This window comes from Nycticebus coucang, chromosome 8 (genome assembly GCF_027406575.1).
Source record: "Nycticebus coucang isolate mNycCou1 chromosome 8, mNycCou1.pri, whole genome shotgun sequence".
Lineage (NCBI taxonomy): Eukaryota > Metazoa > Chordata > Mammalia > Primates > Lorisidae > Nycticebus > Nycticebus coucang.
Genome location: NC_069787.1, coordinates 95,285,997 through 95,752,225, shown reverse-complemented (window position 1 = coordinate 95,752,225; position 466,229 = coordinate 95,285,997). Strand labels below are relative to the sequence as shown.

Here is a 466,229-nt window from a genome sequence, read left to right as displayed (position 1 = left end):
TCCCATGTCTGAGAGAGGTCTCAGGAAGTTTAATTCTGGCCAGGGTATAGACTACAGGATGGCTGCAGAACAGCCAGGCCTATCTTTCAGGAATGCCAAGTGAACAGAAGCTGATACTCCTCTACGAGCAGGAGGAGATGCAGCAGGCCCAGGGCAGGCAGAACGTTTTTGGTGTGGCCAAAGCTTTCTGCTCAATGGAAAGATAGTTACTTTCATGACCCAGGCCTGTTGAAGCAGGCAGGGCTGAGTGCAGGAGGTAGCCTCAGGAGGCTGAGGGAACTTGGAACAAGTCTTCCAGGCAATCCTTCAAGACTGTTCCACCCACACCATCCCTACTAATGAGATGCACACACTGGCACCAAGGTGCCTTGATGGTGTGCCTGCAGGAAGAGTGGGATCCAGCAAGTATTCCCATAGGCAGAGCCCTGCTCCCAGGATGCTCCTCCTACCCAGCACTGGTAAGCCAAACTGGGCCCATCCTGTTACCAGGAGTAGGCCCCTCTACTGGGGGTGAGGATTGCTTTCATAGTCTAGATTAGGACAAAGTTTTGTTCTTAAAAGTGCCCCTCAGCCCTCAGCCTCCTCCCAGAAGGCACTTCACTGCTCCCCACCCCCACTTGCCCCACCTCTGAGTGTCATCACTGTGTGTGTGTGTTGACCTTTCCACTTGGCCAACATTCCTTAGTTTTTTTCACTACTTCAAGTGGATGCCATGAGAGGAGGAGCTACTGGGAGAGAGATTCTTGGGAAACTTTTTCCCCAAAGCCCCAGAGATACAGAGCCCAAAGAGAAACCAGAAAATGAAGGTTTATGCAGAAAGAGCTGGGTTCCAAGGGCAGTTTGAGGCATATGGGTGAGAGACAAGGAGGGGTCTCCTGGCAGAGAGCTCTGTAAACCCTGGCATGTAGGTGTCTGCAGGGCATGCTCCAGGGGATCCTTGCCAGCAGAACCATCAGCCTGGCATCTAGTGAGCAGGCTGAGCTTAGGCAGGCAAAGCCAGGAGACCCTGGGCAGGTTGTTTTATCTCTCTGAGCCACATGAAGTTCCAAGAGGCCAAGGTCCTGGGTTTGGTGTCTATGGACCTGTTCACTCTCCTCCCCCGGAAGTGGCCAGGCTGGGTTCCTACAGCCCTTTATCTCCTCACCCAGAACCCGTGGGTTCCTGGTTGAGGGGGCAGTAGCACCCCCAGCACCTTGACAATCTCCCCCCTTTCTTTTCTAAGTCTCAGTGGGTAGCCTGGGGGGTGCTAGGTTCCAACAGGATCCTTGGGCTTTACAAAAGAGGGAGACAAGACCTAGTGTGGGCACCCCCCACCCCCAGCCTTGGTTAGGTGTTTTCGCCAGAATTGCAGCAGCTGCAGCTGGAGGCCTCTTCCCAGGAAGAGCAGAGTGCCTCTTCCAAGAACTCAGAGGAGGCCGCGGGTGGGAGGGAGGAGCGGGGGAGTTAATTTTAAACCAAACAGCCTTCAACGCTTCTCAGGAACTGGTTGCTCAATGTGATCTGGCAGGTCTCAGGCGGCTGGGCAGGCCTGGTGCCAGGTCAGAGGACACACCCCAGAGGGGGAGGCCTGGTGACCTTGAAGGAGGTTTGGTCCTGTCCTTACCACTTATCAGGGCCTGTTAACCCTGTCCTCTACTCACCCAACAAAACTTCTAATGGGTGTTAGGGTGGAGAAATTTATTCAGTTCTAACCAGGCAAGCTGAAATTGTAACAGGATTAAGAATATAGGTGTTATGTCCTTCCCCTCCCCCTGCCTGTTCAGAACCTTCCAGTCCTATGTCCTGGCCTATCCTTCCAGAGGTTATCTGATGAAGGACAAGGGTAAGACCTGTGCAGATTCTCTATGGGGTAGGAACCCTGGTGCTAGGCTAGTGGTAGGAATGAGGGGTGGAAGGTAGAACTCAGTAAGCTGGCAGAAGTTATCCTCCTTTGTGTTCAGGGAGAACTCATGGGCCTGCCCCCAAGGCTGACTGGGCATTAAAGTGCCTTCACTTCACTGACCTCCTATCTCCTACCCTAGTGTGGCCACCCCATCCTGGCTGATAGCCAGGACCCACCTCCCATTGTTTGGTCTATGGAGTGTCCCTACAGAAACACTTCCAGGGGACCCCTCCCCTACCATCCCTACTGGCTGCCCTATGAGACCCCATTAACCTGGGTGGAACAAAGCCCTCAGTTCTAGGAAAGGATCCTGTACAAATGATGCCAGGAGCTCCAGTTCTTGGAACCAGCACTGCAGAGCAAGGGGACACTTCTTGGAACCTGTTGGCCATTCCAGGGAGAAGCTCAGGACATAGCCAGTGACCTGGGTCGGGGGGGAGGGATGGGGGAAGAGGATGCTAAGACCTCAGCTTGGGTCCCCACCTCCAGGAAGCCCTCCCTGATTGCAGGTATCTCCTTAGACTCCCCCATCCTGATGCTGTTTCTGCTGGGCCACATTAAGGGCTCTGCCAGGGCAGGCCCAGATCTGGGATCAGCCCTGCAAGTGCCCAGTGTCTAGCCTGGGGCACAGAGTGGACAACCAGAAACAGGTGACAGTAGGGATAAAAGGAGGCATGTGGGGGCAGTGTGTGGGTGTGGTACACAGGTGAGTTGAACTACCTAGGCTGGTGAGCAGTCAGGACTGTGAAGGGTCAAGGGAGAGCAGGAGAGGGAGCTTGGTGGGGTCAGCAGTGCCAGGCCCTTCTCACTAAGCCCCTTGCTGGAGGGCAGGCAGCCTCTGGCTCTAGTCGCTCCTTCAGACTAGCCTTGTCCCTGTCCCACAGCAAAAGGTACAGGCTCTTTGGTATCAAGCCACCCAGGGTAGTCCTGGTATCCTCAGCCCACTGTGCAGCCTTAAGCACGCACCTGCCCTATTGGAGTTTTGCTTTCCCTACTTGGAAAATGGAGAGGAGAGGATGCAGGTGGTGGGGCACTGAGTGGAGCCAGGCTTCTAGGGACTCCCAGGAAGGGTGGGGAGGGTGTGACCTTTTCTGGTCAGCACCAGGAAAGCAGAGACCTTGAAGTCTGGCTGAAGGGGTTAAGGGAGCAGATCAGTGTTGGCATAGAGGGGAAGTGAGGGCTTCCCTCTCTGGCAGGGATGTTCTAGGGCGGCCTAGTAACCACTCAGGAACCTGTTTGCCTTCAGAATGGAGAACCTCCCCTGGCCAAGGTTATAAGGAATTGTGGGCGGGGACTTGCCTCTTCACTCATGCCCTCAGGTTATTCCTTGGCCTTCACCAAGCACAGGTCCAAGCCTGCTACCCTCCACCCATGTCACAGGGAAGGAGGCTGGCAGCCCTTCCTCCAGGGGCAAGTCCTGGGATTAGGAAGGGCTGGGACCTAGTGTGCAGATGGCAGCTGTGAGGTAGGGCTGTGGCAGAGAGGTCCTCAGGCCCTGTAGGACGGTAGTGGGGGCAGCCCAAGGAATAGTTCATCACTGTGCACTGTGGAGTGGCTAGTTCTCTGGGGCTACCTAGAGGCCCTGGTGTCTGCACCCAAGTTAGGCTGGCCTTGGCTGGAAATAGCCTCCTGTGGGAGAAATTGACCTAGGGTCCAGCCAACCTGAATGAAAAGAACTGTTGTGTGGCATCTGCTTGCTTTGCAGGGAATATTCAAGTGGTTCCTAAGCTAGATAACCTGTGTCACGACTTGAGCAAGTCATGAACCCTCTCTGAACCTTGGTTTCCCTCTCTGTGGTGGGGACGACATTACACTCACCTTATAATACCATCAAAAGGAGTAAATGTGCAGAGTTGGTGCATTTTTTTCCTCCTTGGGGATCTCTTCTCTGGATTCCTCCTCACCCCTCCAGCTCCCCCTTCACCATGAGCCTGTAGACATGAGTCCCCAGAGTGCTTTTGTTCCTACTGCAGCAAGAGATACCTGTGGACACATCTGCTGTTCCTTCTCACTGATGTTTGCAGAGCCCTGGGCAAAAGGACAAATGGAGGCCTACATACCAGAATCTAAATATTTAAAAACTATAAATCAAGCTACAAATTGTTAATAAAATATGTTCTATCCTTCTCAAACTTTCACAGCAATAAAAACATCTGTGAATCTATGGTTTTTATAATATATGTCTGACAGTCCACAGATAGCAAAAATAATCAAACTTAGTAATTACTGCTAATGTTCAGGGGTTCAGTGATGGGCCTGCGAAAAGAGATGTGCCTAGGGCGGCGCCTGTGGCTCAGTCGGTAAGGCCCCGGCCCCATATACCGAGGGTGGCGGGTTCAAACCCGGCCCCAGCCAAACTGCAACCAAAAAATAGCCGGGCGTTGTGGCGGGCGCCTGTAGTCCCAGCTACTCGGGAGGCTGAGGCAAGAGAATCGCTTAAGCCCAGGAGTTGGAGGTTGCTGTGAGCTGTGTGATGCCACGGCACTCTACCGAGGACCATAAAGTGAGACTCTGTCTCTACAAAAAAAAAAAAAAAAAAGAGATGTGCCTAATTCATAAGACATTCTGTACTTATTCAGTAACGCTGACTGTTGTTCTTGCTTTTATTCCAGTGAAACAATTGTGTTGTTATAGTCAAAACTTTTACATTATTTAATCTTTTAAATCATTACTACCAAAAGAAAAGTATGACTTTAATGATGTAAAAGGTTAAATAAAAATCTTATATTCAAAGGGCACAAAATATGTTAGACTAAGTTAAATAAATCAAAAAATTAAAGTATCGGGCAGTGTCTATGGCTCATGGCGTCTGTGGCTCAGTGGGTAGGGCGCCAGCCCCATATGCCAAGAGTGGAGGGTTCAAACCCAGCCCTAGCCAAAATGCAACAAAAAAATAGCTGGGCATTGTGGCGGGCACCTGTAGTCCCAGCTACTTGGGAGGCAGAGGCAAAAGAATCACCTAAGCCCAGGAGTTGGAGGTTGCTATGAGCTGTGTGACCCATGGCACTCTACCAAAGGTGATAAAGTGCGACTATCTCTACCACAAAAAAAAAAATTAAAAAAAGTTTTTAAGTATCAAAAAATTATTTTTTAAATAATCAAAATTATCCAGTAAAATTAAGAAGCAAAATTGACTGACTATAGGTTACAATAAACTAATGTTAAACTTGAAATTAAAAAATTTTAAATTAAAATTTATTTAATGTCTTTGCAAATGTTGTTAAATGTTTTTATAGAAAAAAATCTTCCTAATTCACAGTTAAATTCTCCATGAAGGCTGAAGCAGTGTCTGCTCTGCAGTTAGCAGACACCCTCCATGTACTTCAGTAGGGCCCAAACATATTGTCATGAGAGTGGGTGTTTGGGTTTGTCTCGAACTGTGCCAGAGCTGAGTGCCAAATCCCCAGTGATGGTGATGCGCATGTGTGCTTTAGTAAATTTACTGGAAATTAATCATGTGTATGTTTGTGATATACTCTAAATAACAGGCCCCAGATGAATTAGAATAGAGTAGTAACAGACCAAGCATAATTTCCAATAAATGGTATTGGAATAATTTGAAAAAAAATAAAGCCCAATGTCTAACTCACACCTGCCACCACCATAAATTCTAGATGTACCCAAAAAGATACAAAGGACACTGGAAACTAAAAAGGGCGGAGGGTGGCAGGAGGAAGAATAAAAACTTATCTATTGTATACAATGGACACGGTCCTGGTAGCAGGCACACTAATTTTACCATTATATAGTGTATACAGGTAAGAAAAACCTCTATGCCCCTATAATATCTTGAAATAAAAAAATCTAGATGTACCAGATATTTAAACACTAAAAATGAAATCCCACATGTCCTTTAAAGCTCTTCCCCTGGAGCAAGAGCAGTATCAATTCTGGGGGGGGTGGGGGGTGACCTCTTCCTTTATGTGGCTCCCCTGCACTTCTAGAGGAAGGAGAATCACCCCAGAAATCTATCGATGCCTAGTTAGTGTTATCTCCTCATCTTGAGGGTTTCCCCCCTAAAAAAAGACTCTCAGAAAACAATTCAAATTCAAATAGCCTATTTGGGAGGCTAAGAGTAGGCTAGGGTATTGGGAGACAATTCTTGGTTCTCTCTGGACACTTGCCAATAGAAGCACTGACTGCACTTGTTCCAAACAATCTTTACAAGGGTGATTATTATAGTGAATAGCCTTAAAAGACACAGTTAATGTCTCCCTCCAGGGCAAAAGGTAGATTTGTCCTGTACTATAAAGATATCATCTTCCTCTGGGCAGGTTTGCTTGTAACCTATTATAAAAGATTCAGGTTCCCTAAACTCAGGATTCCTCTATTTGTAATACAACTCACTGCATGGGCAGGCATCACTGGACTTCCTTGCATCACCCTATGGGAACTGGGGGGGGGGGGGTCAGGGAAATGGTGCAAGTTCTGTGTACGCTGTTACTGTGAACAATACTCTGTTTTTTGTTTTTGAGACAGAGTTTCACTGTGTTGCCCTCAGTAGAGTGCTGTAGTGTCACAGCTCACAGCAACCTCAAACTCTCAGGCTTAAGCGATTCTCTTGCCTCAGCCTCCCAAGTAGCTGGAACTACAGGTGCCTGCCACAATGCCTGGCTATTTTTTTTTTTTTTTTTTTGGTTGTAGTTGTCATTGTTGTTTGGCAGGCCTGGGCTGGATTCAAACCCACCAGCTTTGGTGTATGTGGCTGGTGCCCTAGCCGCTGAGCTACAGAAGCTGAGCCTGTTTTTTGTTTTTGAATTAGGAGTCTTGTGCCTTCTGCCAGCATCCTTGAGAATATGGTAGGCTAATTTGGATAAAGTTGGATAAAATCTCAGCCTCCACAATTTTTGACATAAAGGTGAGGGTAAGTGAGAAAGGGAAGGAATGGAAGACAAAGCAGCATGTTAATGAGTAGGCTCCCTTTGTAGGCAATCAAGGTTCAGTCCTCAATTGCAAGACAGTATGCAGCACAACTCAGGGTTGTCCCAGCCAAGAGGTGAGGAAGCTGGGATATGAATCTACCAACTCCCCGCCCATCCTTGGGTTAGGACTGCTCTGAGGGAGTTAGCTCCAAGACACTTTGGTTACTTACCCACCAGGCCTTTGCAGCAGAGAAAACTTTAGCTGAGAGTTGTAACTACTGTGTGGGAACTTGAATGCAAGGGGATGTGAGCTGCTTGGACCCCATCATTCTGTGACCTCCTTATGAACAGGGCTTTGTCTGAACAGTGCTCATCTCCAGTGCCTCGCATAGTGCTCAGCAGATAGTGACTTGAATGCATACCCCACAGCCCAAAGATAAGGGCCTGCTTCCTTGCTTCTGTCCTCCACTAGGCTATGAGTTCCTTATAGGAAAGGACTATGCCAATTTTTCTTTCATACTCCAGTGTCAAGTGTAAGCCTGGCTCACCAAAGGTTTGTTGCACAAATGAAAGATGCAAATAAGTAAGCTTCTAAAATAAACAAAATTCTAAGTCAGCTGAGAAGCTATCTTTAACTAGAGAAGGCTATCTATTCAAGATTGAAAGCAAGTGCACTTGACAGGGAGGCACCAGAGGCATTCCATGTACTTGAAAAACAAGACACAAATGCTCTAGTCATTACTGTTTTTCAATATTGTACTGAAGATCTCAGTCAAGCTATGAAACATGGCAAGTAAATATGAGCTATAAGCCTTAGAAAGGAAAAAAACAAATTTGTCATTATTTTCAGTGGCAAAATGTCAATGTAGAAAAATCCAAGAGAGGCTCGGCACCTGTAGCTCAGCACCTAGGGTGCCAGCCATATACATTGGAGCTGGCGAGTTCAAATCCAGCTTGGGCCTGCCTACAACAATAACCACAACCAAAAAATAGCCAGACTTGTGGCAGGCACCTATAGTCCCAGCTACTTGGGAGACCGAGGCAAGAGAATCACTTATGTCCAAGAGTTTGAGGTTGCTGTGAACTGTGATACCACAGCACTCTACTGAGGGTGACAAAGTGATACTGTCTCAAAAAAGAAAAAAGAAAAAGAAAAAGGTAAAATCCAAGAGCAGCTATGAATAGCAAATCTTGTAAAAGAAAACAAGATGACTAGTTATAAGATAAACTTATGTAAATTAAAGACTTGCCCATGGACCAGCAAGAGCCAGTTAGGCTACCTTTCTACATGATAAATAAACATGAAACCTATATAGTATCCAAGACTAGGTCATCAGGAAAGCTAACCGTGTAGGTGGGGGGCAGGAGCCTGATACAGCCAGAGAAGGAGGAAGTGAGACTGGGAGAACTAAAAACTGCCTTCCTTTTGGCCATGAGTTTTACCTTCCTACCCCTGCTTAACCCACCAGACCTCTAGGGCCCATGAGGCCGGTGAACAGGTGCAAAGTCTTGACTTCCTTTCCTGAACTGGCCCCTCTGCTCTAGGGGCCGGACACAAGCTGGCTGTCTACAGCATGGATTGGCTATACCCATTTCCAGAGTCATCACCAAATGTGGCAGCAACAGCTATGGCCATGGACAGGGGTCCTAGGCTCAGCCTCAAGCTCCCGGTTGGTGGGTAGGGGAGGGAAGGGACAAACAGTTAAGATGGGGCTCAGAGCCTGAGGAGTAAAAGCAGCCTCTCTGCTTTTTCCCAGGTCAACCTTGCCCAGAGCACAGTGCTCTAGGCCTTCTTGGACAGCTAGTAGCCTCCTCTGCCATTGGAGGGTGCATAGTGCTTTGCTGGGCCTTTGGAGGAGAAGCAGAGCTAGGTTCAGGTAGTGACTGTGGCAGAAGCTCCATTTCCTCTCCTAGCTCCAGGACCCACCCAAGCGTGACTGGCAAAGTCTGAAGAGCTAAGCCTCACCCCAGCCTCAAAGATCCTCCACCCTAAGCCTAGGGTTCTAGGCATCAATATTAGCTTTACTGAGCAGGTGAACAGTGGGTGGAAAGCAAACAGAAGCTGGAGGGAAGCTAAAGACAGGGGAAAGTTTGAGGGGGTCAGGGAAGGTGGAAGAATTTGAGTAGAATTTGGAAGTCTGGATTTTATTCAAGGAATATGAAAGAGAGAGAGAGAATAAATTCCAAGTGGTCAGAACAGCTCAAGCAAAGGTATGATATGTAGGAAATCCTGGGGTGAACCTTGGAGACCTCTGTGGTTGGTCTCCAGATGAGTTCAAGAATCATATGATTCACCTCCAGAGATCAACTGAGTATAGTCCTTAATGGGTACCAAGCTCCAAGTAAAAAAGGTCAAGGATGTGGATAAGGTGCCTAGGTCTGGTTCATTCTGCTCCAGACCTGCCTCAACTTGCTGTTTGACACTAAGCAAGTTATGGGCTCCTATGGGCTTCAGCTTTTTTTTTTTTTTTTGAGACAGTCTCACTTTGTCACCCAAAGTGGTGTCATAGCTCACAGCAACCTCAAACTCTTGGGCTCAAGTCATTCTCTTGCCTCAGCCTCCCAAGTAGCTGGGACTACAGGCGCCCGCCACAACACACAGCTATTTTTAGAGATAGGGTCTCACTCCGGCTCAGACTGGTCTCAAACTCATGAGCTCAGGCAATCTACCCTCCTTGGCCTCCCAGAGTGATAGGATTACAGGCGTGAGCCACCACTGCTGGGCTGGTTTCAGCTTTCTTTTCCATAAAACGGAGTTACACTTGCACTCCATGGGCTCCCATGACTCAGAGGTAGTGGTTGGACCGCCAAGAAAGGGTGATAGTACACACACACACACAGACTTTTGACCTAGTTTCCAGAGCCTGAAGCTCCCCTAACCAAGGAAGGCCTTGCCTGCACGGACACCTGTGATCATGGACATGAGCCAAAGTACTCAAGTTGCACACCAAAGCACATGCATGTACATGTGGGTGCCTGTATAGGGATGTGATGTGCCTGGCCTCCCCAGAGCCTAACACCTTCCATGGTTCCCTATTGCTGATCTGACCAATCCTAAGGACCCAATCACAGGGGCCTGTTGGGAGGAGTCTGTTCAAGTCCATGAATTCCCAAAGGGCAAGGCCCAGTCTGAACCATCCTACCTCCCTGGGCCCAGCTTCCAACTGGTGTTCAACAAATGACTGTGAGTTAATAATAAGTGCCTTAGTTACTTCTTTCCCAAAGTTGGGGAGATGATCTCAACCTTCTTCCCAGATGCTGTGCCCTCATTTAACCCCAAATTCCACCTACCCAGTGGCCTTAAGGGACGCTGAGGTACTGGACTCTGGGCTGTGACTCAGCAGAAGGAAGACAGAATGGGAGGGTGGGGTGGTGCCTGTGGCTCAAGGAGTAGGGCGCCAGTCCCATATGCCGGAGGTGGTGGGTTCAAACCCAGCCCCGGCCAAAAAACACAAAAAAAAAAAAAGAGAAAGAGAGGGTGATGCTGAGGTTCGAGGGTTTTGCTTCTCATTTCCATCTAAAGCACAGCCAGTTCCCAGAAATGGAGGTACCTAGAACCACAGAAACTCCAGGATTTCAGGGGCACAGTGTTCCCCAGTCTTTCTATCAGTAGAGGCTCTTCCAAGGGCCTGGGGAAGCCCTTAGCCCATTTCTCTAGCTTGGGGCTTTCTTCCCTGCTCAGACAAGAGATTGAGTGCCTGGAGTGTCCACACTGGAACCAAGTAGAAGCTGTGGACTCCTGGGATCTTTCAGAAGCAATGGCCCAGATTCACTTGCTGTGACAGATGCTAGGTGGGAAGGAGTACTGGGTATCTCCAGGCTATGCAGAGGGGATAGAGTAATCAGAGCAGGCTTCTGGAGAGGAAATGGTCATGTGGGTGCACCAGGGTGCCCCAAATGCCCCACCCACATGAGTTCCTTCTCTTTTTTCTTCTTTCCTTCCTTTATTCCTCTCTTTCATATTTTTTAACTATTGAAAAAAATCCCAGTATAAAAAAATCACAGACTCAAATGGGCACAGTACCAAATTATGACACATTAGAATCTTCCCCATTTTCAGAGAATAGGGTTTGTGCTGAACTTGAAATAAAGCTTTTCCTGCTGTCCCCATTAAAAAGACTACAAGGTGGGTTTCAGAAACACCACTACATTTTTATTAAATCATAGCTATGTACATTAATGCAATCACGAGGTACAATGTGCTGGTTTTATATACAATTTGAAATGTTTTCATCAAACTGGTTAACATAGCCTTCACAGCATTTTCTTAGTTATTGTGTTAAGACATTTATATTCTACACCTAATAAATTTCACATGTACCCTTGTAAGATGCACCTTAGGTGTGGTCCCACCAATTACTCTCCCTTCACCCATCCTCCTCCTTCCTTCCCCTCCCTCTCCCCTTTCCCCTCCCTCTCCCCTTTCCCCTTCTTCTTGGGCTATAATTGAAAGCTATAAATTGGTTTCATAGTAGGACTGAGTACATGGGATACTTTTTCTTCTATTCTTCAGATACTTTGCTAAGAAGAATATGTTCCAGCTCCATCCATGTAAACATGTAAGAGGTAAAATCTCCATCTTTCTTTAAGGCTGCATAATAGTCCATGGTATACATATATCACAATTTATTGATCCATTCATGGATCAATGGGCACTTGGGCTTCTTCCAGAACTTAGCAGTTATGAATTGGGCTACAGTAAACATTCTGGTACAAGTATCTTTGTTATAATGTGATTTTTGGTCTTCTGGGTATATACCTAGTAGAGGAATTGTAGGATCCAATGGCAGGTCTATTTTTAGATCCCTAAGTGTTCTCCAAACATTTTTCCAAAAGGAACGTATTAGTTTGCATTCCGACCAGCAGTGTAGAAGTGTTCCCTTTTCTCCACATCCATGGCAACATCTCTGGTTTTGGGATTTTGTGATGTGGGCTAATATTACTGGAGTTACATGATATCTCAAAGTAGTTTTGATTTGCATTTCTCTGATGATTAAGGATGGTAAGCATTTTTCCATAGGTCTATAGGCCATGCGCCTGTCTTCTTCAGAGAAGTTTCTCTTCAAGTCCCTTGCCCACCCTGAGATGGGATCACTTGTTCTTTTCTTGCTAATACGTTTGAGTTCCCTGTGGATTCTGGTTATTAAACTTTTGTCAGAGACATAACCTGCAAATACCTTCTCCCATTCTGAGGGCTGTCTGCTTGCTTTACTTTCTGTGTTCTTGGCTGTGCAGAAGCTTTTTAGTTTGATCAGGTCCCAGTAATGTATTGTTGGTGTTGCTTCAATTGCCCAGGGGGTCCTCCACATAAAATATTTGCCCAGACCGATTTCTTCAAGTGTTTCCTCTGCACTTTCTTCTAGTATTTTTATAGTTTCATGTCTTAAGTTTAAATTTTAATCCAGTAAGAGTCTACCTTAGTTAATGGTGAAAGGTGTGGGTCCAGTTTCAGTCTTCTACAGGTCGCCAGCCAGTTCACCCAGCACCATTTGTTTAATAGGGAATCTTTTCCCCACTGAATGTTTTTAATTGGCTTGTCAAAGATCAAATAATGGGTAAGTAGCTGGGTCCATCTCTTGGTTCTCTATTCTGTTCTATACATCTACCTCTCTGTTTTTGTGCCAGTACCATGCTGTTTTGATCACTATCGATTTATAGTACAGTCTGAGGTCTGGTAGCGTAATTCCTCCCGCTTTGTTTTTATTTCTGAGTAATGTCTTGGCTATTCGAGGTTTTTTTCTAATTCCATATAAAATGAAGTATTATTTTTTCGAGATCTTTAAAGTATGACAGTGGAGCTTTAATTGGGATTGCATTAAAATTGTATATTGCTTTGGGTAAGTATGGACATTTTAGCAATGTTGATTTTTCCCAGCCATGAGCATGGTGTGTTCTTCTATTTGTTAACATTTTCAGCTATTTCTTTTCTTAGTTTCATAGTTCTCTTTATAGAGCTCTTTCATGTCCTTTGTTAGGACTCCCAAATATTTTGGGAGTCCTTTGTTAACTCCCAAATATTTCATCTTCTTTGGCGCTGCTGTGAATGGAATGGAGTCCTTGACTGTTTTTTCAGCTTGACTATTGTTGGTTATATATAAAGGCTACAGATTTATGAGTGTTGATTTTGTAATCTGAGACGCTGTTGTATTCCTTGATCACTTCTAAGAGTTTTCTAGTAGAATCCCTGGTGTTTTCCAGATATACAATCATATCAACACCACTACCATTTTTAACCACTTATTTGTGAGAATCAGGGGTCACTTGATCCTGTGCTACCGAAATCAAGCACTGAAAAAAAACTGGACACTGAGGCCCCAACATAAGATGGCAACTCCTTTCCCAGCCCCCAGTTTAAATGTGTTCACTGCTGTTTGCCTTGAACTTTATGTTAAGAAATAATTTGAACTTGCAAAATACATTTATACCAACAAGATGCTTTTATCTTTTTAAAAAGACATATTTTAGTTGCATGTGAAATTTGATGTGAAAGAATGAGCTCCATATTCTAGAGGGCTGGGCAGGATGAGGAACAGACCTGAGCTTTTAGTGCTGGCAAAGAGAGCAGGGAGCCACAGTCAGTTCTTGAGCTTCAGTGCCTTGAAGAAGAGTTAAGACACATTCATCTAGTGCCTCCTCCTAGAACCTTCCAGACTTAGGGCCCTGAAATGCCTCCTCTAACATGGCAGACTTCATATACCTCCTTGCTGAGATGGAGACTCACCTCCCTCACCCACCTACCTGTCAGTCTGGAACCAGGGTTTGGGTGTCTATTAGTCCCACCCCACATCCAGAGTACATGAGAATTACAATAGCAGCCACTTTCACTGCCTCTCTGCCCCCACAGCAAGGGCTCTTTGCCTGGTCCTTCTGCCGTAGGGCATGAAAATTTGGTATCCAGGGGCAGCTGGGAGAAAGCTCAGTCCATTTGATACTTTCTCTTTGAGTCACCCCTTTCCCCTTTGTTTTGGAAGCCCATGTTGGCTGTGAGTATCCTGAGTAGCCAAGGGGGCCCCTCTGGAAGTTGAGGCCCCAGGCTGCAGTTGGCCTCCGTGGCCTGCTCACTCCACACCTGGCTGAAATGTCAGAGGACTAAGTTCAAACCCCATTCTGGCCACTTCTTGGTTGTTGGGCAGGCTAAGCTTGAGTCTCCTCATATGTACAGAGGACCAAGGAAGGCATCCTTCTGTGCTGGGACCAAAATCAAAACACAGGTTCAGCTATGTAGGCATTGAGGCTACTCTCTGGCTGTCAGAAGGGGACTAAAGCAGGAGAGATTGAGATTTACGACAAAGTGTGTATGAAACTGGGCACTATCTAACCTATAGTGGATACCTAGTTACTGTTGCTGATAGCACTCAAGGGCTGCCTTTGGACTTTGTGCCCACATGGTCGCATCTGCATCTCCAGACACTTGCAACAGTGCTTCTGAATATTCTGAGGGCATCCTACTCTGTCAAGCTCAATGACTGTCCTTAGCACCTTAGTCTCCAGCTCAGGGTGACCCCATTCTTCCCAGGTTCCAGATGGAGTCCTAGACCCCCTTGTGATCCTGGCCACCCCACAACCCAGATCCAACCCCTCAGTGAATTCTGTTCCAGAATGCCTGATCCCACTGCTATAGCCCCTAGCCACCTGCAGACCCTGGACAGCTATAGCCTCCTGCCCCAGCCTGCTTTTCCTGTCAGCTAGAGAGAGCAGCCTCAATGCCTGACTCTGGAACTCAGCTCAAAAGTTCCCTCACCTTTTTGAGACAGTCTCACTCTGTTGTCCCAGGTAAAGTGCAGTGGCATCATCATAACTCACAACCTTCAAACCCTGGGCTCAAGCAATGCCTCAGCCTCCTAAATAGCTGGGCCTACAGGTGCCCATCATAACACCCAGCTAATTTTTTTCTATATTTTGCAGAGATGGGGGATTGATGTTGCTCAAGCTGGTCTTGAACTCCTGACTTCAAATGATCTTCCAGCTTCAGCCTCCCAGAGTGCTAGGATTATAGGCATGAGCCATTATGCCTGATCCAACTCTGGACCCTGGTTCCAGAAGTGGATTTGGAGCTCAGCTAAGGATACCCTCTACCACTAAATTGCCCCTACACATCCCTGCCATGTGTCTGCAGGCTTCCAGGCTTTTACCCAGACTGTCCGCACTGCCTGATATATCCCTTTCCTGTGTCCTACCCTCTTGTTCCTGGTGTGATGACCAAGGCAAACCCTGGGTCATTCAGCCTGGGTCAGAATCCCCACTCAGCCAGCATACAGGTAGGTTCCTTAGCCTTTCTCAGTATAGTTTCTTTTTCTGTAAAGAGTTCACAACCTGTGCCTTATGGAATGTCATGATGGTTGAGTAAAATAACCCTGGAAGCACTTGGCTCAGGATGCACTATTAAAACTCCATATTTTACAGGCCCCTCCATTTGGTGTCATCTCCTGGAGACTGAGGACTTGCCCCTGTGCTGTGCACATGCCTTCAGTATAAACAGGCCCTCTTGGCATCAGGACAGCTTTAGGCTTTCTAGAAAGCACTCTGGGGACAGTCCTGGCAACCCCTGTTCCTACTCCAAAAGTCCACAGGCCCAGGTAACTTCTTCACTGAGCTCCATAGGGAACAGCTCAGGACCTGGCTATCCTGGCCTCAGTGTCTCTGACAGCCAAATGGACACCAATAACAGCCCCATCCTCCCATCCAGTGCAACTGTGCAACCTGACCCCCAACTGCACACCCTGCTAAATCTTTTTTTTTTTTTTTTTTTTTGAGACAGAGTCTCAAGCCCTGGGTAAAGTACTGTGATGTCATAGCTCACAGCAATCTCAAACTCTAGGGCTTAAGGAATTCTCTTGTCTCCTCCAAAGCAGCTGGGACTACAGGCACCCACCACAACGCTCAGCTATTTTTTTGTTGCAGTTGTTATTGTTGTTTAGCTGTCCCAGGGCGGGTTCAAATACGCCTGCCTCGGTGTATGTGGCTGGCGCCCTACCCACTGAGCTACCCTGCTGAATATTGATATCATCCGATGCAACATGGAGACGATTATAAACTCCACCTGTGGGGCTGTGTGTGATTTAAAACTAATAAATGCAAAGCAGCTACTTGGGGCTCAGCACCCAGCAGGTACTCAAGAGGCAGGGAGGTGGAGGAAAGCCTAGTGGGTCTGCCCTGATCCTTTGTCCCACTGCAAGTTCCAAGGGCAAGCAATGCTCAAGCAGCACCAGCTCAGGGCTCACTCTGCTTGCTCAGTTCAAGTAGCAGTATCTCAGTCTCACAGTGATTTCTGGGAACAGCAGAGGGACTTGGCTGCTTCTCTAGGCAGGCAGTACTATTCCTGGAAAGCAAGGTGGGGTGGGGGGGGTCTTCAGATGGCAAAGGAAGGGCTGGTGGCCAAGAACCAAAGAAAAGACCTGGGTTCAAGTCGCAGCCCTGCCTCTGCCCTACTGGGCCTCAATGTCTTGTGAGTGCTTTAAGCCCTGACAATCTGCTCCCTGAGCTCAATAGAGTAGGACACCTGATCCCTCCACACCCCCGGCCACATGACCTATGTGAAGGCTGCAGACCTAGTACAGCAGGGGGTAAAAGGGTGGCATCTCCTGCTTTGAGAGGTAAAGTCTCTTAGGAAGATCCCAGACCCTAGGAAAGGGGCCACCTGACCAGGCCTACCTACCATAGGGCAAGGCTGCTCTGAGGTATCTTACCCCTCCCCCTTTAACTATGGTTGGGGATTCAGCCCACTTCAGGCTCCCAGTGAGGCCAAGGTGGGCTCCTCTGCCCTTTTTATTTTGTGAACTGTAAAACTGGCCTTTCCTGATCACTTTCTTGTAGAACTGTTTAGGGGCGGATGCTTTGGAAAAAAAGAGGTCCCTAGAATTTGAAGCTCTTACACTTCTTAATTCTGGTTATGAGGCCAAAGATGCCCAAAGGTACTTCCAGATACCCAAGGAGGCCATTGAGGGCCAGTTCCCTCAGAGGGAGTGGTACCCACTCATTCTGCAAGGGGGAAACCATGTTCTCCTCATAGCTACTGGGGCTTCAGATGGGATCCAGATCTGTCCATACTCCCAGGGGCTACAGCTGGGCTAATATGGCTAACATCTGCTCATGAACTTGGCCCAGAGGGTTTTTGTGTTTTTCTTTTTTCTTCTTTTCTATGTCACACTCGGTAAAGTACTATGGCATCACAGCTCACAGCAACCTCAAACTCCTGGGCTTAAGTAATTCTCTTGCCTCAGCCTCCCAAGTGCTGGGACTACAGGCGCCCACCACAACACCCAGCAATTTTTGTTGTTATTGTCAATATCATTTAGCAGGCCTGGGCCGGGTTCAAAGCCACCAGCCCCTGTGTATGGGGCTGGCGCCCTAACCACTGAGCTACAGGCGCTGAGCCAACCCACAGGCTTTTAAGGGCCAGAATCCCTGGGTTTAGGAGATAGATGGAGAGCTGTATAAGCACCACCTAATTAACTGACCATGGGCCCTTGGAAGCAATAGAAACTAAGATCACTGTACCAGGAATCAGGAGGAAAGTGCTATTACTCCTCAAGTAAGCTTCTTCCTGTTTGGGAAGGAGAATCAGGGATTGGACTTGAGTCTTGCCAAAATTCACCTCTTTTAGTACAAACAGGCCCTCTTGGCTTCATCCAAAGCTTATCCAGGTGATTTGGGGCCAAGCTAACACTTAAGCTCAGGTATCCAAACTATCTGTCCCCCAGCTTCTCAGCTGTTGTACCCAGCATGAAGCACAGCAGCCCAGCTCCAGCCTCCCAGTAGTTCTCCATGTGGCTCCTAGGTTAGGACTGTGGCTTCAGGAGCCCATGCTTTGGCCAGATGGGATGATACTTCCACAGTCCCCTAGTACCTCTCTATCAGAGTGACAGTCCTTGTCCCAGCCTGGATAAGGGATAGGGTTAAGGGTATCAGTTAGTTACTTGTGTTTGGGACAAGGAGGTTAAGGACTCCAGGATGACCTGATTCTACCTTAAGGACAGAATGGTGACACAGCCCTACCCAGTCTATAGCAGGAACTGAGCACTGCCTGGCAGCTGGAATGAACTCAATCCTCCATAGCTTACATGAAGGAGTCAGGCCCATCAGATCAGCCTGAGCAAAAGTTAGGGGCTACTATAATCATTTGACAGATGTGGTACCTACAACTCAAGAAGAGTACAGGGCTCCTATTCATTCTCATACACTCAAGGGCTGCTGGGCGAGCTGCACAACTCCACGAAGGGCCAGAACCAGGCTTGCATCCAATCTCTGAGGTCCTCTCTTCTGAAGGCCTGGGTGGCCCCCATGTCACTGGAGATGAGCCATGAAGGCCAGCCTGTGCTCTCTCCCCTCAATCCCAGTCCCATTCTACACCCACTCTCAGTGCCTGGGCCAGCCTCTCTGGGGCCCACCCTGATCCATCTTCCAGTCTTCTTGCTCCAAAAAAGGGCCAGCTCTCCTCAAACATGCTAAGATGTATAGGTAAGGGCCTGGGAAGTTTAGGTCTGCAGGCTAGGAGAGCAGGGAGCCCTATACCCTGGCCATATCACCTCTCTGAGGAGAGATATTTAAGGTAATTTATCATGTTTCTTAAGATTCTTCCAACCCCTGCCCATTTCTAAATTCCAATCCCAAAGCCACTTTCATTTTTAGGTCTTTGTTACAATAGCACTCTACTTCAGCCACCAAAATCTGTATTAGCTTCCTGTGGCTGCTATAACAAATTACCACAAATTTAGTGGCTTAAAAACAACACAAATTTATCATCTTATAATTCTGGAGGTCAGAAATCCAAAATTGGTTTCATTGGGCTTAAAATCAAGATGTTGGCAGCACTGCGTTCTTTCCTGGGGCTCTAGGGAAGAGGCAATCTGCGTGCCTTGGCGCATGGCCCTTCCCCCAACAATTGCATCACTCTGACCTTTGCTTTCATTGTCACATCTTCTCTCACTGACACTCCTACCTCCCTCTCATCAAGACCAGGTGTGGTGGTTCATGTCTGTAATCCTAGCACTTTGGGAGGCTGAGGTGGGTGGATTGCCTGAGTTCATGATTTCAAGATCAGCCTGAGCAAAAGTGAGATCCCATCTCTACTAAAAATAGAAAACCTGAAGCAAGAAGATCGCTTGAGCCCAAGAGTTGGAGATTGCTGTGAGCTTTGACATCACAGCACTCTACCTGGCAAAAGCTTGAGACTCTGTAGCAAAAAAAAAAAAAAAAAAAAGCAAAACAAAACCAAAAAAACCTTGTAATTACGTTGAGCTTACCTGAATAATTCAGCATAATCTATCCATCTCAAATCCTTAATGTCCTTTTTGCTATGTAAGGCAACATGATTACAGGCTTAGGTATTTAGGACATGGGCACCTTTGGGGACCATTATTCTGTCTATAAGAAGGGGGGTGGGGGTTGCTTTGCCAGCCTCTAGTCCAGTCCAGGGGGCCTGAGGGTCATGAGTGGGGGAATCAGGCTGCTTTCTTAGACAATTCCCTGGCTGGGGGCTGGCTGAGGCCAAGAGCTCCAGGAAACCTGGTGCCTTCACCTACTGCCGCCAAGAACAGCCTGTTCTCCTGGCATGGTTGCTATGCAGGAATCAGGTGCAGTTGAGTCCTTAAAGCAGCCATGGCTCAACTTGAACTGGTGCCTGGAGGCCAGGCTCTCCTGGCTTCCTCACCCTGCTGAACAGAATATGTGGGCTGTCAGGTCAGATGTGGTCAGTATACCCAACTGTCAGAAGAAGGGACAGAATTAATCTCCCCTAGTACATTGAACAGGAACTCCTACACCCCTGCCCATGCTCTGGGTTCTGGCTGAAGGAGGTTGGGTGGGCAGTAGTCACAACGCTCGAGACCTTAGGTGTCAGGTCCCATTTGGGGTGCCACTTTTTGGGGCCTGGGACTGGCCAAGTCTCTGGCCCCAGCTTATCTACTGTCCAGCTGTGGACCACTGTGCTATTTTGCTTGGGAACAATTACCCTTACGTGCCTGTGGACTATTCGCCTTAGCAGAAGGGAGAGATAAACAATCTTCAAGGGAGAGAAACGGTCTTACTACCAGACTGAATCTTAGCAGTCTTAGATGGGCCCTGGGCAGGGACTGTGCAAGCAGGAGAAGCAAGAGTCAGTGAGCGGCTCCGTGAAAGAATGAGCACTCCCTGACTGCCTGCTCCTGCAGCTACTTATAGACGTAATTCTGTGGCTATTTGCATCACAGGTGTAGAGACTGCCAATCACTGATGTTCTTGTCTCACAAGCTTTCATGTTAGGAGAGCAAATCCCTTCCCCATGTCCTTATCACCAAGGTGTTGTATTATTGAGATGTTACCGGTGTTTCTTATAATAACAGAGTGTTCAAGCTTAATTCTCACTTCTCCTTCCCATAAGCTATATGGTCTGCTATACTTAGGGGCCTGCAGAGCCTGGACACCACCATCAGCTCCATGTCTTCCTCCCTTCTGCCTGCAAGGGCTCTTTAACATGTGCCAGAGAAGGCAACTCCAATCTCTGTCTCTGGCCTCAAGAGCAGAGGAGGGGATAGGGCAGGTGAGCCTGCCTTTTCCTGATCTAGAGCCACTGGCTACCTTGGCCTTGCCTCAGGCCCTGGTGAGGAGGAAAGATAGGGGCTGCCAGGCTACCAGCATCTTGGCTCCAACTCAGACGGCAGAGAGGAGTTAAGAGCCCAAGACTGAAATCCCCATCTTTCCTTCTTTCCAGACTGCCCTGTGTCTCTGCCTGCCACATGTTGGTGTCAAACACCAGAAAGATGCATGAAGGTACAGGGCCCTCCCTCCCCATGTCCACCCTCTGAGGCAGGCAATGAAAACACCCACTATGTGCCAAAAAAGGAACACCCTACAGGCCCTCACAACCACTCTGTAAAATAAAGCACTTGGTATCATTTCTTAGCCTCAGAGACGAGGCTAAGTGAGGTGAATTCATCTGTCCAGGGTCACATCCTTGTGAAGGACAGACCCTGAGATCTAAATCTAGGCTGGTATGGCTCTGACATCAGTTCTAAATGTTCAGGGACCAATCAATCCAGTGACTACAGGCTTGAGGCCCCACCTTGGCAGTCCACTTGAGTTGGATCTTTTTCTCAGGAGAGTCAAATCCCACATTTTTCTGGGCAGGAAGTTGTCCCGAAGGGTGGCTCCTGCTCCCATGACCCTTGCTGCTCCTACACTGTCACTCTCCATTATTGCACTCTTGGGATGCCATACCCACATGGTCACCAAGGCCATTCCTCAGTAATGGGCCTGAGACCAGGAGGTTGAGGCCATCAGGGGAGCCAGCACTGGATGAGATGCAGTCCAGGCTGTGGGACAAGGACGCAACAGACTATTAATTGCTATGAGCTCAGGGCAGTTCCCTGAGATGCTGCTGAAAACAGCAAGAGTTAAAAGGAGCAAGCAGAAAGAAAGAAAACGCAATATTGATGAGGAGCTTAGTAGGCCAAGGTCTGAAAGGACAAGGAGGGAGGTCTCAGGAAGGACCCTTGCTCTGATTGTATCCTACCCTGCCCTCCTTGGTTCCTTCTAGAGCAGCCATGAGAGGCTCGGCGCCTGTAGCTCAAGCGGCTAAGGTGCCAGCCACATACACCAGAGCTGGCAGGTTCTAATCCAGCCCGGGCCTGCCAAACAATGACAACTACAACCAAAAAATAGCCAGGTGTTGTGGCGGGCACCTGCAGTCCCAGCTACTTGGGAAACTGAGGAAAGAGAATTGCTTAAGCCCAGGAGTTAGAGGTTGCTGTGAGCTGTGATGCCACAGGCACCCTACCCAGGGTTACAGCTTAAGGTTCTGTTACACACACACACACACACACACACACACACACACACACACAAAGAGCAGCCATGAGAGGAAGCCCTTGGCTCCTCCTCAAAGGAAGCCAAGGCAGCTCACAGTCCACACAGCTGGGGCTGGGCATGGGGCAGAACACAGGACCCTGGCCTCTGCCAAGGCAAATGTGCCCCAGCCACAGCAGCGGGCAACACTCAGGCCAGGGATGACTCTAGCAATACAAACTCCCCCACAGCAGAGACCTAACTTTCTGCCTCCACTTGGTCACCTCCTACCATGAAATCTCAGGCAGGCCGTGTCTTCTCTCAGGATCTCAGTCTCTTCTGACTGGAGAATAGGCATTCAGATGTCAGCATGCATACTCCACTTGGCTAAAACTAAGAGTAAAATGAGGCTGACACTTTGTGTTAGTCTTGGACTCAGAAAAGGCAGCTTTTCTTTCTTTCTTTTTTTTTTTTGAGACAGAGTCTCACTTTGTTGCCCTCAGTGGAATGCCATGGCATCATATCTCACAGCAACCTCTAACTCCTAGGCTCAAGTGATTCTCTTATCTCATCTCCCAAGTAGCTGGGACTACAGGTGCCCACTACAGGTGCCCAGCTATTTTTAGAGACGGGGTCTCACTCTTGGTCAGGCTGGTCTTGAACCTGTGAGCTCAGGCAACCACCCGCCAAGGCCTCCCTGAGTGCTAGGATTAGGTGTGAGCCACCACGCCCAGACTAGAAGAGGGAACTTTTCACATGGAAAGGAGCTGCCCAAGATTCTACTGCAAAACACAGCCCCAGAACTCAGCTCTCCTGGCTCCGGCAAAAGATTCTGCCCACCAGAATGACTCTAGCAGTGTGACCAGGTCACACTGCCTCTGGCCACTGCAATTTGGGTAAGGCCCTTGAATATGCTGGGACCATAGGGGGAAGTCTAAAGAATGAGCCAGCCTTGTTTGCCACACTTCTTTGGACCTGCCCTGAGGCATGCTCATACCAGCACCTGCCAACCTAGAGGTTTCCTGTTGCTGTGGCCAGGAGGGTTGACTCTAGGCCTCCTGGTGGCCATGAGCCTGGGAAGACCAGAGCCCAGAGCTGGAGTTGGGGTCACAACCCTGTGACCGCTCTCTTGGGTTCTCATTCTTCCTAGCCCCAATCAGGACAAATGGGTCATTTGAAACCCCAAAGCCAACTCAGAAGAGATGTATTAGCTAAAAGCTAAGGGAATAAAAAGTAAACAAGTGCCCTACTCACCTCTCATTGGCTGAAAACTTTAGTTAAATGAATGTGGATGCACAACCCCAAAACTGTATGGTTAAGTACCCTCAGCCCCACTCCCTCCAGGAAGCAGGCAGTGATCTCCAAGTTGAAGATTCCTATGCTCAGAGCCCAGGCCTGGTGAGGAAGGTATGCACAAGAGCATCCAGGGCAAGGGTGGACTAAGGCAACTCTTGGTAGTGAGCTGCTCAGGGCCAGTTCCCCTGGTATCCAAGGCTGGAAAGGAGTGCCCATGTGCTGCTTTCCACCTCTGTACCACATAGAGGACTGACAGTCAGCCCTGCTGAGGTAGAAGGACCTCACTCCCATAACCTTTGAAGGTAAGGGTACTACAAATAATGGTAACAAAAACATTAGGTCCCCATTTGTCAGTTTCCCAATACTTTATTGGCCACATCTAATACCCACACAGCAATTTCACCAACAGGGACCATGAGCAACCTGCTCTGATTGCTGATTGGCCAAATTGGGACCCAATTTGGGTCTGTCCAGCTCCTAAACCACACACTGTGGATGTCTCTGCTCTTTGCGTCCCCTGGAAGGATACTCAGGTCCTTGTTTTTACCCTTAAGTATCCCAGAAATGTAGAGCACAGGGAATCACAGGACCATGGGAAATGCTATAAACACCTGAAAAGTACCATCCACCTTCCTCTGAGCAAAATTCCAAGAAGGGTCAACCAAGTAGGCTCTCAAGCAGGCTGGTTTCCCAGGCCAGGCACCCACAGACCAGCCGCACTACGGCCCAGACCTCTGAATATGTAGGAACCGGGGCCTGAGAAGACAGAGACAAAGGGGCTGGTTACTTTCTGGGCTCCAGGGAATGAGCAGGGATGGGGAAGAGCATACTTTCCCCACAGCCAGGGTGGTCTCAGTGGAAAGACCAGTGCGTGGCCATGGTGGATGAAAGGGGCAGAGCCTTACCTCCCACAGAAGTCCCTGTGCACAGCCACGAGATTGAGGTATAGGTCAGGGTGGCTCTGAAGCCAGCTGCTGACAAGCTCTGGGTGCCTTGGATCCACTTCCAAGAAGATGCTTCTACATGGGGAAGAAATGGGTGGGTTCAACTGGGCAAGGGTGGGGTCTGCACTTTTGGGTTGCCAGGGTTAGGTGAGTGCAGAATGACCCAGTCCAGAAGAGTCTGCTAGGGGAAGACCCAGGAGAACAGTCCCATCCATACCCAGAGTACTTCAGGACCTGGGGTGCCAGCACCAGGATTTGCGTAATGATGTCCATGCCTTCTTCCCCACCATCCAGGGCCACTGGGTCTTCATAGCTGAATGGGGAAAAAGTGGGAAGTGAGAGCTTCAGGGAGGGGATGTCTGAAAAGTATGGAGGAGTCTCCACAAAGGGAGCCCCATGGAACTTACACTCAGGAAAATTACACCCTGAGCTGAGAGTCAAGTCAGAGAAGGTGACCCCCATATGTATGGAAGCTTCTACTCCCCTACCTCCTGTGGGCAGCACCCCAACAGGCACTGCCAGGCATGCTTGCTAAATCCCACTGACTGATAGCCCCAGGGCAGGAGAGTCTCCTCACTAGGCTGCTCCTGTTTGTAGCCTGGAGGTCTGGAGCTGGGCCTAACTAATCCTGAGCCAGCACCCCAATCCATACTACTGTTGTCCTTCCAGGAGGCTCCTGGGGTACCTCTGGTTTTCAGCCCTATGTAAGAGCAGGTTGGCTTTGTACAAAGTCTAGAGTTTCAGGCTCAACTTTCCTGCTAAGCCACCATTTGACATTAGACAAGACACCTTCCCTCTCTAGGCCTCAGTTTTTCATAAAATTATAGATCCATGTACTAAGCACCTCCTCTGAATCCTATAGGTGTCCGATACTTTTGAGTCATCACTGAGTACTCCTTAAGGCCCTACAAAGCGCCACTTCTCTCCTTTCAAGGGCAGGATAAAGACTCAGAGAAGTTCAGTGGCTATATTAAGTGGGAAGGCAGAAGCTGAATCCAGGTAGGATTGTGGGCTGTGGCATGCACCCTCTCAACACCATTATCTATTTCAATACCTACTCTCCCACTCTTCCAGACTGTGAGGTCCTCAAGGGCAGACCAATCCCACTAAGCCTTCTCAGGCTTGGCTTCCATGTTCCACCCTACCCAGCACCTGAGGATCTCGGGGGCCAGCAGCTCCATGTCCTGATGGAAAACATACGGAGGGTTGCTGATGATCAAGTCCATGGAGCCCCAGGACAGAAGGTGTTTCCAACTCCCTTCTGTAATCAAAGAAGGGGACACACAAAAGGGATTGTCCCATTGGGAGGTAAAAGGATGGTAGCTCCACCTACCGCCAATGTCCATGAGTAGACCCTGCCTCCAAGCCACACTTTGGGCTTATCTCTGTACATGATAAACTAAACTTGCAATTTTTTTTTTTTTGAGACAGTCTAACTATGTCCCCTTGGTAGAGTGCTGTAGCATCACAGCTCACAGCAACCTCAAACTCTTGGGCTTAAGCAATTCTCTTGCCTTAGCCTTCCAAGTAACTAGGACTACAGGTGCCTGCCACAACGCCTGGCTATTTTTTATTGTTGTCCTTGTTGTATAGTAGACCTGGGCTGGGTTTGAACCCACCAGCCCCGGTGTATGTGGCTGGCACCCTAACCACTGAGCTATGGGTGCCGAGCCCAAACCTGCAAATTTGTGGTCAGGATCCTGGTTCCCAGCCAGCAACCTGGGCTGGAGTGTACATACTCTGATATGGCAGCCCTCCACGTAGAATGTCCTTGCCCTCTCTTCCTCCTGTCAAAAACTTACTCCTTAAGCAAGATACACTTCAAGTGCCACTTCCAGGAAGACCTCCCTTATTGCCTGGGCAAAGCAAGAGCCTTTCTCCTCTGCAGGTCCACTGGTCTTACAGTGTGCCTCATAGCTAACAGGGGATGAGAATACATGGAGGGCAGGCCTGGCATCAGTCAACTGATTGCAGATGGCTTTGATTACTGGTTCCGTGCTGTGCCAGATAGTGTAACAGGTGTATCACAGTCCATGGAGGGGGCACAGGGTAGGAAGCTCTTGGATCTCATGAGAAAAATGATAGAGCCAGAACTAGAGGCAGAAACCTGAGGATGCTAAAAAGGCTGTGGCTGAGCTACATAGTGCCTGGGCCTCTTCTTTCTAGGCCAGGGAAGGGCAGGAAGGGCACTCATATATTTTAGTCCCAAAGGTTTTCTTTTAAGCTTCTGCTTGTCTCTTGTCAATAATCAAGTCCTTAAAGTCTTCAGTTATGAGGGATTCAGAAGGTCTCTCTGGTCAGGTCAGCTCAGAAGGCAACAGCAACTTGTCCGTCCTCAGCAAGGACTGGTCTGAGATGCTATGTATGTCCATGGGGAAAGCCCTCCCTCCATCTCCACCCACAGCACCTGTATCTATGATCCCCACCTCAGAGGATATAGGTAAGGGAGAGTACCTGAGGTCACATCCAGTGGGATGATCTGAATTCTGTCCTGCAACCGAAGCCTAGAGAAAAGGGGAGGGGTGGTTTAGCACGTGGGATAGACCCCTACCCTTGACTACAAGAAGATGAACCATGAATGCTTCTTGCAGCAGCAAGATACTGAGTGCCCTTCGTAACTCTGTAGGACCCATGGCAGGGTGCCCCCACCCTCTCCCCCTTCCTGGGAGCAGAAATCAGACATTGGTGGGGTTGATACCTGAATGGGGTCAAGATCAGTTCCAAAGTCCAGCTCCCTCACCCTAGCCCTCTGGTTCCCCCACCTACCTCTGAGCATTCTCATGGGTCAGAGAGATGGCGGCCACCTCCTTATCCACAGCAATGACTTGGCTCTGTCCCAAGAACAAATGGAGGGTATGTCGAAGAGAGAATGTTGGGAGTTTATGGACCTGGGGACCCTACTGCAACCACCCACCAGAATAGGAGGAAAATACCCAAAAGCTTTTTCCTCTCTGTGGCCAGGGATGGGAGCCAGATAGGGATGAGAATTAGAGTCCGTGACTATAGTAGGTTGGAGACAGCCCTGTCCTCCCTTGCCTGGTTGTTTCCCCTCTAGTACTCCTAGCAGAGGGATGTGGGAAAAGGACCAATGGGAAGGTGAGTGTCAGTTAGTCTTTCTACAGTAGGGTGAAGGGTACTTACCTGGGGGAGCTTGCTCAGTAGACTAAGAGAGATAGCTCCTGATCCACAGCCCACCTCTAGAATGAGGGGGCCACCTTGGGCTCCCACTGCATGGGATCTCTGGGTTATAGCCTCCAGGACCCATTCAACCAGTTCCTGTGAAGCAGAGAGGTCTGGATCAGAGTTGGTGTTAACCTGTCCCCGGCAGGTCTTGGCACAGAAGCCCAAGCAGGTAGCCACTGTGTGAATGAATGTAGGAAAGGAAGGTGGCCAAAGTCAGATTGATCTTCATGGGGAAAATCCATGGGCAGGTCACCCTGCCTCTCCATGCCTCAGTTTCCCTGTCTATAAAGTTGAGCACAGTTGAAGCTAGCCACCTTGTGGGGTGTGCTGGGGGCTAAACTGAACATTTATGAAACTGATCCCATACCTACTGGATAAGCATCCAATATCCCCAGCTAAGCCCTTTACAGATATTCATTCTCCCATTTTGTGCTCCCAGAAATGCTAAGAACCCTGATAGTTCCTGGCCACTCCCACTGTGCCTAGCCCTAGTACAGAGCTTTCCCTACACTAATCTGATGGATTCTCACAATTCTCCCACAAAGAAACTGAGGCCCAGGTGTACCTGAAGCCTGACCTGTGGCTCATGGTAACCAAGGGCCAGTGTGTCCCCAGCCTCCTCAGAGAGCTGAGCTTGAAAGGTTTCAAGGAGGCTCCCAGGCCAAGGATAGAGAATTCCCTTCTTTGGTGGGGTGGAGGTGTGGTGGTGGGGAGATGTGGCACACACAGGGTGAAGTGGGAGGTGCCCAACTATACTGTACCCATTGGTGGCAGGATGACCCTTTCAGACATTGTTACTTTGGAAATAAGAGGGTTTTAAGTCTCACCTAACCATCTGCTGTCTACAGGAACTACGCATGGAGCCAAACCAGGGTAGGGATGAGGGGTGGAGAGCTGCTGCTGTCCAATGGACAAAATGTTCCTAATCAGTGTGGAGCAGGGAAAGGACAGTGTGGCCCCTTTTCAAAGGCAGTCCCTTTGGACTTGGCAGAGGGGCTATGCAGAGGCTCAGCACTCCTGGGATCTCAGCTCCTAGGCAGGATTGGCTCAGGGAACTGGGTAAGGGGACAGCAAGTGGGTGATTTCTCTCACCTGAAGAGAGGCCCAGAAAGCCTTCCTTAAGCTCTGGCCAGGCTCCCTACCACAGCTTTCCCTACCCAGAGTCTAAGGCAGGTGTCCTCAAACTTTTTAAACAGGGGGCCAATTCACTGTCCCTCAGACCATTGGAGGGCCAGACTATAGTTTAAAAAAAAAAAACTATGAACAAATTCCTATGCACACTGCACATATCTTATTTTGAAGTAAAAAACAAAACAGGAACAAATACGATTCACAACACTTCATGTGGACCGCGGGCCGCAGTTTGAGGACGCCTGGTCTAAGGTCTAGAATGGGATTTGACAGACCCACCAGACTCCATGATGGGAAGACCTGGGGTCTGTGTGCGCTAAACAGGCAAAGCTTTTGCCATAGAGAAGCCTCTTCACTACTTTCCAAGTGCTTGTCAAGCTCTCTGCGGCCCTGGGAAGCCACCTTCTGGGTCTCATGCTCCCAGGTCCCTCCAAACCTCCAAAATCATCAGGCAGGCACACTGGAGCAAGGGATTCCAGATCGCTCAAACCCATTTTCCACAAAAACTCCCAGTACTGAGCCTCTCAAAGCATCTCATCCTTCCAGACTCCCCCAATCCCAGTAATAAAGTTCATCTACACCAAGGGTAGAAAGTCCAAGGTGAGCAGAATGTAGCCAGCAGATCTACCCTTCCCTGTTCCAAGCCCCATCATCACCAAATAAGCTACTGCCTAGCTTGGGTAAGTAGATCCAGCAGGCTTCCTTCCACTCACTTACTTCCACTGGACCTGGGCCAGGCACTACTGGAGACCTTTAGATACTTGTAGCAAGCTGGCCCATGAGGCTGGGACTGGCACAGAGTCTAGGGCTGTGGCTGAGAGCCTGTGGTCTCAGTGGTAAGGCCACCTGCTGAAACGCCAGCAGGGTGGCCAGGACATATGAGGGATGTGAGCCTCCTTTGGTTTTCTGGTCACAGACAGACCTACTCTGGCTGGAGAATGACCTCTCAGCCAGCCACAGCGGCCAGCCACCTCACAGATAGCCACAACCTCAGAGACACACACCAGATATGTGAGTGACCACCTTGGGCAGGATGTGAGGCTGAAAGAATTGGGGTCTCACCACTACCAGTGGCCTCTTGCTCTCCCTTACGCTGCAGACCATGGGAGACTCATCTTAGTTATGGAACCACAGCAGGAGTGGGGTGGCAGGAGTGGAGATCACCCTATGAAATCCAGAAACTTTCTCTTTCTCACCCAGTGAAGAGCTTCCCTCAGTCTGGTGCTGATGGCTCTTTGGGGAGATTAAAAGCCAAGTTGGTCACAGGTCCAGGATACCCCCTCCAGGTGAACATGAAAAGAATCCAAGAACAGGCTGGGTAGAAGGGTGGGGGCATGCGCGAACAAGTCAGGGTGCCGGCAGTTGTTTGCTCTGCCTGCAGCTACTGTCCCCCACATGGACTCCACACTCCTTCAAGAGGTTGGCCCAAGGCCTCAGCAGGACTTCAGTGTCACAAGCAACTTCTATTAGGATTACATCCCCTGTGGGGCAACCCCAGGGAGGTGACATTGCTTTCCCCAAGTCAATGACAGACAAAGCCCTGACCCTCCCAAATCCTATACAGCCTCACCACACCAGGCTGGGTAGGAATAGCTCATATCCCCAGGCTTGAGTTTCCTACTCGACATACTGCCAGGCTGGGGCCTGAGCCACCTTCTTACCCCCAAGGAAAATCCAACTCGTTGGGCCACATGCCACCTGCAACTTTGCACTTTAGACTCCTGCACCTATTACCAGAAACCACTCATCAACAGGCAGAGAAAAGAAGGCACCATGACCCCTCCCCTGCACCCATTCTTCCCTCTCCCTGCCACAGGCCACGTCCTCTTGAGTTCTTGGTAAGGCATCCCCTGATGCGGCTTCACATTGGGGTGAAGCTGTTGATTTCTCAGAAATGTCTGTACAGTGAGGCGAGGGCTTGGCCTCCCAACCACAGTGCCTCACCTGCCCTTGCAGTAGATCTGCTCTCTTGGCCAGGAATGGGGGTGGGGAGGTGGGGGCGCATGGGAGCCAGAAGTCCACACTTGACACCCAGGACTCCAGAACACATGGCTAGGACCAGAGAACTCAAAGGTCACCATGTAGCTGCCCTGATTCTGGGTAGGTTCAGGAGATGGCAAGTGACTTCCTGGCCAGAGATTGCATGTCTGGGGGAGTCACAGAATAGCCTTCTATAAGCCTGTAGGTGGCAGGCCACATCTTGTTCTAGGTCTTTGTACCTTATCCCAGATCATGCCAATCCCAGATACAGCAGCCTCATATGAGGTGTGGGGTTTTGATCCAGGAGTCAGGAAGTCCAAATGCTCCTCCCTTCCATTCCCCTCACAGCCTGTGAATCAGCAAGGCCTCAGATTCCCTACTGACTTTGCTCTGACACTAGGCAATTAGGTAAGAAGTAAGGACCTGGCCTTCCAACCATATGATGTGGGGTCAGAGGGGTCAGAGGGTTTCTTGGCTGGGGATAAAGGCTAGGAGAGTAAGAAGGGACTCTGGGTCCCTAGCTGGGGCAGGTGGATGGGGCCTGACTTTTCCCAGGAATGTCTGTGCCTGCCTGGGTATCTTTCTAGAAACATTCCTTCTCAGAACCTGCTGCTTTATGGCTTGCCATCTAGCTCCTAACCAGCCTCACCCCTCATCTGCTTTCTCTAGCTCCCAGCTCTGCCAAGGTCAGGAAGAAGTCCAAGACGGGCCATGGAAAATATGCTTCCCAGGAGCAGGGTGCCTCACCAGGGGACAGCATGCTTGGGCCACACATCCCTAGTCCTAGAAGGGACCACATAAGTGATTATCTGACCAGACAGAGGACTGAAGACCATCATATCATAAATTCCCTGGTGTGGAGGCCAAACACTTTCACCATCTGGGTATAGAGAGGGCAATAACCTGCCCAAAGTCACATAGCTGATACCAGGTCTGTAGATATCCAGCTGGAGCCCTCTCTACTTCCTTCATGCTTCTTGAGAAGCTGTTGGAAGGCATTTGTATCCTGTAGGTTACAGGCCCAGGTTACTGTGCCACAGGCCCAAAGGACAGTTCCTAGGGAAAGGCAGAAATAGGCTGAGCACTTGGGGCTCAGCTGAGGCACTCTGGGCCACTGCCAGCCCCAGAAGCTGGGGTGAGGGCTTGAGACATAAGGATAGTCAAGAGAGCCAACAGGAGTCCTCTATCCTCTTGGCCCCACAAACTCAGTAAACCAGGAAACAGGTTTAGGAGAGCTCAGCCTCTGAGGATAGCAGTGATGGGGCCCTAGTGCCCCCTGGAGGAAGTCTAAGCAAGACAGCTACCCTGAACCCTACCCTCTTCCCCAATTTGCCGGGCCCTGCCCTGATGGCACACCCACCTCTGTCTCTGGCCGAGGAATGAACACGGGAGGCACCATCTTCAGATTGAGCCCCTGAAAGTCCCACTCCCCAAGGATGTACTGCAAAGGCATCCTGCAGAAGGGGAAGTCAGGTGGTCATCAGTGCCAGAACCCAGATCTATAGAACGACACCTAGATTGGGAGATAACACTTGTGGTCAAAGGCGTCGGGCAAGCCTGTGTCTCCTGTGTCCTGGATTCCTGGACCAAAGCCTTCTCTCCCTCACTTCTTGCTATTTACTACCCTAGATCCCCTTCTAACATTCCCTCACCCCAACACCTCTCTAGCCCTCAGACGTTTTCCTCCTCTCTGACCCTGGTGAACCTCTGCTCCCCACAAAGCCCTCTGACCTATGGGTGCTCACCTCTGCAAACGGCGCCTACTCAGCTCTTGAATACACTTTAGTTGCCAAGGGGTCAAGGGATGGGTCCGAAGTACCGGCTTCAGGCTCTGAAACTGTCCCACAGAGAATGTGAGGTGAGTGGCTGGCTCCAGGAGCCAAACATAAGTTTCCATGTGGACAATGCCTGTGGGCCCAGCACTGGTCTAGAGGCCCAACTTCTTGGGCAGTATCTTGCCTCAGATCACAAATTTGATACTGTGCCTCCAGGTGTCTATCCCTGAACCCATGGTACCTGGCCCACACTATAATAGTTTGTTGGATGAATGAGTAAATATCTATTTAAGACATTTCTTCGGAAAAAATACATTAGTCTCAAGTACTGTGAGACAGAACAGCCTTGATGTCTCTTCCCCAGGGTCCTCTCTCCTCCCTCTTCCTGCTCACTTGACAACATTGGACTTAACTGTTTTAGCTCCAAGGACGTGAGCCACGATGTACTCACTGGATTCCCGGGCCTCAGGGATACCTCTCTTCTCAAAGACACCAGTCCAGTAGCTAACCAGCTCTGTGGCACTGGACAGAGGTGGATGGGGTTGCCATGAGCTGAAGGCCCAGCCCTGGGTGCCTCCCCTCCTCCTTGGGCCAGAAAAGAGGGCCCACAGCATTCGACCCCAAAGCTCCATGTCTCAGAAAAAGGCTCTCCAGAGTGCTAGCAGGTTCCCCCAAGTCTCCTTTATGATGTCAGATGCTGAAGATGGTGCTGAGAGTGGTCCTTGGCCCCCAGCTGGATGGAGATGAAGAGGTCATAGGCTCTAGCAGATGCGGTTGCCACCTTGGGGGAGGGAATAGGAGAGCAGGTGAGCCTTGTGTAGTAACTGACCCCAAACCTGTTGCCTGAGAAAGGGCATGCTCATCCACCTATTTGGTTCTTCTGGTCTTGACCAGTTATGTTTTCTTCACTTTTTAGCTGACATAAGCTGAACAAGTAGCTCAGTCCCTGCTAATAAACAGGCTGGTGATAGGTCAGGGCACAGGTTTGGGTGTAGAACAGATCTCTGTCTGACCTTAGGCAAGCCATTATGTCTGAATTTCAGTTTCCTTATCCATAAAATAGAGGAAATCACACCACCCCATAACAAACAGTTCATTAGTCAATGAATATCAAGGGCCTGGCAGCTGGCTTAACACACAGCAGAATCCATGTTGCAAGCTCTTAAATAATGTTGAGAGCAGAAGATTGCCTTTGCTTGGAGCTTTGTTTCTGATATTTTCCATGCATTGTAATTGGTTTTGTGTGTGTGTGTGTGTTTTTTTTGTTTGTTTGTTTTTGAGGCAGAGTCTTACTTTATTGCCCTCCGTAGAGTGCCATGGAGTCACAGCTCACAGCAACCTCCAACTCCTGGGCTTAGGTGATTCCCTGCCACAACGCCTGGCTATTTTTTGTTGCAGTTTGGCCTGGCCAGGGTGGGGTTCGGACCGCCACCCTCGGTATATGGGACTGGCGCCCTACCCACTGCACCACAGGCGCTGCCCTGTAATTGTTTTGTATGTTGAAAATCTCCCCCTTATATAACCCAGCTGCCAGCATAAATTGACAGCTATAACACTAACAATTTTATATTTAAACTGTCACAAATGAGTTTAACTTCAAACTTTAATATTAGTGGTCCCCTTTACTTTCCGACAAAGCTCCCAATTAGCATGTATTGAGCACCTAATAAGTTTTACAACTTCAGACACAAGTAGGTTCGGAGAGGGGCAGCGATTGCCTAAGGTCATTCAGCTAGAAACCGTCCCAGGCAGACAAAAGCCCAAGCCTGCCCTAAACAGAGGTGGTTCTGTGCATCTGTGAACCGTTCCAGGAGCTGAGGCCTTAAGTTTGGGGCACAAACTCCCTACCAGCTACACAGGGCATTGTTAGCGACCAGCAAAGCCCCTTTCCTCTGAGCCTGTTTCCCCAACCTGCTCTACCAGGGTTGGAGCCGGCCAGGTCTAGAGAGTGTTGTAGATCAGGCGTTCCCATCCTGATGCCCACCTCTAGTGCATACCTGCCTAAGAGTCTCCTAACAGCCCGCAGAAATGGCCCAAGAATTGGCTACCGGACGTGCGTAGCCTGCGGTGCGTTCCCTTGGTCGTACCTCTTCCGGGGTTGGAGCATCTGAGAAAGAGCTCGGACTGACACTGTTGCCCAGCTCCATAGTTCCTAACACCGTTGGCTTCCTCCCTGGAGACCCCTGAAGGGCGTTTGGGGCGGCAGTAAATTCTATACCCACTACGCCCGCAGATCCAGTGACAGGAAAGTACCGGGATGTGTAAGGGCTTGCGCCCAGGGGCCTGAACTAGTCAGTCTTCCTTATGGTCACGGCAGTATATTACTTCAGCACACCGTGATTGCTCCCAGGTGGTGTTTAGGGATCCTGCTAGGGTGGTGTGCAGGAGGAGCCAAATAGCCCACTGGAATGGGGGTGTCACCTGCAGGACCTCGGATCAAGGGCTGGAGGGGAGGGGCTAAACCCGGAGGGCGGTTTCTACCATAGCCTGTGGGCCAGATCCAGCAGCGCGGAGGCGGGTTCCTCTGTTGGAGGCGGGACCCAGTGTCCAGGACCCACCCGAGACAGTGGCCCCAGCCCAGCTGGGCACCAAAGGGCTATTTTCAAATCCTGACTGTTGGCAACTTATCAGGAGACCGTGTCCAGGTGGCTGGACCTCTCTGCACCTCAGTTGCTTCTTCTATAAAATTCATGGTACTATCTTGCAAAGTGTGACTTAACTTGATCCCTGTTAACAATTAAACTTGAGGTTTTCTGGGCTCCTTCTGGGACCAAGGGAACACAGATATCTGCATTTGTATCATGCTACCCCGTGATCCTGTAAGCTCCTTTGGAAACCTGCGGATTAGAGTTATCCGAGGGGGCTCCTCACCGAGATGATTACGCCACGGATGGAAACAATTGGAAGGTATTATATGCAGACTTGCCTGTGTGGGGATGCCCAATAATAATACCAACTGGATAATAATACCATCCTGTTCCCAAATTCTCTGGACTGAAGATGACCCATTTCTAGCCCAGGGTTTGAGTCGTTTACCAAGAGCGCTCACAACCAAGAGTGCCCATCTGAGTACGAAGCCAAGGTCCAGGAAGCAGCTTGTTCAAGATCACAAAGTCAGTAAAGGGTCGATCCAGAGTTGAACTCAGGCCCAACGCTGAGTACTCCTAGTCCAGTGCTCTCCCCAAGCCTCCTCTGGATACTTGCGTTTGGGGGGCATGAGTCTGTCTCAGAGCAGGTCGAATCTGGGTTGGGTAAGAGCAAAGTCTCGAGGTTAGGGATAGTCTCCAAGAACAGAAAACAGGCTCCAGGCTCCTGCCGGGGGCGGAGCCAGATGCGAGAGACAGGCGAGCGGGCCAATGCTGGGTGGTCTCTATGCCTGACAACCAATCGGGGGCTAGCGGCTCGGAGAGAGAAAGAAGGCAAGGAGCTGGAGCTTCCGGGATCCCCAGAGGCTTCTCCTCCCGCTCCCACCCCTGCAGTGGGACAGGGCGGTAGCCACCCTAGCCCAAGCTGGCAGAGCGAGCACTCGCGGCTGCGGGCTGTGCGCGGTAGTGGGCCTGGCCGGCGGCTCCGAACGTTCATTCAGGAAGAGCAGACCTCGGATCGGACCCTCTGGCCACCACGCCGGGCCTTGGGATTCCCCCGCCCTGGCTTCCCTCCTGTCACCACCACCCATAGCCTATCTGACTGAGCTCCGCGCCCTGGAAATTAAGTAAGTGCTGAGGTCGCTACTACTGTGCAAGAATAGAAGAATCACAGAGTCGCGGAGGCGGGCATGGGGATTGGTGCAGGGAGGACTGAGAGACCTAGAGGAGAATGGCATGCCGATTCTCAAAGGTCGTGGTGCCGGTGCCGAATCCTTTCACCCTGGTTTCCTTCCCTTCTCTTCTGGACCCCGAGGCAGGGCTGGTAAATGGTCAGCAAGGCCCCTTTTCTCCTTTGGGGGAGGAGGAGTAACAGAGCTAAGAACAAGAGTTCAGGGCCTGACCCAAGGTCACACCTAGGGTCAGTGACACAGCCAAGAAAAGAACCCACCATTCCTGTTGTGCCCAGTCTAGGTGGAGGAAGAAGACAAAAAGGGATGAGCTCTTCCACCCCATGTCCTGCCAGCCTTACCACTTCCTAAGAGACCATTGGGTATGTGGACACCTCACACACACCCATGCATCTGCACAGGGAGGCACCCCACATTTACCCATGAGCCAGGATGTATGTGTGCAGCCATGAGTTATGTTTCCCTCCTCTCCCTAGGCCTGCCCATCTGCAGCTTGGCTGGGACCTCTTCTCACCCTGCTTTACCCAGGACCTACTGAGCTGGGCAAATCTCCCATCCTCTGTTCCCAGGGGAGGAGGGAAAGGGAGGACGGAGGAGAAGACACCTGAAGTGGGAGCTCCATCCCTGCCTCTGAAAAGCCCCCTTACTTCCCTTGCCTTTTTCCAATGACCCAAGAGTCTGCAGAGAAGCCCAGCTAGCTAAAGGACCAGAGCCTTTCTCTCTTTCCTGATTTTAGTCTTTCCACACCAGCCCTGACCCCTACTCTATAAATAACAGTAGGCTGGATCCAGTGGCTCCTGTGGCTCCTTCTCTCCTGAGCGTGTTGGCCAGCAGGAGAAGATCTAATATTTATTGGGTGCTTACTGTGAATGGGCCTTGTGCTGTCTTTCTAGAGACCTGTTCATTCTGATATTTTAGTAACCCTGTGACCCTGTGGGGATGTTCTTAATAAACTCTTACATTCAGGAAACTGAGACACAGAGAGGCAGAGTGACTTATCTGGGATCATCCAGTTAAGTAGCTGACCTGGGATTCAAAGACAGACTAGCTCTTGGGCAAGTGTTTCCCTCCAGGAAAGGAAAAAGCTGTAGTATTTTTTTTCCTAAGCAGGATGAAGAATGTGGGAGGCAAGGAGTGAGGAGGTGGGAGATGTGGGGAGTAGGAGACAGGTTATTGTGCAGAGGAGGGACTTTTTCTTTCAAACCTCCCATTGACTTTCATATCTTCCAGGTCTGATCATTATGATCCTCTTACCCACAAACAGAGGAGATAAGGCTTCATTTTTGTTCCTAAATACACATGGGGGCTCGGCACCTGTGGCTCAAGTGGCTAAGGCGCCAGCCACATACACCTGAGCTGGCAGGTTCAAATCCAGCCCGGGCACAACAGTGATGGCTGCAACCAAAAAAAATAGCTGGGTGTTGTGGTGGGTGCCTGTAGTTCCAGCTACCTGGGAGGTGGAGGCAGGAGAATCGCTTGAGCCCAGGAGTTGGAGGTTGCTGTGAGCTGTGTTGTCACAGCACTCTACCCAGGGTGACAGCTTGAGGCTCTGTCTCAAAACAAAACCAAAAAAAACAAAAAACATGGGAACCATAGATATATAAAACATTTGTCCTAATGTCTCCTAAACTTGCCCTTGTCATCTTCCTCAAACCTTTATTTCCACAGTGTTTTCAGAACCTAGAGGGACTTCATTTCACTGCTGAGCCCCTTAGCCTCATATTTTTTTATTCTTTCCTTTCCAGCACCCAGGGAGGCAGGGGGCTCCCTTTATCCAAGGAGTGGTTGTGCAGGTGGACACTACAAGTGGTAGGAGCGACAGGCTGGGACCTCTTGATGTCAGAAGTGAATGGGAAGGTTGACTGACCACAGACAGTCTCTCAGTCAGGGCCCTCTGCATCAGCATGAACTCCAGGACCGCACCTGCGAGGGGCTGGTTCAGCAGCCACCCACCCACCTCTGAGCCTGATCTGGAACCTGCCACAGATGGGTCAGCCTCTGAGACCGCTACCCTCAGCCCAGAAGCTACCAGCTTGAATGACACCAGAATCCCTGATGTGGCTGGTGGCACAGCCAGTGTGGGTACCATGCTACTGTCCCTTGGGATCATCACAGTGATTGGCCTGGCTGTAGCCATGGTGAGAGCTGGGGTAGGCTGAAGCTGGCCCAGGAGGCTCTCAGCTGGGGAGGGTAATCGATGTTCAGATGCATAGAGAACCAGATCAGAAGGCAATATCTGTTAACAACAATGCAGTCCTCCCTTCCCCCAGAGATTTGTCCACTGGGGCCCAGAGATGAAGAAGCAAATCTTCTTATTAGAAGAACCAGAAAAGTTTCTGAGAATACATAGTGTTTTGAAATGGCTCATTAAGACCACATAGGACTAAGAGAGGATGATGTTCTAATTGGATCGTCCAAATGGGCAAAAGTTTGGAAACAGGAAGTTTTGTGAGCAGCAACCCCAATAGTGAGGCAACTGGGTGTGGGGTTATAATAGGAGTGGAGGCTAGAGGGTACTTTGAATGGATTATGGGCTGCAGAGTCAGGGTGGGATGCTCCTGTGCATGGCAGGCTGTTGGGAGTATTCATTCATTGAACAATTATTTATTGAGTACTTGTCTTTGTACCAGGCCTTTGAGACTTAGGGAGACCAGGTCCTGTCTTATGGTTCTTATGAAGAGTGAGAGACAGATAAAAGCCAAAGTTTCCAAGGGAAGCTTACAGGGACTGCCTTGGGGAATCAGGTGGGAGAGCAGGGGAATAGGGGTACTTTCTAGGCTGAGTGGTTGGGAACAGCTAAGGGTGTAAAATTAGAGCTGGCTTCAGTGCCATGAGAAGTGAAGTTGGGCAGCCCTCAGGAGGGAGGTGAGGAAAGAGCTGCTGCAGGTGTACCACAGTGGTGAGTATGAAGCTTCTTGAGGTGATGTCAGCCCCTGAGGATGTGGGCTGTCCCTATAAGATGATATATAGATGCTCAGAATATCTCTGAGGGACCACTGGAGATTGCACAGCTGAAATGAGGGAGAGTGGGGGTGCACCTGAGCTTCCCCTTTGGGCCTGGCAAAGGTAGCATTCTTTCCACTGCTCCTTATAAGCTCTGATGACTGGCCTTAGGCTCAGCAGCATGTTGCTATGACAAACAGGACTGTGGATAGTCCATCCATAGCCTGGTTGGAGCTGGTGTTAAACCAAGATTGCCATATGGGCCCCACAGGCTCCGGATTGCTGCCAGAGAGCAACTGCCAGCCAGCAAACAGGGTCAGGATGCAGCACACGCAGAGTGAGTCTAGGGCTTCAGAGGCTTGCTGGGGTGAGGACAAGGCAAATGCCAGTGTTTCCCCTTGCTGCCCATGTGCTGTTTAAGCAGACTGAAACACCCTAACCTCAGAACTAAAGCAGAGCCTAGAATTTGCCCTCGTTACCCTCAGTGAAAGATTTTGTCCTAAGAACTTAGAAAAGCTCCCTGACTCTTTATTCTAAAGGAACACTCAGAGGGTCAGGGTGGATTGACTTCTTATCAAAATTGGAGAGGTAGAACATTGTGGGATGGAGGCAGGAAAACAGGAGGCAGATCCAGAGGTATTCCCTGTGTGCTGCTTCCTCTCCCCTCATGCCAGCTCTGAGCCAGGCCATAAGTATGGGGAGGAACAAATCTGTGTCAGCATGTGTGCCTCACCCAAGAGGAAAAAGAGCCTCGTGTGGCAGGATCAGTTAGGGAGGGCTTCCCAGAGGAGGTGGGGCTATAGTTGTCAAGGCCTCCTTCCCTTGACACTTGATATTGCTCCTTCCCTTCCAGGTTTTGTACATCAGGAAGAAGAAGAGGTAATTCTCCAACTGCCACCCCAAACTCCAGCCCATGGGAAGTGGTGGGCTGGGCTCCAGGGGATGTGGGTCGAAAGGAGAAAGTCTCCACCTTCCAACAAAGGCCCTTCTCCCTGGTCAGGGAGTTAGGACCTCTTCTGCCCACTCAGGGTTGGGGGGTGACCACTTTCCTTCAGGAATGATTGAGGGCACCCAAAAAGGACCCCCCACACAAGGCAAACATATGTGAAGATTCTAGATAATTAGGTGTAACCCTGGATTGGGAATGGGTAGGGAAGAAGAAGGGGTGAGATGCCACCCAACTGCCCAGCCACCCTTGCCCTGCTCCCTTGAGCTGACTGCCACTGACTTAACCTCCCTGACCTCAGCCCCTAGAGGCTGTGGATTACAGCAAGTCCCCAGTCTACAGAGTCCCTGTGTACCCCATGGACAACAGCTACATGGCCCTTGGCCCTACCCAATTCCAGGAACGGGTAACCCCTCAGACCACCCATTAGGGATGGAGCTGATACTACTAACAGTGCAAAAATGTCTGTCATTTAATCCCATTTTAAAGGAAATCTTAGAACGCTAAACATAGTTATGTGCTGTGGCCCATCTGGTCAGCAGGCAGGGCTGGAGAGCTAGTAGGAGGGGAAGGGCCTTCCCTGTCCCTAGCAGCCTTTGCCCTATCCTCAGGCTGGAGAAATTACGCCACCAGCTCATGCCCATGTACAGCTTTGACCCTACGGAGGAACAAGATGAGCTGGAGCAGGAGCTCCTGGAGCATGGACGGGATGCTGCCTCTATGCGGGCTGCTGCCTCTGCTCAGGCCGCGCAGGGCAAGGTGGGCACTGACCAGGCTCCCCACCCCACCTACAGCTGTCATGTCTCCTCCACCCTCACCTTCCCTCCTTTCTCATGTCACACAGTCAGGTTGCAGCTACTAGATTTTGTTGGGTTTATTCAGAAACTGGTCAAATTGCTCCATGGCCACCTGCAGACTCAATACACAAGGCAGGCTAAGGCCGCCCTGGGGTCTAGCCTCACTCTGCCCCAATAGCCTGCTGATCTTGGGAGCCCCACTGGCATCCCTGAGCCTCAGTTTTCTCATTCATAAATGCAAATCCTAATTCTTGCCCTGTGTAACCCCACATGCTGGCTCGAAGAGCGGGAGGAGGAGGGACCTTTGGGGGAGGTTGTTGGGGGGTTCTTCTGCTTCCTGAGGGTTTATGGTCCTAAGTGGGTTGTGGGTGCAGACTCTTGGGTACTTGTTGCCTCCAAGTAAACTGATAGATTCCTAGCCACTGACAGATCCCGGGCAGGTGGAGACCCCAGCCAAACTCAACTCCAACCACTTGCTTCCATTTCTCCAAATCTCCAAATCCCGAAGGGCCAGAGTGTCCTGAGCAGGCCTGACCCACTCCTGACCTATCCAACCTCTTTGCATCTCCTTGGGTGCAGGAAGCGTCAGGCTAGGAGTCTGAAGACCCCTTGGTTTTTTGCCTTCAGTTGTGCATCACCTAGGTCCAGTATACATTGCCCCCTTGGGATATTCAGGAAATTACATTGTGAACCTTGGTCTACTCAGCCCCTGGGACTACTTGACCATTTGACAGTTGTTTCCTGTGCCCAGCCCTTGTACTAGGACCTGGGGGTACAGAGCTGAGCACCCTCTGCTAGGAAAAGGTGATACGTATATAATTATATCAAGGCCTGGGTCCACAGTGAGTGCTGCCAAGGTGATAGAATAAACTGGGGTGGCTGTTGCTAGGGAGAGTCATCTGAGCCAGATCTTATTTCTCAGCTGAGCTTACAGGGAATGCAGTCCAGGCAGAAGGCATAGCTGGTGCCAAGTACAAGTAGACACTAAGAAGTGAGGGTGGAGGCAACAGGGCCAGAGAGTACACAGCTTTGGTCAAGGTCTCTGATGCCCCTGCTTGTCTCCCTGCAGGCCACTCTTCCTTCCCAGGGCCCACTGCAGAGGCCCAGCCGGCTGGTGTTTACCGACGTAGCCAACGCCATCCATGCGTGAGTGGCCTAGGGACACGCCTGGTTCTCTGATAGAGATATCTGTCATGGTGCCCGCAGAACTGCCCAGTCCCTGATTGTCAAGACCTACTCTCAGGACCTGCCAAGATGGGAAAGGGCCAGGCCAGGCTCCAGCTGTTCTGTGGACCCACCTGCTGACTCTCTGGTCTCTAAGACAGGCAGGCTAGTCATCTGTCCTTTCCTGACCTGAGGGCCCTTGCATGTGGAGCATCCCTTATGCTGGGAAGGTCAAGAGCCACTGCTAGCTTCCCTGTCTCCTATCCAGGCCCCTCATATCAGAGTCTACTCCTCTAATGTTGAGGAAATGGAGGGATGAAAGGGAAAAGAGGTTGCACTCTGTCATGGAGAGAGACCTATTTTTTGGAATCAGGAGGTTTGGGATGGTGAAAGGCAATCACCTGAATCCTGGGGACAGGGTTGGGAAGGATCTGTTATGGGCCCTGAGAGGCCCAGGAATGGAGCTGAAACTGCCCAGTGGCAAGGATGCCAGAAGAGGGGCTGCTCATGATTGAGGGCCATTCATACTAGAGGGTCCATGAGGTCTCCCAGCCACCTATCCCTGGCAGCTAGCTGTTTGCTGAGCCTGAACTAGGGTGGGAGCTGAGGAGGAGGAGGAAGAGGGGGAACAGTGGGGAACCTACTGCACATGCGTGATTGTCCCCACAGACAGACTTGTTTTTATGCCAGCAGCACAGAGGGCAGGATGGAGAGCTTCTGCGTTGGCTCCACCCTCCAGGATAGTGGAGCATGGGGCAGGCTACTTTCTCTTCCTTCAGTATTTAGGGACTGCAGGGAAGAGGGAAGCAAGGCAGTGTTCCACTGTCCACTGCATCTCTTCACAGGGTTCTAGAAGGCAGGCTAACCTGTTTCTGAAAACAGCTCCCTGTCTGGGACTATATTGAGGACCTGAAGTTGGGAGAGGGGGGCAGTTCTGAATGCCTGAAAGAAGGTGGAGGATTACCCCTTGGGAAAAGACCTAAAAATCTACTCTATTTTTTAATTACCCTACCTCCATCCCATCTATGGAAAGGGGCTCAGTGTGTTTATGGAGTGGAGAAGGGGGTCTTTGCACTTGGCCTCCCCATAAGACTTAGAGGGTCAAGGCTCATGCCAGAGGCATTTGGGCAAGGTGTTGGGCAGAGACAGACTCCAGAGCTGGGCATTTCTCTGCTGAGCATGCTTGTGCCTTTGGCCTAGCTCCCCACTATTGCTATCCTCTGCTGATTAGAGGGATGCGGGAGTGGCATGTATACATCTTCCACTGGGCAAATAATGCATGTCAGGAGGCCCTCACAGGGAAGGTTCTGGATTTATTCCCTCCTCTAGATGCTATAAATATGTTAGCGCTTAAGCTGATTGGAGGGCTGTGGGTAATTTAGGATGCAGAAATCTGTAATTTAACTTGAACCATCTCCATGTGAAAGCATTAAAGTTGTAATTAAGTTGTTTACACGATGACAGTATGAGGCTGTGACAGGATATATGGAGCCCCAGGAGGGGATAGTATGGTTGAGGGACTGTGGGTGGTATGGAGATAATCACTTGGATCTCACCTATGAGGTGGCAGCCCAATTGATCTAGCTAAGGAAATGCCTCTGACCCTGAGTTCAAGGCTGCTCTAGGGCCTTGTCCCTCAACTGTGGAATGGGGTCACAATGCCTGCCACTCCCTGGAGTAGAGAGGCCCAGCAGGCAGGACCTTGTGGGACCAAGGTGGGAGGGGGCTTAAGCTCTAAGGAGGGCCAGGGAGAGATATGGAACCTCATGACCCATAGGAGCTATGTCTGAAACACAAAAAGGAACAAAATGACATGGCCTTTTCTGGAGCACAAGGGATGGGAACACATTAGAGTTTTGTGTGTGGAACCTACTTACAAAATTCAGAGGGTTTAGAGGAGAATGACACTAGGATGGCCAGAAGTCCTAGTTTTCCTAGAACTATCCCAGTTTTAGCACTGAAAATCCCACAAGCCAAGACTCTCAGTGACATCCAGACCCTACCCCAGAGAGCTGAGCCTTCTGGCTAGCATCACATAAACAAGAAGGGTGTAAGTCCCCCAGGTTCTCAACGGAGGGCTAAGCTAGCAGTGGGGGCTGTGGGGCAAGGCCTTAGGTAAGACTGAGGACCAAGCTCTTCGCAGGCCATTCACACTGGGGTTGAGTCACAGGGCGTGTGGTGATGGCCTTGGTCTTTGGAAGGGGGCTCCTTCCCTCAGCAGACTGGCAGGATTCTAGGGACTGGGGGATGGACTGTGATTCTCTGGATAGTCTCTTGACCCAGGAATGTTGCAGCTGCAGGAACCCAGTATCTAGGGGATTCTGAAGAAATGGGGCCTTTGGAGTAAGGCTGGTACCCAGGGACCAGGGCCTGGATGGTGGCTACAGGAGGACCCATTGCCATTCTCTCCCTGTCTGCCCCATGCCCCTTTCCTGCTAGTAATGGACACAGAGCAGCTGTCCCTGTCATGTCTTTACCTCTAGTGTTCTCAGTCACTTATCCCTTCCACCCATCATCTTCTGCTTCCGAGCTCTGTTTCCCAGACCTACAGGAAAACCAGAAGCCAACAAGTTTCCAGGTCTTCAACAGAATCTGATGTGAAATAAATATTGGGGTAAAAGTTTCTGGTTAGCATGTCCTCCTTGAGGCCTCGAGCCTAGTGCACTCCCTGCTCTCAGCCAGGCAGCAGAGTGAGAGGGAGTGAGAGGGAGTTGTCTGCCTGCCTTCACTCTTCCTGAAACTGTCTATTAAAGGGGGCTGTAGGCGAAGTGCCCCTGCCAACACACATGCTTTCCTAAGTGAAACTCCTTCTTGTGAATAGCAACTAGGGCTTGGGGTCAGAAGCTGCAACAGTTTTTGGTGGATGGTATCAGGGTGGACATGGCTGGGTGCCTTTAAAGATCATCTTCTTGTTTAATAAAGTGAAGTGTCACCTTCAAGCCAAAGTGAATAAAATAATCCCATTGCCTGGCTCAGGAAGACACTGGGGATGCCTTTAGAATGTAAAAATAAGTAAATTTTTGTTGGGAGAACCCAGAAACTCCAGTAAAGACCAGTACAACCTTGCTATGTCTTCCTTCCAGAAACATTACTGAGCCCCTATCACAAGCCTGGGACCATGGTCTCATCAGTGAACCAACCCAGATCTGAATTTCCATTCTAGATGGAGGAGACAGATGTTAAATAGGAGAAGAGGTGTCTCTGTGTATACATTTCTCTCTCTCTCTCCCTCTCTCTCTCTGTGTATATATATATGTATGTATGTATGTATATATATATATATATAAATACATATATATGTCTACATCTTTATAACTATACCTATGTGAAAAGGCAGACATAGAGGGTCAGGCTATGCCTGCGGATGTTCAGAAGCTGGGAGCAGATACTCTCACCCTATCCTGTCCAGCTACAGACTTCTGCAGGAGGCCTTGTGGCCCCTATCCACCCTGACCTCTGAGGGCTCAAGACAGAGGGGGCAAACTGCAGGTGGGGGCATCTGTGGTCACCCAGAGGATACTCTTGAAAAGCCAGAGATGCTGATAAATGAGTAAGAAGTATGCATGTGTAAGTGGAAGGAGGGGTGAAAGGGATGGGGAGACCATGGAGACCCCTCAGTGGTTCTCAACCTTCCTAATGCTGTGGCCCTTTAATACAGTACCTGTGAGTCATGACCCACAGGTTGAGAACGGCTGCCTTAGAGGAATGGAGTGGAGTGACACCAGGATTCCACCCCACCTGGGCCTGGGTCTGACCTTGACATACTTTTTTAGTCCCCATCCCCAGAGGTTCCAACCCCTCACCATGGGTTCTTTCATCTTGCAAGTGGAAGATCAAGGTGGGTGACAGTGCTCCCCAGGGCACCTGTCCCTACACAGAGGGAGTTGGGGAAGGGTGATGAGCAGAGAGGAGTATCTGGGAAGGAGAGGATCTGTGCAAGAGCAGAGGGGTAGACGGGGCTGAGGCCTGTCTAGGAAGGGGTTTTCCATTCTCAGCCCCTAGCCTGGGAAAAAGCAGTCTGAGTCAAAGAGACCTTCTGCCCTGCTTCTCAGATCTTCTCTCAGCTTTGAAGGTTCCCCCCTCTCAAGGTTCATCTAGAAAGGTGAACCTCTGGGAGCCTTGTTGGATCTACAAATACAATAGGCCTGAGATTCCTACGTGAGCTGTGGGGGACGGCCAGTGGAGGAAGGAAAGCCCAAAGTGACCTGAGGCATCCCCAGGGGCTAAGGTTTCTGTACAAAGATCTTACTCTGAGCTTGAATCTGCAGACAGGAAGGAAGGCCCAGGAGATACCAAGGCCTTCCTTATCAAACCAGGTCAGCTTTGATCAGCAGGTCACAGTGTGGGTCAGATTCTCACATTTATGGCAAAATCTCAGGTAGCACAACACCCCACGTAACTGGGAGGGAAAGTGAAAATTACATAGGGGACTTCTGTGGTGCCCCCACCCCCACCCCATGTGCAGAGTTCACAGAACTAGTCAGCATTTTCTGTGCGCCCAATTCTGTGCTTGGAGGTGATAGGGGGCTGCCTGTCCTCCAGGACCAACTGCTAGGTCAGAGAAGGACTGCTGACTGAGTTGCTCTTGGTCCCTAAGAGTTTCAGGGAGGAGTGCCTGAAGGAGGCAGAGGGCAGGCACCAGCTGCCTTCACTTTCTGTGTGACTTAGTAGGGCCTGGGTTGCAAGCCAGGATGTGGCAGCCTCTTCTGCCCATTCTGTGGGTGTGGCCATGGCTGTGACTGATGTGAAAAAGCTGTCTGGCAGCAGAGCAACAGAACCCAGTGAGACACACTCTCAACACATGGGTTTTCCCAAGAAACCCAGTGGCATTTTGCTCTCTTTCTCAGTATGCACTGCAGCATCCAGGACTATGTCCCCTCCTGGCTGATCTTCCTATTGTACAACACTCGCTTCCCTTCTCGCAGTTCAGCTGGTAACCCAGCATTGCAGGCCCCTCATCCCTAGCCTGGGGGACCCAAAAAGGCTGGTCCCACTAAAGGTGTTAAGAGGTCACTGCCTCTGGTAGGGGACCATCACAGGTTAGAAGATATGGGACCAGGGCGGATGGAGAGCCCCAGGAGGCCAGCTCTGCAAGAACTCCCAAGCCCCATTTACAGATGAGGAATTGGGTGGTCAGAGAGGATGGGTGACTGGTCCAGCTTTGGAGCCCAGGGATGTCTGCTCTTTCCATGGCACTAAGGGAAAAAGGTAGGTGGGCAACCACATGGCCATTGACATATTTCTTGGCACCAATTTTAGGCCTGTCCTGCCTGGGGACTTTGGGGTCTGTAGGAAAAGATAGACCCATGGTTTCAGCTTGGGTGAGAGGAATGAGCAGGTGGGAAAGGGGGAACTGGGGCAAACGTTTAAGAAAGAGGGGGCCCTGGGCCACAGGAGGAGCAGGAAATAGGGGAGAGGGGAGCTTATTACTCAGGACTCCCAAGGCTCAGGTTTCAGTCGTGGACTTGGTATTGGCCTTGGGAATGTCCCTTCTCTCCCCCTGGCCCTCATCTGTACAATGGGCAAAGAAGTCCTGCTCTTCTCTCTCTGCAGGTGTGAAGAGGACAGAGGCAGAAATTGCTGGGAGAGGGTTTAGAAAGGGAAGGTCTAGGTGGGACAGAGAAGGATCTGGGAACTGTCACCTGTGCCCACCCTGGCCTACCTTAAACCAGGCTCTCAGAGTCACGAGTGTACTTCTCCTTCACTGTGGGACTTCAGAGAGATAACCTGGGACAAAGACAGCAATTCAGAGCTTCTCTAGTCACATTGACTATAACTTTCCCAGAGCCAACAGTCTTCCAGGTGTAAAGTGGAGGGTGATGATTGCCTCTCAGGCAGTGTCTTTGGAGGGGTCCTTGCACCTTTGAGACTAGAAGAGGGCTGGATGGTGGCTGTGAGAAGGAGATCTGCCTAATGGGGACCTGGGCACTGCCTTTGCTCATGTGTCCTGGTGACAGAAGATGCAGCTCAACCGGGGTTCCAGCTGGGATGAGACCCTGGAGTCCAGCTGCAGGGACTGGCAGAGCTGGAGCCTGGTGCCTACTCCTGCCTGCTGGAGACAAGACAGGCCAGGGCTGGAGGATAGACATGCTGGAGCCACTCGGGGAAGGTGTGGAGAACACATAAAGCCCCTGACCTCATACTACCCTCCTGGTAACCTTTCTCTGGCCATCTCTCCCTGGCTGCTCTCCCTGGTTGCACAGGACTTCTCAGCCTTGGCCCCTCCATGTTCACTTGCCCTGAAAAATTTGTCCTATTTAATGTTCTCTCTTTAGCCTAAGAGAAAACAAGTGCCTGGTTGGTCCAGACCCTGTTTTAGTCCCTACCCTCCACTCTGGACTTGGGCCTATGTGTATCTTTAGCCCGGCACCCTGAGAGAGGCTGCTCATGGGGTGTGTAGGCCCCTAACTTCGTACTCTCCTCCCACTGTATAGTACCTGCTACATGTGGTATATTTTCTTCTTCATCATTTAACCCCTGTGACAAACATTAGCCCCTTTTACAAAGAAAGCACAGGTGGTTGAGAGAGGCAGTGGGACTGGCCCAGGGTCATACAGCTGGGTTACAAGGATGGCACGTTAATAGACAAAGCTGGGAGGACAGCCTGGACACACGGTTGGCTCCCTGCACTTAGCTGGCACTCAGGAGTGTCACTGATTCCATAATCCCCTGGGCCATTTTCTGACCATATAGTCTTGTTCATGGAGATCCCTATCAAAGAGATGCCCTCCAGCCTTGGTCCAGGTGGGGAAGGAGAGGCACTTGGCCAACAAGACTCCCCAAACCAGGGCTCCTCAAAGTAAGCTGAGCCCTCACCCTGGGTAGACCTCACCCTGCTCTTCTGGGATCCTGGGGCTCCTTCATGGTTTCTTGCTGGCTTTGAGGTATCTTTCTGGCTAGGGTTTTCCATAGCACCTTCTTGGACATGTGGGGGCCATTGGGATGGGTGCTGGTTTGAGACCTCAGTCCAAGTCTGTCTACCTCCCCCAGGTTCCCTGGACCTTGTTTCATACTCTGGACTGAGAATCCTGTGAGGTGGCTTTGTGCCCCCAGCCAGAAGTGGCATCAGACATGTTCAATAAATGTGCTGGCAAGGGCTCTAGCAACAACTCCGGCCCCACAGTACTCAAGTGCAGAGGGCACAGTGGATGTCGGAAGGCTTTTCCACTTTGGTGGGGTCCTCTCCTGGGACCAGCTTTTCCAAGTATAAGTTCTGCCTGCCCAACCAGACTAGGCCCTCCACAAGACCTGTGAGGCGATCTTGTTCTGTGTCCTCACTTCTTCCAGTGGTGCCCTCTTGCCCTTCTCTGTCCCATTATAAGCCAGCCTGTATATATTTGCCTGGTTCTCCTTATGCAGCCTTCCCCCTTGTGCCTTCTCCAGCTTCCCTCGGGAAGGCAGGCTCTGGAGTGGCTGGAGCACCTGGCACTGTTTGGTGGCCCAATTGGAGGTCTTGGGCCTCCTCGAGCTGGGGACACTTTTCCCATGGGTGACAGGCACACAGCTGGTCTCTGAGCTACTGCTGTGGGCAGAGGTGGCCCACAAGCAAGAAGCCAACTGCCTCACTCTCCACCCACTGGTCAGTGTACACAGACTTTGGCTGGTTTCATTGGGTCAGTGGGTAGGGCCTCTGTGGGGCCAGGACAAGCACAAGGGTGTGAGACTGGCTTCTTAGCTCTGTCCAGCTCATCTGGTATCTCTAGCTCTTTCTGAGCCCTAGGAATAAGAGTCCCACACAACAGGTTTCCGTGTGTGGTGACCCTAAAGTCAAGCTCCGTGCTAGGGACATGCCCACAGTGGCTAGGGAAGGTGGATTGTCTCACTTCTATTTTATAACAGGGGACAGCAGATGTTCCAGCCCTTGGGCTGAAGGTCTTCTATCCTCTGGCCACTAGTCAAACAGGAGATTAGGGGTGTGTCTCCCCTTGCTGTTTCCACCAGCTGGCTTTAGTGCACCCCTTTTGGAGGCCTGATGACCTAGGTTAGTAGGGGAGGGTGAGGTTGGCTTCACTTCCTGTGGGTGCAGTGAAAGATAAAAGGACTTGGGGTAATAACAATGGCAATAATAAGGTGTAACTTATTGAGCTCATGTCATGTGCTAGACACAACAGATGGGCTCAAGTAGGGAGAGCCATGCCACCATTTGCCCCACTGACAGTAGGAGCACTGTTCACCTCCCAGGCATCCATAGCTGCAGAGCTGCCAGAGGGGCCTTGGCAGCAGATCTTGAGTTTACCCAAGGGCCAGAGTCTAGTAACGGTTACCCTTGGTTGGTATGGTCAGGCACATCTTACTTTACTCTCAGTGCCCCCCAGAGTATACTGTTACTCATATTGTGGAGGAGGACGAGGAGATCTGGCACTCAGAGACAGGGGTCAGCAGGCTCAGAGCCAAGGATTTGGTCCTTCTTTCACACTATTCCGGAAAAGAACCTCAGAAAAGCCTCAGAAGGCTCAGTGCCCATAGCTCAGCGAGTAGGGCGCTGGTCACATACTATGAGGCTGGCAGGTTCGAGCTGGGCCTGGGCCTGCTAAAGAACAATGACAACTGCAACCAAAAAATAGCCGGGCGTTGTGGCGGGCGCCTGTAGTCTCAGCTACTTGGGAGGCTGAGGCAGAGAATCGTTTAAGCCCAAGAGCTAGAGGTTGCTGTGAGCTGTGACACCATGGCACTCTACCAAGGGTGACATAGTGAGACTCTGTCTCCAAAAATAAATAAATACTAAATTGGTGGCACCCATAGCTCAGTGGGTAGGGCACCGGCCACATACACCAAAGCTGGTGGGTTTGAACCCGGCCCAGGCCAGCTAAACAACAATGACACCTGCAACAAAAAAATAGCTGGGCGTTGTGGTGGGTGCCTGTAGTCCCAGCTACTTGGGAGGCTGAGGCAAGAGAATAGTTTAAGCCCGAGAGTTGGAGGTTGCTATGAGCTGTGACACCACGGCACTCTACCAAGGGTGACATAGTGAGACTCTGTCTAAAAAAAAGAAAAGCCTCAGAACAGAGGGTATTGGGGCCAGGCACAGCACCCAGCAGACACTGTCCACTTAGCTCCCTAATCTGCCTTCTAGTCTCCAATGCCAACTTGTGCTGCTACCTGCCAGGTCACCTGTCTGGTGGCCTAGGGGTTCTCTGTCCCCATCCTCAGATCTCCCCTCTGCACTCAGTCTCTCCCCATGTGGCATGGATAGCAGCCCCCAGACCATAGGCCCTAATGTGGGGGCTTACCTGGTAGGCCAGGACTAGATGAACTGAATGAGGGGCCTAGGCTCAAAATGTAAGGAGCCACTCATTCTCAGGTGCTGTCTCTGCCTTGTCGCCAATCTGAGCAGGAGTGCCTCCTTATATTTGTGCCCTGAGTGCCTCACTTGCCTCACCCTCATCCTGGCCCTGCTACTCAGACCTTTATGTTGGGACCCAGCTGGCAGACATTGAGCCCCTATGCTACTTCTGTACCCTGCTAGCAGACTGGGGGCCCCAGAGGGCTAAGCAGTAAGACTGTGGGCCAAACCCTTCCCTGGCCAAAGCTCACCAAGAGGCTCTTTACCCCGCGGAGCCTGAGAACACCAGATTATGAGAGATTTAAGGGATTTATCAGTGGTTCAATAATGGGTCAATAAAAATGACACTTTGAAACCCCAGGTGAAGGAGGCAGGCAGGATTCCTGCTATAAATCCCTGGGTCGGACTCAGAGTCTGTATGTGTGAACTTTCTGGGGCACTCAGACAGAATCAGAGCCCATTTAAATCCCCAGAAACACAGAGTAGGCGCTCCTTATACTCCTATATTACAGATGGGGGCACTGAGACACAGAGCAGTAGGGTTGCTTAGCATGAGGCAGGGCCTAGATTTGACCCCAGGTGGGTTAAGCCCAGAGATCATAGGCAAGACTCCCAAAGAAGGAAAGACTATTCTCTAAAGACAGAGCTTTCCCCTCCTCTTACCATGCATTCATTCTCTTCAAACATTCCCAACTCTCCACATCAGGCCTTCTGCCGGGCTCTGGAACTGAGGGGCCACCCAGATGGGATTGGCCTTGGAAAAGTCCCACCAGGCATCAAAGCCAGGACAGTGACACTGACAGCAACAACACCCCTCACCAGAAAGTGATGAGAAATGCAGGAGAGGTGACAGGGGAATTCGGAGGAAGAAGCATCACCTCTAACTGGGGATAAGGCAAGACTTTAACTATGTTGGGCCTTGCGATGGGTTTGATATGAAGTGATAGGGGACATTTCAGGCTGGGCAGGGGGCAAAGTATAAAGGATGATGGACTTTCTCACAGCCAGGACACTAACAATGATGATCTCAGCACATGATCCTGCAAACATGGAGTGCCTATATTTTTGCATAGGGCAAGCACTACATGTAATGCCCATTCTGCCTCCTTAGCTGAGTCCCCTGTCCATGGGGAGCGGATCTGTTGGAAGCCGCTCTGTATGCCAGCTTTCTCCACTTTCTCCAAAAGGGCCCAAGAGGCCTGTTTCCACTTCCCACATGGGGTCATCCTAAGCCTAAAAATCAAGTTCCCTTAGTGGAGGGATGCAAGGGCGCTCTTTTGGGGGCCATTCCCAGTGTGAACATCAGGTGGCAGTGCAGGCCCAGATTATCAGGTGTGTGTTGGTGGGGTGCTTTAGTGAAGTCTAGCCTTGGGTTTTTTTTTAAGTGTCCAGGATCTGGGCGTCTGGTGCACTGGAGCTGTTTGTTTCCTTCCCACCAGGAGCAGGTGTGGATAGGGATGGATCAGGGAAACTGGTCACCCCTGGGGCCTGAGCCTCCAGAATGAAGCCTGGCACATTGTAGGTGCTCAGGCTATTTATCTAATCAAGGATTGAACAAGTGGTTCTTGCTTCGTGGAAACTAAATGAGTTAATATATTAGAAGCATACAGAGAGCCTTCAATAAATGTATTCGTTTATTTGTGTTATGGAAGGTGGGGTGGTTCTCTCCAGACAGGGCCCCAGAGGACCCCTGCCCATCTGGGATCATGGGGTCTCAACTGTGGGCCCAACTGGACAGCCACTGCCAGCCATGGATAAAGGCTAAGCCCTAGGGCATCACCACACAACACTGCAGCCCTTGTGGACAGTTGGGGGTATAGGAGGGGCCTGCTGCAAGCACTGAAGGTGGCACAAGGACTAGGACCCCCTATGCCTCACCTAGCAGCTTTCATAGAGGGGGAGCAAGCCAATCTTCTGCTGTTCCACCAGGGATGGCAGGGTGCATCCCTCATGAGGGGGTTCTCGAGTGTGTCACCAAGGACCTCCCTCCTTTAGGCCCCTGTATCTCTATGGGTGAACATGTGAGATGGGAGAATTTGCTGTCCTCAGCAGCCCATAGCATGGCTGGAGAGGGCAGGAGCTGTGCTACCTTTCCTCATACGTCATCTACAACAAGGCAGATACAGGAAACAAACAGCTCCTGTACAGCAATTATGAGTGATCAAGTGCAGCAGGCAATGGCCTCAGAGGAGGAGGAACTGTGACCAGCCCCAGGTCCTTTTTCAGCTTTAAGAGGAGACATGACTAACAGTGAATCCTTCTGACCTCTATTGTGGGTGCTTGTGCTAGATGTCCCAGAGACCCCCATCAAAGGACCTCGGGCAACTAGACTCTCCTGAGGGCCCCTTGCTACATGAACAAGTTGGTCTCAATTATAGCTCAGCCACTCTGACCCCAGGCAAGTCCCTGAACCTTTTGCCTGTTTCCTCATCTATAGTGTGGCAGGTCCTCCCTACTGGATAGGATTAAGAATTTAAGCCAGGTGCAGTGACTCTAGTCTGTAGGCCCAGCCACTCAGGAGGCAAAGGTGGGAGGATCACTTGAGATCAATGATGCCTAGATCAATGCCTAACATGTAAGGATACTAAATATTTGCTAAGTAGTATGCTAAAGGTCTGCAGGGTGGCTCAGGGGGTACAGGACTTTTGCAGGGGTGGAGCCTCTAGGCCAAATGCAGACTCAGCCTTCAGGTAGCCCTGGGATCCATAAGGACTACAGCTCCACCCAGTTCTAGGTCATACTTCATGCTTCCTGGTTTAGCCTCTGGTCTAATCCTTCCAGGTGGTCCAAATTCTAAATTTGCCTCTGTCCAATAGTGAATGTGGCCACACCAAGTCTCCCATCGCCTGGAGGGGGCAAGGTCATGAGGCAGTCCCTTGCTGCAAACCTGGCTTGACCTGGAGTCTCCTGGAGACAGCACACGCTATAGGATCCATTCTGGGAAGAATGAGTGGGCACAGCTGGGGCAGGCAAGAAAGGATGGGGCAGGGCTTGAGTTCTGGACCACAGAGCCCTCTAACCTGGCTCCAAGCAGCAGCCTTGGGCCACAAGACCATGGAGTACTTTTCCACAGGAAAGGATGGGGTCCCTCAGGTCCCTGACAGTTTCTGAAAACTAGCAGATGACAGAGGCTACTTGGCCGCTTCCTCAGCTATTCCTAATACAAGAGCCACAGAAGGGCTCAGGGCCTAGGAGGCCAGGGGTGGTGGTGGCGGGATGTCCAGGCTGCAGGGAAGAAGCTGGCCTCTAGCCCCAACTAGTTCTCTGCCTGGCTCAGGGACACCCTCTGTCTTCTCAGTCCCCAGGCCAGAAATTAGGGCCTTCCCCTAGCCCATAGGCCCCAAAGATCTCTTCTCCCCAAGTCTTACAAGCCATAAGTACCACTTGACAGCTTTTCCTGAGTCTCCCAGCCACTCCTGCCAAGCTCCCAGCCATACCCTATGTGCCACTGCCCCTCTATCCTCCACTTGCAGACCTTCAGTGTTTCTGCTCTATGGGTGAACATGTGAGATGGGAGAATTTGCTGTCCCCAGCAGCCCATGGCATGGCTGGAGAGGGCAGGAGCTGTGCCACCTCTCCTCATACGTCATCTACAACAAGGCAGATACAGGAAACAAACAGCTCCTGTACAGCAATTATGAGTGATCAAGTGCAGCAGGCAATGACCTCAGAGGAGGAGGAACTGTGACCAGCCCCAGGTCCTTTTTCAGCTTTAAGAGGAGAATGCCCCAGTCTGGTCTTTAAGGCCTTCAGCTGCTGCCTCCCATTTTGTCCAACCCAAGCCATCTGCTCAGATAGCAGCCAGTCTCCTGCCTCTGTCTCCTTGCCCTGTGCCCGTGCCCGTGCCATGGTTACTTCCCACCCTGCCCTGGCTGGATCTTGTCCCTGACGGCCAGAAGCCTCCCTCCCTGCCCTCCTCCCAGCTCTCTGGCAATTACCTGGATGATTAATTTAGCAATTAATCATGCTTTGGCTTCTTAGGATAGCCTCTTCTGCTGGCCTAGCCTGGAATATAAATCTACTTGACTTTACTTTCCCTGAGAAGAAGAAGAGGGACTGAGCCCTGGGGGCAGGAGGGACAGAGTCCACTCTGAGTCCTATTGCCTGGCCCTGCCCCAGGCACACAGGGGCTGCTTATAAAGGTGCCCAGAATGGTATTTAGCTGAAACAGAGACCTGGATCCTGGCTCTGGGGAGACCCTAAGGATGCAGCACTAAAGTGCAACAATTCAGCCTGTCTCTACGGGAACTTACTACCCCCAAGGAGGCCCCACTCCCAGCTCAGCCCTCACTCAACCTCCCGGTGACTCTGCCTCCAAGCTCTGGGGCAGCTGGGTGCTGGGGCAGAACCTGGTCCCAGGTGAGCTCCCAGCCTGCTGAGACCTCAGAACAGGCCAAGTCCTGCTATTTGGCTGGAGGAACAGGCAGCCTCCTGACAGAGGCGCTGTTTTCCAAGTGAACTTTGATTAATTAATAGCAGGATTTATTGGGATAGGAGAAACTGAGTCTTGGCGCCTGGTGAGGTTTGAAGCCAGGTCCAACTCAGGTGGCCCTGACCTCGTTATGGGATCCAATGGGGCTAGCCACCACATGTGCGGCCCTACAGATACAGCCACCAGATGCACTTCCAGGATGGGGTTCCCATGGAGCCAGTCCTCTGGCATTGATTGAAACGCCCCCTGCCAATTAGGATTTTTGAAGAAATGTATAAAGATTCCTAATTGGCACCCTCATTAGTTGCCAATTAAACACTTAAGCATTTCTTACAAGTTTAACACATTTATAAGGAAGCTCATTACATGGCAACAAGATTTATTTCTCGTATTTATTATATTGTTTCAAGACTTCTGACAGCAGAGTTATTTTTAAAAACATGGCTTCTTGGCTTGGCACCCATAGCACAGTGGTTATGGCTCCAGTCACATACACCGAGGTTGGCAGGTTCGCTGGCGGGTTCGAACCCAGCCTGGGCTAGCTGAACAACAATGACAACTGCAACAAAAAAATAGCCAGGCATTGTGGCAGGCACCTGTAGTCCCAGCTACTCTGGAGGCTAAGGCAAGAGAATCACTTAAGCCCAGGAGTTTGAGGTTGCTGTGAGCTGTGACGCCACAGCACTCTACCGAGGGTGACACAATAAGATTCTGTCTCAAAAAAAAAAAATGGCTGCCTACTGATTACACATCACCCTGCCTTGACCAATAGCTGTTTCTACCAGCTACCTGAGCCTTGAACTCTGGTGGGCCAGGTGCCAGTGCCTGGGTCCTCCCTGGCTTGTTTATGTCGATCCTCCAAGAAGGTGAGTCAAGCAGAGCACCTTCTTCCCAAAGTCTGGAAGGGCCATATCTGAGCTCTGCAACAGAGCACAACCCTGGAGGGCATCAGAGCCCAAGAGCCCTGGCAATGTCTTCCCATTTATCCAAACTGCATATTTCAGAAGAACTGGGGTAGTGTGGGAGGAGTGCTCCCTACTTTCAGCCCCTGGCAGAGCCCAGCCTGGTGGCAGGTACTACATGGGGGAGGGAGGGCTGACACTGTGAGGTCAGGAGCACAGCAGCAAAGAGAGGATAAGGGAATAGAAGGAGACTTGCAGACAGAGGAAACTATGCTGAGACTAGAAGTTGGGAAGAGATAGGGAGTCTGGAAGATGGGTGGCAAATAGAAGCACACCCTCAAAAACCATGGTGGTGGGGGTGGCCTGTGGCTCAAAGGAGTAGGGTGCTGGCCCCATATACCGGAAGTAGCAGATTCAAACCCAGTTCCCGGCCAAAAACTGCCAAAAAAAAAAAAAAACATGGTGGGCTCACAGCTATAGTCCTAGCGCTCTGGGAGGGCAACGCAAGTGGATTGCTTGAGCTAAGGAGTTGGAGACCAGCCTGAGCAAGAGTGAGACCCTGTCTCTACTAAAAATAGAAAAATTAGCTGGGCATTGTTTCAGATGCCTATAGTCCCAGCTACTTGGAAGGCTGAGGCAGAAGGATTGTTTGAGCTCAAGAGTTTGAGGTTGCTGTGAGCTCTGATGCCATGGCACTCTACCCAGATGTAAGACTTTGTCTCAAAAAAAAAAAAAAAAAGCCATGGTGGGGATCTGACCTCCATCCAGTGGGCAATGGAGAGCCACAAAGAGTTGTGAGCAGGGAGAAATGTGACCAGATCTCTGGTTTAGAAAAATCAAGTGGAGGATGGACTGGGAGGGGCCACAGGAATAAATACATCTTCCCTCCTCCCACATGCTAAGTTCCTACTCCCCTCGCCCATTGACCAGGTCTAACTGGATCCCAGAGGGCAGAACTAGGTGGATGCCACTTGTATAGCTCAACTTCCTGGGACAGGGAAGGAGAGATGTGGGCCGAGAGGTCTGGAGGGAACTGGCAGTGTTGGGAAATGCTTATCCTTATTTAAAAAAATAAGGTTGGGTGGCACCTGTGGCTCAAAGGAGTAAGGCACCGGCCCTATATGCTGGAAGTGGTGAGTTCAAACCCAGCCCTGGCCAAAAAATAAAAAAATAAAAAGCACAAGGTTTCCATCCTATACCTACACTACATCTTGTTCTTACATCACTGCACGTGGCATCCCTTCCAGTAGCTGCAGAGTATATATGGTGAGGACATTCCCTATTTACTCAGCCAGGATCCTCAGGGCAAGCTGTTTCTAAGATATTTCCATCTAGAAACAGCACAGAGGACACCATGTCACATGTGTGTTACTGTGAGGGTAAGTTCCTACAAATTGGAAGTGCTAGATCAAAAGGTCTGTTCATGGGCGGCGCCTGTGGCTCAGTGAGTGGGGCGCTGGCCCCATATGCAGAGGGTGGTGGGTTCAAGCCCAGCCCCGGCCAAACTGCAACAACAAAAAAAAAATAGCCGGGCATTGTGGCAGGCGCCTGTAGTCCCAGCTGCTCCGGAGGCTGAGGCAGGACAATCGCGTAAGCCCGAGAGTTAGAGGTTGCTGTGAGCCGTGTGACGCCACGGCACTCTACCCGAGGGCGGTACAGTGAGACTCTGTCTCTACAAAAAAAAAAAAAAAAAAAGGTCTGTTCATTTTTATTATTTATTTATTTATTTGAGACAGAGTCCCACTATGTTGCCCTCAGTAGAGTGTTGTCACAGCTCATAACAACCTCCAGCTCCTGGGCTTAAGTGATCTCCTGCCTCAGCCTCCCAAGTAGCTGGCACTACAGGCACCTCCCACAACACCTGGCCATTTTTTTTGTTGCAGTTGTCATTGTTGTTTAGCTGGCCCGGGCCAGCTTCAAACCCATCAGCCTCAGTGTATGTGGCTGGAGCCCTGCCCACTGAGCTATGGGCACTGCCCAAAAAGTCTGTGCATTTTTTTTTTTGAGACAGAGTCTCACTTTATTGCCCTTGGTAGAGTGCTGTAACATCACAGCTCACAGCAACCTCAAACTCTTGGGCTTAAGCAATTCTCTTGCCTCAGCCTCCCAAGTAACTGGGACTACAGGTGCCCACCACGACACCCAGCTATTTTTTTGTTATAGTTGCTATTGTTTGGCAGGCCTGGGTTGGGTTTGAACCCACCAGCCCTGGTGTTTGTGACTGGCACCCTAGCCGCTGAGGTACAGACGCTGAGCCTGTGCATTTTTAATTTAATAGATATTGCCAAATTGCTTTCATGGAGGTCACACAATTTGCATTCCAACAAGCAGCTATAACTTTCTGCTTTTCCCCATGGTCACCAGCATACCTTTCATAGCTTTGGCTATTTAATTTGCATTTCTCTTAGAGGAATGAGGTTCAGCATGTGTTCAATGGTTGAGTCTTTTGGATTTCCTTTTGTGTGAACTACATGTTCATCTCCTTTGCCCATTTCTCAGTGGGATTCTTGGTCTTCTCCTTATTGATTTATAAGAGCCCTTTATACATTATGAAATTTTCAAATTTTTCCTCAGCTTGTTTGTATTCAAAACTTTGATTCTTTTCCATGTAGAAATGTTTAATTTTTTGTAGATGTATCCTTTTTTTTTCTTATGGCTATTCTGTTTTCTGTTACATCTAGAAAAGACCATACCATTTAAAATCTATGCAAAAATCCCTTTGTTTTCTTCTAGGGCTTTCTCTTCATTCTTTAGTCCCTCTAGCTTTGATCTAGAACTTGTTTTGTTTTAAGGTGTGAGGTAGGGATTCAGTCTAATTCCCCCCACCCCCCGATTATCATCCAGTGATATCAACACCATCTTTTCATGGAATAACCATTCTTGGCTGAATTGTTGGGATTTGAGTAAATGTATGACTGACTGGGGAAGTAGCATGTTCTGTCACCTGACAGATAGATAGGCAAACTCTGTCTGGAGCCCAGCCCCTGTAAGACCAGGATGGGTAGGGTGGGACATGCCTCTGGAGGTTGCGGAAATGGAGGGAAGCTGCATTTGACTCTTCTCTTTCTTCTTTGGACTCCAGGAACAGTCATTTTTGGTATCCAGTTTTAACTTTGCCTGCCATACTATTAATTCCTTCAATAGATTTTGTGACCTTAACATAATCTTTTGTTTTTTTTTAGAGAGAGTCTCACTTTATCACCCTTGGTAGAGTGCCGGGGAGTCACAGCTCACAGCAACCTCCAACTCCTGGGCTTAGGCGATTCTCTTGCCTCAGCCTCCCAAATAGCTGGGACTACTGGTGCCTGCCATAACGCCTGGATATTTTTTGTTGCAATTTGGCAGGGGCAGGGTTCGAAGCCACCACCCTCGGTATATGGGGCCCTCGCCCTACCCAGTGAGCCACAGGCGCCACCCAAACCTTGACATAATCTTGATGCAGGCAGTGAGGGGTAGGCCAGAAAGGAGACCTATAGACCTAATCTCCCTCTACTGAGGCCAGTTGGGCAAACCCTGAGGGTCCTGATCAATCTTTCCCTTCCCTCAACTCCACTCCATTCTGGAGTCAGGAATGTGGTTGTATATTATGACACAAGTAGATGATGGATGTATGCTGAGAATAGCCCAGTGGTATTCACTCCAGGTCCTACAAAGAGAGGACCAGCTGCATTTGTAAGGTAAGGACAGGATAGGCTGCTGTCACCCACCTACCACCTTCTCCCTGTTTATTTCCCTATTCTCACTTCTACCTCTCTTCCCTGCCACCAAAACCCATTGGGCATGGACCTCGATGTCATTTGAGCCCTTGGTCCCCTCAATATAGTGGAGGCTGGACTGGCCATCCCTGATGCTAAATATGCTTTGATAGCATTCTGTAAGTTTCTGGTGGGCATCTGTCTGATGGTACCTGGGGCAGTTCTGAGCCAAGTCAAGTGAGGGCCCCAGTTCCAGGTCAGGACACTGTCTCCTAACCCCAAGGAGTGTCCTTCCTTCCACCTCCTGGGAATTGGAGTAGCAGGTACTTTAGGTACTTTGCCTCTGTGAGCCATCAGGTGGCAGTAGTGAAAGATGTACTGCCTTACTGCATCCTCTTTCGTTGATGCTGTGGATCTAATCTTTAGAGACCCTGAAAGGTCAGTGAGGTGACTTACACCTATAACCCTAGCACTCTGGGAGGCCTAGGGAATAAGATGCCTTGAGCTCAGGGGTTCAAGACTTGTCTGAGCAAGAGCAAGACCCCATCTCTACTAAAAGTAGAAAAATGAGTCGGGCTTGATGGTGGGCACTTATAGTTTCAGCTACTCAGGAGGCTGAGGCAGGAGGATCACCTGAACCCAGGAGTTTGAGGTTGCTGTGATGCCACAGCATTCTAGCTGAAACAACAGAGTGAGACTCTCACTCTCTCTCTCAAAAAAAAAAAAGGGGGGGGCAAAAAAAACAAAGAGATCCTGAGGTTATCTGGAGGCCTATACCTAAAAGGATTTGAGGAAGGAAGGGGCCACACATCCCCCCTTAGGCACAGGAGCTTCTTCCATCTCAGAGGAATAAAGGGCCTGTGGCCCTGGCTCCTTTCCCAGCTCCTTTCCCTGTACAGCTGCGGGGGCAGTAGCTGGGCTAGAGGAGCAAGACTGGGGACTGCTAGGGTTGGACTCGGGGTCTCAGGGTCTCAGGTGCCTGAGATGCCCATACCAACCAGGCCCACTAGTTCCCAGATGGTAACCAGAGAGGCCCCTTTCTGGAACCTAAAGAGGACAGAAGGGTTGAGAGAGAGAGAAGGTGGGATGAGGACAGTGGGTGAGGGTTGTCCTCTGCCCCTCCATGGGCTGAGGCTGAGCTGGGACCTGGAGCCACCTGCCCCCACCACATACCTGTGGAGTAGCCTCTTCCAATAGCTCCTCCTCTCCTACTCCATGGTGGCAGTTCCTAAAGGATTTACGGATTCTCCCAACATCTTGGTCCGTACTCTACCCTGCCTTCTCCTCCTCCCAAAGCATTAATTAAGCTGTACCGACCTTCTTGTCACCTCAGGCCACACAGGGATCTGAGATAGGAGGGTTCCAGGAGCTCCAGATGCCTCCTGTTTGTCTCCAACATGTTGGAGGCAGAAGCGCCCTGACTTGATGCCAACATCCATGTGCACCCTCTCTGGGCTCCAGCCATAGGACCTAGCCAAGGTATGGATCAGGTGAGTATGCAGAGTCCTTAGGTCCTGGTACCTAAGGACTGGCACCCCTCTAACAGCCTAGATTCAAAACCATAAGCCTTTATATGGAGTCCTCAGAGATGAGTAGTCCTGGTAATAGTCCTATTTATTTATTTATTTATTTAATGAGATGAAGTCTCACTCTATTGCCCGGGCATAGGCGCAATCCTAGCTCACTGCAGCCTCAAATTCCTGGACTCAATCCATCCTCCCCTTCAGTGTCCTGAATAGCTGAGACTACAGGTGCCCACCACCACACCCAGCACAACAGTCTTCTTATTACCCATCCTTGAGTATGGCCTGCCTTACACTGACCTGAATGACCCTGGGGACTTGGGCATTCATGGACAGGTGGGGAAAGCAGCAAGACCTTGGCTTCTAGGCAGGATTTAGTGAGGTATCTTCTTTTGGGGGCTCTCCAGTGTCTGGGGGAGATAGGTGATAAACAGGTAAGCCAATAAACAAGGTATTTTCAGGCTTTGAATGAAACAACCAGGACTCCACAGAAAGAAAAATAGAAGGGACAGCTTTGGATAGGTGATCAAGAAGGGGAGGGCACCTCCAGCACAAGCTAGACCCAAATGTCAAGAGTTGCTAGCCACACAGGGACCTGGGTGAGATAGGAGGGTTCCAGTTTGAAAAAATAAAAAACAAAAACAAACAAAAAAAACAGCAACAGTAAAAGTCCAGAGACTCCTGGGAAAAACAACCTGAGGCCAATAATAATGTGGCAGAAGGGAACTGGCATGGGCAAAGAGATGCCAGGGCAGATGGAGAGCCTGACCTCACTGTGGGGAGAGGGATTTAGAGCAGGCCAGAAAGGACAGTAGGGGCAGGCGTAAGAATGAATGAATGAACAAATGAACAAGGAAGGCCTGGGATCAGCCTCTTCCAATAGCCCAACCCCTCACCCTGTGAGGTTTCTGTGAGGACGATCTTGGTCCTCTTGACAAATAGGGAAAACCTACCACTTCCTGCTCTGGCGGGGACTTAGCTCACTGGGCAGTTGAGGGCCCAACAGGGGTTCAGCTTCCATATCTGTGAGAGGGAGGGGCATACCATACCCTACACATACTCTCAGCACCAGTGGGTTATGGCCTGGACAGTCTGTGGACAGTTGGGTGCCAGCTGCCCAGGAAGATCCATTGCAGGAGGTCTCCTTGACTTCCTGGCCCAGCCCAGAGTCATCCTTCAGGCCCAAGGCTACTTTGCCCTGCCCTGCCCTGCCCTGCCCTCTACTCAGGACAGGAACCATTTATCTCCATCAGCTGCTCCCAGCAGCTAAGCTCTCAGCTAATAGGTCCTATCTCCATTCCATGGGGCTGACGCTGGTCAGCCTTTCCCTGACTCTCAGTCTCATCAGTGAGACTCTGAGGAGGAGAACGAATCAGGCAAACCTCTGCAGTTTTGCAGGGATCTAGAGGAGAGGTCCTTCCCACAAACCTCAAGGAGACCCAGCTTCTAACACCTTAGGACAGGCGTCCTCAAACTTTTTAAACAGGGGGCCAGTTCACTGTCCCTCAGACGGCTGGAGGGCCGGACTATAGTTAAAAAAAAAAAAAAAACTATGAACAAATTCCTATGCACACTGCACATATCTTATTTTGAAGTAAAAAAACAAAATGGGAACAAATACAATCACACAGGGAACAAATACAATCACACCGCTTCATGTGGCCCGTGGGCCGCAGTTTGAGGACCCCTGCCTTAGGATTTATCCACACCAGACAGCTGTGAGTACGTATGCATGCCCACTGTGTGTTAGGTATTGGCACAGCACAGTGAATAAGGCCAGGGTCCTGCTCCCACCCACACAGAGCTGGTTCCACAGGCCCACCCCTATGACCAGTGCAGCCCAGGTCCAGAGGACATGGGCCTCTATGAGAGACCATTGTCCTGCCTCAAAGGGTAAGGATGGGGGTATCCTCAAAATATGGCCCTGAGAAAGACAGCATGTCATGCAGGGCTCTCCCCTCACAAGGTACTCAGGCCTCCCTCCTGGTGGTATAGGCCTGTCTTCACCTGCCCCAAGTGAGAGGCCACCAAGCAGAATGTAGGACTCTGAGAGACTGTGTTACTGCCAGCATGTGAAGACACAGCTGCATGATACATGTGTATAAGGGTAGCCAAGGTTCACCAGGGCAGGGACAATTCATGTTGCTTCTATGGGCTAACATGAGTGCCTATTGCAGTGTGATCCTGCCAGGCTTGTGGGAGATGGCCATAACCATAACTTGTTTCTTTCGAGGAGAGCCCCAAGTTCAGGAACCTGCCTGGGGCCAGAGGCCTGGGCCCGCTTAGTTCACTGGGAAGCAGATATGGGATGTGGGTGGAAGACCGTCAATGCTCTCCAAGGGGACAGGGGTTCCCTGAAGTAAGATCTCTCCTGTCTCATTAGGGCAGCCTTCCTTCTCCCTGGGTTTCTACCCACAGGCCCAGGACAGGCCCTTGAGGTCCCTAACCCCTGCACTCCCATCTGCTGTTGTGCTTTTCTCCCCACTCCCCAATCTTATCGGTCTCTTGCAGTCACCATTGACTCCACTTTGGCCCAGCTCCTCCTCCTTCCAGCCTCCCCAGAGGTCAGGTTGGTGTGTCCTCTCCCTCCTCCTCTCTCCTCCTCCTCCTCCTTTCTTCCCTTCAACTCTCTCCATCTTCTCTCCTCCCCTCCTTCTCTCCTCCCCTCCTTCCCTCCTCCCTCAGCCTCCCTGCCCTCCTACTTATCTTCCTCCCCTTCTTCCCATTTCCCATCCCTTTTCTCTCTTTCCTTCTTTCTTCCTCCCCACCCCACCCCCTCCCTTGAGGAGAAAGAGGAGTTGGGGGATGTGGACAACAGCCTCTGCACTCATTCATCCAAGGTCAGCCTTAGAGGCCTGCTGGACAAAAGCCCCTTAGGCCACTTCCTTCAAACCTCTGTCTAATCCAGTCCAGTGATGGAAGAACTGCTAATGACACCAAACAAAGAAAACCCCCAGGGGTATTTTTATTGTGGAGATGAAAGGGCTGTAAGGGGCATTTACCAAGCAAATGTGAGCTGTAGCCTGGAAGGGTTTGCATTCCCACCCCACCCCCACAGCCTGAATGTGCTCTCTGCAATCTGGACTCCAGCCTTCAGGAAGGAAGACTTTAGGAGGAAGCTTTGCCCTCTGGTTCCAGAAATAAAACTGTAGAGGAAAAAAATTACTATCTTTTCCTCACCCATTGTAAGGATCATAACTGACACCCCTATAACAAAAGACAGATTAACAAGAGAAAAGCATAACAAATTTACTTAAACGAAGTTTTATGTGACTGGAGAGCCCTCAGAAAGGAAGATCCAAAGACCCACAGAAAACTGAATATCTGTATGCCACATCTGATTAAAGAAGTAGATAGTTTTGGAGAAACATGACTGAACAAAAAGGAATGTGACCTAATGGCAATGAACTGGGGAGAAATTAGCAAACCCTGTTCTTATTTTTTCCCTGTGTCTCTGTATGTCTCAGGGAGCAGGACCACTGTCACCTGGGATCTTTAGAAAAGAAAGGAGAAGATCAGAAAGTAACCTTTTTTTATGGTTTGCATTGGAGGAAAAAAATCTAGTTCCTATGATCTGACTTGCGGGGAAAAGAGGGGTAAAAGAAAGGTTGGAGAAGGTCAGAGAGTGACCTCTGAGAACCAGGTACTTTGGCACAGGCCTATAGTCACAGCTACTTGGGAGGTTGAGGTGGAGGAATCTCTTTGGGGAACATAGAGAGACCCTATCTCTAACAAAAGAAAAAAGAGAGAGACAGAGAGAGAACTCCAAGGTGTTATGTTTTGGGGTAGAGTTTCCTCTGAGCCCTGACAATACTGTGCATTAAACACCATGCATCCCATTCCATGCAGCAAGACTAACACATCCCAGTGTTTGAGGCCATCATGCTTCTTCTTTCTAGCCTCAGGCATTCAATCTTCCCATCTATACCAGGGTGTGGGGTCTTAGCTCAGCCAAATTGATAATCTGACCATGGTCAATTCCTGCCTCAACTACTTTCTACCTGTGAGCTCCCCAGCAAGTCACTTAAACTCCAAAGCCTTACTTTACTCATCGGTAAAATGGGATCATTGGGGCATGCATGCCTCTGCCACAAGGCATGTAAGGACTGAGGCAGTTGCCTGGTATATGGACGTTGCCCATAGTAGGCAGGACCAGAGAATGTCACTGTTGAGTGCATCGAATTGAACTTAGGTTAGCAGTAAGGACAATGACACCCCACCAACCCCCCAAAAAATGAAGCTCAGATTTACCTCTGACCTTGCAAAAACAGCCAAGAACACTGGAGGGTCCAGCAGGCTGGGTGTGACTTGGGAAGGATGCTCCTTGAGGATCTCATTCCCTGTCTTCAAGAGGAGGGAGAAATAGGAAATATGAGGGCAGGGGATAGGATGAATCGGAGGGATTGTGATATGAACCAAATTCAACAGTGATATGAAAACTCCAACGCATAGTAGGTCCTCAGTGAGGGCTCATTTTCCTCAAATTCTGTCTCCTCCAGAAGGTGCCCTCCCTGCTTCCCTGGCCTCTCCTTCCTCCAGTGGCTGGGATCAGGTCAGGGAAGGTCAGAATCCAAATGCTGCCTGGTACAAGGGCAGGGTGGGTGATGGGATGGTGTGAGTGGGAGACCTGGACCAGCCCTACACTTCTTATCAGGCTCAAGGAGATTGTGCCTATAGACAAGAGCTCAGAGGGTCTGCCCCAGGGGCTCCCCCACAGTGACTGATACTTTTACAGTTATATAGATAGACTGATGGACAGAGATAGAAAGCTTCCTCTCCTCTGGCCAGGCCTGCACTACCCAGCTCCTACACCTCAATCCCTGTCCTGAGGTAGCCTCAGTCTCTGGTGTAGTCAGGGACAACTCAAGGAGTTGTGCCTGTAGTGATTTGTTGAGATTTAATCGTGGAGACCTTGGATGCTAGGTCCAAGACAGAGATTGTAATAACAGTTGTTGGTGGCAGATGAAAATACAGTCAGCCGGGACAGACATGAGTGTGTGAGATGGTGTATGTGTATCCACATGTATATGCGTGGCTGACCATGTAGGATGTGGGGGCAAGACTGTCTGAGTGTGTTATACATGGGGTAACACAACGAGGTGTGTTTATGTGTATGTGTGTGTCTGTGAATGCATGTTTAAGAGGGTGTGACTCCTCTCCTGCTGTCCTGGCCTCCCTGGGAAGCACACCTACACTTCCAGGTGCTACAGCAGGTGTCTACCAAGACAATGAGCCATCCTAGCTGTCCACCTGTACACCCCCTCACCCACCTCTTCCAATAGGCCACGTGGCCAATGAACACATCAGGCAACTAAACACCAGATGAATTCAGCTTAACTTCTTGGAGGAAAAAAGCCATGCCCATAGATAGGGCCATAGGAGACTGAGGCTGAGCAAGGAGGGGACAGGAAGCTGGCAGGGAAAGGGGGGAGAGTGTGGCTACCAGAGAAGGCTGTGGAATGTGCTCTGGGAAATGGAGCAGAAGCCTGAAGTAGAAGAAAGGAGCTATGACCAAGACCACTGACCAGGGAGGGGACTGGATGTTGGCAGGGAGAATGGGAAGGATGTAAAAAGAACCGGGGCTAGGAAGGGGATGAGCTTGTGTCTTTTTGGCTTCTGGGCTTCTGGGGCATTCTCTCCTAGTGAGGCAGGGGCCAGCAGCCAGGATACAAACATATTACCCAGCTTCCAGCATGGCTCACAACATATTCCATGGCTCTACTAGTCCTGAGCATTCCAGAGGAGCCGCAGGAGGTGTTTTTGACTGACCACACCCTATCACATACACAGCAGAACTGGCCCAGGTGTGAAAGCCCCCTCCCTGGAAAGTCATCCATTCATTCAATGATTGTTCACTGAGCAGCCACTGAGCAGCACGCTCAGGGTTTGACACAGGCAGACTCTAAGAGCAATCATCAACTTTTTTTTTTTCCTTTGAGACAGAGTCTCGCTCTGTTGCTTCAGCTAAAATGCCATGACGTGAGCCTAGCTCACAGCAACCCCAGACTCCTGATTCAAGGGATTCTCCTGCCTCAGCCTCCCAAGTAGCTGGAACTACAGGCACCTGCCACTATGCCCAGCTAATTTTTCTAGTTTTGGTAGAGAGCAGGTCTCGTTCTTTTTTTTTTTTTTAGAGACAGAGTCTCACTCCGTCACCCCTGGTAGAGTGCCATGGCATCACAGCTCACAGCAACCTCCAGCTCTTGGGCTTAAGCGATTCTCTTGCCTCAGCCTCCCAAGTACTTGGAACTGCAGGCACCCGCCACAAAACCCAGCTATTTTTTTGTTGCGGTTTGGCCAGGGGAGGGGCCAGGCTCAAACTCGCCACCCTTGGTATATGGGGCTGGTGCCCTACTCACTGAGCCACAGGCAGCACCCAGCGGGTCTCGTTCTTGCTCAGGGTCCTCCCACCTTGGCCTTCCAGAGGAATCATACACTCTTGATGGGTGCAAAGTGTCAATGGGGAGAAAATGCAGACACAGACAAATATCCTACAGCAGAGAAGATAGGGACAGGAGTATGACAGCGAGAGGGCTTAAACTGAGCTAAGGCTTAAAGAATAAGGGCAGTTAACCAGAGAAGGAGAGCTGGTAGGTAGAGGGCAGGCAGGAAAGACACTCAGGTTGTTGGGAGGGCAGGAGCATGGGCAAAAAACTGATGAGAACACCCTATTGAGATGGTACCTTATCTGATGGGACAAGAGAGGCAAGGATCAGAGCATGTGGTAGGGGTTGGAGCAGTCAAGATGGTGGGGTGGGCAGGGCCTGGGAGCCTGGGACTCAGGAGCTTGGGCTGGTCCTGAGGACAGCAGGGAGCATGGATGGTTATGAGCAGGGAAGAGATAGGAAGAACCATCTGGAGGCTGGATTGTTCAGTCCAGAGAGTTGGAATATGGTCTCAGGAGGGGCTACAGGGCTGGGAAAGGGCATGGATTGAAGGATGGGGCACAGCATATCTTGGGACAGATCCTGAGCTCTTTTTGGACCTGATGGGATCAAAGCATTCAATGACACCCAGATAAGGTGTCCCATGAGGTGGTGGGAGGCAGAGGTCAGAGGCCCAGGAGAACAGTGTGTGCTGCAGGGACCACGGATAGGAGTGAGGCCACAGGCAAGGGTGCCCTGGGAGAGAAAGTGCGAGGCCAGCAGCAAGGAACAAAGCCCCAGAGACAGCCATAGTCCAGCTGTGGCTAGAAAAAGAAATGTCTGAAGGGACTGAGACAAGATGGCCAGGGGGAAGGAAGGGAGTCAGAGGTGGGTGGTATAGAGAGCAGTCACTGACGAGCCACATGCTGTGGAGTGCTGCTGTGTCCTCCCAGTGTCAGTGTGACTCTTGGGCCTTAGAGAGGGTTGGGCAGGGGCTAGCACAAGGCAGCTTCAGCACTGAGGAAGTGAAGAACAGACAGTGGGTTTAGGCAGAGAAATAGACAGGCAGGCAGAGCTGGAGCCCATATCAGAAAGGGGCACAGTTTGGAAGGGGGGAGGTGAACAAGAGCAGTGGGGATGTGTGGGAGGAGGAGTTTGTGGAGCAATGAGGATGACATGAGGGGCAGAGCATGGCACACCTTGGTATGATCATGGATATGTGATCTCGGCCAAGCCCCTGCCTTGGTTTCCCCATTTTACCATGTGAAATGTGCTCTGGGGAGGGGAGCACACTCACTCATGGACATAGGGGATCCCCTGGTAAATAGGACAGGAAAGTTCCTACCTCTGGGCTCAGAGCCTAGAGGGAGGCCATACAGGAAGAGAATTATTTTCCTCAAGGAGTTAGTCAAGGAAGGCAGGTCGAGGTGCTGTGGAGACTCTGCAGAGTCTGGGACCTGCACAGGTGCTCATTCCCAACTGTCCTTGGGGAGTCACTGAGTAGAGAGAATGGCTCAGACAACCTCTCTATCAGTGGGCTGGGAAAAAGCACATGCCTTCCCCTTGATGCAGGCCTGGCCATCAGCTTCCTTCCTCTCCAGGCTCACAGTGATTTTTTGGGATAGGTATGTGACAGACTCAAAGATGGGGCTTCAGCTAGGAAGACATGGAATGAGATAACCTCAGTGTAGGGAGCAGATGATGGAGGCCTGGCTGGCCATGAAGATCACATTCAGTTATGTATATGTGAAACAAAAAGGAGGCTGACTTCTGATAATAATGTTTGAGTACCTATATCCAGCCTTGCCTGAAGTTCATAGACCTGGATTTTTCAGTTGCTTGTGCCAATAAATTCTATTTTATGACTACAGAAGCAGTCATAGTTTCTTTCTTCTGACTCATAACCTCAGGATGAGGGAGCTCCCTGGGCTTGGTCAGGCCAAGTGGGGTAGGGGGCACTTTCCAAGCAGAGAGAGCAGCAGGGGCAAAAACCCTAAGCTGAGAAAAGCTTAATATCATTGCGGAATTAAAAGAAGCTGCTGAAGCAGGGAGCATAAATGGGGGCCGTTGCCACCTTGGTGAGGGATGAAGAGGTCTTTGGAGTAAATGGAGTAGGGGTTTGACTTAGCAGGGGAGGATTGGGTGGGAAAAGGGAGTGGGGACATGAAGGGAAGGACCAGCCCTCAGGGGGTCCATCTGGGGCTTAGGAGGAAGTCTAGGAAATCGCAGGGCAGCAGTTCAACCTGTGGGTTGTGACCCCTTTGGGGGGGTCGGATGACCCTTTCACAGCAGTCACCAAAATATATCCTGCATATCAAATATTTACATTACAATTCATAACAGTAGCAAAATTACAGTTATGAAGTAGCAACGAAAATAATTTTTTGGTTGCGGGTCACCACAACATGAGGAACTATATTAAAGAGTCACGGCATTAGGAAGGTTAAGAACCACTGTCCTAGGGAGACTAAAGCCTTGAAGAGCTAATCCCAGAGGCAAAAAAGAGAAGAGAACCCCAGATTGGAACCTCAAGTGGCAGCCAGACATGGGTCAGGGGAAAGGCAGTGGGGTCTGAAGAGGCAGTTCCCCTCATTCATTGTGGCACCTGCCTGGTGGGGTCTTTGGTGACCTTGGCCTGAGCCAAGTCTGGGTGTAGAGGAGGGAGGATGAGAATCAAACTGTAGACACCTGGGATGGGCATAGGGTGCTGGGGAGGCTTAAGCAGTACCTCCTAGTCATCAGGTCCAAACCTGTATAAGGAGTCACTCCCCACTCTTTCACCAGAGACAGGAAAAAGGGACACAGGCAGGAGGGGTCAGGAAATTGCAAGGGAAGGGTCAGGAGACTCAGGGAGTATGGGAGTTCAGGGGAGGACAGGGCTCATTTCAAACTGGCCCAGGGACTCCATTGGAAGGTAGAAAGAACTGATGAGGTGCAGGGGAAGAGGGAGCATTCCAAGCTGATGCCCTGACAGGGCCAAACGCACAGAGTTGAGTCAGAGTGAGACTGGCTCAGGGGACTGACTGACAAGAGAGGAGGTCAAGTAGTCAGCCTGATGGCAGGACCCAAGAGGTTCCAGGAGGCAAGGCAGGATCCAGAGGCTTCTAGGGACTCATCTGCTGGGCCTTGCCTCCTTCCGTCTTCTGTGAAATGGGGGGGCATGGCAGCTGCTAAAGGGGAGGGACAGGGTAGGACACTCAAGCCTCAAACAATACTGCCCCAGGCCCCTCCCATCCCCACTAGGTGGCTAAAAATAAAAGCAACGATAATTTCCCTAAATGAAACCTCCACTTAAACACTTAAAAAGCAATAAAAACTCAATTTTCTTTCTCTCAATTATTTTACTTATTCCATTTTCCAAAAGGTTCACCCTGTTATGAAGATGTATTTTTCCCCATCAGCAGCAACGTTCTCCACCATTACTCAAACTGACTCAGCCTCCCTCCGCCAGGAGGGTCGCCTGGTCTCCGCGGCAACCGGGTGCATATTACTGTGACTTCACCACTGCTGCCTTTGTCAGTGGGGATGCTCCAAGGGGGCGAGAGCTGCTTCCCTCCAGCCCTTGCCTTTCTTTTCCAGACTCTCAGCTCTGCCATCACACTGTCCCTAGACCCCTCTGCCCCCAGGCCTCCCCTATCAGTCTCTGCCCTGCCTCTTGAACCCTCCACTTAGGCCCCTCAGGGCAGAGAAATCAGGTCCCATCACCTTCAGGTAAGCATGAAGCCTGGTTTGGTTGCAAGCCCAGTGCTTCAATCACGCAGTCCTGACACTGTAAAAATTAGGTTCCCCATGTCATTAGTGCTTTGTGATTGGATCCATTTGTATCACACCAGCCCTGTTGCCTCATCTTTGCTAATTGTTTTTACTCACTCCTTCCATTTTTAAACTGCTGTCTTGTTGGTTTTTAATTATTAATTATTGCTGCCTCCCTTCCCTTCCTAATTGGTCCAGGCCCCCGGAGAGGTTCCCTGTGCTTGTGGATATGGCCCAGTCTCTCCTGAATAGCCAAGGCTTGTCCACTGCCTGTCCCCAGTCTGTCCCAGTCAGTCACCATCTTACTCCAGAGCCAGGCCACATGATCTAGGTCCATCCTCCAAGCACACATTGGTCACCAAGTATATAGAGTGCAGTGATCCTTAGGGAGTGTGAATTATCAGACCCACCTGAGAACTGCCTTTCTTCTGTCATAGGAGGGCTTCCTGGGATTGGCAGGGGCATGGAAGTGGGGCATGCCCCCCTGACCCTGCTTTCCTTAGCTTTGGACCTCTGAGATTTTCTATAATAGGACACCAGCCTTCTCCCTTATTTCTCCTTAGCCTGGGAGTCACTCTCAGCCTCACCTCTGAGCCTTTGCTCACATGGGTACCCCTGCCTGGGATGCCCTTTCTCTTCTTGGCTCTGCAGAATCCTCCTCAGTGCTCTCAGCCTGTCCATGTCTCCTAGTCAGATTTTTTGACCCTCATTCTGTCCAAGCCTCTCTTTACATCTGCTCTAACCTCAGTCCTTCCCATAGTATCTGACCTGAGGCTTCTGGTTTTTCCTTCCACAGAGGTCCCTCCTACATTTTATTTGGTTACAAACTACAGGCCAGAACTAAGTCCCCGAAAAGTTTCAAAATTAAACCTGACCCCCATTTGACCCAGTTATATCCCAATTCCTGCCTCTGGACCTCTGCGCCCAGCAGGCCTCCCTGTGCAATGTGGCCCCTCTACCCCTTGATTCATCCAGTGCCCACCAACCCCCAATCTGGAATCAAAGGCCTGGACTCTGTTCTGGGTTCTGCCTCTCTCTTTTGGTGTGACGTGGGCAAAATCCTTCCCTTCTCTGAATTCCTACTTTTCTCATCTGTACATGGGAATAAACCAATATCTGCATGGCCCTTCACAGGGCTGTTGTGAAGTTGTTATAGGTTCTGCATGGACATGTAATCATATTCTGGGGCCTCTCACCTAGGCCCACACCTGCTCTCTCTGAGCTCTTCTACCCTCTCCACCAACAGAGTCCTGACTGGTTTTAGAAGCTGGGCTTCTGGGTGGCGCCTGTGGCTCAAAGCAGTAGGGCGCTGGCCCCATATGCCAAAGGTAGCAGGTTCAAACCCAGCCCTGGCCAAAAATTGCAAAAAAAAAAAAAAAAGAAGCTGGGCTTCTTCATGCATCTGATCCCTAGGGCAAATCTGGAAACTAAGAACCGTCTAGCAGCCCCACAGAGGGAGAGAAGTCCTATAGTTAATAAGGGCAGGGCATAATTTGAACCCAAGACTCATGCCAGCTTATGTTGGGTTGGGTCAGTGGACACTGGTGACCTGGATATCCTCAGGGTTGGTATGGACAGCACCAGCCTTGGTCAGCAGTGTCAGCTTACCTAGGTGCTGGATCCACCAGCCCCAAGATAGAAGCCCCAAGGCTGAGAAAGGGAACACACTTGCCAAGGTCACATATGAATCCTGGTCTAGCAGGGGTTTTGTCTGCAGGTTCCCCAGCCTCCCTGGTGATAGGGTGATAGCTGTCACTCTGTGTGGGGTGGGGAGGTTTGCCCTCCTGACAAGCCTGAGGAATGCACAAATCAGGCTGTGGTCATAGGTGAGTGAGGTTTTCTCACTCTCAGTTATCCTTCCCAGCCCTGGTCTGTTCACTTATTCAGCTGGGGGTGGGGGAGGCAGGATGGGAAGGAACATTCATTCAGCATCTGTACTGTGCCAGGCACAAGGCCACACAATCCCTGAAACCATTCTGTTCAGGATGAGCAACTTGAGGCTTGGACAGGAGCAGTGACCCTCCCAGGGTCCCTCCCTTGGAAATCTGATGATTCTCTCACCTTACCTGAGCTTTCCTCCTCAGAAAGTGAGGATGGGCTGCCCAGCCCTGAGAATTATCTCCACCCCAACCCCTTCTGAGAAGGAAGCAGTATGTGGGGCCTGTGCTTAGAGCCCCTGGGCAGGGATTTCACCTATTTTGCTCCCCCTCATCCATGCCAAGCCCCCAGCATACGGACTCAGCAGGTGATCTGACACGTTTGATGACTGAATGCACAAAGGAGGGGATGAATGTCCCAGCCCCACTGGACCTCTACCAAATGCCGTCCCAGGCCCTAATGGGCTCCTCATCCAGAAGCACCTGGACTCCAAAGGAGGATCTGGAGAAGGTGAGGCGACACCAACAAATTAGGTGGGCAGACCCAGAACACTCAGGCTCCTAGTACCTCCGCCCTGACTACGCCACGTGTGCCCTCCACCTTGTCCCTTCCACCACCACCACCAACCCCCACCCCCCGCCGTCCTGGTGTGTCCCAGATGATCGCAAGCTGCGGAGGGTAGGGCCACCTGGACGGATGCACATGCGCGGAGCAGCGGCCCAGCCCTGCCGCTGCAGCCGGTGCCCGCCCCCACTTCGCCGCACACACCCCGCGAACGCTGGAGAAAAGCAAACAAAGACGTATTGGTTTCTGCTCTATTAGAGGCGCAGGAGGGGGGAAATCAATGTTTAGTAAATGGGAAAAGAGAAAATCGTTCAGGAAAGACAGTCTATTTCCAAGCCAGAGAGGGGTTTATAAACAGCACAGGCCATTGCGGAGGAAGCACCGCGAGCCATAAAACTCCCTGAACGGAGGAATGTTCACTTAGCGATCCCTGGCGCTAGTGCACGCTGGGGGCCTGGGCGCGGCGACTCTCAGACTGAGGCCGAGGCCGGGCTTCCCACCCTGGCTTAGGATGGGGAAAGGGCCTGGCATGTCCTTGTAAAGCCACACCTAGGCGTCTCACATTGACTACTGTGTTCCCCTTAATCCCTTCCAGGACTCACTGTTGCCTGGGTTGCATCTAGATCCCCTACCTGGCTTGCAGGGGCTTGCATGGTGGGGTAGGGACACTTCCTCTGGCCTCCCTCTCCGTGCCCTACCTCATGGCTTTAGCCATCCCGACTGCCTGGACTTGGCTATTTCCAGGAGTGTCGAGACTGGCTTCTCTGGGGTGTTTGAGCTGGACCTTGAATCTCATACGGGAGACTTCTCTAGTTAAGAAGGGAAGGAATGGTGATTTAGAGTACTTGGGAAGAGGCCACAGGCTCAGACAGGGATCAGGGCATTTTGTTAGGGAGAGAGTGGCTGGACTACTGACAAATTGAGGGAAGGGAAGAGGCTGGGGTATAGAGAAGTGGAATTTGGCAGTGCCTTAGCACACTCCCTGGCCAGGCTGCTCTGGCTCCAAAGGGCCTACGAAAAAAATACAGCATCGGAAAGGGACTGTCTGAACCTCTGGGATCCAACAGTTGAAATGACTGAAGCCAGAGCATTTCCTGCTCTGGCTTTCCTGAGGGGCTAGACCACTGGGGAGCCCACCTCATGGGACAGCTGGGATGCTCCCCCCAATCCCCACTGGGCCTTCATGGCTGATGTTCTGCTATTGCAGAGAGCGGGGCTCATTCCCTTGTTTAGAGAGCAGGTTGGCAGGTGCGTAGGATGGAGCCTTTGTTCTCTCCATTCATCAAGGCCCAGAGGGCCGCACCAGGAAGTATTGAATTTTGGCTTAAGATGGATGGCACGACTGGAGTCTCCTTTACAAATGAATTATATTCTGTTTACCATTTACATGCACATGTGTGTGTATGTGCATGTGTGTGTGTGTGCACACGTGCACGTGGATTTGTGATCTATTCCCATAATGGGCATGCTCCCATGGGTAAGCATGAGTGTGTAGGAGTATGTGCTCAGAAAGGAAGTGGTGGCTAGGATGCAGGAAGCTTCTGTAAGAAGTTTAGAGAAGAAAAGATCCTTGTGTGTGAAAAACTGGAAAGGGGGTAGTCTTGTTATTATGGTCGTGTTACTATTATGTTGGTACGGGTCTCTGTTCCCTGCTCTAAATCACTTCCAGGTAAGCCTTTCAGCCTCATGACAGTATGCGAGGCCAACTTTGTTATTATCCTTATTTGCTGAGGAAATGAAGATTCAGAGAAGTGAGATGACCTGTCTGAGATCGCACAGCAGGAACTTAGAGCTGGGACTCCTGAGCATGGCTGAGGCCTGAGATGACTTTCCTAATGGAGAGATGACCTGAGAGAAAGCAGAGGGCAGGCAGGAGAGGCAGAAAGTGGAGGGCAGAAGTCAAGGGGCATGAGGTGGACTGGGGCTCTTCAAGGAAGAGTGCTGAGATCTTGTTTGTTCTGGACAAGAAAGGAAGCTAGAGGGGGAATGTGCTCAGGTGAATCGCCCAGCAGAGGAGCCTGCTTTTGAAGCAGGGAACCGTTAGACTTGAAACACTGGAACTTTGAAGCCCCACCTCTCACTCAAACCACTGCTTCCATTCCACCCCTGGGCCTCTACTGTCCCATCTATGCAGGAGGGCCTCTGGACTAAGTTAGGGGAGTGATGGACTTCTAGGCTTCTCTGGGCTCCAGACTAGGCATATGCACAGGTTTGTGGGCATGCGTTTTTGTAGGGAAGTGTGTGTATCCAGAGTGAAGCACAAGTGCAAAGTGGGGGATCTGATGGAAAGTGGGCATGCATGGGCCCAAGCCCATAGGGTGAGGGAGAATGTTCACCCCAGTAGGGGCAGCATCCCAAGGGTCCTCTGGGTGAACTCAGCCTCGGGTAAGAGGGGTGAGTAGGTGTGGACATGAGCAGCAAATTGGGGTAGACCAGAGCTGTACCTGGAGTCCAGGGATGGGGGCTGTAAGAGGAGAGGGCAGAGGAGGCCCCAGCCTCGGGTAAGAGGGGTGAGTAGGTGTGAACATGAGCAGAAAATTGGGGTAGACCAGAGCTGTACCTGGAGTCCAGGGATGGGGGCTGTAAGAAGAGAGGGCAGAGGAGGCCCCAGGGCCTTAGGTCTTGAATTTCCACTTGTCATAGCCCATTCTCATCCCTGCACCCACTCTGGCCCTACTACTTAGGGCAGGCACAAAGAAAACAATTTTGCTTCAGCTAAGGCTGAGGAGATGGAGATGGTGATAAGGGAGTTTTAAGGTGAAATCTGCCAGTATGGTCCCTGGACTGGGCAGGGGTGGAGTTCAGAGGGGGAAGGGCATTAATAGGAGGGGATCCAGAGTCTCTTGGGTAAAGTAGCCTGAGGAAAGAGGGGTGGGGGAAAAGGCCACCCTGGGGGCCAGGATGCAGGGAGGTGAGGATGGGTCAAGGACACCAGAGGTGAATGGACATACCAAGGAGGATGCAGACACTGAAGTAGGGACTTTCAGGCCTAGTCTTTGTGGGGTCCTGGAGAAGTCACCCACTCTAGGCATCTCCTGAGTCCTGGAATTGTCTTCAGCATGGGCATGCAAAACAGCTGGGGATGGACTTCAGGGTCAGAAAAGCCCAAGCATTGAGAGGAAGCCAGGGCTCAGCCTCAAGTGCTGGTGGAGAATCTAATACAGCCAGCCACAGGGCTACTGAGCAGGAAGGTGGATGGGGATTCCTGGCACCGGAGGCTGCTCCTCTCCCCCCATCCCCCGGAAGACAAGTATCTTTGGGACCAGAATCCTGGTGCCAGGTGGGCACCTTCACCAGAGGAGGTATTTCCAGGCAGGGGCTCAAACCACAATACACTTGGGCCCACTTTTGATGAAGAAGCTGGTGTTAGAGTACAGGCCATGCCAGGTCCCACCCAACTGGCCAGCTTCAGGGTCCATTCTGCTATGGTTTGAGGTCAAGTAGGACTGGGCAACAGGCTTGGGAGGTGGGAACCATGGGCTTCAGGTTAGAGAAAGAGAAGATGTATAGGCCTGCTAACAAGGTATCCTTGCCTCCAGGAACCTTTCCCCGCCTCTTGTAGGAGCCAGCTCAGGCCCTATCCAGCTATCCAGCCCTTGCTGTGCCCAGTTCATCTGTCCCTTATGGTAAGCATGCGACAGATGCCCGTGCTGTGACCCTCATTAGAATAGGAATAGGTATCTGGAGGCTTTTTCCTCCCTGTGGCTGTGGTGGGTCAGTGAAGGACCCAGAGGTTGTTCTTGGGAATGGGATGTACTTTCAGTGCATTTTATGCATTGAAATACAAAGGGGTCCCCTAACCCAAGGCCCAGAAGCCTCTAGAAAAAACAAATTAAGCTGCCACCTCAGAATTGCTCTGGTCCCTCCAAAGGGGTCCCCCAGGGATCTAAAGTCTAGACCATGTGTGGTGATGATGGTGTGATTTCTGCCCCTCCAGCCCTTGTCAGCCACACTTACAGGGGCTCTATCTGTCCCCTTGGGCCTGAAACCTCCCATGCTCTGATTATTCTTCTTCCCCAAGCTTAACCCCACAGGCCCAGGAGTACAGGGCTGCTGAGGACCTGGCCTTGGTTTCGAGGTACTATAAGTGTGGGGTCTGTAGCATACCCAAATAGGGAATGCCACCCACTGAGGAAACATTGTGGATGTGGTCCATCTGCCAGGCAGTCAGGGCCCCTGTCCACCCATCATTCTGCCTTTTCATCATGTTAGCCCTAACTAAGGCAGCCTCAGGAAATCTCTTTGTCTTTCTCAGTGGAAGAGGAGAAGAAAAGATGAGGACGGATCAGAAGAGGTGTGCTCATGCAGTGGCAACTGAGTGAGAGGGCAGCTGGGCTGAGTGGGTGGCCAAGCTGGGTTCCCTCTCAGATCCAGGTAGAGAGGGAAATGCCCTGAACTCTCCTGGGGGAGGGCAGGATGGGCCATGGCCCTCTCCTGTTGCATAGGTCTCAGTACCATGGAGAGTTCCCACAATGCCATCAGTTCCCAGCCTGTTCATTTTGCCTGTGAGTTGATGCTTGGGGTTCCCTCCTGGTGAGAGTTGTGGATATGTTCCTACCCCTAAGGAATAGGGCCTCATCTTTCCTGTGTTTCTCCCACATTGGCCTGGATAGGTGAGGATCTCTAGGCCAGCTTGTTCGTTGACCTTGACTAACAAATTATTTTCTCCCAGGCTACACCTACCATGCATGCCCCAGCTGATCTTGGTCCTGGGGATCATCAAAACTTCCTCTTAAAGTTTTAATTTAACCAATCCATCCTTTCTTATCCATGTAGAATCAACATTTTCTCTGTCTTTTGACACTTATTTTATTTTTACATGTGTCCTCCCAAAGGCTGTAATTTATGGCTAATGCCATGCAATCAGAGACAATAACTGGATGCCTGTGAGCAAGAGCAGGCAGGCTCCCTGCCAAGTGTCCCTGCTCCCCCCCAAGGGGTGTTCATGGTTTCAGAACCTCGGGGCCTCTGGGTGCAAAGTCACAGTCGGGTGGGGGAATACATAAGCCAAGAATTCAGCTCTTATCTGGAGGATACAAAGGATATGTTTCCAGCTGGGGAGGGGTCCAGGAGTAGCCCAGGCGTGTAGGAACTTCTGTGGGGGATGGTCTTGGTGGGGGGGCACTGGGGTGCTCGGGCTCCCTTCTGGGTGATCTCAGCTGCAGAGAGTCCCCCATTTAGGTGCTAGGATGACGCCTCTCAGCCTGCACCTCCTTACTCCCCTCCCACCCCTCCTCTGCCTCTGCTGTGCTGTGCTTGTATGGCTCCCGTGCTGTAATCTACGGTGCTGTTACTGTGTTAGTGATTTAAATCCTCTGATGGAGCTAGTGACAGCTTAAATGGCCGTCATCTTTTCCTGCTGGTACCCGCGGGGCTCTGATGGGGCCTCACTGGGGGAAGGAGGGTTTGCTGAGATGGGGTTTAGACAGTATTTTTCAAGCTTGAAGGTAGCCAGGGTGTTATACCTTGCTCCTCTATGGGAGAAGGAGCAAAGCATGCCCTCTTCTTCCTCACACCAGTGATCAAGGAGGGAAGATAAAACCCTCCATAAATTCCTGAGAAATAGGGTGTCTGGAACATGCTCAATTCCACCTGCCTATAGGTGAGAGGTGCAAGGGGGATGGGGCAGAAAGCCTGGCACCCAGCAGTCCATCTCTGCAGCCTTGTGGCTTATGGCAGCAGGGAGCAGGACAGGCGTGGAATTCAGCTGTGCTCAGGCCCAGTCCCAACCTCACCAGTCACCCCCTCAATAGGGGGAGAGAGGTGTCATGACAGACTCTAGCTGAGCAGAGATAAACCCCCAATTCCCCCAATTATGCTGATCTCAAACTGCAGCCCTCATAGGGCCTTGTTTCTTTTCTGGAGTCTTTCCCTCCATTCAGATATTTGATATCCAGCTCTATCTCTGTTCAGCTAATGGGGTATGGGTGGTATTGTACATACAAGGAAATGAAGTATAGTGGCAGAGCTGGCTAAGGTCACCCAGAAGTCAGTGGCAACGCAATTTCTGCCCTTCCAGCCCCTACCTTGTCCTGACTTTCTTGCAGGATATAGGCATCCTGAGAGTTGGGCTGGCTTCCCTTCCTAGCACCTTCTCTGGCAGCAGGTCCAAAGCAGGACATAGGGAACAGAGCTGGGAGGTTTTGCTGTTGGATGGGGTCTCTCAGCACTGCATTAGGAGCACCTGTGAAGGCCCAGAATTGTCTGTTCCTCTGGCTCTGAGGTACTGGACCCTCCCAATACACTCAGAAAGAATGGCCTGCCTGATCTGGCAAGGGTCAGGGTGGATTTCATGAGGAAGGTGGGTACAAGATCTCAGCTCTACTGGGTGATGTCAGAGAAAAGCCTCAGCCTTTCTGGGTCCCATGCTTAGGGGGTAGATGAGGCCCTGGTTGGGCACCATGTAATAAGGGGCACAGCCCAGGGGCTGTGGGGATATCTAGGGGGCTCCACCCAGATTTGGGGAGGGTAATTAAAAGCGAGGTGTGAAGGAAGGATGGGCAGAATTCTCCAGGAGAAAGACCTATAGGAGAAGGTAGGTATTCCAGTCAGAGGGAACAACAAGGATGGAGCAGCCCCTGAGAGAGGATTCGGACTTTGCCCTGGTGGCAGATGGAGAAAGAGGTGACATGACAGAGCTCTAGCCTAAAAGGGACAGACACAGATCTCATGGCCTCACTTGTCCTGCATGAGGAGACAGATAGCAGCATTCCCTTTCTCCAGATTAGGAAACTGGGGGTCAAACTGAGGGTAACTGACTTGTTCAAGGTCAACAGTAGCTGAGCTGTGACTTGAGCTGAGCTGTGACTTAAGCCAGGTCCTGTTGCTGTCCCTTAGTTTCTACTCAAGCCAGGATGCAGGCTAAGCTGGGCTTGTAGCTTGCCAGTCTCCTAAACCCCTGTAAATCCCTCCTGGGAGTAGGAAGTGTCAGAGTAATTAAATGATTGAGTGACTAGGGCCAATGACTGGAACAAGGCACTCGGCCACAGCAGGTGTCCTTCAAAATAGCCACATGTCCCCAGTCAGGGGCTCCAAGGGTCTGAGCTGGTAGGAGGGGCCTGTTTCCCTGCCAGGGGTGGGAGCCAAGCTGACTCTCAGACCTTCATGTTGGACCACAGGGCTCAGTAAGGCAAATTGTTTCCTATGAGTGACTCATCAATGTCACTGTTCTGTTCTGAGGAGCTCATGGTCTGGAGGAACAGAGTTTGGGCAGATGGCTAGGCATAGGCTGGGGTCGCTGGGGGTAGGGGCAGGGGATGATGTCTTAGGGTCTCATTTCAACTTGACCAGGTCCCTGGGATAGAGGCAGACTTAGGAGTAAGACATGCCTGGGGTTTCTTCCTGCTTGCACCACCCCCCGACTATCCACCCTCAATCCACAACCCTGACTTAGCGGCTTAATCCATCTCTCCCCACTTCCCACCTCAACTGCCTTAATGACTTTTTATTAAATTGAAAAATTGTTTCAGTACCAAATGCGATCCCAGGACATTGTTCCTGACTGTATTGAGCTTAAGTCAAACATTTTGCGTTCCCAAATCCGACTGATTAATAATTACAAGGAGCAAGTCTGTTTTTACTATAATGTGTTTAGGAAAACTGATGGATTTAATTTTTTTATCGGCCAAAGTAAGAAAATGTAATCTTTCTGAAGGTATCTAATACAACAATGCACCATAATTAGTTTCTCTGGAAATAGGCATAATGGAATAGAATAATAAATCACTTCTCCTTTCGTCTCTTCTCTCTGATGGAGAGAGATTTCCCTTCTGTGGGGCTCAGTGTAGGATAGGGAACAGAACAGGAGGAGAGAAGTTGGCCAGAGTTATGCAGCCTTAGCTCCTCTCAGCTGAATCAGCAGACCTTGGGCTTGTCCCATCCTCCACTAGGCCTCAAGCAAAGCTCCTCCATTCCCAGGGCATACCCCAAGCATCTCTCAGGAATTAGGACCCAGCTTCCAGGGTGGTCGTTACTCCTGGCCCCCTCACCAGCCAGATCCAAAGCAATTGCCTTTGATGTCTTCTTGCCTGGGCAGCTACAATGATATGCCTGAGGGGTAGTAGTAATAAAGTATTGTTTTCACTGAGTGCTCAGGGATCACTAGATGAGGGAAGTATGACAGACTGGCTACCCTTAGCTTAGGCTACTGGGGAGGAAAGGGAGAAGGAAATACCAGAAGGTGGGAGTGAGAGGAGTTGGGTTCAGTCCAGCCCATTCAGAGCCATCTCTTTCCTCAGCTGGGGCAAGGACTGGCCAGTCCCCCACTTTCTTCAGGCTACCCTAGGGAGTAGCTTACCAGACACAGCTCAGTCTCTCTGGGCCCTGCCCTCACTCTGGAGAAGCCTTGCCTGGCAGCCTCCTCAATTCTTATCCCCTGCACCTCTGTCCTGAGCCAACACGTGGGGCATGGGATGTCCTCATCAGAAACTTTTACACACCGGAGGTGCTCCCCCTTAACTGCCTGCCCACCCCAGGCCTGCAATCAGTAATGACAGGGTAGTTATTTGTTTTATTGATCATGACCAGCCTTCTGTGGCCTGGTGATGGATGATGTAGGAAAAGCCACACCTGGCCTGGCCCAGAACCCCAGTACCAGAAGAAGAAGAGATAGGCTCGCCTTGACTCACCCCCATCCTCACACCTCACTGTCCCTTTCCTGGCCTTGGCCTATGGTAATGGAGCAAAATGAGCATGAAACTGGGAGTCTTGAGTCCTGAGGCTGAACCCTAGAATTCCAGTCCTGATATCCAGAGCCCCTAAGTAGCTATTCTTTCCAAGTCCCTAGCGTCAAATAGACTGCTGCAGCCCAAACCCTGGGAGACCAGGCAACAGGGCACCTCCTTGGGTTAAAGGTTTGAGGCTCTGTATGTGACTGGGGTGCCTTATAAATGCCTACACAGACCATGAAGCTCACAGCCCAGAACCAGCCAGCTAGCTGGCTACTCTTCTCTGTGTTCTCTTCTCATTCACTCTCCTCTTCTGTCTTGGCCTCTCCACTGAGGCTGGCCCACACTCTCCTTTTCTGAATCCTCATGAGACTCCCAACAGGTCTCTGCCTCAGCCTCTCCCATGGCAACTCTTAGCACACCCATGGCAAAAGCTACTGTCTAAAGCCCAGCTCAGACCCTCCCACCTTTCCACAAGGCTCTACTGGGATAAGACAGACTCCCATGTGCTGCTGTCTTGCCAAACCTCATGCCCAGGGGCACCCTTTCCTGGAGACCCCAGAGTCTCACCTGTCTCCCTGAGGAAATGCTCTCTGGTATCTGGGAGCAGGGGCCTGGAGGAGGAAACCACATCTCAACCCTCACAACCTGCCAGACCAGCAGGTGGAGCTGGGAGGTGGAGTCAGGGAGAGGAGAAAGGGGAAATCTGATGTCCACTGATGGCAGTTACCAAATTCACCTGATCTTGCTTTCAGGCTGAAGCTATTATAGAATTGCAGCTCCCTGCCCCCTGGTGGTCATGCAGGGCTACATGTCTGGTTCAGGCAAGTGAGTGGTGAGCAGAAGCAACATTTACAGGGCAGGGCATTTATTCGCAGTTGTGAGATCTTGAGGGGCTCATTCTTGCTCTGCCAAGACAACAATCAGTTTTCCAGACTTTGGTTGTTTCGTCATCCTGGGATAGTGTGAGGATGACATGGAGCAGAACCTCAGCTGACCCATGAAGGATGGGTAGTGGGGAAAAGAAATAACCTCCATTATTTTAATCTACTAAGGTCTTAGGCTTGCTGTATTGTAGCCTAATTGAGCCCATCCTAATATGAGGGGGAAGGTATCTACCCTCTGAGTGGGTGGTACTGGAACAGGGGAGGAGAGGGATGGCAGCCATAGCTATCTATATGCTGGGAGGCCATGTGTTCACCCTGGTTTAGCCATCATAGCCCTATTCCTCTTGATGCCTCCGTCTCCCTACCAGTGAGCTCCCTGTGTATCTCTTGGGACTGAGGGGACCATCAAATGAAGGGACAATATGAAAGTGTCTTCAGTCAGGGAAGAGTGAGCACAGGTGAGTGTGGATGGGAATAGTGATAGTGAGTCCTGAGGGGGTGTTGATGCTACTGTGAGGGTGATAGCAATGGTGGTGGCGATAGTCACAGTGACAGCAATGGCAATTGTGATGGTGACAGCAACATTGAGTGTGGAGGCAGTGTTGGTGATAGCGTTTGTGCTGGCAGTGAGGGTGCTGACAGCAATTGAGCTCATTCCTGTCAGCCTGGCCCAGGTCCTGGCTTCCACCAGGGCACAAGCATGGCAGTAATCACACAATCCCCAGATGGAAGGCTTCAAACATTGATTAATTACCTCCACTGGAGCTGGCTAATTGTCCACTGACCTCTGCTTGTCAAATGCCTTGCCTACCTGACCCAGGAGAGCATTCCAGAGAAGTACTGCATGGTGTCAGGGCAGGGGGTTCCCAGATATGCCAGCCCTAAGGCCTCTTCATTAGGCTTAGATGAGCGCCTACATACAGGGCCCAATACAGGCTCCTTCTGGAGAGCTGGGTGCTGTGCTGGGCAACTATACAAAGCATCAGATGGTGTTTTCCTGAAACTTGATGAGCACAATATGGAGTTGCTATGTGCCAATGATGTATGCTGGGCGTAGACTGTGGGGAGGCACTCAGGGACTTGGCCAATGGAGTCCACCTTTGGATGCTCCTTGCAGATGTCACAGAAGCAGCTATGGCATCGTCAGCAAACATCTCTGCCCCTTCTATGAAGCACCTTTTATTGGACTCTGGGGGCACCACAGATTCAGTGGTGACTGCTCTGTCTTGCCCTCCCTAGACTAGGACTCCTAGTAGAGGAGGCAGTTTCAGACCCAGACACACCCAGTGTAATGTGCTTGGCATGGACATCTGGATGAGGACCAGGCCAGCAGCTTTCTGATTTCTGACTATAAGAACCTCCACCTCTAGCCCACTTCCCTCCTGAAAACTGAGATCTCAAATGGGTGAGGCAGGTCCCAGGTCACACTGGGATGAGCTGGGCCACAGCCACATTCCTGCCTTCTGACCAGGGCTCCTCACACCACACCACACCTCCTCATTCCGAACTCTATTTTTGCTGGAAGGCACAGATGAAGATTTAAAAACAAAACAAAACAAACAAAAAAAAAAAAACCCTTCCATTTTGTTTTTGCTGAATCTGCACTTCTGTCATCCCAATCTGAGGGGCTCGGCTTGTCTGCTGGGGGGTGGGGAATGGCTCCATTTAAAAACAGAACTAAAAGAAAAGCATCCACAGGCCCCCATTTCACTGCGCCAGACACGATGAGCAAACCATGGTCGTTAACATGATAAAAGTCACTTTGTCTGGGTGTAAAATTCATTTTTCCCCATTTAGCACATGGTGCATTTGCATCATGCTGCAGTTCCCAGGCTGCAGTCTCCTCCCAAGATGTCCCAAAATTGTTCCCATTCACCAGGCAGGATTCTCCAGACCTGGGCCTTGTGAAGCTGGGGCCACCAAGGCTTTTCATGGCCATGAGAGTGCTCTTCCTGGTAGCATGGAGAGACACCTTGAAACCCCTAAACTCTCCAACTAGGCCTGGAAGGGACTTGGCAGGGTGGATGAATGAGGCATCTAGGGAGGCCAGTGAGCTCCCATTGGCCCAGCCCTTGCTTGGCTGTGCTGCAGAGTACCCACAGTAATTTCCCTGTACAGCAGCTTACCCAGAATCCCATCAGCACCCTCTCAGGCCCAGAGGCAAGGCCTCACCTAGCTCCTGACTCTCAGATAGGGAAGAGGGTACTTATGGTCACCTGAACAACTGAGGCAGGGCTTATTTAGTTCTACCACATCAGGGTGGTGAGTTCAAATCCCATCACCATCTATGCCAGGGGCCACAAGGGTCAAATACCGGAGCTAAGGCTGACAGTCTCCCATATTGGCTTAGAATAGAACCTTGGAGTCTGTGAAGCTAGTGAATGATTCCCCATGATTATATCAATGTACACAGCTATGATTTAATTAAAAAAAAAAAAAAGAATATAACCTTGGAGCATCCTTTCAATTGGACTTAGTTTTTCCAACTATACAGTGACAGTTTCCATGGGCCAGACTCTGAGGTCCCTTTAAATTCTATCCTTTCCTGAAACTTGTTTGAACATTATCAGCTCTTTAGCCCAAACTTTCAGGGAGACCCAGCATGGTGGAGTATCATAGCTGTGGACCGAGGGGCAGGTGGGCAGAGGGGGCAGGAAGGCAGAGTCCTCTGAACCTCTGCCCAGCAGGCCAAAGAGGACCCACAGCCTCCCCAAAGCCCCTGTCCCCAGCTCCTCCCTTCAGAGACTGGGCTGGCCCCAGGGAGGAGGTAGTATCAGGCTACTGCCTGAAGTGGCCCAAGGTCTATGGATAAGATCCAGTGTCAGGGCTTTGGTAGGTGGGAGCTAAAGCCCCCTTTCTACAGAGCGTTGCTAGCAGGGCAAAGGGAGAAAGGACAGGACTTCCAGGGGCCTGACCCTTATCTCTGGGGCTTAGACACAGTTACTGATAAAGCTGCCAGCTGCAATGGGCAAGGAAAGACACAGTGGCCCTTCTGGAGAAGAGGGATGCCATGGGCCCTGGGGGAGAGTGGAGGAGGCTTCAAAGAAGAATAGCAATTGCTAGAGGAATAGCAATTGGCCTTAAGAGGGAGGAGGGAGCTCTCAGGTAAGTACTCACCTGGCTCCAGGGCAGGCCTGGGCAGTGTGGACTCAGAAAATGCATAGTAGCTTGAAATGGGGTTGTCAGGCAATGCCCTGCCCCTTGATTGGTGAACTAGAGAGCCTAGGAATTTCTGGGCAGTAGATGGGAATACTGTTAAAAGTGGAGAACACGTCTAGGCTACAGGGACAACAGGAGACCTGAGGCCCTTTAGAGATGGCATTGGAGTCCCTACCTGAGCTTTCCTAGGAAAGACAGGACTCTATCAAGGCCATGGTCCAACCTCGTGGCAGAGTGTAAGCTGCCTTTCCCCTCTAGTCTGGGTCAAAGGGGTATCTATGCCCCACAGCCCACAACTTATATCTCACTGCTTGAGGAGGGGTCCTTGACTGCTGGCCAGAGCACAGTTCTCGGGGTCTCTGGGAGACCCTGGGAAGGGATGAGGGGCCCCAGTCCTGGTGAGAGGGTGCGGGAACTGCAGTGCTCATGGCGGGCGGGGCCAGCAACAGCTGTTCACTTACTGAAGTTATTTTATAATATTGCCGGAGCTTTTAAAATAATCCCATTTCTGCAGAATATTCTCAGCTAATTGGAGCTGTCTCTTTCTTATTAAACAGAAAGGTTATAAAAATGTGTGTTGAGGGTTTAAGAGCAATACCTCTCGGCTGCTCTGATTGTTATGACAAGGATAACGTACCGGAAGCCCATGCTCCGCGGGCTAGGTGGAGAGGGCTCTGGTGGCTGGGCTGGGGTGCAGCAAGGGCAGTGGCAGGGGCAGGGGCAGGGCCTGCCTGGCTCTCCCCGTGCGGCCTTGCACAGCACATGCTTGAGGAATGGCAACCTTCCCCAGAACAATTGCTCTCTTAACACTTAGGCTGCTGTGACAGGGCTGTCCATCACCCAGGCCTCTGACTGGGGGAATTCGCATAATTTAATGAGAGGCAGAGGAGAAGAGGGGAAACAATTCCAATTAGCTGAGCTGAGAGGCAGATGAATTTGCCAAGACCTCAGCTCTTCCAGAGGTTGAATAAATATGCCCCCACCCCGCCCTATGATGGGTGGTTTCTGCCCCACACCTGTTCTCACAACTGAGGGGCAAGCTGGGCTGGAGTACCAAGAGCACCCCATTCTGCTGGAGATAGCAGGAAGCCATGGCTAAAGAAGGCTTTTCCCCAGGTTGTTCCAGAACAGTAGAAACAACAGTTTAGAATCTGTTGGGGGCTGAAGCTTTCTACCTGGCACCTGTCCCTCACTGTACTCACCTTTGATGCAGAGTTTGCACCCTGATTCTGTCCTGGGGGCCTCTGGACCCCCTTGCTGCCCTTAATCAGAACAATTCTCTTCAATCTGCTTAATATTGGGAATTTGTATCAAATTTAGTTTGAAAGGAATTCTCTGTTGCTTTAAAACCAGTGTGAAATTCAGGGTCCTAAAGTAGGCAGAGCCAGCTTCCCTGGATCCTCTCCCTGCTTGAGAGCTGCCCCTATCTGACCAACTTACCAAGGACAAACCTGTTTAGTCCCTGTGATCCTCCCAGAGGCCTCTCTAACAGAAGGTAAGATTCTAGTCTGACTTGGACCACCCACCTCCCATCCCTGGCTGCCTGTCACAGTCTCAGCCATTCCTCCTTTCAAGCCACCCTACTTCTCCCTGTATACCTCCCAGCAGGTGGAAGGCCTCCACCCACTGCTCTACTGTCACTGACCTGTCACTTTATCCCAGTCCTGGTTCTCACCTTGGCTTCAGGCTTTGCTCTGAGCTGTCTGGGCATGTCCGGCTTGTGGCAGGCCTGGCTTATCATCTTGGGTGCCTCGTATGTGCTGGGGAGGGGTAGCACTCTTGTCTTTCCTCCCTCCACAGGCCTGGGGGACAGCACAGGTACAGCATTTCCATGAATGCCTTACGACCCAGCAATGGGTCAAGCTCCAGTGGCCTCCCAGCAGCTCTGAAAGGAAGATGAAGGGCTTATTGAACCCATTTTACCTTCAAGGAGACTGAGGTGCAGTGACGATAGTGAGCAAGCTCAAGGTCACCTGGGCCCAGGGAATATCTGCTGCCTCACCAGCTGTGAATCAGGCCAAGGCACCAGGATGACTGTACCTTCTACCCTGTGCTCATGGACATTTCTCCCATGATTTGCAGCCACAGCTTGGATCTAGTCCTGCCACCTGCCTCCCAGCCTCCTGGCCTACCTGCTCTAGTGCAATGGGCTCTTTCATCATGGAGAAGCCTTCCTCCTCACTGCAGAGTGGACCTTAAATGCTTCAATCATTTTCCCTGGAGCAGATACTACCTTAATGCCTTTTACTGGAATGTCCTTCCAGTATCTGGAATGGAATGTCCTTCTCCACCTCTAGAAAGCCTTCCCATATTCTGGCAGTAGAAAGCAGTCCCCACTGTCATGCATGCCAAAATACAAATGTTTAACTGTTGGGACCAGGGAAGTCCATGAGGGGTAGGGAAGGAGAGGGGGAAGTGGGCATAGGACCTTTGCCTAGTTCATGGAATCTGAGGACTGCTCACCTGACTACTCATTTGGTAACAAATCTCCAACTTTCTCTTGCAAAGCCCTGGCCAGAGGCACTTTGATGGGGCAGGCAAAGCAGAGAGGCTCAGATGAAGTAAGAGAGATGAGGCTGGATTTTTGGATCATTGGTAAAACCTAAAGGCTGCACTGCCACCCTGGGAGCTTTTCTGATAATTTGCATGCCATGTGCATAGTTTTGCATATTGAGATAAGATGGGCTTATTAAAAAAAAAAAAGATTACAATATGCTCCTCGTGCATCAACCCAGGAGGAGGTGGATTGGGAAATTGGAGCCCAACTCTGCAGCTTCCCAGCCAGCCTTAAAAAAGTCACTCAGAACTTCTGAAGCCTCAGTTTCCTCATCTGCCCAAGGGGGCTAATTGCCACTTACTTGGAAGGCTGTTCTGAGAATTAGGCAACCTTCTGGCCTAGTGCCTGGTAGGAAGTAAGGATAGAGGAGTTGGAGGAGAAGGGAGAATGGTAGTGGGGTTATTATTCTCATTCTCTTTCAGAAGGAAACATCTAGAATTCTCATTTGGAAATCATAAGCCACAGGGACCCAGGGCAAGCCCTATTCCTCAGTACAGTGAACACACAGTCCTTACAGGAGGTTGGAAGCAGGGGCACTCCAGTGTGGGATCCAGCCCTTCAGTGCCTGTTTATGGAGAAGCCACAGCAAGACTCAGTGAGGTTACAGTGTAGTCCCATGGCTCTGGTGAGAGCAGAATTAAGGGACTGGAGAGTCAGCAGAGGCTGGGGTGAGAAGATCCTAGACCTGCTCAGCCTCCAATGAGAGAACCTAGGCCATCCTGGATGGATTGCAATGCTCTGGAAAATATGGCAAAATAGTGGCTATGTATGTGTATGTGTTGGGGAGGGAGCTACTGAATGGCAGGGGCTTATAGGGAGCCCTGAGTGCAGTCAGAGAGAAATGGCTGACAGAAAAGCACGGGAGTCTAGGAAGAGGTTATGTAAAGCTCTGAAGGCAGTATTCACCTCACTCTCAGGGATATGATCTGTGGGACTGGCAGAGGTCACATGGCAGATGTGACCCCAAGCCCCAGCGTGATGACCTCCATCATCAGAGTCAATTATTCATTCATCCACACCTGACAATGCCCTCCTCTCTGAGAGGTGAGCCTGCCTGGCACACCTCCTGTCCCTAGGTTTGAGTACTGTCCTCCACTCTTGCCCCATGCCTGATTCACAGCCAGGCTTTCTTGTCTACGGCCTGCTCCCAGCCATTCCACAGCAGCTGGCTTAGATTTTTAGGCAAGACCTCAGTGGCTCGTTGTAAACTGCTGCGTCCACATCCTGATCCTCCCTGAGGTCTCTCTCAGTGAATCTCTCTCTCCACTTCTGCCTCCCTAAAACTCCTCTTGCTCATTTAGAAATTAAGACCTCAGCAAGATGGTGCTCTGGAGCTCCCAAACAGAGCTCAGGGAGGCCATGGCAATGGTGGTGCAGGGGGAATCCTTCTAGTTGGTGGGAGCATAAGCAGGTGGGTGCCTCTGCACCCTCTTCCAGATTCTGATTCTCTTTCAGAAGGAAACATCAAGAATTCTCACTTGGAAATCATAAGCCACAGAGACCCAGGGCAAGCCCATTCCTCTGTACAGTGAACACACAGTCCCTAAGAGAGGGAGTCTATCTGGGTACAGCCTCCCAAGCACTCCTTTGCTGCCTGGATCCCAGGGAAACTTCCTACTCTGCAGGGAGAGGCCTTAGCACTTGGAAACTCCATGGTCTGTTCTAGGCCACCAAGAGGCCCTCTGCTCTATGCCTTTGTCCTAGCACTTGCTTTGCTTTGCTAGCCACATTATTGGCCCCTTATCAGCAGGTGGAAAACAGACACCCAAGATGGGGACATGGGACTGCTCTGACCACCAAACAAGGCCAAGAATCACCCCTAGCAAGGATCTAGAATCCCTACAAGCCATGGTCATTTCTGGACTTGTAACCTGAATAACCTCCTTCCTTATCCAATATTTTGTGAGCAGCAATGTCCCTCTCTAATCTATCCCATATGGGGGACAATGTCCCAGGTCAGCCCCTGCCCTATCTTACTAATTCCCAACCCTGCCTCTGTTTCTTGCCATACCACACAGCCTGCATCTATCCAGACTAGGTCTTTCCTTCATTTGCTTACCTAGGTACTACTTCATGGTAGCAGAAGAGGGGGGAGTCTTCCCACCCAGCCTGGGAAGAGGGACAGCCCTGCCTGCTTTGCCCCTTTTTGTGGCCCTCCTGCCTGCTCTTCCTGGGGCCATCTTTCCTGGATGTCTCCCAGCCTCCACCATGTTCCCCTAGACAACAGAGGAACAATCCAGAATGGCCTTCTCAACAGAGGCTCACCCGTTATCCCTTGGGTCAGTGCCATGGAGGATATCATGGTGGATTGAGCTGAAAAATATCCTCTTGTCCAAGATCCTGAATCATAAGTGCACATGGAGTATTCTTGAGGCTAACAGCTTCACTTTTAGGACAATAGATCCAGACCGAGAAGTTCTCTTCCAGGATCTCCATCCCCCAGTCACTTCAACTTTGGCTGAAGTCTCATGCTGCCTTCCTCCCTACCTCACCTCAGGCCTAGGAACAGGCAGAAGCCTTGAAGGCCCCAGCCCCAGGGAGAGCAGAAGGACTGCAAATGGGACCATGATTCTGGAGATGGAGGGCTTTACACTAGCACTAATAGGAAAGCTGGATTACTTATTAGCTGAGAGCATCCCTTCCTCTCCCTGCCTGGTGTCCACAGAGCTCAGGGGAGAGTCCTGAAGGCCAGCATCACCCCCATGAGGCAGGTGCCTCCCTAAACGGAGCAAGGCTCCCTCCCTGGAGCCCACCAACCTCTCACAACACAATGCCTCTACTGGTCCTACTGCTACCTCATGCAGCGTCAACTTCCCCTCAAAAATCAGAGAACCAACTAGCCTTATGCATCTTCCAGGTTCAAAAAATGAAGTGCTACCTGCCCCTCACAGAAACACCATCAGTTAAATTAAATTAAATTAAGCCAGGTCCTGCTCTCCCCTTCCTCCTGACACATTGGGCAGAACTGACTGATTCAGGAGATGTATCCCTGGCCTACTGGTTTCATTCACCAAATCACCAAAGTCCTCAATGCTTCAATTTCTTCAGTTACAAAATGAGCAAGTTAGGGATGGGTTGTTTCCAGAATTATAGATGATTGGATCCCAGCAGCAGGCAGGGAAAGGAACTGCCCCAGAAGCTCTTCCCACCCTTTGTGGGGGAAGCTAGTGCCTGCTCCTCATCCTCTCTGACTGGCCTGGAGGGGCTGCTATCAGAGGAGGCAATTTGCCACGGCCATTCAGCTGAGGTGCTGATGGGATGTTAGATAGTGATGGAAGGCTGCCTTCATCAAAGCCGGACTTGCCCACCATTGACACTGTTCACTTCCACCTGGAGGCAGAAAACCATGTCTTGTGGAGAGTTAGAGCCACTGTCAGCCCTGGCCAGGGGCTCTGAGGGGACTTTTATTTATTCAGAAGTCATTCAGACACCTAATGCTCTTCCGAGAGGAGGATTTCTCTCTTTTATTTGCCCCCATTTTCTCTTGCCAGAGTGGAATGAAGGCCTTAGGGGAAGGGGCAAACCCAGCATCTCAGCCCTTGTGCCACACACACCATGGTATGTGGGATACAGGGGTGACACACCAAGGGGCCTCACACTCCCCCAGGGCATATGTTTGGGTCAGAGTCTTCCCAAGAGGGTTCTGAGGACTCCAAATGTCCCAGTGGCTGGGAGAAGACAAAGAAGACAGAATTGAAACCTCAGTCTGGATCCTGAGTCTCATTGTTCACGGTTGGTTACACTGACACCTACACTCCCTCGGCCTCAGTTTCTGCATTTATAAAATAAGCAGATTGGTCCAGAGCTTTCTGAGGAAAACTCCAGACTGTGTAGAATAACTACTGGTGGGAATGGAGATGGTGAAGGCTGGGCTTCTGATGGGAACGGACCTTCCGTCTGGGCAATCATGCCCATCTTCATCTTGCCTGATCTGGAGTGCCTGAGTGTGCCTCTCCACAGCACTGAAGGCAAGGTTGCACTTCCCTGAGATCACACAACCACTAATCAACTTATTTTTTCTCACCTTCTCTGAGGATGAGGCCACCCAGGATCCAGGGGTCCTGGTGCAGGAGCAAGCTGGCTGTTCTGACATCCTGGCTCCTTTTTACCACTGAGATAAACCTTGCCCCTAGCTGCCTGTAAAGTCACACCATCATTTCCCTGCCTCACCAGGAACTCATTTATTCACAAATACAGGCCAGGGGAGCTATGTCTACCCCCAGGGAAGAGGGCTAACCCATTCCTGTCTCAAGCCTTTGCTCAACCCCTTGCCAGGGATGTTCTTTTCTGTCACTTCTAGCCATTCACCCATCTAAGCCATCCCTGCCCTTCTGTGACAGTTTCAAGGCTGTCTCAACCAGGAAGCCTCCCCTGACCACCCATGCCTTATAGCATTGAGTGACCACATCTCTGTTTCACTCACGTGATGTAATTACACGTGGTTTGAGGCATTTATCATGTTTTTTTTTTTTTTGCGTATGTCACCTTTCGCCTAAAAGGGGAGTTCCCAGGGGCTAAGGGTCAAGCCTTTTACATTGACCAAAACTTACCCAATTAACAGCTCCTTGCTCAATGGAGTAATATAAGTTAAAGGATTCTCATGATGATGAAGGTCTAACCAGGGGGCTTTCACTGCAGTGCAAATAGGCCTAGTTTCCCCAAGAGCCCCATGCTGGGTTCTTGACTTCCCTACTAACAGAAACTTGGATGGGGACACCAGAACCCATGGTCTTGGGGCTCTGACTGGCCTCACCTTTAGCCATATTCCAGATCTGGAATAACAACACAGGTCTCTAGACTCAACGCTCCACATTCTGACTTCTATTGGTTTCGGGAAAGTCTCCTCCCCTCTCTGGGTCTCAGTTTCTCTTTGTCTAATAAGGGAGTCCTGTACTGACGGTCTATAAGCTGGAACTTAGTCCTAATTTTCATATGCAGGTGGTGACGCTTGTACTGCTTGAAAGAGTTAAACTATACCCTCCTCCACTTATTATAGTAAATGGTACTAAACTGACCATGGGCTGATATTGCACTGAAGATCCTTGAAGATATTCTTGATGCATTCAGAGGTGAGGTCCCCATATGATTGCATCTTGAGACCATGGTGCATTTGCGCCATGCTCAGGAAGGGGCATTTGGGGGAGTATCACATCCCTGAGTGTCCAAATATATTATTAGGTGAGCCAAAGTAGCTACTGGCAGGTGCAAGCACTAACAGCCCATACGTGAAGTATATTCTAACTGGGGCCACTGAGTCCAGCCTAAAGGGAGCAGAGAATAGGCACATCAGAGTGGGCTGTATGAAGCAAGGACAGCCTCCTGTGATAAGATACTTGCCAAGGCTAGGGCCATATCAGATACTTGCCAAGGCTGACCCAGATGGAGACAAGGGTCCATGGGGCTCAGAAGGACAGGTGCTGCCTCAGATCATACTTACCCCCAGGAGTTTCCCTTTTTCCCCTCCCAAATATGTCTGCCCCATCCTGCTCACTTGTAACACTGAGCTGGAATCCCTCTTCCTTTTCCAGGAAGCCTTCCCTACCTGGCTGTGCACTGGACCTGCCACCTTGGGGATGCCTGCGTATCTCTGTGTTTCCCTTTCATTAAACCCTTGCTGAGTGCCAAGTCCTGTCCTAAGGGTGTTATATGCTTTGGGTCTTCAGTCCACCCCTGTCAGATGGGGAACATATTTCCCATCAATGAATGAAGAAACAGGCTCAGAGAGGCAAAGTGATTTGCCTACACAACCTGTGATGTCTGATGCTAAAGCTGACATACCAGATCACCCTTCCTGGGCATACGTCAGATTCCTAGACATTCCACCCAAATGATTCTTTATTTCAATGGTTTCTGTGCCCTTCCATGCTCAAACTTCCTGTGATGCCTAAAGGAGATGTCAGACTAGGGAGCCTCAGGTCCCAGCTTGACAGGAGTTTAGAGTGTAGGTGTGTTTCTGAACCCAAGGCAGAGGCCACTGCATCCTGGCTGGGGCAGGAGGCAGTAGAGAAAGGACTGAGATGGGGAGGCCCATCCAGTTTGGGTCCAGGAAGGGTTCCTGGCATAGGTACTATTTATAGGTTCACAAATAGCCTGGGTTCAAGTGGCAGTGGTGAAAGAGGATGTGCTAGGCAGAAGGAACTGCAGGAGTAAAGCCCCAAGCCAGAAGTTTCCACTAAGCAAAAAGCTGTCCAGTCTGCTGACCTAGGGAGGGGCAAAAAGGTAATAGGATGAAGGGCAGAATAGGGCAGGCTGGGTGGGACTTTTGCCATACCAGGTGTCCTGAATATTCCTGATGGGCTTCCTTTTCCCTCCAGTGGCATAACTAAGCCCAAGGCCTGCTTGGCACATAGTAGGTTCTCCACAAAGTTGTCTCAGTCTTTACTGATCTCCCATGCAGAATCTCAGTCTTTACTGACACCCCCCTGGCAGGGCCCTTTCTGCTGACTGCAGCATTACTTGCCCCTGACTCCCTGACATCTCCTAGCACAGGTACCTTGGGCCAGGTGGGTAGACCCAGGCCTTTCCTGCCTGTGGTAAAAGTCCCTCTACTCCCTGAGAAGTTTCCCTTATTCCTCCCAAGATCTTAAACTGTGACTATTGCCAGCCACTAGGAGGGCTAAGGACGTTGTGAGCCTGAAAAGTTGGAATGTGTAAACTCTTACTACGCATTTACTCTTAATTACCTCCCCTCATTTGTCTTCCTTTAACAGCCTGTCAACCAAAATCTCCTGCCTTTCCCTCAGCACCAGTGGCCTCAATTAGGTGCACATCTGTGGAGGCTAGAAATGAAATGCCCAACTGCCCACTCACTGCACCTATACTGGCTCCAAGTACCTGGGCAGTCTTCAGGGATATCACTGTCATCCTGGTATTGTAGAGCAGGGAGGCTGCCCCCGATATTTTTTAAACCACTACAGGATCTGCTTTGGGAGAATTCCCTAGCCCCCTGCATGTGTGTGTGCACACAAACACACACACACCAGCCAGGAGGAGTGACTGCCCTTTGTGCTGATCTTCTGGGGCTACAAGCACAAATATTTATCCAACAAAGAGATAGGGGAGGATCTCCTGGCCATGGGGAAGTCAGAGATGCTGGAGGCAGGTATCAGCAAGCAGGTCTGGGAGGTGGATTGGTTAGCCCAGGCTTGACTCTTCTGTGTTCCTGCCTCTCCATTCTGTCTGGGGTCGGGGTGGGGGAATCTGGCACAATCAGACACCTGACTCAGTGAGGACCCTGCTTGTTCCCCCATAGAGCTGGCCTGTTTGGCCTTCCATAGTCTATCCTTCCTATCCACCAGACCCTAGGACTGCCAGAAGTTTGAAGCCCAGGTCTCCTGCCCCTGCCCTGTCTTCCGCTGATAAGTGTTTTGGGGCCTGTGGTTTGGGACCTGTTGGCAAACCTCTCTGGCCCCCGAAGGTTTATTTTGGTCAGGGGAGGAGGAAACTCCAAGAGATGAAGTAAAATGTGCTCAGTCGAGTCCTGGCTTGTTGGAATGGGATAAGGTCAGAGGCAGTCAAAGTAGAACTAGGGAGTAAGTGAAGATCATTCTAAGTCGTACTTCCAGCTTCCTACCTCTGCCTTTCTCATTCTAGGAGCTACTGCTCTTGCCTCTTCAATTGCCATCTCTCTTTGGGCTGACTTGTGAGTGGGTGATAGGAGACCCACCCAGGTATCATGAGGTGGGGCTTCTGGGCATCTCTGAACTACCCTGCCCAGCTGGTTACTGTCCCTCACTCTTCATTGTAGGCAGAGTCTGTGGGCAGTTACTGCTAAGGGAGTCCTATCCTGTGCCAGGCTAGCGGGGAACATTCTCCCATCCTATCTGCACCAGAAGCAGTATTAGGTTTCAGGGGCAACTTCAGCAGGATCCCAGAGATGGTACCCCACCTGTGAGAGCTTTAGCTTACCAGCAATTCACCCCATTCTCACTTCCTCCTGGAAACTGGGGTGGGCACCCATGCAAGTATTCACAGGAAAGGAAACTGAGGCTCTGAGAGGCCCACAATCTGCAGAGTTGGGATTGACACCATCCCCAGTCTTCTACCCCAAGCAAGGAAGAGCCAGGGGCCTCCAAGACAGAAATGATGGGATTGTCAGAGTGAGTTTCCTGGCCCTGGAAGAATCTAAATAGAGGATGTGCAAGCCCTGGGAGTTGGGGCTGGGGGCTAGCCTGCACACAGTGCCTGCTCAGCCTGGAGAACTGAAGCGAGTGGCTGCAGAGGGCTGCAAGCTGCCCTCCTTAGCTCCCCCACCACCACCGCCCCCCAACTGTGCAGCTGGGCCCAGGTTTCCACTTAGGGAACCAGGGACTCCAGACCCTTGCCAGAGGCTAGGCGTGCAAGCCCCTAGAAGACAGAAATCTTGAATGAAGCTGGAGCCACTGAGAGAGAGTTCAGCACTGCTGTCCTCTTCTCTGGTCTCTGCTGAAGCCTGCCACTCCACCATTAAACCTGTCATTCCAGGCCTTAAGCTTATTGAAGGTCGAGCCCTCAGAAGGGTCACATATGCGCCCACCCTGGGTCGCTGGGCCGGGGACTTTTTCCACAAGTGGAGTGGACAGAAGCAGCAGGTTCTGAGGCGTGATGCGCACACTGGGCGCTCGGACAACGGTTGGGGCGCAGGACGCGCGGGCCAGTAGGGCAGGCTCCGGGCTGCGCCAGGACCAGGGGCGCGCGGGCACGGGTCGGCGCGTGGCCGCGGCGGGGGCGCGCGGGGGCGGGCCGGCCGGGGACCGAGGAGGGAGGGAGAGAGGAGGGCGGTGCCGGCAGGTTGGCTGCCGCCGCTATTTGAGCGCAGGTCCGGGTCCAGACGCTCAGAGCGCTTTGAGCCAGCGCGCCGGGGAAATCGTAGCGCGCACCCCGCAGAGGCACTGCGGCCCGTGCAGTCCCGAAGCCCCGCGCAGAAAAGGCGGCGGAGGAGGAGAGGCCGAATTGCCGCCCGCCGCCCGCGCCCTCCCATCCCGCCGCCACCGCCGCCGCCGCCACTGCTCCCCCTCCCCGCGGCGCCGCATCTGAATGGAAACATGGCGGTGCCGGCTCAGACCTGCGGCGCCTCTCGGCCCAGCTGCGGCCCCCAGCCCGGCCCCAGCGCCCAGCGCCCAGCGTCCGGGCCCCGGCGCCGGCTGTCGCTGATGCTGCCTTCGCTGCTCCTTCTACCGCTGCTCGCCGCCCCCGGTGCCTCTGCCTACAGCTTCCCCCAGCAGCACACGTAAGTGGCCGCGGCCGGCAGCGGGACCCCAGCGGAGCACTGAGCCCTCCTTCGCCCCCTAAGTCCACACCGGTCTTTCCCTGCATATCGCAGCGGGGTTGGGGCTCTGGGTCCGGCTACCCACTGCGCCCAGGGGCTGCATCCCCAAGCCCGAGGGCTGCCAGCCGCGGTCCCAGCGCTCTGGCTGCGTCGCGAAACTTCCCCGAGGTGCCCCTGCTTCCGCTAAAACCCCCAAACGGAGCAGGACAAGATCTTCAAGACCCAGTATGGAGTGAGGAGTCCGAGCATGTCAGCTAATATCCCTGACAGTGTCCCAGTGAGAAGCGAACCCAGGGTTGGTTGAGAGGGCGACCAACGATCACTGCCAGGCAGAGTTGAAGCCGCGCACCTGCCCCAAGCTCCCTCCCTGGTGGGAACCTGGCCCTTTAGGGGGCTGGGGCACTTACCTCTCTCCATGGGCCTTTTCCTTTGGTGGGGAGTTGTATGCAGAGCATGTGAACACCTTCTTTCTGTGTTCAGTACCACAGAGGAGATTAGTGTCCACGGTTTTTGACGACCCCATCCACCTGAGGGGACAATCTCCTGGAGAGCCCATTTAGGAAGTGAAGGTGTTGGGCTCAGGACAAAGGGTGAATGGTGAGGACCCCTGCCTGCCCCCGCTGCTGCCTACAGGGTAATAGCATCTCCTGGCTCTGCTAGCTTCCACAAATTCTCATGGTGGTTCTGAGCTTTCTCACCCTCCCCAAGAGCAAACTCAGGCTTCCTCCTCTGAATGAGGTTAGCCAGATGTATCTGGGATAGATATTAAGTCCATGTGACCTTTAGGACAGCATCGGTTTCCTGGCCCAAAGCTCCAGCCATATGTCAATGACCAGATACCCCTTAGGGGCACACTGACCACCTTGCTTCTGTCCCCAGGTCTGAGGGGCCACCTGTCCATGGAGTCTTTCACCATTGTCCTGGATTGGAGATTAAGGCAGGAGTAGTCAGGCTCCTGGTGGCTACCACAAAGGGTCTGGCCTCAGGGAAGGGGAGAGTCTGGCAATGCGTCATTAGACCCTTTCTGCCCAAGGGAAAGCGCCCCTGGTTCTGCCTTAAAACCTGCCAACTCGAGCTTGTAGGTTCTCCCAGATGAGGAAAAACAAACTCAGGAAAGGTACCACTCTGGTTCTCTCTCTGTCTCGTCTTGTCATTTCTCTCTTTGCACAGCCTGGCTGTGCTCAGGCGGGTGATCAGTTGGCAAATTACAGGTGCTGCACGGACGTGTCCTCTGTCAACCGTCTGGATTTTTCTCTGTGTGTGTGTGTGGGGGGGTGCACAGAGAGAAGAGAATCATATGGAAGTTCAGGGCTGGTGGGTGCATTATTGTCTATCATTTGCTATGAGGAAAATGGGCTTAAACCAGTGTTTAAAAAGAGCAAAAGCATTATTATTTTTGTTGTTCTTTCTTCCTCAAAGCCAAGCATGAGCTAAACCACAATTATTTTTTTCCTGGCTGTTTCATAGCTCCTTGAGTTAAGGTTTAAGTAGATGTCTCCTTCTACCTCTCCTGACCTCACTCCCTTTCCCTGCAACCTGCAGTGGGTTAGATGGCTGCTAGGCCTGCATGGGTCCCCTAGAATGCCAGTGTGAGACCCCATCCAGAGTGGACACCTGTCCCTCTATCCCCAGCCAGAAGATGGAGAGGCGGGTGTGACAGCAGCAGCACATTTCCAGCTGGACGCTCTTCTCTTGTCAGTATAGTTGGAGCTAATTCAAGGGTTTGGGACATGTCTTGCAAACTGTAATCAGGAAATGAGAATGGGGGTGGGGTGGGGGCTGCACAGCTCTGAGGGTCCAGGGGGAAGCAACTAATGGCTTGACAATACAGAGGGTTTGCTGTGACGGCCAGTGCCCTTCATCTGCCCTGGTCCTGCAGCTGTGGATGCCCCTTGATCCTTGAAGGGAGGAAGAGGAAGGGAATCTTGAGGTTCCCCTCACATGACCATGGCTAGTTGGAGTTGGAGTTTTTGTTGAATTAACAAGAAGGCTGAGGCTGCCATTGGGACTAGAGGGCTCCGTGGGGCTGCACCAGGGTGGGTAGCCTCCCAGAACCTTCTCCTTGGTGGCCAGGGTGGGATGACACTTTGATACAGGTGGATATCCAAGGTGGAGAGTGGCACCCTCAGCCTCCTGACACTAGGGTGACAACCCCTCATTGGAGAGATTCCTTAATGGGAAAGTCACTTTCTCTTTAGTATCTTCTAGTGCCAAGCGGCCCAGCTTCGAAAGCTGCTGGGTTTTAAGCAAGTGCGGGTTTGGGGTCAGCTAGCCCTTATTTCTGCAGTCTCTCTGGCAGCGTGGCTCTCTGCCCACCAGGTGAAATGGATCAAGGCTGCTGCTGGATTGAAAAGGGCAGAGGAGTTACTGCTGGAAGGAGGACAGGGCTTTGGTTTTGGGTGGGGGGCCCTCTCACCTGACTTGGACCTGGATCAGGGTTTCAAACAAGGAGGACGCAACTTGTGTGTGTGCATATGCATGCATAAGTGTGCACACACATGTCTAGGGTTGAGGGGAGATGGGGTCAAAGCACATTTCCTTTCACTTACCTCATCTTTCTGATTATGCAGCCCCAGCCTTCAGGTGGAGGGGCAACCCTCACTGCTTTGCCTCTCCCTGTGCCTTTCCTGCCATCCTCCCCTGCTCCCCTTCTTTGAGTCTCCCATCAATCTGTGGTCCCTGCCCTGCTTGCCTCTTCTACAATATATCATGTTTGTTGGACCTCTGTGTCCTGTTTTCTGTCCCTTGCTCTGTAGAGTCGTGGCTGAGTGCAGGGTAGAGAGACCAGTTGAGCTGCCTGCCAGGCTGCACCCTCCTAGCCCAGCTCTGCTCCAGTGATGATCCTGGCCATCAGTGGGATCAGTGAGGGGTCTGTGGAGTTTGGACCCCCAGCAGATTAATGACAGCCACAATATATGCTCTTCTCCTGGGTGGACATATGGGGAGGAGGGCCCATGACAGGGCATGCATCCAGTCTAGCTATGGTTAATGGTAGGTGACATGTGCTTGTCCAGGCCTCTGAGCCCCATCTCCACCTTCCTGTGGCTCTCCCTGTTGGAGAGAGGCAACATCACACATCTAGGTCTCCTATCTTCCTAACAACCTGCCACAGCTTTTGCAAGAGGGAGGGGATGAGGCTTCAAGGACTGCTGGCTGCCGTCACTGGGATGGAGAGCTTCCAGGTACTCACAGGCTTCCTGGTGTTGAGGATTTGGGGGGACCCTTGGCTGCTGTGCTCCCACACCCCTTCTTCACTGGGAAGTTCCTCCTAGCCAGTTGTATCAGGTAACCCAGAGAAGTGAGGAAGCCCACTTTAAGAAGAGTCCCTTTGGAGTCTGCAAGTGAGTCTCACTCCAGATTCTTCATCATACTTGTGTCACCATAGAGAAAGTGACTTCAGAGTGAAGCTGGCGCCACATGTGGAATGATACTTCTGCAGTCAGTGTCTCTTCCTCCCTCTGCTGTGTACAGGTGGGCACCATCAGCACTTGGTACCTCAGATGTGTATGAGTGGACACTGCCAGTTCCTAGGAAGAGGAAGTTTGGAGACATGCTAGATGTTAGGTGCAGACCCTGCGGGCTCAGACTTTGGCATCCAGAGCTGACCCTCATCATTGGATGACCTTGCCTTAGTTTCCCCAACTGAAATAATAGAATCTGCATTAGAGGCTGAGGTAAGAATTAATGGGAGAGGGCAGCACCTGTAGCTCAGTTGGTAGGATGCTGACCACATATGCTGAGGCTGGCCAGCTAAAACAACAATGACAACTGTAACAACAAAAATAGCCAGGTGTTGTGGCAGGCGCCTGTAGTTCCAGCTACTTGGGAGGCTGAGGCAAGAGAATCATTTAAGCCCAAGAGTTTGAGGTTGCTGTGAGCTGTGACACCACGGCACTCTACCCAGGGGGACAGCTTGAGACGCTGTCTCAAAAAAAAAAAAAAGAATTAATGGAAGAGGATGTAGTCTTCCATGGTTGGGAGTCTCATGCCTTCTGGACAGGTGGGGCTTGAGGGGCTGGGGAACCAAGGTTCCCAAAGGCTCACTGCTCAAAGGCCAGCTGGAAGTTTGGGCATGGCCCCCGTCTGGCAGGGTAGTGTTACCTGTGGGCTGAGAGTGGTCTCTTTCTCTTCTTCCCCTTCCAGCACCCATCCGCATGGGGGAGGAAATGGGTTGGGAGGGAACAGTGACTTCCCTTAGACCTGGGGAGGTAGCACTGCAGCCTAGGGTACCCTGAGACAGGGTGGAGGAATTTCCTACAGCCCTCTAGCCAACTGGGGAGATTCTCTTCATGTCAGGTTTTTTTTTCCTGGTGCCTACTGTCTAAACAAGAGGCTACAAAATCAATATTCATATTCCCAGAGGGAAGTGTATGTGTGGTTTTTGCTTTTTTTCTTTTCCCTTCCTCTCTTGTCCTGTGTAACCTGAAGAGTCTCCTGAGCTGCCTGCGGCTAAGGGTAGAAGGGGGTGGTGGAGTCAGTGCAAATGACCACAGAAATTGAGATGCCTGGGGGGCTTGCAGGGTCTCGGGGCCTCCCCAAAGGAGTCAAGGATTCTGTCATTCAAGCCCACACACTTTGAGCCCACATAAGACCTAGGGACAAGGCTGAGCCAGACTCTGCCCTGCCACCATGGGACTCAGGCCTTTGGCTTGGTGTCCTCATTCCTGGACCTGCTTCCTCAACTGGGGCGCCATGGATCTGGTCTGGCTCTGCTTGGCCTCAAGCCACTGCTGGTTTGGGTGATAAAGCCTGGTAATGGTGGGGCCTCACAGACTAGGAGACTAGGAGACCTTGTCTAGCTGAGATTAGGTAGGTAGGAAGAATCTTCACAAATTGGGGGGACTCAGGGTCCCCCTTGGGTCAGGGGACCATTGTCAAGGGCAAGCCCAGCCCTATCTTCTTAGCTTGAGTAGCTTGCTCAGTGACCTTGGACAAAGCTCCTCCTCCCCCTGGACCTCAGTTTCTTCTCTTCTAGGGTCCTTCTGACTCTGACATTCTAACTAGCAGGGAGTCTTCCTGCTCCCTTCAACAGCCTGCTTTAGCCATGGGGTGAGGCCTGACCCCTAGTCTAGCTGGGTGAGGGAGCCTAGACCTCCAGTCCTGGCCTCTGGCCATACCTTGGGGTGTCTGCTTTTCAGACGGATGCACTTTGAGCTCCCATCAGCCTAATTGTTTAGCAGAAAGGGAGGGGCATGGGAATTCTTTCCTGCTGTTCATAAACCATCTCTTCCCACCTTGGAAATGATCCTCATTAAACAAACGGGAAAGGAGTGGGTGAGAAGAGTGAAAAGTCATTCTCTCTGCCTGTCACTAACCTGCCCCTCTTAGACTCTGAGCCCCTACTTCCTCCACCCTGATGCCCTTCTTCCCAGCTCTTTCTGAATGATGCCTCTCTTGGCATGCAGTGAGGCTCTGCCATGCCTCTCACCAGCTGGGTGATCTTACAAACTTTCTCTGCCTCTCTGTGTCTTGAGACCTCGTCTGTAAAATGATGTTTCTATGATTGTGCTGCCTTACAGATTGGGGTATGACAGGCCCCAGGGACTGTGTGATAAGGGCATGTGGGTCTTGACAAAATCTGAGGGGATTCTCATTCCAGCTGGGTACCTGTCCCCTTGCCCGTAACACCTGGCACCCCACCAGGCCCTATAGGCACGTGGGAACCAATTGTGGCTTCTGGGTCTTTCCTCTGGTACTTGGCTCTTGCCTTGGACTGTGTGTACATGTAAGTTTGTACATAAGAGTGTGTACACATCTGTGTGTTTGTACACATTTGTAGGATGTAATCAGGTTCTGTACATGTTTGTGCATATGTGTGAGTGGATGTATGCATGTGTGTGCACATGAATTCTAATGTGGGCATGTGCTCTGTGTATGTATGTGCCTATGTAGTGCAGACAGATGCATGGTTTATCTCTCTGCATCCAGAAGGCACTCCTAGTATTCACCTTTACCACCCACCTTTGAGGTTAATGCCAGGGCTTTGGTGGGCAAACACTGGCAGTGGGAAATAAAGCATCCTTTAGCACAGGTTGTTAGGACTGGTGTTTCCTAAACGTTTTATGTCAGGAACAGCCTGAGTTAAGGCTGAGCTGGAAAGTTTGATCCTCTACCAATTGGCATGATGATAGTCGATGAAGGAAACAGAGGCTGCATTCTTGTAATTCAAATTTTTGCAAATTGAATGGTATTTAGATTCATTGGAGGACTTGGGACTCAGAGGAGCTCCATGAATCCTTAGTGAAGTGAAACATCTTTGCAAACACCTCTTCTGTGTGGAAAATCTAGAATGTGGGTATGAAGACTAGAGCTTAGGCAGAGTGAGAAAACCTTGTGGTGTGACCTTGAGCTGGCATTTTTTCCCTTTTGGGTGAGCTTCTCATTTGCACACAGAAGGGCAGGGGACTTGCAGTCCTTGGAGCTTCTGCAGGTTTGGGGTCCTTCCCCTAGCAACACATCTATGTAGTCAGCAGGCATGATTTGGGGTGTAAACCTTTGCTTGATAATCCCTGCGTGTGCCTGTATTTAGAGCACCTCCAGCGAAGACACCTCCTTTTAAGGATAAATTTTTGTCTGCTGAGTCTTCATGAACAAACAGGCTGTCAGGGCCCTGTCATGGGCACTGGCTTTTGGGGCTGTGAGATCCCAGGTGTGATGGGTCCTGATGTCTTGAGAGAACTGTTAAATTTTGCTTTCCTGGCATTCTCAGGGTCTGTGTGTTGTCAGTGCTGGGATGGCCCAGGGTCCTTGGCATTTCGGGAAGGGGCTTCTGCAGAGAGAGGGCAGAAGTGTTTGTGAGTCTGTAGGCCAGGAGGGGTCCCTTTGGGGGCAGGGAGCCTGGGTGAAACCATCTCCATAGACAATATGGGCCTTGCATACTTTTCTGACCTGGGAAGGACATGTCACAGCCACAGGATCACTTCGGGCCCCATCCCCCATCACATAAACAAGGAAACTGAGGTCCCAGGTAGGTGAAGGGAGCCTTCAGGCCCCACATTTCTGCTTTCTGGGCAGGATGCTCTGGGCAGGACCCAGTCCCCATCCCTAGTGCTCAATATAGGCTGCATGAAGGGTGACTCCCCCTTTAGCCTTTCTGACACTGATATACAATTGTTTCTCTTAAACAAAAATATGTGTGGCATGGGGTAAGGGAGCAAGTCAAGGTCTGCTTTGGCAAACCCTCAGGGCTTATGTGGTATGAATCCCCAACTCCTAGTATTTTTCTGGGCAGACTTTGATGCTGATGCCCCTGCGCTGCTTCAGAGTCATCAAAGCTTCCTTGGTCCCCTGGAGAAGGACAGCTTTGTCATCAGTGTGGACACAGATGGGCCAATGTGTTTCTGAGACAGGTAGAGGCCCCTGCTCTGCCATGAATTTTTAGCCTGATGTGGCATTTGAGTCTTGATAACTTCCTTCGGCAGCCCGTGTTTTTCTCCCACTGGCACTGCCTGAAATGCTGCATTTGAAGCCTTAAAGGTCAGGCCTAGTGCCGCCATCAGTTCCGACAAACAAACAACAAAACATCCCATCCTAGCCCTGCCCCCAATTTTAGTTTAGGAAAAGGGAATGAGTTAGCAAAACAGGCCTCCAGGCTAAGGGCATTCACAAATGGACATGTCTCCTTTCTCCTTGTGAGCTGAGGCCAGGTGGGTGTGGTAGGGCCTTAGGAGTCTTCTCTCCTGGGCCCCATGAGGGATGCTGCAGTGTCTCCCATTGGGGATCATCTGTGACCTTGTACCCTGGAAGTCTGCTGACAGTTGAAGTCCTACCTGAGCTGGTTCCAGCCTCTGACCACTAGCCCTGGGAATATCCAGGATATTTGCAGGTTCTGGGAGGAGCTCTGCCCTCTCCACCTTCTGTACTTGGCTTATCATGTCCCTCTCCAGGCTAGTGTGCTTAGCTTGAGTGCTGGGGCAAGGAGTCTTCTTGACTGATGCCCTCCTCTGGTTCCCTACTCCTTATTGGTCTCTCCTGAAACCCTGTGCCCCCTCCTCCAGCTCTGTGCCAGTTCACAGGGCACTCAAGGAGTAAGCATTGAGCTGATTGCCCCTCAACAAGAGCTGAGCCTGAGGAGTGTATTTGGCTGCAAGGAAAAGAGGCTGCTTCTGTGCATACCTTGGGAACCCTGGTATGATGTAGTTTTTTCCTCATGCTTAGGCTCTTTATCCCTAGACAGGAAGTTGAGAAATGGATAATGTGGGCTATCACCTTCAAGTCCTCACCTATGCTCTACCTTGCTGGCCTTGCTTTTGGTGTGTCTGTCTGTCCTTGGTGGATGTTCCTTACGGCAACAACGTGGCTGCCACAGCTTCAGGCATCATGTGCAGACCCAGGCATCAGACATAGAAGAGGTATTTCTGGTGGGTTCTTCTTAAAAGGGCAAGAAGCCTAGTCTACAAGCCCCTAGCCAACTTCTCCTTACACGTTATTGGCTGGCACTGGGTCACATGTCTACTTTGAACCAATCACTGGCAATCTAAAAGGTACATCATGATTGGCTCAGACTAACCAGGATTTAACCTTGAGCTGAGGATGGGGTCACCTTGGGGCTGGAGGTGGAGATTCTGCAAACTTGGATTTTGTTAGCAAGAAGGCAGGAAGCGATGGGGGATGGGGAGGCAGTCTCTGGTACAGGATCAGATAGGAATGGGGGTTAAGGGAGAGGGTGGGGAGGGGAGGGTGGAATGACCCTGCCAAGAAAATGTTTGTAAAGGAAATAGTTCTTTTTACCACCATAATATAAGCTGGGCTCTGGGTGATGTATTTTACATACACTAGTAAGATCAGTCCATTTTTTCTTTTTTTTTTTGCAGTTTTTGACAGGGGCTGGGTTTGAACCTGCCACCTCTGGTATATGGGGCTGGCACCTTTGAGCCACAGGTGCCACCTGAGGTCAGTCCATTTTTAATCCCCATTTCACAGATAAGAAAAATTGAGGCTCAGTCAGGCCTATGTGATCCTAAAATAGCACAGATGGTGAGTGGTGGAGGCAGGATTCCTACTAGTAGCTCCCGCCAGGCACTCAAGTCCAAGCACTTGGCCCTTGCCCCACAGAGGCCTTTTGCAGTTCATCTCCAGTCTGTGGCCACAGGACCCTTGGGGTGTCCCCACAACCCACACTGTTCCATCATGCATGTCCTCTGCAAGGTGTGCCCCTCTCATCAGGCTAAAGTTCTTGGAGGATTTATCATGTGGGTTTCTGGCTTTCTCACTGGGCCTGTGCCATCCCAGTTCCTTGGAGGCACCTGAGGGACCAGAAGTAGAAGATTCTTATTCTGTATTCCCCCTCACCTGCGCTCTGGGTATGGATCAGAGGGAACTGTGAGACCAGTTTGTCCAGTTTAACTCCTGTGTGGTGTATATGGGGAAACTGAGGCCTAGAGAGGGATGGTGCCTTGGGTTTCTCAGCAGTTAAGGCATAGCCTAGATCCAAATGGGGGGGAGATGGGGGAGTGCAAGGTGCAGCTACTGTCCTCAAGTTGCTGTGCTGTGCTAATTGGGTTTGGTCCTTTAGGCCACTGCCATGTCTCAAGCAGGGCCTAGGGTAGACTAATTAGGACAGCAGAAAGAAAGCTGCTGGTTCAGATACATGTAATATATGAAGTTAGGACTGGCATGTATGGGCTAAGAGGATAGAAAGAGGGGCATATCCTGCTGCTGTGGAACAGGCAGCTGACCTGACCTTAATGGGCCACAGCCAAGGATGTGTCCGATGGCCATGGCCAAGGGGAAGGCCTGAATTTGGCTGGGTGCTGCCTGTGAGACTGATTCTCATTTTGGGGGAGGGCAGCTTCAGGGTGTAGTGTACTTGTGCCTATAGTGTGGGTATACCTGTGTCTCCTCACTACAGAGGACTGGGTGTCACTGGTTGGCACCCCTGACAGATATGACAGGATCCACGCACACTATGGCCATGTTCTTATGACTTGGTCCCTGGCCCTTCCTCTTACTCTCTGGGTTCTCTTCTTTGCACCAATCCTCAGTCTGGGCTGAGCATAGTGTCCAGGAGTTGACCAGCCAAAGGTGAGGTTTGGGGATAAGCTCTGGGTTAGAGTACCCCTCTGGGCACTGTTCCCACCTGTCATGAGAAAGAAGGCTCTCTGGGGCTGTTCAGGGGCCAAGGAAGGGAAAGAGTTGGCCTCTACTGAGCACAGCTATGCAGGGGTCCTCAAACTTTTTAAACAGGAGGCCAGTTCACTGTCCCTCAGACCGTTGGAGGGCTGGACTATAGTTTAAAAAAGAAAAAAAACTATGAACAAATTCCATTGCATACTGCACATATCTTATTTTGAAGTAAAAAAAAAAAAAAACAGGAACAAATACAATCACACCACCACATGTGGCCCACGGGCCGTAGTTTGAGGACCCCTGTGGGTCTTCCAGACCAGGACAGGCCTCTTCTGATCCAGGTTGACTTCTGAGGCCTGCTGGGAATGGCAGTGCTGTCTCCTGCATGCACACAGAGTAGAGGGGCTAGGCAGTCTAGATTCACTCTGGACTGAGCTCTCCTCCTCCATCCTTCACCACCACTCCTCCTACCCACCCCATCTCACTTCACCCCATTGGCTGTGCCTAGCAATACCCAGGCAGGGCAACTTGGAGGGAGGGAGACAGCATGTTTAATTATTTAAGCTGGACCTTGACTAGTGCAGGCTCCAGAAACTCTAGGGGTATATGCAGCAGGGGCTGCAGGCCTCCCCTTTGCCCTTCTTCCCCCAGTGTCCCTTTACCCCACTGTGGCCTTGGCTCTATTCAGCTCATGCTATGGGGGGTGCATGGTGGTGAGATCTCCTGCCCTCCACCTTTAAACCTCAATGCCCTCATTGTTTCCAGCACCCTGTAGAGTGAGGGATCCTTCTGCAGCTGAGCATGGTGCTCTCCAGCACTCCAACTGCATAGCCATCATCCCTTCCTTGTACATGTAATTGCTGCTTGTGGAAGTCTCCACAACCAAGGAGGCTTCTTCTGATGGGAGTGGAGAGTGGCCATAAAAGGAGATCTCTATCCTCAAGACTGCCTACCCACAGGGCAACATCAGTCTCCTTCCATGGGGGCTTAACCTGCACCAACCATACACTGAACTGAGGAGAGGTTGGATGGGCTACAGAGGGCCCTGCCAACCCCAAGCAGGACCCGCACAATTGCTTCTGCACTCCAGGCTTCCCATGCCCTCTCTACCCTCCTGACTGTCCCATGGCCTGCCTGTCTTTCAGAACCCACCTCCTGACCTTTCCTTCCCCACCTGAATCCACTCCCCATACTCATACCCTACTCTGTTACCGAGCCTGGAGTGCAGTGGCACAATCATTACTCACTGCAGGGGGCTCAGGCTGTCCTCCTGACTCAGCCTCCTGAGCAGCTAGGACCACAGATGTGTGCCACCAAGTCTGTCTGATTTAAACAGTTTTTAGAGACCAGGATCTAACTTTGTTATCCAGGCTGGTCTTGAACTCCTAGCCTTAAGCATCCTTGAGCCTTGAGCCTCCTGCCTCAACATCCTGAGTAGTTTGGATTACAGGTATGAGCACCACTGCATCCAGCCCCAGCCCCAGTTCTTGAGGCTCCCAGAAGACCCCACCCCTCTCTTACTGATGTGTTCTCTGAGGCTGTTGCACCACTGAGCAGTGCCTACTAGCACCCAGGACACCTTGGGCTGCTCAGGATATGGGCCCTACCTGTGTGGTGCCCCATAGCCCTATGGCACAGAGTAGCTGGAGAAGGGGCAGTAGGGAACAATCCCAGGGCAATTAACCCTAATGATTTACATGGTTCTTGAGCCAGTGCTGGGGGAAATATATTTCATAGGTGATTTCCAGACTGGTGACATATGGAGGAGGCCATTATTCTAGAATGAAGAAGGGTGGGGAAGGGACTTCACGGGTCTGTATAGAGGGACCCAGAGCCCTGGCCCTGTGGGCCTTGATTTGTACACCTGCTGTGTGGTAGAAAGCCTGGGCCAGGGTAGGAGCTGGGGATCATAAAGAGAGCTCCATATATGACCTTGTTTGTGCCTCAGGTACCTCATCTTTAAAATGGAATCACATTTCCTGTGTTTTGTGGTTGTAAGGATGAAGCATCCAGTCATTGAGCCAATATTTTTTGAGCACCTGCTATGTGCCATGTTCTGTTCTCAGGAGATGATATTCTAGAGACAATGTGTGTATTAAAAATACCAGGAATAACAATTGCAATCAGTGTAACCTGGCTTATTGTACCCTCAATGAATCCCCAACAATAAAAAAAAAAAAGAACAGGAAAACGTTGAATGCTTTACACTTGTAGATACTTCTGGTGGGGTCAGCAATAGGACATTTACAGGTGGAACACCCATCGAACTGGGGAAAGAGGTCCAGGGGAATAATAGCAATAACCCCAACCTTACTATTTGTTGGGCTGAGTCTCAAAGTGCTCTCTGCTTCCCCTACCTTGGGAATTGACATCGCAAGTTACAAAGTATGGAGCAGTGTCAGGATCCCATGCTAGAAGGCTCTGCACCAGGGGTCAGTTATGGTAGGCACTGGTTTGTCCTATGGAGTAAGTGATTGAATGTCTAGAATCAGTTCCTGAGAGACAGCACCTCCCTATTGGTCTGTTTCCACTTTGTCCCAGTCAGAGGCCCTGCTTCCCTGTGTGCACCCATGCTTGTTTAGCTCAGAGACCCCCCTCTTCCCCAGTTGGAGAGTTCCTGGAGGGTAGTAGCCACCTGTTAAGCCCCTCCCCCAGCAAGACAAGTATAAGTAACCTTGTGTTAGATGTAGTATACAAAGTTGATGGGCAGCCACTCTTCTCTGAGCCTTGGTTTTCTCATCTGAGAAATGAGGAGAGGCAGCCTGTCCTATTACCTTTCTCACAGACTGAGCTTGAGGACGCGTGAGCCGGGCTGATAAATACAGGTCAGATGTCATGTGAGGGTGGCCCACAGGTCAGTGTAGAGGTCCCCTCGGGGAAGCAGGGATGCAGTGGTTGTCACTGGGTGTCAGGCAATGGGACAGCCCCACGGGCCTGGCCATACAGGCTGTCTCCAGAGAAATCCTGAAGCTCACACCTTATGCATCCTCTTCCAGGTGATGCCTCCCCAACTTTGGGCACATTCCTTCCTTTCACAGACAACCTGCTGTTTATTCATTCTCTCAACATACATGAGCATCTGCCATTTGCTAAGCAGACAATAGTTTAGGGAGGGGACAAACAGAGGACATGCCATGTTGTGAAAGAGATAAGTGCCATAGGGAGGGAACAGAATTGCAGGAGGGTGCATTTTAACTGGGTGGGAGATGGGATCATAGTGGGTCTTAATGAAAAGGAAAGATTTGAGCAAAGACTGGATGGAAAGAAGGGCAGGAGACATGTGGGGTTTGGGGAAAAGAGTGTTCTAAGCAAAGGAACAGCCAGTGCAAAGGCCCTGAGGTAGGATGTGGGTAGAGCAAAGGGAGGAGAAGGGGAAAGTGGGAGCAGAGGAGGTGAGAGGGCGGGGGCATTAAATTAGCGTGAGTCTTTGGTTATTGCTTTGAGTGGGTAGGAGCCGTGGGAGGGATGTGAGCAGAGGAGGAACATAACCAGGGTGGTAGCCACAGTAATGATGAGCAATGCCAGTGTTTTGGATGTGAGAAAGAGAAAGACACAAGATGTCTGGTTTGAGCAACTGGAAGGACAAAGTTGCCACCAGGTGAGCTGAAGGAGGCTGGAAAGAGCAGGTCCAAGGGGCAATCAGGTTTTGACTTGCTGAGTTTGAGATGCTGACTAGATATCAGTGTGGAAATGTGTCCAAACTGGAAGTGTGCCTTTGGAGAGCTGTGCCTGCCCAGGATGGGCACTGAGGCCTGAGCAGGGAGAGTCATTCTCTATGAACCTTGAGTTTACCATCCACTGCCTGTGCCTGCTCTCCTCATCCTCCCAACATCTGGGGCTCACTACCTTTATAATCAAGCATGGTGGAGGTGAATTTTGCCAGCCTCAGTGTAGGAACAGCCTGCCTTGATACCCACAGTCAGTCAGTGGGTGCTCACAGGGCACTGCTGTGTGCAGAGCTCACTGCTGGGCCTTGCACATGTTGTGCCCTTTGTTTGGACTCCCCTCCCATTCTGCAGTGCCACCTTCACTTAGCTAGCCCCCTAGGCCAGGTCAGGCTCCTCCCAGTGCATCCAGCCCTCCACATCTTACTGGACTCCCCTTCTCTCTGCTCATCAGGCTCTGATCTGGATCAGATGACAGTCTGCTCTACTTGAATTCCGAGCTCCCAAGGGTAGGCCTACATCTGCCTTCCTCACCATCGAATCTCTCTCTGTACCCATAGTAGGTACATAGTAACCATCTGAATGAATGAATAAGTGAGAAGTGATCTATTTGGGAATTTACTGAAAGTTAGAAACATCTGCAAAAGTATTTTGACAGTAGTGAGCCCTGATGGTTCAGTGACCTGTTTCTCTTCAAGCCAACAACATAGGATGATGAGGCAGTGTGGTTCCTCTCTGGCTGGCCGTGCCAGAAGGGTGGGGCTGCTAGGGAGGCACTTCAAGCCCCTTCATTGCTGCAGCTGTGGATCCTTCGCAGCCCATAGAGGGGATTTGCATTGCTAAAGAGTTCACCACAGAGCATCTGAGAGTAACAGGTTCATGGTGCATGGCAAGGCAGGTTGAACACTCACATTTTATTTACATGCAGCTTGGCTTGCTCTGAGAAGCCAGGCAGCAGTGAGAAGCAGATCCTGGAGGAAGTGAATGTTCTCTCTATACCTGGTCCAGGCTTGCTGGTGGTGGGATTTGAGGTACCCAGGGCTGTGAGACAACATTCCTACAGCAGGATAGCTCTGGAGAGCTGTAAGGAAGAACTTCCCCATTGCACCTGGCTTTGGCTTGCTTGGAGAGGCACTAGGGTCCCTGATATAGGGATGGGCCAGCCTGCTTCTTAAAGTTGGGAAAGTCATAAATGAGGGTTGACTTTTACCTGTACCCTGTTTTCTAAGGCCATTGGAGTCCACCTTAGGGATTAGGGACAAAATCAGGACTCTGGAATCAAACTTCACTGGGTTCAAATTCTGGTTTGGGGCTCAGCACCTGTGGCTCAAGCAACTAAGGCGCCAGCTACATACACCTGAGCTGGTGGGTTCGAATCCAACCAGGGCCGACCAAACAACAATGATGGCTGCAACCAAAAAATAGCCGGGCATTGTGGCAAGCACCTGTAGTCCCAGCTACTTGGGAGGCGGAGGCAGGAGAACTGCTTGAGTCCAGAAGTTGGAGGTTGCTGTGAGCTGTGATGTTACAGCACTCTACCCAGGGTGACAACTTGAGGCTCTGTCTCAAAAAAAAAAAAAAAAAAAAAAAAAATATATATATATATATCCTGGTTTGGCATCGACTAGATATGTGTTCTTGAGAAAGTTGCTCCATCTCCACAGGCCTCAGAGTCATCCATAAAATGGGCATGAATTGGTTTGCACCTGGCTAACGGTAGTGTGTGACATCAGTGGGAGTCACATTCAGAGTGTCCAGCACAGAGTAGGTGCTCTGCATCAACATTTCCTTTCTTGGGTCCTTGGCTACCTGCTGCCTGCTGAATTTGGAGCCTCTCTCTTACTGCAGGCTGGCAGGCACCATTCTGTTACGGTGAAGATGTTCTGATAAATTTATCCCCATGTGTTTCCAGAAGATTCACCTTCACCAGGCTCCTAGCTAAGCTTTGCAGGGAGTTTGGTGATGGGACCAGGCTGCAGCCTCAACCTGCAGCGAGGCTTGGTAAAATGCAGTGGGGACTGTGGGTTTGAGATGGAATCCAAGAAGGACCCTGGTGGAAGTGACTTGGCCAGCTAGAGGAGAGACAAGACCAGAGAACAAAGCCAGCACTGATGGTTTGAGTTCTGAAGTCTTTGCTTGACTTCTCCTCTGTACCTGGATGTCCTTAGGGCTTGCAAGCTTTCACAGAGGTCACTGCCCTGAGGGGGAAAAAGGACCCTGTCCTCTTCAAGGCTGGAGGCCATGTTGAGGACACACACAGAGGACAGCTATTTGTGGCTTAGTGAGGGTTTGAGTCATGCTGGGGGGTGGGGAGGATGTGCAAGAGGGGAGATGGGGACATGTGAATCACAGAATCTGACCAGAGTGCTTTGTAACATGTGGACTGGGTCTGTCCTGTCACCTCTAGTCAAGTTCCAGCTACTATGTGGGGCACAAACAGGAGGCAAGCTTCTGGGCTTCTCCCTGACACACCTGATGACCCTCCACAGGTGCCTCAATCCTGCTCTATACTCCCTGAGACCAGGCCTGAGGGTGGCTCTCCCATTACAGCACCTGGTTATTGCACACAGGAATGCAGCAGTATGTCCACTTCCTGATAGCTGATCTTGTGGAACTCCAACTTACCTGTTTGTTAAATGGGCCTGGGCAGGTGTTACATTCCCATCATGTCTGACTACCTGGGGAATGTGCTAGGGAGAGGAAGTGTTGCCTACCCCAAAATGCCTCCAGTCTGTGTCAGTGGCTGGGGCAGGTAGCTGCAGCCTGGGGAACAAATAGAGGATCCTGGGTACAGTGGATGGCAGAGAGCTATCCCAGTGCCCCTGGCCAGAACACTTTCTTTCCCCCAGGGAGTCCTCAGCTGGTTCAGGAGCTCCTCTTGCTGCTTGCTAAATCTTAGCTCTAGACTACTGAGAAATTAACAGACAATGACACCTGGGTGCTGGCACCTTGGAGACCCATATGCCTTAGTTATCAGGGGAGGTGCTGGTTTTATCTTGGACCTCAGGAAAGGATTCTCCCACCACCCTTATGTGGTAAGCTATAAATCAGTGGCTCATTTGTGGCTGCCTGGCTCTGTGTACCAGGAGTTTCTTAGCATACTACAAACACAGGAACAAACTGAATGTTGGGGTAATGGGAGCTACAGAGGCCTCTATGGATCCCAATACCAGGATCTTCAGGACAGCCTTAATGTTTGTAATGATTATTTACTAAATACAAGTCATGTTTTTACAGTGCTGCCTTCTAAAATATGTTTATACTCTTGAGACCAGGAGCATATTGGGGCTTCACATAGGATTTTGCTGAAAAAAATAAAAGGCAGATTATCTTGCTGTCAGAGCAGTTTGAAAACCACCAGTGTGGCTCAACTTTGTCACCACAGATGGGAAATCAAGGTGCAGATGGAAATGGATGATCCAGCACAAAGCTCATGGACTCTGGTCCCAGGAACGAGAGCTTGAGTGAGCAGGAGAAAGTGCCATGGGGCAGGAAGTGGGTAGAGGTGCTGTGCCTGTGTTTGGGGACACAGTGACAGAGATAAGGTGGAGGACAACCTGGGGCTGGGTCACTCCTCCACATTTTCTTCTTGCTTCCTAGAAGAAGTGGCTGCCAGAGCACCAGGCCCTTCTGGGAGAACCATGAATTATGCACAGAAGCCACAGACCTGGGCAGGCCTATGGTAAATGAGCCTTAATAATTCATGAGGAAAGAAGCCAGAGCAAGGGAGGGCCTCCTGGGCCAGCCTTGGGGCAGCCACCACACTTGCAACTCCTCTACAGGCTCCTGCTGCCCACCCTACCTCCTGGTTCCTGTGGCCAGCCACACACATAGACTGGGAGGGTGGCTGGGAGGTCACTGGACTCTGGGGAGCATATTTGCTCAGCAAAAGGCCTGTTCTTCCAGGCCGGAGAGCAGGAGCTTTGTCCTTAAGGGTCACAGCCCAAGGCAGAAGCAAACAGTAAATGAGAGGCTGTCTCATGGAATATTAGCTTAAATAAAAACTCCAGGAGGGGACATAAAAATCATTTGCTGTTGAGGGGTGCATTTTAAAGTGGGGGGTCAAAGTGGACTTCACTGAGCAGGGGATACGTGTGCAGATACCTGAAGGAGATGAAAGAGGACCTGTGTACTTCCAAGGTCAGACTATTCCAGGCAGAGGGAATAGCATGTGCAAGGGAATGTAGGGGTATGTTTAAGCCACACTGAGGGGCCAGTGTAGCCTGAGGAGCGAGGTCAGAAAGGCCACTGGGGCTACAGCCACTGGATGGATTGTGGCTTTTCCTCTAGAGCCGTGGAGCTATATAGCACGATATTAACAGAGGGACACAATTTCCACAGGACACTCTAGCTATATGTAGAATGGATTGGGAGGGGGCAGGGCAGAAGCCAGAGACCAGGGAACTGGCATCTACATCAGTCCAGGATTAATGATGGCTGCCCATGCCAGGCTGGGGTCAGGGAGGGTAGTAGGCAGTGGCAGATTTGGGCACACTGTGAAGGTGGAGCCGATAGGACTTGGATGTGGGTGTGAGAGAAGGTGAGTTCTAGGTCACCCCCGAAGCTTTTGGCTTGGACAGAGGGGGCTACCTTCAGCTGAGGTGAGGAGGCAAGGATGAGGGAAAGGGGAGCAGGTCTAGAGGGAGGTCAGGATCTCAGTATTAGACACATTCAGTTTAAAAGGCCTTCTAGACATCCAAGTGGCCATGCCATGCCAGCAGCTAGCAGTTCAAGACTGGTATCCTAAGCTGGTGCACGTGCAGCCTGATTCCTGTTTAGGAACCCTGCAAACTTAGATTCATCATTCAGTCACTCTGTGCCTTAATATCCCACTCTGAGGATTGGGTGTGATGAACTGACTGCTGTGAAGATGAATGAAAGCAGTGCAGGGAGATCCCTGACCTGTCACACTGTGACCTCTGCTCACAGGTGCAGGACCCAGGCAGGGAGGGCCCTTAGGATATGGATCCACCAACGGCCCCCTAGAGGCCTTATACTACCTTCTTTGATTAGAGAGGGAAACTGAGACCTCCAAAAGCCAAGCTACAGAGCCAAGTGGCTCCCCCATCTCTGAGTAATGCTGCTTCCTGGCCTACCTTGTTCCTTCCCCCCAGTTTTTCCTGTCTTGTCCCATCCCATCAGACCATTACGAGTAAATATTGGGCTGGACCTGGCAACCTAATTAAAGCTGGTGACTGTTCACTTTTAGGCTGAGAGGGAGGCACAGGCTTGCTGCCTCTCAGCTGAGTTACCAATTAGAAGGAAAAGCTCTTTCTCAGCAAAGAAAGGGAAGGGACAGCCCCATAATTAATAACCTCATTAAGGGGCAGTATTTGGGCAGGGTCCCAAGGCACAAGTAGTTGAGACCAATGGATTTGGACTAATGCAAGCTTCAGCAACATAGGCCCCTCCCCCAACTCCCCAGAGTTTCTGAGGCTCCCTTGTGATAAACAGGGAGCTGGGTGGTTGAGTGTGGGAATGGTGCTCCTGGAAGTGTCATGTTGCTCACTCTAAGTATCCCTTTAACTGAATCACTGACAGATTAAAGATGGACCAGTTCCCTTTGAGATCTATGCCTCAGTTTACCTGCTTATAAAATGGTGGGTGGGTGGCTAGCTGGGGTGCCTTAATCTATCATGAATCAGCTTAACAAGCATGTTTCCTTCTCACTCTATTCTCAGTTTTCCCCTCCATGATGTATGTAGGGCCCCCACATCTCAAGGCACTGTGATTTTGATGGCCTTCAGTAGGTTGCCTAGGGTGGCCTCTGGGGAATAAGTGACCTCTGCTAGACTCTTGCCTTCTGCTGATCCTGCCATCCTTAAGAGGCCCTGAAAGATGCCATGGCCTGAGAGTCTTCTGTCCTGAGTGGACAAGCAGGAAGAAAGGTCTGTTCACAGAACACTTTGCTCTACCCCAGGGTTTCCCAGGTACTAGCCAGGGAGGTCTCTCCGGTGTCAGGTCTCAGGCAGTGTAGGGAGGGGTTGGAGGCCCCAGTCTAAGGAGGAGGCACAGCCATCCCACATTTAGGGAAGTGCAGGTCTCAGGAGGGAGACTGGACTGGTGGAGAGCAGCCCTGCCATCCCTCATGGGGCAGTTGGCATTGCGAGCATCCTCACGTGGGGCCATGGTTTCTACTTGCCTCCTGTTTGGGTCCTGGGAAGTGGATGGAGTGGTGAAATTTACCTCCAGTTTCTAAAAGGAAAACTGAAGCCTAAGAGGACATGTCTTGTTCAAGGTCTTGGCAAGAGGGCTAAAACTGAACACTCAGTCTAGGTAAAGAGAGACATCACCTGAGTGGTCAGAGAGGACTGGCCTGGGGTTGTGGCTCCAGAGATAGCACAATCCTGGAGGGCAGCCTTAAGCTTTTCTGCCATTGCAGCAGGGATAGAGTCTCAGGGGACGTGCCAACCGTATCTCAAGTCCTGCTTTGGCGGGGACCACAACTGCTTTCTGAACTTTGACCACTGGGGGAAGCAAACCATCTCTAGGCTGGGTTGGGGGAATGGCCCCCTCGCTCACTGCCAGCTTATCTTCCCCTGGGGCAGGGTCAGCCTGACACAGTCCCCCAGGCTCTCCTGGGCTGTCTTCATGGCTATGTCTTGCTGTCACTCCTCCCATACCTCCCCATGTCTGTCTCTTTTTTCTTCAGAAAACTGCAAAGGCACTGAGGTGGGAGGTGGCAGGTCAGTTGAAATATAACCAGAGTAATTAATACCACTTTATTTTACATTGTTGCCTGCACCAGAGCTGAAAGAATAATTGGCTAGCCTGTCATGAGAGAAGCAAGAGACGTGGGGCTCCACCACTGCCGAGTTTGGTTCCACATACCCTTGGTGACAAGTGGCTTCTGCTGTATCTGCTCCCTAACACCCAGGCCTGCCTCAGTCTAGTCCTATCCCTGGCATCTATCCCCTCTGCTTCCCTCTGCTGTCCCACCCTCAGTAACCACCGGCTCAACACCACCTCAGCACCCCCAGTGGCTGACCTGCCAAGCTGAGTAGAGAGCTGCAGATTGCTTGTAGGCCCCTGGTTCAAGAGTTTATCCAGACAGGGTGTCTGGTAGAGGCAGTAGAGCTCTGATGACAAAAAAGGCCTCCATGTGAGTGGCAAGAAGGCCTGAAGAGGCAGAGCTTGGGGGTTCCAAGTCCCTGGCTCCCTACCAGGCCTTGGCCTCTTCTAGGCCAGCCCCTCTGCTCTTGAATAAAGCCCCACCCCGTTCCCTTCTTGTCCCTCTGCTGGGTCAAGCCGCCCACACCTACCCGTGCCCTCTGAGGGTGAACCTGCTGTGTCACCTGTCTCTGGATTTTTGATTTGTTTAATTATAGATGAGTATTCTGCATAATTTATTCCAAAAGCTGGATTATACTGTACAATTAAATCACATTCTGATCAACAACTTCACATATAAAATTAACAACTGACAACAGTTTAATCTATGCTGCTTGCATCTGCACACAAGGCCTGGCTCTTCCCCTTTTACCCCATCCCCCTCCTACCCCTCCTGTTCCCCTCCTTCTCTTTTTCCTCTCCCTTCTCTGAGTGAGCATTTACAGCTGGCCTCTGAGCTGGATGCCCCCACCTGAGTGCTCTGCAGTGTGGCCCAGGGCCTCCCCAGCCTTCTTATAGGAGTCTCAGTGGTTCTGCCTGCTAAAGGGTCCTCAGCTGCAGCTCCTCACCCTATACATGGATGACTTTTCTCCCTTTCCTGATAGTGACACCCCATTCTCCCCGCGCCCCCTCAGTTCTGAAACATGCCGGGAAGAGGCCTAGCATCCCACAACACTTGATGTTGTCTTCTTTCCTGTGGAGCTACCTCAGCCTCCACCCTCCCTGCCAGGTGTAGGCATTCATTCAAAGGTTTCCTGAGCCCTCAAGTTCTTAGATCTTGGGCTCTCGGGGGACTCCCTAGTAATAATGATACCTATCAAGGTTTCCATGTGGATTTATCTATTAAAATTATTTAGCCAGGCAGGGCATCAGATCTGTAATTCTAGCATTCTGGGAGGCCGAAGGTGGAGGATCACTTGAGCTCAAGAGTTTGAGACTACCCTGAGTAAGAGCAAAATCCTGTCTCTACCAAAAATAGAAAAATTAGCCAGGATGGTGGCGCACACCTGTAAGCTACTCAGGAGGCTAAGGCAGGAGGATCACTTGAGCCCAGGAGTTTGAGATTGCAGTGAGCTATGATGATGCTACTGTACTGTAGCCTGGGGAACAGAGGGACTCTGTATCAACCCCACTCCCAGCAAAGATACTATTCAGCCCATCTCTATTACTCCCATTTACAGATGGAAAAGCAGAGGTTTCAGGATGCAGAACTCTTCAAAGTCACACAGCTGGCAGAGGCAGCCTCTCCTCTGAGGGTCTTTTGAGGCTGCCTTATACTGGAAGGATGGGGTTATGGAGCTGATGGAGGCAGAACAGGTCTGGCTTCTCTCTAAGTGTATGACCCTGCACCCATCCTTGTCAGGATCCTCAGTTTTCTTGTCTGTGACATGGAGCCACAGTGCCTTCACCACCCCATTCCCCAGGCTTGGGTACTTTGAGGATGTGGCTCTCATGCCCACACCAGTAAGCCACTGCAGCCCCAGGCTGCATGCATTTATCTCTTCCCAGACACTGTTCCCTCACCATCTTGTTAATTTGGTACTTAGAAGCAACATCATCTCAATGAAGAGCATGGACGATCACAAGGATGTGAGGAGCCAGCAGGTGGACCTCCCTGTGTGGCCTGTGGGCAACACTGCCTAGCCAGAGAGGCATTGGCTGAGCTGGGCACTGGTGTCCAAGTTGATGGGTGCTTTGGAAGGATTCAGTCAGTTTGCCTTTGCCCTGGTGAGTGAGGCCATGGGTCCTGACGCATTCCTCATCCTCCTGAAGCCCCCATGCCCTTCTCGTGGATTGAGTATGACCGCTTGGCAAGGGGTCAACTTGGCTTGGTGGTTAGCTGTTCCAGCCTCAAGGTAGGAAAGCTGCAGGTACATAGTTGCCCCTTAGAGCCAGAACTGGGACACTGGCCAAACCCTAGAACCCACAGTTACATCTCTGTGATGATGGCCTGAATTGTCCATTGTGTTCTTTTTAACTCTAGGACATACATATTGCCTTCCTAATTGGGTTTGATTTAGGTGAATAATCAGAGTAACTTGTTTTCCCTGGCATTATGCTGAGAGGCAGTGAGCTGGAGCCTGGGGTCTGCACAGCAGGATGTCCAGGATGCCAGAGTAAGAACTAGACCACCCTAGAACCTGGGAGGGTAGTGTGTGTGTCCTCATATGTCATGGCAGGCCAGTCCCTGCAGCCCCTAGCAGAGTCTAGAGCTGCTCAGCCTGGGGGTGGAAGAGGGGAGATGGTGTATGTGTGTTTGAGAGAGAGAGAATATATGTGTGTCTTGGGGAAGAATTGGGCTTTATCCTGAGATTTGGCTCTTCTAAAAATTATTTTAGTGTTGATTTTTAGATGAAATGATGGTGATTATAATAATAATGTGTTGTCTGAGCAAAATAAAACATGGCATTCGTGTCTGTTCTCCCAATTAATTTTCTTTTACTTGTCTGTGAAATCCTAGAAACAAAGACATATAGACATACTAGAAAAGAGTCAACAGCCTGGGGTAGAATCAGTGGTGTACTAGTAAATGTTTACAATTTGCTCTCCAGGGGGAAATAAACATAGTTTCTAGCATTTGCCAATTTCTGTGGTGTAACTATTCCTATTATGACCTATATCAAGCTCTCAAGTTGATAGCACTGAATGCAGAAGTGAGAAGAGGTGCACATGATTGGTTTTTGTGAGTTAGCTCTTGCAGCTCCAGCATACTTCTGGGTCAAATCCAATGTTCACTACTTCATGGATAGGTGACTTGGTCAGGTCACTTAAATGTTCTATGCCTCAGTTTCCTCAGTTAGGGATGATAATGTTTACTTCTTTGAGAAGATTGAAGTAAGAAAACAGGTAACGGGTGGTGCCTGTGGCTTAAAGGGTTAGAGCGCTGGCCCCATGTGCCGGAGGTGGTGGGTTCAAACCCAGCCCTGGCCAAAAACTGAAAATAAATAAATAAATAAATAAATAAATCTTAAATTTATAAAAGAAAGCAGGTAACATGCTGGCATTGCCCCTTGTACATAGTGGGTGCCCTTGTACATATTACTCCCAGGAAGGATTATGATTGGCATTTTGTCCCCTAGACGAGTGAATGCTGAGATCAGAGTTGATACCAGCTAAAGGTTCCCTTTGGAGATCACATCCTGACTCTGCCTATTTGTTTGTCACCTGCCTGGCTAGACACAGTACTGTGTGGCAACCCATCCCAACATTAGGCTCCAGGCTCCATCTGAGGAGCACAGAAAGGCCATCTGCTCCATTGTCCACTCTCAGCCAGGCCCAAGAGATCAGCACCTGGTAGCCAGGGGCTGAGCAGACTCTCAAGTCTGCTGCACTCTGCCCTTTCCAGGCTGAAGGCTGGGGCCTGATTGCCCTTCTTAGCTGAGCCTGCAGCCTGCCCTCCACTCGAACTCAGGGTTAGAGTTTCCCCTGTGGTGGTGAGTGGAGGAGGGAACCAGGCTGTGGCTCAGCCAGCAACAAGCCGAAGCTAATACCTCTTTCTTTTGATGTTGATTTTTTTTTTTCCATCACGGTCCTGACATTCAGCTTGGCAAATTGCAATTAGTGATCTGCCCGCCTCCTCCTCTGAGTTCCCATGCCAACCGACCCGGGCACACACAATGGTGTGAGCCCAGCTCCCCAACCCCAAGCCTGAGAAGGGATGTAGAGTAGGGGGCTGGGTAAAGGCTTAGGCTCTTCTGACCCAGGGAACCAGAAGAGAGACCTGTCTCTGAGTGGCTCTATGGAGGTGGCAGGCCCAGGGAGGAGTGGTGGGGCTAGTTGCAAGCTATACTTACTGGGGTACCTCCAGAGCCTTGGGACTGGCCTCACCTTACCCATCCTGTGCCCTGTGGGCTAGGCTTAACCCATAGCTTATTTCTTAATAAATCTTTGTGTTAATTCTATGGCCCTGCTTGGAAGGGCCTCATCTGCAGAATGGGAGTGTGTTAAGTGAGAAGGGGAAATTGAGATAAATTTTCAGATGCATGAGAGCAGGAGCCTTGGTCACAGCAAAGAGCACATTGGACTGTGTGGACAATGTTTCTCTGGCTGTACTCTGTCAAGGACTTGTGTGGTTTTGCTCACCTGATGTGGTTCAGCCTAAAAAGGGGTCATAGGTTTGAACTCAGATGAGGTCTCTCCCCACGTACCTTTCCTTTTCCTGACTGCAGTGCTGAGAATATAGGACTATGGGACCAACTGTCCATCCTGTTTACTCACAAAGATCCCTGTACAGTACCCTTGACTCATCTATTCTCATGTGTACTTGTGACAAGTGTTCCCTTTCCTCCCCTTCCTCAGGTGCCACCTGGCTTTGGGGACAGGAGGCTCCAAGATCCAGCGAGGCCTCCACTGGCTCCCTCATGCCCCCTTCCTCCATGATGCCCAGAAGTCCCCATGTTCAGAGCAGCCTATATCAAGAGGTGGCCCCAGGCCAGGCATAGTGGCTCATGTCTGTAATCCTAGTGCTCTGGGAGGCTGAGGTGGGTCGATTGCCTGAGCTCACAGGTTCGAGACCACCCTGAGCCAGAGCAAGACCTCCATCTCTAAATATAGCCAGGCATTGTGGTAGGTGCCTATAGTCCCAGCTACTCAGGAGGCTGAGGCAAGAGAATCACTTGAGCCTAGGAGTTTGAGGTTGCTTGAGCTGTGACGCCATAGCGCTCTACTGAGGGCAACAAAGTGAGACTGTGTCTCTTAAAAGAAAAAAACAAAAGAGGTGGCCCTCAAATTATCCCCCTTTCCAAAGGGGGACACAGAGACAGATGGCTTAAGACTTTCTTAGGGTATCATCAGTGTGAAAAGACTTGCTTGGGCTATGACTCAAGGGGATTGTGGGGCTTGCCAGGCCCCCAGGAAAGGGTGAGATAGTTTATAGTACACAGGAATGGATGCATTCTTATGGGACACCTGGCAGTGAGACTCAAATGAACACACACCTGTTAACCAGGAAAAGGTATGCGCCGTCTGAACTGGACCTCCACATGTCCTCTGCTTAGATGAGGCCAAGAAAGGCAGAAACCTGACCATTCTCCCTCCCACCCCACCCCCTATTGGCTCCCTCCATCTCTCCTCTCTGGTGCCCAGAAGTCCCCACCTTCAGAGGAGCTACATCAAGGGCTGGCTCTTCATGGGTGAAAAATAGTCTCCCTGCAGGCTTTTTTGAGCTGTTGAACTTCCTTGGTGCATTTATAATACACTCTTTTCTCCTCCCTGGCTGGCCAACAGAGCTGGGGTTACCGGGTCTGGACTTCAAAGGGGACTCAGGCATGTTCTGGTTCCTTGCCTCTGTTTCTCTTCTAGTGAAAATTGGGATATAAGTGGGTGGCTGCCCTTGGTCCCCTCTGGGCTTTTTGGGGATGGGCTGTGCCAGCTCTAGGTGAGCCCTCCTGATAGCTCTCTCCTCTCTCTGCACACAGAATGCAGCACTGGGCCCGACGCCTGGAGCAAGAGGTCGACGGTGTAATGCGGATTTTTGGAGGTGTGCAGCAACTCCGTGAGGTGAGCTGGGTCACTTGCTTTTTCCCTCAGGGACCCTCTTCTGAGGAAATGGGGAAGACCTTCAGAAATAAGGAGTGAGTGTGATTTGGCACGGTTGAGGTCCAGCATAGTGGAACACAGCTGGGCCCATGGGCATAGGTGGGGGAAATGACTAGAAAAGTAGTGGCCCCTTGGATCTTGGCCTGAGGTGATTGTTCCAGTGATGACTAGACTCTGATGACAACCCTTGTCACTGAAAGGATATTGGGGCTTTCAGGTTTCCAGGAAGGTGAGGTCTGTGTTTGAGGCAATGCCCAGGGTGGGAGAACAGGCCCTTGAGGAGCCAGTTGATCCAGGGTGCACAGAAGCCAAAGGGACAGTCCACAAAAGGGATGGGATGGCCAGTTTCAGCAAACCCAAAAGTGGTATATGAGGCGCTGTAGCACAAGATGAGACGAATGGAAATCTTGTGCCTGGTGGGATGAGGGATCAAGGTACGGGAGGTTGATTGATTAGGCGCCAGCCACTACATTCATCCTGGGAGATTATGTTAATGTTTGAAATAGTGATGTGAAGAGCAGGCCATCCGTCACCCCCAGAAGGCTGCAAAATGTGTTGCTGTCAGGCCACGGGCTCTCAAGCCATTGCTCTTTATGTAGAGATGCAGAGGCTTGGAGAGCTATGCTTTTGGAGCAGTGGAGGTAAGACTTCCAGGAAGTGGGTCTTTGAGGATCTTGTTGCTGGGGACTTGGGCTGGGAAATACTGGCCAGAACTGAGCAGAGGATATTGGGACCTCCTACTGATAGTTGGCCTGAGAACAGCACAATAAACCAACTTGCCATTGGTGGTTTAGCTGAGAGTCTAGGTCTAGGGTTTGGTGATTCTATATGCACTGTATTTCTGTCATCCCTGCTGATCAGGGCCAGTATGTAACCTCAATGAGACAGGGACTGTGAGGTTGTCCACAGTCCTTTCCTCATGCTTGGCTTAGCTGGTACTCAGGAAATGGGGTGGCCATGGCTGATGTTAGCCGCTATGGATATAGGACCTCTGGCATAGGATGGGGCTAATTAGGGTGGCTAATTAGGTGGTAAAATGATGGGTGGGGGGTCCAGGTTCAGAGGTCTGAGGCTCCAGCTTGCTGGGTGTCCTCCCTGCAGTGGCCTAGCATTTCTGAGCTTCCCTCTCCTGGTTGCTGGGCTCGAATTACAGTAACCCCATCATGCTCTCTTCCTGTGAACTCTCAATGACTCAGCCACACTTGGAGGCCAGCATAGCTTTCCAGAGAAAGCACTGTAGCAAAAGCTGTTCCGGAACAGGAGTCAAATTGGGCTCAGGAATGGCACTAGCACTAAGTGGCAACTGCCAAATACAGCTGTGTAGGTAAATGAAGGAATAATAGTTTCCTGGAATGTATATCCTGCACTTTTCCAAATTTCATGTTGGGACCCATGTGTATACCACATAAGGAGTTAATCATGCACCTCCAGTCAACAGTCCTCCATGCTTTGAATCCTTAGCATGGGGACATAGTTTATTTTATACTCATGGGCAACTAAGACCCTGAAACATTTCTCATTGACCCTGTTTGTCAATGAGAAAATAATGTACACACATCATGCCTCAGACTCAGATCTGTCTAGACCATTGAATTTACTAGATGATGAGGACCAGACATGGAACCCCAGCTTAGCCTAACCACTATGTGTCCCTTGGTGAGTCCTGGACCCTCTCTGATCCTCATTCTTGACACATGACAAGGCATGGAAGTCTCACTGGAGCATGAGGTGGTGAGAATAGCAATGGACAGGCTGATGCAAGATATGCTTCCTTTTTCAGAAATCAAATTTGAGTTTCCCTCATCGATCATTTTCATTCTTAGGCTGTGTTCCCTTTCTTTCTGATGGGACTTGACTAATTCCAGACACTTTCATACTTGAGCATGTCCTCCCAACCCCCACCCACCCAGCAGTCACCAATGTAGTCATGTAGCTGGCTTGTGGCAGAGTAGGGAGCTTGGACCCTGGCTCTTTACTCCTGTACTGGTACCCTGTTCCTCCTCCAGCTATGCTTCCCCTCACAAGGGGCAGACGGGATGAGCCTGGGGCAGTGGGGAGTTGGGCTGGAGCAGGGCTGTGCTTGGTGTAGCAGGCAGGCAGAGAAGTGCTGACCTGGTGTCCAGCTTCTCCTGGCAGTCCCTCTGCCTGCTGATGGCTGCCAGCTCTCCAGTGGCTCTCTGTCCTGCTCCAGTTTTTTCTCACCTGCTTCCTCAGCCTCTTACTTCCTGCTGACAGCTCTGGGGCTGCTTCTTGGCACTGGTTACTCTAGTGAGGTATGGGGATGGGGGACCAGATGTAGAGTTCTGGCGAAAGAGAATAACCCTGTCTGAGTAGGAGGGAATGAACTCTGACCCTGACTGAGCCATTGCTCTCCTTCAGATGCATATGAGAGGGCCCGTGTGCCCACCCAGGCCTGGCTCTGATAGTCAATAGGATGCTTGGAGTAGAGCCCTGACCCAGCTGTGGATGCTGCCATGTACCCTGGCACCAGTTCTGTCAAACAGACAGACTCCCCACACCCTGGAGCTGCCCCTGTTCAGATGTTAAGCTGATTCTGAGCTGCCCCCAAACACCTGTAGTTGGGCCCCCTTGGCTTTCTTCATCCTCCCAACACCCTTCCTCCATGGCTGTACTCCTTGCCTGCCCCATCCTAGAGGCTGCTCCACCCCCAGTAGCTTGGAGCCATGAGGGCTGGCAGCTGCAAGAGTGCAGAAACTGCAGACAGTAGCTTTTGGGAACATTTTCCTTGTCTTGGCACTTTCCTCTTCCTGACCTTATCATAACCCCATGAGGGCAGGACTGGGTGCAAACTGCAGGCCATTTGTAGATTGGAAATCAGGATATAGGGGCTGTCTGTGAAGACCACCCATCGTATTTCCTCCTCTAACTCCAGGCTCAATGGTTAGCTGGAGTTCTTGCTGTGATCTGATGCTCTCATACCATCCCACCCCCATCCTTACTCAGATACCCTGAGGCACACCTTCCTGTTCCTGGTACCCTCTCCCCCCTCCACCTCTAGCCCACTCTTGCCCTAAATGGACACAAAATTGTGAATCCTGCTGCTGTCTATCTTCTCCAGAGCCCATGGGAGCTTAGCAAAGTCTCCCAAACCTCTTCTCCACCCTCCCCCATCAGCACCATATTGTCCCCATCCTGGAGGGAGAGTAGAGAGCATATGCTTGGGCTCTGAGCTCATTTACATAATGAGGTTGATCAGGATGAATAATTCATCAGGTGCTAGGGGTACACAGGGGTGGAGGCTGGGATGATGTGGAAATGGGCAGGTCTCTCCTCTCTAAAGTCCAGGTCATGCTGATGGGTACAGCCAAAGACCTACCCCATACTGGCTAAGTGTCTAGGGTACAAGGGGAACAACTCTGGGAACCCTGTGGGAAGGCAAAGCAGGAGAGATTATAGTTAGACATGTGGAAGAGCCAATTGGCTCTTCAGGTTTACAAGCCCTGAAATGGGTTCTTGACCTAGGTGAGACACCTTCCTTGGAGGAACTCTATAGAAGGAAAGGAGAAGACCCTCTGCCTGGCATGCCCCATGGCAGTAAGGAGAGGCTACCTGGTCAGAGCTGGGTCAGGAGCAGGAACCTAGGACAGCCATGTCTGGGGGCCATAGGCTATTCTGGGAAGGCTCAAGCCAAGCCTGGACCCATGGTAACTTTTCCTAGTCCTCATCAGCCCCTATAGCTCACCTGCTGGTCAGGGCAGAAATGGCAGAGAGCTCAACCCCCACCCTCAGCTGCCTAGCCCCCATAATGGCCTTAGCCCAGCTATATGCTGCTATTCTTGTGGTCTTATCATACAAATGGGGAAACCAAGGCCCTGGATGACTGTGTCCACTAGCTATCCCTTCTTTGAGCGGTACAGAGGAGGTGTCATGGCACAGGAGCCACCCTGGAGTAGTCCCCCCCAAGCTGTCTCCTCAGAGAGCAGGACCCTGAGACTTGGAGATCCCAGCCCTAAGTCTTTTGCTCCCTTCTCCACTGTTGTGCTGCTCTGGACAGTCATGGTGATTTAGACCACTGGTGTCCATGTGCCCTCCACTTGTTATAGACAGCCAGGAATAGCATTCCTGCACAGTCCAACCCCATCTTGTCTGCCGCTGGCCATCCCTGAACCCTGTCCACTCAGTGCTCCCTGGGAATATGTAATTAATATTTGCAGAGTGCCACCTCTGGAGCCAGCTCCCAGCATGGACCAGTCTGGCGTGTCCAGGGCCCCTTGCCTGCAGGACTCAGGGTGGTGGGATAGGGTCTCTCTGCAAGTTTTTGAGACAGATCTTTCTCTGAACTCCTCCACCTGACCCTCCTCCCCAGCTGGCACCACGAATCCTGAAACCATGCTGATTCTAGGGGTGCTGGCTGAGACTATGGTCTGTTCCCATTATGGGAGGATGCTCTCTCAGCATCTCAGATGGGGTTAGCAGTGCCCAAGAGTGCCAGGGAACCTGAGGATCTTAGAGGCACAGAAGCAGAAGAGAAGGATGGAAGTTGGGATGGGGGAGGTGCCAGGAGACAGAAGCAGCCCCTAGAGGGCCAGCCAAGGGAAGCATAAGAGATTGTGACTATGTCACCCCACAGTTGGTTTCTCCTTAGGACCACTGTGGTTCACGTGTGCCCCCAAGAGGTAGGCATGCAGCTCTTTGGTCAGGTGGCCCCCCACTGGCATGAGCTGTCACTGGAGAGTCAGGTGAGGAGTGGCAAGGGAGCTTACCCAGGCCCATCACACCCCTCTCCAGGCATCCTGCAGCCTCAGAAACATCATCCCTGGGGCTCTGCACTTGCTCCTTGTGCAGCCCCCACCCCTCCACCCAACGGCCTCCCAGCAAGGCCCAGTGGCACTCTCCTCTCTCCTGGTGTAGATGATTGGGATGTGGGCCACATCAGGGTGGGGGGCGGTGGGGAGGCGCGGGTGTAAAATACGCCACAGGGTAGGGATTGCTGTCGCTCGCCTCTCTAAAAACCCACATATATTATTCTTTAATGGAAAGTTAATTGTCTTATTATTCTCACCATATGGTCCTCTTGCCTGGCACCCAGCAGAGATGCATGGGGCTGGGGTGGGGGCGGGTACTCCTGGGAGGGCGTCTGAAACGTGGTGAGGCTGCTGCTCAAGCTTAATTGGGTACAGAAAGGCGGATGCATAGGAGCCTGACCAAAGCCCTGCCTGGAATCCCTCTGAGTCCCCCTGGCCCAGCCTGTTCCCCACCTCTTTCCTTTCTGGGCCCTGACCTGGGGGTAGCCTTTCCTGGCACCCCCTCCCACTGTAAGGTCTGGAGTGCTCTCCCTGAGCACCATAGGGTTGGGAGGCGTGGTTGCTGCCCTCCTGCTTCTCCTCCCTCCCCCACTTCATTGTCACTGGCAGGAGAAAATTCCATTTTTGAGAAGCTTTTCAAAAGCTGTTTCATCTGTGGCAGGAGCTCCTGCCTGAGGGCCCTGACTGGCTTAGGTCTTCTACATCCTTCCATGCACCCCCCACCAGGGAGGGGTACAGGGAGGTCAGTGTGAGGGGGAATGCTCTGAGATGCTTGCCCCAGGGACCCTGGCTCATGTTGGCCACCCCTTCTGTGGGCACCAGCTACCTGGAAGCTCCCCCACCCCAGCTGCTCCTCCAGAGGTGCTGAGGCTGGACTGAGTACTGGTACCCTTTTCATTCCCCTGTGCCCTCCCGGGCCTCCCTTCTTCCTGCTCCCAAGGATGAGGAACCTGGGCATTAGGGGGCTCCTTGCTCCTGGAGTCTTAATAGGGGAAGGCTGGGGAAGGAGCCCTGCTAGGAGGCTTTTGGGATTCGGAAGTCTCAGCAGAGAATTGCTGCCCAGGTTTCTGTGGGTGTAGAGGGAATAGACCTGTGTGAAGGGCATCTCTGGGTGGGATCAGCTGGTGGTACAGGCATGGGAAGTGGGCCTCCAGCTTGTGCCAAGAGGTCATTGTGGGACAAATCCAAAGTCAGTTCCCAGGGGACAGGGAACAGCTTGGAGGGCGAAAGAAGCATTTGGTGTACACTGTGCCTTCTGAAGGTAGGACCTGCCTGTGGTCCCACAGGGGAGGCAGAGCTAGATTTGAACCTAGTTCCTGTGCCAGGGGCAGTAGTTGGATGGTAGGTGGTGGTAAGAGTGGAATGGACAGGAAGGACAGACACTGTGTGGCACATACATGGTCCTGCCTCTCTGAGCCTTGGTTCCCCCACCTGTGAAATGGGATCTTAGTAGTCCTGTCCTCACAGGAGACATGAGGATCTTGGGGGAACAGGACCAAAGTAGGGCTACAGATAGAGCCCCACAACTGTGAGGCTGCCTTTGTGTGTGCCCCCCACTACTAATTGCCTGCCCTTCCAGGAGTTAGTCATAGTATTGAAAAATTTACATCCCCAAGGTGTCCTTTCTAATCAACTTGGCCCAGGAGTTTGGAATTAGTTCCCTCTTCCATGGTTACTCTGACACCTTTTGGGGATATCTTATTGAGAGAGGCACAAAGGCCACCAAGCTGGAAAAAAGCTTAGAGAAATAGGGTCCGTGAATTAGGGAAGGGCAGGTGGGTTCTTTGGCCAGAAATCCAGGAAGCCAGTGCAGAGGCATTCCTGGGGTGGAAATGGGTGGAGGGGAAGGAAAAGGTCCTATAGGTCCCAGGAGGCCATGAGTTGGTTTCTCCAATCAGTCAATAAGTCAGCCACTTGTCTCTCAGGCCCATGGGCTTAGAGAGGAGGATGGTGGTGGAATAAGACCAATGCAAAGCCATTGAGCTCTGGGCTGTTCCTAGGTATTGCTGCCAAGAATGGGAGTGTAGTGGGTCAGAAATGAAGTGGCTTGAGGCCAGAGCTGAGGATTAGCAGTTCTTGAGAGGGGCAGATCCAGAGATCTCTGGAAAGTTTTCTTGCTGGAGGGTCCTTTAATTTAAGGAAGAGACCGTCTTAGTGGCTATGAGCAGAACCTCACAAGGCAGACAGCCTGGGAGAATTTGGTCAGGAACTCTTGGCTTCACTGCACAGCCCTTTCCTGAAGTGAAGGCCATGTAGTCCTTCCATCTTGAGAATCTGGAAGGTTTGTCTGTCAAACATTCCTAAAGCAAGAACGATGCCCCCTCCCCTCCACATACACACATACACATATACATGCAGAGTGTTCTGATGAACATTCAGCTCCCCTTGGGGTTCTCCAGGGAGGCTGGCCTTGCAGCAGGACAGCCCTGATGAAAATCCAGGCCTTGCAGCTTATTTAGGAGTGGCCAGGGACTCTTCCCCTCCCCTGGCCTCTGTGTCCATCTCTGAAGAGTGATGGGGCTGCCATGTCTGGAGCTGGGAGCTAGTCTGGATGGTCAAGGATGGGAGGTGGGGGTTAGGAATGGAGGGCTGAATGGGCTTCCATGCTAGGCCCCTGGGGACGGTTGACCTGATCTGCATTCCTCCCCCTTCTTCACTCTTGTCCATTGCTGGATCAGTAGCAGCCATAGGGACACTTGCCTAAGATTCATGGAGCCTCAAGCACTTGGCAGAGGCAGAGAAGTAATTGATTTTGACAAACCATAGCCAGCCCCGGGGGCAGCATGAGCAGCATTTACCACAACCAGGCAGGAAATGGAAGCTCAGTGTGGCCTCCCTCCACCTTCTCTGAGGATGGCTGTCCTCTCCTTGTGAGCAGAGATGTCAGATTTGAAGAAAGTTACAGAGCCACAAAGCTCCTCTCTTTCCTGTATCTCTCTCCCAGCCCTGGGACCTGGGAGCCTGACCTGCTCCATGTAAGGGAGAAACTGAGGCAGGAGATGGCTCCTGGGCAGATGCCTCAGTGTCCTTCCTTATCCATCCTTGGGTTCTCATGAGTCAGGAACCAAGTGACTGACCCTTAGTGGTTGAGTGCCTGGCATCAGAAAGAGAGGATGTACAGTCTGGGTGGAGAAGCAGGCAGTGCACATTCCCCAGCGTGCAGCTGCACGTGCGTGTTTGCAGTGTCATATATGTCTATAGATGCCCACAGGGCTGGTGCAGAGTAGGTACTCGGCTAGTAACTGTTCAGAGGATGGGGAAGCAAAGGGACAGGCATCTAAGGTCTGAGGAGGGAAAGATGAGAACTCTGTCCCACACAGCCTCAGGAGCCATCAGCCCTACATGGGGAAACTGAGACCAGTGCAACAGGCTTGAGCTCTGGTGCCAGATGCCCTGGGAGAGGTAGGCTTGCATGAGGGCCTGCCAGGACCAGGCCTCACATAGATGATCACCTAATTGCTCTGTGTGAGAGTATGAAGACCTCAGGGGTTATGGAGAAGGGCTCCAGAGAAGAGCTGGCTACTCAAACATCAGGCTGGGGCTAGGGAGGTTGGGCCATTCCCGGAATGACTTGAAGGCTTGGCCCAGTATATGGCTTCAGGCAGGGGAAGCAAGGAGGCTCCCTTAGGCCTTCAGGCTTCTCAGCTGGCTATGTGCCTTCTCCCTGTCACTCCCACTAGACTTTTCAGCTTCTTTCTCTTAGTCCATTTGCTACTCTTCTCACTCCTCCCACCTCTTTCAGGCCTCTTCCCAGCTTTAAACCCAGTCCACAGCTCTCCTCCTCCAGGAGGCCCTCCAGATCAATGCCAAGGTTAGTGGTGTCTGATGTACCCTACTGCCTTTAGCTTTTGCATCCTTTGGGTACACATAAAAGATTGGATGGCCAGGAATCTCTGACAGGCCCAGTGTCCTAATCATCTGGGGTCTGGAGACCATGGCCAGAGGGCAGGGTCATACCCAAGCCTAGGCAGGAGTCTGAACCCAGGCAGTCAGAGCTAGAAGGCAACTGGGTGCTGGTAATTCTTAGTCCCGTGATACACTGGGAGTCACAGTCCCTGATCTGCTGAGGTTTGTGTGAGGTAGAACATGGACTGATTATTGTATAGAGAGAAGCATAATGCTGCATGGGGAATGTGAGCACAAATGTGTGTGCATGCAGAAAAGAGCATGTGATCCTGTGTGTGGGTGCTGCATGCAAGTGGGGTTGTGAGCAGGAGAGCATTTCTATGTGCACAGAAGAGTAGTGGCTCCTACATGTGTGCCACATGTGAGGGTGTGACCAGGTGAATGTGTGCACATGTGTGTACATGGATGAATGTGAAGTTCTACATGCTGCTTGTGGAGGTGTGAACAGGATAGAGTGGGACCTCGATCTCAAGAGGGTAGATGCTGAGAGCTCTGTCACTTGAGCAGGTGAGAACTACTTAGCTGATTAATTAGTGAAGCTATAAAGTCAGGGGTGTGGGTGAGATGCTCACACTCTCTCTTTCACACGCACACGCACACGCACACACACACACTGTCTGCCTGACACTGGGCTCAGTGGCTCTGCTGAGGGGCAGGATGACAGTAGGTTGTGTGTCTGTGCCCTGGATGGCAGCTGTACCAAGTGACCCTACTGTGGAAATCCCAGGACTTGTGCAGGGCCATTCTCATTGTCCCTAATTCAGTGCTCACAGAGGCTGGGTGGTGAGGCCACCCAGGACCTTCTCCCCATTTCACAAATGGGAGAGCTGTGGCTGATAAGGGGGTACTGAGCAGAAGCCTCATTTCCAGGTCCTGCCTCAGGTTCTTCTCTAGTGGACTCTGGCAGCCCTTCCTGCCCTGGGCTTGGGTCCACTGAAGTTGCCTTCAGAAGTAGAGGAATGGTTGGGTGCCCTCTCAGGACAACCACTGCCACCTACAACCCCAGATGATTGTCACTACCCAGTTTCCTCCATGGCCCTGCACGAAGGCCCAGAGAGGCCCAACCCCCAGAAGCCTTCTTTTTTTTTCTTTTTTTGAGACAGAGTCTCACTCTTGGGCTTAAGTGATTCTCTTGCGTCAGCCTCCCAAGTAGCTGGGACTACAGGCAACTGCCACAACACCCGGCTATTTTTTTTGTTGTAGTTGCCATTGTTTGGCAGGCCCGGGCTGGGTTTGAACCCACCAGCTCCAGTGTATATGGCTGGTGCCCTAGCTGCTGAGCTATAGGCGCTGAGCCCCCAGAACCCCCAGAAGCATTCTTTTTTTTTTTTTTTTTGAGACAGAGTCTCAAGCTGTCGCCCTGGGTAGAGTGCCGTGGCGTCACAGCTCACAGCAACCTCAAACTCCTGGGCTCAAGCCATTCTCCTGCCTCAGCCTCCCAAATAGCTGGGACTACAGGCATCTGCCACAATGTCTGGCTATGTTTAAGTTGTAGTTATCATTGTTTGGTGGGCCTCGGACTGGATTTGAACCTGCCAGTTCCGATGTATGTGGCTGGTGTCCTAGCCACTTGAGCTACAGGTGCCGAGCCACCCAGATGCCTTCTTAATACCTCCCTTCACCTGTCCCTAGAAAGTGAGGGCACCCATTCTCCCCAGCTCCCTCAGCCTGGTGTGCCTCCTATCACCATGCATCACTGTGATTGTAGCTGCTTCTGTTCCACACCCTCCATTTCAGTGTAGCCCTTGGAGCGTCCAAGGGGTCTGTTGAGCTTGTCACTGAGTCCTAGAAGCTGGGCTCAATGCTGACTGCTGGCAGGCAGGCCTGCTGCCCCAAAGAGTCCAAGCCCCACCGCTGCACTGTGTCATGGAGGGAGACCTGGAAGCTGGGTCAAGCGCAGCCACTTGCCTCCTGATCAGGTGTTGACGGAAAAGCCTTCATTATGCTCCATCTACAGGCATGGAATAAATTGGTGTACCATGAATTTATTCTTTTAAAAGAGGGACTTTCACACTGGGGAAAACTTTTAAAAAAGGAACATTTATATAAAAAGCAATTACTCTGCCAGTAATTTTTATGTATTCTCCCCCTTCTATTGCTCCCTTTGTGTGTGAATGTGACTGCCTCCTGGGCAGCTGCAGCCTGGCTCCCAAGCTCCTGCCCTCCCAGCTACAGCTTCCTGCCTGCTAGGGCAGCCTCTTCTGGGAAGGACCAGGATGCAGGGCCCAGGCCTAGTAAGGGTGTAGGGTCTAGGAGTATAGGTACATGGATTTTTTTTTTTTTTTTTGTGGTTTTTTGGCCAGGGCTGGGTTTGAACCTGCCACCTCCGGCATATGGGACCAGCGCCCTACTCACTGAGCCACAAGCGCCGCCCGGTACATGGATTTATATTCAAAACTAGGGTGCTTTAGAAATTTCCTCCCACATGCATCTCTGTCTCTGGGTTGCTCCAGTCCCAGTCCCAGGGTTGGCACAGTCTTTCTGGGCCCTTCTTGGCAGCAGTGGAGCACATAAAAGCATCAGATTTCCAGCAGCCTCATGGTCCTGTTGGCTAAGGGAGGAGGCAGTGGTGTGGGAGCAGGTATTTTCCCTCCCAAGGAGCTACTAACGGGCACCCACTTTCCCAGCCATTATTGCTCTCACACTCGATGCATTATGTAAATTGTCTCTGTTGCTAAGTGGTGAAGGAGCCACTCAGGGGGAACAAGGGAGCAAGGTCTGGAGCCTTCTGGGGAGAAGGCAGGAGACTGGCCCTGAAAACTTACTTCTCCATATGAAGGAAGGTCTGGCAGCCTCCCCCCTCAGATTAGATCTGTGGGGCTTGCACATTGTCTCCCCCTCAGACCGCAGCTTTGCAAGGATGGTGATTGCACCATGATAGCAGTCTAGGGTCTGCTGGGAAGCCAGGTGGGCTTCTTCACTTGATGGGGCTGTCAGATGGGACTTTGCTTCCCACCTCAGACTGGCTTCAGAGGTAGGACACATGCCCCTCTGCTGCGCAAGGAGGGAGGCTTCCCCCACCTGCACAATTCTCACCAGCATCTGGGCTATTGGACCCTCTGGGAACATGCACACTAACCCACGGAGCTGCCTTAGAAACCCTTGGCAGAGCTAGAGAAGGTCATGTCCAGTCATGGGGCTGGGTGAATTCCTACTCCCTAATAACTCTGGGAAGCCCCAATAACCCTGGGCTTCTTCTGAGGTGAGTGCCCCATGAACTTAGTATGAAGAAGGGTAAATAGTGAAGGCAGCACCACACCCTGGGATGCCAGTAGGTTCTTGGGTCCCCAGTGAGGCTTCAGTCACAATAAGGCATGTCCTGGACCTGGTCAAGGCCTGAGTGAGGAAGGAAGCTCTCCCAGGGTACTCACCTAGCTTTCCATCTTTCCTTTTGAAACACCTGATCTGCTGACAGAACCAAGCCCACCCAAGGGGTCTGGATCCATTCTCTCACTCTCCAAGGAGCTCAGCACTCTGGGCTTCTTCTGAATTATGTTAGACTCCTCTCAGCTGAGCTTGCACTTGGTATGAGTCCGGCCAGTGTAGGCCATATATGAGGCAATGCCCTCTCTCCCTGAGACAGAGCCACTCCCTCATACCTACCCCCATTCTACCCCTAAGATAAGATGTCTTTCCAGTGCAAGGTGGCCATTGGGTTGAGTCATGGGTTTGTGCATTTCCTGGAAATGGCACAAAGAGTTTGAGCTTCCTGGGAGGGTATGAAAGGTAGAAAATACATTTGTACTTCTTAGCCACTCCCCTGCCCCCCACACACAATGCCTATCCTTTCCCAGGCAGGGCCGTCTAGGGGATCGGCTGAAATAGGCCACCTGGCCCTTGCACGGTTTTCAACAGAGGTGAGTGCAAAGACCGTGCACCAATGGCTGTATGGACTTGGAGCTTTATACTTGCCACCTTCCACTATCTCCTGCTGCCCCCTGGGATGGGTAGCATTATCTGTCCCCTACTTACTTTGTGCTTATTTGGGGAAATGTTGGCTGGAATCCCAAACCAGGGGTCATCAACACTAATTTGGTGTTTTGGTCTAAGGAGCCAGGTCTGTGTTCTCAGCTGATCAGGGAATTGAAGTCTCAAACTGTCTTCACTTGCAGTAAGAGTAGAATGATGGTGTCAGCTGCTGCCCTTTGGTGGCCCCTGTCCTGAGAGAAGAGGCTGGAGTCAAAGTCATCAATCCCCTGTCCCTGACTCCTCTGCCTACATTGTTCTCTCTCCTTCCTTCCTTTCTCTCCCTGCCTCCCTCTCTCCTTTACCTTTCTTTTTCTTATATTTCAAGATGGATTTTTAAGTTTAGCATTTTAAAATCAGTGTTATACAGGCATCTGGTGTAAAGTCATAGTTTTACTAAGCGAGTTGTATTAAGAAGCACAGCAGCCCCTCCTCTGCATTTCCAACTCCCCAGAGGCTGTCACTTTCTAATCTCTGAGCTCCATATCTCTAAATGACATACTTATGTCGCTACTTCGTGATTGTTCAGTTTTAGGCATTATCCATGAGCATCCCGCTGTGGGAGAAGAGGACTCTGCACTTCCCTGGCCCCCACAGCTCCATCTCTCTCCCTCCAATGTCATCACATGATATGCTAGGTCAGGATTCACTGTTGACATCCCTCTGACCCAGCAAACAGTATTCAGAACTATGCCTCAAGTACACACTTTGGGGTACCATGTTTTTAGTCTTTTTCTGCAGGTAACAACTGTCTGGATTTTGTTTGTTTATTGTCTAGTTTTCTGTGAATCTTTACTCATTCTGCCCCAAATTCCCCACCATTTTATCTGACCCTCCTCTTATATGTTCAGATGCATTCTAGGGTTCTAGTAAATTTACCATCCAAGTCTTGCTTATAGCCTCCCACACTGGCTGTAGGGAAGACTGACTGCCCTTCTAGCCTGCGACTCAGATATGTGCCTGGGGTTTTCTTCACCTCTCTCTCTGTATTGGAGTCTCCTCTTTTGTGGATCCCATGCTCTCTTCTTCTTTGGTTTCTGGATTTCTCCCTCATTTTGGTAGAAAAAATTTTCAATTGGCTTCCTGAAGAAAGGTACAAGGAAGCTAGACTTTTGAGAATTTTGTGTCCCAGAAAGCCTTCTTTCTTCATGTTTGACAGAGATTTTAGATGGGTTGGAAGGCCAGATGGAAACCATTTGACTTCCAACTCATTCCTAAGGGAGAACTCCATTCCTTTCAGCTTCCTGAGTTGCTATGGAGAGGTCCCAAGTTATTTGGATTTCCAATCCATTGTACAAGACCTGGTTTTATTAGAAACTTATAAATTTTCTTCATTCTCCCAGTGTTCAGAAATTCCACATGGATTTACCTTAGTGGAGTTTATTTTCATTCCTTACTACTCAGTGGACACTTTCAAACTAGATACTATGTCCTTCAGTTCTGGAAAGTCTTCTTGAATGATTTCATTGACTATACTCTCCTTTTTCATTTCTCTGTTCTCTTTGGAGAACCTTTATTCAAAAATCCTTAACTCAAACCCGGTTTGGTTTTGTTTTGTCTTGTTTTACTCTTTCTCCAATTTTCAGGGCAGTGCCTGTGGCTCAAAGGAGTAGGGCGCTGGCCTGTATGTTGGAGGTGGTGGGTTCAAACTCCAGTCCTGGCCAAAAACTGCAAAGAGAGAGAGAGAGAAAATCCAATTTTCTCTCTCTGTGCCTTTTCATCAGGAAATTTCTCAATTTTATTTTCCCATCTTGCTTTCAGATTTTACATTTTACCACCGTATTTTAAATTTCTAAGATTTAAGACTTAATCTAAGACTTAATTTAAGTCTTAGACTTAAATTCTAAGACTTTTTGAAAAATAATATCTGTTCTTTCTTTCATCTTTTCTTTCTTGTATTTTTTGCCTTCATTTCCTATGATGAGACTGTTCTTGTTTCATTGTGGCCAAGATGACTGTTAGTTCTCTGAAGATAGTATTATAGTTTAAAAAAAGAAAGAAAAGAAAAAACAAGTTTTTATTATGAAATAATTTTAAGCTTATAGAGAAGTTGCAAAAATAGCACAGAAATTCCCTAAATAGTCACCCAGTTTCCTCTTAAGTTATCATCTTGGGTAACCATAGTACAAATATCAAAACTAAGAAATTGACATCGGAGTCAGGTGAAGTGGCTTATGCCTGTAGTCCCATCTACTTAGAAGGCTGAGGCAGGAGGATTGCTTGAGCCCTGGAGTTCAAGTTCAGCCTGGGCAACATAGCAAGATACCATCTCTATTTTAAAAAGAAGAAATTGGCGTTGGTACAATACTGTTAACTAACATGAAGATCTTATTTGGATTCTATCAGCTGTTGTACTAATGTCCTTTTCCTATTGCAGAATCAAATCCAGAATACCAGCTTGCTTTTAGTTGTCTGTCTCCTTAGTCTCCTCTAATCTGTGACAATTTCTACATCTTTCCTTGTCTTTCATGACCTTGAGACTTTTTAAAAAGTACTGACAAGTTATTTTGCTTAATGTCCCCCAATTTGGGGTTTTCTGATGCTTTCCATGACTGATTGAGACTATGCATGTTTAGGAAGGACACCCCAAACATGGTGTGTCCTCACTGTGTCCTATCAAGGGTTACATGATGTCAGTATGTCTTATTACTGGTGATGTTAACCTCAGTCATCTAGTTAAGGTGGTGTCTGCCTAGCGCTTCCATTACAAAGTTGCTATTTTTCCATTTGTAATTAATAAATTTCTTGGGGGAGATGTCTTGAAGCTGTGCAAATACCCTGTTTCTCCTCAAACTTTTGCCCATTAATTTTAGCATCCATTGGTGGATGTTGCCTCTAACAGTTCTTACTGTGGGGTTCAAATGGTGCTTTTCTATTTCTTTCCTTCCTTCTACATTTATTAATTGGAATTCTTCTTAAAGAACTGTTCATTCTCACTCATTGATTTATGTTTTTCAATTAAATATTCTATGATTTATGTTTTTCAATTATTTATTTTTATCAGTATGGGTATACAGATACTTACTATATATATATATAGTAAGTATTATATATATAAAAATTATATATATATAATTTTTTTGAGAAAGAGTCTTATTCTGTGGCCCTGGGTAAAGTGTGATGGTGTCATAGCTCCACAGCAACCTCAAAATCCTGGGCTCAAGTAATCCTCTTGCCTTAGCCTCCCAAGTAGCTAGGACTGCAGGCACCAGCCACAACACTGACTAATTTTAGAGATAGGATCTCACTGTTGCTCAGGCTTGTCTTGAACTCCTGGGCTCAGGCAATCCACCTGCCTCAGCCACCCAGAGTGCTAGGATTATTGGCATGAGCTGTGCCTGGCCTACTTATTGTATTCTTTTTATTTTTTTTTTGAGACAGAGTTTTACTATGTTGCCCTGGACAGATGGTCCGGCATCTCTGCTGGGAGGTCGGGGACAGACTATGTGAGCTCCATTACCCTAGCCACTCTTCCTCAGTGGAAGGTGGGAAGAACTACTCCATCAAACCCAGAGCCTAACCCTGAGGGAGTTTTACAGACAGATGGGGCTCCCTTGGAATGGACCTGATGTCTTTTTTTTTTTTGAGAGAGTCTCACTGTGTTGCCCTTGGTAGAGTGCTATGGCATCACAGCTCACAGCAACTTCAAACTCTTGGGCTTAAGCAATTCTCTTGCCTCAGCCTCCCAAGTAGCTGGGACTACAGGTGCCTGCCACAACACCCGGCTATTTCTTTTTTTTGCCCCTGCTAGAATGCCGTGGCATCATAGCTCACAATAACCTCAAACTCTGGGGCTCAAGCAATTTCTTGCCTCAGCCTCCCAAGTAGCTGTGACTACAGGTGCCTCCCACAATGCCTGGCTATTTTTTAGATACGGGGATCTCACTCTTGCTCAGGCTGGTCTTGAACTGGACCTCAGTTTCTTCATCTGTAAAAGGGGAAGGGTTGTCTCTGCCCTCAGAGTCATAGTGAGATGATGAAGGGTATAGAGTTGCTGCAAGGGACAGAATTGAGCCCGTGTGTACAGAGGGACGTGAGGCTGTGTGGGTAGGAGCTGGACCTGGGGCCAAAGGCTGGAGCAGGAGGACTGGACTAGGACATGGCTGGGCCAGAGTACCAGGGACCCAGGGATGCATGATGGAGGAGGCAGAGGGTTCTAGGAGCTGAGGGGAAACATTCCTCAACCCTACATATAGGGGTGGGAGGGTAGCACCTTCTAGAAGTGGGGCTACAGACTATTTTTGGAAAAACTCAGAGCCAAGGTTTGGAGTTTTGGGTTACAAAGAAAGATATTTAGTAGAAAAGGAGATCTCAGTTCCAACACCCCTGATGGAATATCCAGAGACTGGGTGAGTTGGACCACTTGCCAGGACCCAATTTGTTGTTGCTGTGTGCTGGTTTCATTCTACAAAAGATGAGGGAAGGAGACAGAGCTCTGTTCTTGTGGAGACCATGGGACTGGGACTGGAAATTGAGACCTGATCTGCTGTGCCTTATCTGACCTCTGCAGGTGGGCCTTAGGTGCATGACTTCTCCCCGTTTTTGAGTTTTCTCCTGTAAAATCAGGTTATGGGACAAGGCCTTGTCTATGCTTCTGGTTCAGGGCAGGTAGGCATAGAGGAAAGGCAGGAGGACAGGCTGAGAGGTGTCTGAGTAAGGAGGGGGCAGAGGATGGGTGAGGGGCCTAGGAGGGCAGCAGGGTTCCTGGTACTCCTGAGCAGGAATGCCAGTGGGGGACATCATTCAGATCACATTGGCCAATCTCTGGGGGATATTGAGGCCCAGAGAGGATTGGGACAGGCTCTCACCCACATAACAAACTGGGGCCAGAATTCAGGATCCAAAGATCCTTCCCCAGGCCAGTGGGTGAAAATGGCAAAGTCACAAAGTCGTTCTGTGGTGGGCAAGACACATCTGTGTGACAGACTCACTCAGCTGTGAAGGAGCTGGCCCCATCTCTTGGATATGTGAGCCTCTCCCTTCCCCCACCCTAACAGCCCTTGCCTTTTCTTGTCCTGGGCAGCTTTTTTTTTTTTGAGACAGAATCTCACTATGTCCCCATTGCTAAACAACAATGACAACTATATTAAAAAAAAAAAAAAAATAGCCAGGCTGGGGCCGGGTTCAAACCTATCAGCCCAGGTGTATGTGGCTGAGGTGTATGTGGCTGAGTGCCCTAACCACTGAGCTACAGGTGCTGAGCCAGGTTGGTGGCTTTTAATTAAGCACCTAACCTGAATCTGTATAGTTGGCTTCCAAGAAACAAAAGCTGCCCAGGGCCCAGCGCCTATAGCTCAGTGGCTAGGGTGCTGGCCACATACACCAGAGCTAGCAGGTTCAAAACCAGCCAGGGCCTACCAAACAACAATAACAACTATAACCAAAAATAGCCGGGCCTTGTGGCAGGCACCTGTAGTCCCAGCTACTTGGGAGGGTGAGGCAAAGAGAATTGCTTAAGCCCAAGAGTTTGAGGTTGCTGTGAGCTGTGATGCCACGGCATTCTACCAAGGGTGACATAATAAGACTCTATCTCTAAATAAATAAATGCCACCAAGCTCCTTTTTGCAGAGGCTGTGCCACTCCATTTGCATGTATCCCTTCTCTACTATTTCTAGCCTTTGGCAAGTGACTCCACTTGTCTATGCCTCGGTTTCTTCTTCTGTATAGCAGGGCTAACACTTCCTGTCTTGCCTCCCTTGTTGGGTATCACAGGGGTAAAGGACACATGCAGCGCATGTCCAGGGCTGCAGGATGCTGGAGTCCTGGACAAAGGGTGATAGATGCCCTCCTCAGGGGGCTGTGAGACTCCATCCTGGAGTCAGTCAGAAGTTGACAATGCATAGCTGGGGACGGGCCTAGATGGATGGGGACACAATGTAGAGAGGAGCAGGAGGGAGAGCATGCGGGCCCGAGTGTCTGTTTTGCTGATTGCTCCTTTTGCTTTCAAGGAGATTAAACTATTTTTAGTCTGTGCTACTGCTGGTGAGACGCTGGAGGAAGCCTTTCCATCGCTGAGATCTGGAAGCTGCCAAGTGTGGTCTTCAGCTTCATTCTGGGAGCCTCCCAGAGCAGGCGGGAGGGGCGTTACCATCTGGGGGCTGTGGGGACAGGCTGATTTGTGGTTTGCTCCCCGAGGTCCTTGTTGTACTGGCCTCCCCAAGCCACCCAGCCTTGGCCCACAGAGAACAGTAATCTGATGCGCCTGATGTTTGTAACACTGTGTTTAAAAAAAGTAATTTATTTTCTAATTATTCCTTGTCTTGCATAACCGTGCATCGCCAAAGTGTCGCTATTTAAAATATTTATCTCTCTACGCTGCAGGAGCAGCTCTGGAGCGTGGAGTGGGAAGAAATAAAAGTCCGCGTGCCGGTTGCAAGCATATTTCTTTGACTCATCCTGGCAGCTTTGACATCTCCCTGTAAATACATTTATTTTTCATTAGGACATTTCTGAGCTTGTGGCCCCTAGAGAGCGGAGTGATTACACTGTTCATCTGTGAGAGATGCAATAGAGAGGTGCTCACAAATTGAACTCCACCAGATGCATGTTGCGTCTGTCCATGTGGGCGAGGGGCTGAGTACGCGCTGCTTGGGGTATGTGTGTGCAGGGGGTTGCAGTGTTGGGCTGCATGTGCACCAGGTGGGCATGTGGCCGGGTCTTTGAATGTTTGGTTTGATAGGGAAACTGAGGGTCTACCTTGGTGTGGAATCAGCCTCACTGACAATGTAGGCAACAGGCTTGTTACCTGTTCTTATTTCCTTGGGGTTGAAGCCTTTCTTTCTCTACAGTTGGAAAGGCTTTGAGGTGTGGGAACCCCCAGGATAAGGAAATTCTGGGTGGCTTTGATGTGGACACACATCCAGAGTCTCAGAGGGCCTGCCATACTACAGGCAGGGTTCCCAGCATGCAGGACAGGCACCTTCCCCTTTCCCTTCTTAGGCTATGGGTTTGAGCCATGCTGCAGAGGCTGGTCCGGGGACCTGACAGCACCCCTCCTCCACCCAGTGGAGCAGGGACTGGATGTGGCTCCTCCCTAACAGACTCTTTTCCAATTAAAAAAAAAATCTTTTTTTTTTTAAGCTCACTGAGTCTAAGAGAGAGTTTTATGCTGAATTTTAAAATACCTTATTTTTTCCAGTCTCTAAACTGCTAATCTCCTAGGCTGAGGGATTCCGGGACAAAGGCAAGGCCTCAAAGTGGAAATCTGTAAAATTAGCTTCAGCAGTATTAGTGTTTGCAGTTGGAGATTGAAAAATTGCTTTCCCAGGGCCTGATTGGAGGCTCCGCTCTCCTCAGGGAAGAGGCAAGAACTCAGCACAGAGATGCTGGAGGGCAGGCCGGGGGTGGCTGACGGACAAATGCTGTTGTGGAGGCCCCTCCCAGGGCCTGAGAGTGGGCCTGCTGGGCCACGGAGGGTATGTGTGTCCTGTGCTAGTCTCCCCCAGCAACGCACAGCTTCTCCAATGCCCTGGGTACACAGCAGGTGCCAAGTAAATGCTACAGAGTCCACCTGGGTCCCTTCCTCTTCTTTTCCTAAAGCCTTCTGCTCTCAGTTCCCCAACCCCCACCCCAGTTCCCAGACACAGAGGGAGGGAGGCTTCCGGAGCCTGACTGAGGGGCTAGTTCTGGTTGCCTGTGGGTGCACCCGCCCGTGTGGCCCATCAGGCCTCTTGTGTGCTTGATTGCCTCTGATTGGCTGCAGCTGAATTCAGCAAAAGCTATTATTTGCCCTTGATGAGCCAATCAGATAGCCTCATTGGCCATTCAGAGCAGGCACTGGAACCTGGGGGGAGATGGGCTCAGTGAGGTGGGGGGCAGGGTGAAACAGATGCAGGACCCGAGCCTGGTTTGTGTTCACCATGACCTTCACACAAATCATACCTCCCTTCTCTGTCACCCCAAACCAGGGGTCCTCACTCCCGCATTAGGTCTGCCTCACAGCCTCTGCCTTAACTGTTCACTCTCCCTGCAGCACCTTTCCTTTGCACATCTGCCCCCCAAGACTTCCTTCACAGAGTCCATTTTCTCTCTCCAAACCAAGGTGAGCTCTCTCCTCTAACCTCCCGGAGCCTGCCATCTGCCCTTCTCTTGCTCTGCTAGGAATTATAGGAGTCATAGGGAGGATAGTCAAGAAGATTGAGGCAGACTAGGTTCAAATCCTGAATAGCCCCTTCCCTGTTCTGGGACCTCTGACCAGCTAGTTCCTCTCTAGAGTTCTGTTTTCTTCACCTGTGAAAGGAGCTAATCATCATACCTCCTTGAAAAGGGTGGGGCCTGAATGCAGGGTTTGGGGATTGAAGGGCAGCCCCTGTTTCAGGGTTCTCTTGAACCTCTATAGGCTGGCCTTGGTTTTGGCACTGGTCAAGTCATATAGAGCCTGGGTGGTCTGACAGTGCTCTGTCCTGTTCAGGAGATGTTTAGATGCACAGGGACCATAGCAGGGGGCATGCTGGAGACTGTAGTATGGGTTGCAGATGGAGAGGATGTGAGGACTTGGGAGGTGAGACAGAGGAGCTCTCCAGGGAGTTTGAGGAAGGCTCCCTGGAGGAATGGGGGTGGAAGGAGCAGAGAGGAAGTGTGGACAAAAGCTGAATAGAGAGAATGACTCTGGTATGCAGTGGGAAGGAGAGGGAGAGGCTGGTGTTAAGGTCAGTGATACAGAGACGGATGCATGGACTCTTTTGGATGCATACTCTTTGAGCATGACTCTCTTAGGTAATACTTTTGGGAAATAAACTCTGAGACACCAAGATTTGCACACATTGTCAAGTAAACAGGAAGCCCTAACTTTTAACAGGGATAAAGGGCTACTCCTGCAGGCTCAGACTTTAAGGGAGTCTGCAGTTGAGTGTAGTGACCCAGATGTTCCCATCCCACCACTCAGGGCCTCACTCCTTCCCAGTCAGGGTCCTGGCCTGGCCTCAGTATAACCAATCTGCTGGGATTGCAACTACAACACTCTCAGGATCTTTGACTCTTATAATTAAGTCCTGAGTCTGACCCTTAGCCCTCCTATTTCTGTCACATGCCAGAATTGTCTGCAGTCTGCCTGCCTCTATGGTGCCAGCACCAGTGCTTACTTTAGGGTCGGCTTTCCGGGACTGTTCCAGCCCTGGCTATGATAGGGTCCGTTCCCTGGAGTCATACTCTGAGATAGATGCTATGTGAAGGTGTTTACTGGGAGTACCCTCAGGAAACATACCTGTGAGGGGCAAAGGAAGCAGGGCTAGGCAGCAGGAGAAGTTTAGCTATGATGCAGTTGCATCAGAAGCCTGAGCCAATTCACAGAGAGCCCTAGAGCTGGGTTGGTCCCAGAGTTGTCCCCAGTCGAGCCCAGGGAACGAGGCCTTTGCACACCCCCATCCCACCTAGGTGTCTACCATAGTAGAATGGAACAGTGCCCTTCTGCCCAACGCATAGCCTGGGGAGGGCCTCAGATAAGAGCAGTCAGCAGGCAGCACTCTTTCCCTCTGGAGGACTGAGAACCTTTTCCTAAAGTGGGAATCTGGGTGATGCATCACAGCATCCACATTGTGGTGCCATGCAACAGATTCAGGTTCTGGTTGTGTAAGACCTTGGGCAGCCCAAGTTTGAAGACATGGGAGACATGGCCTAAGTCTGTACTATGATAAAACCCCATCAAAGTTGTCTAAGAGCTTGACCAAGAGTCAGGGATAAAAATAGTGTTTCATGTGAAGGGGCAAGCAGAAGGTGTCTGCTCACCCTGCTCAGCAGGTTACAAGTTAGTGACAGACAGAGGCAGACTAAGTTTGGTGCCCTGAGTTCCAGGATTACCCAGTGGTGTTTGTTTAACAAGTGACCAAAGAGTGGTGATCCATGAGGTAGCCTGGGGATGTTGGAAATAGCCTGTGGTGAGGGGATAAAAGTGATGAAAGGGGCAAACAGGGTGGTTGTCTGTGGCAGGGCACTGTGGGCTATCAGACGGTGAACATGAAGCCCTTGTAGAGGCCATGGGCTAGTCAATTTTGTTGAGCCTCTAAAGGTGGTTCTGGACAGATCACAAATGACTCCTCATTTCTGAGGGCCCTGTATAGACAGGGAGATGGCTCAGAAGTGTGTCCTATGCCCAGGACTAGCACAGGGTAGGAGACCCTGGGTCACATTAGCCAAGACTACCCATGATGTCAACCTGCGTGGCTCATGTGGTGGGTGGGAACATCAGCCAGTGTCTCGTGGGTGTGGCTGTAGGCAGGGAGGAGATGGTATACTGAGGGGAAGGGAGACTCAGAGATGGGCATATGCGTGGCAAGCATACCTTTTAAAAATGATCATCAGCCTCAGTGTTCCAACAGACTCTTTCTCTTCGTAAAAGCCTTTTCTTTTGCAAAATAAAAGAAGATTGGAGGCAAGTACAATATTTGGCTGTGGCGGCTGCTAATTTGGCACTAATGTTACCGCCGCCTTTCTCTTCCCTGATGCCAACTGCTCCTATCCTGGCTCTGGGTGGGGGAGAGCAGGGTGATGGGGGTGCAGGGCGGGCTCCCTGAGCCTCTTAAGATTCGAGATTCATTTCCTTAAACACACATTGTCTCACTCCAATTTCACGTCCGAGCAGTTCTGGCAAGGAATTAGCAGCCCCTGGGAGAGAGCGGGCGGGTTCTGTTTACACGAGTGGCAGTGGGCGGGGGTAGTGTGCAGGCAGAGGCTTGGGCTGTTTGCAGAGGAAGCCTATGGAGGACCTGGGTCAGGAGCTGTGTGCCTGGCTAGATAGCCTTAAAAGGAGTTTAGCTGATCTTCTGTCAAAAGAATGTGTAAATCCTGCCCCAGTTTTGATGCACCTCAGTGCATGGAAGAGGGGGCTATATAATGATTTGTGGGGTAGCAAATTGAGGATATTGACCTCTTAGGCCAGAAATAACCACTGGCCCAACTACCCACCTGAGGGGATTGCTTGAGACCAGGGAGTCAACTTCTCCTTGATCCCCTTCCGTGCTAGGGAGCTTACTAACTCTGGAGGCTACTGTTTGCCTTGAGTCAGGCCCCCCTAGACACCTCGAATGTGGGGTCTCACCTCCACCTGTCTCTTCCCAAGTCTCCTCTACAACCCTGGGAGCTTGGGTGGCTACAGCCCTGTCGCTGTGTGGGAGAAGCAACTCCACCCCTTGGGTGGTACCCTAGGACCCAGCCTTAGCTTCTTCCCCCTCCTGGTCAGTTGCTGGTGTCCAGGCTGGACACCACTGTGCAGAGTGGTGGTCAGTCCTCAGGCCCCAGCCTCCGACCCAAGGCCACTTTCTATGCAGTGGGAGATGTTCTGAAAGAAGAGTCTGAGGAGGGCCTGCTTTAACTTTCTCTCTAATGGTGTCTTCAGACTCATGACAGCAGCTCAGGAGAGTTGGGCCTTCCTGGGTGGGCTTGTTTTTGGTTGTCCTCTGAGACCAAATCCTTCTATGGCCTTTCTCCCCACTCCCTTCCCATAATCCTAGTCACCACCCCTGAGGAGGTTCAGGCAGGGCTGGGCACCCCATAGAGGTGGAGGAAGGGCTGAGCCTAAGGAGCATTGTTGGGGAGGGGGCCCATCCCCGGCTCTCCTGGGCAACTGCTCATTCATTACCTCTCAGAGGGGAGACCTGCTAATTTGTCAGCCCATTAGCTGGGCAGGAGCAGCATATGGACCTGATTCCTGCTGCCCTCTTCCTACCCACCTCAGATAGCATCAAATGAGCTCACTGTGTAGTAGTCATAGGCTTGAATCAGGGGACTGGGTTGCAGGCATCATCTTGCCCTAAGGCTGAGCCCCTTGGTGAGGCAGCCAGGGATTTATCACTCTTTTGGCTTCAGCAAATCTACCTTTGGAGTTAAGTGATAGAGCCTCTCTAAGCCACAGGCTAGGAAGGGCCTTTTTAGGAAACTGGGCTTTATTTTTAGTGTTCAGAGAAAGATAATTTTTTCTCACCCACCATCAACAGGGAGATCAGTCCTATCATTATGTTTCTAGATCCTCTTGTCTGTGGGGTAGGGGTTGGAGCAGGAGTGATTGTCTTGTCTGACAATCACTACCCCCAGGAGGGAGTTTGTGCCCTTGGGCTCTCTCTTTTGCAGCTGGGCTTCATCAGTGGGGAGTTATCATTAACTATGGGATCAATGGCGGGCCTGGGTCTGGATGTGTGATGAATGCTGGGCTCTGGAGCTGGATGTGTGACTAGTGCTGGGCTCTAGCCCCTCTGAGATGGGAGGCAAAAAGGCAGGGGACTAGGTCTGCTTGTGGATACTCTAGGTCTGTGTACAAAGATGTTCCCTGAGACCTACTGTGTGCTGTACTTGAGCAGAGGGATACAGGGGAGTCAAGAAAAGATGGACCCCAACTTGTTCTTTAGGAAGCTTCCTCCCACATGGACATAAATACACCAGGATACATATGTATCTGGACACACATGCACTGGGATATATGAGTACTCAGGGACACACACTGAAACATGCGCTTGGGCATGCATTGCCCATGGGGACACCATTATCCTTCCCATAGGCATGCAGTAAACATTTGTGTACACACCGCCATATACCACATGTGCATGCCTCCCTACATACACGTACAGACACAGGCACACACATTGCCTCCTACATCATCTTGATTTATGGCAGAACATAAATTTGCAGTTCAGCAACCCTACACCTGCCAGCGCCATAAACTCAAAAAGCCTGAGTTTCGCTGTCTGTTGGTTGGCTCCACAAAGCATGGTACCCTATAGGAGGGGGTTTCCCAGCCTGCTTTGCAGGGTAGAGTATACCTATAGGTTCTCAGAGAGTTCACATAGGCAGTCCATCCCTGAGGCCCCAGTGGTGTTGGGAGGGGAGGGGCAAGCTACTTCTTGATCCCTTTCTGTGCTAGGGAGCTTACTAACTCTAGAGGCTACTGTTTGCCTTGAGTCAGGCCCGTGCTATTGGTCACCTTCCCCCAGCAGCTCTCTTCACAGGCCTTCCTTAACCTCCACCTTTGCTTGTTGTTCTACTGCTGCGGGGAGGGGCACTCTCTTTTGGCCCTAACTGGCAGAGAGGCCTATGCAGGGACTGTACAGCCTAGCCTGTGCCAAGAAGGGCCTTATGGTCACCACCTTGAGGCCTCAGCCTGTGGCATCTCCAGCACTCCCCAGGGGCCCTAGGATGGGAGAAGGTAACAGCAACCGAGAGGGTTCCAGGGTCTGGGAGAGGCAAGTTATATACATGGGGAGAACAGGGCATCCTAGAGGCCATCCTGAAGACATAGCATTGGTCTGGTTCTTAACTTGATTCTGGGGCCTAAAAGAGGGGCTTTCTGGCTTAAACCCTTGAGCCATGTTCCAGTGGGGATTTGGCAAGGCAGGGTCCTCAAGTAGAGCTCAGAGTTCTCAAAACTCCATGGTGGCTGGGGCAGGGGAGAGGCCTGGGGCATGGAGTTCTGGGCAAGCAGGCAAGGAGACTGCCCAGCCCAGGGTATAGGCAGGAAACCTGGGGGGCTAGTCAAGGAGCAATGACTGAGCAGGACTGAGCCAGGCCTCTTGCCCAGGTCATGCCCTGCAGTCCCAAGGAGAGTGGCCAGCTGGGATCTATCCCCATGAGCCTTCCCCAGCATCCCTGAATGACCTGGGCCCACAGACCCTGCTTGTGGGAACTGCTGAGTGAGCCTCTTTGAAGGGTGTACCAGCAAGCCCAGTGGTATGAGTGAAGGTCAGGTAGGGAGGAACATAGCCTTCCAGTTCTCCTCTCTCTGCTAAGGAAGAAGTAGGGCCACCTTACATAATCAGGGCAATTTGTTCCACTTTTGTCCTCCTGGCGTCATTGCCCTCACTGCCTCCTTGCTCAGGGAGCCCTTGACAGTTAGAAACTCAGGCTTCCCTCCTTCCTATTGGAGGTTACTGAGCAGAGGACGTGGGAGCCCAGGGCACCATTGCCACTAAGACCTAATGGGCACTTAGGCCACAGAAAGTGGGATGGGGGGACCCAGGCTTATAGCCCCAGCCTGGCAGACAACCCTATAGGTTCTCAGAGAGTTCACATAGGCAGTCCATCCCTGAGGCCCCAGTGGTGTTGGGAGGGGAGGGGCAAGCTATCTCTTGATCCCCTTCTGTGCTAGGGAGCTTACTAACTCTGGAGGCTACTGTTTGCCTTGAGTCAGGCCCATGCTATTGGTCACCTTCCCCCAGCAGCTCTCTTCTCAGGCCTTCCTTAACCTCCACCTTTGCTTGTTGTTCTACTGCTGGGGGTGGAGGGGCACTCTCTTTTGGCCCATCCACTCACACCTTCCTTTGGACTCTCCTCCCTGACTTTCCTAGCACAGAAGGAGGTGCCAGGAGCTGCATCCTGGGTCTTCCTGAAGATGCCCTTGCTGCTCAGCCCACCCTCTTGGGCCTCAGTTTATCCATCTGTAGCATAAAGTCCTGAACTTACAGGCTTGCAAGACCAGGATGGTTTTCTGCAGATAGAAGCTTGCCCTTGAGGGGCAAGTGTGAGCCTGAGGAGGGTCACAGGATCCCATAGCTGCAGACCAGTGAGATGGAGATTAGGTCTAGAACAGGGTCTGTGTTCATTGCACGCTTAGTCTGTATAGTCACTGAATCCCAGATCTGCCAATTATTCTCTGTGTCTCACTTGCCTCATGTGTGAAATGGGGATGACTGGGGCTTAAGAGGATTTGATGCAATGGATAGCCAGTGCGCAGGGCTGCTTCAGCTCCACCAGTATTGACAGCTATTCCCACAGTAATCATCACCTCATCCAATGACCCCCCAAAGCTGGATAGCAATGAGAAGGCCCATCTGGAGTGGGGGGCCTACATGCAGTGTCTGCTTCACCCGAGCACAGTACACTTAACTTAGAAGTTCATGACTGTTTAGGCTAAGGGTCCTTGCAGTGTTTGCCAGTGTGGCCAGACCATCAATCCTGTTTGCACAATTCGTTTGCATGGCAAACATTGTGCACAGACGCAGGGAAGGTAAACGCTGGCCTCTGTTGCCACTAGGGTTTTGCATTCATGGAGAGAACCTGGAGCTTGGCATCCCAGAGATTGTCCCTCTCCCTCTACAGTGAAATAAGAGGAAGCTGAGGTGCAGAAAGGGACCAACACCTGCTCAGGAGCATTTATCTGGACTGCGTCCAGAGATCAATGCCCCCTAGCTCTGGGAAAGCCTTGCGTAATGACCACCCTGCATTTTTCAAGTCCAGAGCTTTCCTATGAGAGGCTGTGAGTGCTGGGAAAGCTAGGTCCCCTTGGGAGTGTGTCCCCAGTGTGAATGTGTCCTCAGTACATGCATATCCCTAATGTGTACTTGGCCTTCATCAAATCTTTGGCATATCAAAGCCCCCATGTCTTGGTACTGTTTATTTATTTATGTTTCTGACTTGTTTTACAGAAGATTTAAGGGCATTTAAAAGAATACTCTTAAAAGAAGGGTCTATATATTGGAAGTAGGAGGAAAAGGAAAAAGAAAAACTAGGGGAGGGAGTAAGATGGCATCAAGAGGTGCTGACAGAGGTGAACAAGATGGCCCAGGAGTGATGTGCTGCCTTGTATACTTGCTGGCATGTGCACTGTGGACAGCTTCAGCCTGGCTCTGGTGCCCACTGCCTTATCAGTGCCTGACATTCTGGCCTTGGGATTGGCCTGAATCAAGGACTGCAGAAGGGGATTCTAACCAGGTTCTCCTGGGATCCTGGCTCAGAGGCCATTGGTGGTCAGGCCATGCCCTTGCCCTCACAAGACCCAGCGTCGATGCTATTAGGATCCTCTTCAGTGATTTGTACAGCAGGGAGATTTAGGGCCATGACCTTCAAGTAGCCCCAACCCCTTAAGGCCAGCAAAGTTCCATTGTTTAAAACATTGCCCATGGTCACAGACCACCTTTTGAAGTATGGTTGGAGACACATAGAGCCTTACCCAGGCTTCGGGCTGCCAGGCATCCAATGACAGTGAGCAGGGCCTTCCAGATTATGGTGCTTTTTTTATAAGCCTAAGTGTGAGTTACGAGTAGGATCTGCAAGTGGCTTCCTGAGTTCTGGGTGTGAATGCAGTTAGGTTGATATGGGTGACCTTGTGTGCAAGGTCAAGTTCATGCACCTGCAACTGCATCTGTGCACTGTTATAGGATAGGTTCTTAGAATGACCTTCTGCCAAAGGGGGCCCTTGATACCACGGGAGGCCATAGCTACCTTCTGGGCTTATCTCCATCTCTGCCTTTATCCCTTATACCCTTATACCTGCCATGCCAACAGCTTGTGTTTTCACAAGACCAGCCTGCCCTAAGGACCTTAGCAGCACTTTTCATTGTGATCAGGGATGTCATTTGTGCTGTCATTGTTTGATGACATCTTCAGCAGCAAAGGCCAGAGCTTCCAGCCTATGAAGTTGGGAAAGCTGGTCCCTGTAGGACAGAGTGGGGTCGGGAAGGCACTCAAGGTTTCAGGAATAATCTCAGAAGGAGGCCTTCTGAGAAGCCATGAGCACTCCACATTCAACCTTCCATCTTCAAGAAATGCCAGAACAACCTCATTGAGGTCACTCAGGGGTGTGCAGACTATGAAGATGAAGGCTAGCCAGTTGCTGAGCACCTCCCATGTGCCCTTGTCACAGGTCATGGATGGGGGTGGATAAAGAAAAAACAGTCCCCCCCCAACCTAGGAAGACTGGAGACTTTGGAACAAGATCTGTTTCTGGCCACTCTAGAGTCCCTAGGAGAACTGTTCCAGCCCCCAAAGAGGGTTGTCCAGCCTGGCTGGAATGAGGTGATACATATAGAAGCAGCAAATTTTGTCCTTTGCTCCCTGCCTCAATTCTATCTCATGAGGGTTTCTTACGGAACTGAATTTATGCCAGCTCTGGGCTACAAGGAGCAGTCACCTTAGATGAGACCTCCATAACTAATTGGAGCTATGACATTATTCAGAGTCCTTCCTGACCCACTGAGGGTCCATGGGAGCCCCTGCCCACCCTGGCTCCCAGAGCCCTTTGTGTTTGAGTCCTGAGAGGCAAGAAGAGAGGGCCTGTTTTACAGATCAGAAGATAGAGGCACAGAGGGTGGAGAGGTTGGAAAGGTCAGACAGCAAGGCAATGACCAGGCCTGGGAGGGGTCTGTTTTTTCCCAGGCAAGCTGGGTACAGGTTGCTTGAGGTGGTGATGGGGGTAAAGAGCAAACCAATCTTGTCTGGGTGCAGAGAGCTGGAGGGGCACCTGAAATCTGAAATGCCCTGGATTGCAAGCACCTCCACTCAAACTGCCTCCAGGTCTGAGGTCAGGTTCTTTATTTCCCAGAGCCCCGTTGCTTCAGCTGCAGAGTGTGGATAATAACCATACCTGCCCTGTAGAATTATCATGACTACTCAGGGTCATGTGCTGAGCCCTGTCTGGCCACATACAGAGGGTCCTATCATCACTATCATCATCTCGAGATTGAGAGGCTGAGGAGTCCTGGGGGAAGGAAGACAGGGCGCCTGGGCGGGGAGGCAGCAGGAGAGAGCAGAGCCAGAGTAGGTGGCAAAGGGGCCCAGACGCCGACACAAACAATCTGCTTCCCATAAACATGGGCACCCGCACCAGCCGACGCCACCCGGCGACTTCTGTGAGTTTGGAAAGTGCGGGTATGTTTACTCACACTCCCCCGTACCAGCTGGTATGCTGGGCACAGCTTCCCTCCCAGCTGCCTCAACAGCCGGCAACTCCCAGATCAGGGAGGGGGTAGTAAGCAGGGCCCCCTGGATCTTGCCTGCAGTTTCATTCACCTCAGGCTCAAAGCCCCCCACCCTAATGCTCTCTCAGGCCAAATCAAGAAGACCCAGGGACCTGAGATGACTGGTGTCCATGTAACTGTGCTGTACCAGAGTTGTCTCCACTGTTCTCTAAGGCTATCTGGAGGCTGGAACATGTCCCTCTAGTGTGGTCTATGCTCCCCTTCCTCTGTATTCCAGCTGCCTTCTCAGCAAGTGCTTCCCCTTGGGTTGTGGTTAGCGTCCAGGTATCTCAGCACACCCAGAATGGATAGGTGTACATCATAGGTGGATACAGTTTCATGGTCTGTGCCCCATAGGCCCTGGGATGTGTAGGGCTCTTTGCCTCAGATTCTCTGGTCTGTGATCACCTTATCTGAGCACTGCTTAGCATCAGCACATGCAGGAGGTCACACATCATCTCCTTGAGGTCACGCATCATCACCACAAGGTCAGGGCAGGTTCTTGTCTGTGAAGAGGTCTCCATAGTTTTGTACCATCCACCCCATACTTGGTCCGAGTGTCTTGGATCAAAGAGTGGTAGAAGATTGGAAATAAGGGCTCAAGTAGGCTGCTCCAGAAGAGGGCTTCATAAGTAGACACCTTGGAGGTGGAACATGGATGGATTTGGCCCCACAGCTTTTGCCTTTGAGGTACACAGGAATTTGCCTCATCCTGACGTGGCAGGCAGGGTCACTGGAGTGTACCCCTTCCGAACCTCCATGCACTGGGCCATTTGGGATTGTCATCTCTGCGTTAGGGAGACCCACCTCCAGATCAGATTTCTGTCTCATCCCCTGCCTGTCCCCGAAACATGTCCTTGACCACCAAGGGCCAGAACTTAGGTTCTACAAGCTTCACATAGGCCCATAGCCATGGGAATGCTGTGGTCTAATGATGGCAGACTAGAGTCCAGCCACTGTTCTGGTTGACTGTAGTTGAATCCCTTCTCAACATTCCTGATGGCTGAGCTTGTATACTCCCTGTGACAGTGAGTTCACTTCTTATATAGGTGATGCTTCCAGGCTTCGGGATCCATGAGTATGAGAAAGTTCCTCCTGTTTCCCTAAGCTAGAATTTGCCTCTCTGTTCACAGGAGCCATCAGAAAAGACCTCTCATTTTTGGAGCTAGGTGGACACCATATCCCTCTAGGACTATTCCATAAGATACTGCCTTAACATTGGAGGTCTGACTCTAAGGCAGCCCTTCAGTAGATGGATAATCAGCATTGCCAGAGTTTTAAAGTTGATTTGAAAATTCATATTTGTTTCAAAAGAGTAAAGTGTGACCCCCAGGGACAGGACAAACCAAGCTCAGCAGTCCTCTGTGGTGGGTGGGGGCAGGCCTCACAGAAGTAGGATCTGCATAGGGCAAGCACAGGGAGGCGGATACAGGCTGGCCCCAGCTTGGCTGGGAGGATTTGGTTTATTGTTTTGTGTTGAGTTTTGTGTCTTTTGAAAAACAAGAGATTGAGCCTTTTTATGACATGGATTTTACAGCGTAACGAGGCAGCGTAATTTCCCATTCTCAGCAGCAAGTGCACTTTTTACACTAATTGCATAATTAGACATAATGTACTAATTGCAGTAATGGATGACAGTCAACTAAACTTTAACTTTAAAAACAGGGAGGCGTTGGTGGGGGTGGCGGCAGGGGCTTCATGTCCCTATGAGTGTTGTGAGGGAATCCTGCTGGCAAAAGCTCCTTGGAGCTGCCTTATAGGGCCACCAGGCTCTTCTCACCTCATGGTCAGGCAGGTAGTTGTCCTCCCTAGAGGCCCCCCTACCCTGCCACACTTGGGTATCTATCTCCCTTCCCCTCTCCCCCCTATAAGCCTCTCTACTGCCCCTGAGCTATCCGTTAACGTTCCCTCTTCCTAGCCTTGGTACTTGAGTCCCTTATTCCCCATCTGCCCACATTTGGCAAACTCCTGCCCAGCCTTTTGGACCCTGTTCAGATGTCCTTTCCCCTATGAAGTCATCTCCAGTCTTTTTCTTTTCCCCCCTCCCACCCCCACAAGCAGGCCAGCCCCACTCTCAAGTGTCTCCTGCATGTCTCCCTCTGCTGCCACCTGTCTGCCATTAGCAATTTGAATGGGCATCTGTCCCAAGGGGGCAGTGATGGGGTTTGGCCCATCTCTATTGCCCCAGGCTCAAGAAGGCCCCAATGACAGCCTATTGCCTAAATGTGGAGTGTCCAGTAGGAATGTAAAAAGGTAGGGGTGGGAGGAGAACAGTGCTATTAAGGGGCCACCAACCTAGGAAGGCCACTTCCTTGACCTGCTCCAGATGGCCAGGCCAGGAGCTCTCCCCCCTGCTCCTCCATGATAGCCTCGTACAGCTGCATAGTCTATGCAGGACCAGCTTGTAATGGCCTGATTACCTTGTCTGTGATCCCCTCTAGACAGAATATTCATCTCATCAATCCCTACCTGATGTGATAGGAAATTTTTGACAACTGGACAGCCACCGTCACAATATACAAACCCTGACTGTGACAAGATACCATATATATCTCACTAATAGTTGACCACCCCACCCTGGGATGGTGGCAGCATGGGCACAGCCAGGTGGGTACCTAACGTGGCAGCTGGGAAATGTCAGCAGCTGAGGAACCATGTGACTGAGTAGCACATTGCGTGCTTTAAGGGCTCCAGGGGCCCCTTGCCCTTCCTTACTGTAAGTCCTATACCAAGCAGTCGAGGAAAGGGCCCTACCACCTGCCTGGGGAGCTCTCAGTCACACACAGTCCTGTGCCTGGTGTATCTTTAGAGCAGCCAGGTTAGGGTTTTTGTGCCCCCACTATGGGGCAGCCCCTCAGTCCCATCAGGAACTGGAATATAGGGCTCAAGGCTGGTTGGGGAAAGGGAGAGCCAAGTACAGCCTGCCCTGGATCTATGCTAGGTGTTCTCAGTAAGGGAGGCCCCATGCTCTGGCTACCCTACCAGTCCTCCAGCCCTCATGGGGTATTAGCAGTATGTCAGTGTCCTCTGTTTTCCTCATGAAGGCAGGAGGCTGGGTAAGAAGCCTGGGAGTCAGGGTGATGCGGGACCCAGATTTGGCTTTGCCCTAACTGTCTAGGGTCCTTAAATTGGTCACGGTTAGTTCCATACTTCCCTATCTCCTTGCTGGCCCAGCTCAGGCTCCCTGAGCCAACATGAGCCCCCTAGCCACCTACTCAGGACTGCCTGGTATATACCCAGTGTGAGCGTAGCCGAATATGCAGCTGAACCCGACCTCCAGACCATATGACCTCTCCAGGTTGTTCCCTCCTCAGTGTGTGCTCATGTGGGTTGGGCCTGAGGAAGCCTGGCCTACCATCTCTAGACTGCTTGCTGACCTCCCCTTTAGAGACTGGATGGCATGAGGGACTGCACAGTTAAAACCCCACCTAGCTGCTCCTTGTGAAGGAAGAGACAGATACCAAGAGATGTGGCAAGAGCAACTGTAGAGCAGCTGATCACCCAGAGGTCATAACTTGAGGCGTGGCTCCCCCTACCCTTCCTATGCCCTGGGGAGCCAGGATGCTGGAGCACCTGGATGAGCCCAACCTGAGCCTTGACCTTTGAGGAGACAGCCAGCAGCAGGGCTGAGCCAGTATTACATCTTTCAGATTTAATTTTCCAGAGATTAGGGCCCATTCACTTTCACTGTGGAGAGGAGCCCTGTGTGTGTGCCTGATTTTACTCCCAGGGCTGGGTGGTTGGTTAATCATTAAGCTGGTCTGCCAGTCCTCTCTTTCTCTCTTCCAGAATGGCCCTCCTTCCTTTCAAGCCCATCAGCACCACAGGTCATCCCTTATGTCTCCTTTTCCAAAGGCCTCACCTTCAAGTAGGACTAAATGCAGGGAACAGAACTGCACAACAGTATGACCTAGAAGCAAGAACTTTGGATCAGACAAATCCAGTGACTTAACCTCTCTGGTCCTCAGTGTCCTGTCCACCAAATGAAGAAGATCAGAATGGACCCTGCCTGGAGGTCAACAGCCCTCTGTTGACTAACATTTCATGGCACACCAAGGCTATTCCTGCAGCCTCCTTGGTTTCTCCTCCGTCCTTCTCCTTCCTCTCTTTTTCTTTCTTTCCTCTTCTTTCCTCTCTCCTCCAACCTTTCCCCTCGCCCTGGGAAGGTTGGGTGCTGGCTCAGGTCTAGTCCCCACTTCTGCTGGCTTTGTGGGACATTGCAGAATGTCCTCTCACTGGGGACTATGCAGGTTACTGTATTAAGGCCTTTAGTCTCATGTGGTGGCTGTCTCTGTGTTCCAGGCATGTTAGGGCTGGAAGGTCAGCCCCCCTCTCAGGACAGTAGGGAGCTGTGGATAAGGCTGGCCCCTTTTGCTCCTGGCAGCATCCAGCTTCCTGTTCGAAGTCACCATTCATGCAAGGGTCCTCCAGGCTCACCTCCCATTTGTGTGAGGAGGGCATAGAGCCCCTGAGGAGGCTTCAGTCCCCCCACCCCCACCCCAGGCCCTGTGAGTACATAGGCCAGAGGCTGGCTGGATGCCCTCTTAACAAAAGCATGGCTATGGCTGAGAGAAGGCTGGGGTTGGAGCTAGCCCTAGGGGAGGGGAGTGGTGAAGGGACAGGTCTCCATAATTAGGGGGAGTGAGAGTGCCCTCAAGGGAGGAGGGCACCCCATGTGAGCAGTGGCCACATATACATGGTACAGAGTGAGAGGAACCAGAGACTCCTGGGAATGAGGAGCTCCAAACAGCCCCCTGAATTGTGCCTCCAGGCCTCAGCCACCCTGCTCTGCCATAGTACCTGCCCTCCCCACCACACCCACCTGATTTCAGTCTGCTGCCCTGTCCCACCCATCCTGGCACCCCTCTGTGGGCCAAAGCCACCGCCTCTCCCTCCTTGTCATGGCTGGTGTGGAGCTATAGCACCTTGGGGCCCCCATTGCATTCCTCAGTCCAGCTGCCCAGGCATAGGTGGGGCTGTGGTGCTGTGGGAGCTGCTGGCTTTTTCCAATTAACCCTCTAGGCCAAGGACATGCATGGCATGCGTCCTGCTGTGGTTGTTGAAGACCTTTCATGACTTCCCAGCTGGCCCTAGGGGCGAGGGGTAGAGGTTGGGGCTCAACCCCTATGCTCTGAGGTTGCCCTGAGCTCTCCTGGGCTCCCTGCAGGGTCTGCAAATGGAAAGCACCCCCCTGGACCACATCAATGTTTAGATGACCTATCTCCCACGGTGGGACCATCTGCTAGACTGTGTCATTTGGATCTTCCTGGGATTCAGGCCTCAACTCAAGGCCTACCCAGGAGACAGGGGCAACTATAGCAGGTCCAGGAGAATATTGAGGAGAGGATAGACACTAGGGACCCACTGTTTAGGGACTGTTTCAGCTCAAGGACTCATTTGGAATTGGGGAACCGGCTTGGCTGGCAGTTGACCAGCCCCTGTACTTCTGGGATTCTGCCACTATCTTCACCAGAAACCCCTTCCAGCCCATTCCACTCCTTGCTGTAGAGAGGATTGAGATAGATAGGGAAAGGTGGAGCAGATGCAGAGATAGAAGGAGCCAAGGTATGACAGTGGGAATCAGCATGGGTTGGGGACCCAGAGGCCTGCAGGCCCAAATGCTGGCACCAGCAACTAGCAAAAGGGGCCATAGTGGGCCCTCGGATAGAAGTGAAAACAGGAAGAAATCTTGATGGATGCTTTATAAGATTCCAAGAGCTCATACAGCTGCAGATGGATGTGGAGGAGTCAGACCTAGGCCGAGCTGGCCCCAGAGCTCTGCTCTTGGGCATGGAATTAGACGTATACATTTGCCGAGTATCCACTACACACAGACCCGATACTTGGACAGAGATAGAAGGAAGATGGCTATGGCTGTGCTATATTAGTGGGGTCTTAGTGTTTAGGCTCCCCCGTTATCACCTCCAGGGCTGAGGCTGAGACAGGGACATGGTGGCTAGGGAAGGGATTGCCCAAGCAGGCCTGGGAAGAGAGGGTAAGTTGGAGATGGGAAGACTCCAGGAGACCAAGGTTACCTGCTCAGGAATGGAAGCTAATGGCTTTGGACAGCACTAAGTGTATAGATCTAGCAGGGAGAAAATGGGGCAGGGAAGGGAATAGGATTCCTTGTGCAGAATTCTGGTGACCCATAACAATAGCAGTAGCAATAATAGTACAGGCTCCTTGAGGCCTAAGTTTTATTGTCCTTGGTCAGCCTGTGAAGTTGGGACTGCTGTTCTCTCATTTAATACATGGAATACTGAAATTTAGAGATGGGTGGTTTTTGACAGAGTCCTAGCTTCTAAGCCCTCAGTCCCCTATGGGGCATTGGGGTATGCCAACTAGAGACCCACTCGTGCAGCCCCTGAGCCCCAGCCCATTCATGTGACATGCCAAGCTGTACAGCCCCCTGGATTCCAAGGGAGAAGGACTCCTGGAAGAGTCCTTCTAGGAGAACCACTTGAGGCTACATGGCTATGGGAAGCCCAAACTGTGGCAGCACCTGGGGATGACCTTAACAAGACAGTCAGAGGTATGGGAACTTCATCCTAGGCCAGGGGAAGCCAGGCAGCTGTGCCCCACCTGCTGGTGCAAGCCACTGGGCAGAGGCTTCAGCCAGTGTAGCTGAGACCATGGCCACAACACATCCAGGGCAGAAGGCCAAGGCCTGGGAAAGGGTATGTTTTTAATGTCTCCAAACCTAGGAAGGGCGGATGAAGACTATGGGAGCTTGGCTTTGCCACACAGTCATACATCCATGACCTGTTCTCTCCTATTTCTGAACCTCAGTTTCCCCACTGGCACAGGGCTCCAGGCTGCCTGCATTTCCCCAGTGACCCCCAGGATTTGTCCCCTCTTCACCATCTGTCTCCATCACTGTCTTCTATCCAAGGATCTTTGTCCTGAGACAGGGCCCTTGGGGCCCAGGGGGCTCAGGGAACAGTCTGGCCTAGTGCCCATTTGTGGCCTCCATCCTTCCGGGCCATGCAGCCAAGTCTCGAATCTCGCCCCCTAATTGCCACTGCTCTGCGGGAAGGAGCAACTTCACTACAAATTATTTTGTTCTAAAAGAAGGACAAAAAGAAAAGAGAAGCGTGGAGGGATGGAGGGTGGAGGATGGCTGGAGGAGGAGAAGATTGCCTGAGCTGGTTTTGTGTAGTGCTTTAACCCTTAAGCTGCCAGACACTAAGTGGGCAGCAGGGCAGGGGCTCTGGCAGCACCTGGTTCCCCCTCATTTTCCTGTCAGACGACAGAGGCCTTATCTCCCCAACGTCTTGCTGTCACTCCACCGACCTTATCTCTCCCTGCCTGTCTGTCTTTCATCAGCTGCCTCTCCCACCTCCTTATCTCCCCTCATCACCTCCTCTCTGTCTCTCTGCATCCCTCTACTTCTGCTCAGCCCAGTGACAAGGCTCAGTCATAGCAGCTTATTCTATGACCTCTTGTGGCAAAGAAGCCTGTGTTTGGGGCACAGACTTCCTGGGGTCATCTGAATGGGCACATAGACTCAGTCAGGCTTGGAGACACAAGGGGTGTATGATGCCTGTGCACACACAAACAAAACCAAGGACCCAGCCATGAACAAAGACACTTGAAGAAATCTGCTCCTAAGACTAAAAGCCCCCAGGCTGCGTCTAGAGACACTAACCCCACCCCACCCCTAACACACCAGCACGTGTGCACAGATGGATGCGCTGAGGCATAACACACACAAGCTGTCAGATTTATGCTATCACATGTGCATGCAGAGGGATGAGCAGATTCATTCCCCTCACCTGCCCCTTCTTCCCTGGTCATTGCTCCCCGTATTCTGTGCTCTGAATGACAGAGGAGCCCTAGGAGCACCCAGAGCTTTTGCAAATTCCCTGGGGTAGCACTGTGAAAGGGATATGGATGCCTGAGCCTATATGGAGGGTGGCTGTGTATGTGTACAGGCATTACAGCATCTTTGTGTTGGGATGTTGGGATGGTGTGTGCTTATTGGCCCCATCTCCTGTGGATGCCCTGCCTTCTATCTCTTGTCCAGCCCACCCTCCCCCCCCTGCTGTTCACAATGGCTCAGCTAGTCAGAGGGTGCTGCTTATGACCCCTAAAAGGGGGACCCTGAGGCCCAGAGAAGGCAGTGGAAACTCCTTCCCACCAACTGCAACTACCAGCTACAGACCAGCCCAAACTGGGCCCTCATCCCAGGTGCAAACTGTGGAGCCCCTGACCTTGCCCTCCTCTGAGTCCATGAAGGCCTTAGACCTCCACACTCTCAGTGGCCAAAACCAGGTTCAAGGTGGAGTTGAAGATTCTGCTGAGGTGAGCTGTGCAGAAAAGGTATGCAGGGTCCATAGCTTGGGAATGTGAGACCACCTGGCCTCAACCCTGGTCTCTGCTTCCTTCCAGATCTATAAGGACAACCGGAACTTGTTTGAGGTACAGGAGAACGAGGCTCAGAAGTTGGTGGAGAAGGTGGCGGGGGACATCGAGAGTCTTCTGGACAGGAAGGTGCAAGCCTTGAAGGTAGGTATGTGTGGCAGGGAATATTAAGGGAGGGCCAAGATGGTGGAGTGAACCTGCATGGTGAAGGCAGTGCCCCAGCCCTTCATCATCATGTGACCTTCCTGAGTTCAAGCTAGGCTGTCATCAGCCGAGCTATGCCCACATGGAGTGTGGGCAGTGGTGTCAGGGGCAGGGTGGTTTTATCTGAGGTAGGCTGCATGACAGGTGACTCAAAGTCTTGGGGGCCCTTTGTGGGCATGAGGGTAGGACCCAAGCAGGCCCTAACCCTCCCTCCTTCTGGGCTTGGGGTCTTCTCATTCCTCTTGGTCCCCAAGTCTATCTGTGAGTGGTACCCTGGGCAAGCACCCAGCCAGGATAGTGACCTGTTGATGGTGGAATCTCTGTCTCTGAGGTGGACTGCAGACTGTGATGAGAAGTGAGTGTCAAGGGACCCTGGAAGACCAGGGTCACATAAGACTGGGGGCTGCTTTGGCCCAGCTCTGCCCATAACTTTGAACATTTCTCTGCTCCCATCTTGGCCTTGGTCTGCCCATCTATATGCAAAGAGGGTGTGCCTGTCAGCTCCCTGGCACTGTGGTTCTGTGGGGTGACAGGACCTGCTGGGTGGCCCTGACAAAGCAGGCAGACCCGAGGTACTCAGCCTATCCCAGGAAGAACAGGTGGGGAGGGGCCTGGGGGCTACAGAGTAATGAGTGAGAGGCATCTAGGCTGCTGGATAGAGGCATACCTGCAGCTGCCCCAGCCTGTGTCAAAGATAGATGAGTCTAATAAAAAGGAATGAAGTTGTGAGACATGCTACAACATAGATAAACCGGAAAACATTGTGCTAAATGGAAAAAGTCAGTTACAAAAGACTACATATTGTGTGATCTCATGTCTATGAAATGTCCAGATAGGCAAATCCATAGAAGTAGATTAGTGAAGGGTACATGTGAGCCTTGGCAAATGTGGAATGTAAATGTCTTGGCAAAGTAACTAGGAAAATGCCAGGAGGGCTATGTCAACTAATGAGATGAAAATGTATCAAATATTCTATGAAACATTCTATGATCATATTGATGTACACAGCTATGATTTAATAAAAAAAAAAAAAGAAAAGAAAAAAAAAGAAGTAGATTAGTGGTTGCCTGTGGCTAGCAGGGGAGCGGTAGGGAGGGCCTGCTAATAGGTTCAGGGGTTTCTTTTTGGAGTGAAGAAAATATTTTAAAATTAGATTGTGGTGATGATTATACAACTCAGATTATACTTAAAACCACTGAATTGTATACTTTATTTGGATGAATTTGCTGGTATGTGAATTATATCTCAATAAATCACTTTAAAAAATAATATGCAAATTGGGCATAGTGGCTAACACTTGTAATCCTAGCACTCTGGGAAGTTGAGGCAGGAGGATCACTTGAGCTCAGGAATTCGAGACCAGCCTGAGCAAGAGTAAGACCCTATCTCTACAAGAAAAAATTTTAAAAAGTCAGTAGGATATACCTGTAGCCCTGGCTACTCAGGAAGCTGAGTCAGGAAGATCACTTGAGTCCAGGAGTTGGCGGTTGCAATGAGCTATAACAGCACCAGTACACTCTAGCCTGGCAACAGAGTGAGAATCTGTCTCAAAAAAGGGAGAAAAAATAAATAATAGGCAAGTCCATACAAGCTATGCCTAAGCTTAGGCCAGGGGCCTGGCAACTAAGTCAGGGTGGCCACCCCAGCCCAGACCCCACCATATCCAAGCCCCAGAAGAGAACTATAGTCCCCCTTTTCAGGATTTGGGGCCTGCTGTCCCCCTAGGGGTCCTGTGCCTACCCCTGTGTGACCTGTAGTCATGGAATAAAGAGAGACTGCATGCTGGGGTGGGAATCTGGAGAAGATAGAATCTGAGGGTCTCCCACCCAGTGTGGACCCAAAGGACCCAAAGCAGGACCCAAAGGACCCAGCCTTGGCTGACCTTCAGGCTCTCCTGGTCATAGCTGGGGAGATGGTTGTAGGAATGAGCCATCCTGAGAAGGAGACAGAGCCAAGCCTCCAGTGGGAGCAGCAGCCCCAGTCCATATGCCCTACCCAGCTGACACATTGCACCCTACCTTCCTGCCTTTCCAGGAACTGGGCCTGGCCCAGATACCCTCCCTTCTTTTCTCTAGTTCTTGGTTTCATTGGCTCTCTTCCCCTCATTCTGGACCTCTCATTTGCACACTATTTTCTAGATTTGCTGCCCCTACCCAGTTTACAAAATGTAGGCTGCCCAGCCCAAAACTTGTATTGGAACCATCTGAGAAATGTAGGAAGGGACATCTTTCAGGCCTTTGGGACTGCCACTCCCCCAGGCCTCAGGATGGGCCATCTCAGTGGGGGTTGCTGAATGGTGGCAATGACAAGATACCCAGCAGCCTACTCACCGCAGGTGAAGCCTAGGACCCAGCCCTGCTCAGTCCCTTTGGGAACCATAGGGCTGCAGTCTCTCCCAAGCCCCTTTCCCATCCCTAAAGAAGCAAACAACCCTGATAGTTTGTGGGGAACTACTAAGGTCTGGGGTCCTAGTCCCAACCCTCTTCTTGCACCCACATGCTAGACTCTGCCCTGTGAGGCCGGACAGATGTCTGACTCCTTTCCACTGCACCTGCAGCCCAGCCATGGCTTGGTACACAATCAGCAGTAAATACAAATTATTTTCAATATATTTGGAAGAATAAATGGAAGAATGATGGGAAAAGGCACATACTGTGTGCTGGGTTTCTTACATGTCATTCTCACAGCAACCCTATGAAGGGGGCCCTGCTACCCCCATGTCACAAAGGGAGACACTGAGACTCAGAGATGCTATGCCTCAAGCCAGGGTGGCAGAGCCAGGATTTAAACCCGAAGAGCCTGTAGCCCCTTGACTCCCACATTATTCCTGAGGCGTGCACTGAGCCCCATTGCTTCTGGTCAGGGAACTCCTCCTGCTGCAGCGCCCCCTGGCTCTGGGCCCACAAGGTGGCTCTGGCCATCTCCCTAGAGTAGGGGGAGGACCACTCTCCCTCTCCTTGGTCCTAGTTGTTTAAGATGAGCTTTGGTCTTAATTATGTTTTAAATTTGCTTTTAATCAAGTTCTGGCCCCTTTCTCCTTTTTCACATTTGTTTGTAGCCTAAACACATATGGAGGGAGGGGTGTTCAGGGGATGGACCCCCTGCTCCCCACTGCATTGTTCCTCTCTTTCTGGACCCCATCCAGTAATCCAATTTAAAACCCTTGCTCTGGTCTGGAATTTTAATTTGGGGCTTGCAAAGAGGGAGCTGAGCAACACAGAATAGAAATTCATTGTCTCATCTAATCAGGGACAATCAGATGTTTATAACGAGTTTCTCCAAGCTGCAAATAGTGGTTTCTGGGGCCAAGAGTCAGGCAGCAGCAGGCCAGGTCGGGGGCTTTGCAGCACAGGCAACCAAAGTCTTCAAGTCCAGAAAATGTTCTGGGCCCTCAGCTTTGGCAACATGGAGGGGAGCCTGCCTTGGAACTTCAGCTACTCAGGGAGATGGGGCCTCTGAACCAGGGCCTGCTCTCTTAGGATTTGGAATCCCAGGAGGGACAAGGAAGTACCCAAGTTTTTACAGTGCACTGAAGGCAGAGTTGGATTCAAATCAGTTGAACTCTCCTGTCCGCCTAGCTTGGGCCTTGGCACATGGGCTCTCTCTCAAAAAGATCATCTCTTCATTGTTATACTCCTATTCCAACTATTCACCAGTGTTTGCCAGTACCTTGTGTGCTAGGCCTTGTGCTGGTGCTGGGAGCACAACGGGGAAGGACAGGCCCTGTTCCTGCCCTCATGGAACTCTCAGCCTGGTCCTATCCCAGGCCTTAGTTCCTTCCTCTGCAAAATAAGGACATTAGCATGCTCCTGCCCAGTACCTTTTGTTTTGTAGCTCCAAGGGTTATCATTCCTTTTTTTTTGAGACAGAGTCATATTATATCACCCTCAGTAGAGTGCTGTGGCATCACAGCTCACAGCAACCTCAAACTCTTGGCTTAAGAGTTTGCCTCAGCCTCCTGGCTATTTTTTGATTGGGATTGTCATTATTGTTTAGCAGGCCCGGGCCAGGCTCGAACCCGCCAGCCTCAGTGTATGTGGCTGGCACCCTATTCACTGAGCTACAAGCGCTGAGCCAGGGTTATCATTTTTAAAGGCCACAGTGTGGACAGTATCCTTGAAGGTGTTGCCACCTGCTGCTCCATCCCTGGCACCTCTGCTGTGTGATGAAAGAGGCCATGGAAGGAAGTACTGCCCTAGATAAGGTGACCCCATTGGTGAAAATTCCAGCCTTCTCTCAGGGACATGGGCTTTGGTTCCTGTACACTTGGTTCCTGAAGAGTGGGAAGCCTAGGGCTAAGGCAGCCAGACCAGAGCTAGTTCTTGAAGGTTATCAGCGTGGCTGCTGGAAGCCTACTCTCAGTGAGAACCCTGGCTAAGATCCAGAACCTGGAGACCTCAGCCCTAGGCTTAAGCTCGGTCCCTCCTACCATGTTTATGCTCCCTGTACTCAGATCCCTCCTATTGTCCTAGGGCTGAGACCTTTTCCGATGTTGAGCCTTTTGTACGTTTGTCTTAATGCAGTGTTTTAAAACACTGGCTCTGGCTGCACATTGGAAATACCTCAGGGGCTTTTAAAATAAGCCCCCATCTCAGATCAAGTACATCACATTCTCCAGGGGGGCAAGGGTTCAGCACTTTTTCCCTAAAATGGTAAAAATTATTCCTTCCCATGATTACAAGCCACTGGGTTCCCACCAAGTGCCAGACATACAATGAGCCTGAACACTCTGTACTGTTCCAAATCCTCACCACAAGTCACTGGGTTACTTCTTTTATCCTTGAAACTGAACCTCAGAGAGGTGATTTAAGTCACTTGCCCTGGGTCTCACAGCAAAACTCTACACAGAGCCATAAACTGCCCCCCAACAGTGCCATCCTGTCTGCTATCATTAGTGGGATTTGCTGTCCTCAGGGAAACTGGACTGAGAGAAGAGCAAATGGGGCACTGGTCTGCCCTGACAGGGGCTGGCCCCATGCTGACCTAGTGATCTTGGGTAAGTCTCCTCCTTCTTTGAACAATAAAGACAAGACACTGCGCACTCCCACCCCCATGAGGCTCAGATGAATGGGATAGTGGGAGATGCAGCTTTGGTCTTGTTTATGGGGGCTCCATGGGCAGCATTCCCACCATCAGTGGCCTCTCTGGGGAGTGCTCACTATCATTTAAAGAGTAAAATTAAAAATGCTTCTTCACACAGCCGCCCTGCTTTTGCTGCTAATGGCCACTTAACCCAATTAAACTGATGCACTGTTGGTGGTGTGGCCAGGTCTGTTCAGGAACTGAGCTTCAGGCTGGGTGTTCAGAGGGATAGGACGTATGAACCAGGGGGCCAGGAGCTTGGGGGCAGCAGACCACTCCCTCTGTCAGGAGGGAGAACCTCCCACCTAGCTCCCACTTACTCACTGCTTCCTTTCTAAAGCTTTGTCTAACTCAGAGTTTCTTGGCCCTCGAACCATTGACATTTTGAGCTGGATAATTCTTTGCTGTCGGGACTGCTCTGTGCACTGTGAGACCCATTAGATGCCTGTAATACACCACTCTGCCAATTGTAACAACCAAAAGTGTTTCCGAATATTGCCAAATGTTGCCCAAGGGCAAAGTTGCCCCATTTGGAGAACCACTGATCCAGTGGGAAAAACCTTGGTGACCATTCAACCATGGTGCATAGAACTCCCATAAGCAGGGAGACATTGGAGACTTCAGAGAGATATAGACAGAATGGAGCAGCTCCAGCAAGACAAAGATCCCTTCAGTCCAAAGGGGTAATCAGGAAGGCTGCTTGGAGGAGGCACTAAAGATTTGGAGGGAAAGTTTGGCGTTGAAGCAGCTGAAGGCCAGTTCAGTTGGTTCCACTGGTGCATTCATTGATGGAGGTGTGACATATAGGTTGACCCAAGAGGACCAGGCCACAGGTTCACCTATTGCCAAGGCCCAGTCTGGAGTAGGACACAAGATCTACAAACTTGTGAACATTGGTAGAACAGACATCAGGGCTGTGGCTCTGGGACTGACTCCAGACTAAAATTCTAGGAGGTACAGTGATGGTGGACAGACAGGCAGGGGAGACTGTTGTGTTGGCTGCCTTCACCCACCCTTCTCTGGGCAATTAAAAGGTGTTTGTGTGGGGCTGGCAGTGGCTTCTGCCTCTCCTCCATTATGAACATTAAGAGATCTTGACCCTTCCACTTTTCCCGCTCTTGAAAAGAGCCACAGACACATGGAGCCAATTAGGCGCACGCGTAGGCGCCAAGTGCCTAAGCAGCCTTTTCTCCCTGATTGCTGCATTTACAGCTGATTATTCTCCCCTCACCCAAACAGTGTTGCTGCTTCCTGGCAAGGAGCCTCCCAGAGGAGCGGGCTGGGGGTCCCCAGGGATGGGGGAAGCATTAGTGAATGGGCATCCATTGAGTGCCTATTATGTGGGAGCCCTTTGGGCCTCTGCCTACAGGGAGAGGCAGCCAGAGAGCTGGCCAGCAAGGAAATAAAGGAGGGGTCTTGGGTGGGCATGAGTGCTTAGGAGAGACCAGGTAGCATACAGAAGGAGAGAGCAGCCACTCAAGAATGATAGTCATAGGACGGTGCTCAGTGAGTAGGGCACCGGCCCCATATACGGAGGGTGGCAGGTTCAAACCTGGCCCCAGCCGAACTGCGACAACAACAAAAAAAATTGCCGGGTGTTGTGGCGGGTGCCTGTAGTCCCGGCTACTTGGGAGGCTAAGGCAAGAGAATAGCCTAAGCCCAGGAACTGGAGGTTGATGTGAGCTGTGTGATGCCACAGCACTCTACCAAGGGCAATAAAGTGAGACTCTGTCTCCACAAAAAAAAAAAAAAAAAAAGAATGAGAGTCATAGAGGGTTTCTCAGAGGAGGGGGCCTCAATATATGTGGAAGAGAAGGTAAACTGCTGTCCATTCTCCACATACCCAAAGACAAATCAGTGTGAGCCCTAGGCAAAGATATGCTGTTCCCAATAGCCAGTGGACCTGAACGTGGGGATAGCCTCCTCTGCCTACATCCCTGTCTGGCACCCAAAATCTGGAGACCGCTGAAAGGCCTCCAGCTGTTCTGGCAGGGCTAGCTAGCCTCTCTGGGGGAGTCAAGGGAAACAGTGCAGGTAGGGTATGGCTGAGGCAAATGGTCCCTCATCTTTACCTGCCTGCCTGAGCTAGTGGTGGTCAGACAAAGGCCTGGCTCAGGCCCATCAGACTTCAGGAAAGGTCAGGTTGTTGATTTGGGCTGATCTTCTTTGGTACATGAGATTACCTCTGTGGAGCAGGTCCCTCTTCTGGACCTGCTGCAAGGTTCAGAGGCTTCAACAGGTGTCAGAAGGGCCGTGGTCATTCCTTGACATCAGATAGCCAAAGAAAGGATCTGGGGGTTGAAGTACAACATCCCTGAGGCCCCCAGAGCCTGGTGTGGCAGCCTCACAGCCTGCCGCTGAACTCTCCCTATGGCTGAAGGCCAGGGGAAAGGGCTGCATGGAGACATGTGTAGCTCAACATCCTGCTTGCCCTGACTGGCATCACCTACCTCCAGTGGGGATTCTTTGGCTGAGAGCCCCAGGCCCAGGTCTCACTCTAAGAGCCTCTCCTGCCTGATGGCCCTGCTCTTGATGCCAGGTCCATCCCCTGGGAGTGCCATTCAGTCTCCCTGTCATTCAGCAAACCTCCGCTGCCCCAGCCTGGCCTGAACCAGGGTCTACTTGCTGTAGAGGCAGAAATCCCATTTTTCAGATGAGGAAATAGAGGCTCAGAAACTAGATGCTAGACCCAGCCACTGCCTGGCTGAAACAAGGTCACAATTCCCATTGCTTACACTGTCTCCTGAATCTGTGCACATGCCCCTCCCAGGTCCCTTGGGGGCAGGGAGGAAGCATAGTGATGCTGACAAAGGGGAAGGCCAGGTGCTGGGGTGGGGGGCATAGAGGACAAGCAAGGGCCTAAAGGTCCTCCATGGTGGGGTGCTGGGAAGCCACTGGAGAGAGTGATTAGACCCAGTTGGAAAGGGTTCTGAATGCAGGCTGGCAGCTGTTACCCTAAGATTTTTGTTTTTGTTCTTGTTTTGTTTTGAGACAAGGTCTTGCTGTGTTGCCCAGCTAGAGTGCAGTGGCATTGTCATAGCTCACAACAACCTCAAACTCTTGGGCTCAAGCAATCCTCCTGCCTCAGCCTCCCAAGTAGCTGGGACTATAGGTGAACACAACCCATGCCTAGCTCTTTTTATTTTATTTATTTATTGCAGTTTTTGGCCGAGGCTGGGCTTGAACCCACCACCTCCGGCATATAGGGCTGGTGCCCTACTCCTTGAGCCACAGGTGCTGCCCCCATTTTTTTATTTTGATTTTTAATAGAGACAGGGTTTCACTGTTGTTTAGGCTGGTCTTGAACTTATATGCTTAAGTAACCCTCCAACCTCAGACTCCCATAGTGCTAGGATTATAGATGTGAGCCACCGCACCCAGGTCTGGGTTCCCTCTTTTTTTTTTTTTTGTAGAGACAGTCTCACTTTATCACCCTCAGTAGAGTGCCGAGGAGTCACACAGCTCACAGCAACCTCCAGCTCCTGGGCTTAGGCGATTCTCTTGCCTCAGCCTCCCTAGTAGCTGGGACAACAGGCGCCCGCCACAACGCCTGGCTGTTTTTTTGTTGCAGTTTGTCTGGGGCTGGGTTTGATCCCGCCACCCTCAGTGTGTGGGGCCAGTGCCCTACCCACTGAGCCACAGGCACTGCCCTGGAGTTCCTTTTTAATACCCCTGCACCCTATGCCCACAGGAGAATAAATCCAGGACAGGGGGATGGGAGTCAGCTAGGTGGAGAAACAAACCCCAGCCCCTGAGGGAGATGCACTGGACTCTGCTCCCCAGAAGAGACTTCTGCTGGGGAAGGATCCTTCTTACTTGTGCCCACTTCTCTGGGGGTCCTGGCTGGCAAAGGGGGCAGATCCAAGGAGGCAGAGGAAAAGGGCCTATAGGCGCCACAGGGACAAACCAGTCTAATTTAGGATCAGAGATGTGAGAAATTTAATTGAGTTTTAATAGCATCTGGCCTTTTGTTCTGAAATCCTTATGTGCAAGGGCTGAGGGAGGGTGGGGTGCATGTGAGGAAGGGTGAGCTAGCAGCCAAGCTGATCCCTGCCCCCCACCCAAGACCCCAGATTTCAAGGAGACAGACAACAGGCTGTGGGGTCCTGGTGTGCAGAGCAGCTAACATGGGACAGGTAAATATAAGAAGACACCCTTGAGGAGCTGGTGTTTGAGCTATGCCTGGAAAGCAGGTAGAATTTCCAAAGGGGAGAAAAGGAAGAAGGAAGGCATCTGCTTCTTCCCAGCCTGGGCACTGGCCTAGCACTAAGAGTGAGCAAAACAGACTCAGGCAGAGTCTGCTGAGACAAGAGCATTAGGGGCTAGGAAGGGGCCTGGAGGGTGTGACTCATGTATCAGTGTTTCCACTGCAGGGGAGTGGATGTGTGGAGTGGCAAAGGCAGGGTCAGGGCTCACTGCCTGAGTTCTGGGATTATAACTGCATATCCACAAGCATAACCCTGGGAACAGAGAGTCATCTCTCTCACCCCATTTTCTGTGCCTTAAAATCCATAGCAAACATTGCCACCACAGTGCCACTGGGTGCCTATAGGAGGAGGGAGCCAAGATTCACAGGAGTGCTGGTGGGAAAGACTCAATGCCACAGACTCAGCCTCGGGATGGAGGGCATGGGGTGGCAGGAAGACCCTAAGGTCCCTCCTTGACCTTTGGCTGCTTCACCAAGATAATACCTGAAGACTTTGCCAGACCCAGGTGCCATGGTGACCCCAGGAAGGGGCCCCTGAAGTTTTCCTGGAGGAGGCTGGTTAAGCCTGGCTCATTGTGTCATGGAGTACCAGGTGCCTCAGTGACCTTGCGTCAGCCCCTGTTTGCTGAGCCCTGAACACATGCTGTATTCTGGCTCTATACCAGGTTAGCAGGTACAGTGATAGCATGATACCTTCAGGGTCTCTCCCTTGAGTCCACTCTGCTAACTGCACTGTCACCTGCTCAAGGTAACAGTGATGTGATGCATGCCACAAAGTGTGGACCTGGGGATAAGCCCATAGGGATACTTGACCAGGCCTAGGGGACCTATTGGGATGGAGGATGTAGCCAAGCAAGATAGAGTAAGGGAGGGAAAAAGCCTAAGGTAAAGGGAACAGAAACGTACAACAACCAGGGATAGAAAGCATCCGGGTGGGCTCAGCACCTGTAGCTCAAGCAGCTAAGGTGCCAGCCACTTACACCAGAGCTGGTGGGTTCAAATCCAGCCTGGGCCTGCCCACAGCCAAAAAATAGCCAGGCCTTGTGGCAGATGCCTGTAGTCCCAGCTACTTGGGAGGCTGTGGCAAGAGAATCGCTTAAGCCCAGGAGTTGGAGGTTGCTGTGAGCTGTGATGCCACGGCACACAACCCAGGGTGACAGCTTGAGGCTCTGTCTCAAAGAAAAAGAAAGCACGCATCCAGGTGTATGCACACATGCATGTAGTGTTGGAAGGTCTTGCTTGCTGGCTGTCTCTGCAGAGCATGTGCACAGATTCACTGTGAGGTGAGTCTTGAGGCAGAGGCATGCAAGAGACTCGTTGGAATCTAGCTGAAACCTGACCCAAGTAACCACATCCCACATAGCCCTAACCTTGCACTTCCCCGGAAAAGAATCTGTGGCCATGAGTCTCTCTTAGACAGGTACAGCATGGCACATGAGGCATGTGACTGGGCCAGAGCATAGAAGGTGGCCAACCATCAGGGGTCTCACCCACCTTATGCTGCAGACCCCACTCACACTTGAGCAGCACTGAGCCTTGACAAATCTCAGACTCTCTGGGACTCAGTTTCTCTGCTATACAGTTAGAACAAGTGTGGCCTCACACATCTGTCATCAGAGCTTATGCCTAGGCTTTGATGACACCACTTCAGGAAGGGATGCCTCTGGGGTTGTCACATGGGATGGGCCCCAGGGACAAACTAACCTCTGCACCTTGAGCTTTGTCCAATGTGTGGACCAACCCTGTGTTGCAGTCCTCCCTTCTCAGAGGGCCTTGTCAAGTCTCTATTCTCAGCTCACACCTTTGAGGGCCAAACTGTCCAGCTGCTCAAAGCTTTCTGTCTGTTGGCGCAGACCCTGGGACCCTTGTTCGAGAGGGTGGTCACAGCAGGCCCTTTGTTGCAGCCTCTTGTGTTTGTCCACTCTGTTACAGGGCGATGGGAGGTGCAGCATGTTTGCTGTGTCAATACCAGCCGAATCCAGTTATGGAGATCAATGAGGGCACGAGGCCCCATCCTCCAGCCACTGGGGCACCTGGGCAGGTGCAGGATTGGTTGGATCGGGAAGCTTCTTGCCCATGACTCTCCCATTCACCCTATAGGACTGCCAGGTGTGGGCTGGGCAGGTGTCTGAAAGTAGTGAGGGCAGCCATAAGCAGGGAGTGAACTTAGAAAAGGCCAGCAAGGAGGGCACTCTCCCCGAGGGCACAGCTCAGGAGACTTCCTGGCAGAGATGGCCCTCAAGTCTTTGAAGACTAAACATGGGACTTCCCTAATCTTCTGTGCAAGATCCTTTTGACCTCCCCTGATCCCAGCCCTCTCCCCGCCCTGTGTCCCCAATCATTAGATCTGGCAGCATCTGAGGAGAGGAGGCCTGAGTAGTCAGGCAGGTGGACAAATGAATAGACAGGCAGCAAGATAGGGTGAGGGCAGGGATGGGAACTCCATGAAAGGGTGTGAGGAAACCACGAACCAGGCAAGCTGACATCCATTCACAAGCTTTGCAGATGTGGGCCAGGGGTCAGGGAGCCACATCCCTTAAGAGGGCATAGATAGGCAGCTTTGGGTTGGTGGCTGGCACTGAGGGGCAGCTGTCAGAGACAGAGAAGGGAACAAAAGACCAGAGATGGAGGAATGACTTGCCTGGAGCCTAGAGGGAACCCAGGTTCTTTCACTTTAGCCAAGACTACTCTGCCATGTACGGACCGACTTAGTTGGTCACATGGCAGAGACCAGCCTCAAAATCCTGTTTACTTCTGAAGTAAGACCCCCACCTACTTCATAAGTAGGTTTTCCAGAGATAAGACTTTGATGGTGACTCACCAGGGACAGAGAATTCCAGGACAACTGAATCTAGAGGCAGAATGTCTAGGTGAGGCTGCAGCTGTAGCCCTGACACATCAGCTGCATGGCCTTTGCTGGTGATCTCCTTTCTCCCCTCATCTGCAACATGGGTGATAAGTAAGAGTCTTCCAACCAGGATTGCCAAGAGGATACTCTGAGCTGAGACTTGGCCAGCTTGTAGACATGGCGTGCACCATGTGGTTAGCACTATTATGTGGAGGGGCTTAGGCTTTTCTGAGCTTGTATCTTGGACCCTTGGCTCCAGGATCAGGCTTAGCAGGAAGATTCCTATCACTTGACCCCCTTTGAGATTCCATGGAAAAATATCTCAGTATCTCACGTCCTCAGGGAAGTGGCACTAAGACTGAGGCTAGAGGAAAGGAGGGAGTTAGCTTCTCAGAGTTCAGGGAAGAACATTCTGTAAAAGGGCATGAAAAAACTGGAGGACCTACAGTGGAGTGGAAGATCTAGCAGAGTCCAGTGTGGCTGCCAGCTTTGAGTGTGGGAGGGGAATAGACCCACTAAGTTCTGAATTGAGGTGGGCAGTTAGACTCCAATCCATAGGAAGTGGGGTAGTCAGGGTAGAGGCCATTGTGTTGTCAAGAAAGTGGGTGGAGACCTGCAACTGGGCAGGGGTAGGAGAAGTGACAGCAAAGGTGGGTTTGCTGGGGGAGGGAGAGGGGAGGTGCTGGGAGTCTGAGACAACTCCTAGTGCTGAAGAGGAGAGTGGATAATAGTAGTAGTGCTCATGGAGCAGGGCAGCTTGGCAGGAGCAATGCCCAGGAACGATCGGGGATTGTCAGAGGGTGGGCAGAACTTTCTGCCTGTCTTGTTTTCCTTCCTCAGATATTTGCTGAGCGCTTTCCAGGAGGCAAGCCAGTGAGCTTGTGGGGTACAGTGGGAAGCTCATAGTTGCAGGGGATTGGGGAGTGAGGCCTTCCTCTTGGGCTCACTCACATCCCGTGTCCTGATGCAAGTTTAGCATCAGGAACACATTCTTTTTTTTTTTTTTTTTTGACAGAGCCTCAAGATGTTGCCCTGGGTAGAGTGCTGTGGCATCATAGCTCACAGCAACCTCCAACTCCTGGGCTCAAGCAATTCTCTTGCCTCAGCCTCCCAAGTAGCTGGGACTACAGGTGCCCACTACAACACCCAGGTATTTTTTGATTGTAGTTATCATTGTTGTTGGCAGGCCAGGGCTGGATTCAAACCCACCAGGTCTGGCACCTTAGCCACTTGAGCTATAAGCACCAAGCCAGGGACACATTCTTGTTTGCAGTTCTTAGGGACTCTTTTTTTTTTTTTTTTTTTTTAATTTGGCCAGGGCTGGGTTTGAACCCGCCACCTCCAGCATATGGGACTGGCGCCCTACCCGCTGAGCCACAGGCGCCGCCCTCTTAGGGACTCTTTTGAGCTTCATCTTAGACTCAGGGCCTTGCTGGGGGCTATTCTTTAGATTGATAGACTATGAGGTCCCCGGTCATCTTCTTGTGTCCCTATAAGGCCAAAGAGTTGAGAAATAGGGCACTATGGGATGGGAGGAGTACCCTGGACTGATGTGTCCCCACAACCAATCAGTTGGGAGAGTTAGGAAGGCCCTGACCCCAAGCCTAGCAGATAAGTAATGGGCATTTAAAGAGAGAAAATGGACATACCTATGCTTCACTTATAGACAGCAATGACAGACCAGCTTTGTCACTGTTGCCTGAGTGAGAGTGGTTGCTGCCTCCATTCCCTGTGGCCCAGGCAGAAGCACCAGGCCCCACAATCTCCCAAGGATGAAACTGACCTTTCCTCACCACCCATGTGCATACCTGGGCCTCCTTTTAGCAAATATTTTTCTGCTAATCTCATCTCCCTGCATGACTACTCTGTAATTGGCTTATTTTGCAAAATATTGCATCTGTCATATTTTCCTCTCATTTTTTACTTCTCCCAGGAAAGGGGAAGGGAGTGGATGTAGTGTGGTCCCCTGGGTATGGGACCACACTACAGGTCAGCTCTGGCCCTGCCCCCTGTTCACAGGGCCCCCCCATGCACTAACACACACCCTGTAACACAGGTCCCAGTTCCAGATCCTGGTGAGCAGGTGGAGGTCATTGGGCTGGACCTAAGGGTGTGAGAACCCTCCCAGTGGCAGGAGAAAGGGATGGTGCAGCCTGTGCTGACAATGCCCTGTTCACATTAGTGTGAGGTCACACCCAGCCCCAAGCTGAGCTCAGACTAATGGGATACTAAGTAATATTGCCCACCCATAGCCTAGCGCATGGTAGGCATGTGTGTGGCAGGTAGGCTGGGGGTGAGTAGGCAGGGCAGGGGTCAGGATGCCAGGATGGCCTCTACTCAGCACAGATTACCATGCATAGATGAGCTGAGCCTGCTGTCAGCATGCAGCAAACACTTGGCTAACAGGAACGCTAGTGATCACCTACCTACCCCAACTGTTGGACAATTTGCCATAGCTGGTGTGCTGCCCAGGCCCTCATACCCTCCCACCCCAACTAGGGTGTGGTCCAGTTGTCAGGCAGGGGCCTCCTGGGGCAGTGGACTATGAATAGGTTACATGTAGAGCCTCCTCCCCTGCCCAGTGGGTCACATGTGGCCCAGGCCTGGGCCCTGACAGTTCTAGCCAGAGAGCACCAGGCAGCAGGAACATTGCCCTCCTGCCCCCAAAGATGGGGCCAGGCTGAGGGAGCAGCCCAGCAGTTTAAGCTGTTTGAGCATCAGAATTTGGTGCTCTTCTCACCCAGACATTGCCAATGAGCTCCCCACCCATTCCCCAGATGGAGAAGCAGGGGCTTCTGAGGCATCATCTGCACAGAGAGAGGGCCCTTTGTGGCTTAGTGCCTGCTGCTGTGAGGTACCCTGGCCAGGCTAGCAGGACTAGGCTCAGAGCCCTCAGCTGGAGTGGCCTACTTTCCCACTCCTCCACCCCCCGCCCTGCTGCCCCATCTCTCCCCACCTTCTCTTGCTGCAACTCCCTCAGGACGTGAATTCTTTTAAACTTTTAATTAAAAACATTCTCCTATCTCCTTCCAAGGTTTGCTTCCCTGTGATTTTCCTTTTAGAAGGAGAGATGGGGGAAGACAGACAGCAAGCGAGGAGCAGGGGCTAGTCTCCTTTGGTCTCCACTAGGGACCTAGAGACCTAGGGCCCTGCCCTGGGAAGGCTCCCAGCCACCCTCTGCCCTGTGCCATCCACCATGGCCTCCCCGCTTTGGTGGGGGAATAGAATTTCTGATGGCTCCAACCTTGGGTGTCATTGCCAGATGCAAGGAGTCACCCTGGCTCCTGAGGCCCCGTTTTGCTCCCACCACGTCCCACATACTATTCAAGGGTATGGTACTTGTACACTAAACAGGCTAGCACAAGGAGCTCCTCACTTTCCCATGAGGGTGCTATTAAATCAGTTGGCCGGGCGGCACCTGTGGCTCAGTGAGTAGGGCGCCGGCCCCATATACCGAGGGTGGCGGGTTCAAACCCAGCCCTGGCCAAACTGCAACAAAAAAATAACCGGGCATTGTGGCGGGCACCTGTAGTCCCAGCTGCTCAGGAGGCTGAGGCAAGAGAATCACGTAAGCCCAAGAGCTGGAGGTTGCTGTGAGCCAGGTGACACCACAGCACTCTACCAAGGGCAGTAAAGTGAGACTCTGTCTTTACAAAAAAAATTAATAAAAAAAAAAAAAATCAGTTGGCTTTGGGGTCATTCCTGAGCCCACTAGTCAGAGGTTGGTAAAGTGCCCATAGTGTTACTCATCAGGTGAGATATAGCACAGGGTTGGTGTCATGGGCCTCAAGGTCACTAACTGGGTCACTAATGCTTCTCATGTATAATTCCCAATTCAGAGCTTAGGGGCACAAGGTCAGGTCTTAACTCACATGTTCAGAAACCAAGGGATGCTAGAGACTCGAGGACCTTGACATCAGGGAACCAAAACAGCATCTCTGATTATGGGGCTAGAGGGGGCTGATCTACCCCCTTTCCCAGGCAGTGGCCCACTAGCCTATCCCTAATTCTGGAGGGAGATGCTACCATGTTTTCAGCTCCCCATTTTAGAGTTGGAGCCTACTAAATGTCTTAAAGTTCTTTCTTTCTTTTTTTCTTTTTTCTTTTCTTTTTTTTTTTGAAACAGACTCTCACTATGACACCCTTGGCAGAGTGCTGTGGCGTCACAGCTCACAGCAACCTCAAACTCTTGGGCTTAAGCAATTCTCTTGCCTCAGCCTCCCAAGTAGCTGGGATTACAGGCACCTGCCACAACACCTGGCTATTTTTTGTTGTAGTTGTCATTGTTGTTTTAGCAGGCCCAAGCTGGATTCAAACCCGCCAGCCTAGGTGTATGTGGCTGGCGCCATAACCACGGTGCTACAGGGGCTGAGCCTTGAAGTTCTTATGTCAGACCTTGACCCCTCTTGCTGAAGTTTAAGCCTCTTTCCTTGGCTCCCATAATTCCTTTCTGGCCCAGGAGATAAGAATTAATTAAGTCACCACCTCCCTTTATCCCTCTCACCTCCCCCACTCCTCTCTAGGCTAAGCACCTCATCCAGGTGCACATGGAAGCCCTCACAGACTCATCCAGGGTCATCCCCGTGTCATTGCCCTGAGATGTGCCCCCATGACTGCACATCTCCCACTCCCAGAGGCCAGGGCCCCCTACAAACTAACAAAGGCTCAGGAACTAAAGAGCCCAGCAAGGCCTCCTCCATCAGAAAGGAATAAGGACACCACCAGCAGTGCCCATGCTTCTGAGGGGCCGTGCCACCCATCCCTCGGCCTCCTCCCTCTCCAGCCTTCAGTAACAGTCAATGGACACAGCTGGTCCTCATAGAGAGCTCTAGGATGGCCCAGAGAAGGGACTGTGATGGAGGTGTTGACCCTGGGAAGCTAGAACAAGGGCTCCTACACCCCTGCCTCCTGGATTGTCCTTGACACCCCTTCTGATACTCCCTGCATGTGCCCTGCTTCACAGCCCCAAGCTGCTCGGGCTGGCCCTGGGAATGTTCATGAAGACATCCCCATGGATGTTGGGCCATGGCAGGATTTGGAGATGGGTGACATTAAAATTGGCTGGGAGGAGGGATGGGTGGGCCAAGTAGAGCATAGCATAGGCAGGAAGGGGCCTGGGACGGGGGAGGAGGGTTGGTTAGAGGTGGGTTTGTGTCGGGCCAAGAAGATAGAAAGAGCAGTGGGAATTTTGGGTTTTAGACACAGGGATTTAGACCCCAGGTATTGGAAACCCTAGTGATCTCTTGATGAAGGCAGGGATATCACTTATTCATTTACAGACAAAACCTGATAGCAGGCAGGGATGGGGGCTATTCCACTGTAGCACATGTTGGTGCTCCCTAAACTCCTTCATGCCAGACTCCACCCATCCATACGTTCCCCAAGTATACACTGAGTGTCTACTGTGTGCCAGGCCCTGTGCTAGTTGCTGGGAATCCACAGTGACAGGTAGACCTGGTCCTGCCCTCAGGGACCTTGTAGAGGAGTAATGTGAGAAAACATAATGGGCTATCAGAGGAGTGTCAGAGGACAAACATCAGAGAGGTAGGGAGAGGGTCTATCTATCAGCTTCCCATTTAGAGTTGGAGCCCACTAAATGTCTTGAAGTCCTTTCTTATGTCAGACCTTGTGCATGTCATGCATGGTGCTGAATAGATATGTGTGCCCGTATGTGTGGCTAATGCGTGGGCCATGACAGAGCTTTCATGCATGGGTATATGCGAGGTGTGTGTCTGCACTAGAGTCCAAAGAGCTGAGAGTGGGTACAGAGGAGGCACCACATTCCAGGCAGAAGAATAGTATGTGCAAAAGCATGGCAGTGTGACCGGGCGCAGTGGCTCATGCCTGTAATCCTAGCACTCTGGGAGGCCAAGGCAGGTAGATTGCCTGAGCTCACAAATTCGAGACCAGCCTGAGCAAGAGCGAGACCCTGTAAAAAAAAAAACCTCTAAAAAATAGCCACGCATGTGGGAGACACCTGTAGTCCCAGCTACTTGGGAGGCTGAGGGAAAAGAATGGCTTGAGCCCGAATTTGAGGTTGCTGTGAGCTGTGACTTCACAGCGCTCTACCAAGGGCAACAAAGTAAGACTCTGTCTCAAAAAAAAAAAAATAAAATGAAAGCTCAGCCCCTGTATCTCAAGCAGCTAAGGCGCCAGCCACATACACCATAGACCCGGCAGGTTCAAATCTGGCCTGGGCCTGCCAAACCACAATGACAACTACAACCAAAAAAAATAGCCGGGCGTTGTGGCGGGCACCTGTAGTCCCAGCTAATTGTGAGGCTGAGGCAAGAGAATCACTTAAGCCCAGGATTTGGAGGTTGCTGTGAGCTGTGATGCCACAGCACTCTACCCAGGACAATAGCTTGAGGCTCTGTCTCAAAAAATAAAAAACAAAAAAACATGGCAGTGTGAAAGTGTATCATAATAATCAAATATTTTATCAAGCCTATGTCTCACATGTTTGAGTGTCTACGCAACTAGGATCCTTGGTGTTCATTCATTTATTCACCAAATAGTGACCCAGTACTGGATGCTGGGGCTACTGGGATGAAAAAGGAAAAAAAAAAAACAATTGTCCCTGCCTCAGAGAGTGTTCAGCCTGTTGGGAAATTGCAGGACAGAGCAATGAATTCCTTGATGATGGGCACGCAAGTACTGGGGGAGCCTGAAGAGAGGACTTGATGGGGACATGCAGGCACAGTAGGATCCCTGATGGAAGACATATGGACCCTGTGGGAACTCCAAGGAGGGGTCTGGCTAGGACTGGGGCTTATCAGCAGCTTTTTTTCCCATTTATCAGTATTTGATATCCAGTCTTCCAAGGCCTTTAAAGCTGGGAGGGCCCCTGGAAGCCCAAGTCTGAGTACTTCATTATACGTGAATCTGCAGCCACAGGCCTTGGAATCCAAGCTTCCAGGACTCCTGTTTCAGGAGTGTAATTGTACTGGCAAGGCTTGTCCATTGCCAAGCCTCACCCTGGCATCTTAGAAGAAGGTGCACAGCACCTTCTATAGCCCAAAAGTAGAATGGCAGGCTCAGGAGGCTGGTCCTTGGGCAGAGCCAGCCCTAGTTAAGCTCCCTCAAAGCAGAGCCTATGTCCTTCTCAGGCCAGCCAGGAACACCTGGGGTCTGGGGCATTCATTGGTGCTTAATGTGCCACCACAGAATAGCAAGGATTGCTAGACTTCCTATCACATCGGGCTGTTGTGAAGATGAGGTATCCTGGCTCCCATGACCTGGGCTCTCCAGTAGGCCTTTCTGTTGGGAGGGTAAGGGGCTGCCCACCTTGCCTTGGGGAAGGGCCAATGGCTGGCTTTCCCTTCTCCTCAGTGGCTTCGAAGGCATCCGTCACTTAAAAATTCTCTTCATTTCTAAATAAAATGATTTGTTAATTTGAATGAGTGATCGCAGCTCGCCTGCCCCTCTTTGCAGGCCTAGGAACAGCTTGTGGGCTCCTGGAGCCCTGAGCCGCAGGGCTGGCGCAGACTTGGAGGGGTTGTTTTCGATTTAAATGTGAATTGAATGAGGAGAAAAATGTTTCTCTTGGCAATTCCATAGGAGCTCACTCTTCTGACAGATGTCAGAGTTTATTATCCCATCGGGCCAGTGTTTTGTTGAGCAGAATTGCTAATTATATCAGAGGCCCAGCCACAGCCAAGGGAGGGAGGTAGTGGGTGTGGCTTTGGGCTACATCTGTCAACGGGCAGGCACTGGGACCAAAGGCCCAGTCCCCCACACCTCTACTGCCCTTCCTGAATCTGTGGGCATTTTGGAGTGGGCGTGCCCTGCTCCTTGGCCTCTGTTTCATGCAGTGCCCTGGAGGAGGCAGTAGATCCTGTCCTTACCACCACTGCTTTGACCTCAAGATAAGGACTCTGGAAGGTCATTCTTGGGGTCTTAAATTACCTGTGTGTTTAGCGAGTCCTTGGGTAGTGGATGTGAAGGCCCCAGAGAACCTAGTGTTTTTTATCTCTGTGTGAAGCCAAAGTCAATGACAATAAGGTAAAGACTGTGCTTGGGCTATGCCCGTGTGCTCTGTGCAGGCCTATGGGGGTATGGAATGATGGTATGCTGTGTCTGTGTGTTGGGAGCTCCCCAGCATGACTGCACATGCCTGAGAATGAGATGTCTGTAGCTGTGCTACAGACTTCTGATGTATGGTTCTAACTCATTTCTGCCCCTACTCCCTGCATTACAGGTGAAGAAGGTCTTAGAAGAAAGATGGTCAGAGAGGACTAGACCTCAGAAGGGATGGGCCAAGACTGGCCAGGGTGCAGCTCTGCCACTGTGGAGTGCCCCTTGTTTCAAGGGACTCCATAATGAATCAACTAGGGGGGTAGGTTTCATGGCAGAGAGGTAGCCCTGACCGCCAGAACCCTGCCTCTGTTTTATTCAGCACAGAGACCTATCCTCAGTTAGGGCAACTTAGAGCAAGGGCGTACCCCCACCCATCTAGCTGAGACCTCAAGATTCCTGCAGGGCTTGGTCCAGAGGCCTCCTAACTCTACACAGCCAGGTCTAACTCCAACTAATTGTCTCTGACCTGGGACTGAGAGTGGGAGGTGGGGGAAGGTACAGTTCCTCCTGCAGTATCCTCTGAGAACCACCCCCATCTCTCTCTCCTGAGCCCCCCAGACTAGGGTCTGGGTGTCCCCCAATCCTGGCTAGCTCAGAATTTACTCTATTCCATCCCCCCAATCCTCTACCACCACCCCTCCACCCCACCAGCTCCATGCTGAAGCTCAGCTTTCTGGGTTGAACACAAAGGCAGCAATAGCAGCTGGGCAGGATTTTATAACCCTAATTAACACTGGATTCCCTGGGGGCCTTAGCTGTAGCATTCTGATGCAGGCTGAGACTAACAGCACAAGGTGGGAGGGTCTACCCTTGGTGTCAGGTGAGGGAAAAGGAAACTCAGCCTTCCCCTGCCCCAGATCCTGGGCCCTGGCAGCTACCCTAATGGAGGGCACTGGGGAAGCATGGAGGGAGGTGCTTATCCACCACCCCTTGGCTGAGATCGTGCCAGGTGTCTCTGATTGACCATGTGTCCCTGGGAACCAGGCCCTCTCTCCTCTGGATAAAACTCTACCGTGACATCCTTCCATTAAATAGGGCATGTTCAGAAGAGAAAATTGCTACTATTTTCCCCTTTTACTTCACTGTCATCAAAAATTGATCCCATATTGCATCCTTATTTCAAAGAACGAGCTTAAAAAAAATAAAATAAAAAATTCCCACTCCTCAGAGCAGCAGCTGCATCAGACTTCCCAATCTCTCCACCCAGAACCCCCCCCAAAAAAAAAAAAATAAAGAAAAGAAAAATATGACTGGTGAAGAAAGATGCAATGTGGCTTTGGGATGCATGTGACCTGGGAGCAGGTGGGGTGGGGCATATGACCATTGGGCAGAAGGGGATTTCGATCTGGTGAAATGTGGTAGAAAATGGGGTAATTGGGGGAGGTTAATTTGGACCTAAATGGAGCGATTCATTATCTCAATAAGAAACGTCTTGTTTTCCTGGGAGATGGCTGCGCCTGCCGGATGCCTGCCTACCCACTGTTGGGGTGGTAGCTCCGCAGTCGATCTAAGCTCACAGAGCAACCCACCCTGCCCAGCTGGGGGTTGAGGGGAATAAAGACTACTTAATTTTAATTTGGTTTATTCCCCCAATTCATTTGGCAAAGTATTAAAAAGCTCTCCAAAGGGCGGCGCCTGTGGCTCAAGGAGTAGGGCGCCGGTCCCATATGCCAGAGGTGGCAGGTTCATACCCAGCCCCGGCCAAAAACCACAAAAAAAAAAAAAAAAAAAAAAAAAGCTCTCCAAAAAGAACATCCATTAAAACACAGAATATAAATAATTCTGAGGAGGCTGAGGACCCGGCACTTGTCTATTTGAGCCTACAGGTTGACTCTGAGCCTTCTGGAAGTCAAAGGAAAAAGATAGACTAGTGATTTGTGTTCTAACCAGTGGAGAGAAGACATTTACGTCAGCACCCCAGGAAGCTCTGACTTGCCATGGGATGGTTTTGGAGGGACTTTCAGGATGGTACCCCTCAAATCCACCCTTACGAGGAGGCAGGTCTGGGAGCTGGGACTTGGGCTCTGGTGTGACCCTCGCAGGTCCCTCCTCCCCAGGCCTCAGAGCCCCATCATTTCTCTGCTGGGGCCACAGGAAGAGGCTGCTGGCAATTCTGGGATCATGGGTCACACAGTGTTGCCATTGCAGGCTGTGGTGCTGAAGGCCTAAGCTCAGCAGCTAAACACATTTTGGTTTGGTTCCCAGCTCCTCCTCTTGCCAACTTTGTGGACTTGGTGCGCTCACTACATTATTCTGAGCCTCCTTCCTCTGAAAAATGTACAAATAGCACCAGCCTTGCTCCTGTGGTTGTGACAGTCACATGTGGACAATAGGTACCCATAAGTGATAACTGAGATCACAGAGGCATCTGGTGGACAGATGGTTGGGGCTAGTGCACAAGGTTTCCTTGGTCTGAGTGTCTAGCCTGATACTGGCTGCACTGTGTCTGGGGTGGGGTTTGAGGATAGTGAATTTGGAGTCAAGTGGAAGCCTCCTCCCCTCCACCATGAATTCTGTGAGGTGGGGCCGGGCCTGGCTCATCCTGTGTCTCTGGCACCTAGCATAGGCCACAAACATGTTAGTTGAAAGAAGAAAGAAGAGAAGCCCTAGAGACAGAGGCCCTTTTCTTTAATTCCACACTGTGGTGTTGGTTGAGATAAGATAACATAAAACAGGGCGACGCTCGTAGCTCAGTGGGTAGGGCACCGGCCACATACACTGAGGCAGGCAGGTTCAAACCCAGCCCAGGCCTGCTAAACAACAATGACAACTGCAATAAAAAAATTGCCAGGTGTTGCGGCGGGGGTCTGTAGTCCCAGCTACTTGGGAGGCTGAGGCAAGAGAATCTCTTTAGCCCCAGAGTTTGAGGTTGCTGTGAGCTGTGATGCCATAGCACTCTACCCAGGGTGACAGAGTGAGACTCTGTCTCAAAAAAAAAAAAACGAAAGAAAAAAGATAACATAAAAGAAAATGATCATAGGCTGGGGTGAGGGAGGAAGATGAAACAGTGGACAAATTGAGGGCATATTTGAGGAGGGGGTCCCTGGTGAACCAGGGAAGTTGTATCCCAGGATGATCTATTTGTCTAGGCATGAGCGGGCAGGCAGTGAGGCCTGTAGATCCAGGAACCAAGACCCAGTGAGCCCCCCCCAACACCCAGTCCCAGCAGGAAGCAGCCCTGCCCCACCTGTGCTTTAACAGGGACGTTCTGGACTTGAAGGTTGTTGCATGTGCATGTGCACGTGAGCATGTGTAGGCACACATGCTTCTGTGTTCACATGCATGCGTTTTTTTTTTTTATGTCTGCACATGTGTGCATGCAAATGCACATCTTTCTCCTCTAATTCCAAGCCTTCCACCTGCAGGATTGCAAAGCTGTTGACCACAAAGTCAGTTGAAGGAGAACTCATTGCCCACCCCCTACTAAAGCCACAGACTTCTGACATCCTCCTGTTTGGCACACTCCCCTTGGTAGATGCCCAGTCACAGGAGTCCCACTCACCCACCTTTCCTGTGGAGAAGTCCTGCAGTGAGGTAGCCTGAGGGCAAGTAGAAACACAGGCCTCCAAAGTGCTGGGGAGGACCCACCCCCAGTGATGGGCTGGCAGGCCTAGGCTAGGCAGAGCAGTGGGCTGCAAATCAGGTGGCCCAGAGGCCTGAATATGTTGTGTGGGCTGAAGCTGAACTGATGATGGGGCACAAAGACTCTCCTTGCCCCAGAGAGCACCTAGCTCTAGAAAAGGGAAGCAGACCCAACGGTGATGAGCATATGCTCTGCTTAGCCTCACTTCCTAGGGGAGTCCCACCTCTTCCCAAACCTTGGTTTCTTTACCTGTGAAATGGAGTAAAGATGGCTTATAGTAGAACTTTAGTAAGCCCATGACAGGTGCATAAGGGTACCCCTGGGGCCTGCCAGCCAGCCCAGGACCCTAGTCTGTTCCTCTGGGGAGTAGGCCTGGCTCTGAGCTTCTGCCCCTCACAATACTTCTTTCAGGCAACCGTCGTCCATCTAGGCAGAGCCAAGCACAGCTTCCCCCTATGAGTCCCTAGGTCCCAGCCCTGTTGCCATGAGGGTCCCAGGCTACGCCTGGCAGCAGTGCAGGAGGCTGACCACAGGTACAAGAAGGGTTCTGGGGACCAGCACTCACTGGGTGACCTTGGGCAGGGCACACAACTTCCTACTTTCTTTCAGGAACCCCCCACTTCCTCTGGTCTCAGTCTGTGCCCTGGGAAAGGGACAAGAACTCCGAGACTGCACAGGAGGAGGACAAGTGCCCTGAGTGAATCTGAGACAGAGCTTTGGTCTGCCCAGGTCTCCTCCTGCCCCCTAGATCCCTGCCCTAGCCACATGGTGTTCCCTATTCCATGCTCTCTGACCCATAGCCAGATAAAGGCCCCTACTCAGAGGGGCTAGGGTGTCTCCTGGGCTAATCAGTGAGTAGCAGAGAGGGACTTGGTGACATGGCCCCAGGGTCAACCTTTCTTCCTTCCCTCAAAGAACTGTGACTACAGACAGACTGAGTATCCACCTCTGAGCCTCAGTTTCCTCTTCTACAGTGGGGTAGGAATGGGACCTGCTTCACAGGGGCAGCTGCGGGGCTCAGTGGGCAGTGCTGGGCACAGTGAGTGCTCAGTGGCATTGCCCATGACAATGGGTCTGTTTGAGGTACAGACAGTGCTAGTGCTGGCTCCTGCAGGTGCTCTTCTAGACACCTTTCTGACCTGCCTATTTCAGGAGTCCTTTTTACTCAAAGCCCTACCCAGTCACCCAGCCGTGGGTCTTCCTTCCCTAGAAACCCCACTTCCTGCAGCTTGCTGTGGTGCTTCCTCCAGAGTTACTTCCTCCTCCAAGCAGCCCCTGGGGTCCACACTCCCCTCCCCATGGAGTCATCTGACTCTACTGCTGGCCCTTCCTCATAAGCCTGAGTGCAGCTGGCCTCTCAGTGGCCAGCATTCTGTGTTTTCTCATCCATATGGCCATGTACCATGAATGGCTAGGTGGATAGTGCCATTTTCCCATCTTACAGGGAGAAAAACTGAGGCCAGGAAACCTGAAATCACTAAGTTGGGGTGGATCTGAATCCACTGTGGGTCCATGACCAGAAGGATCTCTCCCATACAGTATCCAACCCAAAGGACTGAGGAGATGAAGGGCTGAACCTGTTGGGATTCAGGGGTTCCTTTCCTGTGAGATGACATGATGGAGAACTGACTTTCAGACCCTTGTCCCAGGAGAGAGGGACTACAGCCTAAAAGGAGGTAGAGGTGGCAATGATGCCCCAAATGGGAAGGCACTTGCTACCCTGTTGCTGCCCCACCCTCTCCAGCTGGTGCCATGACTTTGTGGCCATTGCTAGGTGTCTGTAAGGCCCAGGTGGACCCTACCTGTCATGGAATGGTCATGCAGCATGGAGTGGGCACGGGGCCCAGGAAGGAGCAAGGCCGCCTCCGCCTGCCCACCCTCCTTTCACTTGGCAGCAGCGAGCCGAAGCCATTAGTGCCTGGCAGTCCATATCCCACAGCTCTGACAAACGCCTTAAATGTTGTCACCACGGCTCCAGCTGTCCCACCGGCCGCCTTTACTCCTCATAATAACCAAGTGTCGAGGCTGATTGCAGCAGCAGGACGCAGCCAGTATTCAGAGCAGCTTTTACTCTGGGCGTTTCCACCTGGCAGCCAGGCCCAGGCTGTGACCATCCCACCCTCCACCTCCAGTCCTTTGTCCACTTGTCACTTCTGCCTGAGCCCCCAGCATTGCTTCCAGGCAAGACATTGCCCAGCTTTGTGTCCCAAAGCTGGTGGGCAGCCACCCTATGGGGTGGTTGGGGAAGGACAGAGGGATCTCAGGCAGCTACACTAAGCAGGATGACAGCCAGGATGCAAAGATCTGGCTCCAGCTCCTACTCTTCCGAATGATGTCTTTGGGGAACCCCAACTATATTTTGGTGTGGCCTCATTTCTTACCTTGCTGTTCAGGGAGGCAGGGAGTGGGCAGAGCCCAGCACTGGCATTGACAAAGCTGGATTCCAGTTTGAGCTCTGCCATTTGATCGCTGTGTGGTCTTGGATGAGGAACTTACTCTCTCTGTGCCCGGGTGACCTCATCAGTGGAATGGAAATGATTGGACTTCAAGGGACTTATAGGGAACATGTTTGTAATGCAGTGATATACTCTGGGAGAGTTTCAGCCATGCTGGTAAGCATAGACACTTGAGACATAGGTCCTTGGGCCAAGGAAGACTCAGGAAGACCAAAGGCCTACATCCGCTGCCCTGGCCTTGACTGCTCTCCTCCCCACAGAGAAGCCTATTTGTTCCCCCTCCACATGTTAGCCCCTGCCAAGGACCCCACTTCGAATCTGCTCTTCCCTTGATCTGGCCTGGTCCTTCAAGTTGTGTCTACTGTTCCCTTTCCTAATGCCTGTCGGGCTTAGTCTAATTGGGCCTCTCTCCCATAGGGTTACGTGCCCTTTGAGCCAGCCCTGGATGCTCACTATTCTCCTTTCACTGTCTACCTTCATCTTTACACAATCTCATGAGATTGGGAGTTAGAGGCCCATTTCAGAGATGAAGTAATCAAGATTCAGAGAACAGTGTCAGTTGTCCATGTCACACACACATGAGCCAGTTATCCTGACTCTATCCTATGGGGCACTATGACTGCTTATCACTGTTTGCCTGGCCCCAGGTCTCTTGCTAGAACTAAGGGCCCTGCCAGAGTAGATGGGCACCACACCTGCCTCCTGGCCTTTGAGGGCTTCCCTCCTGAGGCATCTAGGCATGTTATCCAGGCCAGATTTAGGTTTCTTGTGAGGTCTCTGGTCACTAAATCATTTTTTTTTTTTTTAGGTAGTCTCGGTTTGTTGCCCTCAGTAGAGTGCCATGGCATCACAGCTGACAGCGACCTCAAACTCTCCGACTCAAGCAATTCTTATATCTCAGCCTCCTGAGTAGCTGGGATTACAGGAGCCTGCCACACACCCAGCTATTTTTAGAAATGGAGTCTCACTCTTGTTCAGGCTGGTCTCAAAACTGTGAGCTCAGGCAATTCACCTGCCTTGGCCTCCCAGAGTGCTGGGATTACAGGTGTGAGCCACCATACCTGGCCTTTAAATCACTTTTTTTTTTTAGACAGAGTCTCATTTTGTTGCCCTAGGTAGAGTGCTACGGTCATAGCTCACAGCAACCTCAAACTCTTGGGCTCAAACAATCCTCTTGCCTTAGCCTCCCAAGTAGCTGGGACTACAGGTGCCCACCACAATGCCTGGCTATGTTTTTTAGAATTGGGGTCTCGCTCTGTCTCAGGCTGGTCTCGAACTTGTGAACTCAAGCGATCTGCCTGCTTTGGCCTCCCAGAGTGCTAGAATTATAGGCGTGAGCCACCACATGCTGCCTCACTAAATCATTTGTTTACAGGTTCCCTAACCCTCTAATGATGCTGGAGGGCAGTGGTCAGAGAAAGGTGAAGAATGAGTGGTCTCTATATGTTCATCTAACTTTTCGCTGTGCTGTAGAAGTGATGTGTACAGGTAGTAGTGAAGGCAGTAATGATGGTGGTGATTACCAGGAGACTTGAGGCACCAGCTGAGCTGGCCCCAGTGGGGTGATGGTGATGCTAAAGGCAGTGATGGAGGTGGAGTTGGTAGTGGGCAATGGCTGTGATGGTGGAGCTGATGGTAATGGTAGTAACAGGAACAACATTGACAATGATGATGGCAGTGGTGAATGGATAATGAAAGTAATGTTGGCAGGGCGGTGCCTGTGGCTCAGTGAGTAGGGCGCCGGCCCCATATGCCGAGGGTGACGGGTTCGGGCCTAGCCCTGGCTGAACTGCAACAAAAAAATAGCCGGGCGTTGTGGCGGGCGCCTGTAGTCCCAGCTGCTTGGGAGGCTGAGGCAAGAGAATTGCGTAAGCCCAAGAGTTAGAGGTTGCTGTAAGCTGTGTGACACCACGGCACTCTACCTGAGAGTGGTACAGTGAGACTCTGTCTCTACAAAAAAAAAAAAAGAAGAAAGAAAGAATAAGAGTCCTTGGAGAAAGTTAACACTCACCTTGGAATGTTAGCTTAGATAAGGAATACTAAGCATAATCAGACCACATACTCAAAACTTTATAGAGAAACAGCTTAAGAAAATTAAATCCTACCTATGGGGGCGGCACCTGTGGCTCAGTGAGTAGGGTGCCGGCCCCATATGCCGAGGGTGGCAGGTTCAAACCCAGCCCCGGCCAAACTGCAACAAAAAAATAGCCGGGCGTTGTGGCGGGTGCCTGTAGTCCCAGCTACTTGGGAGGCTGAGGCAAGAGAATCGCATAAGCCCAAGAGTTAGAGGTTGCTGTGAGCCGTGTGACGCCACGGCACTCTACCCGAGGGCGATACAGTGAGACTCTGTCTCTACAAAAAAAAAAAAAAAAAAGTAATGTTGGCAGTGGTGATAAGAGTTACAGTGGTGGTGGATGGTAGAGTAATGCTGGCAGCAACCAGCATTGCCAACATGGGGATGTTGGCAGTTGTTAAAGGGAGAACACCAGTAATGATGAAGATAATGGTGATGGTGGTCACAGGAGTAAAATTCTGGTGGTGACTGGGGTAATGTGGGTGGTGGTGATGGAGATGATAGGACTGACCTCTTGTGGCAGCCCACCAAGCAGCCTTATCCCACTTGTCCTAGTGGGAGGCAGGACACAGTAGGGCTTGCTTGGTTCCTTTTCTTTTAACCTCTTTTAAGCCTGTGAGCACAGCCTTCTGGGTAATGAGATGTAAATTGACAGAAAAGACAATGAGCCAGCCTGCGGCCGGTGGGGCAGCTTTTAGAGTCAGGCTGATTGCCTCCATGCCAATTTGCATGGCATTAGCTGTGTATGCCTTCTTCAACAGGCTCATGCATTTCATCAGAGGTCACCCAGATGGTTGTATCCAATAAGGGATGACAACCTATAATACTGGCCCAGGGCCAGGGGCAGAGTCACTCTGACCCTGACTTAAACAAGACTCTAGGGTGTGACTTCAAGGAGTCTGGGTCAATGAAGAAGGGCAATAGATTGAGGGTGAAGAGTTGGGCAGGGGGACTTTATGGTCAAGGACAGTGGCTAGCCTAGGAGGTCTAATTTGGCTAGCCCCATCATCCCATCTGAGCATGTGATACAAAGGTGACAAACAGGCCTTACAAAGGAAGAAGACCTCGCCCGGGCGTAGGATGGCTCAGAACAAGTCCAGGCTCTGTCCCTAATTGGCATAGTGGCCTGGAAAGTCCCTCCAAGCCTGAGCTGCCACATTGTTCAGAGAGGCCAGTGGGCCCCTGATCTCATGGTCTCCACATTGAAGATGATGATCGCCAAATCAGGACCTTCCTATGGTGTGCTCAGCTAGAGTGGTTAGAGTAGGTTCTCTATGTCCAAGGTCAAGCATTGCTGCCCTTTCAGCAGGCCCACCCTGTCTGTCACTATCACCATCACTCAGGGCTACATCTGGGATCATTCCTGGGATCATTCCAGAGGGTCCTGGGCAGGGTGGGACTGAGGAAGTTGCCCAAAGCTGGCACTAAGGCCACTCTGCCTGGCCTTCTCACCTCTGTCCATGGTGCTGAAAGTCTTGGCCTAACTTGCCTGACTTTGCGGGGCGGTTCCTGCTGATTTGGTGGGCTGAGAGCCCTTCCGCTTCCCCTGCTGCACTTGCTCTCTAATGCTGTAACCCCTCTGACCCAGTGCAATCCATGACTACACTCCACATTCCTTCCCAAGTACAGGCAACAGTGGGGCCAGAGGCTCTTCCTCTCTGCCTTCCACCCCAGCCCAGCCAGTGCCCCCTCTGGCCCCACCTCCCTCTTCACTGTCCCATTCCTTCTTCTGAGGTTGAGCCTAATCAGAACTAATCAGAAAATTATGAGCTGCCTGATTACTGATTAGATTCCTAATGTTAATAGAGTCGAGAAGGGCCTGCTCCTCAGGCTGTGTTTTAGAAAAAGTATAAAAATAACATCGTGTGAAGGGAGCCTAGTGACCTGGCTGGGACTTGGGCTCTGCTGTTCTAGTTGAGGTGAGGAGCTCAAACTCAGCTTTCATGTGGGAATATATTCCATAGCAGAGGGGCTTCCTAGCACCCTCAATTCTGCCAGTGAAGTTGCCACTCTGGGCAGCTTTTATTGTGAAAGACTCCAGCAAGTTCTGTGCTCAGAATACTGGGACTGAATTGCAGCATAAGGAGTTCAGTGTGGTATAAAGAAGAACCTACTGATGGTGCCCCACATGGGATTAGGGCCATGTCTGTGCTCCTCCCTAACCTGCTCATGCCTAACACAGGCCATGTACATAGTGGATGCTCAGTAAACATTCCTTAACAAGAAGGAGGGAGGGTCACATCAACCCTTACCCATGTGAACCACCACCCTCATGTGTCCTGTCTCTGGGCCATGGGCATAGAGGCATCTGAGAAGGCTTCTTGGAAGAGGATTTAGGGCATGTCAGGAAAACACACAAGTCTGGAGCCAGAACAAGGGATGCTGAGCTTCCTGGGGACTCAGCTTCTGGTTGACCTGGCCAGACAAGGCACTCACATCAACAGCTTCAGCTTCTTCTTCTAGCAGAGCCCTGGTGGCTTTTGCTTCCTGACCATTTCATCACTGACTTGGCAGCAACTGAGTGGGGCTGGTGGGTGACATTTTCACAAGGTCCAGAGTGGGGTTCAGATCCTAGGGAACAGATACCGGCATTTCAGACCCCAGAGGCAGCCCCTTGGACTGCTCCGCATGGGGTACCAGGTGAGGCCTGTACTTAGACTCAGTTACTACTTACACTTTCACCGCCTGTACCATCTCTGTCAGTGCTGCTGCTGGCCTGCTGTCTTGATCCCAGGGAAACTTAGGGCTTCCGAGCCAAAAGATCTCTGAGAACAACTCTTGATCCATCCCTTACCCCATGGACCATGATGAGAGCCTGAGGCCATTTAACACTTCTGCTCTGAATGGGCTTCCCCAGCACTGGAGCCTCACAGAACCATGAACCAAGTGCCTGCTCTCAAGGGACCAGACCTGGAAAGGAGTCAGACACACATGCAATGATGGAAACCCTACAGAGGATTCTGGGAATCCAGCCTGGCAGGGTACCAGGCTTTCTGGAGGAGGTAGATGAGTACTGACTCCAAAAGGATGAGGAGGAAGAGGCCAGGGGTAGAGAGGAGGAAGGGAAGTCTAAGCTTAGGGCACAGCACAAACAAGGGCTTGGAACCTGAACATGTCAGGAAGGCAGAGTTCAAATCAGTGTGGTGGAAAAATGATAAAGTTGGCAGAAACTTGTAAAAGATATTGACAGGAAGTTGTCAGGACATCCAGGAAGCGCTGGGAAGGGCACAGGAGCCATGGTGGGCATGCAGGAGCTTGTGGGGAAGGCCTGAAGGTGTGGGAGCCAGGGCAGATGAGCTCATGCCAAGCAGCTTGGTGGGGGCCTGAAGTTGGGTTGAGGGACTCAGGAGAGGTCAGGTCAAGAAGGTGAAAAGGGGGTCTTGGGAGGGCTTCAGCGGGAACCAGCTTCCAAAGGATGACCTTGAGGAAATGACAGCCCAGCTTGGGTGGGTTTGGACGAGCAGGATACTCAAATGGATCCTGGATGCCTAGATGCCTGCCTGAGGCAGGACAAGGCTGGAAGCTAGGGGGTACAGAGGGTTGCTGAGGGGCAATGAACAGGAGCTCCCAGTAGAGGTAGTGCTGAGGAGAGGCATAGCCCATTGGCATAAGAGATGAGCTTCAGAGATGCCGGTCAAGCCAAGGTGAGAAGGCCCAGGAGAGAAGCCAAGTTTGTGGGGGGACCAGTCAGGAGGTGCCTGGGGTGAAGAAAGGGAAAGAGAAACCCAGGAGCTGGGACTGTGTCTCTGATTTCCAGAGTCCACATTCTGCTCTCACCTACACCCTGTTCTCTATCCACTTCCCAAGTAGTTGTGCCAGCCCTGAAGGGAGCAGGGCAGGGTTCTGTTCCCCATTATACAGCTGGGAGATTGAAGTCCAGAGAATTGAGGGCAGTGCTCCCCAAATTATGTGCTGGGTCAGTTGCCAAGCCTCAGGAATTCAGGTCTCCCAGCCTCTGTTTCAGGAAGAGGTGAGGGACCATTGTCATACCCATGCTTATACGCATCTGTGTCTAGAATGTGGCCTGATGAGGGGTACCATGCTCCATGGGACACTCAGATAATGTGTCACCCTGCTCCCTTAACCAAAGAGTGACCAACAGCACCTGACCTGATACCTTCCCCTGATGCTATCTGCATGGGTTTTTATAAGGATGAGACAAATGTTAGTGGATTATGGCTCATTAATTTAGAGGAAGGAAAACTGACAAAACTGGCAAAAGTTATGAGGAATTCCACCTGGCATGCCAGGGACCCATTTACCTGCAGATGTGTGGCTTTCATGCTGGGGTCTGAGTAGTAGTGCCAGATAGGTTGTCAGGTTCTAACCCATTTGAGCCTATGTGGGATTGGGCTGGGTAGGGCAGTACCTAGCAATGAGCCCCAGTGGCTCTGGGTTCATCAGGGGCCAGACTAGGTCCAGAACCAGGGCCCAAACACACACCTGAAGCTGTCTGTTAGATTTATTGGTTCATTTCTTATCAGGGCACCTCTCACAGGTACTCAGCAGGGAACCTGGGAGCAACAGCAGTGACTGGGTAGGGTAGAGACCTACAGCCTTGAGAGCCAGGACTGCCCTGCAGCCCCAGCTGTGGCTTTCCAGGTCCACACTCACCCCCATGCACCCAAAGCATCCTGGTGCTGGAGGTGGGCTTCACCTGCATTTCTGGAAAACTGGTTTGTAAATTCAAGCCCCTGTCCTTGCCCCTCACCCTGTTCACATTGGATATATTTGGCTCCTGTCCCATGACACACACAACCCACCTAGTCTAGTCTAAAACTAAAGCAATGAAGTCAGTGGAATGTATGTGGCCCCCTGTGAATGGCACTTTACTGCCTTTGCTTCCCTGAGGAGTGTCTCAGAGCTCAGGTCTTCCTCCTCTTGATGTTAGAATGTTCACTTTTTGGTAACATACCACTTTCTTTTTCTTTTTCTTTTTCTTTTGAGACAGAGTCTCAGGCTGTCACCCTGGGTAGAGTGCCATGGTATCACAGCTCACAGCAACCCCCAACTCTTGGGCTTAAGCAAGTCTCTTGCCTCAGCCTCCCAGGTAGCTCGGACTACAGGCACCCGCCACAACGCCTGACTATTTTTGTTGTTGTTGTTGTTGTTGCTGCTGCAGTTGTCATCATAGTTTTAGCTGGCCCAGGCCCAGGTTCGAACTCTCCAGTCTCCATGTATGTGATTGGCACCCTACTCACTGGGCTACAAGCACCACTCACATACCACTTTCTTAACAGGTACCCTGATAAGAAAGAAACCAATAAATCTACCAGACAGCTTGTGGGAGACAGTGGGTTTTTTTAAGTGTCCTCTTTTTTTTTTAATTTATTTATTTTTATTATTAAATCATAGCTGTTTACATTAGTGCAATCCAGGGGTACAATGTGCTGGTTTCATATACAATCTGAAATATTCTCATCAAACTGTTCAACGTAGCCTTCATGGCATTTTCTTAGTTACTGTATGTAGGCATTTGTATTCTGCATTTAGTAAGTTTCGCCTGTACCCATTCTAAGATACACCGTAGTAAGTGTCCTCTTTTGACAAATTAAACATGGCAACTATCCTTGGGAGTCCAAGATGTTCTGGGAAATCCTGTCTGGTCCGAAATTCCAGCCTCTGGGATACCAGGTCCCTAACCCTGTGGTCACTGTATGGCCCTCCCCATCTCCATCACAGGCTGCCCCTCACTCCCCTCACTTCACATTTTTTCTGGTAAATAAAACAAAGCTTGCCCCTTTCAGACTGGACCAAAGGGCACAAGAATTGATAGCCAAGGCTGTGCTGCCTCCAGAGAGAGAGCATGCTCAGGCCTCTGGAGAAACGGTATCTACCCTGCTACAGAGAGAAATGGAGACTTGAATGAGTTTTTCCTTGTTACATGTATTCTGACCTTATTTTATTTAAAAGATCCATTTTACTCATCTTTTTTTTCATCACGCAAACGCGTGTGGCCAGTGAGGGAAAAGGTCAGGGAGCCTGTTGCTGCCAACAACACAAGGGCCTCATGTTCCCTGCTGCACCCTCCCTTCCAGGAGTGTTTGTTATTTTCCTTGCAGATTTTCAGTTGCTGGAATTCTGGTCTGGGACATGAGTACTTGTTTTCCTGTCTTGGTGGTGATTTTATCTTTAAGCTAGAAGCACGGTTAATACTAGAAGAGCGAGTATTAACCTTAAGATGTGTCTTGGGACAGGAGCCATGTCCACTGTAGACGCAGCAAGAAGTGACAAAAGGGGCCTTGCAGAATGAGCAGGGTTAAGTGCCCATCCTGCCTGAGGAGGTGCTAGTGTGAGGTTTACCTGACAGGAAAACACTGCCACCAGTGTGTCTCCATCACTTACTGCGCATAGGTCATGGTACTGCTCATCCTACCTCAGAACCCAGCAAAATGGGGGTAGGTACAGGTCCTCCCCTCAGAAGGTGAGTGAGGGTGTGCCCCCTCAGTTCTGAGCACATCATGTTCCACAGAGGGCCAGCCATCACTCACATAGCAGGTGCTTCCTGCCCACACATACCACCCCCAGACCATGAGTTGTGCAAGGACAAGGATAAGTGGGGATTCTCCTGGTTCCTGACTGGATGGACCTGCTTGGAGCAGGAGGTGTATGCACAGATGCCTGCTCCAGGCCAAGGCAGCAAGGAGAGACTCAGGGCCAGGACCCCTCAGCCCTGCCTGCACTTCCACTCCTATTGTCAGCCTTGGAGCTCCAGCTCCCTCCTTGCTGAGCAGCATCTTGCTTCATTATTATGCAGATATTTAAATTATGCAGATATGTTTTTAGACAGTTTTAAATATGTATATTATTTACTCATTAGACCATAACAGCTCTGGAAATTGGAAATCTGTATTTAGTATCTATCTGTGCACAATTCAGAGCTAATACAGGTGGGGAGGGGAAAAGGGTGACAACAGGGGCAGTGCTAAGCTTGCTGGGCACTCTGGTGCTCACCCTCCTCTGCAACTTGGACCCAGGGACACCAAGGCTGAGGGATGGGCTCAGAACAGCACTGTGTAGGCCAGTTACTAATGCCTTCTTCTGAGGGATGGTGAAGGAACTACTCTGAGGGGGAGAGGATCACCTGGCCAGATCTGGCTTCTTCCCTGGGATGTTCCCTGCCAATGCTGCTGGGCCTTGGCTTCAGGCAAAACTAAGTTTGATGCCCCCTCCACCACTTCCTTGCCAGGGGCCTAGGGCAGTGGTAGTAATGTCCCATGCCTCAGTCCCCTTAACCATTAAAGAAGGGAAACAGAGGAACCTACTTGCTGGAAGAGGCCCAGTCGTCTGCCTGGCATGTGATGCACTGCAGTTAGTGATGCCCTGGCCTAAGGTGGGTGCCAGGCCATGTCTGGTGTTATCCTGTCATTGCTGCCTTCCTTTTAGCCCTCTGGCAGCATTCTTAAGGCACTAACTTGGTGCTAGGGCTTTGCTCTTCTTGCTGCCCCCCCACCTTTAACCCAAAGACCCCTTCCATTACCGCTTCTGCCTAGCTCAGTCCCCAGTGCCCCCAATCTCAACATCCTGTATTGCACAGGCTTAAGACCTTTTATTCTGAGCCTCTCGTATTTTCTAGGAAGCAGGGGTAGCTGTACCTAATTAAGACTAAAAAGCTCTTACAATTTCTCCCTTTGAGCTGTACAGAATAAATCCTATTTGATGGGCAATTGCACCCCAGGCCTTTTGGAGCTACTAGCACTGGAGAGAGGGGCTCCCAGGTAAGGGGATGGTGAGGGGAGGAGGCCAAGGAGAAAGAGGGGAGTACTTAGCCTAGGAGGAGGAGCAGGCCCCAGGGTGATGGGGACACCTGAGGGCTCCAGCCCTTCATCCCCCTCTGCTCTAGGCCTGCAGGGGGGCCCTGGCATCCAAGGGTTCGCCTCTGAAGGACACCCATCTTGGCCCCAAGTCTCTTATCTCAAGTCATTGTCTGTCTCCGTTCCAAGACAACTGAAAGATGTTGAACAGTGAAATTTGAAGGTATCTGTGGAAGGGGCTGCTCCCCAAGGGAGTATTTTCCCCAGCCCAGTGCACTACCAGTCCTCTTTCTTGCTTTTCCTAGAAGAATATTCCCAGAGCTAAAGGAAATTGATTGTTAAGTGAAACTCTCTGATAATTGCCTCTAAAAATGCCCACTGTTATTGTGATGGACTTGGCTGTGAGCAGCCCCACTCAGCAGTCCCACTGCACTTCCTTCTAATGCCATGGCCATGGAGTGGGGGGACATCACAGGCCACCATCAATGACTTTGTAGTAGCAAAACCCTCATAAGCAATCCTCACCCCCCAGGATGTTGTGAGGAAGAGAGGGTCAAAGAGGTTAAACCACACACATGGCTGGCCATGCAGAGCCAGACTCAAGTCCAGCCCTCTATGCAGGTCCAGAGACACACTCACCTTGACTCAGCAGACATTCATTGTATGTCCAGGGCTAGTTTACTAAATTCAAATCCAACAGACACTGCCCCCACCAAGCCCAGAGCTTAAGAGGGAAGGCAGACGTGGCAGAGGGTTCCCTGACTGCCACAGTGGGGATAGGTACAGGTTTGGCAGGGGTCAGGGAGTGGTAAGAAAACCTCTCAAAGATGAGGGAGTAGACCAGACTTCTGGAGTCTGGGCAGGAATGGACAGGAAGGGGCCAGCAGGTATAGGAGCCTAGTAGCAGGAAAACCAGAGACTGCAGGCAGCTCCAGGAGTAGAGCCCAGAGCCTGAGCAGGGAGCCACTCATAGGGGGACAGGCACTCAGGGTCAGGGCCAGGAATAGAGCTCATCTCCCCCATACAGACAGGTGCCTTGGAGACAGGACCAAGTTGGTACCCCAGTTTTGTCCCTACCCTGCTGGCTGTCCTGGTAGGTTCTCCCCTTACCTCTGTGCCTCAATTTCTTTCTCCATCCTTCTTGCTCCTGAGCTATCAGGAAGACCCACAAGAGGTGGAAGGGAACTTCTAGGAGAATGATCCCTGCGCAGGTCTGACTGTTGTAGGCTCTGGACAGGAGCCCGACTGAGTGTCAGCCTAGACCAGGGAGGTAGGACTAAGCTTAGAGATCCCTGCCTCAGGACATGTTCTGCCTGGGAGGGGGGGAAAACCCACCTTGTCCAGAGGCTGGACAAGAGCAGAAGGAAACTTCCAGAAGAGGTGGCATAGTCTGATAGGGCTCAGGAGGCAAAACAAGCAGATAACAGAGGAAAGCCCAGAGGTGGGCAACAGCCAACTAGGGAAACCTCAGGGGATTGGCCAGCTATGGGCAGCTGCTAGCAGTTGGCAGAAGGGGGCTGCCTAGAACCTACCCACCCTCTAAGGAAGTTCTGTTACTGTCTCCAATTTACAGGTAGGATGTTGAGGGCCAGAGGGCTGAAGCTGCTGGTTGAGGAAGCCAAGTTTTTTGTTTTTTTTGGCTGGGGCTTGGTTTGAACCCTCCACCTCCAGTATATGGGGTCGGCGCCTTACTCCTTTTAGCCATAGGTGCCGCTGAGGAAGCCAAGTTTTGAACCCAGGGCAGTGCTCCAGGGCCCCTCATGCATACTAATGGATGATTCCAGTCCTTTCACCTTCTGGGACCACATGCAGCCACAGCCTTGCCCACTTTACCCTATTGGCTGCCTCAGCCCTTCCTCCCCCACCACCAGGCCTGCCTGTTTAGCAGTTTCCACATGTCCAGCATCCAGGGATGGACTGATTGATCTGTAACACTGAAAAAATAATAGCTTGATCATTTCTGAGGATTAAAGGTAATTCTTTCACTGTGGCTACTGCGATTCCGTTATTCACAAGTCAGGCTGATCTGGGCTTTTGAGCCCATAGGACTCTGTGAGCTCAAGGAGGCTGGGCACTGGGTTATGTCTCCCTTGCCCTGTCTGCTGGACTAGGGATCTGGAAGGGCCTGTTGCCCCCATGTTTGGGGGTCTGGGAATCCTAAGGTCAGAGTTGAGCCCTGAGGGTAGAGAAGCTGCACCCCCCAGCCAGGAGTGGAGGTAGGGGCAAGAGAAGACAGTTTCTCAAGGCAATGGCCCACTTTGGAGACTTCCATTAGGGCCAGTTTGGTGTCTGCAACCCCATCTACCCTGTGGCTTTTCTGTGACAAGAGACCTGATCTGGTTCTATACTCTACCCCAACCTTAGCCTCTGAGAAGGGTGGTGGCTTCAACAGAGCCCCATGTGGGTTCCAGGCCCACTTTGAGGGAGATCTGGGATTCTTATGAAGGTTTGGGCCACCACATACTGAGAGATGAGTGCCAGTGATTGGCCAAGTTTCACATCTCAGGGTGTAACTTCAGGGGCTGCCTCCCTAAGTTTTACAGATCTTCCAGGCCAAGCACTGAGCTTGGTGCCTGGTGCATTCTAGGTGACAAATGCTATTAACTGTACCTGTCACACAATAATGTCCTCTGTGGAAAGGCACCGCAGGCTTAGGGATTGGGTGCCTCACTCATCTCAGCAGTTGGGGCCAGGGGGAAGGTGCTGCAGGCATTTGTGATTTAGGCTAAGAGGAGCCCCCAGGATGGGAAAAAAAAAAAAAAGGAGTCAGGCACAGGTGGGTCCTACAGAACCTATAGCTATAGCTTAGTCTCTATATGCAGAGCAGCAGAGAGCTCCTGAAGGATTAGGGGCAGGGGATAGCAACATGATCAGATCTACATTTCTGAGATAAGACTCCAGGTGTTACATGGAGAATAGATGAAGAGGACAAGAGGAATACTAACTCCTGGGCCAGGACAGAGCCTGCACTGGACATGAACAATAGGTGATTAGAGTGATGTCAAGGGCAGAATGTGGAGGCAGAGGATCCAGAGTGAATTGAGCCTGTTCCAGAAGGGGGTGCTGTGAGCTCAGGTGGGTCTAAGGGGCATTCCAGGGAAGGGTCCAGCAGCTCAGCAGGGCACAGGATTGGAGGCAAGACATGAGAAGCATCATGGAGTCAAGAGGCCTCTGGTATTTGAAGACCCAGGAATGGAGGCAGGGTTGGGGGACAGAAGAAGGTATGGGCCTTACACAAGCAGGCCCTGCAATGAAAGGTGGACAGAGGACCAAGTCTGCAAAGGAGAGGAGGCTGAGGCCATGAAGGCTAAGCCTTATGAGGTAGGGAGTTGGCTTGTGAGGCTCCCAGGACCCTCAGCCTCAGCCTTCCCACTACTCAGTGCTCTTAGCCTAAGGAACAGGGCCAAGCCTAGAGGAGTGAAGATGGCTATAGCTACTCCCCCTAACTGTGGGGGTTGATATCCTGCCCCTGCAGAGTGGAGACCACAACTCCACTTGGGGGTCCTACCCTCTATGCTTTGAAGGAGAAGCCCAACTCCCATTTTCCTCTAATGGGCAACTGCCAGGCTTTATTAGAACCTCCCCCATGGGATCCATACGCCATATCAGGCCTGTGTTGGTAGATGGGGCTGAAGTGTCCTGAAATATCCAGGGGCCAGGGCCTTCTGAGAAGGGCTATAGGCCTGGAGGGCTATAGTCTAGATGGGATGGGACTGGGTGAGAGATCACTGAGCATGGTAGGCCCTACAGAAGGTGGTCTTTAGACCTTGGTCATGGCTGAGAAGAGCAAATGTCAGGGTAAGGGCTGGGCTCAGGGGTCCAGCATGACCCAGACTCTCTGTGACCTCAGGCAGGCTGCTCACCAGCTCTGTGCCTGGCTATTCTAATCTGAGGAGGGCCGTAACAGCATCATTAGCCACTTTATAAATGATTACAGGTGCTCATACATGTGTCACTGGCTGGGGGTGGGCTTGGCATGCAGTAGGTGGCCAACTCATGGTGATAGTTGTCATGATTAACAGGACATCTCTGCAAGACGTCCCAGAGAGTCAGACTCCTTTCCATCCTTGAGAGCCCCAAGACTTCCTAGAGCAGTGGTTCTCAACCTTCCTAATGCTGCGACCCTTTAATACAGTTCCTCATGCTGTGATGACTCCCAACCATAAAATTATTTTCGTTGCTACTTCATGTGTGCAAAAATGTTTTTCAAAAATATGTGTTTTCTGCTGGTCTTAGGCAACCCCTGTGAAAGGGTCGTTCAACCCCCAAAGGGGTTGCGACCCACAAGTTGAGAACTGCTGTCCTAGAGGGACATGATCCATAGGAAGCACCAAATAAGAGCCTCTGGGTGGCATGGGTTCAGGCCCACAGGGTGACCAGACTCCAGTGCCTCTCCCTGCTAGCTTTTCCTGACAGCCAGAGTTCCCACAGCACTGAGCTTCCTGCAGCTCAGCTACTCCTGCCTTGGTCATTCTGCCCAGTTATGTGTCTGTGATCTGTGAGAGGCAGGACTGAGTCTGCCGTATCTCTGCAAGGCAGCATAGTCTAGCACTGCATGTCCAGTAGCAGGTATGGGATTCACAGGCACAAGGGCTTCACTGGCAGAGGCCACTGGAACCAGCCCCAAAGATAGGCCAGGTTTATGTGGATGGAGGGCTTGGGAGTCCTGTAGGAAGGGGCTCAGGAAGACTGAGAGAGGGACAGTGGGCCTGGACAATGGGAGATGGGTTGTGGGTACCTCCTGCTGGGCCCTGGGCAGGTGTGGGCAGGGGGTACATTGGTGAGATGAGGTACTCTGTAACTTGTGGAATAGTTTACCCTTGGCTGGGGAGGGCTTCCTCTTCGCAGTGAGATGACACTAGTTTGTAGGGGTAGAGAATGGCATTGGTATACTGGGGTACCCCTGCTATCCTCTAGGCAGGAGACATTGCTGGGCTGAAGTATAGGGAGTCCCAGGGAGATGCCACTTGGATGACTTTGTATAGGCTTTGCCTTTCCTCTGTGGTCCCAACTGTGGTCAGGAAAGTGCTCACCTAGCAAGCTGGGGAATGTTTGAAACTGAGAGATATCTCAGGCTTTGGGGGGCATGGGGCAGGCAACCTTCCTCACCCTCTGACCTTCCTGCACTTTGTCCCTCAGAGACTGGCCGATGCTGCAGAGAACTTCCAGAAAGCCCACCGTTGGCAGGACAACATCAAGGTAAGAACTCCAGCACCACCCACCTCAGCCTAGGGCATGGCCACCCCCAGCAAGGGTAGACATGAAGGCAGGGAGGGGAGGCGGCTGGCCAGGCATACTTCAGGGGCACAAAGCGAGGGGTCTGTGAAACAGAGCCAGAAGCCATTGTCTAACATTCAGCAAATATTCCAGGCTCCCCTTTAGTGCTAGGGTGCACAGCACGATATGAGCCCCCATTTCACTCCAGAGGAGTCATAGAGTCTCCTGTGAGTAGAATTCCCCAAAGGATGTGTCCAGATTCTTAGAGAGCCCCTAGGTCACAGAGGCCTGTTGACTGCAGGGCTGGTCAAAGACATTAACACAGTGACCTAGAAGGGATGTGGGGAAGAGTACTACATCCTGTTCCCTGACTTCCCTAAACAGCAGCCTGTCTTCCAGGGGGCCCTCAAGCTGGGCTTGGGACCTGGCTGCATAGTCACAAAAGCCTCACCTTCCATGATGAGAGCTCAGAAGGAGCTCAGATCCCTCCAATGGAAGTGCAAAGGGCCCAGTTAAGGGAGGTAGGAGGGACTCTAACTGATACCCTCAGGCCTGAATTGCCCTCGCCATTTCCTTACTGTTTGACTTTCCCTAGGGCTGGATACACCCACCCACTTCCTGTCAGGCCTGAGTCAAACTGAGGCAGGGCTCCTCTTGAAAGGACACAGGGAAGACCAGATGCCAAGGATGTTGGGACCCTCACACAGCAGAGCAGTTGGAGGACTACTTGTGTTCTCCACAGCTGCTTAGGCATCTGGGCCAAGGCTCCTGGTGGTCTCATGCTAAACATGAGGTGGCAGACTTTTGACTCACTCCAACTCTGGGCCAGGCACATCTTGGCATATCTGCTCCAAGCAGTAGCTGGGGTTCTTAATCCCTATTTAACTGAAAAGAAAACCAAAGCACAGAGTAGTGAGACCTGAGATTACCTGCTAGTGGCAGAGATTCATAACTGTTTTCAGATGCTGGGGGTTGGTGCCTATGATCCAGGCCCCAAACCTGCTCCTCCTCCCCAGTCTCTGCACCCCCCCCCATACCTTGAGCCTGCCTTGCTTTGCCCACACCATGGCATTGTTCCTTCATTCCCGGTAGGTTCAGGGTACTATGCCTAGGGAGTTCATCTGGGGTTGGGGATGACAAATGATTATTTAAGGTGAACAACTGAATGGCTAATGGGCTCCCTTCCTTAGGAGCCTGGGGGCTGACCTTTCTCTCCCTCCTCACTCCAATTCCACCTACCATCACTTGGCCCTGTACCATCTGAGCCCCTTGATCCGAAATACCCATGATAGCTGGGTGCCCGTTGCTCAATGGTTAGAGCACTGGCCCCTCGCACCAGGGGTGGCAGGTTGGAACCCCGCATGGGCTTGCTAACAAACAAACAAAAGAAATACCCATGATACCGCTCATTCACCACTCAGACCACACCCTCACTTCTAAATAACCCCTGCCCTAGCAGCCCTACCCACAAGGTCAGGATCTGGCCATTCCTGCCTCCTTTGCCAATCTCTTCTCCCACACCCCACCCACTTCACTTCAGGCCCTTCCTTGCCTCTAGGCCTGTGCTCATGCTGCCTCTCTACTTAGATCCTTTGTTCTTCTTGGAGGCCCAGCTCATCTGTTGCCTCACGGCCAACCTCTAACACTGCTCTTTTCCCCAGCCCATCACCCCCTCCATCCTCTGGGCTTCCAGGATCCTCCACTCCTGCTCTGTCCCTTTATTTGTTCCTGTCATATCATCTTCCTCCTCTCCCCTCAAGACAGGCATGCAGGTCAGGCATCGGAGGGCCAGTGAAAGAATCAGGGAATAAGGAAGTGAAAAGACCCACCCTCAGCCTGGCCTCTCTCTCCTAGACTAGGACCCAAATAGGGAGATAGGAGGCACTTCAGGCCCCAAACCTGTTTTCTCTTCCTGACTCTGCAAAAAACCCAAGATTTCCAAGTGTCATCCTGCCAGACTCCTGACCCCTTAAATTTTAGCTATTCCCTGAGGCAGGAACAGCTTATTCCAAGCCAGGGTGGACATTAAGGGGGCTGCCAGGAAGAAGGATACAGGTCTCAGGGATGTCCAGGTATAGTATACTGAGACAGATACTATGTGAAGACCCACTCCATGTACACTATGCTACAGTCCCTGTGGGACCCAGGAAAGGGCTTCAGTTTCTCCATTTGGCAAAGGATTGACGGGTGTTGGTGCTGCCTATCAGCACAGACATAGTGTGTGAGGAGTCAGTGTATGTATCAGGTTGTATGGGTGCACTAAGTCACTGATGGAGTGGGTAAGTCTCTAGCTGTACCAGCCCTTGGGCCCTGGGCACTTCTGTCCTGAAATGAGGTAATAGAAGACCCTAGCTGGCTTCCTCCCCCTGGCTTGACCTGAGGTGTCTGATGCTGTAGGTATGATCACAGGCAGCACTCACCACTGGGACATGTTCCGTTGACACTCACCGCCTTCCCCCTCCATGGTCCCTCAGTGTGCCTGCCCACCTGCCTGTCCCACTGGTATCCCAGGGAGGGTAGGGCAGTAGTCACCTTCCTCCTTCCTAGCTATAGGGTCACTGCTCTTCCCAGGAAGCAGTGCTGCTACCAAGAGTGGGTCTTCTCACTTCCTTATTCCCTAATTCCTGCGAGGCTGAAAGGCATCAGTGCTAATGGGGGGGCCCATGAGCGGACACACCAGTCAGCTATGCCTGAGCTGTCTGGGAGAGCTGACAGCAATGGCTGCAGATAGAGGCTGTCCATGTCTGGGGGGTGCAGGGACTTGAGACAGGAGAAAGGATAGTGTTTTGTCTCTTACAGGCATATAACACACTCCTGAAATCATATCCTTCTCAATGACCTTCAAGAGAGGTGATAAGGAGCCATGTTCTTTCCCAGTACTTAAGAGAGCACCTGGGGCTCAGTGCCTGTAGCTCAGTGGCTAGCATGCTGGCCACATGCACTGGGGCTGCCGGGTTTGAACCTGGCCTGGGCCTGCTAAAACAACAATGACAACTAAAACAACAACAACAAAAAAATAGCCAGGCATTGTGGCAGGTGCCTGTAGTCCCAGCTACTTGGGAGGCTGAGGCAAGAGAATCACTTAAGCCCAAAAGTTTGAGGTTGGTGTGAGCTGTGATGCCACGGCACTCTACTGAGGCCACAAAGTGAGACTCTGTCTTAAAAAAAAAAAAAAAAAGAGCACCTGGCCTGTGCCACAGTTCTAGCCTCAAACTCAAGCCCTTTACCCAAGTTGGGCCTTTTCCCAGGAATGCCCTTACCCGTCCATCAAAAGGACAAAACCTCTCTCCACAAATGTCTGCCCAGAATTTCCCTTTCTGACCCCAACCATAGGATTGACACCCACTACCTATAGCACCCACCTTTGGTGCCTTCATCACAGATGGTTCCCAGGCCAGTGTCCCAGTGGGCACATCTGTCTACCCAACTCACAGCTCTTTTAGGCCAGAAGCCATCAAGCCTGACTCAGTGCTTTCCACTACTTATCCATGTGCCCAGCCAGGTGCCCTATAGACAGAGTGACCATGAGCAGTCCTGTTACCTCTGAGATGAGGAGGATGGCACCCAGCAGTTCAGGGCACAGAGAAGATGGTTTGTGCATGTGGCCAGGCTAGAAGCCACTGCACAATCAATGGGTGTGGCCATCCCTGTGTCGACAGCACACACAGCAGGTCTACATGCAGACCTCTGAGGAATGGACAGTGGTATACACACAGCCACACCCACTGACACCAGCCAAGGGATGGGGGTGATCTTGGAGTCTGCAGAGTTGGAACTGGGACAAGAGATCAAGGAAATATGGGTGATATCTGGATGTAAAACCTCCCATCACCCTTCCTAGTCACAGGCCATGACTCTTATCTATATACTTGGCCATGGCTGGGGCAGGGAACCTGTAAACATAACCCTAGCCAGCTATGACTCTTGGATGCCAGAAAAACTGTGGCACTGACTAGCAGGCAGCACCTCCTATGGCCCTTGCAGACAAGCAGCAGGTGCTCTGTGCCTATAACTTTTAGGGTAGAGGAAGATGGGCCACCTGCTGGACTGTGTTTGGGGCCAGCATTATGGCCACCATAACACCTAAACCATGCCCTGGTGGAGTCTAGTGGAGAAACAGACTCTGGGGACTAGGATCGGGAAGACACAGCCCTGTCCTGGGGAGTCTGATGGGGAGGAGGTAGCTCTGCCTGGGGAATCTAGAAGGAGGGCTGTGAAGGCTGGGCCAGGCTAGAAGAGCCAGCTGGACAGGACAGGTGGCCTCCCTGGCCTGAGGGTCTGACCCAGCCATAAGGCCCACCGCCTGCCTCTTTGCCAACCCAGCAACAGACTGCTCTCTCGGAAAACAGTCCTCTTGGCCGAGCTGAGCTGGCAGTGGGCCAGGGCAGGAAGGCCAAGCGTCCTCACTGGTGTGGCGGGTAGATGGCCTGGGCTGTGCACAGGTGGCTGGTGGGCAGGCAGCCTGTCTGGCCAGGCCTTGATGCTGCTTAGACACCAAGCATGGACAGCAAACACTATTACACATGTTCATCTTACGTTCACATCCTCACCATTTCATAAGAGTCCACACCCCTTATGCCTTCTCTTGGGCTTGGCATCTGCTAAGGAGAATGTGTTTGTCATCAATACATGGGCCATAAAAAAAAAAAAAAATACATGGGCCATGTGGCCCATCCCTCATAATCTATGTATGCAGGTCCACGTTGGGAGGGGCATGTGTATGAGCTCAGAGGGGGTGATTTCCTCAACCGCTGCCCAGTTTGAACAAAATGGGCCTAAAATAATGGGGAAAGGGTGTTAGGGGAGTGGACCTCAGACATTAAGAACACTCATTTCACTCTTGTTTCAACTCTCAGCCTCTCCTGTAGACTGTGGAGTTGTAAAATGGAAGGGGACCCATCCCTGGGTAGAGTTGACCCTACTCACTGGAACACCCAGCTTCCTACGCTCTTCACATCCTCAGAGGAGGCATCCTTTTTTTTTTCTTTCCTGAGATAGCGTCTTACTGTATCTCCCTTGGTAGAGTGCTGTGGCATCACAGCTCACAGCAACCTCCAATTCTTGTGTTTAAGCGATTCTCTTGCCTCAGCCTCCCAAAGTAGCTGGGACTACAGGTGCCTGCCACAACACCTGGCTTTTTTTTTTGTTGCAGTCGTCATTGTTGTTTAGCTGGCCTGGGCTGGGTTTGAACCCTCCAGTCTGGGTGTATGTAGCCAGCGCCCTACCCACTGAGCTATGGGCGTCACCCCAGAGGGGACATCTTCATGGTGATTTTACAGATGGGGAAATTAAAGCTTCATGAGGTTGCATGATTTAGGTAGGCACCCTTACCTCTTCCATGAGACAGAAGTAATCCCTGGAAGTCCTCATGGGGCCACCAGGACAAACCTGTAGACCACAGCCTTTGAGGGTCCCAGAGCCCATGTGTCTAGCTCAGAATTTGAACCCAGGACCTTTTGCCAAGGCACTGTACTCAATCGCTAGATAGTACTGCCTCCTTGTTGCTTAACTCAGGAGGTGGGTCACTAATGGTAAACATTTGGGTGCTATGCAGGCCAAAGCACATAGAGGCCTTCCCAGGGAACCTTCTATACCCCAACCCTGATGGCCCCATCCTGCCATACCTCCAGCTCTACATCACACGATGCCTAGAAATCCAAGCTGTGTTTACCACGTATTTTCATGTGTGTGACCTTGCCCACTGCTATCCCATGCTCTTCTCTATCAAAGGGAGGAATGCTGCCCACATGCATTCAAGCCATGAGGGGCAGGGAAAGCATACAGACTGCTGAGTCTCACCTGTAGTTGTCAGAGGACTGGGAATCTTCCTGCATGCTGTGTCCCTCTGTCTCTGATGCCACCAACATGTGATGTTCTGCTGAGACTATGAAACAGCAGGACAAATAGAGAAATGGAGCCATTGGAGAAGCTGGAGAGGTGGCCCCAAGTGAATGCCAGGGCACTATAGCAATGACCCAGGTGCAGGCGCTACCCACAGCCTGTGAGGGAAGCCCAGGGCTCCTGGAGGCCTCAGAGTGACTGGCCCCCACCCATGCCCTTTCCTGTCCTTGCAGAAGGTTTGTCTAAAAAGTGGATGAGTGAAGCCCCAGGTTGTAATCTGCAGTCTTCCCACTGCGCCCGCCTGTTTTCATTATGGAGGAAAAGAGCATCAGAGCTGTGTTTATAACCCCCTTTAGATAACAAATCACATTTTCTTTTTGCCAGCGAGTGTGTTGAATTGATATTTTTTCCCTCTCAGTTTAATGGGTTTGTGTGTTTGATGTAATGTCAGCTTTCATTATGGGCTTCGGTCAGGGAAAGGCCGAGCACCCTGGGGCCTGGGCCCCTACCCCAGCCCCCACCCCAGGCCCACCTGGGCTCTAGTCTTTCTAGATGGTGGGTAGGGGCAGTGTGAGCAAGGTCAGAGATGAGTTGGGAGTGTGAGTGAAAGCCGGGGTGTGTGTAGCCTTTCTCCTACAGCATCTGTATGATAGTCACAGGACATTGTGAAGAAGCTCCAGACAGACCAGACACCTCAGATTCTGGAAACTATCAGGTTGCCTTGGTCTTACACTCCTCAGGAGATTGTGGACTAAGCATAGGCCAATGGCCCGTACCTCCAGGCCCCTGGTGGGAGACAGCCGAGGACTGTTCCCTAAAACAGTCCCCACTACAGACTGCCTCAGACCACAGCCCCAGCACCTGAGGAGTCACCAAGGCTAGGTCCCTCCCTGGAGTCATGAGGAACGTAAGGCTCAGAGCAGGAATGGTCTGGCCTTGGGGTCACATAGTAAGTGGGCCCCAGGCAAGCCTTGGGGCAGAGGTAGCCAAGGCTATCTCCACCCCTTGAGTGAGTGCTGGCTCTGTGCTTTATACCCAGGCCCTCTGGAGCAGATATGGTCACAACTCCCATTAGTCGACCACAGAGAAACAGGCCCTGAGTGAGGGAACACTGCTGGGGCCACACCACAGATTTTTGTTGTACAAAACTGGGCTGAGGGACATCTGGGGAAGGTGAATTGGACAGCAGCTCTATCCCAAGTCCTGGCCCTACAGCCTACAGGGGCAGAGTGTGGTGGCCCCTCCTAAGCCAGTGGCACTTGCTGATACAAAGCTCACCTTCTGGCAGCCTCTGTCAGCTGCACTCTGTTCTGATTAAAGATCATTAAACATGAAATTAGCCTGTTTGTGTTATGGGTCCCTAGGGCGGCCAGTGATTATGACGCACAGATGGCCAAGAACCCAGGCGGCGGGCAAGCAGGCCTGGGCCAGGATGGGCGGGGCTCCCATGGGCAGGCAAAGCCGGGAGGCAGGCGTGCAGGCTGGGCTTTGTTTTCTTCTGCTCCTGTTGTGTAAACCCCCTCACATTTCACAACAAATCACAGATAATTAATAAGTACATGCCTGTAATGAGTAGGCTTTTTAATGGAAGAAATTGGAAGATGCAGTGTCGAGTCATTATTTCACTCTTGCCCGGAGTTGGCTCTATTTTTCCATCTTCCTCACTACCGGGTACTGCCTCGGCCAGTCTCGTTGCAGACAGGCAGCTCTGATCCTTTCTCCCAGCAGGGTTGCAGTGCAGGGACCCTGGACCCTGAGTCAGGGAGTCCCAGGGATCCTGACCCACAGGTACCACATCTTCTTAGAGCTTATGAAGGGCCCCTGAGGATGGACCTGACTGGAGGTGTGGACAGGGCGTTCCCAGCACCAACTCATTGAGAAGGGTAGCTCTTGATGGGAGGAGGGAACAAGTCTCTGACCCAGAGGAATCAGAAGGGGCCAACTCAAGCCTTGGGGTTGGTGGTCCTGCCTGCTCTTAGAGGATCCTGAACTATGAGCACTGAGGTCTCTCTTCCCCCACAGGAGGAAGACATCATGTACTATGACGCCAAGGCAGATGCTGAGCTGGTGAGTGCCCCAGCTGGGGGTGGGGGAAGCTACACCCACTCTCTGGGCCTTAGTGATTGTCTATAAAATGATTGTTAGGACTTAGCCCTAGGCATTCTGAGCTTCTCTCTGGGGAGTAATGGTGACACAGGCCCTACCTTCCACCTCCCACAACTACCTAGAGGTCCTGACTCCTCTAGACCTGTGTCTCTATAGCCACTTATGGGCTGGGGCAGTGGGGCAGAGTGGTCAGGTACTAGGACCTCCCCCCAACAGGGCAGTTCAGGTCCCAACTGAGAGGGGCTCTTTGAGTGTGTTGAGAGTTGGGGGAGCGGGAGCAGCTGGGGAAAGCTTCCTGGAGGTAGACAGGTGCAAGCAGGATGCAGTGGCATCCAGGTGCATTTCCAGTCCATGTAGTCTCCCATCCCTGTGCTGAACACCCCACAGCCTGACTTCATGATCAGAGGTTGGCCCTGAGCTCAGCTGGGGTCACCTACCTCAGAAGTGATGACACCGGGACTGACCAGAGAGCCCAGAGCCGCACTGCTCTTCTACTTCAGGTCATTCACTGGCTCCAGTCTGCTTGGGCTGCCCTGTGAGGTAGTGAGGTCCCCATCACCAGAATACTCATATGAAAGATGTACAGCCATTTGCGGGGGAGATGGCTATAGAGAAGACAAAGAGTGTCTGAAGGTATAAGGCACTTGGAGTAGACAGTGTTTGGTAAACATGTCAAGGTCCAAGTCCCTCCATCTGACTTCAAGGCAAAAGTAGTCAGACCCATCTATCCCCTTTGTAAACAAAAGTGTCATAGCCACAGTCTCTGGGGTCCTACCTGTGCTAGCTGATGCAGAAGACCCAATACCAGTCTTCCTCTCCCATGGGCCTGGGGGATGGGGGATTCCCTGAGGTGAGCAGGAGACAGAAAGACTGGGGGGATCCCTGTGTAGGATCCACAGCACCAGGCTGGCCTGAGAGAGCCTGGGGGAAGACAGAGGGTCTGAGAAGGAGGGGGTGAGCTTAAGCAGGTGTGCTTCCCCGTAGCTGAGCTCCATAGCTCCCAGATAAGTTGCTAAAATTAAAGCTGGAATCTGAAATTCAAATGAAGAGCGAACCTTTAATTAGACCCTGAATCTAATTCCTTACCCCCCTTGGCAGCGGGCTGTAATTTTAGCAATCAGTGCATTAAATATAAACCAGGAGACTGCGGTTGCCTGCCATACAAAGCCCCTGGGCTCAGGGGTGACACTGAGGGGCTCCTTGGCCAGCCTGGTGCCCAACCCCCTACCAAGACACTGAACCCCCTTCTCCCAACAGCTCCCAATTGTATCTAGGCCCTCAATCTCTGGCTCTGAATCATTGACCCCTGCCCTCAGCCCCTTGAACATCTGCTTGGGGCTAGCAACTGCCCTACAAAGGAGATTCACTGTGGGCCAGGCTAAGCTAAAGTCATTTGGGCTGAAAGCCCAGCCTGGCCTGGCCAGGCCCTGGTATAAATAACAACACCCACGCATTTGCCGACTCCCCTGTTTGTTGTGTTGTTTTTTTTAATCTTTGCCAGAGGTACAGTTAGAGATCTTTCTAGACCATTTACTTTTAAATTACCAGCCAGAAGGTGGGGGTGGGAAAAAGAGAAGGAAGGAAAAAGTTCACCAGCTGATAGCTTATCAGAACGGAATCCAAATGTCACATTAGTTGGGAAAGTTGGGAGATTGAATTTTCCAGCGCCCTTCATCTGCTGCTGACATTTCAGGGGCTTTCTTCTCCCAAGTCTCCCCCTCCTGTGAGCAGAACGTGAGTGGCGCATGCCTCACAGGCGGCCGACGCCCCCATTCTGGCCCCTTGGTGGGGGACTTGGTGACTGCCTGCTGTGGCTCTACCCAGCACCAAGGGCTTCTAAGGGTCCTCCTCACATGTGCCAGAAGTGGCACATGGGAGGGCAGCAAACAGCTTGGATTCTGCTGTACCAAACCCACCCTGGAAGAGATGAAAAGGCGGCTTGCTACAGGTCCTTCAGTGCCATATACCTGGGGTGTGGAGAGCTTGTCCCGCTGGGTGGAGAGGCAGTCACCCTTTCCCCACACAAGATACTGCCTGGGCAGATGCACAGAGCTAGGAACACATGCCCAGGACCCAGCAGGCAGCAGAGTCAGCATCACGGAGGCCCACAGCAGAGAGGAAATGAGCTAAGGCTGGGCTAAGGCTGGTCACAGGGGCCTTGTGGGGCAGTGAGGGAGTATATGGAGGATTCAGCCGAGTATGCTCCCTCCTACAAGGACATAAAGCTCCCAGCCCTGCTCCCCACCTCTTCTCACTGTCCATCTCTTCCTTGCTACCCCAGTCTGGCTTTTCCCTATCTTTGCCTTCACTCTCTGCCACCGTCTTCCCTATCCCCTTGCACACCTGCACCCCCTCCCTCCCAACTGCTGTGGCATCAACACTATAGTCACAGACCCACTCCTGCCAGCCTGTGGTGGTAGGCGGGAGCACACAGCGCATGCCCAGCCTGCCCAGCCAAGAGATGCCATAATTGGCACCTGTCAGGCGACTGCAGCTCATTTTAGAAAATCAGCGGGGCCCTTACAGTCCTGCTGTTAGCAGGCACTGCAGACCCTCCCTCTAGAGGTCAGCAGGTCTCATGGTTAGCCCTCATCCCAGCCCAGCTCTCCCCAGGTTAGCCACCCCCCTGCTCAGAACCTAGAGTTGCCTGCTGCAGAGGGTGATGCCTCTGTCCCAGTGGGGACCGTGGGAGGCATACAGCTTCTAAGAGGAGCTACCAAGGTCTCCCAGTGATTGCAAAGGGCATGTCCTTGTTAGCAGAAGTCTGGAAACTATTCCTTCTAACTGCTCCAAGATTTGCCTCCTTTACTAATTGGTTTTTAACGATGTGGGGGAGGGGTCAGTTTGGTTTTGGTTTAGCAAACATGGGAATGGTGGGTGGGGTGGGCAGGGGGAGGTGGGAGTTACTGGCTCTTGGGTGAGGTATCCATACCCCGTGTCCATCTGTCCCTGTGTCTCTCCATCTATGTCTCTGACCACAGTAGTCCCTGTTTTTGAGATGCCCCTATCTCCTGGACTCTGACTTTCCCTTCCCCTACTTGCAGGCCTGTCCAACCCCACTCACTGTTTTCTAACCCTGACACTGCCGGGTGGTGGTGGTGGGGCCTTTCTACAGGATGACCCTGAGAGTGAGGATGTGGAAAGGGGGTCTAAAGCCAGCACCCTAAGGCTGGACTTCATTGAAGACCCAAACTTCAAGAACAAGGTCAACTATTCATACACAGCTGTACAGATCCCCACGGACATCTACAAAGGCTGTGAGTGTGCAGAGCGATCGGGACAGCTCTCCCTAGGTGGGGGGTGGGGTGCCATTCCCAGATCCCTGGAGACAGAAGGCCCTAAACCAGACTCACCCACATGCAGACATCAAGCTACTTACGGGCAGAGCCTCACATTAACCCTCAGCAAGCTACAAAACACTGAGCCTCTCATCCCTGTGTGTGTGTGCACAGCCTCCTGCCCATGTGTCCACATGTGCCCACACGAATGCATGCATGCAGGCACACATTGTTCCCTGCAGCAACTCCTCACCACTCTCCCCCATTCCCTGGGCCCATGTAGGAGTGGTTGAGAAACTACCATACATCAGGTAGACATAGGGCTGGGGGGACAGGGAACCACTCCTCACTCACAGATGCCAACCTTATTTCACTGCCCTCCCTCTCCTTGGCATGAAGCCAAGGGGATGAGAAGCTGATTTCCAGCCCAGAACAGCCAGGAGCTGGGGATATGGGGAAGGGGGATGGGGAAGAGGATAGTTGAGAATCTAAGCTCAAGGCAGCTTTATGCAATGGGGAAACCAGGTCACTATAGCTAGAAGGGTTTGAGTCACACCTGAGGAGGAACTTCCTGAAATCTTGGGAGGTATAGGAGGAAGAAGCCAAGAGTCAAACATTGGATGAGGAGCTCTAGCAACAGGATTTAAAGCACTGAGGCCTGCTGAGCTTAGTGGCTCACGCCTATAATCCTAGCACTCTGGGAGGTCGAGGCAGGTGGATTGGTTGAGCTCATGAGTTTGAGACCAGCCTAAGCAAAGTGAGACCCTGCCTCTACTAAAAAAAAAAAAAAAAATGGAAAAACTGAAGCAAGAGAATCACTTGAGCCCAAGAGTTGGAGGTTGCTATGAGCTATGATGGCACAGCACTCTACACAAGGCGACAGCTAGAGACTCTGTCTCAATAAATAAATAAATAATAAGGTGGCACCTGTGGCTCAACAGAGTAGGGCGCCGGCCCCATATGCCAGAGGTGGCAGGTTCAAACTCAGCCCTGGCCAAAAACTGCAAAATAAATAAATAATAAAACTGAGGCTTATTGGTTCTGACACAATTCTGTGAGCCCACTGGACCACTGCATAGGCTTCAGAATATAGGGGAGTCCCCCAGGTCATCAGAGAGGGCCTTTCCACCCTCAGGGTCAGCTAGGCCTTCTGGGCAGCCTTAGGCAGGAGTGGAGGAGGGTGCTCTCTATAGACTGCCCGCAGGCCACCTGCCTGAGCCAGTCAAGGGGCACTATCACAAGCAGGCACGCTAATTAAAACAGGAGCCACACCGCCCTCTCCAGTCACCCCTCACTACCCACACAAATTACATTTTATATGTTTTTTATTTACTGTGTCACTTTTAATTAAATCTGTAATCGCTTGTCTGAGGGGGCATGGTCCCCTTTTCCAACTCAGCCTGATCTGAGAGTATGTGCAGTGGGTGTTGGTGTGTGTGCATGCAAGGGGCTGAGAAGCAGGCCCGTCGCAAGTGGAGAGGGAGGTTTATTTGCACAAGTGTGTCCTAAAGTGAGTGCATGCATATGGTGTGGGGGCAGGGGCCAGGGGGACATGGATCCCTGAAGGGACAGCTCATTCAGAGATTAAGTCTTTTCTTGGCTCTTGACCTGAACCAGGGACATCCCTCTGGGGGCAGCCAGAGGCACTTCCAGGTTAGTCTGCTCTAAGCAGATGCCAACCTTATTTCACTGCCCTCCCTCTATCTGTCACTGCAGATAAAAAACTGAGGTGCAGTGAGGGCGGGGCTTGCCAGGTGGACTCTCCTCGGGCAGAGAGCACTGTGTAAAAACAGGGGTCTTCAAACTTTTTAAACAGGGGGCCAGTTCACTGTCCCTCAGACCGTTGGAGGGCCGGACTATGGTTTAAAAAAAAAAAACTATGACCAAATTCTTATGCACACTGCACATATTTTGAAGTAAAAAAACAAAACGGGAACAAATACAATCACACTGCCTCATGTGGCCCGCGGGCCATAGTTTGAGGACCCCTGGTATAAGACATCTGAGAGCCTAACTTTATTTTTCTTTAAAGAGAAAAATAGAAATTGTTCAATTCACTAAGTTTTTAAATTAGGAACAGGACCATAACATACTGTTCAATAAGCAGAGCCAATGCTAGAAATGTGTTTTGGGTTCCACATTATGGTCAGTTAAGGGAAGCCACAGGAATGGGGTTGGGGGGGCCTGGGGTGGGAAGTGAGTTCAGAGGTGGGGGTGGTATTAAGTAGCAGACACATAGCAGAAGCCCCACACTGGAGGACAAAGCCAAGGGAAAGTGCCCTGGAGTGTGCCAGCACGCCCAAGCTAAGGCAGAGCCTTGAGAACTTTAAATCACAGCTCTCTTTTAGCCTGTAGAAGCCACTCTCTTGTTCTCATTTGGGGTGGATCTTTGATAGGGGAGTGATGGTGACAGAACTCCTCCTGAGAAGGGGGTAGAGGCAACTGGAGGGAAGAAATAATGGTCCCTGGGAGAGGGGGAGGTATAGAGGCCTGGAGGAAACAGGGATCATACTCCTGCTGTTTTTTTCTGAATGCCCAGGGACAGGTACACTGCACTCATGAGAATATGTGTCACACACACACATCAGGCATATCTCAGGCTGCTCTGGGTTGGGGTCAGGGGTACTATTCAAACCATCTTGAGTCTCTATCCAGTTGAAGGGTCCACAGGATGGAGTCCATTCATCTGAGAGGAGCCCTGATCTACAAGTGTGTGTAGGGGCAGATCTGGTCATGGGTTCATGCTTACACAACCACATAGGTGGAAGAAGGGAAGGTGGAGCTGAGTGATGGTAGTGGATTGTGAGTAGGGCCCACCAGTGTCCTCTATAGCCACAGAGTGGTGTGTAGGTATGAGTACTGGCTCTTCTGTCCATGGTAACAGCTGGGTTTCTGACCAGGTGGGTTTGTAAGTGAGAGGATCACACATCTGGCTAGAAGCACAGAGGTTAGATGCAGGCATACTTGTTGGGGGTGTAACATGTGTGTGCATGTACCTGTACTGGAACAGGATAATGGCACCGCCCCTGCCCCTCCAAGAGCCCCCACCCCTGCCTGCTCTTAGCCCCAGTTGATTAATCATAGAGCTGAGTGGCTTCCAGCTTATCAGGTACCTTAATAGCTGAATAATTCCAGCCCCATCAGCAGGCCCTTAATTGCTTTCTTGTGGCTACAGCCTGAAGTGCATGCTGAGTGGGTGAGCTCCCAGGAGACCAGCTGCTGCTAGCTCCAAAAAGCATGCTGGACCTGGGGTCACAGCTCACAGCCACCTGGGCAGCTCATCTCCAGGGGCTACAGGCCACAGCTGCCCTGCCTACTCCTTATGGGGCATGGCTGGGGAGCAGGCTGAGCCCCAGCTGGGCCCTAGGCTATAGGGAGGGTCTGGATAGGCTGAAAGCAGATGAGGCATTCTAAGTGTGGGGGCGGGTGCAAGCATGGCTATTGTGGTGGTAGGTTCGGCAGGGGGACAGTACAGGCGCTTCCCACCCCAGCCTCCCGCTTCTCCCCAGCCACTGTCATCCTCAATGAGCTCAACTGGACAGAGGCCCTGGAAAATGTGTTCATTGAAAATCGCAGGCAAGACTCCACACTGCTGTGGCAGGTCTTTGGCAGTGCCACAGGAGTCACCCGCTACTATCCAGGTAAGTACCAGCCCATCTCCCTGTCTACGCAGTACCCCACCTTCTTCAATTTCCTAGCCCATCCATCCTGGTGCCCTTGGGTGGCATGGCTACCCTGTAGGCTGTAGTGGCTCCACAGCCTTCAGGGTGGTTATTCCGCAAGGCTTGCTTACCTGGGTTGGGCTTGTCCCTGCCAGTCTCTTTTACCTCCTCTCTTCCCACAGCAACTCCGTGGCGAGCCCCCAAGAAGATTGACCTGTATGATGTCAGAAGGAGACCCTGGTGAGTGAAAAAGGAAGGGCTGGGCAGGAACATCCCCCTCATCTCCCCACCTCTCCTGTTGTCCTCCCTCCCAATATCCAGGCCTCCAAGCAGGGTGCAGCCAGCTCTATCCAATTTTCATTTCACACATCGTTGCCACTGGAAAATGGATCCCATCACACAGGCTGCCTCTAACCCCAGTCCACTGCTCCACCCTCCCACCCCATCAAGACTGAGAGATTGAACCAATAGGGGTTCTTAAGGGTGGATGTAGCTTCTGTAGGGTTGGCCAGCCCCTGCCCCTGCCACCCCAGCCCTAAACACCCCTACCCTCTGTTCTGCATCTCCCAAGTATCCTATGACTTTCCTTCCCTTCCACCTGTGCCATCTCATACACAGCTAGACTCTTCTCTTGGGGCCTCAACTGAAGCAGGGGACACAACAAGCCACTAAAGCTAGGGAATATTCCTCCTGCCCTTCTCTGGATCACCTGCTCACAACCACCTTGGGGATCTTTTACTTGCTGGGGAGCCAGATCACTCACGTCATGGGCAGGAACTGTGCCTATTTTAAAAAGCATGGTATCCTGGTGCCTAGAACTCTGGCTCATGCAGTGAATGTTCAATAGAAACATGTTGAACCAATATGTGGGTGAAGGAAGGAAGGACCCACAAGGTCTCAATGGGGCTGGCCTTAACTGAGGCTTCTCCTGGGCAGGTATATCCAGGGAGCCTCTTCACCCAAGGACATGGTCATCATTGTGGATGTGTGAGTGAGCATGCTGGCAGGTGGGGTGGGGTGGGGCAAGGGGCTAGAACTCTGGCCCAGGAATGTCATGGAGAAAGGTAAGAGAATAGCTGAGGCCCCCACCACCCTTGCCTGACCTCTCTAGGAGTGGCAGCGTGAGCGGCCTGACCCTGAAGCTGATGAAGACGTCTGTCTGCGAGATGCTGGACACGCTCTCTGACGATGACTATGTGAATGTAGCCTCGGTGAGTGTCAGGGCAGCAGGCAGGCAAGGAATTCGTCACCCTCACCTGTCCTAGTCCTGTGACCACTGCCAGCCCCTTGCAAGAGCTGCCTTCCCTGGCCACTCACCACCCCACTATTCCTGCAGTTCAACGAGAAGGCACAGCCTGTGTCATGCTTCACACACCTGGTGCAGGCCAATGTACGTAACAAGAAGGTGTTCAAGGAAGCTGTGCAGGGCATGGTGGCCAAGGGCACGACAGGCTACAAGGCCGGCTTTGAGTATGCTTTTGACCAGCTGCAGAACGTGAGCCCCATGGGTGGGCAAACGGGCGGCTGGGGGTGGGCAAGGGCCCAGGCTCTGTGACACCCGGGAAATCAAGATGGATGGCCTTGTTAGCACCAAACAGGCAGGTTGGACAGATAGCACCATCTGCTGTGGGAGGAGGAAGGTCAGAGAGCCAGGCCCACGGGGGGTGTGGGTGGGGGGAGGCCTGTCCCCTGGACTAGGGAGGGGCTGAGAGTCGTCTGACTCCATGCTCACCTTGCCCAGTCCAACATCACTCGGGCCAACTGCAATAAGATGATCATGATGTTCACGGATGGCGGTGAGGACCGTGTGCAGGACGTCTTTGAGAAGTACAATTGGCCCAACCGGACGGTGAGGCTCAGCCCAGGCAGGGGCTGCCATGATCTGGGCCCAGTACAGGGGAGGACTATCCTCTGGTGGCTTCAGCAGTAACCTTAAGCCCCCTGCCAGGTACGTGTGTTCACTTTCTCCGTGGGGCAGCATAACTATGATGTCACACCCCTGCAATGGATGGCCTGTGCCAACAAAGGTACCTCACCTGACATCACTACCGGGGGGCCTGCCTGCCATGTCCTGCTGTCCCAATGGGTTTATTTTCCAGACGTTTGTTCACCTGCTGTCAACAGTGTATCTTTTCATACAAGTGGCTGTCCATTGCTCTTTCTATCTGGTGGGCTAACATGTTCATCTGTCTGTCCACTGTCCGTCCATCTCCTGGCTTGTCTGCTGTGGTGTCTACTTGCTTTCTGCACAGGTGGCTGCTAGGTGGACTCTGAATGTCACTGCCATGAGGGACTGCAGGCCTCAGGTTCCTGCCCCCTGCTCTGTTTCAATATGCCCCTACACTTACTCCCTTTCCCTCGTGTTGGTTCCAATGACAGCACAATGGCAGGAGTGCTGCAGGGATATGAGTTTAAAGGGAATGACACCAGAGAGAGCCTGAGGGGCAAGTCAGGGAGTGGGTCCCATGGTGCCAGCCAGGCCCACCCCTGCCTCCCTTTCCCTCACAGGTTACTATTTTGAGATCCCTTCTATTGGAGCCATCCGCATCAACACACAGGTGAGACTTGGGGGCTGGGCGTTGCCTCCTCCCAGTTCTTCCCCTTCTGGCAGAGATACTGTGTGTCAAGGGCGCTCTCTGGTGGTTACTAGGGCACAATCTCAACATGGGAGGCAGAATGGGGAGAGCATGTGGGAGGGACACTCAGGACCTCTGCTGCACCTCCTCCCAGGAATATCTAGATGTGTTGGGCAGACCCATGGTGCTGGCAGGCAAAGAGGCCAAGCAGGTGCAGTGGACCAACGTGTATGAGGATGCACTGGTAAGGCCTCTGGGCAAGGAAGGGGTGGGGCTGGCAACCTTAGGATGTGTTCCCAAGGTCAAAAGAGAGGTGGCCTGTGCCAGAATCCCTCCTCTGAAAATGCAGGGCGAGGGTAGGGCCAGCCACAGGAGACTCCATCCTCCTCCTTTCCTTTAGGGGCTGGGGTTGGTGGTAACAGGGACTCTCCCTGTTTTCAACCTGACGCAGGATGGCCCTGGGGAAAAGAAGGTGAGGTCCCTTGCTGGGGAAGGGTTGGGCATGGCCTTAACAGGTCTGAACATGGAGGAGGGAGGAGCAGGACTGCAAACTGGGCAAGGGAAGCTGGCTGTGAGAGCAGCTTGAGGCCTTGGGTGCGATGGCTGGGCAAAGAGTCCACATGGAATTGAGCCCAATACAGACTCCCCATGCCTCTGCTCCCAGAACCAACTGATCCTGGGTGTGATGGGCATCGATGTGGCTCTGAATGACATCAAGAAGCTGACTCCTAACTACACAGTGAGTGTACACCTGCCCTGCCTCCCACATGGACACAAGCCAGGCTGATTTGGGCGAGTTACAATGGCTCCATGGAGACCTCTGAGTTCAGGGAAGCAGGAAAGGCTTCCCCAGCTGGTGACCGTGGGCCTATAGTAAGGTGACCTTGGGCTAGCAAACTTTTGGTAAAGGGACAAACTGAATATTTTAGACTTTGCCAGTCTAAATACCCATCTCATACTCAATTCTGGTGCTGTATTATGAAAGCAGCAAACATAAACATAAACAAAGCAGACAAAAGATAAACAAGTGGGCATGGCTATGTTCCAATACAATGTTGTGGATGGTGATATTTGAATTTTGGATAATTTTCACATGTCATGAAATACAGTTCTCCTTTCAATTTTTTCCTAACCATTTAAAAACATAAAAATCATTTTTAGCTCATGGTCTTAGAGTAACAGGTGGAAAGCCAAACTTGGCACATGTGCATAGGCAAGCATGCCCTGGGCAGAAAGGAGGAAAAGGTGTACACTAGAGGCAGAGGGAATTCTCTGGGCAAAGTCCTAAAGGTGAAAAATAGAATTATAAATTAGGCAAGTGGTAAAGTCACAGTGTGGATGGCCCAGGACCTAAGGTTAAGGAGTACAGGTCTTACCTGTAAAAATACGGAAAGCTGGGGTATGTGGGACAGCATTATTAAGCCTAAGCCCCCGAAACTCTGCTCAGCCCTGAAAGGGCAGGGGCTGTGGCACTGGCCTCCATGTACAGTGAGAAAACTGCCTTACCTCTCATTAAGGGATAGGTCCAAGCCCTTACTCCTACTCTTTCCTCCTCTTCTACCAAAAAGGGCAGCCCCAGGCCTTTGGGATTCCAAAGGGTCTGTTCCTCCCTATGGGCTCTACTGACTAGGAATGAGGAAAGGCACAAATCAGAGGCAATAGTGGGGGGCACAGTGGTACAGAAGCAGCAGCCCTCTGGGGCCAGTGTAGGAGAGAGGTCATATTGACTGATAGCTCCATGAGACAGGGAAAGAGGCTAGGAACTACAGAATGCCAGCCACAGAGGTGGTCAGCCTTAGCAAAAGCTAGTACACACCAGGGCACCCGGCCAGCTGGCCTGACTTAAAAGACAGGCTTAGGGCCAAATGGCATGTGGGGGCCCCTGGCCCAAGGCAGGCAAACAACACCCCTCAGTGTGATGGAGGACAGAATGGAGAAGAGCTCTAGAGGCAGGAATCCCTGCCCAGTACTCCAGACCCTGAGCCCCCTGTCTACCTCCAGCTTGGTGCCAACGGCTATGTGTTTGCCATTGACCTGAATGGCTACGTGTTGCTGCACCCCAATCTCAAGCCCCAGGTGAGCCAGATGGGCAACCTGGTGGGTGGGTAGACCCTCCAAGATCAGGACTTCTGACTTCCTGCCCTGACTCTCACAGACCACCAACTTCCGGGAACCTGTGACTTTGGACTTCCTAGATGCAGAGCTGGAAGATGAAAACAAGGAAGAGGTAAGGAGAAGGAGGGGAGGAGATGGGGGGGTCAGGCACAGAGAACAGAAGAGAATGGGGCCCTGCCCCTCACATCTCTGGTCCTTTCAGATTCGTCGGAGCATGATTGATGGCAACAAGGGCCACAAGCAGATCAGAACATTGGTCAAGTCCCTGGATGAGGTAAGAAAGCAGAAGAGGGGGACCAGGGAATCTGAGTAGGCACCTTCCTACCCCACTGCCTACCCCTGCCTGCCAGCCCAAGTACCTGACCCAGCCTCCTCTCCTAGAGGTACATAGATGAGGTGATCCGGAACTACACCTGGGTGCCTATAAGGAGCACCAACTACAGGTGAGTGGGGCCAGGGCTGGGCAGGCAGAGGGTTGGAGGCAGCCCCAGAGTCTGAGCCCAGCTGCCCCCTCCCTCCCCCACCCAAGTCTGCTGTGATCATTGTCCAGTTGGGCATCAGTGCCAGTGCTCCTCACTACTTTCCTTAGTCCCCGAAGGGCCTCACCTGGCCCTTTAGAAACAAGCAGCAGGTCCTGAGAGCACAAGACAGAGACAGGATGGTGCCTCTGATGTCTCCTAATACCCACCACCCTCTCACATCACTGCTGCCTGGATCTAGCCTGGGTATCTGTCCCCAGGATATTATCCTCAACACATTCACACCTGTTCTTAACTAGTATCACAGCCTGGGCTGGGTCAGTGCAGGTTGTCTTCTGTGTGCCCCACACAGCTGGTCCATTCTGAAACGCCTGACCAGTCCACAGCTGTCCCTCACCATCTGAGTGTCAGCCCTGCTTTTGGCTGGCTCTCACATGGCCTGACTGGGAACTGGACCCCCTCTACCACAGCACACACTCCTGCAGCTAGCTCAGTGACAGTGTTCTGTCCCTTACGAGTTTGCTACCGATGGAAGAGTCTGACCATGCCGGTGGAGTCATGGGGAGCTTCTGGGGGTGGAGTTGGAATTTGCTTTGGGGCTGGTTGTCTGGTGGCCTCCAGGAAAGTTTGGGGAAGTGGAGGGCTGGCCCCTGGACCATACATCTCCCACAGCTAAACATAGGGAAGTGTCCCTGGGGGGTGGGAGGAGGAGATGCCACAGCTTGGATCTCTCTGCCCTGCTCCAAGGCCATAGGAGGGGATGCTTGTGTTGCCCTGTCTCCCCAGCAGTGACTATGCTTCCACCTCCTCTCCCTAGCCTAGGGCTGGTGCTCCCACCCTATAGCACCTTCTACCTCCAAGCCAACCTCAGCGACCAGATCCTGCAGGTCAAGTGTAAGTGGCCCGGCCCCTGCCTGCGCCCTGCACCCCTGCCTCTTCCCCGCACCCTGGCCGGCCCCAGGCAACATAGCCAGTTGTGCTTGCCGGCAAGGCACTCCTCCCGCCCAGTCTGCCCAGCACTCAGGTGCCCACAGGCTGGGGCACCAGCCTTCAAAAGTCTGTGGAAATCTGCATGCTTGCCTTTTCTCAAATTTGGTTCCAAAACATTCTCTCATGGTTTCCGTTGAGGTTTCTGTTTTTGGTTTCTCCTACTTCGTGTCTTCCCTCCTTAGCCTGACTGCCCAGCACATCCCTGGGGGCTGCATTCTTGGAAGACACCCCCTCCCCTCATCTCCTTCACCCTTCTCCCTGCTCAATTCTCTCTCTTGTGGTACCACCCACATAGGGTTCCTTTCTCCCTCCACCCCCTCTTCTGTTCCCTTTACCCAGGTCCCATTCAGTCCCTCACTTTCCTCCTCTAACCTCTCTGCCCTCCCTCTCTTCCCCTCTCTCCCTCCTGCTCTTTCCCCTCCCCTGTACCTCCATCTCCCCTCTCCTTTCTGGTTCTTCCTCAGTCTCTCTCACTCTCCCTCCTTCCCTCCCTTTCTCCTCCACTTCAACACCCCTCCCTTTAGTCTCTACTCTCTGGGTCTCACACCTCCCTCTTTCTTCCCTACTCTCTCTGGCCTGTTCCTTGGCCCTCTCATCCCTCCCCTCCTTCTTTTCTTCTTCACCCCTGCATCCTCCTTTCTCCCTTTCTCTCTCTTTCCCTCCCTCCTTCCTTCCCTCCCTCTCCCAATCCTCTGCCTGTGACTCACCCCTGCATGCCCTGCTCACCATGGGCCTCTCCAGGGAGGCCTGGGTCTTCAGAGCCTGTGGCCCCGCCTGCCCACAGCACCCAAGGTCAGTGGGAGGGAGGCTGGGGCTCCCGCCCCACCGGGTGCCCCCCACCTGCCTGGCCAACTGGGGCTCATCTCCTTTGAGTTTCCTCGCTCTCTCTTTCTCTCTCATGTCGTTTTTTTGCAAGAAGTTTCCTTTCGGTATGATGATGAGACACAATATTTTCATTCAAACAGCCATTGAATAAAATATTGTTTGTGCCCCTCCCCTTCCCCTCCCCCTTTTCGTTTGTTTTTGTGTTTGTGTTGTTTTTGTTTTCCTCGCTTTCTCTCTTGGTGGACTGTCCCAGTGCCAATCAGCAAACTGAAGGGCAAGTATATTCAGAACCAGTGCACCCTCCTCTCCCCACCCCACCTGCCCCCATGCCCCTGCTTGCCCCCCTTCCTGCCCAGGACCAGCCAAACCCCTGCTCTACAGGGCTCCCCTCCTAGCATCCCCCGAGATCCTCTGGTTCTAGCCTTTACTGTGGTCCCTAAACCTCTATTAGAGCCAGTATCCCTTGCCCCTGGACCTGCCTGCAGGGTGCTCTCCGGCGTGATCTGAGGCTCAGGCCCTTTCCTTGGACTCCTCACTCCTTCTAGGAAGGCCCCTGCCTCCTCCCACCTTCTCTGTCCCTTGAAGACAACTCAACAGTGGAGACAGGGCTGGACCTCTACCTCCTCCCACCCAGCAGGGCAGGGAGCCTGAAATGCAAAGGGAAGATCAGCCTTTACAGGGGCTCATGTGTGGCTGTGACAAAGGCACAGCCCACAAGTTTTCCTCTGATCTCTGGCAGTGGCTCCAGAAGCTGGCAGCTCTCCAAAAAGGGAGACAGAAAGGCTTGGAAGCCTCACACCACTGGAAGAGCAAGGCTGACCTGACCATCCTGGGTACTGGCCTAGGTGCTAAAGTACCTGTGTTCTGCCATCACTCCACCTCTACCCCTTGCTGTTCCCAAATGCTTTTCTAAGGCACATTGACCCATCCCTGCCCTGAGGTGGGTGGACAGGTATGGGAAAGGTATTCCCCTATAGAAATAAAAGCAGACTGGGGATTGTGGCCTTGGCCAGGGATGGAATGGGATCTGTCTAAACCCCAAGGGCCAGCATTGGAACTTGGAAGAAATCAGACTGGGTCTGAAGAAAAAAGTTCTGACACTCTGGGGTGCCTAAGCCAGAGAAACTTCCAGAAAGATGGGCAATGAACCCTCAAGCCCTGGCAAAGAAGCAAGGAATGAGAGGACAGCACCCGAAGTCTCTGCACAGACAGCCATCTCTCTCAGAATACTTGGGCAGATGGGGTGTATAGAGCCACGAGGGAATGTCCCCATGACCTGGACTCCCAAGAAGCCAAATGGGCCCTGTCTAGCCTAGTACAGCAAAGGGGATACAGCCACCTCCACTGGCCTGGGGCAGGGGGGTCATGCCCTATGCTCACTGGCTTGAGTTGTCTTTTTCTTCACACTCCCTCACATCCCCCCAGTGACCCCAGAAATGCAGGGCCCTGGTAACAATGGCAAACATAGCATAATCTCCCTCCCTGCTCCTTCCCCTCCTTTTCTTTTTCCTCCTTCCTTTCCTTCCCTCCTTATTGGCTTGTATCCAAACCCTGCCTCACAGTCCTATCAGAAAGGAACAGTCCAACCAGTGACTACCCAGTCCCTCCAAGCACCTCAAGTCCCCCTGCCTGGAATCTTGCAGTACATTGTGGGAGTATTTGGGAACAGAGAAAATCCATCTTCCACACAAATAAAGCCCAGGGGACAATAGAGAGATTAGGACCTGGTGAAGACAGGATAGGAAGATAGGAACTCCCAGAGTGAGACTGGATAAGAGCAGAGGCTCACCTCCCAGGGGCAGTCCAGCTGGACAGGGAGAGGCCACAGAGGAGCCCCAGCAGCCATATCCTTAGGTTCACTCACAAAACCACACAAAGGCGCTCACATACAGACTCATGCAAACTCATGCATCCATGCTCACACACATCCAGGCTGTCGTATGTATATACAAACTCATGCATCCATGCTCACATACATGCTCATATATCCATGCTGATATACACAGATACCCACTTATGCATCCATGCTAACACATACTCATCCATGCTCACACATACGCTCGTGTATTCATGCTCACACATGCACACTCATGCATCCATGCTCAAACACACATACATGCTTAGGCATACATACTGACACAAAGATGCATACATGCTCACATACATGCAGGCACAGCTCGTAAGTTCAGGGCACAGACTCACTGGTGGACCCCTCAACAGCCCTCTCACCTCCCCTGGAGCCCTCAGTATTTCTTCCTGGCTGCTGTGAGTCCAAACAGGCCTTAGGAAGGTTGGAGGCCCAGCCCTTCCTCCCCCACTGCTCCTTATGTCCCCAGCCCAGGGAACTAAGTGTGCAGGTGCTAGTAGCACCCCTGTCCCCAGAATCTCTTTCTACACTGTCAGAACAGTCCCAGGCACTTTGAGGGTCTCCCTTCACCCAGGCTCTTGTCCTGGGTGGACCACCAAACTTCCATAATGCACTGCAGTCCACCCCCAGCTGCCCCCATCCGTCTCTGGTTGGACTGTCTATGCCCATGACAAACTCCTTCGGTTTGGCCATGTTGATGCCTGACACAGAACAAAAGCAAGATCTACCAAAATGCAAACAGCTGTGGCAAAGACAGATAAAAATCCGCAGCTAAAAGCCAATTCCCTTCCTCAAAGTCTCTTTGGAGGCGAAGGAAGCTCAGCATGTGTTTTTTTCCATTATGGATGTGATAAGAGTGAGACTGGCGCCTCCCCCAGACCATGCATATATATAGCAGTGTGTGTATATATATATGTGTGTGTGTGTGTCCGTGTATATGTGCTATACAGTCGTATGGAAGCATATACAGCCACGCCAAGGGACTCACTGCCGACACACGACCAGGCCCGGGCAACATATTGGCTATAACTGCCCTCCTCCTGTGATGCTGTAGTCTCCACAGGCCCTCCACCCCTCCTAGCCCATCCCTTCTCTCTGGCTCGAACCTGAACGTGGAAGTGGCGGGTTCCCTCTTTGCTAGTGTCTCCCCCTCCCTCAAGCCACCCTCTCCCCTGTCCCTCCAGCCCCACAGCTCTGAACCCCCTGGCCTCCCACCTCCCCAGCCCCCGCCAGATAACCCCCCATTTCTGTTGCAGATTTTGAGTTCCTGCTCCCCAGCAGCTTTGAGTCTGAAGGACATGTTTTCATTGCTCCCAGGTAGCTTGCGTGTGGCCTTGCTGAGGTGTCCTCCCTTACCCCACCTGCCCCAGCCCTGCCTCCTGCACCGCTGCCTGGAGCTCTGTGTGTCTGTCCTGTGCAGTGTTGCCCCCAGCTCTCTGTACATAGTCCGGTATGCATGGCTGTGTGCATACCCAGGCCATGTAGCTGCACCAAGCAGCAGTGGCCAGTGATCCCACAGCTCCAGCTCCCACCAGGCCTGGGGTGGGAGGGCTCTGAACTCTTTGCTGACCTTCCCTGCTCTCCCAGGTAACCAGAAAGGAGCCCTTTCCATCCTGGGCTGGCTGGCTGCAGCATGCCCCTTGCTGGGCAGCTGCTGCTCTGGTTTGTGGTGTCCTTCCTATCCCTTGACCCTGTACCCCATTGTTGTCCTGTGTCAATGTTTGTGTGGGTCTGGGGACTGAGCCAACCAGAGCCCCTGTCTGCAGTGCTTAATCTGGGTATGGTGGCTCAATGGGGGCAGGGGAAAAGGGGAATGCAGGGGCTTTGAAGCAGTTGCTTTGGCAAGTGAGGGGTTAGGGCCCAGAGTAGTTCCAGGTCTAGACCATCCCTGGAGTGCACACACCCTCTGCCTTTGGCCCACATCTGAGGAGGCCACAGGCCCTGGGTGCTGCGACCTGGGCTCTGAATGAGGGCAGGTGGATGGGTGCAGCTAACAAGAGACCAATGGGCACTCTCAGGCACCACATGGGGACTCTGGACACTCCTAACCTCTGTGTGTATGCACGTGTGTGCATGCACCCACAAATTTCTCTGTGACTCTCTTTGTAAATGTTTATATATGTGAGTCATTGTGTATGTATATAAGAGACTGAGTGTAAAACGTGGGGAGGACTCTGTGCACTAGTGACTATGGGAAGGTGCAAAAAGGCCTGCGTAGCCCGGGTGACCCTGAGGAAGCTCTCTGCAGGCAAGGACCTTGTTCGTTTTTGTCACTTCTGTATCTTTGGCTTGGAAGAGCTCCATAAATGTGTATAGAGTCAACTATTCATTCTAAGTACCTCATAGATGTGAATGTGCATATTGTGTATACAGGAGAAGCCACAAGTGACCTGGTGTATCTCAAGCACAGCAGTATGGGTGTCACTCTGGGTATGATGGATGGGCCTTCAGGCACAGAGGCACAGGTTGTACACTGCACAAAGACCTCAGGGGCCTGGGAGTGTGTGAGGGCTAAGACCCAGTCCCAGGTGCCTTCACCAAGCTATAGGCCCTAGTTATGGCCTGGGAAAGTGGCACTTTTTGTGTGTGTGTGTGTGCGAGTGTGTGTGTGTGTTATGTCACCCTTGGTAGAGTGCTATGGCATGACAGCTCACAGCAACCTCAAACTCTTGGGCTTAAGTGATTCTCTTGCCTCAGCTCCCAAGTAGCTGGGACTACAGGCGCCCGCCACAGTGCCTGGCTATTTTTTGTTGTAGTTGTCATTGTTGTTTAGCAGGCCCAGGCTGGATTTGAACCCACCAACTATGGTGTATGTGGCCAGCGCCCTAGCCACTGAGTTATGGGTGCCGAGCTGAAAGTGGCACATTTTTAAATTTACACAGTAACTGCCATATGGGACAACTAGGGGGTCACTGGTGGCAGAGGTGTGTGAGCAATCAGGCAACAGAGGCGGCTTAGTCTATCAAGGAAGAGGGACTGCTCACGAATACTCCCTAGGTAGGGAACAAAGCCCCAAGCAAGCCCCCTCATGCCCCACAGGCCATGTTCTCTGAACCCAGTGAGGGTCTTGAGGAGGTAAAGGATTTGGCCTGCCCATCTCATGGGGGAGAAAGCATTCCAGCATTCCCACATGTTCCCATTAACTTCCCAATGCCCTCTGTGGGATGGTGAACAAAGTGAGTCTTAGTGAGCTAGAGTGAAGTTGCCCAAAAGCATACAGTCAGAAAAAGGCAGAATGAGATCTTAGACTTGGACTGACAAAAGCCAGTGCTGGTACTCCGGTCCCACCTTATGCCCACGGAGGGTTTCAGGGCATACAGGTGGATGGGCTAACCACCAGATATTTCCTGGAAGCCACAACAGGAGAGATGGAAGGCTCTACAGGGCTGCCCAGGAGAGAAAACCTGCCAGAGTAGAGGAAGCAGACCCTCATTCTCTTGTGTCAGCTCTGTTTCAACTCAGTCCCAAGCAGCCTATAACAACACATGTGCCTCTCCCTGAGGCCTGGGCTTCTCAGAAATGGTCAGGCAGGCCTATTGGGAAGCCTTGACTCCACAGCCCTCTCCAGCCCCCCAAGCCCACTCTTCTTGCCCCTCCCACCCCCAGAGAGTATTGCAAGGACCTGAATGCCTCAGACAACAACACCGAGTTCCTGAAAAACTTCATTGAGCTTATGGAGAAAGTGACTCCAGACTCCAAGCAGTGTGAGTGCCTGGCAGGGTAGCTGGATCTTGGCAATGCCCAAGCAGCATGGGGGTAGCAGAGACTGGTCAAGATGTCAAAAATATGCAGGCCCAAGCCAAGGGCTGGTTCTGGGCCAGGTCATGGGCAAGGCTTCTGGTGGAACCTTGGGGTAAGAGTGGGCAGAGAGCTGCAGGAAGACACCCATTCCATCCCTGGCCTCCTGTTCCAGGCAACAACTTCCTCCTGCACAACCTGATCTTAGACACTGGCATCACACAGCAGCTGGTGGAACGTGTGTGGCGGGACCAGGATCTCAACACGTAGGCACCACCCAGCCTATAGGGACAGGAGGTTGGGATGGCCCCAGATGCCCTGGTCCAGCCCCCCAAAAGGAAGGCCTATGACCCCATCTCCCTGTTGCCCCCCAGGTACAGCCTGCTGGCTGTGTTCGCTGCCACAGACGGCGGCATCACCCGAATCTTCCCCAACAAGTAAGTGACCTACAACCTGCCCCTGTCTGGGACCCTATCTGTCCTGCTGCACAGAGGCCTCCTTATACCTATTGAGACCACTGTTCCCCAAAACCACCCCTTACCCACCGCCTCTGCCTCTGGTGCTCCAGGGCAGCTGAGGACTGGACAGAGAACCCTGAGCCTTTCAATGCCAGCTTCTACCGCCGCAGCCTGGATAACTATGGTTATGTCTTCAGGCCCCCACACCAGGATAGTAAGTGTCTACCCAGGGGGCCCAGAAGTAGGTGGGAAGCCTCAGTTTCCCTATCTGCTCAGGCCAGGGCTGTGTTCTGTTCTCTGAGGCCCCTCCATCACGCAGCTGTCTGAGACCAGGCCAGATGTAAGAGAGGGATAGGCTGTGCTAAACACTATGCTGGGTGCTGGGTACTTAGGTGGAGTCAGCCCTGAGTTGGGCTCCTGGGTTTATAGGACCCAGCAGGGCAGGGTCACTGTGGCTGCCAGCTGCCACTCCTAACTGCCGCATCCCACCCCCAGCCCTGTTAAGACCGCTGGAGCTGGAGAATGACACAGTGGGCATCCTTGTCAGCACAGCTGTGGAGCTCAGCCTAGGTGGACGCACACTGAGACCAGCAGGTGGATACCTGGGATGGAGGTGGGGAAAGAGACAGTGGGCAGGGTGCTGCTGGGCAGATAGCACTGATGGTCTTTGCTCTCTCCCAAAGTGGTGGGCGTCAAGCTAGACCTAGAGGCTTGGGCTGAGAAGTTCAAGGTGCTAGCCAGCAACCGTACCCACCAGGAGCAGCCTCAGAAGGTATCTGGGCAGGGGAGGGGGCAGTATACCCAACATTGCCCTTTCTGGAGTCCCCAGGAACCCCTACCAAGCTTCCCAATCAGAGTGGCTTCAGCATCTATGGCAGTGGTTCTCAACCTTCCTAATGCCATGAATACAGTCTAAAGGGGTCGCAACCCACAGGTTGAGAACTGCTGATATGGGGAGGCCAGAGCAGCTGCAGATGGCCCGGGGACCCAGGTGTATAGGTGATGGGAGGGAAGAACACTGGTGGGAGGCTTACAGTCCTCATTCTCTGCCCAGCAGTGCGGCCCCAGCAGCCACTGTGAGATGGACTGTGAGGTTAACAATGAGGTGCGTGTGCTCTAAACCCACTCTGGACCCCCTACCTTACCCCACTCCCAGACTTCATAGTTCCAACTGCAACTCCTAACCCATCCCTTGGCCTGAGTTTCAATGTCACCCTGACTTCACAGTCTTACTGGGACTGGGGGAAATAACACCCCCCTCACCCTGAACCACTGGACTGCCAGGGCCTGGGGTAGAGCCTGTCAGCTCTAGATCTGAGCCCCTCTCCATTTTTCTCCCCCTTACCTACCTCTCAGGACCTACTCTGTGTCCTCATTGATGATGGGGGATTCCTGGTGCTGTCAAACCAGAACCAACAGTGGGACCAGGTGAGGGTCAGAAAGGAGTAGGGAGGGATTTAAGCCTTCTGGGGGCATGGCACTACCAGTCCTGTGACCATGGCTCCCTCCCAAAAACCCTAGGTGGGCAGATTCTTCAGTGAGGTGGATGCCAACCTGATGCTGGCACTCTACAATAACTCCTTCTACAGTCGCAAGGAATCCTATGACTATCAGGCAGTGTGCGCCCCTCAACCCCCTGGCAACCTGGGTGCTGCATCCCGGGGTGTCTTTGTGGTGAGTCCCCAGGAATGGAGGGACTGGAAGATCTGCCCACAGATGACCCTCCCATCTCTGACATTTGGTAGAGCTGGGGGTGACCTGGGGCAAGGGGCAGTAGTGGCAGTCATGCCCCCCTCTCCCCTGTAGCCCACCATTGCAGACTTCCTTAACCTGGCCTGGTGGACCTCTGCTGCGGCCTGGTGAGTCCTGCAGAGGGATGTGGGTAGAGAAGGTAGTCCCTGGCCAGGAGACTGCAAAAGAGAAGTGAGTAAGGGCATTGGCCTCTTCTGACCACCTCCACTCGGTGCCTCGTGCCCTACAGGTCTTTATTCCAGCAGCTTCTCTATGGCCTTATCTATCACAGCTGGTTCCAAGCCGGTAAGTAGGTCTTTGGACGCCCCCACCTCAAATCCCGGTCCCCAACTGGGGAGCAAAGGCTACACCGGAAGGGCGGGTCTACCAGAGCCGGGAGCGTGTCCCGTAGGCGGGGCTGAGGCTTTTTGGTCTGTCGCAGACCCAGCAGAGGCCGAAGGGAGCCCGGAGACGCGGGAGAGCAGCTGCGTCATGAAACAGACCCAGTACTACTTTGGCTCGGTCAACGCCTCCTACAATGCCATCATCGACTGTGGAAACTGCTCCAGGTGCTTGCGGCGGGCTGCCCTATGGGGAAGCCAGACCCTCGGGAAGGGCGGGGTCGCAAGAAGTGGTGGGGCGCCGCCCAACGCCCAGGCTGTTGCTGCCTCCATCCAGGCTGTTCCACGCGCAGAGACTGACCAACACCAACCTTCTGTTCGTGGTGGCTGAGAAGCCGCTGTGCAGCCAGTGTGAGGCTGGCCGGCTGCTGCAAACAGAAACACACTGTATCCTGTCCCTGCCCTCCCCGCCGCCCGCACCCCCTCTTGCCCCGTGCACCCTCTCGGTGCTGCCACCTCCTTGACTCCCCACCCATGCCCAGCGGACGGCCCGGAGCAGTGTGAGCTGGTGCAGAGACCACGATACCGGAGAGGCCCGCACATCTGCTTCGACTACAACGCAACGGTGAGGGGCGGGGCGGCGGACTTGAACATCCTATGACCTTGCGCCCTCCCAGGCTGAACAGCTTCGTGTCTTTCCCCTCAGGAAGATACCTCAGACTGTGGCCGCGGAGCCTCCTTCCCGCCGTCGCTGGGCGTGCTGGTCTCCCTGCAGCTGCTGCTTCTCCTGGGCCTGCCGCCCAGGCCACAGCCTCAAGTCCACACTCATGCCTCTCTCCGCTTCTGAGCGCTGCTCTGCCCCACTTCCACCTGGCCTCCTCGTCTCTCTCCTACCCTCCCGCCCTGCACTCCCTACCTTAGAGCCTCGTCCCTCCCTCACTAAAGGACCTGAGCTCACCAGGCCCTGAGAGTCTATGCCTTGGGGTGGAGGAGTCCCAAAGAAGGATGCCACAGGTCTTTGGCACTCTAGCCTTGTTTCATCACTAAACTGTTCAAGTGTCCCCAGACCATTCATTCCTGCTGGGCTCACCCCCAGTAGGATAAGACAGGGAAGCCACATGTACTGGTGCCAAACCAGATCTCTGCTGCCCACCCTGCCTGGAGTCTCCCTATGTGTGGAGAACCTGCCTCAGTTGAACTACTCTAACCTGGCCTTTCTGTCCTGCCCAAACCTGGTTTCTGTGAGAGTGGAGGAAGGTGAGATGGGTAGTTTGAGGCCTGTGCATCCCCGCTTAAATCTTAGCAGGAAAGAGGTCCTGGGGAAGCCCAGAATGGGCTCCTGCCCTTTTCAGGCCTAAGCCTTGTACCCCCATGCCCAGCAGGTGTCAGGACAGTCACAGTGATGGAGATTTAGATACAACTCCATACACACCTGGAATTCTGAGGTCAGAAACTAGACTCAGACATACCCCAGAAGGCATGCACCTGTGCACACACACACAGACATGCACACACCATGGGGTAGAGTAGGGGTGGGGGCACACAAAGCCTTATTTATGGCAAGGGGTTCATGGGAGGTTGGCACCGGCACACTCCATCTCCTGCTCATCTGCCTCTGATCTGAGCTGCAGCCTAGGTGGTCCTCCCATCTCTAAAGCTGAATGTCAAACAGTGCCAAATGCTGGGGTAGGGAGTGAAGAACTCTCTGTCCCACCCCTAGCTACTAGAGTCCCCCAAGTGCCCCTCACCTCTCCAGGTGCTCATTATAACCATTTCTCATTAATGTTGGGACCCCAGTGGTACCACATGCCGCTGCCTGCAGCCCTCAGCAGATGAACTCCCACCAGACATTGCTCTTTGCCCTAAGCAGGGGTGATTTAGGTAGTCTCTCCTGGCTCAGCCTTTCCACCCCCAATCTGGCCATCACACCCTTAGGCCTGTGCCTACTCCCTCTGTCTTTCCCATATCCACAAATACTCCCTGCCCCCAGGAGGCCAAACTGCCCCTCCCCTGCTGAACACACACCCTGTGCACACACGGAGGTGGGGCCTGGGCACAGCTCTTCATATCATTCATTCTGGTCATTCCCCCTAAAGGCATCCCAGTTTGAGGGCCAGTGGGGGAACTGAGGCAAGGGGATGTAGCCATGGGGCTCAGAAGGACTGGGCGGAGGGGGGAGGGTGATACATTAATTAATGGCTCCGTTAATTAATGTCATGTTGCTTGTCGCTTTCTCAGTGTGTGTGTATGGTCCATGCCCACTGCTGGTGCCAGGGGGGTCATCCATGATATGCACCCAGCCTGGATTCCAGTTGTGTCCTGCAGGGGCATGTGTGTAACTGTAGTGTAGTCAGGTGCTCAATGGAGAATATAACAATTTAAAAAAAAATACAGAAAAATAAATATATATTTTAAGTTTAAAAAACAGAAAAACAGACAAAACAATCCCCATCAGGTAGTTGTCCATCCCCCAGCTAGGTCTTACTCTTTCCATCACCACCTGACCTGGCTGCTCCCTCACCTTGGACTGGGGGCCATTTCCTTTTCTCTGCCCTTTTTTCGGTTCTATTTTGTACAGAAGTCGGAAAAACAACAGTGACAAAAAAGTCAAGAAACTTTGTAAAATATTGTGTGTGTGATTCCTTGTAAAATATTTTCAAATGGTTTATTACAGAAGATCGGTTATTAAATAATGTTCATATTTTCACTTCAAATGGTTCTCATCCACTGTATTTACCTGGGGGTGAGGACTGGGTAGCTATAAAGACAGGTGGCCAGGACCTCAGAAACCCATTTACTGCTCTGTTGCCAGTGAAGGCCTTAGCAGCCCAAGTCCCTGGTAGCCAAAGGCCATGATGCTTCCAGCGCCTACCATGTGCCAGTCCCTTGATGTATTTTGTCTCATGTCATCTTCACTAAAGCTTCCAAGAAAAAAGCTGTCTTTTTTTTTTTTTTTTTAGAGACAGTCTCAAGCTGTCACCCTGGGTAGAGTGCCATAGCATCATAGCTCATAGCAACTATTGGGCGCAAGTGATCCTCTTGCCTCAGTTTTTTCTATTTTTTTATAGAGACAAGGTCTCATTTTTGCTCAGGTTGGTCTCAAACTCAGGAACTCAAGCAATCTACTACCCACCTCAGCCTCCCAGAGTGCTAGGATTACAGGTGTAAGCCACCAGCCTGGCCCAAAAAGCTGTCTTTTAAAAAATAACAATATGGGCAGCGCCTGTGGCTCAGTGGGTAGGGCACTGGCCCCATATACCAAGGGTGGCAGGTTCGAACCCAGCCCCAGCCAAACTGCAATAAAAAACGTAGCCGGGGCGGCGCCTGTGGCTCAGCGGGTAGGGCGCCGGTCCCATATGCCGGAGGTGGCGGGTTCAAACCCAGCCCCGGCCAAATTAAAAAAAAAAAAAAAAAAAACGTAGCCGGACATTGTGGCGGGTGCCTGTAGTCCCAGCTACTTGGGAGGCTGAGGCAAGAGAATTGCCTAAGCCCAGGAGCTGGAGGTTGCTGTGAGCTGTGACACCACAGCACTCTATCGAGGGTGACAAAGTGAGACTCTGTCTCTAAAAAATAAATAAATAAATAAATAAAAATAACAATAAAGGCCTCCAGAGCCTCAAGGCCAGGGCCCTGGAGGAAAGAAGAGAGATGTTGCCTGCTTGGGAAGAGGGTGTCTGGCTACTGCGTCAAACCACCCCCTCCTGGGGCTAACAGGCCCTCTGCCTGGAGTGAGGAATAAGTACCTGGCCCACATCCAGACCTCTGCACTCTCCTGATGGAGGGGCTAGTCAAGCTATCCAGAGGAAGTAAGGAACCATAGCTCCCGCCTTGCCCAGAAGAAGCCCAAGGCCACAGCTGCTCACTGCTGGAGTTCTAAGGTGAAGCACTTTCTACGAATCCTCTTTGGCCTACACCTTTTTTCATTTTAATCCAAAGCATCTTAGTAGCCAACCTAATGTGAACTTGATGTTCTCTTCATGGGGAGAAAGAATTACAACCACCAACCTAGATGTTCCCCCCTTGCAGGGGACTCTGCTCACTCGGCATTTACCCCACTGAGTCCTCACCACAATCTTTGGGATGAGTACTATTTATCCCCATACTGCAGATGAGCAAACTGAAAGAAGAAAAATCTTTTCCCCCCAGGTGACAAGGGTAAAAATTCTGCAAAAGTTTCAGAGACAAGGTACCACAGGAAGGGGAACTTTGAATGTTAAGTAGATGGAACAGGGCATTCTAGACCTCAGCCAAGACAGGGCTTTCCTCGTTCCTCTGCAGGAGTTAGCTGCAGAGCAATGCCTAACCTACAACCCTCAATAATGCCACTCTGGTGCCCTGCAACAGCCCCTGAAGTCCTAGAGTAGGGTTACCAGAAAAAAACACAGCATGCCCAATTTTGAATTTCAGATAAAAGTTTTCATTATGGAATTGTGTTTCAAATATTTTATGGGGCATACCTCTACTAAAAAATTTGGGATATGCTTATACTAAAAAAGTATTCATTCCTTATCCAAAATTCAAATATGACTGACTGCCCTGTATTTTAATTTGCTAAATATGACAACTCTACCCAGGTGTGGCATCTAGTGGGAACCCAGACTCTACGGATAAAAGGTGTCAACACCCTTTGTAACCGGTACTCTATTCACACATCCAGCAGTTGTACTAAGATCGGTGGCTGAAAAGAAGGGATTCTGCACTTTATAGACGTTCTTTGTCATATAATTAAATGCACACTTCTTAAAAATTACTCAATGGCCAGGCACCTATAATCCTAGCACTCCAAGAATACAAGGCAGGTGGATCGCTTGAGCTCAGGAGTCAGAGACCAGCCAGAGCAAGAGTGAGAACCGCCTCTACCAAAAACTAGCATAGAAAAACTGGCCGGACATCTTGCCAGGTGCCTGTTGTCCCTGCTACTGGAGAGGCTGAGGCAAGAGGATTGCCCGAGCCCAAAAGATTGAGGTTGCTGTGAGCTATGATAATGCCACAGCACTCTACCCAGGAGACAGAGTAAGACTTGGTCTCCAAAAAATGTTACACAATATAGAGGTGGGGGAAAGTTTGCAACCTGTCAGCAGCCACTATTGCATGAAATGCGGTCAGGGCTAGAGACTTGTGGGAGACCTGTCTTCTTTGGCCAGAAATCAGAAGTCTCTGGTGGGTAAGAAAGTCACTGAAAGAAGGCAGCCCAGCCTCACCCCTTTGTGGGAACTCTGGGTTCAGGTAGCAAGTCCATCTCACTTTTGTAAAGAGGGTGTCTCGTATGTTATCCAAGCTGGCTTCAAATGATCTTCCCACCTTGCCATCCCAAGGCTCTATAATTACATAGGTAAGCCTGGCTTCTGTCCCCTAGAAGATTCTGTATCGTCTCTATTTTTACAGTCCATAAAACTGTGTTTCAAAAAGGCTCAGGAAGTTGGCCAATGCCACTCAGCCACCAAGGCAGAGCAAGGATTCTAGCCTGGGTCAGGCCACGTTCAACAGAACACGGAGGTTCAGAGTCAAGTAAACACACCAGGACCATCTAACATCCTCACTCATACAAAAACACACACACTCCGATGTACATGGATAAAATACTCTTCCCAGGGAATTCAGCAAGTGTTTGACCTCAAGCACAGCAGCCCTGGGGCCTTTGGAAGTTAATGTCGCGAGAACTCGCGGGAACGGCGCCTGAGAACTACAACTCCCAGCACACCCGCCTCTCCCTGCCTCCTGGGATTTGTAGTTCTACCCAGAACCCTGTTCGGCTAGCCATTAACTGCGGCCAAGGGCTCCGTATCCCAGCATACCGGGGAACCGGAAAACAGGCGCTCAGACGGCAGCCCGCTGCCGCCCGGGGCGCGCAGGCGCAGCACGCCTGTTTGTCGGCCCTGAGAAGGGAGGTACTGTAGATTCCGAGAGGGAAGCCAAGCGGGAGCTAAGCAGGTTTGGCTTGGGCACAGAACGAAGCACCCGTCCCTTGCGAACCGAAGAGCCCAGGAGTTGATGGAGGAGGCTCAGTCCTGAGATCAGCGCCAGCCCAGCCGGTCAGGCGTGGGGCCTACAGGAAGGGCAGGCAGGCGTACCAAATCTGCCCAGGGCCTTCCTTCAGGTCCCCGGCGAAGGGCTTAGGCTCTGGCACGCCGACAAAGCCCGGCTCGGCCCCGCGGAACCAGAACCCGATCCAGTCAGAAGCAGAGACTTCACCAGGGTCATAGGCCAGTGACTAAGCCAAGCCTGGGCCTCCCATCGGGGCCGGACTAGGACTAGGCCCCGGGGAGGCCCCCTAGTCCACCAGACCATTTCTTCCGGTCAACACTCGCTGGGAAGATGCAACGCGCCCTGCCAGGTGCCCGCCAGCACTTGGGAGCCATCCTGGCCAGTGCTAGTGTGGTGGTGAAGGCGCTGTGCGCAGCGGTACTTTTCCTATACCTGCTCTCCTTCGCTGTAGACACGGGCTGCCTGGCGGTCACCCCAGGCTATCTCTTTCCGCCCAACTTCTGGATCTGGACTTTGGCCACCCATGGGCTGATGGAACAGCACGTATGGGACGTAGCCATCAGCCTGGCCACAGTGGTGGTAGCCGGGCGTTTGCTGGAGCCCCTCTGGGGGGCCTTGGAGCTGCTCATCTTCTTCTTAGTGGTGAATGTGTCTGTGGGGCTGCTGGGGGCCTTTGCCTACCTCCTCACCTATATGGCTTCCTTCAACTTGGTGTACCTATTCACTGTCCGTATCCATGGAGCCTTGGGCTTCCTAGGTGGTGTCCTGGTGGCACTTAAGCAAACCATGGGGGACTGTGTGGTCCTGCGAGTGCCCCAGGTGCGCGTCAGTGTAGTGCCCATGCTGCTGTTGGCGCTGTTGCTATTGCTGCGCCTTGCCACAGTGCTCCAGAGCCCAGCATTGGCTTCATATGGCTTCGGGCTGCTCTCCAGTTGGGTGTATCTACGCTTCTACCAGCGCCATAGCCGGGGCCGAGGGGACATGGCTGACCACTTTGCTTTCGCCACTTTTTTCCCTGAGATCCTGCAACCTGTGGTGGGGCTGTTGGCGAACTTGGTTCATGGCCTCCTGGTGAAGGTAAAGATATGCCAGAAGACAGTGAAGCGGTATGATGTGGGTGCCCCATCCTCCATCACCATCAGCCTCCCAGGCACAGACCCTCAAGATGCAGAGCGGAGAAGGTACTGTGAAATCTTCCAAATCTTGGCAAGCTAGCATTGGTCAAGTCACATGCCTTCTGTTGATGTGTTCGCTGTACATAGGTTGGAGACCTAGAGTTAGGTGTTGGGGCAGATTCAGAAAGGGATAAAATTCATTCTTTGGCCTTGAAGAATTCAGCATTTAAGTATGTGTGCTCCAGGAGGTGCTTTTCTCACCCTTGGGCCATTTAATGAATCTCAAGAAACGCAGTTTCCTTTTGTGCTGTATGAGGGGTTCATGGAGGTACACATAACCTGGGCCTTGCCTCAGAACCTCCTAGACTCTGGTCCTCTGGGAGCTAGAAAACTTGCTGGTCTTTTGTCCCCTATGAGGAAGGAACAGGGAAGAAGGCCTGGGATACTTAAAAGGTGGTCTGGGCCACTCATTCATTTCCAAATTCTAAACTATGTTCTCTTTCTGGGCCTTAATTCAAATCTTGTGCTTCTCTGCTACTTACTTATTTATTGAAAGGGAAGTTTGGGTTATTACCAGATTTACCTATCCACTAGCAGGTATGTGTCACCAAAACCAGAGACAGGCTACATGACCCACCAGGGGAGCCTGCTGACCACACCAGAGAGTGGAAGCTGACCTTTCGTCATCTGTAAACCAAGCCATCTGCAGCATCAGGAGTCCTGGCTGAATTATTCACTGGATGTACTTTGGCCAGGGCAGGACAGATCTCTCTTTTTTATTATTTATTTATTTTTTCAGTTTTTGGCCGGAGCCGGGTTTGAACCCGCCACCTCCGGTATAGGGGGCCAGCACCCTACTCCTTTGAGCCACAGGCGTGCCCAAGATCTTTTTTAATTCAACTCTTTCTCTGGGGGCAGCTCCTGTGGCTCAAAGGAGTAAGGCACCGGCCCCATATGCTGGAGGTGGTGGGTTCAAACCCAGCCCTGGCCAAAAACTCTTTCTCTGCCAGGTCCGTGAACTCACCCAAGTGGTCCCAGCTTCTGCAAGATCCACAGCTCCAATTCCAACATTATCCTAGAGTTTGGGGGTTTTTTTGTTTTTGTGGTGGGGCCACAGTCTCACTTTGTCACCCTTGGTAGAGTGCTATGGCATTATAGCTCACAGCAATCTCAAACTCTTGGACTCAAGCAATCCTCTTGCCTCAGCCTCCCAAGTAGCTGGAACTACATGCTGCCACAATGCCCAGCTATTTTTAGAGGCAGGGTCTTGCTCTTGCTAAGGCTCACCTCGAGCTCCTGAGCTCAAGCACTCCCTCTACCTCAGCCCCACAGAATGCTAGGATTACAGGTGTGAGCCACTGTACCTGGCCCTATCTTTGAGTTTTTTGAAGCAATTACTTGAATAGTGAAATCTAGGGCAGGCTTTGTTCCTTTGCATTTGTCAAGGCTCCTGCTTTTACTCACCTGTGAAATGGGTTCTTGGGAGGAAGCTTTATGAATTCAGCTGAAGCGTTATCTGCTTACTCTCCGTGGAGCTGTGGAATTGAGTGTGGGACACATCACTTTCTCAGAGGAGTTTCTAGCTGGGGAAAGGCCACAGCTTACCATGATCCAAGGTGCTAGGTGTCTAAAAGTACATACAGCCTGCTACAGGGTATAATTTGGGGCCCTACAGATTGGGTCTCTATAGGTAGTAAGTTTTAAAGACAGATGTCTCTTTTACCTGATTCAATAGAAGAGACGGTCAGGAGAGCTGGGCCTGGTAGGAACTGACCTGCCCTCAGGGCATTGTTGACACCTCCTCCAGTGAAAGGTCTTGGATTGTTAAGGTTGGCTGGACATTGAGAAAACCTTTGCCCAGGCCCAAGTAAATGGATGGGAGACAGGGAAGTCAAAAGGTGGGTTCTTGGCAGAGCCTTAGCATGATTGGCTTACATGGAGGTGGGGGTTATATCTCCAGTCAGTTTGACATCTAACTACTTACCACTTCAATTCCAAAGAGCTACTAGAAGAAGGAGACAGGGTTTCCTGTTTGTCTCTTTGGCTCTTGTGAGAGGAAGTGACTAGCATGACACTTACCTCTTTGCCTTGGCAGACTTTAGGACAGAACTGATAAGGGTATCTTTAGAAGCCTGGGTAGCAGCAGGGAGGGACTGTCCTGTCTATACTAACTTGTCATGTGCTTGGTTGGCAGGCTGGTAGAAGTGTGCTTGGAGCTTTCTATGCCCATGTCCTTGGTTCCTCTCCTGTCATGTTCCTGACATAGTGATTTTGTTTTCTGCTGGAACCTGAAAGGCTGGCTACACAAGCTGTCCTGACATTGGTAGCACAGGGAAGCTGAGGCATCAGGAGGCCACATGCTGGGTGTGTTGGCTCACAACTGTAATTCTAGCACTCTGGAAGGCCAAGGCAGGTGGATTGCTTGTGCTCATGAGTTCAAGAGCAGCCTGAGCAAGAGCAAGACCAAGTCTCTAAAAAAAAAGAGCCAGGCATTGTGGCAGGCACCTGTAGTCCCAGCTACTCTGGAAGTTGAGTCATGCAAATCGCTTGAGCCCAGGAGTTTGAGGTTGCTGTGAGCTATGACGCCCAGCCACTCTATCCAGGGTGACAAAGTAAAACTCTGTCTCAAAAAAAAAAATATATTCAAAAAGGAGCCCACAGTGGCCACTAATGGAAGTATTCCCTGGCAATGTGGGCATTCCATCTTCTTGTCGGCCCAGGTTTATATATATATACCTTCTAGTGGGCTTTCCCATCTTCCCCCAAAGTGGGGCTTCCAAGGTTCTGCTGTATAGAACCAGTGGACTCTGGTCTGTGCCATACCCATGTCAGCTGTTTTTTCTTTCTCTTCCTGCAAATATTCCGCTAAGTTCCTGCTCTAACACGGGTCTTAATGGCTTTGGGGATTCTTCTGGGAAGGAAAATAGTAGAGTCAGTTAGAAGAAAAGGGCTGACCCAAGTTGATCCTGCCTTCTGGAAGTGCTAAGTTCCAGCCTTCCCCATAAACCCTTGTCAGGAGGCTCAAGACACTCCCCTAACCATGAGAGAGGGAGAAATAACCTCTCCTTGGATATGATACCAGTGTCAGGGAGAAGCTCACATCTCCAGAGACTTGGCAGTTCTACTTATCTGCCTAGAACCCTTCCTGGTGACTGGCCTGGTGGGCAATCTGACAGACACCTAGCTGGCCTTCTCAGCCTGGAGGTGCCTGAGCAATGGAAGACTTTGTAGCCTTTGAGTTCTCATTCTGATGGCGGGGGGGCTAATCTAATCTCTGGAGAGCCCCAGGTCCTGCAGGGAGAAAGGAAAACATGGGATTCTGGAGAAGTCTAAATGATAGGGGGAGTAGTCAACCTATTGTAGAAGGGTACAAGGAATAAGCCAAGCCCAAACCCAGAGTGACCTGTCCTCTCTTCTTTCACCCCAGGCAACTGGCCTTAAAGGCCCTCAATGAGCGACTGAAAAGAGTGGAGGACCAGTCTGTCTGGCCCAGCATGGATGATGATGAAGAGGAGGCTGGGGCAAAGGTGGACAGCCCCCTGCCCTCAGACAAAGCTCCTACACCTCCAGGGAAGGGGTCTGCACCAGAATCCAGTCTAATCACCTTTGAGGCAGCTACCCCAAAGCTGTAACTCCAGACCACCTTGAGTGTAGCACCTCCTCTCCCAAGCACCCTCTGACACCCTGGAAGGCTACACAGGATACTCCAAGGCACTGGCCACTCTGAGGAGAGAGAAGGCGGCCTGCTGGGGGTTTCCATGGCCTTCTCACCAACACTACCCAGGATTTTGCTACCTGGTTTCAACTCCAGACAACCACTATGCCAGACATGGGGTCCCTGAGGGCATCAGCCAGTCCATGCCCCCATATGAGGTAGACTGTACCTCAGCAGACAGCCCGAAGCAAATGGCTGAAAGGACACTGGTGCCACAGCTCCTGGGACAGCCCTTATATCTGAAACTGGTTGCTGAGGCCCTGAGCCAAGGTGAAGATTTGCCAAATATGTTCTGGGGGCCCAGCTAGTGCAAGGCTACACATCCCAGCCCAACCCCAGAAAGACTGTGTTCATGTTGGGATTTCTTGTTTCCCTCTGCTATGGCTGTGACTGCGTCTGGACCAGAACAGCCACAGTTCCCAGGTATTTTCTACAGGACCACTTAAACAGTCAGCCAAGCCCAGCCTTGCAGTATCAATAAAGCAGTTCTTTGAGATATGACTTCTGGGCCCTGTTAGGCCACCTTGTGCAGTCCCCTCATCATCACACTTAGCTGCAAAGTTAGACAGGAACTTTACTTTGGGTTCAAAGGCTCATTCTCCATGGTGACTCCAGCTGGATAAGAAGCCCATTACCCCCGCTCCCGTTCCCCTACATGCCCACTGCCAAGCACCATTGCAGAACTGTCACCTTAGACCTTTTTATCTCCTCTCTAATCCCCAGTCAGGATGGCCTTCTGCCCCTGCCCAGATGTTCTGATGATTGAGGGCCTCTCTGTCATAAGGAGTTGTATCCATGGTTCACCTTCAAGAAAGAGTGCTTGGTGTCTGACACCTATGGAGAAAACCCGTGCCCAGCTCCCATCCTGCCATTGTGTCTATCCAATACCACAGTCTAGAGACTCCAGCATAGTGAGTAGCTGGTAGGTGGGAAGGACACACAGCTGCACCATTCACCACTACAGTTCTAGAGCCTGCTAGAACCCTGGGTGGCATGGGAGGCTCACCAGCCAGATCCTGGAGATTTATACTAGGAGAGCTTCAGCCCTTCATTGAGCAACCAGGAACAGAAAGGTCCCCATCTTGCCCAGTTGTTTGTTTTCTGATGCTGATGGCATCAACAAAACCATCCCTAACTCTGAGCTGCTCCTCCCATTGGTCTTTTCAGTCTTTTATTTTTTTTTCTTCTGAAATTTCTGGACATTTCAGTGCAAGTATGAACTGCATTGCTAGGAGGCAGTCTCACAACCTAAACTTCATTCAGATACATGATCCATATGTTCTGGAATGATGGAGACAAGGAAAAGGGAGACACTCCAGCATAAGATGCAAAAATACCACACATGGGTCTCCTCCTACCCTTGATTGATCCAGTGCCTGAGGTGTCGGAGTCAGCTGAGAAGAGTCCAGGGGTTTTTAATGGCAGTTCCCACACTAAAGGGCAAATCCAAGCCTCCCCTAAGCTGGAAGCTCATGGTTGGATCCTTTTGCGGTATAAGTAAGCATTGCTCACCTGGTTCATGATGACCAAGCTGGTGAGGACAGGGCATAGCACAGCTAGGTACCAGGCCCCACCAGTGACAGTAGCAGTGAACCAGAGTGAGCACATGCCTAACAAGAGGCTGGTGCTACCTAGCAGGTACCCAACCAGCCCGGAAGTAGCATGGTATAACTTAAGCTTCGCCAGGGGCCATCGGGGCAGCAGCTTGGGGTAGAGCAGCCCCACCCCACCTGAGCACTGCAGCCCAGCCCACAGCACAGCTAGCAGCCCTGCCTGCCCGTGCCGTGTGGCCAGGTGGGCTTTGCCAAGCTGCTCTTTGTGGAGGATGACAAGGCCGAGGCCCAGCAGTGCACATAGCAGGGCCAGGAGCTGCAGCACCCAGTGGCAGCGTGCTCGGCCCTTCCGTGAGAGGGAGCGCAGCAGTGAACTCTCAGGAGAGAACACCAGTAGTGCCTCGGTCATCAGGAAGGAGAACTGAGGAGACAGGATGGGAAACTCAAGTGAGGGTGTGCTGCTCCAGCAAAAAGGAAAAGGGATCTAGGTAACTTTATAAGCTGTCAGTGAATCTGAACTGATTCCCCTTTTTCATTATGTCCCCATTGACAAGAGTATTTGTTTGGTGGGTGAGATGGAAAACCCCATCTGGTACAGTACATTTGCCCTGAGTAAACAAAGGTGTCTCTCCACACATTTTCCTAGGTGCTTTCTGAAATGTCATCTCTTCCAAGTTACCCAGTAAACAGGAGGGTTTAAATTGTAGCAGCCATAAATAATTCACAAGCTTTGTTTCCCTGTCATGAGACTGGATACAATTTCTTGGTAAGAGCTGGCCATGTGGGTGCACTGTTTCAGGGGAAAATTAAGTGCATCACCGTAAGTTATAGTGGAAAAGAGGTACATCCAAACACAATTTCTCACCTTCGTGGATAGAGGTAGGTAAAGCCTCATTTTGTGCTTAGACAAATATGCATTTGCCCTGGGATTGATCTTGAATTCTGTGTGTTCAAGTCTCAGATATACATCACAGGCAGGAGTTGAAGTATGCAACTCCTCCAAAAGAATACTGCAAATGAGGATTAGAGGCTGCCAGGACCACCACCCATGCCAGTGCTCCCACCCTCAAGAGTTGCCCAGGCCCACTACTTACAGCCAAAGACATAAGCACAGGGTGCCAGGAGAACAGGCCTAGAATGAGAAGAGGAGACCTTATGGGGCTGAGGCAAGAAGAAAGGGATACCAGCAACCCATCACCCAAGGAGGTGCTGCCACATTGTGAGCCACCTCTTGCTGCAACAAGCTGTTCTTCCTGGCCCCTTCCTGGGTCAGAGGCCTGGCACTGTCACTCCTCTGGCAACCCTCCTATCTTCCATAGAACCAACCGAGAAACAGCTAAATAAAGCATCCAGGCAAGGAAAGAAAAACCAGGTACTCTGAGGGGCCTGGCCAGGCTGGAAGAGCCACCCAACTGCTCCACCCACTCATCCCTCCAGCATAGACAATCTCAGCCAGCCAGACCTGTTCCCAGGAGTCAGGCCCAAGGCTTCCTACTGTCCCTGCTCCCCAGTAAAACTGACCCCCCTTGCCAGAAATCAACTATGAATTCTACTTACTGGAGCCAGGCCAGGCAAGCACAGCCACAAAGATGGTAAAGCCTAGGGCCACAAAGTGGGCGGCAGCCCCAGAGGCAGTGCGCAGAGCTCGGTAGATATGTGACTCAGTCTCTGCAGAAAGTGCCATGGTCAGCTGGGCCGGTGGCTGTAGCCTGAAAGCATACTAGCGTAGGCAAAGGTCTCGAATGACCACTGTCCACTCCTCTCATTGGAAAAAAGGTTGCAGGACAGGAGTGCCACCCTCTTCCAAGAAGTTATGTTAGTAACAGTACCAAGATCAGCACCATTAACAGTCACAACATGCCAGTCGAGAACCGGCGGCCTGTCAGCACGTACCCTTATGTGAACCGGTACTATTCGCTGGTCCACCTTCCAGGTAGGACGCGCAAGGCCATATAAGACTACAAATCCCACCGTGCACCACGCCGTTGCCGACGCGAGCGCCACCTGGGAGGGCGTGGAACACGACGGGGATTGTAGGTCCCAGCTGCGTAAATCCCTTCGCGCACAGCCTCCCCGAGTGCAGTTGACCTGCTGCCCCTCCACGCTAGGGAGCTGCCTCACCCGCAGCGCCGACCTGTGCAGTGGTTCCCTCCGAAGAAACCTGGATATTCGAGGACCTGCCAGCGCACCGCCACTCCGTCGCGGAGGCACTTCACTTCCGGGTGCGACGTCTGGACTCCTGGCACAAGCTCCCCCAGCCAGCCACGCCTCTGAGTCGCGCTGCGCAGGCGCCATTGAAGAGACTGGTTTGCTGGTGTGTGCGCGCTTAAACCTGCGCCACCCTAGGGCCCTGGCCTCCGGACTGTCTCGGTCAGGTGTTTCCAGGAATTGGGGAGTCTCCACGCTCCAGGAACGAAGAATCTACGGACCCAGGCCTACTAGAGTCATGGGCAGCGGCTGCCGCATAGAATGCATATTCTTCAGCGAGTTCCATCCCACGCTAGGACCCAAGATCACCTATCAGGTGCCACCCGAGCTCGCGGGATTGGGTTGGGAGAGGGGCGGAGCTCGGAGCTCAACCGGCTGCTTGGCGGCGGTAGACCCCTTGCTGCACGCGGGGACGCCACTCCTTCATTTGCCGACAACCGTGAGCCGAGAGGATACTCAGACCCATGTCCCCTGCACCTGGCGTGACGGGGAAGACATAGGGCACATTGGTACTGGTGTTGGGAAAAGAGCCTATGGGAGGCCGGGGAGAGTGCTGTGCCCCATAAAAGGTGAGGTGAGTGACCCATAGTATCCCTGGATTATGACCTAAATGATGCATATAAGTTAGGTGAGGGAGGAGAGAATGCTCCAGATAAAGGGAGAAGCATGTGCAAAAGGTAGGAAGCAGGTGAGAACACAGCGTGTGTTTGGAAACAAAGTAGTAGTAGGCTTGAGTGGATGGCAGAGAAAGAAACACTGGAGAACAGGGCTTGGGACTGGGGTGAGGAAGGCACTCTTTGTTGTACACTCAGTACCCATGTCCTCTGAAGAGCCTGTTGACACTCCTCTCCTCAGGTCCCTGAGGACTTCATCTCCCGGGAGCTGTTTGACACTGTCCAAGTGTACATCATCACCAAGCCAGAGCTGCAAAACAAGCTCATCACTGTGTGAGGCCCTAGCTTGGGGTGGGGGGGATTCCCAGGAGGAGGGAACAGGCTTGGGGGCAGGCCTAACTCTTCCACCCATCCAGCACAGCCATGGAAAAGAAGCTGATTGGATGCCCTGTGTGCATTGAACATAAGAAATACAGCCGCAATGCCCTCCTCTTCAATCTGGGCTTCGTGTGTGATGCCCAGGCCAAGACCTGTGCCCTTGAGCCCATCGTTAAAAAGCTGGCTGGCTACCTGACCACACTGGAGGTCTGTGATGATATGGGCTTGGGTGTATGGGCAGGTAAAGTTGGGGAAAGTCTTCCCATGACTCCAGAGCCCCCTAGAATTGGAACCCTCTTAACCAGCTCAGGACCCAGACAGAGTAGCCAGCCAGCAGGGATCTTAGGATGTACCCACAATACTGTCTGTACTCTATCTAGCTAGAGAGTAGCTTCATCTCCACGGAGGAGAGCAAGCAGAAGTTGGTGCCCATCATGACCATCTTGCTGGAGGAGCTAAATGCCTCAGGCCGGTGCACTCTCCCCATTGGTATGGCCCAGCTTCTGCAAGGACAGCAAAGGGGTAGAGGAGGGATGGAAAAGTGGTAGGGGAATGTGAGGGAGAAGAACAAGAATCATGAATGAACTGGTGGTCAGGAAATAGCCATGGACTGAGGTGATAATGACCAGGGTGCAGTGCATGATGAAGATGGGAGAGCTAGTAGAGCTCTCCAGCTCTGCCCCTTGGGCATATTCCTTCCCCTTGCTGGACCTTAATTTCTCACTCCATAAAAGAGGAAGATTGAGGGTGGCACCCGTAGCTCAGTGGGTAGGGTCTGGGCCGCATACACCCAGGCTGGCAGGTTCAAACATGGTCCCAGCCAGCTAAGCAACAATGACAACTGCAACCAAAAAATAGCTGGGTGTTGTGGCAGGCGCCTGTAGTCCCAGCTACTGGGGAGGCTGAGGCAAGAGAATCACTTGAGCCCAAGAGTTTGAGTTTACTGTGAGCTGTGATGCTACGGCACTCTACCAAGAGCAACATAGTGAGACTCTGTCTCCAAAAAAAAAAAAAAAAAAAAAAAAAACAGGAAGATTGACCCTACCCAGAGCTACATGACTGCCTCGGGGATGCTGGGAGGCCTGGATGGTAACCAGGAGCCTCTTGGAAAAGGTGGTATTGAGGATATGGGTGGGGCCCCTGCAGATGAGTCCAACACCATCCACTTGAAGGTGATTGAGCAGCGTCCAGACCCTCCTGTGGCCCAGGAGTATGATGTACCTGTTTTTACAAAGGACAAGGAAGACTTCTTCAACTCACAGTGGGACCTCACTACACAACAGGTGTGCCATCCCTCCGTGAGTATCACCTGGGACTGGTCAGAGCCCTGGCCTCACCCTACTTCCTCTGACCCTCCCCTACTCTGCCCAGATACTGCCCTACATTGATGGTTTCCGTCATGTCCAGAAGATCTCAGCTGAGGCAGATGTGGAGCTCAACCTGGTGCGCATTGCTATCCAGAACCTGCTGTGAGTGGGAATAAACTCATACACAGTATAAGGTTACAAGCCAGAAAAGAGCCCAGGGGCCCGAATATGGGGACTGGGAAGGCTTGGTCCTCAGAAGCTGAGCATAGCTATCTCTCTTAGGTACTATGGTGTTGTGACACTGGTGTCCATCCTCCAGGTAGGTGAGTCTTGGGTATGGTATAATTAAATGAAGAGTAGACCATGTGGGTGGGCCAGACCAGGGCTGTGTCAGTTCCCATGCCCTTCACTCAGGCCCTTGTGCCTTCTACTACCCTCTAGTACTCCAATGTGTACTGCCCGACACCCAAGGTCCAGGACCTGGTAGACGACAAGTCCCTGCAGGAGGCGTGTCTATCCTATGTGACCAAGCAAGGTAGTAGCAGGCTCTGGGGAAGGCCATCTTGGGGAGGGGAGGGCCACCTGGCAAGTTGAACCCTGGCACCCACAGGGCACAAGAGGGCCAGTCTCCGGGATGTGTTCCAGCTGTACTGCAGTCTGAGCCCTGGCACTACTGTGCGAGACCTCATTGGCCGCCACCCCCAGCAACTGCAGCATGTCGATGAACGGTCAGAAGGGAATTCCTGTGGCATGAAGGGATTACCTGAGGGAAGGTAGACTCTCTACATCTGCCAGGAGCCCTGGATCAGAGAGGAAGCGGGGCGTGGGGGTGGGGTTGATTCCAAGCATATTCACATGGCACTGCCAGTCTAGGGAGGTTTCCTAGAGATGATGGGCTCGAAGGTCAGACTAACCACTGAGACAAAATTGAAGACAAGACTGCAGAAAAGGGTTGGCCTGCCTTTAAAAAGGCCTAGCTAGGGCATCACACCTCTCTCACCCAACCCTTACCCTAGAAAGTTGATCCAGTTTGGGCTTATGAAGAACCTCATTCGGCGACTACAGAAGTATCCTGTGCGGGTGTCTCGGGAGGAGTGGACCCACCCTGCCCGACTTTACACAGGCTGCCACAGCTATGATGAAATCTGCTGCAAGACAGGTGGAGACAGGCAGGGCAATCAGGATGGGATCAGGACAGGGTGACCAAGACAAGGCCACTGACTTACTTCACTTCTACTACCCTATTCAGGCATGAGCTACCATGAACTGGATGAGCGACTTGAAAATGACCCCAACATCATTATCTGCTGGAAATGAGACTGGTGCTGGCTAGATAGGCACATTGCTGTGGCTACTACTTCCTGCTAAGCCCTGCCTGTTACATGGAGCCAAAACAGCAGGCTAGTTCATACTGTCTGCAGTTTGATCTTACTTCTGTAAATAAAGTCATCCATTTCAACCTACCTTTATTGAGTACTACGTCTGAGCCAGCCCACCTGGCACCCAGCAGTGAATAAAACAGCCACAGGCCTGGCATGCTGGAGCATCATATGGTGGGCAGGACTGACAATGAACAAGTTAAGGTGTTTGCTAATTATAAACTGAAACAGCCAAAAAGAAACAGATGTGGGCTCAGCACCCGTAGCTCAGTGGTTGGGCATTGGCCATGTGCACTGGGGGCTGGTGGGTTCAAACCTGGCCAGGGCCTGTTAAACAGTGATGATGACAATAACAAAAAGTAGCTGGGCATCGGGGCGGGCGCCTCTAGTCCCAGCTACTTGGGAGGCTGAGGCAAGAGAATTAAGCCCAAGATTTTGAGGTTGCGGGTGGTGCCTGTGGCTCAAAGAAGTAGGGCGCCGGCCCCATATGCTGGAGGTGGTGGGTTCAAACCCAGCCCCAGCCAAAAAACTGCAAAAAAAAAAAAGAGATTTTGAGATTGCTGTGAGCTGTGACATTATGGCACTCTACCAAGGGAAACATAATGAGACTCTGTCTCCAAAAAAAGAAACAGATGTGATGAAGAAGAGTGATTTGGGGCCAGGTGTGGTGGCTCATACCTGTAATCCAGCATTTTGGGAGAATGAAGCCAGGAGTTTGAGACCAGTCATAGCAATATAGCAAGGCCCCCATCTCTCAAAAAAAAAAAAAAGGGCAGTGCCTGTGGTTCACGGAGTAGGGTACTGGCCCCATATACGGGGGGGGGGGGGGGTTTCAAGCCCAGCCCCAGCCAAAACTGCAAAAAAAAAAAAAAATTTAAAAATAGAAAAATTAGCCAGGTGTGGTAGCATGCACCTCTAGTCTCAGCTGCTCAGGAACCTAAAGCAAGGGAATTGTTTGAGCCCAGCAATTTGAGAGGCCTGGGCAATGAAATAAACAAAGTGAGACCCTATTTCCATTTTTATTTGAGATGGTCACTTTCTGTCGCTCTGACTAGAGTGCCATGACCAGCTTAGCTCGAGCAACCTGAGACTCCTGGGCTCAAGCAATCCTCCTACCTCAGCCTTCCAAGTAGCTGGGACTGCAGGTACATGTGCCATCACACCTGCCTAATTTTTCTTTCTTTTTTTTTTTAGGCAGTCTGGCTTTGTCACCCTTGGTAGAGTGCTGTGGTATCACAGCTCACAGCAACCTCAAACTCTTGGGCTTAAGCAATTCTCTTGCCTCAGCCTCCCAAATAGCTGGCTATGGGTGCCCGCCACAATGCCCAGCTATTTTTAGAGATGGGAGTCTTGCTCTTGCTCAGGCTGTTCTTGAACTTGTGAGCTCAGGCAATCCACCCACCTCGGCCTCCCAAGTGCTGGGATTACAGACGTGAGCCACTGCACCTGGCCTAATTTTTCTATTTTTGAGGCCTGGCTTTGCTCAGGCTGGTCTCGAACTTCTGACCCCAAGCAGTCCTCTTCCCTCAGCCTCCCAGACAGCTAGAATCACAGGCATGAGCCACCGTCCCTAGCTAAGAGATCCTATTTTTTTTTTTTCGTAGAGACAGAGTCTCACTTTATGGCCCTCGGTAGAGTGCCATGGCATCACACAGCTCACAGCAACCTCCAACTCCTGGGCTTAAGTGATTCTCTTGCCTCAGCCTCCCAAGTAGCTGGGACTACAGGCGCCCACCACAACGCCCAGCTATTTTTTGGTTGCAGTTCAGCCGGGGCCGGGTTTGAACCGGCCACCCTCAGTATATGGGGCCGGCACCTTACCGACTGAGCCACAGGCGCCGCCCCAGAGATTCTGTTTCTTAAAAAAAAAAAAAAGTAAGGCCAGGTGCAGTGGCTCATGCCTATAATCCTAGCACTCTGGGAGGCCAAGGCGTACAGATTGCCTGAGCTCAGGAGTTCAAAACCAGCCTGACCTACAGAAAGACCTCCTCTCTAAAAATAGCTGAGTGTTGTGGTGTGCATCTGTAGTCCCCAGCTACTTGGGAGGCTGAGGCAAGAGGATCACTATGAGCTATGATGTCACAGCACTCTACCAAGGGCAACAAATTAAGGCTGTCTCAAAAAAACAAATGTGCAATGGGAACAGGACTCTGGATTAGATGGCCGAGAAAGACCTCATTGACATGAAATAAACTGAGCCTAGAAGGAAAAAGTATTCCAGGCAAGGATATAAGTTCAAAAGACTGAGGCAAGATGTTCTTTGGGATGTATGATAAACCAAAGGGAGGCTTATAGGGTTGGCAAGGGGTAGAAAGCCAAGGAATTGAAGTCCCAAAGTAGGAGAAAGGGCAAGAAATATATCTTGCAGAGCTGCGGGGCTACAGCTTCAGAACTAGAATTTTGAAGTCTAGAAGTAGCCAGAGTCCCTCTCTACAAGGAAGCAATAATGTTACATACACCTTTGAGATTCCTGGCTGCTCCTAAGGATCAAGAGGGAAGTGGATCCAGTGAAAGGCCGCTGCAGTTACCCAGAAGTAATGCAGCATGGATTTAGATAGAAGTTGTACATTCTAACTGAGATAATGCCAGGAAGGCTATGTTAACCATTGTGATGAAAATGTGTCAAATGGTCTATGAAGCGAATGTATGATGCCCCATGATCATATCAATGTATACAGTTATGATTTTAAAAAAATATTAATAAAAAAAAGAAGTTGTACATTCTGAGTAGTGTTTCGGGAGTACAGCCAACTACTGGAAACGTGGGAACTAGTAAGCCATGCTGAAGAGCACCAAGTGGGCCAAGAAGACAGCTGCTGGAGGAGCTGGTGAGGTGTCATTGTTACTCCAACCCTTTGCCGACTTGACATCCGAGGAGAGAATCTAGGCCACCGCGGTCTGGAACTCAGGAGAGACTCATGGGTCCCAGCCTGTTGTGAAAGAAAGATCTGGAAATCCAAACAAAATTGTTATTTTCAGCCTGGAAACCGGTCCGGAGCCTGCGCAAGTTGCCGGCAGGGGCAGGGGCGGGCTGCGCAGGCGCGCGGGCTCTCCGGTTTCCATGGCGATAAAGACTCACGCAAACCCAACCGTCCTGTACCAGACATCAGCCCAGCCGGAGTCGGTCGTCTCCGAGTGTGTCTGCAGCCCTACCCTGGCTGCTGCTTGAGGTCAACTGCACACCAGCCCAGACATGGGTGACCTGGAGCTGCTACTTCCCGGGGAAGCTGACGTGTTGGTGCGGGGTCTACGTAGCTTCCCATTACGAGAGATGGGCTCCGAAGGGTAAGGCACCTGGGTCAGACATTGTCACAGGGTCATTGTCACCTGGGTCAGACATTGTCACAGGGTCATTGTCCTTGACTGGGGAAGCTTGGGCCTTCCTTGGGAGGAGGGGTTACCCGGTGTGGAAGAGCCCCCAAGTGGGGAAGCAAAGCTCTCTGATATAGGGGTATGGCTCCCAGGCCCTCAGGATCCGGTTATACTTCAATAATAGGATTCTTCAGCCCCTATCCTTACTCCTAACGTATACATGTGCACCCAAATGCACCTACACACCCTCTGGGGCAGGTGGAATCAGCAGCATGAGAACCTGGAGAAGCTGAACATGCAAGCCATCCTTGATGCCACGGTCAGCCATGGGGAGCCCATTCAGGAGCTGCTGGTCACCCATGGAAAGGTACTACTAGGTCAGGGGTAGGGTTTCCACCTTCCTCCTCAAACCTCACCCACTCAAACCCTCAGGATCACCCGAGGTGTGTGTTCTTCCCTCTGGCCTGTACACCTGTCCTCCCTAAAGGGGAAAGAAATCTGTGTTACACACTTCATTTTGTACTCCTATTGGATGGGATCCTAGTACACCAGGGCTGGCACAGGACATGAGTTAATTAGAGAAATAGGGATGGATCCTAGCAGCCTAAGCTTCAGGAGGAGAGCCCAAATGCTAAAGGCATCCCTAAATTGAAATAAGGCTAGAGGGAGCCCCAGTGAAGTGGGAGTGGGACTTTGGCAAAGAAAGGGGCATCCTTTCCAACATGAGAGGGGGGAGTTATTAATAGAAATCAGGGAGATAACCTGGATGGAGCATGGGTCAGTGAGTGGGATTAGTAAAAAACCTGAGATATGGCAGCGCTATAGCTCAGTGGGTAAGGGCGCCAGCCACATACACTGAGGTAGGCGGGTTCGAACCTGGCTCAGGCCTGCTAAACGATGACAACTGCAACAAAAAAAATAGCTGGGGGCAGCGCTTGTGGCTCAGTGAGTAGGGCACAGGTCCCATATACTAAGGGTGGCAGGTTCAAACCCGGCCCCAGCCAAACTGCAACAAAAAAATAGCTGGGCATTGTGGCAGGCACCTGTAGTCTCACAACTCAGGAGGCTAAAGCAAGAAAATCACCTAAGCCCAGGAGTTGGAGGTTGCTGTGACCTGTGTGACGCCATGGCACTCTACTGAGGGCGAGAAAGTGTAGAGACTCTATCTCTACAAAAAAAAAAAACAAAAAACACAAAAACCTGAGATATGGCTCGGCACCCATAGCACAGTGGTTATGGCACTGCCACATGCACCAAGGGTGGTGGGTTCAAACCCAGCCCTGGGCCAGCTAAACAACAATAACTGCAACCAAAAAACAGCTGGGCATTGTGGCAGGCGCCTGTAGTCCCAGCTACTTGGGAGGCTGAGGCTGGCAAGAGAATTGCTTAAGCCCAAGAGTTTGAGGTTGCTGTGAGCTGTGATCAGACAGCACTCTACCGAGGGTGACATAGTAAGATTCTGTCTCAAAAAAAAAAAAAATAAATAAATAAAAGCAAAAAAAAAAAACAAAGAAAAAACCTGCGAGGGCAGTGCCTGTGGCTCAGTGAGTAGGGTGCAGGCCCCATATACCAAGTGGCGGGTTTGAACCCAACCCTGGCCAAACTGCAACAAAAAATAGCTGGGCATTGTGGCAGGTGCCTGTAGTCCCAGCTACTCAGGAGACTGAGGCAAGAGAATCGCCTAAGCCCAAGAGCTGGAGACTGCTGTGAGCTGTGACACCATGGCACTCTACCGAGGGCACAAGGTGAGACTCTGTCTCTAAAAAAAAAAAAAAACTGAGATATCACTTGACAAAAGGGTTTCCCTGTAAGAAAAGAGGGGAGCTCACCACTAGGGGATGAGGTAGGAACAGGGCACTATGAAGAGCCTTGAGTAAGGGTAAGGACAAGGTCTACAAGAGTTTTGGAGGGCCAAAGGACAGGGACCAAGAGGAAGAGCATTAACAGAGGGACTGGCCTGAAAAGGATATCTGGATGGGGGAGGGAAAGAGAGTGGAGATAAGGGTGCAGGGAGCACAAGGCAGTCTGGGCACAGGGTGGGGTCAGTCATTAGAAGCATAGGGTATGTTTCCACAGAGACGTTGAGAGCAGCTGGAAATGAAAGTCTAAGGTGAAGGAAAGAAGTGAGACAAGGAACTTTTGGGGTCTGGGAGTGTCTAGGGGCCCAAGAGGAGTTTGAGGAGAGCTGGACTAGGCCACACCAAGGATAGAAGAGTTGCCAGGCTCTGTCCACAAATCATAAAATGGAGATCCTCTCTCAAGAAAAATTTCAACATTGCCTGAGAGCCTTGGTTTTAGGCTTGTTTTTTGTAAACCTGTGTGTTTAGAGATTTTAGGCTTCTTGTGATGTCTTCTTACCTATACTTCTTGGCTAATAAGTTATGGGTAACCAATGTTTTAAGTTCATTTTAAAACGCCCATTGGTACATAAATTCTAGGTGGCAGATGCTGTCAGTCTCATCATTGAAGACCTTAGTGTGTGTAGTCCTTACACTACCTACTAGATGAGCCGATTTTAACCTTCTACAATGGGTGCCTCCATTGCTTCATAATCTTCACGAGATTTCATGCTTTTGCAGTTCTTATAGTTTATTTTCATTTTTAATGTAGCAATAAAATATGAATGTGAAGTGCAAAAAAAAAAAAAAAAAAAAGAGTTGCCAGGCTAAGGCAGGCTCAACTCATGCCTATCTTCTCCCCCACCTGTCAAAGATTCCCACACTTGTGGAGGAGCTGATCGCAGTGGAGATGTGGAAGCAGAAGGTGTTCCCTGTGTTATGCAGGCTGGAGGACTTCAAGCCCCAGAATACTTTCCCCATATACATGGTGGTGAGCTGGGCCCCTGGTTCAGATCTCCTCCTGCCCCTCCAGAGGGCCCTGAACTGGGGAGGATAGCTAATGGCCCCTGTCCCTCCTTTAGCAGCCTCAGGCCCTGTCCTCCTCTTTGTTTGACAGGTCCACCATGAGGCCTCTATCATCAACCTCTTGGAAACAGTGTTCTTCCACAAGGTGAGGCACTGTCCCTGTCCATGAGCCTACTGCTCCAGGTCATAGCCTAACAGAAAGGGAGGTTGAATCTGTGTGAGGCTCAGCGTGCATAGCTCAGTGGTTAGGGCACTGGCCACATACACCAGGACTGGCAGGTTGGAACCTGGCCTGGGCCTGCTAAACAATAACAACTTCAACAAAAAAATAGCTCAGCTTGGTGCCTGTGGCTCAAGTGGCTAAGGCGCCAGTCACATACTTCCAGCTGGTGGGTTCAAATCCAGCCCTGGCCCACCAAACAACAACAGCTGCAACCAAAAAATAGCCGGTGTTGTGGTGGGCACCTGTAGTCCCAGCTACTTGGAAGGCGGAGGCAGGAGAATCGCTTGAGCCCAGGAATTGGAGTTTGCTATGAGCTGTGATGCCATGGCACTCTACCCAGGGTGACAGCTTGAGGCTGTCTCAAAAAAAAACAAAAACTGGGCATTCTGGCAGGTGCCTATAGTCCCAGCTACTTGGGAGGCTAAGGCAACAAAATCGCTTAAGCCTAAGAGTTTGAGGCTTCTGTGAGCTGTGACGCTATGGCACTTTACCAAGGGCGACATAGTGAGACTCTGCCTCAAAAATAAAAAAAAAATAAAAGAATCTGTGAGAAAGACAAGAGACAGAAAGTTTTCCTTCCCCCTACCACCAGGAGGTGTGTGAGTCAGCAGAAGACACAATCTTGGACCTTGTGGACTACTGCCACCGCAAACTGACTCTGCTGGTGGCCCGGAGTGGCCATGGTAGCCTCCATGAGGATAAGGGGTCTGAGGACAGCACCCCCATGCAGGTAGGTTGAGATTCCCTGGGGTTGACAAGGACTAGATCCAGGTTCTCCACAGCCTATGCAGGCTGTGGGTAGCCCAGCTTAACCAATGTGTGTCCTAGGAGCTGCAGAAGCAGGCAGAGGTAATGGAATTTGAGATTGCTCTGAAGGCCCTCTCAGTACTGCGCTACATTACTGACTGTGTGGACAGGTGGGCAGACTGACTGGGTGTAGGGCCTACAGTGGAGGGGCTGGAAAACTGGACCTATAGCCTGCTTCTGCTTACCTCCCTCCTGGCACCCTGGCCCCTAGCCTTTCCCTGAGCACTTTGAGCCGCATGCTCAGCACCCACAACCTGCCCTGTCTTCTGGTGGAACTGCTGGAGCACAGTCCCTGGAGCCGGAGGGAAGGAGGTAAGGTCTTCCCCTACACATCTAAATCCCAGCCCACTGCTTTCAGGATTGATCATGGTGGGCAGATAACACATAGGCAGACAAAATCCATTCCCTAGCCCTCAGAGAATACCAGGATGCCTCACTCAAGGTGGGCGAAGACCTGGGCTCTACAGCAGGCAAGGCCTAAGTGTCCACTACTGAGTACTCACTCTGCTCTGGGGTTAGCAGTACCACAGCCTGGGCAAGTGCTGTGGTCCAGGTTCTCCCCTAGATGACATAGCTGGCTCACTCAGAGAATGAAATGGCTGCACCCAATGTGCTGCTTCCTCCCCCCAGGCAAGCTGCAGCAATTTGAGAGTGGCCGTTGGCAGACAGTGGCCCCCTCGGAGCAGCAAAAGCTGAGCAAGTTGGATGGGCAAGTGTGGATCACCCTGTACAATCTGCTGCTAAGCCCTGGGGCTCAGGCCCGATACTGCCTTACCAGCTTTGCCAAGGGACAACTACTTAAGGTAGGGAGTGACCTTCACACCAGTCCCTATAGCCCCACTGCTGCCCCATGTCTATCCCACTCCCACTGCATCCTGGTTGCTAATATTTTTTTTTTTGAGACAGAGTCTCATTGTGTCATCCTTGATAGAGTGCTGTGGCATCACAGCTCACAGCAACCTCAAACTCCTGGGCTTAAGTGATTCTCTTGCCTCAACCTCTCAAGTAGCTGGGATTACAGGCGCCAGCCACATGCCCGGCTATTTTTTGTTGCAGTTGTCATTGTTTAGCTGACCCAGGCTGGGTTTGAACCCACCACCCTCAGTGTATGTGGCTGGCACCGTTAACCACTGTGCTGCAGGCGCCGAGCCAGTGGCTGCTTATCTTTGACCACCCACCTCAGTCCCAGTCCTCTTTCCAGTCCTTGGTCCTCAGGCAACACAGCAGCTAATGAGACATGGGCCCCACAGACACCCTCAGCCCAACCCGGGCCTCCCTGTTCCTTGCCCCTCTGGCCAGCACCTGACTCACACCTGCCACAACTGGACATCCTTGCAGCTTCGGGCCTTCCTCACAGACACACTACTTGACCAGCTGCCCAACCTGGCAGACCTGCAGGGTTTCCTGGCCCACTTGGCCCTCACTGAAACCCAGCCCCCTAAGAAGGACCTGGTGTTAGAACAGGTAGGCACTGGAAGGTTAGTTGCTCAGGACCATTGTCCTCTTTGCCAGCTCCTTCCTACCACACTCCACTCCCTTAGATCCCAGAAATCCGCGAGCGGCTGGAGCAAGAGAACAGAGGCAAGTGGCAGGCTATTGCTAAGCATCAGCTTCAGCATGTATTCAGCCCCTCGGAGCAGGACCTGCGGCTGCAGGCACGAAGGTAAGGCCTGCGTGGATGGGACGCAGGAGGGATGGAAGTGGGCAGGGTGCCCCACCTGCCAGGCTCAGTCAGGCCCTCTTGACCCTCCTCTAGATGGGCTGAGACCTACAGGCTGGATGTGCTAGCGGCAGTGGCTCCGGAGCGGCCCCGCTGTGCTTACTGTAGTGCAGAGGCCTCCAAGCGCTGCTCTCAATGCCAGAATGAGTGGTACTGCTGCAGGTGAGCACACCCTAGGACCCAGGACCCTAAACCCCAATCCAGATCCCCTAAACCCCTTCCATATCCCCCACATGCACTGCTATTCTCACCAACCCACCTGCCTGCAGACAGTGCCAAGTCAAGCACTGGGAGAAGCATGGAAAGACTTGTGTCCTGGCAGCCCAGGGTGACAGAGCCAAATAAGAGCTACACTTGCTGAGAGCCAACCACCCACGCCAAAGGAATCCACCCAGAATGCACCCTGAACCTCAGGATCTCAGTCCGGCCTCTGCCAGTGTCTCAATCTCCCTGGTGGTGAACAGAGCTATGGGTAGAAACTGCTGGCCCATCCCCCTCCCACTTCCCCAAGCGAAGGTTCTTGACTTCCTGTCCGCTGGGTAGAAGGTGACTCAGAAAACTGGGGCAGGATGGCCAGGGCCGGATGCGGGGACCCTCTTCCTCTAGCACAGTAAAGCTGGCTTTCAGAAACACCCATGTCTCCGTGTGGCGCCTTGCGGTCGCCGCCATAGTCGAGAGGTGGAGAGAGGATGAAAGAAGGAGGGAAAAGCAGGGAAGGGGCTCTGGGAGAGCGCCCCTATACCCGCCCGGCTCTGCCCTCGGGCCCTCACAGTCCACGCACCCAGGTTTCCATTGCGCAGCTCTCAGCTCTTTCCCGCCGCCCAGACAAGATCCTGGGGGCGGCGCTGAAGTCAGGCCCACCCTGCGGCTCCGCCCGCCTCCCGCTAGTTATAGCTCTCAGAACCAGCCCTAGCCCCGGCCCAATCGGGCCATGTCAATGGAGTCTGAGCTCATTGAGCTGCGGGAGCTGGCACCCGCCGGTCGCGCCGGCCTAAGCCGCACCCGGCTGGAGCGTGCCAATGCGCTGCGAATCGCACCGGGCACCTCGCGCAACTCCGCACAGCATCTGGTCCCCGGCCGCGGCCACCGCTTCCAGCCCGCGGGGCCTGCCACGCACACGTGGTGTGACCTCTGCGGCGACTTCATCTGGGGCGTCGTGCGCAAGGGCCTGCAGTGCGCGCGTGAGTAGCAGCCGCGTGCGCTGGCTAGAGTGGAACGGGCTGCCAAGGGGCAGCGCTGCCTCTGTGGGTCAAGCGGTAGTGAAGGGGGTTGGCTGGTCTCTGAGAATCAGGTCTGTTACCTTTGCCAGAGTGCGGGAAAATGGTTTATCATTTGTGTACTCTCATCCGCGGATTGGACACAGTTGGGCAGAGGTGGTTGCCAATGTTACTACATATAACAAGGTGATGATTCCAAGTTTCTTATCTTTAAAGTTCCTTGGCCCTTCTTAGGTTTTGTGCCTACTGTCCTCTGTGCCCATATTCTCAAGCCAGCTTCTTCCCAAGGATTAACTCACTGTATTCCCCTCCAGAATCACTAGGGTGAAGGGAAGTTACCCAACTATGACAGGGGGCCTCAGAAAAGTTAGAACCTTGGGGTGGGTTCCCTGCAAGTAGGAATTTTTTTGAGTCTTTAACATCTATTTCGGGTCCAGTAAACCAGGTGCTAAAATATGGAATACAGCCATGCATCCAGTGGTCCTGCCCTCCTGGGAATCACCAACAAGCAGAGGTTGCTCTCTCACTGGCTATATATCAGCTAGAATCACCTGGGACACTTCTACAGCCCTCCAAAACCCCATTCCTGGATCCTCAGATCAGTTGAATCAATTGCTGAGAGTGGACCCTAGGCACCAATAAATTTAAGAATTCCTCAAATTTGTGGCGCCTATGGCTCAAGGAGTAGGGTGCTGGCCCCACATACCAGAGGTGGTGGGTTCAAACCCGGCCCTGGCCAAAAACTGCAAAAAAAAAAAAATTTCTCAAATCATTCTCTGTGTAGTCTGGGTTGAGACAGGCCCATTTAGAAACTTAGAGAAGGTATTCCAGGCTTGTTTGTGAATGGAGATCCTCTCATCCAGGACAAGAGTAAGTCATGAATTCAGGTAAGGGAGAGCACAGGAGTTGTGATAATAAAAAGAATGAACAAAGACTAGGACATTGCAGTGTTCTCAAAGAGAAAGTGGTCATGGAAATGAGAAACAGGACAATCTGGGTGTGTATCAGAGGTAGAGAAGGAAGAATCGAGGATAAGTTTTGGTTTTTACTCAAACACTGGGGGAATAATGGCAATTTTTGCAGTGAGAAGGCAACCTGACAAGCGTAGGGGTAAGGTAGAAGAAAAGTGAATTAAGTTTTGGCCATGTTCACTTAAAACGTCTTAGATATCCAGGCTGGGCGCAGTGGCTCACACCTATAATACTAGTACTCTGGGAGGCCAAGGCATGAGGATTGCCTGAGCTCAGGAGTTAGAAAACAGCCTGAGCAAGATTAAGACCCTTGTCTCTTAGCTGGGCGTTGTGGCGGGCGCCTGTAGTCCCAGCTACTCTGGAGGCTGAGGCAAAAGAATCGCTTAAGCCCAGGAGTTGGAGGTTGCTGTGAGCTGTGTGAGGCCATGGCACTCTACCGAGGGCCATAAAGTGAGACACTGTCTCTACAAAAAAAAAAAAAAAAAAAGACCCTTGTCTCTAAAAATTGCTGGCCATTGGGGCGGGCAGCTACTCTGGAGGCTGAGACAAGAGAATGATAGCTTGAGCCCAAGAGTCTGAGGTTACTGTGAGCTAGAACACAATGGCTCTCTACCCAGGGCAACAAAGCGAGACTCTCTCTCTCAAAAAAAAAAAAAAAAAAAAGTCTTAGGCATCCAAGTGATGTTACTGGCACATAGGATTTGATCTGAAGGGGGAAATCAGTTCTTGAGCTGAGCCATGAACCTGAGGCAGGTGGGTGTGAACAAAGCAGGCCAGTGATTAGGACTGAGCCCCAGACATCACTACTAGATCTGGAAGTTGAGACAGAACCAGCAAAGGAGCTGACCAAGAGTGGGAAAAAAAGAAAGTGTGGCCCCTGGGAGTCAAAGGAAGCAAGTATCAAACCATGCTAAGGTGAGAGTAGAAAATGGAACACTGTATTCCATTCAGCAGTACACAGATCCCTGAAGACCCAGCCAGGGAAGTTTCCTAGAGGGAGAAGTTTTCTGCAGTGGGTTGAAGAAAGGGTGAAGGCAAAAATAGTGGATGTAGCTCGGGCATGGTGGTTCACACCTGTAATCCCTGCACTCTGGGAGGCCGAAATGGGCAGATTGTTTGAGCTCAGGAGTTCAAGACCAGCCTTAGCAAGAGCAAGATCCCGTCTCTAAAAACTAACTGGTTGTTGTGGCGGGTGCCTGTAGTCCCAACTACTTGGGAGGCTGAGGGAATAGAATCACTTGAGTGTAAGAGTTTGAGGTTGCTGTGAGCTATGACGCCATGGCATTCAACCCCAGGGCAACTGAGACTCTGTCTCCAAAACAAAAAAGAGTGTATGTAGACTAGTGGTTTTTGGGCAGTGCCTGTGGCTCAAAGGAGTAGGGCACCGGCCCCATATACCAGAGGTGGTGGGTTCAAACCCAGCCCTGGCCAAAAACTGCAAAAAAAAAAAAAAGTCTAGTGGTTTTTTTTCTAAGGGAAGTAGAAGACATAACAATTAGTGGGGGCCTGGGGCACGGTGGCTCATGCCTGTAATCCTTGCACTCTGGGAGGCCAAGGTGGGTGGATTGCCTGAGCTCACAGGTTTGAGACCAGCCTGAGGAAGAGCAAGACCCCATCTCCAAAAATAGCTGGGCGTTGCGGTAGGTGCCTGTAGTCCCAGCTACCTGGGAGGCTGAGGCAAGAGAATCGCTTGAGCCCAAGAGTTTAAGGTTGCTGTGAGCTATAACGCCAGAGCACTACCAAGGGTGACAAAGTGGGACTCTGTCTCAAAAAGTAATGGGAGGACATGGGTTAAAGTGTTTGGTTTTTTAAGTAAATGAGTTGAGGGAGAAACTGATAATAGGGAAGGAGAAAGAAAGATCTGCAGTAGGCGCTAAAGATTCAACCTGTTGGCCAGTACCAAAAGCTCGCATTTGTTATCCTAGCATTTTGTGAGGCCCAGGTGAGAGGACTGCTTGAGGCCATGAGTTTGAGATCCTGCCCCGACTAAAAATAGAAAAATTAGCTGGGCATGGTGGCACGGGGCTGTAATTCCAGCTACTTGGGAGTCTGAGGAAGGAAGATCGCTTTGATGTTGCAGTGAGCTATGATGAGGCCACTGCACCCTACCCCCAGCAAGACACCCCGTCTCAAAAAAAAAAAAAATGTGTTCAGCAGGCCTGGATTCCTAACTGTCTGAGGCCTTCTAACCAGACGCATGGGTTATAACTCTGCCCGAGATAAGCCGGTCACGCAGAGCCTGGTGGGCAACGACCCTCAACCCCAGGCCTCCCTTCAGTCCTTGGGACGCTTCCCCGAAGTGGGGCTCTTCCACCTCACGACCTGGCCTCTCTGCAGACTGCAAGTTCACCTGCCACTACCGTTGCCGCGCGCTCGTCTGCCTGGACTGCTGTGGGACCCGGGACCTTAGCTGGGAACCCGCGCTGGAGCGGGACACTAACGTGGTGAGCAGGAAGCCGGGGGTTGATGGGCGGGCTCCGTAGGCAACGAGTGTTCTAGGAGACGATTTCCTGGCAGCAGAGCGTAGCTAACTCTGCGCGCGAGCTCTGCCCCGGGGAGTTGGCACCGGGTGGACCCTACAAGCCCCCCCAGTCAAACTCTGAGGGGGCTGGCCCAGACTCTGAGCACGCGCATTTCCCGGACCTTCCCGCCCCTGCTTCCGTTCCTGTGGCGACGTTGGATCCCTTGCGCAAGCACTCCAACAAGTTCCCTATGGGAAGTGGAGCCTGGCGGTTGAGCTGCCTGGGAGATGAGGTCATTTCTGGAGGTGAAGCTGTGTGGCTCCGCCTCTCGATGTTCCTTAGCCAATGAGCCGAGAGCTAGAACCGGCAGTCTACGTTTCAGTCTTAACGGTTGCGCCGCGGCGCTAGCCGCAGCGCACGCGCACACTGATAGGCGCGTACTCACACGAGCCCGGGGCGGTGGTTGGAGACTGCAGATAGGGGCACCCAGCGGGTGCTGCTATGGGCGAGGCGGAGACGCCTTCTTTCGAGATGACCTGGAGCAGCACAACAAGCAGTGGCTACTGTAGCCAAGAGGACTCGGACTCGGAACTCGAGCAGTACTTCACCGCGCGTACCTCGCTGGCGCGCAGGCCGCGCCGGGACCAGGTGGGAACCCCGGGTTGCTGGAGGTGGGCGGGGGGCGATCACTGGAACCCCGACCTTCCCCAGCGGTAAGTTGCCATTTCGAGAATTTGTGAACAGCCCCACCCTCCAGTCAACGTGGCTCCTTGCTGATCCCTGCGGGGGGGCTGGACGGCCGGAACCGTGTTTAAAACCCTGGTTCCAATGCTTCGGTACTGGGTGTCGTGACTTATTGCGCTCTCTAGTAGGGACCGGTTGAACCAGAGGAAGCAGCTTTGTACCTTGTGGTAGACGGGAGACAGGCATTATGACTAAACTGACTTACCAGTCTGAGGTAGCATCTTGATTTCCGCGTTGAGACGTTCCTACTCCCTCCCTGGGGAAACTAGAGAAGGAAGTGGAGGGGGAGTAGTCCATGCTAGTAATGAGAAGAATGTTCAGGGCAGAGAGGCTAAGAAGATTTTGCCCCTGCAATATGCAGTCTTGGATGGACCCAGCTGAGTCCCCACCTCTAGCCAGTTGTGGTCTGTTACCAGCTACTAAAATTCGGAAGATTCTGATCTTCCTTTAGGATCCATCCGGAGAAAGGGGATCTGGGAATGGATAGGAAGGAAGCTTTGTTTCGGTTGTAAGTATTCAGGAGCACTTTACCCACAAGAGGGAAGGGGACTACTAGATTGTAAAATGCCCTGAGAGGGGTGAAAAAGGATGGGGGTTACCAGTCCAGTACTATAAGGTGTGGTACTAGGGCAGCTGAACCTCAGAGCCTCTTAAGTGTCCGCATTATCAGAGAACGCTGTGCCACAGGTGTTAACCACTGGGCTCGGATAACTATTCCCAGACCAGTGTACCTAAGGAGTACCTAAACCAGGATATCCAGAATGAGAGATAGGAATTGTGAAGCTCAGAATACCAAGCAGCACTGGGGCAGAGTCACTTACCTGAACCAAGAAACTGGAGTTGTGGAAGATGCTTTAGATGAAATTTTACAAAAAAAAAAAAAAAAAAATTTTTTTTTTTTTTTTTTTGCAAAAGGCATGGCTTTTTCAGCCCAGAGCTTGGGTGCAAGGTTAGAGTGTAGACCCCTGGAATTGTCTCCCTGTGACTCAGACCTGTTTTTCCATTTTGGAAAGGTGGGAAAACCACAAGATACTAACCAATTGAAAAGGAGGCTGAAAAATTCCAAGTCATATGTAAAATAAAACCAATGACAGTGATAGAGTGGAGGGTGGAGTCCCTGTGATGCAGAAAAAAGGGAAAAACTCATTCCTCCTCTACAATTTAGGCCTGCTCTAGAATGCAGTGCGTTCAGCACAAGTCCCTTTCTTTTACAAATGGAAATACTGAGGGAGGTTCACCTAGAGAAAGGAAAGGACTGGAACTAAGCTTACTCACTGTATCTGGGTCCAGGGCTCCTAGATAGAGGAAGAGGCAAGTTTTCTCATTCCCAGGTGGGCACTCAGTACCACATCATGAGGAATAATTTAGAACTATCCATATGCCCACCTGTAAAGAAAATGCTCTTCCTTCTTGCTCTGGCACTAGCATCTGTCCAGCATTCCTCCTGCCCCTAGCACCCCTCCTAACTGGATACTCCTTACCACTGGGGCACTCCTTCCTGTCCCAACGCCTTTCTTTGGGCCTGAACAAACAACATCTACCCTTTATTCCCAGCCTCCAGCCCTCATTTTGCCCCCAGGTCCCTTATTTCCATGGCCTTCACAATTTGTTTTTATTATCCTAACAGGGTTGTCCTCTAACCCCAAAAAGGTTTCACTCCTCAGTGTTCTCCTCTATCCAGGAAACCTTTGGAAAGTTGGAGAAGCAAATGAACTTCAGTTCACACCCTTCCCCCAATACCTTTTTCGTGTAAGATTCTGACCTTAGTTCTCAATCCAAGTGTAATATTTGCTGGCCACTGAACAACAGCTTTCTGGGTAAGGAGCCTAATGCTCAAAGGCTGTGGGCTCCACCCTGCTCTCTTATCTGTTTTCTCCATTCATCCCCACAAATGGTTTAAGCAGCCTAGAGGGCTCCAAAGTAGCAGTGAAGGAGAACCCTGGCTGTCCTGGACTCAGAGCTGGGCACAAGATAATTCTACAGGAAACCTTCTTGTGGGAATTCCCCTAGGACAAGGCATTGGTGGTGGTGATCCCAGCTGTGCTGTGTCTGTGACACTCCCATTCCAACTAGGGCCTCTCTTACATCAATGGAAGTAAGGTTGATGCAAGGGGGCCAAGAGAGTTTGGTAGAAGAAAAGTTGAAGAGAGCTGAGTTGGGTGGCACACACCTGTAATCCTAGCACTCTGGGTGGCCGAGGTGGGTAGATTTCCTGAGCTCACAGGTTCTAGACCAGCCTGAGCCAGAGTGAGACCTTCTCTTTAAAAATAACCAGGCATTGTGACCTGTGCTTATAGTCCCACCTACTCAGGAGGCTGAGGCAAGAGAATCACTTGAGCCCAAGAGTTTGAGGTTGCTGTGAGCTGTGATGCCATGACACTCTACCAAGGGCAACAAAGATAAAGTTCTGTCTGGCCCACACTCCATCCTTCTGGCAGGAATCCAGTCCCTGAAAAGGGGTGGGGGGCTGAGTGTTAGAGGTAAAAATATTTCAGTTTACTCTCCAGGCAGCAGGGGGAAGTGCAGAAGCTGACCTGCCTGGCACTTGTGAGGCAAGCTCTATCAGGAAGCTGTCTGTGAACCTCTGGCACATTGGAGCCTGGCTTCAATCTGCCTTCTGTGAATCTTAGATAAAGTTTTTTGTTTTTTTTTTTTGAGACAGAGTTTCACTTTGTTGCCCTCGGTAGAGTGCTGTAGCGTCACAGCTCACAGCAACCCCAAACTCTTAGACTTGAGCGCTTCTCTTGCCTCAGCCTCCCAAGTAACTGGAACTACAGGCGCCTGCCACAACGCCCGGTTATTTTCGTTTTCAGCAGACCAGGGCTGGGTTCAAACCAACCAGACAGGCACCCTACTCACTGAGCTATAGGCGCCGCCAGGATCAAGATTAATCACAGTAATTTCTCACAGTAATTTCTGAGACATGGAGGGCTTGCCCCAAGTACCTATGAAGAGGTGTTAACATACCCTTTGTCCCCTACCCACTAGTAGCTCAACTACTGATGTGTACCATAATCCTATACCTCTGACCCTGCAGTGGATCATGGCCCTATGCCAGTGATTTTCAAATGGTGTGCTGCAAAAATTTTTATTTTTTTTTTAATTTTTTAAATTTTTATTTTTTATTTCAGCTTGCTTGTTCATTCTTTGTTTGAAGTACTCTTTTTTGTTGTTGTTGTTCATTTTCTTCTTCCTCTGGTGATGCTCTTTCCCATTGCCTCCTCAATAGCTGGGATTACAGACGCCCACCACAACGTCCGGCTGTTTTTGATGTTGTTAGTAAAGACGGGGTCTTATTCTGGCTCACTGCTGCTCATACTGGTCTCAAACCTCTGAGCTCAGACAATCCACCCTCCTCGGCCTCCCACAGGGCTGGGACTACAGGCATGAGCCACCACGCCCCGCCCAAAAATTTTTAAAGATTAATTAGGCTTGGCGCCCGTAGCTCAGTGAGTAAGGCGCCGGCCACAAACACCAAGGCTGGTGGGTTTGAGCCTGGCCCGGGCCTGCTAAACAACAGTGGCAACTGCAACCAAAAAATAGCCTGGCATTGTGGCAGGCACCTGTAGTCCTAGCTACTCGGGAAGCTGAGGCAAGAGAATCGTTTAAGCCCAAGAATTCGAGGTTGTTGTGAGCTGTGACACCACGGCACTCTACTGAGGATGACATAATGAGACTATGTCTCAAAAAAAAAAAATTATTAAATTACTTTTGGAGGAAGTTCAAAGCACAGTTAAGTATATTCTTGTTTTTATTCTTTTTTGGAGACAGAGTCTCACTATGTCACCCTTGGTAGAGTGCCATATGGTGTCACAGCTCACAGCAAACTCAAACTCTTGGGCTTTAGCAAGTCTCTTTCTTCAGCCTCCCAAGTAGCTGGGACTACAGGCACCTGCCACAATGCCCAGCTATTTTTTGGCTGTAGTTGGCCCAGGCTGAACCCGCCAGCTTGGGTGTATGTGGCTGGTGCCCTAGCCACTGAGCTACAGGTTCCAGACCTCTTTTTTTTTTTTTTTAATCAACATAATTTAAGTGCCATGGAAATTTAACTGTAGGTTCAAGCTATGACATCAAAAAAGGTTGGAAAACGTTCCCTATGCTGAGACAGGAAAAATAGGCTGCTTTCTCTAGAACAAATGTAATACCAGCCCATCTAGGGTTCTGGGATCAGGCTATGTGGTCGAGATACGCTTTTATTTAAAAGAGTCCCTCCTCAGAGTCCCTCATCTTTTCCTGGCCTGTGGCCATGTATCTTCAGTTGCCCCTGGTCTGTGGTATCCTTAGGGCTACATCCAGAGGATTTTCCACAGCAGGGAAGAGCAAAACACCAGGACTTTGAGCTGACCCTAGCCAAGCAGCAGAGAGAAGTCAAATGATTCCAACTTTGTCATCTCCACCCATAGCATGCAAAACCAGGAGCAGTGATGGTTCAGAATGGGTTCCTTCTGGGCAGCTATGTACATCAGTGACAAGGGGCCACAGACAGTTGTTTTATAAGAGCTGCCTCAGGGGCCATGGTTCAGAGAAGACCTGGCTTCTTCAAGGGCCCTGTGTCCATGATGGCTTATCTTTCAGGATGAACCTGTAGAGTGGGAGACACCTGACCTTTCCCAGGCTGAGACTGAGCAAAAGATTAAGGAGTACAATGGCCAGATCAACAGCAACCTCTTCATGAGCCTGGTGAGTTGACTGCTTGGGAAAGGTGTGTGGGGAGGGGCAGGATCCTAGCTGTGTGCCTGATGCCCAGGGTAAGGTATTCTTGGGTGGGACCAAGTAATTTATGCATACCCAGCTTATCCCCAAGTGGACCCCTAGTCTGTTTAGTCTGTTTCTTCTCACCCGGAACTTACTGTCATGGTTTGGTTTCTCTTTCTCCTTAGAACAAGGATGGCTCCTACACAGGCTTCATCAAGGTTCAGCTGAAGCTGGTACGCCCTGTCTCAGTGCCCTCTAATAAGAAGCCACCCTCCTTGCACGATGCTCGGCGGGGCCCAGGGCGGGGCACAACTGTGAAGCGCCGTACCTCCTTTTATCTGCCCAAGGATGCTGTCAAGCACCTGCATGTGCTGTCACGAACACGGGCACGTGAGGTCATCGAGGCCCTGCTTCGAAAATTCATGGTGGTAGATGACCCCCGCAAGTTTGCCCTCTTTGAGCGGGCTGAGCGTCAGGGCCAAGGTGGGCTTCTGACCCCCCCCCGTGTGAGGGTATATATGCATGTTCTTGGGCAGGCAGGGGCTGAGGTGATAGGACCTGTCTCTGATCATACACCACCCTCCCATCTGGCCTTTAGTGTACTTGCGTAAGCTGTCAGATGATGAGCAGCCCCTGCGGCTACGGCTCCTTGCAGGACCCAGTGAGAAGGCCCTGAGCTTTGTCCTGAAGGAAAATGACTCTGGGGAGGTGAATGTGAGTATGCAGTCCTCCTTAGTTTCATGGTTGTCACTGGACAAGACTGATAAACTATAGCTACCTGAAGGCTTAAAGAAGGGGTGAAGGGTAAGCCCTATAAGATGTTCCAGAAATATGTAGGCTTTGTAACTAAAGTGAAGGCTTCCAGGCTACTCATGCCAAATTCTGGAGTCCCGGAAAGCCAGGAAGTCTTGGTGCTTTCCTCTTCTCTGCTATGGAAAATCCTTTGGAAATATTTCACCCTTGGTAGAGTGCTGTGGCGTCATAGCTCACAGCAACCTCTAACTCTTGGGCTCAAGCAATTCTCTTGCCTCAGCCTTCCAAGTAGCTGGGACTACAAGTGCCCACCACAGCACTGGGCTATTTTATTTTATTTTGAGACAGAGCCTCAAGCTGTCACCCTGGGTAGAGTGCTGTGGTATCACAGCTCACAGCAACCTCCAACTCTTAGGTTCAAGTGATTCTCCTGCCTCTGCCTCCCAAGTAGCTGGGACTACAGGCACCTGCCACAATGTCCGGCTATTTTTTGGTTGCAGCCATCATTATTGTTTGGCAGGCCCAGGCTGAATTCACACCCACCAGCTCAGGTGTATGTGGCTGGTGCCTTAGCTGCTTGAGCCACAGGCACGGAGCCAGCACTGGGCTGTTTTTAAAGACAGGGTCTTTCTGTAGCTCAGGCTGGTCTCAAACTTGTGAGCTCAGGCAGTCCACCTGCCTTGACCTCCCAGATTTCTAGGATTATAGGTATGAGCCATGGTGCCAGACTTTTTTTTTTTTTTTTTAAGATGGAGTCTCAGCTCAGCGCCCATAGGACAATGGTTACAGCACCAGCCACATACACTGAGACTGGCGGGTTTGAGCCCAGCCTGGGCCAGCTAAACAATAATGACAACTGCAACAAAAAATAGCCAGGCATTGTGGCGGGTACCTGTAGTCCCAGTTACATGGCAGGCTGAAGCAACAGAATTGCTTAAGCCCTAGAGTTTGAGGTTGCTGTGAGCTGTGCACCACAGCACTCCACTGAGGGTGACATAGTGAGACTCTGTCTCAAAAAAAAAAAATGGAGTCTCACTCTGTTGCCCAGGCTAGACTGCCGTGGCATTAGCCTAGCTCACAGCAATCTGACATTTCTGGGTTCAAGTGATCCTATTACCTCAGCCTTCCAAGTACCTGGGACTACACACACCCCGCCACAACACCTGGCTAGTTTTTCTATCTTTAGTAGAGACAGGGTCTCACTCTTGCTCAGTCTATGCTCAAACTCCTGAGCTCAAGCAACCATCCCACCTCTGCCTCCCAGAGTACTAGGATTACAGGCTTGAGCCACTATACCTGGCAATCCTCTGGAAATTGATGGCCTGGTGAGCCCAGACCAGATCAAAGCCATAGGTGGGCCCTTGATGGTATGGAGGTCCTCCATCAAGCACTATAATTTTTTACCTAGAAAGTATTGAGCTTATGGAATGGGATTAGATTTGGTACACAAGTATAAGCTGTTCATAGGTAGTTAGGGAACATCCAATTTGGTTATCTCAGTGAGGTGGCTATTTTGTAGGGCCTATCTTCTATATAGACTACTGTCCAGGATACTAGCACAAACTACTCAGGCAAGAGCCTGACAGCAGAAAGCCCAATGCTAGTATGTATGACCATGACATGCTGGTCTTCTCCGGTCTGAGAATGGTCTGTATTCTCCCTCATCTCTTCTTTGCAGTGGGATGCTTTCAGCATGCCTGAACTGCACAACTTCCTGCGTATCCTGCAGCGGGAGGAGGAGGAGCACCTCCGCCAGATCCTGCAGAAGTACTCCTATTGCCGCCAGAAGATCCAAGAGGCTCTGCATGCATGTCCCTTGGGGTGATCTCTTGTACTGCTAAGTGGAAGGAGGAGAGTAGGCATCGCCAAAAACGTGCCGTGTGAGTGTGACAGGGCCTATGGGGCCTAAGGAATGAGTGTGCATGGAGGCCCTCTGCTGGGGGAACAAGCCCAGAAAACAGCAAAGGAGCTGGCCCCCTCTTCCCACCAGTGGGTATAGCAGGACATGGCTCTGCACCCTTCTGCCCTTCATGTACTGGATCATGGTGGGCCAGGGCTGCCCTGGGAAGCTGCTCCAGGCCTGCAGTAGCAGTGGAGCAGACAGAAGTTTCCTTACATTTGTCTCAGATATGAGAATCTTGGTGACCCTACAAACAAAACATTTTATGTTTGCAGGGGTGAGGGCCCTCATCTATGGTGAAAAGTATATTTTTCTGGTGTGGGTTCTCAGGGTAGCCCTATCAGCCAAGGATGGATGCTCAGAATAAGGCAGGCATTGAGGAAGAGTCTTGTTTCCCCTTACAGTCTCCTCTGACTCCTCATACACCCTGAGATCAGTCAGTGCTGGCTCACAGTGCAGCAACAGTGCCTCAATGCCTCCTGCAAGGAGGATATCCCTGGGCCAGGGTCTGTGTGAATGTGGGCACTGGTCCATCCAGGTCAATCAAAGTCCGGGTCTCTTCCGTGGATGTTTTTCATGAGGTGTGTGAATGTATGTAATGTTTTGTGGCCTCAGCTAAATGCCTTTGTGGGGGAAAGGGGTTGGGGTACAGTCATCACAAGGGCCTGGGGCTTGAGAAAGTTTGCTGAATAAAGATTCAAGTATCCTGCTTTTGGAATCATCTTTTTTTTTTTTTTTTGTAAAGCCAAAGTCTCACTTTATTGCTCTCAGTAGAGTGCCGTGGCGTCACACAGCTCACAGCAACCTCCAACTCCTGGGCTTAGGTGATTCTCCTTCCTCAGCTTCCCAAGTAGCTGGGACTACAGGTGCCCCGCCACAACACCTAGCTTTTTTTGTTGTTGCAGTTTGGCTGGGGCTGGGTTTGAACCTGCCACCCTTGGTATATGGGGCCAGCTCCCTACCCACTGAGCCACAGGTGCCTTCGGCTTTTGGAATCTTTTTATTATGGGCCCACAGCTGCAGTTGCCCTTCATGTCAGTGGCTGCCAAGGGTGATGGACAGGCTTACAGGGTAGGGATCCTTTGCAAAGTCATCAAGGAACGAATTTAATGAAGATGTAGTATATGTATGTACTTACTTAGTTATCACTCAGGTAGTGGTAAGGGCAAGAACAGGAAACCATTCCTTCAAAACACACCCCAAGCTCTGGAAAAATGTGTGGCATGACCTCTTCACCAAATATTCTTTGAGCTGCTACTTTGGACCAGACACTGCACATGGCACCAAGAACATAGCTGTTAACAATTCCTGCTTCTGTGAAGCATACATTCTGGTGGGTTTAGAACACTGAATTTGAAGTTTTTTGTGTTCTGAGACAGTCTCACTCTGCTGCCCTGACTAGAGTGCCATGGTGTTATAGCTCACAGCAATCTCAAGTTCTTGGGCTTAAGTGACCCTCTTGGCTCAGTTTTTCTGATAGTAGAGATGGGATCTCACTCATGCTCAGGCTGGTCTTGGAACTCCTGAGCTCAAGCAGTCCACCCACCTTGGCCTCCGAGAAGCTAGGATTACAGGCATGAGCCACCATGCCTGGCCTTTGTTTTGTTTTTTATACAGAATCTCACTCTGTTGCCCAGGCTAGAGTGCCCTGGCCTCAGCCTAGCTCACAACAACTTCAACTTCCTGAATTCAAGCCATCCTCCTGCCTCAGCCTCCTAAGTAGCTGAGGCTACAGAGGCCAGCTACAAGGCCTTGGCTGATTTCTCTATTTGTAGTAGAGATGGGAATTTCACTTGTGCTCAGGCTGGTCTTGAACTCATGTTCTAAGGCAGGGGTCCTCAAACTGCGGCCCGCGGGCCACATGAGTTGGTGTGATTGTATTTGTTTCCATTTTGTTTTTTTACTTCAAAATAAGACATGTGCAGTGTGCATAGGAATTTGTTCATAGTTTTTTTGTTTTTTTTTTTAACTATAGCCCACCCCTCCCAACTGTCTGAGGGACAGTGAATTGGCCCCATGTTTAAAAAGTTTGAGAACGCCTGCTCTAAGGGATCCTCCCATTTTTGCCTCCCAGAGTGCTAGGATTACAGGCTTGAGCCACCCCACCTGGCTTGAATTTGAAGTTTTTAAGTTCTGAGTGTAGCTATATGGTATTTGGTCAGTTCCTTAATTTTCCTTAGGCTCGGTTTCTTCACATGTGACAGTGGCAATCACAAAAACACTGTTGCGAAAATAGAAGCTAGATGGGTTGCCTGGCCTTGAAATGCTTATTTTGAGGACTGTGGTTGAGTAGGCTCGCTAGGCCAGCGTTGTAGCATTTGGGGACGCCATACACACCGAAGGGACCTGGAGCACTCAGAGCCCCACGTTCTAGGATGGGAGATACCTTAGCAAGAAAGAGCGCGGCCCGCGGGTACCAAGGTCTTGCAACGCATGCTGGGATACCCAGCGGCGGGTAGTAATTGGTCCCGCCCCACGGACTGACAAGAGAGACAATCAATCAGAGCCGGTAGCGTGCGGAAGCGGAAGTGAGGTTTCCGTGGAGACTGCCGAGCCTGCGGAAGGCGGCGGCGGCGGCTGTGGCACCTGCTAGCGGAGGCTGGGTTACGGGATGGTGGCGCTGACTGCGCCGTGAGAGTGGAGCGGCGACGGGGCCCACCATGCGCCGGTGGCCCTGACATGGGCGCCAGCGGCTCCAAAGGTCGGGGCCTGTGGCCCTTCGCCTCGGCAGCGGGGGGCGGCAGCCCAGAGGCGGCGGGCGCTGAGCAGGCTTTGGTGCGGCCTCGCGGCCGAGCCGTGCCCCCCTTCGTATTCACGCGCCGCGGGTAAGGGCGTGGGTTTCTCCCCGGGGAGGACAAGTGGGTGGCCAGGTGCCCCGCGCCAAGGGAAGATTTTTGCCATTGCACTCCCCTGCTCTCGAGCCATGACAATTCCCATATTTTGGATCTTCATCGGAGCAAGGGGTAGGGAAAGCTAAGCAGTCAACTTCTGGCGTTATGGCCACTCCCTAGGGAACAGTGGGCCTGAGGCTTGTCACGGTAAAGCTAAGGCCCTCATGAGAACTCAGCCTGCAAATTGAAGGCTCCTAGCTTCCCTTTCCTCCACTTTTTCCAAGGGGTTAATGACCCTCCGTTTAGGTTGCTTCTCTGACAGTGGTAGGGTTGGACCTCTGAGGGTAGTGGCTGGGAAAGCAGGACTGGGTCCCAGCGTTAGGGGTGAAGCTGGGAAATTAAAGATCCTCATCCAGTTATATTTTCCAGATCTGAGTGCTGATTATAGCCCTCCTTCTTCCCCCACGGGCCTAATCCGGCACAAAAAAGTACCAAGTTAACTTGGCTCTAGCGGGCTTTTGGGGATGGGCACTTGTCAAGCTGGAGATTGATTTGGTGGTAGATACCGCAGAGACCCAACAGTGGCAGTTTGCACCAGTCACTTGAGGGAAATACAGCCTGCCCCTCTTTAGGCTCCTTCCCAGCTGAGGCATTTGCTGTTTCAGTCTTTGGAACAAGGCCAGCAATCATCCTCTTCTGGAGTAAGACCAACGCACAATATATACCCAGGCCACCACCCTGTCCACTCTAGAAGTTGTGGGTGAAGGCAGGGTCCTGATACTGGAATGGCTGCTTATGCTAAACAAACCAGTGATGAGAACTGGACTTGGTTGCCTGAATAGTGTGCTCTGGTGTGGCTTCTCTCCATACGCATCTGACTTAATAGCATTTGCCATTACCCCACTCTCCATGTTCTTTTAGTAGACCTCAAACCTCAGGCAGATGAGTCTCCAGATGTATCCTCTCTTCTTCCCACCAAGATTGTTTCTCCCCACTTGAGGTTGGGTACACTTCCCTGTGATCTGTGGTATTTGTCATGAGCAGGTGTGGGGCTCCAGCCCAGCCTGTTCCCCTCTCTCTCTACACAGCTCCATGTTCTATGATGAGGATGGGGACCTGGCTCACGAGTTCTATGAGGAGACAATCGTCACCAAGAACGGGCAGAAGCGGGCCAAGCTGAGGCGGGTACATAAGAATCTGATTCCTCAGGTGAGGAGCTGGGCAGTTGTCACAGAGCCTATATCAAGTGTGTGGAGGTAGACCTGAATGGGATCTGTTGGCATGGTGGGGGCTTTGGGGGAGGAGCTGGGAGGAAAAGGAAGGCTTCAGTAGAAGCTCTGACCTGACCTTCATTAGCCTCTGTTTCCACGGCAGGGCATCGTGAAGCTGGATCACCCCCGCATCCATGTGGATTTCCCTGTGATCCTCTATGAGGTGTGAGCCTGGGAGGTGGCAGACACAAGCACCCCCTGCCCCAGCAAGAAAACCCCAAGCTCAAGGTGTGGCTTCCATTGAGGAGTCCAGGCTGGGGCCACAATCCAGAATAAACTCTATTGGCCAGAACCTTCAGCTGTGAGCGGGTCATGCCCGCGATGTTGGTTGGGTGTCGGTTTGTGTGTGGACAAGATGTAGTTAGTGGCTGGCAAAGGTGAATGGCAGACTTAGCAGCCTACTCTCCCCAGCCATCCCTGCAAGAAGCATGGCAGGGCATATATCCATCAGGAATGCCTGGTTCATGGTTCCTTGCCTGGCCTGCTTTCTTCCAAGCTTGCCTGGGGCCCAGCCTTGCTAGAGGCTATAGCACTTTATGAGTAAGGTCTGCCTTCTTCCAGCCCCTGGGCTATGGGGACTGTATATAAATGGGAATTTCCTCTCCTTCACTTCCCTTTTATCCCCTAGTCAGAGCATTTCAGCCGTTTGCTACCTCGATTCCTCCTGTGTTAGACAGAGACTGGGGCCAATGCCAGCCTGATTGTTCCCACTTAACCTGCCATTTGTTCCCACTCAGATGGATAGACAATCTGTTGTCTGTTGATAGGAATGGGGACTGGTATGGAAGGCTTCTTCCTTCACCCAAGACTAGGCTGATCCCCACTACAACTAGTTAATTGCCCTCTCCCTCCAAGTTGAGAGGGTGCAAGGTGGGGTCAGGACGGGCTGTGGATGCTTGTGCCTATGGGGAGTTACTCCATCCCACCTATTCTAATCTTCCATGCCTTGTACCAACGCCCTCCCTACAGTTGGGAGGGGACTGTCCACCACCTTGTGGTAAAGGACTATACGCTAAGGCTGATGCCAATAGCTATAAGTAGCCTACTACCCCTTCAGGATCAGTCAAGGGAAGTACTGGAGCCCATGGGTAGGGACAGAAAAGAGGGGTTAAAACCATAAAAGGAATACTTAAAATGTGAAGGTTTGTAATAGTCTAGAACATGATAATGTTTGGCAGAGTCTGCTACTATATAGAGATGACTTTTTTTTTAAATACTGTACAAGTTCTGTGCTTCTAGAGTGGGAAATGGCTTGGGGAAGGTGCCTCCCAGCCTAGGATGACTGTTGTGTTATTTGTTCAATTTCAATAAAATTATTTGTAGATCCTATATATATATGAATGAGAGTGGCAACTTTTAGGGCTGTGACACCCGGTGTCTGGACTATAACCTGAGCTCAATAGGTATGCCTGGGCCCGGGACTCTTAATGGCCGGCAAGGCCCAAGGGTAATAAACCTGAGCCTGGCCTGTAGCCATCCCAGCTATGACCAGCAGATGGCTGTATGTTCACACAGATGTCACCACAGGCCCCCTCGGTATGGGACCTAATTTATCTGTCGTGTTCATTGTGATGAAGACCCCGAAATCAGAAGGCCTTGGGGTGTTTCACTAGGGATTAGCCCCTCCTACTTAACCTAAGGTGAGAGTGCTACCCCAGATAGTTCAGGAATATCTGGGCAGTGCCTGGCACATGTGGCTCAAGGAATAGGGTGCCGGCCCCATATACCAGAGGTGGCGGGTTCAAACCCAGCCCCTGCAAAAAAACCAAAATGGAATATCTGTCCTAGCCCCTTCATTGCCAACTGACCCCAAGTGAGGTCATGGCCTAGGGTCCATAGACCTCAAAGGCCTGGCCTTAATGGATAGTAGCCAGATAGGTGTCACCATGCCCCTGGACTACTGCCAGACTCTGCAGCCCACCTTACCTGCTCCTCTTGAGCAGGAGATTGAGATTAGAACTATTCCAGTAAACAAGGCTCAGCACCCTTCCTCCCCCACCCCCAACCACTTCATCTGCTCTCTGCTGTGCCTGTACTTTGGAGCTCTTAGGAGGCAGATTCTCTGCCTTTGGCTATCAGCTTAATTCCCAGTTAGGGAAAGGGTAGTTCAGGGATAGGATTCTGAGTCTAGAAAGTTGGCCTACCAGTCTTTCTGAGGCTTGAACTTAAGTCCAAAGCAGGATCACCCTGTCCAGCCTGGACTTGCAGTTCTTTGGGGCACCTCCCCATCCCCCCGTAAGATGTCATGCATAAGGCCCTGTCATCCTCCATTATCCCCGCCTATGGGTTGTTCAAAGCCCAGGGCTCTCCCTTGTCAGATGGCATCCTGTCTCCCACCACCACTATCCCAGCCTGGGGAAACTCCCTGTGCTGGACCTGCCCAGCTGACCCCAAAGCTGAAAACAATAGGAGTCAGGGCAGTGCTTCCTCACTCCCACTGGGCTGTGCTCATTTCCTTCCTGCTGGCTGCCACAGGAAGTGTCCCTGCCCTGGGGCAGTCTGGCCTGGCCTTTGTTTCCCCAGGGGTCCCCACCCTTGGAGCTTCTATTTTTTTTTTTGTAGAGACAGAGTCTCACTTTTATGGCCCTCGTAGAGTGCCGTGGCCTCACACAGCTCACAGCAACCTCCAACTCCTGGGCTTAAGCGATTCTCTTGCCTCAGCCTCCTGAGTAGCTGGGACTACAGGCGCCCACCACAACGCCCAGCTATTTGTTGGTTGCAGTTTGGCCGGGGCTAGGTTTGAACCCACCACCCTCGGGATATGGGGCCAGCACCTTACCAACTGAGCCACAGGCGCCGCCCTCACCCTTGGAGCTTCTAAAGCCTTTGGCCCTTGCCAAAGCCAGCATAGTAGTACAAGGACATTGCACCTTCCACTGCTATGTCCTGGACTCCTTGATCCTCAGGGCCAGACTCCAGGGTACGCACCCACCTCCCCCAGTCCACCACACAGCCTTACGTTAGGACAGAGGCCCCTAGGCATCAGAGAGGTGGGCCAGTGGGTTGTTGAGGGATAGACTCAGGGTGATTTGAGGGTAGGCAGATTGGTTCCCACCTCTAGAGAGGTCTGCTGGATCTCTGTCGCAATCTTCCTTGGGGCTAGCCACATTATGAGCACTTCTCCCATAGGAACACACCCCTTTTCCTCACTAAAGTTGCAAGGAGCTGCCCCTATTCTGTGCAGTGAACTCAGTGAAATTCACTCACAAATATTCTTCAGCAGATCATTCTGCAGAACCCTCTCAGCCCCTGTCTCACCATCCCCCATCCCACAGTCACACTTACCAACATGTCCTCTTCCTGGAAGTTCCTCTAACCCTCCCCCCAAGGGCTGGTTCTTTTCTTTGCCACCTGCTTTGGGGGTCCATCAGCTGAACCCCCCCAAATAGTTTAACCTCCCAAAGAACTCCACCGGGGCCCCTCCTCTCACATCCTACTGTTTTTGAGGATGAGTCCCAACCCCAAGGGAAGGTTGAAGAAAGGAGTTTCCCCAGTGTTATGGAAGCTGTAGCTGTGGAAGAGACTGACATCTGAGCTTGGGTCGTAGCCTTCCTGTCACCTGGCGCAGCTGTTGGGGCCAGATCCTACTCAGGAGGGTGGGGTGGGTAGCCAGCTAGCAGGGCATACCGGAGGGAAACAGGGTCAAAGCAATCTCCTCCTCCCACGCCTGTTCCTGGCCCTTTCCTCTCAGAGGGGCAGCAGGAAGTGAGGAGAAAGGGCTGGGATGGGAGGCGGGAGTAGGTGGGAGGGAATGGGGTTTATCAAGTCGTCGGCGGGCTGCCCAACGGGCAGCAGCTGGCGCAAGTGGCCTGGCTGGACAGGCTCACCCCAGGAAGGAGGGGGGCCGCCGACCTACTACTAGGCCGACGGACTCCCACACAGGTGAGCCCAATGCAGACGGCTGGTCTGCACCCTCCATAGATGAGCTTACAGCAACGCTCCCTTTATTCCTTTCCAGGCACCGGGCGGGGAAGCGCAGACGCGGGCCCTTTGGGTAGCTGAGTCCCACATGGAGGAGTGGATCTAGATCTCGCACTGGGCTCGCAGGTCCAGCTCCAAGTCTGCTCCCGCACTAGGAAGGGCTTGCGGGACAAAAGGGCACAAGATACGGGGTGGAGGCCCCGGGAGGGCCCCTGCTAGCTTTCTCCTAGGTTGGGTCAGAAACTTCTGCAAGGGTGGTGGCCTCCTTGGAGCAGAGGGGGAACCCTGGGGCCCCACTGAGCTTCCCTGCCCCCAGCCCCTGAAGCCAAGCCGTGACCCACAACCTAAGTTGCCAAGACAACCACTGCCGGGACCCAGCCCAGGGAGAGCTAAAAGGCTTTGCTTTGCCCCTTCCCCATAGACTGGCAGGAGGCGGGGTTTCCCTTCAGACCGCGAACTGGAGGAGAGGAGCCCAGATTCGTGGGAGGCGGGGCATTATTGTCCCTGGAGGCCAGGGATCAGCTCAGGTCAATATCCCTTTTTCAACACAAAGGGGCCCCAAGACTTGAGTCTACATTCAGGGGTGCAGACCCGGATCCAAGGGCTCGGAGTCTCACAGTAACCTCCTTATGGTCAAGCGGAGGAACGCGGCCACCTTTATTCCCTCCCCACCCCCACTGCGCGGACGCTCAAGCTTTCCCTTTAAGAGCCTGGTGGCACCGCGGAGTAGGGTGGACTGTACTACCAGCCTCGGGGTGTGGGTGGGAAATCCCAGGGTGACTGGCGCTTGCCTCTGAGACTCCAGCAGGAAGCCCTGTTTGGAGGGGTCTCAGGGTTCCAAATCAATTAACGCATTCTTCTGCAGAGGATCTAGGAATCCTCGAGCTCGAAACGCAGCATTTGGCGGCGAGAAAGGCGGGCTCACCTTCCCGTCCCGACCGCAAGTACTTCCCTGAGTCCGCCTCTGCTCTGGATTCTTAAAGGGCCCGTGGGCCTGGGGGCGGAGCTAGCAGAGGCGCGAGCCGGGGCAAAGCCGGGTGGACAGCCAGAGCGGGCAGGGCTAAACCTGGGATGGCAGTGGCCCTGTCACGGGTCCCAGTGGCGCCCCGCGCGAGGTGAGGGCGGGCGGTGCAGGTCTGGGGGCTCTCACTTGGGACTGGGTTCTGAATCCCTGGGGGTGCTCCCAGTGAGGCTGCCCAGGAACTCCACCCGCATCCGGCGGGGCTCAGGCCCCACGTGCGGGGCGGGGGCGGGGTCCCGCACAAAGGCCAGGAGAGGGCTTTCTATCCCAGACTGACTGGGCTGAGGGAGGCAAGCGCGCGCGCATTCCCGATGGCGGTGGAGGGACGGGCTGGTATGCTAGCGCCGCTGTGGGAGGTCCTCTGTCTCTTTGTCCCCTCGAGGGACACCAAACTTGGGAGAGTGTCAGCGCTCAAGACAAACTCCTGACAGCTTCCGTCACTCTTCTGCCAGGATAGTGTTACACAGATACTAGCCCCGTGGCTGTCTTCTTTCCAGTTTCTTAGCCTCTTCAGAGCTATGCCATGCCTTACCCAAGTGCTTTCATTTCTCTGGATTAAGGGTTCTTCACCCAGCACAGGATGGGCCTCAGCGGTTCAAGGCTCAACTGAAACCATGTACTGGATGGTTGGCAGGCGTATGTGTGGCTCTGGCAATAAGTGCATAGCCCAATTTATCCAGTTCTCAGAAGGGTCACAGATCTAACAGAGAATCCTGCCTAGCCATAGGTTAACTGTTCCAGGAAGAAGCTGTATGCTCCTGGCAGTGAGTCCCTAGTGTGTCTTGCCTACTCTTCAGTGGGTTGTGGTCTCTCAAATCTGTTACAGCCATGAGTGTTCTGAATAGCCATGGGCACCATGCCCCACACAGCATGGGCTCTGGGAGCATAGATGGACTTGAGGTGGGCACCTCTGGGATTCTCTAGATTGACTTACTTTTTCCCACTTTTCCTCCAGTTCCTGAGCTGGTGCCAGGCAGGTGACACTTCCTGCAGCCCCCAGCATGTGGGCAGGCCCAGGCCCCACTGTTGTATTGGCCTTGGTGCTGGCGGTGGCATGGACCATGGAGCTCAAGCCCACAGCACCACCCATCTTCACTGGCCGGCCCTTTGTGGTAGCATGGGACGTGCCCACACAAGACTGTGGTCCACGCCTCAAGGTGCCATTGGACTTGACAGCCTTTGATGTGCAGGCCTCACCTAATGAGGGTTTTGTGAACCAGAATATCACCATCTTCTACCGTGACCGTCTAGGCCTTTATCCACGCTTTGATTCAGCTGGGAGATCTGTGCATGGTGGCGTGCCACAGAATGGCAGTCTCTGGGCACACCTGAAGCTACTGAAGAAACGTGTGGAGCACTACATTAGGACACAGGAGCCTGCGGGGCTGGCAGTCATTGACTGGGAGGACTGGCGGCCTGTGTGGGTACGCAACTGGCAAGATAAGGATGTGTACCGCCAGTCATCACGCCAGCTGGTAAGCAGTCGCTACCCTGACTGGCCATTGGACCGAGTAGTCAAACAGGCACAATATGAGTTTGAGTTTGCTGCACGGCAGTTCATGCTGGAGACACTACGCCATGTCAAGGCAGTTCGCCCCCAGCATCTCTGGGGCTTCTACCTCTTTCCTGACTGCTACAATCATGATTATGTACAAAACTGGGAGAGCTACACAGGCCGTTGCCCTGATGTTGAGGTGGCCCGCAATGACCAGCTGGCCTGGCTATGGGCAGAGAGTACAGCCCTCTTCCCCTCTGTCTACCTTGATGAGACACTTGCTTCTTCTACACATGGCCGCAACTTTGTCAGCTTCCGTGTTCAGGAGGCCCTTCGAGTGGCTCACACCCACCATGCCGGTCATGCACTCCCAGTCTACGTCTTCACACGGCCCACCTATAGCCGCAGGCTCACCGGTCTTAGCGAGGTATGTGCTTTCTAGGGCCCTGCCTTTGTCTTCCACCTTTGAGGAACCACTGCATGTTTGGGTAAGCAGGGGCCTACAGCCCATAGTTTATTGACTGCTCTACATTTCCTCAAATCATTCTCTCTGTAACCTTGTGAAAGGGTGACATTATTACCCACATTTTGCACATAAGAAAATTGAGGCACAGAGATGCTGAAAAGTTTGTGCAAAGCTTCCGAGCAAATTCAGGCAGAACAGAGATTTGGTCCCAGCATTCTGACTTTGGAGTCCATCTGATAAATGCATGCCCTAGGCTGACGTGTACCCTTGGCTTGGAAAACTGAGGCCCAAAGTGGGTGTTGGTAATGGTCTTAAACACAGACAGGTCTTCTGTCTGGAGGTGGAAAGGACAGGGCTGGAGCTGGGGAATCAGCAGCTTGGAACAGACTTGGGCCCACTGGCCCTATCTGTTCTTCTCAGCCTGAGATCTTAGTTTTCTTCTGTGACTATCCCTTCCCACACAGATGGATCTCATCTCTACCATTGGTGAGAGTGCAGCCCTTGGCGCAGCTGGTGTCATCCTCTGGGGTGATGCAGGGTACACCACAAGCACAGTAAGTAAGACCCACCCAGCCTATTGGAGTCTACAAGACAGGCAGAAGGTTTGGGCATTTGGCTACCAACATCAGGTGGACAAAGTTACTCTGGCCACCCTGTCTCCCACTCAAGGCATCCCTGATTCCAAGCAAAAAGGAGGGTATCCCATCCCTGCACTCAGAAAAGAGGAAATGTGGTCCTGAACAGCTGTCAAGCTCCATCCTTCCCCATTTGCCCCTTTGGACTATGGTCCCTGCCCCTAGTCCTTCCTCAGCATAAGCAGAGACTGTGAAAGTTAAGGTACACTTGAATGTACAAATGTGTGTACTGTTGAAGAGTTACAGCCACTACAGGGTGGACACAGAGTTTCCACCTGGGTGTGTAGGCTGAAACAGCTGACTCTGACCTGTGATCCTTGGCGTCTGCCCTCAGGAGACCTGCCAGTACCTCAAGGATTACCTGACACGGCTGCTGGTCCCCTATGTGGTCAACATATCCTGGGCTACACAGTATTGCAGCTGGACCCAGTGCCATGGCCACGGGCGCTGTGTGCGCCGCAACCCCAACACCAATACCTTCCTACACCTCAGCGCCAACAGCTTCCGTCTAGTGCCTGGCCATGCACCTGGTGAGCCTCAGCTGCGACCTGTGGGGAAGCTCAGCTGGGCCGACCTTGATCACCTGCAGACACACTTTCGCTGCCAGTGCTACTTGGGCTGGGATGGCGAGCAATGCCAGTGGGACCAGAGGCGGGCAGCCGGAGGTGCCAGCAGGGGCTGGGCTGGATCCCACATCACCAGCCTGCTGGCTATGGCTGCACTGGGCTTCACCCGGACCTTGTAGGTGTCTCTTGCCTGGCTGCTTAGCAAGCTAGCCTTTGCCACAAGGGCTTTCCTAGGCATGTAGGACCCTGTGGGGGGTGGACAAACTTGAGTCCAGAGGGGGCAGAGCCCCTGGGATGCCCAGTAGGTCATCCATACCAGCTCTCAACCCCCTGTTCTAAGGGGGAGAAGTCCCCTGGGAGGTCCCTTCTCTCCTTGCAGAGGGGAAGGAGGATACACCTGGGCTGGGGAGGGCCTGACCCTACTCCCCTGCCCCTGGTTAGTTTATTATTATTATTTTGGGGTCTCTTTTGTAAATTAAATATAAAATAACTGCTTCTGTGTTTGGATTTCTTACATGTTGGCCAGGGCATATGGAAGAGATTGCAGAGTCTCGCATGAGGTTTGAGATAGGGCTGACTGATCCCCTATGTCAGGGGTCCTCAAACTGCGGCCCACAGGCTTACATGAGGCGGTGTGATTGTGTTTGTTCCCATTTTGTTTTTTTACTTCAAAATAAGATATGTGCAGTGTGCATAGGAATTTGTTCATAGTTTTTTCTTTTAAACTATAGTCCGGCCTTCCAACAGTCTGAGGGACAGTGAATTGGTCTCCTGTTTAAAAAGTTTCAGGACGCCTGCCCTATGTGGTCAACACATCCTGGGCCACCCACAGCTCTGTCTCTGTGAAACCCTCTTCTAGGGATTTCCCATCTATAAGATGTGTTCAGTGGGACTTGGGGGTCCAGAGTTCCCCACTCTGTGGCTGTCCTGCTGGGTCATGGGGCACTGGGAGTGGAGGAACCCACATGCCATCCTAACACCAAGGTCCTTGCTTTTTCTACGTTGATTAGAAGGAAGTTGGGCCCAACCTGTGTGAAGGATGGGGGTCATGTGCTTCTACGACTTGCCCATGTACCTGTAGCTGAGCCAGTACTAGTCTACTTGCCTTGCCCACCCAAAGAGAAAGGGAAGTAGATGTTTGATCTTTTCATCTGCTCCCTGCTCCAAAGGGCAGTAGACTCCATCCATATATACTTCCCCTCATCAGTGTCACAGCCCTCCCTTCAGTCTGGCGGTGGGGAGGCAAGCAGGGGACTGAGGTCTGAATCTTTTTTTTTTTGAGACAGCGTCTCACTATGTTGCCCTTGGTAGAGTGCCATGGCATCACAGCTCACACCAACCTCAAACTCTTGAGCTTAAGAGATTCTCTTGCCTCAGCCTCCCAAGTGGTCCCACAGGGCAGAGCTGGGACTGCCAGCATCATGTAGCTGGGACTACAGGCGCCCACCACAACACCCAGCTATTTTTTGTTGCAGTTGTTTAGCTGGCCCCGGCTGGGTTTGAACCCACCACCCTTGGTGCATGTGGCTGGCACTGTAACCGCTGTGCTACAGGTGCAAAGTCTGAGGTCTGAATCTCTCCTTTTTTTTCTTTGAGACAGAGTCTCACTGTTTCACCCTCCTTAGAGTGCCGTGGCGTCCTATCTCACAGCAACCTCTAACTCTTGGGCTCAAGTGATCCTCTTGTCTCAGTTTTTCTATTGTTAGTAGAGATGGGGTCCCACTTTTGCTGGTCTCGAACTTGTGAGCTCAAGCAATCCACCTGCCTCAGCCTCCCAGAGTACTAGGATTACAGGTATGTGCCTCACCTTTCAAACCCCATAGAAAGTACCACCTCCAGGACACCTCCCCTGAGGTGGCTGCTCTCACTACTGGCTGCCCTCACCACTCAGTAATTTCTTGAGTTTGTCTCCCAGAGCCAGAGAGTTTCCAGAAGGCAGAGCTGTGTGGGTGAGTCATTATTGATAGGGGCACCCATGTGTGGGTCTTGTGATTGTGGGAAGGGGCAGAGTTAACTCCCATCAGAGGGAGTGGTCTGACTACTATAGCTGTTCCTTCTCCTCTGGGCGAGCCAAGGACCAGCCATGTTCTCCCATGGCCAGGACAGAACTGATCTTTGAGGATTCTCTGGCTACCAGGATGCCACCCCTATCCTCATCATGCATCATGCAAGTTGGAGGTTGCTGTGAGCTCTGACACCACAGCACTATACCCAGGGCGACAGTTTGAGATTATCTCAAAAAAAAAAAAAAAAAAAGGTGAGGCAGGCATCTTGACGCTCAGGAACAAAGCCTAGGCAAAGCGCAGAGGAAGCTGGAAAATTGCTGGTATCTGGAGTTGGGCCTTGGGGTTTGGCTTGGGGCTGCTGCAGGCAGAGGCAAGAGGGGCAGCCCTAGAGCAGCACTAGGCCTATCTTCGCCCGATGCATGTTTTACCCATTCAGTAAACACTAAGCACACACATGTGCTGTTGCCAGGGATGCAGCTGTGAACCACGCCAACAAAGCCCCCTGTCATGGGGAAGAACAAAGTTGAAGATGTATACTACAACAAAGACAAGTCACATTCCAGACAGAGACAGAGGCAAGGGGATGGTGTGGTTAGGGAAGCAGAATCTGGAGAAACAAGTCAGCCAAACTGATGTCAGTTCAGGTTTCAGAGAGATGCCTCCTTCATCCCTCTGTGATAGCAGAGAATGGAGAAGAGCATGAGGAAAATGGAGAAAATTTATCACTGTGTGATAAATTCACACAGTGAAGGGAGAAGATGGAATCACAGTTGCTAATGGCCATGGTGGGGAGGCCAACCTCGAGAGAAGATTCAGGTGTTGGTCAACAAGGCCATGAGGTGTGAAACTCAAAAAAGGGGGAGCAAGGAAGGAGTTCTGACCTGTCTCCCCTACACTTGTGACTTTGCACACCTGTGAGCTACTTCACCCACACTTATAACCTCCCAACACACTGGGATGATCCAGACCCACGCAGCTGTGCCTTTTCTCACCTAACTGACCCCTACACAACTGAACCCTGCTATGTGCAAAGCTGTGCTCTTTCCTACGTGTGACCCTACACAGATGTTACCTTCTCCAAACATCTGCTAATCTTTGAAAACTGTGACCTCTTCTGCACAGCTGTGACCCCTCCATACAAACCTATGTCCACCTCAAACTACTTTCTCCAGGATCCTAGGGAATGTCCCAGAACTGTCCTATGGGAATGGAGGGTAGGGAGGAGGAAATAATGGGGAGTGAGGTAATTCAGACACCTGAGATATGCACAGTCAAAGAGCAGGCAGGGCTGGGCAGTCAAGCTGGATGGGCCCCAAGACATACAACACCACATCTTACCAATCCAGCTGGACTATCCCTGTATGAGCAGGCCTGTAAGCAAGGCCCTAAGGCAGGAATGGGGGACTGCAGGCAACCTTAGCTCCCTGCTGTTCCACTATTAGAGTTTCTCCCTTGGACTTTTGCCAGATAGAGAATGCTAACCTGTTGGTTACCTGTATTGCACCAAACTTAGTAGCACTAAGTTTCTGGAGCTAACAGGAAGTAGCATGGAGCCTCAGTAGTCTCCTATCCTCAATCCTTGAGAGTTGTGCCACATCACTCCAGAACCCTGCTTCCTGAACAGGATCAACAGCCACTTTGATCCTGTACAATGGTCTCAAGTCCCCAGCAACCTGGTCCTTTCTTTCCCTCAGCCCTGCCAACTTCATCCCAGCCAGTCTGGAGGACCAAACTCAGATACTAGTCAACTGTGTTGTCCAGTGACTACCGTACTGGGGATTCAGTAGCTCAGGTTTAGACTTGGCTACAGACCCAGGCAGCACTTTTCACCCTGGGCAGGAACATGATGTTTCCTTCACCCCACCCTGGCAGACAAGCCTGGGCCTGAGCACCTAGCAGATCTCAGTAACCAACTTCTTGGGAAAAGTTTCCTGTATAGTACCCAAAAGATCTGTGTACTATACAGGAAAACAAACAAACAAAAAACAGTTTCTGAATCAGCCAACAAGTTAAACCACAAATGAACGAACAAGCATTTATTCACTGATAGACTCATGCTCATACCCATTGTCACACAGTCATGGGGTCTTATGCTCACAAGACAGCAGGATCTCAAACATACCCAGTCCCAGGCATGGATCCCCCACTCACACGTACTCACCACTAGAATTTGTGCAGAAGCCCAGATGATCCCTGAGGCTTCAGAAAAACATAACTGACCTAGCACATACAAAGGGTGATGACACAGTACCAACTTCATGAACACAGAGCCTTTCAGAAACAGGTCCCTAAGGCAAGGATGACTTATCACTAAGCACAATAGCCACGGAGCCTAGGATCAAAAATGTTCCTGTTTTTTGTTTGAGACAGGAGTCTCACTATGTTACCCTTGGTAGAGTGCTGTGGCATCATAGCTCATAGCAACTCAAACTCTAGGTCTTAAGCAATTCTCTTGTCTCAGCCTCCCAAGTAGCTGGGACTACAGGCGCCTGCCACAATGCCCAGGTATTTTTTTATTGTAGTTGTCATTGTTGTTTAGCTGGCCCGGACCCAGTTCGAACCTGCCAGCCCTGGTATATGTGGCCAGCGCCCTAACCACTGAGCCACAGGCACCGAGCCAACACTCAACTATTTTTAGAGTCTGAGGTCTCACTCTGACTCAGTTTGGTCTTGAACATGCGTGTTCAGGCAATCCACCTGCCTAAGCCTCCCAGAGTGCTAGGATTTTAGGTGTGAACTACCACACCTGGACAAAAAAAAATGTTTTTGTTTTTAATCAGAAGAAAAAACATGAATATATTAATAAATATGTAATAGTGAATCCAGTCTGGGTTATAGTCATCTTGACACCAACATAGTTGTAAAATATATTTTAAGATTTCTTTGTTTTTTGTTTGTTTTTTTTTAATAAAGAGTCTCATTTTATTGTCCTCAGTAGAGTGCTGTGGTGTCACACAGCTCACAGCAACCTCCAACTCCTGGGCTTAGGCAATTCTCTTGCCTCAGCCTTCCGAGTAGCTGGGACTACAGGCGCCTGCCACAATGCCTTGCTATTTTTTGTTGTAGTTTGGCCAGGGCTGGGTTTGAACCCACCACCCTTGGTATATGGGGCCAGCGCCCTACCTACTGAGCCACAGGTGCTGCCCTATTTTAAGATTTCTTTTAAGGGGCTCGGTGCAGGTAGCTCAAGCAGCTAAGGCGCCAGCCACATATACCAAAGCTGGCGGGTTCGAATCCAGCCCGGGCCTGCCAAACAAAATGACAACTACAACCAAAAAATAGCCAGGTGTTGTGGTGGGAGCCTGTAGTCCCAGCTACTTGGAAGGCTAAGGCAAAAAAATAGCTTAAGCCCAGGAGTTGGAGGTTGCTGTGAGCTATGATGCTACAGCACTCTACCCAGGGTGACAGCTTGAGGCTCTGTCTCAAAAAAAAAAAAAAAAAAGATTTCTTTTAAGGAAGAAGGAGCACCCAAAGGCAAAAGTACCTAGGTCCCACCAATGACATAATCCAACCATGTGGGGAAAGCATACTCCTTGAGTACACAGTCTTGAGGCATTCCAGTACCACAAACAGGACTGCCCAGCTGAGTCTGCCACCACTCACCCCCTCCAGCCCCAGTAAAGCCACAAAGCACTGCCTTAGTGCTGAGTGGGAGGGGCCTCTGCTGGCCCAGCCTTACCACCCACCAATATCCCTTTGTGAGGGATTCAGAGGTAGCCTTGCTGCCTGGCCTCTTGATCCACAGACCCGCCTCTTGGCCTGCCCCTGGACTGGGTGGGGTGACCCCCTACAAAAGCTTAGAGTTTCCAGCAGCAGCAACTTCTTCCTCCAACAGTCTCCCTGCAGCTGGGATCGGAGTTGCGGAACGGAATCTTACTGGGCCCTGCCTAGGCCCCCCACCCTGGGGTCAGGAAGCTTGCAGAACCAGTTCCTTCAGCCCTGAGGTCAGCAGGGACAAGTGGGCAGACTGGCGGGTATAGGAGGGCTGGGCTGACCTTTCCTTGGCCACTGATCACCCCTTCCTCTAATGGCTGGCCAGGATTTCTGGTGAAAGAGACAGGAAAGGCTCCTCCACCCCACTCATTTAGGTCAGCCTGGAGGTGAAGGGCTGGACTTTCAGCCACTCCTCCAGGAACAGATGTCAGGGCTTCAGTGGTTCTTGGGGAAGAGGGGTGGGCAAGTTTAGGCCAGAATAAGACTTGTGGGAGGCAGATGGCAGAGGCCAGGCCCAGTAGGCAACTTGGGCACAGGCCCAGTGGCTGTGCTCCCCTCCACACCTCTCCTTTGCCCCCTATATTTCTTCACCCTCCCTTGTCCCCACCCCCCGCCCTCCCTGCCCACCCATCCCCCACCCCCAGCCTTGCAGGTCAATGTTTAACTGAAACTAGAGCAAGGTGATTAATGAACAAGGGCCAGAGAGTTCTTGGCCTGCTCTCAGCACTGCCTCCCCTGGCCAGGTTTTCCTAGACTTGCCCCATGCCATGGCAGCCCACCTGCTTTGCATCTGCACTCTCTTCCTGACCTCACTCGTCATAGCTCGAGGACCCAGGGGCCCCATGGTACCTAACAAGCCCTTCACCACCATTTGGAATGCAAACACCCAGTGGTGCCTGGAGAAGCATGGTGTGGATGTGGATGTCAGTGTCTTCGATACAGTAGTCAACCCGGGGCAGACTTTCCGTGGTCCTGACATGACAATTTTCTACAGCTCCCAGCTGGGCACCTACCCATACTACACACCTGCTGGGGAGCCTGTGTTTGGTGGCCTGCCCCAGAATGCCAGCCTGAATGCCCATCTGGCCCACACATACCAGGACATCCTGGCTGCCATGCCTGCCCCTGATTTCTCGGGGCTGGCAGTCATCGACTGGGAGGCATGGCGCCCACGCTGGGCCTTCAACTGGGACACCAAAGACATTTACAGACAGCGTTCACGGGCACTGGTACAGGCACAGCATCCTGACTGGCCAGCTCCTTGGGTGGAGGCAGCAGCACAGGACCAGTTCCAGCGGGCTGCCCAGGCCTGGATGGCAGGCACCCTCCAGCTCGGGTGGGCACTGCGTCCTCGTGGTCTCTGGGGCTTCTATGGCTTCCCTGACTGCTACAACTATGACTTTTTAAGCCCAAACTATACTGGCCAGTGCCCACCAGGCATCCAGGACCAGAACGACCAGTTAGGGTGGCTGTGGCGCCACAGTCGTGCCCTCTATCCCAGCATCTACATGCCTGCAGCACTGGAGGGCACAGGGAAGGCACAGATGTATGTGCGGCACCGGGTAGGTGAGGCATTTCGTGTGGCTATGGCTGCCAGGGACCCCGATCTGCCAGTGCTACCCTATGCTCAGATCTTCTATGACACGACAAACCACTTTCTGCCCTTGGTGAGTCTTCTGTTACTTTACCCACCTTGTCAGCCTGCCTTGTCCCGCATTAGGTCCAGCATCTGAGGCCACACAACTTTGGGGTACTTTAGACTTGGGACACTTTCTTCCATTAATTCTCATTTTCTTTCTTTTCTTTCTTTTCCTTCCCTTCCTTCCTTCCTTTCTTTCTTAGACAAAGTCTCACTATGTCACCCTCAGTAGAGTGCTGTGCCATCACAGCTCATAGCAACCTCAAACTCTTGGGCTTAAGCAATTCTCTTGCCTTGGCCTCCCAAGTAGCTGGCATTACAGGTGCCCACCACAATGCCAGACTATTTTGAGAGGCAGGGTTCTCACTGTGGCTCAGGCTGATCTTGAACCTGTGAGGTCAGGCAATCTACCCACCTTGGCCTCCCAGAGTGCTGGGATTACAAGAGTGAGCCACTGCGTCCCGGCCTAATTCTCTTTCACTGAACATCTATTTTGTGCCAAGTTCTGTGCTAGGCACAGGCAATTTAGCTTGTACTAGAAAGATGTAGGCTGGATATGGTGGTTCACGCCTATCATCCCAGCAATTTGGGAAGCCCAGTCAGGAAGAGAGCTTTAGGCCAGGAGTTTGAACCTGGACAACAAAGGAGGACTCTTTTTTTTTTTGAGACAGAGTCTCACTAAGTTGTCCTCGGTAGAGTGCCATGACATCACAGCTCATAGCAATGTCAAACTCTTGGGCTTAAACGATTCTCTTGCCTCAGCCTTCCAAGTAGCTGGGACTACAGGCACCTGCCACAACACCCGGCTATTTTCTTGTAGTTGTCGTTGTTTAGCAGGCCCGAACCATCAGCCCTGGTATATGTGGCCAGCACCCTACCCACTGAGCTACGGGCGCTGCCAAGAAGGACTCTTGAGAAAAAAACAAAAACAAAAAAAAAGGCTGGGTACGGTGGCTCACACCTATAATTCTCACACTTGGGAGGCTGAGGCAGGTGGATTGCCTGAGCTCACGAGTTCCAGAGCAGCCTGAGCCAGAGCAAGATCTCATCTCGAAAAAATAGCCTGGCATTGTAGCAGGTGCCTGTAATCCAAGCTACTGGGGAGGCCAAGGCAAGAGAATCACTTGAATCCTAGAATTTGAGGTTGATGTGAGCTATGACACCACAGCACTATACCAAGGATGACAAAGTGAGACTCTGTCTCAAAGAAAAAGGCTCGATGCCCATAGCACAGTGGATACAGCACATACACCGAGTCTGGCAGGTTTGAGCCTGGCCCCAAGCCAACTAAACAACAATGGCAACTTCAACAAAAAACAGCCAGGCATTGTGGCAGGTACCTGTAGTTTCAGCTACTCCGGAGGCTGAGGCAAGAGAATCGCGTAAGCCCAAGAGTTAGAGGTTGCTGTGAGCTGTGACGCCACAGCACTCTACCAAGGACGACTAGTAAGACTCTGTCTCAAAACAACAATAGGGCGGCGCCTGTGGCTCAGTCGGTAGGGCGCCGGCCCCATATGCCGAGGGTGGCGGGTTCAAGCCCGGCCCCGGCCAGACTGCAACAAAAAAAAAATAGCCGGGCGTTGTGGCGCGCGCCTGTAGTCCCGGCTCGGGAGGCTGAGGCAAGAGAATCTCTTAAGCCCAAGAATTAGAGGTTGCTGTGAGCCGTGTGACGCCACGGCACTCTACCCGAGGGTGGTAAAGTGAGACTCTGTCTCTACAAAAAAAAAAAAAAAAAAAAACAACAACAACAAAGATGTAATCTCCCGTAGACTAGAGGGAGACAAACTTGTCTCTGCTTTTTTTTGCCACCGGGGCCAGAGCAGCCCTGGGTGAATGTTACAAATTATTTGTTCCATCCAGTGGTATTACAGCAATCTACTTCAAGTGGGGAGGAAAAAATGGAGGGAGGCACCACAGAGCTGTGCTGTCTCCTTCCCAGGGTGAGCTGGAGCACAGCCTGGGAGAGAGTGCGGCCCAGGGGGCAGCAGGAGTGGTGCTTTGGGTGAGCTGGGAAAACACAAGAACCAAGGTGAGCTTAGGCCTGGGGTGGGAGTAGGGTGGGAGAGGCCATCAAGCTGATTGGGGAGACCCTGGCTCACCCTTTCTACCTCCAAAGTCCTGACTGGCCAGCAGGTGAGCGCCTCAATGCTGTCGGCTATGGGGTCTCTGACACTCTTTCTTCTGTCCAGGAATCATGCCAGGCCATCAAGAAGTATGTGGACACCACACTGGGGCCCTTCATCCTGAATGTGACCAGTGGGGCTCTTCTCTGTAGTCAAGCTCTGTGTTCCGGCCATGGCCGCTGTGCCCGCCATCCCAGCCACCCTGAGGCCCTCCTCCTACTCAACCCTGCCAGTTTCTCCATTCAGCTCATGCCTGGTGGCAGACCCCTGACCCTGCAGGGAGCCCTCTCACTTGAGGATAGGGCACAGATGGCTGTGGAGTTCAAATGCCACTGCTACCATGGCTGGCAGGGAGTATGGTGTCAACAGCAGAGCAGATGGTGATTGGCCACACACTGGGTTGCACACATCAAGCACTAGATGCACTCTGGGCCTTGCCACTGCTTGCTTAAATATAGGCACAGTCAAACAAGGCATGGTCATAATCAGACGTATACTCAGGCACTGTCATGGGCATGTGCCCTGTACCCATATATGCATGCTTATAGACCCAGAGAGTTGCACAGGAGTTAGAAACGTGGATAGACACCATCTGCTTCATGTCCACATGCATCTATATGGCAGGGTCACAAATTCCTCCGGAGAAACCGAGCAAGCCTTTGAACTGCGGCAATTACAAAAGCTGACATTCACTGAGCACCTACTCTTTGCCAAACCCCGTGCTAAGCATTTTTCTTTCTTTCTTTTTTTTTTTTATTGTTGGGGATTCATTGAGGGTACAATAAGCCAGTTCCGTGCTAAGCATTTTAAGTGGACTAATTCACTTAATCCTTACACCAAAACTATATGAGGAAACTGAGGTACTCACAAGGAGGATAAGCACTTTACTCAAGGTTGCAGAACAAGAAAAGGGAGAAGCTGAGATTCAAACACAAGCTGCTTGAACCTGAGGTAGAGCCTTTGTACTCCTTCTGGGTGTTGATAATAACTAGCTCGGCAAGACCCCTTAATCCGCTGACAGCACCCATCCAGCAAATAAAGCAGCCATGATTTACTTAGCTGTTTGAGTGCCTAAAATGTCCAGGCCCTGGTATCCAGAGATAGTAAATGTTCGTCTCTCCCACCCAGGTCAGATGTCTGTGAGAGGACGTCTGCTTTCCAGGATGGGGTCGAAATTTCAGGAGAAAGCTCCACGTGTTCTGACTATTTCCAGACTAGGGGTTCAGGAGATAGCCAATAGCTAAGCCCGGGCGGAGATAGGCGGAGGCTGACCAACTGTAGGAGGGGCCTGCGTCTGACCCGGGCAGGGCCTCAACCCAGCGGAGCAGAGGCAGGCTTGAGCTAGAGGCGAGGCCTGTATGGGCCGCGGAGGGTTGGGAGGAGGTTAAGCCTGCAGATGTAGGCTGGCTCAGCAGGAGCGGGAGGGACAGAGGCGGAGCCAATGCAGAGACTTAGTCAGTTCCTGTTAAGTCTTGTGACGCGCACAGCCAGGGGCGGGGCCTACGGGGAGGCCTGGGAGGGGCCTGTCTGCCCTGGTAGACTTAGGACCTGGCGATTCGCTGTGGCATGCCACCGCTGCAGTTCGTCCGCCGCACCTCTGGGGGCCGGCGCTGGCGGACCAAGGAGTCCGATCCAAAAACAGAGCGAGTTATCAAGCCATGCGGAGCGAGGACGCGGAACTTACCAGAGGCGGGCATCAACATGTCAGTACCGCCCGCTCCCCACGCTCTGTCTGTACCTTCTCCCCGCGTGTGCGGTCCCCAAGTGGTTGTGCAACTTTGCACGCCCTCCCTGTATCGGTCGTTCCCACCTAGAGCATGCCGATCCACACCCGCTCACAGAGTCTAGCTTTCGAAGCCCCCATCCCCAAAAGCTCCACGGCCTGTGACTCACTAGGAGGGAGGGGAAAACCGAGGCGCTGGAGACACCGTGCAGCCCCTCTCTCAGGATCCTGGAGCCTCGCCACGCCCATGGTGGGTGGGGTTGGCACTGAAGGGTTAAGCCAGACGGAAATCCCGGGACTCCAGGCCTAGGCGCGGGTCTTGGGGCTTCATCCCTTCAGACCAAGAGGTGCAACTGACACAGAAGCGGCTGTTGCAGGTGAGGGGCTTACAGCTCTGCCGAATGGCATGTGGTGTGAAGGGAGGGGCTTACCTGTTACTGACCAGTGCTGAATGGGCCTCAAGCTCAGGGGAGTTGGGGAAGGGGACCTTAGAGGCCCCCTCTGGAGCAGGTGAACAGAAGAGTAGGGCCGAGCTGCCCGCCCACCCCAAAAAATCTCCCAGCATAGATCCTCCAGCTAGCGGAACTTTGGTTAACGTGGGCAAACAGTGGGATTTGGGCACAGGTCTGGGCCCCAACCTAATGACCGTTAAACACCACTGTGGATATAGGAAGGAAGCTGTGGTCTTTATCTAGAGTGGCTTTGAAACTCAGGCCAGTCGGGAACCCCAGCCCTGCAAAGGCAACACTGCTGTGTGACTGTGGGCCAGGCCTAGTGCTGGTGCTGTTGGCGTCCTGTGTAAGGGGACAGTTGGGTCCATACCTAGAGAGTTTTGAGATGAGCAGAATTGGGACCAGGGCATGGGCTTTGTGCGCCAAGCAGAGTAGGCAGTCAAGGAAAGGGAAAGTTGAGTCTACAGGGCGGGTAAGTGGGGCTCCAGGATTAGCTAAGTTTGTAGTCCCAGCTACATGGGAGGCTGAGGCAAGAGAATTGCTTAAGCCCAAAAGTTTGAGGTTGCTGTGAGCTGTGATGCCACAGCATCCTACCGAGTGTGACATAGTGAGACTCTGTCTCAAAAAAAAGGATTAGCTAGGTAGTGGGCATAGTCTAGGGGGTAGGAAAGGCCAGGAGCTGGGGGAGAGCTGGGATGTAAGGAGAAGAAAGGGACAGGGGAATTTCTGAGGGCAGTGCCTTCTCTGAAGGGAACCTTGGATGGGCTTAAGCAGGGCATGTGGTATCTGTTTGCATGTTCTGTCCAATGCCATAGTTGTGGGCTACTAGAGACATCATGGCCAACAAGTAAGCTGGGCTGGCTGTCTTGGCACAGTGAGGTTCTGGAGAGGACAAATTTGTAGCCAGAGCAGGCTGGGGCCAGGACTCCGGGGTTCTCCCCCAGCCTTCAGTGGCTCATCATTTCCCTCAGTCTCCAGTGTGAGGCAGGACACCTGGATCCATCTGTCCTACTCTTCCCTATCCCTGGTGTAGGCTATGGGTCTATTACGGGTTACCCATCTCATCAGGTGAGTTTGAAAGAAGGTGTAGCCCACCACTCACCAGTTCCAAGATGCATGGACCCCCTTGTCCTCTGTCAGTCCCTCCTTGTCCCAAACCCATCTTCCCCTCCTGGCACAGCCCAGCATGGCTGTTATCTACAGGAGGAGAGCCCTTGTGGTCTGAGGAGATGCCACTGGTTGGAGACTGTGGTCTTAACCTCCAGCCTGGCACTGAGCCACCTGCAACCTAATAGGAGGTGACCTTGGGTCCCAGCCTGACTCATCTGAGCCTGGATCCTACCTATAGGCAAGAGCTGACCCCTACACTAGTGCCTACACACCAGATGGAGGTGATCCTGAATACCAGCCCAACTGAGCTGACTCTGGATCCAGCATGCCAGCCAGAGTTGACCCTGAGATCCAGCCTAAACAAGCTAACCCTGGATCCAGCACACCACTCAGAGCTGACCCTGAGCACCCAGCTAGCTGAGCTGACACTGGATTCCACAAGCCAAACAAAGATGACCCTCCGTCCTGGCCTAGCTGAACTTAACCTTGAGGAGACCCCAATCCCCAACCTGGCTGAGTTGATCCTGGAGCCTGTGCACTGCCGACCAGAGCTCTTGGATGCTTGTGCTGACCTCATCAATGAGCAGTGGCCCCGCAGCCGTGCCTCCCGCCTGCACTCCCTGGGCCAGTCTTCAGAAGCCTTCCCCCTCTGCCTGATGCTGCTAAGCCCTCGCCCCACACCTGAAGCAGCACCCATTGTGGTAGGCCATGCCCGGCTGTCACGGGTGCTAGGCAGGCCCCAGAGCCTTTTAGTGGAGACAGTGGTGGTGGCTCGGGCCCTGAGGGGCCGTGGCTTTGGCCGCCGCCTCATGGAGGGCCTAGAGGTCTTTGCTCAGGCCCGGGGCTTCCATAAGCTACACCTCACCACTCATGACCAGATGCATTTCTATGCCCACCTGGGCTACCAGCTGGGTGAGCCTGTGCAGGGCCTGGTCTTCACTAGTCGACAGCTGCCCACCACCCTGCTCAGTGCCTTCCCCAGGGCTCCCTCTACCTGGACACCCTGCAAGGCCCCAAACTTGACTGCCCAAGTTGTCCCAGTGGACCCCAAGGGGCCTCCATTACCACCACCCCCTCCCCTGCCTGAGCCCCTGACCACCTCACTCCCAGCTCCGTCAGGCAACCCTCCAAAAAGCCTGCTGGTGACAAAATACCAAAACCAGAAGGGATGCCCCATCTTCTGGATGGAGAAAGACATCTGAGGGCCACCCAGGGCAAGGGACTGCTGTTCTGTGTCAATGGACTGTGTGGGACAGAACTGGCCTCAGCCCACTGGTGATACCTTGATCCCTAGCTCCTGGGGGGCAATTTTAGCCTGGGTTTGTTTTATGGGTACCAGTGGGGGTCCAGGAGGTGGCTCCATAGCTCTGGCTCAAAGTCATCAGTGTGGCTCAATAAAGGCTTCTGGTGGGTGTGGCTGTGACAGTTTATTTGTTGACCCCAACCCTCATCTCTCAGGTCCCCTATTTCTGCAGAATCTTCAGATTCACCTGGGCCCTGGGATCACTGAGGAGAGAACACCTGTTCTTTGCCCCTCCCTCTCTGCCAGGTCCAGGGGACAGAGGGGACTGTTCTCTTCTCCATTTACTCATCATTCACTGAGCAGCTATTGTTTTGTCAAACTCTGGGTGGGGGATAAGCAATGGAGAACTGAACAGGTAGAGTCTCTAACCACAGGGACAGATAGGGGACGAACAGGTATACAGTAGCAAGATCCACACTGGAGCAAGGGAAGTTCAGAGGCTTCAGGAGCCCAAGTGCCCTCACTCCAACTGGGGATCCAGGAGCCCTCCCAGAGTAGGTGACAGTTGAATAGAGACTTGAGTGCTGGTAAGAATTAAGCCAGGCAGGCAAGGATGTGGAAGCTGAGGATTCTTGGGGCAGAGAATAACATGGGGAAAGGAAAGAAGGGGACTTGTGACAGCTATGGGTAAGGGGGTTGTCAGAGGACAAAGTGGTGTCTTGACAGAGATTGAGAATGTAGGAGGGGAGCTAGCCAGACCAGCTAGAGCCGTGGCCACCCTGAGATGCCTATGGGACCCCTGGGGAGCCATGATTTTTTTTTTCCAGCTCTCCATCCCAATGGGAAAGAGCTGAGGGAGCTCCCCAAACTTTTCTTGCTGCATGGATGGTGTGGCCATGGCCATGAGCTCTAAGCTTAAACCCCCTCTCTCCTACAGGTTTCCATCCCTGGGGCATGACCATGCAGCTAGGCCCAGCCTTAGTAGTAGGGGTGGCCCTGTGCCTGGGTTCTGGCCAGCCCCTGCTACAGGCACCTGAACACCCCTTCTCTGTGCTGTGGAATGTACCCTCAGGCCACTGTAAGGCTCACTTTGGTGTGCACCTGCCGCTCAGTGCCCTGGGCATCATAACCAATCATGGCCAACATTTCTATGGCCAGAACATCACCATCTTCTACAAGAACCATCTTGGTCTCTATCCCTACCTTGGGCCCAGGGACACAGCTCACAACGGGGGCATCCCCCAGGCTGTGCCCCTTGACCAACACCTGACACGGGCTGCCTACCAGATCCACCATAGCCTGCAACCCAGCTTTGCTGGCCTGGCAGTGCTGGACTGGGAAGAATGGTATCCACTGTGGGCTGGAAACTGGGGCCGCCGCCGAGCCTATCAGGCAGCCTCCTGGACTTGGGCACAACGAATGTTCCCCAAACTGGACCCTCAGGAGCAGCTCCACAAGGCTCGTACTGGCTTTGAGCAGGCGGCCCGTGCACTGATGGAGGAAACGCTGTGGCTGGGCCAGGCACTGCGGCCCCATGGGCTCTGGGGCTTCTATCGTTATCCAGCCTGTGGCAATGGCTGGCACAGTATGGCTTCCAACTACACAGGCCACTGCCATGCAGCCACCCTTGCCCGCAACAACCAACTGCATTGGCTCTGGGCTGCCTCCAGTGCCCTCTTCCCCAGCATTTACCTCCCACCCAAACTGCCACCTGTCCACCACCAGGCCTTTGTCCAACACCGCCTGGAGGAGGCCTTCCGTGTGGCCCTTGCTGGTCACCCACATCCCCTGCCTGTCCTGGCCTATGCCCGCCTAACACACCGGAGCTCTGGGAGGTTTCTGTCCCAGGTAAGTGGAAGCTGAGGTCTAGGGATCTGAGTTGGGAGGTATTGCCCTGACCTAGGAAGGACTGAGGAGAGGACCTGGCTGAAGGGGACTTGAGGGGGAAGTCCTGATTGAAGGGTTCTGAGGGGAAGGTCTTGTCCTAAAGCATCAGACAAGGAAGGCATAGCTCTGCCCTGAAAGATCTTGAGAAATAAAGCAAGATCAAGCCTTTGGACCCCTGGATCTGAAGGGAGACAATCCAGAGAAGCCACTTAAGAGGTTCAGTACAAAAGAGCCCTACTGTAGAGGTAGAATCAGATCGTGGCAGTGAACCAGAAGAGTCTCTGGAAGGTGGAAGTAGGCCTACATAGATCTGGCTTAGCAGCTCTCTACCTCTAGGATGACCTCATGCAGACCATTGGTGTGAGCGCAGCATTGGGGGCAACCGGCGTGGTGCTCTGGGGGGACCTGAGCTTCTCCAGCTCTGAGGTGATCATTGCCCCCTTCAGTCTGCCTTGCAGAACATGCTGGGATCACAGGGTGGGGAAGAGGCCAGGTCAAGGCCGTGGACCAGGAGCATTGACTTCTCTTCCCTTCTCAGAAAGAATGCTGGCATCTCCATGATTACCTGGTAGGCATCCTGGGCCCATATGTGATCAACATCACCAAAGCAACTATGGCCTGCAGTTACCAGTTGTGCCATGGCCATGGACGCTGTGCCCGGAGAGACCCAGGACAGACAGAAGCCTTTCTGCACCTACAGCCAGATGGCAGCTTTGGAGATTGGAAGCCATTCAACTGCCGCTGTTACTGGGGATGGTCTGGCCCTACCTGCCAGGAGCACGGGCCTGGAACTAAGTTCACAGCATAAAGTCAGGATCCCCAGCTGCGCATGGTGGCTCAAGCCTGTAATCCTAGCACTACAGGAGGCCAAGGTGGGTGGATTGCTTGAGCTCAGGAGTTCAGACCAGCCTGAGCAAGAGGGAGACCCCATCTCTGCTACAAATAGAAAAATGAGCCAGACATGTGGTGGGGACCTGTATTCCCAACTACTCAGGAAGCTGAGGCAGGAGGATCACTTAAGCCCAGGAGTTCGAGGTTGCTGTGAGCTAGATGACACCATGGCACTCTAGCCTGGGTGACAGAGTAAGACTCTGCCTCCAAAAAAACACCCAAAACAAAAAAAGCCAGGAGTCCCCACCCCGGTCTCCTCTTTTCCTTGCTGCCACTTTCCCAGGACTGAAGCCACTTTGTGCCACTCTTGCTCTATTCAGCTTATAGTTAGTCCTCCCAAGCACGCACTCCACTTCCATCCTGCTTCCCTTGGGATCCCTGAGGGATAAAAAGGGTCAGAAAAAAAGTTTATAAAACCAGCGGCACTCTAAGATCATGTGACTCCTCATGACAAGGAAGCAGCCTAGGGCTAGTCAGATTCCAGTTAAGAGTTGCCAGCCCTGGGCTTTGTGCCTACACCTCACGGGGTCCATGAGAAGTTACAGAAAATCCTTCCCGGGGTAAATGTGCCCCAAGAAGAACTTGGCTCATGTCTGTAAGTGTTAAGCTATTGTCTGTACTCTGCTTTAATTATAAAGTATTTTTTTCTTCCACTGCCTTAGATTTGGCTGTTTCCCCATTCTGTCAGGCAGCTGTGCGCACCCTTAGCTCTTGGTGGAAGACTGACCAGACCTACCAAAAGCAAGGCAAGCATGAAACAAGTTTATTGAGGAAGAGAAAGATAGGTTTACAGAGCAAGATACGTTCACCATAGAACAAACGGGCCCCCCTGTGACTGTAAAGGGTCTGGTAATGGTTTGGGGTCCTGTTTTATACTGTCTGGATTGGACTTTCCTTGTGTTTCAGACATTACCATGGAACCATTTTGATGGACAGTTAATGACATGATAATTAGCCTTGTTACTACGGGTCACTTTCCAAATCTTACTGTGCCTGAGTTGTCTGGCCCATGGGGTGGGGTGTTCCTTCTCCTTCTAGATGTGGCAATTGCTGAGTATAGGATTAATGTGGGCCAACACCAAGACATGCCCTGGGACAATGACTGGAGGCAGCACCAAGGCAGAGCATCCACTTTGTCCATTAGGAGAGTCTCTGGGATCCCTTGCTATCTACCTAATAGTTCTACCAAGCCCTAAGCCCTTCTCATGGTCCCCAGGCTTAGCAGTGTTGTAGACCCTATTGTTTGTGCCCATTTGTGTCCTGAGATGCTGATCCACCGCTAGGAGAAAGAAGCTTCAAACTTGACGACTATGAAGTGCACGTAGCAGGGCGGGGTCGCGGACCGCGCAGGGCATTGTGGGTGCATAGTTCAGCTAAAGCGTCGTGGGCTCGTGGGCCCAATAAGTGGACTACAATTCCCGTGAGGCTCTACGCCCAGCTGGCCTACAATGATATGTGCGCTTAGCCTCCTGGAAATAGTAGTTTCGGCCGCGTGGATGTGGGTATGAACTGAATTGCCGGAAACTCACCTTCCCAGCGACCCGTTTGGCAGGGCGGGACGCCTCGCGAAGATGGTGGCGCGCGCGGCGTGTGGCTTCTGTTGTTCGGCCAAGTCTCAGCGCAGCGCACTGGCAGGTGTCTGGCTGGTCTGGAGCCCACCCCCGCCAGGTCCCTGACCCTCTGCCCCCTGCGCTCCCTGTGCTCAGTTCCCGGCATGCCTCGCGTCCGTAAGGGCCATGCGCCCCGCAAGGGCAGCCAGCGCCGTGGAGGAGGTGAGTTGGGGGGCGGGGGGCAGCTAATGAGCAAAGAGCTGGGTTCTGCGTCGGTCTCCGACTACGTCTCCCACGGTCCTGGGGTGAGGAACATCCTCTTGACCAGTCTGGTGCAGCTTAACACCAACTCTGTTGAGGCCAGCACGTGTCCCAGTGGGCATCCGCCACGTGTGCACCCAAGTTGAACTTGCTGCTAGCCGCTCTGTGCTCCGGGAGTGACCCTGGAAACACCTCTGGGCTTCAGTTTCTCCCTTGCCTTTCCATCCCAGTTGCTTACTTAGGTGGACAAACTCAGTCGACAGAGTAGAAGCCAGTTTCTTCACCAAACTCCGATCTTTTTCTTGGACTGGACAAGGAAGTTGGTGCGAGGCCTGCTCTGCTACAGAGAACAGAGGCAGGAGGCTGTTGGGAAGCTACAGGATTGGGGCTACAGAATTGGGGCCTTGGTGGGCCTGGCTGCAGGTGAATATCCTAGAGCCTGAGGCTTGTGACTCGCTTATCAGCATTGACCAGGACCCTGTCCTAGTGCAGTAAACACATATGTTTACTCTGCTGGGATGGGATGCCTGCCAGACAGCTTTAAATTGGCCACCACCCTGGCGGAGTTTGGGTGGAGGAATATCTAATAGGGTAAGGAACACGTTCACTTAGTAGTGTCACACCCAGACTTAGGAACCAGGTTAGGGGCTTCTGGGTGAGTTCTAAAAGGTGGAGAAGAGAGCACTATGCAGAGAGATCAAGTTGTGCAAAGGCCAAGCATCTGGAGGGACCACAGCACAATGAAGCAAATGCAGAAACACTGGGCTGAATTGGCAGGTAGATTAGTGAAAAGGTGAGCAGCGGCCAGCAGGCTGAATTTTGTCCTATAGGCAAGGGGGTGTAAGTAGTTCTGAAAAGTAGAACCAGCTTGGTGATCATAACCTGCCATAGCAGCCACACTTGCCAGACTCAGTCCTTGGCCCTGACACATCCCACACACAGGAGTGCTCCAGTCCTACTGATCCTGCTACTCCTCTATGTTCACCTTCACCTATTTTCAGGAACTCATAGCTGGAGGCCATGCACAGACCAAAAGAAACTCAGAAGACAGTATGCTGGGGTACCCACACATACTCATTAGGAGCCCACTCAGAGCCTAACAAATCACTTGTCTTCATCTGCTTCACTTGAAAGAGGTGCTTTTGCATAGCTGTTTTGCAGATAAACTGAATCTTTCGAGGCTGGGCAACTGTCCTGTTTATACTCCTGTTAAGATGTGGAGCTAGCGCCTGTAGTCCCAGCTACTTGGGAGGCTGAGGCAAGAGAATTGCTTAAGCCCAAGAGTTTGAGGTTGCTGTGAGCTGGAACGCTACGGCACTCTACCAAGGGCAACATCGTGAGATTCTGTCTCAAACAAAAAAAGAAGAAGAAAAAGCAGCAGCAGCTGTGGAGCTGGGATTTGAACTTTGGGTCTACCTAACTATAATCTAAGCTCCTGTCCTTACCCTGGCCACTTTTGAGGATAATCCAGGCTGGTAGCTAAATTCCAACTACCCTGTTTCCCCGAAAATAAGACAGTGTCTTATTTTAAGGTGTGCTCCCAAAGATGCGCTAGGTTTTATTTTCAGGGGACATCTTATCTTTCCTATAAGTAGGTCTTATTTTCGGAGGATGTCTTATTTTCAGGGAAACAGGGTAGATATGCGTCTGTTCCAGGCTGGGCCGTGGGCCCAGGTGAGACCTCTGCTTCTACCTAGCTCTCAGTCTCCTTAAACCAAGCTTTGGCCTCAGGGAGGTACTGCCCACCAAGCTTGTCAGGTTATCTCTAGATCTAGTTCCTGACACCATCCAACAGAGAGATGACCTCCTTCCCTCTCTTCTCCTGCTGCCTAGCTTAAGTCCCCTGCATCAGCCCCTGTGCTGCCCAGGCTTTGGTTTTCTCATTTCAGAGAGGACAGCATTATGTCTTGTGGGGTCATGGGGTTGGGTGAGGTAACCTGGCCATCCATTATCAATGGAGGCAGATTGAGTACCCCGTTACCTTCTCCTCAGGTGCCCGGAGCAGTGCCAAAGCTGACTCAGGTTCCAGTGAGGATGAGGCAGCCAGTGAGGCCCGTAGCACCACCAGTGAATGCCCTAGCCTTCTCAGCACCACTGCAGAGGACAGCCTTGGTGAGAATGGGTGGCAATTTGACAGGGATGCAGTGAGGGATCCTTTGAGTGAGAGCAAGAAGCAGTGCTGACCAGCTGGCCTTGCAGGGGGGGATGTCGTGGATGAGCAGGGCCAACAGGAAGACCTCGAGGAAAAGCTGAAGGAGTATGTGGACTGCCTCACAGACAAGAGGTACCCTGGCTGCCAGCTAATTCCTACACACAGGTCCTTGCTCAGCCCATGCCAAGTGTGACCAAGGGGAGGCTGACCCATATGACCCTTCCTTCTCCCTCCCTACCCCCAGTGCTAAGACCCGGCAAGGTGCTCTGGAGAGCTTGCGCCTGGCCCTGGCATCCCACCTAGTCCCGGACTTCTTGCTAGAGCGCCTTCTCACACTGGCTGATGCCCTGGAAAAGTGCCTGAAGAAAGGTTGGAGTCAGGGGCATTTGTGGGAGACTTAAACTGAGAAGGTGCTAACCCTTATTGCATGTGCTAACTCAGCATCCCACAGGGAAGGGTGAGGAACAGGCCCTGGCTGCTGCCGTGCTAGGTCTGATCTGTGTACAGCTGGGCCCTGGACCCAAAGGTGAAGAGGTATTCCACAGCCTGCAGCCTCTGCTAGTCTCTGTGCTCAGTGACAGCACAGCTAGCCCTGCTGCCCGGCTTCATGTAAGTGTCCCCATGAAACCCTTTGTCTACCTCATCCCTCAGCAAGATGGTGGGTTCTACCTGCTTTCGGGCTTTCCTACTCTGAGGGTGGGTAGGCCTCAAGGCTGGGAAGCTAAGCTTACCCCCTGACCATGGCCTGGCCTTGTCCTTCCAACAGTGTGCTTCTGCTCTTGGCTTGGGCTGCTATGTGGCTGCCACCGACATCCAGGTGAGTGAGTGGCCTTTGGGCACAGGTGGTAGAGCACCTACACCTATAGCTCTGCCCTTGAGCCACTCCCCCTGCCTCCCTGTGCTCCTAGGACCTGGTCTCTTGTCTTGCCTGCTTAGAAAGTGTTTTTAGCCGGTCCCGTGTTGGCTCCACAGTCCCAGTGGTCCCTGCCAGTTTGCATGGCTTGCTCTGTGCTGCCCTGCAGGCGTGGGCATTGCTGCTGACCATCTGCCCCAGCACCCACATCAGCCACATTCTTGACAGGTAGGGGGTACTGCCAAGTGCAGGGAGGAGGGGATCTTCAAGAGGCCTCCAACCCACATATGTAGCTCAACCTGCCTCTTCCCTAGGCAGCTGCCCCAGCTGCCCCAGCTCTTGTCCAGTGAAAGTGTGAACCTGCGGATCGCTGCTGGTGAAACTATCGCACTGCTCTTTGAGCTCGCCCGGGACCTTGAGGTTTGAGGGATAGGGGTGGGGTGGGGTCCCAGTTGATACCACCTGCCTATCCCAGGCTGGGTGCAGGGAATGCTGAAGAAAATAGAATGGCAATAGATCATAATGCAATGCAGGTGGCCCCAACACAGACTCATGTGCTAGGTCCTGTGACGGAGGCCCTGAGTAGTGGCATCCCTGGCCAGGCAGAGGCCAGGAGAGGTTCAGAGGGGCCCAGTAGAAAAGAGAGGGGCTCTTCAGTGAAATGAGGGGTTTGAGCACCTACATGTTGAAAGGCAACAGAGCTCAGGCTTCTGCCATACCACCCACTGTCATTCCCACTGCAGGAGGACTTTGTTTATGAGGACATGGAGGCCCTCTGTAGTTCCCTGCGCACTTTGGCAACTGACAGCAACAAGTACCGTGCTAAGGCTGACCGCCGGCGCCAGCGCTCCACTTTCCGAGCTGTGCTGCACTATGTTGAGGTGAGAACCTATGTGTCCTAGGGAGAATGCATCTCCAGGCATTGCAGCCAGGACCAATCAAATGGGCCCATCTACTCTGCAGGGTGGTGAGTGTGAGGAAGAGACAGTCCGCTTTGGGCTTGAGGTGCTCTACATGGACAGCTGGGCTCGGCATCGGATCTATGCCGCCTTCAAGGAAGTGCTGGGTTCGGGCATGCGCTACCACCTCCAGGTGGGGAGGACAGGAAAGGGTCACTTGGCTACTTGGGGCTGGCCTGAGCTCACTGTCCTCTTTGTCCCCAGAACAATGAGCTGCTCCGTGACATCTTTGGCCTGGGTCCAGTGCTGGTGTTAGATGCTGCTGCACTGAAGGCCTGCAAAATTCCACGATTTGAGAAGGTTTGCACCCTTGTGCACCTTTATCTACCCTCCGTTCCCCTATTTCTCAGAGGCCTGGAGCTCTGCAGGGGGTTCCCCCTTCCCAGCTCACCAGGTCTCCCTCTGCCCTACCCTAGCACCTGTACAATGCTGCTGCCTTTAAAGCCCGGACCAAGGCTCGAAGCCGTGTGCGGGACAAGCGGGCAGACCTCCTGTGAAGCAGGACTAGCTGAAGAGAAGATTAGCCACACCCTTGCCCATATTTTTAACAGAAGACAGTGCAACACTTGGTCTCTGCCAGTAATTGTCGCTTTATTTTTTTAATGCCCAAACCAAAAACAGATATGGAGTGGGTGGTGGGGCCAGGACACTTGGGACCTGGCCTTGTGTCCCTGCATTGAGTCCTGTGGCCTCTTCCTGCCCTGTCTTAAGCCAGGCCAAATGTGTCCCAGGGTTGTGGGGCAGACAATAGGGGGACTGTCCCTTCCTCTTCTTTCTCAGGCCTTGCTTCCCTGGGATGACCCACTTTCTTGGGAGAGATGACATCTAGACAAATGCTACCACAGCAGGTGGGGAGGCAAAGCTACCTGGAATGGATTTGTGTGCTGATTTTTAATTAGAGATAATTAAACAGAATGCTCAGTCTTTTGTGTTTTTTTGGGGGGGGTGGAGGTTGAGACATGGAGTCTCTCTGTCGCCCTCAGTAGAGTGCTGTGGTGTCACGGCTTATGGCAACCTCCTGTTCTTGGGCTTAGGCGATTCTCTTGTCTCAGCCTCTATCGCCCTTGGTAGAGTGCCGAGGCGTCACACACCTCACAGCAAACCCAACTCCTGGGCTTAAGTGATTCTCCTGCCTCAGCCTCCCAAGTAGCTGGGACTACAGGTGCCCACCACCTTTGGTATGTGGGGCCAGCGCCCTACTCACTGAGCCACAGGGGCTGCCCCAGCCTTCTGTGGTTTTGACTCCTGGGTATGTAGCTCTGTCTACTCTCTCACCTTTGCCCTCCAAGGCAGTCTTTCCCTAAGTGACCCCCTGCGTTAGAGCCCAGCCTGTCTTTGAGAGCTGATGCTGGGACCCTACTTGAGAGGCCTAGTAGATTTTGTGGGACCTCAGTGGGGACAGCTATTTCTAGACTTCTGAACTTGCCATCTGGGGATGGTCAGAGGGTACTGACAAGACCACAGGAGGAGCCAGGAGGTTGATACCCCCTCTCCCCCATTGGCCTTGGACCACTCAAAAGCGAGGCCTGGATCACCCAAAGTGAGGCCTGGGCACCAGAAGCCTTGGCTAGGTCTGGCCTGAAGAGGTCAGGAGAGTCAGGCAGTTCTGGAGTCAAATCAGGTTCTTAGACAGAAATCTTACCAAGAAAGTAGTATAAACATGGCCAGTAGCAGGAGAGGAGAGGCCTGTCCATGGCTACTTTATCCCCCCAACTTATATTGCCCCAGGCCCCAGGTCCAAGTGGCATCAGCTGGGTGCTCGGGCCTCACTGGAGTTGAGCCTCCGCAGCTGGCTCAGGCTGGCCAGACGGAGTTTGAGTATCATCTCCTCCTGAGTCTTTAATGTGTGTGCCAGGATACGCAGGGATTCACTCTGCAGCACTGTAAGTGGGTAGGCAGGAGTGGGAGATGATCAGACCATGCTATCCCACAACCTCCCCTCACCCAGCCCAGCACCAAGGAGTGCCCATGGAACACCCCCGCCTCCATTGCTGCTTCCAACTGTGCAGAAGGGCTTCTACTCTCCACTGCCTTGTCCCCTTCCCATGGGTGCCCCGTTGTCCCTACCACTCAGGTAGACGGCCAGGATGGCGATCGCCAGGCAGGTGAGTACCAACAGTGCGACCAGCAGCAGGAAGCCCACTCTGCCATACACAGGGTTGCAGCCAGCCTGGGTACACAGTGATGGTGGCAAAACACCCAGCAGCTCGTCCCATGGCCGTGTCTCCTCAGCCACACAGGGATACAAAGAGCCTGCAGGGTGAATGGGGGACATCAAGAGGTCAGCATGTGGGCCTGCTTTTCTCCCATCCCACAGTACATTTGTTGCCCCTCCCTGGTCCCCCTCACCTCCACTGTGTAGGTCACTGATGGACTCCACTGGATGCAGGCACACCTCCTGCACATGGTTGGGGGCCAGTGGACCCCTGCTTCTCTGGCTTAGCATCACTGGTACCATGGTGTCTGCAGGGGCAGCATAGGGCTGATTCAGCTGATGTGAGTCAATCCCTTCTCCTAGCTGGCTTTAAGTATTAGGGACTTGAGGAGGATGGGGATAGTGGGGCATTTGGCTTCAAATCTCCTAAAACTGACCAGCAATGACTCTTGGTTTGAATACACAGCTGGATATACACCTGATTTGTCTTTTTCCAAGCCCCTCAAGGGCTTTGAGGCATTCCTCTGCCAGCTCATTTCTTTTTCTTTCTTTCTTTTTTTTTTTTTGTAGAGACAGAGTCTCACTTTTTGGCCCTCGGTAGAGGGCCGTGGCCTCACACAGCTCACAGCAACCTCCAACTCCTGGGCCCAAGCGATTCTCTTGCCTCAGCCTCCCGAGTAGCTGGGACTACAGGCGCCCACCACAACGCCCGGCTATTTTTTGGTTGCAGTTTGGCCAGGGCCGGGTTTGAACCCACCACCTTCGGCATATGGGGCCGGCGCCTTACCGACTGAGCCACAGGCGCAGCCCATTTCTTTTTATTTCTTTTTTTTTTTTTTGAGACAGAATCTCATTCTGTTGCTCTGGGTAGAGTGCCCTGGCATTAGCCTAGCTCACAGCAACCTCAAGTTCCTTGGCTTAAGCAATCTTCTTGCCTCAGCCTCCTGAGTAGCTAGGACTGCAGGCATGTACCACCATGACTGGCTCATTTTTCAATTTTTAGTAGAGATGGGGGGAGGGGTCTGACTTTTGCTCAGGCTGATCTCCGATTCCTGGCCTCAAGCGATCCTCCTACCTCAGGCTTCCAGAGTGCTAGGATTACAGGTGTGAGACACCATACCTGGCCAACCAGCTCATTTCTAACAGTTTATCAACCTTGCAGCCCATAACACATGGAATTCAGTCCTGCCCCTTCTATTATCAGTTTTCCTTGCAGACCCTCTAAGTTAGTTAGCCATCAGTCCAGACCTGACGCATGCTGTCTTCTCTTCTTTCTGGCCAGAAAGAGCCCCATTCTAGCCTTTGTGGTGCCTCTCCCTCCTGGCCTTGGTTTTGAGTTCTCTACATACTCAGTGTGATACTTCAGTACTTCTGTGAACCTATATTTACATGTAAACATGCACACATATACTTGCTAATTTGAGATATGGGAAATGGCTTTTTGAAACAGAGTCTCACTTTGTCACCCCAGGTAGAGTGCCTTGGTGTCACAGGTCACAGAAACCTCAAACTCTTGGGCTCAAGCGATTCTCTCGCCTTGGCCTCCTGAGTAGCTGGGACTATAGGCACCTGCCACAACGCCTGTCTATTTTTAGAGATGGGGGTCTCACTCTTGCTCAGGCTGGTCTCGAACCTCTGAGTTCAAGCAAACTACCCACCTCAGCCTCTTAGAGTGCTAGGATTATAGGTGTGAACCACCTTGCCTGGCCTAGAAATGGCTTTTTATTTTTTTGTAGAGACAAGAGTCTCACTCTATTGCCTTTGGTAGAGTGCCGAGGCGTCACACACCTCACAGCAAACTCCAACTCCAGGCTTAGGCGATTCTCTTGCCTCAGCCTTAGCTGGGACTACAGGCGCCTGCCACAATGCCTGACTATTTTTTTGTTGCAGTTTGGCTGGGGGCCGGGTTTGAACCTGCCACCCTCAGTATACAGGGCCGGCGCCCTATCCACTGAGCCATAGACGCCACCCAGAAATGGCTTCTTTTTTTTTGCAGTTTTTGGCCAGGGCTGGGTTTGGCCAGCATAGGGGGCCGGCGCCCTACTCCTTTGAGCCACAGGTGCCGCCCAGAAATGGCTTTTTTTTAGACAGAGCCTCAAGCTGTCGCCCTGGGTAGAGTGCCATGGCGGCACAGCTCACAGCAACCTCCAACTCCTGGGCTTAGGCAATTCTCTTGCCTCAGCCTCCCAAGTAGCTGGGACTACAGGTGCCAACCACAACACCCAGCTATTTTTTGGTTGTAGTTGTAATTGTTGTTTGGCAGGCCCAGGCTGGATTCGAACCCTCCAGCGCTGGTGTGTATAGTTGGTGCCTTAGCCGCTTGAGCTACAGGCGCTGAGCCGAAATGGCTTTTTTTAATTGGCTTCTTAATAATTCATTTACAGCCTCTACTCATTTAGTCACTTGAGTCTGTATTTTTCTTGTGATCTTAATTATTTTTATAAGCATCACAGTGTTTATTTTGCGATTTCTAAATATTTAATTATATATCTTCTTGTGCTTCTTTGATTTGATTTTTTTTTTTTTTTTTCCTGTGGTTCTTGGCCAAGTCTGGGTCCACCCGCCACCTCCGGCATATGGGACCAGCACCCTACTCCTTGAGCCACAGGCACTGCCCTGATTTTTTTTTTTTTTTTTTTTGAGACAGAGTCTTATTCATTGCCTCAGGTTAGAGTGCTGTGGCATCATAGCTCACAGTAACTTCAAACTCCTGGGCTCAAGTGATCCTCTTGTCTCAGCATAGCTAAGCTATAGGTGCCTGCCATTATGCCTGCCTAGTTTTTCTTTTCTTTTCTCTCTCTCTCTCTTTTCTTTCCTTTTTTCCTTCTTTCTTTTCCCTTTCTTTCCTTTCTTCCTTCCTTTCTTTTCTTTCAAGCGAAAGATGGTAAAGTGCCAGCCCATGAGGTCTGCTGCCACACCTGAGTATAGCTCCCCTCCTACAAACAAGGTAAAGGCAGCTCAGTCAAGCTGAGGACTCTGTTTGAGACAGAGACTCAGTCTGTCACCCTGGATAGAGTGCCGTGGTGTTGCAGCTCACAACAACCTCAAACTCTTGGGCTTAAGCAATCATCTTGCCTCGGCCTCCCAAGTAGCTGGGGCTACAGGCACCTACTGCAACGCCTAGCTACTTTTTCTATTTTTAGTAGAGATAGGGTCTCACTCTTGCTCAGGCTGGTGTCGAACTCCTGAGCTCAAGCAATACACCCGCTTCAGCCTCCCATAGTGTTAGCATTCCTTTTTTTTGTAGAGACAGAGTCTCACTTTATTGCCCTCACTAGAGTGCCGTGGTGTCACACAGCTCACAACAACCTCCAACTCCTGGGCTTAGGCGCTTCTTTTGTCTCAGCCTCCTAGTAGCTGGGGCTCTTGAGCCAGAAAGAAAGAAACTCCTGAGCTGAGGCAATCCACCTGCCTCAGCCTCCCACAGAGCTAGGATTACAGGTGTAAGCCACAGGCACCTGGCCTTAGACTTTTTAAATTCTTGGTCCCTAGTCGGGTGTTGTGGCAGGCGCCTGTAGTCCCAGCTACTCGGGAGGCTGAGGCAAGAGAATCACCTAAGCCCAAGAGCTGGAGGTTGCTGTGAGCTGTGACACCACAGCACTCTACCAAGGGTGACAAAGTGAGACTCTGTCTCTAAATAAATAAATAAATAAAAATTCTTGGTTCCATAAGAGTTTCAGATGTCCCCCTGGAAGTTAGATAACAAAATTTGAGAGGGCAGTGGGGGAACACCTCCTGATAGGGATAAGGGTTGCCTTGCATTCTCTGGTTCTGTCACTCTCAGGACAGTAATTTGATCTTCATGATTTACTTAAAACTGCCCCTTGACATGGTCAAAAGCAAGTAAAACAGGTGCTGCCAGTGATCACATCTGGGTGGTGGGTTAAAAGTCATGTTAAATTCCCTCTTTGCACTTTGCTATGATTTTTCCACACTTCCTTTTTTTTTGAAACAGAGTCTCAAGCTGTTACCCTGGGTAGAGTGCTATGGCGTCCTAGCTCACAGCAACCTCCAACTCAGGCTCAAGCGATCCTCTTGCCTCCGTTTTTCTATTTTTAGTAGAGATAGGTTTCACTTTTTTGCTCAGGCTGGTCTCGAACTCCTGAGCTCAAGCAATCCACCAGCCTTTGCCTCCCAGACTGCTAGGATTACAGACATGAGCCACCACACCCAAGCTGCCACCAAACTCCTTTTTTTTGTTGTTTTCTGAGACAAGAGTTTCACTATGTCCCCCTCAATAGAGTGCTGTAGCCTCACAGCTCGCAGCAACCTCAAACTCTTGGGCTGGGGAAGGCTGGTGCCTCAGCCTCCCAAGTAGCTGGGACTACAGGCACCTGCCACAATGCCCGGATATTTTTTTGTTGCAGTTGTCGTTGTTTAGCTGGCCCAGGCTGGGATTGAACCTGCCAGCCTGGGTGTATGTGGCCACCCTTATCCCTATCAGGAGGTGTTCCCCCACTGCCCTCTCAAATTTTGTTATCTAACTTCCAGGGGGACATCTGAAACTCTTATGGAACCAAGAATTTTTATTTATTTATTTATTTAGAGACAGAGTATAACCACTGTGTATACACACCAAGCCTTTTTTTCTTTTTTAGATCGAGTCTCAAGCTGTTGCCCTGGGTAGAGCGCTGTGGCATCACAGCTCACAGCAACCTCAAACTCCCGGCCCAAGTGATTCTCTTGCCTCAGCCTCCCAGGTAGCTGGGACTACAGGCGCCCGCCACAACACCCAGCTATTTTTTGGCCCGGGCTGGATTTGAACCTGCCAGCTCCGATGTATGTGGCTGGCATCCTAGCCACCTGAGCTACAGGTGCCAAGCCTTTTTTTTAAAGACCATCTCACTTTGTCACCCTGGATAGAGTGCTGTGGCATCACAGCTCACAGCAACTCAAACTCTTAGGCTCAAGTGATTCCCTTGCCTCAGCCTCCCAAGTAGCTGGGGACTACAGATGCCTCCCACAACACCCAGCTTTTTTTTTTTTTTTTCTTTAGAGATGGGGTCTTGCTCTGGATCAGGCTGGTCTTAAACCTATGAGCTCAGGAAATCCACCCACCTTGGCCTCGCAGAGTGTTAGAATTACAGGTGTAAGCCACCATGCCCAGCTGCCACCAAACTCTTGACTAGCTGAGTCTCAGTCTGATCAGGCCAATGGCATATTTGGACTCAAGTTGGCCTCTGGCCTATCTACTTCCCAGTTCCTAGGCCAGGTTCCTGAATACTTCCAGGAATTACTGCCCAACTCCAATCCCAGCTTCTTCTCTGAACTAGCCATGGAGCTACTGGATGCCCACACCCACCTGGGCACAGCCTGTAGTTGACCTACCCCTAACTGGGTAGCTTCTCTGATTCCTCCCTCTTCAGCAGGGGAAAGTGAATCAAGGCCTGAGGTGGAGAGGAATTTCAAGCACAGCAAGCTTTTCATGCACATGGGGTAGGTCCCTTTAGTATAAGAATTTGGACATTAAAACTGATAACTGGTCAATACAGAGCTAAGTGGGACCAGAGGATGGGTCCCTCTATGGTCCACATAGTCACAAGACCGGGACCTTGCCCTCCCTCATGGTTACCCTCTCCTACCTTCTTGGGTCTCGTCAGGCATGACAAGTGGTGGGCAATCAGGGGGCCAATGAGGGCGTCCAGCAGCAGGATTGGACAAAGGCAATAGTGGCTCTTTTGAGCCTGGGGAAGGCCTGGCTGCCATCCAGCCTGGGCCTAAAATAGGCTTGAGCTAAGCCTACTTGTCTATATTTAGAGGGGGAGCTCTCAGCCATGAGAAGGGGCAGAGTGACTCACATGGTCCATCCTGGACTATCTACCTAGTGATGGTGCCCAGTCAAGAGCATGCCTCTACTAGCACAGGTACCCAGAGGCTTTCTTGGGGAACCACATCCCTATATGTGCAGAGGCTTCAAGGTCTTCATCTAGAATAACCAACTTAGGCTCAGTGTCCCATGTGGCAGCCAAGACATACAATGGGATCCTGTGCATCTCTACTCAGCCACCCCTCCTCCCTGTAGACACCTACCCATAGTAGCAAACATGGGACAAGTATCCATTACTGTGTGTGACCTGCTAGCAGCACAAGTTACAGTGGCGGATAACAGAAGCCTGGTGTCCTGAGAGCACTTTGATGGCACCACAAGTGGGCAGACAGACACAGCACCCATGCTGGCCAGTGGACAAACCTGGGTTGGAGATGGTACTTCTATTACTAAACTCACAATCTTAGGAAAAGGATTGTCCTTCTTGGGCCTTAGTTTTCTCATCTGTAAAACAGGAATAACAGTAATTCTTCCCTGGCAGAGTAGACTTGAGAACAAAGATACAACCATCAGAAGCACTCAGCACAATTTGTGGTTTTGGTCCTCTTTCCCTCCATGAGTGCAAACAGGTCACACAAGGTAATGTAAGGACATGTATTACTGCTTACCCTTGAAGGGAAGAGGTGGTCTGGGTTCAGGCCTTCCCTCTGTGGTTGGAGCCTTTTGCCCCTCCTTCCCAAGCAGAGTAAAGCCAGACTGAGCTCTTCCTGAAACATCCCAAATGCATCACTCCGCTGCACCACATTGGCCTCCTTGATGTTCCTCAAACTCCACAAGCTGTTTCCACCTTAGGGCCTTTGCAGTGGCTGTTCTCTCCTGGATTATTCTGTCCCCAGATATTCCTGCGGCTGGCTTCTTGTCATTCAGCTCAATTGTCACCTTTTTTTGAGACAGAGCCTCAAGCTGTCACCCTGGGTAGAATGCTGTGGCATCACAGTGCACAGCAACCTCCAACTCCTAGGCTTAAACGATTCTCTTGCCTCAGCCTCCTAAGTAGCTGGGACTACAGGCGCCCACCACAATGCCCAGCTATTTTTTGGTTGCAGTTGTCATTGTTGTTTGGCGAGTCCGGGCTGGATTCGAACCTGCCAGCTCTGGTGTATGTGGCTGGAGCCTTAGCCGCTTGAGCTACAGGCACCCGAGCCAATTGTCACTCCTTTAATGAGGCCTTCTGCTCGTATTCTTTTCCATATTACCCAGTTTTCATTTTCTTTCTTTTTTTTTTTTTTATGGAGACAGAGTCTCACTTTACTGCCCTTGGTAGAGTGCCGTGGCGTCACACAGCTCACAGCAACCTCCAGCTCTTGGGCTTACGTGATTCTCTTGCCTCAGCCTCCCGAGTAGCTGGGACTACAGGCGCCAGCCACAACGCCCGGCTATTTTTTTTTTGTTGCAGTTTGGCCGGGGCTGGGTTTGAACCCGCCACCCTTGGCATATGGGGCCGGCGCCCTACTCACTGAGCCACAGGCATTGCCTCTTTTTTTTTTTTTTTAAGAGACAGAGTCTCACTTTGTCACCCTCAGTAGAGTGCCGTGGCATCGCAGCTTACAGCAACCTCCAGCTCTTGGGCTTAGGCGATTCTCCTGCCTCAGCCTCCAGAATAGCTGGGTCTATAGGCACCCACCACAACCCTGGGCCATTTTTTGTTGCAGTTTGGCCGGCCTGGGCTCAAACCCGTCACCCTTGGTACATGGGTCTGGTGCCCCACTCACTGAGCCACAGGCGCTTCCCACCAGTTTTATTTTCTTCCTAGCACTTAGCCCTTAAATTGTATCTTGCATGTCAGCATTCCCAAAGGCCCCAGAGAACCACCCATTCGTGCAGAAACCACCTTTAATCCTCATCACGACAAATTTAGGAGAAACTCAGGCCCTGAAACTGCTAGGAAGGTGACCAAGACCAGAGCAAAGTACCTAGTGGCTGTCTGCTGGGGCCATTCCAGCTTCTGCTGATAATGTGTTTATTGCATTACTTTAGTATAGTTGGCAGGCCTCACCAGCCCCCAACAAACCAGCCTGTTCACAGCTTTCTGCTCACTGCCCAAGGAAGGGGTCAGTCCCGAAGACCTGGGCAATCCAGACGCCTCCCAGACCCTGGTGGTTCGGTTGCTCTGAAGCCCAGCTTCTCTATCCCCTCCTTCTGGCTGGTTCCTGCACCTGGCCTGGGTTGCCCTCCCCAGGGCTACATTCAAGGGTTATTCTGTTAATAAATAAGCCCATATGGTTGCCCTATGGCCAGGGCCAGGGAGGGTCATTTGGTGTCTCGTCGCCCAGGGACCCCAACCCATCCGTCTGTTTATCTGCCCCTTCTTCTGCCTGTTGTCTCCTGCCTGGTCCCCGACGTGGGGACAGCTTGGTCATTAGTGCGCTGCGCTGCGCGGCCCCCGCTCAGCGCGTGGCTCAGGAGCGTTGGTCCGGCGGTTGCGGCCCTTCCTCCGGGACTCTGGGGTTGGTGCACGCAGCGCAGGCTGAGGGCGGCACATGCGCAGGGAGTTCGTCCCACCACCGCCGCCCTGCTCCACCAGCTGCAGAAAGTCCCGGTACCAAAGTTTGGGACTCGGCGGCACGGCAGGTGCAGCCTCCTCTGCCTGCACCAGCCTTTCAGCCTGCGCAGCACTTAGCACATGCAATGCCAGGCGACGCAGTGGCTGCGAAAAGCCCTGTTCGACCGCTACACACAGGTACACGCCCGAGTCCCGGCGCCGAAGCCCACGCAGCAGTAGCCCTCGGGCAGTGAGCCCGGCGCGCTCCTCCTCCTGCACCTGCGGGCGGGGGTCAGCGTAAGGCCGGGGCGTCGGGGCAGGGAACTGAACAACCTGGCCCGAACTCGGGACAGGAGAAGCAAAGGGTCACTGGGAGCGAAGGGGCAGCAAGAAAGAAAAGGACTCCCGCAGGTGCACATTTAAAGTTTGGGTGCACTGGGGTTAGTGGTCTTTAAGTGAATATTTGAACCAGGTGAGGTTTACCTGAATGTGGGAAGTGGGTCAGGGGCTTCAATAGACGGGTCGAGGGCGGGTCTTCTCCCAAATGTGGGATGGGGGAAGCGGACCAGGAGCCTGGTTGGACAGAATGAGGCCTCAACAGGATATGAAGTGCAGGTAAGGGACTGGACAGGCTGAGTAAGGGGTCTGGTTGAGTGGAGCGTCATTGGGCTGGACTTTTCTAGACGTGAGGTGAAGACCAAGAACTTCAATGGGCAGGGCGGGACCTCTCCTGGATGTAGGCACAGGAAAAGGCCTGATTGGGAAAGGTGGTGCAAGGTTTACCTGGGTGTGAGTGGTCTCCCCTATACGCTGAAAAGTCCACTCCATGTGTGCCTGCAGCGAACGAGGCTCACACTCGAGAAAGGCGCTGCCGCCCTCTACGGCAAACACCTTTCGCTCCAGCAGCGCAGGACGAGATGACTCTTGGGGAGGGAAGAATGTTTAGATTCACACAAGACAGCGGGGCGAGTGGGACGTCTTCAAGGCCTGAACGTGTGGGCAGATAAGGCACTCACCTCCGGAGCACAGCATTCTGGGGTCTCCATTCCTTATGTCTTGCCGCCGGAACCGCCTGGGGGAACATTGGATACTCGATAGCCCTTCTTCCAGCCCAGGGTAGTCAAAGACCCCTTGGCTTCCTCCCTGTGGCCCGACCCCGACCCCGCCCACCTCTTGGCGCTGGGCTGGAAGCGGGTACACGCAACTCCGTCCCAAGCGCAGTAGGGATCGCGCGCCAGACAGCATTCTGCGCAGGCGCGGCCATGGGTAGCGCAGCGATGTAAAGCGACCTGGGCTACCGCACTCCGCGAGGCCACATACAACTGGTGCTAGGGGGTACGAGAGGCTCTGGACAGACCGAGAGAAGCCCCACACCTGCTTCCCATAGGTCAGGGATCCCTTCTCCTACTTGACAGGTGAGAATACTTTAGGCAGGCCCTACCACTCAAGCCTGGGAGCTGTGAACTACCAAAAGGGGCAATAAGGTTGGCATGCTTTGGGCACAAGCTCATTCCATCCCCACTCTCATCCTTCTAGTCACTCACCCTCTTGGAAGAGATCTGCATGCTGGTGACTGCAGCTGAGTCCTGAGAGGGAGGAGGGGCACTAGGGTCAAGGCTTAGTGGGGTGGGGGGACCCTGGGTGACTGGGGGCAAGGCCTCACCTCAAACACCTGCAACTCCTCCAGCAGCAGCCCCTCGACGCTAGGACTACTGCCCTTAGGGACTGAGATCACTTTCAGCACTGTTCCAGAGTCTGCAGGGATGAGAAAGGAGAATGCTTGTTGGCATTCCCTGACATCTAGGGCTGGGGTCTCTTGCCTCTGAAGCCTCCACCATCAGGATGGTTGGGTGGAGGAAAAAAATGTGGATTGGAACAATCAGGGCAGCATCCCAAAAGTGGGGCCATAGCCCAGGAAAAGATGTAGAGATAGGCCTTAACAGAGAGAGCTTCCACTTTCAGGCCAGGAGCCTACATGGAATCTTGTGAGTCATTGTGAAGGGACCTGACCTGTGCCAATGAAGAGGACATCATAGTGTCCATCAGCAGCTGCCACTCGGTCAGCAGCGATTTGGGTGAAGGTGTACCCAGCTCCCACTTGCAGGAAGAGAGGGCGCCCTCCAATAGGCAGGACTGAGTTGTACATGAGGGGGTGGTTGCGAGCAAACTGGATGACATCATCTGGGAAGTCCTTGGTGGAACTGAAGGTGCCAAAAGTCTTGCTGGGGCACTGGAGGTGGGAGAGAGGCATAGAAGGAATATAGGTAGGCCTCCATTTAGGCTTTTGGGGACAGCAAGGGGGAAGGGGACGAGCCCAGCCCTGAGGATTTAAGAAAGGTGACCCAGCCTTGCCCTGGGAAGTCCAAGAGGGAAATCTGGCCTTCTTCTGAGGATCTTGCCTGACGATAGTGACCTTTTCCTACCCATAACTAAAGAAAGAAGCCACATTCACCAAGATGACCTCAAACCATGTTCTTCACCCTTCAGGCTTTAAAGTGGTTGTGGCAGGAGTCTCAGGCTACACACCATGCCAGGCCGCGGGTAGGGGACACGACCCTGATATGACACCCACTGGTGTGTGGGCCCCTCCTTGTGTGCAAAGGGTCCCAGGAAGGCCCGGCGCACATCATTCATGCTGTACATGCACACCGCAGAGCCCTGGAAGATGCCACTGTAAACAGAGGAGAGCAGAGTGAGGGGGCCCAGTGGAGCCCAGCTGGCCTCACCCAACAGTCCCTCCCTCCCAGCCCTCACCTGGACGTGAAGACAGCATAGAGCAGCGGAGTCAGGCGGTCCCGTGAGGACAGCAAGAACACGTCCTCTGAGGGGAAGGGATCTAGTAAAGGGTGGGAGTCCCCAGAGTCTAAACCTCTACCCCCTCCCCAGTACCATCCCCCACTCCCAAAACTCACGGAGTTGGTCGAAGTGGGTGTCACCCTCAATGCCTGGCACTGAGCACACTAGCCGCGCCTTCAGGAAAGTCGTCCACTTGTTGACCAGGCTGCGCTGGCCCCCCACGTCGTTCTGCCAGGATGATCCCAGAGGATGAGGGCGGGACCCGGGCAGGCAAAGGGGTAGGAGAGGGGTCGCTTTGTGTGGTTCAGGGACTCCTCACCCGGCAGATCTGACCAACGCGGGACACGAACAGGCGTCCCAGTGCTGGCGCCGCCTCCACTGCAGACTCACGAAAGAAGAAGTAGATTTTGTCGTCGTCCGGATTCTCGCTCTCCGGGATCCAGAAGACCTTGACAAACTTGGGCTCTGGCCGCAGCAGGAAGCACTGAGTGAGGTATCCTTGTATCGCTCCCCCATAGGGGACCCACGAGTTGCCTCCCCTTCCCCATGGGCAGGCTGTAGCACCCAGGGCAGCGTCTGACCCGACCCCCATGACCAATTTCAGTCGGCTCTTGGCGCGGGCCGAATCCAAATGATCAGCGCCTGCGGTGAAGAAGCAGCCACGAGGGGGCAGCAAAGACCGTGGCTACCTCGGCACTTAGGTGGGGAAGCCCAGCTGGCCTCTGACCTTGCCTCTCACAGTTCCCCAGGGCAAAGACAGAGGGAGATATGGTATCCGGTTTCACTTTATCTCATGAGTCTTCCTCCCTAGCAGAATCAAATACTCTCCAGTCCCATTTCAAATCTTTCTGCTGAGTCCCCTTACTCTTAGAATAATCTACTCCAGCCCCAGACAGTTAGGGCTCTTATTGCTAGCTCCACAGGTCTATTATTCCTTTGCTTGTTCCTGCATCCATGCTTTTCATTAGTTGTGCCCTCTGCCTGGGATGCTCTTCCCTCAATTTTGTGCTACCTCCACTCAGCAGCATGGCTTCACTACCCATGCTCACCCCCACCTCCTTTTCCCTTCCTCTCTGGTCTCACACTGGCCTTATGGCCACCGGAATTAATCTTACTATGTATTTGTTCTGAGGTCTGTGAACTCAAAAAAGGCACAGGTCATATCTGTCTTGTTTGTCCCTGTGACTCCAGGCCTGATTATAGTAAGTACTTGGTAAGACCTGGCTGTGCCCATTGCTCCGTTACTTTATGGGCCTCACTTGGCATCAGCTGTGTGGGAGGGTGATGGCCCCCTCCACTAGCCTCTCACCATTGAGCCAGCGGGAATCATGTGGCTCTGTTCGGAGACTTGGATGCTGGCCTAGGCTGCGAAAGATGGTAAAGTCCCGGCCCATGAGGTCTGCTGCCACGCCTGAGTATAGCTCCTCTCCTATAGACAAGGTAAAGGCAGTCAAGCTGAGGATTGTTTGTTTGTTTGTTTGAGACAGAGTCTTAGTCTGTCACCCTGGGTAGAGTGCCATGGTGTTACAGCTCAAAACAACCTCAAACTCTTGGGCTTAAGTGATCCTCTTGCCTCAGCCTCCCGAGTAGCTGGGACTATAGGCACCTAGTGCAATGCCTAGCTAGTTTTTCTATTTTTAGTAGAGATAGGGTCTCACTCTTGCTCCGGCTGGTGTCGAACTCCTGAGCTCAAGCAAAACACCCGCTTCAGCCTCTCGTAGTGTTAGGATTTTTCTTTTTTTTTTTTGTAGAGACAGAGTCTCACTTTATTGCCCTTGGTAGAGTGCCATAGCATCACACAGCTCACAGCAACCTCCAACTCCTGGGCTTAGGCGATTCTTTTGCCTCAGCTTCCCAGTAGCTGGGACAACAGGCGCCCGCCACAACGCCCGGCTATTTTTTTGTTGTTGCAGTTTAGCCAGGGCCAGGTTTGAACCTCCCACCCTTGGTATATGGGGCTAATGCCCTACCCACTGATCCACAGGCGCCACCCAGGATTATTTATTTATTTATTTTTATTTTATTTTATTTTATTTATTTTTTTTTTGTAGAGACACAGTCTCACTTTATGGCCCTCGGTAGAGTGCCGTGGCCTCACACAGCTCACAGCAACCTCCAACTCCTGGGCTTAAGCGATTCTCTTGCCTCAGCCTCCCGAGTAGCTGGGACTACAGGCGCCCGCCACAACGCCCGGCTATTTTTTGGTTGCAGTTTGGCCGGGGCCGGGTTTGAACCCGTCACCCTCGGTATATGGGGCCGGCGCCTTACCGACTGAGCCACAGGCGCCGCCCATATTTATTTATTTTTAAATTAGAGACAGGGTCTCAATTTATCGCCCTCGGTAGAGTACCATGGCATCACAGCTCATAGCAACCTCCAACTCCTGGGCTTATGTGATTCTCTTGCCTCAGCTTCCCAAGTAGCTGGGACTACAGGCGCCCGCCAGAATGCCCAGGTATTTTTTGTTGCAGTTTGGACAGGGCCGGGTTCAAACCTGCCACACTCGGTATATAGAGCCGGCGCCCTATCCTCTGAGCCACAGGCGCCGCCCCCATACTGTTAGGATTACAGGTGTGAGCCACCACTCCTGGCCTAGCTGAGGGCTCTTGGGGTGGCAGGACCTGGGCAACTCTGGAGGCTCTCAGGGAGTCAGTGAGGCTACAGGGGAGCCCCAGAGACTTGGGGTCTTGGGGGTCTTAGGACATTGTGAAGTCCTAGCACGTCTTTTTTCTTTTTTCTTTTCTTTTCTTTTTTTTTTTGAGACAGAGTCTCACTATGTCACCCTTGGTGGAATGCTGTGGTGTCACAGCTTACAGCAACCTCAAACTCTTGCAAGGCTTAAGCAATTCTCTTGCCTCAGCCTCTCAAGTAGCTAGGACTATGGGGCCTGCCACAATGCCCAGCTAAGTCCTAGCATTTCTAAGGGGTTCTAGTAGTTTAGTTCTATTTCGGTCCTAGCCTTTAAACTCACCCACCAGCACGGAGGCAGCCCGATGCTTAGGGTCATAAGGACTTTTCCCCTTGCCATCTTCTAGCCTTTGCAAGTCCAGCTGGAGCCTGGGCTCCTAAGAGGCAGGGAGAGTTGTCATTGCCAGGCCCTTCCTTACCCTCCCAACTGCCCCGCTTGCCTATATCTGGCCTTACCTCCAGTTGGTGGCCCACAAACACAAATGCACAGGTTGGGTGGAAGGCCCCTGTGCCACAGGCCAGCAAGTGAGTGCGGTTGTAGGCATGCAGCAACTTCACGAAGTTCATGCACTCAGTCTGGTGGGCAGGCAGGGTCATGGGCAGTGAGGCTTCCCCAGAGAGGTAGCCATAAGGGGTCCCAGCTCACCAGTAGCAACCCCACTCCTTCTTCTCTTCTGCACTGGCCTGGGCAAAGCTAACATGGGCTACAGAGACCTGGGTGCACTTGATAACAGCCCAACCCAGCCCTCAGTAGGGTGGGTGCAGGGGGAGGCTCAAGCCTGCACTGCCTCCATGAGTCAGAGGTCCCCAGGAAGAGTAACATGAGCCCCCACCCTGACTCACCCCTCCAGACCTTAGCCACCTCGGACCTCCCTGCCCTCATCCCAACAAGAATAGGCAGTTCTCTGTTTTGGTGCTGCCCTGTCAGGGTGAGAAGCTGACCTCCCATACCAGCCCCAGGCAGCCAGCACTCACACCAATGTCTTTCCCTGCCCAGTTGCACTCTTCTCGCCATTCCACAGGGGCAGGCCAGGCCAGCTATGGGGAGATTGAGGGAGGAGAGAACAGGTCAGGGACTTGGGATGTTCTCTATCTTGGGGGACTTTCCACTCAGTGAAGCCAATCCCTCTTCTCTCCTGGCAGTGGAGTGGGGTGTGAGGGCTCTTTCCCTGGGCAGTGCTGAGGGTGTGGGTCCCTGGCACCTTCTTGGCCCGCTTGCTGATGTTGTCCAGGCTAAGGGAGGCCACATGGTTCTCGGCTCCCACAAACAGGCGTCCACGCTCCTCATCCACCAGCAAGGCTTCGTAGCAGCAGGTCCGCTCCAACCTGAAGGTCCGAAGACCATGCCAGGCCTGGAGCTCTGCAGGGTAGGAACACCACTGAGGATTCACGAGCTACACTGGAAGCTTTCCGCTAGGCCCTGCCTGGTTGTCTCTCTATAGGCCAATGTTACACTTAGTACCTGGCCCATGCATGCCAGTTTATATTTGTGTGTGAGTTTACATACACACACAGATAAGCCCACCCAGGAATGTGTAGTAGAGTTGCCAGGGTGGGCAATGCATGCCCCAAGAAGGGGAAAGCAGGTTGAACGTGGGTGTGCTCAGACAAGCAGTGTCTCTGGGTGGGCAAAATGGGAGGCCAAACCTATGAACACCAGAGTTCTGGGAGAGGCTGGGCCGGAACCCCAACCCCAAATAGTTAGGCTGAAGGTTCTTTCCCTGCCACTGGCAATAATTAGCCTGAACTCAGCACAACTGCCTACCCAGTGCCATTGCTTAGTAGTCACCCTCCCATTCAGGGGGCATAAGAAGGAATCTGATGGCTATCAAAGGTCAATTTCCCTGTTGCTCTGCTGAATGGGTATGGCCTAGTGAGGGTACTGAATGGGGTAGAGACAATGTCTGTTGCTATGTGAACAGGAGGGGTCTTCCTGGGAAAGCATGAGGAGAATGTGGGCAGAGAAGTTGGGGGCTGAGGCCAGGATAGGGTTAACTGGAGATGGCCTGAGAGTGTTTCCGGACCCAACCAGGGTCTGTTGAGGCACACACCAGGCAACAGCCACTACAAAGCCCCCCTGTCCACAATGGGGCCTCTCTCCTGCCCACCCCAAGCTGGCCCTCCTGCCTGCCAGGTGCACCTACCTTGGAAAGAGAGCCGAAGACGTGGGGGACTGGGGACAGCACCCCCCAGCCCCGCTGCCCAGAGCAAAGCCAGGCCTGGGATCATGGCGGCAGCCCTGGCCCACCCCATTCTGGCAGCTCAGGGTGCTCAGGGTTCAGCAGGCTTGTGTGGAGAAGCCTTGAGCCGCCCTGGACTCTGCCCTGGGATCTGGAAGAGAAGGAGTCTGTAGCTAAGGAGGGACACTAAGGAGGGAGACTGCGGGGGAGTCCCTAGGGATCAGATTACAGCCCCTAGGGGAAAGAGGCTGGGGGGTCACATTCCGGATTCAGAGCCTTCCCTGAGCCCTCCCCTCAGAGGGTGTCCTGCCTGGCCTCAATCACAGACACACCCACGCTGGGCACACCCTCAGGGTCACCCTGCACTGGCAGGCTCCCGCCCCACCACGTCACCCTCCATAATAACCTCCCCTCCCATATACTCACTCACAGACATTAATTCACAAGCACTGTTTGCCCACTTCATGCCATCCTGAGCCTGGGACAAGGGATACTGGGAGACATAGACAAGTTCCCCATGCAAGACAGGTGAGAGGGCCAACAAGGATTTGGATTGGTGTAGAGGGTGCCAAGTGCAATAAGCAAAACAAACCAGTCATGAGAATGAGAGTGACTGGAAAGGAGGGTCAGGCCTCTGAAGGTAGCTGTGCACCTACAGATCCATGGAGAAACAGAGACATTTTGGGGTTGCAGTCAAGGGTGTGGGTGCCTGTGAATGTTACTGTTTCTGAAGTTCCCTTTGTGAATGTGCATATATGTATAGTGTGTATGTGCGTGTGTGTACACATGTGTACATACCAATGTATGGTGTGTATCATATTGCACATGTGTAGTGTAAACGTTCGCATATGCACACAAGTAGTACCGTGCGCAGTCTATGCATTGTGTACATGTATGATGTGTGCATGCTTTATCCACAGATGTGTTGCATATTTGTGCATGTGGAAATGTGTATATTCACATACAAGTGTGCATATCTCTGAAGGCATGCAAGTTAGCAAATACGACTATAGCACTAATTACTCCCTTCAACTCTGAGACAAGGGTGAAACTCATTCCTCAGAAGGAAAAGTGCCACCCAGCAGCCCCAGAGCCTGGGTAGAAGCCTGGGGACTTCCCCCACTCTCGTGGGGGTGTTCACAAGTCAGATCCTGCAGTCCCAGCTCCATGCCTAGCAACTCCCCCGCTGCACCCAAAGGAATTGGAATCGAAGAGGCAGAATGAGACAGCCTGTCCCTCTCACCCTTCCCCTCAGAGATTTCACAGCCTGCCTTCACCTCTGCTCCACTAATTTAGCCCCTTGAGATTCCCCCATCTTTGAGCCCTTTCACTCCATGAACCAGATACCTGTCCTAGATCCACAGATGGGGCCAGGCTCTGGAGGCTATGCCTACCTTCCTTCCCAGGAGCTAGCTGGGCAGGTGGTGGGCACAGGAGCCCTGGAGGTGGGGCAAGGTCCCTGGGGTGGGACTAAGCAAGGAGAGCAACTGCTGGGGCTGGTCCCAGACCCCTCCTCCCACACGCCTGCCTAGCTTCCCAGCTCCTGGACCCCTCCCATGCTAGGACACTCACCTCTCTCCTTCCCTCTGTTTGCACTTGCCGCTGCTGCGTTGTCTTCGTCTTCTCAGGCTCTAGAGGTCTGCGAAGCCAATACCCAATTGCCTTCCCACACTCCACCAAGAACTCCAGCAGTTGGCACCTCCCCACCCTGTCCCCTTTCCTCCCTGGGGAAGGGCAGAAGACTGGGGGCTGCAGGACACACTCTGACGGCTCCTTTAAGGAGCAGCCCCCGCCCCCACGAGGCTAGCCACCGCCCCACACGCCCAGTAAAGTTTACAGAGCGGATCGGATCGGGTGACGGGGAAGCCTGCCCGGGCTGGGACCGGCTGGAGATGGCAGCTAGGCCAGAGTGGAATGGGCACAGGGAGGGGCTGGTAGGGATGACCCCTCCCTTGTTGGGCCTTAAGGCAGAAGGATGCCCCAGGCAATGGTCTGGAAACCTGGTGCCAGTCAAGGCAAAGGAGGAAGAAGCTAGGGACCCCATCTTTAGGCAGCTCTGCATAGCAAGCAAAGGGAATGTGGGTGGTTGAGGAGGCACCCCCAGGGACTCCAATACTTCACCTGTTCCTCCACAGCTGGGAGCTGGAGAGAGGGACAAAGGGGAGCTCAGCTGCCACCTCAGTTTCCAGGAGCAGTCTTGGATGGAAGGACCAGAGGTCAGGGGTAAGCGTTCTCAACTGAAGGTCTAATGGGCCCTCAGGACCCCAGCCCAGTCCTTCCTTACCAGTTGGGCTGCTTAGTACTTCAGCTGCCTGGCAGGCAGTGGCTTCAGTGACAGCCAGGGAGGGGAGGGATATGGGGGAGGGAGAGGAGCAGTCACAGGAGGTCCAGCAAATCTCACTTCTGCACTGCAGGGTGTGGACCCATCTTGGACAGATGGTCCGGGCATCTCTGCTGGGATGTCGGGGACAGACTATGTGAGCTCCATTACCCTAGCCACTCTTCCTCAGTGGAAGGTGGGAAGAACTACTCCACCAAACCCAGAGCCAAACCCTGAGGGGGGTTTACAGACAGATGGGGCTCCCTTGGAAAGGACCTGATGTCTTTTTTTTTTTTTGAGACAGAGTCTCACTTTGTCGCCCTCAGTAGAGTGCTATGGCATCACAGCTCACAGCAACCTCAAACCCTTGGGCTTAAGCAATTCTCTTGTCTCAGCCTCCCAGGTAGCTGGGACTACAGGCACCCACCACAAGGCCTGGCTATTTTGTTGTTGTTGTCATTACTGTTTAACAGGCCCAGGTCCAGGCAGGTTCAAACCCACCAGCCTCTGTGTATGTGGCCAGCACCCTAACCACTGAACTACAGGCACCAAGCCAGGACCTTAGGTCTTATCCTGAAGCTGGCTCTAGTGAACACATCCTATTTGTACCGAGGGGCACTTCTTTAGAGGGGCTAAATGTTGACAGTGGCAGAGTAGGGCCCTCAAGTCCATCTGGGTGAACATAGCATGGCTTAAGGATGGCCTTTGACCCCTCAGTCCCTGAAAAAGGCATTCTCCTGCCACCTCCAGCAGGCTGATAAGCAGCTCCTCCTCCTCAGGGGTCGGTGAGAGGCGCTGCTGCACTAGCTGCATAGGTACTCCAAGTATGTATAGTTCTGCTGCCCATCCCCTGGATGCCTTCCAGCCAGGCAGGGACAGGGGCAGAGGCAGGGAAGATTTATCTCCAAAGTTCCCTGGAAGTAGAAGTGGAGCCATGCTCCTCTTTCCTAAGCTTCAGGACCTATTGTTCCTTGACTGGCCTGGCCAGCAGGCAGGTGATGATGGGGGCCTGTGGGAGGACCAGGGGCCTCCAAGAGGAAGGGTGGAGGAATGCACCCCTGCCTGAGCTCTCAGACTTCCAGGCTGTGGCTTTTTCATACTCCTGGGCTCTTTGCCTTTTGCTTTGGACCTGGTCAACCTCCCCTGTGCAAGCAAAGAAAATTCTTCTCTTTGGCTGTTTACAGTTTTCCACCCATGCAGCCAAGATCCTCAGATGCCTTTGAAGTCCCTGCCCACCCGCACTGTGCCCCCTTATCTGCCCCTACTGCCTTCAGTTCTCCAGGCCCAGGGTCCCAGACTATTTTATCTCCTTAATCCTGAGTTCACATTGGGAAATGTGACTAAGACCCCTCCCTAGTAGTCTTTCCAATAGCCTGGCACTTGACCCCCAGCCAATGGGACTGGGCCATCTCTGGCCACCCTGACCCCTGTGTACTCCCTCTTCTTCTCTGGATGTGTCCCCTTTGAGTAGGAAAGGAGGTCCCCCGGTTGGCAGTTCAAGTTTTCCTTGTCTCCACAACGTCCCTTTCTGCCCTTCAGCACCAGATCCAATATGCCAAACCATGGATAGGGGCCTCTATGGAAGTGGCACTCCAGGAGCAGGGCCATTGCCTGTGGATCACACTGGGGCTCTGGAAGTCCCCAAGGATTCTGGAATCAGTCTGGGCCTAGGTCTCAACAGAAAAGGGCAAACCCAGAGAGGCAGCTGGGGTCCCTTCTTGTGCTCCTGCCCTCAGGCCAGCCCAAGCTCCTGGACCTCTACCTTTTGCTGGGGCATCCATGGGCAGGAACTAGCCGGGATTCTTCCTCTGGGACTGCCTGTCATTGGCACAGCCTGCCAAGGCTTTAGCTTTTCTTCTGGAAAAACCTAGATTGTTATACCAAGTCCCAGTGCCTGCCTCCCCTCTGCCCCTGCCTGGACTCTAGGTGGTGTGGCCAGGGTGGAATGCCCATCTTAGGAAAGCTGTGCCAACTCTGCTGGTGCCTATCCTGGGCTGGATGGGATCTTGGGCTCCTGTTCATATCTGCTTTAGCTATCAAGGCTAGTGGCTCCAATGTCACATTCTTTCCCTGTTTTGGCCATGGCAGTACCAGGTCCTGCTGCTCCGAGAACTTAGGCAAAGTGAGGGGAGGGGTAGGGAAAGACTGTAAAGACCCCTTTTGTATCACCTGAGACCTAAGTTCCCTGACATTCTAGTACCCACCTCAGGGAAATCTCCTAGGAAAGAGTCTATCGAGTACTTTCCTCTACCCTAGCCTGGTCTCCACATCCCTAGGGGAATCCCTGGACCATCTTTTTTTAAAGATTAGCTCCTCGGACAGCACCCATAGCTCAGTGGGCAGGGCGCCAGCCACATACACTGAGGCTGGTGGGTTCAAACCCGGTCTGGGCTAGCTAAAACAACAATGACAACTACAACAAAAAAAACAGCCGGGTGTTATGGTAGGTGCCTGTAGTCCTGGCTACTTGGGAGGCTGAGGCAAGAGAATCAAGCCCAAGAGTTTGACATTGCTGTGAGCTGTGATGTCAGAGCACTCTACCCAGGTTGACAGCTTGAGACTGTGTCTAAAAAAAAAAAAAAAAAGATTTAGCTCCTCTTCTCCTCCCCTGCCCCTTCACTTCTGAGGGCCTTGTCAGAGAGGAGGTGGAGGGGCTGAGGGAGGAGCCACCAAGAACCATGGGCCTTTGGCTGTGGCCCTACCCTGACCAGCTCTGCCCCTCCCCTCCGCCTCCTGCACATTCCTCCCAGGCTGAGGTCAGCCCTCTGGGATGGGGGAGTTCCCCCCCAATGGCCACATCACAGCTCTTCCCTCACTCCTGTTTTCTTCATTGCCTAGCAAGGAGGGGTTGGGAGGGGAGGGGAGGGGCAAGGCCTCCCTCTCTCTCTTCTCCAGAGCCTGGGGGTTGGAGAGGCACTGTGCCAGGAATTCTGAAAAGTGGATTCTGATGGCACTCTATACTCCTCAACAGACATTAGCATAAATAATACATTCTCTTCTTCACCTAGTGGAGAGCCTCTCAGAGTGCTGGGTGGGGGTTTCTGGATGCTCTGGTGGCAGGGGATAGAGTTTGCAGGGGTACCCAGAGCCTGCCCCAGGGACCCAGGGATCAACCCCCTTGGTAGTCTACTAAGAGTCAGGGTTTGGATCCTAATACCACAGCTCACCATCCAGCTGTGCTTTTAGCTGACTGAACCTCTCAGATCATTGCTCTTCTCTTTCCTCTCTCCCCCAGCTGTAAATGGTGGGCTAGGCAGGTCTGGCACATGGTGGGGGTATGGCAGGTGTGCATTCTTGTGGCCACCATAGCTCTGTGCTTCCTGGGCACTCATGCCTAGGAGGGCCTTGGGGAAAACACTGTACTGCTGTCTCTTCCATCCCAGCGGCACCAGGCTCTTTTTCAGGCCCAGTTTCCCTCTACCCCTAACTCTGAACAGGATCTCCCTCTCTTCCCTGGGGACTCCTCAGTCTTCTCATTTCCCAAGCCAACTCACCTCTAGCACTGCCAAGCCCACTCCTCCAGAGAGTCCTTATCTTAGAGGTGTCCTTCTTTCTTGCTTAAAACAGTACAGGATAAGGTCCCACCTCCTCCCCTTGCAGCTTGAGGCCTGACCCTTGACCCTACACCCAGGCTGTGTCTCTGGGCTCATTTACTCCTTTCTATATGCCTCCCCTGTGTGGTACACCCACCCTGTCTCAGAGAGCTTGCCGAAACGAGAGGGAACTACAAGCTCTTAGCTTGGCATTTTCAGCACCACTTCCTAACAACACTGGCCACACTACCAAGGCTCCAGCTGCCCATTTCTTTTTTTTTTTTTTTTTGTAGAGACAGAGTCTCACTTTATGGCCCTCGGTAGAGTGCCGTGGCCTCACACAGCTCACAGCAACCTCCAACTCCTGGGCTTAAGCGATTCTCTTGCCTCAGCCTCCCGAGTAGCTGGGACTGCAGGCGCCTGCCACAACGCCCGGCTATTTTTCGGTTGCAGTTTGGCTGGGGCCGGGTTTGAACCCGCTACCCTCGGTATATGGGGCCGGCACCCTACCGACTGAGCCACAGGATAGGGTTAATCTAGCTATAAATAAAAATAAAAATAAAAGTAGAAAAACTGGGGCAGTGCCTGTGGCTCAAAGAGTAGGGCGCTGGCCACATATGCTGGAGGTGGTGGGTTCAAACCTGGTCCCAGCCAAAAAAAAAAAAGAAAAGAAAAACTATCCAGGCATCATGGTGGGCACCTGTAGTCCCAGCTGCTTGGGAGGTTGAGGCAAGAGGATCCACTGAGCCCAGGAGTTTGAGGTTGCCATTAGCTGTGATGCCAAGGCACTGTAGCCTAGGGCAACAGAGTGAGACTCGGTTAAAATAAAAAAGAAAAAGAAAAATTAGTCAGGTGTTGTAGCAGGTACCTGTAGTCCCAGCTACTAAGGAGGCTGAGGCAGAAGGATCGCTTGCACCCAGGAGTTTGAGGTCACTGTGAGCTAGGTTAACACTATGGCACTCTAGCCTGGACAACAGAGTGAGATCATGTCTTAAAAAAAGGCTCACGCTCGTAGCACAGTGATTACGGCGTCAACCACATACACTGAGGCTCACAGGTTTGAGCCGGCCCAGGTCAGCTAAACAACAAGGACAACTGCAATAAAAAATAGCTGGGTATTGTGGCGGGCACCTGTAGTCCCAGCTACTTGGCAGGCTGAGGCAAGAGAATCACTTAAGCCCAAGAGTTAGAGGTTGCTGTCAGCTGTGATGCCGTGGCACTCTACCAAGGGCAACATGGTGAGACTCTGTCTCAAAAAAAAAGCCTCTGGCAGTGGCTATCATCACTGGGGACCCCAGGACCCATCAGGGGACATGGATAGGGAGGCAGAAGATAGACTTCTGGGCCTGCAGAAAGCCCTTCCATTTTCCTGGGCCAGCTGAGTCTCCATGGGTATGTAGGCCTGATGGACAAATGACATTCAGTGTCCTCGTGACCCTGCTCAATCCCCAGGCCTTAAATGCCCCTAATGAGGTCAGAAAGCAGAGTCAAGCTGGGTGCGGAAGCTCAAGCATATAATCCTAGCACTCTTGGAGGCCAAGGTAGGAGGATCCCTTGACCTCAGGAGTTCAAGACCAGCCTGAGCAAGAGCGAGACTGTCTCTACTAAAATAGAAAAATTGGGCACCGCCTGTGGCTCAACGGAGTAGGGCGCCAGCCCCATATGCCGGAGGTGGCGGGTTCAAACCCAGCCCCGGCCAAAAACTGCAAAAATAAATAAATAAATAAAAATAGAAAAATTAGCCAGATGTCATGATGGGGGCCTATAGTCCCAGCTACTTGGGAGGCTGAGGCAGGAAGATCACTTGGCTAGGCTGATACCATAGCACTGACCTGGGACAACAGGGTAAGACTCTGTCACCAAAAAAAAAAAAGAAAACTCAGAATCAACCTGAAGAGGTGTCAAACTATGATTTTTCTCCCAATCGAGATCACCTGTGGGGCTCCATGCTGCATCTCCAGCAAGGACAGAAACCAAGGCACAAGGAGAAAGGGCCCATGATCTTAACCTCTGCCCCCCCCCCACCGCCTTGGACACTGGGGCCCACCAATGTGTGACTGAGGGCTGAGTGGCTGGCAGGTGTGAGCAGATTTGCTGTCACACAGCTGCATACATACCCTGGGTGGATAATAGGAACTGCCCTCTGCTCTAGGAATCCAAGGTAGTTTGGGGAGAATGAATTTCCATGGTAGAGATGAAGGCCCCTAGGGTCTCTTTTAGGGCAATAAACACAAGGATTAGGGTCAGTTTGGGTGGGACCAGACCCAGAACTCAACCAAAAGATGCTATAGTCCTGTTCTTGCTCCTTCTCTGATTCCCAAAGCTGCTAGGATCTGAGTGGCCATGCCACTGGCCAGGCAGCCAGAGCCAGGGCTTGTATTCCCCAGCCTTGATGGCTGATTTGGCATTCTGGGTCTAAATGAGGAGGGATGATTCTGAGGAATGTTGAGGTGAGTAGGTTTTCCTAACGTCAGGAGAAGCCACAGAGCTGCCCTGGAACATAGTAAGAGGTTCCTCCAGGCCTTGGCAGCCCCCGGAGCTTCAGAAGCCCAAGTTGTAACCCTGGAAAGGGCCCTTCCCCATCCTGCACCTGGCATCTGGGCCTCCACTCACCTGTTGGGGGTGTGTGTGTCTGGGCCTGGGGAGCTGGGGAGAAGCTGCTAGCCTGGCTTATCCACACAGGGTCTCTCTACATTCCCTACTTTCTGGCCTCTCTCACTCTTTTTTTTTTTTTTTTTGCGACAGAGTCTCAAGCTGTTGCCCTGGGTAGAGCGCTGTGGCATCACAGCTCACAGCAACTTCAAACTCTTGGGCTTAGGCTTGACGCCTGTGGCTCAAGTGGCTAAGGCGCCAGCCACATAACACCTAAGCTGGCAGGTTTGAATCCAGCCTGGGCCGCCAAACAACAATGACGGCTGCAACCAAAAAATAGCCAGGTGTTGTGGCAGGCGCCTTATAGTCCCAGTTACTTGGGAGGCAGAGGCAGGAGACTCACTTGAGTCCAGGAGTTGGAGGTTGCTGTGAGCTGTGATGCCACAGCACTCTACCCAGGGTGACAGCTTGAGGCTGTTTCTCAAAACAAAACAAAACAAAACAAAACTCTTGGGTTTAAGCAATTCTCTTGCCTCAGCCTCCCAAGTAGCTGGGATTACAGGCACCTGCCATAAGGCCCAGCTATTTTTTTGGTTGTAGTTGTTGTTGTTTGGCGGGCCTGGGCTGGATTCCAACTGGCCAGCTTTGGTGTATGTGGCTGGCGCCTTAGCCGCTTGAGCTACAGGCGCCAAGCCATGGCCTTTCTCACTCTTAGTGCTTGTCTCTCTCTTCCTAGCTGTTCCCTCATTCCCAAATAGGTTAAAAATACCACGCCTGCCACCACGTCAGTGGCTGGAGCAACTATTTTGAGTGGGCCAGGCCTTCTGGGAGGTGATATCCTTCTGGTATCCCCACAGGCTGGATACAGTTCACTCCACACTGGAAGCAAGAGCCTGGGTCCCTCTGTATGTCCTGAAGAAGATCCAAGGCATAGCTGCAGCTGCCCATGGTGGGGATAGGAAGATGGGCCTTCTTAGGCTGAGAGAAGTCTGGGGATACAGGGCAAGGGAGCATTGATTCTGCCTTTCCTCACCCAGTTGCTCCCAAGGGATGAGGAAAGGCTTGGCCCAGCCCAGAACTCCCAATGGTGGGGGGATGCTCAGGGGCCAACGTTATGAAATCCCACTGGTGGGCGGCGCCTGTGGCTCAGTGAGCAGGGCGCCGGCCCCATATGCCGAGGGTGGCGGGTTCAAACCCAGCCCCGGCCAAACTGCCACAAAAAAATAGCCAGGCGTTGTGGCAGGCGCCTGTAGTCCCAGCTACTCCAGAGGCTGAGGCAGGAGAATCACCTAAGCCCAGGAGTTGGAGGTTGCTGTGAGCTGTGTGAGGCCACGGCACTCTACCAAGGGCCATAAAGTGAAACTCTGTCTCTACAAAAAAAAAAAAAAAAAGAAAGAAATCCCACTGGTTGGGATGCAGGACACCTGGGCAGCCCCTCCTTGTCCACTGCCCCCCATGGCTGGGAATTCCCCAATCAACAAAGACAAGGCAGAATTGACAGGCTGCCCCTACCAGAAGGGACAAGAACAGGACTACAACATGTTTTGGTTGAGTCCTGGGTCTGATCCCGCTCCGGCAAACTGACCCTAATCCTTGTGTCTACTGCCCTGAAAGAGACAGTGAGAGTGCTAGGACAATGGGAACTTACGCCCTCAAAACCTAGCCACGGTAAGAGGGCCAGGGCAGGTGAGGGCCTAGCTGTTTTTACCCTGGGAAGCCCTGCTTGCCTGCCTGGACCCCGCCCAGACCCACTGCCAGTCCCGGTATGAGGGGGATCCTGGCTAGAGCCCTGCAGGGCCCACACAGGGAGGGAGGGGCTGAGTGAGTCAGGCAGACAATGCTAGCTCCTCAATGGTCCCTCTGTGTAGGGTTCCCCTCAGGACAGAAGGAAGGAACCATCTCTGGGGCCCACTTCCTGCTGGGTGGGCACCAAGATACTGGAGCTCCTGCCCACACAGCTTGGGTTCAGGGGGTCCAGGCCTGGGCCTCTGAAGAAAGGCACAGATCCTGGATTGGGCTCGAGATCCTGTCCTCCTTGTCAGTCTGCCCTCAGAACCAGGGGTAACAGGAAAGGCCCCAGGAACTGGGCGGGGACTGGGCCAAGGGGGATGTTGATCTCCTTCAGATCCGCCACAGCAGCCTCTCATCTCCTGCCAGCGCCCAGGGGCTCCCAGGCCGCCGGACCCAGGCAGGTGTGCTGGGGTGAGGTCTCGGGTCCCCAGCCCAACCCCACCCATCCCGCCTCCGTGGCGCCGACCCCGGCCCGCCCCCAGCCCAGGCCGCTTTATCCAGCCAGCGGCTCAGAGGCACTGCTGCCCCACAAAGCTGGCTTTGTGTCCAGCGGCCTCCGCGGGACCCTTGACGTCAGCGTTCGTGACTAGCCCGGTCAGGCAGAGTACGGGCTGCGGCGCCCCCTGGCGGCGGGAACTCCTACCTCAGAGCCCCGCCCAGCCTAGGCCGGTGTTTGACTGATTCCTCACCCCCACCCCGCCCCCACGGGATCTGCCCGCCGCTAGCCTGGCGCTCAGAGCCCACCCCAGAGGCATGCCATGTTGCTTTTCCCCTCTCTAGCAACACGCGGACATCTCCCATAGCCTCAGAGCCCTGGTCCCAATGCAGCCTAAGGCCTGCTGCCCTCCAGGAAAGGCCCCAGGAACTGGGTCCCATCAGGAACCAGGCTGCCTGTGGCTGCTTGTTCCTACCCCTCAGGTTTGGGCGTAGGGGATGGTTGTCCTCTGGGGCAAAGACCTTTCTGAACACTCAATTCCCTTACTGGCTGTTTAGTTGAGCAAACGAAGGGCGTGCAGCCCACCTGGCTGTGACCTCACAGTTTCCTTCTGTACCTTAGGATAGATAACAGCTCTGTAAAAAATCTGCCCAGCTGTTCTAGCCATGCTTGAAGGCTACCCCAGACCCAAGGCCATGGAGTGCTAGGAGAGGGTGAGACACATAGGTCCCAGCATGTAAGATTAGCCCATGTGGGAAAACGGAAGCTCAGAGCATTGGTGCTGAATGTGACCTGGAAAGGTGAGCACCCAGGGTCCTGTCGGGTGAGGACTGAGGTCTGGGTCAGCGTGACCTTTGCATATCTTATCTTATCCTGGGTCTCTGCCTCTGGGAGAGAAAAATACCCAGCAGGTTTTTCTTTCTACATTTTATTATTTCAAACCAGGTGAACAATTCCATAAAACATGTGAAAAAAGCAAGGAAGTGTTCAACGCTGAATGCCCCGGCCTGGGGCAAGGGAATGAGGGCATGGCCCTTCAGCAGGCAGCGGCGGTTCCTAGGTTAGCGCTAAGGAGCTACATTTAGGTTAATGGAGCCTGGGCCCAGGGCCACTTGGGCAGGGCCCTCAGTGACATTGGCAGTTGTCTGGAACAGCCCTTGGAACCCAATTCTGTGGAGGGCAGGGCAAGGGTGCCACTCACACAGGGATGGCCAGCAAGAGGATGGGTGTAAACACACAGACACACTCAAGGCACAGTCACTGGAATGGGGGCTGGGTGGGTACAGGATCTGACAGTTTTAAATAGTTTTTCTCTAAAAAGTTTTCTAGGTTTGTATTTTTTTTTCTTTACTTTCATTTTTTTAAAAAGCTACGAGAATAAGCAGGTGGACTGTGGTCTCCAGGAATGGTGGCGTCTCACGCTTCTTGTGCTTTTTCCTTGGGGCCTCCGAGAGGCTGGGGCATTGGGTGGTTAGGAGGCTCCCTGTAAACATTTGGACTTGGGCCAGGGCAGGGGCTGGTGTTGGGCAAAGCCAGGGATCCAGACTGGAGAAGTGGGTGAGCCTCCAGATACAGGCCTTGGGAGATTCAGCATGTTCTCCCTTCCCCCCACCCCAGAATAAGACAGTGGTTGAAAAAACAGAACAGATGCCTAGAAAGGGGGTACCATGGCCATTCCTGGTACCTCAGACAAGGGCAGACTTCAAACAGGGAGGCCTCTGGCAACCCCTCCCCTATGTCTGGAACTGAGGGCGGAGATGGGGGAGTGGAGAACAGAAATAAGATAAGGGAAAAGCGGCCAGGGGGTCAGGCAGGGAGCGTGGTCTTCTTGCCCCTATCTTCCTCAGGGGCTGGGGGAGCAGAGTCAGCGGTGGCCCTGGAGGTAGGGGACAGTCAGGTCATGGCTCAGGAAGTAGCCAGTATGTGCCTCTCTTCCCTTCTCCTCTCCTTCTTAGACAATGACCCTCTCCTTCTTTCCTAAAAGGGAATTTGTTACCAGAGACACAGTAACCCTCCAGGAGCTAGTGTCTGTTGGTGGGTTATGCAGGGGAGAGTAGTCTACAGCAGTAGCAGTCATCCCCCCCCCTTCCCACGAGAGCCAGTAGGCAAGCCTAAGCCCAGGACCCTCAGATAAGTCTGAGGGAAAGATAGCTAGGGATGCATGCAGGGCTGGTCATACTGAGCAGCAAGGTGGTGGGCCCCCATCTAGCACCCAGCTTCCATCAGGCTAGACCACTGGTCTGGTGGGGTTACCAGGTAAGATTTCTCCAAGGCATATTGAGATAGTCCTTTAGTTCTGTCCCAGGGGAAGGCCAAGCCCTTCTGTCTGGATCACTGAGCCAGGCTGACCTGTGCTACCTTCTCAGTGCCCTGCACCTCCTTCACTTGACCTTGATTCACAATCTGGCCTTCCTTCCCTTGTTCTGTGGTCACCTAACACCTCTCTCCCTCTCCCATCACTAACCCTGTACCAGCACACACTGCCACACCCACCCCCCCACAGCCCCACTCTGTTCTTGCCCAGTTCCCTCCATCACCCCCCTCTGGCTCACCATCCTGCCAGGCCCCGCTGCCCCTCAGAAGAGGCCACAGTCCTTCAGGTTATTCTTGATGATGACATCAGTGACAGCGTCAAACACAAACTGCACGTTCTTGGTGTCTGTGGCACACGTGAAGTGTGTATAGATCTCCTTGGTGTCTTTGCGTTTATTCAGGTCTTCAAACTTACTCTGGATGTAGCTGGCTGCCTCATCATACTTGTTGGCCCCTGGGGGAGACAAAATGGTGACACTTGTGCTGTGTGTGGGGGCAGGCAGGCCCTGTTCTACGTGTATAGCGAGGTTCCGTACATGTGGATGGACAAGCATATACTGTGTGCATGGAGGTGTACAATATGATAAGGTGTGAGAGGTATATGCACACCTAAATGTGTAAAGAGAGTTCCTGATTGTGGGAAGGATGCCCATGTACATGAGTTCAGGGACACATGCCCAAATGTGTAAAAAAGGCCCCCTCATGGGTGCTGACAAGCATATGAGTCTAAGTGAGGCACCAGTCCCCTCATGGAGGTGGTCCACGATACCCGTGGTCTTCACACAGGTCCCCATGGTTATCCTTCCAGCCAGTGTGGAGTGCAGTGCCTGAGGGCCACTGCCTCACCACTGGCTTCTCTTGGGAGCCTCCTCCCCTCCTCAACAGCTTGTCCCCACAGCCCCGACACCTGTGTACTCAGGAAAACAGATGGTCAGGGGGCTATGTGTGATCTTCTCCTCGAATAGGTCCTTCTTGTTGAGGAAGAGGATGATAGATGTGTCCGTGAACCATTTGTTGTTGCAGATGCTATCAAACAGCTTCATGCTCTCGTGCATGCGGTTCTGGGGGCAGAAGAGTGAGGTCAGTGCCAGCCACTGCTACTTTCCCCACCCTCTAGTATTCTCTCAGCCTCTCACCATTTCCTCATCCTCTGCTAGCACCAAATCATAGGCGCTCAAGGCTACACAGAAGATGATGGCTGTGACGCCCTCAAAGCAGTGGATCCACTTCTTCCGCTCGGACCGCTGACCACCCACATCAAACATCCTGTGGACAGACGCAGGATCACCTTAGCTACAGGAAGGGAGCTCCAAGGGAAGCTCTTTGCCCCAATTCACAGACTAGCAGAATGAGGACAGAGGCCGGCCCAGAGTAGGGCAGCTACCTTCATGGAATCATACCTACTTGCCCACTTCACCCCTGATTCTGGGCCAGGACAAGTCTGGACTGGCAGGGTCAGGGGCCTGGACAGCAGGGAAGGCTGCAGCTACATGGAACAGGGGCAACACAGGCTATGAGTGGCTAGCAAGAAGTGGTATGGATTCTGATGGCGATTCTCTAGGTGTGAGGACATGCTTTCCCAGAATATGGCCTTGAAAAATCTCAGAGTGGGCTGCAGGATCCTAGACAAGGCCTCCTTTCTAGCCCAAAGGCTGGCTGGTGCTGCCCCTCCATCCCGGCCATGTGCTCGCTCACTTGAAGTGCAGGTCCTTGAAGGTGAAATGTGTCTCCACGATACCCGTGGTCTTCACACGGGTCCGCAGCACATCCTGCTGTGTGGGGATGTAGTCACTCTGTGCAATGCGCTCCAGGTCATTCAGGTAGCTGGGGGTGGGGGTAGGAGGGTCAGTGGGGGCCAGCTGGAAGAGGCCACTTCCCTCCATCCCCATATCTCAGGCAAAGCCCTTGCTTCTTTAACCCTTGCCTGTATTCCATTCATTGTTCAAATGAAAAGGCCCAGATGTGTCACATGCCTCCCACCTGTGGAACAGGACTAGGAGAAGGTATAGTTGTGTGGCTGGCTGGCCAGCCAAGCCCCAACACTCAGGGTTTGAGCCACGCTTGCCTTGGACAGAAGCCAGGATGTTGGGGCTATAGGCAAAGGGAGGAGGGGATACAAATTAGTCCTTCAGTGAGGGATTCAGAATGCTAATCAGTGCAATTATGGCACCAGCCACACAGCAGCCTGGTGCGTCCCCCGGTGTGGAGTTGGACAGGTTGGGGCCTGCCAGGCCCAGTGGGCTTTTTGCCCAGCACCCAATAAATTCTGGGCTCCTCAGGGGGAAGGCATAAACACCTGCTTGGAGAGGAGTCCCAGGGGCTCCCTTAATTAGTATTGATGCCACCCTTGCAGGGCCCTGCTCTGCTGCCTTGCCATGCCCCAGGGGCTGGGTCCAAGCCTCCATACTGCTGCCCTGTGCTAACTTCTTACTCTTGGGGCAAGGCTGCTAGGGCCAGCCCTTAGCTCCCACCAGCCAAAAGGAAATTATCTCAGAGATGCAGAGATAGAACAGAAAAACAGGAAGGGCCAATGGGGACCATGATGTACATGCTGTGACCTGCATACTATGCCCTGCCCTCTACGGACAGAACCCTCAACCTGGAGGCCTCATGGTGGATTCTTTACCAGCCTTTCTTCCCAACAGGTGGGTTCACTCCAGGGATCCCCTGCAGTCTTACAGGACTGCTGTGAAGAGGGTTGGACTGTGTCCTGCCTGTGGTATTCTAACCCATACCCCACCCCCAGGTGATCTTGTCAAGGCATAAACCTGCCTGGGAGAGCAGGGCCTGTGTTCACTGTCAAATCTCCACTCTCAAAACAGTGCCAGGCATACAGTGGGTGCCTAATGTCTGAAGAATGAAGAAATAGGATGATGGACAAGTGGGAAGTAGCCTGGAGGTGACTATTCCCATCCCTTTTGAATATCATGGGTACTGAGGTAGCAATGATTAATAGGGCTCACCCTCCCTGCCTCTGTGACCCACAAGCTCTGCTGGTGGCAGAGCCTGTGACCTCAAGGAGGGGCAGCACCCAGCACCCCCTATAGTGTTTGGCTGTGATTCTGCAGCTCCTGTGGGGGAGGATCATACTCACTCACAAAGGCATTCAGGCCACACAAGGAGGATGTCAGGAGGCTGGGGTTGGGTTCAGGAATCACAGCCAGGCTAGAGCCTCTTTCCACCCACCTTTGTAGAGGCCCAGCCTCTCCCTCAGCAAAGGTGGGGGTCTCAGGATTAAATGGGCAGTAGGAGCCTAAAGTGTGTTCCAGTCAGAGGGACTGGCTTAAGCAGAGATAAGGGAGGGGAGGTTAGAGTACAGGGACAGCAGTGTGTCTGGTGGCACTATCCCAAATCTATAGCCCTGCAGCTACCCTCACTGACTAGCAGACTGCCTGCCCTGGATCAGTCCTAGCCGATGGTAGGTACTTCGGGGAAGGAGTTCAGAACTATGGGCCAGACCCAAAGGGTACAGGCCTGTTATGCCTCTGTTATGCCTCCTTCACCTCTTGTAATTCCCCAGTGAATCCTGGGTTCCACCAAGGGCCAATGAGGGTCAGAGCTGAGGTCCAGGCTCCAACCTACACACATACCCAGAAAGCCCTTTCCTTGCGTGTGGCCCTCTCTCCAGCCAGCCTGAACAGCCTCGGTGTCCTCAGCACAGTTCTCTCTATTGCTCCAAGGATTCTTCTCCTGCCTAGAATCCCCTTGCCCATCCCTCCCCCGGCTTTTTTTTTTTTTTTGAGACAGAGTTTCACTATATCGCCCTTGGTAGAGTGCTATGGCGTCACAGCTCACAGCAACCTCAAACTCTAGGGCTCAAGTGATTCTCTTGCCTCCGCCTCTCAAGTAGCTGGGACTACAGGTGCCTGCCACAATGCCCAGCAATTTTTTTTTTTTTTTTTTTTTAATGTAGTCGTCATTGTTGTTTAGCAGGCCTGGGCCGAGCTCCAACCTGCCAGCCCCAGTGTATGTGACTGGTGCCATAACCACTGAGCTATGGGTGCTGAGACAGCTAATTCTTTTTTTTTTTTTTTTTTTTTGAGACAATTTCACTATGTCACCTTCCGTGTTACAGCTCACAGCAACTTCAAACTCTTGGGCTTATGCAATTGTCTTGCCTCAGCCTCCCAAGTAGCTGGGATGACAGGCGCCTGCCACAACACCCAGCCATTTCTTTGTTGCAGTTGTTTAGCTGGCCCGAGCCAGGCTTGAACCCGCCACCCCTGGTGTATGTGGCCAGCACCGTAACCACTGTGCTACAGGTGCCAAGCCAGCTAATTTTTTTTTTTATTGTTGGGGATTCATTGAGGGTACAATTAGCCAGGTTACACTGATTGCATTTGTTAGGTAAAGTCCCTCTTGTAATCATGTCAAGCCAGCTAATTCTTATTTAAAGCTCAGCTAAGGCAGTGTTTCCTCTAGACTACCCCTACCCCACCATAACACCGACACCTTAAGTTGTCACTGTGTGGGGACTTGTCTGTTCTACTCATCACTCTCCCTGAAGCCTTGCCAAGGGCCTCGGCCAGAGCAGGTGGCAGTAAGCTTTCTTTTTTTTTTTGGAGACACAGTCTCATTATGTCACCCTTGGTAGAGTGCTGTGGCATCACAGCTCACAGCAACTTCAAACTTTTGGGCTTAAGAGATTCTCTTTGCCGGGTGGCGCCTGTGGCTCAAGGAGTAGGGCGCCAGTCCCATATGCCGGAGGTGGCGGGTTCAAACCCAGCCCTGGCCAAAAACCACAAAAAAAAAAAAAAAAAAAAAAAAGACATTCTCTTTGCCTCAGTCTCCCAAGTAGCTGGGACTATAGGCACCTGCCATAATGACTGGCCATTTTTTTTGTTGTAGTTGTCATTGTTGTTTAGCAGGCCCAGGCCAGGTTCAAACGTGCCAGTCCTGGTATATGTGACTGGTGCTCTAACCACTGGACTATGGGCACTGAGCCAGTAAACATTATATATTTTTTATTAGAGATAGAGTCTCACTTTATTGCCCTCGGTAGAGTGCTGGGGCGTCACAGCTCATAGCAACCTCCAACTCCTGAGCTTAGGTGATTCTCTTGCCTCAGCCTCCCAAGTAGCTGGGAACACAGGTGCCCACCGCAACGCCCAGCTATTTTTTTGTTGTAGTTTGGCCGGGGCCAGGCCGCCACCCTCAGTATATGGGGCCAGCACCTTACCCACTGAGCCACAGGCACCACCCAGCAGCAAACATTCTTTACGATGATTGTGGAGACAGGTCAGACTCAAGTGACCTAAAGAGATGTATAGGCCAGGCATGGTGGCTCACACCTGTAATCCTAGTACTCTGGGAGGCCCAGATGGGTGGATTGCTTGAGCTCATGAGACCAGCCTGAGCAAAAAACAAGATCCCGTCTCTACTAAAAATAGAAAAAACTGAGGCAAGAGGATTGCTTGAGCCCAGGAGTTGGAGGCTGCTGTGAACTATTATGACGCCACGGCACTCTACCGGGGCAACAGCTTGAGACTCTGTCTCAAAAAAACAAAATAAAATAAAATAGAGATGTATATAAGCCACCCTGCTTGTCATTCCTCCTGGCTTTTTAGTACCATGTCATCCCACCCCACCTCAAACCACAAAACACCAAGATCTTGGTTGACAGTCATCAACTTTGTAAACAGAGACCAGTAGTGTCCTGGGAGTACTCTTTTTGCACATACAAAGGCCCTCCAATCCAGCCTGTAGCCCAGACCTCTCCCATCCCCTTGCCCTGCCCTTGAAGCACTCACTAGGCAGCTGAGTCGTTGAGCTGGTACTCCCTTGATCGGCCAAAGCAAGCCTGCACACCGTGGTCAGCCCAGAGCCTCCGAATGACACTGGACAGGTCTTCAGGGAGCACACCCTGCTCCTCAGCAGTGCAAGACAGTGCAAACAGCTGCCGGGCGTCGTCCTGGGCACAGCGGTGGGTGGGTCAGCCAGTCAAAGGAATGTACCCCCACCCTGCCTGTCAGAGGCAAGGAGACCTCTGGAATGGGGCCCAGGCTAGAGTATTCTCAAGTTCCTGAGAACCTGAAGCCTTTTGGGAGGTGGGGGAGGGTAGGGTAGAGTGCACATACCACGCGGGAGTGGTCAGCGAACTCAATCTGCAGGTTGGCCATGGCCTTGACAATGGCCATGATGGACTGGATGGTGTTGCTGTAGACAACTGCCCGGTACTGCCGGCATTCCTCCTCGGAGTAGCCATCCTCATGGATGATCCTGACAACCAGGGGTCAGAGGTTAGGGTCTCCAGAGTATAGGCAGTTCTCATGGCTGTCTGGGTCTGCTGGGACCTACAGCTATCTGCTTCAAAGAAGGGGAAATTATCCCTGACCCGTGGGAACTTGAGGATAGAAAACTGCCTCTGAGAAGGTCCTAGGCCTCACTGAGAATGGCTGGGCCTGTACTGGGTGGCATCAGTGCACGCCCAGAGGAAGAATAGGGGAAATGAAGTTTTGGGAACTGCCTCCCATTTCAGCACTTACTTCATTTGCTTGACAATAGTGCTCTTCCCTGACTCGCCAGCACCTGGAACAGAGGGCACAGGTGGTTACAGGACAGGGCCAGAGAGCCCCATAGTAGTACAACAAGTACCCAGCCACATGCAGCCCTAGAGGCAGAATTCACCCTGCCCGTTGTTGCACAGTGAGATGGAGGCAGCTGAGGCTGGTAGGGAGTTGAGCTCTCATAAGTGCAGCTGCCAGAGCACCAGTGCTCCGTGGCAGACTCTTGCTTCCCACAAGCTCCCAATGCCCACCATGGGACTGCTGCCCAATTGAATTCAGAGGTCTTGGCCAGAGATTTGAGGCCAGCCCTGTTTGCACATACACAGGCTTACCACCCTGTATAATACGTGCTGGACAACATGGTACCTCAGGCATAGCTGGTAGGGTGCAGCCCCTCTTCTGTCCACACTTTGAGCCTTAACTGCCAGGGTGCCTAAGCAGGGGCAGTGTCACACTCCTGCCTCTTGAATTTGGCCTAAGACCTAGCCCTCTGCTCAGTTAGCCCAGCTCTGCACTGAACAGATGGAGACTAATACCTGGGAGATACATGGTCTCTCTCTTTCTCATCCCCCCACCCACCCCATCTACCCCTTTACTGACTCATCCTTCTTCACTGGCCTGGTAGAGACCCTGCCCTGTATTTGTCATTAGCTGGTACTGAGAGATTTGCTGCATTTTCTCCAGTGTTTGTTATGGCAGCCCCATAAGCATATACTGTTTCTGCTCTCATTTTACAGATGAGGACATTGAAGGTCGGAGAAGTAAAGTCTTGGTCCAAAATCAAGCAGCCCAGACTCAGGCAACGGGATGCATGGAACCAAGATACCTGGTTTTCAAAATGTGGTTCAAACCCTGCAAGACAATGCCCTGAGATGGTGTTTACAAAAGCAGATTCCCAGGTCCTATCCCCGACCCACAGAGCCAGGTCTTGAGGAATACAGCTCAGGAAACTACCTTCACCAGGAATTTTGTGCAAGGAAGTAATTGCTGCTCCCTGCCCTCAGCTCTTGCACATCATTGCCAGCCACACCTGGGAGGCACTTCCTCTTCTACTTCCAGGCCTTTGCTCATTCTGTTCTCCCTGCTGGGCCTACCTGCCCCACGCCCCATCCACAATGTCCCAATTCTCATCATTGTTGTGGATCTGTCGCTCTGTGTAGCTTACTAGGGTGGTTAGTAGGGTCTGTGGGGAGATTAAACTTAGGGAATTCTCATCCCCCAGCATTCCTTGGGGCTGACCAAGGCCACCTCAGAGAATGAAGGTGCTGACAAACAGGAGAAGCAATAACGATAATGGCAGGGCTGTGAACAATACCCACTAGGTGCCAGATGCTGTTTCTCCCTGTCTACTACATCCAATGCTGACATTTCTTTTTTTAAATGTGTGTGTTTTTTTTTTATTTGAAGGCATGTGTTGAGAGCAAACTCTTTTTTTGCAATTTTTGGCCAGGGCCAGGTTTGAACTCGCCACCTCCGGTATATGGAGCTGGCACCCTACCATTGAGCCACAGGTGCCACCCCATTTTTTTTTTGATTCAGTCTCCCTTTGTCACCCTTAGTATAGTGCTCTAGTGTCACAGCTCACAGCAACCTCAAACTCTTGGGCTCAAGCGATTCTCTTGCCTCAGCCTCCCTAGTATCTGTAACTATAGGCGCCCGCCACGACGCCCAGCTATTTTTAGAGATGGGGTCTTGCTCTGGCTCAGGCTGGTCTCAAACCTGTGAGCTCAGGCAATCCACCCGCCTTGGCCTCCCAGAGTGTTGGGATTACAGGCGTGAGCCACCGCACCTGGCCTTCCATTGCTGACTTTAATCTTTTAGTTTCTACATAGCAGTCCTTGGAGGTAGGTTCTTTCCTCAGCCCTAAGGAGGAACCTGAGGCACAGATGTTGAAGACACATAGTTGTAGTAGTACACACAGTTGTGTACAAAAGTCACACAATTGTACATAGTTGTGGGTAGCACACCTTGCTCACCATGCAGTGCCTCCTAGAGCTGTCCAGAGGGCCTTGTACAGCAGCTGGGCCATGTAGTCCTCAGGGCTTAGCTGCACTTGGTGTTTTACTCCCTATGTCCCCAGGCAGACTGTGGTCCCAGTCTCTATAGCACTCAACAAGTCATACCAGGCACTGGGACAGATAAGTGGATCTCCCCAAGGGTCTTGTCCACCTTCAGCCCCCTACCCCAGACCCACATTTATATATTTTTTTCATTTCATTTTATTTTTTGAGACAAAAGTCTCATTCTGGCACCCTGACTAGAGTGTCATGGCATTATAGCTCATAGCAACCTCGAGTTCTTGGGCTGAAGTGATCCTCTTGCCTCAGTTTTATTTTATTTATTTATTTGAGACAGAGCCTCAAGCTGTCGCCCTGGGTAGAGTGCCGTGGCATCACAGCTCACAGCAACCTCCAACTCCTGGGCTCAAGCCAGTCTCCTGCCTCTACCTCCCATGTAGCTGGGACTACAGGTGCCTGCCACAACGCCTGGCTATTTTTTGGTTGCAGCCGTTACTGTTGTTCGGTAGGCCTGGGCTGGATTTGAACCCGCCAGCTCAGGTGTATGTGGCTGGCCCTCTTTGGCCACTCTTAGTAGTGCCTCTCTGTAACAATGCTCCTTAGCCGCTTGAGCCACAGGCGTCAAGCCGGTTTTTTTCTTTTTTTTTGGTTGCAGTTGTCATTGTTGTTTGGCAGGCCTGGGCCAGATTCGAACCCGCCAGCTCTGGTGTATGTGGCTGGTGCCTTAGCTGCTTGAGCTACAGGCGCCAAGCCTTTTTTTTATTTTTTAGTAGAGATGGAGTTTCACTATTGCTCAGGTTGGTCTTGAACTCCCAAGCTCAAGTGATCCACCCACCTTGGCCTCCCAGACCCACATTTTACCAGATATGAGTAAGGTGCAGTGGTGGTCCTATAGGAGTGGGTCTGGGAATGTCCACGTCCCAGTGGCTGCCCTAAAGGGAAGGATCTGAGCTCTCCTCACAAATGCCACCATATGGATGGAATCACTGTGCTTCTGACTCTCCCAGGCTAGGAGGAAAAGTGCAGGCTCTGACCAGAGTGGAAAACCATGGCTGGAGTAGTGATCCCCTTTATCACTTCAGTCCCTGGGCACTAGAAGCACCAGGTCCAGTAGTATTTGCCTGGGTATGGGCTTCAGTTAGATGGCAGCGCCTCTCCCTCCCCATTGGCTGTATGTGACACAAGATCAGCCATGATCCACGTACTAATATTCCTCCTCCTGTAGGGTGGGAATGTGAGGAGAGGTCAGAGGTCAAAGCCCCATAGAGACGCTCTATCATGGAGCCCTACCATGACCGCCACCCAAACACCCTCAAGGGAGGCAAGTCAGCAGTGGCTTCCCACTTGCTCCCACAGAGCAGGGGAAAGAGGCACATCCTGGAGCAGAGGAAGAACAAGGAGCCAGAGTCTTAGCTGGGACTAAGGCCCCCACTGGGGGATGGAGGCCAAGAAGGTAAAGGTGATCTTGCAATAGATCAGTCATGCTGCATCAGAGGGGAGCAGCTGTCCGGGACACAGGGGCCCTGAGGTCTAGAGTGAAGACTGCCTCCTCCTGTGTGACTTTAGGACCCCTGTCCACCTGAGGCATCAATTTCCCTACCTTGCCATTAGGAGTGGAGAGGGTATCTGGCCTTTGGCCACTCTTTTCTTTTTGAGACAGAGTCTCACTTTGTGGTGTGGTATCATAGCTCAAAGCAACCTCAAATCCCTGGGCTTAAGTGATTCTCTTGCCTCAGACTCCCAAGTAGCTGGGACTAGAGGTGCCCACAATACTTTGCTATTTTTAGAGACGAGGCCTCACTTTGGCTCAGGCTGGTCTTGAATCTGTGAGGTCAGGCAGTGTACCCATCTCGGCCTCCCAAGCGCTGGGATTACAGGTGTGAGCCACCATGCCCGGCCCTCTTTGGCCACTCTTAGTAGGTGGTGTGGGCCTCTCTGTAACCCTGCCCCATGATAGGGATGACAGCACAAATTCACTTTGCATCTGATTTTCGTAGCAACAGCAGATCTACCTGATGTCGAGGCAAGAAGCATCTGAGCAAGCAGGGCTGGCAGCCAGGACAGTTGCTCCCCATTCCAGCCAGCTGAAGGCCCTTTGCCCTGTTTTCTTCAAGTCTCAGTTTCCCCTTCTAAGCCCTCTCTCTCAAATTCTAAGAGTTAAGAGGATATTCTCTGCCTCCTGCAGGGGGACTTGAAAAACAGCCCAACTTGGAAGTAAGCAAAACAAGGTTATGGAGCCTCTAAGCCTGGACTCGGGTCTCTTTCTCCTTCCAGCAACTGTGATACAGGAGGGAAACGGTGAATGGTAGGACAAGGCATGGTGTTGGCCACCAGGCAGGAAGCAGAGGGGATCACCGGGACAGTCATGGGCATGGTCCAGGAGCAGCTCCAGCAGAGAAGGTTGGCCAGGAGCAGAGGTGGGTGGAGCCACAGCACCTGTGTGGAATGTGTGGGCAAAACCCCTGGCTCTCAACCCACACGTTAGGTGCCCTGGGAGGTGTGGGATAGCAGCCTCACTCTTTCACTCTGGCTGGACCCCTTTTGCATCGGAACCTGATGAATCTCCCCTGCCAGATAAGGTGGAAAGTGGCCCAGAGTTTTGCTTGCACCCTGATTGTAAACACCCAGCTCCTCCCACCCAGCCCTATGCCTTCCACACTTCCACTGACTCCAGATTGCTGCAAAGGAGCCAAGAAAAGGTAGCAGGAGTCAGCCCCTCCTGTTCACAGATAGCCCCATGAGGTGCTCCAAACCCAGCTGGGTTGGACCAGAGAGACCTGCAGAGGTTCCCTGGAGGTGGCCTTGGCATTCTCATTGGGCCACACCTCTTCCCACCAAGGAGGAAACCTCTGCAGCTCTTGCCCTGTGGTGCAGCAGCAAGGCCCACAGCAGGCAGATAGTAATTGCTGTGATATGCTGGGCGATGGCAGCTGCTCTGCATCAGAACATCTGCTTCCACTCTGGGTGTGCTGAGCCCTGCTGGAGGAGGGAGCTGATGGGGGAAGGGATACAGCACCATCTCACCTGAGTGAACAAGGCCAGCGGGGCCTCTAGAGCAAGAGACAAGCCCACAGGTCCAATTGCTGGATGCTTAACCCAGGCCCCAACCTTCAAGTGTCTGCTGTTTGTTCATCTGGGACCTTCAAACTCCTAGATTAGGCTTTGATCTGCTGGGAAGCTGTCACATTCTGCTGTCCTCTCTAGCCTCAGGTTCCTTTGTGCAGAAACTGACAAGCCTCAAGCAGCCAACCAGCCTACCTCTCACTTTCAGATCCTCTGCAGGGGAAGGTCCAAACCTGCCATAGCCCTGATGCCCATCCTGGTCCTTTCAGAGAGCTCCCAGAGCTTCTGCTCTCTTCCTGCCCTTTCTCTGGCACCTTGTCTGTGAACAATACCATTATCTCCTCTTGGGAGAGGGGTAAGGATTAAATGGAAAGCTCCTCTCATAATGTCTGGCACATGGTGAGTGTTCAGGTTAAAGCGGTCACTATTTTTCTACCCTCTGGAAAACTACAGATTCTCCCCAAACCTCTCATCCTGTGGCCTGTGATGATAACGTTGTGCTGGTCACTGCAATGGCAACCTGCAGAGTGGACTGCTGTGGTCATCTCATCTGAAGGACAGCCTTTGAAGGCTTCAGACAAAGAACAGATGAGCAATGATCAGTGGCCAACAGGCTGATTCTGAGCAGTGGTGGGTCCCTGCTGAGACTTAGTGTAACCTGGGACAGGAGTCAGAGCCACTCACTCTGTGTTTATCACTTCCCTTCCACACAACCAGGCACTCCTACATAGCTGGGTCTTCTTACTGACCAAGGGCCTCACCACTGACATTGCTCACTAACTTCACACACTTAGAAAGCTGGGCAGGCTGGGTAAAAACCTACCCTGCAGACAGTTCCATGTGGTGGGCTCCCCTGGAACACACTGGGAGTGCAGCCAGCTGACGTGGCAAGCCTGAGAGCAGAGATTCTCACAAGCCCATGGCTGAGACCACAGGGTAGACTTGGGCAGCAGCCTAGCTCAAACCCACAGCTAGTACCAGACAGGCACACATGGCCACAAACCCCTGGCCTACCCCAGTGACAGTGGGAAAGATGGGGGTGAGCAAGCCTGGCAAGCCTACCCCAAAGACAGACTGGACACCACCTCCTACTCTCACCCTAGGAAAGTGCCACATCTCCAGCCCTGCCCAAGGTTCCCATCCCCTTGCTTCACTTCCTCCTACTCTCCCTGCTCCCCCTGCCCCCACAATCCCAGCTGCCACTGGGTCCCAGGCCTAGCCACCACCAGAGGGAGTGAAAGCCCAGCAGCCAGAGACACAGTGGAGGAAGTGGGGGCTGGGCAGGGCCAGGATCGTTGTGTAAGTAAAGCAGCCTAAGCTAGTGACGACAAGGGGAGGTGCCCCACTCACCATCCCCTCTCTGGGAAGCCCCCAGCCAGCAGAGACTCCACACACAGAAACAATGGGAATGGGAGGGAAGGGGAGCCGGCACAGACAGACAAAGGCACTTTAAGTCCCACCCCTAGCATCTCTTCCTTCCTCTAGGTCCTGCCCTTTGTCCCCACACCCTCTCCAAGGAGGCTCAGCACAGGTCTGGCACTGAAAGGCAGGGACAAAGGATCTTGAATGGGCCTTGCAACACCCCTATCTATGTGTGTGGCCTAGTCTTACAGCAGATTCCCCAAGAAACCCAACACCTCCCTCCCTGTAGACACTTGGGCTGCCTCAAGCAGCTTCCAGGGGTTCATTATGCCCATCAGTGAAACACTAACAACTGGGGCTTGGCTTGCTATTACCAAGTCAGGGATCTCTATGCAAGGGAAAATGAGCCCTGGGGTCCTGCCCAGATGTGGGGAGGGTTTTCTAGGGCAGAGCTGTGTTTTCCCTCAGTGAGGCCTTGCCCACTGTACAGAGGGAAACTCAGATACCAGGTGAGGGAGGCCAACCTGGGGCAAAGGAGGCCCTGAAACCTGTTTGTCATTGGCCTCTCAAGCCACAGGTCTCACTCTCTGCAGGGGCCAGGAAATGCTGGACAAGACCCAAGTAACACAAAGAGCCAGGCCATTTGGTGAACCCCTGCTCATGGAAGTATCTTCATTTCAGGAGTCCCTTGGTTGTCTTCAAGTCCCAAGGTTGTTTTCAAAGCTGAATAACCCCTACCTCTCTTCTGATTCATTGTGGTGGACCCTGAGCATGGTGTCCAGAGCCTGGGCCTCAGTGTCTCCATCTATGAAATGGACACCTCAAGGGAGTGTGCTAAGCCCAAGGCCTGCTCTGAGAAGCCTCCCTCTGGTCTCACACTCACCCTAAACTGCCTTAGGGCCCAACCCAAGCCAGCAGCTGTCCATGTGTCCATAGGCCAAAGACCACACTAAGAACGATGACATCATAGGTCTCAGCACAAAAAGGGGAGAGGACAGCTTGAGGTCACACAGTGAGGAAGATGATAGATTGGGTCCTCTAGGGCCTAAAATTCTTGGGCGGCCATGAGGATGCATGGTCTCATGGCCCACAGAGACTGGGACACTTCTGGATCTCCTAAGCCTCTCTCAGGCCCTCAGCTACCTGGTCTGATAAAACAGAAGAGAGTCCCCAGGACCCTCCCAGGGAGAGGCCACAAAACTCAGATTCAAAGGCCATGGAGCAAGAGGAACCAGCCTCACCAGCCATCATGCAGTACCAGCCCACACTTACCCACATTCACCTGTCACACGGTACTATACTTCCCATTCCCTGGCCCTGAGCTTATGTTCATAGTGAAAGCTCTACAGGGACACTCTTCCCTTCCACTCATCTGTATGACTCCCAGGTCCCCATCCCCACCCTGCACTTTAACAGCTACTGAACTCTCCTCAGGGCTGGTCTCAGCCCCCCTCAGACTGGCGGTTGTGGGAGAAACAAGCATAACATTAGTTATATGAAGTGCTAAGTTGCCAACTATGACATGGGCATCACTGTGAGAGGACACAGATGAGGAGGAAGGGTGGGAAACAGACACAGATGTATGTAGGATGAGGTCCTCCCATGACCACATGGCAGATTTCTGGTTTTGAGCAGTATAGAGATTCATGTGAGGTCCTGGATCTCATGTTCCAGGGTAGACAGCTCCCTTTCAATATCCTAGGAATTGAGGCCCCCTACAGCAGGGTGCTAGGCATAAGCAGAACACACATACATACTCCCATATCATCCACCTGTTGTCCTGGCTGATCAAAACTGATCAATTCTTGCCAGCCGGCACAGATACCCAAGGGGCCGCAGTATTTGAGGGCAGGTTTTCAGTCACTACCTGGGTCATATCTTGGCATCTCCACTTATTGTGCAAATTATATAATGTCCCGAAGCCTCAGTTTCCTTATTGGTAAAAACGGTGTAATGCCAGTCCCAGCCTCATGGGATTAAATAAGACCATGAAGAACCCAACTTTTAGGCCAGGGGCAGTGGCTCACACCTGTAATCCTAGCACTCTGGAAAGCTGAGGCAGGTGGATTGCTTGAGCTCACAAGTTTGAGACCAGCCTGAGCAAAAGAGAGATCTGTCTCTACTAAAAAAAAACTACGGCAGAGTCTGTGGCTCAAGGAGTAGGGCACTGGCCCCATATACTGGAGGTGACAGGTTTTAACCCGGCCCCGGCCAAAAACTGCAAATAAATAAATAAAAATAAATAAAAACAGAAAAACTGAGGCAAGAGGATAGCTTGAGCCCAAGAGTTGTAGGATGCTATAAGCTATGATGATGCCATGGCACTGTACCCAGGGTGACAGCTTGAAACTCTCTCAAAAAAAAAAAAAAGAGTCCAACTCCACACAATAATGAGGGCTCAATCAGAGGCAGCTGCCGTTATCACCCGAGGGGAAATTGCGGCCCAGTGAAGGCACCTCCAGGCCCAATGGGTGGTGATGGTGATCCTTAGGCTGGGCCAAGGGCCCTTTTGTCCACTCCCAGGTAGGGGAAATCCAGAGTGAGCTAATCCTAGGGTTGCTGCTTCACTTCCAGGCATTCATCTGGGCCTGTGGCTGGCCTTCCGGCTTTGGAGGGCAATGGCCACTCGAGAATCTAACAGCAGCTCTCTGCCTTCCTGCTAGCATCCCTCTCCCAGCCATCACTTCCTGTGGCCAAAGGAGGGGCCTGGAATCCTTCTCAAAGGCACCACCTTTTCTGGAATCCTGGGCCCAGCAATTCCTGAGGCAGGACAAGGGACAGAACTACCTGGACTGGCCCCAACCCAGTGACTGCCAGGAGGACGGCCCAAGGGAGTGCACAGGTCTAGGCAGGTACTCACCTCCTAGACCCAATTGGCAAAGCCCTGGGAGGCCCTCAGGCTTGCACCCCCACCCTAGCACCAAGCAGCCCTTTAGCTTCTTCCTCTTTTGAGCTCCTCCTCCCACAGCTGCTTCCTCTTTTTCCTCCAGTGTGGACACCATTTCCCTGAGAGGCCCAGCCCTGGCAGGCCAGGCAGACTTCACTGCTCCCTCATTTCTGCTCCCTGCCTGGGACAAGATAAGAACTGTGGGTGCTGCCATCAACACCTCCTCTGCCTATAATCCTAGCAATCTGGGAGGCTGAGGCGGGTAGACTGCCTGAGCTCAGGAGTTCAATACCAGCCTGAGCAAGAATGAGATCTCGTCTCAAAAAATAGCCGGGTGTGTGGTGGGTGCCTGTAGTCCCAGCTACCGGGGAGGCTGAGGCAAGAGGATCACTTGAGCCCAGGAGTTTGAAGTTGCTATGAGCTATGACACCATGGCACTTTACCAAGGGCAACAAAGTAAGACTCTGTCTCAAAAAAACAACCATAAAAACACCTCCTCTGCATATCCTGAGGTTGTAGCAGCTTTGAATCCCCCAAGGGATTCAAGGACACCTTGTCCGCAACAAGCCTCAGATCTCATCTTTAGACCTCACCCTAATTGGCCTGGCACTACTAAGCCTTGTAAATACACGCAGAAGGCCAACACTGAAGGTCTAGCCCATCAAATGTCTGGTGAGATTTGGGAGATTATTCCTCCCCAACCACCAAGAGCAGTTAGAGCCCCAAGAAGTATTATCAGGGTGAGGGCATGGTTGGGGTTTAGTAAAAATAAGAGCTCCAGGCTAGAGGGGCTGGGCAGGGCAGAGGGGACCCCACCCTGCACCTGTGGCTGAGGGACGGGCTACCTGAGAGTATCAAGTACCAAGTCCAACATCCAAGGGCTCCTTGCAGAGCATTTTTAGGCAGGGCCCATCAACTATAGCCTGGCCAGAACATGTTGAACCCCTCCCCTGTCTTCACTGATTCCTAAGCTGGGACTTCCTGGCCCAAGATTTTGGGAACGTGAGATAGCTGCCCGACCGGTGCCTCACTCTCATATGTCCAGTCCTGCCTCCCCCATAGCACAAAGGGTGTCAGGGTGGCAGCACTTGGGTTCTGGGTCAGACTTTCTTATCCTTTGATGGAGGTATGTTGTAGCAGGCCCTGGTCCCTCAGTGGCTAGGAGCTTCGGGGAACAAAGCTTCCTCCATCCTGTCCTGCCAAGTGAATGGGTGGCTTTTAGAGTCAGAGACTGAGAGGGAGACACAGCCAAGGTCTGAGATTAAGGGCAGGGTGTACAGGACCAGTGTGCCTGCTTGTGGCCCAAGCTGCCGCTATCCCAGATGCAGTGCTAGGGGCCTAGGGACCTCACTGGGACCTGGTCATGACCCACTCTCAGCACTATCTGCCAAAATTTCCTAGGTAAATAAATGTTCTCATGCCTGGGACATCAATGATGCCATTCAGTGACCCTGCCTTTCAGGACAGCCCAAGGGCCAACCCCTGTCAGGCTGCCAATGTCAAAGGGGTCCCTGACCATGCCCAACCCCCATTTGGCAGCTTAGGCTCCACTTCAAACAGTGGGTGGATTGACGTCCCTCAAGGCTTCTGGCATGGAAGCTTGTGCCCCCCAGCTGGCTTCACTTGCACCTCCAGCCACAGCTCATTCCCTCTGTCCTTATTTCCTATGCTGCCCTCTGTCAGGGTTTCCCACTCCTGCCTACCTGGGATGCCTCCAGCTGAGCTCCAGGTGCCCTGATTCACCTCCTCTCTCAGCTCAAGGGCATCCCTCCAAGGACCTCATCTCATTCCTACCCCAAAGGCTTGATTTCTCATGTTGGCGGTGCTACCACTGGGTGATGGGCAGGGCCTGAGCCTAGAGAGGCTGGTCAGAATGCAGGCAGAGGGAATCATTAATGGTGTGGACCCCAGCTTACTCCCTAGTGTGGGAGCTCCATCCCAGACTGCTCTGGCAGACAAAGCCTTGCCCAGCCTGGGGGAGGGGTAGGAAGAAGAGACTCAGAGGCCCAAGCCATCCCTCATTCAAGTGCTAATGAGCTCCAGCAGGGAAGGGAAGGAGCCGGCTGGAGGAGAAAGTCAGGGCTGGAGGCCTGCCTGGGTACCAGCCCACCTGACACCCAGAGCCCTGCCACACCCCCAACTCCAGGCCCACAGAGGTTGGGCCTAAGGGTCCCAGGACAGTCTATCACTTCAGTTGGCACCAATTACCTGCATGCCTTGATTTCCCCACTTGTGTGAGAAGCTGCCTGAGAGCAGGAGATGAGTTTCCCCAGGCCTTTCATACTAGGACTAGGGCTAGGCAGCCTCTGGATAGGAAACCCCTTCCCATCAAACTCACAGCTCTCCAAGAGTCAACAGAAAGTCTCTCATCCATTTTCATACCTCTGGGTTTTGGTGCACTGTCTCCACAACACTTGTGGCTGCAGTCAGGCATCCCTATTTCCAGGTTACAGGTGGAGAGCTTAACTCCTGCCAGTGGTTTCTCAGCCAGTGACCTTGGTAAAGCAGGGCTTCTACCTCAGGTCTGTGTGACCTCAGGCACTGTTCCAGGCAGGGTGAGCCACCTTCCCCAGGCCAGGAAACACCCACCCAAGGCCTTGGAATCTAGGCCAGGTCTTCTGCTTCAGTGCCCTTGCTAAGTAGATCCCTCTGACCACCAGTGCCTGGCCCTGGCAAATGGTGTTCATTTTTCAAGGCTGCCCAGAGGACCCCTCCTCCACAAAGCCCCCACACACACTAGAATCTAACTACTACCCAGCCAGTCAGGATCCCAGGTGCCAAGTAGCTCCCCCAGGATTATACCCATCCCTCTCCCTGGGAGCTATACCCTGTCCATGAATGTATTTTTATTTTATTTTATTTATTTTTTGAGACAGAGCCTCAAGCTGTCACCCTGGGTAGAGTCCCATGGCATCACAGCTCATAGCAACCTCCAACTCCTGGGCTCAAGTGATTCTCCTGCCTCCGCCTCCCAAGTAGCTGGGACTACAGGCACCCACCGCAATGCCTGGCTGCTTTTTGGTTGCAGCCATCATTGTCGTTTGGTGGGCCCGGGCTGGATTTGAACCCACCAGCTCAGGTGTACGTGGCTGGCGCCTTAGCCACTTGAGCCACAGGCGCCGAGCCTATTTTTATTTTATTTTTTTTAAGACAGAGCCTCAAGTTATCACCCTGGGTAGAGTGCTGTGGCGTCACAGCAACCTCTAACTCTTGGGCTCAAGTGATTCTCTTGTCTCAGCCTCTGAGTAGCTGGGACTACAGGTGCCCGCCACAATGCCCAGCTATTTTTTGGTTATAGTTGTCATTGTTTGGCAAGCCGGGGCCGGATTCGAACCCACCAGCTCTGGTGTATGTGGTTGGCACCTTAGCCACTTGAGCTACATGCGCCACCTTGTTTTTATTTATTTATTTTTTTGAGACAGAGTCTCACCCTGGGTAGAGTGCCCTGGCATCACAGCTCACAGCAACCTCCAACTCTTGGGCTTAAGCAATTCTCTTGCCTCAGCCTCCCAAGTAACTGGGACTATAGGCGTCCACCACAACGCCCGGCTATTTTTTTGGTTATAGTTGTCATTGTTGTTTGGCAGGCCTGGGCTGGATTGGAACACACCAGCTCTGGTGTATGTGGCTGGTGCCCTAGCCGCTGAGCTACAGGCGCCGAACCATGAATATGTTTAATAGCTTCATTTTTTTTTTTAATAGCTTCATTTTTTTCCATACACACTTACTAGGCACCTATAGTATGCCACTCTTTGCTAGAGGTACAAGACAAAGGTCACAAAACTCCCTTCTTTTGGTATACTTAATTGAGCCCTCACTATACTTAGTCTCTATAACAGCCAGGCCCAGAATTTCTGCACCACTGCTCTGAGCCCCATGTGTGGGGCAGCCCCAGCCCCTGACAGCCAGACCAACCAGCTCTGACTCTGTTAGAGATACCAGAATGTCAGAGACAGCAGAAGTGCCCAAACAGCCTGAGTTGAAAATAAAAATACAAAGCTACTCTCCCATATGAACAGTGGGAGTCTCTACTATGTCCCTGTGACAGGCTGCAGGATGGTCAGCAGGAGTTCCCCATAGGTTGGGGTAAGGGTTGACTCCAAGGTGCCTGCATAGCCTATGGTAGAGCTAGGAAGAAACAACCAGAAGAACTTCTCGGTGTCCCCTCAGCCCTTGTCATTGGCCCTGAACTGGGTCCCTGCCATCTACCCATGGTATACCAAATTGCAGCTCACTGACCCCCATCTTACTCCTCCATCTACCCATCCCCCAAACTTCTCAGAGGATTCCCCATTCAACAAACAGATGAGAAATACTCAATAGATGCCAGGCTCCATGCTGGGCACAGAAATGAAGAGGACACAGCCCTGCCCCTGCAGTCTCAAGGGAGAGCAGCAGGGCAAATACAATGCTCTGAAGGGGAAAGCAGCAGCACTGGAAACCAGAGATGTTTGACCAGTCCCAGTGAAGAGCTGTCAAGGAAGGATCCTGGGAGGTGATCTCTGAATAAAGTTGGGTTTTTTTTTGAGACAGAGTCTCACTTTGTCACCCTCAGTAGAGTGCCATGGTGTCACAGCTCACAGCAACCTCAAAGTCTTGGGCTTAAGTGATTCTCTTGCCTCAGCCTTCCAAGTAGCTGGGACTACGGCGCCTGCCACAGTGCCCAGCTATTTTTTTGTTGTTGTTGCAGTTGTCATTGTTGGGGTTTTTTGGGGGTTTTTTGAGACAGAGTCTCCAGCTGTTGCCCTGTCTCAAAACAAACAAACAAACAAAACAAAAAAACAATCAAGTAAGTAACAAATATAAAGTCCGAGGGGCAAGAGAAGACTGCTGTATTTATACTTTAAAGACTTCCTGGAGCTTGGGCGGCGCCTGTGGCTCAGTCGGTAAGGTGCCGGCCCCATATACGGAGGGTTGCGGGTTCAAACCCGGCCCAGGCCAAACTGCAACCAAAAAATAGCCGGGCGTTGTGGCGGGTGCCTATAGTCCCAGCTACTCGGGAGGCTGAGGCAAGAGAATCGCTTAAGCCCAGGAGTTGGAGGTTGCTGTGAGCTGTGTGAGGCCACGGCACTCTACCACTCTACCGAGGGCAATAAAGTGAGACTCTGTCTCTACAAAAAAAAAAAAAAAAAGACTTCCTGGAGCCAAGGGCAGGCACTCTCTCCTTTTTCTGTGAGGCTTTCCACATAACCTCATCCCAAATCAGACTCTAACACATACCCACATCCTGGCTTCCTTTCCTGGAAGTGCCTACCCCAAGGCCCCAAATCCCACCTGAGACTAGCTGGTTAGTCAAGTTGAAATGGGTAGGGATAGGGAATATCCTTGAAGTAGGTCTGGTATCAGCTCCTCTGCCTCCACTGCCAGATGCTAGGAAAAGCTCTTTTGCCAGTGTGTACCACATCTGCCTCTGCCCTGGTGACAGTGACAGTGCTCGCCTGCTGGACTGGAGGGAACCAGTGGCAGGCGGGGCAGCAGGCGTGGTTCTGGCTGGGAGGAAAGGCTGGCAATTGCCCAGGCTTAGTCCCGTTGCCCTGACCGAGTCTCCCGCTACATGGGACAGGCACCCAGAACTCTGAACCTGCCACAACTGGGCTCTCATTGCTACCTTATATCTGGATGGGGAAGAGATTGCTCAAACTAGGTCCCCTCCCCAGGCAGCCATGGGAGATTGAGTCCTTTAATGTCAGGCGGAGCCCTGACTCAGCCCTTTGCAACACACCCTCTGCAGGGTCTCAGCCCCCAACCTGGATCCCCAACAGGAATCTCCATGAGACTCTAGTTCTACCCATCCTGAGCCCAGACACTGCTTTGGCCCAAACCCAGGAAGCCCATTTCAGAGAAAGCAAAGTCCAGAAAGGCAGGACACTGGAGTGGACTTCCTTAGCTAGAAAGTGCTGAGCCACACCCTGCAGCCCTGGCTGCTGTCAGCCCAGTGGGAAGGGGTTGCCAGGTCCCACCTGGTCTGGCCCAAGAGCTAAGCTGGGCTTCAAGGGGCAAGCCTGGTAGGATGGAGGACACTTCTGGAGTTGGGGCACCAGTCAGGAGCCCTGTGTCCCTAAGCCCTATCTATATTCCAGTGTCAGATCTTCCGGCAGTCACAATAACTGCAATGAGCCTGGGGAAAGGCTGACTACAGGCTCCTTGCTGGGCTCTGGGAGGCATGGTACCGGAAGTGCCCTCCTCAGGCCCAGCGGGCAGCAGCAGCGACAAGCATTCTGCCGCGTCGACACCCACTCACTGCCACTGCCGCACTCACAGTAGAGACAGGAAGAGGCAAGCGCCCAACGCAAAGCAGCCCAGGAGGCTGGGCCGCCGCCCCTTCCCGCCCCTTCTCTTCCTCCCCGCGGCAGCAGCAGAGCGGATGCCATTTTGAAACCTCCGGGGCTGTGCCCCCAAGGCTGGGCCTGCAGGAACAGTCAACAGACAGACCAATAATGGACAATGTGCTGTTTCTCAGCCACAGGCTCAGCAGGAAAAGCCTGGCTTTTCACAGCCTGGGGGTTCCAAGGCAGTTCTGGGGCTGAGGGGCCACACCCCCCATACACAATCCAACCTATAAGGCAGCTGCAAGAGCCTCTCTTCCCAACCCTGAAACCCCCCAAATCAAAATCAGGCTTCCCCTGGGCATCACCCCTGCTCCCAGTGGAAGGCTAAATAGGGACAACCACCAGGCCCACTATCTTTGCTCAGACTCTGGCCCATCCCCAGCAATCTCTCAGCCCCCCATATAGCCAGTACATCACTACCCCTCACAAGGCCCCAAGATGCAGCAAGCCCTCCGAGGCCACATCCCAGGCCTTTTAGCCCAGAAGGGGTGTGGGAAGCCTGGCACCTATCAGCAGATCTCCTCGGCCCCAGGGCAGCATATATGTGGGACAGCAATGTCAGGTGTTTTACCACTTCCACTTCCCCCCACCCCTCCAGCAGCCACCATCTTCCCTGGCCTTGGAGACAGCCACAACCCCAACTCCTCCACACTCCGTCCTACTTCCCAGACTAGCCTTCAAAACTGGGAAACAACTGGTACACATACAGCCAAGTGGAATCTCCCTGAGAAGCTTGTGGCCTGGCCCTCTTCCACAGTATGAGTCCAGCCCTTTGAGGGTCTGGCTAATGCAGCCTAGGCCCTCTCCAGCCCCTGGGCCACTCTTCCAATCCTGGTGCAGGAGGGGTGGAGGAATCTTAGGGAAGGCCAGAGGGTGAGAGAGGTCTTAAGGGAGGAGAAGCAGCAGGTTTGGGGAGTGATACCGCAAAGAGGGATCTGATGGGTTAGAAGTAGGAGCAGGGGGAGTCTCTGAATGGGTTCCAGGTGAGGAGAGGGCTTAGGAGCAGTTTCCCACTTGAGAGGTCCCTTGAGTCAGAGTGCACAGGTGGGATATAAACTGGGAAGTAGGGCACAGAAGGGTTAGTAGGGACTGGGTGGGGGCCTGGCAGGGGTCTCAGGGGATGTTCATGCCCAATATGATCAGAAGGAACAGGTGGGGGGAAATGGGTGGAGCCTGATAGTGGGGACCAAGTGAGGTTTTGATAAAATCTAAGGAAGGATAGAAGAACAAAGTAGGGGCTTTGAAGTTCTGTAGGCTTGGTTAGCAAAGGTGGATGGTCAAGCAGCCTCTGGGCACCTAGTGTTAGGGCAATGTTGACTGGATTTGAGACTCTGGGGTCTCGGATGCAGTGGGGATCTGATCGGCAGTTTGGGCTAGACCAAAGGTTCAGTTTCCAACACTTATTTGGGGGTCCCGTACAAGCCCTTGTCTAGGGATTGGAGCCGGGAATCAAGTGTCCCAGAACAGAGTGTGGCCTCACCCAAAAGCAGCAACTTCACCTCCCGCGCTGCCTTCTCGCCGTCCTCCCGCAGATTCTTATCGATCATCTTAGAGCGCTCGGCTGCCGCCTTGTCCTCGGCGCTCACGGTGCAGCCCATTCCGCCGTCCGCCGGCCCGGCCGCCACCCGGCGCCCACAAGGCCCACGGCCCGGCTCGGCCCCGCCCGACCCACTCCGCTCCCGCCGGCCGGCCCTCAGCGGGGAGCTCCCTGGTCGGCAGTTCCGAGCGTCTGCGGGAGGCGCCTTCCCGGCCGCCGCGCACCGACGGCGGGGCGGGCCGGGGGTGGGGCCCGGGCTAGCGGAGCTGAGGACTGGACTGGGGCGGGCCTGGAGGTAGGTCCCGAGAAGATTCTGGGCTGGTGATTGGCTCCAGGTGGAGCGAAGGGGCCCGGTAGGCGCCTCCCAGACCTAGGCCTGTGCAGGAGGGGGGCCCACGCCGAGAGAAAGCAGTGGGGGTGGAGCCAAGCCCAGGCCTCAGGCTCTGACCCGCCGCAGGCGCCACCAAGCTCTTGTAGACTGCGGAGCGCCTTGAGCTCCGCTACCGGACCGTGGGGGCTGACGGCTCTCTTGACCCACGGGTGAAGATCCAGTGCCCTCCCGGGCCGCGCAGGAATCAGCTCTCAGCTTTTCTGCGAGTTAGGAGAGTTCCGTGGAGACGGCGTGTCCTCGTCACTTGTTAAAGTTAATGAACCCAATAAACTTGTTTGGAATCTACAGAACCTGGCAGCCTTTCCGGACCGCCGTTTTCTCAGTCTTTTTTTGGCAGTTTTTGGCCAGGGCTGGGCTTGAACCCACCACTGGCATATGAGGCTGGCACCCTACTCCTTCGAGCCACAGGCGCCGCCCTCGTTTTCTCAGTCTTAAGGAGGGTTTGTGCCCCTCTCTCGAGGTTGTAGCTAACCAAAATAATAAAATACTACTAATAATAACAATGATGAAGTTGATTGCCACCTCTACACCTTTGCCCTGGCTGTATCCCTCTCAGCTGGGTGCCTTCTCTAGTCATCCAAGGCTTATCCATCCTTCCCTGATCTGCTGGGAAACATTTCTCCTGCAAGGCATCCATCCTAGACTCCAACCTGGGACCAGGCAACCAGGACCCAAGGGAGAGAAGGGAGAAAGAGAAAGTAAGTTGTTAGCACTGGACTTCTGGAAACAAAAGTGGTCATGATCTTACGACCTGTCCTTTCCATGGCCTGTCCACCTACGGGGATAGCCATAATCTCACGTCTCACCCTTCTGTAGGCTGTCTCTACTGGACAGTGGCTACAACCCTATGGTTGGGCAAAGGTACAGTGGAGGTGGCAGTGTTTCTATCTGAATTAATTTCAAGTCTTTCTAATTCTGTTTTCCAGGAGAAGCCCACGGCTGCAACCTTGATTGAACGTTTGAAGGATCTACCAAGGACTACCCAGGAAAGTGTTCTATGTGGCTCCGATGCCACAATCCTACTGCCAGACCCACGATATTACTGCCAGGGAAGGTGCCTGCAGGGAGCTTGCCACAAATGCTTGGCCATCCACAGGCCCCTGTTCAGCACTGACCTACCTTCTTTACTACCCTAGCAAACACCTTGTTCCAGCTCCCAATCCTTAGACTGTCTGTTCTCCCTGGTGTGTCTGTATATCCCTGAAAGCCTCCCTTGTAAATCATTGGCCTTTTGGTCCTCCAGTGATTCCTCTAGGACTCCCTCTTGCCTGGAGCCAAAGGTTACCCAGGCTCTGCTATAGATATGCAATGAACACAGTGAAAATACATAATGCCCACCAGGGACAGAAAGAGATATGCTCTATGCATCCACACACAGGCCCAGCCTCCAACATGCCTCAAATCCACAGAAAACACTATAAAAATGGGTGTACCCAGCCATGAACACAGTCTATCCATGCACAGACTACAAACCCTGCTCCAAGGCAGGCCCATTCACCCTGCTGACCCCACCACAGGCTTGAGAGCTGATCCTCCCTCCTCTGGCCTCCCTAGCCTGCTCCTAGCAACAGCCAACAGCTCTCTCAGTTGCCAGGCAACAGGGAGAACCTGTCAACCCTTTTGAGGCCAGGCTCTCAGGAGGTGGGTGCAACACAGACCCCAACATATAGAGGCGGGGCAGGACGGGGGCCACTGGAAGGACTGGCCTTCCCCAGCCCTAGTCCAGTTCCTGGGTTCTTGCACCCTTACCACTATTCAGCCACTCATTTCCAGCCATGTGCTCCTCTAAGGAAGCCTAGCAAACCCTGCTTCCACCCTACTGGCTACTCCTGCTCTTTTTCCAGCGAGGTCCCTAGGGCTATGGCCAGGCCTCTGCTTGCCACTTAACTTATATACCTCCAGTCCAGGAGCTCAGAACCCCACATGGTCACCTCTAGCCTGACTTCTCCCCCTGATTGTCAGCCCCATATCCACCACTGCTCTGAAGCAATGCCCCCAGAGACCTCAGGCATTTTTTTTTTTTTTTGAGATGGAGTCTCCTTCTGTTGCCCTGGGTAGAGTGCTGTGGCATCATCATAGCTCACAACATCCTCAAACTCTTGGGTTCAAGTAATCTTGTCTGAGCTTCCAGAGTAGCTGGGACTATAAGCGACTACTACAGCACCAGGCTAGTTTTTTCTACTTTTAGTAAGAGACGAGATCTCACTCTTGGTCAGGCTGGTCTCAAATTCCTGAGCTCTGGCAATCCACCCAACTTGGCCTCCCAGAGTGCTAGAATTATAGGTGTGAGCCACTGTGGCCAGCTACCTCAGGCATCTTAAGCCCACAGTCTAGAATTGGGTAGATCCCTTCCGGCTGGCCCATACTCCTAGGCTCTCCACCACTTCATGGCCCCCTCTACCTACCCCCTACATGCTATCAGCCTCTGCCTCTCCTCAATTATGCCTCAAATCTGTCCCTGTTCTCTTTCCCCTCTGTCTCTAGGCCTCCAGCCTGCTCTCTGGCTCTCCTGTTTCCCCTGCAATCCATCATCCATATGGCAGCCAAAAGGCTCCTATTGAAAGAAATCACAGCGGCACCTGTGGCTCGAGGAGTAGGGCGCCAGTCCCATATGCCGGAGGTGGCGGGTTCAAACCTAGCCCCGGCCAAAAACCAAAAAAAAAAAAAAAGAAATCACATCACTCCCTTGTTCACAAACCTTTTGTGGCTCCCTAGTGCCCTGAAGACAAAGCCTACATACACTAGTTTTACTGTGCTGGAGGCAGAGGTGGTAAAGTGGTAGTTAACAGCAAGAACCGTGGGGAATGGGTGGCGCCTGTGGCTCAAGGAGTAGGGCGCCGGTCCCATATGCCGGAGGTGGCGGGTTCAAACCTAGCCCCAGCCAAAAGCCACAAAAAAAAAAAAAAAAAAAAAGAACCGTGGGGAATAGTCTGCAAACTTTCCAGCTGCCTATTACTTTAGACAAGTACCAGAAACTGCTTGTGCCTCAGTTTTCTTATCAGTAAAATGGGACTAACAGTTATATACACACAATGCACAGGCTGAGGGAGAAAACATGTTAAATGTTCAGAATGTGCATGGTACACCAAAAACCCTTAATAGGGGTAAGTTGTTATAATAGTGGTATCTGTAAGGCCCTATGGGGATGTCCACACCCAATAATCCACCATATCTCCCTCCACTTGCAACACAATGCACTCTGACCATCTGGCTTGCCTTGTTCTCTCCATCCCCTTGTTCTTCCCCTCTGATTCCCCTACCCCATTAAGCTAATCCCCCTCATCTTTCATTCCTCGGCTGTGAGCTGGGCCTCTCTGACTCCTATGGTTCTGGGGCTTCCCCTTCTCCAGCCAAATCTCACTGTCCTGTTAGTGAGTCTCTCTCACACAAGGCCCTGATTCCCGGATCCTTGTAGGGTGGCAGGTAAATATTTGTCAAGTAAAAAGAATGAATTGTACACAAACTATCCCACCCTAGCAGGGGTCTCCTTCCTGGAGCTGGAGTGGGAGTCTTGCTGCCACTCTAAAAATATTCACTATAATTGCATGTGCAGAGAAGGAAGAAACCAGTGGTGCCCTGGAAGGTCAGGATGCTTTCTTTGGGGGGAGGGTGCTAGAGGGAGAAGAACAGGGAAAAGGGAACAGCACATGCAAAAACAGAGATGTAGGACTGAGAGGTAGATTTGGGGAAGGACCAGCAAGAAAATCACGAGTGAGAGCTGGAGAAACCTCTTGCTTTGCTCTTGAATCAACTGACTCAGACTGGGCCAGGACCCATCCAGAGTTATCCAATGAGGTATGTCAAGGGCATCATGGTTCCTTCACATTCAGGAATCCAGGGGTCCTTTCAGGAGAGGTCATTTGGGGGGCAAAGGGTAGCTGCCTAGCGAGGGGCTCATGAGCACCAGAAGCATGACTTGTCCCTATCCCCACCATCCCAGTACTACCTGGACTAGACCATAAAGGACATTGAAGTGATATCAGCAGAGCTGAAGGTAGCACTCCAGCTAGAATGAAGAAGTGGCAGCTACTGGCTCACCCTTACAGGCAGAACAGCCTCAGGGCTCACCACAGGCCACAAAACAGGTCCAACTTGTCCTGAGTTCCTACTGGACACCATCCCTGAACAGGGTGAAGAGACCCCCCTTAGTAGGCTGTGACACCCTAGCCTGCAGGCTCCAGGAAGGGGAAGCTGCTGGCACTTCCCCAAAGACAGTTTCAGTGTAGGTATGTATGTCCCTGTCCAAAGTTCAAAACCTGAGGACCCTAGGGTTTCCCAAAGTCTAGGATCCTGACCACCCCATCTTCATGGCTCCCAGGTGGCAGAGAGCCCCGGGGCAAGGATCTGTGACTACCAAATCGTAGCCTTGCAGACAGAGCCTTGACAGCTTCTGCTTGCAGACCTCTTGCGGTCCTGGGAGAGGCTCCACCTCCCGGTCCATTTCCCATACTTTCTCCTTCCTGCTTCTTAGCCTAGCAGAAATTCTGAGATTTGGAGTCAACTATCCTACCCCTACTGCCACCACCAGACCTCTCTCCCAAGGCCTCTCTTCCCCCCAGAGAAACAGCCCTAAGTCTGGGGGCCCTGGACTCCAAGGTCCCCTTCCTGGTCATCCAACCCTTTCACAGATCATTGGCTTTGGCCTGGAGAATTCATGCCCCAGTACTCCTTGCCCAGAAGTTTCTGCCTTAGACCTGGAGGCCTAACATGACACAGAGATATGGCTGTATGTGTTGGGGAGAGGGGGATGGACTATAGGAAGATCTGAGCAGGGGTGTCCAACTTTTTTTTCCTCCCACACATTGGAAGAATAAGAGGTACCTTGGGCCACACAGTAAATACACAAACACTAACAAAAGCTGATTAGAAAAAAAAAAGTTTGTCATATTTTTCCTGATATCTGACACCACAGATAAGCAAAAATCGTCCTCACAAAATTAGCATGTGGCCTGTGGGGGGTCACAGGTTGGACACCCCTGAGGGAGGGGTCATCTATTCAACCACTATTTACTGTAAACATATTGTGTGCCAATGTTCTGAGAACTTGAGGGTAAGGGAGATCACTGGGACCCTGCCCTTGAGGAGCATACACTGAACAAGTAAACAGGGAAATGGAATTTTACAGTTTCAGAGGAAACAAGAGGGTGACACTTAGAGCCACTGGGAGATGAAGGCAGGAGAAAACAGTCTGAGGAGGGGAACTTTGAATCATAGGGAGGGACCTGTCATGTGATAAGCCAGAAGAGAGTGACAGGCAAGTGCAAACAGCAAGTGCAAAGGCCCTGGGGTGGGAAATAAGTGAATGTTTCTGAACTAGGAAGGAAGCCAGCCTGGCCAGAATATGGAAAGCAAGAAGACAGTGGTGTGAGAGGGGACTGCCTGAAGCATCCCTGAGGAGTAAGACATACAGGCAGTTCCCAAGTCCCCAGGAAGGCCAAGGCAGTAGCACCAGCATGTCCAAGCCAGTGATCATGTCTATCCCTACGAATCCAACTGGTCCTGGCATTCAGAGTACTTCTGATATAACTGGAGGGGAGACACTCAGGTCCTAACAGAGAACCCAGGGTGCTCTTAGGACCAAGGTCTGAATTAAGCTTCTCTCTTTTTCTTGTCCTTGAAGAGCTCATGGTCCAATCTGCTACTCTACCTATTGCATACAGAGCCTCCAAAGACCACCTCCCTGGGAAGCCTAGGGTCCTTAGAGGGCTTAGGAAATGATAATCAGCTCTATCCCCCCCCCCCCCCCAGCCAGTGCTTTGTTGCTTTGTTTACATTATTGTTTAGTCCTCCCTACCAAGCTGTCCAAAGGCTGGGGCTCCCATGACTCGTTAGGGTTGTCATTAGCACTGCTTCCTGGAATTTAATTTAATTTTTTTTTTTTGTAGAGACAGAGTCTCACTTTATCACCCTCGGTAGAGTGCCGTGGCATCACACAGCTCACAGCAACCTCTAACTCTTGGGCTTAGGCGATTCTCTTGCCTCAGCCTCCCGAGCAGCTGGGACTACAGGCGCCCGCCACAACGCCCGGCTATTTTTTTGTTGCAGTTTGGCCGGGGCTGGGCTTGAACCCACCACCCTCGGCATATGGGGCCGGTGCCTTACTCACTGAGCCACAGGCTCCGCCCTCCTGGAATTTAATTTAATGAAGGAGCAAAAACAGCCCTAATGAAGGTGATGCAACAGCAAGCAGCCCAGCAAGATACACCTTGCCACCTGGACTTAGGGGCTTCCTGTGGATGGTGACCAGGAGGAGGAGAAGAATATGGGAGTGGGGGAACCCATTCTGGGAGTGAAGCTGGTTACTGAGCCCTGGAAGCACATAGCATTGCTCTCCCTGTACTGCAGGGAGCAAATGCTGCAACCAGAGGCGGCGCCTGTGGCTCAGTCGGTAAGGCACCGGCCCCATATACCAAGGGTGACGGGTTCAAACCTGGCCCCGGCCAAATTGCAACCAAAAAATAGCCGGGCGTTGTGGCAGGCGCCTGTAGTCCCAGCTACTCGGGAGGCTGAGGCAAGAGAATCGCTTAAGCCCAGGAGTTGGAGGTTGCTGTGAGCTGTGTGAGGCCACGGCACTCTACCGAGGGCCATAAAGGGAGACCCTGTCTCTACAAAAAAAAAAAAAAAAAAAATGCTGCAACCAGAGTCAACCAGACAGAGTTAGGCAAATGGCCTGGTCCGGAGCTGCTTCAGGATGTTGGAGAAAAAAATTCTGAGAAGCTGTCAGCCAGTACAAAGGCCCTAGGGTGAGGGCCAGCATAGTGTGCCAAGCCAGACTGTGGAGTAGCACCAGGGTGGACATCAAGCAGGGGCTAGATCGTACATGCTGCACATGTAATGGAAACACTGGAAATTTTTAAAGGCAGAATAACTTTTTTTTTTTTTTTTTGTTGCAGTCTGGCCGGGGCCGGGCTTGAACCCGCCACCCTCGGCATATGGGGCCGGCGCCCTACCGACTGAGCCACAGGCGCCGCCCTACTTTTTTTTTTTTTTTTTTTTTGTGGTTTTTGGCTGGGTCTGGGTTTGAACCCACCACCTCCGGTATATGGGACCGGCGCTCTACTCCTTGAGCCACAGGCGCCACCAAAAGGCAGAATAATGTGATCATGATATGTTATTTTATTTTTATTTATTTATTTATTTTTGTAGAGACAGAGTTTCACTTGATGGCCCTCGGTAGAGTGCCGTGGCCTCACACAGCTCACAGCAACCTCCAACTCCTGGGCTTAAGCGATTCTCTTGCCTCAGCCTCCCGAGTAACTGGGACTACAGGCGCCCGCCACAACGCCCGGCTATTATTTTTTGGTTGCAGTTCAGCCAGGGCCGGGTTTGAACCCGCCACCCTCAGTATATGGGGCCAGCGCCCTACCGACTGACCCACAGGCGCCGCCCATGATATGTTATTATTATTATTATTTTTTTTTTTGGCCGGGGCTGGGTTTGAACCCGCCACCTCCAGCATATGGGACCCGCGCCCTACTCCTTGAACCACAGGCGCCGCCCCATGATATGTTATTTTAAAATGCTCTCTAGTTATTTATTTATTTGAGACAGAGTCTCACTTTGTTGCCCTCAGTAGAGTGCTGTTGCATTACAGCTCACAGCAACCTCCAGCTCTTGGGCTTAGGCGATTCTCTTGCCTCAGCCTCCCGAGTAGCTAGGATTACAGGTGCCTGCCACAATACCCGGCTACTTTTTGTTGTTGTTGTTGTTGCAGTTTGGCAGGGGCGGGTTTGAACCTGCCACCGTAGGTATATGGGGCCGCCCCCTGCCCTCTAGTTGTTATAATAAGTATGGGCTCGGTGCCCGTAGGGCGCAGGCCACATACCCTGGGGCTGGGTTCGCACCTGGCCTGGGCCTGCAGAACAACAATGACAACTATAACGAAAACACCACCCGGTGTTGTGGTTGGCACCTGTGGTCCCAGCTGCTTGGGAGGCTGAAGTAAGAGAATCGCTTAGACCCAAGAGTTTGAGGTTGTTGTGAGCTGTGACATCACCGCACTCTACCGAGGGCGACACAGTGATAGGGAGTAGGGAGGCAGGGGGTGGCCACCATATAAGGGTGATGGAGTGAAGCCTATGGAGACAGGGCTGTCCTACGTCTTCCAAGGTAAGTAAGCTGATGAGGGCGGAGGGGGGGAACTTAACTGGGTTGAGTTGTTTCCTCCAGCAGATCTGAACTGACTGGTCCCCCATTTGGCCTTCCCTGCAGGCTTAGCTTCTCCTCCAAAAGTGCGTTGCTCAAACACATAAAGATCAGTCTAAAGAGGTTCCCAACCTCCTCATATCTGGTTCCCTGCCTTTCTGTACCTTTCTACCTCCAGGAAGCCTTCCCCGCCAGAGTTGAGGGACCCCAGGCCCGCACTTCACAAGGTAAAAGGCTGGGTGGTTCAGGCGTGGAGCCGAGAGTCGCGCAGGGTTCAAGATCGAAAGGTGCAAGCTCACAGGGTGACACCTGCTCTCTCCCCGGCCCTCAGACAAACTCTCTCGACCGCGCCCCGCCCATAGCGTCAACCCCCAACTCCGACTCCTCCTTCCCCACCAAGCTAAAGACGGAAGCGGCTTCGGGGCGCGCTGCCCCGCCTCTTCCGAGGCCTCTCTAGGCCTTAGCGCGGGATTTCGGTGGCTGTAAGAGGCCAGGAACAGCTTTGCGGGGCAACGGCGCCTCCTGGCGGGCCAAGGGCGCAGCGCGGGAGCCGAGGCCGGCCCGGCGACACCTCACCCCCTAGCTGCGGTCTTCTCCTCTCCCAGCTATTACTAACGGTGGTCTGCACCTTGCCTGCGTTCCCGCCTGAGCTGTCAGCCAGTACAAAGGCCCTAGGGTGAGGGCCAGCATGGTGTGTCAGGTTGTGCCTCCGCTTCCGCCTCTGCCTACCTACCATTCCGTGGCCATCGACGTCTTCCCTCCGTTTGGCGTCCTCTTGCTCCCAAACCTCCATGGTACCCCATCACCCTGGCTTCGCTCCGGCCCCAACCCGCCGGACCCTCTTACCTTTGGCGCATCTTCAGAATGTCCCCAATGACACCGCCTTTGTTGCCTCTGATCGTGGTGTCTTCACACCCTCCGTTCCAGGACACTCCCTTCTTCATTTCCACTTCCCAGCGAAGATTAGACAGCAATTTGGGTGATTCTCCCCGCGGGTACCTTGCCTGCTTCCTGAGGGCCAGGCGTCTACGTGCCCATCTCTCGCGCCCAGTTTGGTGCCCTGCTGAGTTTGACACCAAAGATGTCGGGAGGATAAAGGGAAGAGCTCAGTAATACTTGGAGGGACTTTCAGAACACTTGGCCAACAGTGGGTCTGACGGTCCAGTCTGTTCCTCTGGTCCAGGGACCCCCTCCAAGATCAACCAGTCTGTGCAGTACTCACCTGCCCACGATGCCTAGCGTCGAGGCCGTGGCCCCTCCTGGACAACCTCCAAGAGGGTCCCTTCCACCCCCATCTTTTGTGCCTGCTTTCCTCCCAAGCACCATCAAGGAAGCCTCTCAGTACTGTCCTGGACTTTCAAGGCTCAGCCCCATGGCTGTGGGTGACCACACCAGCCATCCAGAGGGGCGACGTGCCGAGTTCAAGCCATATTCCGGTTGTTCACCGCTAGGGGACAGTAGAGGCCGCCTACCGCGGATTTGAGGGGATTAGGTCGCTAACTAATCCTCTTCAAATCCAGCTGTGCATGGCCAGGAGGGTTTACAGACTTGTGTAGTTTTGAAAACATTCGTTCTTTCAGATTTTTTCCAGGTCTGCTCTTTCTGAGTAACTCTCAGACAATTATTTATTTATTTATTTATTTTTTGTAGAGACAGAGTCTCACTTTATTGCCCTTGGTAGAGTAATGTGTCATCACAGCTCACAGCAACCTCTAGCTCCTGGGCTTAGGCGATTCTCTTGCCTCAGCCTCCCCAGTAGCTGGGACCACAGGCGCCCTCCACAACGCCTGGCTACCTTTTTGTTGCGGTTTGGCCGGGGCCGGGTTTGAACCCACCACCCCGGGTATATGGGGTCAGCACCCTACTCACTGAGCCACAGGTGCCGCCCTCTTTTTTTTTTTTTTTTTTTTAGAGATAGAGTCTCACTTTGTCACCCTCGGTAGAGTGCTGTAGTGTCACAGCTCACAGTAACCTCCAAGTCCTAGACTTAGGCGATTCTCTTGCCTCAGCCTCCAGCGTAGCTGGGACTACAGGTGCTTGCCACAACACCCAGCTATTTTTTATTGTTGTTGTTGCAGTTTGGCTTGGGCCGGGCTTGAACCTGCCACCCTCGGTATATGGGGCCGGCGCCCTACCCACTGAGCCACAGGCACCACCCACTCTCAGACAAGTATTACTACTCCAAGTTATTTGAAAAGTCAGTTGCTAAATGACTTTAAACTGGCATCAAGGCAGACATCTGGCTAGATGAGTCCCCTGGGTCTCTTCACTTGCTCTTCGCTGTCCCTGGCTGCATCTTGGACCCACTGTGTCCCTACCCACCAACACTTGGCGAGCCAGGACGGTGGAACACCCTGAACTCTCCCTGATGTCCAGACCCCACTGCCAGCATTCATCTCCTGTCTTTCAGCTAGTTTCCCCCATACTCTGATCCCAGAAGTGCATCCTCTAGCTCCAATCTACCATCCTACCAACTTCTTCCATTCTCTCACCTTTAATAGCTTCTTCTTTCTGGTCTTTAGTTTTTTTTCTTTTTAAATGTATGGAACATTTCACAAATTTGCATATTATCCTTGCATAGGGGTTATGCTAATCTTCTTTGTATTCTTTCAATTTTAGTCTGTGTGCTACCTAAATGAGTGCTCTAGCTTCTTTAATGAACTTTTTTTTTTTTTTTTTTTGGCCGGGGCTGGGCTTGAACCCGCCACCTCCGGCATATGGGACCGGCGCCCTACCCGTTGAGCCACAGGCGCCGCCCGAGTGCTCTAGCTTCTTTAAAAGCCACTATTGGGGCTCAGTGCCTGTAGCTCAAGCAGCTAAGGCGCCAGCCACAAACACCTGAGCTGGAGGGTTCGAATCCAGCCTGGGCCTGCCAAACAACAATGACAACTACAACCAAAAAATAGCTGGGCGTTGTGGCGGGCGCCTGTAGTCCCAGCTACTTGGGAGGCTGAGGCAAGATAATCGCTTAAGCCCAGGAGTTGGAGGTTGCTGTGAGCTGTGATGCCACAGCTCCCAACCAGGGCAACAGCTTGAGGCTTTGTCTCAAAAAAAAAAAAAAAAGAAAGAAAGAAAATAAAAATAAATAAATAAAAGTAATTTATAAAAAAAGATAATAATAAATAAAAGCCACTATTTGCTCTGCCCCTCTCACTTCACACAAGTTGTCTACATTTGTTTTTTCCAGTTCTACCTCCCCCTCACTCCTCACCCCTACCCTTGCCACCCTGCCCAGTAGGACTCATGTCAGTGTCACCTATGGCCCCATCACCCACCCCCAAGTCTAGTCTCAATGCAGCAGCTAGAATAATCTATTTAAAACTTAAGAGTTGCTATGGCTCAGCGCTGATAACACAGTGGGTTCAAAACTGGTCCAGGCCAGCTGAGGCAACAATGACAACTGTAACAAAAAATAGCCAGGCGTTGTGGCAGGTGCCTGTTGTCCCAGCTACTTGGGAGGCTGAGGCAAGAGAATCGCTTAAGTTGGTGTGAGCATGTGATGCCATGGCACTCTACCCAGGGTAACATAGTGAAACTGTGTCTCAAAAACTGCTTGGGCCAGTGGCTCAAGCAGCTAAGGCGCCAGCCACATACACCTGAGCTGGCGGGTTCAAATCCAGCCAGGGCCTGCCAAACAACAATGATGGCTGCAACCAAAAAAATAGCCGGGCGTTGTGGCAGGTGCCTGTAATCCCAGCTACTTGGAAGGCTGAGGCAAAAGAATCGCTTGAGCCCAGGAATTGGAGGTTGCTGTGAGCTGTGATCCCACAGCACTCTACCCAGAGTGACAGCTTGAGGCTCTGTCTCAAAAACAAACAAACAAAAAAACTTAGAGTTGCTACCAATTCGGATCTTCCTCCCTCCTCTGTTCAGGACTTGGCATTGGCTCTCATCTTACCCAGAAAAAAACTCTCAAGTCCTATAGTGGCTGATAAGTGTCCACAACATTTGCCCTCCTCATTAGTCCCTTTCTACCTTTTCTTATCTCACTCAGCTCCAATCATAGAGGCACCTCTTGGCTGCTCCTTTCACATGCCAGGCACATTCTGCCTCAGGGCTTTGCACTGGTTGATCCCACTGACGGGAACCTTCCCCTGGAAGCATCCACATGTCTTCTTCCCTCTCCAAATCTCTGATCAAAAGTCCTTTTCTTGGCTTGGCACCTGTGGCTCAAGTGGCAAGGTGCCAGCCACATACACCTGAGCTGGCAGGTTCGAATCCAGCCCAGGCCCGCCAAACAACAATGACGGCTGCAACCAAAAAAATCGCCAGGTGTTGTGGCAGGTGCCTTGTAGTCTCAGCTACTTGGGAGGCTGAGGCAAGAGAATCCCTTAAGCCCAGGAGTTGGAGGTTGCTGTGAGCTGTGACACCACGGCATTCTACCAAGGCTGACATAGTGAGACTGTCTCAAAAAAAAAAAAAAAAGAAAGAAAGGAAGGAAGGAAGAAAGAATGCCCACCAATTTTATTTATTTATTTATTTATTTTTTTGAGACAGGTTCTCACTCTGTTGCTCTAGGTAGAATGCTGCGGCATCATTGTAGCTCAAGGCAACCTCAAACTCTTGGGCTCAAGCAATTCTCTTGCCTTGGCCTCCCAAGTAGTTGGGACTACAGGTGTCTGCCACAACACCCAGCTATTTTTAGAGATAAGGTCTCGCTTTTGCTCAAGCTGGTCTTCACTCTATGAGCTCGGCCTCCCAAGTACTAGGATTACAGGCATGAGTCACTGCTCCCGGCTGGGGCAACTATTAGCACATCCCCTTGGTCTGAGAGGCCTGAAGCCAAACTCAGCGTCCTATTGCTATTCTCACCTGTAACCTTCCTTTGGAAGGACAGGATAAGAGAAAAGACTCCCAGGTTCTGTCTACAGGATGGACTCTGCCTTTTTGTTATTGTTGTTGAGATAAGGTCTTGCTCTGTCACCCTGGCTAGAGTTCAGTAGCATCATCATACCTCACTGGGCTCAACTGACCCTCCTGCCTCAGCCTCCTAAGTAGCTTGAGGCATTACAGGTGTGTGCCACTATGCCCAGCTCATTTTTCTATTTTTGTAGACATGGGATCTTCCTATTGCCCAGGCTGGTTTCAGACTTCTGACCTCAAGTGATCTGCCTAGTCTCCCAAAGTGCTAGGATTACAGGTATGAGCCACCATTCCTGGCCTGAACTCTGCCCTTTATTGCCTCCCACTTCCAGAGAGCCAAGTGCTCCAGGTATGGCTATGGCCCCATATAATGGGGAAGAGGCCAGAAACCACCAGAGGGCAATCATTCACACCAGAATGCCTGGATTGTGTCAACCTCTAGGCTGGTGTCCAACTCTTTCCTGGGGCCACAGGGCTCCTGGCTGCTAGAGTCAGGTGCCTCTGGCTGATGGGAATGGGACTCAGGAAGCCCTCCTTTGCCCAGCTGGCACTGCCTTGGGCCTAGCGGCTACCGACTTGAGGAAGTTCTTTCTTCAGGGGTTTCCCAAGTTGGCAGCTGCTTTGCAAGTTCAAACTGGATTTTTCCTGCTACCCTTTCCCCGGCGGCCTAGCCTGGTGCAGGGTCTCTCCTAATGAGGGTTTGGTGCCAAGGCCTGGGTAGCTCCATCCTCCTGGGCCCCAGCTGGGTCAGGCCTGCTCCAGGCAGTGGGCAGCTTTCCAGTCCCACTCGGCCAGGACACCTGGGGCTGCCCTGCCTCCTTGCAGCCCCTGCCCCAGCTTGGACTCTCCCCCACTGCCATTCAGGACCCCCGCCCCCCCGGGACTTACTAACCCACCTTTATTCATGGTAGCGTTTACTATTAATAAAAAGATTGGCCCAATAGGGCACAAGATCTCTGGACTTTTGTCTCCAGACTCAAGTCATTGACAGAGTTGACATGGCAGTCTGAGAGACAGGGAAGAGCAGGCCCTTCTTCGAGCACCCTCAGGGCTCAGCTGCCCCCAATTTAGACCCTCCCTGAAGCTACTGGGGATGCACCTCACGTTGCCTCCTTCCGGAGGCCACTCTCTGTCCCACTTCCTGGAGCCTCATTAATTCCTCCCCACCTCACCCCGTGAGAAAGCAGGTCTGTGTTGAGCCTGGCTCAGGCCCAGAGCTGGGTCTGATTGTGCCACTGCTTGGTTTGGGAGGCAGGGACAGGGTGGGTGGGGAACTTGCCCTATTCCCACCCTTATCCCAGACAAGGAGACAGGGGACTCCACTCCACCCGTGTCCTGGCTCCCACTCCACTTTTCAGGAACCTAGGGTCCACAGAGACCAAAAATATAAAACACGGCAGGTCTTGTGTATAATATTTATAAAAGGGAGCTGCCAGCCTCCCCACTTTGCCCCAGTCTGGCCCTAGGGGTCTTTGGGTCCCAAGGGCAGGACATTTTAGGCCCAGCCTCTCTCTTCCCCCAGCAGTGGAATATGAGCTATGGCCAGGCTTGGGTGGGGAGTCCCAGCCTCCCCAGGACTGGTGAAGGGGCAGGGCAATAGTCCCTTGGGGGTAACCACACACCAGCCCCACCTTTAGTAGAACCTACTGGCCCCAGCCCAGCTATAGGGTAGGGTGAGGTCTCCTCCTGTGGAGGGCATGGGAAAAGAGCATCCAAGGGCCTGAGCCCAAGTGACTGAATGGGGTCTAGGGGATAGAAGGAGGAAAAACAAGTGGGCTGGGACAGAAGAGGCCCCAGGGTACAGACATGGCCTTGCAGCAGTGTGGGAGAATGGCTGCAGGCTTGGGTTCCAGCTCTGTGTGCCTCTATAGGCTGAGAAACCTCAAGAAGCAGTTGCATTTGTGCATGAGTGGTTGGAGGAGCTTGAGTTGGATCTGAGATGACAGCCCCATCCTGCTCCCAGTTCAGGAAGCCCCTATGGCTCTGGAGCCCAGCAGGGGCATGACCCAAGGGCCTTGGTCCTGGCTCCTTTATAAAAACCTTCTCCAGAGAGGACATGGGGCCAAATGCCATAGTGTTAATTGCATCTTTCTCCTACCCTCACTGGCTGCTGGATGGGAGCAGGGGCTAGAGAGTTTGGATAGGGGTTCTAGGACAGGTAGACAGAACAGGATGGATTCTCTAGTGGCTTCCTCCATGCTGGCCAGTCCCTGAAACCCAGTCAATGATGATGAAGCTCAAGCTCATGGTCATCAGCAAGAGGCCAAGCACAGCAAAACAAAGAGCCTGTGGGGTCAGAAGTCAGGGTCAGGCTCAAAGCCAGGGCAGCCCCTCATCCCCACACCAGCCCACCAGCCTCCGGGCCCCTCGCACCATGATTTTGGGGGTAGATTTCACAGGTTCCTTCTCAGTGGGCACAATTCGAAAGTAGAAGATGGCAGGGAAGATGAAGATGAGGCATGGGGCAGATGTGGCACCTGCAAAGAACAAGACATGGCCTTGGATCATGTCCACCTATTGGCTAAGGTTTGGTTTGAGGGTGACCTTTGCAATAAGATTAGACATTACTCAGTGAGGGAATTTCTGTGGCTCTACCTGATTTTAGGAAGCCCACCAGGCTCTCCCTCCTTTTTTTTTTTTTTTTGTTTGTTTGTTTGTTTTGAAATAGCCTCACTATGTCCCCCTTGGTAAAGTGCCCTGGTGTCACAGCTCACAGCAACCTCAAACTGTTAGGCTTAAGTGATTCTCTTGCCTCAGCCTCCCAAGTAGCTGGGACTACAGGCATCCACCACAATGCCCGGCTATATTTTGGTTGTAATTATCATTGTTATTTAGCAGGCCTGGACCAGGTTAGAACCTGCTCAGCCTTGGTTTATGTGGCCAGTGCCCTACTCACTGAGCTACGGGCGCCGCCTTCCCTCTTGTTTTCTATCCACCAGAATGGAAAGCTGTTGCTGCTGGCATCAGAAGAATGTCAGTGAATGAACTAGCAGTGGGGAAAGGCAAGTCAAGAGGTGGAAACAGACAAAGCCATAAGGATATTGGGCTCCTGGACACAGCTATTCGTGAAGGCTTTGCCATTATTTGACCAATGCATTCTTTTCTGCTTACTTCATTTTGAGTTGGATTTCAGATACATAGAACCAAGAGTACTGTCCATGTTATCCTTGATAGTCAGCTTCCAGGTCTGTTTGTCAGCCCCTGCAGAGTTGGGTTGGGGAGTCAGTCCCCGGAGTTGGGTCACCCCAAAGTTATTTCAAAATTTTCTGATTTTCCAGCTCAGAGCCACATCTAGGATAGGGCAGTGGACAGATACCAAACCTGGAGTCTGATGAGCCTGGGGCTGAATCGAGGTGGTGTGGACCTGCTACTTCTTTATTTTATTTTATTTTTTTTTGTGATTTTATGACAGTCTCACTTTGTAGCCCCTGGTAGAGTGCCGTGGCATTGTAGCTCACAGCAACCTCCAACTCTTGGGCTTAAGTGATTGTCTTGCCTCAGCCTTCCAAGTAGCTGAGACTACAGGCGCCCACCACAAGGTCCAGCTATTTTTAGAGATGAGGTCTTGCTCTGGCTCAGGCTGGTCTCAAACCTGGAGTTAGAATCTGTGATCTCAGGCAATCCACCTGTCTCCACCTCCCCAAAGGTGTGAGCCACTGTGTCTGGCTTGCTGCTGCTTCTTTAATCACTCTCAACTTTAGTTTCCTCATAAATAGGGATAATACCCAACAAGATTCTTTGTAGAGGCCCCTGGCCCCTGGGGTCCACCTTTGTTCCCCAGCAAGAGTGAAAGACTCAGTGGTCTGAGCCCTCAAAAGGGATTAGAAAAGCCTTAAGGACAAGAGCTCAGATGGGAGGCCAAACTGTGCATGGCCAATAGCCATCACTTAAATGTAGGGTGTGAGCTCAGAAATCTGCCAGGAAAGTGAAATTCTCTGAGACAATACCCTACTTCTACAGCCAGACCCTCACCAATGACCCCGAAGATGCCCAGGATGTTGGGGGCAAAGATGACCAGCAGGTTAATACAAGTGAGCAGGCAGATGGCGATGAGTATGTGCCGCAGCCAGCTGAACTCCTGGTTCTCAAACAGCATCTGCTGGATGGCGCGGCGCACCTGGGGTGCAGACAGGAAGAATCATCAGCTGTCAGCCTCATCAGCCTCACCTCTCCCTTGGTCTGGCTACCTGCCCACTGGCTTACCGGGAACAGAACAATTGGCACCGTGAGTGTAACTGCTGTCAGCACGGCCACGCGCACACACAGGATCAGCACATCAAACGCGTCCACCTTGCTGTAAGTGTGCAGCAGCTCTGATTCCACCCCATCTGCGGCAGGTAGGGAGAGTGGTCAGCAGGTGGCCCAGGACAGAGTTGGGAAATGAGCTGCCTGGTGGACTCTGACACTGTGGGGAGTGGTGTGCAGACTCACTTCCACAGCTACAGGGTACAATTGTGTATCATATATCTAATAAGTGCCTATAGAATGCAGGGTACTATGGCCATACTGACCAGCCCCGTAACCCCAGCCTGGCCTCAGCCTCTGCTCACTGGTCCAGCCATACCATAGAAGGTGAGGTAGCCGAAGAGGGCAGCCAGGAAGTACATGACGTACATGACAGCAATGGACAGGTTAGAGATGTGCTGCATCTTCCTCTTGGAGGGGCTATGGGGCAGTAGGGGATGCACATTAGTGACAAGCTTGGCCACACTGGGGACTCCATGTGCCCCAGGGTCTCTCTGGCACCACACTCTAATCATTTATCAGCTGAAGGAGTCTCCTTCTTGCCCCAATCTCTCTTCATGGCAGCCACAGAGATCTTAGATAAAGGGATTTGGCTCCTGTCACTCGCCGCACATACCCAGGACCACATCTATTCTCCCCAAACCAGCTCAAGGCAGTCCTTCCCCCTCCAAGCCACAGACACCTACTCCTTGAGCTCTGTATAGATGGGCAACACCTCCGGGTGGCAGACGAAGGCGAAGGCCATGATGGGGATGGTGTATGCTGTCTGGAGAAACATGAGACTGTGTCAAGGCAGTCCCCTCTCACCAGGCCCCTTGTCCCTCCCTGGCCTATCAGAACCTGTGAGTTGAGTGTGAAGTAGCTTGGGGTGCAGAAGGCTGCAGCCTCAGTCTCCACCTGCAGTTGCTCCTTCTCCTCAATGACCTCCACATGGCTGAAGTTGCCTGTGATATTGGTGAAGTTGGAGGACAGTGGGCAGGGCACGTGAAACTTTTTGTAGATGACCTGGTATAGGGAAGGAAGAGGGTATCAGAATCAAGCTACGCTGCCTGGGAAATCACCATGAAGCTGCATTTAGATTAGGACTGGAGGAGCTGCCTTCTGGCCCATGCTTCCCACAGAGATCTGCCCCTTCCCTCTGACCTGCCCCCTTCTTCTACCAGCATGGAGGATGACTCACTGCAATTAGGAAGAACACCATACAGCTGAGAGAGAAGCCACTGGAGTAGCCCAGGTAGCCTGAAAAATGAAGGGGGGAATTGAGACTGGGGGCTTCCTCTTGTGTATCCTTCCAAAATCCCCCTCCAAGGCCCCACCCTGCCCCCCACTCACCAAGCTGCCGCATCAGTGCCAGGGGCAGAATGATAGTGACAGAGACCAGGATCACCAAGTAATTGCCATTCATGTACCAGTCCCTGCATGATGGGAGTGGGGAGCAGGGTCAGAGTCCACGCAGCTTGGGGTGGGCCACCTCCCCTAATTGGAGTTACCAGTGGCACTACTGAGTCACTGAGTGACCTCTGAAGAATATTTGTCCACAGCCTAAGTCTCCCTTTCCCCATTTGCAAAATGGGCATACTTTCAGTGTTCTGCTTCTCAGTAATAAGAGGACTAAGGTGCGGGCCTGGCACATAGCTTGTGCTTGGTAACCATTATGATTATAGTCACTGCTGTTGTTTTTCTCAGGACACACAGGTGTGGATCCAACCTCTGGAGGGAGGTGGTTGGGATGAAGGGACTTGGCTCTGGAGAGGGTACTGTTTTTCCCAAGGATCTCAGGGACTTGCCAATAACCTGAACCCTGTGTGGTTCCTTCTTGCTTCTGGACCTTGTATTATTCTGCCCCCTCCGCTACCCCCCAGGAATGTTCAGGGGCATAGAAGGCAAGGGGATAAGGGCCAGGACCATCCTTCAAGAGTAAGCTCAAAGGCCAACCCCTTGGGAAAGGCCCCCAGGGCAGAATCTTAACCCATCCCCCTTCCAAAGCAGCTGTGAGCCTCACAGCCCCTCTGCTTGCCTGAGCTGGGCTGCCAAGAGCAGGGCCTGTGTCCTCTCTGCCTCTCACCACATAACATAGCTGATGTTCAGCTCAGTGCCGGCTAAAGGGACAGACATGTTTTCTATGGCTAAAGTGATGGGTAACTGGGATATCCTGGGCTTAATATCTTGGTGGGAGTGGGGCTAACCCCATGGTCAGGAACAGCAGGCACTTACAGCTAAGCCCAAGGCACTCATGCTCTTAGGCCAGGTCTAGAGCTAGGGGGTCCCCGGGGTGCTTCATAAACAACTATGGACTGAATGTTGGCTCTTCTGGCAACTCTCTGCTCCCTCTGTCAGACACTTATCTGCTCTGTCTCCTCTCTCTTACCAGCCCAGCCTGGCCCCCCCACCCTAAGCCAGTGAAGGGCATGGAGGGACAGACTAGGGCTTCCCACCCTCACCCAGCCCTCCCCATCCCAGGGCTCACGAGGTTTTCTCCTCCAGGTTCAGGAAGGTCTGTATGACAAGGGGCAGCTCGGACTTGATGATGTACAGGTAGCTGGACATGGCTGAGGGGAGAGGGGCAGGCAGGTGCTGAGGTCAGCCAAACTAGTCAGTCTTCAGGCCTGTCTACCCACGCCTTGCCTGCCTGTCCCCTGCCCTCTGGTCTCACCTCCAATGTTCTGCAATGTGATAGCCAGGGCCGCTGCCAGCTTTCCCGGGGTCCCAAAGGCACGGTAGCCCAGTTGTTCATAGGCACGGATGCCTGCAAGAGCAGGGGGTCAGTATGTCAGGGCAGCTCACCCTAGTCCTCCTTACCCCTAGCCTGCTCCAGACAGTGTGAGGCTCACCCACAATTCCTGAGGACTTGAGTAGCAGGTGGATGGAGTAGCTGGAGAGCAGGGCAACAGCTGTCAGCAGGAACCTGGGAAACATGGGAAGATAGATGAAAAGATGCCACTGTGGGGGGGGGTCCCCTGGCTGGTAGGGGGTGAGGAGTTTGGGAGTACTGGGTTTGGAGGAGTCTGCAACCTGGGTGTCTGGATCCCCCAACAGGTATGGATGAAAGCCCAGCAGGCCCTGGGCCCCGTTTGACCCAGGATGGAACATGCCCAGAAATGGCCCTCTGGGTGGAGAGTGTCCCTATAACTGCCCTCTGAGTATTTCCTTTTCTTTTTCTTTCTTTTTTTTTTTTTTAAACATTTATTTTTTATTTTTTAGGCCGGGGCTGGGTTTGAACCCACCACCTCTGGTATATGGGGCCAGCGCCCTACTCCTTGAGCCACAGGAATTGCCCTCTTTTTTTTTTTTTTTTGTAGGGACAGAGTTTCACTTTATCGCCCTCGGTTGAGTGCCGTGGCATCACACAGCTCACAGCAACCTCCAACTCTGGGCTTAAGCGATTCTCCTGCCTCAGCCTCCCTAGTAGCTGGGACTACAGGCGCCCGGAGTATTTCCTTTTCTTGAGTCCTTGGGACAGACATGTTTTCCATTCAGGCTGCTGGGCAAAGCCCCTAGGCAAAGGACACGTGTACCCACATGAGACCTGGCCATGGGCTTGGCCATCACATGTAAAGGTGGTAGAAGGACACACTCAGGCCTATAAGGCTGGCCCTGTGTCCTGACCTCAGTGAGTCTACCTGGCAGTGAGGTAAATTTGTATGGCCACAGATGTTTTTTCAGCTGCGGTTTGGGTTTACTGTAATAAGTGCCCACCCACTGCAGCCTAGGCCTTGGGACAGGGAACTGGCAGATCCTGGAAGGTCACACAATTGGAGGCTTGTTTAGGGATCCCTGTTTTAGAAAGTTTGCTGAGGGCACTCACAGAAAAAGGATGATGCCTGTATTGGCCATGGCATAGGCGAGCCCCAGGATGCCGCTGCCCATGATGGCATTGCTGAGATTGAACACTGACATCCCGAATGATGTCTTCCCCTCGAACTGCAGGTACCAGAGTGGGAAGGTGAGGGGTGAGGGAGTCAACTAGGCATGGAGGCATCATGGGTTCCCCTCACTGCCCCTTGGCCTCCTGCTGCTGCCCCACAGCACATCATTACTGCATTCAACTTCCCACAGTACCCCCAAACCCCCTCATTGCTGCCCAGCTCACGTCAGTGAAGTGTGGCTCTTTGCTGGAGCTTTTCTGCAGGAAGCCCTTGCCCTCAACACAGCTCCGTCCGCGTTCCTCAACCCTGCAGGCACAGGCCAGGGCAGGTGGCTCAGCTCTAGCCCTTTCCTCTGTACCCCTTCCCTGACCTGTCTTGAACCATCACAGGGTCCCTCTTCTACTCACCTCTGGTTGCCTGCCAGCGGGGTGATGACTGGGAGCAGCCCCTCTGAATGTTTGCCGTTGGGCACCAGCTCCACCATCTCTGTCTGCAAAGGCGCTTCCATGGCTCAGGGAACACCACTAGGAGCACTGCCCTCAAACCAACATAGTAGTCTTCAGAGCAGCCAGTCCTTCTGGTTATGCCCCTTCCTTGGGCCCCTCTAAATGAGGCCTGCAGCCATAGTGCACCTCCCAGGAGTAACTCAAGACACACATGCACATGCAGTTCTGCCTGCTGCCTCCCTGGCTTCTGTCATTGGGAGAAGAGAGCTCAGACACCTAAGATCTCAGGATATCCTGATGGGACGCAGTAGCCAGTACACAACGCACCCCCTACACACACCCTGAGTCAATGCCTTGGGGACTCAGTTTCCCATTTGTGAAGTAAAGGTCATCTGGATGACCTGAGTTCAGAGCCCAGTGGCACCAAGATCCCTGGTGCTGAGTCCCAGCCCTCCAGGTCCCAGTCTGGGTATGCATCCTGGACAGACTCCCCTTCTCTGACATTAGTACTAGAAGATGGTTTCCTGCACTGGCCCTGTGTGTCAGTGGCCCCCTGGACAACCTAGAATGGCACTGCCTGACGGTTGGAGGCCTTGGGAGGGGTAAGGGCTGTGGGCCCTGTTCCCAGCTGCCCGGCGGGCACTGTTGGCAACCAGAACAAAGGCCCCTCTGTGGGCTGAGAGCTGGCGCTGGGAACGGCAGGCGCAGAGGCTGTCCCTCCTTGGAGCCAGGATGCCTGAAGGCGGTGCTGGGTGGCTGGACACCTGGGCCCTTCCCGCCTGACTGTGGCAAAGGGCCCTCAGGGGGTCTTCCAGGAAATGGGTGCTCCAGGGCCCAGTAGGGTAAGGCTACATGGGCCTTACCCTCTACTGAGCTCTGGTCTTAGGGCCATGTTCTCCTTCAAGCCTCTTTTCACCTGTCAGGGAACCCCCAACCCTCAGGTGCCCACCATCCAAGAGTGGACCCTCTGAATGGATCCTCTACTTCCTGAAGCCCCAGGCCAGGAGCTCAGGGCCTTGTCTAGCCATAGAGGAACCTGGATTGCCAGGTAGTACCCTGTCCCTATTCTCAGGGTTTGGCTGCTCTGGGCCTCAAATAAATCAGTTTCCTTGCCCCCCTATACCTTCCCACTGTCCAGACAACTCACTGGCCCGTCTTCCATCACTGGGGATGGGAGGTGCCTACCTCATACCAAGAGGTAACTAGGCATAGTGCCCTCAGGTTCTATAAGAACATCCTGAAGGCCAGATTGGCTAGCAGGAAAGCTAAAGCCAGAGTGGAGACCAGAAAGGGCACAACATTTCCAGGCACAGCCAGAGGCCAGACACCCCCTCTTCTTAGAAGCCCTAAATCTTGTCTTGAATTCCTTATCTTCACTCTAGCCTCTGATGCCCTCAGGTCTGCTCTTGAATCTAGAACACTAAGGGGCTCAAACTTAGCACTCAGGGATGGGGGGGGTGAACAGAAGAGATGAGGTTCAGGCCTCTGGCCCTGGTACTTCAGAGGCAGCATTCATATACCACTGACCAAGGACTCATTCCCCTCATTGGCCCAGGAAGCTCCATGCCAGAGCTCAGATCCCAGGCACCTTGGCTTAGAGACCTCACACGTGGGACTCTTGCACCCCTCAAACCTTCCTCTCCTTCTTCTGATGCTGGCCTCTGAGCCCTTCTCTCCTTCCAGCCCACCCTCAGCCCTGCCTTCTGCATCCCTCCAAGGATCCTACCTGGGTGTGGAGGTGCTGGTGCCTGGTCTGCAGAGTCACTCCAGAGTGCTCCTGGCACTCCATTAGGGTTGTCCTCACTCAGCCCCCTGCCCTGGGCAAGCTCGGACAGGCCCTCAGAGTGTGCTGAATTGGCAGGCTGGACAAAGCACACTTCTCTGCCTTAATATCCTTCCCTAGTAGCCAGGCACTGCCTCTCAGGAGACCACAGTCCATGGCATGGGCCCCAGGTGTCTGAGGTCCTGGCTTCAGGTTTCCCAACCCCTCTGTAGGACCTGGGCCTAGATCTTTGGGGCTTGGTGGCTATTACTCATGATCAGTCATTGCTGAGTCTTGGGCTGGCCTGAGATCACAGAAAGGACATGGAATACTCTGCCTCAAGTACCTCTAGTCTGGAAAAGACACTCCCCATACCACCCTTACCACCACCCTATAGCTCTTTCTGCAACTGAATATGAATCACATACTACTGGGATTCAAAAAAAGGATCAAGTGCTGACATTGGTGGTACAGTGGTGAGCATAGCTGCCTTCCAAAAAAAGGAATCAAGTAAGGCTTCCTGGAGGAGGTGGTAAAGCCAGTCCCAAAGTTCCAGAAGGAGCCCCTGAGTTGTCCATTAGGAAAGAGTGCCTCAGGCAGAGGACAGAAGCACATGTGAAGGCCCTGAGGTGAGGGGCAAGGCAGGCTGTGAGGGTGAAGTGAAGGTTCCATAGCTACAGATAAGCCTGACAGAACCTTAACAGCCAGGCCAAGGGGTCTGTACTTACATCTAGGGCCAGAATGAGTCCTGGGGGACTACAGTGGGGATTAGCTCAGGCCTGGCATGTGGGCCTCTGGCCATTTGTTGAGACTTGACAGCTCCCACCCCTCAGACCTACGGCCTCCCAGAGTCCTATGTATTGTGGAGTCAGGGCAAGCTCAGGGGAGAGCCCTATGTAGGAAAAAGCTGCCAGCAGAGCCTGTTTACTGTGGTGAAAGCCCAGAGTAGACACTCTGAGTCTAAGTCCTGGCTTGGTCCTGTCTTACTGTGACCAGGGGCAGAGTACTCCCTACTCAAGACCCCTCAGCATCGCCCTGTCCTCTAGGGGTCCCTTGAGGCTTAGCCACGCTGTACAGTGAGTAACCTTCCTAAGGCCTTTACCCCCAGGGCAGGCCATGGATACCCAGAGAGGAGGCTGGTGCTAGGTCAGGGAGATTATGCAACTTTGGGCAGATCATTAGAATGGCATCTTTCATGGGTGCAGCATGGGCCCAGGCAGTAAATCGATGGCCAAGGCCACTGCCCTAGGACCTGTTTGCTCTTCTGAGAGATAAGAGCCAGGAGGGACCAGGAGACACAAGGATGATATAGAAGGTAACGCCCACCCACGCAGACATCACAGGGTGAGAATACGTCAGGCACACCTTGGCAGGTGTTGAGCTTGGCTAATTAAAGATTTTGAGGCTCAGGAATCCAGGCCACCTTGGGGTGGCTGCTTGCGTCAGCCTCTATAGGAAGCATACCTCTCTGTCCAAGGATGGAGGTCCTTGGTGTCCCCAGGGCTCTGAGCCTTTCTTTCCTTCCCAGCAATGCTCAGAGACATAAGTGGGGGTGTGATAGTGAGATGGCTACAGGAGGCATCCATACTGTCCTTCCCTTGGTCTTGTGGCCACATCCACCGATTGGGGCACAGATTCCACGAAGCTTGCTGTGCCTGGGCAGCACTCAACTCAGCTCTGATCTCAGGAGAGATGCAGATGGCCTGGCTTGAGGATCCATTGTGCTCATCCCATGGGGCTCATGGCTGAGGACTACTCCAGCTCCAGCTCAGCTCATTTATCCATCTAAACAGCTACCCCTCTGTTCACTTGCTTCTGCAAGTTTCAGAGGGAAGACGCTCCCTCCTAGGACAAGCCACCAGCAAGCAAGAAAACCGGATGCAATTGACATGTTTGAATTATATGTCTCAAGGCATAACCACAGGGATTGGTGGGAGCTGAGGTCAGGGGTTCAGGGATAAGGCAAGTGGGAGAAGAGTATCTGAACAGGGAAAAGACATCCTTTGCCTCTCCCTCAGACCCATATATCCATATTTTGACCCTAATGGATTCCAGTCCCCCATCTGCCAATTCCCTCATCATCAACAACACAAAACAACAATGCAAGTAGCCAGTGTGTGACCAATATTGGGCTGGTATTGAAGGGGGTGACATGCAGGAGGGGCACATCCAGGAAAAAGGCAAATGGCCCAGAGCATTGATATACTGGCCACACTAATCCCTCACACACACACACACACCCACTCCCTGGCCCTGGGATCTGGGGTCTGTGCCTCTGTGTTCTGGGCATCCGGAGGTGTCTAGGAGGATCTGAGAGACCCAGCTGGGGCCGGAAGGTAGACCTTCCTGTGACAGAGTACATTTTCTAACAGAAGCTTATAGTTGGGCCTAGCTCCAGCCTCCCTGGTGTTCCCTCCCATCCAGACCTGGACTCTTCTTGCTCAGGCTGCTCCCAGTGAGGCACAATCAGAACCTCTTGGTTCAAGAGTGGACTAAAGCCAGCAGCAGCCCCCTCCCCCTCATTGCCAGCCTGCTGAGAGGGACGTGCAGCCCAAGGCCCAGCTGAAGCAAAGGACAGGACATCACGTGATTGTGGCCCCCCCAGAGGTAGGGAAGACCCTGCGCCAGCCAGTCCTTTCTCCTTCCTGCTGACCCGGAATCCCCTGGAGGTGGCCAAATATTTGGACAGCCGGACTTCTGGCCCAAAAGAAAGCTGGAGCACAGGCCTCGGGCAGTTTAGGACTCACTGGAGACCCTGACTTGGGTGGGGGGGGGCCCTAAAGGCAAATCAGCCTGGAGGAGGGGTGATGTCCAAAATCAGGATGAAGCAAAGCAAGGCAAAAGAAGGAAAGAGACAGGGAGAGTGGGGGAAAGAAAACACACAGACATTAAATACATATGTCCATGCACACTGACCCATAGACAGAGACAGACAGAGAGGCCCAGGGAGATAAAGAAATGCAGATGGTTGGGCGGCGCCTGTGGCTCAGTCGGTAGGGCGCCGGCCCCATATGCCGAGGGTGGCGGGTTCAAACCCGGCCCCAAACTGCAACCAAAAAATAGCTGGGCGTTGTGGCGGGCGCCTGTCATCCCAGCTACTCGGGTGGCTGAGGCAGGAGAATCGCCTAAGCCCAGGAGTTGGAGGCTGCTGTGAGCTGTGTGAGGCCACGGCACTCTACCGAGGGCCATAAAGTGAGACTCTGTCTCTACAAAAAAAAAAAAAAGAAATGCAGATGGGGCTTGGGACCTGTAGCTGAAGTGGCTAAGGCGCCAGCCACATATACCAGAGCTGGAAGGTTCAAATCCAGCCTGGGCCTGCCAAACAACAATGATAACTACAACCAAAAACCAAACAAACAAAAAAACCCCAGGTGTTGTGGCTGGCGCCTGTAGTCCCAGCTACTTGTGAGGCTAAGGCAAGAGAATCACTTAAGCCCAGGAGTTGGAGGTTGCTGTGAACTGTGATGCCACGGCACTCTACCCAGGGCAACAGCTTGAGGCTCTGTCTCAAACAAAAAAAAAAAAAAGAAAAGAAATGCAGATGGATATAAAGGGACATAGAAAACAATGTATATATAGAGAGACAAAAGTCACATATATATAGATGGACATACATTCAGACAGGGAGACAGAGTTAGAGACAATTAGAAAAGTAAGGAATAGATAGAGAAATGATGAACCAGTCAGAGACTGCAAGATGGAAAGAAACAGAGAAATAACAAGAGGCAAGAGACTAAAGACAGAGGCCCCTCCTCCCCCCCCCAAAAAAAAGAGCTCCAGAAGCAGTAAGAAGGGGAGAGGGAGTCTGAAGGCCCAGGGAGGAGGCAGCAAGCCCAATGACACTGAAGAGATAGCCAGACAGAACCCTGGAAGACCTCACAAGAAGGCCACAATTGCATCTCCAGGTCCCCACAGGGCAGGTTATGCCCCTAACGGCCAGATACAATTACATTCAGGGGCTGGGGCTGAGCCCACTAGGGCCACAAGGCCAGGCCCAGCTGGAAAGTCCAGAGATCTAGCACCCAGGATTTGCCTACTTGAACAATGGAAAAGACATGCAGAGATAATGGTCAGTTGGAGTGACCCCCATTATCAGTAGCCATGCACGTGTGCAGACGTGCTGGCTGAGAGGCTGTGCACAGGACGTGGCCCGCAGAGCGGAAATTCAAAACCAAGCCACCCCAAGCCACTGGCCGGAAAGCCCCTCCTGCCCTAGCAGCTGGTCTTTCCCTTTGGCCCCCAAACACCCAGCCTGATCCTCTAGAGCCCCACCCTGTTCTCCTGTATCTGTCCTCCCATGCAGAGTCAAAGGCCCATCCTTTACCACTAGACTGAGTATATACAGGTAACATAGTAGGTGCTCAGCAAATGTTAAGTGAGTGGAATGCATTTAGGACCATGAGCAAGTCCTCAGCCTATTTTGCCTGCTCCAAGTGAGGTCTGGTCCTGGCACTGCCTGCACTAGAATATCCTCCCACAAGGTCCCCATTTTACTATGGCATAGGCTGCACAGCCCAGTCCAGCCCACCTTTTTATGCACTCACATGCCAAAATTGTACCTCCTTGGTAGCCAGCCACCCTCTACTCTCCTGCCAGCATGTTTCCCTTCAAATTGTGTGCTTGTCCCACACCTAGCCCAGACTTCCAGAGTATTCTCACTTCAGCTTACAATCCTTCTCTTACCCACCCAGAGACCATGAATCACCCAGCCTGTCTGTTGTGACTCAATTTCTCCATTTTCCCAGGGCTTCCAGGCAGCTTGTTGAGGTGGTGACACAAAGAAACAGCCAACTCTCATGGTCTGTCCACCTGAATCCCTGGACTGGGGTGGGGACAGTTTGTAATGGGGGTCAAAATATACGCCCACAAGTGAGAGGCCAGTGAGGATATGGGCTTCATGGACCCAGACAGAATAAAATTCTGAAACACAAACTCCCACCCTCCCTAGAGGTGCAGTCCCCTGTCTCCAACCCTAAAAGTCAGAGATCCCCCTTCCTGACTTCACTTATTCCAGTCCTTTCAGAAATGTGCCAGGCCTCACCTCACCCATTTCTTATCCCTCCTTTCCTGAGGTTCCATGCTTATGCTGAACTTCCTCCACCCATTCAATATGGAACTGTCCTTGGATCTCTCTAGCTTTCTAGCACCCAAACTAAGATTCCCCAAGGGATTTGTGCTTTTCCAGAAGGAAATAGGCCCCATCCCAGACTGTTTACTGAAGAGGAAGGAGTGGAAAGTCCAAGGGCCTCTTCCAGGGCAGCACAGTGGCAGCACAGTCATAGGAAGAAGGACAGAGCTGGCAGGCTGAAGGAAGGATGACCATGAGTGGAAGTGCCCTTTACAGTGTTCACCAGGTATCAAGGGCCTTGACGTAGCCCTCTTCAGGGCTAAGAGCTCCATTTGAGAGCCCATACCTGGGCTCAGAGCACAGGTCACTGTAGGGGGAAAAGGATGGATCTCCATAGGCCCCGCCCCTGACATCCCCCTCCCTGGCTGTAAACAAACGCACACATTCTCAGTGCCCAATCGAAGGGTTCAGTCGGGCGGAGGCGGGCTCATGCAAACCAAGTCTTGGTCCCTTCCCTACCCGGTGAGCCCCGCAGACTCATACTTGTGCCCCACCCAGGCGCCAAGTTGGGAGGAGCACACAAGGTGCCGGCCCTCAGGCCAAGGAGCCAAGCGCTCCCTGTGCCCGCGGTGCTCGCTGGCTCCACTGCAAATGGCACTGATTCTGGGGTCAGAATGTACCCCGCGGCCGCTTAGGCAGCCCGGCCCCATCTGCCCTCAAGCCCCTGCCCAAGGCGGCTGGGATAAATATACCCGGATTCCCGGCGTGCCAGCCTGCCTGCTCTGCCTGTCAGGCGCCCGTCGGGGCAGCGCTCCAGGAACTGTTCCGGGCCCCTCTTGGGTCTTCCTTCAGGACTCTCTCCAGCCTGTCCCCGTGGGCACAGCCTGAGGAAGCCAGTCGGGTACCGCCGGAGCCCCCAACAAGAAGTCCTGTAGCCCCAGTCCCGTAAAGAGGTCCCGAGGCGTCCCTCCTGGCACACCTCTCACGTTCAGAGCTGAGTTCCGACTGGCCGGTCCCGAGACCCGCGCCGGGGCTTTGGCTCACAGGAGGCTGGAGCTCCTGCTGGGGTCAAGGAGGGAAGGGGAGCCACCCAGAGCTCGGACAGGGACCGGAGAGTGGACAGTAGGACTCAGCCCTCCCAGTTTCCCTGGGCCGATCGAAGCCCGCAGCGGTACCTGGCCTCACGGTTGGGCACGCACGTAGCTCCGCTAGGGCCGGTGCGGTCTGCTCTGCTCCCGGCTGAACACAAGGCTGCAACAGCGACAGCAGCGGCGGGAGATGAAGGGCGCCCGGCCCCGCCCCCGGCCCGCCCCGGGCCCGCCAATCCCCTGCAGCCCGCGGGAGGAGGGGCTGGTCGGAGAGGAGCGGGGCCCAGGGCAGGCCCGGAGCGAGGGGGCCGCTGGAGAGCTAGGGAGCCCCTAGGTAGGAGAGCTGCTGTTCCCAGAGGGGCTCAGTTGAATCTTGTGGAGGGAATACTTCCGTCAAAAGTCCAAAGTAGATTCTTTCTGAGGTCTCTCATCGTAATCCCTAAAGTGCTCTGACCTCGCTCACCTCCCTGAAGCCAAAAGGAGATCTTCAGCCAAGGAGAGCAAGATTAGGGCAATGCTTAACGTCACGGAAGGGTGATTGAATAGGGGACTTCCAGACATCACTCAGGCAATAGAATATTTCTACCTGCCTCACCCTTCCCAACCAGAGGGGGATAGGGTTCTGGAACAAACAGCTGCAGGGACAGTGAAGACAGGAGGAGAGCAAAGCTTGGCTTGCTCTGATCCTTGCCTGGGGCCTCACTGCCCCATTTCCTTATTTCTAAGTGTAGGAGACAGTTGTTAGCTTGCCCATGCAAAGTGGGGGCTAGGACTTGGTGCTCTGGCAGAAGTTTTAGAATGACCCCATTCTTGGCTGAAGGATCCTATCCCACTACTCCTATCCTACCTAGGACCTTGGTGCTCAGAGATGGGTGGTGGGTGTTGAGGTCCAAGGGCCAGCCAGTAGGGAGCAGAGGGAGACAATAACCTTAGGAGTGATCTGGAGGGGATGTCCCAGAACAGCTGTGCCCCTTGCTTCTCAGTCACTGACTCTGATCTGATTAATCCCAGGGCCTCTGCTGTTCTGTATCTAAGCTGGACTTCTGTGTCATGTCTACCCCTCTTCCCTCAGAGGACATGCCTAACCCCATCTCTGCCCAGGGCTGGGAGTCAGGACTCCAGGATTCTCTCCTGCTGACTCACAGCACCACCACAGCCAAGCCCTAGCATACCTCAGTTTCCCACTGTGTTACAAGGAAGTGGCTCTGACTTTTCTTCTGATCTGAGGGGATTGGGTGAAGAGAAAGCTGTGAGCCAAGGGGACTCATCTCTGACTGGGAGTTTCAGATGGCTGAGAGGGATAAAGAGAAAGGCACTGGAGTAGCGACAACTCCTGAAAACCTCAAACCACCCAAGTTCCTGCCTTGTTGGTGGCTGGAAAATTGGAAGAGACTGTCTTTGCCTCCTGACCTGGGGCTGATGTAATCCCTGGATCAGAGTTCACTTTGATCATGTGGGCCCATTAGACACCCACCTTCCAAAAGGGCATAGCTCTTCCATGAGACAGAGCTAGTCAGGAGAGATGCTAACCATGGTCTCAGGCCCTCCCTTTATCTCTCACCTGAAGGTACCCTGGATGCTCACAGGAGGCATTTGTAAAGGGCTGGTGGGCCCCATTGGCAGTTCCAGGGGGGTTCAGGCCTGACTCAAGGTCACCCTGCCTGGAGGGACAAGGAGTTGTCTGGGCTGGGCTGCTGTGAGAAGCCCAGAGTTTGGTATAATGTGGGGTCCTCAGGCCATGCCAGTTGTAGCCAGGCTGGGGGCGGAGGGCTGCATGTTTATTGTTGCTAGGCCTGGGCCCTGGCCAGGACAAACACAGCTCAGAGGCCTTTCCTGCCACCTGCCAAATCTCCCAGCCCAGCCCGTAGTGGCTGGACAGCTGGACAGCTGGGATGGGTCTCTGAGTGCTACTGGGTGTCTTCTCCCAACGGCCAGAGGGAATGTCTGTCCATGTAGCCACAGTGTTGAGGGGGCAGCCACCTGGGGTGTAGGGTGGGAGGAACTTCAGCCCAGCTCCCGCCTCTACTCATCCATTTCTGCAAACTTCAACATAGGCCCAAAGACTACCAGACACATGGGCAGAACTTAGGGTCCCATGATTGTTCAGAGCCTCCCTGCAGGGCCCCAGCAGACCTTTGCTCTCTACCTCCCTCTCTAGGCATGAATTCTCAGCTTCTAGCTGGGCAGCCCCATCTCACCATGCCACCACTTCTGTTGGTCCACTGACTCCCTGGACAGCCTGCAGGCTCTTGCCCTTTCCCTGCTGGCCTCTCTAATATCACCTCAGCCCATGCCCAGTGGGCCTCTCCACCTCCCCCATAGCCCTGCTGACCACCTACACATTCCTGCTATTTGCAGAACATGTCAGCCTTTGTGCTCCTGTGCCTCTGCCCTTGTGGTTCACAGGGCCAAAGGTTCCCCACCCTGTCTCACCTTGGCAAACTCCTACTTGTCTTTCAGTACCCAAGTAGATCACCCCTGAGAACCCTGTGTGAGTATCCAGGAAAAGCCAGCTATTCCAATATCTGCTGTGGCTGCTCCTTCCCATCCTATTCACACAGTCCCAGCCACAGGGGCTCAAGTGCTATCTATGGGTGGTCTGGAAGGCATGAATCAAAGAATGTCTAACAGAGAAGCAGCCTCTGGGCTTGGCTCTGCCAAGGGGAAGGAAGGTACATGGCAGTTTGGGGAAGAGAAAGGGCATCCTAGATGGAGGAAATAGCTCAGCCAAAGGGAAAGGGAGTGTGAGTGTGAGATCAGAAGAGTTAAGTGGAGGCTGCATGTGGGGGCAGGGCACTTGTTCCAGAGTCATGCTGAGGGGTTTGAAGGCCTTAAAGGAGAGGGTGGTCCTTACCTTCACATTCCAGGATCAAGTACCCACATCCACAGCTCCTGACTATATATATTCTGGTCAGTTTAGTGCCTGGGAGGCTCCTCTTTGCCCATGAGCAGGGGGTTAGTGTCACAACACAAGATACGAAAATATAGAGGGGGCCCCATATGCAAACTTCCTATTTAGCCTTACCCCAGCCTGGGCCCCCAGAGGCTGGGCCCCTGCAGCCCTGGCATGACCACCCTCTCTCCCCTGAGATCTGGCCCCTAGCTTTTCTGGCCACTGAAGCGGCTTAGTGAGCCCTGATCACATGGGATGTGCTACTGCCCGTGGGGAGGGCTCAAACCCCACTGGCCACCCAGCCAGGCCCTGACGTCAGTGGCATTAACCGTACACCAGGCTTGTCTAATCTCTGGTCAGTGACTGAACCAGGTTAGTCCTGCCAGAGCCAGAGCTGAGGGCCATGGGGACCCTAAGGGACACCTTGAAGTTGTAGGTCAGGCAGAAATGGTAGTGGCTAAAGGTGCCCACAGTAAATGCCCCCTACTTACAAGACTAAGGTGTGGCCACGGTGCTGTGGACAAGCTCTCTCTGATCCTCTGCCCTGGACTGTGAATCAGGCATTGGGCACCCATTGATCCTATTCCTTAGGGTATAATTACACTGTTGTGGTGAGTGGGGTTGAGCAGGCTTTGGGCTGGGAGACTTAGGGGTCTCTCGTGCATGCTGGTCATTGACAGGGCAGTTGGAGGCCAGGCAGTATCCCCAGCCCACAGGATCCAGGAATAAGTCCTGAATCCCAGATCCTGAGGTCAGAATGATATATAGGAGGATTCCCTGAATGGCATGGTCCAGCTCCTGAATATTGTTTGGACACTTTACTGGGGAGCTCAGTACCTTCCTTCCAAGACAAGGCAACTATGTTAAAGGCACCATCAATCTACTTTTCCTCACAGCTTCCTCCCTCTCATTAACACTTCCTGCTCCTCAAGGCCTCTTATCCTCTGGCTTGTTTCTGCCTACTAAATCCCTGTCACTACCCCTTGCCCTACCTCACTCCAGTAAACTGCTCAGTGTAGGGGCTTTTTTTTTTTTGTAGAGACAGAGTCTCACTTTATGGCCCCTGGTAGAGTGCTGTGGCCTCACACAGCTCACAGCAACCTCCAACTCCTGGGCTTAAGCGATTCTCTTGCCTCAGCCTCCCGAGTAGCTGGGACTACAGCGCCCGCCACAACGCCCGGCTATTTTTTGGTTGCAGTTTGGCCGGGGCTGGGTTTGAACCCACCACCTTCGGTATATGGGGCCGGCACCCTACCGACTGAGCCACAGGCGCCACCCTCAGTGTAGGGTCTTTAGATATGAGTATCCCCAGCTCAGCCAGGCCTAAGACCATCCAGCAGGGGCCCTGCACCACTGGCCAGAGTCCCATCCTCCTCTCAGGCTTCTGAGCAGCACCCATTTGGCTGCCCACATGCGTGCTGTGTTCTTCCCATGTTCATGCATGGGTGACCTTACTCTCCCCTCTCCAGCTCTCATCAAACTCATAGCCCCCCTCTCCCTGGACATTGGTGATGCCACTTACATGCAACTTTCTGCCCAGCCCTGAGTATCTGTCTGTCCCCTGGACATCTCCCCCAAAGGTCCTGCAAACTCAGTCCATCCAACACTCCCCTACAGTCTGGGCTTGTTGGTGACATCTTGTGTGTGTGGTCAAACGCACAGACCCAGACTGCTGGTTGAAGAGCTCCTTGTAGACCCAGGCTCTGTTGGGTAATGAAAACATGGCCTCTGCCTTTTTGGTCCCCCAGCTCAGCCCATTCCCTTCCTCACCCATGCCCATACTAGCCCTCAAGAAAAATGTGTGCCTCTATATACAAGTTTTTTGTTTGTCTTTTTTTTAGAGATGGGGGTCTCACTCTGTCACCTACGCTGGAGTGCAGTGGCACAATCATAGCTTGCCACAACTTTGAACTCCACTACAACCTTAATCTCCTGGGCTCAAGCAATCCTTCTGCCTCAGTCTCTCAAATAGCTAGAACTACAGGTATGCACTAACACATCTGGCTAATTTATTGTTGCAGGGTTTTTTTTGTTTTTGTTTTGTCCAGGGCTGGGTTTGAACCCACCACCTCTGGCATATGGAGCCGGTGCCCTACTCTTTGAGCCACAGGCGCCACCCCACCATCTAGCTAATTTAAAAAATTTTTCTTTGTTGAGATGGGAGTCTTGCTATGTTGCCCAGGTTGGTCTCAAATTCTTGGGCTCCAGTGATCTTCCCAAGTCACTTCTCAAGTCACTGAGATTACAGGTAAAAACCACTATGCCTAGCTCTCCTATATAGAGTCTTGTTTTTTTGCCCAGGCCAGAGAGCCATGGCCTCAGCCTACCTCAGCAACTTCATTTACACTCCTGGGCTCAAGCAATCCTCCTACCTCAGCCTCCTAAGTACCTGGGACTATAAGTGAATGCTACCACATCTGGCTAATTTTTCTATTTTTAGTAGAGACAGGATCTTGCTCTGCTCAGGCTGGTCTCAAATTCCTGAGCTCAAGTGATCCTCCTGCCTTGGTCTCCAGGAGTGCTAGGATTATAGGTATGAACCATTTTGCCTGGCCCCTATAAATTTTTTTTTTTTTTTTTTCAGTTTTTGGCCAGGGCCAGGTTTGAACCCGCCACCTCTGGTATATGGGGCGGGTGCCCTACTCCTTTGAACCACAGACGCCATCCCCCATAAATATATATATATATATTTTTGTAGAGACAGAGTGTCACTGTACCACCCTCTGGTAGAGTGCCATGGCGTCACACGGCTCAGAGCAACCTCTAACTCTTGGGCTTATGCGATTCTCTTGCCTCAGCCTCCCAAGAAGCTGGGACTACAGGCGCCCGCCACAACGCCCGGCTATTTTTTTGTTGCAGTTTGGCTGGGGCTGGGTTTGAACCCACCACCCTTGGCATATGGGGCCGGCGCCCTACTCACTGAGCCACAGGCGCCGCCCCCCCATAAATATTTTTAATGATTATTTTTCCAGAAGCAGATTTTGAAAATATTATTAGTTTTGTCTACATTAAGGCAAGGAAAAGAAAATTATAATAAATTCTGTTTCAAGAATATTATTTAATCTTAAAATAATGTGAGTTCAGGATGGGTGTGGTAGCTTACATCTGTAATCCCAACAGTCTTGGAGGGTGAGGTAGGAGGATTGCTTGAGGCCAGGAGTTCAAGACCAGCCTGTGCAACATAGTGGTACTCTATTTCTACAAAAGAATTTTTTTTTTTTGAGATGGAGTCTTACTATGTCGCCCTCAGTAGAGTCCTGTGGCATCACAGCTCACAGCAACCTCAAACTCTTGGGCTTAAGTGATTCTCTTGCCTCAGCCTCCCAAGTAGCTGGAACTACAGCTGCCAGCCACAACGCCTGGCTATTTTTCTTTTTTTTTTTTTTTTTAGTTGTAGCTGTCATTGCAGGTCCAGGCTGGGTTCTAAGCCTCCAGCTCTGGTGTATGTGGCATGGCTGGAGCCCTAGCTGCTCAGCTACAGGTGCCAAGCCTCTACCAAAGAATTTTTAAAAATTATCTAGATATAATGGTGCATGTCTGTAGTCCCAGTTACTTGAGAGGCTGAGTCAGGAGGATTGTTTGAGCCCAGGAGTTTGAGGCTGTAGTGAGCTGTGATCACATATATCACTGCATTACATCCTGGTAACCCTGTTTCTTAAAAAACAAAAAACAAACAAAAAACCCCTCCCCATGAAATAATAAAACATTGTTTAAAAGGGGCAACTCACAGAATAGGAGAAAATATTTGCAAATCTGGCTGGGCGCCTGTAGTACAGTTGTTATGGTGCCAGCCACATACACCAAAGCTGGCAGGTTCAAAATTGGCCTGGGCCAGCTAAATAACAACTGCAACAAAAAATAGCTGGGCGTTGTGGTGGGCACCTGTAATCCCAGCTACTTGGGAGGCTGAGGCAAGAGAATTGCTTAAGCCCAAGAGTGGGAGGTTGCTGTGAGCTGTGATGCTACGGCACTCTACCGAGGGTGACAGTGACACTCTGTATCAAAAAAAAAAAAAAAAATTGCAAATCGTATTTCTGATCAGAAATTATTTTCCAGAATATACAGGGAACTCCTAAAACTCAACAAAAAAAAAGCAGATATTTGATTCAAAAATGGGCTAAGAGCCAGACACAGTGGCTCTCACCTATAATCCTACCACTCTGGGAAGTCAAGTGCTTGAGCTCGGGAGTTCAAAACTACCATGAGCAAGAGTCAGACCTCTGTCTCTACTAAAAATAGAAAAACCGGGCAGCGCCTGTGGCTCAAAGGGGTAGGGCTCCAGTCCCATATGCCGGAGGTGGCGGGTTCAAACCCAGCCCCGGCCAAAAACTGCAAAAAAAAAAAAAAAATAGAAAAACCAGTGAAAGGCCAGGCTCTGGGGCTCACACCTGTAATCTAACCACTCTGGGAGGGCAAGGCTGGTAGATTGCCTAAGCTCACAGGTTAGAAACCAGCCTGAGCCAGAGTGAGACCCCATCTCTAAAAATAGCCGCATGTTGTGGAGGGCACCTATAGTCCCAGCTACTTGGGAGGCTGAGGCAAGAGAATCACTTAAGCCAAAGAGTTTGAGGTTGCCATGATCTATGGTGCCATGGCACTCTGCCAAGGGTGACAAGGTGAGATTCTGTCTCAAAAAAGAAAAACAAAAAAGAAAAAGAAAAACTAGTGGGCATAGTGGCAAATGCTTTATAGTCCCAGTCTCAAAGAAATTATATGTATACCCAGGATCATAGCAGCATTATTTGCAATAGCCAAAAGGTAGAAGTAACCCAACAGATGAATCAACAAAATGTGGCATATAGACAATGGAATACTATTCGGCCTTAAAAAGGAAGTAGATTCTGTCTGGGCAAGGTAGCTCACATCTGTAATTCTGGCACTCTGGGATACTGAAGCAGGAGAATCCCTTGAGCTCAGAAGTCCAAGACCAGCCTGAGAAAGAATAAGACCTTGTCTCTACTAAAAAATAGAAAGATTAGCTGGGTACCATGTGGGACACCTAGCATCCCAGCTACTCAGGAATCCTAGGCAGGAGGATCACTTGAGCCCAGGAGTTTGAGGTTGCAGTAAGCTAGGCTAAGACTATGGCATACTAGCCTGGGCAGAGGAAAAAAAACAAAAAGGAAGGCGATTCTAACACATGGTACATGTAGATGAGGACATTATGCTAAGTGTAATAAACTAGTCAAAAAAGACAAATACTGGGCCAGGTGCAGTCGCTCACACCTGTTATCCTAGTACTTTAGGAGACCAAGAAGGGGGAGGATTACTTGAAGTTTAAGACCAGCCTGGGCAAGAACAAGACCCCATCTCTACAAAAAAATAGAAAAATTAGTTTGGTGTGGTGGTATACACCTGTACTCCCAGCTACTGGGGAGGCTGAGGCAGGAGTGCTTAGATCCAGGAGTTTGAGGTTTCTATTAGCTATGATGATGCCACTGCACTCTAGCCCTAGGCAACAGAGGGAGACCTGTCTCAAAAAAAAAAAAAAAAAAGGCTGGACACCCGTCGCTCAGTGGGTAGGGCACCAGCCACATACACTGAGGCTGGTGGGTTCAAACCCGGCCGGCTAAACAACAATGACAACTGCAACAAAAAAATAGCCTGGCATTGTGGTGGGTGCCTGTAGTCCCAGCTACCTGGGAGGCTGAGGCAAGAAAATCACTTAAGCCCAGGAGTTTGAGGTTGCTGTGAGCTGTGATGCCACAGCACTCTACCAAGGGTGACATAGTGAGACTCTGTCTCAAGAAAAAAAAAAAAGAAAGAAGAGAAAAGAAAAGAGAAATACTATATGATTCTACTCATAAGGGGATCTTAGAGTAGTCAAATTCATAGAGACATGGGGCGGTGCCTGTGGCTCAGTCGGTAAGGCACCGGCCCCATATACCGAGGGTGGCGGGTTCAAACCCGGCCCTGGCTGAACTGCAACCAAAAAATAGCTGGGCGTGTGGCAGGTGCCTGTAGTCCCAGCTACTCGGGAGGCTGAGGCAAGAGAATCGCTTAAGCCCAGGAGTTAAGGTTGCTGTGAGCTGTATGATGCCATGGCACTCTACCAAGGGCCATAAAGTGAAACTCCGTCTCTACAAAAAAAAAAAAAAAAAATTCAGAGAAAGTATGACCATGGTTGCCAGGGGCTGGGGGAATGGGGACATGGAGAGTTATTATTTTATGCATATAGTGTCAGTTTTACAAGATGAAAATAGTTCTGGAGATGAATGGTGGTGATGGTTCCACATTATGAATGTATTTGATACCACTGAACTATACATTTAAAAACGATTAAGATGGTAAACTTTATGATACATGTATTTTACCACAATTTTAAAAATTGGCAAAAAAAAAAAAACACCTAAAAACATGTATAGATTTCAAGCGTAATGTCTTTGCATGGCTTTGTTGGATTGTGGTATTTTGTTCATTGTGAATTTTTTTGCATTAATTTTGATTTTTTTTTTTTTTTTTTTTTTTGCAGTTTTGGCTGGGGCTGGGTTTGAACCCACCACTTCTGGCATATGAGGCCAGCGCCCTACTCCTCTGAGCCACAGGCGCAGCCCCCATTGATTTTTAAACATATTATATCATTTATCTTGGATCCTGAATTTTTGGGACTACCTTAAGTTTTGCACCCCAGATAAGTGCCTCACTTGCTCCCCTCTACTCCCAGCCCCACAGTTATGTCCTAGCTTCAAGGGCTTCCATGACTCTCTGTCATCTTCAGAAGAAAACCAGGCATTCTGCCTGGCATTTGGCATCTGTTCAGTCTTCCCACCCCATCTCTCCCACCCTACTCCTACTCCACTGAGTTTCTATGGCCATAGTCCCATGTTTCCAGGCCTTATACACTCTACCGTCCTCTCTAGAATAAGCCTCCACCTCAAAACATCCTCTTGGGTTTGGCGCCTGTAGCTCAGTGAGTAGGGTGCCAGCCACATACACTGGGTTCGAGCCCGGCCCGGGCCTGCTAAACAACAATGACAACTCCAAACAAAAAATAGCTGGGCGTTGTTGCAGGTGCCTGTAGTCCCAGCTACTCAGGAAGCTGAGGCAAGAGAATTGCTTAAGCCCAAGAGTTTGAAGTTGCTGTGAGTTGTGATGCCATAGCACTCTACCGAGGGCAGCATAGTAAGACTCTGTCTCAAAAACAAAACAAAAAACAAACAAACAAAAACGTCCTCTTGATCCAAGACTGTCCCAGTGAACCTCTCCTATAGCTCCTCTTCCCCTCGACTCCCTTCAAGAGGCATGAGTTGGTGCTCTACCTCTAAGAATGTACCCCCTCTTTATCAGGCCAGGTGTTTCTCCCTGGAAGGGGCCACATCTTTCCACTTAATGCCCAGCCCAGCACTGGGCACTCAGTGAATGCCCATGATTTGTGGTAATCAGAAACTATCATCTGTGGCTCACGCCTGTAATCCTAGCACTCTCATAGGTCGAGGCAGGTGGATTGCTTGAGCTTACATGTTCGAGACCAGCCTGAGCCAGAGCAAGACCTTGTCTCTAAAAAATAGCCAGGCATTGTGGCAGGCACCAGTAGTCCCAGCTACTTGGGAGGCTGCGGCAAGAGAATCGCTTGAGCCCAAGAATTTGAGGTTGCTGTGAGCTAAGATGCCACAGCACTTTTCCGAGGGTGATAAAATGAGACTCTGTCTTCAAAAAAAAAGAAACAAAGAAAGAAAGAAAGAAAGAAATCACCATGCCCCACCATTAAGAAAGAACAGCTAGGACCTGATGCAAATGTTTATTGCTGAGTTTGCACATCTAGCTGAGGGGAGTAAGAATTGTGCCCTGGTCTTGTGGACAGAAGCTCCTTGTCCCTAACTGCAGCACAAGCCCTGGCCCACATACATAAGCAAAGACTCAGTGCTTGATGAGGAAGGAGGGAATAGGGAATAGAGGGAAATGGGCTTTTATCACTGATGGTTCCGGCATGGTCCTCAGTTTCCCCTCCAGGGAAAGGGCCCTGAATGCAGAGGGTAAGAGAATCTGCTGGCAGGAACAAGAGGGTCACCTGGGTTTGCTTTGGGGCACAGCCTGGGCCTCTGTCCTATCCTGAATCTTCTGCCTGGGGCTGATCAATAGGAGCTGGACTCTGTCCCTAGCCATCCCTCGGAACAACTTGACTATTGGCCATAGCTGATGTCAATAGTACCCTCCCTCAACAAACCATCCCCTTGGCCAGCCAGCCCAGAGTACTGTGTGTGGGTGGGGGAGATCTGGTGTCCAAGGACATGGGGCAGATCCTGCTGAGGAAAGGTCTGGGGGTTACTCTGAGCTTGGTATTTGGAGAAGGGTCCTGCTTCTATCTCTCCCGGCCCCCAGGGGTTACCCAGACTGTCCCCCACCACTAATTAATCTATGTGGGGACTGCACAGGCCAGAGTTATCTTGGACTTTAGACCCCTGAAGCTGCTGGGAGGAATAGTCAATGGCCACTGTATAGACAGGTGTCAGACTTGCCACATGGAGGTGGCAGGGCTGGACTGGGCTGCTGGTAAGCACCAGGCCTGCTCAAGTGGGGAGGGGGGTGTGTGCCCTCTGCCCTGCACAGAACTCTGGAAGGGAGGGCTGTTTGCTGAGCCTGGACTCACCAGGTGAGCCGTGGGCCCCAGGGCCGAGACAGCTTCAGGAGATTGGTCATCTGGGCACTGCTGAGTCACTGTGAGCTTCAGCTGTCCCAAGTCCTGCCTGTTCCTAGCTGGGGCTGGCTGCTGTGAGTCCTGAGGCCAGTGCAGCCAGGTGGTGAAGGGCAGGGCTGGGTTGGGGGCATGGAGGAGTATTGTATGTGCATCTCAAGACTAGCAGGTCTCAGGGCTTTGGGTTTGTGGCTGGTGAGGTGGCAGGTGGGGGTTGGGGGGTGGGGGTGGGGCTGATAGGGCCCTGTGAGCTGGGACTACAAGGCAGCTAGGCTACAGGGTTCAGGGCAAGGAACATGCATGAGTTCAGGCACATGTGAAGAGAAAAGGAAACTGAGTCACCATACCTGAGACTAAAAATAAAAGGGTTTAGGAATTGTGTAAGGTAGCCCTAGAAGCTGAGACACTGGGAGTGGGGTGGTAGATAATGGGGCCTGTGGCTAAAATAAATTAAGTGGAGCTAGCAAGGTAGCTCATGCCTGTAATCCTAGCACCCTGGGAGGCTGAGGCAGGTGGATTGCCTGAGCTCACAGGTTCAAGACCAGCCTGAGCAAGAGTTAGACTTCCCCCTCCTACTAAAAATAGAAAAACTAGCTGGGCATTGTGGAGGGTGCCTGTAGTCCCAGCTACTGGGGAGGGTAGGGCAAGAGGATTGCTAGAGCCCAAGAATTTGAGGTTTCTGTAAGCTATTACATTACGGCACTCTATCGAGGGTGACAGAATGAAACTCTGTCTCTAATAAAATAATAAAATAAAATAAAATAAAATAAAATGGCAGGACTTGTGAGCTGGAGGAGGGGCCTGTGGCAGTGGGATGGAGTCTGAGGGGCAGTGTGGGGCTTGGAAGCAGAGAGAAATGGGGTTGCCAGGAGGTGGTGCAGGGTAGAAGAGCTGAAGTGGGGTGTGCAGATCTAGGGCAGAGTCTGCAGGAGTGGGGTTCGTTTGGCAGGGGAGTGTTGGGGCCAGGCTTGGGGATACTGAGACCAATGGGGAGGGGAGGGGCGTGTCTGGGCCAGCGAGGACCCCACCTCAGAAGAGGCCGCAATCTTTGAGATTCTCCTTGATAATGATGTCAGTGACGGCGTCAAAGACAAATTTGACGTTCTGCGTGTCGGTAGCGCAGGTCATGTGGGAATAGATCTCCTTCACGTCACGTCGCATGTTGAGCTCGAGGAACTGCACCTTGATGTAGTTGCCGGCGTCCTCGTACGTGTTGGGCCCTGCAGTGGAGAGGAGAGCTCACTCCTGGCCCCAGACCTTCCCCTGGGCTCAGATCGCGGGGCTAGGACGCCTCCCCGCGGCTGTGCCGAGGGTTCTCACCGTCGTAGTCTGGGAAGCAGATGCTGAGGTGAGCCTTTTTTATCTTTTCGGTGAAAACATCTTTCTTGTTGAGAAAGAGCACGATAGACGTTGTGGCAAAGTAGCGGTGGTTGCAGATGCTGTTGAACAGGTGCAGGCTCTCGTGCATGCGGTTCTGAGGAAGGCAGCGGCTGTCGGGCACTGGGAGACACCGGCGGCCTCTACCACGCCGGCGACATCCGACGGGCCAGACCCTGTTCTCTGGACTCCCGGCATGCGTGGTCCCTCTGCTCAGATGGCACCCAGAGAGTCGCCCAGACAGCCGCCCGCCTTGTCCCCTCGGGTGGGGCTGCTGGCTGCCTTCTGGTGGCCTCCAAACGGCCCTGGAATGAACGCTCCCTTCCGCCCACTGCACAGTCTCTGCCTGTAGGGGGCCCAGCAGCTCCGCCTCCCCCATCGAACTCTCTAGCCTACTGGGCACTCACCACTTCGTCGTCCTCCACCAACACCATGTCGTAGGCGCTCAGAGCAGCGATGAATATAATGCAGGTCACGCCCTCGAAGCAGTGGATCCACTTCTTGCGCTCAGAGCGCTGCCCGCCCACGTCGAACATCCTGTGGGGCGGTGATGGGCCTGAACCTGTAATTCGCCCCCCCACTCTCCCCGACGCGCCTACGGGCATCCTTTTGCTGGTTGGGGAGCTGTCAGATGGGACTGGCACCAAGAAGGGTCGGGCCTTTCTGCGGGCGGGGTGCCTGCTCAGGGACAGGATCTATCACAGGATCCATCACAGAATTGGGGCCTCCGGGACATGACGTGGCCTGGGGCGATGATTCCCAGAGCTAGGGCCTGAGTCGTACCGGAAGTTGAGGTCTTTGAAGGAGAACTGCGTCTCGATGATGCCAGTCGTCTTGACACGGGAGCGCAGCACGTCCTGCTCAGTGGGTACGTAGCCCGGGGTTACCAGGCGCTCCAGGTCAGAGAGGTAGCTGTGGGAGACATAGGGTGTGGGCCGGGGCATGGCCGTCTCCTTTCCCCAAGCCCCCCTCCCGACCCCTGAACCCTGCCCTGCTCGAGCGCTCACTAGCCAGCGGAATCGTTGAGCTGGTACTCTGAGGCGCGATCAAAACAGGCCTGAATACCCGAGTCCTTCCACAGCCGCTGGATGATGTCCGACATCTCCTTGGGCATTGTGCCCTCTTCGATAGTGTCAGCCATGTGCATCAGCTTCCGGGCGTCGTCCTGGGGGTAGGGTGGGAGTGGTTGGTGGCAATCATGGACTCGGCCCCAGATGGGCACCTTGAGTCCCAGAGGCCCCGCTCAGCCTGCTTCTTGGCACACCTGGCGGGCGGAGTCTCCGTACTGGATGTTGAGTGTGGTCATGGCGCGCACGATGGCCAAGATGGACTGCAACGTATTGCCATAGATGATGGCTATGAACTCGAGGCACTCTTCCAGGGAGTACCCGTCCTGGTGGATAATCCTGTGGCAGGGGTGAGCAGGGTCAGCGCCTCATGGGTGGGTTGGGAAGAACAAGTAGGTGTGTTCGCCCACCCCCAGGGACCTGGGAACCTGCAGGGGCACTCACTTCATCTGCTTGACGATGGTGCTCTTTCCGGACTCACCCGCACCTGAAAGGGAAGCCACGCCTCAGGGCTGAGCTGACTGCCTCCCCTTCCTGCAATGAGGCTGGGAAGATGTGGCTAGCCTGAGCTGGCTAGGTGGATGGGGAAGAGGTCTGGGTGCTAGTCAGCTCGACCCACAGTCACACTTTTATTTGGCCCCCCGCCTCTCCGCGCCAATCCATAGTAAGGTCCTGAGGCCCCAGGAGCAAAAACGTTTGTAAATGTCAGGAAGTGACAGCCAAGAGCCAATCAGGGAGCCAACAACATCAACTGTGTTGGGATGTGGGGAGTCCTATACCCCGTATAGGTAGCCTTTATTGGGCTGTGAGACCAAAGTGAAAAAAGCCTGGAGTCTGGGCACCGGAAGCTCAGTGGTTAGGATGCCAGTCACATACTCCGGGACTGGTGGGTTTGAACCCAGCCTGGGCGTGATAAACAAACAAAAAATAGCCGGGCATTGTGGTAGGCATCTGTAGTCCCAGCTACTAGGGAGGCTGAGGCAACAGAATCGCTTAAGCCTAAAAGTTAGACTGATGTTGCTGTGAGCTATGACGCAAGAGCACTCTACCAATGGTGACAAAGTGAGATTCTGTCCTAATTTTTAAAAATCCTGGAGCGCCACCTCGTGGGAATTTCTGGTACTGGTACTGCATGCACGCAGGGATTATCAGATGCTTTTCACATGAAAGGTGGGAGTGTCTTCAAAAGGCTCAGAGGGAATTAGAACTTTTGGGTAAAGGAGAGGACAGAGCTGACATTCCCTTTGAGCTTGCCCGTGCAAGGACGTTGGGCACAGTTAATGGGATTTTCGGCTTAGCATCTCTGCCTTGAGATATCCTGGCTTGGTCCCTCTGCCTATCTCACACTGGTTGGCTGGATCCTGGAGAGCTCTGGGAGAACCTGCCCAGCCCTCTTAAAGCTGTTCTTTCCCCTTGGGAGGTCAGGCAGTGACCTTGAGGCAGGCCTGGATCAGCTCCTTTCTACCCACAAGCTCAGGGAATTGGCTTTATCTGCTACCCACTGGGTCTCAGTACTGCTACACTCCCTTTCTCTCCTTTGTAGACTTATTAACAACAAAGCTCTGGCACCTAAGGGCTTTGTTTGTGGATGGTTGCCTCTAGAGGCTCCCCACTCCCAGGAGGACCATGACTTTCTCCTTCTCAAGGGAGCAGTCTGGTGTGAGGCTCCCAGTGAGGCCCCTGGCTTCTAAGCCCTGCTTAGAAGACCCATCAAATTAAAGGCTAGGGCTTGAGGGAGCCCAGCTAGGGCAAAAGTGTGCTGTATGCACATTCTTTTACTAGAGTGTGGCTGGCACACACTCTGGGATAGAGTGGTTGCCTGAGCAGAACCCTCTGGAAAGGGGCTTTGAGAAATGTCAACCTTGAAGGACTGGGATATCACCTGTTAGGCCTGGCCTTACCTGGCCAGGGCTCCCACTCTGCTCTGTACCCTATCCTGTCATGCTTCTTCCCAAGACCCCTATTTTCCTAAAGGGCATCATGCCTGCCCCCAGGTTACTAACCTGGTGGCAGTTGCCCCATCTGGCCCATACACCTACCCAGAAGCAGCAGTTTCACTGTTCGAGCATCCTTCTCAGCATCCTCTTTCAGTTTCTTTTCCAGTTCTCTGGAGTGCTTCTCCTCAGCACTGGCCCCAGCCCCCATGGTCCCAACAGCAGTTAAAGGGACAGTGTGGGCAGGTGGGTCTTCTGGGGATCCCAAAAGCTAGGCTTCTCTCCAGGTACCCTTTCTGGCCCTAGGAGGACCTGCAGTCAACTGGCTTTGCACAGACCTGTGCAGGCCCTGGTGGAACTGCTTAGTAGGATTTGGGGCCTGGAGGTATCCAAAAGCCAATCAGAGACAAGGACAGGTGAAGCCAGCTCAGCCTTCACAACACCTCTAATCAGGCTGGCATGGCCCCAATCCCTCAACTGCTGACTCTGCACCCCAGCTATACCCCAACCCCACTCTCTAGGTGAGGCCCAGAAGACAGTCCTGCCTCTGCCCCCCAGTGGGGAGACATGTTTGGTAGGATCAGTGCTGAGAGACGGGAGGGTAGGCCCCAGAGCCCTGGGTATGGGGGCAGTGGGATTGGGACTGGCAGCAAGAGGGTGCATTGGGAGAAGCATGCAAGGAGCACCTGCTGCCTGCCTAAGCTCAGCACATTCTTTATCTTGGAAGCTCCCATTGGCCCTGGGGGATGGGTGCCCATATCATCAGCCCCATTATTTTACTGATGAGGAAGTGGAGGCTCAGGTAGTGATTGAAAAGGGTTGGGTGACTCTGCACCATTTTATGCTCTGCAAGGAGTCAAGGTAGACATTACATTTGCCCCATTCCAAGGCCTGGATCTGCCAGGGCCTCTGCAAGGACTCCAGTGGGTGTGCATGCTGCTCTTATGCCTGGGTTTATGTGTCTGTCCTTTATTAGCACCAAATAAACAACAATTTGACACGTCTGTGCACATATACCTGTGTGTATAAGTGTTTGTGCCTTCATGGGTGCATGCCCTCTTACATGTCTGTCTGTGCCTTCATGGGTACATGCACTTTTCTTGAGTCTTCATGTGGCTGTGTGCAAGCTTAAGTATACGCACATATGAAGTGTGGTTTTGTGCACATCTCTTCATGCACACATGCTTATATTTTAAGCATTTGTGTGGGTTTGCGTGTCTGTGCATGAATGTGTAAATGCATGTACATGTGCAATGTTTGTTGGTGTGTACTTGCCCTGTGCACATACATGAACATGCCTGTACTTGAGTATATGTGTGTGCACATTTATAGGCATGTGTGTGCCTATACATGTATTTATGCTTGCACATACATGTTATGTGTACATGTGGCCAGGCTTTTCCAAAGAATGTTTTGTAGGCCTGTTGTCAGATTGGGTAACAAGGTCCCAGAGAAGGTCTGGTGCTCCCTAGAGCATGAGGAATAAGGAGGCCTGCTCCTGCTGTCCCCTGTAGGTGTTCTGGGGCCTGCTTGCCTCAGTTTAGGGATCTGGTGAACTGTTTTGAGTGTGGAGCACAGTGCTGGGCAGAAATCGTTCAGGCTGAGCCTGCAGTGTTGAGCTTCCCGGCTCTAGAGCAGTGGTTCTCAACTTTCCTAATGCTGCCGCGAACCTTTAATACAGTCCAAAGGGGTCGTGACCCACAGGTTGAGAACCACTGCTCTGGAGACTTCTTACCCCTAACCCTCCATCAGAAAACCCAAACCTTAGGCTCTCAAAGCCCCCTCCGGGGGCCTTGAGCCTCCTGGCTGGACTCCTTCCCTGAAACCTGGCTGTCTTTTAATATTCAACTCTGCCAGACTCAAGAGGCCACGAGGGGGTGCCAGGGCCTTGGACACTGAGAACTGAAGGCCAGTTCAAATAGGATATGTGGAAAGTGGATTCTGGCTCCTACTATAAGCTGGCAGCTTTGACACCCACCCTGTTGGGTGAGGGGGCATTTGTCCAGGAATAAGACTGTTTCATTTGAGCTGGTTTCAGCCTTTGGCATCATCCATCCTCCCTCACCCTACGCATTGAGAGTGGGCCCTAGAGGTCTCTGTAACCCTTTACACTGTCATGGGGTTTGGTATAGTGCAGGAGCCTGAGTTTGTCAAACCAAACATAATTTCTTTTCTTTCTTTTTTTTGAGACAGAGTTTCGGTAGAGTGCCATGGTCACAGCTCACAGCAACCTTGAACTCTTGGGCTTAAGTGATTCTCTTGCCTCAGCCTCCCAAGTAGCTGGGACTACAGGCATCTGCCACAACACCCAGCTATTTTTTGTTGCAGTTGTCATTGTTGTTTAGCTGGCCCAGGCTGGGTGTGAACCTGCCAGCCCCAGTGTATGGGGCTATTTTTTTGTTGCAGTTGTCATTGTTGTTTAGCTGGCCTGGGCTGGGTTCGAACCCGCCAGGCTTGGTGTATATGGCTGGCGCTGTAACCACTGTGCTACTTCTGAGCCCAAACACGGTTTCTATCTGTTGCCTTTGTTTAACATGGGGCCAATCCACTCCCACCCACCCCACCAAGGAGAGAAGCCAAAGTCTATTCCCAGAGCCAGTGTTTATTAGCAAGATGGAACCCAAAGGTGGCTATGGCCTGGGCAGCAGAGGGCTGCCAGGAGCTCCCCATCTACCCAACTGCCTCCCAGAGCTATTTACACTCATCGCCTGAAGTGGCAGGCAGAAGGCAGTTCTTGGGAGCCCCTACAGGCCCCAGGCCTCCACTATGGCTCCCTCTCCCCTCAGGGTAGGGGGCTCCCTTCCACCCTGCCTACACCTAGCCCCTCTGCTGTTCTCCCAGCCTGAGTCAAGATGGCACAGAAAAAGCTAAGGAGGTAGAGTGGGGCAGCCCAACCCCTGGCCAGACAGGAAGAAGATGCTGCCCTACTCAGGCAGGACTCTTCTTCTCCTATCCCCAATAAATAGAGAATAAATACCTGGGAAGGGGCTGGCCTTGGTTGAGTGCCCCAAACCCAGGCAGGGACCAGCAGCCTGTGATGGCCCTTTCTTCCCTTCTCTGAGAGCACCAAAGCACCACCCCAGTCTCCAAAGCAGTCCTGGCATCCATGTTTATGCCATAGCACAGTTGATAGCATACATCAGCAAAGGTGTCCAGTCCATGTCTCATCGAAACATACTTCCCGCCCCCATATCTCCTATAGATCTTGACAGTGGCTGTTGAGCAAGCAGACTTCCAGCTGAGTCTGGAGATTGTGTGGTCTGGCCTGGCTTTGCCAACTGGCTCAGCCTGGTTAGGTGGGCTGTTTTCTGCCATCTCCGACCAGCATAGGTTGAAGTGTTGGATGCCATTGCCACTGAGGCAGGCTATATTCAACCCACCAATAAATACTGTCTTTGCAGGGGCAGGGTATGTATAGAATATAGATATTTTATATATATATTTATATATATATATATATCTTTTATATTAAAAGGGATGAGGGCTAGGCTGGCCCGTTGCAGGGCTCAGGCAGCTGGCCTCATGTGTCCGGAGGGTGGTGCCGGCGGTTCCGAGGCTTTTTCTGGTCCTGGGGCTCAGGAGGCCTGGGTGCCCCTGAAGCCTCCCTGGAGCTGGGGGGCACATGACGCCAGTAACCCTGGCAGTACTGGTGGATGAGGCCCACTTCTGGCTGGGCCAGCAGTTGGGCTAGCTCCTGGTAAGGAGTCGTGGGAGGGCCTGTGCCTGGGGGTGGTGCGGCGCTCACAGCGAAAGGTGGAAAGAGGGCAGCATGGACGGCTTCCTGACCCAGTACATGCAGCTGCACTCGTGTGACAACATGCTTGAAGTTGTTCTCAGTGGCTGTGCAGGTGTAGAGGCCACGATCACCGAGATGCAGGGCACGAAGCAACAGGCCCTGTTCTGTGCGCAGGAAGCGGTCTTCTGCACGAATCTGCAGAGGCAGGGAGTAGGGGCTCAGAGGCCATGTGACCACCCCACTGCCCTAGCCAATTCCCAGATCAGACCACCTTTGTGATCATTCCATGTAGAGGCACCTATGTGGGATTTCCATACATCAGGAAAAACCCACATAATGAGAGATACCTGAATAAGACATTCATCCATATTTCCATTTTAGGAGGGATGACCATAAGGGGGTTCTGTACAATGAGAAAATTTGGGGGCACACACATAGAATTTCCATTTAATGAGTATAACAGACTGGGGCATCTGTATAGAATTTCCCTATAAAGAGGAACACCTGTAAGGCATTTCAATAAAATGAGATCCCCATGGGATTTCCATGTACTGGAGCTCACCCACATGATGTTTCCATGTAAGGAAGTACATCATCAATGGCCTGTGCATGTGGAGTTTTTATGTAAAGAGGCACCTATAAATGGTTTCCATATAATAAGGCCTGTCCCACAGTTTCCACATGACTAGTTTCACTCAAATGATTTACATGTAGGGAAGGAAGCTTAGAAGGGATTTGGTTTCATAGAATGAGGGCTGCCCCAGATTGATGCCTCTGCTACATTTCACTCATGGAATTTCCAGTGTACAAGGGACTCCCATATCTATGGTGTGGAACTGCAGGGCTCAGAAACTCACCTCTCGGCGCCGGTCCCCAGGATCTCGCTGGAACAGCCACTTAACAGTGGCTTGGGGTGAGCGGGGCTGGCACTCAAGAAAAGCCGCGCTGCCTACTACTCCATACTGCACAGACTCCACAGCATTCTTGTTGGCTGTAGACCAAGAGGAGCTGAGTGAACGCACTCCCTCTGGGCAGCCTGCTAGCTGGTGCCTCGCAGGCACAGAGGGGCATCCCTTCCCTGAAGGGATGATCAGGGATATCCCATCTCTAAAAATCCATACCACCGGGGCGGTGCCTGTGGCTGAAAGGAATAGGGTGCCAGCCCCATATGCCAGAGGTGGCGGTTTCAAACCCAGCCCTGGCCAAAAACTGTAAAAAAAATAAATAAATAAAAATAAAAACAAAACAAAAAAACAAACCAAAAAAACCATACCCCCTTTACCCTCAATCAGCTGTCAGAGAATCCTTTACATGGGGGTCCTGTGAGCAGCTACATGGGTTGCACAGGACTCTGCAGTGGGGGAAGCCCAGCACACTCACCATTGGTGTTGAATCCACGGCACTGTCTGATGGGGTTTCCATGCCGGACATCCTGCCGGCGGCTCCGCCTGGATGAGAAGAGCTCCTGAAAGAGTACTCCCAGGAACCTTCCCCCTAGGTCCCTGTTCCCCCCGAATGTAGGGCAGGGCCTTGTGTTCCATAGACTCCCCCAGGGTAATATCACATCCTGTGTCCCATACACGCCACCACCACCACCTCCCCAGGGTAATATCACATCCTCCAGGACAGGGCTCTAGGTCTGGTAGCTAAAATCTCAAGGGCGTGGGGTCCACACCTCTTAGAGGATGCTGTGTAGCGGGAGCAGGCCTGGCCATCCCAGGCACAATAGGGGTCCCGGGCGAGGCAGCAGTCAGCACAGGCAGCCCCATACACCTGGCAGCGGTGCAGGCTCAGATGTGTGACACCCACTGCTGAGGCCACATACAATTGTTGCTGGGAGCAGAGGAAAGAGCTTGTCAATTCCCTTCCCATAGTAGCCACATGGGCCAGCCTCTTTTAATTCCATGCCTCAGTTTCCCCAGCCCTGTGCCACGGGTATGAACTTTAGGGAATATAGGCCCTACCCCACATCACTCCACCCTGCTCAAGACTCACTCACCCTCTTGGAAGAGATGGTCATAGTCTTGACAGGTGCTGGGTCCTAGAAGAAGGTAAAGATCAGCTTGTAACCCCCAAGGACTATCCCTCTGATCTGACCTAGTGATCTAACCTAAGGTCAGGGGCTGAGACTGAACTAAGGTGGGAAGGGCAGGACGGCATGGTGTCATACCTACCTTAAAGACCTCCACCTCCTCCAGCATGAGCTCCTCCATCTCCTGGTCATCTTTGGGAAGCACAATGACCTTCTGCACTGTCCCGCGGTCTGGAACGGGCCGGGCAGGGCCTCAGTGGGGCTGGGGATGCTGGGGAAGGGGCACCAGCCTCAGCCCCTTCCCCAACCAGGGCCTAAACCCTCCTAGGGAAGTAGAGCAGGAGCTCTGTGCTGAGGTTATAGGGTTTCCCCAGGATGAGGGGAAGAGAACAGAAGGGATCATGGCCAGGACCTGGCCTCAACTCAGACTCTCATTTTGGGCCTTGCTGAGGACAGGACACTGGGGCATTCCTGTGTTGCTGGAACTGTGGTGGGCATACTTTGTTGTGTGTGTACACATAACCACATGAGTCAGTATTTGGATCCATGTATCCTGGAGGTGTCTAACATTTGCCTCCACCCCTTTCCTGCCATAAAAGGGTCCCTAGATTCCCATCATCCCTGCTCTCCTGGACCCGTGGGGATGGGGAAGTAATGGGGTTTTCCCATCCCTAGGCTCAGATATCCTAGCAATAGGGAGAAGACTCCAAAGGATAAAGATGACAGAGTTGACCCTGAATTCTAGCAGGTCAGGTCTCAGCCGCCTGGATCTATATCCCCAACCCAGTGGGCCCATTGTTGTAGGGGCTGGGAGCAGCAGTGGGTACCTGTGCCCAGGAAAAGCACCTCATAGCGCCCATCGGCTGCATCCACCTGGTCCACAGCCACAGTGGTGAGACGGTAGGGAGCACCTGTGCGGACCACCAGGGGCCGCCGCTGCAGAGGGTACACGGCCTGGTACATGAGTGGGTGGCTGCGCATGAAGTTGATCACTTCATCGGGATAGTCCTTTGTGGACTTCATGGAAGGCGTGAAGGTTCCACCAGGGCACTGCAGGCAGGTGATGAGAGTCAGTCCTGGGCTGCCTGAGCAGGCCACATGGGACCTTCAGCTTCAAAAGAAGCCTCTGCACTGTTGATCTCTACCACTTCTCCTTGCTCTTCCCCTCACAACCCCCTCAGGCTTCTGCCCTATTCCTGACTCACCTATGGGTCCTGCTCTGGCCTCGGTCCCAAGGTTCCACATGCCTAAATCCCACAGCTACCTCTCTGGCCTCAAGTGACCTTGTGGCAACATTTTCAGAGCTGACCATTCCCTTCCATGTCCTCGCTCCACTCTGTATCTACTTCCTCTCTGGCCTCATGGTCTCCCTCCTAACACATCAGACACGCTGTCTCCCCTCCCTGAGGCTGCTCTCTCCACCTGGGGCTCAGCCTGCTCCCTATCCTCCCAGCTTAACTCCAGCCAACCTTCTAATTCCAGGTAACCCCTGGGAGAAAGCCTTCCCTGAGTTTGCCTAAAACTAGCTCCCCCATCCCAGTCCTGACCACATGGAGTTGGAACTGTATATGGCTCTCCTGCTTAGACTCCTGTAGTGGCCCATATCATACCAAGAGAAGTGAAACTCCTCTCACGACAGCAGAGACTTTGAGGCCTGCCCACCCCCACCTGCTTCCTTGTTCACTAGCTAAGCTGACTTCCAGCCTGCCTCCCACTTTGCTATAAGACCCTCCAACTCTCAGCTCCCAAACAGCCTCTCAGAGGGTCCTACACAGAGCAGCCTACCACACCCAGCCTTCCATCTTTGTCTCAGGATCCCAGTTGTGTCTCTCTACAGCCTGATGCTATGTGTGAATGACAGGTTCATGTGAGTTACGGCCCACCACCCACACTGGCTGTGAGCTCCAGGATGGTGAAGCCCATGTCAGCAAAGGGCCTGGCCCAAAGGAGGCCTCTAAGGAGTGGAAAAGGAAAGTTAGGGTGAGTGAGGTCCTTACTGTGCCAGGCCGTGGGTAGGGCATCTTCCCTGAGAAGGGCATCCACTGGTAGTTGGGGCCTTCCTTGTGAGCAAAGGGCCCATTGAAGACCATGCGAATGTCAGCCATGGAGTAGACACACACAGCAGAGCCACGGAACACGGAGCTGTGTGCAGGGGAGGCTGCTGCTGTGGGCGGGGCAGGCCCTTGACCCAGGGCCCTTCCCCAGCTTACCCCTACCCCACAGCTGGCCACCAGGCTAGGATCCCCCCAAGTCATAGCCCCCCCAATCCAGCCCCACCCTGCCACTGCTAGCCCAGCCTCACCCTGAGGAAGTAAAGACAGCATAAATGACAGGGTTCCTCACATCCTGGGTCTGCTGGACAAACACATCCTCTGGGGACAGAGGGAGAAGGTACTGGAAGGGTACCCAGCCCCAGTCCTGCCCAGGGAAGAAACCCACCAAAGGCACTCTGACCACCCATCCAACCCCCATCCCTCCCACTGTAGCCGTATCACTGCGCCTGCATGCTGGCCACTCACGGAGCTCGTCGAAGTGGGTCTCAATACCATCTTCGCCTGGGACGGAGCAGACTAGCCGTGCCTTCAGAAATGTACTCCACTTATTGACCAGGCAGCAGTGACCACCATCATCATTCTGGGGGAGTATGGGTGAGAGGTCAAATCAACTCACTCGCCCCCAAGACCCAGGTGGGCCAGGGCTGACAAAGCCAGGACTTGTCAGAACGAGGGCAGCATAGGGCCCTGCCAAAGCATACCAGGCAGATGCGCCCAATGCGGGCGTATACGGCCGGGCTCTGCGGTGCTTCTGCTGACCGCTCACGGAAGAAAAAGTAGAGCTTGTCATCATTGCGCTCTGCACTATCAGGAATGAGCTCAGCGTGGATGAACGAAGGGTCTGCAGATGAGCCAGGGTGAGCTGGGTGAACTTCCATTCTGATGGCATCCCTTTTCCCTAGTAGAATCCCTCACCAGAGTTGGACACCTCCAACTCTTCTCTAGAAGAGAAACTACTGCTGCCCCCGATAGTCAGAGGCTGAAAATTCCCCCAGGTGTCCTTCCTTGTGATCTTCTTGCCACATCCACCTCCCAGACACTCAGACACACCACCGCACTCACCATTGAGCCACCGGGAGTTGTACTGATCCGTGCGCATGGCTGTCTGCTTTCCAAGTGTGCGGAAGATGGCTGCATCAGTGCCCATAAAATCAATGTACACACCAGCATAGAGCTCCTCATCTGTGGGTGGGCCAGTGGGTCAGTCAGGGAGGCTGCATGCCCTTTGTTAGGGCCAGAGTATAGCACAAATGACATCTTGTGCAGGATCCTGCCTCCCCCTCAGACTCCCCAGGGCTCTCCAGAAGGGTGCTGGTAAATGTTTAATGAGTGGCTCTGGGAGGGTTGGGATTAGAAGCAATAGACGATTTCTGTGGTGTAAATACTCCCACCATGGCTGATTTCAGGCCACAAACCTGAAGTCACTTAAAGCAGAGTTGGGAAGAGCTACCAACACTATGGTACAGTATTTCTACCCCACAGATACAGTAGATGTAAATAACCTTAAGAGCATAGATAACAACAAAATGTACGAAAATAATTAGGAAAAAATGGCTCGGTGCCTATAGCTCAGTGAGTAGGGCACCAGCCACATACACCAGGTTTGAGACCAGCCCAGGCCTGCTGAACAACAATAACTGCAACCAAAAAATAGCCGGGCATTGTGGCGGGCGCCTGTAGTCCCAGCTACTTAGGAGGCTGAGGCAAGAGAATTGCTTAAGCTCAAGAGTTTGAGGTTGCTGTGAACTGTGATGCCATGGCACTCTACCAAGGGCTACAAAATGAGACTCTGTCTCAAAAAATAATAATCATAATTAGGAAAAAATGTAGTAAAATTAGGAATAATTATAAAGTACAGGCACACCTCTTTTTATTTCGCCTCACTTTACTGTGCTTCACAGATACTGTGTTTACAAAATGAAAGTGTGTGGCAACCAGGACTTGAGCTAATGAGCACCATTTTTCCAACAGCATGTGCTCACTTCATGTCTCTGTGTCACATTTTGATAATTCAAACTTTTTCATTATTATTATATCTGTTATGATGATCTGTGATAGGTGATCTTTGATGTTACAAGTGCAATTGTTTGGGGGTGCCACACACTGCACCCATATAAGATAGCAAACTTAATGTGTTCTGACTGCTCTGGTGACCACCATTCCCTCATCTCCTTCTCCTTGGTTCTCCCTATTCGATGAGGAACATCAGTATTAAAATTAGGCCAAGTAATAACCCTACAATGGTCTCTAAGTGTTCAGTGAAAGGAAGACTTACAGATCTCTCATTTTAAATCAAAAGCTAGAAATAATTAAGCTTAAAGAGAAAGATACATTGAAAGCTGAGAAAGGCCAAAAGGTAGGCCTCTTGCATCAGTTAGCTAAATTGTGAATGCAAAGTTCTTGAACAAAATTAAAAGTGCTACTCCAGCAAACACACAAATGATAAGAGAGCAAAACAGCTTTATTGCTGGCATGTAGAAAGTCTGAGTGGTCCAGATAGAAGATGAAACCAGCCACATCGCCTGAAGCCAAAGCCTAACCCAGAGCAAGGCTCTAACTCCCTTCAATTCTATAAAAGCCAGGAAAGGTGAAGAAGCTACAGAAGAAAAGTGGCAGCTAGTAGAGGTTTGTTCATGAGGTGTAAGGAAAAAAGCTATCCATAACATGAAAGTGCAAGGTGAAACAGCTGCAGAAGGTGCAGCAAATTATCCAAAACAGGAGTGGGGTCCATCTGGCCGTCTAGGTCCTTAAGTGCAGCCTTTTGACTAAATCCGAATTTTATAGAATCCTTTTTTGTTGTTGAGACAGAGTCCTACTCTATGCCCTGAGCAGAGTGCAATGGAGTCATAGCTCACTGCAACCTCAGACTTGGGCGTGGGCATCCTGCTGCCTCAGCCTCAGGAAGCTGCTGGGATTACAGGCACTCGCTGGGGTACCCGGCTGGGTTTTTCATTTTTTTAAGAGTCGGGGGTCTCACTCTCACTCAGGCAAGTCTTGAACTCTTGAGCTCAAGCAATTCTCCCTCCTCAGCCTCCCACAGTGCTGGGATTACAGGAGTGAGCCACTGTGCCCAGCTAAATCCTTTTATTTTTATTAATGTTTTTGTTCATCTTTTATATTTTATTTTTGAAATGAACATATTTAAAATAACAAAGAATTTTGCCAGGTATTGTGGTGAGCACCTATAGTCCCAGCTACTTGGGAGTCTAAGGCAGGAGGAACACTTGAGCCCGAGAGTTTGAGGTTGCTGTGAGCTATGATGACACCCTGGCACTCTACCCAAGGCACTCTCAAAAAATAATAGTAATAGGGCAGCGCCTATGGCTCAGTGAGTTGGGCACTGGCCCCATATACTGAGGGTGGCAGGTTCAAACCCGGCCCTGGTCAAACTGCAACAAAAAAATAGCCGGGCATTGTGGCGGGCGCCTGTAGTCCCAGCTACTCGAGAGGCTGAGGCAAGAGAATCGCCTAGGCCCAGGAGTTGGAGGTTGCTGTGAGCTGTGTGATGCCACGGCACTCTACCGAGGGCGATAAAGGTGAGACTGTCTCTACAAAAAGAAAATAATAGTAATAAATAAATAAAATACCAAACAATAATATAAGTTTCTTTTTTATTATTTTTGAGACAGAGTCTCATTATGTTGCCCTTAGTAGAGTACCAGTAGTTTTTAGCAGACCAGACCAGGTTTGAACCCGCCAGCCTCAGCGCCGTAAACACTGTGCTACAGGCACCAAGCCATAAGATTCAATGAAATAATCCTCCCAGATTGACCACCACAACTAGAACATTAGGAAGCCATAAAGCCTAAATTGACAATTGCTACATTCATGAATTAGTTCTAACTTGCCCCTCCTGACTGATATCACTATCACATGAGGTTGGTTGTCAAGTATTTACAGGGGTCAAGTACACCAGTCTGTTATCAGCTTTTGATAATGGTGCCCTGTGTTTTTATCTGAAGTGGAATTTATGAATAATTGCACAGCTCCATAGTATTTTTTAATTCTGCCTACTTAAAAGCCAATGATGTCAAAGAAGACCAAGAGAACACTGAAGGAAGAAAAGACTTTTTTTTTCTTTTTTTGAGACAGAGTCTCACTTTGTTGCCCTTTACAGTAGAGTGCCATGGCCTCATAGCTCACAGCAACCTCAGATTCCTGGGCTGAAGCGATTCTCTTGCCTCAGCCTCCCAAGTAGCTGGGACTACAGGCACCCGCCATCACACCCAGCTATTATTTTTTAGAGACAGGGTCTCACTCTGCCTCAGGCTGGTCTTGAACCTGTGAGGTTAGGCAATCCACCTGCCTGGGCCTCCCAAGTGCTGGGATTATAGGAGAGAGCCACTGCACCCAGCCTGAAAACAGACTTTAAAATTTTTATGTTTTCTTTTTTTTTTTTGAGATAGGGTCTCACTCTGTTGCCCAGGCTGAAATGCAATAGCATCTTTGTAACTTACTATAATATCAAACTCCTGGGTTCAAGCAGTCCACCTGCCTCAGCCTGCTAGTAGCTAGAACTATAGGCTTGTCACTCTGCCTAATTTTTCTAGATGAGGTCTCGCTCTTGCTCAGGCTGGTCTTGACCTCCTGAGCTCAAGTGATCCTTCTGCCTTGACCTCCCAGAGTGCTAAGACTACAGATGTGAGCCTCCCCGCTTAGCCAGCCTCCCCGCTTAGCCAAAAACAGATTTTTTTTTTTGGAGACAGAATCTCACTATGCCGCCCTGGGTAGAGTCCTATGGCGTCACAGCTCACAGCAACCTCAAATTCTTGGGCTGAAGTGATTCTTTTGCCTCAGCCTCCCAAGTAGCTGGGACTACAGACGCCCGCCACAACACCCAGCTATTTTTTTGTTGCAATTGTTTAGCTGACCCAGGCCGGGTTCAAACCCGCCACCCTCGGTGTATGTAGCTGGCACCGTAACCACTGGGGTACGGGTGCCAAGCCAAAAACAGATTTTTTAAATGAAGATTAGGAATTGTAACATTATCTTGTTTCTGCTAAAGATAAGATGATGGCTCGGCGCTTGTAGCTCAGTGACTAGGGCACCAGCCACATGGAGCACTGGGGCTGGCAGGTTCGAATCCAGCCTGGGCCTGCCAAACAACAATGACAACTACAACAACAAAAAATAGCCAGGCTTTGTGGCAGGCACCTGTAGTCCCAGCTACTTGGGAGGCTGAGGCAAGAGAATTGCTTAAGCCTGAGACTTTGAGGTTACTGTGAGCTGTGACGTCATGACATTCTACCGAGGGCAACGTAGTGAGCCTATGTGCCAAAATAAAAATATAAATAAAGATAAAAGAATTTGCTTGCTTTGTGATATTGCAATATCAGCATTAAAAAAATTCAATGCTTATCAACATTATAACATTCATTAAGGACCACAAATATTTTAAATTAGAGGGAGAGATGTGAAAGGTATTGCAGAAACTAAAAGAGGAAAAGCAAAAGCAGACTCGGCACCTGTAGCCCAATGGTTAGGGCACCAGCCATATACACCAGAGCTGGTGGTTTTGAACCTGGCATGGGCCTGCTAAACAATGACAAGTGCAACAAAAAAATAGCCAGGAGTTGTGGTGGACGCCTATAGTCCCAGCTACTTAGGAAGCTGAGGCAAGAGAATCGCTTAAGCCAAAGAGTTTGAGGTTGCTGTGAGCTGTGACATCATAGCACTCTACCAGGGACACCATAGTAAGACTGTCTCAAAAAAAAAAAAAAAAAAAAGGAAAACAACTGCCTATTTCAAGGAGAACCACTGATTGGTAGCATGAATTAGCTTTCAACTTAACAGAACAACCTCATGCAATACTTCAAAAGGAAAATACATATTATTCAATCACTTTGATGAATCAACTGATACTACTGACTTAGCACAGGTTTGGGTCATAATAGATTTTCTTCACTACAAAGACTTACTTTGGGGCGGCGCCTGTGGCTCAGTCGGTAAGGTGCCAGCCCCATATACCGAGGGTGACGGGTTCAAACCCGGCCCCGGCCAAACTGCAACCAAAAAATAGCCGGACGTTGTGGCGGGCGCCTGTAGTCCCAGCTACTCGGGAGGCTGAGGCAAGAGAATCGCTTAAGCCCAGGAGTTGGAGGTTGCTGTGAGCTGTGTGAGGCCACGGCACTCTACCGAGGGCCATAAAAGTGAGACCCTGTCTCTACAAAAAAAAAAAGACTTACTTTGGGTATTTTGAAAAGAACATGGGGAATAGATATTGTCAACAACTTTCAAGATAAACATCATTAAGTTAAACTAAATTTGATAAATTTAGTGAGTGTATGTACAGATGGTGAACCTTCCATGACAGGAAAATATGAAGGGTTTAGTGCTCAGATAAAAAAAATATTAACAGGCTCAGCGCCTGTGACTCAAGCGGCTAAGGCGCCAGCCACATACACCTAAGCTGGCAGGTTCGAATCCAGCCTGGGCTGGCCAAACAACAATGATGGCTGCAACCAAAAAATAGCCAGGCATTGTGGCAGCACCTGTAGTCCCAGCTACTCAGGAGGCTTGAGCCCAGGAGTTGGAGGTTGCTGTGAGCTGTGATGCCACAGCACTCTACTCAGGGCAACAGCTCAAGGCTCTGTCTCAAAAAAAAAAAAAAAAGGATTAAGAGATCTAGATGCTCTCATTTTTCATCGTATCAGAATGAAAAGTAAAATCTCTGAGTGAAAGCTAGTATTTTAAGTGATACTTTGCAACAAGTTATAAGTATTGTTAACAATATTGGTATAAATCCAACATGGAATCAGCATCTCAGTTCATAACATGCCAAAGTTGAAAAATAAGGTATTCAGTATGCTAAAGCACATTGAATATTTCAGGAACAGGTGTTAGCCAAAATTTTATCTCTGTGAAAACAGATAGTTAAATGTTATGAAGGGCAGAATCAGCAATGTGAATTATTGATAGACGATTTCTATAGGAGTAGAGCATTCCTATGTGGTATCACATCAAGTCAACTTAACTATTTCTTTACAAGGTAAAACTAAGTCTATACATGATATGTGAAAAAAATCCGAGCCTTTTGAGAAAAGCTGTATTTTTTCAAAATACATCTTCAAAAGACAATTTTGGATGCTGGGCACAGTGGCTAACACTTGTAATCCAAGCACTCTGGGAGGCCAAGGTGAATAGATTGCCTGACCTCACTCAAGACCAGCCTGAGCTAGAGCGAGACCCCATCTCTAAAAAAAATAGCCGGGTATTGTGGCGGGCACCTGTAGTCCTACCTACTTGGGAAGCTGAGACAAAAGAAGCACTTAAGAGTTTGAGGTTGCTGGGAGCTAAAATGTCATAGCACTCTACCCAGGGGGATAAACTGAGACTGTGTCTCAAAAAAAAGAAAAAGGCTCAGCGCCTGTAGCTCAGCTGCTAGGGTACCAGCCACATACACCAGAGCTGGTGGGTTCAAACCTGGCCCAGCCCTGCCAAACAATAACTGAAACAAAAAAAAATAGCTGGTGTTGTGGCAGGCACCCTGTAGTCCCAGGTACTTGGGAGTCTGAGGCAAGAGAATCGCTTCAGCCCAAGAGTTTGAGGTTGCTGTGAGCTGTGATGCCATAGCACCCTATCGAGGAGGACATACTGAGACTCTGTCTCAGAAAAAGGGCAATTTTGGATGAATGTTTTCCCAAGTTTGCAAACTTCGTTGATGAGCAGGATGATATATGTGAATCCTTTGAAGAATACACAGCTGTTGTAAGTGTATTAATTGGAGATTAGAATGAAAGTTTTCACTGACTTTGAGAATCATGTCACATTCAAATTAGCATTTCAGCCTCACCTAGTTGATTATCATCAAGGCATCTAAAGAACTACAGATCTCAGGAAATCACATTTTAAAGTCATTGTTTGTTGCTAAGAAAAATCCATTTGAAATACAAAAAAATGAAGTAGAATACCCATGCCTTTGGCAACATACCCCAAAAATACTTTCTTGCTTTTCAACCACTTCTTGCCAGGAATCTACATTCTCCTACCTCACCCTGATCAAGATGCCCTTAAGGTCATAAATGACTGATACCCATGTAGATCAACTGAAACTGTGCTACTATCTTTCGGCCAAATATTTAAATGCTTTCCAACAAAAAGCAGACACAGGCTCAGTGCCTGCAGCTCAGCGGCTAGGGCACCAGCCACATACACCAGGGCTGGCAAGTTCAAACCCAGCCTGGGCCTGCCAAACAACAATGACAACTACAACAAAAAAATAGCCAGGCGTTGTGGCAGGCACCTGTAGTAGTCCCAGCTATTCAGGAGGCTGAGGCAAGAGAATTGCTTAAGTCCAAGAGTTTGAGGTTGCTGTGAGCTGTGCCACAGCACTCTACCGAGGGCAATGTAGTGAGATTGTGTCTCAAAAAAACAAAACAAAACAAAACAACCAGATACAATAAAGTCATTAAAAGGTTAGTTAACTTTAAAATTAAGAAATAGTTTTCAGTTTTTGAAATTATTAAATACTAGATTAGATTTTTACAAAATAATGTACATTTTTAAAGTATAGTAGATCTTCTGTAAGTTGACTACTCAAGGAACTGTAACAAATTGGTCAACATTCACAGGTGGTCAAGAGAAGGAAGTAGGCCTACTGCACTCATATGTACATGTGATGCATGTCCAGTCAATGAAAATTAGGTCAACTTGAGGTGGTCAACTATGGAGGTTCTACTGTATATCTAATTGAAGTTTTTTGAATGCAGCTTTATTTGATTACAGCTAAATTAACGTGGACTTCCCACATAAAAAGGTTCTGATCCAGAAGATCTAGCTAAGATCACTGATAAAGGTGGCCACTCAAAGTAACAATTCTCAATGTAATCTTCTATTGAAATAAAATGCCATCTGTGACTCTCATAGCTAGAGAGAAGTCAATGCCTGGCTTCGATGAGTCAAAGGACAGGCTAACTCTCGTTAGGGGCTAATGCAGCAGATGACTTTAAGTTAAGCCAATGCGGGCCGGTGCCTGTGGCTCAGTGAGTAGGGCGCCGGCCCCATATACCGAGGGTGGCGGGTTCAAACCCAGTCCCGGCCAAACTGAAACAAAAAAATAGCTGGGTGTTGTGGTAGGTGCCAGTAGTCCAGCTACTCAGGAGGCTGAGGCAAGAGAATCGCTTAAGCCCAAGAACTGGAGGTTGCTGTGAGCTGTGACGCTACAGCACTCTACTGAGGGCAACAAAGTGAGACTCTGTCTCTTAAAAAAAACAAGCCAATGCTCATTTACAATTCTGAAAATCCCAGGGACCTTGAGAATTATGCCAAATCTATTCTGCCTGAGCTATATAAATGGAACAACAAAGCCTGGATGATACCACATCTGTTTACAGCATGGTTTACTCAATATTTTAACTTCACTGTTCAGACCCACTGTTCAAATAAAAGATTCCTTTCAGGGTGGTGCCTGTGGCTCAAGGAGTAAGGTGCAGGTCCCATATGCTGGAGGTGGCGGGTTCAAACTTAGCCCCGGCCAAAAACCAAAAAAAAAAAAAAAAAAGATTCCTTTCAAAATGTTACTGCTCATTGACAATGCACCTGGTCACCCAAGAGCTCTAATGGAGATGTACAAGGAGATGAAAGTTATTTTTATACTTGTTAATACAACATCCATTCTATAGCCCATGGATCATAGAGTAATTTCAACTTTCAAGTCTTATTACCTAAGAAATACATTTCCTAAGGCTATTGCTGCCATACATAGTGATTCTTCTGATGGATGTGGGCAAAGTAAAGGAAAACTTTCTAGAAAGGATTCACCACTCTAGATGCCACTGAAAATATTTATGATTCATCAGAGGACAAAATATTAACAATATTTCTACTATGAGTCAAATGCCATTAACAGGAGTTTGGAAGAAGTGGATTCTAACCTTAATAACTTTGAAGGGTTCAAGATTTCTGTAGAAGTACCAGATGTGGTGTAAATAGCAAGAGTACTGGGGGTAGAGCCTGAAGATGCGACGGAATTGGTGCAATCTCATGATAAAACTCGAATGGATGAAGAGTTACTTCTTACAGATCAGCAAAGAAAAAATGGTTTTTTAAAGTGGAATCTACCCCTTGGTGAAGATTTTATGAACATTGTTGAAATGAAAACAAAGGATTTAGAATGTTACATAAACTTAGTTAATAAAGCAGCAGCATAATTGGAGGGGATTGACTTTAATTTTGTTTTTTTTTTTTTTTGTAGAGACAGAGTCTCACTCTATGGCCCTTGGTAGAGTGCCGTGGCCTCACACAGCTCACAGCAACCTCCAACTCCTGGGCTTAAGCGATTCTCTTGCCTCAGCCTCCCGAGTAGCTGGAACTACAGGCGCCCGCCACAACGCCCGGCTATTTTTTGGTTGCAGTTTGGCCGGGGCCGGGTTTGAACCCGCCACCCTCGGCATATGGGGCCGGCGCCCTACCGACTGAGCCACAGGCGCCGCCCGACTTTAATTTTGAAAGAAGTTCTACTATGAGTCAAATGCTGTCAAACAGTATCACATACTATAGAGAAATCTTTCATGAAAGGAAGAGTCAATCAATGCAGCAATCTTCATTGTTTCTTATTTTAAGAAATTACCATAGCTACCCCAGCCTTCAGCAACCACTATGCCGATCAGTCAGTATCCATCGACACTAAGACAAGACCCTCCACCAGAAAAAGATTACAGCTTGATGAAGATTACACATGTTCACGAGCATTTACCAATAAGGTAATTCTTAAGGTATGTGCATTTTTTTAGACAATGCTATTGCACAATGCAGCATAAAGTTAACTTTTATATGTAGTGGGAAACAAAAAATTCATGTGACTCGCTTTATTGCGATATTTTCTTGATTGTGGTGATCTGGAACTGAACTTACAATATCCCTGAAATACGCCTGCAATGAGTTTTGAGTATCGGCTGCCTTTTTGTTGTTATTGTTACCTCTGTTTTAATATTTAATTATAAACCTCTGTTTTAATATTTAATTATAAATGTATAGTTAAAATTTTTATTTATTATTTTTTTGAGACAGAGTCTCATTATGTCACCCTCAGTAGAGTGCCGTGGAGTCACAACTCACAGCAACCTCAAACTCTTGGGCTCAAGGGATTCTCCTGCCTCAGCCTCCTGAGTAGCTGGTACTAAAGGTGCCCGCCACAACACCCGGCTTTTTTGGTTGCAGTTGTCATTGTTGTTTGGCAGGCCTGGGCTGGGTTCGAACCTGCCAGCTCCAGTGCCCTAGCCACTGAGTTACAGGCGCTGAGCCACATATAATTAAAATTTTAATAATAGCTGTGTTTCACAAATGGCTCACAAAATTCCTAAAAATGTAACAATTTACCTGGCTCCAGAACACTACTCCATGTCTTCCCTCACTGTCTGGTCTGGGTTCTGCCACCAGGCTGGGATCAAGAGCGGGAGGACAATGCCCACCCCCTGACCCAGGAGCCTTTCCTAGGCTTGGAGGTGACGTAGTACCCAATAGCTGCTCTTCAAGGCAGATGGGGTGGAGTAGCCAAAAAGCAGGCAGAGTGAATGGGCTAGGGAAAATGTCAGGCTCACCCACCCTAGGGTTAGGGGCAGCAGCTGTTCTTGAGATCCCAGACAGGATCCCTCCTTAGAAAGAGCCCCAACTCTCCTAGACACCTGCCTGGAGCAGAAATATGCTCCCCTATACTGGGCCCAGGGCCAGAGTTCTCCATATGGACCTCTCCCAGGTTTCCAGACATATTCAAAACATACTATGAGGGCCACCTTCATGCCACCCCCAGTACACACTTGGCTTGTCTACTCTTCTAGACAGCCTATGGCTCAGAGAAGGGTTCCAGGCTGTGCACAGACCACCCTGAGTTCCAAGGTAGGATCTGGCACCCTCAGCCTCCAATCCAAAAGGCCTGGATGGAGGCTTAGAAGACTTAGTTTCTGTCTCTCAGTTCACACTGGGGTCTGACCTGCACACCCTTCTCCTACCAGGTGGAGTCCCATTGGGAAATTCAGGGATAGCCTGCTCATGATTTCTGCCATGGTACATGTATACGTGTCAGTGCCGCACACCCCCTTCAGTGGCAGAGGTCATATGTTCAGACTGTAGAACCAGGGTGAGGTGGGGGCACTCACTGATGAGGGCTGAGGCTGTGTCCAGCTTGGGGTCGTATGGACACTTGCCCTTCCCTGACTCGAGTCTCTCAGGCTCCAGGTAGAAGATGTAATCCTGCAGGGCAGAGGGGGTTAGCATCATCCAGGCCAGTTCCTTAGCCAGGAAGGATAAGGGTCACCACGTTTCTGGGGAGAAAGTGAGCCCTCGGGGATACCCTGAGTCCACCCCCTGTACTCCCCAGAGCTCCTCAGGCTTAAACTCCATCCAGTCAGGTTTCCCAGGGCAGGGCCATACTGTAGGTTCCCAGGGAGGTGCTTCCTAGTCCCAGGTCTCAGGTAAGATATGGGAACCAAGTCTGGAAGGGCCCCATCCTGGGGCCATGAGATGGGCATGGAGCAGACTTTTAGGGGCTAAACCCCCTCCATGCCAGCTGGCTCATGAAGACTCTGGCCAAGGCCCCCATGGGCCACAGAGGCACAACTTTTTGAGTTATGACTCCCTGTCATAGACCAAGGAGAGGCTGCAGACCTGGCCAGGGCAGGGGGCACTAGTTAAGGGCCTGGGGTCCTGCCCTTTGCCATCATGTCTGACCAGCCCAGAGAGCTCTAAGGTTACTGTGACTCCAGGCTTTTGTGTCCTCAGGATGGACCAATGGGTCATGTTTTTTATTCTGTCCCTTAGCAGAACCCCCAGCTTCCACCTGTCTCCCCAGGGAGCCAGGAGTTGAGGCTTCTAGACCAGACAACATGCCTCCCAGCCCAGCCTGGAAGATGCGGGGCAAAGGCTGGTGAAGGCACCGGGCTCAGGATAAGCTCGCAGGCCACAAGGAAAAGGGAGGGGAAAAGGAGGGATAGAGGAGAGGAAAGAAGAACAGAGGCAGTAGGAGGTGGCAGCAGGTGGCAGGATGGTGATGGAAAGGTGCACACAGACCCACTTCAGTTACACTCTGCACACGTGGCTTCCTGCACACATGGGCTGCAGGCACAGCTCAACACACATCACTGTCAGCACACGCAACTCCCTACTCACACTTTGTACACACACATAAGATCTGAATGATCCTGCTTTTGAGTACTCCCTGCCATAGACATATGGACACACAGACACACACACACACACAAAATCTCATTCACCGGCAGCCCTGCCCCCCTGCCCGCCCCTGCCCAGCCCCGGCTCTCCCAGTCCAGACCTGGGTTATAACTAGTGGACAGATATCACCCCAGGAGAGGACAGCCCCGAGCATGTGAGTGTGCAGGACATTGTGTCCACTGGATATCTCTTGGGAGACATGGGGTACAGACACCTGAAAGTGATATGTCAGCCTGCATGCAAGTGCCACAGTCCCACTCTGGGTCTGAGTAAGGGATGCCCAAGTGCATGTTGGTGTGCACTCTTGTGTGTCTACACTCAAGTGTTCCAAGAGCGAAGGCACAGCTGTCCCCAGGGCTCCTATCTTCCCTACCTGGTAGTTTCATGATTTCTTGCCTGTAGGGGTCACATGAGGCTGACATGAATCCATCTAGGAATGCCTTCTGAGCCTAAGGCACTTCAGGGGGAGGGATGGGAATAAGGTGGGGGTGGGAATAAGGTGGGTGAGAGGTAGAGGGAGGGCCTGGGAGCCAGCTTGGGGTATAGGCCCAGGGTGCGTTTAGCTCATAGGAAATGCTGCCTGGCAAAGGCCTGGAGGGATGAGGCCCACCTGGCGTGGGGCTGTGGGCGTCGGGTGGAGAGCACCATCTGTGGCTCTGCTGCCGCGGCCTCTCACCACCTGCATCTGGGTGGTCCATGATGTGGCCTGAGAAGATGAGGAACAGGAGTTAGAGCTGGGGTGACAGGGGCTGGGGGAGCGGGCTTGGGCTGCCAGCCTCTCACACCACACACGCCAGGAACACACATGAGTACCTGGGCCCCCAGAGAACGTCTATGCTTGTGTACGTGCACACACACACACACACACACACAGACTTGGCACACACCTGTACGTACATGTGGCCCTTAGGTCCAGTCACTCTCACACATGCCCTACAAGATCACACCAGCTCACACACATGCCTACATGGAAATGGAAGAGGGCAGAAGCGGGGGTGGTGGGGGAGCAGAGCTGGGGAAGGGGCAGCTCCTCTCAACCCCCTGGGGGAGGAAGGCAGCTCGCCCCTAGGCCATAAAGCAGAAGCTGACCTAGGCTTCCAGCCTCGCAATGCCAAGGCCCCTGCCAGGCCCTCTGGTTTGGCTGTAGGAACATGGTCTACAGGCATGGCCAAGAGAGCCGTTGGAGTGAGTGCTTACTATGTGCCAGGCACAGTGCTAAGAACTTTGAGAGCATTAGCTCACTGCCTCCTCCTCCTATCGACCTGTGAGAAAGGCAGCTGTTGGGCCCATTTTCAAGTGAAGAAACTGAGGCTAAGTGAGATGAAAGAAGTCACTCACCCAAAGTCACAGGGCTTGGAAGTAGCAGGGCTGGGGCTCAAGCCCATCCTCCCATCAGGACCCTGGGATGCAGCCACCAGTGGGGGCAGCACAGGTCCAGGGTGGGCGGGGCTTACCTGGGCTCGACGGCCACGGTTCACATAGGTGCACACAGGGTTGTAGGCACCTGTCCCACACACATACAGATGTGTTCGGTTCCAGGGCTGGATGAGCCTGACGAAGTTCCCGCACTCACCCTGGGACCAGAAGGATAGTCATGTAGAAGCCCAGATACCTACCAGGTCTCTTTCCCTCTCTGGGGTCACCTGCCCCCTTCCCACCTGTGGACCCCACTACACTCACATTGCCATCCTTGCCTGAGAGTACGCATTCCTCAATGCGCTGTGGGGAGGCTGCCCAGTGAATCTGCCAGAGATGGGGGTTAGATGGTGCAGCCTGCTGGACAGGACCTGAGCTCTGAGGCTCCATGACCCCTCACCCTCCCCATGCCCACATCTGGGCTGGCCCTTACAATGAGGGGCTCGCGGTTGATGTCATGCAGATCCAGGGACAGTACGTAGTCCTTGCTGCCCACATACATGCGGTCATGGTCCTCATCCTTGAGCAGGATTCGGTAGTCGGTTGTGTTGAGCAGAAAGTTGAAGAAGTGGGCAGTGCCTGTGGCCTTAAGTTCTGTGGGTAGAGGGCATGGCACTGGTTAGAGCACAGTCTTAAACTTCAGGTTTCTCTCCTAAGGCCTACGTAGCGCCCTCTCCAGTCCCTGACAGGTTAGGAGGAGAAAGTAGGACAGGAAGGCAGGCCAGGGAAGGGGCCACACCCAAAGCTAAACCCCTGATTCATAGACAGACCTCGCCAGCTCAGGGTCCCAATGAAAAGACAGTGGGAAGGCTAGGCACAGCTCACTCCTGTAATCTCAGCATTCTGGGAGGCTGAGGGGGCAGATTGCTTGAGCTCAGGAGTTGGAGACCAGCCAGAGCAAGTCTCTACTAAAAATAGAAAAACTAATTGGGCATTGTGGTGGGTGCCTATAGTCTAGTACTCGGGAGGCTGAGGAAAGAGGATTGCTTGAGCCCAAAAGTTTGAGGTTTCTGTAAGCTATGATGCCACATTACTCTACTCAGGATGACAGAGTGAGATTCTGTCTCAAAAAAAAAAAAAAGGCTTGGCGCCCATAGCACAATGGTTACAGCACCAGTCACATACACAGAGGGTGGCAGGTTTGAACCCTGCCTGGGCCAGCTAAACAACAACAACAAGTGCAACAATAACAACAACAAAAAAAAAAAGCTGGACATTGTGGTGGGCGCCTGTAGTCCCAGCTACTTGGGAGAATGAGGCAAGAGAATCGCTTAAGCCCAAGAATTTGAGATTGCTGTGAGCTGTGACGCCACAGCACTCAACCCAGGGCGACAGCTTGAGGCTCTGTCTCCAAAAAAAAAAGTAGGGGTGGGGGGGCCAAGGTATGTAGTAGCATCAGAGTCTTTGCTCAGGTGGATTTTAATGCTCCCACATTCAGGGTGGGGATGGCTTCCCACAGAGGCCTAAAGGGATTAATGAGCAGGTGGAAGTAGGGCCACGTCTATCTAAGATAGCCCTCAGATGCTGGCATGGAGCCTAGATGCCCTATCCTCACCCTGCCTACCAATCAGGCAGAGGGCACAGCTGGTACACAGCAAGGTCCCCACGCTGTCTGAAGTGGGTTAGCCAGGATACCAGAAAGCCTAGTAATCACACTGCCCTGCAGACCCCAGCTTCCCCAGGGCCCCACAAGGCTGCTAATGGTAGAACTCTCAGGCCACTTTGAATCTACCAGGAGCAGTCATTTGTGCTAAAGAGGCTCTTCCCCGGTGCTACAGTGTCCCAGAGCTGATGGCAGGGTCCAGTTGAGTCTTCTATTTTCTCTTCTGTATGAGTCCAGCAACCTTGGCCCTCTCATCCCCAGGATGCTGGGAAAAGTCCTCCCTCTTGTAGATTAAGGACAGGATGGAGGTCAGACACTGACAGGCCAACGACAGGCCTCTATGAAGCTCTGAAACTGGATCTGGAAGGGGAGAGCTGAGGGGTCCCCTTGGCAAGTCCCTTCTCCACCCTCCCCCAGCTATCTTTAGCTCAGTAGGAGAAGAAACATTGTAATGAGTATGATGAATATGCACATACACAGGGGCTTCAGATGGCAGCATGCAGAAGAGAACATGCACATACACACAGCAAAGGCAAGCACATGTGTCCTGCCACAGATGAGGCACTCAACAGGGGGATCACACATGTCCCAACTCCCCTCCCCACATCTCGTAATCCTGACCCCAAGGCACCTGGAGGGAAGAATAGCTAGAATCTGAGGCCCTGAACACAGCCTGAAAATGGGACCAGCAGGTGGCCCCATCCCATCAGTTAAGGTCACCCTCCACTAAGGGCAGCTACCCCTTACTGGCCTGGCTGACCCTGACCACTGCTGTTATGCTGGGGACCCTGGGGTAGGCTGGAGGGGCTTTGCCTGGGAGCAAAGACAGACAGGAGCTGCAGGATGGGCTGAGATGGCATGCAGAGTAGAGGCAGGCTGGGGGCCAGGGGTTCCAACAACCAACACAGCCCTTGTCTAAGACTAGGAGTTTACTCTGAGGGGCTGGGGAGCAAGGAAAGGCCTTGCCCTACCCAGGCCTGACTATGCAGGGACAAGGGAATACAGGTGATGACCTTGGCCAACCACTGGGACGCAGGGACGCCAAGGGATCAAAGAGCCTGGCTATGGCCTCACCCTGCCTGTCCAGCGGCGCCTCTGAAGTCCTGGGCAGAGCAGCCTGGGCACCTGTCCTGCACCTGTTGTTGGGCCACTCAAGAGTCCCCTGCCTGGCCACCCAGTCATAGTGACAACAGGAAAGTAAACACTCCCCACCCTCAGGGCTGGGAATTAGCCAGAGAGGAAGTAGGGCTGCCAGTAGAGCGCCCCCAAACTGGGACAGCCCACCAGGGGTTATTTATACCCTGGCTGGGGGCATGGCCTCGGTTGTGCCCTTACACATTCCACTGGGTTAGGGGGCACTTGGGGGTATTGGAAGTGGAGGGGGCAAAGGCTTAATTGGGTTCCTTCAGACATAGGCACTAGGAGGTGGGGAAGCTTCAGACATCTAGCCTCCAGGGACCTGACCAGCCATAATCCCTACTCTCCACCGCTGTCCAGTCTTGGGTCTCTATAATCTGTACCCTCCTCCTCTGCTGTGCCAGGACTTCAGGGTCTAAGGCCCAAGACCGAGCTCTCCACCAGTTCCTGGGGGCCAACTCCATTTGTGAGAAAGACAAGGCAGAAAACACTCAGCAGATGAGGAAACTGAGTCCTAGATGGAGGAAGACTAGGCTTGAGCTGAAATCCTGTCTCTGAACCCTCTGTGCCACTACTCCCCGGTCTGTCCTGGGAAGTGAGGGTGAAGGGATCCTCTCCCCAATCACCAAGTACCCACTCTGTGCAAAGCCCTGTGCTTGCAACATTCAAAGCACAGGGAAGGGAAGTGACATGCCAGAGTGCATGGGGGAGATTCCCACCTAGGTCCACGGCTGAAGAAGAAGGAGGTCCAGGGGAGTCAGTCCTGGTGGTGGAGACTGCCTGCTAGGAGGGCTAGGGCCAAGGTTTAACTCGCTCTCCATAGACAGGGCACATGACTCAGAACCCTTGGGACCCCCCCTAGTGGCCATGGAATATGGTGTCAATGGCTCTGGTGTCACAGGACATGATGCTCCAGTGGAAACTGATAGGGAAGGGGAGCCCCCAGAAGGCCACATGGGATGGGGAAGAGGTGGGACCATGGGTCAGAGATCCTTGGCTATGGCTTGGATTTCTAGTGTGAGCTTCACAACCCCACTTGGGACACTCTGGCTCTCTGAGCCTCATTTTCCATTCTAGATCATCTCTCAGGCCCTCCTAGTACTGACAGTCAAAGTGATCCTGGGTTGGGAATCCTGCTCTGATCTTAAGGAGAGAGTGATGGTTAGCTACTCCTCTGGTCTTCTCCTACCCATCCTTCACGCCTGAGGGAAGAAGAGAGTGGGATGGGGTCCCAAGTTCTTTCCTCAAGGAATCAGGGTTCCAGATGTCACTATCTCTTGGAGGACATCACCACCACCCTCACTGCCATCCTAGTTACCCTATTTCCGAGTCCTGAGGTGAGGAGCTGAGGGCACTATGAGGTAGGAAGTGATTTCCCCAACTCCAGTGTGTGCCTACACCACCCCCAACACATAGAAGCAGAACTAAATCCCGAATAATTCATCCAAAGCCACCTAAAAGACAGGAAACCAAGGCAAAGAGTGGTAGGAGTTTCCTGAGCATTTCCAGAGCAAATGAAGTACAGGGGCTCTGGCCTCATCAATTCACAGGCAGACTGCTAAACTCACTAGAATAGAATTGTAAGGAAAAATTGAAACAAGGAGTTCCATGGAGCCCCGTATCTCTAGTTTCAGAAAGGAAGGCTGAGGCTCAGAGAACAGTCATGCTCACTCTAGGTCACAAGGAGAAGCAAAACTGGTATCCTGGCTCAGCACCCGTAGCATAGTGGTTACGGCACCAGCCACATACACGAAGGCTGGCGGGTTCGAAACTAGCCCTGGGCCAGCTAAACAACGACAACTGTAACAAAAAATAGCCGGGCATTGTGGCAGGCACCTGTAGTCCCAGCTTTTGGGAGGCTGAGGCAAGAGAATCGCTTAAGCCCAAGAGTTTGAGGTTGCTATGAGCTGTGACATCATGGCACTCTACTGAGGGTGACACAGTAAGACTCTGCCTCAAAAAAACAAACAAACAAAAAAAAAACTGGTATCCTGTTTCCCCATTCCCTGCCCCACCACAGACAAAGAATCTGGGGTCCTTTGTTCTGACAAGAAGCCTGGGTCTTGCAGCACTGGGTACCTTCCTCTAATAACCTAATTCAGCAGTGGCAAGATCTTACTGGGCCCAGTTTCCCTAAGGAAACTTAGACTTGGGCCATAAGGAACTGGGGGCTCACGGTGGCATCAGTGAGTAGGGGCCTGATGTAGACCCTGGTCATGTCCTCAGGCCAGTCCCTACCTCTGCCCCACTAGTCCCAGGCCTAGTTCTGATAACCATGGGCATCGCCCCTTCCCCATTGCCATGGCAATATTGCAAGGGTGGCTGGAGCATAATCAAAGGTTCTGTTGGCATCAAGACTCAAGCCTGAATGAACTTTCACACTGGTGGGGAGGGAGGGGGTATGCTTGGGTAATGTCTCTGGGGAAGGGCTCCCCACCCCCAAACTCTCACCCAGGCTGGGCTCAGGTTGGGTGGGGCAATATCCGGAAAGGATTTTCCCGTCATTGGGAAGGAAGAGCCTTTTCTGGCATCAGACACCTCATTTCCGCAGCCATTCCCAGCCTCTGGGACTCTCCCATGGACATTACACACTCAGGGTCGTGGCCCAAAAAGGTGTGGCAAGGATCCAGAGGCAGGAACATTCTCAGGGCATAGGGGGTATAATCATGGTGGTGGTGGTGGTGGGGAGTCTCTGTTTGCCCATCTCTAGGAACCAGCTGATGATGCCTCACTTTAAAGGAGATAGTAGGTGTGGATAGGCACTGAGAAGGTGTGTTCACAGCCTTAACTCGCAGACCCCAAGTAAACAGCCCCACCATTTGCTGTCTGTCTCCAAGACACCAGAGCCACTGCCAGTGAACCAGAGGCTGCTGCAGAAAGAGGGGTCTTGGAGCAGAGGTGGACTCTGTCCCCTTGGTTACAGCCCCACAAAGCAGTGGGCCCTGACTGACAGCATCACCTCCCCCAGCTGTGCTGGGTACTAGGGGGTGATAGACAGATCCTTGCAGCCTGGCTAGGACCTCTGACCTTGTGTGGGCTACGGCAGCTCTAATCCCTTAGCTAAAGGGAGATGGGATTGGGGACAAAGAGAGGTGCTAGTTTGTGTTTTTTGTTTTTTTTTTTGAGATAGAGTCTCATTGTGTTACCCTCAGTAGAGTGCTGTACCGTCACAGCTCACAGCAACCTCAAACTCTTCAGCTCAAGCAATTCTCTTGCCTTAGCCTCCCAAGTAGCTGGGACTATAGGCACCCTCCACAACGCCTGGCTATTTTTTTGTTATAGTTGTCATATACTCTCACCCCAGGCTGGGCTCGAACCCACCAGCCCCAGTGTATGTGGCCCGTGCCCTAACTGCTGAGCTGCTGGCGCCCTAACTGCTGAGCTACAGGCACCACGTCACTAGTTTGGGTTTTTTTTTTTTTGTAGAGACAGAGTCTCACTTTATGGCTCTCAGTAGAGTGCCGTGGCCTCACACAGCTCACAGCAACCTCCAACTCCTGGGCCTAGGCGATTCTCTTGCCTCAGCCTCCCGAGTAGCTGGGACTACAGGCGCCCGCCACAACGCCCGGCTATTTTTTTTTTTTTTTTTTTTTGGTTGCAGTTTGGCTGGGGCTGGGTTTGAACCCACCACCCTCGGTATATGGGGCCAGCGCCACTAGTTTGGGTTTTTGTCAGTGCTTCATTCACCAGAAAGTCAGACATCCTTACTTTCCTAGGAGAGGGACTGAGGTAGACAAGGATATAGTAGCAGTGGCTGCAAGAGAAGTGACAGGGCCCAGGCAGTCCCTATTGGATACCTCTGCAGGCTCTGGGAAGAGGTGGCCCCCAGTCTCTTTATCACCCCTCCCAAGGCTGTGAGGGGCCCCAGAGTAAGGCCCAGGGGCTGGGCTGGCTCCCTGGCTTCTAGCCTAATCCTCTTTTAATGAGCGGCCAGCCGGAAGGCCTCAGCCCCTGGCCACAGCCCTGCAACCCTGGGAGCCCCAGCCAGGCCAAGCTGGGGGTAGGACAGCCCAGATGCCTTTGCATGCACCTTCCCCCAACTCAGCACACCCCCTTCATGCCCCAGTGCCAAGACTCAGGGCCCAGCAACTGCAGGGATATACCAGAGTGACACCTACCTTATGCTCCCATGTTCCAGTCCAGGACCCACAAAGGGCTGGCAGGAGAGGTATCACTGCTGGGGCTAGCTCTCTAAGTTCTTCTCCCCTACCCAAGATGTTCTGAATGGGAACCCCTAGAAACTAAACCCTAGCTATCCACCCATCCCATAGTCTCCAGGTTCCTCTGACCCTAAGTTCCTCAATATCTGCTCCCCCACATCCCATCTCTAGCCAGGCTTTCCAGAATGGAGACCCAGAGCCTTCCCTAGAAGCCATCCATACCAGCTGCCCCCCTCTCCCCAGATAGGTAAGCCAGGTTGCAGCCAATCTCACCCAATTAGCAACAAATTATGGCCTCCTAGTCCATTCAATGTAAGTAACATGTAAATGACTCCTAGTGTTTTTATTCAATAACTATCTCTGATTGAATTCAATTTAAATGTCTGAACTGAGGACCCAATTACCATATTTCATCACCTAGAGCTGCTACTTCCTGGGGAATGTCAGCTCCACCAGGGGAGAGGGACCCAAGCTCAAGGAAGAGGGTAGAGAGGCAGACGCCACTGGCCTGTGAAGGTGGAGATGGTTGCAGTTCCTGTATCCCTGACACATCCATCCCAGGAGTGCAGGGAGTTGGTGAGGTCAGAAGAGCCCCTAAAGGGACCCTCAAGATAGAAAATCCTCTGGAATGAGGGGCCCCTTCTTCAGGGCTGCTGTAAACACCCCAGCTTTCACCAACCACAGGCAGGATAAGAGCCACTGGGCTGGACTACAGCTCCACTATACATGTCCCTCCCATTTTAGGGGCTAGGGGCTGAGACCTATAGGCTTAGGCATGCTGTTCCCATGCCTGTTCCGCCCCAGTGCCCACCTGCTCCACCCAGGAGAGGACAGACTGAGGACACAGCTTATTCTCACCAGGAAAAGCCAGAAGAGAAGGAGCAGTAGGGTCCCTCCCCAGCACACATGCCAGCCGGGAACCAGAGGGTCCACACCTCCACCTTGTTCTCCCTAAGGACATACAGGGACTTTTGACCTTCTGTCCCAGCAGATGAGAGCTCTCCAGCCTTGGTGTCTCCACTGACTGACCCCTGCCTACCTCCATGGCGCCTGATTGTTCCAGGTCTAAAGGGGCCAAGAGGTCCTACATGGACCTTACCATCATGCACAGCTGCCTGTGAGAACACATTTGGGCATTCAGCAGCCAAGCAGAGGTTAGAGCTCCAATTCAGCTTTGGAAGGAAACAGTGTGGTCAAGAGACTTAGCCCTGAGCAGGGAGTGGGAGGATGTGACTGGGGCCAGGCAAACAGATCATATAGGAATGTGCCCCCAGAAGTGTGACGTGAGTAAGAAGAGTTAGTCCTGAGGGGAGTTACACTGATCCATTTCTCAGGTGGGGAGAGTGAAATGGCGGCTCAGTGAATGCCTTCAGTTTCAGAGGCCCACCCCTCCTCCCACATTCCAGATCTGGCCGGAAACCCCTCACTTCTTCCTCCACCACCTCCTCCTCCTCCCATGACTGCAAAAGACAACAAACTCTCCATGGCTCATTTACTCTGATAAATCACCCACACAGACAAGACAGGCCAGGATGGGACTGACAGGCTGCTGGATGTCAAGACCTTCCCCCTTCCCTGGGTCCAGCCCTCAACTCTGCTATCCTTCTTGGACTCCTGTGGACCCTATCGCCCCTTCACATCACCTAGAGATTCTAAAGATGTTACAGACAGTCTTAGCCACCCCACAACATTCTGATGGGGAAACTGAGACAGAGAGCAGACAGATACATGCTCAGGAACCCAGGCAGGGCTGAGTTGTCCCAGTCAAGAGGAAGCAACAAGTACTCCACACAGGCCCGATGCTGAGATGAGAAGGTACACATCAAAATGACAGTCCAAGCTGCCACAGGCAGAGGCCCCTGAAGTGTTACCCAGTCAGCCTCAGGGCAGGAACCCAAAGGGCCCCGAATACTAGCCACTGCTGTGCCAATTGTGAATGGCCCGTAGAATGCAACCATATTAGCTGGCCTGTAGAAATACAAGGCAGTGTACATACTCTGCCATGGAGGGAAGTGAGGGTATTGCACTGAGTCACAAGTAGGAAGAAATAAGGCCCTTGGCTGGGTGCAGAGACCTCAGAGGAAAAAGCATGTCCGGGTAGGAAGCCAAGGAAGGGTGGTGATAGGAGGGGGGGAGGTAAGCAGGGTAGGATGATGAAGGAAGGAAGAGTGGGGGAGGGGGATCTGGAGCTGAGGTCTCCCCCGACAAAGGCTTCCTGATCCCTGGAGGGGCCTGTTGCTTTGGGTCTGTCCCTGCCCTGCAGAGAGATGCACCAGATCGCCAGTGATTGCTGGGGGTCCTAATGAGAATTCCACAAGTCATTTAACTAATGAGCCCCAACCCCTCCCCCACAGGATGATCCCCTGGATCCTAGGCCAGCAGCCACTGCCCAGATCCCATTCTTTAGTGGGTCAGGACCAGTGGTCAGAGTCTGGAGCCCAGGAAGCTTCTGCCCTCTCTCTGGGGCTACTCAGCAGCCTGGATTGGGAGGCTACAGGCTTGCCAAGCCTCCAGCACCCACGTGAACTAAGCTTTGGATTCAGACCATAGCCTTCTGGCATCCAGGCCTCTGGCAAAGGCCCTCTTGCTATTTCTAAGAAAAATGCAGCAAGAATCCTCTCTGCGCCTCCAAAGCTCAAAGGGCTCCCTTGAGGCAGAGCTCAGATTCCCAGGACAACTCCAGGGCAAGCCAGCCAAACATGCTCTCCCTAGCCCTAAGTGAGATGACTAGGTGAGCCACCAAAGTCTGGTCACCCCTAGCATAGGCTAAGGAGCCAAAGCAGTATTCAAAGAAGGGGTCATTGCAGCGGACCATGTGCCCCAACCAGGCTTGGGAGTTTATCTCCAGGGAGCTACCTCCAGGTGTCCACTCCCCACTAAATGCACCCCATCATTGGAATTTTTCCATAATACATATTTAGTACTTCTGCCATGAGAAAAGAAAAAAGAGCTTATGGAAAGAAAGTCCAAATTCTATATACTCACCTCAAAAGTTAAGACTGCATCTAGCATCTTGCCCTCTTCACCAGAGCTGCTCTGGCTCTGCCCTAATCCCCCTCCCGTTTCAGATGTGGCCTCCTTTATGAAGCCTGCCTAGATGCCTGTAGGAGGAATTTTTCTCCTCCTGACCCCATTCTACCCACCCCACAGGATTCAGTCCTTTATAAATGCCATCTCCCTTCCCAAAAGTTAGAATTCTGGAGGAAAGGGTGAGGCTGTGGGACTCCATAGGGCATCCCCCTGGCTTGGCCCTCACTTTTCTGTCACCATCAACACAGCTCCTGGTTATGAGATTTCCTTCACCAGGGCAGTAACAATATTCACACAGTTAATTTTCCCAACCAGTGAAACCAATACTATTCTTTCTTTCTTTTTTTTTTTTTTTGAGACAGAGTCTTAAGCTGTCGGCCTGGGTAGAGTGCTGTGGCATCACAGCTCCCAGCAACCTCAAACTCTTGGGCTGAAGCGATTCTCTTGCCTCAGCCTCCCAAGTAGCTGGGACTACAGGCACCCACCACAATACCCAGCTATTATTTTGTTGTTGTTGTTACAATTGTCATTGTTGTTTAGAGGGCCTGGACCAGGTTTGAACCCGCCAGCCTTGGTGTATGTGGCCAGTGCTATAACTGGCCACATACACCACTGGCCACCACTGGCCACTGAGCTACGGGCACCACCGCCAATACTAGTCTTTTTTTTTTTTTTTTTTGAGACAGAGTCTCAAGCTGTCGCCCTGGGTAGAGTGCTATAGTGTCATAGCTCACAGTAACCCCCAGCTCGGCCTCAAGCGATCCTCTTACCTCAGTTTTTCTATTTTTAGTAGAGACGGGGTCTTGCTTTTGCTGAGGCTGGTCTTGAATTTGTGAGCTCAAGTAATCCACCCACCTCAGCCTCCCAGAGTGTTAGGATTACAGGTTGCCGGTACTATTCTTATCCCTATTTTCCAAACAAGGGAGTGGGAACACAAAGAAAAATTCACCACCCAAGATCTACCTGCAGCCAGGAATCAAGCAAGGCAGTCTTGGCTCTCAAGATGTTGCTTCCATGGGACCACTGCCATTCCCCCTTTACACAGGAGGAAACCAGGGCTCGGAGAGGCTAAACCATTTGTCTGAAGTCACACAGCCAACAAAGGTAGCATTGTGGTTTGCCTGCAGGGCCAGCCAGCTAAACTACCACCACCACTTGTGCATTATACCAAATTTAAGTGCCCTGTTCTCTCCCCTGGGTGTGGAGCAGGAGGTCTCTCAGAAGTCAGGGGCCAGGTACCACAGCCCTGAAGCCACCTTCTAATCTATTACCTCTTCTGGAGAGGTCAAGGCATCAGAAGGGCACACACACAGGTACAGACAACCACCAATCCACTCTGAAGCTCACTGACTCCCAAGGCATACAGGGTGAAAGATGCCTTTATGGGCTGGGGTGAGATTTTGATCTTGGCGGTTTCTCTTTAAATTCTTTACGATTACGAAGCAGCAGGAGCTGCCAAGGAACATGATTTACTCCTTGAGCATGCACCAGTTCCTTGCTTAGTGCCAAGGGAAGCTGGATCCAAAGAGGGAGGAGCAGGCATCATGCCAGGGAACCAAAGACAAGGCCTGTGCTGCGGAGGCCAAGCCAGTGGCAGTCCCATCCAAATCTTGGCTAGACCTGGAAGGGTCACAGCAGAAGGCCCAGACCATAGGTCTTGCTGACTCAGGCTGGAACTCAGGCTGGGTCTCCGGCAGGTTCTCAGGTTAACACAAGGATCCTATCTCTACTCTCTCCAAAGGCTAATTTCTGGCCAGCTAGGGGACAGATAGCCCTCAGGACCTCCTATTCCCTAATTAGCCACTTCCAAGTCCCTTCTCAGGAGTAAGGCAGCTCCCATTTCCAGGAAAACTGAGATCCCTGATGTAGGGATCTGGACTCATTTCATACTTTAGGTTATCCTTCTTCACGATCCTGGCTCATCCTAGAACATCTACCCTTCCCTGACTTGCTAGCTCCAAATCCCACCATGACTGTCAAAGCCATCTGACCTCTCCCCAGCTCCCTGGTAACACCCTTGGCCTCAAAGCTCCTGAGCCTCCACCTACCTCCCTCCAACTCCTCTCCCACTCCTCTGAAATCTCAAATCCCATGCCTTGCTTTGGCTGGCCAGGGAGCCCCTAGGGCAGCGGTTCTCAACCTGTGGGTCATGACCCCTTTGGACTATATTAAAGGTTCGTGGCATTAGGAAGGTTGAGAACCAATGCCCAGGGGGCAAGAGCAGGTAGCCAGGCCTGAGGCCCTAAAGACTCTTCCACTCCCACCCATGTTCACCACCACCCAAGGGTAAAGTAAATGACCTATAAACTCTTCATTTATAAACAAGGAGACCCAGTAACTTTGGTCCTCTAGTGCCACATGCAAATGATATGAGCAGTGGCATCGTTCTGGACCATTAGCCCCAGAAGCCAGGTCAACAGAGGTGGGTGTGCAGTGACTGGTATCCATCTATTCATCCTTCACCTACAGATCATCCTTCCTCACTGAGCAAGCCAGTTATTCCTGGGGTTAGAGAGGGCCCAAACATCAGGGCTGCTCTGGACATCAGAGCCCTTTCCTCTCTTGGGCCCTGGCTTTCCCACCTGTGACATGAGAGGGCCTCCTAGAAGATCTTGCTCAGTGGAGCGCCTGTCTTGATAGCCTGGCAATAACCAAACCCAAAGTCTTGCTTTAGCAGGCAGAGAGCATAAGGAATCTCCCCAGTGAAACTCTGACCCTTTCCTTGGAAAATAAGGCTAGAGAAGCTGAAGCTAGTGTGGCAGCATCCTGGAAGTCTACCCCTAGCTCATGGGAGGGGGCTGTGCCTATAGCACCACCACCACCCCTGCCCTCCATGTTCAGTCCTGGGACAGGCTCAGGTATTAGGTAGATCCAGGGTCAATGTCAGTCCTGTTCCTGAGTGATTTGGAAAGCCACTAGTCTCCTTCCTCACAGGAAACTTAATCTTTGAAGGGACCACTACTTTGTTATCATCATAATTACCTATTCTTATTTCTGTTATTTTCATCTTTCCTGACCTCCCCTGGCAAGAAGAACTTATTCTCCCTCTCCCTATTTCTGTCTCAGTTTCCCCAGTAGCACAACCACCTCATGTCATCACAAGACCCCTCTCTCCCAAGGCCTAGACAAAGCCAGCCCAGGCAGCAGCAGTGTTTTGGAGGGTAGCTTCCTGGGAAAAAGTAAACACACCCCAGCCTGAACAAAAGACCTGGCAGGGCCCTGGCAATTGCCCTGCTACTGCCCTAGAGGGAGGTGGTGCCCCACAGCCTGGGTAATATCAGGGTGGGGAGAGGAAGAGCTTTTTCTCTGAACTTGGCCAGGGACTCTGAGGTAAAGGGAACTCCAGGCCCAAGAATGAATGGGTGGAGGAAAGAAGGTCCCACTGTCTAGGCCAGAGGTCCTCAAACTACGGCCCGTGGGCCACATGCGGCCGTGTGAATTATATCTGTTCCCGTTTTGTTTTTTACTTCAAAATAAGATATGTGCAGTAGGAATTTGTTCATAGTTTTGTTGTTTTTTTTTTAAACTATAGTCTGGCCCTCCAACAGTCTGAGGGACAATGAATTGGCCCCCTGTTTAAAAAGTTTGAGGAAAAAAAAAAAAAGTTTGAGGACGCCTGATCTAGGCTCTTCAGCCCAGACATTTATGAGCTCTCAAGAGCCAGGAATCAAAGAATATCTCACCTGCTCCTGGAAATCTTCCCCACGTGATCCCTCATTTCTGCATGATCTTGGCTGTGCTGCTGTTAGGAGTTCAGAAACTGGGCCACTGGAGCCCCCCACATTTGACTGAACCCTTGGCCCCTTCATGCTCATACCCTCCTGGCTCAAGAGCTGGCTAGGGTGCCTGAGCGGATGGGCGGGCAGCAACCCAATTCTGGTCCAGTTCCTGCCTTTGTTCCTTTATCTGCCCTGGGAAGTGTGGCCCTTCATGCCAGCACCTCTGGCTTGGAGGATCTAACCCTATCCAAGCTGAAACTGGCATCTCCCAGTTGTAGCAGGACCCAGGACAGGGCAGGAGATGCCTAGCCTGGGCCTAGGGTACAAAATATAGTGTCCATCCAAGGCCCAGGTGAAGAAACTGCAACATGGAGCCAGAGTGACCCACACTGCTTCTGAGAGAGACCCCCCGCCCCAGCCCTCATGTATACCCTAGTAGGAAGGACAACCCTCTTTCCAGTACCTGGCATAGCTATAGGACCCCCATTTCTCTAGGTATTGGTCTCCATTCTCTCTTCACAAACACTTGGTGAGGGCTACTCTTCACTGAGAGCACCTGATGTGCACATGACCAGGCTGAGATCACCTAGCCTGGGGGATGCACAGGACCTAGTACACAGCAAATGTTGAGCTCCCAGGGGCACTGACCACCCATGTGTCCATTACTTTTTCAGCCAGTTTGATTGTGAACATCCCATCTTGTTCATTGCAGAGTCCCTAGTACTCAGCACAGGGCATAGCGCATAGTAAGTACTCAAGTATCTTTTATGCTAAAGTGTCATCTAAGCATAAAATTAGGGTACAAGGCCAGGTTGGAACAGGGAAGGTCATTAAGGGCAGGGGAATCTGTGTGTGTAAAGGCATAGAGGCCCTGGGATACAGTAGCCCCAGGTATGCTACAGCCACCCCAGACCACCACAGCAGGCAGCTCCACAGGCTCTCTGCCAGGCTGCCAGCAAGTTCAGCTTTTAGTCACTGCGGGTGTGGGCTTCAGAGCTAATTGAGAGGGAATCGACCCAACACAATGTGGGCGCCAGCAAGGCCAGGACACCAGGGTTCTATTTCTGGCCTCACCTCTGCCTCTTGGCTGACCTTGGCCCTCCCCTTACCTGAACCTCAGTTTCTCTCTCTGGAAAACAGGAACAGAAGGCTTTGCCCCTTTGCCCTTAAGGTCTGATGAGGTTTAAAGGAGCATACACAGGACCTCCCTACGTGTCATCCCTCTTGCTTCCTTGCATGCATGATGACAAAATCAATACCCAGCGTAGACACAAGGTCCCAGGATGGTAGAGACCAAGCCGCCCTTCCTTCCTCAGTGGGGAGAAGAGATACTTCACCCCCTTGTCCAGCACCCTAGGCCAGGAAGGGGGTGGAGGGGGTCTAGTACTTTTAAGATTTATTAATCTGCTCTCAGGAATTGCACCAGGGAAGGGTGAAGGTATCAGTAGAATAAATATCTCACCTTCCCAAGCCTGGGAAAGGGAGGTACTTTTCCAACTCAAACAGATTAACTCTTCTTTGCCCATTTCTCAGGCCCTGCTAGGCCTCCTTTCAGGCACATCCTCAAAAATTCCAGAAGTCAGTGACTGGGAAGAGCTGATGATAAGCAGCTTACCTTCCACTCCTCCCATCAAGTTGTAGGGGTGGGATGAGGTCAGGGAAGGGGCCTTACAGGGGAATGTGGTAAGGTGGGGGCTGGGCCTCAGCCAAGCCTGAGGAAGAAAAGGTCAGCCCAGCCTTCCACCCCAATATGGCTGCCCCGAAATCTAGCCAGGAGTGAGTTAGCCCCACCCAGGGCAGGGGCTGAATGAAGTTACCTCTGGCCAAAGGAGGGCCAAGGCTGAGAACTCACAATGACTTCAGGTCCCCCAGGCCCTAGCATGCCACTACCCCTTACTGCAGGCCCAGGGTAGACTCTCCCAACCACACACACCCTTGAGGAAGTGGCCAGTGAGCCATCAGTACTTTAGCTATATGGACATGTGTGTTCACTTGCCCAGTGGGTTAGCTGCAAAGGTGATGGGGCTGGTGACCAGCTGCTCACTGTGCAGACCTTAACTCATGAAAACCTTCCAGTGACCTTGCAGGCAAAGTGCTCACTGGGATCTCAAAAGCTCAGGTCCTCACAATAGCATATGCTCTGCATAAACCCCCAGGTAGCCTCCCTGCCAGTTGCAAGTGACAGCACCCTCCAAGATTCTGGGAACCCCTCCCATTTGGAGACTCATGAAAAGGCTCCTCAAGTACCCACACCCCAACAGAGCAGGTCCTGTTCCTCCAGCTTCCTGAGGCCCCAGTGTCTGCCCAATTGTCTGACCCTCCACCCCACGGGACTGCTCAGGGCAGGCCCAGACAAATAGCAGTGGCAAGGAAGTGCCTCAGCAAACTGAAATCTGGGAAGAGTGATACCCCCATCTCCCCAATTATTGCACAGAGAGAGAAACACTCCAGACCCTCAGCTACCCAGCTCAGGAACCCACAACCTGATGCTGGAAAATGTCCAGACTAGGATCCTTTGGCAAAATGTCTATGTGGTCCAGTAAGTCCTCACCTCCTCAGTCCCCTATTTCCCCCCTACACACCCGGGCATTACATGTGAATATATAATTTGTCCTCTTTTTGCCCAGACCTCTCTCTCCTCTCTTGTGCAGTGGAACAAGTGCTGTGAAGAAAGGATGACTTCTAGAGAAGAAAGGGGAAGCCGGGTGGCGCCTGTGGCTCAGTGAGTAGGGCGCCGGCCCCATATGCCGAGGGTGGCGGGTTCAAACCCAGCCCCGGCCAAACTGCAACAAAAAAATAGCCGGGTGCTGTGGTGGGCACCTGTAGTCCCAGCTACTCGGGAGGCTGAGGCAAGAGAATCGCTTAAGCCCAGGAGCTGGAGGTTGCTGTGAGCTGTGTGAGGCCATGGCACTCTACCAAGGGCCATAAAGTGAGACTCTGTCTCTACAAAAAAAAAGAAAGGGGAAGCCTCTGGCGGTACCTGTGGCTCAGTGGGTAGGGAACCAGACCCACATACCGAGGGTGGCGGGTTTGAACCCAGCCCCAGTCAAACTGCAACAACAAAAAATAGCTGGCTATTCTGGTGGGCGCCTGTAGTCCCAGCTACTCGGGAGGCCGAGGCAAGAGAATCGCCTAAGCTCAGGAGCTGGAATTTGCTGTGAGCTGTGACACCATGGCATTCTACCGAGGGCAATAAAGTGAGACTCTGTCTCCAAAAAAAACAAAAAAAGAAAGAAAGAAAGGGGAAGCCTCTTACCTTTGAATGAGAGCTGGACCCGAGGCATGGCCATGAGGAGGTCCTGGGTAGGGGTGGCTGGCCAGGCCCCAGTCAGAAGGGAAGCCCAGAGGAGGAGACCAGCGACAGGCATTGTGGGAGGGGCCTAGGGCCCAGGAAGCAGGCTCTGCTCTCTGTACACCTGGGAAGGGAAACAAAGATTGAAATGTGTGAAGCAGTTGGGGGAGCCCCAACCAACCAACATTTCCCTTGTTCAGTTTCTGGCCAAAGTACCTCAGTCTCCCTTCAGGGGGTATCTCTCCATGTTTACACCCATAGCCTGGGGCCATGAATGCCCTGATGTGCAATCCTCTTGTAAGTTCTTTTGCCTCCCTTCATCTGGAGAAGTGTCACCCATGGGTCAGGCAATGATGGACAGCCTGGGCTCACTAGAACTAATAGGGGCAGCTGGAGACTCCAACCGTACCTCTCAGAGCATACTGAATTCCACTCACAGCTCAAGAAGATGATCTTCGACCCCTTTTCAGCACCCAACAGGCTCTCTCCCCTCTACTCACTCCCAAGAAAATGGGCTACTCCTCTTAGCCACCTTGAAGAATGGGGGAAGATATGGGGTACATCCCTGCCTACTCCAGCCAAAGATCTCTTCTGAGTGCAGAGAAATCTGGACCTGATTATTGGGGTAAAGGGGAGACTGGGGAAAGAATGGGGGATGAGTGAGACACATGCAGAAAGCCCAAAGCAGAAGAGAGACAGCATCATTCAGAAAAAGAAAGGCAGAGAATAGCAGTGCCCACTTTCACTAAAATCAAAGCAGGAAGGACTTAGATCAGACAGACAGAAGAACTTTCTGGTAGGAAAAAGTTCCAACTCTGCTTCTAGGGGTGAAGAAGGGGAGCCAGGATGGTCAGTGGGCCTGGGGCAGGCTCTAAGCCTAATTCATTGTTCCTTTCTGAGTCCCCCACATCTCCAACAGGTCCAAGTTTCAATACTATGTTTTTCAAATATTGTCTCCCCAGGCAGGCTGGCTGTTGGGTAAACGCAGCCCAGCACCAGTTGTCAGAACATATTGCTCCCTCCTGGCACAAACCTGTGCCAACCCCACCCCCCATCACGAGGATGCACTGTAAGTGGGGCATTAAGAATGATAATGTGGGGAGGCGCCTGTGGCTCAAAGGGGTAGGGCGCTGGCCCCATATACCGGAGGTGGCAGGTTCAAACCAGCCCCGGCCAAAAACTGCAAAAAAAAAAAAAAGAGAGAGAGAGAGAGAAGAATGATAATGTGAGCGCCCTCCCTGAGATCTGCCCTGTCTAGTCTCTTCTCCCACAGCAGGCAGGACCCCAGGCCCATTTCTAGATCTCTGAGATGTGACTTGGCAGTACTGTGGCCTATTAATCCCCTGCCATAGCTACCTAATACTGAGGCAAGGCCCAGGCTCCACATTTGACTCTTAGGCCCCATTGGACATGCCCTGGTACCCTCCCCAGATCTACCTCCCTGAGCCCTTGATATATCTGCCAAGGTAAACTACTCATGGTACTCAGACAGGAAGTGCAGCTTCAGGTCTCCTGGTACCCTCATGTGGTACTCTATGAGAACACCCTCTCCTGAGCGCCTCATACACCTCTCACAGTTCTTCAAGATCTCCCGTCACAGTTGCTCCCTCCTAGGGAGGTTGGCTTGAGGGAGGGAGAACTAGAACCAGCCCTTCCCTGGTCTGAGGGTGGGGAGGGCACAAAGTTAATGCTTACTAAATGGCAGCCTCTGATGCGGGGGGTAGGTGGGAGAAAGAGTGTGCAGCCACCATCACTCTTAGGGTGCACCTGAGAGGCCCCTACTAACAGTTGTGTGAATATGTACACGTACACACTTGCATGCCCACACATGTCTTCACAAGCATGAGTTTGCTCAAAAACTTGACCTGCTAGTGGGGTGGGGCTCAGGGAAGCTGAGAGGTACCATCCTGGCTTGGGGAGGGCAAGATACAATCTGAGTCCCTTGGAGAGATTTAATCCTATGTATCAGGGGGCTCTTATCAACCTACATTCTGCCCCACCATGACCTCATTTTTCCTGCACCTATTTTCATGGTGACAAGGTCAGGGTCACTAAGAACAGGATTGGAATCACCTAAGATGTCCAGGGAGGTGGGAGGCCTTTCCACTGGGCCCCAACAGTGACCTCCACAATGCTTTCACCCTTTAAAGAGGTGAATGAGAGAATGCCCAAATCGGCTGGGGCCTCAGGCCCAAGTCCAAGCCTCCTTTGGGGCAGCCTAGTCTAATGCAGAAGACAAGGAAAGGGAAGGAAGGAAAGGAGGAGAAAGACAGTGAGAGAAGGGACAGCATTTCTACAGTCCCTTTTCCTCTGCCAACCCCTATATGCCTTCTATTCAGCCCCAGCCCCAGAAAAGCCCCCAAGTCAGACCAAGAGACAGAGAGGGAACAGCCACAGCCACCGCCACCTGGGAGCCCACCGGGAGGAAAGAAGAGAAGGAGGGAAGGAAGGCTGGTGGGAGGGAACAAGGGAGGGAGGGAGGCAGGCGGGAGGGAGGAGGAGGAGAGAGGGAGGAGAGAGGGAGGGACGGAGGAGAGACGCTCAAACAAAGAAACGAGGAGCTGGGGCTGGCAAGGGGTGCAGGGAAGGGGCAGCTAGAGGAAGGAGTCCAGAGGCACTTGGGGGCAGGACAGGGGGCCAGGTGGTTCAATTATCCAGTCCGATCCAAACCTCCCAGGCTTGGAGTGAGGCTGGGGAGGACAGCCTGCCTCAGGGAAGGGAGGTTGGCTCCAGAGCAGAGAACTGCCTGGATGGAAAAGAGGCAGGAACAGGGACTGTGGGGGAACATGGAGAGGAAATTATTAACGACACCCCACCCCCTACCCAGCCCCTCAGATATTCCCTCCACCCCTTACAAGAGCTTCTTCTTGGCTCCTCAGCTTTCCCATCCCCCAACACCTCAAGGACCAGGAAGCAGAGCCACCCCAGCATAGCTGGGACTGAAACCCCCCTTTTGTGGCCAGGGTTTCTCAGTCAAGGTCACCCGAGCCTAGCTATATCCTCCCCCCAAGGTATGCTGAACAGCAGGGGCTGAGGGGGCTGAGGCTAGGCTGCCAGCCTTCTTTCCAGCCCCAGCCTTCTCTCTGGCCCCTACCTCCGCATTTCAGGGCCTAGCTTCTTCAGAGCTGAAGGGGAGCAGCCTGTGCCTGTGCCCTGTGCCCCTGCCTGCCTAGACATCATACCCCATGGGGTTCAGGCACACCAGCTGGGAAGCCTGGAAAGAGACCCCAGCTCCATCCAACCCCCTGGGCTGGGGTGAGGTTCCCAACCCTTGGGTGCAGTTTCCCCATCTCTGCAACTAGGATAGCAATTGCTGGGAGACAATTTGGATGAATTCAGGAGGATGGGGATCCCCCACCTGGCCCAGCTGCAGTGTGGACAAACTGATGCCTTCAGTTCACCCCACTCTGCTCCCCTCCCCTTCTTAGGCATCAACGTGTTGGTGGCAAAACACAGCTATCTCAAGAATTAGGAGTTATTTATCCAGCTGCCCAAGCTCTATCTCCTCCTGCCAGTACTGCCTCATTCCTGGACCACCTTGACACCCACCTATCCCATCTGCTCCAGGCAAGCCCACCAAGCTCCTGTTGTCCCCTGTCCACTTCACTACTTGTGCTCCTGGTTCAAACTGGGGCCCAAATGCAGACTCTCCCAGCTCACCTACACTCCACATACAACTGGGCCCTATGAAAAGCTGTGGGACTGGAGGTCCTCCTGTCCTGCTGCTCTGGGAGAACAACACACACACGTGGGGCTGCCAGTATGGCGCTTCCCTCTGGGCTGACCGGTCCTCTAATGGGGACACTGAGGCAGAGCAGGCGAAGCTATCAGGCAAGAGCGCTGCCTCAGGCAGCAGTGGGATAGAGAGCTGAGGCGGGAGAAGGGGGGTCGGAATTCCCGCTCCAGGATCTTGATGGCGGGGGTGGGGGGGCGGGGGTGGAAGGGGTATCTGGAGCACCCACCCACCCAGAACCTTGCAGGGCAAAAGTTGCTTTGCACAGTGGTGATCCTTTAGGCCCACACATACCCATGCTGACCCAGAGCTAAGGGGTCCGGACCGCGACAGGTACGAAGCCTGCCCCACTCCTGTAGTCCCTGTGTCCGTGGGCAGACCCCAGGCTCCCCGAACCCTGCTCCTCAGACACTTCGGCGGAGTTGCAGTGCTACGGGTCCCAGAGGGGTCACGGGGTTGTGGGCGGCCTCCTGCCCGCTCCCTCCGGGTCCCGGCTGCACTCACCTCTTCCGCTGCGGCGGGGCCTGGGTGCCCGGGCGGCGGCGGCACTGAGGGTTCCCGTTGGGCCGCCCCGCGCTAGCGGCCCCCCAGGGCCATGGCCCTGCCCGGACCCTCTCGCCGCTGCGCCTGAGCCGGGATCAGCGCCGCGACCGCAGCTTAACTGGTTCCTCGGGCTTCGGGCGCGTCAACAGCCAAGGGCCCGGGCCCTAGCCCGGGCCATGAGAAGGCTCAGGGGCGCTTGGGGCCGCCTCCCCCGGGACGGGCTGCGGGCGCCCCCTGGTCGGCGCGCCGAGGGCGCATTCCCCAGCGTGGGGCGCAGGCGTTGGCGCGCGCTCGGCTTCGAAGCGCTGCGCTCGCCTGCCTGCTGGACTAGGGTCGGGCGGCCGAGATGGGCTGCACGGTTCCTCACCGCGCGCCTTGGCCCTGCGCTGCACTCGCGGTTCTCCGGACCGCCGCGGTTCGTTCGTTCTCTCTGGTCTCGCGGCCGCCGGCGGGACAGGGAGCTAGGAGCCGCGCGGGGAGCGCAGGCAATTGGCCGCCCGTGGGCGACATTTGCATAGCGCGGCCCCGCCCAGCCCAGCCCGCCCAGCCCCACCCCCGGGGCGGGACCCGCCCCGCCCAGCCACCGCCCCGCCCCCGCTCCACCTGTCCGCAGTCTGGGCTCAGGGTTCTTAAGCAGTGGGCAACCTGTGCCAGGGGAGACTAATGTGCGACCTGCACCCTCGTCCCCGTTTCGCGGCGGCGCCCCCGCCCCGCCCTGGCTTTGTCTCTCCGTGGATACACCGCGCACATCGCGCCTGGTATTTACCCGGGTACTCAACTCCCTGGCGAGAAAGGCAGGCGCGTAGGGGAGCGACCAGCCTGAGCTCACCTGCGCACCCCCTTTTGCGTACCTCCTACCTACTCGTCGCCTGCTGCAACCCTGACCCCGCGCGTGGGCCTCGCGGCGCAAGATCCATGGCTACCTGGGCAGCTCCGCAGGTGGTGGTGCAGCCCCTGGGACAGTTGGCACCGCTGGACCTTCCCAAGGGCTGCAGCCCTCTAGCGTAGGCCAAGTAGTGGTGGGGGCGGCCCAACTCTGGCCACCCAACGACTTCCTGTGATCACCTCAACCACCAGCCCTATTTCAAGCCATCAGTTTCCACCAACCCTTCTTTTACAGTTCCATACCCAAGCGTAGCCGGATGAGCTGTGCTGTTCTCTCCTAAAGGGAACATTTGCTTTCAAATGGCCTGGTGATGACCCAAGAGCTCAGCTGAGCAGGGCCCTACCTTGACCCCAGGAAGGGATTCTCCGCCTAACCCAACACCCAAGGTCATGGCCTCACCAGCTAGGACCACTTCTCGGCCCTGCGCCAAGCACTCTTCTGAGATTCCCAGAAGCATTGGCTCTCTTTGTCCTCTCCTCCTTTTTCCTCCTGTCTTTTCCTATTCCTTCTATTTCCTCCTCCCCCCCTCCTCCCTCCTCTCTCTGTTTCTCCTTCCTTCTCCCCTCTTCTTTCTCTCCTTTACTCCCTTTTTTTTTTTTTTTTTTTTTTTTTGTAGAGGCAGAGTCTCACTTTATGGCCCTGGGTAGAGTGCCGTGGCCTCACACAGCTCACAGCAACCTCCAACTCCTGGGCTTAAGCGATTCTCTTGCCTCAGCCTCCCAAGTAGCTGGGACTACAGGCGCCCGCCACAACGCCCAGCTAGTTTTTGGTTGCAGTTCAGCAGGGGCCAGGTTTGAACTTGCCACCCTCGGTATATGGGGCCGGCGCCCTACTGACTGAGCCACAGGCGCCGCCCCTGCTCCCTTCTTTCATCACCCTCCTTCCCCCCCCCTTTCTTTCTTTTTCTTTTCTGCCCTCTTTCTATTTCCCTTCCGCCTATTTTTTCCTTCTCTTCTCTTCATTTTTTACCTCTCCCTTTTTCCTGTTAATTTTCTTCCTCCTTTCTCTTTTTCTCCTCTCACTCCTTCTTTTCTCCCTCTTTTTCCTCCCCCTTCTCTTTCTGGCTAGCAAGACTTCCAGGAGAAGGCATCTCTCCCTCTGATGTGTTAACTAGCTAACTACAAGTGTAGGGGTTGGTAGGGTATTAGAGATCCTGCTTAGGTTGTCCTGACTCAGGACTTAGAATTCTGCCCATATGTTTCAAGCAGAGGCTGAGCATTTGAAGCAAAAAAAAAAAAAAAAAAAACACCAGCCTGGGATTATGGGGCTGCAGTGACATTGCCTAACCCTGTCCCTTATGTCATGCCTATTTAAAACACCCTGACAATCATCTCTCCTCATTTCCATTCATCCATACCAGAGTCACCCCTGAGGTTACTGCCACTGCACCACCATTACCAGTGCAGCTTAGGTCACCATCACCATAGCATCCAACACCATCCCTTCCATTTTTCACAGCCTCCATGGTCTCCTCATAGCCTGGCCATTTCTGTCACCACCTGCAGCATCAGCAGCAGCATCATAGTCACTAGACAGAACTGTCAGGACTTGCCAAAGACTCCAGGGTGCTTGGTTGAATAGGGAAAAGGCTCAATAGATCTGGGTGGGTTTTTTTGTTGTTGTTGTTATTTGTTTGTTTGTTTTGAGACAGAGCCTCAAGCTATCGCCCTGGATAGAGTGCTATGGCATCACAGCTCACAGCAACCTCTAACTCCTGGGCTCAAGCGATTCTCCTGCCTCCGTCTCCCAAGTAGCTGGGACTATAGGCACTCACCACAATGCCCGGCTATTTTTTGGTTGTAGCCATCATTGTTGTTTGGTGGGCCCAGGCTGGATTTGAACCCACCAGCTCCGATGTACGTGGCTGGCACCCTAGCCTCTTGAGCTATAGGCAATGAGCCTGTTTTTTGTTTTTTGAGACAGAGTCTCGCTCTATCACTGTGGGTAGAGTGCCATGGCATTATAACTCACAGAACCTCCAACTTCTGGGCTCAGGTGATCCTCTTGCTTCAGCCTCCCACTTAGCTGGGACTACAGGCACCTGCCACAAGCCTTGGCTAGTTTTTCTTTTTTTTTCTTTGCAGTTTTTGGCCTGGGCTGGGCTTGAACCCACCACCTTCGGCATATGGGGCTGGTGTCCTACTCCTTTGAGCCACAGGTGCTGCCCTAGTTTTTCTATTTTTTTTTTTTTTTTTTTTTTTTTTTGGCCGGGGCTGGGTTTGAACCCGCCACCTCCGGCATATGGGACCGGCGCCCTACCCGCTGAGCCACAGGCACTGCCCAGTTTTTCTATTTTTTTTTTAATTTTTTTTTTTTTTTTTTTTTTTTTGTGGTTTTTGGCCGGGGCTGGGTTTGAACCCGCCACCTCCGGCATATGGGACCAGCGCCCTACTCCTTGAGCCACAGGTGCTGCCCCAGTTTTTCTATTTTTAATAGAGATGGGGTCTCACTCTTGATCAGGCTGGTCTCGAACTCCTGACCTCAGGTGATTCACCTGCCTCTGCCTCCGAGAGTGGTAGGATTACAGATGTGAGCCACCATGTCAGGCTCAATAGATCTGTTGATGAAGCTTCATTCAGAAACACAAAATAGGCCCAGCACCAGAGACATTCAATGATGGAGGAAGAGCCCTGGGACAGGGTAGAGAGCTAGAGTTGAGCCTGACTACACAGGGTGAAATGCCAGTTCTCTCCTAAACAACTCAAAAGCACTGAATAATCATAAAACAATTATTATTATTACATAGTGAATCTACACTGAGCCCTTGCTCTGTGTCAGTGCTGGGATGAACATTGAGCATTTTGTAGCATTTTTTTCATTGTAATATGTTGTTGTTATAGTTTGCATGCATGGATATGTATATACCTCACTTTATTGTTCTCTGCAGATCTTTCTTTCTTTCTTTCTTTTTGAGACAGAGCCTCAAGCTGTCGCCCTGGGTAGAGTGCCATGGCATCATAGCTCACAGCAACCTCCAACTCCTGGGCTCAAGCGATTCTCCTGCCTCAGCCTCCCAAGTAGCTGGGACTACAGGTGCCCACCACAACACCTGGCTATTTTTTGGTTGCAGCCGTCATTGTTGTTTGGCAGGCCCAGGCTGGATTTGAACCCGCCAGCTCAGGTGTATGTGGCTGGCGCCTTAGCTGCTTGAGCCACAGGCGCCAAGCCTCTTTCTTTTTTTTTTTTTTTTTTGTAGAGACAGAGTTTCACTTTATTGCCCTCGGTAGAGTGCCGTGGCGTCACACAGCTCGCCAAGCCTCTTTCTTTCTTTTTTTTTTTTTTTTTGGCCGGGGCTGGGTTTGAACCCGCCACCTCCGGCATATGGGACCGGCGCCCTACCCGCTGAGCCACAGGCGCCGCCCCAAGCCTCTTTCTTTCTTTCTTTCTTTCTTTCTTTCTTTCTTTCTTTCCTTCTTTCCTTCCTTCCTTCCTTCCTTCCTTCCTTCCTTCCTTCCTTTCTTTCTTTCTCTCTCTCTCTCTGTCTTTCTTTCTTTCTCTCTCTCTTCCTTCCTTTCTTTTTTTTTTTTCTTTTGAGACCGAGCTTCACCTTGTTACACCCAGTAGAGTGCCGGTAGCTCAAGCCACATACACAAGAGCCGGCAGGTTTTAATCCAGCCCAGGTCTGCCAAACAACAATGACAACTATAAGAAGAAAATAGCCAGGTGTTGTGGTGGGTGTCTGTAGTCCCAGCTACTTGGGAGACTGAGGCAAGAGAATCGCTTAAGCCCAGGAGTTTGAGGTTGCTGTGAGCTGTGATGCCACAGCACTCTACCCAGGGCGACAGCTTGAGTCTCTGTCTTGAGAAAAAAATTCTCTTGCCTCAGCCTCCGCAGCAGCTGGGGCTATAGGCACCTGCCACAATGCCTGGCTACATATATATATATTTCCCCCCCCCTCAGTAGAATGCTGTGGTGTCACAGCTCACAGCAACCTTGGGCTTAAGCGATTCTCTTGCCTCAGCCTCCCAAATAGATGAGACTACAGGCGCCCGCCACAGTGCCTGGCTATTTTTTTGTTGTTATTGTCATTGTTATTTAGCAGGTCTGGGCTGGGCTCGAAACTGCTAGCCCCAGTGTATGTGGCTGGCACCCTAACCATTGAGCTACTGGTGCCGAGCCCCAGCTAATTTTAAAGACAGGGTCTTGCTCTTGCTCAGGCTGGTCTTGAACTCCTAAGCTCAAGCAATCCACCTGCCTCAGGCCTCCCAGAATCCTAGAATTACAGGACATGAGCCACCATACCCAGCCCTGCATTTTTTCCAAATTAAAAGTTTGTAGTAACCCTGTGTTAAGCAAGTCTATCAGTGACATTTTTCCAACAGCATATACTCACTTCATTAGCATTTTTAGCAATAAAATATTTTTAAATTAAGGTATGTATGGTTTTTTTTGTTTGTTTTTTGCAGGGTTTTTTTTTTTTTTTTCTTTTGCCAGGGCCAGGTTTGAACCCACCACCTCTGGTATGTGGGGCTAGCACCCTACTCCTTGAGCCACAGGCACTGCCCAGGTATATATGTTTTTTAAACAATTCTATTGCACACATTATAGACAACAGCATAGTATACACATAACTTTTATAGGCACTGGAAAACCCAAAAAATTCACATGACTTGCTTTACTGCTATGTTTGCTTTATTGTTGTGGTCTGGAACCAAACCTGCAATATTTCCGATGCATAGATTTTATTATCTGGAAGGATACTATATAGCTTCCCAGAATTCTGCCTTCAGTTTCAAGGGTCCAATGACCCCTTGTAATTAGCCCTGGACATCAGGTTGGGAGGCTCTGTATACCAACAAGATTTATGGTTATTCTCCCAGGTGCTTTACAATCATACTGAGAAGCAGGCCGAGGTTGGGAATGGGGGGAAGGAAAGTGTATAACCACCAGGTGTGGTGTCACTGAAATGGCGGCATTTTCAGCAGCTGTGGGAAGGCTCTGGGAAAGAAGGGCTGGGCTATGGGCCTGCATGGATCCAAGGGCCTGCAACCTAGACAGATGCTCAGAGCTGGCAATGAGTGCTGGAGCCCCATGCCACACTTAAGGAGTTCAATACATCTTTATTGAATGAATGAAAGAGCAAATCCCTGGAACACCAGAGAGGCAACAGGAGCCAAGAAGCCAAGAGGCCAGGGAGACAACTCTCTGCTCTACTCCTAGTTCCTCTGATCTGGAGCTATGCTCTGTCCCCCAGAATCCTTCTGTCCTCCTCTCCAAAGGCCACTCAACTATTCTGGATCCACCTGAGAGCTACCCAGCATGCCCCATGGAGTTTCCTGAAGGATGACAGCCAGGCTGATTTCCCACTGGCTAGGCTTCCTTCCCTCCTCTGTAGGACACTCAGCAGCTCCCAGGCATGCATCTTCTCCAGCTCTCCAAGGACCACCTGGTACCACGCTGATCATCCAAGGTGAAGGGGGGTGTGTAGACAGAGATGATTAGGCCAGGTCTGGCTCTCCCACTGACCCTGCCTCTGGGATCCCCTTCTGGGGCAGCCCCCTACTCCTTCCTAGATGGGCTCCTATTGCCTGGGAAATAGGCCCTATCCTCTCTTGGATTCATGGCTAGGCCTCCTCGAGCTTCTAAGGAGTTACTGGGCCAGCAGTAGGGGTTACAAGTGGGGAGAAACTGACTCAGCTCCCACCCTGGATGAGGTGCTGGCAACAGGCAGGAAAGCCTTTAAGATTTCCTCCCCCAAATACTTAGCCTTTCAAACTGGCCCAAGCTTTTTTCTGGCAATGTGCATGCGTGTTTCTCTTCTGGCTCTTCTAGGCTGTACTGTGGGAACTGAAGAATAGCCTCTTGACCTCCTGCTGCTGGTCCATCCTCTCTCAGTCTACTCCTGGCTTACCTCTGGTGGAGAGAAAGAAGCCTGATGATGTACCATGTAACCTGAGAGAGACTGCCCTTCTGGCCTCTGCATATGAAGGCTGGACTTGGAAGGCCTTGGCTTCAGAGACCTGCCATGGCCCCTGGGTGAAGGGGGTGAGTACACTGGCACTCCCTCCCCTGCCCCAGCCTTTGGGGGGAACCCGTTTCCCTAGCTTAGCAGGCTGAGCAGGCCCTGACCCGCCCAGCATTGCTGTCTCAGATTTCTCCACTTTCTGGTTTTCTCATCTCCCCTGCCCCAGGCTCCGCCTGCTTTCTGGCCCAGCCCCCACCTGCAAGAACTGGATCCCAGAGAGGCAGAGTGCTGGAAGGGGCCTGGGACAAGGTCCAGAGCAGAGGTTGGGCAGTACCAGGAGGGGGCAGGCCATAGGTGTCACCTATGGCCCAGGAGCAGGATGAGGTTCCTTCGCCCCCTGCCCACCCCACCCCAGGGGCTGGCTCTGAGTGATCAAAAGCTGGAATGACCTCATCTCCCTGGCTGCTCCCCAGAACTGCCTCCAAGCCTTTTCTGCTATTGTTCCCTCTACCAAGAATGTTCTTCCCAGACTTTACCCCCAGTTTAAACCCTATGTTTTGGGCACAGGACATGTAATCCCAGCACTCTGGGAGGTGAGGCAGGTGGATCACTTGAGCTCACAAGTTCAAGATCAGCTTGAGCAAGAGCAAAACCCCTGTCTCAAAAAAATAGCTGGGCATGTGGGGAGTGCCTGTAGTCCCAGCTCTTTGGGAGCCTGAATCAAGAGGATTATTTGAACCCAAGAGTTTGAGGTTGCTGTGAGCTCTGATGCTACAGCACTCTATGGGGGCAAGAAAGTGAAATTCTGTCTCAAAAATAATAATAATGGGGTGGCACCTGTGGCTCAGTAAGTAGGGCACTGACCCCATATACCGAGGGTGGTGGGTTCAAACCCGGTCCTGGCCAAACTGCAACAAAAAATAGCCGGGCATTGTGGCGGGTGCCTGTGGTTCCAGCTACTGGGGAGGCTGAGGCAAGAGAATCGCCTAAGCCCAGGAGTGGGAGGTTGCTGTGAGCTGTGATGGCACAGCACTCTACCAAGGGCAATATAAAATAATACAAAATAATAATAAGGGTTCAGCGCCTGTGGCTCAAGTGGCTAAGGCGCCAGCCACATACACCTGAGCTGGCGGGTTTGAATCCAGTCTGGACCCACCAAACAAAAATGACGGCTGCAACCAAAAAATAGCTGGGCACTGTGGCGGGCGCCTGTAGTCCCAGCTACTTGGGAGGCGGAGACAGGAAAATCACTTGAGTCCAGGAGTTGGAGGTTGCTGTGAGCTGTGATGCCACAGCACTCTACCCAGGGCGACAGCTTAAGGCTCTGTCTCCAAAATAATAACAATAATAATAATATAAAAATAAAATAAACCGGGCGGCGCCTGTGGCTCAAGGAGTAGGGCGCCGGTCCCATATGCCAGAGGTGGCAGGTTCAAACCTAGCCCTGGCCAAAATCAAAAAAATAAAAAATAAAAAAAAAATAATAATAAACCCTGTGTTTTCCTCTAGACCTGGGCCCTTGCCTTTTTCTGCACAAAAGGCTCAGTCTACCCCTCAAAGCTGCTTCAACCTCCTCTTCCCTTCTTGGGCCCCCTCAGGTATCCCAAGTCTCTTTGAGATCTCTATATGCTATCATCTCTGGGCCTTTGCACATGCTATTCCCCTGTACCTTCCTGATTCCTTCTAGATCCTTTAGGCCTCAACTCCTTAATGGCTGGATCTGGAGTTTCCATGGGCCCCTGCAGTTCCAACACCTCCATCCAGACACTAAGAAATCCTGCCCTGGGGACCCAGACCCCTCCATGTTCTCCTGGCTGGGTCCCATATGGACCTATCAGCAACTGCTGCCCATGTGAATTCAGAGCAAATAATAGAGAGAAGAACACAGGACATTGAGATCCTTGCTGCTACCCCACACCCCCTCATTCCATGTGTATATATGTGTGCATGTATGTATGTGTTGAATACTAAGAGAGGTAGGATTGAGCGAGCCTAAGCTTGGCTAGCTTTGAAGTGACCCATGACCATAGGCCAACCTGAGCACATCCTGTTTAGATAGAGGCCAGACAGCTGTCCCTTAACCCCTCAAACTTGCCCAGCCCCACTGAAGAACCCAGGCCATGGGCCGAGATCTCAATCCATATGTGGCTCTGGAGTGGCCTCCCCAGTAGGAGTCAAGTGGGAGCTTTGGGGTTCTTCTGCCTTGTGGCAGGAGCCTTGTCTATGGGTACCTAGGACCTGGGCCAGTAATGGCTGGGAAGCCCCAGCCACAGTAATGGGGGGATGGAGAGAAAAGGGTCTGGCCAAGGAAACCCTGCCTGTTTGGGAAAAGCCTTATGTTAGGAACCCAGACTGAGAGACCACACCAACAACTCCTTGGCCTTCCCCAGTTCAACTGGGGCGCTCTTGCCTTTAGCCACTCAAGTCAAAAAGTCATAGATTCAGCCTGGACTCCCTCTTTTCTCTCACATCCACATCCAAACCATGGGCAACTTTAAGCTTCACCTTGAAAATACACACAGTATTAGGTGACCACTTCTCACCTCCCTGACCACCACTTCTGCAGCCACCATCTATGCAGCGTCCACTTCCATGGCCAACCTCTCTCCCCAGTAAGTCCAGGAGCCTCTTCTCAGGGCTCCTGGGTTTTGCACTTGCCTCCCTTAATATGGTCAACCAGGATCCAGAGAGATCCTGTTAAGATGGAAGCTAGGTCATGTCTCTTACTCAAGGCTTCTACTTTGTTGAGAGTCCATACCAAGTCCTTCTCAGAGTGGCCATCACTTCCCCAGCCCCTCCACACGTTTCTGACTTATGTCACACTCTCTTGGTTGCAGCCTCTTCACTCCTCCCATATCAGGCACACTCCAGCCTCAGGTTTCCTGCAATGACTGTTCCTTTGGCCTGTGTGCCCTTCCGACAGCTACCTGCATGGCTCCCCTTGTTCTCCTTCAGGTCTCTGTACAGATGCTGCTTTCTCAGTGGTGCCCTTCCTGACAATCTCCCCCTAGCAGTCTTGATATCCTTTCCCTTCTCCCCAGTCTATAAAATTTACTTATTTTCATAATAAACTGTCAGTTCTAAGAGGGCAGATATTGTGGTCTATCTGTTGCCACTCCTCTTTTTTTTTTTTGGTTTCTGGCCGGGGCTAGATTTGAACCCGCCACCTCTGGTATATGGGACCAGCACCCTACTCCTTGAGCCACAGGAGCCGCCCTGTTGCAGCTCCTCCAGTGCCCAGAATGGAGACTGAATGTGTCATAGGTGTTAAATGGATGACTGAATGGGGCTTCAGGGGAGAAGTCTCAGCCCAAGTCTCCTCCATACTCTAATCAGGGCTATGAGCTACTTTTTTTTTTTGCAGTTTTTTGGCTGGTGCTGGGTTTGAACCCGCCACCTCCAGCATATGAGGCTGGCGCCCTACTCCTTTGAGCCACAGACGCCACTGCTTTTCCCCCTCACATTTACCTAGAGTGGAGGATGGGGATTGAAGGAGTACCGATCTGCTCTTTCCCCTTCTTCTTAAGAGCTAGACTGAGGGGAGAATGTCTCAAGCTGCTGTAGGACTCAAGGGAGGCCCTGCTTTAACTTAAAAGTCAGTCAGGCCCAGCACAGTGACTCATGCCTATAATCCTAGCACCCTGGGAGATTGCCTGAGTTTCTGGGTTCAAGACCAGCCTGAGCTAGAGCAAGACCTCGTTTCTAAAAATAGCTGGGCACTGTGGTGGGTGCTTGTAGTCCCAGCTACTCAGGAGGCTGAGGTTAGGATTGCTGCAAGCTATGACGCCATGTTACTCTACCAGGAGCAACAAAGTAAGATTCTGTCTCTATCAATCAATCGATCAATCAATCAATGGCAGTCAAATATGCCTGTAGTCCCAGTTACTCAGGAGGCTGAGGCAGGAAGATCACTTGAGCCCAGCATCAGTGAGCCATGATGCCATAGCACTCTAGCCTGGGCCACAGAGTGAGACATTGTCTCAAAAAAAGTAAGAATAATAGGCTCAGCACCTGTAGCTCAGCAGCTAGGGTGCTGGCCACATACAATGGGGCTGGTGGGTTCAAACCTGGCCTGGATCTGCCAAACAACAATGACAACTGCAATGGAGGAAATAGCCGGGCACTGTGGCAGGTGCCTGTAGTCCCAGCTACTTGGGAGGCTGAGGCGAGAGAATCATTTAAGCACAAGAGTTTGAGGTTGCTGTGAGCTGTGATGCCACAGCACTCTACCAAGGGCAACATGGTGAGACTCTGTCTTTAAAAAAAAAAAAAAAGGTGGCACCTGTGGCTCAATGGAGTAAGGCACCAGCCCCATATGTTGGAGGTGGCGGGTTCAAACCCAGCCCCGCCAAAAACTGCAAAAAAAAAAAGAAAAGAATGAAATGAATAGTAAAAAATTTTTTTTTTTTTTTTAAAACCCCCTTCTCTTTTTATTTATTTATTTATTTTTGCAGTTTTTTTTTGGCCGGGGCTGGGTTTGAACCCGCCACCTCCGGCATATGGGGCCGGCACCCTACTCCCCTGAGCCACAGGCGCCGCCCGTAAAAATTTTTTAAAAAGGCAATGGCTCAGTGCCTGTAGCACAGTGGTTATGGCGCCAGCCACATGCACTGAGGCTGGTGGATTCGAACCCAGCCTGGGCCTGCTAAATAACAATGACAACTGCAAGCAAAAAATAGCTAAGCATTGTTGTGGGCGCTTGTAGTCCCAGCTACTTGGGAAGCTGAGGCAAGGGATTCACTTAAGCCCAAGAGTTTGAGGTTGCTGTGAGCTGTGACTCCACAGCACTCTACCGAGGGTGACATAGTGAAACTCTGTCTCAAAAAATAAATAAATGAATAAAATAAATAAATAAAAGGCAACGAAGCTCTGACTATGAGCTCCCCAGGGGCAGCATTGTTCCTTAGGCAGAGGTGTACCTCAGGGCTAGGAGAGACCAGGGTTGGGCCCTGAAAAAATTGACTACCACAGGCTCTGATCTTGTGAGCTTTCTGGCTGCCTCCCAGGCCTACATCTGCTGTGCACACTCCCTCCATGTGTCTGTGTGGCCACAGTCCTGGGAGAGGGGGGCCTGAGGAGGGTCCTGAAGCTAAGCCTGCAAGCTGGGATCTGGACTTACTTAGTTCCAAACGACTGGGGAATCTCCCTTCCGTGACAGCAGTGGTGTGAGCTCCCCTAGTCCCTCATTCCCAACAGGAGAGTGGGGCCCAGATGAAGTCAGCCCCTCAGAATGAGGGTGGGCAGACACTGGGTAGGTACCCTGCCATCCTGGCCTAAGCCTGGCTTCAGGTCATCCCCAAGAAAGAGATGCAATATGAGGTCACTGTCCTTACCTTCAGACCAGAGATCTGAGACCAGAGCATCCCATTTAGATCTCCAGCCTCTTCGAGCCAGGAAATGAAGAATGTTTACCAGCAAGACCCCTGTGTCATGAGCCACTGGTACTGGCCAATAAGGAATGCTCCTTCCAGAGCAGCTTATGGCTTTAGTTTTTTGGAGTAGGGTCAAGGCAGCAGGGCTGGTGTCCTGTGGGTGGGGAGCTGGGCCTGCCCTAGCTAACTTGGTGCTTGCCAAGCACTCCATCTAGAAAGATGAACCTCTTTACTCCCTGTGATGTGGCTGCCAGGAAGTGAAGCCAAACC

At 51.9% G+C, this 466,229-nt stretch overlaps 20 protein-coding genes, 1 long non-coding RNA gene and 1 other non-coding gene across 68 annotated transcripts; 13 read left to right on the top strand and 9 right to left on the bottom strand.

Moving 5' to 3' along the window:
- Window positions 1-22,749: 22,749 nt before the first annotated feature.
- Window positions 22,750-35,083, bottom strand: HEMK1 (HemK methyltransferase family member 1). Of its 5 annotated transcripts, none has more exons than XM_053599956.1 (11): window positions 34,850-35,083; window positions 32,227-32,594; window positions 31,784-31,875; window positions 31,399-31,492; window positions 26,886-27,020; window positions 26,511-26,575; window positions 26,199-26,248; window positions 24,897-25,005; window positions 23,962-24,057; window positions 23,706-23,819; window positions 22,754-23,556 (listed from the first exon to the last, which is right to left on the bottom strand). In XM_053599956.1, exons 2-11 carry the CDS (start codon window positions 32,443-32,445, stop codon window positions 23,520-23,522), a joined length of 1,011 nt encoding a protein of 336 aa, XP_053455931.1. In that variant the 5' UTR covers window positions 32,446-32,594; window positions 34,850-35,083; the 3' UTR covers window positions 22,754-23,519. The 5 variants fall into 5 exon arrangements, with proteins under 5 accessions (XP_053455933.1, XP_053455934.1, XP_053455931.1 ...); XM_053599955.1 differs by lacking the exon at window positions 34,850-35,083 and adding an exon at window positions 33,811-34,246; XM_053599957.1 differs by lacking the exon at window positions 34,850-35,083 and adding an exon at window positions 33,901-34,246.
- Window positions 35,084-35,224: 141 nt separating this feature from the next.
- On the top strand, window positions 35,225-46,067 carry C8H3orf18 (chromosome 8 C3orf18 homolog). Of its 2 annotated transcripts, none has more exons than XM_053600335.1 (5): window positions 35,225-35,525; window positions 37,334-37,666; window positions 39,385-39,410; window positions 40,089-40,236; window positions 41,344-46,067. In XM_053600335.1, the coding sequence occupies exons 2-5, from the start codon at window positions 37,493-37,495 to the stop codon at window positions 41,422-41,424; spliced, it is 429 nt and encodes a 142-aa protein (XP_053456310.1). In that variant the 5' UTR covers window positions 35,225-35,525; window positions 37,334-37,492; the 3' UTR covers window positions 41,425-46,067. The 2 variants fall into 2 exon arrangements, with proteins under 2 accessions (XP_053456310.1, XP_053456309.1); XM_053600334.1 differs by having other exon boundaries at window positions 37,334-37,726; window positions 41,344-46,066.
- A 51,802-nt stretch (window positions 46,068-97,869) lies between these two features.
- Window positions 97,870-237,611, top strand: CACNA2D2 (calcium voltage-gated channel auxiliary subunit alpha2delta 2). Of its 8 annotated transcripts, none has more exons than XM_053598429.1 (39): window positions 97,870-98,310; window positions 124,610-124,691; window positions 163,414-163,530; window positions 204,813-204,872; window positions 212,754-212,798; window positions 215,953-216,094; window positions 219,625-219,756; window positions 219,960-220,017; window positions 220,714-220,764; window positions 220,889-220,988; window positions 221,114-221,272; window positions 221,519-221,626; window positions 221,726-221,804; window positions 222,286-222,335; window positions 222,508-222,597; window positions 222,754-222,825; window positions 223,018-223,092; window positions 224,355-224,429; window positions 224,509-224,580; window positions 224,671-224,742; window positions 224,850-224,911; window positions 225,765-225,841; window positions 227,016-227,036; window positions 229,886-229,946; window positions 232,236-232,333; window positions 232,543-232,633; window positions 232,742-232,804; window positions 232,936-233,039; window positions 233,321-233,419; window positions 233,509-233,597; window positions 233,883-233,930; window positions 234,182-234,253; window positions 234,347-234,499; window positions 234,632-234,684; window positions 234,807-234,862; window positions 234,999-235,125; window positions 235,235-235,344; window positions 235,440-235,522; window positions 235,604-237,611. In XM_053598429.1, exons 1-39 carry the CDS (start codon window positions 98,126-98,128, stop codon window positions 235,742-235,744), a joined length of 3,432 nt encoding a protein of 1,143 aa, XP_053454404.1. In that variant the 5' UTR covers window positions 97,870-98,125; the 3' UTR covers window positions 235,745-237,611. The 8 variants fall into 8 exon arrangements, with proteins under 8 accessions (XP_053454404.1, XP_053454402.1, XP_053454403.1 ...); XM_053598427.1 differs by having other exon boundaries at window positions 235,235-235,345; window positions 235,435-235,522; XM_053598428.1 differs by having other exon boundaries at window positions 233,880-233,930.
- Window positions 237,612-240,664: 3,053 nt separating this feature from the next.
- On the top strand, window positions 240,665-246,213 carry TMEM115 (transmembrane protein 115). The gene is made up of 2 exons (XM_053598424.1): window positions 240,665-242,063; window positions 245,425-246,213. The coding sequence occupies exons 1-2, from the start codon at window positions 241,213-241,215 to the stop codon at window positions 245,627-245,629; spliced, it is 1,056 nt and encodes a 351-aa protein (XP_053454399.1). The 5' UTR covers window positions 240,665-241,212; the 3' UTR covers window positions 245,630-246,213.
- Window positions 246,214-246,866: 653 nt separating this feature from the next.
- On the bottom strand, window positions 246,867-248,954 carry LOC128591138 (transmembrane reductase CYB561D2). The gene is made up of 3 exons (XM_053598425.1): window positions 248,823-248,954; window positions 248,360-248,397; window positions 246,867-247,686 (listed from the first exon to the last, which is right to left on the bottom strand). Exons 1-3 carry the CDS (start codon window positions 248,947-248,949, stop codon window positions 247,183-247,185), a joined length of 669 nt encoding a protein of 222 aa, XP_053454400.1. The 5' UTR covers window positions 248,950-248,954; the 3' UTR covers window positions 246,867-247,182.
- On the top strand, window positions 248,899-253,235 carry NPRL2 (NPR2 like, GATOR1 complex subunit). 2 transcript variants are annotated; one of them, XM_053598422.1, is made up of 12 exons: window positions 248,899-249,030; window positions 249,387-249,789; window positions 250,329-250,420; window positions 250,504-250,672; window positions 250,846-250,954; window positions 251,612-251,748; window positions 251,837-251,934; window positions 252,055-252,091; window positions 252,214-252,307; window positions 252,383-252,500; window positions 252,789-252,931; window positions 253,022-253,235. In XM_053598422.1, exons 1-12 carry the CDS (start codon window positions 249,008-249,010, stop codon window positions 253,087-253,089), a joined length of 1,491 nt encoding a protein of 496 aa, XP_053454397.1. In that variant the 5' UTR covers window positions 248,899-249,007; the 3' UTR covers window positions 253,090-253,235. The 2 variants fall into 2 exon arrangements, with proteins under 2 accessions (XP_053454397.1, XP_053454398.1); XM_053598423.1 differs by lacking the exons at window positions 248,899-249,030; window positions 249,387-249,789 and having other exon boundaries at window positions 249,905-250,420; window positions 250,509-250,672.
- Window positions 253,236-256,197: 2,962 nt separating this feature from the next.
- Window positions 256,198-262,707, top strand: ZMYND10 (zinc finger MYND-type containing 10). 4 transcript variants are annotated; one of them, XM_053598416.1, is made up of 12 exons: window positions 256,198-256,436; window positions 256,722-256,830; window positions 259,176-259,292; window positions 259,419-259,472; window positions 260,143-260,280; window positions 260,379-260,467; window positions 260,569-260,669; window positions 260,988-261,160; window positions 261,696-261,821; window positions 261,899-262,020; window positions 262,114-262,239; window positions 262,347-262,707. In XM_053598416.1, exons 1-12 carry the CDS (start codon window positions 256,345-256,347, stop codon window positions 262,420-262,422), a joined length of 1,323 nt encoding a protein of 440 aa, XP_053454391.1. In that variant the 5' UTR covers window positions 256,198-256,344; the 3' UTR covers window positions 262,423-262,707. The 4 variants fall into 4 exon arrangements, with proteins under 4 accessions (XP_053454391.1, XP_053454390.1, XP_053454392.1 ...); XM_053598415.1 differs by having other exon boundaries at window positions 261,657-261,821; XM_053598417.1 differs by lacking the exon at window positions 259,176-259,292 and having other exon boundaries at window positions 256,244-256,436; window positions 261,657-261,821.
- Window positions 262,708-262,842: 135 nt separating this feature from the next.
- Window positions 262,843-275,526, top strand: RASSF1 (Ras association domain family member 1). Of its 3 annotated transcripts, XM_053598420.1 has the most exons (7): window positions 262,843-263,258; window positions 266,603-266,709; window positions 272,047-272,151; window positions 272,352-272,399; window positions 272,514-272,649; window positions 272,765-272,880; window positions 274,598-275,526. In XM_053598420.1, the coding sequence occupies exons 1-7, from the start codon at window positions 263,009-263,011 to the stop codon at window positions 274,742-274,744; spliced, it is 909 nt and encodes a 302-aa protein (XP_053454395.1). In that variant the 5' UTR covers window positions 262,843-263,008; the 3' UTR covers window positions 274,745-275,526. The 3 variants fall into 3 exon arrangements, with proteins under 3 accessions (XP_053454395.1, XP_053454394.1, XP_053454396.1); XM_053598419.1 differs by having other exon boundaries at window positions 272,352-272,649; XM_053598421.1 differs by lacking the exons at window positions 262,843-263,258; window positions 266,603-266,709 and adding an exon at window positions 266,726-267,375 and having other exon boundaries at window positions 272,352-272,649.
- Window positions 275,527-277,351: 1,825 nt separating this feature from the next.
- On the top strand, window positions 277,352-279,209 carry TUSC2 (tumor suppressor 2, mitochondrial calcium regulator). The gene is made up of 3 exons (XM_053598569.1): window positions 277,352-277,644; window positions 278,739-278,859; window positions 279,025-279,209. The coding sequence occupies exons 1-3, from the start codon at window positions 277,499-277,501 to the stop codon at window positions 279,088-279,090; spliced, it is 333 nt and encodes a 110-aa protein (XP_053454544.1). The 5' UTR covers window positions 277,352-277,498; the 3' UTR covers window positions 279,091-279,209.
- Window positions 279,210-282,601: 3,392 nt separating this feature from the next.
- HYAL2 (hyaluronidase 2) lies at window positions 282,602-287,520 on the top strand. 2 transcript variants are annotated; one of them, XM_053598552.1, is made up of 5 exons: window positions 282,676-282,803; window positions 283,264-283,957; window positions 284,819-285,785; window positions 286,289-286,378; window positions 286,794-287,520. In XM_053598552.1, exons 3-5 carry the CDS (start codon window positions 284,865-284,867, stop codon window positions 287,202-287,204), a joined length of 1,422 nt encoding a protein of 473 aa, XP_053454527.1. In that variant the 5' UTR covers window positions 282,676-282,803; window positions 283,264-283,957; window positions 284,819-284,864; the 3' UTR covers window positions 287,205-287,520. The 2 variants fall into 2 exon arrangements, with proteins under 2 accessions (XP_053454528.1, XP_053454527.1); XM_053598553.1 differs by lacking the exon at window positions 283,264-283,957 and having other exon boundaries at window positions 282,602-282,803.
- Window positions 287,521-292,731: 5,211 nt separating this feature from the next.
- On the top strand, window positions 292,732-297,561 carry HYAL1 (hyaluronidase 1). 3 transcript variants are annotated; one of them, XM_053598561.1, is made up of 4 exons: window positions 292,732-292,975; window positions 293,489-294,412; window positions 296,324-296,413; window positions 296,574-297,561. In XM_053598561.1, the coding sequence occupies exons 2-4, from the start codon at window positions 293,513-293,515 to the stop codon at window positions 296,889-296,891; spliced, it is 1,308 nt and encodes a 435-aa protein (XP_053454536.1). In that variant the 5' UTR covers window positions 292,732-292,975; window positions 293,489-293,512; the 3' UTR covers window positions 296,892-297,561. The 3 variants fall into 3 exon arrangements, with proteins under 3 accessions (XP_053454536.1, XP_053454537.1, XP_053454535.1); XM_053598562.1 differs by having other exon boundaries at window positions 292,848-292,975; window positions 293,740-294,412; XM_053598560.1 differs by lacking the exon at window positions 296,324-296,413 and having other exon boundaries at window positions 292,850-292,975.
- A 907-nt stretch (window positions 297,562-298,468) lies between these two features.
- On the top strand, window positions 298,469-301,738 carry NAA80 (N-alpha-acetyltransferase 80, NatH catalytic subunit). The gene is made up of 2 exons (XM_053598565.1): window positions 298,469-298,607; window positions 300,031-301,738. The coding sequence occupies exon 2, from the start codon at window positions 300,068-300,070 to the stop codon at window positions 300,992-300,994; it is 927 nt and encodes a 308-aa protein (XP_053454540.1). The 5' UTR covers window positions 298,469-298,607; window positions 300,031-300,067; the 3' UTR covers window positions 300,995-301,738.
- HYAL3 (hyaluronidase 3) lies at window positions 298,484-304,607 on the top strand. Of its 3 annotated transcripts, XR_008381542.1 has the most exons (5): window positions 298,484-298,607; window positions 301,973-302,883; window positions 303,259-303,348; window positions 303,461-303,794; window positions 304,476-304,607. XR_008381542.1 is itself a non-coding variant. In XM_053598558.1 (4 exons), the coding sequence occupies exons 2-4, from the start codon at window positions 301,990-301,992 to the stop codon at window positions 303,728-303,730; spliced, it is 1,254 nt and encodes a 417-aa protein (XP_053454533.1). In that variant the 5' UTR covers window positions 298,484-298,607; window positions 301,973-301,989; the 3' UTR covers window positions 303,731-304,443. The 3 variants fall into 3 exon arrangements, 2 of the variants coding, with proteins under 2 accessions (XP_053454533.1, XP_053454534.1); XM_053598558.1 differs by lacking the exon at window positions 304,476-304,607 and having other exon boundaries at window positions 303,461-304,443; XM_053598559.1 differs by lacking the exons at window positions 303,259-303,348; window positions 304,476-304,607 and having other exon boundaries at window positions 303,461-304,443.
- A 639-nt stretch (window positions 304,608-305,246) lies between these two features.
- IFRD2 (interferon related developmental regulator 2) lies at window positions 305,247-310,524 on the top strand. Of its 5 annotated transcripts, XR_008381541.1 has the most exons (13): window positions 305,247-305,585; window positions 307,617-307,736; window positions 307,824-307,908; window positions 308,021-308,145; window positions 308,228-308,385; window positions 308,543-308,593; window positions 308,685-308,857; window positions 308,944-309,049; window positions 309,373-309,510; window positions 309,593-309,721; window positions 309,793-309,888; window positions 310,005-310,167; window positions 310,369-310,524. XR_008381541.1 is itself a non-coding variant. In XM_053598554.1 (12 exons), exons 1-12 carry the CDS (start codon window positions 305,528-305,530, stop codon window positions 310,083-310,085), a joined length of 1,320 nt encoding a protein of 439 aa, XP_053454529.1. In that variant the 5' UTR covers window positions 305,247-305,527; the 3' UTR covers window positions 310,086-310,524. The 5 variants fall into 5 exon arrangements, 4 of the variants coding, with proteins under 4 accessions (XP_053454529.1, XP_053454531.1, XP_053454530.1 ...); XM_053598554.1 differs by having other exon boundaries at window positions 310,005-310,524; XM_053598557.1 differs by lacking the exon at window positions 305,247-305,585 and adding an exon at window positions 305,868-306,047 and having other exon boundaries at window positions 310,005-310,524.
- Window positions 310,525-310,662: 138 nt separating this feature from the next.
- Window positions 310,663-319,351, bottom strand: LSMEM2 (leucine rich single-pass membrane protein 2). The gene is made up of 4 exons (XM_053598566.1): window positions 317,326-319,351; window positions 311,938-312,051; window positions 311,656-311,841; window positions 310,663-311,469 (listed from the first exon to the last, which is right to left on the bottom strand). Exons 1-4 carry the CDS (start codon window positions 317,447-317,449, stop codon window positions 311,336-311,338), a joined length of 558 nt encoding a protein of 185 aa, XP_053454541.1. The 5' UTR covers window positions 317,450-319,351; the 3' UTR covers window positions 310,663-311,335.
- Window positions 319,352-319,491: 140 nt separating this feature from the next.
- Window positions 319,492-330,013, bottom strand: SEMA3B (semaphorin 3B). Of its 8 annotated transcripts, none has more exons than XM_053598539.1 (19): window positions 329,838-330,013; window positions 329,289-329,355; window positions 327,681-327,867; window positions 326,739-326,896; window positions 326,512-326,574; window positions 325,993-326,112; window positions 325,820-325,913; window positions 324,158-324,277; window positions 323,168-323,313; window positions 322,965-323,076; window positions 322,807-322,888; window positions 322,579-322,723; window positions 322,063-322,282; window positions 321,716-321,807; window positions 321,597-321,638; window positions 321,223-321,380; window positions 321,069-321,124; window positions 320,836-320,975; window positions 319,492-320,331 (listed from the first exon to the last, which is right to left on the bottom strand). In XM_053598539.1, the coding sequence occupies exons 3-19, from the start codon at window positions 327,787-327,789 to the stop codon at window positions 319,930-319,932; spliced, it is 2,259 nt and encodes a 752-aa protein (XP_053454514.1). In that variant the 5' UTR covers window positions 327,790-327,867; window positions 329,289-329,355; window positions 329,838-330,013; the 3' UTR covers window positions 319,492-319,929. The 8 variants fall into 8 exon arrangements, with proteins under 8 accessions (XP_053454514.1, XP_053454515.1, XP_053454513.1 ...); XM_053598542.1 differs by lacking the exon at window positions 329,838-330,013 and adding an exon at window positions 320,536-320,625 and having other exon boundaries at window positions 320,196-320,331; window positions 329,289-329,582; XM_053598540.1 differs by lacking the exon at window positions 329,838-330,013 and having other exon boundaries at window positions 322,807-322,873; window positions 329,289-329,574.
- A 9,287-nt stretch (window positions 330,014-339,300) lies between these two features.
- Window positions 339,301-374,124, bottom strand: GNAI2 (G protein subunit alpha i2). 2 transcript variants are annotated; one of them, XM_053598564.1, is made up of 10 exons: window positions 373,786-374,124; window positions 364,347-365,444; window positions 347,187-347,229; window positions 346,779-346,920; window positions 346,452-346,612; window positions 342,397-342,525; window positions 341,838-341,967; window positions 341,609-341,762; window positions 340,941-341,155; window positions 339,301-340,365 (listed from the first exon to the last, which is right to left on the bottom strand). In XM_053598564.1, exons 2-9 carry the CDS (start codon window positions 364,462-364,464, stop codon window positions 340,965-340,967), a joined length of 1,068 nt encoding a protein of 355 aa, XP_053454539.1. In that variant the 5' UTR covers window positions 364,465-365,444; window positions 373,786-374,124; the 3' UTR covers window positions 339,301-340,365; window positions 340,941-340,964. The 2 variants fall into 2 exon arrangements, with proteins under 2 accessions (XP_053454539.1, XP_053454538.1); XM_053598563.1 differs by having other exon boundaries at window positions 339,301-340,264; window positions 373,786-374,114.
- Window positions 365,361-370,761, top strand: LOC128591186 (uncharacterized). Its single transcript, XR_008381543.1, has 3 exons — window positions 365,361-365,492; window positions 365,721-367,602; window positions 367,724-370,761. It is a non-coding gene; the product is annotated as an uncharacterized LOC128591186 (long non-coding RNA).
- A 1,351-nt stretch (window positions 374,125-375,475) lies between the features above and the next one.
- LOC128592941 (U6 spliceosomal RNA) lies at window positions 375,476-375,582 on the bottom strand. Its single transcript, XR_008382147.1, has one exon. It is a non-coding gene; the product is annotated as a U6 spliceosomal RNA (small nuclear RNA).
- A 3,621-nt stretch (window positions 375,583-379,203) lies between these two features.
- Window positions 379,204-397,354, bottom strand: SLC38A3 (solute carrier family 38 member 3). Of its 8 annotated transcripts, none has more exons than XM_053598548.1 (17): window positions 394,365-394,440; window positions 393,942-394,251; window positions 386,321-386,606; window positions 386,138-386,219; window positions 385,853-385,968; window positions 384,879-384,952; window positions 384,701-384,793; window positions 384,515-384,596; window positions 383,380-383,462; window positions 383,228-383,286; window positions 382,888-383,052; window positions 382,734-382,813; window positions 382,367-382,467; window positions 382,006-382,130; window positions 381,775-381,919; window positions 380,176-380,279; window positions 379,204-380,088 (listed from the first exon to the last, which is right to left on the bottom strand). In XM_053598548.1, the coding sequence occupies exons 3-17, from the start codon at window positions 386,419-386,421 to the stop codon at window positions 379,984-379,986; spliced, it is 1,515 nt and encodes a 504-aa protein (XP_053454523.1). In that variant the 5' UTR covers window positions 386,422-386,606; window positions 393,942-394,251; window positions 394,365-394,440; the 3' UTR covers window positions 379,204-379,983. The 8 variants fall into 8 exon arrangements, with proteins under 8 accessions (XP_053454523.1, XP_053454524.1, XP_053454525.1 ...); XM_053598549.1 differs by having other exon boundaries at window positions 393,942-394,248; XM_053598550.1 differs by lacking the exons at window positions 393,942-394,251; window positions 394,365-394,440 and adding an exon at window positions 397,132-397,354 and having other exon boundaries at window positions 386,321-386,446.
- A 7,547-nt stretch (window positions 397,355-404,901) lies between these two features.
- On the bottom strand, window positions 404,902-412,616 carry GNAT1 (G protein subunit alpha transducin 1). The gene is made up of 8 exons (XM_053598567.1): window positions 410,286-412,616; window positions 408,691-408,733; window positions 408,444-408,585; window positions 408,187-408,344; window positions 407,963-408,091; window positions 407,587-407,716; window positions 407,123-407,276; window positions 404,902-407,022 (listed from the first exon to the last, which is right to left on the bottom strand). The coding sequence occupies exons 1-8, from the start codon at window positions 410,389-410,391 to the stop codon at window positions 406,832-406,834; spliced, it is 1,053 nt and encodes a 350-aa protein (XP_053454542.1). The 5' UTR covers window positions 410,392-412,616; the 3' UTR covers window positions 404,902-406,831.
- Window positions 412,617-412,762: 146 nt separating this feature from the next.
- Window positions 412,763-454,228, bottom strand: SEMA3F (semaphorin 3F). Of its 5 annotated transcripts, none has more exons than XM_053598532.1 (20): window positions 453,758-454,228; window positions 449,737-450,157; window positions 449,485-449,644; window positions 433,013-433,173; window positions 432,844-432,906; window positions 432,618-432,737; window positions 431,774-431,869; window positions 430,095-430,188; window positions 419,065-419,184; window positions 418,704-418,843; window positions 418,468-418,582; window positions 418,251-418,320; window positions 417,946-418,090; window positions 416,776-416,998; window positions 416,091-416,179; window positions 415,916-415,957; window positions 415,592-415,749; window positions 415,297-415,364; window positions 414,774-414,907; window positions 412,763-414,111 (listed from the first exon to the last, which is right to left on the bottom strand). In XM_053598532.1, exons 3-20 carry the CDS (start codon window positions 449,594-449,596, stop codon window positions 413,701-413,703), a joined length of 2,361 nt encoding a protein of 786 aa, XP_053454507.1. In that variant the 5' UTR covers window positions 449,597-449,644; window positions 449,737-450,157; window positions 453,758-454,228; the 3' UTR covers window positions 412,763-413,700. The 5 variants fall into 5 exon arrangements, with proteins under 5 accessions (XP_053454507.1, XP_053454508.1, XP_053454506.1 ...); XM_053598533.1 differs by having other exon boundaries at window positions 449,737-449,897; XM_053598531.1 differs by lacking the exon at window positions 449,737-450,157.
- Between the last annotated feature and the right edge of the window lie 12,001 nt (window positions 454,229-466,229).

What these genes read in the sequence shown, in the direction of transcription:
- HEMK1 (XM_053599956.1), bottom strand. Translation starts at nt 32,445, where the DNA reads ATGGAGCTTTGGGGTCGAATGCTGTGGGCCCTCTTTTCTGGCCCAAGG. An exon ending in ACGTCCTTGGAGCTAAAACA is followed by an intron (nt 31,876 to 32,226) that starts GTTAAGTCCAAT and finishes TCTGTGGGACAG; the next exon opens with TTTCAGAGCCTGAAGCCGGT. An exon ending in ACCCATGAGAATGCTCAGAG is followed by an intron (nt 26,249 to 26,510) that starts GTAGGTGGGGGA and finishes CCTTTTCTCTAG; the next exon opens with GCTTCGGTTGCAGGACAGAA.
- C8H3orf18 (XM_053600334.1), top strand. Translation starts at nt 37,493, where the DNA reads ATGAACTCCAGGACCGCACCTGCGAGGGGCTGGTTCAGCAGCCACCCA. An exon ending in TTGGCCTGGCTGTAGCCATG is followed by an intron (nt 37,727 to 39,384) that starts GTGAGAGCTGGG and finishes CTTCCCTTCCAG; the next exon opens with GTTTTGTACATCAGGAAGAA. An exon ending in CTCAGGCCGCGCAGGGCAAG is followed by an intron (nt 40,237 to 41,343) that starts GTGGGCACTGAC and finishes GTCTCCCTGCAG; the next exon opens with GCCACTCTTCCTTCCCAGGG.
- CACNA2D2 (XM_053598426.1), top strand. Translation starts at nt 98,126, where the DNA reads ATGGCGGTGCCGGCTCAGACCTGCGGCGCCTCTCGGCCCAGCTGCGGC. An exon ending in GATGTCAGAAGGAGACCCTG is followed by an intron (nt 220,018 to 220,713) that starts GTGAGTGAAAAA and finishes TCTCCTGGGCAG; the next exon opens with GTATATCCAGGGAGCCTCTT. An exon ending in TGGTCAAGTCCCTGGATGAG is followed by an intron (nt 224,743 to 224,849) that starts GTAAGAAAGCAG and finishes CTCCTCTCCTAG; the next exon opens with AGGTACATAGATGAGGTGAT.
- TMEM115 (XM_053598424.1), top strand. Translation starts at nt 241,213, where the DNA reads ATGCAACGCGCCCTGCCAGGTGCCCGCCAGCACTTGGGAGCCATCCTG. An exon ending in CAAGATGCAGAGCGGAGAAG is followed by an intron (nt 242,064 to 245,424) that starts GTACTGTGAAAT and finishes CTTTCACCCCAG; the next exon opens with GCAACTGGCCTTAAAGGCCC.
- LOC128591138 (XM_053598425.1), bottom strand. Translation starts at nt 248,949, where the DNA reads ATGGCACTTTCTGCAGAGACTGAGTCACATATCTACCGAGCTCTGCGC. An exon ending in GCTTGCCTGGCCTGGCTCCA is followed by an intron (nt 248,398 to 248,822) that starts GTAAGTAGAATT and finishes TTCTCATTCTAG; the next exon opens with GCCTGTTCTCCTGGCACCCT. An exon ending in CTGTGCTTATGTCTTTGGCT is followed by an intron (nt 247,687 to 248,359) that starts GTAAGTAGTGGG and finishes CTGTCTCCTCAG; the next exon opens with TTCTCCTTCCTGATGACCGA.
- NPRL2 (XM_053598422.1), top strand. Translation starts at nt 249,008, where the DNA reads ATGACCACTGTCCACTCCTCTCA. An exon ending in GCTACCTGACCACACTGGAG is followed by an intron (nt 250,673 to 250,845) that starts GTCTGTGATGAT and finishes TACTCTATCTAG; the next exon opens with CTAGAGAGTAGCTTCATCTC. An exon ending in CCGGTGCACTCTCCCCATTG is followed by an intron (nt 250,955 to 251,611) that starts GTATGGCCCAGC and finishes GGGCCCCTGCAG; the next exon opens with ATGAGTCCAACACCATCCAC.
- ZMYND10 (XM_053598415.1), top strand. Translation starts at nt 256,345, where the DNA reads ATGGGTGACCTGGAGCTGCTACTTCCCGGGGAAGCTGACGTGTTGGTG. An exon ending in AGGACCTGGTGTTAGAACAG is followed by an intron (nt 261,822 to 261,898) that starts GTAGGCACTGGA and finishes CCACTCCCTTAG; the next exon opens with ATCCCAGAAATCCGCGAGCG. An exon ending in CTGCGGCTGCAGGCACGAAG is followed by an intron (nt 262,021 to 262,113) that starts GTAAGGCCTGCG and finishes ACCCTCCTCTAG; the next exon opens with ATGGGCTGAGACCTACAGGC.
- RASSF1 (XM_053598419.1), top strand. Translation starts at nt 263,009, where the DNA reads ATGTCAATGGAGTCTGAGCTCATTGAGCTGCGGGAGCTGGCACCCGCC. An exon ending in TGGAGCGGGACACTAACGTG is followed by an intron (nt 266,710 to 272,046) that starts GTGAGCAGGAAG and finishes CTTATCTTTCAG; the next exon opens with GATGAACCTGTAGAGTGGGA. An exon ending in ATGACTCTGGGGAGGTGAAT is followed by an intron (nt 272,881 to 274,597) that starts GTGAGTATGCAG and finishes TCTTCTTTGCAG; the next exon opens with TGGGATGCTTTCAGCATGCC.
- TUSC2 (XM_053598569.1), top strand. Translation starts at nt 277,499, where the DNA reads ATGGGCGCCAGCGGCTCCAAAGGTCGGGGCCTGTGGCCCTTCGCCTCG. An exon ending in TTCGTATTCACGCGCCGCGG is followed by an intron (nt 277,645 to 278,738) that starts GTAAGGGCGTGG and finishes CTCTCTACACAG; the next exon opens with CTCCATGTTCTATGATGAGG. An exon ending in ATAAGAATCTGATTCCTCAG is followed by an intron (nt 278,860 to 279,024) that starts GTGAGGAGCTGG and finishes TTTCCACGGCAG; the next exon opens with GGCATCGTGAAGCTGGATCA.
- HYAL2 (XM_053598553.1), top strand. Translation starts at nt 284,865, where the DNA reads ATGTGGGCAGGCCCAGGCCCCACTGTTGTATTGGCCTTGGTGCTGGCG. An exon ending in GGCTCACCGGTCTTAGCGAG is followed by an intron (nt 285,786 to 286,288) that starts GTATGTGCTTTC and finishes CTTCCCACACAG; the next exon opens with ATGGATCTCATCTCTACCAT. An exon ending in CAGGGTACACCACAAGCACA is followed by an intron (nt 286,379 to 286,793) that starts GTAAGTAAGACC and finishes GTCTGCCCTCAG; the next exon opens with GAGACCTGCCAGTACCTCAA.
- HYAL1 (XM_053598561.1), top strand. Translation starts at nt 293,513, where the DNA reads ATGGCAGCCCACCTGCTTTGCATCTGCACTCTCTTCCTGACCTCACTC. An exon ending in CAAACCACTTTCTGCCCTTG is followed by an intron (nt 294,413 to 296,323) that starts GTGAGTCTTCTG and finishes TCTCCTTCCCAG; the next exon opens with GGTGAGCTGGAGCACAGCCT. An exon ending in GGGAAAACACAAGAACCAAG is followed by an intron (nt 296,414 to 296,573) that starts GTGAGCTTAGGC and finishes TCTTCTGTCCAG; the next exon opens with GAATCATGCCAGGCCATCAA.
- NAA80 (XM_053598565.1), top strand. Translation starts at nt 300,068, where the DNA reads ATGGAGGTGATCCTGAATACCAGCCCAACTGAGCTGACTCTGGATCCA.
- HYAL3 (XM_053598558.1), top strand. Translation starts at nt 301,990, where the DNA reads ATGACCATGCAGCTAGGCCCAGCCTTAGTAGTAGGGGTGGCCCTGTGC. An exon ending in CTGGGAGGTTTCTGTCCCAG is followed by an intron (nt 302,884 to 303,258) that starts GTAAGTGGAAGC and finishes CTCTACCTCTAG; the next exon opens with GATGACCTCATGCAGACCAT. An exon ending in TGAGCTTCTCCAGCTCTGAG is followed by an intron (nt 303,349 to 303,460) that starts GTGATCATTGCC and finishes TTCCCTTCTCAG; the next exon opens with AAAGAATGCTGGCATCTCCA.
- IFRD2 (XM_053598554.1), top strand. Translation starts at nt 305,528, where the DNA reads ATGCCTCGCGTCCGTAAGGGCCATGCGCCCCGCAAGGGCAGCCAGCGC. An exon ending in GCCCTGCTGCCCGGCTTCAT is followed by an intron (nt 308,386 to 308,542) that starts GTAAGTGTCCCC and finishes TCCTTCCAACAG; the next exon opens with TGTGCTTCTGCTCTTGGCTT. An exon ending in AGCTCGCCCGGGACCTTGAG is followed by an intron (nt 309,050 to 309,372) that starts GTTTGAGGGATA and finishes TTCCCACTGCAG; the next exon opens with GAGGACTTTGTTTATGAGGA.
- LSMEM2 (XM_053598566.1), bottom strand. Translation starts at nt 317,449, where the DNA reads ATGGCAGCCAGGCCTTCCCCAGGCTCAAAAGAGCCACTATTGCCTTTG. An exon ending in GCCTGACGAGACCCAAGAAG is followed by an intron (nt 312,052 to 317,325) that starts GTAGGAGAGGGT and finishes CTGCCCCTGCAG; the next exon opens with ACACCATGGTACCAGTGATG. An exon ending in CAGTGACCTACACAGTGGAG is followed by an intron (nt 311,842 to 311,937) that starts GTGAGGGGGACC and finishes TTCACCCTGCAG; the next exon opens with GCTCTTTGTATCCCTGTGTG.
- SEMA3B (XM_053598539.1), bottom strand. Translation starts at nt 327,789, where the DNA reads ATGGGGTGGGCCAGGGCTGCCGCCATGATCCCAGGCCTGGCTTTGCTC. An exon ending in GGGCAGGGAAAGACATTGGT is followed by an intron (nt 326,113 to 326,511) that starts GTGAGTGCTGGC and finishes CCTGCCCACCAG; the next exon opens with ACTGAGTGCATGAACTTCGT. An exon ending in AGGAGTTGCAGGTGTTTGAG is followed by an intron (nt 321,639 to 321,715) that starts GTGAGGCCTTGC and finishes CCTCCCTCTCAG; the next exon opens with GACTCAGCTGCAGTCACCAG.
- GNAI2 (XM_053598564.1), bottom strand. Translation starts at nt 364,464, where the DNA reads ATGGGCTGCACCGTGAGCGCCGAGGACAAGGCGGCAGCCGAGCGCTCT. An exon ending in TCGCTGACCACTCCCGCGTG is followed by an intron (nt 346,613 to 346,778) that starts GTATGTGCACTC and finishes CGCTGTGCCCAG; the next exon opens with GACGACGCCCGGCAGCTGTT. An exon ending in TAGCAGAGGATGAGGAAATG is followed by an intron (nt 341,763 to 341,837) that starts GTGAGAGGCTGA and finishes TTCTGCCCCCAG; the next exon opens with AACCGCATGCACGAGAGCAT.
- SLC38A3 (XM_053598550.1), bottom strand. Translation starts at nt 386,421, where the DNA reads ATGGAAGCGCCTTTGCAGACAGAGATGGTGGAGCTGGTGCCCAACGGC. An exon ending in TGGTGTTCTTCCTAATTGCA is followed by an intron (nt 383,053 to 383,227) that starts GTGAGTCATCCT and finishes TCCCTATACCAG; the next exon opens with GTCATCTACAAAAAGTTTCA. An exon ending in TGCCAATTGTTCTGTTCCCG is followed by an intron (nt 381,920 to 382,005) that starts GTAAGCCAGTGG and finishes TCTGCACCCCAG; the next exon opens with GTGCGCCGCGCCATCCAGCA.
- GNAT1 (XM_053598567.1), bottom strand. Translation starts at nt 410,391, where the DNA reads ATGGGGGCTGGGGCCAGTGCTGAGGAGAAGCACTCCAGAGAACTGGAA. An exon ending in AGTGAAACTGCTGCTTCTGG is followed by an intron (nt 408,734 to 410,285) that starts GTAGGTGTATGG and finishes CTTCCCTTTCAG; the next exon opens with GTGCGGGTGAGTCCGGAAAG. An exon ending in CTCAACGATTCCGCTGGCTA is followed by an intron (nt 408,092 to 408,186) that starts GTGAGCGCTCGA and finishes TGTCTCCCACAG; the next exon opens with CTACCTCTCTGACCTGGAGC.
- SEMA3F (XM_053598532.1), bottom strand. Translation starts at nt 449,596, where the DNA reads ATGCCTGTCGCTGGTCTCCTCCTCTGGGCTTCCCTTCTGACTGGGGCC. An exon ending in TGACCATCTCTTCCAAGAGG is followed by an intron (nt 415,750 to 415,915) that starts GTGAGTGAGTCT and finishes CTCTGCTCCCAG; the next exon opens with CAACAATTGTATGTGGCCTC. An exon ending in CTGGGGACCGGCGCCGAGAG is followed by an intron (nt 414,112 to 414,773) that starts GTGAGTTTCTGA and finishes CTGCCTCTGCAG; the next exon opens with ATTCGTGCAGAAGACCGCTT.